The sequence below is a fragment of the Pinus tabuliformis genome, chromosome J (genome assembly GCF_031772625.1).
Source record: "Pinus tabuliformis cultivar Carrire ecotype Pingquan chromosome J, CPIR1, whole genome shotgun sequence".
NCBI classification, from domain to species: domain Eukaryota; kingdom Viridiplantae; phylum Streptophyta; class Pinopsida; order Pinales; family Pinaceae; genus Pinus; species Pinus tabuliformis.
Genome location: NC_142295.1, coordinates 394760861 through 395337576, shown reverse-complemented (window position 1 = coordinate 395337576; position 576716 = coordinate 394760861). Strand labels below are relative to the sequence as shown.

General features: G+C 40.2%; 2 protein-coding genes across 3 annotated transcripts; both read right to left on the bottom strand.

Moving 5' to 3' along the window:
• Positions 1-208345: 208345 nt before the first annotated feature.
• LOC149227450 (uncharacterized) lies at positions 208346-209426 on the bottom strand. The gene is made up of 2 exons (XM_089375504.1): positions 208614-209426; positions 208346-208503 (listed from the first exon to the last, which is right to left on the bottom strand). Exons 1-2 carry the CDS (start codon positions 209416-209418, stop codon positions 208352-208354), a joined length of 957 nt encoding a protein of 318 aa, XP_089231630.1. The 5' UTR covers positions 209419-209426; the 3' UTR covers positions 208346-208351.
• Positions 209427-218507: 9081 nt separating this feature from the next.
• LOC149227449 (uncharacterized) lies at positions 218508-569253 on the bottom strand. Of its 2 annotated transcripts, none has more exons than XM_089377795.1 (12): positions 568828-569253; positions 528850-529038; positions 480820-480873; positions 463452-463562; positions 437979-438041; positions 437442-437696; positions 370635-370781; positions 370515-370542; positions 370062-370132; positions 322046-322105; positions 241938-242020; positions 218508-218814 (listed from the first exon to the last, which is right to left on the bottom strand). In XM_089377795.1, exons 1-11 carry the CDS (start codon positions 569170-569172, stop codon positions 241952-241954), a joined length of 1392 nt encoding a protein of 463 aa, XP_089233921.1. In that variant the 5' UTR covers positions 569173-569253; the 3' UTR covers positions 218508-218814; positions 241938-241951. The 2 variants fall into 2 exon arrangements, with proteins under 2 accessions (XP_089233921.1, XP_089233920.1); XM_089377794.1 differs by having other exon boundaries at positions 218508-218791; positions 568828-569252.
• Positions 569254-576716: the final 7463 nt, after the last annotated feature.

The following is a 576716-nucleotide window of genomic DNA, read 5'->3' as shown; positions in this document are numbered from 1 at the left end:
ATCACCCTCTAACAGCCAGACCTTCACCTCATCATCGACTTAACCAAATGTCATCCTAAACAACACAGAAGCATCCAACAAACAATTCCAAGTTGCACTTCCCACAAGCTGATCAATCAACCCTCCTGGTGGTCAACCAAAGAGTTCGACTGGGCAGTCAACCTAGGATTGAATCACATCAAAAATTGCATAGAGGATGTAGAACTTTCCCACTCTACTGACTGAGAAAATTGCACAGATAGGTTGGATAGTCACCTAGTGCCCATCCCTGTCTCCCTCAGAAAACTACGCAGATTTCCCAGCCACTCACCCAACCAGTTGGTTGGCTGCTCACCCAGAAAACTGTGCAGATTTCTCGAGAGAGCCTCTTGTAGCGTGGCAGTCCACTTAGCTCAGAAACTGTGCAGAGGTGGTTAGCAGGTCAACCTACAAGCGACTGCGTAGTTTTTCCTACCAGCAACCCACCGTCAATTCCCTCTAGAAACTGCAAAGTTTTTGCTACCAAGGTCCCACAGCCCACTCTCATCTCCCCCTAGAAACTACGTAGATTTGTATACAAAGCCTTCATGCAACCCACACTACTTCCCTCAAAAAATTACGCATATTTGTCTGTCAAGCCTTCCTGCAACCCACACTGCTTCCCTCTAGGAATTGCATAGATCTATCCTCTAGCCGAGGCAGACCCCGTAGACACTCACTTCCAATCCAAATTTCCCATCTCCATCTCCTAGTGGCTTCTACACATTTTTCACTAGCAGTGCGCGGAGCCCGCATCCTAGCCTGAAACTTGCCTCGCTCGCTTTCGCAACCTTTCCTGCCCTTCAAGTCACCAGCATCCGAAAACGATCATGCAGAATGGTAGGCTAGGATATTTTTGGATTTGATGTTGTCTCATTATGAGTGACTGCAGATACATGTACATGAAGGAACATGATGAGAAAATAGATGGGATGAATAAGGGGAGTACATGAAAAATGACATGTTTGCGAATGGATGAACACATGGTGCATGCGAAGATATGTTCGTGGAGGGATAGACGAACGAACATGCAAAGATGTGTTTGTGGATGAACGAATGGACGAATGTGAAATTTTCGTGAACAGACGAACATGTCAAGAATGCCAAAGCATAGGCAAGGAGAAACACAAACATGCAACATCAAGCAAACCCATTGACCATTGAGGACTCCACAAACATGGCCATGCATAGGTGAAGTTGTGATACACCAAGACGACATCCATCACTCAGCAGCACTATATCTCGACATGCACACTAGCAACAACATGAACATACCAACATTGTCATGTCGAGTCGTGTCATGAGTCATGTCAGGCCATATCACTACTATGGGCCATACTATGTAAATAAATTTAATGTAACGTGGAAGTCCAAGAGACCCACTTGTAATCTGAAGAGTCATGAAAGTCAAACTATGCAGAGGTGGTTAGTAGGTAAACCTCCGAGCGATTGTGCAGTTTTTCCTGCTAGCAACCCACTGTCAATTCCCTCTAGAAACTACATATTTTTTTCTACCAATGTCCCGCTGCCATCTCCTTCCAGAAACTACATAGATTTGTATACCAAGCCTTCCTGCAACCCACATTTCTTCCCTCTAGAAACTACGCATATTTGTCTATCAAGCCTTCTTGCAGCCCACACTGCTTCCCTCTAGGAATTGCATAGATCTGTCCTCCAACCGAGCCAAACCCTGCAGACACTCACTTCCAATCCAAATTTCCCATCTCCATCTCCTAGTGGCTTCTACACATTTTTCACCACCAGTTTTGCAGAGCCTGCATCCCAGCCTGAAACTTGCCTCGCATAGTTTCATAACCTTTCCTGCTCTCTGAGTCACCTGCATTCGAAAGCAATCAGCATGGTAGGCTAGGATATTTTTGGATTTGATGTTGTCTCGTTATGAGTGACTGCAGATACATGTACACGAAGGAACATGATGCAACAATAGATGGGATGAATAGTGGGAGTACATGCAAAAGGACGTGTTTCGCAAATGGACAAACAAATGGTGCATGCGAAGATATGTGTTCGTGGACATATAGACGAACGAACATGAAAAGATGTGTTCGTGGACAGACAGATGAACGAACATGCGAAGATGTGTTCGTGGATGAACATGCAATTTTCATGAACGGACGAACATGTCAAGAATGCCAAAGCACAAGCAAGGAGAAACACACACATGCAACATCAAGTGAACCCAATGACCATTGAGGACTCCACACACCTGGCCATGCATAGGTGAAGTTGTGATACACCAAGAAGACATCCATCACTCAGCAGCACTACATCTCAACATGCACACCAGCAGCAACATGAACATACCAACATTTTCATGTCGAGTCATGTCATGAGTCATGTCAGGCCATATCACTACTATGGGCCATACTGTGTAATTAAATTTAATGTAACGTGGGAGTCCAAGAGACCCACTTATAATCTGAAGAGTCATGAAAGTCAAACTATGTAGAGGTGGTTAGCAGGTCAACCTCTGAGCGACTGCCAGTTTTTCCTGCCAGCAACCAATTGTTAATTTCCTCTAGAAACTGTAGAGTTTTTGCTACCAAGGTCCCATAGTCCACTAACGTCTCCCTCTAGAAACTATGTAAATTTGTCTGCCAAGCCTTCCTGCAACCCGCACTGCTTCCCTCTAGAAACTACACATATTTGTCTATCAACCCTTCTTGCAGCCCACACTGCTTCCCTCCAGGAATTGTATAGATCTGTCCTCCAGCCAAGCTAGACCCCATAGACACTCACTTCCAATCCAAATTTCCCATCTCCATCTCCTAGTGGCTTCTGCACATTTTTCACCAGCAGTGCGTAGAGCCCGCATCCCAGCCTTAAACTTGCCTTACGCGGTTTCACAACATTTCCTGCTCTCTGAGTCACCTGCATCCAAAAACGATCATGCAACATGATAGGCTAGGATATTTTTGGATTTGATTTTGTCTCATTTTGAGTGACTGCAGATACATGTACATGAAGGAACATGATGCGACAATAGATGGGATGAATAATGGGAGTAAATGCAAAAGGATGTGTTCACGAATGGACGAACAAATGGTGCATGCGAAGATATGTGTTCATGGACGGATAGACGAAGAAACATGTGAAGATGTGTTCCTGGATGGACAGATGAACAAACATGCAAAGATGTGTTCGTGGACGAATGAATGGATGAACATGCAATTTTCGTGAACGGACAAACATGTCAAGAATGCCAAAGCACAAGCAAGGAGAAACACACACATGCAACATCAAGCGAACCCAATGACCATCGAGGACTCTACACACCTGGCCATGCATAGGTGAAGTTGTGATACACCATGAGGACATCCATCACTCAGTAGCACTACATCTCGACATGCACACCAGTAGCAACATGAACATACCAACATTGTCATGTAGAGTCGTGTCATGAGTCATGTCAGGCCATATCACTACTATGGGCCATATTGTGTGAATAAATTTAATTGTAACGTGGAAGTCCAAGAGACCCACTTGTAATCTAAAGAGTCATGAAAGTCAAACATTCATGAGGGAAGTCAAATAGTCACATGGGCTAGTTTTACCATTGGCCATAAATAGCCCTCATTTGTACATGCAAAGGAATTTTCACCTTGGCTCCTCCCACATAGCTTTGAGAGTCTGTAATCTTTTCCTTGAGGAGCGAGCAAAGGCTACATGTTTCTTTAACCTGTGTAGTTTTTATAATACATATATTTATGAAAATTTGTTGTATAAGTTGTTAACATTGTCCTGCCCGTGTTGGTTACCTCCCGGACATCAGACAAAACCTTTTACGAAACCTGCTCTAACGACCATCGTACTCGAAGAGACTGCCCACTGGGTGTTGTACATGTTATCTTCCTTTGTGTGTTGTGATTTCCGCATCTATGTGGATTACTCTTCTGGAACCTATGCATGCCTTATTGTGTTGTGTGTATCCGATAGAGTTGGGACTTCCTCCCATTTGACTTGACATTCAGTCCCACCCTCTCTATATTGTTAAAGAACCTTGACACAAGTAACACTAGCATTCGCCAGGATGCAGATTTCGTTGTTTGAAGACGAAGCAGACCACTGTCACGTGCTAACAAGAAAGAGCTAAGGCATATCTTTAAGATAATGGAAACTGATCCATCGTACCGGATGGGACTCCTACTCCAAACGGTGTGAGGTCTAGTTGGGACTTCATACCGGGGAGATACCCTGATGTTGGTAGGTCCAGCACTGTCAACATTCTGGCACTACAAGGAGGGCCATATGACGAGTTCTATCCTCTTATCCTGTTTTGAATCTTCACGCATCTTTCATGGATATTATCATAATCATCCATCCACGATGTTTTCACATATAGAACCTCTTAAAATCATGAGGGATTTTTTTGATCTCTTGTCCCAATTCATGTATTATGGTGAGGGCAAAGTAGCCTAGCCTAAGTACTTAGAAGACTTCTATGCAATACTTTAGGATGTAGACGAGTTCTATGCAGAAGAGGTCAGCATGTTGCTTTCACACACACTTCGCAAATCCCCACAATGATGGTGTAGTAGCCTACCTCCTGGTGGTGTGAACTCACTTGAGTAGTTATGTGATCTCATTAAATATACTTTCCATCATTTTGATCCAGAACCTCTTGACAAAAGTTGTTAAAACAATGGAAAACTTTGCAAGAATTTTCTATGGATTTTGTTAGCACTTTTGTATATTGCAATTTCAAGCTCTGAAAAGTCAGATGAAATTTTAGTATCTCATGGATAGATTTAAATATTGACTTACCAAATCACTGCATCCCAAGATGAATTTTAAGTTCAAACCTTGCTCAGCATACTTCATTGATGGAGTTGAGCAATCACAGGAGGACACGGTCGCTGTCACAAGTGACTGTTCGATGTCCCTTGATCAAATAGCTTCACCATCGCAAAGTGATGTGGGAGAACATGCACACACGTCTGTTCAACTGTCATATCCTCCCAACATCGCTTCTCTCAATTTTCGTGCAGATTTGGTTGTGAGTTTCATGGGTTGTCACATGCCTTTGTTACCACAACTTCTGCCTCCATGTTCTACTAATCCTCTAGATTGCATTGTCTTGTGTTCTTTCATTCTGGACTCTACACCTATTGTGAACGAGGATCAAGCCATCAACGGAGTTGTTGTTGCACAACCAACCTGCGTTATCATTCATGATAAGTATGATTGGGAACTTGAACATAAACCCATGGTGAAGGATGATCTCCTTATGTCCATGCATCCTTCGCTTTTCCTTGACATCTTTGGTGATTCTGCCATCTCTGGTTTGCCATGTGTAAATCCACCAATGGATGCACCCATTGTTGATCATTCGCAAAACACACCAGATGTGATCCTATCATTCAACAACAGAGAGGGAAATTCATTTGTTGAACATCCACTTGATTTTTCATCTACTTTTTCTGGAAATGCAGAGGGTGAACATTCTTGCTTCTCATTCGCCCCTCTGTGTGATTCATAAAATAATGAGGATGCCGATAAACATCCTTAATTTTCAGATCTTGTTTGTCGTGATCTCTGTACTTCATCTGGTCACGATGTCGATTCATTTGTTGTTAATCTGCCTAAGACATTGGTCTCTAATGATCTATCTATTGATGAAGTGGGAACTCCGTAGGCTATTGAGGCACTTCAGCCTGAGCTTATGGTTATGTCGGGCCCTCGTTGTCTTGAGGTTAGTCCCACTTCTGATAAGAAAATTTTTGAAACACCTAAGGCTCCTTGTCACTCATCTGTATACACTGAAGATCAGTCCAACACTCATATTTTGTTTCCTCCACTCAAACCACACGATCCCATCGCTCATGCATTAGAGGAATCTTACACAACAAACACATGTGTGTGATGCAAGTTGTCTTTGTTTCTCTCATTTTCTTGCATGTCATAGTCAAGAGCATGTGTATGCTTAACATCTACACGCAGGATCACACAACACCATGGTAAGTCCACAGGTTGCATGTCATGTGCTTACAATGATTTTTTCTCTATGGATGCATTTAAACTCGAAATGTGTTGATCTTCATTGTTATATCTTTAATGTCTGATGTTTCACTTGATTGTGTTCCTCACAAACCATGCCTTCACTAACATGGGTCAAGCACTGCACCAATGGCTGCATTGGAAGTATCAATTCACGTAAGTAGGCCCATGCACTATTTAGCATAGGATTAGGAGTAGTGTTTTCTTCCTTTCTTTGATTTGCTTTGCATTCTGGTTTGCATGTTTGCTTGCTTGATTACTTGCTTTTGTTTTCTTGCTTATTTTCTTTTATTAATTGTTTTGACTTTGCTTTACTTCTGCTTTTTCTGTTTTTCTTTCTTCGCTTGCTTGTACCTATAGGTTAGCCTCTTGTGAAACCATGTTTGGGTCTCAAGACAAGATGGGTGAATCTAAGAGAACTTGTACAACTATCAACATTTAATTATTAGTTTCCCTCTCTCTTATTAAGAACTCGTTGTCTTCAATCGATGATGCCTTGATGAAAAATACATTCTGTTCAGAGTGAGTCTTGGTGAAAGCACAATGCTTTCACTCTAACTAGAACCACCTGATGTAATCAGTTGTTTTGGGTTAACCCTTTTCAGCTCAGTCAAGTAGAGTAAGGTAGGGGTAAAACCTTAACATGTATGTCAGAGATATACATAACATACTTCTCTGAAGGAACAACCTCTCTTGCTCTCAATAAGTCAAGATCCCTCTTTCGCCTCTAAAATAAATAAGTGCCTACACAAAGCTCTGTGAAAAATGAGAAATGATTCCTTCACAAAGAGGTGATGCAAGTAACTCTGTCAAGGTACTAACCAGACTTGTTGGCAGCAGAGCAATGCTTTTGTTCCTGTGTGACTCCATCGGGGTACTATCCAGGCCCGCTGGGAGTGAAGCAACATCAGAGATGAAACTTAAACTTTGACTATCATATTACTTGTGCACCCATATACCCCTCATCCACAATCGAAAAAACCAAGTTTACTTGGCTTGGAATGTGTGTTGACCAATCAAGAGAATGGTATGGACTACATCTTTAAATAAAGCTAGTGTGGAAACCACGATGATCAAAGGATCGAATAATACTTTGGGAAGGGTTATACTTTATTTTCACAAAACAAGGTCCATTCAGAGAGCTGGAGTTCTACCATTGTGTCACCAAGTGTTGTAGAAACTACAACCACCCTCTAAAATTTTTCCTCACATGCAAATTTCAGATCCTACTTCGGACCCTGCAATCAATTTTCCTTGGTTGCTTGTTGGTAACCTGATGATCTCAAGCTCCCCTCCTTGATCTTAAGAGTTGTCCATGTTCTTATCTTCATGTAGCATGTGTCATATTTGGGCATAGGGGTTGTTGTTTATCATGCAAAGGGAATGTTTTCTTGATTCAAGGGAATTGTGTGCATATGAGTGGTTGTCATCGCATAGAAATGTTTCACACTCACCTCACGCACTCATGTCATGAAGGTTGTTCCATCAAGAAAAGTATATCCTATGTATTATGGATGGTCTAAGTTGTGTCACTAAGTGTCCATGCACAATCACAATCAAGCCTATCAATGTTTGCATATGTTCCGTTGATCTCACACTTAGCCATTTTCCCAAGAAGCCTAGCCTCGTCCAGCTTCATGGAACTATGCACTTTGTTTATGCAACCATCAAGATTCCTCCCTTGCTTTCTGAAACCCGATAGCCCACGAAGCCTGATATTGCGCAGAGAAGTCTAGCTGCATTGCACTCAGAAATTATGTAGAGGTGTCCTCCCGGGACCCTTGTCCCAAAAGCAGTGCCTTAAGCCTAAAAACTATGCAGTGTTGTCCAAGTTTTCTTATTTGTCTTTCATGTAGAAACTGTGCAGACGAGCCTCCCGAGACCTCATTCCAGCAGTAGTCACTGTCCACTGAAATCATGCAGGTCTACCTCTCAGTGACTACAGGAAAAGGTGACATGTTGAAAATGCTTCTAAGGAGCTGAGGAGAAGGACCAAAGAACCATGTAATGGAAAATATCAGGACCACATACGAACTCCGCTAGATGCATGATCATCTTGAGGGTAAGTATGGTAAGTAAATAACATCCTTCCAAGTACGCCACTAAGTTGAGTTTGCAGGATTGCTTGTCATTGTCATATCACCCTGTCCGCAGTAACATGCACGTGTTCAATTACGAAAAGTCATTCTATGCGTTGCTTCTACATGTCATGCTTCTTTTTCACTTGTTCAACCAATTGTCATCTTCTACATGTTGATTTCTATGTCATGCTTGCGACCATGTTTTGGTCGTGCACAAGGTCTTTGCTTCGTATGTACATGTTGTGTTTGCTATGTAAACATCTCTCATGCTCACACACGAAGTTATATGCACTATTACGCAAGCGTTGTCGCAGTCATTCAATGATCTATCACAAGTGTTGCACTTGTCACTCGCACCTTTGGTCAGTCATGTTGAGCATGTGTGTCTTGATGGTTTGAGGCATCTTGTCGTCAAGTTATGCAAGTTTGTGCTTGTAAGGCCGTGTATGAAAAATTTCACTCACACACACTTGGTCATCTTTTTCTGAAGTTTTGACGACCAGATCACCCTCTAACAACCAGAACTTCACCCCGTCATTGACTCAATCAACTGTCATCCAGAACAGTGCAGAAGCATCCAACAAGCCATTCCAAGCTACGCTTCCTGCAAGCTAATCAATCAACCCTGCTACTGGTCAACCAGAGAGTTTGACCGGGCAGTCACCCCGGGACTATTGGCTTATTGGGGCCTAGCCTAGGTTCAGAGTTGATTTAGCCAAACAAATCCCGGTACTACTGGCCCTTTTGGCAACAGTCCATGGAGCATGGACTGAGGTCTCACCTGAAGTAGTATGGGAGGGTGCTAAAACTAGGTTTCCACACCCTAGAGATGTCTGATGAACTTAAGTAGTTTGACCCTACGCGCAAGTAGCTTCGCTGACTTTCCCGTACCTTCCAGCCTAAGATACTACCTTCGCACAACCCTACTCAAGGACTGAACTCTGCACTTTTGCATTATTACCCAAGACCTTACTCATATTTCAATGTTAGTTGATTATATTAACCTACTTGCATGCTTTAAGTTATACTTAACAATATAAACCATTCATATAGGTGCGCATATTACATAAACAATATATTTGCAAATTACATAAAACATGCATTAACCGAAGAATAGATACACATAATTATGATAAAACTTCTCTTTATTAATTCCTTCCTCGGTTACAGACTCGACTCTACCCTGCACACTCAGCTGCAGGGGTCTGCACACTCAACTACATACTACTAGGCCTCTACGCACTTAGCTTCAGAGCCTTCTCCTACTCTATGACCCAAAGGCACACTTCACTTAGACTCTTTCTTCTCTATACTACTTCTTTTCTTTTACACTTAGAGCCTCACTCTATTTATACAAGCCCATGGTCCTTGGACCATGGGTAGGCCAACATTACATTACCAAACTAAGGTGGACAACCCTATGACTCTAACATACTTCTGCGTCCATAATTCGTGGAAATTTACAACACAATTTGGTCAAAACATGGGCTTTGAACCCCAAAACATGCCTTAGGGGGATTCCATTCCCAACAAGCCCCCAACACAAACATCGTGACTCACCCTCGAGTCACTTTTTCGGTGTGGCGATCTTTGTGCGGAGTCCCTCCAACTATTCTCGAACTATGCAGAGGTCAGTAACGCACCGAGTTGCTACTTACTAGATCTGTTGCATGCGTTGTTTTGAGACCTCTGTGTCTGGGGTGCTTCTTTGCACCAATGTGTGCATCACCTATATGTTCACGAGCTTGCCTTCAATGTCTGTGGTGATGGTGAAGGCCTCATCGATCCAAGGTTGGATGCGCGCTTTGTGAACTACCTCCTTATGTCGCACTGCATCCACCTACTCCTTCAATGCCTTAGCCTGCTGCATCCTCGCAAGCTGCTAGGTGAGGACCACTGTCTACGCAGTTCCTCAGACACTGTTTTACTGATATTGGAGTTCTTATGCCTCTATCTCTAAGTGTTGGATGTTGGGGTCCTCCTATAGAGTTGTGAGGACCTCAAGTGCTTCTTCCAACATGCTGGTGCAATCTCGCACTGCACCTTCGATTTCCTCCAATACCGCTATGATAGCACTAACACACTGTTCTCTGACTTCGGGGGGAGTGGATGGCTATGCTTGTAATCGCAACTCAGTGATCTGAAGATTCAACTCCAGCTGAACCTTTGCCATTTCTTCCCTGGACTCGCGCACTGCTGCTATTAATCTATTGATCCACACCTCCGCTAGTAGATCTGTTGGGATGGCCAGCTCTGGGACGCTTCGGCAAGCATTGCTTATCACCTGCACCAACTATTGATTTTGTGGCACCAATTCGTCGTGCTGCAAGATGAGTTGTTCCATGTTTATCTTCTGCTCACTAAGGACTTAGAGTGTGCGACTCTCCCTAGCACGCAACTTTATCTCTATCCCATCCTACAATAGATATAATGACTCATGTGGAAGGGCAGCTAGATTAACCCCAAGACCTTTTATTGTGCTAACCGATAGCTTGTCATCCTCATTTGATGCCACTAGAGCCCCTTCCGACAACACAACTCTGTTCATCATCCGCACGCGTAACATCTGCTCTGCTACTGTGGATTTGACTACGAGGTTGGTTGAAAGAGTACCAACCTGAGGAGGGTGCACTTGTAACTCCTGCAACTATGCTCAGAGGGCCCCCAACACAGTCTGGTGCTCTTGCATAAAATCCTAAATAGCCTCATTAGTGACATCACGCACCATCTCGCCAATGTCATGCAGATCACCCTCGGTTAGGGTGATTGGGTCAATGGACAATTTCGAGGCCTTAACCTTCTTCCTTGATCCTGCTCACTCTTCCGTTTGTGGGTGCTTCAACTGTGTCGATGCGGTTCATGGGTCCGCGCCTCCTTCTTCTGTTTCTACTTCCTCTGCCTCCTGCCCCTGCAAGGGCATTGCCTGGCCCTCGCCCACCTTCACGGTTGTTGCCTGTGCTACTGTGGCTAATTCTCTGGCCTTTTTCTGCTCGATGGCTTTCTATACCACTTCATGTGCTGCCCACACCTCGGTTGTTGTTTCCTTCCATCTTTTCTCGGCCAACTGTACAATGCATAGCTTGGCATCATCTTTCTTCTTCTGTGTTGCCGCTCTCTTGAGTTTTGTAAGATCTAGGGTGCGCCATTCTGAAGGCCATGCCTCCAAGATAGTAAAATTGGTGTTGTCAGTGGCTACAAAAGCTAGCTTCATCCACTACTTTTTTCAGATCCTTGCATGCCCTAATAATGATGTTGTGCATATCTGCCTTAAATTCTGCAAAACTCTGCTGATTGTTGTAAACCATGGGCGAAAACTACAACTTACGGTTGATCCACATTCAGATGGTCATCTCCATGAGCACCCAGAAGATCTTGGTGTCGCTTATCCTTGTCGCATCCTTCGTGGCCTACAACGAAGCGTACTTCGCGGCCTCTAGTAAATCATTGTAAAAAATGGGGAATTGACTGTCCTCCAGCAATTCTCCCGCTACGAGCACTATGGATAGCAATAGCCACACATAGTGGAAGGCTTTACCCTACTCATGGGCTTCACAATAATTATCTAAGAATTTCATGTAGAGGAATTCAAACCAGTTAAACTGGACCCCCTCTACACACTACTCAGCTAGTGCGACCACCAGCGTAGGTACCTCATTTGCACGGCGCTTCCACATAACTTTGCCTACCAGGATCTGGGTTGCCACACATATCGCTTTATCCCTGATGCTGGAGATGGCGTAACCCCTCTTCTTCTTTTCTAGCTTGTACTTCATCTTCATGGCCTCTGTGAGGGCCAAATCACTGCCCTTTCCTTCCGATAGGGTTGCAGGGTCCTTTCCTTTGTATGGGAGCTAGGAGACATGATGAATCAGGTCTTCTATGATGGAGATGGGCTCCTCCAACCATAAATACCCATCATGCACCAAGCAGAGTGGTTGCCTGATGACGAAAATGGTTATTGGGGGGCAGTGGAAATGCCTCACCCAAATTAGGTTCAACAGCCTGGCCTTTTCCACTCCACGCAACCACTTTCGCGGCTCCAATGTTGTTACTACCCCTGCAATGTGTTGCTTCATGAGGTTTCCAGTCTCAAGGTGAGGGAACTTCTCGTGATCAGTGAGGTCCCAATCTTCAAATTTCATAGTCGACACATGGCCCAGGTGCGTGCCTTCACATGTAATGCCATCTGAGAGGAGCAGGTTCTAAAGCAAACTCTTGGTCTCGTCTAGTATTTGGGTACTTTGGTCTCCCATTTCCACGGAGGGACATAGGTGAGTAGTTTTGTCACAGAGTTCCTAGGCTAAGTATCCACCTCCATGCCTTCGTCTTCTTCCTCTGTGATGATAAGGGCCTACAAATATTCTTCCTCCTCATCTTTTTCTATCGTGACATCTTTTTCCTTCTCTTCCATCGACAGTTTGTTGTGCAATGGGTTCCTCGAGTACACGCATATGAGAGCCATTGCTTGTTTAACCTTCTTCGGTCTTGGTGTACGCAGTGATTTGGGGATCTTTGCCACAACCTCGACACCTTCTACAACATCCTCCACAGTTAGGGCGTGCACGGCCTCACCAACGTTTACCTCTTCTATTCCTAGACCATCCTTAGTTACTGTCATTATATCTGGGCTGTAATCTGTCACTCGTGAATTTAGGGGCTCAAGTAACGCTCACCTCACAATGCTCAGGGATCTGCTCAATCACTCAATTCACAAATGACCAAGTGTTATTTGCTGGCTAGCCCTTTGTGTTTTATAGCACTTTTTAAATTCGAATTTGACTGTTTCCCCTAATTCCAGTTCATTAATGCTTTCTTGGTGACATATTTTCCCAAATATTGCCCATAAATCGTGTCTTAAATGCCTGCCACCTACTCCATTTGGTCTCAAGTCGAGAATCCCATCATGAATAGTGACTTCAACAATCACTTTCTAGCCAAATCACGTGGCAGCATAGCCCTCCGTGTGTCGTCATGGACCTTGTGACTCTCTGGCTTTGCACGCATCTCCAATATCGTGCAGCTCCTATGTAGAGTATTTTAGAGTCCCGCGCTCCATTCCAACTGCCTGGAGCACTAAGACTATCCTTCCCTTGGCTAGTCAGGTGGTCACATCACCCGTGTGGGGCTCCATCCTGTCCTCTATTGTGGTTCTTAGAGAATCCCCACCTTCTATTGTTGTGGTCAGCATCACGCATTTCACCATTTGCAATGTGCTACCTTGGTCACTACACTTGGTGATATGTGGTCCAAGCCAAGGCATCAGACTAACAGATTCATAGCGATAGTTCTCAAACTTGCCAATATGATCGTATGCAACTTGCCTTACTATCCTAGTTTTTTCAGCGAGAAACTCTTCCTTTATCTCGTCGTCCAACGTCTTGACCTTTGCATCCATCAAAGTGCTTTTCTTCCTTAATTGTACCCTTTCTTTTTCAAGTTCGTGGAGTCTAAGGTTTCCCTATTGGATTTCTTCCTTAAGTCCCATGTGTTATGTTTCTTGTGGTCGTGTGATTCCTTCTTTATGGGCTTCACTAACCACCGTTTATATGGGTGCTGCTATGTACGGACTAGGCTTTTCATGCTCCATACGGATCATAGCATCCGCTTCATACTTCAGCGTCGGAAGTGCCCGCACGGATAATCTTCGGCACACTTGATCTTATCATAGTTTGTCGTTCATGCCATCGTCTTCCCCACTCCTACTTGTTGGTCTTGTTTCCTACCGTGAGGATGGTGTGTGTTCGTGTAGGTTGCGTACCATACGGTTGTACCCATCTGGAGAGGTAGGCGCATAGGCTGTTTCATCCATCATACGTAGATTTCATCTGCATCTAAGGCTTTCCAAACCACATGAGCATCATCCTTCTACATTTGTGCCAATCCTCAAAACTTCTTTAATGTGTACCCCACCATTTTGCGGGCGTAGCACATAGTGCCCATTTTAGAGCATCGAAACGCTATTGTTCTGGTACCTCACTTTCAAATTTGTTCACGAAATCATCCACGCTATCAACTCGTCATACTGTTATAGCACATTCACCACTCTTGGTATTTATGATGCTTCTTTTATGGCCTAGGGCAACCCCTCCTTCTAGACTTGGTCCAAATACATAAAAAATAGTGTTTTATTCCCTGTATGCTACTTTGCCCTTAGCTAAAAGCGTGTAAACGCAGGTTAGTCAATACCCAACCCACGTATATGTATTAAAACACTTTAAAAAATTAAATTTCCTTAATTATGGGTAGAGTTCACGGGTTTTACCTGTTGATTACCTCTTATTGCCCATGGCCCAGCTGTTTCCCAACTAAAGAACTAATTGGGAGAAATATAAATAGAGTTCTATGGGAAGGCCTTAAGGGGGAGAAGAAATAGAGTTATTATATTGAGATTATCGTTGACTGAGTCTGATCAATCCCTGTGCCTCATGCACTTCCACAAGCTTCAGGAAACCCTTGTTTCCTTGATCATAGTTATTCTCCCTTTTGCTTGAGATATCATGGTGTTGGTGATGGAAGAAGATTGTTGAAGGCTAGGAAAGGACGAATCCAGAGGACGGTTCCGCTTGGAGCCAGAAGAAGAAGACTCAAGTGAATTCTCTCCATGTTATTTATAGCTTATAGTAATAAAAGAAATGTTGTATTGTTTCCTAAATTAACTATGTTTATGCATCAAATTATGTTTTAATTCATATATGAATGATGTTTTGATGTATGGTCAATCATTTGTTTATATGATATAAAGTCGATTTCATGAATATGATTTACTTCTATACTGCTATGTATGTTCGAATTGAATGATTTTCAGGTTTGAAGAACATCGGGAGTTGCAGAGGGTCTGAACCCTACAAGACCTAATCGAATGAATGAAATCTGGGTATGGTCTCTCTTATGTAGTTTGATTATGTAAGAATTTTCCTAAGCTGTAAGAGTGTTTCTTGTTGAAGTTTTCTTCTGCTCTATTGGGGTTCTAACCCAAAGTCCTAGGGTGCTTCCGCCTGAAACAAAATTGGTGACTTCAGTGGGGATAACAATCTTGTTATTCCTGGTTTGGGTTATTCATTATCAATCAGGCCTCAGCCTTTGGTTTGCTCGCTTTTACAGTCTTATTTGGTCTACTAGAGTCTCAGACTTTAAGTCTGATATTTTGGATCAAACTTTGTTTTTTATTTTTTCTTGCAAAGCTTTGTATACACTTTTTATTTTGTTTACAATAGTGTATACATGCATGGATCTGTAAACTGAACCCGCGTATACGTGAGTTTCCTTTGTTAGAAGCGCGTGTGCACGCTTCTGTGTTTGAACATAGTCGCGTATGCAAAATTTTGCATTGTTTTTTCAAATATCTTTTCCTAGATAGATTTGTTGCCTAGTCTTTTTAGTCTCTGTGTGGTCAATTATTGTCTAAAGAATTTAATTATTCTGCAAGCTTACTGTTTCGCAGTCTCTTCCTCATTGAAAAGATTTTGCATAGGTTTTCTTTTTTAGTGAGTTTGTGATTTATGTTTTGGCACACAAGACTTCATCTAGAAGTTCTTGATTGTTCTGGTCCTCCAAAACACGAGATTGTTTTTAGTTTCAGTGTCAAGCTCGAATTTCAAATCTACTTTCTTTTTTATCCTTTGTTTTGTGGCCTCATAGATTTTCTTGCTTTTTGAATGTCTTTTTGACAAATTTGAAAGTATTTCTTTCCTGGCTTCTTGGTCAGTTTGTCAAGCGTTTTGCTGCTCTTTGGCTCATTAGTACAAGTTGAAGCCTTTTTGCTCAAGTTTTCATTCATTTTTGAGTTTGTAACTTGCAAAGACTCCTTGTGCTCTCTTTTTGGTCTTTGATTTTTAGTAGCATTTTGGGTGATTTAAAAAAGTTGTTTTGGTTGCTTCTTTTAAAAAGAAAACATCTCAAAAAACTTTGTTTTTGTTTTTCTTTTGCCAAGTTTGGTTTTTGGTTTCTTTTTGTTGTTCATAGTGAATTGTGATCTTTTACAATTTGTCCTTCTTGCTTGGAGAGAATTTTGTGTTAAAAATTTGTATCCTCTTTTGTACTTGAGTTGGCTCATTGTTAGTTATAAATAATTTCTTTTTGCTTTTTGAGTGTTATTTAGGATCTTGCATCTCCATTATATCTTGCATTAGGGTAGTTTGCATTGTTAAAGAATTCAGAGTCTTTTCGTTTTTGGGTGTGTGAAGTGTGTTTCAAGAAGAGAAGAGAAAAAGTAATTTGCTTTTAGAAGTTTCATAGAACCCATATAGAGATCTCTTTTCATCGAAGAAAAAATGATTGCATTCATGTAGTTAGTTTTTCATTGATTTCTATTGCATCATACACACATCATTGGTTTCACTCCCAACTATACCCTTGACTTATATGACAACCATTAAAATCAAGCGATTAATTAAAATAAACTAGAACTTTTTTATTGTCATCGGAATACACCAACAATTTTAGGTTTATTAGGGCCTTGGATTAGGCAAGAGGAGAGTTAACTCTCCAAGGCTGCTCAAAATTACAAAACATATAATTTTGATTAATGAGCGAAATCGAATAGCGTTAGGGAAACCGGGAAAGATCTGTAACTGGGAGTAAAGAACAAGGGTGAGTGAAGATAAGGACGAGAGATACCCCCTCTCTTACTTGTTGGATCCCGCCTCACGACTGTTCCGCCTGACTTCCAATATGAGTTGGTGACCTAGTTGCCTAACCTAGGGACCACATAGGTGGTTGCAGAGGGGAATCCCATGGCACCTGAGGTTGACTTTGTATCACGCTCAGCAGTACTTCTAGAGGGCACCCTTGTGAAGCTTGGGGGCTTGCATTGGCAAAGGCTGTTATCTGGAGGTCAAGATAACTACCTCTAACACCTTCGCTAGTAGACCTGGGGCATAATTACCCCAGTCTATTTTCGGAAGGCCCTTGTAACATTCTTGTATTTTGGTGTCCGGTCCTAATCACCTGGAGTAGAAATACTTTAGAGTTGTTTGATTGTTGATATATTTAGGGACTTTTTAGTGAGTGTTCTTTGCTCCTAGTTGGCCTAGCTCTATAATTTTTTAAGTCTTTAAGTAGATCTTTTAAACAATTCAAAGTGGTTTACCAACCATCTCAACAATCCAGGAGACTTCGTGTGCTATCACCTACGAGTCCTAAACCTTCTCCTAGAAGGCATAGGAGTGATTCTACTAGTGGTTTTCAACTAGTGGCAGCAGGCGCATCGAAGATTGATCCTCCGCTTGGGGTCATTGATTCACAAGATAGACCTGGCACTAGTAAAGAGTTATAGAGGAACACACCAGTTCTTTCTCGAGAACCTTTTCAGTCGGAAGATAATATCGAAGTTGAATAGCTTTCAGAGTTGGTTGCGGCTCTAAATTCTCCTCTTCGTCAAGATCATCCAGATGTTCTATTGTACGTCAGAACTTCGACTCATAGACCTTTGAGCCCAGGTTTACATACATCTATTCCTTCGATGACCACTACTGGAAGAATGGCATCTACGACAAGTGTTACGAGCATGCAAACTCCCATATCTATACAAGTAGGAGGAAATATTTCCATCCCTTCTATTACTCCCAGCATGGCTATATTTGGGTCTACTTCCATTCCATCAACGAATGGAAGTTCTCAGGCCACTGCATCCAGTTTTTGATTTTTCCCTTATGGAATGCTGTCTCACGAGATTCCTTTAGTTCCCTTGAACATACCATCGATTGCATCTACATCCATGATGAATGGATTGACTTATTTTCTGGGTTTCCCATTTGGAAGTGGTCATACACCACATTCCAATCCGATAGTAGGGTCAATGCCTTTTTATTTTACAAGTCAAGATAGTAACCCCTTCCAGAGTTGGACAAACCCTGTGGTTAGTGGAATAGGAGCTAGAAATAAATTTTTTGTCCAACAAGGGAATGTGCCATATTCTTCAGTTAATTCATTTCAGAATTTTCCACCCTTTGCTAACGCATGGAATCCTTATCAAGGGATGTCAACTCCTTTCAATATTTCATTAGGGGGTAACTTCACTAGTTATGGAGGATTTTTGGCAGGAGTTGGTCAAACTATAAATTTTGTTGGACCACAAGGAGAACCTTTTGGTTCAATAGGCTCTATGAGTTACTTCAGGCAACCTAATTTTTTTCAAAATCCAGGTCATTCTTTTCAGACCTTAGGGAACACCGCCTGCTCGGGATGGAATTCCCAAGGTCTACCACGACTTCCTTTTTTGGCCACGCTAAACTTGCCAAACTTGACTAAATTGAAAAATGATCTGATTCGGTACAATCTGTCTTGGCCTCCGATCCGAACTAAACTTCCCTCAGATATCCCGAAATTCAAAGGAAAGAGTGGTGAAGATCTGGGAGACCATGTAACCACATTTCACTTATGGTGCTCATCCAACTCCCTAATAAATGATTCAATCAGGTTGAGGTTATTTTAGCGCACCCTAACTAGAAATGCGACCAAATGGTATATAGAGTTCCTAGTGGGTATATGAAGTTGGAACTGAACTTTTGGCTAACTTTCAGCAAGACACCGCAACTCACATTTCGAATCACATCCAAGAATGGAGGAGGAGGAAAAGGCTTATCAAATCTGAAATTCCACCAGAGTTCCTTCTTGAATGGTTTCTCAAATCATTACAACCTAAGATCTCAAAGGATGTGTCTCTTTTTGGTGTTTATTGGGAAGAGCAGGCTATTTTCCTAGCCCAACGATTGGAACTGATATATTCTTAGTTTGGGACTCTCCAGAAAATTCTACCTAATGGTCCTAGAACTACGGTCGATTTAGCCAAACTGAAACTAGGCCCCCACACTGATGGTATAGTCAGATCGATTAATGTTAACATGGTGAACCTTTTGAATCAACTACATCAATTCTCTCTACAAACTGCTTCTCCTAACCAAGTAGCACCATCTACACCTACACCTTCCCAACCTACCTCTATAAACGTCATACAGACCTCTAACCCCAAATGAAATCAACAATTCGATGGGAAGAGGAAGGGACGAGGTAAGAAGAAGAACCAGGAAGGGAAATACAATGTAAACAAGACCGACAATGGTGCCAGAGAGGGTAGGAAAGGGTCCAAGAAAAAGGTAAAGTTTCCATGCAAGTTATGGAAAGGAGATCATCTAACTCACCTCTGCCCCAAGATGCAAGATGCTTAGCACTTATTAGTAAAACAAGGGTCCTCTAGCTCCCAAGTTGTTCTGACTAACCCTTTTCCCTAAGGGAAGTAATTACTTGCTGGCGCGGACTCTAATGTTGGTACCTCCTCCGGGGACAATCCAGAATGGGAAAAGTCGTCAAATGTTTATATGATGAGCTCTCATATCGGCGTCACTACGCAAGCATGCAATTATGGTGAACCAAAAACATCTAAAGCTAAAAATGTTCCCGAAGCCACGGAACCGCTTCATATTGAGCAGCCCCTTGTTGAGTCTATACCTCGAATACCGAAAGGTTCTGCAAAGTGCTTGACTATTAACCCTAATGCTAGGGCAACCAATAACTACTCGATTGTAGAAGATGTGGCTCAAAGTCCTTGTGCTCTATCTGCATTGGAGGTGCTCCAATTGTGCCCTGCTGAGATAAGTTCTTTGCTTTCAACAATTGGCACAGTAGATCCAAAGAATTCTTTAGTGCTCACTTTTGATATGTTGAATGTCAAAACGAGACTTCCTCACCATATGGATTTCCAGCTAAAATCCACATACCAAAAGACCAATATTTTTCGGATAGTTATAGATGAGGGATCTTCCACACGCATGATGCCTATGTCATGTTGTAAGGCCATTGGATCACCTTCAGTTGTTCCTTCACCCACTCTTCTGACGGTGTTGTATGGACATTCTCATAGGCCCCATGATATTATCCTAGCCTTTCTTATCTGTGTTGGGGGAAAGGTAGTAAATATTGAGGTAGAAATCGATGATGTGAACCTGGATTATAATGTCCTCTTAGGAAAGAATTGGATTTACGAGATGGATTCCATTGTTTCATCATTATTCCGCATCCTCTGTTTTCCTAATGTGGGGAGGATTGTTAGAATTGATCAGTTAGACTATTCTCCAAGTGACTCCCATGCCACTTTGGATTCTACCATTCCATTGGTGGACAATCCTCGTCAACCTATTGAGAATTTAGGAGTTGGGATGTATTCTTCTTTAATGGGTATTTTCGACCTCCCTCCTCCTACAGCTAGAATTAATGCAATTTCATCCTCTAAGGGACCTTCTTGGAAAGATTTCTTTCGAACTCATTATTTTTTGGACCCTTGGCCCTTACCTTCATCTACCACCACATTAGATGGAGGGCGGGTAGGTGGAACGTAATTTCCCATGTCTACAGCGGAACATAGTTATCAATATATTGTTAACTCTACAGATAACCATCCCACTCCTTTTTCACAATAGGAGTTAGATGGTGATGTGGCTCCGACTTGGACCCTCGATTCTTCTTCAGCTCTAGATTGCTTGGATACAACGTTACCATATGAAGAACAATTTTGGAAGCAATGATGGGAGTGGATCAACCATGGGAGGATTTACATCATCGTTCATATTTTCTCCTACCATTGCATGAAGTTGAATCTAGTTTGTCCAATCTGTCTACTAGTGATGTTTGTACGGTTTCAAACCCTTTGGCTCCAGCACAATTTTCTGTCGAAGCTAACATGTCAGTTATCTCACGAGTTGTACCTGTAAACATCTCTAGGAATCCTAATGTAATAGAAAATGTCTTCATTGGAGCTAATTGTTCCTTTGAATAAATTCAAATCTACACCAATCTCTTTAAAGAATTTCAAGATGTGTTCACTTAGTCTTATGAGGAAATGCCTGGAATTGATCCATCTATAGTCCAGCATGAGATCAAGACATATAAAAACACCAAACCAATTCATCAAAAACTTCTATCGATCAATCCTTGGAAAGCAGTAGCTATTAAAGCTAAAGTTGAAAAGTTGCTTAAGGTGGGTTTCATATACCCTGTTCCTCTAACTGAGTGGGTTTCCAACCCAGTCCCGGTAGATAAGAAGCAAGGAACAATCTGAGTATGTATCGACTTTAGGGATTTAAATAAAGCTTGTCCAAAAAAGAATTACCCCACGCCTTTTATTGATCAAATTGTTGATGAATGTGCAGGTAATGAAATTTTTTCATTCATGAACAGATTCTCTGATTATAATCAAATTACTATCTATCTATAGGATCAACACAAGACAACCTTTATTTGTCCCTGGGGCACTTTTACATAAAAGAATATGCCTTTTGGTCTTAAAAATGTTGGAGCTACTTTTTAACGGGCCATGTCTTATGCTTTCCACAACATCAAACATGTTATCGAAGTATACTTGGATGACTTAGCTACTCATTCTCGCAAGAGAATTGATCATCCCAGCCACCTTCAGTTAGTCTTTCACAGATGCCATTTTTATAAAATCCATTGAATCCAAATAAGCATGTTTTGACGGTCACATCTAATCAGCTGTTAGGATTCATCGTATCGACTGAAGGGATTTGTGTTATCCTTTCAAGGTTGAGGCAATAATTCAGTTGTCTCCCCCATCTTCCATTCGTCAACTTCAAAGTCTCCAAGGAAAGGAAAATTTCTTCAGGAGATTTATAGCGAATTATGCCGAGATTACCAAAGGATTTATGCATTTTCTTAAGAAAGGAGTTCCATTTTTATGGGACGATTCCATGCAACGATATTTTGATGCTTTGAAAAAAGAATTAACCTCTGTTCCATTATTGAGTCCACCAGATTATGGCAGAGATTTCCTTTTGTATGTCACTGCGGCAGAATCAACCATCGGTATGGTTCTAGTTCAGGAGGATGATGCTCTCAATGAACATGTAATCTACTACTTGAGTTGGGGCTTAGTAGGACCTAAGCTACACTATTCTCCCATCGAGAAATTGGCCTTGGAAACTGTCCATGTTGTCCAGCGTCTTTGTCATTACATTCTGCTGCGCAAAATTTTTGTCTTAGCGGCTAGCAATCCTTTTCAGTTTGTCCTCATTAGGCGAGTGATTGGGGGCAAGTATAATCGATGGATTGTTACTTTGCAAGAGTTCGATCTTGAATTCTTGTCAGCTAAATCTAAGAAGTCATTAGTTTTTGTGGAATTTATTTCAGAGCTGCCTTGTGAGGAAGCTATTGTTTATGAGGAAAATTTTCCCAATGAACATTTATTCCTCATTTCTTCACAAGATCCCTAGTACATAGATATCATTATATATCTCTAGACTTCGAAGTTTCCACCTGCTTTCTCCAAAGATGAGTGTCAAAAGTTATGTCACCTTGCCAAAAACTATGTTATTATTAGTGATACATTATATAAGAGAGAGGTTGACTCAATCCTTAGGCGATGCTTAACTCTGGAAGAAGCTGAGTCTATACTTAATGATTGCAACATTAGAGCTTGTGGCGGTCATCCATCAGGGCTTGCAATAGCCCAAAAAATTTTGCGAGCAAGCTACTTTTGGCCTTCAATTTTCAAAGACTGTATTGAAGTGGTCAAATGTAGCCATCCTTGTCAAATTTATACTCGGAAAATGTACACACATCTAGCTCCACGTTTTCCTGTTATTACTATCGGTCCATTTACGAAGTGTGGCATTGATTTTACTACTTGTAATCTGCCTTCGTCAACGAATCACAAGTACATCATTGTGGCTGTAGACTACTTTACGAAGTGGGATGAGGCCATGCCTACTTAAAATAATGATAGTGAGACAACAGCCTTGTTTCTCTTCAACTAGGTTATTTCATGATTTGGTATCCCATGAGAGATTGTCACTAACCATGGCAATCACATCCAGAATCAACTGATGACCGAATTGTCTCTCAAGTTGGACTTTCGGTAGGAGCATTCGTCTCCATACTACCCTCAGGCCAATGGGCAAGTTGAAGCTGTGAATAAGTCCCTTAAGACCATATTGCAAAGCAAAATTGATAAAAATCGATCCAATTGGCACATCATGTTATACCTGGCACTCTGGGCATATCGAACCTCAGTTAAGACTGTCACCGATTTTACTCCTTTTCAACTAGTTTATGGATTGAATCTCTTTTCCCTATCGAATGTGAAATTCCATCCCTTAAGCTAGCTATAAAACTCCTTCCGAAGACATCTAGTCTCCAAGAACACCTCATTCATTTGGAACATCTTGATGAACAACGTCAAGATGCAGCCATAATAAACGAAGCCCATAAGAAGAGGATTAAAACTCAATATGATAAAGTTGTTCATCCTCGGGTTTTTTCTAAAGGTGACCTTGTCTTATTCTATGACCAAGATAAAGATGCCTTGGGGGCAGGAAAATTCAAATCTATGTGGTATGGTCCCTTTGTAGTCAAGCAAGTTTTGGGAAAAGGGGCTTATGAATTAATTGATTTTGAAGGGAATAAGTTGGCGAAGCCCAAAAATGGGCTCTACCTTAAGAAGTATTTTTCTTAGGCTTCGGCTGAGCAATTGCTTGTTTGTATATATTGTATCTTTGTACATATTTGTCTAGAATTTTGTGATATCAAAATTTTTTGATCTGTTATAGTAGGTATTGATGGATGATTCGATATATTTCGGATTCGCTGATGGTGCAAGTTGACACACTCAGAATCTTTCTTCCGCGACTTGGGTGATTTATTATCCATCTAGCTAGTTTGATGATTTCGAGGGGAGTATGTATTGGCCCTGCTTCAAACAACATTGCCGAATATGTTGTCGTTCTTAATTTACTATCTTAAGCAATATCTTATGGGATTTATTCGTTGGTAGTTTATCTAGACTCACAACTAGTGGTGTAGCAGTTAAATAACGCTTATTGGGTTCGTGATCCTTATTTATATCACCAATTTTTGAGAGCGAGAGTGTTGCAATGATCATTTATTTATATTACATATGTTCACATTCCACAATCTGAGAATTCATTGGCAAACTCTATTGCTAATCAAGCATTGGATTGGCACATTAATCATTCATCAAATTAAATAACATCATAATCGAATCTATATATATATATATATATATATATATATATATATATATATATATATATATATATATATATATATATATATATATATATATATAGATATATAATAAAATCGCCCGAATATAGAAGGAGTGTTCTAAAAAATAATATACAAAATTGGGACAAGATGCCGTCAAAATTTTAGGCTTATGCCCATAATCATTTCCAGTCATACATATATCTATTTATCGACCTAGTTGAAGATGAACAGCTAAAAAGTTAACCACAACATTGGCTACATGCCGAAGTATTCGGACCCAGTCCCATCGTACCCCTACCACACAGCACTGCATCTCCTCAGGCAAATCCTCTATGTCTATCATAGGTACCTGGTGAGTTAGTCTCACCAAGTTTCTTTGAAAAACATATAGGACTCTCTTTGTCTCAGCTACTGCCTCTTCGGCCCCTCTTCCATGACACCTCTGCCTCAGAATTCCATCAGGTCTCACTGGAACCACATCTAGAGCATGGCAATTATATTTTTTTCAGTATTTTGTCTCATCAAAAATATTTCTAAGTTCATTTCATATTAAAAAATTCAAAGAAAAACTTAAAAAATTCACAAAAACTTAAAAATCGTTATGTATGTCTCCCCATGTCGCATTTAGTGGTAGCATTAAGTCTGTATCTCCTCGGAAATCCATGGCGACATATGGGTAGTCATCGACCCCGATGATCTGTTGGTCCCACCAAGTGAAAAACTCATCATCAAAAGTCATTCTAGGCACGTCTACACCCCCAAAGCGCTTCATCAAGTCCGCCCATCTACCCATTCATGGATCTCGAGCTACTGATGGATGCTGATACTTTGGGACGTAGCCCAAGTACCTTCTTGAAGAAGAATGAACACAAGATGGTATCGTATCCAAAATTCTTTGTTTTACCCTTCTGTATAGAGGTCAATTGACTCTTCATGTTAGTCGGAAGAGGCATGCACCAATCAAATATTATGTTCAGACAATCCACCACCAGGCTCATAGATACTCGTGATGCCTGATGCAGGGAAGATGACCCATTTACTCATGCAATGGTAAATAGTAAAAGCCTCGGGGATAAAATTTCCACATGTTTTATTGGAATTTGACTTCCAATCTTCTCTGGATGTCCAGGAAAATATATATTGACATCATCTTCAAATGAAAGACTACTTCTCGTCCTGTCAGTCGAATGCACAACCTCCCCTCTTCGGGAGAGACTGATAATAAAATATATTTCTTCAACCTCAATCTGGAGAGGCATCTAGTCTATCATGAAAGCATCATCCTCTGCACTCCAGTAGTGGATCAAAAGTTCAAACAAGTGTGTATTGGCTTTCATATTTGGCATTTTGAAGAACTTAGGTATGCCACAACCTCTCAGAGCATCTAGAGCATTTTGGTCATTCATTACCTCATTATCAATAATGGTATTCTCTCTTTCCCTCTAAGTGATAGTCATCCTGCAAAAAATTAGAGTTTCAACAGTTAGTTTTTATTTTCGAACTTTAACTCGCGTACACGTGGGTTCCCTCTACACACAGTCATGCGTAGGGTCGTCTTATACGTGGATTTTTCACATCCAACCCATGTGTATGCAAAGTTAAATTTTTTGGCATAGTTTCCCACAGTCAAAACTTTGAGAAAACTTCTAAAAACTATCATAAAACATTGCAAGTAGGATTTGAGGGTTACCTGGAAACTTTGGGGTGATTTGAACGGTCCAATTGTTTAGAGGAAAGTGTGCTTCCTTTTTCTCCACATCTCTTTGCTTCAAACAGAAATGAAAAAACTGTGAGTCTAAAAGTCATTATACAACTTTGAAATTACAAAATATTTTTTTAAAAGAAATTGATTTTTGTCTCATGGATTTTTTGACCTGTGGGCTTGGATTGTCGACAGTGGGTTGCTTTTTCAGGAAATTTTGGAGACTTCTTCGAGATGTTATTTTGGTCCCATGGTTGTTGACTCTGTTAGACTCCGTCTCATGTCAGAGATTGATTCTTCTTCAAAACCCTGTTTTGAAGAAGAAATCATTAAATGTGTTGTGTAATTTATTCTCCAGCTCTTCAAAAGGGAGCAATGACTTCAAGCTCCTATCCCTGCACAAGCACAATTCAAAACATCATCAGCAATCAGAAGCAAAAAGCTATTTGGAGAAGTCTCACTGGAAATCCCGAACAAACTTCATTGTCACAGCTATTGAATTAAATGATTGTGTTAGCGCTGAGAATGCCCTGTTGTTTATTTATCAGAGGAATGTGATCCGAGGTGATTTTGTGCTTGTTAGTAGTAACACTGCGAGTAATATGTCTTTGAGGCAAGAGTTCATTCTGAGCAGCATGCTTCTGCCAGATTTTAGTTCCACATCGTTGTCAGTGCATCTTAATGTCTGCAACAAGATGTCGAGAAAATAAAAAAGCTCGTGCTGCATAATCCTGCAATTCTGACACTAACTGAAGTGGAAGGAAACGAGTATGATGGAGTTGTATCCAACAGTGTGATGCGATGTGCATGACATGTGATGTGCATGACAAACTACTTTACATTCTTGTTCTTCTCAAACTGGAATCGGTTCAAAAGAAAGCTTTAATCGTTGTTAATTCTATTGATACGGGTTTCAGGTTGAAACTCGTCCTTGAACAGTTTGGGATCTCATTTTGAACACAATCATGCTATTCTGGATATAATTTTTAGCTGGAAAGCAAGACACTCTATGAAATTCAAACAGATTCTCAGATATATATTGAAGGTTGTGGTTGCTGCTGTATGGGTCATCATACTTCCTGTCTGTTATGCGCATACCTGGGAGCATCCTACTGGTCTTATAAAAACTTTCAAGAGCTGGGTTAGCGGGTGGAATTTCCCTTCCTTGTATATCCTAGCTGTGGTGGTATATTTGTTGCCTAATACACTTGCTGCAATTCTATTCTTGTTTCCTATGCTGAGGCGATATATAGAAAATTCGAATTGGCACATTTTTACTATTCTGACATGGTGGCAACAGCCACGGCTCTATTTCACGACGGGGAATGCCTCCTGCACATTATAGATGGACTCGGAGAGCAAATGAGTTTAGAGATTGCATCAAACGGAATTCTGTTCTTCTTGATCAGAGGGCGTAAACATACTCGCAGCTTGGATACCTCTTAACGAGTCTGCGGATATGCCGCCTGGGAAAAAGCCTTCGCAGTTGGAGCGTGGCTGCCATTAGGTCAGCCCTCATCACCACTGCCACTTTCACGAACAATGCGGGCGCTCCAATAACATACATTTACAACAAAAAGGCTTCTCCTTTAGATATGAGATCGGGCGAAGTGAACCCTGCCAGAACACTAAATCCGGGCCTCATTTACGACACAACGATTCATGACTACCTACTCTTCCTCTGCAACTTGGGATATAACACATCAGTGATCAATTCCGTGCTGGGGAACCAGAACTTCAGTTGCTCCTCGGATGCGGACTATAAAAGCATTTGCATTTAAAAATTAAATTTTCATTCAAATGGCACAGATTGTTTACAAGGTGCTCTTTCAACGGTGTTTACATATGGCATATACGCAACAGCAGTTCCGCTGACAATAACAAATAATGTTATCACCAAGTACATTTATGCATTGTTCTGGGGTTTTTCAGCAAATCAGTACTCTGGCTGGCAATCAAGTCCCAAGTCGTTTTGTGTGGAAAGTGTTATGTTCTATGGGAATTATTGAACTGGGCATTGTAGGATTCTGTTTTGGAGGTGGTCACTTAGTTGAAACTCTGGCTAGAGACACACAATCTCATTTTGATGCAGATGTTTGTTTCTATTGAACGAGATTCGTTCCATCCTTGGCTTCTCAGCTGAAAATACCGGTGTTGTTTATAGTGGGCGAGAATGATCCTCTATTCCCTGTAGATTTGTTACGTCAGATGAAAAGCCAGATAAAAGGATCATAAGTCTGTGTTTATGCTGGTAAGGGCTTTGGTTTTGCTCACCATCCCGATTCTCTTGAGGAAACCTTCCAACAGAAAAACATTTTGAAGGGGCGCATCACGTGCTTTGGCGGAGAACCCTTCTAAGCCTGTGAAAGAGCCTCTTGTTTGTGATATATGGAAAGAGTTGCTGCTATCATTTCCAGGTTCTGTTTCTACAGATGAAGATAGGCAACCCATATTTGTTTCTGACACTAATCATCATCGAATCATCGTGGCAAATGCAAATGGAAGCGTTTTAGATTGTATTGGTTCCTCTCCAGGGTTAGAGGATGGGCCATTTGAGACAGCGCAGGCAGATAAGAGCATTCAACGAATACAACTGGCATGATATGCACAATTGTGAAATTGTTAAATATTTCAAACCCTCAGGGTTTAAAATATGGGTCTTTACTAAATGAAAAGTAAAGACCCGAAACATACACAGAGACATCTGTCATAAGCAGCGATTTAGGAACGAATTTTGCCTATTTTGATCCTCAGCCCTGATTCTATGGGATCTGAGCTCCAGTTTTGCCTCTTAATTAGCCAAATCATTAGCAGATTTAGAGGAACGTTGTATTATTTTAGAATAGATGTAATGCTCCTTTCTAATTTTTGTAATTGTAGTTGAAACAACGCAGAGGTTTTTGGGGTCGATTTGTTTTCTCCTTAGCAGTATTGTATTTATTGTATTAAAAAATTCATTTGTAGAGGAGAGTGGGGGAGTTCTGAGTGCTGAGAGCTGGTGGAGAACAGAGAGCTTTCCATGTACAGTTTTTGGCAGAGAGTTTAATGAAATTATACAGCTCTGACTTCTGAGATTCCTGTGGTATGTTAATTTAGCATAAGTGTTTCTTGTGTTTCATATGTAATCTGTTATGTTTCAATTCACTACATGATCATATCTAATTGAACAAATGAAGTGTTAAAGTAAGAATTCATGCTTGCCATGCTCTGCTTTTAAGTTTGTTCAATTCAATGTTTTCCTCTGTTTGACAAGGATTCAACTCCTATGCCCTTGTCAGCTCCTCACCAGTCTTGCCATCCCAGTTAAATCTAGATTTGGTGTTAAATTTCTTGCCTACCTTGCCTCAGGAGATAATCTGTGTTGTTCATTATATTTCTCTGTTCAAGCTGTGACTTTGCCCATGCAACCCAGAAAAACCCCGTCATTTAATTAAAAACCCCAAAACAACCTTTTTGATCAGTTTACTAGCCTAATATCAGTGTTACCTCGTTGGTCATCTCATCCATTGAAGATTTTACCGAGATAGATCGGAGAGAGCCTTCTCCTGCCCCGTAGGGCTAGCTACGAGGCTAAATGGTTTGATGTGGCCTTGAGGTTTACCTTTCTCAGCCTGAGGTGAAATTTCAAGTGCTAACAGACTCATCATGGCAGGTATCATTCTCTCACTGGCATTTAGGTTAGGGAAAACCATTTTCCGCTACATCTTGCATACCAGCCTCCATTCAGCGATACATTAGCCGTAGGGTCGACCCCATTGTATCTTGGTTAGCAAACCATTTTCACTCGCCATTTTTTTAAATCATGATGTGATGGTAGAGCCATTCCTTACATGGGCATCTTAGTTTGAACCTTGCTGACATTGGTTGGCCATGCTGCTATACTGAGTAGGCTCGGGAGTCCTCTTTAGTCCCACCATGACTTATGCGTTGAAGACACATTGTCCTTTCTTCCATGCTAATTTCTAGCTTTATACCCTAGAGGCTCCTTTGTGTTAAGTTGTACTGCTACATTGTATTTTTATTATTTGCACCTTTTGGCCTTGAGCCGGCTTCACTTGGACTCATGTTTAAGCCACTTATCAAACCATGTCTTCTGAAAAATCAACTATGCAATCACTTAGCATCTGCAACTTGATGCATCCTTTTACCCATGGAAAGAACATCCCTTTGAGTGTCCTTGACTAGTTTCGCCTCCATGCATTGAGCATAGGAATGTTCCCCTCCTAGGAACTAGATCATATGTTTCTCTGACACTCATTCTTTCCACTGTACTATAGCATTTTTTTTATTTATTTTCTAGCTTAAAGAAAAAGAAAGAGAAAATTCTATATTCCAAAAAGAGTGGGAATGGGACAACACTTCCATATTTTGTTGGCATCTAGATTCAATCATGTTGCCCTTGAGCAAATCACTCAAAAGAAAGTCTCTCCTCCATTTGGGTGGGATTTAGTTTGACTTAGGTGAGCCTTAACCTTGTTATTGAGTTAGTACTCCTATGATTGGTTACCTCTTCCAATCATATGGAGAGTTTGCTTATGCCTCTTGCATGACAAACTTATACAGAGTTATCATTAATACCATATCGTCATCATTGAGTCGTGCTTTTGTTCAAGGGAAGTAAACCCTGAGTCGGCCTCTTTGCAGTGTCTCTTGACCTATTTTTCAGTCGGTCATCCCTGGTTGTCAGTGTCATGTTTGTCATCACATCAATTATATTGGTCCTTTGCTCGTGTCGGTTTGAGAAGGTCTCCATTGACTTCTTGCTGGCAGGTCTTGTCCTTATCGACTACAACATATTGCTGTGAGGGTAGGCCTAGAGCTGCACTCTGGCCCTATTTTCATTATTGATAGGTCACCTTGTGCTCAACATCGATCAGTATCATGGGTCATTCACTAAGTGTTTTCCCTTGTGTTCGACATCAACTTTCATTATCACACATTGGAATTCATGCAGTGCCTTGGTTTCCATTTGATCCTATTGGTGGATTCCTCACCTCTGTGTCAGCTTTTATTATTGGTTGGTTCAGAGGGTTTCTATCGTGTGCTAGCTACATCTTGTGTACACTGGAAACATGCTTCGATTGGGTTACTACATCTTTTTCATCTAATTCCTTCCACATTATTGGCCTATGGGATACACTCGCACTAGATTGATGAAGTATGTCTTAATTCCTTCCTTTTAGTGGATCTTTTCCTATCGACTACAGATCATTTTCTTTGGGACAAATATCTAGAGTCCATTTGGTAGTACCTTGGTGTTTGCAGTCATCAATGGCAGATTTCTTCACTATCGATAGTGGGAAACCATCATTGTATCCTGATTGATAGATTCTTTCATGTGTTCGATGTCATCTCATTCATTCGAACTTGTTAGATTGTGCTAGGTACCTTGACTCTCAATGTCATTATCAGTGAATAGTATTGTGTTTGTTAACAGTATACGTCAATGACCAGTAATCAAATGATTTCTCACGTAGTTGACCTTAGATCATTCATTCCCATTGTGTAGAAATGTACCACGGTAGTCGGTGAATACCTTGGGTTGCATCAACATCTTTTGGTTCACTTGTCAATTGCTCATGTTGCTGCTAGTTGACACCATTCACCTTATATGTTGCAGTTCTTTACAGTGACATCTCATATGCTGGCATCCAAGTTGCAATGTAGTATCATTTTATTCCATCATGTTCATTTGATACTATTGGGATTAGTTTTTGACATCAGTGATCAGCTTCATCCTTCAACATCATTGGTCATTTTCTTATATGTGATATTCAGACATGTACTTTTTCGATCACGATCAGATGATCCATTATGTATTTTCTGTTCCTTTATACTTGTATACATATTGGATCCACTTGTACTTGATATGCAGACATGCTTTGCTTTCTCTGAACATGCGTATGCCCACCTCAGACAACAATTTCTTTCTGATCTCTTTTGATGGCTTGGCAAGTTAAATTCTAGTGAAGTCCTTCTCAGTCTTGACATGACTCTTTCCATAAACTTAATACATTTCAGTCATCATGTACCCCTTCTGACCTCATAAATTAGGTGGCATTTGTTATAGCACCATTTACCACTCTTTGTATTTGTGATGCTTTGTTTATGGCCTAGGGAAAGCCCTCCTTCTAGACTTCATCCACATATATAAAAAATAGTGTTTTATTCCCTGTCCGCTACTTTTCCTTGAGCTAAAACCATGTACAAGTGGGCTAGTCAATACCCAACCCGCGTATATGTATTAAAACACTTAAAAAAATTAACTTTCCTTAATTATGGGTAGATTTCATGGGTTTTACCTGTTTATTACCTCTTATTTCCTGTGGCCCAACTATTTCGCAACTAAAGGACTAATTGGGAGAAGTATAAATAGACTTCTATGGGAAGGCCTTAAGGGGGAGAAGAGATAGAGTTATTACACTGAGATTATCTCTTACTGAGTCTGATGAATCCCTATGCCTCATGCACTTCCCCAAGCTTCAAGAAACCATTGTTTCCTTGATCATATTTATTCTCCCTTTGCTTGAGATATCATGGTCTTGGTGATGGAAGAAGATTGTTGAAGGTTGGGATAGGATGAATCTAGAGGATGGTTCCGCTTGGAGCTAGAAGAAGAAGACTTAGGTGAATTCTCTCTTGTTTCCATTGCTACACAGCGCAGTGACCTTATCATCATGTTGCAGTTGAGCATGGTTACCTCATGTAACCGGTTATGCCATCGTTCTATCTCTTCGTCCAAATCTAAGTTGCAGGAGATTTCACGCTCTCATGAAATCTTTCCATCCACTATTGGATTCACCCGGTCCTGCTTCCATGCAGTTATCTTGTAGATACAGTCTAGATCATCGTCACTATTGTAGTCATGCACCGGCTCTATGTAGCGCAATCCTTCCACAGGGTCTAAAGCTACCACTATGTGTAATGACTTCTTCTCAAAAACCATCTTGTGCTTCTTTATATTTATCACTCCATTCATGTCAGTGGGCCAGTATATTCCCAATAGCATGGGATAGGGGTTGTTGTCATCAACAATCTCTATCACTTTGAAATCTACAAGCACACTTGCACCTTCGATATCTAATGTTATTCCTTGTAATCTTCCCATAGATAGGACCTTTTGTTGGTTTGCCATTCGCAATTGAATAGGAGACCATTGTAGTGTGGGCCTGCCCATGCGCTCCCATTTTTGCTTTGGCAGGACATTCACATCTAATCCTAGATCCAAATTCACTTTATCCTTTTCATATTCCTCGATCTGTGCAGTCAATCTCATCTCTCTTTCTGTTTGCATTGTATGCTTCCTGAGCTTCCAGACTACGCATGGTTCTCCTGGCACAGTCCCAGAACATTTAGTGTTGAGTTCTTGTAGCCCCTTGATAGCCTTGCTGTCACACAACAACTTCATGCATGTCTCCAGAAAAGTAGTGAACATTGATGGGTCCATTTCTGGTTTCAGTTCGTCTTTACTACCTGAAGTGGAGGCCTCCACGAAGCTCTTCTTAGCTTCCATGAATGTCTCCTACGCACACTCCAATCAAATTCTGGTTCCTTTGTTGGAGCCTTGCAAACCCAGGAACTCTCTTTGGGCTGCCTACCTTTGTCATCTCTTGTCGTAATATCACTTCGGAGCAAGATATTTACATTTGGTTCTTCCTTGCGTGGCTCAAAACTCATCATTTGCAGGTTCTAAGTCGGGGGAGGTTGGAGTGCTCCTTTATTGTGCAACCTCACTATTAGCGTGGGACAGTCCTCCATCTCATGATCAAACTTGGTACAATCTAAGCATGATGGCCTCGTTAGATTTGTACAATCGAAGGCATAATGCCCTGGCCTTCTGCAATTGTAAGAAATCAGCTGTCGGCTATCCCTTCCTGACCCCATTCCACCTTGACCTCATCTATGCCTCTGAAATCCAATGTGCGCCATCCCTACATTTTGATCGAGGGATCACATTTCAGCCTGAACTTTGTAGGTAGGATTCTGATCCATCATCAGTTCATAACTTTTGCAGGTGCGCTCATCATGGCCTATTGACCTGCAGAAATTACAGAAAAACTGCTAGGATGTCTGTGTATACTTCTGTAATAGATGGCAGTTACCTATAGCATGCTTCCCTCCTATCTAACAAAGCACACCCCATAGTGTAGGCACTGTGCTCGGTCCTGCTTGTGCCTCTGGTCTCAATGGAATTAGCCCTCCTCCTACTAGGCAGTTCGCGAATACTGGACAATGATCCTTGTCATGTCCCTAGCCTTTTCACTTTATGCACCATACCTCCTCATGCACTTCTAGGCGAGATGTCCTATCTTGTTTCAAGCTCGGCATCTCGAGACCCAAGTTTTTTAACTGCGCGTGGATCTGTTGGACTCCCAAGTTAGGATCTTGTATCAGGGTCTCATGTAGTCTCATCACGATTTCCAAGGTCTCAGCCTGAGTGGATAGCTTCTGCTACGACAACACGTTCCTTAGATGTAGCATTAGCGACGCTACAAACCATGCGCAGCGTTGCCCATCCAACTCCTAGGGGGTATCGCCTGGAAGCATCACGATTTCCTTAAACCCAATAATCTACTGTGTCTCTGATTTTGGCCTGTTGAATTCCCTATTTAGCGCAGCTTGGATATCCGCAACCTTTGTATTTGGATTGTCATCGGAATGCTTAATGTACCACATCAATGCACGATCCTATAGGGTGCTAAACAGTGTTTCTTTCTTTATGTTGTCATCTGTGACTCCCTGCACTTCCCATACAGCCTTTACTACGAACGAAAATTGATCCAGATCTTCATTCCCTACTCCTTCAAACATCGGCAATTTTATTGTGCTTGCCATATTGAATTGTGGTGGTGGTGGAGGTGGTGTGGGCGAAGATGGGGGTGAAGATGGTGAAACTAGTGGTGGTTTAGCTGGGGGTGGTATGCACGGAATTCGTTGTCTTGTCAAATTGATCGCACTTCTTGGTCAAACTTTCGCAAGCTCTTCCTCACTCTCCCATGGAAGTGGAATCAAGGGACTAGTCTCCAATTCTGTGCTACCTTCATTTTTGTAGATCTTCCCACTTTGCGTAGCCCCAAACATCAATTTATTCGCATAATCCACTTTTCACACAGTAGCATATTCATCCAAGTGTTCAAAGATTTAACATACTTACCTCGCAATCCTTTGAGGAAGCATCATTTCGCCTCGCTATAGCTGACTAAAGTATCTACCACAAACTCGGTGATAAACCATCCTATAATTAGATCAAGCCAATGGTCCACAGCATGCCCAATCCTATCTTCTTATGCTTCTAGTCTGCACACCAACTCTGGAGTCCACACAATAGGTTTGTCGAGCCTGCACCTTCCCTAACTGTTTGCTAGCTTCGCAATCCACTTGTACAACTCAGAGGGGAAGGATGCAAAGAAAATTTCATGGATTTTCCTATATAAGTAGCACTCTAATCACTCTTCCTTTGATACTCATGGATTCTTGTTTTCCTGCACCACAAACTCGTGAATCTTTCTGTCCAACCACTCTTCAATTGATTTCTTTGTTGGATTCTAGTGACACGACATTAGACATCTCTTATGCAGATCTTGGTCTAGGCAACGGAACCATTTTTTGGCTTATTGGGGCTTGACCCGGGTTCAAAGTTGATTTAGACAAACAAATCCTGGTACTACTGGCCATTTCGGCAACAGTCCGCAGAGGGCGAACTGAGGTCTCACCTGAAGAAGTATGGGAGGGTGCTAGAAATAGGTTTCTTCACCCTGGAGATGTTTGATGAGTTCAAGTGGTTTGACCTTGTGTGGAAGTCGCTTCGCGCACTTTCCTGTACCTTGCAACTTGAGATACTGACTTCACGCAACCCTACTCAAGGGCTGAACGTTACACTTCTGCATTATTACCCAAGTCCTTACTAATATTTCAATGTTAGTTGATTATCTTAGCCTACTTGCATGCCCTAAGTTATACTTAACAATATAAACCATTCATACAGGTGCGCATAGTACATAAATAATATATTCGCAAATTACGTCAAACATGCATTAACCCAAGAACAAATACATAGAATTATGATAAAACTTCTCTTTATTAATTCCTTCCTCGGTTACAGACTCAACTCTGCCCTCCACACTCAACTGCAGACTACTAGGCCTTTGTTCACTCATCTGCAGAGCCTTCTCCTACTCTACGACCAAAAGACACACTTCACTTAGACTCTTTCTTTTACACTTAGAGCCTTGCTCTATTTATATAATCCCATGGTCCGCGTACCATGGGTATGCAGACATTACATTACCAAACTAGGGCGGAAAACCCAGTGACTCTAACATACTTCCGCGCCCGTAATTCACGAAGCTTTACAACACAATTTTGTCAAAACTTAGGCTTTGAGCCCCAAAACATGCCTTAAGGGGATTCCATGCCCAACAGGGACTGACTCCCCTGAAAATTGCACAGAACCTGCAAACCTTGCCCGCTCCATTAACTGAGAAAATTTCACAAATAGGATGGACAATCCCCTTGTGCCCATCCTTGTCTTCCTCGGAAAACTACACAGTTTTCCTAGCTAGTCATCCGGTCAGCAAGCCAGCTGCTCACCTAGAAAACTACGTAGATTTCCTAAGCAAGCCTCCTACAGCCCGATAGTCCACTCAACTCAGAAAATATGCAGAGGTGGTCAGCAAGTTAGCCTCCCAGCCACTGCAAATTTTTTCCTGCCAGCATCCCACTGCTAATTCCCTCCAGAAACTGCAGATTTTTTGTTGCCAAGCTCCTGCAACCCCTTCCATCTCCCTCTAGAAATTTCAAATATTTGTCTTCCAGACCTTCTTGCAGCCCACACTTCTTCCGTCTAGGAATTCCACAAATCTGTCCTCTACCCGAGCCAGACCTTTTGGACAGAAACTTCCAATCTATATTGCCCGTCTCTATCTCCTAGTAACTTTTGCACATTTTTCACAAGCAATGCCTAGAGCCCGCATCCCAGCTCAAAACTTGCCTCACGTTGTTTTGTAACCTTGTCTACTCTCCTAGTCACCTGCATCCAAAAACGATCATGCATCATGGTAGGCTAGGAGATTTTTTGATTTGATGTCGTCTGGTCATGAGTAACTGTAAATACAGGTACATGAAGGAACATGACACGACACTACATGGGATGAATAATGGGAGTACATGAAAAAGGCTATGTTCATGAATGGATGAACAAATGATGCATGTGAAGAGATGTGTTCATGGATGGATAGACAAATGAACATGAGAAGATGTGTTCATAGATGGACGAACAGACGAACATGCCAATCATGCTAAAGCACAGGCAAGGAAAAACACGCACATGCAACTTCAAGTGAAGCTAATGACCATTGAGGACTCCGCACACCTGGCCATGCAGAGCTGAAGCTATGATATACCAAGAGGACATCCATCACTCAACAACATTGCAGCTCGACATGCACACTAGCAGCAACATGAACATACGTGTCGAGTCGTTTCATGAGTCATGTCAGGCCACATCACTATTGTGGGCCATAATGTGTAAATCAATGTAACGTAACGTGGAATTCCAAGAGACCCACTTGTAATCTTAAGAGTCATGAGGGAAGTCAACTAGTCACAAGGGCCATTTTTACCCTTGGCTATAAATGGCCCTCATTTTTACATGCAAAGGAATTTTCACCTTGGCTCCTCCCACATAGCCTTGAGAGTTTGTAATATTTTCTTTAAGGAGTGAGAAGTGGCTCCAACACCCCACCCACAGGGTTAGGTATGTAATGGTGTACTGATGTGTCATGGAATTTTTTTTTAATTCAGAAACCTGCTCACAGGCCATCACATTTCCTCACATGTATTGTAAATGTTTGTAAGAATTAATCTTGAACACTTGTAATACACATTGCTTTAACATGTGTTAAGCAATTGAACTTAATGTTGTCCTGCCCGTGTTGGTTACCACCCGAACATCAGACATAACCTTTTACAAAACCTTCTATAATGACTGTCGCACTCGCGCGGACTGCCTTTTGCTTGTTCTGTGTGTTATCTTCATTTGTTTGTTGTGACTGCCGCATCCATGTGGATTACTCTTCTGGAAGCTGTGCATGTCCTGTTGTGTTGTGTGTCTCCGATAGATTTGGGACTTCCTCCCATCCGAATTGAGATTCACTCCCACCCTGTCTCTCTATTGTGAAAGAAAATTGACACAAGTAACTCTAGCATTCACCAGGCACATGGACTTCATTTTTCAAAGACAATGAAAACAACTCTCACGTACTAACAAGAAAGAGCTAAGGCATATCTTTAAGATAATGGAAATCGGGGCATCTTACCGAATGTGACCTCCTACACCAAACGGTGTGAGATCTAGTTGGGACTTCATAATGGGGAGATCCCCTGATATTGGTGGGTCCCACTCCGTCAACAGGGTGATACCCTATTGTCCAAATATCCTTAAACCCAATGAGCTATCCAACTCAATTATTCACCTTGGGAACTAATGCAAGGGAGAAGAGTTGGCTTAGTGTCCTTGATCAGTCCTCCTCTTTCTAGATCAGAAACATATCAACATGCTCATATTTGGTGTTGTCTTAAACAACTCAATGAAGAGTTCAACCAAAATGTCTCAGTAGCCATAGTCTCTTGTTCATGTAGTACATCAAGTCAAATATTATATTAGAAAAAATATATACATCACAAAAATATATATTATTCATCCTCCCTCTCACGAAGGTAGCAACCACAAACCTAATCTTGTCTCGTACAACAATACTATCTCAATATATGAATACATTTCAATCTCAACTATATATGGGATTCTGTGTCAATCGGATCCCACATTTTTTCATCGCAATGTATCACTGTCACATCTATAACTTGTTCAAAATAAATTTCCAAATAACTTCTTCAACCTACCTCACAGCTAGCCATGATAGAAACATCATACTCAACCTCGACTGTGCTTAAAGCTACGAAATTTCATCCAAAATCTCATGGAAAATCTCATACTTAAGTAGCACCGTGATGTGCTCATCTCACCAATAACAATCCCAAATAACATTAGTACATCCATGTAGTCATATATAATATATTGAACCAAAAATTGATCATCCCATGCAAATATCTAGAATGGTGCTTGGCAGCAACCCAATGTGTATGAAGTGGCTCAATCATGAATTGACTCAAATTCTATGCAATATATCTGTGTTTGTGTTCACACAGAACATCAATGCTTCAATCAATTATCAGTTGGCGAGTCAGGTTCAACAATATCTCTTCATAACTTCTAGAAATTCAATCGAAGTGTCCAAGTATTTTCATTTCCACTTTCCAAACTCCAGAATGTAATTCATCATGCCATTATTCTTCATTTCCAACTTTAGAGGCGAACTCCCTCTTACTTTGATCATCAGAGGCTCATTACATATCAAGAATATATCATCAGCAAAAACCAAAATCAAAGTCATACCTTAGACCACTATTGAAGTAGAGGTTTGGATTGGCACATCTTCCTAGCTTCACTAGGTAACTTTAAATGCAAACATACTAGGCTTAGGAAGCTTGCTTCAAATCATACAATGATATCTGTAAACATTATACTGATCAAACCAATATACTCAGCCTCACACAAATCAACGCTATGCAATCAATTTAGCTAAGTCAGCTTATCAAATCTTATATGGAAGATCAAAACTAATATAAAACTCATAAAATTTTCAACCAATATCAATGTAACAAACTCTTCGGACAAAGTTTCAGGTGCTCACATCCAAATACCAAGTTATGACTTCATCTATTATTATGTGAACAAATTGTTATTAATTAATATCAAACTCCATCAGGCCATAATCATAACATGAATTATTTTTGTCATTATACATCAAGGATAAGTCATATAAGTTTCATGCATTCATTTATGAGATCATTGCAAACTGAATCACAATTATTTATACCTCAACCAATGTTCCAAATGCCAATGTTGCTAATACGTAATCACTATTGGAAACCAATATTAGTCACTGAAAGTCATTATTCCCATATAGCATTGTCATCAAGGAAAATCATTAGTTATCATATCAAAACCCTCATTTGTTATTACTATGACTTCAATTAGTCCATAAGCTAAAACATATTTATGATTTATCAAGAATCGTGTCAAAGTTCCAATGTTGTTCTTCTATATAAACCAATAATCCAAATTTTATCAAACCCTTGAAATTGTTATAAAATATTGTCATATACCAACCTCAATGATCAAATCAAAATAACATATTGATATACACATTATGGTCCCTTTAAAACACAATTTTGATTCAATTCATTCACATTCTCTATAGTAATTTAAAGATTCAAACTTCCCTGCTCATAGAGATTTCTATTTTCTACTCCATATCTGTAAGATTTTCATACTCCTGGTGTGCTCCCAATTTTATGCATATCGATTTTGTTTTTGTGACCTATAGGCACAATTGCACCATTAGTCCTTCTTCCATGTGGTCAGGAGGCCTATAACCACATTGATAAGCCTTTCTCATAGTGGTTGGGACTTAGACTACGATAAACCTTCTTTTCTCAAACCAGGACTTGTTGCAGGCTAACAACATTAGATATTTGACTATTCATGTCCAAAAATCATAAATAATATTCTACACATTTAATGCAAATGATAATAGGTGTAGGTATATTTATGGAGAGTTTCTCCCTTTGAATGGGAAGCCACTTCAATCATCATTATTAAAAACATCAACCTACCTATCATAATATTGCCATGTATTAGTAAAACTGTTAGATCATGAAATCAAACTATACTAGGTTCTAAAACATATATCCATCATGGTAATAACATGTTAGCATAAACTACTTCGTCATCGTCTATTAACATTACATAAAACTTTCATCAAGGATTAGAGTCATATGATTTGGGCAGCTGATAGGTTATCATCATACTTCAAGGATCATAATCGCTACATTACTTCTTCTACATTTATTCAATCATTAAGTCAGGACATTCAATTTTACCATATTGTCAAAATACAAAGCCAAGTTCAACAAGAAGATCCTGAGCATTAATCTTATTGTTACACTTTTATCATCAAGGTTACCATGCTTGTTACAAGCATTATCAATATTATCAACCTGTCATATATAAGAATAAATGTGCTAGCCTTCTTTAAGATTTCAGGAAATCTATGATGTCTAAAATGTAAGATAATTGTCAACTATCGTGAGCACCAATATATATCACATGTACCATAAATCAATATTACTCTCATATGCATATATCAGTCATTCATGAAGGTGAAATTCCCATCATACCTTAGGGCTTACCTTGCCATCCAATGTTGCAACTGAAACATAACATTAAACTAATACATCATCATACCTTTTAGTATATACTTGTGCACCTTCATATGTGGAGCACTTTGTCAACTTTTCATCAGGTGTCTCTTTCCTTTTCCAACACTATATCTTCCACTAGCTATTTGTTTCCTACACCTTGGATGATCCTCGAGAAGGATCCACTTATCACATCCCATTCAGAGGCTAGAAGAATCCAAATAAACAAATATACATGCATGAAGTATAATCAATGATCTGATCAATAAATCTAAAAGAGAGTAAAGACATAAAGGAGTAACATGAATGAAAAAGTATTTATCTTCAATGAGAGGTGATCATATCCCTCTCAAACCAGCCTTCAAGAGTAATTGTTGTCCACTGTCCATATAACATTGTTGCCTTCATTATATTTCAACCAATTCTCCAAGTGACCAAGCCTAATTGAGACCATCCAATCTATTGCTACATCAAACATGCAACAAGTGCTTGAGCATATTCACAATGATCATGCATATCTCAAATCTTTGTCATAATCCAAGGTTTCTTCCAAACCATAACTTCATAATATCCATCAAACCCTAATATTCTATGGTTTCCTTAAAACCCTAGCATTCTTTTAGGTCTCCACCATATTCTCTTTCTTCCAACAAAGGTGTCTTCATGCGGGTGATCTTGTTATGAAACCAGCTCACAAAAAGATAGAAAAGAGAGATCCACGCCTTAGAATTCAGCCTCTTTGAGGGGGCAACCTCCTTTACATTACATGAATGAACAATTCTTGGATGATACAAATGAAAATACCTCCTTTCTATATATAGGAGTCTAAGGGGTCATAACATAATCAAAGCCGACATAACAATAATAATGTAAGGGCACAATAATAACAATAGTGGGCTTCTATGGGGCACAAGAGTAACAATATGGGTAGTACATGGGTACATCAATATAATAAGTGGGTTGTACTAATAACAATAAGGGGTTACACTAGTAGTATAGGGGCCTAACAAGCCCCTCTCCTTCAAAAAAGTGTTGTCCTCAATGCTTGAGTAGTTCTTGATGCTTCTGTATAAAATTCTTGTCCTCCCATGTGGAATCTTCAGTAGGTAGGTTCTTCCACTTGATGAGATACTCTGAAATTGATCAATTTCGTAGCTGTCGGGTTCTTGCTTTTGTGACTACTCCAGGTTCCAATATGATTTTTCCTTCCTCTTCAATTTCTGGCAATATTGTTTGAATTGGGATCTTTTGCAACTTTTGAATAAGTGGCCATACTTCTTTTTCCTTCTTCCATTCATCCCTTGCTTCGTTTATCCAATCTGGTTGGATAATAGAAATAGCACAAAACAATGCTTCCACATCGTCATCCTTGAAGAGTCTTACCATTCGGTAAGGTCGCCATTTTTTAAGTGCATGTAGTATTACCCACATTTCCTTCTCATGAATAGCTTGCTTTAGGTGTAGTAGTAAAAATACCCAATCGCCTACATCAAAACATTTTTCACTATGATGTTGATCTACCTGTTGTTTCATTTGATTTTGCACCGAAGTGGCGTTATCCTTTAAAAGTTGGAGAACTTGTTGTTGATGCTTAATGTGATCTTTCACTGCTTGAACCTTTTTCTTCTTGATATGTCCTTCTATATTTAGAGTTTGAGGCATGGTAATTTCTTCCAATCCTTTACAAGATATGGTCGGATTCATTTCTTGACGCTTGATGTGATCTTTCACTTCTTGAACATTTTTCTTCTCGATATGTCCTTCTATCTTGATAGTTTGAGGAGTGGTAATTCCGACCAGTGAATTACAAGATATGGTTGGATTCGTTTCTTCTTTCTTGATGTGATATTTCACTTCTTGCACCTTTTTCTTCTTGATATGTCCTTTTATCTTGAGAGTTTGAGGAGTAGTCATTCTTGCCAATAGTTTACAAGATATGTTCTGATTCATTTCTTCTTTCTCTGGGGTCGGGTCCTGACATATATCCTCTTCTTTTGATGTTTCTTGATCTTTTTCTTCCTCCTCTTCATACTCTATGTAAAATAATTTCTTCTTAGCACACTTATGACCTTTAGTGCATTTGCTATCACAATTATAACAAAGCCCTTTTTCTCTTTTTTCTTCCAATTGTTGTGGTGTAACCCTTGTAGGTTGTGGAAGGCTAGGAGAAACAACACGTCCATCTTTATAGTTGTGAGGGGTAGACTTCCTTGTTTCTATAATTTTACTTTCAAATATGTCACAAAGCCTTTTTACTCTTTCCAGTTGTTGTGGTGTTGCTCTAAAGAAGGTGTTGCTCTTTGTATCCTCATAATGTGCTATCATTTCCTCCATGAGAATTGACCACGTAACAAGTTGTTTACGAGAACAAAGCCCTTTATACCATAAAAATTGATCTGGTTCTAAATATGAAGATGCAATACATACCTTTTGTAACAGTGGTACACCATGTAGATCAAAATATTGCTCCATCTGAAGTATCAAATTTACCGGATCCTTGCCATCAAACTTCCTCATCTTGCTTTTTCTTGATTTTAGGACCTCAATCTTGAAACGACTGTAACTATGTACTTTCAGATATTTAAGTTCTGAAATTTCTACCTATAGTAGCCCTCTATGTCCTCTTTCCAATGCCACCAGTCTGATCCAAATTGGATTCTCCAAGAAAGAGTTATGCACAATCTCCCAAGATGACATGATTATAGACCTTTCCAGAAGAGCGAACTTGTATGAAGTGCCACGTGTCAATTTTTTGACCTTTGGCTCTGAAAACGATATACAGGAAACTACATTCCGTCCTCTTTCTTTACCTTATTACGAAATTTCAATCTGATTCTCAGAGAGAAAGTTATGATGATTTTCCCCAGGTCACCTGTTTTGAATGTAATTCAGGAGTCTGCAAAAAAACCAACTTCCTCAGATCATATATCCGAAAATATCACATGAAAATCTCTGAAATTCAGACCCACGGTTCAGCTTGATTTCTTCTCAAATGGGTTATTTTTGCAACTTCGGAAACGTCACAGAAAGAAAGTTATAGCAAAAATCCCACAATGACTTGTTTGGAGCAGCGAAACCCTAGAATCCAAAGCTCTGATACCAAATGTTATGAAACCAGCTCACAAAAAGATAGAAAAGAGAGATCCACGCCTTAGAATTCAGCCTCTTCGAGGGGGCAACCTCCTTTACATTACATGAATGAACAATTCTTGGATGATACAAATGAAAATACCTCCTTTCTATATATAGGAGTCTAAGGGGTCATAACATAATCAGAGCCGACATAACAATAATAATGTAAGGGCACAATAATAACAATAGTGGGCTTCTATGGGGCACAAGAGTAACAATATGGATAGTACATGGGTACATCAATATAATAAGTGGGTTGTACTAATAAAAATAAGGGGTTACACTAGTAGTATAGGGGGCTAACAGATCTTCAATGACTTTTCTTCAACCCAAATTTGATCACATGTTGAATTTTCTTGGGGCTATATTGTTCTTTGCTTTGATAAATGGCATTTCAACTTTTACATATTAAATTCACCCCACAACATCATAACATTATCCATATTTACAACCTTATTTAATAACATATACATCTATATAGAAAGAACAATATCATCATCAATGCATCAGAGCATAAAGGAACAATAGAACAAAATAATTCACACATATAGACAGCAGGATTGGTTGGAGACGGCGGAAAAACCCACTATGGGGAAAACCCTTTCAAATTCTTCTTCTTATTATATTATCATTGCATGATTCAAAAAAAGGGAGTACAATGATCCATATCTTCAATCATAATCCTATCTAGTAAAATCAACTCAATAACATCCATGAGATGAACCAAACAATGCTAATAATAAAAACCATGATTCAAAAGTTTGCGGTCAATCGTCACTTTCTGTGATCAACTATTGAACTCTGCAATCAACTGACAAAATTTGTGATCAACTATAAAAGTAAAACCCTAGCTTCCAATCACATGCAAAGAGTGATGTGCATGCAGTTTAAATCCTCAAACCACATGTATGAGCCTGCGTGCCTACGAGTGTGATTGAAATTTTCTTGAAGCATGTCTACAGTTGGAAACCAAAACCCTAAACATATGTGTGAGCTTTGGACCATGCAATCTCTGATATGTACGAACCAATCTCCATGACCCAATTTTTGAATTTCCATGATCTTTGTTGTTGAAAATAGCAACAAGAAATGCTAAAAATAGAAATGTTAAAAATAGCATTGATATAGATAGCATTTCAGGATATATTCCAATTTTAGTTTGTCCATGAATTAAAATTGAGAATTAAAATTCAAATTAGTCTCTCCAGTTGTTTGAAAAATAATTAATTTATTTATCTTGAGTTAATTAGTTGGATAAATTCAAACATGAAGTCTTTGTGAAGTCATGCAACAGTTATCCCTTTGATTGAGGAAGTTATCCCTTAATTAAGGAGATAAGGATGAGTTTTATTTGAGTTGTAATTGGTTATCTTAGTTAACTGAGTTAAGTCCAGTTAGATTAGTTCCAAACAGTTTGTGGAACTAATTGTGAGTTCAGTCAGTTAATGCATGCATGCATGCAACTAGTGTACTCCAGATAACTGAATATTCTCTCATAAATAACTCATGCATGTCAGTTCAGACAAAGACCCAGTTGAGATTAAAGGCAGGGAAAATGTACTATCAGTTGCAAGAATTTTCCTATGAGAAAATCTCTTGCATGCAGAAGGAATTCATTCCTTGAGGATTGCACAGTTTTACAGTGTGTAAGAGTAGTGTTCCACTTGGTTGAAGGTGAATCATCCTAGAGGAACAGCGCAAGGAAATAGGAGGCTTGGAGGACATAGGAGAAGGTATATGTGTTGTCTATTCTATCTATGGGAAGCAGTGAGGGATTGTACTGAGAGTTGGATGGCTATGAAAGCTAAAGCTTTGTGTAATTCTAAGATATTTCCACTTGTATGATAATACAGATAGCGGGGTTTTTAGCTGAGGCTTTCCCCAAAGTATTCTTCTATGTTTCATGTGTGATTGTTTATTCTTCTCTGTTATATGTGTTCTGTTTGATCTTGCTCAAATCGATTAAGATTCCACAAGTTTGATTGTAGAAGTAGATTAAGTATTTTTCTTTAGTACAATGCATAATCAGTTTAATATACAGTCAGAATTTCTACATTGGTGTTTGGGATAAAATATTAAATGTTTGATGTTGCCAAACCAAGAATCACAACAAAAATACTTTATACAACAGAATATAAACAATAGTAAATCACATGTGCATAAAATATAGACAACTTTTTACAATTTTCAACCCAACTTCGTTATATTAATCAACATATAATACAATAGTCTAAGGCTCCTGTACCAGGGATAATGGCCCTCCTACATCCACTGATACAAGAATACAAACTGGGGCTTGGTGTCAATCCATTGACAACCAATCTACCCTTAACAAGATACCCTAACCATCTAGCTGATGTAGAGCTCCTCACAGCAGCCTTGGTCATACCCTGTACCTGTCTGGTCCTTTGGCCCTCAATTTGCAACACTGCCTCTATCAACAATCCATTTCCATATGGCCACTAAACCTCGACTGTCAATCTGCTCACTATTTGTGCCCTAGTCCATCAAGGGCACAACACATTGATACTCTTGTCGAGTTGTTCACAACTCCAGTCGTGAAAAACTCTCAATATGCCCTATATTGCTCCTCATCTACTCAAGGACTTTAGCCCACTATGGTCTTCCTACATTGCTCCAACGAAGACCAACATAAGGAATGGAGGGATGCCTCCTATCACTATAATATTTCCATCTCCCATAATGACCACAAGCTAGGAGGACTACCCATCATCTGTTGTAGAAGTCCTTCTCCAAACAAAAGTCTATGGCTACTCAACTGCTCCTATAGCTCGTCAACCCTTGAGCTCAAAAACTTCCACTCCAGAAAGCACCTAGGTCCATGAACATGGTGTACACCAGACTCCAAATTGGACACTATCACACTGTCCTCCAGTAGAACATAAATGCCCAATCCTTTTCCATACTTGGTCCACTCTCATGCTACCCTCCAACAATCCACCAATGACTAATGTTATTGTATCATTTTCTCCTAGTTAGGGCATCTAATCATCTAGGAAACCCCTCCTCTTGGCTTCCAAAACACTTCTCCTAGGACACCCATTTATCTGCAAATTACATCAACTAAAGAGGATATATAAACCTACAACCTTTAGTTGCTCCTCTTAACATGACACCCAAACAAATGCTGATATAATTTCCTTATAGAATTTCCTCCAACTATCCTAAACTAGGACTACCATCCATCTAGAATCCTCATCTGTTGAGATTGCAACAAGATGATGGAGCTTAGTGAAAAGAGTTGCCTTCACTAAGTGGGCCCCGCAGGAAAATTATGGTGCAAGTTCTATTTTTTATCCTAGCAGGGATGATCACAGTGTGGGTGACCACAGTGTGGGTGATCATAGTATGAGTGATCAAAGTCTATTTTTAGACTGGCTATCAAAAATAGAAAAGTCAAATATTATTGTCTCATAATAATATTTGGACTATAAACTTGATCTTATTCTCTTGGAGCACTTCAGTTTGAGCTATAGATGTGGCCCATGCAGCTGTCAGAAGGAAGTACGCTTTTCTTATGAGTCAGTTGAGTTGTTGCATGCATGAATTCAGTTAGAACTCAATCAGTTGAGTTTGGTGGATTTGATGGAGTTGTGTTCAGTTTAGCTTTGTTAAACTGGTTGTATTTAGTCTAACTGGTAAATGGACTAGAGATGAGTTGGGTGAATTAGTTATTAATTAATTCACAAGTTATTAACTCACAATACAACTATATAATACATCAGTTAACTCAGTTGCATGTCAGTGCATGTTCAGTTCAGCAGGGACAGGTGTTAGAGAATCAAATTGCTATCAGTTGTGACTATAGTTGTGCATCAGATCTTGCACAATCAGAGGGATTGAGTATGCCAATGAATTGGCCAATATCAATAATTGTAGCATGTGCTCACGTCCAACAGAGTGTGAGTGATTCTTTGCAGGTGAAATATGAGTTTGGTAAACCATTGTCATCAGTTCTTGAGCAGGTATTGAGCTGGAGAGGCAGGCAAGCAGTGGAATAGATTTGGAGATCAGATCTGAGCTGTATTGTGTGTAACAAGTGGAGCTGGTACTGGATTGCTTGTGATAAGCATTGTACTTTGTAATGTTACATGGTCTCAATCATTAGTATATAGATAGTGTGGGGTTTTTAGCGAGATGCTTTCCCCGGGTTACATATTGTGTTAATGTGTGAATGCTCTTGATGTTTTATTATTATTGATGCTGCTATATTGATGATCAACGTAGAGGAGCTTATGTATTGTGTATGTATTCCGCAATAGTACATGATCAGGATAATCTCTGTTGAATATGTGTTAAATTATTCAAAATTTCTACATGGTATCAGAGCTTTTGATCATCAGATCTACTATTCAGGAAGTGTTTACATTCTATTTCTTCAGGCAGAGTCTGTAATCGGGCCAGGTAGCTTCTGGATTCATCCTTCCTTTGGAAGGTGAGATATCCGGTGAATTCCCATACATTCAATCTCTGTACGAGAAATATTGTGTTCTCACGAATCTTAGATCCGAGGCGGTTGAGTTGGTTGCTGGTGGAATTCGAATTTGCAGCAGTGTTTTCTTGGTGACAACGCAACAATGTCTTTCAACGGATTGCGATTGGAGTATGCTCTTGAGGGCAGCTCAAACTATATTTCATGGAAGGACAGGATGGAGGCAGTATTGGATGATAACGGGCTGAAGGAGTTCATAGAGACGGATGTCCCAAAGCCTACTGATGCTACTCAAGCTGATGCTTGGCAAAAGAAGACCGCAAAATGTCGAAGGATTCTGTTGGAGGGCGTGAAGGATCACATTGTGTCCAGCCTCCATGGAAAGGCTACTCCATATTTGATGTGGAAATCATTAACAAAATTATTCCAAAGCAAGAGCGATCAAAGGATAGCTGGCACTCAAAGATAAACTCAGAAACATCAAATGCGAGAAGGGTGACAGTATACCCAAGTATCTCACGAAGTTCACTCAGTGTCGAGATGAACTGGGAAGTGTGGGGGTTACTGTCGATGATGAGGATTTGGTGAGCTTGGCTCTCCTTGGTCTTCCGAAGAGTTGGAATTCCTATCAGGGCTCTGTCAATTGTCGGGAGAAGTTGCCAGCATGGGAAATACTATGGTCAGGTCTTGTGCAGGAGGAGATCAGGTGGAGTACCAGGGACGGATCTTCATCAAAGGGAGCTGATGAAGAGAATTGTGCTTTGGCTGCCAAAGCAAAGAAAGGGAAGAGCAAGAAAGCTTCTCAGTCTGGTGCGAAAGGCAAGAAGTAGGATATGTCCAAGGTGAAGTGTTTTCACTGTCACCAGCACGGACACTATGCCACTAATTATCCGCAGAAGAAGAAGAACAAGCAGGCTGCTGGATCTTCAGCAGGAGAGGCTCTAACCTCACAGTTTGAGCTTGATTTTTCATTGATCGCATGCTTGGTTTCAAGCATGATGGGATCAGTGTGGTTCTTGGATAGTGGTGCGTATTTTCACATGACGGGAGATAGAGATTTGTTCTCTGATCTGGAGGACAAAGATCTTGGAGTGCACATCGAGATGGGCGATGATGGTAGATACAGTGCGATCAGTATCGGCACCATTTCCTTTGAGAGGGAGTCTGGTAAACCCTTCATATTGAAGGAAGTCATGCATGTTCCAGGATTGAATAAGAATCTTATCTCAGTGGCGATGTTAGAAGACAAGGGGTATGATGTTGTTTTCAGTGAGGGAAAGGCTTTCCTGCGCAGCAAGGCAACTAGTGAGACACGGAAGATAGGGGTTCGAGTGAGGAACCTTTATCAGTTGCATGTAGACGGATGCACAGCAATGGCGGGCAAGGCAGAAGCATTGGTGAGCCGGGATGATGGCGAGTTATGACACAGGAGATTGGGTCACCTTCACCATGGAGCCTTGAAGATACTACAGCAGATCACTACAGGGCTTCCTAAAGGCACACTTGCGCAGTCAGATCTGTGCAAGGGGTGTACTTTGGGGAAGTTTGTGAAAGCCAACTTTCATGAGAAGGATAGTCGCGCCACAACGATCCTTGAGAGAATTCACACAGACGTGTGTGGACCTTTCTCAGTTGCTTCGACAACAAAACACAGGTATTATGTGATTTTTGTTGATGATTTCTCTCGTAAGTGTTGGATCTTCTTCATGCAGAAGAAGAGCGAGACATATTCAAAGTTCTGTGAATTCAAAGCACTGGTCGAGAAGGAGTCAGGGAAGAAGGTGAAGGCTCTTATGAGTGAGAATGGTGGTGAATACATCTTGGACGAGTTCAAGGATTTCTGCAAGGCAGAAGGGATTCGAAGAGAGCTCATAGCTCCCCATAACCCACAGCAGAACGGGGTAGCTGAGCGGAAGAACAGAATGATTATGGGTGCTGCACGGGCAATGTTGCATGATCAGGGCCTACCCCTTCACTTGTGGGTGGAAGCATGCAATACAATAGTTTATGTGCAGAACCATTTTCCTCATAGGATACTTGGCATGAGTACACCCGAGGAGGCTTATTCTGGTAAGAAGCCTGATCTTTCTCATTTGAGGATTTTTGGTGCTAACATTTACATGTATGTGACGAAGGATGCCAGGAAGAAGTTGGAGCCGACCGCAGAGGTTGGGATATTTGTGGGGTACACTGATACGCCCCACAACTATCGTTTGTATTTTCCAGACAGTGGTAAAACTGTCGTGCGACGGGATATAAAATTTCAGGAGGAGAAAGCCATGAAGTGTTCGCTTGAGAGGGAGCTACACTTGCATGCAGATGAGGAGCTATTAGTTCCTAAGGATGAGCTTCAGAATGTGTATCAGCCACAAGACGAGGTTCATGGAGTGGAAGAGACCATTCATGTAGCGCCAACCATCAGAGGGTGAAAGTGCTTGACAGAAGTTGAGCGACTGGCTCAAGATGCAGAGAAAGTTGTAGGACTACCTACAGCCCAACGCAGGTAGAGACAATCACCTGATCGGTACACTGGATACATGGCTCTTATGAGCAAGTGTGTTGTGACTGAGCCATCCTCTTTCGAGGAAGCTGTGGAGGATCCCGCATGGGTAGATGCCATGGTGGAAGAGTATGATTCTATTGTCAGAAACATTGCATGGGAGATTGTTCCTAGACCGGAAGGGAAATCAGTGGTGGGTTCGAGATGGATCTACAAAGTTAAGCAGGCAGCTGACAGGAGTGTGGAGAAGTACAAGGCAAGATTTGTTGCTCGAGGCTTTTCATAGATAGAGGGGATCGATTATGAGGAGACCTTTACACCTGTCGCAAGGTATTCTTCCATACGAACGATTCTTGCTCTCTCAGCGCAGATGGGATGGCACATTCATCAGATGGATGTGAAGACTGCGTTCCTCAACAGAGTCATTGAGGAGGAGGTGTACATTGAGCAGCCTGAAGGCTTTGAGGTCTTCAACAGCGAGTCGCATGTGTGCAGGCTCAAGAGAGTGCTGTATGGGTTGAAGCAAGCACCACGTGCTTGGTACACACGGATAGACAGCTATTTCACAGGACTTGGATTCTCCAAGAGCAAGGCGGACCCTAACCTATACCAGATTGTGGTGGAGGGTAAGTTGCTTATCATTGTACTGTATGTTGATGATTTGATTCTAACGGGTGATGAGTTGTTGATACTTTCATGCAAGAAGGATCTTGCTACAGAGTTTGAGATGAAGGACTTGGGCCTCCTTCACTATTTCCTAGGATTGGAAATATGGTAGCGCAGTGGTGGACTATTTGTTTCTCAGGGCAAATATGCTCGAGAGATACTGGAGAAGTTCAACATGCATGGCTGCAAGCCTGTTGATACTCCTCTTCCTGGAGGTTGGAGGAAGGAGGATGCCACTTCGGGAGAAGAAGTGGATGCCACTGTTTATCGACAGTTGGTGGGGTCACTGATGTATTTGGTCAATACACAACCTGATATATGCTATGCAGTTAACCAGCTTTCACAAGCTATGGTTAAGCCTACCAAGCTCTTCTGGAAGGTGGGCAAGCATGTATTGCGCTACTTGAGAGGCACATCGGGATATGGTTTATGGTACAGACAGGAGGATGAGGTGAAGCTATGTGGCTTCACGGATCCAGATTGGGCAAGGAGCCCAACGGACAGAAAGATCACATCAGGAGGGGTCTTCAGTATTGGATCGGCAGCAGTTTCTTGGTACAGCAGGAAGTAGAGATCTGTGGCACTCAGTTCAGTGGAGGCCGAGTATATGGCAGCAAGTTTGGCTGCATGCGAGGCTATATGGATGAGGAAGATCTTGGTTGGTTTGTTCGGTTCTCATTTGGATCCTACTGTGATTTACTGTGATAACCAGAGTTGCATTAAACTATCGGCTAATCCTGTATTTCATGATAGATCTAAGCATATTGACATCAGGTACCATCATATCAGAGATTGTGTGCAGCGGAGGATCATGTTGCTTTCATACATTCCAACGGAGGATCAGGATGCTGATATTCTGATGAAGGCTCTCACCAGGAGCAAATTTGAGTACCACCGAGGCAAGATAGGGGTTGTTGATAATCCATATCTTGTCGATAGGGAGTGTTGAGATTGCAACAAGATGATGGAGCTTAGTGAAAAGAGTCGCCTTCACTAAGTGGGCCCGCAGGAAAATTATGGCGTAGGTTCTATTTTTTATCCCAGTAGGGATGATCACAGTATGAGTGATCACAGTGTGGGTGACCACAGTGTGGGTGACCACAGTGTGGGTGACCATAGTGTGGGTGACCACAGTGTGGGTGATCACAGTATGAGTGATCAAAGTCTATTTTTAGACTGGCTGTCAAAAATAGAAAAGTCAAATATTATTGTCTCATAATAATATTTGGACTATAAACTTGATCTTATTCTCTTGGAGCACTTCAGTTTGAGCTACAGATGTGGCCCATGCAGCTGTCAGAAGGAAGTATGCTTTTCTTATGATTTAGTTGAGTTGTTGCATGCTTGACTTCAGTTAGAATTCAATCAGTTGATTTTGGTGGAGTTGATTGTGGAGTTGATGGAGTTGTGTTCAGTTTAGCTTTGTTAAACTGGTTGTATTTAGTCTAACTGGAAAATAGACTAGAGATGAGTTGGGTGAATTAGTTATTAATTAATTCACAAGTTATTAACTCATAATACAACTATAGAATACATCAGTTAACTCAGTTGCATGTCAGTGCATGTTCAGTTCAGCAGGGACAGGTGTTAGAGAATCAGATTGCTATCAGTTGTGACTATAGTTGTGCATCAGATCTTGCACAGTCAGAGGGATTGAGTATGCCAATGAATTGGCCAATATCAAGAATTGTAGCCTGTGCTCACGTCCAACAGAGTGTGAGTGATTCTTTGCAGGTGAAATATGAGTTTGGTAAACCATTCTCATCAGTTCTTGAGCAGGTATTGAGCTACAGAGGTAGGCAAGCAGTGGAATAGATTTGGAGATCACATCTAAGCTGTATTGTGTGTAACAGGTGGAGCTGGTACTGGGTTGCTTGTGATAAGCATTGTACTTTGTAATGTTACATGGTCTCAATCATTAATATACAGATAGGGTGGGGTTTTTAGCGAGATGCTTTCCCTGGGTTACATACTGTTTCAATGTGTGAATGCTCTTGATGTTTTATTGTTATTGATGCTGCTATATTGATGATCAACGTAGAGGAGCTTATGTATTGTGTATGTATTCCGCAATAGTACATGATAAGGATAATCTCTGTTGAATATGTGTTAAATTATTCAAAATTTCTACATAATCACCAAAGGACCATCTGTTGCATACTTATGTTGATCTGTTGCCCTTTATTTTTGTGCATTCACAACACTAGTTAGGGCACACAAAAACCCTAAACCCTAGCTCCAAAAATTCTCTTCTTTTGTACAAACTTCCACCTATTTTTTTACCACTTCCTTGATCTTCTAGACACCTTGGGAACCTCCACAAGGCTCTGAAATATCTCAGACTCCAACAACAATCTAGGGCTTCCTCCAAGCACAAGAAAAATCATGTTTGAAGCCTCCTTTACCCACATACAAGTTGTGTTTTTCCTATAGATGTTGCAGCCTATAGAGAGCCTTCTCCACAATCCCTCATGACTCTCAGCACTCCATCAATCTCCTATTGTAAGATACAATAGTTTGTGGCCCACATTTAGCATAGGTCTCATCACAAATATGCACAATAAAACACTCTAAACTCACCTTTTTTTGTTGACTCCTGCCTTTTCTTGGGTTTTTCTTCAGTAGGTTGGATTCTATGTTGATTTCTAGCCTTCTGAATAGACCCAATACCCCTCACAATAGTGAACTAGGGTTGTGGCCTTCAACCCAGATCAGTGGATCTCTAATCTTCCACCAAGGCACCTCAAACATAGCCCAAACAAGTCCATAAACCACCGTTTCATACTCGGCCTAACCTTCAATACACTCGACCTCCAAAAAAATCATGAAGGATGCTAATGTAGCCTCCTTTACCTTTCCTTGGAGTCTGACCATACCTGCAGTTAATTTAGAGATCTCCCTCACCAAAATCGAGCTCTCATTTATACCCAGGGATGAGCACTAATGCCTCACATAAGTCCTTCTTTTATAGGTTTTCATGGCACTCCAATGAACAACCCTAAAAGGGTTTCCAATCTGTCAAACAACCTACTAACATTACACTGACTTATACAAGCCCTCATCTTCACATACACTTATCATTCAAAAAAAAAATTAGATGATTTTCGATGCGTCAGATTTGTCTCGATGAGTATTATCAACCCCATCCATCACATGTCAAACTCTATCCATAATTTTGTCCCCAACATCGATGGGTGAGAAACCCCGTGCTTGGGTTTCAAGTCCACAAGTCCATTTTTGGAGCTCCTTCCTCCAAACCCTTCATCCTTCCAGCTTGGAGTACCTCCCAAGATACAAAAATAAACACTCCCTCTTATCAAGGGAGGTACTTCCAAGACTAGGAAGTAACCATCATCATTTGGTGACATTAGCTCATCTGGCATCCATCACTGTAGCATACCTATAGAATGAACCTGAAAATCTCAACAGTGCCCCTACCTCATCACATTTGTACCTGAAGATCCCAAACCTCGATAGGGTTTCTCCTGCTAAGGCTAGACTCCCTTTGAGCCTGCACGATCTCCACTGGCTAAGTCCTGCAAGCACTTGTCCTCCTGGATCAAATACCACTTGTGCAAATCCATCCAATATTGGATATGAAACATCATGATTTGATGAAGGTTCTATCCTTCTAATATGTAGTACATCACATGAAGCCATCTCGATCAACCCTATCTCGTCCAAGCCAAATAAACCCTCGAGTTGTCCCAACCATCCATGGAAAGTCAAATAAAGTCCGCGATCAACAACTTACCCTAGAACATAATGTTGTTCTCCAGGCTCGCCACCAATCCACCAGAACTCCCAGCCCATCTCGCCATGTAGTCTATCGAGATCACATCTCCATGTCTTTATCTGAATCCTATGATCCATGATCTAGACACCTACAACTCCCTCTGAGTTTCTTCATTGTGCACACTCTGATTCACTGTCCTTAAAAGTAGCTCAGATACGCTCTGATACCATGTTGAAATTCCACGATCTTGGTGTCTAGGATAGAATATTAAGTCTCTTACACTACTAAGTCTCTTACACTACCAAAACAAGAATCACAATGATACTTTGCACAATGAAATATAAACAATAGTAAATCACATGTGCACAAAATATAGACAACTTTATACCCTTTTCAACCCAACCTTATTATATTAATCAGCATATAATAAAACAATCTAGGGCTCCCATACCAGTGATAATGGCCCTCATACATCCATTGATACAAGAATAAAAACTTGGGCTTGGTGTCAATCCATCGACAACTAATATACCCTCAAAAAGATACTCTGCCTGTCTAGCTAATGTAGAGCTCCTCATAGCTGTCTTGGCCATACCCTATATCTGCCTGATCCTTCAGCTCTCGATCTACATCATTGTCTCTATCAATAATCCATGCCGATCTGGCCACTGAACCTCGGTTTTCAATCTGCTCACTAGTTGCGCCTTAGTCCATGAAGGGCACAACACATTGAGACCCCTGTCGAGTTGTTCATGGCTCCACTTGTGAACAATTCTCAATCTACCCACTTCTGCTCCTCAGCTACTCAAGGACTTTAGTCCACTATGGTCTTCCTGCCTTGCTCTAATGAAGACCAACATAGGGCACATAAGACTTTCACCTATCACTGCTAGATGTCCATCTCCACAATGAACACGGGCTAGGAGGACTACCCATCATCTATTGTAGAAGTCCTTCTCCACACACAAGTTTAGGGTTGCTCATATGATCCTTTAGCCCGTCAACCCTTGAGCTAAACATCTTCCACTCAAGAAACCACCTATGTCCATGAAAATGATGCATAATAGGCTCCGACTTAGACACTATCACATTTTCCTCCAACATACCATAAATGCCCAATCCTTGTCCACACTTATTCCACTCTCATGGCACCCTCCAACAGTGCACAAGTGACAAATGTTGTTGTATCATCTATTCCTAGTTAAGGCATCCAATCATCTAGGAAACACCTCTAATTGATTGCCAATAGACTTCTCCTAGGACACCCATTCATCTGTAAATTACATCAACTCAAGAGGACATGCATACCTGCAACCTTCTATTGCTCCTCTTGACATGAAACCCAAAAAAATGTTGATATAATTTTCTCATAGAATCTCCTCCAACTTTCCTAAACTAGGACTTCCATCCAACTAACATCCTCATCACCAAAATACCATGTGTTGCATACTATTTCTAATATACTGACCTCGATTTATGTCCATTTACAAGACTGGTTAGGGCACACAGCAACCCTAAACCACAACTCCAAAACTTCTCTTCTCTTGTCCAAACTTCCACCTATTTTATTGTCCCTTCCTTTATCTTTAAGACACCTTGGGCACCTCCACAAGGCTCTAAAATATCTCAAAATTCTACAACACTAGGGATGCCTCTAGGCATAAGAAAAAACATGTTTGAAACCTCCTTTACCCCTGTATAAGATTTTTTGTTCCTATAGAGGTTTCAACCTACAAAGAGCCTTCTCCACAAGGTGCACGATCCTCAACACTCCATAAATCACTTTTTGTAAGACACAACATTCTGCAGCCCACCTCTAGTAGAGGTCCCATCACAAATATGCACAATAAAACACTTCAATATCACATTTTTTTGGGGGCCTTGCTTTCCTTGGGTGTTGCTTCAATACACTGGGGTCTATGCTTATTTCTAGCCCTCTGAAGAGACCCACTACCACTCACAATAGTGAACTAGGGTTGCACCCTTCAACCACATTTGTGGCTCCCTAATCATCCACCAAGGCACCTCAAACGCAGCCCAAACAAGTACAAAAACCACCCTTTCCTTCTCGGCTTGAACTTCAATACACTCAACCTCCAAAACATTCATGAAGTATGCTAACATATCCTCCTTTCCATTCACTTAGAGTCTTCCTAGGCATGTGGCTAATTCAAAGATCTCTGTCACATAAAGTGAGCTCTAATTTATTCCCAAGAATGATCATTAATGCCTCACACAAGGACTTATTTTATAGGTTTCCATGAGGCTCCAATGAACAGCCCTAAAAGGGCTACCAACCTTTCAAACAACCTACTAACATTAGGCCAACATGTACAAGCCTTCATATTCACCCACACTTATCATTCATAAATTCATTTCTCTTCAACCACAACTCAGAATCTGATGATTTTCGATGCGCCAAATTCATCTCGAAGAGTACTATCATCCTCATCCATCAAATGTTTAAATATCTCCATAGTTTTATCCCCAACATTAATGGGTTCAAAACCCCAATCTTGGGTTTTAAGCACTCAAGTCCATTTGTGGAGATCCTTCCTCCAAACCCTCGATCCTTCAGGCTTGGAGTACCTCTCAAGCTACAAAAATCAACACCAGCCTCAGGCCTATGCGAGCCAAATCTAAAGAAATAAGAATTATCATGATGATAGTCCAAATGAGTGTCACTTGACTTGAATTTATAGCCATCCATGAGGTTTCCAATTTCTTTGTTGGGTCAACCTGACCTTTTGTTCACATATGGGCTTTAATTCAAAAGTACACTTTCCCTTGTCAAAATTGAGAGCTTAAATAGTCAAATTTGGTCCTCTTGAAAAGAGGCATCTAGTCCCATGATTGGAATTTGTTATTGAGCTACATAATTAATAATAATATCACCTTTTCCACACTACTGTTAGACAAATGTCTATATAATACTTTGCTTTTGAGTGGGAACCGTCTGCTTTGAGAATTTACATTCACTCTGCTAGTGTACCCATATTGCATACAACCCCATCATATCTTGAGGGTCTTCATGGAATAAGAGTACCCAAGGAGTAGGCAAGGTGGTTCATCAGGTAGTAGGCAACATTCAAACAAGTTATTGAGGAAGATTCATCAAAGTTAGCATGAAATTTTTGACACTGTTCGACAATTGGTGGCGTATGGGTGGTTGTGTTAGTGTTGGAATTTATTTCAACAAGGGTCAAAATGATGATCAATTGTTCAAAGAGGAATTGCATGGTAGCTGCAGGATTTATGTAGAGAATCATCACAATAGAAAGCTTACTAGAGAAGCCATAAAACGATGACTGTGGTGGTTGGGAGTTCATCTTTCTAATCACAAGAAGAAGAGTCGAGGATCAAAGTGTGTCAAAGAATTTGTAGCCATATCAAAGGTATAAGATGGACTCAAAGCTTACATCGGATCCTATCCAATCAGAAGTTCGCTGGAAGAGTTTTCCAATAATATGTGAAAGTCCAAAAATGGACTCCTGGATAAAAAGATATGGTTTGTCAAAGTCCAGGGATTTGCATCCTTAAGAAGGATGAGATATCAGAGTAGGAAATATATAAAATATCAAAAATCCAGAGTTCAACACATTGGGACATCATCATATCAAATATCAGAACCCTGTAGATCAGCACATCAGGGCATCAGAATATCAAGACATCAACATATCAGGTATCAGATTATCATAACTTCTTAAGAGAGGAACCATTAGAAGTTATGATATCTAATAGTTCCGATAAGCACTAAAAAGTGCCAAGGAATTCCAAATAAAAATAAGGAAGGATCCAGTTGAAAAACTAAGTTTTGATGAGCTCTATTCTCTCTCCTCTGGTAGGACACATGGCAACATAAGATTGGCTCCGAGAAGCTGCAATGGCATCTGACATCAATATGACGTGGTAGTATGACAGGACATGTGGCAGGATGATTCAATGTTATTGGGTGGCCTAATGTGCTAGATAAGGGTGACACATGTCATCGCTATGAAGTCACCACATGGAGTAGTGATGTTGTATCAAAGGTCAACATATCAGAGGACGAAGACCCCATAAATTTAGAGCAGATGGTTTTGGAAACGTTTCAATGGAAAGGGCTTTTGATATTATGTTGGCTCTTGGTCATGAGAATCCAAAGAACCAAGGGTGCAGAGTAGTTAGCAAAGGAAGATAGGCCCCTAGCAAGAACAAAACACCTTAGAACCTAGAATTTAAGCTGTATGTTATATCTCTCAGTCCCTTGGAGGACAACTTCTCAAGGAGCTGAGTATCAAGGCTCAGAAATATCATAACATTCCACCCCTCTAAAGTTACGATATGGCATTTCTTTGATGATTCTCCAATGAAGTAGTACAACAAGTTAAAGGTTGTATGGGTCGGAAGTTGTTAAATTGAATTCAGTCTCAAGGGAGTTGATCATTAAAAGGGGCTAAACCTGTAGAAGACTCTATAACAAGGAATCAAGGATGACATCTATGGCAGAGACGAATTTGGGTGAATAAAGGAAGAAATTGGCTTCTTCGCGTGCACAAATGGTTGTGATAAATGATGTTGGAAATATTGAGAGAGGGAGTGAATCAGTATTCCTTAGAAATTAACACTTTTAAATATTTTTAGAGCATTAGTTAATCTTCAATTATTATTAATGTTTATACAGTAATAATAGTAAATAAAAGAACAAAGTAGACACGAGAATTTTAGGTGGAAAACCACCTATGGGTCAAAAACCACCGAACTTTTTTCTAATAAATTATTTAATCTTCAACCCCAACTAAAATGAAAGCAACAACCTCCTAGAATTCTATAAAAGCATTCTTCTCTAGCTCCCACTGGAAGGACACCCCAATGCCCTAGTTTCTTTAGTAGTCAACTGAATGTATGCCCCAACATCCTAGACCAACCTATCACCTTGAAGTATGCACAGAATCCAACTTGTAGGCGACTTCATGCACCAACCTAGCACCTCTTTGCCACCCTATAATGACTCAAATGAGACAAGAGTGTGGATTCCTATACCAGGGACAATGATCCACGATACAATATGATTTACAATGATTTTGACTGAACACCCAATCACACTATGACCTGCAACCCAACCATGATATCATCCCAACAGAGACTCCCATACGTCCCAATAATGCCTTTTTGACTTTAGGCAAATTGAGTCTTTTACAATAATGACTCTTCCAATAAAGACACTTTTACAAATGACTCTTTTACAACTTTACAATGATGACTCTTGGCCTTGACACTTCTTCACAATATACGGACCGTTGTCATATCTTCAAAGGATGTCCCATTGTAATGCTTCCTTTGATTTGATACTTATGTTCTTGAATTCTTGCTTGAAGTTGTACTTGAATCTTCTTCTACCTACATGCAAAATTTTCCCGACAAAACTAATCCCAAAACAAAAAATACCCTTCAACTTACCTCGTCCTAAAAAACACATGTAAGTGCATAATAATGAATAAATACAAATTAAAATTACAATGCATAGCTGAAGTGTGCTTGTTACTTTTGTTGTTGACTTGTTACAAAAGTAGACAAAGACTCCCACTCGTGATATAGACCTGGACTCTATGCAAGGCTATATCCAAAACTAACCTAAAGATATATATAATAAAAACTGATGATAAACCCTAGACTTGTGATGGAACAAGTTCTAAGTACCAAAAAAGAGACCATTCTATCAACTATGACAAGACAAGTAACATGAACTCGCAACATCATATAGATTTAGCAGACTTGGTGTAGCATCAAGAATTTGTAGCATCAAATATGTATTATCAAGAATAGGACATCCAAAATGTGGTATCAAAACTAACTGTGACATATAGAGAGATAGAGATATAACCGAGACCCTGTATGTACTTACGTTGTCCTGCAAAAACATATGTGAGAGATGATACTCATATTTGAAATGTAAACACTAATCATACATACCTTGTTGTAGGATACTTACCCTTGGTTGTTGATGTGTGGTCCTTACTGTAGTGATCCTTGAATGCATGCTTTTTCTTACCTTCTAGGAGCTCAATATTGAATCTATTGTATCTATGTAATTTCGGATCTCCAGGGTCTGAAATTTCATCTTATGGTAGCCCTGTAAGTCCTCTTTCCAACCCCAAATGTATGATCAATATTGGATTCGTCCAGAAAGCGTTATGCCCAGTCTCCCACGATGATCAGATTATAGATTGGTTTAGTAGAGCGAACTTGAACGAAGTTCCATGTCTCACTGTTGTGACCTTCAGCCCTGAAAGCACAACTCAACAAACTGCAGTCCATACTACTTCTGTTCCTATTTACAAAATCTGAATCCACTACTCAAAGAGAAAGTTATTACGATTTTCCCAACGTCACCTCTTTGACATGGAATTTGGTAGCTTGCAACAACCCTAACTTCCTCAGATCATATATGCGAAAATATAGAGAACCAAGTGCTGAAACTCGGCCATGAGGTTCATCACGCTTTTGTCTCACATGGGTTTTGATTTCAGATTTTGAAACTTCGCCGAAAAAAATTATAGCGAACATTCCATGACGTCCTGTTTGAAGTCACAAAATCCCTACTAGAGGAGGATATGAGGGTCACTATTTATATGACTGTCTTGAGTTGAGAGAGTCATCAACAAGTGAACGTTGGAGGTATTTTAGGAAAAAAAAAACATTATTAATTATTTACTATTCAATGACCACAACCAATTATGAGTGCCATGCCACAACCCCATAAGGTTTTAGCCCACTAACTAGGGTTACTAACTTCAAACACAAATATCTCTCAAACCGTGAAGAATTACATGGCCTGCCATATATAAGTGGAAACGGCGGAAACATATCGACGAGTAGAATCCATCTAGAATATCCTTGACTCATAATAGATTAATTTTTCAAGTCAAAATTCCCATGCAAGATCTGGGTGGCCCCTGGTGCTACTTAGGTTGACATCAATGACAACCACTAATCAACACAAGTACCCTTTAGCATTGATGGCAACACAAGTACTCCCCCTACAATCATGAAACCTATTCCTATTGCCTTCTCTCCCCCTTTGTAATCAATGGAAAAGGATAACTCCCCCTGACAAACATCAATCCTGTGGACTTGTACACACTTCCACTCCCCCTTTCTACTCGAGTAGATAAGATAGAGAGTCTAATAAAAACTTGGTATAATCCCAAGCTTTTGGAAAAGATACTCAAATGCTTCATGAGGTAATGGTTTTGTAAATATGTCAGCAGTTTGTTCCTTTGTGTCAACATATTCAATCTTGATATTATTTTTGGTGACCTACTCTCTAGCGAAATGATATTTAATCGAAATGTGCTTTGTTTTGGAATGCATCACAAAATTCTTGGAGATATTGATGGTGATGGTATTATCACAAAAGATGGGAATAGTCTCATAGAACTTGACTTGAAGATCTTGCAAAGTTTTCTTCATCCAGAGAACTTGTGTACAAAAAGTTGTTGCCGTGACATATTCTGCTTCTGCTGTGGATACCGAGATTGAAGACTTATTTTTACTTAACCATGAAACAAGACAACCACCTAGATAGAATGTTTCTCTACTAGTACTCTTGTGATCATCAACACTTCCTACCCAATCTGCGTTTGTATAAGATTGGATGACCAAATAATTTCCTTTAGGATACCATAGACCATATTCCGATGTGCCCTTAAGATACCGAAGAATTATTTTGATGGAAATAACATGAGATTCTTTTGGTGTTGTTTGGAATCTTGCTACTTTTCCAATTTCCTACATCACATCAGGCTAGGAGGCTATCACATATAAGAGACTACCAATCATGGATATATACAAACTTTGGTTCACATCCTTTGATGAATTTTCTAAGCTTAACTTGCAATATGTTACCATGGGGCTAAGGACTGGCTTGCAATATTCCACCTCGAATTTCTTGAGCATTTCTTTGATGTACTTGGTTTGATATATGAATATTCCTTTATCTTGCTGAGAAATATAAATCCCTAAAGAGTATGTCAGTTCACCAATCATAGACATTTCAAACTCACTTTTCATTTTTGTGGCAAAGTCTTTACTTAATCTGTCATCATTGCTTCCAAATATTATACCATCCACGTATACTTCAATAATTGTTAGGTTATCTCGATCCACTTTCACATAGACATTGTTGTCAACACTTCCTTTCTTGAATCCTTGTTGATGTATATATCCATCAAGACGAGCATACCAAACCATAAGAGATTGCTTGAGACCATATATGCCTTCTTTAATCTGCAGACATAGTCAGAGAGAAGAAAACCTTCGGGTTGTTCAATGTAAATTTCTTCCTCCCATTCACCATTTAGAAAAGCTAACTTAACATCCATTTGGTAGACCTTGATTTTTCTCAAGCATGCATAAGCAAGAAACATCTTGATAGGTTCCATTCTGGCAAATGGAGTAAATTTTTCTTCAAAATCGATATCTTCAACCTGTGCATATCCTTTGCAGACTAATCTTTCCTTGTTCCTAGTAACATGTAATCCTTGAATTGTTTTGCTCCCCTTGACCTATAATGAAATTGCCATCTTGTTCAAACTACCTTCCCGTCAATCATAGACTTGTGTCATATACTACTCCATAGACTCCTCCTCTACAAACATTAAGGATTCAAGAAGCCAGATTGTTCAAAATAGTGAGTCACCTAATGGTCCATCTTGACTTGAGTCATTATATGAAGCAACTACTAATTCCTCATAACCTTTTGCTTTTACAAATCTTGAAAGCATAATTGTTGAAACCTTGTTATCTTCTTTTTCTTCCTGTACTTGTTTCCTTTTCTGGACATTCTTATTCCTGCAATCTCAAGCCATGTGCCCATAGTTATGACACTTGAAGCATTCAATGTTGTCCATAGGTGATTCCATATGATATCTACAATCGTGAGCACTATGACCATAGTTATGGCATTTGAAACATTCAATGTTTGGCTCATCTAGCATGTATTCTCTTCTGACAAAATCATCGTGGAACCTATCTTGTGATCCTGTGAACTTGCTGCTTGGATTTTGCAGATAATGATTGTACCTATCAAAAACTTCACAATACCTAGCCACATGTCCATAGTTAGTGCATGAAAAACAATAACCATTAAATAAATGAACATATATGGAAGATTTTTCATTCTTCTTTGGAGGTGGTGTTGTAGTTTTTTGTGGTCCTTTGTTCTTGATTGATTTGGTCTTGTTCTTTGGAGTTGCACCACTCTTCTTTGGATTTTAACTTTGATCAAATTCCTTCCTAGAATCATCTTGCAAAGATGTGGAGCTTGTACCTTCATCAACTGGAGCTTTACCATCTTTAATTGCCTTCATTTTTTCTTCTTCATCTATCTTATCTTGTAAGTGTTCTTTTTGTGATCCCTTGAGTTTGTTGATCTCATCATGGGTTGCATCAAGTTCTTCTTTCTTTTGAGCAAGATCTTCTTGAAACCATCTTTTCAAGATATTCCTTCTTTTTTCTACCTCCTCAACCTGTAGCTTGAGAAGAGTGGTCTTCTCTACTTCTCTGTTGAGAACCTGTATCTGTTCCCTATGCTCCTCATTTTCAATCCTGAACCTCCTTATTTCTACTGAGGATGTTTCTAATTCCTTTTTCTTTTGGTCAACAATGGATATGTATCTTTGATCATATTCCTTCCTTTCAATTTCTGCTTCGTGCATCTGTTGTGTGATCCTGCTAATCTCTGCAAACGTTGTGTCGGTTTCTTGTTGCTTCTGTTGGACTTCTCTCTTGAGGTCTCTGTTGTGGGGAAGAGTATCCAATACGGAATGACCCTATCCCACTCTAAGGGTGATAGTACCTCAGCAACAACTGAAAGCAAAGCTATCTAAGATTTCTTCTTTATGAAAGTAAATAGGGGAGAAAGAGATCCACCAACCGATGTCTTTCGCTAATGATTGATCCAGTCTTCTCTCCTTGCTGCTTGCTCCCAGCTCCTTGCTCTTTCACTGGCCCAGCTACACAAAGATCCTGCAAAAAGGCAAGAGAGGGAAACTACAAGAAGCATACATTCATAACTGATTCAAGGATTAGAATAAATCAACTACACAAGTACAACAATACATCATTGAGACACATGCATATAGAAGAACCTCAAATGCTTTATTAATGGAAGAAGTAAAGTTCAGAGAGTGTTACAACCATAAAAGGCCCAATCCAGCAACACCTCCTAGCAGAAAGAAATCTCCTCTTCACCTCCTTCAAAGCAATCACCCAATAGCTCTAAACTCAAACCAACAACACTTCCTTGCTTTCACAAAATTCCCTCCTCCTTAGACCTCTTGAGAGAGCTCTATATATAGGAGATTTGGAGAAAGGATGAGTTAGCTTGAGGCTGGCATGAAGCTGACTAGTGTCCTCTCCCACTTCAGTTATACTTCAGTTCTTGAGTCCACTTGGAGATCCTTGCTTCCACTTGGAGTTTAAGAACCTCTTACTCATCACTGGGCGAATTCCCTGATCCAAGTGTCATTTTAGAAGCTTCCTGGGCATTTGACACCTTGAAGAATGACTGTGCCACTTGGCCAATCTCGCCCAGCGCAGGTAGCCTTCATTACTATTGACATTTAGTGCAGGTACAGAGTGGAGCAGTTGACATTCAGCGCAGATGCTCAGTGGAGCAGTTGACATGATCCCGAAATTGCTTGTTTTTGAGTGTTTTCAGGTGGAGAACTGATTTGAAGTGTTGTGGTTTGCTGACCTTGTTCCTCTAGGGGTAAGAACAACATGTTTAGGGACTTTGGATCCCTTTGATTATGGACATTTCATGCTTCATGTTGTAAGGCACAAAAATGTCTATAACAGTTGCCCCCTAAAGTATGAGGTCGTTTATCGGGTGAAATGCTTTATCCAGAGGATCCGAAGTTCATTCAATCGCTGAGAGGTGACCTGTAATAAAATACAATACAATACATTATTTTTCATTCTGCTTTCATGATCTAGCTGAGGCGGTCATTCCCATGCTCAGCTTTATAAATACATTTTGGTACATAGAACAGACGATCGTCTGATGGTAGACTGATAATTCTCTGCTGAAATTATCATCCTTTGAATAGGATGATCATCTGCTGCAATGATGTACATGACAAATGCTTTTATATTTCCTAAATATATATCGCAGCCCGGATGGATGAAACTAGATCCGAGGTCTTCAAACTCGTTCGATCTTCACTCTAAGTACAAGTCGTTCCATGTGAGAATTGCGCTGAAGTCGAACATGGAAAGACATCGCTTGATTACCGGTCAATAATGAAAACCGTTAACAAGCGCGAGAGGAATCACCGATAATGATAATGACCCTCAAGGTACTGCAGTACAATTCACGTGGCGTGAAAAAGGACTTGGCGTCGAACGCCACGCAAAATCTTCTGGTCGAAGGTCATTGATGTATACCTGTCGCCGGAAGTGAGAAACTTGCCATTGAGGCATGCAAGCTTCAAAGTACTGAAGCGGTTGTTCCTAGATCAACTTCTTGGATAATGAGCTGAAGTCGACAAGAAGCGATCCGTCAAAGGAGGGCCTTAATGAATCCCACATCAGTGACACGGAACGGAGCTAATGATTTTAGTGGAGGTGAAAACAAACTGTGACATATGATTCAGGGTGGCGATCATGGACAGATGAAGGATAATGTATGGCAGTGGATGGGACACGGTTGACTCTTTCTGAACGACATCTCTTGAACATATAACGACACTGATGCGATGGATCGGTAGCATTACCCCAAATGGATGGTTTGGCGAGGACCATGGTGATGAGACCGGTGAATGAAACAACCCAACCCGATGTGGTACGAAGGAAAAGTGTCATGTTCAAGAGCGACTTGCTACCATGAAAGCTTTGAGGTTCTCCCAATTTTTCCCCAGTCATTTCTGACCAGTACCTCTTTATTTTTGTCAAGCTTGAGGAGGATAACATATGCTTGTTCTATAACCTGCCCTTCGGGCAAGCCCATCGCTATGTTTTAACGAGCCTAGCGATAGGGAAACTCATTCTCGTCTAAAGACAAGTTTGTCGCTATTTAATCATTTTAACGAGTCTAACGAAAAGGAAAACTCGGTCCTTTTCATTTTTAGAGAGTCTGAAAAGGTACAGAAAGTTAACTCCAAAATTCCTTTTTCGTCATCTAATCCCTTAAGTCCGAAAAAGTATAAAACAATACAGAAGGGATGAGTGTTCGGTACTTTTAACGAGCCGATCAAAACAAGCGCTCGATCTTTTTGTGCAATAATCCCTCAGGTCCAAAAAGATTAAAATCTAGAGGAGGGATAGCTCTTCCGGTCATTTTAACGAGCTGGGAGGCCAAAACTCGGCAAACTTTTCATATTTTACGAGTCAGATGAAAAGAGCTCAAAGAAGACTCGTATTTTGAGGAATGAGTGATAAACAGGGATAGCAACTGATTCCAGGTACAGGTTGGAATTTTCCAATCACGGCAGTGTCACAAGGATGGCTAGGTGAAATCACTCTTCGCAGTAGTTCCTCAAAATGGGTAAACAATCATATGGGGGTGAACGATCGGCCAAATGACAGTGGAGGTGGTGGGCAAACACGACCAAGGCTTTTATGGCTGATAAAATTACGATCACAAAGGTTATTTACCGGGATAGGTTCTTTTTTTAGATAAAAATGAGCTTAAACTCTGGAGGGAACATTGCTCACTACTTTTATTTATTTTTTAATGAGCATGAAGACCGCGTTAAAACTGCTCGGATCTTGCGTTTATTTTTTAACGAGCATGAACTTTATGCTGAAACTGCTCGATATACCAGTCATAAGATAAGAAATGTCTCCTGTGAGATCTCTATTTTTTAAGGAGTTTCATCTTCACTAAGCTTTACTCCATCTTTGGCAAATTTTGACTTTTGCCCCACATTCTTTCTTTGTGCAAGGTCGGAATCGGCTAATCCTACGAGTTTAAAGGGTTAGCCCTACAGGTTTAAAGGGAGGACCTAAAAATTTAAAAAATAAATAGCCGTCCCTCGCTCGCACTCCAAAAGGTTTGCATGCCCCCAGGTATAAAGTACAATTTCAAGGCTTCCCCTACTTATCCGATAAAACATTTGTTTTAAAGGGTGAGGCTTACCTCTTTCTGGTTACCCAAAGATTGTTTCGTTAACACCATCAAACAAAAACATTCCTCGGCACTGTCTCCCATAGTAGACAATGGTGAATGACCTTTGCCACGCACGTGACCTTAACAAGAGAATCCTATTCTAGAACAACCCCTCTTCCAACCACGGACGGGGTACGGACTAGTCATATTCTCCCGCAGAAATTGTACCTTATACCCAGGGTTTCTTCTGCCCGAAGCAGACCAGGATGCATGCCCCCTGGGTTCCAGTCCCATCTTTCCGAATCACTCGCACTCATCGGGAAGGAGGACTGGGGGTGGAGACATTTCTTGAGTGAATAGACCATTCAGGGTTGGTATTTGACTATTTGCGATGCGTGATCTCGGAAATGAAAGTTGGTCTACGAGCTTGACCACTCTTCCTTCGTGTGGAAAACACATTACTCTAAAGAGTGAGGAGACTATCGCTCCCATGCAATATATATAGTCTCGTCCAAGGAGTAGGTTATAATCCAAGGGTCCTTGAACGAACATCACGTTCATTTGAACGGTCTTCCCTTTCAATGTAACAGGCACATTGGGGAGGATCCCTAATGGTCGACTGGTTCCTTTAACAAAACACGAGAGATTTCTTATCTCAGGTAAAAGCACCGGGGAACCCAGTGCTTTCCAAACAACAGAGGAAAGGATACTCACAGATGCCCCTTCATCAATGATAGTGCCAGCCATTATCATTCTGTAGATTTGGACAATGATTCTGAATGGTATACTGGCTGGCAAACGGGGTCTGCCTAGTTGATTCCAATCAAAGGATACAACCAAGTTGCTTGGTGGTGGGACCGAATATACGGCCGGATATGACCCTGACGATGTTCCTTCCTGCGATAAAGGAATGGGCGCATTGCCCTGATGCTCATCAGAGTCTGTGCTGATGAAAAGAATCTGGATGGTGTCATCCTTATTCTCTTCAGTGAGGGTGTCATTTGAAGATGAATCTTCAGTGACGGTGTCATTTGAAGATGAAACTTCTGAAGGTAGAACCGGGTCAACTGCCGTATCGACCTTTGGACTTTCGTTCGGTCTGGATTCAGTAGGTTCATTATCAGTGACTGACGCTTCAGCTGACCACTTGAGCGGGCCAGCTGTATTTTCAACCAATGAAGGACTTGGCACGAGTTTTTTGTATCCAGGAGGAAGTCTCAACGGTGAAACCGGACGATCTTCCAAAACTCTCTTCGCTTCGTCTAAGAAGGGACAACGGTGGATGGCGTGATCGCCTTCACACAGTCTGCAGGGGGATCTTACTCCTCCTCTTTGTCTTGAACCTTCACTTTCACTGGTTGACGGTAAGCATTCAACCTGACTGTCAGAGGTTGATGCTCCCGAATTGTGCAAACGAGGGGACCAGTCCCTTAGTATCCGGGGAATACAGGGACAATCTCTATGGAAATGGTCTCCTCTACATATGACACATGGCGATTTAGGCCCGGTCTGTGCTGTGTGTGGATTTTTGTAAGATGTATTTTGCTTGCCCCCAGTCGCCTTAGGCTCCTTCTTCTTCTTCTCCTTCTTCTCCATGGGAGCTTGGCTTTTGCCGGCTCTACCTTGCGAAGACGAAGGATTGGAGGAAGAGTTATAAGAAGTAGAAGGCTGGTGGGTGGCTCTAGACTGATCTAACTGTTGACTCGACTGCTCAGGAACCATGGTGGCCTGAACTACATTGGTTGAGAAAAGCCAAATAGGCAGGCCAATTGTCAGTCCTGGAAGCGACAATGTGGCCATATGGGGCGCACCAACTTCTCCCCAAGAGGAGAAAGGACTAGGATTTCCATCCTGTGGAATTCCTTGGTTGGGGCGTTCCATGTTCTCAACCTACAGATCAACGCGGGAATAAGAGGTGATTTATGTTCCGTTTAAAATGAATTTTATAACGACGCTTTAGACACAACTTGCTTTTTCACTTTTTAAGAGTCGAGAAAAAGCTAAAGATGACTCTAGTCTCCTTCGATGTTTTAACGAGCCCGAAGTGACAAATGCTCAGTTGGACTTTTTCAGTTATAGAGTTTGAAAAAGGCCAAAAGAAACTGCTCTGGAGATCTAGGCAGAGGGTGTGCCAAACCTTTCGCGAAACCACAGAATACGTTTTACGGTACGGGTGGTCGATCTTCGTGAATGCTGTGTTCACTGCATCGCGATCAGTAGGGCGGCCGACACGGCTTCCTAAGGATAAAGGCTTTGTTCCTATAGGGGTCTCCCAATATATGCGACGGTACGCGAGAGCACAAGTCCGTATTGATACTTATCGCTTCACCGTGGAGGAATCACCCAACCACTCAACGCTAAGATATCATGTTTAACGATGCCGGAACACGTCTCTAGCTTAGACCTCTATGTGTTTGCGTTATGTTTCAATGCGTTGTTATGTAAATTCAATTCATTTTAAGTTGATCTTGCTTAGCAGTTTGCCTTTAAGGATCACCACGAGATGTATAAACAACTTCCTAGATGCAATCTAAGATGATAAGCAAGCTTTTCAATCTTTCAACTTTGAAAATCTTAACTACTGAGGGAAAAGAAAGACATCATCTTTTCACACAGATCATAGAGCACACACTAATGCACTTTTCCCTAAATCAACATGCAAGCTGTCAAAATGCACATGCACAATGCAGGTATTTCTTTTCTCTTTCTTAATGTTGATGTATTACAAAAAGAAAGCTGTTGTATAATTTTGAATTCAATTTCAAGTGAAAGCAAACAAGCTTGTCCAAAATCAAAAGACACCTTAAGATTTACTTGTTTCGACACTAGAAATGTATAAATTCAAACCATATGATGAAAGCAAAATCTCAATCAGCTATGAACAGCAATCAAACTAACTCTTAAGATCTCTACGACACTTATCACAGTTTTGGATCTAAGAGGCCACAGCAAGACTAGTTTGCTTTTCGTTATGGGAAACTGTAAATGAAACAAGAAATACACAAAGAACAATCACAGTTTCTTTATACAACCGAGGCGGAATAGTGGCAAGGAAAGTTGGTTTCAGATAGGTACATTGACTAGCAACAGGCAGCAAAAACAAGGGTGAAAACAGGGCAAGAAACAGCAGGAAACCCCAGTAGCACAAGGCAAGACTGGTTCAGCGCAGGTCATACACAGTCAGTTTGACATTCAACATAGTTCCCGAAGGGGCTACCTGCGCTGAAATGCAAGCTGCCTTCACACAGCCTGCACTGAAGAACGAAACTTTCGTTTCTCACAGTTTCCGGGTCACAGATTGCTCAAAAATTCACAGTTTTTGGCCAAATCAGAAGCTATCAGTCAAGTACACACTAAGGGATAATTAGGAGGATGAAAAGCTATCACTAAGAGCTTCAGAGTCCTTGTGGATCAGCTCTTCAAATCATAAACATGCCCAGAAACTGAGCTAGAGTAGCTGCCCTCTACTTTGCATTTGAGAGATCTAAATGCAGTTCGATTCGGTACTCCCCGTGTTTATGAAATGAATAGCAAAAACACAAACAACCAACAAGATAGGGTTCCCCAGCGGGGTTGCCAATTTGTTGTGGGGAAAAGTATCCAATATGGAATGACCCTATCCCACTCTAAGGGTGATAGTACCTCAGCAACAACTGAAAGCAAAGCTATCTAAGATTTCTTCTTTATGAAAGTAAATAGGGGAGAAAGAGATCCACCAACCGATGTCTTTCGCTAATGATTGATCCAGTCTTCTCTCCTTGCTGCTTGCTCCCAGCTCCTTGCTCTTTCACTGGCCCAGCTACACAAAGATCCTGCAAAAAGGCAAGAGAGGGAAACTACAAGAAGCATACATTCATAACTGATTCAAGGATTAGAATAAATCAACTACACAAGTACAACAATACATCATTGAGACACATGCATATAGAAGAACCTCAAATGCTTTATTAATGGAAGAAGTAAAGTTCTGAGAGTGTTACAACCATAAAAGGCCCAATCCAGCAACACCTCCCAGCAGAAAGAAATCTCCTCTTCACCTCCTTCAAAGCAATCACCCAATAGCTCTAAACTCAAACCAACAGCACTTCCTTGCTTTCACAAAATTCCCTCCTCCTTAGACCTCTTGAGAGAGCTCTATATACAGGAGATTTGGAGAAAGGATGAGTCAGCTTGAGGCTGGCATGAAGCTGACTAGTGTCCTCTCCCACTTCAGTTATACTTCAGTTCTTGAGTCCACTTGGAGATCCTTGCTTCCACTTGGAGTTTAAGAACCTCTTACTCATCACTGGGCGAATTCCCTGATCCAAGTGTCATTTTAGAAGCTTCCTGGGCATTTGACACCTTGAAGAATGACTGTGCCACTTGGCCAATCTCGCCCAGCGCAGGTAGCCTTCATTACTGTTAACATTCAGCGCAGGTACAGAGTGGAGCAGTTGACATTCAGCGCAGATGCTTAGTGGAGCAGTTGACATGATCCCGAAATTGCTTTTTTTTGAGTGTTTTCAGGTGGAGAACTGATTTGAAGTGCTGTGGTTTGCTGACCTTGTTCCTCTAGGGGTAAGAACAACATGTTTATGGACTTTGGATCCCTTTGATTATGGACATTTCATGCTTCATGCTGTAAGGCACAAAAATGTCTATAACAGTCTCGTGTCATTATATTCTTGATTTCTTCCAATTGAATTCTAAGACTACTAATCATATTCTCAGACTCTTCATTTTCTTTGATGAGTTCCTTTTCTGTCTTCAATTCTGCTTCCAAGAGTCTTGTCTTTTTCTTTTGACTTTTGAGTTCCTTTATCACCTTGATCACTTGATTTTGAAACTATGTTTTACTCATTTCTCCCATTTATTCATCATAATTAGAAGGATCTAACTTTTCAATAAAATCTTGACTTGATTGCTTTGTTGAATAGAGATTATGAAGCTTTACCCAAAGAGCTTTAGTTGTTGAACATTGACCAACTTTTGTTTTCACAGAATTTGGCAAAACATTCAAAATTACATTCATGGCCTTTGAATTATACCCTTTAGCTTTGTCGGTAGATGTGTCTCCAGAAACAATTGATTCCCATACTCCATGTGCCTGCAAATGTACTTCCATCTTGGATTCCCATATCCAGTAATTATCTGCATCAAAATCAGTGGTTGGTACACAATACTTACTTTCTTCATATTTTGTTGTACCTGTACCTTCCTTTGACATCCTTGTAACCTGCTTCTTTGACTTCCCCATCTATATTCTCTGAAAACTGACTTCCATCAGTTAAGTTGTTACTGAAGGAACCAATTGTTGGGAATCAAGAATTCCATTAGACCAAAACCCGTAGGTCTTAGTCAACAATCGCATTTCCAAAGATAAGAATCCATGAGATGCAGTTAGTCCATGTCGCGAAACACATGGGAAGCGTTGGTTTATCCAATTTATAACAAATGAAAATTAGAGTGGTCACCTATGTGAACTATCAAGTTCTGTGGAGAGATAAGTGAGAATGGGGCTATTAGAGGAGTGTGTAGGTCACCTGAGAATTAGTATCTCAGTGTGGAACTCTACGCAGTCAGACAACAAAGAAATGCAGGTTCTATCTCTGATTTGGTACTGTGACAAGAAACTACCAGGGGATACAACAACAGAAAAGGAATCCATGTTGAAGTAGAGTTGCCTAGGTAAAGTACAAAAAACAAAGACTCCCTTGCACAAAGTGCCTCAATGAAACAAAACCATCTCTAGCAAATGAGGATGGGAGGAGTTGAAAAATAGTGACAACACGAAGAAGAGTGTGGTGTACGAAGAGACAGTGAGATCGAACCACCAAGGAGCATACTGTATGATAAAACAGTAAGTGCAGCGAGAGTTTAGTGTGGATTAGTGTGAGGGTAGTGTTGAAGAGCAGTCAGTAGTGAGCCCTTGTCAAAGGAGGAAAAGCACAGAAGAGGTGTTTTTGTGAGAAACATGTAGAGATCTATTTCATAAGAGCACAGAAGGCAGAGTGCAGAAGTTGAATCTGTAAACAACCATTTTAGAATTTTACTTGTAATATTCTATGCCTCTATTTTTAGTTTGAAAATTATATGAAATAGTATAATAGTGGCTACAGCAGGTTTATCCCTACACACTTAAGAGGTTGGTGCCTCCTGGCAAGTTGGTTCTTTCTTACCAAAGGCGGTCAGTGCCTTTTGTGAGTGGGTGTTCACAAACAAACAGATGTAATTAAGTGGGTGCTTTTACATCATAAACAAACAACAAATTTAGTGGTTTTTTCCCTCTGGGTTTCCACATGAAAAACAGTGTGTAAAATGTGTGTGTGCTTCTCATGTGATTTTTGTATGAACATGTATGTTTGAAATGTTTGATTCACTACTTTTATGAATGAATGCTCTCACAAGTAAAAGAATAAAATAGGGGATTGTAAGAATAATAGAAAAGGATAAGAGTTTCACAATTATTGATTCACCCCCTGTGCCTCCCAGCAATTCCTTATTTCAACAGACAATGTCAATGAAAATAGAATTTCAACCTCTTATCTATCTTCAGTGGTGAGACATGGTCAGTATTATGTTTTAGATTAAATTGCACAAAATTTCTTACTATCATTTTTCTCATTTCTATAAGTGATAATTTCTGCAAAACTAGTTTTGGTATAATCTTAAATTTTGAATATCAACCACATAAAAATAAAATATGTTATTATTTGAATATTATATATATATATATATATATATATATATATATATATATATATATATTATAGTTATAGTTATAGTTTTAAAATATCCTTAGTTTCCTCAAATTTATTAGATATTGCAAAATAGCATAATTTCAAATAAGAGAGAAATCATTGATGATTAATTTCAGCTCCCTACTCAAAGCACCAATTAGAGTGATTTTAAACATGGATTTATTGGCATCATGTTGAGGCTATAGGCCCTTCATCCAACCAATATTTAATTACATATTATGCATTGATGGATTATCATTGCAGATTCATTTCATAATGTAGTCTTCTGAGATTGGGATCTCTGCTAGATACATGTAGTTTCATTGTTTTTGTTCCTTAGATTATCGATCATCATGGTCAATCCAATACTGTGAATGAAATCAGGTTGTATATATTAAATTAAGGTCCACTTCCTCATTGGTAGATAAATCAATTTGAACTAATATGGCAATATATATTATCTCTACCTTCGATTGGTATCTTGTAAAGATGAAGTCAAATTAAGGTTAATTGCAACATACCTAACTTTGGCTCAAAGAAGACCAAGAAATAGTTTAAAGTTTTTATTTTAACCAAGGTAATGAGAAATATTTAATTCACTCAACCCTATAGTACCCAAGCTTATTGGGAATGATTCAAGTAAGAGAGAGAGAAGTACTTGAGGAGTTGCATAAAATTCAAATTTTCCTAGAAGTCGTGCTTTTTAGTAAAATTCTAAAGGATACAATCTAGAGCTTCATAAACATTTTCTTAATTATGGTTGTTTGGAAAAGGAAGATCACTTGAGTTGTTAAGGTTTGCATAGGTTTCCTTTACGCATATATTTATTCAAATTTATTTATAAAACTAATATACTATCTCATCCGAGAACTTTGGGTACATTCATGATCATCAAAGGCAAGCTCTGGATCAAACATTTTTACTGTCTCTATCATGGATTATTGTCAAACATTTAATAGTTTTATTTCATAAGTTTATATATATATATATATGAGTGGTAAAGTAATAGATATAACTCACAAAATTAAAATAGCTAGGTGTTAGTTTTAAACCTTCACTTTGATATGAAAACGGTATGTTTACAATAGTTTGGATTATCACTCAACTTTGCATCATTATTCCCTGCATCCTTTAACATACCTAAACTATAACCAAAAATCTTTGTATGTTGTAAAGTCGTGGATTTAAAATCTCCTTCATTATTCTAGGCATTCTTTGCAATGGATAAGGTACAATTCTATAATGATTGTACAAAATTCTTGTTATATTGTGATACTAATACTCAATGTCGATGTTAAATAGTTCTTACTATATCAAAATTTGATTTAACAAATTTTCACTAAAGTAAACACTTAATTGAACATAAAAATTGAGTCCAATTAATAGCAATGTAGATCGATCATAACACTTATAATTTATTTGTAAAATAACTAATTTGTTTTAGGTAGAGGAGGAATGACTTGTTATAGAGTTTTATAAATCCAACGTTTCGGACTACCAAGTGAGTCCATCATCAGGGGATGCATCAATAGATATTTTGAATCTATTAATGATGTATCCATGAGCTATATATATATATATATATATATATATATATATATATATGTTATGAAAGAAATGATGTAAGAAATTTGGTCGGCTATTATCTGATTAATTTATTAATATTTAGGTTTTTATTGTAATATATATATTTTTTAATTAATTAATTAATCTGTTTAATTAATTAATCAATTAGTTTAATTAATTATTTTGTTATATTAATTAAACAAACTAATTAATTAATTGATTAATTGATTAATTTAAATTCATATGTTACTATAATATTATAAATAATACATTATGATTTGAGTATTATTTTAATATTATCAAATGATTAGTTATGAAATAGTCAGTTATTTGATTTTATGTTTATATTTGATTTTTTTTAATTAATTAATTTGTTTAATTAATTAATTAATTAGTTTAATTAATTATTTTGTTATATTAATTAAACAAACTAAATAGTTAATTAATTAATTAATTAAAAATTGATTAATTTAAATTCATATGTTACTATAATATTATAATTAATACATTATGATTTGAGTTTTATTTTAATATTATCAAATGATTAGTTATGAAATAATCAATTATTTGATTTTATGTTTATATTTGGTTTTGTTTATATATTTTAAGGAGGATGTTAAATAATGTTTGCTTGTTGTTTTGTTTTTTATTTTATTGATTTTTAAAGAGAGAGGAGGGATTAAATTATTATGAGGGATATGAGTTAATTATTGATTCTTTAAAATTTCAAGTAAAGGTTTCCATGTGTTGCTTAGTTTTAATCCATCATCTCGGTTCAAGTTGTTCTTCATTTTTCTGTTTCAATGGCTTCTTTGATTTTCCTTTTAAGATAGTGGTCTTCTTTTCTAACTAGTTTGACTTCTTCCATGCAGATGTAATGAGAGGAAGAGTGAACATGTTCTGCTAAGGTCGATTTTGAGGTCCTTTCTCTTCTTAAGTCAGCAGTGTGTAGTGTTCTTTAATTCTGATGTTAAGAGACCTACATGTTTCACTTATGTATTCCTTTCCACATGAGCAAGGAATAACATAAATGCCTTTTTGAAGGTTAGGGTTTATGGGATCTTTGAATGAGTTGAATAATTGTCTGATGGTGTTGGCAGGGGTGAATGCTACATTAATGTTGTGTTTATTAAGAATTTTACTAATTTTATCAGTGGTGCCTTTTATGTACGAAAGGGAGACCTTAGGAGTTGATAAATTTTGATCTTTGATATCATTATTCTTCTTGTTTAGGGATAGGTACATAGCTTTCTTAATGGTATTCCTATTATAACCATTTAGTTCAAACACTTTGTGAAGATGGTTGAGTTCATCCTTTAAATGGTCAAGATCAGATATTCTAGCCACCCTAGTGGTTAAGGTCCTTATGATGCCAATCTTCTGTTTAGGGTGGTGATGAGAATTTGCATGCAGATATCGATCTATATGGGTTTTCTTCCTGTAGACTTGGAAACCAAGTGACCCTTCTTTTTTAGTTAGAAGGATGTCCAGAAAGGGAAGCTGGTTATTATTTTCAATTTCTATAGTGAATTTTATATGGTCAAAGAGGCTATTTAAGTGATTGAGGAATAGGTCAAGTTTTTCTCTTCCATGACTCCACTTGGCAAATATGCCGTCAACAAACCTTTTCCATTCTTCAGGGGTGTATGGAAATGATTTAAGAGCCTTTTGTTAAAAGTACTCCATAAAGATATTGGCAATTATGAGAGATAGAGGAGAGCTCATAGCCACACCATGGGTTTGTTCGTATATTTTGCCCTTGAAACTGAAGTAAGAGGATTTTAAGCAAAGTTCCAGAAGATTCACAGTTTCTTTATCAGTAATGTTTCTCATGATATTAATGGCTTCATCAATAGAGATCATGGTATAAAGAGAAACAATGTCAAAGCTAACCATGAGGTCTTCATCCTTCATTTCCATGTTATTGATCCATTGAACAAAAGAAGATTAGTATTTGATATACGAAGGGGTCTTACCAGACAAGGGTCTAAGTTTTTTAGCAAGGTATTTAGCAAGAAGGTAAGTAGGGGAACCTATGGTATTGACTATAGGTCTAAGAGGTATGTTAGGTTTATGGACTTTAGGAGCACCATAGATTCTAAGACTAATGGAACTATTAGGGATGATTTTCTCTTTTGTGATGTCGTCTAGAGTGATTCTTTAATCTTCTTAATTACTTCACGTATAATTTTACATGTTGAATTATTCTCTTGTGAACAATGTGTTGACCATTCAAGTGTCAACTACATCAAGTGTCAAATAATCCATGCCAGAGCACATTTTAGAGTTTTCCATCGAGGTCAGAAAGTAAGAATTTCAGAACTTCATCATCATCATGCAGCTTTTGGTCATCATGTTGTAATTCTTATTTTGTAGCCCTGCAAGAATGATGTAAAAAGTATTCTAGTATGATGAATATAAATCCATGTAAAACATCTAGGCATCTTAAGATTTTCGCTAGAGATTTTTCACTCTAGGGAATGTTTTTCCTTGGCTAATTATTTGTGTTTCTCAAAACTAAATAATTGATTAAGTTTTTCTCCCACACATCCCCCAAAGCTAGAGTGAGGCTTTATGGTGAAGTCTTAGGTGAGTCCTAGTGTATAGAATCAATGTAAAATTCCATATTAGATCATGTCTAAAATTTCATAGAATTTGGTTAAGTCTAAGTGTTGATTTTTAATTGTCAAAATTCCCTGCTCGTTGGAATTTTTATATGCAATCTTGATGTAAAATTGTAAAAAGTGTTGTCTATAGAAGTTCTAGGGAGTAGGAGTACTAAAACTTAGACCTCAACACCTCAAATATTTATCTAGACACACTTGAGGGTCAAAAAAATGTCTCAAACCCTCATTTTCCATTTTTTCTATTTTTGGCAAAAAAGGGCAATAATTGGATGAAAATTAGCTAGAAAAATTAAAAAAAAAAACAAAAACAAAAAACACTCTCTCTAAGTGAAAATTATAAAAAATAAGATCGAAATTCCCAAATATCAAATCAAGTCAATAATTTGTGGGAATTCCATTTTACAAAAAGCAATGGTCCAAGAAAAAATTTGATGGTGTAGGAAAAGGCCCATGACCCAGCAAAATAATTTTTTAAAGGAATGGTCCAGGGAGGTTATTTTGAATGAGGGATTTTAGAGGAAAAAAATTGAGAAAATATTTTTGTGGTATGATATCAATATTTTGATCCATCCAACTTAGTCTTCAAGGAAAATTGAATTTCCTCTTAGAGATCTATGTGGGGGGGTACAATTTTTTTTGAAGGATCTAGCCATTTTTCTTGTGGGATAGTGTCAAAGATAAACAACTCTTGGGACAGCCATTTTCACTTAGAGAGGGATCTATATTTCTCATTTTTTTCTAATTAAGGAAGCTATAAGCTCCTCATTTTATGATCATTATCAAATCAAGCTCTAGGCTCTATAAGCTCTATTATGTACTAGATTTTATGAATAATAAAATAAGTCTTCAGGGATAAATTTTAGTGGTGTTCTTGTTTCATGACTATGGTAATATTGATTCTATGTGTTTAATTTTCTACTGGGTTTATTAATTGTTATTTCCATTTGCTATAATATATTTATTAGTGTCTAGTTTTCTTTCACTCGTATTTGGATTTGGAGAAGTATTCTAGACTTGGAGGTCTTAGTGGGCTTTCAGATGAACCCCTAGAACTTCCTTTCAATGTATTATCCTATCCCATATGGATCTAACAATAAATATCTAAGATTATGTAGAAATCATCTTATTGAATCAGATTTCAAGTGTTATGGGATGCTTTAGTTGAACTAACCAACTCTTAAGCATAGAAGTGGAAGAAACCACTATATTTTATTTTGAATACTTATCTATAATAAAAAATTGCAGGCGTTCCTTGGCCATAGCTTGTGAAAACTATTCACTTCAATATTTAATTCTTTTTACTAATGTGCTTTACTGAATAAATCTTCTATATTAACAGGTTAATTTTTCTTTCTAAGTGGATAAGGTGCCCTCATACCCTTTAAATAAGCTCCTATAAATTTTGTAAATATATTTTCTATATATTTTCTAACCCTCTTGTATATATAATCTTTTGTATATATATTTTCTTGGTTTTTCCTATTGTTTTCTGGTAGATCTGAAGACAAGAGCGAGGGTTTGGTTTGGGATTTCATGAAAAATATTTTTTTTGCTGGAAAAAGGTTAAGGATCAATAAAACCAAATTCTTTTGAGGCCAAACCCTCTCTTCTCTCCTACAAGGTTAACGGTTCAAGGCTATCAATTTTTTTAAGAAGTTGTCTGCCTCTTTTAGAGCCTTTATCCTTAGGCCACAAACTCAAGGAGGATCCTCCTTGCATCTAGAGTGAAATTCTCACTTGAGGTTTTGAAAAAATTTCAGATCTTGAATTTTAGAAGGAAGCCACAATCATTTTGGGCATTCTTCCTTAATATGGAAGCCTTAGAGACCTAATCCTTTCTCTTGGTGTTAAATGAATTATCCCTTCAACGTCTTGCAGAGAAAGTGGTCTTTGTATAAGGGTTTTGAGCTTGTTTCAAGGAGATGTTATTCGATTTGGGCTTATATATTTTTTATTTTTTTTGAAGCATAATATCCCTATGCCATGAGGAAGAGAAGGTCTCCCCTTCTTTCCTTGCACAAGATCTCTTTGTTTGGGACAACTAGGATTTTAGAGTGATAATTTGGTGAAGAGTCGATTCAAATTGTTTGAGGAAATCTCATTGTAACTCATTGAAAAAAATCTTTGTAACTTTCCTCATTTGTTTCCTGTACCTTGAGGAGAGCTATTAGTCTTTCAAAGTTTAAATATTGTGAAACCTCCTTAAATATTTGAAACCCTCTCTTTCCGTCTAAGAGGGTTCTCTTTGTAATAATAATAGAAATAAAATTTTCATGAGGGAGCTTGGGTTTTCCCCATGGTATCCCTCCTCCTCATTTGGTAGGAGTGGTTCTTGATTTAATTTTTATTGATTAGCTAGATTAGTGTAGATTCTCTAAATTTAGATCTAGTTTCTAATTTTCTAATCTATTTTAGTCTGATAGTCACTGATCTAATTTTTTGTTTGAGTAATTCATGAATTGATCTCACTTGTATTTTATATTAAAGTAGTATCTCTCTAAATATTAGATCTAATTATCAATCTCATTTTCCATCATTTCAACTACATGTGCTTCACTGTATAATTCTCAATTGCTCTAATTTTCATTAAACACTCCTCAAAGCACATTAATTTTACATTTGAGCATTTTGTGTCTATTGAACCACTTGTGTTATTTCTCTAAAGTTTAGATCTAATTAACACTAGAGCTAACTTGAATTTTTTCACAATTGTTTCCTTGAAATTTATTGATCATATCAACACTCTAAAACACACATCTTAAGTTGATCAATTAAAAGTGGAATTACATTTTTTTTATTGATATATTTAAAGCATTTCACATTTTCCTGAAACATTGTGGTTAATCTTATTTAGGGCACGTGTATCTCATTTGCATTTTTAGATCTAGCTTTACATCTCTAAAATTTACCTCCAAGAATAAGCTCGGTTGATAGAAATTTTAGTATACTTCCCTAATTGTCATTCAATTTCATAAATTTGAGTTTGGATAAATTGTCATAACATGTTACCTCATAGTTCTATTGTGGCTGAGCCCTTGTAGGAATGAAAGCACGTGGGTTTTCTGAAGTCTATGTGGCTATCGTTAATGCAAGACTAGTGCGTCCTCGTCCTAGTCTTCTTGCAATTCACTTCAATCCTTACCAAATTTTGAGTAATTGAGGAGAAGCTTTCAACATAGATTAGGAAATTAATTAAAACTTACCATTACCACTTTGTCTCACACACTCACATAACATTTTTTGATCTTACATTTTTTTATTGTACAACTTGAATTGTGAGCATTTCATTTTACTTGCAAGTATTACATTGTATTTCTCTTGTAGTTTCCATTTCAATTACTTGCTCATTTTTCATTGATATCAACTCTATCTTATTTGAGAATTATCCTTAAAATTCCAAGTACAAGTCTTATTTACCTTGCAAATATTTCTCTTTCTCATATTTCAATATTCCTAGAATTTGTCTTGCATCATTGCCTATCTTGTAACTTGAAGCATCATTTTCTTATTTTGAAAGTATTATGATTTTATTTGAGCATTGTTAAAAGGCATTGGTCTCCTACATTCTATATTGTTGGACGTGATATTGATTTAATTGAATATATATCTTTAACATATACATTCCTCATAAACATATATACTTGTTAATCAATCTTTAAGTTATAATAAACTTACATTGAACGGCAATTGCCTTACCCTTTGTCTCCTATAACTTGTTGTCTTCAACAAGTTTTCCTTTAAAAATCATATTTAGGGACTAACCCCCATAACTTAGCTAGGAGAGTGCTTAAACAAAGAGAGTTTGGAATAGGTGATAGCCCATTCTTTGAGTGTTTTGCCTTGAACACCATGCTTAGTGGGATTGAGCATTTTCCATGCATTTAAGTGTGCATCTTAGGTGACAACATTTTCTGGCATCGTTGTCGGTGTTTGACGAATAATTCCATTCTACAGAAAAAAGTAAACTCCTTAGATCTAGTGGCTTTATCTAGAAATAACATAGAAAAAAATACTTATGCTTTCCTTAGAGAAATTAGAACATGGAGGAAAGACCTACCTAGAATCCAATGCAATTTCTACTCTTTTCCTTGAATGTAAGCTTTAGTTCCAACTTCAACTCTTCTAAATGAACCTGCAAAACAACTAAAACAATCCAAAGAACTACAACATAAAAATAGCATATACTAACATCTCTAAACAATGAGTCAAGAAGGCATTGTAATACATATGCATCAATGAGACATAAGTATAGGAAAACAAAACACTTTTTGTATTAATGAATGTAGGAGAAGTTACAACCCTTTACAGATCTTGACCTTGTAGATGTCTCCCAACTATCTTGTCCTTCCTTTTCCACAAAGCAAGCCTTTAATCACAACTCAAGTGCATGGATGGATAATGGATCCCTAAGCACAAAGCAACAACATGAGGGCATAACTAAGAGTCTCCAAAAGCCAACCTAGACTCCATGGGAGGTAGTAAATTTATAGGGTAAATGGGGTGGTTTTGGATTTACCAATCTAGGACTTAGATCCACATATGAGGGAGGATAATCTCTAGGGATAAGAGATAATACCTCAAATATAGGAACTCGAGATATTGATATAATAGTAAATATTTAAAACCACTCAGGAAGCTTCTGGAAAGAGAGGATTCAAAATTATTTTTTATTTTTACCAAATTCTAGAGGCTATCATACTTGTAGCAAAGGAAACATGTGTTGGTCAGTGCAATTTCTCTATGTACAACTTGCAACAATGCAGAATGCATGGAGGGAAAGTGCGATGGGGACAAAAATTATGATTTTCAGTTATTTAACCCTAAATTCTTGAAACTTTTGGAGAGAGGATGTTCTTAGCTTTGTAGTAGATGAATGAAAAGTCTTAAAGAATGATCATTTATTAGGTTTTCAGGCCATTTGATTGGATGTGATAAAATGGACTGTAACATCCAAAGATAAGTTTTGTGTTCTCGCCGTTTGACTAACTTTCAATTTTAGCATTTTGGATCTCTAGATCTAGACTTCTATATGAATGGTGACTCCATTTGTTTAATCTTCTATAAGATTTTATACTAGAAGGAATCCAAGTAGCTTGGTTAATCCTACTCTGGATCTTGAAAAGGATTTTAGAGTGCGATTGAACAACTCTCTTCTCATAAACTTCTTGTTAATCTCAGGCAGGAAGGTATTTTTTTTATCCATCTTTTTTTAGGGTCAATCACAACAAGACATCATGGATGACTTGTTTTCCCATTGTAATTTTGCTATCATTTTAGGATATTTGAATGTTATTCCTAAAAAAATCCATCAAAAATTTTCCATCTTTTTAAGGCAATACTACAATTATGCCAAAACTCACATTAGGAATTTCAACCTTTGTATGAGTAAGTGGTGTACTGGTGATAACCATAATCATGAGGATGTGAAGATAAGGCTCTTCATCCTTTCTCTTGAGGGGCATGCTATAGAATGGTTCACATAGTGCCTTTAATGATAAATATGCATATAAAAAAGAAGAAAAGCACTTGCTTAACACTATTATCCACATAAAGAAGAATGAAAATGAGACTATGGAGGAATTCAATAAGAAGTTTCATGATATTGTAATTTTCCTCAAGATTACAAGCCTCCCAAGAAGTCTCCTTTGGTGTATTATATTGATGCATTTGCAACAGATACTTCTTATGAGATGAGACGTGCTAAACCTAATGATGTGAAGGCTACCAAAACCTTGGCTGAAGAGTTGGAAAAGTGTAGGAAAGCAACTGGCATCTAGGAAGTTTGAAATGATGGTTTTTCCTAGGGGTTAAAGTCAAAGAAGTTAAAGAAACTAAAGGTGGTCCTATTAAAGAATTGACACAACTCATTAAAACCATCCAAGTTAATCATTCAAATCAAATGAATTCCCTTAGAATCGTTTAATTAATATGGAGAGTTCTCAATGAAACAAGTTTCATAATAACAAAAGTAATAACTTATGGCAAAAGAGGGGTCCTCCTAATGAACAAAGACAACCAAATCCACTTGAGTCTACAAATGTTTTTAATCAATATTTTCCATATTGTAGACCTTGTGATAATTTTCATGATGAAGCTACTTGCCCCACTGTGAAAAGAATCATTGACAGTGGAATCATAGGAACAAGTGATCATATTCATGTTGTTGGTAAAGAACATCACTTGTCTATGGAGGATTGGATGGAGGTTGTGGAGAAAATTCATGATGTGAAAATGCTCCAATATTCTTATAGTATTAATAATTTTAATGATGAAAAGGATATGGTTACTAAGTTGTATGGAGAGAAGCCTTCTTCGGAACAAGTCTTGGAGATTATGAAGGATAAAGGATTAACTTATCAATGGAAAAATAAGGAACAAAGTGAGACTCAGGTTGCCCCTAGAAATTTTAACCTTGGTTTGAATATTGACTTGGGAGGTTGGATTAATAATGCCAAAATATTGGTTCCTGTAACAAAGATTCTAAAGAGTCCCTCTCAAAAGTATAAGTTGTTGAAGGATATTGATCATTAGGGGAATTTTGAGGTCTAAAATGGGCCTCCTAAGGAAATTATAAAATAATAGTCGAAATAATAAAATAATATTAGATCACATCATCAAATTTTAGAGGGAAAAAAGAAAAAACTATTTTTTCAACTCGTATTTTCAACTTATCTCCTTATGGGTTTGCTCAAAATTTTGAGCAGAAACACTTGTTGGATGCATAATTTGATTCCTCATGCAAAGAATACTCATGTTGCATACTTTCGATGGACACTGCTACAAAAAAAATAAGAAATACATGAAAAATGTGATTGCAATCACATTTTTTCATCTATTTCTCATTTGTCGTGTAGCCAAGTCCATCAAAATTATGCAATATGAGTACTCCTTGGATGAGGAATTAAATTTTACATCCAATGAGTATCCCTGCTAAAAAATTGAGTAAAACCTTAGGGAGATAAGTCTAAAATACGAGTTGAAAAAGTAATTTTATTATTTTTTAATATTTTTACTTTTTTACTCCAAAATGGTGAATCATCCCCCATGGTTGACATCATCATCTTGAATCATATTGGTTCTTATAAATTTTATTTTGGTTGTACATTTTTCTTATTAGGCCCATTTTAGACCCCAAAATTCCCCTAATGGCTCCTCGTGGAAGTAATCTTGAAGCTGGATATCAGGATGCTTTGGTGTATTTGTAAGGTCTAGATTGAGATAATAAGCATTGATGGCCATTTTAAATTACCTTTCTTGTTAATGGTTTTCGTCTATATAATTTCATGCTGGATTCAAGTGCATCAGCTTGTGTCATGACCAAGATGGTCATGGAACAACTTAATTTGTAATTTTCTAAGCCATATCACAACATTTTCTCCATGGATTCAAAGAGGATTGAAGTTCATGGTTTGATTAAGGACTTGCAAGTTCATTTGTCTGTTTACCTTGATATAATGATTATCATGGACATTGTTGTGATTTATGTGCTTGATGCTTGGGACATGTTGCTATCAAGGAAGTGGGTTGCTGATCTAGGAGGGAGTATTCAGATGAATTGGTCTTACGCTACTATTCCCTCACCTAGAGGTAGTGGTTTTGTTAGACTTGATAGGGAGCCTGAAAGGAGATTTCATGTGGAAGACCCCAAGATGCCAAATAATGAGATTATATATGAAAGCATTGGGAACTATATTGTCTTGTCTAACTCTATAGTTCCTTTGGATGAAACAGCTAATGATTTGAAGAATCGGGTATGACACATGTATTTCTATGGTGCATCCTCCAAGCATGGTAAAGGTACTGGAATTGTGCTTAAATCTCCCCTTGGTCACTTTTTAAATTTTTCCTATAGATTGGAATTTGAAGCTACCAACAATTTTGCTGAGTATGAAGCCTTTATGTTGATTCTTGAGTTGGAAGGAGATTTAACGGTTAAGCTGCGTAATATCAAGGGAGATTTTGATCTTGTCATCATGCAAGTTAAAAATAAGTTTTCTTGTAAGAATGATAGGCTTAGGAAATATTGAAATGTAGTCTGGGACACTATGGAACTTTTTTATGCTCTTAATATTGAAATTATACCTAGAGAAAAGAATATCCATGTTGATGAGCTTGCAGTAACAACATCTACTTTGCAGATGTTTGATGGAATGGTGGATGATAAGGTTAATATGGAAGTCATTTGTAGGCATCCAATTCTTGAATTGTTTAGCATTGGCAGGTGTTTAATGATGAAAGTCAAGAAGTTCATGTTCTAAATAATTTAGAAGAATTTAAAAATTTTAATATTGGCTATAAGGAGGAAGGATGTAAATGTATAGAGAAGTGATGATGTAACAAATCCTACTCCCAAAGTTCAGGTAGCCTTGGAGTGAATCTTTGATGAGCATGATGCTATAAAGAGGAAATAAGTAAATAAGATTGATTCTGGGGAATTCATTCAAGTAAATATTGGTAATGTTGAGGATCCGCAGATTGTTAAAATTGGTAAGGGTACTAGTGAAGAAGAAATGAAGAAAATAGTCGATTTACTTAGGGAATATAGAGATGTCTTAGCATTTTCTTATGATGAATTGAAAGGTTACAAAAAAATGTTATGGAACTTACTATCTCGTTGAAGGATGAAAATGCTAAGACTTTTCATCAAAAACTTTGGAAAATTAATCCTAAGTTGATCCCCTTGGTTCAAACGGAGCTTCAAAAGATTCTCGCGGTGGGAATTATCATGCACACTTCAAATTCGTCATGGTGTTCAAATTTAGTGATAGTTAGGAATAAAAATGGATCACATAGACTTTGTGTTGACTTTAGAAACCTTAACTTAGCTTGTAATAAAAATAATTATCATTTTCCTAACATGGAGACTTTGTTGCAAAGGGTAACTAGTTCAGGCATGATGTTATTCTTAGATGGTTTCTCAAGTCACAACCATGTTTGGGTTAAGAAAGAAGATAGAAATAAGACAACTTTCACCACACTATGGGGAACATTTGACTACATTAGGATGCCTTTTGGATTGACCAATGCTTAAGAAATTTTTTAAAGGGCTATGGATTATGCCTTTAAGGGTTTAATTGGAAAAATTATTGAAATATATCAAGATGATCTTATGATATTTTCAAAGGATGGTATTATTCATATAGATAATCTCAGGAAGATCTTTAACAATTATAGAGAATTTGGTATTTCATTGAATCCTACTAAATCTATGTTTGGAGTAATTGAGGGTAATTTACTTGGACACATCATTTCTAAGGATGGGATTAATATTAATCCTGAAAGAGTTGAGGTCATTCAGAAGATTGCTTTTCTTCATAAAATGAAATCCCTTCATCTTTCCTTTGAAATATTAACTTTCTTAGGAGGTTTATTCTGAATTACGCAAATATTGTTTAGCCTATTTAATGTCTCTTGAAGAAAGATGTGAATTTTGTATGGAAATATGATGGAAAGAAGGCGTTTCAGGAAATGAAGGGTTCAATTGCAAAGGCTCCTGATCTAGTTAGCCTGGACTATTCAAAGTAGTTTTTGATCTTATCTTTCGCTTTAGAAGATATTATTGCGGGTTATTTGCTTCAAATAATAAGGGAGGTCATGACAATCTATTTGCTTTCATGAGTTCCAAGTTAAATCATAGTACCATGGAGAAGCAATCTTATGCTTTGGTCAAATATCTTAACCATTTTAAGACATATGTGGGATATTCTAAAGTAATTTCTTTCAACCCATATTCTGCAATTAAAGATATATTAACTCAAACTAATTTCTTAGGTACTCGAGCTAGATGGGTCATGAAGATTCAAGAGTATGATTTGGAGATTAGACCCACTAAGATCGTGAGGGCCAAGGATTGGCTCAGATTTTGACCAACGGTATTGAGAAGGCATTAGGTCTTATTTGTCAGAATGATTTATCAAAAGTTTCAAGTTCACCTGAGCTTCAAAGGTTAGAACTTGAATGGTATAAGGATATCATTTATTATTTGAAAAATCTTACATGTCCTCACCATTTAGTTTCTCAAAAGAGAAGAGCTCTAAGGTTGAAAGCAACTAAGTACTGCATCATGAAGGATGGCCTTAGATGGAGAAATCTGGAAGGGGTAATACTTAGATGCATAGATGAATTTGAAGCAAAAAGGATTATTTATGAGTTTCATGTAGGATTTTGCGGTGGTCATTATGCTATTAATACTTCTTCCCACAAAATTCTTGGAGTTTCTTATTATTGGCCTTTGATTTTTTCGAATCTACACAAATATGTTAGAACTTTCCAAGTATGTCAAATGTTCACTAGAAAGAAAAAGTTATTTTCCTTGCCTTTACAGCTTGTGGTTGTTGAAACTTCTTTTTAGCATTGGGGTTTGGATTTGATTCGAAAATTTAGAGAAAATTCTACTAGTGGCTACTCATGGATTTTAACTAATATTGATTATTTTACTAAGTGGGATGAAGTCATTGTTACAAAGAATGCCACTGAAAAGGTTGTTATGGACTTTATTTTGAGGATAAAATCATTACTCAATTTGGATCCCATCTAAGATTACCACTGATAATGATAAAGATTTTAGTTCTTCAAAGTTTTTATCTTTTTGTTTTAAGTATGGCATTATTGTGTCCCATTCATCAAATTACTATCCTCAAGCTAATGGTCTTGTTGAATCTAGTAATAAGAATTTAATAACCATTATCAAAAGATAGTAAGGGACAATAAGTAGACTTGGGATAAAAAAATCGAGTATGTGTTGTGGTGAGATAGGATTGTGAAAAACAAAGCTACCAAAAAGATTCCCTTTGAACTTGTCTATGGCTTGGATGTAACTCTACCAATACACCTTAGGCTTCCAGCTTACCGATTCCTTCATAATTTCACTTATGAGACATATGTTTTTCAAAATAGAATTAATCAGATAGTCGAGTTGGATTAAACTCGAAGAAAGGATTTTGAGCATAATTGTAATTGTAAAATTCAAGCTAAAGTTACAAGGAATTTTGATAAATCTTCTCTAGTTAGACCTTTTTAGTTTGGAGACATGGTACTATTGTGGGAATGCAAGAATAAGAAGTCAGGAAATCATGGAAAGTTCGACAACTTCTGGCTTGGACCTTACATCATCAGAGGAACCATTGGAAAAAATTCATTTCACTTCAGCACATTGGACAATGAACCACTGACTTACCTGCAAATGGCCAAATGCTTAAATTTTCCTACAAAGATGACATTTGATGCCACAGGGCATCCTTTGTATTGTATTTCTAATCCTACTCTCATAGATTAGATTTCATTTCTGTCATTAGAATATATTTCTATTTCATGTTTTTACATTAGATTTTTGTTCTATGTCATTAGATTAGATTTTATTTCAGTATTGTTAGAATAATGTTTCTATTCCAATACTTAATTTCATGAGATTTATAATTGAATGGATATTGCTAATTTAATTTGTTTGGCTTTGATGCAGATTCTAGATTCCCACATTTTTTCAAGAAATTATGTGTCCCTGTGAGGAGCCAAACATTGACCACTCAAGTGTCAACCACATAAAGTGTCGAAGAGTCCATGTTATAGCACATTTTAGAGTTTTCCATCATGGTTAGAAAGTCAAAATTTCAGAACTTCATCATCATCATGTGACTTTTGGTCATCATGATGTAATCCAAATTTTGTAGCCCTGTGAGGATGATGTAAAAATGATTATAGTATGATGAATATAAATCCATGTAATACATATAGGTAGCTTAATATTTTCACTACAGAGTTTTCACTCTAGGGTTTTGTTTTCCTTAACTAATTATTTGTGTTTCTCAACACTAAATAATTGGTTAAATTTTTCTCCCACACATCCCCCAAAGCTATAGTGAGGCTTGATGGTCAAGTCTTAGGTGAGTCCTAGTGTATAGAGCCTATGTAAAATTCCATACTAGATCATGTCTAAAAATTTTCACAATTTGGTTAAGTCTAAGTATTTAATTTTAATTATCAAAATTTCCCCCTCGTTCGAATTTTTATATGTAATCTTGATGTAAACTTGTAAACCATGTTGTCTATAGAAGTTGTAGGGGGCATCAATACTCAAAATTAAACCTAAACACCTCAATGTTATATTTAGATAGACTTGAGAGCGAAAAAAATGTATCAAACCCTAATTTTCCATATTTTCCATTTTTTGGCAAAAACTAGCAATTAATTGACTGAACATTAGCCAAAAAATTAAAATGAGAGAAAAATAAAAATTCTCTCCAAGTGAAAATTATAAAAAAAATAAGATGAAAATTCCCAAATGTTAAATCAAGTCAAAAAGTTGTGGGAATTCCATTTTCCAAGAAGTAATGTCCAAGGAAAAATTCAATAGTCCAGGAAAAAGGCCCATAACCCAATGAAAATCTATTTTTAAAGGAATGGTCCATGGAGGCTATTTTGAATGAGGGATTTTCGAGGAAAAATTTTGAGAAAATATTTTATGTTCCGAGATCAAGATTTTGGTCCATCCAACTCAGTCTTCAAGACAAATCTAATTTTCTATTAGATATTTGCATAGGCAATAAACGTAAATGAATTTTTGTGAAGGATCTAACTATTTTTATTATGAGATCAAGTGAGAGATGAGAAACTCTTGGGACCTAGTCATTTTCACTTGGAGAGGGATCTAGATCTCTCATTTTTTCTATTTAAGGAAGCTCTAAGCTCCTCATTGTATGATCATTATCAGATCAAGCTCTTGGCTCTAGAAGCTCTACTATGTATTGCATTTTATGAATAATAAAACAAGTATTTGGGGGTAAATTTTAGTGGTGTTCTTCTTCCATTGATCCAAGTGGATGTTGGTGGCCACCCACCTATCCCATTTGGACCCCCACAACTGTCTCTTTCAGTCTTTTCAGTTTCCTAAATTGCAGCACAGTTTACTATTTTTAGCAGTTTTTCGGGTCCTGAACTTCCGAAGCCGTTTTGAGGCCCTAAACGACGTTTTTTTCGTAATCTAGGGCAACATGGGTCCATGGACCCATGTTGCCTCCCAAAGTGGTAGTACTAGGATAGATCTTTCTAACGAGCTATCGTACGCGTCAAACGGAGATCGTACGCCAAAGTTACGACCCCGGAAAATTGATGTACCAATTTACCCAAACGGGGCCCACAATTTGGTGTTTCATCTTCTAGGGTTAGGTTTTGGGATGTGAAGGGTTTTCCATTGTTTATCAACAATAAATAGGCCTTCGAGCCTCATTGTAACACAGTTCGGAACAGTTCAGAGGCATGTAGCCAACACATCTCTTCTCAAAGATAAGCTACCATCGCCCTAGCTGATTTATTTCCATTTCTGGTTGTAAACATATTTCAGTATTTTTACAATAATGAAATGAAGTATTATTTCCGCTGCATCTCAGTATTTATGGTTATCTCATCTCTGTATTTATGGTTATCTCTGTAATCGATTGCATTCCTGTTTAAATCCGGATCAGTGGTATCAGAGCGGTCTGCTTTTTCTCTGTTTTTCTTTGCATGTCCCCAACGAGGTCGGGATATAAGGAGTTAGGGCTTGAACTGGTCGAACCTTTGCAAGACCAGCCTCGCAAATCCCGACGGCCTCCCATGGTAGATGAGAAGAAAGACGAGGGGGCAGGAGATCCTATCAAAATCTTGCTCGAAGAAGCCCTCGAGCGACAAAGGAACGTGATGATGGATAGCTTTGCGCAGATTCTTCAGCGGCTACCCAGAGGCGACGCATCGGCTTCCAACAGCGACTCTGGAAATGCCACACCCTTCAAGGTACAAGTTAATTTTGAAATCCCCATCTTCGAGGGTCAAATAGACGCAGATGTTGTAGATAAATGGTTAAATCTGCTAGATGGGTATTTTTTTATTCATGAATTTTCAAGTCGGGAAAAGATTGTTTTCGCTCTTCTCAAAGCAGCCCCCCACGTCAAGGACTGGTGGGAAACCTATTGCGAGCAGAAGGATGAAAGTACAGGCTCACTATTTTCAGCCGCACCCACTTGGAATGACTTCTGAGATGCCATCAAGGAGCAGTACTACCCTGTCGGAAGCTATGAGGACAAATACATCAAATGGACCACACTACGGCAGGGACGAGACCAAGATGTATCAGAGTTCACAAACATTTTTCATACCCTTCGCACACAGTTGGGTATCAAAGATTCTGAGCTGCATCTGGTACTCAAATATCGCGGCTGCCTACACAAATACATCCAGGAAGAGATGGGGTTCTTGAACATCCCCTCACTCAGCACAGCATACAGATACACTGTCAAAATCGAGCAAAATTTCAAACAGAAGAAGCGAGACTTTGGATCTGCAAATCCGAAGCCCAAAGGACAAAGCCAAGGCGGGGTGACCCAAGACAACCCATCGAAGCCGCAAGAAAAGAACAACACCATGAAGTCGAAGAAGGACACAGGGAAGTGGTGTGAGTTCCACAAGAGTCCCACTCATAACACAAGTGAGTGTCGGACCAAGCAGTCGCTGGTGGCTGAGTTGAAGGCTTCCGAATCAGATGCATGTTCCGACCCTGAGCTAGAACCCGACAAGGGGAATGGCAAAGGGAAGCAGATCATTGATGCGGATCCCAGCGCCACTGTTGCCACCGCCAAGATCCAGAAAGATGAGCCCGAAAATCCAGAGGAAGGGGACCGTCTTTTCCACTCATAGATGTGGGTGAAGGGTTCGCCGCTACAATTCATTGTCGACAGTGGTAGCCAAAAGAACCTTATTTCAGCAGGGTCGTGAAGCGGTTGGGCCTACCGACTACACTGCACCCGCAGCCGTACAGTATCGGATGGCTTCACGAAGGATGAGATCTGAAAGTTCGCCAGCAGTGCCGCCTTCCCTACAACATCAAACCTTTCACAGACGAGGTATTGTGTGATGTTACACCTCTAGATGTTTGTGATGTATTATTAGGCCAGCCATACTTGTGGAGGCGACATGTTGTGTATGAGTCTAGGCCTCGTGCTGTCATTATTTCTTTGAATAATTCATTATACAAGATACCGGAGGTAGCCCCACCTACCGCCACATCTTTGATCACTACTAAGAAAGGCAGCAAGCTCATCTCCCAGACTAGGAAATTCATCTGTCTGGTTCACTCCCAAAGTAAGGGGAAGATCGTTGCTACATCCATGACCCCTGCAAAGGGTTCCTCCACGCAGCAGCAGCAGCAAAGGGATACGGTCATGACAGAACACAGGAACAACTTCTCCTCACCCACAGGGGTACCACATAAGTTTCAGGTGGGCAAAAAAGTTTGGCTACATCTGCAGAAAGAACGCCTTACAAGAGCCCATCAAAAGCTCCGACCACTCTGACATGGTCCTTACACCAGTACCAAGGCTACGAGAAACAATGCTTTGAAGCACAACATTCCTCCATTCCTTCGCTTGCACCAAGTGTTCAATGTGGACCATCGTCGACCATGCTTTCCACCATTTATGGACACATCAGAGATTGCAGAACAGCTCACCAGAGACCTAGCTCAGCAGAAGCTTCCTCATCTCAGGGAGGAACACAACGCAATGGGGACCATTGCTTCCTAAGGGGGGAGGAATGATCCAAGTGGATGTTGGTGGCCACCCACCTATCCCATTTGGACCCCCACAACTATCTCTTTCAGTCTTTTCAGTTTCCTAAATTGCAGCACAGTTTACTATTTTTGGCAGTTTTCGGGTCCTAAACTTCCGGAGCCGTTTTGAGGCCCTAAACGACGTTTTTTTGGGAATGGGGAAACATGGGTCCATGGACCGATGTTGCCTCCCAAAGTGGTAGTACTCGGATAGATCTTTCTAACGAGCTATCGTACGCGTCAAACGGAGATCGTATGCCAAAGTTACGACCCCGGGAAATTGATGTACCAATTTACCCAAACAGGGCCCACAATTTGGTGTTTCATCTTCTAGGGTTAGGTTTTGGGATGTGAAGGGTTTTCCATTGTTTATCAACAATAAATAGGCCTTCGAGCCTCATTGTAACATAGTTCGGAACAGTTCAGAGGCATGTAGCCAACACATCTCTTCTCAGAGATAAGCTACCATCGCCCTAGCTGGTTTATTTCCATTTCTGGTTGTAAGCATATTTCAGTATTTTTACAGTAATGAAATGAAGTATTATTTCCGCTGCATCTCAGTATTTATAGTTATCTCATCTCTGTATTTATGGTTATCTCTGTAATCGACTACATTCCTGTTTAAATCCGGATCATCCATGGCTATGGTAATATTGATTCAGTGTGCTTAATTTTCTACTAGATGTGTTAAGTTTTATTTCCATTTTCTATCATAGATTTATTGATGTATAGTTATCTTGCATTCGTATTTGGATTTGGAGAAGTACTCTACACTTGGACATCTTAGTGTGTTTTCAGTTGAACTCCTAGAACTTCCTTTCATTGTATTATCATATCCCATTTATATCTAACAATATATCTCTAAGATGTTGTAGAAATCACCTTGTTGAATCATATCTCAATCATTAGTGGACGTTTTAAGTTGAAATAGTCAACTCTTAAGCATAGAAGTAGAAGAACCCACTTTATTTTCTTTTGAAGACTTATTTAATGAAATTTTTTGTAGGGGTTCTTGGCCATATATTGTGAAAATATTCACTTCAATATTTAATTATTTCTACTAATGTCCATTACTTACTATATATGCTATTTTAAGAGATTATTTTCACTTTCTAAGGGGTAGAGGTGTCCTCATACCCTTTAGATCAACTCTTGTAAATTTTGTAAATATATTTTCTATATATTTTCTTGGTTTTTTGTTGTTGTTTTTTTTCCAATCTGAAGAAAAGAGAAAGGATTTGGATTGGGATTTATTGAAAATATTTTTGTTTGAGGGAGAAAGGCTTAAGGATAAAAGGAAAAAAAAATGAGGCCAAACCCTCTCTTCTCTCCTAGACGGTTAGGGGTTCTAGCCTATCAATTTTTTTTAGAACTGGGCTACCTCTTTTGGAGTGTTTATCCTTAGGCTGCAAGCTCAAGGAGTCTCCTCCTTGCATTTAGAGTGAAATTATCACCTAGGGTTTTGAAAAATTTTATTATATTGAATTTTGGAAGGAGGCCACATTCATTTTGGGCATTTTTTTGCTAAGCCATGAGCCTAGGAGGAAAATCATTTCTCTTGGTGTGAAATTAATCAACGCTTGGAAGTCTTGCTATTGCAATGAAATTTACATGCAAAGAGTTATTGCTCTGTGATATATTATCCACATAAGACCACTAGATAGCAAAAGAAAAATGGTCAATGGCTAGACAACCAAATCCCCAACCCAATGGTCATACATGCAACAAACAAATGATTCTAGATGTTATAAAGGAAGGACCATGCACCTAGCATCCTCAAAGGTCAGTGAGGGATTTTGAATTTGTAGCAAAATCCCCACTCCACCCAAGTGATCTACTTCCACAAATGCTCAAGGAAAAAAAATGATCTTCCTCGAAAGACTGTCAACTCAAAACATCATATAATTAACATATATTACTGCTGTAAACTTGTAAATACAGGGAAGGAACATAGATTTCCATTAATTCAAAATCAAAATACAAGTATACCTTCCCCCAGGTTGCCTCTCCAAAATCCAGCAGAGTCCTCCCACTACAACAGGAAAATATCCAAAAACTCTAGTAGCATATCACTCACACACTGTGTTCTCTGACAAAGGATATGATACTGAAACATAAACCCTGTATCTCCAAGACTCTAACTGTAGCTATCTTGACCCTCTAATATGGTCCAATATAAATAGGGTGAAGAGAGATCCTAGGAGGATGAATGTAGACACTCAAGATGAAAAGAAGTTATGGAAGCTTCTTACTGATAAGTCATGCCCAGCTCGAATAGGTGATGAGTCTAACTAATCTCCTAGGAACCATGAAACTCTAAAAATATTCCCTAGTTGCAAGCACATAACAGGGAAAACTAGGTTGTAGGTGCATGCATAATGCATGTTTCCAATGACTGGAAGGATTGAGTCACACACTTAATACATCATCCATGAAACTAGGTGTCATGACTGGAAAAAATAAGGTCTAAGATTCAGAAAATGTTCAAGAAGCATAGTGTCTCAAGAATGCTAACCCTAGGGAGAAAAATAGGCTAATAACATATGCCCCCTAATGTATGAGATCAGAAGATAAACTGATGGCTGAAGTACATTATGACAACACTCAGAGGTAAAAATAGGAGTGAGGAAGCAAAGCCAAGGACTGAGATCGGTAGACACTGGAGTTGAAGTCTCATCTATGTTGATAACATCCCCAAGACAGGCATACCCAAGATCGGTCATATGAAGATACTAGGACATGGCCATAAAGATATACACAAAGGATCCATGTGACTCAATAGATAAAACATAGACACCAACAAATAAAATTTGGATCTATGTCACCGCATACATTAGTAGGACTATCATGACACATGTCAGACATAAAAGTGTCTTATATAGCCCTCAAAGTACATACATGATACATAACTCCAATGCAGCTTGGGAAGGATGTCATATAAGAGTGAGATGTCCCTAACCCAGGGTCTTTGACATAACCCCCATGTTACGAATCTACATCATGCAAATAGATGAGTTGAGTTTGAGCATGGTAGAAATCTCCTAATTAGTAGCTAATGAGGTAAACTAGTAACAGATGAGAGGGAATCCACCAATGAGGAAAATGGATCCCAAGGTACCTAGTACAATCCACCAAGTGTGAATAAATTATCTAACGTCAAACACCAGTAAAATCAATCAATTAGGAGCCAATGATATAAACCCATTGTTAATCGTGATGAAGCCTACCACTGAGGTCTGCAAGCTCCAAGGTACTACTGGTTCCTAGATCAAGCTCTTGAATAATGAGTTGAAGATGACCGGAGAAGATATGTCGAAGGAGGGCCTTGATGTATCACTCATCAATCATCATGAAACAAACCAGGATGATGTGATGTATGGATGCAGTCATGAAGTGATGAAGTACAACTGACATAGGGATGGCTGACTCAAAAAAGGTGAACAGACTACTATAGATAGCCGACATAGGCTGAGACTTTCCCCTGAACACATAGTGGCATGATACAAGAGTGATTTGGCTGCTTGACTAATTAGCACCATGTGATATCATACAATGACTTAGGAGGAATCGAGGCATGCTCCATATGACTGGAAGAGTAAGCAGTCTGAGGAGCAGATAGAATCATATGTATGGTACAGCTCCTAGGAAAGCTAAAGCCCAATTGTGAGACAATGAAGTAGACATGTGTCGTGTTCAAGGGCAACACAAAGGATGTTTTTGTTTTATGACTAATGGAAAGAAATGTTCATTCCCTTCTCTTTTTATAAGTTGATTTTTCATAAAGTTGTCCCCCAAGCCCGAAAAAGAGATAAAAGTATACAAGGGAGAACCTCCTAGTTGTAGTAGACTAGGGTATTCATTTTTCATAACTAGTATATCCTAGTCTAGAAAAGGGTTAAATTTATATTAGGAAGATGACTCTACAGGTACTTTTACTAGCATGAAGGAGACAATTTCACTCAGTAATATTTTCTAAATTAAGGAGTCTGAAAAGAGATTAAAGGAAAATCCTCCTAGAGGAATGAGTGGTATAGAGGATAAAAACTAGTTCCCGTAATGATGAAAATCTTCATGACATAATGAGGTCAAGATGTTGGCTAATAAGACCACTCATTACAATGGTTCTTCCAAGAAAGGGTAAAACACAAAGTGAGAGTGGATTATAGGCTAAGAAGATGATGACAATGGAATGAAGAAACAAAGCCTCTTCATGCAAAAGTAGGTTAACAAAAAGTGGCAATCACAAGGGATAAAGTGTGGAATCCTCTTAGGGTATGTCCAAAATATAACAAAGAAGATGACATGAGGCTCAAATTCTAGGTCATGGCAGGTCAGAAGGAGGGATTCAGAAAGGTAATAAAAATTGACTACATCGACACCAAGATAGCAAAGAGATGTTAGCTAGGGTATCCATGATCAGATAAGTTCTATAACCAAGTGATAACATGCATAAAAGAGAGTGGCTAAATTCACAAATTGACGAGGTCAGTCCTAAGGTGTTAGCACCTAAATCTGCCTTAGGCTTAAGGAAGGAAAAAATTAGGGTAACCAAAAACCACGCTCAGTCTGGTAGCTAGCCCTACTAGAACAGGAGTGGGCTCTCTCTGAGTCACGCTCAGTGAATAGATAATCGAAAACGGTCTGAGATGACTTACAATGAAATATTTACCTTAGGCTAGTAAGTGAATAGGGATTCGGGAAACAATTTTCATGAATGAGAAAGCTTCTGGGATGGTATGGGACCAATGGTCAGCAAAGAACAGAGAATTTAATACAAAGGCACAAATTATTCCGTGAGGCAAGGTAGGTGGAAAATGTAACAATTTAGTTTGAGGTATCGCGGCATGAATAGATTGCTGAAGAAAGTGAAAAGGGCATAGTGACATGAATCCTTTTCAACAGAAGAATAACATTGAACATGAAATTTTCCCACAGGCAGAGCAATAAAATTGAATTCTACCTAATCTCACTCAGAAAATTTCACTGGAAATGAACATGAATTGAATTATGAAACATAACGAAAAACATATGAAAACATAAGAGACACATTTTCTACACTCACAACCACAAGAATCTCATGAAATAGAGCTGCTGCCTTTCATTAATTCTCTGCCAAAAATACACAGAGAAGAAACAAATTTTCTTTCCCACAATCTCCCAGAAGTTACAAGCCAACCAACCCTTTGCAAATAGTTTGCATACAATATATAGAATGTGTAAGGAAGAGATAGAATGCCCAACAGTTGGGGAGTTACTCGAATCATTGCAAAATGAAGATGGAGAGCCAACCATCAGCTACAGGTGCAGCGCTACAAACATGGCATTTGGCTTGGGTGACCATTTGCCTTCCTTCGCCACTTGGATAGAATCCAATCTGGAGAAAAAACACTTTAAATGCCACCTTTGATGCCAAAAAATCGAAGTGTAGATGAGCGGGCCCACTTGGAGAAGTCGCGAATCGAAAATTCGCGAAATGGAACCAAATTTGGCAATTTTTCCTTTGTGCGTCGCGCCATTTTCTCTATGCGCCACGCTAATTTAGGGCCTACTTTGGGGCACTTGCAAGTGTCCAAAATGTGCCCAAGTGGGCTTGTTGGAAAGCATGTCCTGTCTACTTTCTAACCCCACTAGAATTTTTGATTTGGTGCTCATTTGCCCCTCCAAATCTCCATTCTCGCAAGACTGCTTCCTATGTGTCAAAAAAAGGGCAGAGAGGCCATTTTTTGGGTGTTTTTGACCTCCTGGAGACTTAGATCTTGCCCAAATTTCTTGTCCAGGCACCAGTAGTCGTGATTTTCCATGCTGAATCCAAAAATGCAAACCATTCCTCATTTGGAGCTCTAGATTTTTAGCGCCGCGCCACAGGGAGAAAAACCCTGTGTTTTGCATAAAAATGTCTAGGTCTGCACTTTTTCTTCACATTACCTGCGGTCCTGCACCTAATGGTCATGCATCCTGTGGACCTGACCGCACCTGGTGCGGACCCTGAGTGCACTGCACCTTCTTTTAGACTAATTTTGGAGGCCTTCCTGGTGTCTAAATTGTGTGTAGGATAGCTAGTTGGAAAGGTTTTTGAGTCTACTTTCCAACCCAATTTGAATTTTTCAATTTGGAGTTCATTTTCCCTATCAAAAGTCAAATCTCCCAAGATGGGTCAAAATGTGCAGAATGAGGCTGCCTCAAGGCAGAGTGATGTTGCAATCAACTTGTGAATGCCTTCCTCAACTCCAAATTGAGCTAATGATAGCTCATTGGAAAGATATTTGTGTTTATTCATCATTTGACTCATCAAGCAAGTCATTTGGCCAACCAATCTACGAGAAAACTTGATTTTCCCAAGGTCACTCCAGAGGTGCATTCAGTTCCCTGAGGCAAAGGTATTTTTGAAATTTCTCTTAAACCATGACACCTGTGTAAAAAGTGAAGGAGTTTTTTCTTCCTTGGCATGTTGTGGAAAAACACCTTTCTCAGTTTTCCCAAATTCATCTTTTCTTGCTCGAAAACATCATTTGAGTGAACTATTGAACCTTCCTCTGGCCTGCAAGTATTATTTGAGAACAACAATTTGCAAACCCTACACCTAATGACTGAAATGACTCTTGTCCATTAAAATATCAAACATTGACTGTCATGGACCTTAATAACTTTGATGAAAATACCTAAGCCAACAGGTACAAGACATGAGGGGAATGAATTGACAAGACCCTTCCGTCAAATTATGGCATGCCTCTAGCGGAATGCAGCTGAGTGAATGGAGTGAGACACCTAAAAATGAGATGCAGAAAGAGTTTTGATCTCTGACGAAGGACTGACAAGACCAACTCTAACATAAGGCATAAATATGGCATTGACAATCAAAATGCAATGGAGGCGAAAAAAATGACCTACCCCTATATGCCAAGAAAGAAAACGTACCTCAAGCCCATTATTGTAAACAAGACCCCCAAAAATGACATTAAAAGGATAGCTCACCAACCTCTTACAAAAAGTGAACTAGAAAAAGAATTATAAAGCAAAAACTCTCTCAATCCCAAAAATTAAAAAGGGAATATTCTCAAAGATGCCAAATTTTTTTATAAAAGCAACCCATACCTCCTCATTTAGTCATTGTGTTTTGTAGAAGAGAGAAGGAGAGAACTTCCAAGCTTGTTGTTGCTAGGTCAAGGAGGAGAAAGGGGAGCCAAAGAAGGAGCATATTCACCAAATTAAGTCGATCTCATCCCTCAATTAAGTAATACAAACGTGGGTTTCTTTGGTTGTGGTAGAAATTATAGGATTTTTTTTTTTTTTTGTAAAAATACCCTCGATTTCATGCACGCAATGGGGAATTTTTTATTGGAAGAGGTCAGTCACACACATGCCACGCCATGGTTGTGACTATGGCCGAAATTTCTCTATTGCAAGGGTGTGGTCAGGTTCAATATTTTAATTTTTTGCTTGAAATTTTCCCGAAGTTCAATTTTCGTGTTTTTATAGGGGCTTTATTGTTTAAATGTTGTGTCCATGACTGAATTTTGTTAAATTGTGGATGCAAGAAAAACCATGGTTGAATGGAGGGACAGATACCAAGACTTAAATGAGATTCAGGCAGTGGAACATCAACCAACACTAAATGCCCTGAGAAAATTATGGACTATTGAAATTCTATATGATTCTCAGTATGAAAAACCAATTCTTTGTGTTGGACCAAATCATTCGATGTTGGGATGCAGATACTTAAAAGTTCATTGTGGAGCTAGCGTCATTTTCCATAGGAATGGATGAAATTTATTTCCTCACAGGGTTATCAAGTCAGGGTTCTCTTGCGGTGTTGTCACAGGCACATAGTATTAATGAAGAGACAATTCAAAATTTGATGGAGCATCACTGCAGGGCAGGCAAACAGAGAGATAGAGAGAAAATCTATACTAAGGGCCTAGAAGATCAGACCTTGTAGAAACTAACATACACTGAACCAAAGCTCCCCATATTATGACTAAACCACATCTAGAGTTGTGTTTAAAATGTTTGGAACCCACCCTGTTTAATTGGTGTGAGGGGATGTTGGCTAATGTGAAAGTTCAACTTACAAATATGAAGAGGGGAAGAAACCAGAACTTTGGCAATAGGAGTATAATTGTATCACTTTTCTTGGAGAATATCTTGGCCATGTGGCCAATTTCACTTGGTTATGTGGTTTATCCGCCACCAATAGAGCCTCAAATGATGAGGTGGTGTTTAATCATGCCTAGAGAGGATGGATTACATAACGATAGTTGGCTTCCATCCACATACTTCAAATGGTTGAACCAAGAATCCTTGGTGGTGGACGACTACCCATATGATGGGAAAGATTTTGAGGGAGATCCTCACATGGTACTACCCCCCGTAGTTGACTTTGATGTTGAAGGTAAAATATTTTTAGATTTTTATGTGTTTTGATTTTTTTGTTTTTTTGGAATATGATATTTTTTTTGGTATGGGTACATGGTTTCTAACAAGTTGTTAGAGTCGGTCTAGTAGCCCTCCACCAGAGATCAAAAGCTCTTTGCATTTCATAGTTAGGTGTCTCATCAGTGTGATCATGTTGCATTCCGTTAGGCATGCTGTAATCTTGGTGGAAGGAGTTTATATCGTCATTCCCCTCTTGTTTGGCACTGCTGGTTCAGGTTTGTTCAAATAAATAAAGTCCTAAAAGGGTCATTCATTTTGCTTTAAGTTTTTAGGTTTTAGGTCTAGGGTTTGAGTCTAATTTTGTCTTGAGAAGTCATCAAGGACCAGTAGGCCAGAGGGATGTCCTTCATTAAACATTTCTTATCATTGTATAGCTAAATTTTTGCCTTGTTCTCAAAAACTCTGTTTTTGAAAACAATGTCATTATCTCATTTTTGTAAAAATTCTCAAAATTTCAAATTCTTCAAATGTCGAAGTGCAGCCTTGGTCTCCTTTTCCAAAGCATCCCAGAAGCTATCCCTACAAAAATTTTCAGAAGAAATCATCATTTCAACCAATTTTTCAAAGAAATGAAATTAAAGGTCAGGGCCAATTAAAGCAAAAAAATGTCAACATTCAAACATAACAAAGTGGGTTTTGGGCAAGTGAAAAATTAAAAGGAAGCCTATAAAAGCATGCCATACCTCATTGGTAATTCATTTTCCTCTCAACACTCCAAGAGAATAGTTGTCAAGTCGATTTCAAAGGTCATTGGGCGAATTGAGCAGTTGCAGCAGCGCGCTACGCATCAGAAGAGGCGCGCTACGCATTGGAGGGCGCGCTACGCATCAGCGCGCAGTTTCCAGTTCAATTTAACTCAGGCGCTACGCGTTGGGAGGTGCGCTACGCATCAGGCTGGGCACGCTACGCGTTGGATTTCTTGCTCAGGAAATCGCCAGCAAGCCACCAAAACTGCTTTTCTCTCCAAATCTTTTCAGGTAGGCCTCTAATCATGGTGATTTTTGGTTTGGATAAGATGAATGAGCAATGAAAATGCAAAAATGCCATGCTAATATGGAGTAAAACCCTACCTTGCTGTATCAAATATTAAAAATGCAAATGTGTTAGGGTTTCACTGAAATTTGCTGCCCAAGGTTACTTATTTTCCCATTCTTCTTTCCCCATATTTTCCTCACCATTTTCCTTGACATTTCCCATGCAAATCATATAATTTCCCTCCTAAAAATCATGAAAATTCCTAAACCCTATTAATTCCTAAAATCCTATGTAAATTTCCTAAACCCTACTTCCCATTACAATCCTACAAATTATGATTGTATATGTTCCATGTTCCTTTCCTAACATTTCCTTCCACATTTGTTTTCCCTAATCCCCTCAATTTTCCCTTTTCCCTAACATTTCCCATGTGTGTTTGTCCCCTTGGTAACAGCATTCAAACAAGTCAAAACAGCAATTCATTGGGTGCACAGTCAGCATTATTTTTCAGTCACTTGCCTCCAGAACCATGTCAGAAACCGAAACAGATTATGAGCAAAGTGATGACCGTGAATCAACACCAGAGGTAGAGGTGCCAAGGAGGCATCACAGGGGTGGTAAGGGTGGTCAGCATGTCAGGGAGGAACCCACCTCTTTGGCTTATCTACAAGCTTGTCCACTTGCAGTGTCATGTTTCCGATATCTATCATGCTATGAATATTGTGAAAGAATCTCCCAAATTCAACACCACAAGGAATTGGCCCGCTTGTTTGTCCTACATTTGCACAATGGGCATGTGAATCTTGCAGGAGTGGACTTCACATTGTCACCTGAAATTGTTGCTCAAGCAACAGGGATACCCAATATTGGAGAAGAATGGAGCAAGCGCCAGTCGTTGGACAAATTTCATTATGATCCATATATCAAACCTGCATGTATGAGGTACCTAACTGGTTTTTTTCCCTTCAGGTTCTTAAGAGACGAGTATGCACCTATGATGAAGATCATCATTCGCTATTTCACTTGTGAGGGCAGATTTTCACGTTTGTATTCGTATCATATCCGTTTGTTGATGCATTTCACACGGGTACGAATGATGAACATTCCATTCTTCATGTGTCGAAATATAGAGAGGATGGTGCCCTTGGTGCAAAGAAAGAGCCCAGCACAGCAACACAAGAGCATTTATCATTATGCACTGATCAAGATTGTGGTCATGCATCAGTTGGCACAACAGGGTATTCCATGGGAGGATTTTATTTCTCGTGACTTGTTCACAGTGCCACAGCCACCTCCTGAGGTTGTTCGTGATGAGGGAGGGCCTTCACATCAGTTTGATATTCCCGAGCCCGGGCATGTCAGCACTCCTCCTTATGTTACATATCAGAGAGGCCACAGGGTCTTATTTGCATCTGCACGGCGAGTATTATCTCCACATCAGGTGGAAGGGGTCTCGCCTTCTTCATCAGCACAGTGAGTGTTATCTCCACATCAGGTGGAAGGGGCCTCACTTTCGACAGCAGCACAGGTACCAGAGAGAGGCAAGCAGCCCAAGATTGATGAGGGGCCATCAGGTGTTCCAGGCATAGATGTTGTTGACCTTGATATTATTTCTCCTAGCCTAGAGTCAAAGGAGATCATCCAGCAACTAAGGGCTGAAAATGACTTGTTGCAGCAAAAATTGGAGATGGAAAACTGGACAATTACTTATCTGGAGCAGAGCAACAAGCAATTAGAGGAGGAACACTCTCTTGATGAGTTGCGGAGGATCCATGAAGACCGCAACTTGGCTCGCAAGAGACCCGGCGATTTGACACCCATTGAGCTAGAGGCTATGCTCATCCGGGTCAATACTCATTTGGGGAAGTTACTGGCCAAGGTAAACACGGAAAAGGACATGCTCCAACACATGAAGAATCACTATTGGGCTCGAATGCATGTGTGTAAGGCAAGAATGAAGGTGCTCAAAGGACGGTTGGCCAAGGCACTAAAATGGAGGAAAAGGCCCGATCCCCTTCATATTTTGGTTGAGGCTACCTTGAAGGAGCATGGTGCTCAATGATGCACTTCCAGCTCAAATTTCAGGAAATTTTGAGCAATTTTGGTCAATTTTGACTTTTTTGTGCCACACACAGGTTTTTGCTCTGAACGCGTAGCGCGCCGTGCGCTACCCTGAAGATGGGCAAGTCCATTTCTCAAAAACTCAGCATTTTTGGATTTTTCATGACAAATTACACTTTCTCAGCAATGGCCAAGACATTTCATCAGGTTTTGAGCCCTCAGAAGGTCAAAAAACATGCAAAAAATGACTTTCTACCACTTTTTGGACACATAGGAAGCAGTCTTGGGAGATTGCAATTTGGGAGGGGAAAATGACCACCAAATTGAGAAATTCCACTTGGGTTGGAAAGTAGACATCCAGACCTTTCCAACAATCCTACTTTTTCCTCATTTGGATGCCGGGAAGTGCCTCAAAAGATGGCTCAAAGGTGCGCTACGCGTTTAGGATGGGGGCGCTACGCATCAGGACATTTTCTCAATTTTTCATCTACAGCTCAGGAATTCGCCCAGCTTTGACCAGTTTTGACTTGTGATGGGATTTTTCACCCTCTTTGATGTAATTAATGTATTTTCATGTTGACATGACACTTATTTACCTATTCTAGAAGATTCATTCATGAAATAGCAAACATTTAATGAATGAATTGATTTCCTAGCTTATAGAGGCAAGTTATTTTGACTGCCTAGATTGTAGTGCTTTGTTTAGAATTGGTTGAAACAGCTCCTAGGATGATGAGCTCGACCCCTAGAGGCAACGAAAGGTGTTAGCTTGCCTATATTATGTATTTTCTTAGTCATTTTCATGGTTGGACTCTTGAGGGATAAGCTTCTATTGTATTACACTTTGTATCTCTACAATTTTGGCAAAGGAAAGACCAGGGTTTTGCAGCACTGTTTGGGATTCCTATGGTTATTTGTGTTGATGGTGTGCTTCTCTCATGTACTTGTAATATTTTTTATGTGTATCATTTTTCCACTTTTCTTTTCTGCACATTAAGTAAATGAAGTGTTAAGGTAGAATTCATAATTTGTATGCTCTGCCTTTAAGTTTGCTTAATATCTATGTTTTCCTCTGTTTAAAGAGAACTCTCAATGGTTTCTTGCTCTCTTTAGCTCCTCACCAGTCAATCCTATCCATTCACTTAAATCAAAGGCATCAAGACAATCTCCTACCTTGCCCCAAAAAGACCTCTACAAAAGCTGTGTCCCATCCCTGCACCCAAAATTGCTCTCCCCCTGTTTTCCACCAAAACCCTAAAAATCTGAAATCAAACCTTCTCAATCAGTTTACTAGCCGAAGATCAGTGTTCTTTATTGGTCATCTCCACCCTTTGAAGACCTTTTGCTGAGATAGACCCGGAGAGAGTCCTCTCCTGCCCCGTAGGGCTAGCTACAAGGCTAAGTGGTTTGATGTTGCCTTGGATTTTGTCTTTTTCAGCCTGAGGCCAAATTCAAGCGCTAACACAAGTATTGTGTGTGATATGCATATGTGGTTCCAGCACATCCTATAGGCTACTCCCACTCAGGAGGGGGGTATCAACGGTTATGGCTCAGGCAGCAATGGAGGATGAGGACGAGGAGTTATGGGATTTTATGTGTAATATTGAGGGATTGACATTAGGAGTTCCACCAAGGATTATTGAAAATACCCCTCGACACTGGCAGAGGCACACCGTGAGAGTCACTTCAGCCTGACATTGGAGCATTCTCTGTGGCATCCTGAATGCAGCTTTATGCTATCATGACCATCACTAAGCTAAGACAGTGGTGTCTATAAGGATATGTGTATTTGATAGATATACATATGTATGGCATGTATCTAGGGCCTCAGATGCCTAAATTTTGAACTACGTACCCAAGCTTTTTATATATAATAAAATGGTGACCTCTATGTGTTTGTGTTTAAATGATGTGTATGTATAATGAATTTTTAATTTATCATGTGCATGGTTAAAACTATTGATGTGACAAATTCCAATCTAATACATAATTATCTAAGGAATCAATAAACATGTTTTTATCTCAAGGAATATGAATATATTCAATGTAATCAAATAAACATTCCAAGAGATGTACCCTCAAAAAAAAACGTAGGATAGTAGAGTTCCTTACAGAATAGAGATAGTTGAGCTTAGACACAATGAGGTGAGAGTCAAGATGAACAACCAAGTGGTGTATGCCAAGAAAACTAGCCTCGATAAAAAGCTCAATGACAACACTATATTCATCCACACGGTTGGTAACCATGCGAAGACAAATACCCCTAGAACTCACAAGCTCATCAATGGATGAAAAGAAGACCCCAGCAGCGGAAGCAACATTCCGAGTGTAACTTCTTGCACCATCTTCATAGCCTCTATAAGAAAGAGAGGGTGTTGACATTTGTTAGTCAAATACAAGGCACATGAATCACACATAAAAACCGTGGGAAAAGATAACACAAGCAAAGAAATGTACCATACGCACATTGATATACAATATGTACAATAGACCATGCAAATAAATAAAGCATAGTAGTGTTTTAGGTAGATCCCATTACATGGCTCGGAGAGTGGATTCCCATCACAATCAACTAACTCATAGGTCCCTTTCTTGAGAACACGTTTAACAATGTAGGGACCATGACACATGGGTTTGAGTGGGACTTCCCCCAACTTGTCATGATTTTTGTCATAAACCAGAATGAGATCTCCTTTGGAAAAAAACTCGAGGTCGAATAGACTTATCATATTGGGCCTTAACGCATTTCTTATGAGTTTCGTTATTGACCAAGGTCAGAAGGCGTTGTTAATTGAGATGGGAAAATTGTAGGAGACATTCTTCCATGGTCGAAGTGTCAGGGAGTACTCAATAGCTAGTTCAAGGGAATAGATTTCACAATGAATAGGAAGAAATTGACTCCACCCCATAAACCAATTGGAAAGGAGTAAAGCCAATGAAATATTTAACCAAGGTTCGATATGCCCACAAGGCAGAAAATAGCATAATATTCCAATTAGACTTATGTTTCCCCACCATCTTGCAACATGGTTTTAAAATTTTGATTGACAACTTCTACTTGGCCATTGGCTTGAGGATAATAGGGTGTAGAGTGTTCATGATGGAAACCCAACTTGGAAGCTAGTTCCTACATCAAATGGTTTTGGAAATGTTTACCACGATCGGTCATTGTGAATTTAGGCACACCAAACCTCGCAATGACATCATTGAAGAAAAATAAGGCAGCAATATTATCACCATTTAATCATGTAGGCATGGCCTCGACCCATTTGGTAGAATAGTCAACAACCATGATGACGTAGTGATTACCTTAGGTGGATGGTGGGTTACATTGCATAAAGTCAATACCCCACTATGTGAAAGGTATAAAAACAACTACTAGGTTTAATGGGGCAAGATGAGTGCACATATTACAAGAAAATATTTGACAGGGATGGCACTTTTGGACTACTGAGATACAATCTTTAAAAAGTGAATGTCAAAAGTACCCCGCATGCAAAAAAAATTGAGCAGTGGAAAGCTCGGAAAGATGACCACCACATGCCCTAGCGTGGAAATCATTCAAGACATGTTCAACTTCTTCATGAGTAAGGCATCGATGTAACATAGTGTCGACACTGTGACGATATAGAGTATCATCAATAATAAGATAGTATCGAGATTTATGGTGTATATGTCGATCATCACGAGATAGTTTAGGCCGAAAATGTTGTGTTTGGAGATACAAAAGGATGTCTCCATACCAAGGGTCAAAATTACTAATGAGGAATAAGGATTCGTTGGGAAAAGGCTCCATAGACACAAATTCCTCATCAATCTAAGGCATTTCAGCAAGAATATCAGCGAAAGCTAAGGATTCTTTGGATTTAGCAATGGCAAATCCAAATAGAGCCAAATGCACTTGTTGGAGCTTGCGATGGAACAATCAATTTCCCAAGTTGAGAAGCAAGTTGGATCACGGAATCGGAAACAAACCTAATCAAACCATCAATGTGTAGTTCAACAGTAGGTTTGGGTGGGTCAATGGAAGGCCTATGAGCATTAGGAAGTACTTCATAAAGTGTACCCGACTATGAATAGATCAAATCCAATTGTTGGGAAGCTAAGATGGATTTCTCTTCAATGAAAACTCTAAACATAGACATATCTTTGGAAATTTGAGGTCTCAAGGATTGAATGAACCATTTATGCAATATCTCATCAAGAATCTTGGTTCTTACCAACCTCTTCCGACGTCACTCATGGATATGATCATAAATCAATGTGACATCATCTTGCTTAAAGTTAGACAAGATATCAAAATTGATATCATACCTTGTAGGAACTTGAAAGTGCGTCAAAAAGGTTTGAGTTAAGGATGAAAAATCACTATAGGATGTTGTTTCCAATTCAATGTACTGTTAGTGCCTAGATTTACCTCAGGCTGAGGAAGGTAGGATCCAGGGCCAACATCAAACCACGCTTAACCTGGTAGCTAGCCCTACTAGGTCGGGAGAGGGCTCTCTCCAGGTCAATCTTAGCAAATTATGATCAATGAGGGCTTGAGATGACTGACAGGAATATTGATCTTAGGCTAGGTATATGTGTGAAAAAATTTTATTGAATAAAATTATGTTTTTGTTAGCTTAAATGGAAAGGCAAGTTTTGGGTGCGGGGATTGAGGCTCAGTCTTGCAAAGATCTAAATGGGGAAAGGTAGGCAATTGTTTTTGGCACTTAAAATTCAATGAGATGGAAGGAATAGATAGGTGAGGTGTTGAAGAGGGCAAGAGAAATCATGGATCCTCCCCAAACAGCTGAAAACATCAAGAAACTAAAGCAAACTTCAAGTAGAGCACTGCAATTTCAATGGATTCTACTTACACTCTTGTTTGTTTAGTTCAGAAGAATCAAAACAGAGAATGGCATACATGACATATGAAAATTCACAATTACAAAGAAAAGCACTGTACCAAGACAAATTTCCACATGGATCCCAAAGAGTGCTGCAAATCCTGGTCTCAATTCCTTAGCCAAAATGTTGATATGAATGTACAATGAAACTCAAGGCTTTCTCAAAAGTCCAAAAATGCTAATGAATGAAAAACAACATAATATAAACAACCATAGCTCATCCTTGCATCTAGGGGTTGATCTCACATGTTTAGGAGCCGTTTCAACTAAATCTAAACTAAGAACCAGAAATTAGGCAACAGAATAGCATGCCTCTAGAAACAAAGGAACTGATTCATTCAGTTTCAAACAACTTTTAAATTGATGAATCTACCTCGACAAGTGAAAATTTAACATATTTACATCATAATCCATCAATGTACATTAAATTACATCACAAATTTTCCATTAGGAAAGTGAAAAAGTCAAACTGGCCAAAGCTGGGCAAAAAACAGAGCAATACTTGGTCAAACTGGCAATTTTTCCTCTATGCGCCACGCCTGATTCTCTATGTGGAGCACCTGTTTGGACCCACTTTTGGAGGCCTTCTCGGTGTCCAAATTAGCTCCAAGTGTGCTTTTTGGAAAGGTCTTCCTGTCTAATTTCCAACCCAAGTGGAATTCTTCAATTTGGCCTCCATTTGCCCCTCCAAAATTCAGTTCTCCCAACACTGCTTCCTGTGTGTTGAAATTGGGGCAGTGAGGTCATTTTTTGAGTGTTTTTGACCTTTTTGAGGGCTCAAAAGTTGTCCAAATTTCTTGGCCATTGGTATGAAAGCATATTTTTCCATGCCAAATCCAAAAATGCTAATTTTTTGTCATTTGGAGGCTTCTAGCAAAAGCGAGCACCACGTGGCGCAACGCATAGGGCAGAAAATTCTGTTTTTTGTGCCAAAAATTTCAAAAATGCAAAAAGTTCCCGAAATTTTTTGAAATTTGGGTTGAGTCTTCTCCATAAAACATTGTGTTGGGCCAAGGAAGCCTCAACCAATATCTAAAGTCCTTCATGCTCTTTTTTACTCCTTGATGCTCTCTTCAACTTTGCCTTTAAGCTCCTGATTCTAGCTTGGCACACCATGTTCCTCGACAAGTAATGATATGACAAGTTTCTAAGCATATTATTCTCAATGATGCCTTTACTAGCTTCCTCTCCAAGTGGATATTGTCTCTTTCAAGCCATGACTCCCGATCGGCATTAACCTCCCGCTCAAGTGAAGTGAACTCCACCCTCCTCCTTTGGGTAGCATGGCGATTTTCCCAGATGTATTTGTTGTGGGGAAAAGTATCCGATGCGGATGACCCTATCCCTACTCTAAAGGTGACAGTCTTTAGCAACAACTGAAAGTAAAGCTTTGATGTTTTCCTTTATGAAAGTACAGAGAGAAGGATGAAAAGATTAACCAACCTGGTGTCTTTCGCTTAGTCGATCCTTGTCCTCTCTCTTTGTCTCTTGTTCCCAGCTCCTTGCTCTCTTTGCCGGTCCAGCTACACACAGATCCTGCACAAAACAAGAGAGGAAACTACAAGATACATGTACTCATAACTGATGCATGGATTAGAGTGAATCAAATATACAAGTAAATACAATCCATCAATGTAATACAAGTATATAGGAGAACATGCAAAACTTTATTGATAGAAGTAACAGGGTTCTGAGAAGGTTACAACCATTGATGGCTCCAATCCAGCAGCACCTCCCCAGCAGCAAGAACTCTCCTCTTCACCTCTAGTAAAACAATCACCCAATAACTCTAACTGTAAACCAACAACACCTCCTTGCTTTACACAAAATTCCAGCCTCCTTAGACCTCATAGAAGAGCTCTATATATAGGATAGAAGAAGAAAGGATGAGTCAGCTTGAGACTGACATGAAGCTGCCTTGTGTCCTCTCCCTCTTCAGTTAATATTTAGTTCTTGAGTCCACTTGGAGATCCTTGCTTACACATGGTGATCAAGTACCTCTTACTCATCACAGGGCGAATCTCATGAACCAAGTGTCAGTTTGGAAGCTTCCTGGGCAGTTGACACCTTGCAGAATGACTGTGCCACTTGGCCAATCTCGCCCAGCGCAGGTAGCCTTCATTAATCTTGACTTCCAGCGCAGGTACAAGGAGGGACAGTTGCATTCCAGCGCAGAAGCTCAGTGGAGCAGCTGACATGATCCAAAATAAGCCTGTTTTGAAGTGTTTTCAGGTGCAGAACTGATTGGAAGTGCTGTTGTTTGATGACCTTGCTCTTTTAGGGGTAAGAACAACATGTTTAGGGACTGAGGATCCCTGTAATTATGGACATTTCATGCTCCATGCTGTGAGGCACAAAAATGTCTATAACAGTTGCCCCCTAAAGTATGAGGCCGTTTATCGGGTGAAATGCTTTATCTAGAGGGTCCGAAGTTCGTTCCAGTGCTGAGGAGGCGCCCTGTAATACAATACAATACAATACATTATTTTTCATTCTATTTTCATGATCTAGCTGAGGCGGGCATTCCCATGCTCAGCTTTTATAAATACATTTTGGTACATATGACAGACGATCGTCTGAAGGTAGACTGATAATTTTCTGCTGAAATTATCATCCTTTGAATAGGATGATCATCTGTTGCAATGATGTACATGGCAAATGCTTTTATATTTCCTGAATATATATCGCAGCCCGGATGGATGAAACTAGATCCGGGGTCTTCAAACTCGTTCGATCTTCACTCTAAGTACAAGTCGATCCATGTGAGAATTACGCTGAAGTCGAACATGGAAAGACATCGCTTGATTACCGGTCAATAATGAAAACCGTTAACAAGCGCGAGAGGAATCACCAATAACGACGATGACCCTCAAGGTACTGTAGTACAATTCACGTGGCGTGAATAAAGGACTTGGCGTCAAACGCCACGCAAAATCTTCTGGTCGAAGGTCATTGATGTATACCTGTCGCCGGAAGTGAGAAACTTGCCATTGAGGCATGCAAGCTTCAAAGTACTGATGGGGGTGTTCCTAGATCAACTTCTTGGATAATGAGCTGAAGTCGACAAGAAGCGATCCGTCAAAGGAGGGCCTTAATGAATCCCACATCAATGACACGGAACGGAGCTAATGACTTTAGTGGAGGTGAAAACAAACTGTGACATATGATTCAGGGTGGCGATCATGAATGGATGAAGGATAATGTATGGCAGTGGATGGGACACGGTTGACACTTTCAGAATGACCCCTCTTGAACATATAACGACACTGATGCGATGGATCGGTAGCATTACCCCAAATGTGGATGGTTTGGCGAGGACCATGGTGATGAGACCGGTGAATGAAACAACCCAACCCGATGTGGTACGGAGGAAAAGTGTCATGTTCAAGAGTGACTTGCTACCATTAAACTTTGATGTTCTCCCAATTTTTCCCCAGTCATTTCTGACCAGTACCTCTTTATTTTTGTCAAGCTTGAGGAGGATAACATATGCTTGTTCTATAACCTGCCCTCGGGCAAGCCCATCGCTATGATTTAACGAGCCTAGCGATAGGGAAACTCGTTCTCGTCTAAAGACAAGTTTGTCGCTATTTAATCATTTTAACGAGTCTAACGACAAAGAAAACTCGGTCCTTTTCATTTTTAGAGAGTCTGAAAAGGTACGGAAAGTCAACTCCATAATTCCTTTTTCGTCAGCAAATCCCTTAAGTCCGAAAAAGTATAAAACAATACAGAAGGGATGGTTGTTCGGTACTTTTAACGAGCCGAACAAGACAAGCGCTCGATCCTTTTGTGCAATAATCCCTCAGGTCCAAAAAGATTAAAATTTAGAGGAGGGATAGCGTTCCGGTCATTTAACGAGCTGGAAGGCCAAAACTCGGCAAACTTTTCATATTTTACGAGTCAGTGAAAAGAGCTGAAAGAAGACTCGTCTTTTGAGGAACGAGTGATAAACAGAGATAGCTACAGATTCCAGGTACAGGTTGGAATTTTCCAATCACGGCAGTGTCACAAGGATGGCTAGGTGAAATCACTCTTCGCAGCTGTTTCTCAAAAGAGGTAAACACACAAATGGGAGTGAATGATCGGCCAAATGAACAGTGGAGGTGATGGATGAAAACACGATCAAGGTTCTTATGGCTAATGAATTTACGATCTCAAAAGGTTATTTACCGGTTCATTTTTTCCATGAGCTTGAACTCTGGGGGGGAACTTTTGCTCACACTTTTCTATTTTTTAACGAGCATAAATTCAGTCCTAAAACTGCTCGGATTTGCGTTTATTTTTTAACGAGCATGAACTATATGCTAAAACTGCTCGATATACCAGTCATAAGAAGAACGCCTCCCGTAAGGACCAATTTTTATAGAGCTTATGCCTTACCACAGCTATGCTCACTTTTGGCAAATTTTACTTTTGCCCCACAGGCTTCTCTCATGCAGGTTTGGAAACGGCTAATCTTAAAACCAGATAAATAACCGCCCCTAGCTTGCACTCCAGAAGATTTGCATGCCCCCAGGTATAGGATAGAATTTCGAGGCTGCCCCTCCTCTCCCCTACTTCTGTTTTTCTTTGGGTGTTCACATTTACTTGTCATCTTGCCAATCTAATGCTAACGATACTTGTCTTCTCGTTATTTTAAGGGGTCTTACGCAGTACTCAGGCTTCCCGTCGGCCCACTTTTAACAAACAGCTATTTGTGACAATAGAAGAACACCACTCAAAGATAAAACATTGGTATTATTGAGGGAGGCTTGCCTCTTTCTTATTATTCCAAAGACGGTTCGATTTGCTGCCGCAGATCAATCTCTTTCTTCGGCGGTGTCTATCATTGGGTTGTCCAAAGATGGTTACCCTCTGTCACAACAATACGGTCTCCTTCTTCGTAGACTGCCCCTGCTTATCCTTCAAAACATATGTTTCGATGGGCGAGGCTTGAATTCAAAGATGGTTACTACTTGTTGCAATAAGGGAATTCCTACTTGGGCATTGCCCACTTTTTTAGACAAAGGTGAATGACTCTTTGGTCAAACACATAACTTTAACAAAAGATTATTATTCTAGAACAACCCCACTTCCTTCGGACGGGGTACGGACTAGTCATATTCTTCTGCGGAAATTCTTTCTTATACCCGGGTTTCTTCTGCCCGAAGCAGACCAGGGTGCATGCCCCCTGGGTCCTAGTCTTTCTTTCCGAATCACTCGCGCTCATCAGGAAGGAGGACCGGGGGTGGAGGCGAATCTTGAGTGAACAGACCATTTAGGAATGGTATTTGACTATTTGCGATGCGAGATCCCGGAAACGAAAGTTGGTCTACGAGCTTGACCACCCTTCCTTCGTGTGGAAAACACATTACTCTAAAGAGTGAGGAGACTATCGCTCCCATGCAATAAATATAGTCGCGTCCAAGGAGTAGGTTATAATCCAAAGGTCCTTGAACGACCATCACGTTCATCTCGACGGTCTTCCCTTTCAACGTAACAGGTACATTGGGGAGGATCCCTAATGGTCGACTGGTTCCTTTATCAAAACCTGAGAGATTTCTCAACTCAGGTAAAAGCGTTGGGGAACCCAGTGCTTTCCAAGCAACAGAGGAAAGGATACTCACAGACGCCCCTTCATCAATGATAGTACCAGCCATGATCATTCTATAGATCTGGACAATGATTCTGAATGGTACACTGGCTGGTAACCGGGGTCTGCCTAGTTGATTCCAATCAAAGGATACAACCAGGTTGCTTGGTGGTGGGACCGAATATACGGCCGGATATGACTCTGATGATGTTCCTTCCTGCGATAAAGGAATGGGCGCATTGCCCTGACGCTCATCGGAGTCGGTGCTGATGAAAAGAACCTGGATGGTGTCATCCTTATTCTCTTCAGTGAGGGTGTCGCATGAAGACGACTCTTCGGCGACGGTGTCATTTGAAGACGGGTCTTCAATGACGGAGTCATTGGATGATAGAACCTCTGAAGGAAGAACCGGGTCAACTGCCGTATCGACCTTTAGACTTTCGTCTGGTCTGGATTCAGTAGGTTCATTCTCAATGACCGACACTTCAGCTGACCACTTGAGCGGGCCAGCTGGATTTTCAACTATCGAGGGATTAGGCACGAGTTTTTGGTATCCAGGAGGAAGTCGTAATGGTGATACCGGACGATCTTCCAAAACTCTCTTGGCCTCATCTAAGAATGGACATTTGTGGATGGCATGATTGCCTTCACACAATAGACAGGGTGATCTTGGTCCCCTTCTTCGTCCTTCACTCTCATTAGTCGACGGATTGCAATCAACATGACAACCAGAGGTTGATGCTACCGGATTGTGCAACCTTGGGGACCAGTCCCTTAGTATCCGGGGAATACAAGGATAATCACGATGGAAGTGGATCCCTTTGCAAATGACACATGGCGATTTAGGCCCGGTCGGTGCAGTGTGTGGGTTTTTGTCAGCTTTCTTCTGCTTGCCCCCAGTCGCCTTCGCCAGAGGCTCCTTCTGCTTCTTTTCTTTCTTCTTCTTTTCCTTCTTCTCCTTGGGAGGCTGACTTTTGCCGGCTCTACCTTGGGAAGATGAAGGATCAGAGGAAGTATCATAAGAAGTGGAAGGTTGGTGGGTAGTTCTAGATTGTTCTGACTGTTGATTCGACTGCTCAGGATTAGTGGCGATCTGGACTACATTAGTTGAAAAGAGCCATACAGGGAGGCCGATTGTCAATCCTGGAAGTGACAATGTAGCCATATGAGGCGCACCAACATCTCCCCAAGAGGAGAAGGGATTTGGACTTCCGCCAAGGTTACTTCCTTGGTTGGTGGGCTCCATACTTTTCAACTGAAAGATCAACGTGGGAATAATAGGTGATTATGTTCCGCTTAAAATAAATTTTATTAACGACGCTTTTAGACACAAACTTGCTTTTTCATGTTTTAAGAGTCGAGAAAAAGCTAAAGATGACTCTAGTCGGCTTCGATGTATTAACGAGCCCGAAGTGACAAATGCTCGGTTGGACTTTTTCAGTTATAGAGTTTGAAAAAGGCCAAAAGAAACTGCTCTGGAGATCTAGGCAGAGGGTGTGCCAAACCTTTCGCGAAACCACAGAATACGTTTTACGGTACGGGTGGTCGATCTTTGTGAATGCTGTGTTCACTGCATCGCGATCAGTAGGGCGGCCGACACGGTTTCCTAAGGATAAAGGATAAAAGCCTATAGGGGTCTCCCAATATACGCGACGGTACGCGGGAGCTCAAGTCCGTGTTAGTGCCACCGACTCTCAGGAGGAATCACCCACCTTCGTAGAGATCGACAGTCACTATGTTTAACGACGCCGGAACACGTCTCTACCTAGACCTCTAGATGTTTGCGTTAAATTCCAAAGCGTTGTTATGTAAATTGAGTTTATTTTAATGTTGATCTTTCTTAACAGTTTGCCTTTCAGGTTCGCCATGAGATGTATATATACAACTTCCTATATGCAATCTAAGAATGAGAAGCAAATCTTTTCAATCTTTCAACTTTGAAAACCTTAATCTACTTGAGGAAAGAGAAAGACACAACTTTTTCCACAGATCAAAGAACACACACTAAAATGCACATCTTCCTAAATCGTCAAGCATACAGTCAAATGCAAAATGCACAATGCATGTATTTCTTTTCGTTATCCTTAATGTTGATGCTAGACAGAAAGGAAACTGTTGTATAATTTTGAATCTAATTTCAAGTAGAAATAAACAAGCTTGTCCACAATCAAAAAGACACCTTATGATAGACTTGTTTAAAACACAGGAAATGTATAGATTCAAACCATAAAATGAAAAACAAACAAACTCAAACAGCCATGAACAGTAATAAAACTAGCTCTTAAGATCACAAAGACACTTTTACAGTTCAAGATCTAAGAGGCCACAGCTATACTGGTTCGCTTTTCACAATGGGAAACTGTAAGTGCAACAAGAAATACTGAAAGAACATTCACAGTTTCATCACACAACTGAGGCGGAATAATGTCAAGGAGAAGTGGTTTACAGCAAGTACAATGACCAGCAAGAAATCAGCAAAAAAAAATCAGTGAAAACAGGGCCAAGACACAATGGGAAAACTGAGCTAGACAATGGCTAACTGGACCAGCGCAGGCTCTGGTCTGTCAGTTTGACTCTCAGCGCAGTTCCCGAAGGGAGCACCTGCGCTGTAATGCAGACTGCCTGTGGACAGCCTGCACTGACACACGAGAGTTTCGTCTACAAAGAATTCCGGGTCATAAAAAGCTCAAAAATGCACTGTTTTTGCTGAAATAAAAAGCTATAGGTCAAGTACAGGCTAAGGGCTGATCAAGAGGATGAAGATCTATCACAAAGAGTAAAGAGTCTTTTGTAGATTAGCTCTTTAAATCTTGAATTTGCTCAGTAAATGAGCAAGAGTAGCAGACCCTTTACTTCGCTTTTGATATAGTCAAAAGCTTTTCGATTTGGTACTCTTTTCTTCAAGAAATGAATAGCAAAATACTACAAACACCAACAAGATACTAGGTTCCCCAGCGGAGTCGCCAGTTTGTTGTGGGGAAAAGTATCCGATGCGGATGACCCTATCCCTACTCTAAAGGTGACAGTCTTTAGCAACAACTGAAAGTAAAGCTTTGATGTTTTCCTTTATGAAAGTACAGAGAGAAGGATGAAAAGATTAACCAACCTGGTGTCTTTCGCTTAGTCGATCCTTGTCCTCTCTCTTTGTCTCTTGTTCCCAGCTCCTTGCTCTCTTTGCCGGTCCAGCTACACACAGATCCTGCACAAAACAAGAGAGGAAACTACAAGATACATGTACTCATAACTGATGCATGGATTAGAGTGAATCAAATATACAAGTAAATACAATCCATCAATGTAATACAAGTATATAGGAGAACATGCAAAACTTTATTGATAGAAGTAACAGGGTTCTGAGAAGGTTACAACCATTGATGGCTCCAATCCAGCAGCACCTCCCCAGCAGCAAGAACTCTCCTCTTCACCTCTAGTAAAACAATCACCCAATAACTCTAACTGTAAACCAACAACACCTCCTTGCTTTACACAAAATTCCAGCCTCCTTAGACCTCATAGAAGAGCTCTATATATAGGATAGAAGAAGAAAGGATGAGTCAGCTTGAGACTGACATGAAGCTGCCTTGTGTCCTCTCCCTCTTCAGTTAATCTTCAGTTCTTGAGTCCACTTGGAGATCCTTGCTTACACATGGTGATCAAGTACCTCTTACTCATCACAGGGCGAATCTCATGAACCAAGTGTCAGTTTGGAAGCTTCCTGGGCAGTTGACACCTTGCAGAATGACTGTGCCACTTGGCCAATCTCGCCCAGCGCAGGTAGCCTTCATTAATCTTGACTTCCAGCGCAGGTACAAGGAGGGACAGTTGCATTCCAGCGCAGAAGCTCAGTGGAGCAGCTGACATGATCCAAAATAAGCCTGTTTTGAAGTGTTTTCAGGTGGAGAACTGATTGGAAGTGCTGTTGTTTGATGACCTTGCTCTTTTAGGGGTAAGAACAACATGTTTAGGGACTGAGGATCCCTGTAATTATGGACATTTCATGCTCCATGCTGTGAGGCACAAAAATGTCTATAACAGTATTGCAACTCCATGATCACTTGCTGGTCTTCTAGCTACTTATTCCTTTGCTCCAGGTACTATATTGTCCATTGGGCTCTATCCAAGTTGATAAACAAGGCATCAATGTCTGCCTGCTGCTCCTGAATTATTTCTTTGATATTTGTGCTTTACGGGCCCATATCAGTATCATCACCCTCAATGAGAATGAAATCAGTCTCACGCTCACCTGATGGTCCTTCCTCCTGTAGTGGCCTCTTTCCTTTTTCCTGAACCTGTTGTGCTGATGACGGAAGTGAGGCCCCTTCCACCTCAGGTGGAGATAACACTCGCTTTGCTGCTGCAAACAATCGTCTAGTGCCCTTCTGATAAGTGATAAACACCGACATGCTAGCGGTCCGTGTCTCATGACCCTCATGCTGATAAGAAGGTCCACCTATCTCATGTAAAGCCTATGAAGGTCCCTGAGGAGCTGTGAAAAACTCACCAGAGATGAAGTCCTCCCAAGTGATGCCCTGTAAGCCACACTGATGAATGACCACAATTTTAATGAGAGAAAAATGGTAAATACTGTTGAACTGCTGCTGAGGAGTCTTGTGCTGCACTAGAGTGGTCATCTTCTCTATGTTTCGGCACATGAAGTAAGGGATGTTCATCATCCTTACCCTGGTAAAATGCATCAACAGCCTAATGTGATAATCATATAAACGTGAAAACTGGCCCTCACAGCTGAAATACCTCATGATCAATTTCATCAAAGGAGCATAAGCATCTTTGAGGTACTGGAAAGGAAATACTCTGCTGAGTTGTCTCAAATAGCCAGGTTTGATGTATGGTTCATAATGCTGCCGGTCAATTTGCTGCCTCTTGTTCCATTTCTCTCCAATGTTAGGAATATCGGTTTCTAGTGAAATGGATTCTAGTGTTAATGTGAAAGTGACACCAGCTAGAGTGGCTTGACCATCATGTAAATGCAGCACAAACAAATGAGCCAACTCATGATGAAACTGAATGCTAGCAACCTTCTCACAAAATTCATAGCAGGACTGATGTTGGAAACAAGAGATGGCAAGAGGGCAGGCATGTAATTTAGCAAGAGTAGTTGGTTCCTCTCGAATATGTTTGCCACCTCTATGAGGCCTCCTGAGTGCATGTACCTCTATAGGTGAGTCACTGTGTGTCTCCTCTTCATAATCATATGAGGGATCAGATGCCATTTCTGCTAGTGGATGGAATGTTTTGGAGTTGTCTTGATAAGAAATAGGTGAGCTGTGATGTGTTTTGACTTTTGCCACCAAGGGAAACAATGATACAAGGGACTGCGGAGGGAGAAAATAATGAGGGATTTTAGGGACTGTTGGGGTAGGGTTTAATTAAGGAAATAGGGAATTAGGGAATGATTTAGGAGTTTTTGTATAGGACTAGGGTTTGGGAGTTTGTGTTTGAGATTTTGGGAAATGGGAATTGGGGTATGGGTTTAGTGAATTTAGGGGTATGTGAATGTAGGGAATAGGAAAATCAAGGGAAAAATGGAGTAAGGGAATGTGAGGTGAGGGGAATAACTTGGCAGCCAAACAGTTAATACAAAACCCCAGCACCATTTTCTTTGGTAGGGTTTGATTTCATTATTTAACACCATAAGACAACCACCATCAAACAAGCACTAACCTTGGATGAAAAGCAATGATGGAAGCCCAACTTACTTGTACAAGTGCAGATCCAAGCATACTAGGGCGAAATTGGAGCAAGTTGTTGAAGGTTTCGGACTTGCTAGCTATATGCACTATGCATCAAACCCAATGCGTTGTTCCAGTCATGTGCGCCACACCCGTGTTAATTTTCACTAGAGGTTGCGGTTCTATGCGCTGCGCCACCTGCCCAGTGCGCCACGCCTCTTTTTTTTGGCTGATTTCCACCAAGTTTTCTCACTTTCTCACCACCACGACTTTGCCTTGCTTCCATTTTGTCTTGGAGTGCAAATAAACTTTTGAAATTGAAGGAATGACTTATAACAAGTACCTTTTAAATTTTTGGCTCATAAAACCCATTTTACAATGTTTTGAAAATGACTTTGTTTTTTACTCTATTTTTGGACTTTTTTCACTTTATTAGAACTTGTGATGGACTGAATGACCTGTCCTTTGTTTATTTTACAGGGGGTTGGGGCTATTGGGGCTAGGGAAAGAGACCAGGGTTACAGGTGGAGTGATTTACATATGAAGAAAATAAAATTACATAAATTTTCACAATAAAAGCAAGAATACTCTATTTTTCCAGGAAAGACACATTTCTGAGCACTTGATCATGAAATTTATTGATGTTGGAACCTCCTCATGTGCCTGCTAGTTGTTATTGGACAGTTTGAAACACCTTTTGATGAAACCCTAATGAAACCCTAGACCTAAATGACAATGAAACCCTAAAACAAAAACCTTTACAATTTTTAAGACAAAAGATGACTGTATATGCTTTGTAATGAACAAACATGAGCCAGCAGGTAGATAACATGAGGGAAACTGTAGGAAAGCCACTACCATCAGATGATCCATGTGCCTAATGGAATGCAGCTAACTGAGCAGGACACCTAATATCCAATGCAACAAGAGGATTTGATCTCTGATGGAGGGATGAAGATACTGACACTAACATTGGCTCCAATAGGGATGGTAGCTCCTTGGAGGTGCAAAGAACTACAGATCTCTGGGAAAGCAGGTTGTGCCTTCGTCCATTGGGCTTTGGAGTCAATAACTTCGAAAAAACAAAACTGAACTCTTGACTTAAAGACTTCAATTCCAGGACTAAACGTGACTCAAATTAACTCATTTTCAAGACTAAAATTGACTGAAAGACCTGAATCTAATAAACCAAATCAAAACTGAAATCAAACCCCAGTTTTATAACCTTCACCTCGGGCCCAAACTGAAGAATGAAAACAATTCACACTTGCAATGGAATTTAAACAAACCGGTATATACAGTGATGAGTAGGACAGCAAAAAACAGTTCATGCATAATACCGTTTGAGGAGCCGACCGCTGACCGACCCACCAAGATAGTCTTCACCATTCAGCTCTTGCAAAAGGAAAGCATTCTAGCCCCAATGTGTAACAATCTTGTACGGTCCTTTCCAAAGATTTTCAAATTTGTTGTGCTTACCTTTCTCTTCATTCCTTGCATCCCATTTCAGCATTATGTCTCTAATTTCAAACCTGTGTGCCTTTGCTTTTCGGTCATATATCCTCTTAATTCTTTCCTGTAGCTTGGAAGTGTTCTGAAATACCTCCTCTCTAGTTTGTTGCAAATGTATCATTTGATTGATCCTCTGCTGCAGACTATCATCTTCGTTGTCAGCTTCTTGCAATAGTTTAACCACCGGGACTTCCAAAGAAGTCGGGAAGACTGTGTCCATACCGTACATAAGCTCAAAAGGAGACATGCCGATAGATTTCTTTTGACTTACCCTATCTGTCCAAAGTGAATTGACCAACTTTTTATGCCAAGTCTTCATGTTAGTTTCCAGCAACGTTTTGATAATGTTGATAAGAGATTTGTTTGAGAATTCCGCCAATCCATTGCCTTGTGGGTAATAGGGAGTCGAATGCTCCAAAGTGATTTGATACTTATGACAAAAGTCAATAATTCTTTTCGATTTAAAGGCTGTTGCATTGTCAATGATCAGCTTATTTGGACAGCCAAAATGAGACAAAATGTTGTTTTCAAGAAATGAGATAATTACCAAATCAGTAGCCTGCCTTGTAGGAATTGCCTCAATCCATTTGGTGAAATAATCCGTCATTATGAGGATCCACTTATGTTGTGCTGAAGAAGAAGGATGAATCTCACCAATAAAATCCAAACCCCACTGCTAAAATGGAGTGCTTACTTCAATAGGCTTGAGTGGTAAAGGCTGCAACTTCCTCTTACCTTGAAAAATTTGACATTCGTGGTAGCTGGCCACTGTTTTGTACACATCAGCAAATAGAATTGGCCAATAATACCCCGCTCTCAAGATTTTATTGGTTGTTATTTTCCAGAAAATATGGCCTCCTCAATCTCCCTTGTGAAAATCTTACATAACTTGTTTTGCCTCTTCTTCTACTAAACAATTCAGTAGGACACCACCGGGATCTTTCCAATAAAGTGCACCATTCATAATACAAAATTTTGCAACCTTTAATTTCAGTGTCCTACTTTTGTTCTTAGCCATTCCAGGTGGTGATGACAGATTTTGGAGTACATAAACAATGTCCGAATACCAAGGAGAAAGAAGGATGATACCTGAGTGGGCAGATTCTCTTCATCTTCCTCAGACATAGTAGCAATTTGATTAATGTCCAAGGCGTGCAGATTTGACTCAGCCATTTGTTTAGTGAGCCCTTGTCCTTTAATGAGATTTGTCGGTTTGATTTCCACGTCATACTCTAGCAAGGTAGCAATCCATTTGCCTCTTCTTCCCTCCCGATCTGTTTGCACTAGGACATCCTTAACAACAGCATTAGGTACATAAGCAAGGATGTGAGAATGCAAAATATAAAGCCGAAAATATTTCAATGCCTTTACCAATGCAAGGGACTATTTTTCAATAATATTATACTTCAATGCCACATCCCTTATGGTTCTGCTGAAGAATGCAATTGGTTTCTTGAGCTGGTCTCTCTTCTGCATCAAGACCGCTGCCATAGTATGATCTGAGGCAAATGAAAACAAAATAAAATCCTGAGTATAGTCTGGGTTGATCAAAATCGGAGCTGAAGAAAGAGCTAATTTCACCAAATTAAAAGACTTAACTACTTCCTCGGTCCACCTTACTGCACTATCCTTTTTGAGCATGTTTGTGATTTCTCTTAAGTGTTCTGCAAGATTGGGCACAAAGTGACATAAGAAATTTATCTTACCATTGAAGGATTGGATTTCTTTCTTGCTTCATGGGAAATCAATCTTTTGAATAGCCTCCACCCGACCTGGATCGATGTAGATGCCCTCCTTTGAGATAATATTCTTGAGAAGCTTGCCTTCATCCATGGCAAATAAACTTTTCTTTGGATTGAGAGAGATACCATACTTCCGACACCGTTGAAAAACAATCTTCAAATGATAGAGGTGATCTTCATCTGAATTAGAGAAAACTGTTAAGTCATCAAGATAAACAACTAGAAAGACATATTTTTCATTAGAAAATGCTATATCCATCACCCGCTGAGAGGTTGCGCCAGCGTTTTTCAATCCAAAAGGCATCTTTGCATAATGAAAAGTTCCCCATGGAGTGGTGAACGTTGTTTTGTCTCTATCATCCTCATGGACCAGAATTTGGTTATAACCCAAATAAGCATCGAGTAGTGACATCTGTGATGCTCCAACTACTCTCTGAAGTATGTGATCCATCTTGGGCAATGGATAGTTGTCCTTCAAGGAAACTTTGTTCAGATTTATAAAATCAATGCATAACCGGATCTCACATGTTTTCTTACGAACAGGCACCAAGTTTGAAATCCAATCTGAAAATCTTATGGGGACTATGATACCAGCTTTATACAACTGATTGACTTCCTTCTCGATTGAGGGTAGAAGCTTTGGATTTATTCTTCTTAGCTTCTAACGAAAAGGCTTTTGATTTGGCTTGATTGAGATGACATGTTGAATTATGCTCGTGTCATATGCCTTCAAATCTGAATAATCCCAAGAAAATACATTAGTAAAAGAGAATAAAAAACTGATATACTTTGCTTTTACCTGTTGGGGCAATGCCTTTGATAATTTCACCATTTTAGGATTTTCAGCTGATCCAATTTTCACATCCTCAACTCCTTTTTCAATTGGCAGCAAGCTCGGTTTTCTAGCCACATCATCCTGATCGAAGAGCTCCTCCAAAGGTATTACGCCTTTAGGAATGATGTTGTCTTTGAGCTGTAAAACTTCCATATGATTGACTTCCATATCCGCATCACCATCATCATACTTCACATCAGTAGAAGTGTCCTTGAATTTACCTTCATTTTGCAGAAATTCATCAATCTTGTCATCATCTTGAAACACTTGCCAATACCTTTAATTGTCGAGGACACATGGGTGATGCTTCACGTAAATCTCAAACTTGTTGTTTGAATTCATCAGAATTTTCAAATTACTTGATCCTGTTGCAACTAAATCTGCAATGACATTCTGAGCACGGGGCACACAAGTTATAGTATAATTAGAAAATACTTTCAAGATATCCAACACCGCATTGCAGTAGGCCCGCATTCAAGGATGCTTAGCTTGGTATTCCCCTTTCACCTGCTTGATAACTAACTCGGAGTCGCCATACACTAAAATCCTTTTAGCATTCAATTTTCTAAGAACTTTCAAACCGGAAATTAAAGCTTCATATTCAACCTCATTGTTTGAACAATCAAAAGCTAGTCTATAAGAGCAGACCCTTACATTGCTTGGCACTTTGTTTGGGGCGAAAACAGGGCTGCGTATCCAAATACCAATTCCAGCACCTTCCCTTCCTACCATGCCATCAATTTCCATGCTCCACAGCCCTGTTTCATCCTCTTCCAAATGCTAAAATTCTTTTTCTTTTCCTTGTTGTCCATGAATATGTTGCTACTGTCGGACGTCTGATTGTTCAGCGGTACCATCAAGTCTTGGTCTTTCTTGTTTTAAGACTTCTCTAAAATTTTCAGTGATCTCAGGAATGTCTTCTACTTCAACTATTTGGCTATTTACATCATTAAAGCTATCTGAATACAAAACAAATGATTCTAGATCAGTATGTACATAGTTGATTGGATGATTTACCGGTTTCTCCTTGCTAGTGATCATGTACTTCATATTTTGTTCCCAGTATAGTTTCCTCAATTGACCGAACATGGGAATGGTAGCATAGGAGAAATCAAGTTGCATTTTCCCTTTAATCTTAGCTCCCCAAGATCTGGAAAGAAGCATGCCAAATCTAGGAGGTATATCTGCCACCACCACATCCATAAAAACATTTTTAGCCGGAATCGGATCCAAACTGACCACCAAATCCTTGATAATACCAATGCACCTTACTCTACCGGAATCAAAAGAGTGAAGGTCATGATATTTTCTAGTGATATCCAATCCCAATTTCTCCACGATGGCCTTAGGCGTGAGATTATGAGAGGCTCCAGAATCAAACATAGCATTATGTAATACAAAGTCATGCACCCTGAGACTGATATAGAAAGGAGCGACATCACTATCTTGGGACTGACCTTCCGATGTTGGCCCAAATATCAGCTCGGGACTGTCATCCTCCACGTTTACCATGTCGAATGATGGATCTAAATTCAAAATTTTAGACACCTGACCTTTATAATTGCTATTCTTCATCAACTCAGTCAAAGGAATGGATATTTTCAACTTAGCAATTTCGTTTTCTAAGTTAAAAACTGAAACTTTTTCTACCTCTTTCACTGGAACATCCTTCTTTTCCGTTTTCTCCTTTGACACATTTGGCTGATTAGGTCTTTCACTTGCTGATGTCGTTTTGCTGGTGTTAGGATTAGCTGTCTCTTTTCCCTTTTTCTGCACATTGGGAGGATCATTTTTTGACGTTGCTGCCTCCTTCCTTTTCTGAATTGGATTCACAGGCACATCTCTATTTCAGAGTGAATATTGCCGCTGATGAGCTGAAAAACATTCATATATCCTCTTTGGTATTCATCGGACTCTTCCTCAAGAACTTTCTCATTTGCCAAAATGAAATTTTCATCCCTTTGTTCAGCTAAATTCTCAGAGTACTCCTCATCTTCAGTGATGAAAATTGGCATATCATCAAGCATAAAGAAATGATTTTATTCTCCAATCACATTCTCCTCTTCATCTGATTCCAGACCATGTACAAAATTTTGTTGTATAGGTGTCTAAACCTACTACTGTGCTACTTGATCTTGGGCTCACTGCTCTCTCTGTTTTATCCTATATTGTGGCTGCTGCTGGCCACAAAAGTTAGGATTTCTGACTTGTAGTTTAGACTTGTCAAGTTTCATCCTATCAAACATCTGCTCCACCTTCTGAAGCACTTGATCTGACAAGGAAGACTCTTCTTTTATTGTGACTTTATTTTCAACTCTTGCTCTAGCTCTCTTGGAAAGCAGATTTGCTTCAACGCTGACTGCAATCTTCTGCATATCTTCCAAAGTAGCCGGATCTCTCTCTCTTAATTGATAAGCCATATCAGTATCAAAACCATCTGGAAACTTAATCGAGGCTAGCCCCATGGGTGGCTTTATATGATCAGGAATTGCATTGTAAACTGAATTGAATCTAATATAGTAATCTTGAACAGACTCACCAACATTACGCTTGATGTGCTCATATTCAGAAAGGATCTGAAGAGGATTTTTCTTCACTTCCCAGCAGTCTAATAATTGTCTCTGTAGATTAGCCAATGTAGTGATGCTTGCAGCCGGCAAAGCCCTGAACCATTTCCTTACTTCACCACCAAATGTTTGTACAAAGAGTCTCATGGTTACATTTTCTGCATCAATCTCATGGAGATCGAAGAAATCAGTCATTCTGTCCACATGTTGCTGAGCTGTAACACTATGAGGAGTGCCATCAAACAAAGGAATTTTGCTTTGATAATCAGCGAGCATATCATCCAATTTTGAGGCAGTACAAGAGGTGCAAAATGAACAACCATTGCTCTTGGTGGATTTTCAATCGATATTGGGGATGTTGGGGGAGTGGGTGCAGCTGATGTATGGGGGGTATGAGGAGTTTTATGTGGAGGAGAAGCAATCTTGGAGATTTGAGGAGTAGAAGGTGTAGATGGAGGCGACACTACTACAGATTTTTTATCAGAAATAGTAGGCTACATAGGAATGGTAGGAATGAAAGGAGGTTTGGTGGGAATTCTTGAACTAGATGCAATAGCAGATGACCCAAGGGTTGCAGAAGCAGTCTCTAAGAAATCAACAATATTACAAGCCACAATTGAAGTCTGGAGCTGATTCAGGATATAATCGTCAATGGATTTACTGGCCCTTTCAGTTTCAATATTTCTAATAAACTTGGGATTTAAGGCAATTGAAGCAACAACGCTTTCAAATTTGGTTTCAAACAAAGACAAGTCGAACTGCTCATCAAACTCAAGATCCTCGAGATACTCAAAGCCAACAAGACACGATTGAGCTTTGAACACGGGAATGAAAGAACTTCCTTGACAAAGGATTCTCGGAATAAGGTTGGGATTTTGTACACAGGAGGGGGATAAGGATCCAAATTTGCTCTGGTATGTGTTCTAGAAGCCAGTGTGATATTATTTCCAAGAAATCAAATGGACATGGACAACTTGTTTAGCCTATCAAATCCTAAACTTATCATCCAAAAGCTTAGAATTATCAGATGTACTGGGGTGATCTGCAAGTTAGATATTCCGTTTATAAGACTAGACCAAAGATTGACTGAAGTAGAATTTATCTACTTACGCTAATGCAAAGCAAGAGAATTTCGAAGGCTACCTGGCTAATATTCAGGCTCCGTCTGTAGTTTATAAAATGAAGAACACTGATGAACAAACAATTTCTTCCTTAGTATGGCTGCCACTATGTTAGTGCCTAGATTTACCTCAGGCTGTGGAAGGTAGGATCCAAGGCCAACATCAAACCACGCTTACCCTGGTAGCTAGCCCTACCAAGTCGAGAGAGGGCTCTCTCCGAGTCAATCTCAGCAAATTATGATCGATGAGGGCTTCAGATGGCTGATAGGAATATTGATCTTAGGCTAGGTATATGTGTGAAAAAGTTTGATTGAATAAAATGATGTTTTTGTTGGCTCAGATGGAAAGGCAAGTTTTGGGTTCGGGGATTGAGGCTCAGTCTTGCAGAGATCTCAATGGGGCAAGGTAGGCAATTGTTTTTGACACTTAAAATTCAATGAGATGGAAGGAATAGACAGGTGAGGTGTTGAAGAGGGAAAGAGAAATCATGGATCCTCCCCAAACAGCTGAAAACATCAAGAAACTAAAGCAAACTTCAAGTAGAGCACTGCAATTTCAATGGATTCTACTTACACTCTTGTTTGTTTAGTTTAGAAGAAACAAGATAGAGAATTGCATACATGACATATAACAAAATTCACAATTACAAAGAAAAGAACTGTACCAAGACAAATTGCCATCCCAAAGAGTGCTGCAAATCCTGGTCTCAATTCCTTAACAAAAATGCTGATATGAATATACAATGAAACTCAAGGCTTTCTCAAAAGTCCAACCATGCTAATGACTGAAAAAAAACATAATATAGACAACCATTGCTCATCCTTACCTCTAGGGGTCGAGCTCACATGTTTAGGAGCTGTTTCAACTAATTCTAAACTGAGAACTAGAAATTAGGCAACAGAACAACATGCCTCTAGAAACAAGGGAACTCATTCATTCAGTTTCAAACAACTTTTAAACTGATGAATCTACCTCTGCAAGTGAAAATTTAACATATTTAGATCATCATCCATCATTGTACATTAAATTACATCACAAATTTTCCATTAGGAAAGTGAAAAAGTGAAACTGGCCAAAGCTGGGCGAAAAATAGAGCAATACTTGGTCAAACTGGCAATTTTTCCTCTATGTGCCGCGCCTGATTCTCTATGCGTAGTGCCTGCTTGGACCCACTTTTGGAGGCCTTCCCAGTATCCAAATTAGCTCCAAGTATGCTTGTTGGGAAGGTCTACCTATATACTTTCCAACCCAAGTGGGATGTTTCAATTTGGCCTCCATTTACCCCTCCAAAATTCAGTTCTCCCAACACTGTCTTGTGTGTCAAATAAGGGCAGTGAGGTCATTTTTTGAGTGTTTTTGACCTTTTGGAGGGCTCAAAACCTGTCCAAATTTCTTGGCCATTGGTAGGAAAGCATATTTTTCCATGCCAAATCCAAAAATGCTAAGTTTTTTTCATTTGGAGGCTCCTAGAAAAAGCGAGCACCACGTGGTGCGGCGCATAGGGCAAACAATTCTGTTTTTTGTGCCAAAAATTTCAAAAATGCAAAAATTGCCCCAAATTTTTTTAAATTTGGGTTGATTCTTCTCCATCAAACATTGTGTTGGGCCAAGGAACCAATATCTGGAGTCCTTCATGCTCTTTTTTCCTCCTTGTTGCTCTCTTCAACTTTACCTTTAAGCTCTTGATTCTAGCTTGGCACACCATGTTCCTCAACAAGTAATGATATGATAGGTTTCTAAGCATATTCTTCTCATTGATGGCCTTTACTGGATTCCTATCCAAGTGGATATTGGCTCTTTCAAGCCATTACTCTCGATCGGCATTAACCTCTTGCTCAAGTGAAGTGAACTCCACCCTCCTTCTTTGGGCAACTTGGCGATTTTTCCGGATGTTTTGCAACTCCATGATCACTTACTGGTCTTCCAGCTACTTATTCCTTTGCTCCAGGTACCGTATTGTCCATTGGGACCTATCCAAGTTGATAGACAAGGCATCAATATCCGCCTACTGCTCCTGAATGATTTCTTTGAGATTTGTGTTTTGCGGGCCCATATCAGTATCATCACCCTCAATGAGAAAGAAATCAATCTCACGCTCACCTGATGGTCCTTCCTCCTGTAGTGGCCTGTTGCCTTTGTCTTGAACATGTTGTGCTAATGACGGAAGCGAGGCCCCTTCCACCCCAGGTGGAGATAACACTCACTTTGTTGCTGCAAACAATCGTCTAGTGCCCTTCTGATAAGTGATAAACACTGGCATGCTAGCGGTATGTGTCTCATGACCCTCATGCTAATAAGAAGGTCTACCTGTCTCATGTAAAGCCTCTGAAGATCCCTGAGGAGCTGTGAAAAACTCACAAGAGATGAAGTCCTCCCAAGTGATGCCCTATAAGTCAAGCTGATGAATGACCACAATTTTAATGAGAGAAAAATGGTAAATATTGTTGAACTGCTGCTGAGGAGTCTTGTGTTGCACTAAAGTGGTCATCTTCTCTATGTTTCAACACATGAAGTAAGGGATGTTCGTCATCCTTACCCTGGTAAAATGCATCAGCAGCCTGATATGATAACATATAAACGTGAAAACCAGCCATCACAGCTAAAATATCTCATGATCAATTTCATCAAAGGAGCATAAGCATCTTTGAAGTACCGAAAAGGAAATACCTTGCTGAGTTGTCTTAAATAGCCAGGTTTGATGTATGGTTCATAATGCTGCCAGTCAATTTGCTGCCTCTTGTTCCATTGCTCTCCAATGTTAGGAATACCAGTTGCTAGTGAAATGGATTCTAGTGTTAATGTGAAAGTGACACCAGCTAGAGTGGCTTGACCATCATGTAAATGCAGCACAAACAAACGAGCCAAATCATGATGAAACTGAATACTAGCAACCTTCTCACAAAATTCATAGAAAGACTGATGTTGGAAACAAGAGATGGCAAGAGGGTAGACATGTAATTCAGCAAGAGTAGTTGGTTCCTCTCGAATATGTTTGCCACCTCTATGAGGCCTCCTGGGTGCATGTACCTCTGTAGGTGAGTCACTGTGTGTCTCCTCTTCATAATCATATGAGGGATCAGATGCCATGTTTGCTAGTGGATGGACTGTTTTGGAGCTGTCTTGATGAGAAATAGGTGAGTTGTGATGTGTTTTGACTTTTGCCACCAAGGGAAACAATGATATGAGGGACTGTGGAGGGAGAAAATAGTGAGGGATTTTAGGGACTGTTGGGGTAGGGTTTAATTAGGGGCATAGGGAATTAGGGAATGATTTAGGAGTTTTTTTATAAGACTAGGGTTTGGGAGTTTGTGTTTGAGATTTTGGGAAATGGGAATTGGGGTATGGGATTAGTGAATTTAGGGGTATGTGAATGTAGGGAATAGGAAAATCAAGGGAAAAATGGAGTAAGGGAATGTGAGGTGAGGGGAATAACTTGGTAGTCGAACAATTAATACAAAACCCTAGCACTATTTTCTTTGGTAGGGTTTGATTTCGTTATTCAACACCATGTTAGCGCTTGAAATTTCACCTCAAGCTGAAAAAGGTAAACTCCAAGGCAACATCAAACCACTTAGCCTCGTAGCTAGCCCTACGGGGCAGGAGAGGGCTCTCTCCGGTCTATCTCGGTAAATATCTTCAACGGGCGAGATAGCCAATGAGGAAACACAGATTTTAGGCTAGCAAACTGATCAAAAGGTTTAATTTGGGATTTTTAGGGTTTTGGTGGAAAGTTGGGGAAGGGCAAATTTTGGTGCGGAGATTGGACACAGTTTCTGCAGGGGGTTCTTTGGGGCGAGGTAGGAAACAATATTGATGCCTTTGATAGAGGTGGATGGATGAGAATGACCAGTGAGGAGTTAGGGAGAGCAAGCAATAACCTTGAATTCCCCTTAAACAGTTGAAAACATTGATATTAAGCAAACTTAAAAGCAGAGCATGACAGTCATGAATTCTACTTTAACACTTCATTTGCCTAATTTGCAGAAGGAAAAGTAAGGAAATGATTCACATAACACACTTACAAGTACAAAGAGAAACACACCATCAATACATGTGACCACAAGAATCCCAAAAAGGACTGCAAAACCCTGGTCTTTCTTCCTTTGCCAAAATTGCAGAGATACAATGAGTAATACAATAGAGCTTCTCCCTCAAGAGTCCAACCTCTCCAACCTCTGAAAATGACTAAGAAAATACATAATATAGGCAAGCTAACACCTTTCCTTGCCTCTAGGGGTCGAGCTCATCCTTCTAGGAGCTGTTTCAACCAATTCTAAACTGAGCACTAAAATCTAGGCAGTCAAAACAACTTGCCTCTATAAGCTAGGAAACCAATTCATTCATTAAATTTTTGCCTATCTTATGAATGAATCTTCTAGAAGAGATAAATAAGTGTCAAAATATCATAAAATTACATCATTTACAACAAGGAGGATGAAAACCAACTCCAAAAAGTCAAATCCAGTCAAAACTGCGTTTTGCTGAGCTGTAGGTTGAATTCCTGTGCAAACTGCCTGATGGGTCGCGCGCAATTCCTGAATGGGTCGCGCGCCTTTGGAGGAACTTTTGAGGCACTTCCAGGTGTCCAAATGAGGCAAAAGTGGGCTTGTTGGAAAGGTATGGATGTCTACTTTCCAACCCAAGTGGAATTTCTGAATTTGGTTGTCCTTTGCCCCTCCAAAATTGCAATATCCCAAGACTGCTTCCTGTGTGTCAAAAATGTGGCAGAAAGTCATTTTTTGCTTTTTTTTTTTACTTTCTGGAGGCCCAAAACTTGGTGAAATTTCTTGGTAATGGCTGAGCAAGTGTAACTTTCCATGAAAAATCCAGAAATTCTGAGCTTTTCCAAAATGGAGTTGCCAAACGAAAGGGTCGCGCGCGGCGCGCGACCCATCAGTGAAGAAAACCTGTGTTTGGCACAAAAAATTCACAATTGACAAAATTTTCTCCAAATTTCTTGAAATTTAGGCTGGGAGTCCCCAATCAAGTACCATGCTCATTCAAAGAGGCTTTGGCCAAAATTTGGAGTGGATCGGGCCTTTTCCGTCGTTTTAGTGCCTTGGCCAACCTCCTTGGATCTGGCGATTGTAATTTTGACATTTCTCTAAAACCATGACACCTGTGCAAAAAGTGAAGGAGGTTTTTCTTCTTCTACATATTGTGGACAAAAAACTCTCTCATTTTTCCAAAATTCATCTTTTATTGCTCTGAAACATCTTTTGAGTGAAACTGATCCCGATGTGTGAAACAAGGAATTTTGTCGAAATGAAGCGAAATGAAGGGGATAAGGGGCTTCTAAATTCTTGGGGAAATTTTTGGGAGTAGGGAGGGATGTTAGGAAGCAGGGGAAAGTGGAATCTCAGAGATTGAGTGAGGGGAAGGGGTCCAAAAGGGCAGAACACAGGCCCAACCTAGAAAATTGCCAGGTTGTAGCTAGAAACTAGGGTTTGTGCAAAAATGAGGATTTTGGGGAATCTCAGTGATGGGAAGCATTTGATAAGGTACATGAAGGATAGGGGAAGGTGTATGAACATCTGGATACAAGTTTTATCGATGATTTGACCGTCCAAGAGAAATTAGCTTTCAAAACCCTAGGAGAGGGAAATGACCCTGCCTAGGCGCAACTGAAGCATGAACAAGGTGTAAAATGACTCATTAGACACTGACATGATAATGAAAACCCTATGAATGATGATAGACTCAGCTGAATGATGACATGGACCGACATTTGGACAACTTTAGAAGGAGTGAAAGCAAACCCTAGATCTAATGCCTAGTGACCAAATTTTGCTTGAAGACTCACTGAAATGACAAAATTTGACCTTGACACTCTGAGACCACTTTGTAAGAGCATATTTGATCACTGGAGGAAGGCTGGAAAGACTGACACTAACACACCATAAGACAACCACCATCAAACAAGCACTAACTTTGGATGAAAAGCAATGATGGAAGCCCAACTTACTTGTACAAGTGCAGATCCAAGCATACTAGGGCAATTTTGGAGCAAGTTGTTGAAGGTTTCAGACTTGTTGTTTGTATGCGTCACGCATCAAACCCAACGTGCCACGCCATTCATGTGCATCACGCCCGTGTTAATTTGCACTGGAGGTTGCGGTTCTATGCGCCGCGCCGTCTTTGTGCGTTGTGCCACCTACCCAGTGAGTCGTGCCTCTGTTTTTTGGCCAATGTTCACCAAGTTTTCTCACTTGCTCACCACCACGACTTTTCCTTTCTTCCACTTTGTCTTGGAGTGCAAATAAACTTTTGAAATTGAAGGAATGACTTATAACAAGGAGCTTTTAAATTTTTGGCTCATAAAACCCATTTTACAATGTTTTGAAAATGACTTTGTTTTTTACTCTGTTTTTAGACTTTTTTCACTTTATTAGAACTTGTGATGGACTGAATGACTTGTGCTTTGTTTATTTTGCAAGGGGTTGGAGCTATTGGGGCGAGGGAAAGAGACGAGGGTTACAGGTGGAGTGATTTACATATGAAGAAAATAAAATTACATAAATTTGCACCATAAAAGCAAGAATACTCTGTTTTTCCTCAAAACAGAGTTTTGAGGAAAGACACATTTCTGAGCACTTGATGATGAAATTTATTGATGCTAGAACCTCCTCATGTGCCTGCTAATTGTTATTGGATAGTTTGAAACACCTTTTGATGAAACCCTAATGAAACCCTAGACCTAAATGACAATGAAACCCTAAAACAAAAACCTTTGCAATTTTTAAGACAAAAGATGATTGTATATGCTTTGTAATGAACAAACATGAGCCAACAGGTAGATAGCATGAGGGAAACTGTAGGAAAGCCACTACCGTTAGATGATCCATGTGCCTAATGGAATGCAACTGATTGAACGGGACACCTAATATGCAATGCAACAAGAGGATTTGATCTCTCATGGAGGGATGAAGATACTGACACTAACTTGTACCATTTGGCAACATCTCCAGTCAAAGTTCTTTGGAATAAGCGTAGCTTAATCAAATCGTCCACTAAAGAGTTGGATGAACACCATAGGTGATATGTGGTGATATGAGTGGATGGATTCTCTCTAGGCTTTCCTTCAAATTTGGTATATCTGAAGGAAATTTGGTAGGCATAGGTGGACACTAGAGGTCATGATGAATGGGATCGTTGGTCAACTTAGCAAAATCTGGTAACTAAAGAGAAGATATAAATGGATTATGAAGTTGATTGAATGGCTCATAGGCAGTAGAGATGCCCAAACAACCTTAAGGTCCCCTGATGTAAGGATTATGATGTAACGTTTGTTGGCTTTGGTAAGGGTTCTCCCCAACATATAAAGTATGTGGGCCAACATGACTAGTGAGAGGAGTCCCCCCCCAGGTTAAATGTCCTCAAAGAGTGTAGTCCCCCTAAGAACATGAATGCTAATGGGGTTGAACCTGACAGGGATAGATGGACCAGCTTGAGCAGTAGCACCGATGTAAGGAGGATAACTCATAGAAGCGGAAATACTAGCAGCAAGGTTTCCCCCATGTAAATTAGCCATTTTGGAAATAGTATTGGAAATTAACATCCCTCCAAATAATGAACTGTATCAGCCTTGTGACATAGTTGAAAAAATGTTTCCCTCAGGCTGGCTAGGATAAAATGATGAGCCCCCCCCCACCACACATTTCCAAGAGTAACCACACCTAACTAGGGGACATAAGTCATAGGTTGAGAAAATATAGGAGAAAATACTCCTAACCCTACTAGCTGACTAGGGTTAATGACCATGGCCGACGTAGATGACAGAGTAGGCATGGAAACATATGGGAAATTTGTGGGATCTATAGATGAGACTAGTGGAATGTCCCAAGAAGATGTGAGAGGCATAGATGGAGGAGTAGGTGCAGCCACACAAAGTAGTGGCAAGGATGACATGGAAGTTGACACTATCGATGCATAAGGTAACAAAGAACTAACCTCGTTCATTGGAAATATGGATAAAGGCATGTAGGTGTAAGAAAGTGATCAATCATTTGGGTTTGGTCACAATAAATCAAGTCCCAAAGGATCGGTCAAAGGTGGATTAGCAGGAGAAGACGACTCATTTTCTAATGTTTCAATAGAAATCAAATCACTACTAGAAGGACCAGGTATAGACTCCACAACTAAGGGTTGGTCAGGGTCTTGAGCACCAACAAGCACTCTCCGATAACGAGTAGAGAGTCTGCCTCATTCAGGAGAAAAACCGTGAATACGATGTGACTGATGGTGACACAATTTAGGCAAGGTGAAAAATTATAAATTAGAAAAATTATGTTAGTGCAAACACACTAATTCCAAGACTACTAAATCAAACCAAACAACCTACACTAGAAACTTCCTAAGAGATAGTCACACAAACAAACCAAATAGAAAGAAGTTGGCGGTGGGATAGTTATACTAGTGACCTACTTCCCAACCCTTTTAGTTGTGAACTTGGTCCAAGTTCCCCTATTAGCTGTGGGGAACCCCCCGAGAGGACTGAGAGAGTATGTCTAATATCGTTCCTAGGTACAGAGAAGACGAGCCCGACCCTACACCTATGTATGAGCCCCAAAACGATTGGCCACTATGGTTACCACCAACAATAATACATCATGGGGTATAGTCGTAAGCCAAATTCACATGTAAGGGAAGGATATCTAAGTCTGAAACCCCCTTGATATTTTCCTCCTAAGTGGCCCCCAAGTGCTACAACAAAATGCTAATAACACCATTTGTAATACATGAAAATTCCACAATCTGTGCCACCCAAAAGTAAGAGAAATGGGGTATGTCACCTTTCCCAGCCTAAGTGTGACCACATGATTAACCCTCATGTTAGAAGGGCTTCTTGGACCACACTACTGCAAGTGTATTTGTCTCCCTACCCCAAGCTGCTAAGTTTGTTTTGTAGTCTTGAAGTAGTTGATTCACGCACCTATCTCTAAGACCCTAGACTAAGCTAGTGCTGGTGTACTACCAATAAAAAGAAAAGGACGACTCTAGTTGATTTTATTATCACATTAATTTAAAGTGGTTGTTTTTTACAAAGTTAGGATGTGACATGAAACTTAGATGGTGTGAATGAATCTTGTTAGTAACCCTGATGCAGCTATATGAAAATTCTTCTTTTCACTTCGATGAATGCTAATTACATGAGGGTAAGATTTTATCACAACACATTAATGCCTATTATAATGTACTTCTCACTAAATTCTTAGATGCAAAACCCAAAATTTATAAATGTTTTGACCCTTAAACAAACCAAAAAGCAAAGAAACTGAAAGAGGCCAAAGAAAAGTCCCTGAGCTAGAACACAAAGCACTTCAAAAGTGTCAAAGCTAGCAAAACAAAGCCAAAGAAACAAACACACTCAAGAAATTAGAAAGAAAGCTAAAATTGAAAGAGGAAGGCAATGTCAACAAGCTAGGGTTGTAGCACAATGGCTCAAAAAAGACCAATGTTCAAGAAAGGGAAAAACCATACCCTAGAGGCAGGAAGGCCTAAACAAGATTAAATGAGGGTTGTAAAAAGAAATGAAAACACACTCAAGAAATTAGAAAGAAAGCTTAAATTGAAAGAGGAAGGCAATGTCAACAAGCTAGGGTTGTAGCACAATGGCTCAACAAAGACCAATGTTCAAGAAAGGGAAAAACCATACCCTAGAGGAAGGAAGGCCTAAATAACATTAAATGAGAGTGGTAAAAAGCAATGAAAACACACTCAAATAAACTTTTCTAGATGACAAATTCACAACTAATCACAACACCACCAATTGTGATAAAAATAAACAATAAAGGGAATATATCACTTAGAATCAAGTGACAAAACCACACAAAGACCAAAAAGATCCAAAAGTGGGATATGAAACAAACCTAAACAGTCACTAAAAGAAGCTAAACAGACCTGAAAATGAGATATAAGAACACAAGCCTCAACGAAAGCACAAAAATATCTTCAAGAGAATATTGGAATACCCCAGCTATGGAAGACCTCAAATAAACCAATAAAAAATGGATCATACCAACAAAGATCATCAACTAGAAGCAACAGAAAACATAGATCTAGCAGATCTCCAAGAGATTGGAAAGAAACAAGAGGGTAAAGAGCCAAAACAAGTCAAAAACCTCTCTCAACAAAACAAATCTAATCCAAGAAAATTAGGCACCAAAAGACATATCTGGACCAAAACCAATTAGAAGATAGAAAACCAACCCAGATCCAAAGTAGAGACAACAATTTCTAGAGAGAAAATTTGAATATTCAAGGCTAGAAGGTCAGACGCATAGATAAGTCGTGCAACGAGAAACTAGTGGCTAGCTTGTAACAACAAGGTAGCGACCAACAAGACATAGTCAAAAAATTACAGTGTTATGCTCGCGAACAGCAAAAAAACCCAAAAATTCTGAAAAAATCATGCACAAATAGAGAAAAATATTGAATATTCAGGCAAATAAGCCTTGTAACTAACCGCAAAGAGTCGAAAAAATTCAGGGAAGCTCAAAAAACTGGAATAGGAGAGAAATCAACAAAGACCCAAGGTGAAGTAGACAAGAAACAAGAATGCTCTCATTGAAAGCAGCACTTTTGTTGCAATGAAATTTACATGCAACAAGCTATTTCTCCATGATCGATCATCCACATAAGATCACCAAACAACAAAAGAAAAATGGCCAATATATAAACAATCAAATCCCCAAGCCAATGCTCATACATGCAACAAACAAATGATTTTAGATGTTATAAAGGAAGGAGAATGCACCTAGCCTCGTCACAGTTTGGTGAAGGGTTTTGAAATTGTTGCAAAATCATCGTGCTCCACTCAAGCAATCTAAACACTTACACACAACCACAAATTATTAAGGACAGCAAATGATCTTCCTCTTAAGATCATCAACTCAAAAAACCATATAATTAACATATATCACTGATGCAAACATGTTAATATAGGGAAGGAACATAAATTTCTATTAATTTGAAATCAAAATACAAGTATACCTTCACCTAAGTCCCCCCTCCAAAATTCGGTAGAGTCTCCCCACTACAATAAGAAAATATCCAAAAACTCTAGCTACATATCACTCACAGACTATGTCTCTCTCGAAAAGGATATGATAATGAAGTATGAAATTTGGATCTCCAAGACTCTAACTGTATCCAGCATGGCCCTCTTAGCTTGTCTAGTATAAATAGGGTGAAGAGAGCTCCTAGGAGGATGAATGTAGATGCTCAAGATAATGAGAAGTTATGGAAGCTTCTCAATGATAAGTCCTAGCTAGCTCGAATAGGTGATGAGTTGAAATGATCTCCTAAGAACCACAAAAATATAAAAAGAATCCCCACTTGCAGGGGCAGAACAAGGAAAACTAGGTTGTAGCCGCACACATAAGGCATGATATGAGTGACTAGAAGGCTACAGTTGCATGCATAAGGCATCATTCCAACAACTAGAAGGCTACATTCGCATGCATAAGCCATCATCCATGCAACTGGGTGTCATGACTGGAAAAATAAGATTTGAGACTGAAAAAAGGTCAAGCATCATAGTCTCCCAGGAATACCAACCCTAGGGAGAAAAATAGGTTGATAACACTTGCAGAGAAAGTGGTATTTTTCTAAGGGTTTCAAGCTTGTTGCAAGGAGATCCTTCGATTTGGGATTATAACTAGATTTTAATTTTTTTTTAATCCTAATCTCCCTAGGTTGTGAGCAAGAGAAGGCCTCTCATTCTTTCCTTACACAAAATATCTTTGTTTGGGATGGATAGGTTTTTGGAGTGATAAATTGGTGAAAATTTGATTCAAATTGTTTGAGGAAATTCCATTGTAACTCATTCAAAACAAGTTTTGTAACTTTCCTCATTTTTTTATTGTAGCTTTAGGATAGGTATTAGTCTTTAAAAAATTAAATCTTGTGAACCCTCCTTAAGGATTTGGAACCCTTTCTTTCTGTCTAAGAGGGTTCTCTTTGTAACAATAATAAAAGGAAAATTTTCTTGAGGGAGCCTAGGGTTTTTCCATGGTATCCATTCTCCTCCTTTGGTAGGAGAGCTTCTTGATTTGATTTTCACTAGCTAGCTAGATTAATGTAGCTTACCTAAATTTATATCTCGTTTCTAATTTTCTAATATATTTTAGTTTGGTAGTTACTTGATCTAACTTGGAATTTGAATAATTCTTGTCTTGATCTCACTTTCCTTTTAGAATGAAGTAGTATCTCTCTAACTATTAGATCTAATTAGCAATCTCATTTGCCATCATTTCAACAACATATGCTTCATTATATAATTCTCACTTGCTCTATTTGTCATTAAACACTCCTAAAATCACTTCCATTTTACATTTGAGTATCTTGTTTTCTATTGAAGCAATTGTGTTATTTCTCTAAGGTTTAGATCTAATTGACACTAGAGCTAACTTTCAATTTTTCACAATTATTTCCTTGAGATTTATTGATCATATCAACACTCTAAAACACACATATTAATTTGATCAATTAAAAGTTGAATTACATTTTGTTATTGACATATTTAAATCATTTCACATTTTTTTGAAACATTATGGTTAATCTCATTAAGATAGCTTGTATCTCATTTGTAATTTTAGATCTAGTTTTGCATATCTAATATTTACCTCCAAGCATAAGTTTGGTTGATAGAAATTTTAGGATGCTTCCCTAATTGTCATTCAGTACAATAAATTTGAGTTTGGAGTAAAGGTTAAAAAAAGTGACCTCACAGTTCTCTTGTGTTCGAGCCCTTGTAGGAACGAAGGCACATGGGTTGTCTTGAAGTCTAGGCAGGTATCATTAATGAAGGACTAGTGCATCCTCGTCCTAGTCTTCTTGCAATTCACCTCAGTCCTTACCAAGTTTTGAGGAATTGAGGAGAATTTTTCACCATATATTAGCCAATTAATTAAAAATTACCAAGACCACTTTGAGTCACACACTCACATAGAATTGTCTCATCTTGGATTTGTTCATTATACAAGTTAACTTGTGAGCATTTCATTTTACTTGCAAGTATTACTTTGTATTGCTCTTGTACTTGTCATTTCAATTACTTGCTCATTGTTCATTGATATCAACTCTATCTTATTTAAGAATTTCCCTTGAAATAACAAGTCTCATTTACCTTTCAAATGTTTCTATTGCTCATATTTCAATATTACTAACATTTGTCTTGCAACATTGTCTATCTTGTAACTTGAAGTATCATTTTCTTATTTTGCAATTATCGTAATTTTATTTGAGCATTGTTTAAAGGTACTGGTCTCCTACATTCTATTTGGTTGGATGTCATATTAATCAAATATATATCTTTAACATCTACAATTCTCATAAACATCTATACTTTCTAATCAATCTTTAAGTTATAATCAAGTTACATTGGATGATAATTGTATTTCCCTTTGTCTCCTAGAACTTGTTGTCTTCAACAATTTTTCCTTTTACAATCATATTTAGGGACTACCCCCCATAACTTAGCTAGGAGATAGCTTAAATGGATAGAGTTGGGAATAGTTGAAAACCCCTTCTCTGAGTGTTGCGCCTTAAAGACCACACCTATTCGGATTGAGGAATTTGCCTGCATTTAGGTGTGCATCTTAGGTGACAACATAATGTATTTCCATAATTAATAACCTAATTATATTCTCAATTATCTCATCACTCAAATCATGTAACAACCACCCCCACCCCCATAGACCATACTAAGGATACCAGAAGGTGTTACTTCTTTAAACATGAATTCCATAGTCCTATTGTGGAGTGGGGTCCCAAAAATCCATAAAAAATAATATTTACTAAACTAAAGACTAACCCCACCAATGCATTCGACTTGTTGATATCTTTCCAACAATATAAAAGTTTCCGAAAAATGACTTCAAGATCAAGAGTTATGGTTGTTTGAAGCCAAGCCATTGAACTCTTGTTGTGTCAACATTATGTTACCATGTGGAACACATGTGGTTCCCACATGGTAGACTTCTACCCTTCGAGGTAGGTCCACATCATTGCGTCTACCCACAAGGCATTTCCCTATCACATGCCTTCCCTGGGACCCCACTGGGGCCACTCCACAACTAATCCATGTTATAGCGCCCAATCCTTTTTATCTAGCTCTCAACATATTAGGCCCCTTGCCACACAGAACTTTCCATCTTGAGGGCCCAACACCCAAAGGTCCTGGTGTTGAATTTTATAGTTATGGTCAATCTTCATAATTAATATTTCGGCCCTTGTAATATATATAATGAAAAATTTAATACATGTTCTTCATGTCATTTTATTTTAGTCCTTGAAATGATTAATATTAGACATGTTCTTCGTATCAGTTTCAAAAGAGAAAATTTTCAATTTTTGGCTCCAAACTTGTTAAGTCGACCCTCCTTCAAGTCAAGTCAGCCTAGTGAAGAGACACTCATTCAATCCAACCAAAACACTTTATATAAGGCACTTGACCTCCTCCTTCAAGCATAATTTGATCTCACATAAGGTAAGACATATTTTGGGCATCCAAGCAAAGGAAAATAAGAAGAAGGACAAATACATCTCAAGTATCTTTTATATCTCTCCTTGAATTTTCATGTGTGGTTTTTTGTCCTGCAACTTCACAAGTGAAAGTTTCTAGGCATATTCTTGGTGTCAAGTCGAACTTACGTGCAACATATTCTAGAAAAAAGGTTTGAATTTTCAGGGCAGGAGGGTTGAGTTTTTGTGCAAATTTTGGGAGGTTAAATTTCGACCTAAAAAGATCAGGGAAGGCTGAGTTTGTTGGGCACAAGATTGACTTAACAATAGGGTAGCTTGACTAGGTTTTACCATAGTATTGTTGGTCAGTTTGACCATCATATTTGAATAACAAAATTAAGTGTATCACTTGTTGAATTAAAGAATTTCTCTAAGGAAAAGGTTGTTTGGTTTTTCCCCCAATTGGGTTTTGCCAAGATAAATCTTTTTTTTATCTTTATGCATTATGATGTCTATTATCCTTGTGAATTTATGGTTGATTTTTTGAAGTGTAATTGCTTAATGATAATCGGGAAGTGTCAAAAGCCATATCTTGATCATTAGAAGTAATTATCAGATTTTCATAAATTAGTACTTGTATCTATTGCACTTGAAAAAAAAAACATGGTATTAGAGATTTGGTAAAGGAAATGGCATTGAGATCACTCTTGAAGAGCTTTGGTAAAATAAAGGGCATTTAAGATCACTCTTGAAGAGACCTACATTTTCAATTTATTTTTTTATCCATGGATTCCTCTACAAATTCATAAAACAAGTTGGAAGGAGCTAAAACTTTCAGAGCTTGGAAGATAAGGATTGGCCTCATTCTTGAAAAGAATGATGTCTTGAATATTGTTAAGGGAAAGGTCACTAAACCTTCATATAATGAAGGAAAAGCAAGATATGAGAAGGATGGCATCACAACCAAGAGTATTATTGTCGATTCTATCAAAAATCATTTGATTCCATATGTCAAAAATCTTGGCACTTCAAAGAAGATGTATGATTCCCTAGTTGGATTGTATATCATCAACAACATTGGTCAATCAATGAGTTTGAAGAATGAACTTCATGATGTTAAGATGACAATAAATGGTATTGTGGCCTAATATTTCATGAGGATCTCTCAACTAAGAGATCAAATTCAAGCAATTGGTGAAATAATTTTTGGTAAAGAACTTGTGGTTACAACACTTAATGGTTTACTTGAATCATAGGACTCATTTGCATCTAATATATGCGACAGAAAGGAAACTACAAGATTTGAAGAACTATGGACCTAATGTACTCAAGAAGAATATAGACGTGTCTCAAAGGAGAAGATTCCAAGACCTCGAGATGATGACTCTCAGGCACTTACAACCCACTCTAAAAATGGAAAAGCAAGGATAAATTATGGAAAATTTCAAAGGAATGTAGGTAGAAGACCAACTCCTCAAAACAAGGATATTCAATGTTTTTGTTGCCACAAGTTTGGTTATTCTAAAAATGAATGCACTGAAGGAAAGAACAATAAGAAGAGGAAGGGAAATGATGATGATGAATATCCTCATTAGAATAAATTCAAGTACGATTCTACAAAAGCCTTAGTAGCTAATAATAAGGATATGTTTTACCAGAATTGCAAATAGAAGTTTCATTTTTGCAATTAGGCTAGGAGAAAGAGGGAGTTGAGGGGCTCTCTCACATAAAAATGGAAGTCATAACACTTATTTTTAGGTCCCTATAATACCAATGTATTCCCCCATTGTTATTGTTAGTGTAGTCCCCTTATTTTTATTGTTGTGCCAATGTAGTCCCCATATTGTTATTATTATGCCCCATAGAAGTCCACTATTGTTATGGTTTTTCCCTTACATTATTATTGTTATGCCAACTCTAATTATATTGTGACCCCTTAGACTCCTAAATATGTAAATGAGGTTTTTTCATTTGATTCATCCAAAAATTATTCATTTATGTAATGTACAGGAGGTTTCCCCCTAGAATATGATAGTTTTTAAGTCGTTTATCTATCTATTTGTGATTTGGTTGCATAACATTTGGTATAAGAGCTTTGGATTCTATGGTTTCACTTCTTCAAACAGACCATCTTGGAATTTTCACTATAATGTTTTTTCTACGAGGCTTCTGAAGCTGAAATGTTTACCACGTGGAGCCAAAATCTCCTAGAACTTCGTGTAAAAAATTTAGATCTTGGTTTGCTATATTTTCGGAGATATTCTCTAAGGAAGTTAGGGTTTTGGTAGTCTCCAAAATTCTGTCTCAAATAGGTGACCTAGGGAAATTCATCATAACTTTAATTTTAGGTATCATATTTGGATTCTGTAAAATGTGCCTGAAATTGCACAAACTATATTTTTTCGTGTAGAAATTGCATGGCTGAAGGTTGAAATAATGACATGTGGAATCCCGTACAACTTTGTTCTACTAAACCAGTCCATAATCAAGTCATCCTGGGAGAATTGACATAACTCTTTCCTGAAGAATCCAATATTGATATGACTTTTGGGGTTGGAAAGAGGACTCATAGAGCTACCACATGAAGAAATTTCATAACTTGGAGATCTTAAATTACAGAGTTACAATCGTTTCAATATTGATCTCCTAAAAGCAAGAAAAATGTGTGTATTTTTTTTTTTAATTGCATCACTTTTGTTTGAAAAATCAGTTTGAAGTGATTCAAAGGGCATAGTGTAGCCTAGATATCATTGTTTGATTTCAAAATGCCTCGAAGCAAGAAAATAGAAACACCTAGTAAGCAACCAGAAATCTCTACTATGACGCATGAAGAAGAAGAAGAAATGTAACATGATATATCAAAATTACGAGACCAAGTGCAACAAATTTCGCTCTCACAAAGCATAACCAGAAATTAAATGGAAGCTAAGATGGATGGCTTGAAGAATATTTTAAAATCAGACATGGAAGGTTTTGAAGGATAGCATAGAAGAAAAAATGAAATACAACATGGAATATTTGAAGAATGGTTTAAAAGTAGACACAAAAGGTTTGAAGGAAGGTTTGACAAAGTTGTTACAATAAATTCTTCCTAATGGTGAAAAAGTATTAGATGAAACTCATGATGAGAACAAAATAAATGCTAATCATGATTTCATAGACTCTAATGTTGGATTGAAGACCCACCATATTCCAAATATCGATATGAGGAAGTTTGATGGCAAGGATTTGGTAACATGGATACTACAAATGGAGCAATATTTTGATCTTCATAATGTGCAACACACACAAAAGGTACGCATTGCAACTTTATATTTAGAACCCAATCAATTTGTATGGTATAGATGGCTTTGTTTTCATAAACCACTTGTCACTTGGTCAATTTTTACATAGGAAATGATAGCACATTATGAGGATACAAAGAGAAACACCTTCTTTAGCCAATTGATAAATCTCAAACAAAAGGGTTCAATGGCATAACACATTGAGGACTTCCAAAAATTGAATATAACAGTAAATGATATTCCAGAGGAGCATAGGATTGATGTGCTCATAGGGATTTTAAAGGATAGCATCCAACATGAGGTTCGCCTTTGGAAACCTGATTCATTGGAGAAGGCATTCAGGTTGGCAAGAAAAATTGAAAGAAAAATTATGGCAACAAAGAAGCCTACCTAGTCACAATTATAAAGATGGAAGTGTTGCTATCCTTAGCCTTCCACAACCTACAAGGTTGACACCACAAAAATTGGAAGAAAAAATAGAAAAAAGGGCTTTGCTACAGTTGTGATAACAAATACACTAAAGATCATAAGTGTGTTGAGAAAAAATTATTTTACATAGATTGTGAAGAGGAGGAACAAGAGGAACAAGAAACATCAAAACAAGAGGATATACACTAGGAACCAACCCTAGAGAAAGAAGAAATGAATATGACCATATCTTGTAATGCATTGGCAAGAATTATCACTCATCAAACTCTCAATATAAAAGGACATATCAAGAAGAAAAAGGTAATAGTGTTGATTGATTCAAGTAGTACCCATAATTATATTCATTGTAAGATAGCCAAGGAATTGAATTTCTTCCTATACCCAACACCAGAGTGTCAAGTGATGGTTTCAAATGGAGGAACTATGGGGGAATATGTATGGAATAGTCTAATTCTCTCCATTCCAATGGGTGGTGCTAATTTTATACTATGAATCCAATGGTTACAATCTTTGGGTATAATAACTTTTAATTTTCAAGAAATTTTCTTGATTTTTTTCTTGGAAGGAAATGAAGTTGAATTAAGGGGTATCATAGGGAAACCAGGAGAGATAATTAACTCTAATGGTATGACAAAGCTTCTAAAGAAAGAACAATGGGACCTAATTTCACAATTATGTTCGCTAGAGGTTCAAACATCGAGATCATCTATTTCTCCATACCTCCAAAAATTCTTGGACAATCATTCAAGGTATTTGAGACTCCCAAAGGCCTCCCACCTATTCATGATCATGATCATGATATTCATTTGATTCCAGGAAATGTTCCTCAAAACATTATGCGTTACAGATATCCTTATGTCCAAAGGAGTGAAATTGAACATATGGTTCCAGAAATGTTAGAGGCTGGTATAATTCAAACTAGTCAAAATTCTTTCTCTGCTTTGGTAGTATTGGTGCACAAGAAGGATGGATCATGCTACATGTGTCCAAATTATAGGGAGCTCAACATGCTCACTATTAAAGATAAATTTACCATTCCTGTCATTGACGAATTATTGGATGAATTACATGAAGAAATTTACTTCACCAAGTTGGATCTTCATTCAAGATATCATCAAATAAGAATGAACTCTAAAGACATTTTGAAAACAACATTTACAACTCATGAAGGTCATTACGAATTCTTGGTCATGCCTTTTGGCCTTACTGATGCACCTTCTACATTTCAAGGTTTGATGAATTCAATTTTCAAACCCTTCCTTAGAAAATTTATGTTTATATTTTTTGATGATATACTAATCTACAACAAGTCTTGGAAGGATGATGTTCAACATGTTGACAGGGTGCTCAAACTATTGGAGGAGAAAAAATTATATGCAAAAATCTCCAAATTTTTCTTTGTAGTAAATGAGGTGGAATATCTGGGTCATATTGTATCTCATGAGGGTGTTAAGGTAGACCCTAACAAAATTAAATCCATTAAGGAATGGAAAATCCCTTCAGCCATAAAGCGTTTACGAGGATTTCTCAGGTTGACAGGGTATTATCGCAAGTTTGTTAAGAATTATGGGAGAATAGAAGCACCTCTAACAAAATTACCGAAGAAAGATGCATGTTCTTGTACTCCAGAAGTAACTTAGGCCTTTGAACATCATAAAGAGGAAATGTTCGAAGCACTGGTCTTAGCTATGCCAGACTTCACAAAAACCTTTATTGTGGAATGTGATGCCTCAGAAAATGGAATTGATGTTGTTTTAATGCAAGAGGGAGACCCATTACTTTTGAAAGTCATCCAATCAAAGGAAAGTATTTACACAAAGCTATTTATGAGAAGGAAATGTTGGCAATATTACATGCAGTTAAGAAATGACAACCTTGCCTAATGGGAATACATTTCAAGGTAAAAACGAATCATGATAATCTTAAATACTTTTTAGAACAAAGATTATCTTCAAAAGAGCAACAAAAATGGGGCACCAAGATGTTGGGTTTTGACTTTGAAATCATCTACAAAAACGGAAGAAAAATGTTGTTGCATATGCGCTCTCAAGGAAGGATGAGGATGTGGAAGCATTGCTTTGTGCCTAACTGAAGCAAGGGATGAATGGAAGAATGACGAAGAAGTGTGGGCACTCATTCAAAATTTGCAACAAGATCCCAGTACATCTGATACATTTAGCTAGAAAAATGATTCATTATGGTACAAATATAGCGTATACCTTCGTAAGACTTCCCAACTCAATAAAAATATTCTTCTAGAATTGCAAACCTATCCCTTAGAAGGGCAATCAGGATTTTTAAAAACTTACCACAAGGTTAAGAAGGAATTTTTTTAGTATGGCCTTAAATCTGATATTCAAAAGTTTGTAGTGGAATGTTTGGTTTGCCAACAAAATAAAGTTGAGAAAATTAAGACCTCGAGTCTGTTACAACCTTTATCCATTCCAAGTCAATGTTGGGAGGAGGTTTTAATGGATTTTATCACAGGTTTACCCAAGTCCAAAGGAAAGAGTGTCATCATGGTGGTAGTTGATAGACTTACCAAGTATGCACACTTTTGTGCATTATCTCATCCATTTAAAGCTAGTATAATTGCTACTATATTTATGGAAATAATTCAAAATCAACATGGAGACCCAAAGATTATTGTAAGCACTAGAGATCCCATTTTTGCTATAAATTTTTGGACGGAATTATTTTCTTGTCTAGGTACACAATTAACTCATAACTCATCTTATCATCCTCTACCTGATGGGAAAATTGAGATATTGAACAAATGTTTAGAAGGATATATTTGTTTCTTTGTATCTAATAAATAGACACAATGGGTCAGGTGGTTACCTTTGGCTGAACGGTCGTATAACACTTCTTTCCATACTGCAACAAAAATGACCCCATTTATGGCACTTTATGGATATCACTCATCGTCCATCACATCATATTTAATAGAAAATTATAAGGTTCAAGCAGTGGAAGATCACATCGAGCATCAACAACAAGTTCTCCAACTCTTAAAGGATAACCTCACTTTGGCCCAAAATAGAATGAAACAACGAGCATAACAACATTGTAGTGAAAGAATTTTTGATGTAGGCGATTGGGTATTTTTACAGCTACAACCATACAAAAAAATGTCCCTGAAGCAAGCTAAGAAGGATAATAAATTATCACCAAAGTATTATGGTCCTTACAAGGTGTTGCAAAAGATTAGTACTACGGTAAACAAATTGGAGCTTCTTTCATCTTCCTAAGTGCACCATGTTTTCCATGTTTCATGCTTAAAGAAAGTTATAGGTGACAAGCTCACAATTCAAACAATATTTCCAAAACTTGACAATGAAGGAAAAATCATTTGGAACATAAAGCAATCATGGAAACAAGAACTCGAAAGCTACGAAATCGATCAATTTCATACTATTTCATCAAGTGGAAGAACTTACCTACTGAAGATTCCACATGGGAGGATGAGAATTTTATACAGAAGCATCCATAACTACTCAAGCATTAGGACAACAATTTTTTGAAGGAGAGGGGCATGTTAGCTCCCTATAATACTAGTGTATTCTCTCATTGTTATTGTTAGTGTAGCCCCCTTATTGTTATTTTTATGCCCATATAGTCCCTGTACTGTTATTATTGTGCCCCATAGAAGCCCACTATTATTATGGTTGTGCCCTTACATTATTATTGTTATGTCAGCTCTAATTATATTCTGGTCACTTAGACTCTTATATACAGAAAAGAGGTTTTATCATTTGAATCATCCAAAAATTGTCCATTTATATAATGTAAAGGAGGTTTCCTCCTCGAAGAGGATAATTTTTAAGTCGTTGATATATCTATTTGTGAGTTGGTTGCATACACTTATGATATGAGCCCTTCTTATAACTAATTTGTAAACCCTATAAATCTATAATTTTTGATACGAAATCCCTAGGGTTTATGGATAAAATCATAGAGTTAGACCTAAATCAATGTTTCCACTAAAAGAAGAAATCCTAGATCATGCAAGAAGAAGAGGAAAGAAACAAGTTGATGATGAGGATGGGGGTAGTGAAATTTCATATGGATTCCATCCCTATAAGAAAAGGATCAAAAGGGAGTTGACAATTCCTACAATCCTCAAAAGATAGTACTTTATATCTCTCTTCCTCAATTGTTATTTGTAAGCCTCTTGTCTTTGTTTCATTTTTTCTAGGTTATAATCATTTCTTCCATGACCTCCTAGTGAGTGTTGTAGGAACATCATAAAGGCTTCCAAGGTTTTGGCAGCAGATGAAAGAATTGGGAAGAATGAAGAGCTTGCAAGAAGATTATCTGAGAGTGATTCATTAGAGAAATTTTGAGGTCTAAAATGGGTCTCAAAACAAAAATGTACAACCAAAATCAATTTTATAGGAACCAATAGGATTCAATATGATTATGTCAACCATGGGGTATGATTCACCATTTTTTGAGTAAAAAATAAAAGGATTAAAAAATAAGAAATAAGAAAAACTACTTTTTCAACTCGTATTTTCAACTTATCTCCCTACGATTTTCCTCAAATTCCATGTGAGAGAACTCGGGTGTGTTAGAGCCTAGATTTGTCTCAGGCTGAAAAGACAAGGTTCTAGGTCCACATCAAACCATGCTCAGCCTCGTAGCTAGCCCTACGAGGACAGGAGTGGGCTCTCTCCAGGTCAATCTCGGCAAAAGGTAATCGATGAGGCTCGAGATGACTAAATTTTCAATTGATCTTAGGCTAGGTATGAAGTACAAGGAGCTTGAGGTTGATTTTTTAAGGTTTTTGTTGAATCAAAGGAAAAGGCAATTTTGGGTGCGGGGATGAGACAATTTTTGCAGAGGTCTATTTGGGGCAAGGTAGGTGATCGTCTTGATGCTTTCAAAGAGAATGAATGGGTAGATCTGACTGGTGAGAAGCTAAGGAGAGCAAGAAGCTTTCAAGGATTCTCCTTAAACAAATGAAAACATGGAAAATCAAACAAATTCAAAGGCAGAGCATAACAATCTATGGATTATACCTTAACACTTCATTCGTTCAATTGCAGAAGATGAGAGAAGGAAAATAATACACATAACAAATTACAATTATTGAAAGAAGCACACCATCAACACATAAAACCACATGGATCCCAAACAGTGCTGCAAAACCTTGGTCTTTCCTTTGCCAAAAATGCAGAAGTGAATGTACAATAGAGTGTCAAGCTTTTCCCAAGAGTCCAACCATGAAAATGACTTAGAAATTACATAATATAGGCAAGCCAACCTCTTCCCTTGCATCTAGGGTTCGAGCTCATCATTCTAGGAGCTGTTTCAACCAATTCTAAACAAAGCACTAAAATCTAGGCAGTCAAAACAACTTGCCTCTATAAGGTAGGAAACTGATTCATTCATTAAATTTTCACTCTTTGGTGAATGAATCTTCCAGAACAAGTAACTAGGTGCCAAAATTACATCATGTTCACTCAATTACATCAAGATAAGTAAAAAATTACATCCCAAAGCAAAACTAGTCAACTGGCCGAATTTTTGAGCTGAAAGATGAAAAATTGGGCAAAAAATCTATATGCGCCGCGCTACTTTGCTGCTGATTTTGAGGCACTTTCTGAAGTCCAAATTGAGCTCAAGTTGTCTTGTTGGAAAGCCCTTCCTGTCTACTTTCCAACCCAAGTATAATTTTCCAATTTGGTGTCCATTTGCCCCTCCAAAAGTGCATTCTCCCAAGACTGCTTCCTGTGTGTCAAAATAGGGGCAGTGAGGTCATTTTTTGCATCTTTTTTTACCTTTTGGGGACCCAAAACTTGCCCAAATTTCTTGTCCAAGTACCAAAATTCATGAATTTTCATGATAAATCCAAAACTACAAGCCATTTGTGATTTGGATCTCCCAATCCTAAGCGCCGCGCAAGTGGCGCGGCGCATATAGAGAAAAAGCCTGTTTTTTGTGCCAAAAATTTCAAAATTGACAAAATTTTCCCCAAATTTCTTGAAATTTTCGTTGGGGGTCCCCAATCAAGTACCATGCTCAGCCAAAGAGGCTTCGGCCAAGATTTGGAATCGATCATGCACTTTTTGCCTTTTTTTTTTTGCTTTTTGATTGCCTTCTTCAATTTCGCCTTTAGATCCCTTATCCGTGCCTCACAGACTTTGTTCCGTGCCCCCTTTGTTTCAAGGATCTTGACTGAGATATGACTTTGATTTGAAGGCTGATAATTGATCTGGCCTAAAGGCTATCCTTGAAAGATGAGTGTGCATGTTGTGTGAATTGAGTAAGAAATTGGTTATTACTTTGTGACTGCCCCTGACTAGCTAACTCTACATGTGAACTAGATGGAGATTGCATTTGATTGCCTGATTGTGTTTGCATCAAGCTCTGATTTCATGCCTCAAACTGATTTCTTAGCTGTACATGCAACTGATTCGTGGCTGAAGGTGCCTTTGTCAACAATGGATCATTGCTTTGAAGAACAAAGGATGGTGTTTGATTAAAATTGATTTCCTTGCTTCATTGGCAGAGACAGCCTTGGTGTCATTTTTGGATATGGGGAATAAGGGGTTTAAGGAATAGTATTTAGATTTTGGGATAACGATTAGGGTTTAGGAATGTGTAGCTAGGGATATGAGGGAATGTTGCGATAGGGTATAGTATATGGACTAGTGTTTGGGTTTGGGACTTTGTAAAATAGGAATTGGGGTATGGGATATGAAACTAATGAATATAAGAGTGGGTGACTTTATGAAATAGGGAAATCAAGGAAAAAAATGGAGCAAGGGAATGTGAGGTGGGAGTAGTAACTTGGCAGCCAAAGAGTTAATACAAAACCCTAACACCGTTTTCCTTGGTAGGGTTTGATTTTTCTATGCAACACCATAAGACAACCACCATCTAACAAGCACTAATCTTGGATGAAAAGCAATAATCAGAGGGTTAACCTACTTGAACAAGTGATGATCCACAGGTTTCAGGCAATTTGTAGCAAATTCGTGAAGTTGTTGATGGCTCGGTGCATTGGGAAACTGGCATGGTGCACATGGAAGGTGCGGCGCATATAGCCTCATTTCTCAGTGCAAAAACACACTGGCGCGATGCATAGGGAAGGCGCGGGGCATATAGCCCTATGTGTAGTGCCTTTTTACAGGAGACTTTTGGAGGCTTTACCGATGTCGAAATCGGGCGTAGGATAGCGTGTTGGAAAGGTATTTGAGTCTACTTTCCAACCCAATTATAATTTTTCAATTTTGAGTTCATTTACCCTATCAAAAATCAAATCTCCCAAGACTGGTCAAAATGTGCCAAATGAGGCTGCCCAAAGGGAGAGTGCTGTTACAGTCAACTTTTGAATGCCTTCCTCAACTCCAAATTGAGCACAGGATAGCTCATTGGAAATCTCTTTGTGTCTAGTTATCTTTTGACTTATAAATAAAGTCATTTGGCCAACCAAGCTAGGAGAAAACTTGATTTTCCCAAGGTCACGTCAGAGGTTCATCAATTCTCCCGAGGCAATTGTATTTTTGACATTTCTCTAAAACCATGACACTTGTGTAAAAAGTGAAGGAGGTTTTTCTTCCTTGACATGTTGTGGACAAAAACCTCTCTCCGTGTTCCCAAATTTATCTTTGATTGCTCAGAAACATCATTTGAGTAAAACCTACCCCGATGTGCCGAACAAGAGATTTGTTGAAATGAAGCGAAACGAAGGGGATAGGGAGCTTCTAAATTCTTGAGGAAATTTTGGGAAGTAGGGAGGGATGTTAGGAAGTAGGGGAAAGTGGAATCTTAGAGATTGAGTGAGGGGAAGGGGTCCAAAAGAGAAAAACACAGGCCCAAACTAGAAAATTGCCAGGTTGTAGCAAGAAACTAGGGTTTGTGCGAAAATGAGGAATTTGGGGAATCTAAGGGATGGGAAGCGTTTAAGAAGGTACATGAAGGATATGGGAAGGTGTATGAACATTTGGATACAAGTTTTGCTAATGATTTGACCATTCAAGAGAAATTGCCTTCAAAACCCTAGGAGAGGGAAATGACCTTACCTAGGCGCAACTGAAACATGAATAAGGTGTAAAATGACCCAATGGAACCTGTCATGATAAAGACAACCCTCTAAATGATGGTAGACTCAGCTGAATAGTGACATAGACTGACATTTGGGAAAATTTGAAAGGAGTGAAAGCAAACCCTAGACCTAATGCCTAGTGACCAAATTTTGCTTGAAGACTGACTGAAATGACAAAATTTGACCTTGACACCTTAAAATCACTTTGTAAGAGCATGCTTGATCACTGGAGGAAGGCTGGAAAGACTGACACTAACATTGGCTCCAATGGGGATGGTAGCTCCTTGGAGGTGCCAAGAACGGCAGATCTTTGGGAGAGCAGACGGTGCCTTCGTCCATTGGGAAATGGAGTCAAAAACTCAAACTAAAATGCATGACTGAAAACCGACACAAACTAACTTAACAACAAGACTAAAAACTGACTCACAAATGACTCATGACTCAACTAAAAACTGACGCGATACTTAAACACAACTGACAAACTGGAAATGATGCTCAAAGTGGAGCTTATTCATCAAAACCTACTCTAACAGTTTCATTCATCACCTGATCAAGTGAAATGAAACAACCAATGCAACCAAGTAAGTATCTCGTCTGCTGTTTGAATTCTCCGCAAGTGCTCGCTTATGAGCAACAAGAGAGAACTACTGAAAGGCAACTCCCATGACAACTTGGAAACAGATCCGTTGAATGAAATGGATTCTCTATCTGCCTCCAAAAACACTGCATAAGGATCATGAAATTCATGCACACTGGGACTTAGCTCATCCAATGGATTACTTCTCTTTTCCTCATACCATGAATGCAAACTTTGATCTGAGCCTTGTGACGAGACCTCTGCTGAAAATGATAAAGAAACTGGCTGCCAGATCAAGTTTGTATCAATACACGTTTCAAGCTCACATATAGTTAATGGAGAAAGACTTTGACTGCAAACCTCATCCAAAACATCAGCTATTGGATCATGAAAAACTTGAAAAGATTTCTGCAACCAATTTTCTATTGGTTCCACTGTGATTAAATGATTGCCTACATGCTGCTCATTTTTTACTGAAGATGTACTATGCAATTTTCCCTTCAAAAACTGAAATGATTCGAAACAAAGAGGTAGGGAATCTTCTTGTATCATTTGATCATATGTGCTAGCTTCCATATCTTCATCTGCAACTTGATAATCAAAGGCATTCGAGGGCTGCAAATCTGGATATGAAAAGTCTTGAACAAGGTTTTCATTGCTCTCAAGATGGTCCAAATCAAGACTTGTTGATAGCTGATTTCTGATTGCATGGAAATTGGCTCTGATGAACTGACATGAATCAAAGCAAAAAGGTAAAGATCCTTCACTTACTTCCCAATTTTCTGCACTTTCCTTGTCAATGTCATAGCTGATATGCATCGGTTGATCACTGTATTCGAGCTGCTGAAAGTGGACCTCTTCGTCCCACAAACTAGCTGTTGATTTGTCTGCAAGATTAGCTTCTGTTTGGAGAACATAATCATCATCATACTGATCAAACTGAAACAAATCATCGGTATAAAACATATCATCAAGCATGCAGGTCATATCAACAGTTCTTTCTTCGCCAAGGTGATCTACAAAACAATCATTATCAGATCTATGACAACTGGGATAAGAAAGAAGATGTTTTGGATCAGCAACTTGTTCCTTTTCAATCAGCGAGCCATGAGCTTGAACATCATAATCATTCCTTGTGGTGATCCTCTGCATCATCTCTTCTACTGCACTTACCAAAATGTCAAGCTTCACCTCTAGAGATGTTGATTCCTTCGGATCTATGTTTTTCATCTCTTCTTCCTTCACCCTTTCCCGTCGGATCAGTAGATGCGCCTCTACATTTACGACACTATTTTTCATCTCGTGAAGTGTTGCAATATTCCTTTCTCTCAGCTGAAACTCCATTTCTGGATCAAAGGCACCCGGGTAGTGTTAGAGAGCAGATCTAGGAGTAGACCTTATCTCAACTGGCATTGAATAATAAACTTGATTAAATCTGGCTGAAAACTGTTGTACTATCTCCCTTGGCAGAATTTTCAGTTGAGTATACTCTTCTACAATAAGGAAAAGGTTTTGCCTGATCATCCACCTGTCGAGAAAAACTTTGACGAACTGTCGGAAATCTGAAATGCTCGCATCAGGCAGGGTTTTGAACCAACTTTTGACTTTGCCTTGCAAAGAAAGAGCAAAAATCCTTATACTAACATCCTCTTCATCAACTTCAAAAAGGTCAAGAAAGGACTCAAAATTTTTCACATGTTGCTCAGCGTTGACATTCTTACATTCACCGTAAAACCTCGGCAAGTATAGATCATAGTTTTTGGGGAAAGCATGGAGAACAGAAGGTAAAACAAGAGGTTTATACCGATCTAGAATTTTACAAGGTGTAGGGATATGTACAACAGGTATAGAATTAGTCTTGGTCTCTTGAGGTTCATCAATTTGAAGATGGTCATCACAAAATTCGGAAAAAGGATCCTGATCAAGCTCAAAGGCATGCAAATCTTTGGTATTCACACTCTTCAATGGGAAAGAATCAACTGCAGGCCTAGGATCTCTTCTCAAATACAGTATACTTTGCAAATCCTTCTTGACATTCTTGGGAAAAGAGAAGAAATAATTTATGACAAAGAACAAAATGTCTTGGATGAAATTCCAACTTGAATACCTGATCTGTCCATATTGTCCTTTCATGTTTCTGCTGGTCAGGATCATCCTTCAGTGGAGTCTTTAGATCTGATCTTGAAAATGATTTGGAATCGCCAGGTGAATGATTTCAGCCTTTCCAGTGTCTGATCGTTGTCCACCATCAACCATCAGATCTGAACTTGATACATGTACTGGGGTAATTAACAAGTTAGATGTCACGTTTACAAGCTAGACCAGAGATTGACTGAAGCAACGTTTATCTAATTCCGCTAATGCAAAGCAAAAGCGTTTCGAAGGCTACCTGGCTAATCTTCAGGCTCCGTCTGTAGCTTATAAAACAAATGACATCAACAAGCAAACCATTGTTCCCCATTATGGTCGCCACTATGTTAGAGACTAGATTTGTCTCAGGCTGAAAAGACAAGGTTCTAGGTCCACATCAAACCACGTTCAGCCTCGTAGCTAGCCCTACGAGGATAGGAGAGGGCTCTCTCCGGGTCAATCTCGGCAAAAGGTAATCGATGAGGCTCGAGATGACTAAATTTGCAATTGATCTTAGGCTATGTATGGAGTACAAGGAGTTTGAGGTTGATTTTTTAAGGTTTTTGTTGAATCAAAGGAAAAGGCAATTTTGGGTGCAGGGATGAGACACAGTTTTTGCAGAGGTCTATTTGGGGCAAGGTAGGTGATCGTCTTGATGCTTTCAAAGAGAATGAATGGGTAGATCTGACTGGTGAGAAGCTAAGGAGAGCAAGAAGCTTTCAAGGATTCTCCTTAAACAGATGAAAACATGGAAAATCAAACAAATTCAAAGGCAGATCATAAAAGTCTATGGATTCTACCTTAACACTTCATTCGTTCAATTGCAAAAGATGAGAGAAGGAAAATTATACACATAACAACTTACAATTACTGAAAGAAGCACACCATCAACACATAAAACCACATGGATCCCAAACAGTGCTGCAAAACCCTGGTCTTTCCTTTGCCAAAGATGTAGAAGTGAATGTACAATAGTGTGTCAAGCTTTTCCCAAGAGTCCAACCATGAAAATGACTTAGAAATTAATATAGGCAAGCCAACCTCTTCCCTTGCCTCTAGGGGTCGAGCTCATCATTCTAGGAGCTGTTTCAACCAATTCTAAACAAAGCACTAAAATCTAGGCAGTCAAAACAACTTGCCTCTATAAGGTAGGAAACTGATTCATTCATTAAATTTTCACTCGTTGGTGAATGAATCTTCTAGAACAAGTAACTAGGTGCCAAAATTACATCATGTTCACTCAATTACATCAAGATAAGTCAAAAATTACATCCCAAAGCAAAACTAGTCAAACTGGCCGAATTTCTGAGCTGAAAGATGAAAAATTGGGCAAAAAATCTATATGTGCCGCGCTGATTTCTATATGCATTGTGCTACTTTGTTGCTGATTTTGAGGAACTTTCTGAAGTCCAAATTGAGCTCAAGTTGGCTTGTTGGAAATCCCTGCCTGTCTACTTTCCAACCCAAGTGGAATTTTCCAATTTGCTGTCCATTTGCCCCTCCAAAAGTGCATTCTCCCAAGACTGCTTCCTGTGTGTCAAAATAGGGGCAGTGAGGTCATTTTTTGCATCTTTTTTGACCTTTTGGGGACCCAAAACTTGCCCAAATTTCTTGTCCAAGTACCAAAATTCATGATTTTTCATGAAAAATCCAAAACTGCAAGCCACTTGTGATTTGGAGCTCCCAATCCTAAGCGCCACGCAAGTGGCGCGACGCATATAAAGAAAAAGCCTGTTTTTTGTGCCAAAAATTTCAAAATTGACAAAATTTTCTCCAAATTTCTTGAAATTTGGGCTGGGGGTCCCCAATCAAGTAGCATGCTCAGCCAAAGAGGCTTTGGCCAAGATTTGGAGTCGATCGTGCACTTTTTGCCTTTTTTTTTTGCTTTTTTATTGCCTTCTTCAATTTTGCCTTTAGATTCCTTATTCGTGCCTCGCAAACTTTGTTCCGTGCCCCCTTCGTTTCAAGGATCTTGACTGAGATATGAATTTGATTTGAAGGCTGATAATTGATCTGGCCTAAAGGTTATCCTTGAAAGGTGAGTGTGCTTGTTGTGTGAATTGAGTAAGAAATTGGTTATTACTTTGTGACTGCCCCTGACTAGCTAAATCTACATGTGAACCAGATGGAGATTGCATTTGATTGCCTGATTGTGTTCGCATCAAGCTTTGATTTCGTGCCTCAAACTGATTTTTTAGTTGTACATGCAACTGATTCATGGCTGAAGGTGCCTTTGTCAACAATGGATCATTGCTTTGAAGAACAGAGGATGGTGTTTGATTAAAATTGATTTCCTTGCTTCATTGGTAGAGACAGCATTGATGTCATTTTTGGATATGGGGAATAAGCGGTTTAAGGAATAGTATTTAGATTTTGGGATAACGATTAGGGTTTAGGAATGTGTAGCTAGGGATATGAGGGAATGTTGGGATAGGGTATAGTGTATGGAATAGGGTTTGGGTTTGGGACTTTGTAAAATAGGAATTGGGGTATGGGATGTGAAACTAATGAACATAAGAGTGGGTGACTTTATGAAATAGGGAAATCAAGGAAAAAAATGGAGCAAGGGAATGTGAGGTGGGAGTAGTAACTTGGTAGCCAAATTGTTAATACAAAACCCTAACACCGTTTTCCTTGGTAGGGTTTTATTTTTCTATCCAACACCATAAGACAACCACCATTTAACAAGAACTAATCTTGGATGAAAAGCAATAATCAGAGGGTTAACCTACTTGAACAAGTGATGATCCACAGGTTTCGAGTGATTTGGAGAAAATTTGTGAAGTTGTTGATGGCTCGACGCATTGGGCAACTAGCGCGGCGCACATGGAAGGTGCGGCTCATATAGCCTCATTTCTCAGTGCAAAAATACAATGGCGCGGCGCACAGGGAAGGCACGGCGCATATAGCCCTATGTGTAGTGCCTTTTTACAGGAGACTTTTGGAGTCTTTCCCGGTGTTGAAATAAGGCGTAGGATAGCTCATTGGAAAGGTATTTGAGTCTACTTTCCAACCCAATTAGAATTTTTCAATTTTGAGTTTGTTTATCCTGTCAAAAGTCAAATCTCCCAAGACTGGTCAAAATGTTCCAAATGAGGTTGCCCAAAGGCAAAGTTCTGTTACAGTCAACTTTTGAATGCCTTCCTCAACTCCAAATTGTGCACATGATAGCTCATTGGAAAGCTCTGTGTGTCTAGATATCTTTTAATTATCAAGAAATTCATTTGGCCAACCAAGCCAGGAGAAAACTTGATTTTCCCAAGGTCACGTCAGAGGTGCATCAATTCTCCCGAGGCAATTGTATTTTTGACATTTCTCAAAAACCATGACACCTGTGTAAAAAGTGAAGGAGGTGTTTCTTCCTTGACCTGTTGTGGACAAAAACCTCTCTCAGTGTTCCCAAATTCATCTTTGATTGCTCAGAAACATCATTTGAGTAAAACCTACCCCGATGTGCGGAACAAGAGATTTGTCGAAATGAAGCGAAACGAAGAGGATAGGGAGCTTCTAAATTCTTGAGGAAATTTTGGGAAGTAGGGAAGGATGTTAGGAAGTACAGGAAAGTGGAACCTCAAAGATTGAGTGAGGGGAAGGGGTCCAAAAGGGCAAAACACAGGCCCAACCTAGAAAATTGCCAAGTTGTAGCAAGAAACTAGGGTTTGTGCGAAAAGGAGGAATTTGGGGAATCTAAGGGATGGAAAGTGTTTAAGAAGGTACATGAAGGATAGGGGAAGGTGTATGAACATCTGGATACAATTTTTGCTAATGATTTGACCATTCAAGAGAAATTGCCTTCAAAACCCTAGGAGAGGGAAATGACCTTACCTAGGCGCAACTGAAACATGAATAAGGTGTAAAATGACCCAATGGAACTTGACATGATAAAGACAACCCTTTGAATGATCGTAGACTCAGCTGAATAGTGACATAGACTGACATTTAGGCAACTTTGAAAGGAGTGAAAGCAAACCCTAGACCTAATGCCTAGTGACCAAATTTTGCTTGAAGACTCACTGAAATGACAAAATTTGACCTTGACACCTTAAAATCACTTTGTAAGAGCATGCTTGATCACTGGAGGAAGGCTGGAAAGACTGACACTAACAAGGTGCATAATTTTATTCCTCATCCAAGGAATACCATGTTGCATGCTTTCGATAGACCCTGCTACACGAAAAATGAGAAATACATAAAAACAACGTGGTTGCAATCATGCTTTTCGTGTATTTCTCATTTTTTGTGTAGCGCGGTCCATCGAAAGTATGAAACATGAGTACTCCTTGGATGAGAAATTAAATTATGCATCCAACGAGTGCTCCTGCTTGGAATTTAAGTAAAATATTAGGGAAATAAGTTGAAAATGTGAGTTGAAAAAATAGTTTTTCATTTTTTCCCTCTAAAATTTGATGATGTAATCTAATATTATTTTATTATTTCCACTATTATTTTATAATATTCCTTAGGCGACTCATTTTATACCTCAAAATTTCTCTAATGTGTGTTCAAGAGGGAGAAGGTTTATTAACATCTAGAACCATGTTTGATGACCAAAAGAGCTTCTAGTTTAGAGGGAGAAGGTAGGTCAACAAGTTGAAAAGATGTCATAATGAAGATTGTGTCAAGATCTAAGGAGATTTACTATTGAATTCCAAGTGGATCTACAAGTATGTAGTACATGGAAATATAGAGAAGTACAAAGCAAGATTCAAGAATTCTCGCAGAAAGAAGGAGAAGGCTACGAATAGATGTTTACTTTAGTTGTCAGGTACACTTCTGTTAGAATTTCTATTGCTTTGAAAATCGCACTACGTATATGTAGAGATTAATTTTCTAAATGATTGAAGAAGAAGAAGTGTACATAAATTTGCCTCACGAATTTGAGGTACATGAGAATAAGTCTCGTGATTACGAACTAAAGAAAGATTTGTACAATCACAAGTAGAGACATTGGACTTGGTATTCTTTGATTGATGGATCTTAGTTAATCTTGTTATTACATGACTTGTTTCTAATGGGAGTAGAAAGACTTATGTGATAGATGGAGCAATAGTTGTAGGATGATTTTCTTCAGTGATGGAGAGAACTTCTAAAATATTCTTCAGTGTTAGATTGAGTTGACATCCGAGTTTGAGATGAAGGATCTTGGTTGAATACACTACTTCTTAGAATTGGAAGTGTGGAAGAAGCTGGGTAAGCATATTATCACCATCCTTCAGAGATTTGGGATGAAAGACAACCAATCCATGGCCACTATCATGATAACTAATTTGAAGAAGCTGTGTGGTAGAGTGAGCAGCTAAGTAGCTACAACAAGGTTTGCTTCAGTGTCAAGCAATTGTGGTGAAGGTTCCAATGAAGGAAGTAGTTGAAAGGATAAATATATTCAAACTGTGCAGAGAGTGCTAAAGACAGGAAGAGAACATCTAGATGATGATTCAATTTGAATTATTCATGGGTAGGAAGTAAACATTTGTCACTCTTAGGACAACATGAGTTGAGTATAATTCAGCTAGTTTCGTGAATTATGAAGTAGTGTGGCTTCAGTAACTTCTCATAATATTGTTTTATCAGGTGTAGGATATGAACATGATGACAAGTCGAAGCACAAACTGAGACATGGTATAGAAGGGAGCAATGAGGTTTACAAAGCCTCTGTCCTAGGGAGAAGTTTGTACACTTCAGGTACACACTTGAGAAGTTTTGTATGCTTCAGGTACAAGCTTGAGAAGTTTTCATATTTCAAGGATAAGCTAGATTGGTTGAGAATATTTTCCTCGATTGGAGGGAATGGTGACGTTGTTGCATCAAGGGGTGGAGATTCTCCCCAGGTTAGAATATAGACAGGTCAAAGTATTGACTAGGAGCCACAAAATTTGGCTAGGGTGAATGGCCCAAGAGAACATCAAGGCCCAGAGTGCTCCCTAAGTCAGTGAATGAGTGCCTCTAGCATTGAGCATGAGAGTTACCATTCAATTAGCGTGCAATAATGATAATAGACTAGGGTTTCACCATAGCCTAGAGGTGTTGACCAAGTTCCAAGTGACAACTTGGATAATTGTTGAATTTCTCCAAATGACAACTTGTTGAGCATCATGTTGATGTAGGATTCTTTCCATAGGTAGTGGATTGACACATCAACATAGCTAACTCATTCAGGGACAATCATTCTCTCTAAGTCAAGTATGTTGACCAGGATTAGGGAGAGTGGTCCAATAGAGGACAAATATTATTCTTGAGTTAAGTATGTCGACCAAGATTAGGAAGAATGATCCTAGAGGCCCATAATTACTCAACATAGAGTTGCGTAGGTTCCTTTCAGCATCAAGCTCAGGATTACTCTCCCAAAGGGTTGAGTGAGCCCATTTAGCATCATGGCCTAAAGTGAGGCCTTTAGATTTGAGACCATAATACTCTAATAGATTGAGAGTGTCCCTAGGGTTTAACCACGAGTCAAAGAGATTAACCCAAATCATAGTGAACTAGGACTAGTTAGTATACCATGGGTCAAAAGCATTGACCAAAATCATGGAGACTAGTTGATGCTAATGATGTACCATAGGCCGAAGATGCTAACCAAAATTATGGTACTTAGTTCATGTTGCATATTCTTACCATAGGTCAAAAATGTTGACCACACTTATGGTAATCAGATGATGTTGATGTTGATGATAAATGATGAATCTTTCCTTAGAGAAATTTGTTAACAAGAGAACATCTAGATAGTCATTATGAATACCTCCCTAGCTAAGAGGGAGTGTTGAATTTTGTAGCTATGATTGGTTTTCATAATTAATATTTTAGCCCTTGAAATATATGTAATGAAAAATGTAAGACATGTTATAAATTCCAATTTTATTTTAGTCCTTGAAATGATTAATATAAGACATGTTTTCCATGTCAGTTTCAAAAGAGGAATTTTCAATTTTCAATTTTTGGCTCCGAACCTGTCAAGTTAGCCCTCCTTCAAGACGAGTCGGCCCAAGTGAAGGGACACACTTTCAGGCCAGCCATAACATTATATATAAGGCACTCGACCTCCTCCTTCAAGCACAATTCAATCTCTCACAAGACAAGACATCTTTTGGGCATCCAAGCAAAGGAAAGGAAGGACGAATAATAAAGACAAATACATCTCAAGTGTATTTTCTATTTCTCCTTGACTTTGCATGTGTGGTCCTCTCTACTACAGCTTCACACATGCGAGTTTCTAGGCATATTTTGGGTAGCAATCAAACTTTTGTGCAACATGGGCAACAAGGTCGAGTTTCTTGGTAGATTCTAGGAGGACAAGTTTCGACCTAGATAGATCAGGAAAGGCCAAGTTTGTTGGGAAAAAGTTTGACTTGACAAGAGGACAATTTGACCATCTTTGACCATAGCATTGTTGGTCAGTTTGGCCACCATATTTGACTAGCAGAAATAAGTGTATCTCTTGTTGAATTGAAGAATTTCTCTAAGGAAAAGGTTGTTGGGTTTTTCCCCCAAGTAAATTTTCCCAAGGTAAATCTTGTGTTATCTTTGTGCATTGTGGTCTCGATTGTCCTTGTGCATTTATGTTTGAATTTCTAAAGTGTAATTACTTAATGATAATCTAGAAATGATAAAAGAATATCTACATCATTAGAAGTAATTATCCGATTTTCAAAAATTAGTGCTTGTATCTATTGCACTTAAAACATCAACACCTGGGATGATGAATTGGACGTTATTTTCAAGAGAACCTTCCAGTCAATTATGACTTCTTAAATCTCTCCTTGCCCACTTTTCTCCTGCGATACTCCTCTTTTATACTACTGTAAGGGTTGAGGTCTAAGACCCTGCGATGACAACTTTCCTATCGAGTACCAAGAATCCTTCCCAACACATAATGAAATTGACCCTTCCATTATACCCTTGGCACTTAGAAAGCTTAAGCGGTGGCCAATGTAGATGCACATACAAATATGTATATGTATAGAGAGGGGTTGCCCGCCCTTAATACTTAGTATTATAAAACTCTGTCATGAGCTTATATATATATATATCAAATGGCACTCTCAACACTTAGACAGAGTCGTACCAATCCCCCATGAGCTTATATGTGTGTGTGTGTCGTGCTAATCCTTCCTGAGCTTATATTGATAGGGAAACTTCCCTTACACACACACACATGAACAAATATATATTAGCAGGGATTCCAACAACTCTTAGTTGAATGGGAATTCAATCTCATCCCATCAATTATAGCCATTATAGTCATGAGTAAAAGAAAAGTTTGATTTCCTACAAACAATCCCACAACATAGATCCTACTATCACTAGTCTTTTTCACGCAAGAATTTAACTAAGTAAATAGGGATTTACATATCTTTCATGACTTGGAAATTAAATTGGACTCAAACTCATTAATAAACACAAGAGTTAGCCATTCCTCAATAATCACATAGGAAATCAACATTCCTCATTCTTCATATAGGAATAAGCACTCCTCATCATTAGCATATGCACTTTAACAACACAGTGAGCATATATATAGTATTTATACAAGGTTCACATACACAAGAACTTAGATAAGCACTTATCTTATAATGAGAAGTCAGGCAACTGAAATTGGGACCTCAACTCTCCACCCAACCTTAGATTTGCATTGTAGGCTTTCTTGTAGTCAATCACCCCTGAGCTAGATTCAGAGTTTGAGGAGGAGTGCTCAAAGGAAAATAGTTGTTGAATGGTGTTGTCATTGACGCCAATGTCATCTTTGAATGCTCTTAGTATTCATCTATGGATCGCATTAATTGGAAGCTCCACTAGTCAAAAAACCTTGGAAAGATGCAAAGCTCCTGTAGTGCGGTCATGATGCCCTACATGTGATACAGTTTTTGGACAAGAAGATTATAAATTGAAAGTAAGACCATCATAAATTGATAGTCCTCATTGTGTCGATTCCAATGGTAAATGGCACACCCATGACTCCTCACAATGGAGATACACTTAATTGAAGCTAGTGTGCTCCAAATGCATGATGCTACCTTACCCACCCAAGTCTGCCTTTGGTTGAAATATTGTTTTCAAATTAGTATTATTATTATTATAAGTATAGGCCCCGACTATGTAATATGGTCGTTTGCACCGAGGTGTAAATTTCAATCACGGGGCTTCGTTAAAGTTCATATTGATAAAATAAAATTTAAAATCCATGTTGACCCTACACAAATTTTAATGGCTCAACGATTCAACATTATTAATTTGAATATGAATGGATGGTTGGCCATCCGTATAAACCGGCCCAACCAAACCTATATATATAGTGAATTTGTATTCGATTTGCAAGGTGAAAAAATACTCTGAAATCGTTCTTGAAAATTTCTAAGCGAGTTTCCTTTTTTCCTGGTTGGTGTTGATGAGCTAACTGGAGTTGTTTTTATTTTTATTTTCCTGGCATAGGTATGAAGGAGCTTGAATGAGTGAAGGAGCTAGAATGGTATTGTGGCGATTCTGAGATGTTTGTCTCAAGTCAATTCTTTCAAAAATGCACATGAGAAAAATTGAATTGGCAAAGTATGACCAGATACAAAATGATGACGAGTCACTATGTGAATTGTTTTTATGTAATGAAGTGTGAATTTTTCACCGATGCAGAGGTAGTCTGATTGGGAATCATAGAAGCAAGGTGTGCAAAAAGAATTTTTGGCAGTTTCACTGTGATTGATTGCTCCGGATTGATGGACAAATTGATAAAAGCTTGATTGTAACTGATTCTTGATCCATGGTTAATATGTTGGAGAAATTCGAACGAAGGTTTAGTTATAGTATGGAATCTCAACAAAAATTACGTCCCGTTACTTGAATACGTTCGTATTTTCATTGTCTACGGAATCCTATGCAAAGAAGTTCATTGTCATGCAAAGGTCATTTATAAGCAGCAATTTTTGTGGTTGAAAACCTGGAGGCATGTTTTTGCGATAGAAATTATATGCGCTTTTTAAGAACCTTGATTACAGTTCAGGTTGGAAACCTAGGTGATTTGTCATATGGTGATTTTTGGTATGTCAACACGTGGTTGACGATGCATACAAAAGTTATATGACGGCTACTTACCAAATCAGAACTGGTGCTTATCAATAACAACACTTGAATAAGCATTATTGTATGGCTTGGTCGGTAAGACATTAGTGTTGTATATGTGAAGTGCCAAGTTTGAAATCGGTCGCTTCAGAATGATTTTATTTTTTTAAGTTTGACTTTACGTTCTATCGAATGATTAAGACCCTTGGAATGTTTGATTTGTAGCATAGTTGTAAGTGATTTGAGGTATATGTTGTGTGCTAGGGTTGAGTATTGTTACTTCTTGGAGTTTTGAAAGTGCGGTTAACTTCTGATTAGTGGTAACAATGACATAAAGCATTTATAGTGTGATGGTTTGACAAGGCATTGTTGAGATTGTTGGTGTTTGTCCTGTGTCATATATATCCTTTAGATGCACCATGATGATTAAAAATAAAGTGTAGTATATGTTGTTTATGCCACTGATTGTATGACTGGTTTTGGGCTTAAAATTGATAGTGTTACATTGTTATTTATAATTTTAGGATTTGATACCTTGAGCATATTGTGTTATCTTCACTATGAGTATAGATACCACTAATGACCATAGTTGGAGGTTCTACAAAAGGTTGTTGAGCAGAGCTACCAAGGTTCCCAAGGTCTCCAAGTACATGCTATTGCCATACTAAATAGAGAGGTCTATGTTCACAGTTGAGCAAAGAATATTGAAGTAGGTTGTTTGACTTAGATGTGTGTAGAACTATTGAGATGGGTTTGTTGGTTGAGGCTAGTATATGCTATAAGATTGAGCAATGATTGATAATGTTGTTGTGCATTTGAGAATTATTGTTGGTGCCAGTGTCGCTTGGCCAAGTGAGGTTATGTTGTAGGTGCCATGAATAGATGATAGGACAGAGTATTGTGTGCTTGTTTATAGCTACCATCTGATGTATGTTGTTGAATGAGTACATTGGGTCAATCTCCTTGAGTACATATTGTTGCAAAGTTTAACCTTGATGATGAGAGAAAAGAGAATGATACTTACGATTGCTCTGATTGACAGTATAGTTGTATATTGAGTCAAAGCTTGTTGGCTAGGCTTTGATATGTATGATGAGCAAAGTCCTCGTGACTTAACAGGTTGATGTAACTTGAGCAGAGTTATTCACAAAGTTTTATCCTTTGAGAAGAGGCAAAACAATAGTGTTTGAGTAGTGGATTCAGTATTTTTTTTATCTTCTTTCTTTAGGGTGGTTGGACGATGCAAGGTGGAGAGTAGAGTCTCCTTTAGATTGGAGCCTGAGAACGCTTCAGGGTGGCATGTTGGTGCTAGGGCAAGTTGGAGCCTATGTAGTGTGTTGGAGCACCCTTTCAGTCATAATTGATAAAGCTAGGACGTTGCAACGTTCTTTAGTGGGAGCTGCTAAACCATGGCATTGAAGTTTATTTCGAATTGAAGCTAGTAAACCAAGGCATTAGAGTGTCCTTTCAGTTTGAAATAATAAATCAAGGGATTGGAGCCTCCTTCCAATTATAGCTGGAGAATCTTGGAAGTTGAATTTTCTTATTGATGTAATCTGTAAAGACCTATATTAAAAATTCTTGGTGGTTTTTCTAAGCGGAAGGGTTTCCACCTAAAAAATATTATATATTGTCATGGATGTTGTGCATTGTTGAATGGTGTTGCTAATTTATGTTTTGATCTGATGCTAATGATAATTATGCTCTATTAAGTTAAAACTAACTAATTTAAATGAAATAATGATTCACCCTCGTCTTAGTATTTCCAACAATAGTCAACACTACCATCTAAAATAGGGAATCCATAAATTACACCATCTTCATCCACCATCTAATACAAGGAATCTAGAGATTACACCATCTCCACCCTCCAACCAGGGAAAATTTTAAGGATGGAAATTTATCTTAACGTTTACAAACTTTGGAAAATGTCACTAGTCTGTGATATGCCATCTATAAAATGTTTGATGATATTTCTATAAAAATATTCAAACCTATACTAATTTTTTATAGTTTCTATATAAAATTTTAGCGATTTTTAATGTAAAATAATTTTTTACTATAAAATTTAGGCGAAATATTTTTAGAAAAAATGGAAATTAACGAATCTTTCTTTTGGAAAAAACATGGAAAATTAGCCCACTTGCGAATATTATCCCCTAAAATTTTCCTTGCCTCCAACTATTATAGGGAATCCAAAGGTTGTACCACCTCCACCCTTATTAATGCTCTAAGTGGCTCCACCCTAAACTAGGAGTCCAAAGCTCACTAAGAACCTAGAAATAATACTTTTAGTGGCTCCACCTTAAACCAGGAGTCCAAAGCTCACTGAGAATAATTAGGAAACAATACTTTTAGTGTCTCGAACCTAAACTGGGAGTCCAGAGTTCACTAAAATAATTGTTAAGCCTGTATCCAAGCATAAGAAGACACTCTAGACACTCTATAACTAGGAACTGAAAGGAACAAGGTCACCACCCAAACCAGGAGTCGAGAGAACCTATGCTCTTCACTTGATAGATATCCACCTTGTTCTTCTAGTGCTCATAACTAGAAACATGCTACTCCTCACCAATCTACTAGTGACCTTGTTCTCTTCTTTCCCACTATCCAACAATGGTATTTGTCCTCCTCTAACTATTCTTCGAAGATTGTCGCTCCACTGCTCCAAAGTCCTCCTACTTCCTCATGTTAAGTCCCTCGCCTCTTCTCTTCAAATGCCCTCTATTTTTCTTTGTCCTCTTGCCTCCTACCACATCATGGAATCATTCTCCCATGAGGAATCGTTGACCCCATTTTCCATCATCAAGGTTGTAATTGTATTGTGGTGGCATGTTCTCATGTTGATTTCCCTCCTATCACAACTCCCCTTGGCCAATGGATCCATCAGTCCCACTACTCAGGCCAACCTGCCACATTTTTAATCATTTGCATTTACATCTACAATTACCAAATATACCAACTGGTCATGCTACCACTAAATGAGCACTCTCCCTAACCTTGAAGCAATCTCCTCATGCACGAATCTAAACCTGTGTCCCACTTCTCATCCATTCCCATTTCATTACAAGATTATCATTCATAAATATTTAGAAGGGCAATTTATTTTTCAAAAGGGACAGTCATAATCCTACCCCCATGAAGGAACACAATCATTAATGTTCTTTACTCGAACACGATTATAAAATATGCTTAGACCAAGCACACATGACTATTGTGAGATTTATAAACATAGGTTCGTACAAAAATTACAAAATTGTTTACAATTTATCAAACAACAAATAAAAATGTATATGCTTCTCGTATTTGATCAACCATCTCCCATGTGTCTTCCTTGGGCTCAAAGTGCCTCCACTACACCTTGACTTGCTTGATTACTCGATTCTAGAGCGTGAACTACCTCCGATCTAGAATGCACAGAGGTTCCATCTAGAATTCTATCTCTGGTTCTCCCTATAACACTAACCAATTAGTCACACAATTAGCATCCTATACATATTTTTTGAGTAATGAGGCTTGTTTTTATGTTTTATCATTGAGTTAGCTATCTTTGGAGGTTAGCTTGTGACTTATCCAACTTCTATTCACAATTAAAATTAATTTTATGGTTTTTAATCTACTTTTGGATTAAATCGACTTGGTTTCCCGCATATAAGTGGAGGGATGTCGATTTATCCTTGGATCATTGTCACACACCCACTTGGAGACTATTGTGCACCAATTAGCTTATTCGCTCTTGGTTGTTGTGGAGCATTTAATGAACAAATTTGTCTTAGGGAGGATATTGTAATTGTATGTTTCTTTATCTTAGATAATAAATGGTGTTTCTATAATGATTTTGTTTTAATTTATTGTAAGCATATTCTCCTATCATGTACTTGTTGAAGAATTAGTGTATTGACGAAATTTTCACCAAAGTGTTGTTGAATATTTGTATGGCTCTAACATATTCTTAACAAGATTTTTCGTCAAGTTTCTCTTTAGGATGCTCGGGTTTAGGAACTTAAGTAACCTAATTGTATCTCCCTCTCTTTCCTTGAAGTCATTTCCATCAGTCCTTTGCTATAAATTTTTGGCCTTTGATTCCATTATGTTGAGAAATCTAGGGCATGAATAGTTAAAATATTCACTACTTGATAATTGCTTGTGATATACTTTTACTTCTTAGCTTATAGTCTTTTCTTCGTTAAGTTATTATTATGTTCTCTTCATCAAGACAATTACCAATATGCACAAGAAAATACAAGTGACACAGTATGTCGGCTTCTCAGCCAGGGCCAAAACCTCTCACCCCTTGAGAGGAAAACCCGATCAAAATTCTTCTTCTAGATCTTCAATTGATGAGTACGAAGACCATGACACAGACCCTTGACTCTAGTATCCTCCCAAGAACCTTGTCACTAACCTTGATGCTCTGCCTCTTCCCTTTGACTTCATTGTTGATCTGGAATTGCTCTCCTCGGCTCCTTCTAGAGAAACTCGGTCTCTATCCTTCACAACGCTTCTTCTCGGCTTCCCTAGAGAATCTTAGTCTTTAGGCTTTCACTGGTCTCCTCTAGAGAAACTCGGTCTCTATATCTCAATCACCCAAAAGAATCCTTCTCTTGCTACCCTAGAAGAAACCCTCCTTCGCTTTCCCAGAAGAAACCTTTCTTCGCTGCCCCAGAAGAATACCTCCTTCATTGATCCAAAAGAACCCTTCTTCGCTAATCCAGAGGAAACCTTCTTCACTAATCTAGAAGAACCCTTCTTCGCTACCAAGAAGAACCCTTCTTCACTGATCCATAAGAACCCTTATTTACTTCCTAGAAGAAATCTCCTTCGCACTTCTCTTCATGGTCTCTTTCTTTGCACTTATTTTGATCGAATGCAAGTCAATTTGCTTGCCTGTAGGCTATATATACACTTCTTCTCATGTCCTTTAGGCCGACATGAACTCAAGTGTTAGACTGACTTCTTCTAGCATGTTTTCCATCATTTGTAGGCCGACTTGAAGAGGATAAGTGACAAGTTATTGGAGGATACTTTACATAGACAATGTTGACATTTTACAAAGTGTAACATGACTTCATGACATGACAATGACTCTATCATTTTATGACTAGATGAAAAATAAATCCTAAAGACTCTCAATGGGAGTCTTGACTTCAAAAATAAAATCTCTTTCTCATGAAACCCATGTAGCAAGTCAATACAATAATTTTATTTTTCTTCTTTATATCTCATTACATAAAATCATAATTGCATGTCATTATGAAGACCGAACCTAGTTACAATTTTCAACACTCCCTCTTAACTAGGGAGATATTGATAATGGTAGTTGGACTGTCTCAATCTAAAGAATTTCTCATAAGAAGAATTCAAATTAGTAACTCATTTGTATAGCATCATATCAACCAAAATTGTTACATAGCAAGGCCTTGACTAACAACTCCTTATCTCCACAAGATCTGAGCTCAATGCTAGTGAGACCAATTATTTATAGACACCTTCATTATCGTCTCTCTCAGAACATACCCCACCTGGGTTCTCTCAAGGTATGTTCCATGAGGATTATTCTTATCTTGGACTCCCCATCCCTCAAATAATATCGGTCCTCCACGACTACTCTTCCATTGGATGCCATATCTCATCCCCGAAGAGTATCGGATGCCAAATGATTACCCAGTCCTCCATTCTATCTTCCCAGGTGAAGACCAGAATAACATGTCTATCTCTCCCTCTAAAATAGGGAGGACATTTTCCAATAAAGAAATGTACTCATTCCTACAAAAGGAATGTACCTAAGCTCCCTCTTGGCTTAGGAATTTCCAATTTTCTTCCAAGTAAGAAACTTCTTTTCAGGCTCTCTCTTCACTAGGGACCTACAATGTAGAACAAAAAGTTGCCTGAAGAATTCCTCTCTTCTTCGATGTCATCAATTTCTTTTGTCATGAAGTCTTCATATTTCGGGAACTTCTTCATAGGGAATAGACCATCCATCACTTTCATCCATGAGTTAGTCATGTACTCATCCCATTAGAAAGTGATCCGTTAGTTTTCCATCTGGCTTTGCTTCATGTCATTCTGCTTTCATACCATATTTTTCGGAAGGATCTTACATCCTTCAATATGTTCCTCTTGGAATTCATCCACAGATTTTCCCTTTGGCAGTCTTACATAATCCCATCCAGATATTAGTTCAAAAATAAGAGATGAACACTTAATTAAAAATTACCTTTGTGGTGGTCTTTCATCATGACATCTTCCTTACGTATCAGCACCCTGCATGAAAATTGGCACATTTCCCAAAGATATTCATTGTCAAGGGTCTCCATCTTTTCCCGACTTTTTTCAGATTCTTCATATCTTTCCAGGGGATATTCTAGTCAAATCTTCTTAGACTCGGATTTTGAATGCCTTCTACCTTTGTTGCATATTTTACGATCTCTTCCTTTCTTTTCACACAGTTCATTCCCAAGAGCTTCTAATCATAGTTCCTCAATTGTAGTCAGCTTTCCTCATGATTCATATGAGAACATATTATGTTGATTTCATCTAGTGCGACTTATGGTTTTCTGCAATCTTTCGAAGGAGGAGATCTCTTCTTCTCATGATCATATTTCCCAAGATGGAAATTGTGATCCATATTATCTACAACCATATGACTTTTATAATAATATATGTAATCATACATACATCATATTTCCCTTCAGTCATCTAGAATTCCTGTAGCATCTTCATTTGAACGAAAGAACTTCATCCTTTAGCCATGCTTTCTTGTTATGTCATCATACCATCATCCCTTGAATCCCACAAGCTGGAATTCTTGATAAAACTCTTTATTTCCTTTTAGATTGGTGAATCCTTTGATGAGGATTCCATTAGACAAACTTTGAGGATATTTCATATTCTTACCCAACATATGTTTCCTTATTAACTCTTGTATGATGATCACAGTCGATGATGGCCTCTACTCCTTTCTATAAATATCACTTGAGATTTCAATGAGGTTTCCAAGAGCTCTTATTCTTTGTACTCGATAGAATTTCTTTCAGACATTATTTTTGCTACTCCTATCATGAGCTCTTACTTCTAATGTTTTTATCATGATGTTATTTTCTAATCTGATGCACCCTATATTATATACATTGTTTCCTATCTATAATTACAAGTGAAAAGTACCCTCTAATGAAGAAGATCATCTCAGCCATAGTAGAAATATTTTACTACTTCATTCTTACATTTCTTTGACTCAAGCTCTTTCAATTCTTCAGTAATGTGGGATTCTTCCCTATTCCTCTTGTCCTTAATACATTTAGGACAATATCTTCTATAGTGCCCAAGTTCTTGACATCCATAGCAATCTTACCTTATCCATGTTCCTCCTTTTCTTTTGAGGACCAAACTTTCTAAATTTCTCTTCCTTTCTTGCCATAGCAGCATATGCTTGATTCTTCTCATTTGGTTCGACATCAACCTTTGCCTTCAGTCTAGTTTCTTCAATCTTACAGAGTGACCATAGATCTTGAAATGGAGTAGTCTCTTTCTTTCCATATAAACTTGAAGTGAAGCTACCCCATTCTTCCGGTAGTGCATTTAGTACCACTATGGTCATCTCTCTATTAGACATGACTTCTCCCAGCTCTTGTAGTTGATCTCAAATTTCTGATATCCTCATGAGGCTATTCCATATTCCTTGGATAACTTCAATTTGTAGAGTTCTTGCCTTAATGAGATTACTTCTCCTGCGGTACTTACAGAAAAAAACTCTACCAATTTGTCATATATAGCTTTTGTAGTCTCCAACTTTGATAGATATGGGATTAAAGAGTCCTTTATAGATTCTACAAGAATCCTTTGGGCTCTCACTTCTCCCTTCATGAATATAGCATGTGCTTGAGTATCTTCCTTTGGAGGATGGGTTATTGATCCCTTTATGTGATCCATGACCTCATTCTCAATAAGATTTAGGTCTATCCTTTTCTTCCATGCAAGGGAATTTGTAGCCCCAACCAATTTATTGCTTTCCTTGCAAAAAGACATTTTGTTATTATCAGATATAGTCATAGACTTACTTGAGATATTGATGCATGCTTCCTCCTTAATCTTTATAAAGGATTTGTTTCTTGAGAGATTAATGAGAGAGAGCGTGATTCACGATCCTCCTTGAATGATTTAGTCCTCCTCCTTTCTTGAAGATGGTTTCAAGACTCTTTTTTGGTGTAGATTTCTTTGATCTAGGGTTTTGAAGATATTGACCTTGATAGCCCTTGAATATGCTATTATCCTTCTTCGATGCTTGATGTCTTCTTGATTGGAGGGCTTTGATTCAACTCTTAGGGGGAGGCCCCTAAGATCTGAAAAATTGAATGCTAGAAGAAAAGTGGAGAACACACAATAACGAAACCACAAAGATTTTTATTTTATTAAAATAGATAATAGCTATAAAGGCTACATTGTGGTGGACAACTAGTCCTTTTACAAAATGTGACTTGTTACTTATAACTTATTTTTTGTCACAATACCACAAGGAAATTCCATGGGTGGGTAAATACCATGGGTGAATAAATACCATGGGTGGATGTCACTTACAATACCATGGGTAAATTCCATGAATAGATAAATACCATGGGAGGATGAATACCAAGGGTCAATGCCACTTACAATACCATGGGTGAATCAATACCATGGGTGGATGCCACTTACAATATCATGGGTAAATTCCATAGGTGGATAAATACCATGGGTGGATGAATACCATGGGTGGATGCCACTTACAATACCGTGGGTGAATGAATACTATGGGTCGATGAATACCATGTGTGGATGCCATTTTCCATTCAGATCATTTCTCCCTCCTTAAGAAGCAATGGACCCCATTGCCTGAAGTTCCCTTCTAAGAAGCCTTTGTTGAATATGAAGAGCCACTGAAGAGAAGCGTTTTGTGTGGTTAACCCATCACCGTGATGGAAAAAGATCCGAGGATAGAGATACCCTGTAATGCTTGTGACTACTCTGATACTGATAGTGTGCAACCTAGCAAATGGACTTCGATAAAGTGTGGGTTTGTGGATGTCTCATAACCATGATAAATTAAGATCTAAGGATAGAGATACCCTGTAATGCAATGCTTGCGATCAACTGTGATACTAACAGTGTGCGGCCTAGAAAATGGATTTCGATGAAGTGTGGGTCTATGGATGACACATAACCATGAAAAACGAAGATCTGAGGATAGAGATACCATTTAATCCTTGTGACCAACTGTGATACTAACAGTGTGCGTCCTAGCAAAAAGATTTCAATGATAAGGATTTTGTGTGGTTGACCCATAACAATGATGCTAATTGTTGATGAAGTAGCAGATGCCTACATAGTGTGGGGTGGGAGGGCACATCTCCAAATGGAACCCGCTCTAAATGTTGCTCTAGATTTAAAATGGGCATAACTCATTCAATATAACTCAAAATCTTTAATATAACCTATTTTTGGAAATAGAATGACCATTCTGCATCTTCCCATGTGATTGAAATCCCTACCTAGAAACTCTGGAAACTCATATAAACGCTGGAACTGTCCCTCCGTCACAAAAATTCTAAAAATAATAGTTGATTTTAAATCAGCAATATCTCTGTCATCCGAATTACGATTCGACCAATTTTTTTTGGAATTGAGTGATTTTTCAAGAGAAGCTCATATCTACAATCATTTTTCTGAAATTCTGCACAAAAACTTCAAAAAATTATAAGAGAGTTGTTGTCCACGAATTTTCGTCAAAAAAAATTATGCAACACAACTACTTTTAAATCAGCGATATCTCCCTCGACTCCGATTTGACCGAATTTTTTTTTAATTAGGGTATTTTTTGCAAGGAATCCAAATCTTTTATTTATTTTTGCAAATTTTACACCAAAATGTTCAGATATGATCTACAAACTTCACCCAAGAAAATTCCTGCAAAAAAAAAAAGAAGAAAAATTCTTCTCGCTTTGCCCAAGAAAGTGTTCTATGGAGGTCGTAGCACATGTCTGAATTTTGTTGAGTATTGTTGCAAAAAATCGAAATTGCAATATTCATCAAACCCTCATTCCCATGGAATCATAACCTAGATCTGATACCACTGATCCAGATATTAGGGGGAGGCCCCCAAGATCTGAAAAATTGAAATGCCAGAAGAAAAGTGGAGAACACATAATAACAGAACCATAAATAAACTTTTTTTATTAAAATAGACATTAAGTGTAAAAGATACATTGTGGTGGACAATCTATCCTTTTAAAAAATGGGACTTGTTAATTATAGTTTTTTTTGTCATAATACCACAGGTAAATTCCACAGGTGGGTAAATACCATGGGTAGATGTCACTTACAATACCATGGGTAGATTCCATGAGTGGATAAATACCATGGGAGGATGAATACCAAGGGTCGATGCCACTTACAATACCATGTGAAAATACCATGGGTGGATGCCACTTACAATATCATGGGTAAATTCCATGGGTGGATAAATACTATGGGTGGATGAATACCATGGATGGATGCCACTTACAATACCATGGCTAAATTCCATGGGTGAATGAATACTATGGGTGGATGAATACTATGGTTGGATGCCATTTTCCATTCAGATCAGGCTTGGAGTTCTTAGACTTGCTTTAATTCTTCTATGAAGCTCGCTCATGTGTCAACTTACTTTGAATGCCCCTTTCTAACTTTAGCACCTAAGCTCTGATTCCATGTTGAGAAATTTAGGGCATGAATAGCTAAAAGATTTCTTTGTTTGATAATTTCTTGTGATATACTTTTACTTCTTAGCTTATACTCTTTTCTTCGTTAAGATATTATTGTGTTCTCTTCATCAAGACAATTACCAATATGCATAATAAAAAACAAGTGACACGGTATGTAGGCTTCTCATCCAGGGCCAAAACCTCTCACCTCTCGAGAGGAAAACCCTATCAAAATTCTTCTTCTAGATCTTCAATTGATGAGTACCAAGACCATGACACAAACCCTTGACTCTAGTATCCTCCCAAGAACCTTGTCACTAACCTTGATTCTCTCCCTCTTACATTAAACTTCCTTCTTGATCTAGAACTGCTCTCATCGGCTACTTCTAGAGAAACTTGGTCTCTATCCTTCACACTGCTTCTTCTCTGATTCCCTTGAGAATCTCAGTCTCTAGGATTTCACTAGTCGCTTATAGAGAAACTCGGTCTCTAGATCTTGGTCACCCAAAAGAATCCTTCTCTTGCTACCCCAGAAGAAACCATCCTTCTCTTACCTAGAAGAAACCTTTCTTCACTACCCCAGAAGAATACCTCCTTCGTTGATCCAGAAGAGCCCTGCTTCGCTGCCCAGAAGAATCTCTTTTACTGCTTAGAAGAATTTTCGTTCATAGTTCTCTTCGTGGTCTCTTTCTTCGCACTTCTTTTGATTGAATGCAAGTCGAGTTTCTTGCCTTTAAGTGAGGTTGAGTTAGGCTATATATACACTTCTTCTCATGTCCTTTAGGTTGACATGAACTCAAGGGTTAGGCCAACAGTTTCTTCTAGCATGTTCTTCCATCATTTATAGGCAGAATTGAAGAGGATATGTGACAACTTTTTGGAGGATACTTTAGATAGACAATATTTACCTTTTACAGAGTGCAACATGACTTCATAACATAACAATGACTCTATCATTTTATGACTAGATGATATATAAATCCTAAAGACTCTCAATGGGAGTCTTGACTTAAAAAATAAAATATCTTGCTCATGAAACCCATGTAGCAAGTCAATACAATAATTTTATTTTTATTCTTTATATCTCATTACATAAAATCATAATTACATGTCATTATGAACATTGAACCTAGTTACACTCTTCAACACATTAGCCATTTATTGAGAAAGTCACTAGTCGATTATCTTGTATCAATCCCATAAAATAATAAAATAAAACCTTGTTTTTTTCATTTTTTTGTTTTCTACATAAAATAGAATTATGTTATAACAAAATTTTCATTTTTCAACATTATTTTCCTTCGACCTTAATGTCCTAGGGTGAGAATTTCCATGCACTTAATTGAAAAAATGGAATTCTTATTTTATATGCATTTTCAACCATCAATCAGGGCTAGCATCTAGGGTTCCTATTGTTGTTTTATGTGTTTCCAACCATTTAAAATTGTTCTAATTTACTTGTTTACACATTAAATAACCCTAATTTTTCACTTGTTTATCATAAATTCTAGGGTTGTTTTCTTATTTTTGTTTTAAATATTTTCATGTTGTAATTTTGTTGATCAAAACTTTAGCTTATAACAACAACGTGTAATTTCTAGGTTGCATGTGTTTGGAAATCTCTTTGAGCCTCTCTGAGACTTATTAAGCCCTTTATATTTAGTCATAGGGTCCTTTGAACTCATTGTCTTGGAATTATATCTTAGCTCACCTAAAACCCTAGTCATTGAACATTTATCCTTGGACAAATTTTATAGTAGAAACTTTGGGGGTATTTAGCATAAAAGCACTTGAGTTTTTTAACCCCTAATATCTTGTAGGGAAGCCTCCCTTGTGGGGATTGTATCCAACCATAGAATAGTAGGGGAATAGTTACTAAGGTGACAATGGTAACTAATCCTATTGTTGATATCAATCTAGACTGCTTAGTGAGGCTTTCCACTAAAGTGTTAGATTTGCAGTAATGGTTCCATTAGGGAATTCCCTTTTCCTTGCTACCTTGGCTGAGGTACAACCTTTCTCCTTAGGAAGGGATCCTTCATTAAGTTGACTAGGAAAGAGAGAGAATTGTATCTCTTTTCAAATTCTTCCTACTCCTATTTAGCATACTCCTATGTATTTCCCTAGACTAGCTTTCCAGGGAAAATGTATTGAAGGTGACCATGTTCCCTATAGATATGACATATGAATCGGATGATGATACAACCCAACCTCCACCAATAAGGGTTCCTAATTCCTAATTTCAAAGCTATACCCTCCAACAAACCTGCTGTAGTGGCTACAACCACCCTGCAAAATTTTTCCTTAGCTTCATTTTGAAGCCTCCTTACCAACCTTTCACAGCAGCATGTCTTGCTTCGTCAAGTACACAAGCTTCAGTGATTTTCTTGCAGAATGACAGCCTGTCCATCAAAGCTTATCGCATTCCCCCCACAGACTGTTTCCCCAGATTTGGTCCAGCTACAGATTGAGCATCTCCCTCAAGAAATTTCACAATTTTGGAGGGCAAACCTTCCCTCCAGAAATTGCACAATTGCCTATGGTAGCTTGCTAAGCTCTAGAATTGTGCAAATCTAACAATCAAAATTCACTAAGAAAATTGTGCAATTCCTCCTAGCAAGGCTTCTCAGCCCAGGAATCGCGCAATCCTAGGCAGTAATTAGCGGCCCTGCCCAGAAATTGCGGAAATCTCTTGGGAAACCAACCCAGCTCCCTCCCTAAAATGCACATTTTTCCCTCCCAGCTGGGCAGAATGTTGCATGTGCAGTTGAGTTGACCGGTTCCACCCAAGACCAAGGAAACTTGACTTGCATGCATGGTCTGCTTTTTCCCAGAAAATAAAAAGCAACATGCAAAAAGCATCCCTAGATTTTACGGATCTATTTTTAGCAGCTTGAGGTTACATGCAAAGATTGTTTTAGAATCTTTCCTCCAAGTGTCGTTTTTTCCTGGATTTGTGGCATGCACATCATGAGCTTCAAACTTATTTATTCGATGCATCAGAGCTCATTTCTCCACATTGATCTTGGAGCTCTGACATTCCACATCACATCTAGGAATCTCCGACACATCCAGCTCATTTATTCACAAGTATGTGGTCTTAACTTGTCTTTTGTGGCATTTCTGTCGCCTTTTGTGTTTTCACTTGTGTGAGTGTTGTTTGTTTGATTTATGTGAACGCTTGCTGTCGTTTACATGCTTACTAGCTTTTACTAGCATCGTTTGAGTTTTCGTTAGCATCTCACTAATGTCGCATGCATGAAATTGTTTTGCACGAATGCTCGCTGATTCGGCGACTCGCTTGACCCACATGCATGTTGTTCTGTTTTCTGAATATTTCATTCACTATTTGCATGCATGATCATTCACTCCTGCTTACACTAAGTATCACCATGCATTCACTTTCACATTTTATTTTTGTTTCCCGTCGGCAGGTCTGGGTAGCCTTGGCCCGGACTCTACCTCACCAAGACAACATTGCAAAATCGTGAGAGAGAAGGCTCTATCTTCCTCTCAAGAAATGTGCATTTCTGCCCAGGAGCTATCCTCTAGCCTTGATTTGCGCAATTCTGAAGGACAGTTACTGATGGCCCAAAAAATTGGGCAATGCAGTCACTGCGCCTGCAACCACTACTAGCTAAAATTGTGCATTGCACAATTCCAGAAGCTAGCAGGCCAGCCAAGATTGCGCATTCCACAATCTAGTAGCCATTCAGCCTCCCCAAATAGCCAGACTACCTTTTGCGTAGTTCCGGCAACCAGTCAACCAACCTCCTAGAAGAAATTGTGCAATCCTTGCCAATCAATCCCCAAGTATGTTGCATGTCTTTCCACAAATTTGCTTTGGATTTCGCTGACATATTTCTTGCCATGCATGTCACTTTGTGTCCAAATCTTGCAGGTGTTTGTCTGCCTCTTTGAAATTCAAGATCAACGACCTCCAAGAGAGTATGATCAAAGGACATTGATGGAATCGCAACTAGAGCAGCAGTTGAGCGAGTGTTCGCAAGTATACCAATCTATGAAGATACCAAGCTAATTCTAGACAAGGACATCAAGATGAAATGGCAAGAGGTCAATGATGTTTTTGAAGGCACATTTGGGGAAGATCTCACAGTTTGGAAAATTATGTGACCATCCACAAGTTCGGCTTGTACCGGATTGCATGCAGATACCTTGCGTTCCCATGCGCAGACATGATATACTAGATCGTCTCGCACACTGATCTTGAGACGATGATATTGAGTAGTGTCAGCGGAATGGAGATTTCTACCTTCAGGGCACAGGATTATGATGAGATGTATTGGATGTCAGAGCCTGTGACCATCATGGAGACTCCTTTCAGCTTACCCAGCAGCAATGGCAACTCCAGAGACATTTTGAAGAACTAGGTGAAGGAGCCGGCTAAATTCAGGATGACACCCAACCATATCTACAAGACGAAGATACTACGGAAGGCTTATCAATACTTGGTCATCTTTGCATGTCCACTGTATGGCCAAGAAAGCACGGAAACCTTCCCATATATTTGGGTGATCATGTTGGACCAACTGTCCAGAGAGGGTAAAGAATGTAACTGGTCTGGCATGCTGACTCATCATCTGAAGGGACCGGTAACAAGTGCTCAACAGCCGCCCAAAGGTATGCAAGCAGAGATCTACATGTCTTCCTACATCTTGGATGCAATCTGTGCTAGACAGGACTTCCCGGGCTTGAAGTGGGCATGGACACCTGCGGAGACTACTATGAACACCTATTGTAAGATGTTGTCAGAATGCAGCTTCATAGAAGTTATCACACGACTATCTGATCATTTTGTCACCCCGATTTACAAGATGATATTTGAACATGATCAACCCTGCATGTCAAAGGCAGCAATGGAGGCACTGATAGACATAGTTGATTGGTATGCATCGTCGTCCAACACCTTCATACAGATGTACAACTCAGAGAAGCCTCCACATGTTCTACCAAAGTTTTCCTTGGACATACTCGTCATGTAGGAAGTAGCATATCACATATTGGCAAGATTGGCAGCTAGGCTGCACCGGAAGAAGAAGGCACCTTGGACCGTTCTTCCCCTGCGCATTGGGTTATACGAGATCCAAAGTTTCAAGCATGCGAGATCCAGAGTTTCAAGCATGCAGATGTCGAAGCAGAGCAGATGAATAAGTATCAGTTCGACCTCCAAAGTTACAATCTGTATGAATCGCATTGTCTTGTGAAAGATCACTACTCGAGATTATAGTTCAATTGGATCCACGGGGCATGTCATTGGATGAAGGAGGACCCATGGAGGTATTTTACAACTCCTCCAGACTCAATGAACTGGTCGGCTTCACTGTGGAATGGTTAGCAAAGCAACATCCCGAAAGCACCAGAAGCAACAACAGTGACATAGGTGAACATACCAGTGTGTGACAAGGGCAAGAGGAATATTATTGATTGCATGGAGGAAGAGAAAAGCTGCAAGTTCTAAGCATTCCCAATTGTGGAGAATGCAACTATGGCTATAGAGGCAAAGAGGCAATAGTGCAACAAGTGAAACGCGCAAGGGAAAAGAGAGAAATGGAGAATCGAGGAAAGAGAGGAGTTGCATGAATTGAAGGAGCAACTCTGGAAGGAGCAGGAACTGCATAGATAGGAGAAGGAAGCGCATCAAGAATAGGTACAAGAGGAGGCACAACTTGTGCAGACAGATGAAACAATGCCCGTATAGGTAGTGGACTCATCAGAACAGTTGGTATCAAGCAAACAGGATGAACCATCATAGGCGCAGGACTTCGCTCAGGAGATAGAGAGAACACTTGAACAAATGGATAAGGATATGGAGCGACAAGAGTTAGATCAAGACATCGACCTCATGCCTCACCACCAAGAGGTCGACCCACTAGCTTCATTGCATCTAGAAGACGAGAAAGTCCCAAGCGACCAAGGAGACACTGAGATCCTTGGAGATCAATCGGACGGAGAGATGCACAATATCTCATTCGACGAGTTTCAACATAGAGTTGTGCAATCTCGTGGAGTGTCAACTGTGGAAGATCATATGTCTCCTGTGCAGTATGAGGAATGAGTGATCGTGTCTGATGTTATCACTCTAAAATTTCCCTAGGGTTGTCAAGTTGTGTTTAAAGAAATAATAGAGGTAACCACAAACCTACTTTTGAGATCAGGATCTAGCCTTCCTAATGCTCAGAGAGGGCTCTCTCTTAATGATTTAAATTTTTTGAGTTAATTGATTTTAGGCTAGTTATGTAAGCTTGGTTTGGTTTTGATTTGATTTGTTGGTGGAATTATTGACTTAGATGGATAGAAGGCTATCTATTTTCCATTGCGCTATGGAGTCAATTGTGTCAAGAAAACATGACTAAATCAAGTTCTAAAGGAAGTGTCCACAGGGCAAGGTAGCTGAGAAAATTCAGATCTTTTAGGCTGAAGGGTGAGGTGGTTTTCAATCGGGATCAAGAAGCAATTAAGGATTCCTCAAACTGGATAATGAGGGAAATGAAAGAGGTCAATCAAAATTAGGGAGCAATGAAGAATTCCCTTGTTAGGCCCCTACTCTGGATATCGGAAGAAAACATCAAAATGAATAACAATTCAAAACAGAGTGTAATCAACCATATTCCGCAATAATATCCCTATTATAACATTTAAATTTGGAAAACATACAAGTTTATGGAATACTTAAGAAAATAACAATTTGAACAATTGAAAGATACTTCACTAAAGTTGCCCAACACATGAATCATGTAATGCAATGCCTTTATTACTTGTCCAATCTATTTACTTGAAAATGGTATAATAAACCATCAGGTTGTAGATGAGTTTTACTATAGAAATGTTAAGAAATCCACACTCAATACTTCGAATTGTGAAGTATTTATACAAAAACTATTACAAAATATCCTAAACTGATTTAGGAATTATTCAAGGAAAAGGAAATATCTTCATGCAAGAAGATAGAGACACCTAGGAGACTAAAGGCTAGCTGTCCCTACTTTTACTGATTTTGTTGTTTGTTGTTTTGATCTTTTGTTGCTTTCTCTACACTGGTTGTCCCTTTACCCTGCGTTTAACTTTTAAACTTTTTCTTTCATCTGATACTCTTTGTCTTAACTGATCTGTTACTCTTTACTGTTTTACCTTTCATTTTCACAGTAAATCATTCAACTTTTCCCAAGTCTCTGCATCTGGTAATTTGATATTTACCATTCTTCTAAAGATTTCATCAGCCTCTGTGTATTTTGCAAAAGTAGGTTTTAATTTTACCTCATGCTGGAGGTAAAAAAGATTCTCAAAAGTCTGATAGAGCACTTTTCCTATTGGAATTCCTTTCATGGCTGAATTGTTTGTTTGTTCCTTTGCCACTTCTTGGATTTTCTTATCATAGTCTTCATGCCTCATCAACCTGTCATTAATAACCAAAGGATTTGGCAGGCCTTTCTGCCTCAAAACATCAAATTTGACCATGAACATGGTTATTGCTAGCTCCATTTTTTGGCATTTCTATTCAAGTTGTACCATCATATTCCTTTTGGTGATTACTTTCTTCACTTCTAGAATTGTTTCAGTCATGTCACTTATGCCAATCTCTTCCAATTCCTGTTTGTTCTTGGAATTAAGAAACTCAATGATTTCATTGGCCTCCTCTGGCTTGTTACCAATTTCTTCCTTAACTTTTTGAATAGCTTCAGTTGCTTACTTGATTAAATCCTTCTACTGAAAGATGACTTGGATGGATGGCCAAATATCATTAACAGAGTTAATGATATTGGCCCACAGTTGCTTCTTTGCTTGGGCGAGTGGTTCTTTCAATGTCAATTCTTTCTCTAACTTCTTATTCTCTCAGTCAATCTATTTGACTTCTATATTTCATTTTTATGCATGATTTGTGCCAACTTCTTTTCATCTTCTAGACTTTTTATTTGATCTTTGAGTCTATTTATTTCATGTGTTTGGATGGACATATCCTGCATAGCTTTGATTAATTTACCTGCTTCATCACTAGGATGAGTTGTTGCTGTAGATGATTCTACAAATGATGTAGTTGTTGATGTAGTGGGAAGTGTTGTAGCTACTAGAGCTATTGTGGATGCTGAAACTGCTAAAGTAGAAGGAACTACTGTAGTAATTGTAGGGATAGTAATGACAGTAATTGCTTCCATGTTGGCCTTTTTCTCCTGCACTAACTTATCCATCTAATTTTCCATTTCTGTTAATTGAGAAATTAACTAAAGAATGAGGTTCATCATCTCATCTCTTTGGATTTGATTCTCTAAAACTTCCTTGGGCTATGGATGTTCAGTAGGAGGCAATTTTAGCTACTTCTTCAATGCAACAATGTTTGCATTCTTTTTCTTAATGAGTTCTTCTACACCTTTGACATTCTTTGGATCATATCCCACTTCAATAACCAAATATTCAAGGGATTTAATTCTCTTATCCTTTGCTTGTGAGGATGCCTTCTCTAGTTTTAACTGTTCTTTGATATTCCCTAGAGAATTTTGTAGTTTTTGTACACTCATAGATTTGTCAATCATAGTTGAGTATAGAATTTCTCCAGCTTTCTTATGAAATTCTATTTGGTCTATAGGATGAACATCTTTGGCATGAATCTCATAATTTGTCTTTTTGTAATCTGTTGATGACATAGGATGTTGTACTGTGGGCTGCAAAAAGGTCATTGTGCATTTTTCCTGTCTTATAATCAAATGCAGAAAGTAATCTATTTTGGCCGCCAAGAGTCTGCTTCAAGTATTGTGAATATATTTTGTCTTTTATTTCTTCATTTTAGGCCTTAATATCTTTGTATCTTTCTTTGATGTCTATTTGTCTGTACATTGGTTCACTTGAGGAAGAGACTTCAACACTATGCTACTTCCTGATGATATGAGCACTAGAAGTTGAAGGCTGATGAGTTTCCTTTGAAATTGATGGAAGTGGATTTTCTTTAATTATAGTGTCTGTATCAATGATCTCAATCATATCAACTACTTCTTGCTCATTTATTGGATTCAGCTTTGTTCTTTTACTATACATTATTTCAAATTTGTTATCTGTTGTATCTTTGTTTGAGCAAGAACCTTCTTCTCTAGTCCTTTTTACATTTCTGTCTTGTAGGGCTAGAGTATGTAGAATGGAACTAGTATCCATCTGCTCCTCCATATCCAGTAAGGTGTTTTCCAACCACTCAGACTGGTTGGCATATTTTTCAATCTCTGGCTTGGACTCATGCATAAAAGGGCTCAATTTAAACTTGAGTCTCAGTTTGTTTATGACACCCAAAGGATCATACTGCCATTTGAAACTATCACTGAATTTCATTTCTTGTAAACATCTTTATGCTTCCTCTCCAGCCTCCCTATTACTGCAGATAAAAGGACCAAGCTGGTTCTTGATTTTAAATTGTGTTTTCTTTCTAGCTAAAAGAAAAATAACATCATCTAAATTTATGATCTTGCTGATATATTCTAGTGCAAATATTCTCATGGGGAGATATTTGGGCAACTTATATGGAGTGAGTTGACATCCATACACCCTAACTTCAGTGTAGTTCTAGTATAAATACCAATATCTTGTTCTACTATGTTTGGAAACTGTAAAACTTTCTTTATTTCATCACTGACCCTAGGTTGATTGCTACTACTTAGCATGTTAACCACTGGGTGAACAAATGAATCAATGAAATCCTTATAGCTGAAAACAGTGGAATATTTTTGGATTAAGGGTGTCCAAAAGATAACAGATCTAAGATTGCCCTTAGTGTCTAGTTTTTAGATGTTAACTGTAAACCTTTCGACTGGAAGTATAGAAACATATGGAACAATACTGAAGAGTATTTGAATACTCTTTCATCTCGCAATATGATCAATTGATCATGGATTTTGTCTGCTAAGAATTGGGCAAAATAAAAAACTGTAGCTGGAGGCTTGCCTAGACAAAAAATAGAAAGGAAACCAAGTATAAACTCATCTACATGTTCATCAGTAGTATATCCTAGAATACAGGACAACATGGTTACAATTTGTCTGGCTCTCGAAGAAAAAATGGTGGCAGAATATGGAGGGCTATCTGTAGGAACTTGAGCTTTTTCTAGGAGGAAAGTCTGAAGAACTTGGGATCTATTAGGAAGGTCCAACTTTAGGTATAGATCAATTAGGTTCTCAATAGAAAATGGAGCTTCATTAGGCTTTGGCTGGATCTGAAATATTTCATTTATTGATCCTGCAGTGATTGTGAACAAAATTTGTTGGTTAGGAGAGACTATGGCTCTTTTACTTGGGATATAGAAGAGTTTGCATAGGTGGATGATTTCAAGGAAGTGGTATACCTATGGGAACAAGTAGTTGGGTAAATTTGACTCCCATAGTTTAATGTCATCATTCTGGTTGAGGAATTTATCTTTGCTCCAGTAGTGGAGTTTTAACAGATTGCTAGGGGAGGTTTTATCTTTGATCTGGAAATCTCTATCGGCCAATGGGAGGTGGCCAACATCTAGGTGAGGAGTTTGCAGGGGTTTTGCATCCAAAATGCTTTGGGAAGCCACAGATTTGTTTATTTTATTCAATTTAGCACTATATGGCTTAAGAAGTAGGCTTAGGACCTCTGAGATAGTGTGAAAAGATAAATACAGTCTGCAAAAAAGGGTTTTGGATGCAACAATGGCTTTCTTTAGGTCGGCAAGGCTTTTAGATTAGTTCAATTAACTAACTTATTAGAAATGTTGTGCAAAGTTTAAGTACATGCCTTCAACACTTTAGGAATACCTGGAAAATGAAGCTTTAGTATGCAAAAGGGTTCTCCGGGGCAGTAGAGGATTTCTGAGGCTTAAATGGTCTTTATGCTACTTCAAATTGGAGTTTCAGCGTCTTTTTCTCGTAAATGGCTTAAAACAATTCAACAGATTTTCTGGGCTTTAGAATAGGTCGGCAGAGGTTCTTTCTGCAACCGCTAATAGAATAATAGTGAAAATTTTGGAAAGGGTGACTTCTTTTGTTTTTAACCAATCAGTGGTTAATCTTTGGGGGTGGGGTTAAGTTTAAATAACAGGGCAGTTTCATATAACGCGAGGAGGCAGTAAGGTGGTTTATCGCACCACTTTTGAGTGGTAGGGTGGTATTATTTTGGAGGATGCGATATAACGTGGGGCTGCCACGTAGCAAAAAGGCAAGCGGGGAAAACTGCTAATCTCGCATGCTTTTGTTATGTTAAGAGTCAGACATCAGAGCGCGTGATATGGAATGCAGTCCATTGGATCTAGAGGTGGGTGATTGGAGGGTTAACGCGTGGTGGAGTTGTGAGGGATGAGTCGGAGTGTGGGGTTGGTTTATAAATATGTGGAGGTTTAAATGATAACGAGAGTTTAAATGAAGTGGGACTCTGGGATATTGTATGCAGAGGGGTATAATACATATTGCGAAGGTTTAATATAGTGGGGGTTAGGATTATATGGTGGGGAATAAATATATCAAAACTGTAGGTTAAAATAATATAAAGGCGTTTTGAGGAAATATGAGAGCGAGTGTTAGAAACACATTAATTTAGGGATGAGTTAAATAATATTAGGGGGGGTGATTTCGCATGGGGCCCAATTACCTTAAGAGAAGGGTTTCAATGATGGGAATGGGTTTTTAAGCTAGGGAAAGGGTTTTAGGGAAGGGAAAAGGTTAGAATAAGGGGAAAATTAGGAAGGGGAATGTGTTAGAACAAGGGAAAATGAATAGGGAAGGGGTTTTCTTACAAGGGAAAATGAGTTTGGAAGGAAGTTAGTAATATAAAATGAGCCAATTGATGCTCTCCATGCCTTGTGAAAACTGCTTCTGCCAACCCATCATTTACCCTAACATTTTTTCTTCATTTACTGGGTGCATTTGAGCTCGCTAACCCTTTGTTTTTCTTTTTCTTTTTCTTTTTCTTTTGTAAGCAAACTATCTAATTCTAACCTTATGACTTTCCAATAGCTCAGATTAAACTGTTAAGCTCATTATTATTCTCTACCTAACTACTGATCTGCCAAGGTTAATCAATTTGACTAGATCTTTATTCTCTATCTATCAGCATGAAATTTAAAGCATGAATGAATCAAGATTAAACTATTTGACCATCATGGATTGTGGCATTTTTGACAAGCTACACACAATCTTATTTTGCGAAGTAAAGTAAAAAGTAGTGGCATTCAAATTTGCATCACTTTCAGAATCTTATTTTTTTATCTCTTTTTGGTGGGGTTCATATTTTATTTTCTTTTTGATCCTTTTCTTTTAGTACTTTGACTTTTCTTTTAGGACTTCACCCTCTTTACATTTTTTATTTTTAATATGGGAAAACATTTTGCAAAAAGAAAAAATATGTACAATATTACAAGACTAATCATAGTCAACTCAAAATTATGAATCCTATTATTATAGGACCCTAACATCTGACATGTGCAAACATCCAGATGTTTGGTCGATGCTACTAGAGCATGTGTCAAAGCCACTAGCTCGAGTGTTCACTCTCTGATAGCTGAGAACAAGCGAATGGCAAAGGAGATATAGACGACCAAACAGGGAGGAGAATTGGTTACAACATCCGCCCGATCGGAATTGAAGAAGGCAATACTATGAAGTATTCTCCATTGACATAGTCATGCGGGCGTTGTATTCCAAGTTTGGTACTGTGCATAAGGCAGTTGTCCATCTCAACGGATGGCAACAGCAATGTGCTAGAAGAGCACGTATCTTGTCGAACGTGCATGATGTTGTTGATTACATACAAACATGAACGATGAGATAGAAGGGAGCCCCCTGACATGTTGGTGTGTCTAGCACCATCAACATTTATGGTGCTAGAAGGAGGGCCAGATGACAAGCTATGTACTCTCATCATGTTTTGAACCTTTGCATATCTATCATGGAATCTTGCACTTTCCTCGCTTTGTAATGTTTTTCGCATGCCAAATCTGTTACCATTATAAGGGAGTTTTTCGATCTCTTTTCCACATACACATATGATGGTGAAGGCGAAGTGGTCTAGCTTGAGTTCTTACATGACTTTATTTCCATGCTTCACGAGGAAGATGGATGTTCTGACGAACATGCTAGTCTTCTGCTTGCATACCCACTTCGCGAACCTCCACATCGGTGGTTGTGCAACCTACCAATTGATAGCATGCACTCACTTGAGCACTTCTATGATCTCATTGAAGACACTTTCTATCATTTTGATCCAAAACATCTTGACCAAAAACTATTACAACAACGATAGGCTTTGCAAGAATCACCTATGGATTTTTGGTAGCGCTTCCGTGATTAGCAGTTTTAAGCTCCGAAGAGCCAGATGAAATTTTTCTATCTGTGGGACCGATTCAAGTATTGCTTTAAGAAATCTGCTTGTCCCAAGAAGAAGTTTGAACTCAAACCTCGCTCAGTATTCTTCAGTGATGGAGATGCGCAATCAAAGACAGATACGGTCACTATCACAAGTGATTGCTTGTCATCCCCTCATCAAACAACTCCACCACTACAGAGTGATGTAGTAGATCATGCTCACACATCTGTTTAGCTATTACATCATCTCAACATCACTTTGCTTAATTTTCACGTAGATTTGGTTGAGTCCATCGAGTTGTCATATGCATTTCGTACCAAAAACTTCGTCTTCGTACTCGGTTGTTCCTCCGGATGATATTGTCTTGTGTTCTTCCATTCCAGACTCTACACTTGTTGTAAACGAGGAACAAGCCATAGATGGAGTTGGTGTTGCACAACCAACATGCGTTGTCATTCATGAAGATTATGATTGGGAGCTTGAGCATCAACACTTAGCGAAGGATGACTGCCTTTCGTCTAAGCCTCCTCTATTCTTTCCTGACATCTTTGGTGAACTTGCCATCCATGATTTCACATCTGTATCTTCATCTACAGATGCACCCATTGTTGATCACTCGCAGGACAAACCGGATGTCAGTCCATCATCCGACAACGAAGAGAATAAGTTATTCATTGAAAATCCACTTGACCTTTCAGCTGCCTTTTCCGAAAACACAGAGGATGAATTTGTTCGCTTCTCATCTACCCCTCTAGTTGATTCATCAGATCATGAAGATGTCGATGAAATCATTATTTTTTCTGATCGTGGCTGTCGTGATCCATTTACCCCTATATTCGATCACGATCATGATTCTATCGCAGTTGATTATTCGAAGCCACCGGTTTATGATGATCTATTTGACGATGAAGTCAAAACCCGCCAGACTGTTGAGTTATGTCGAGCCTTCATTGTCCTGAGGTTAGTTTCACTTCTGATTAGGAAATTGTTTAATCACTTGAGGCTCCTCATCACTCATCTATATGCATTGAATATTAATCTCACACACAGATCATGCTTCCTCCACTCGAACTGCACGATCCCATCGCTCATGCATTAGAGGAATTTTACATTGCAAGCACACGTGCACGACGCAAGTTGTCTTTGTTTCTTTCGTTTGCTTGCATGACACATTCAAGAGTATGCGTATGCTTCAAAGTTGCACGCAATGTCGCACAACACTATGACAAGTCCATGGACCACATCTCATGTACTTGCACTCACTAATGTCTCGTGGACACTTTTAAACATGAAGTGTGTTTATCTTCATTGTTATATCTTTCTTGTTTGTCGATTCGCACAACTGGGTTTCTCGTGGACCAAGCCTTCACCAATATGGGTCAACCAGTGCACCGGTGGCTACATTGGAAATATCACTTTACGTGATCAGGCCCATGCATCGTCATCTTAGGAGTAGTAGCGTTTTCTTTCAGTTTGTTTGCTTGTTTGCTTACTTGCTTTGCTTGTTTCTTTTCCTGCTTGTTTACTTACTTTGCTTTCGCATTTTCTTTTGCTTCTGCTTTGTTTTGTTGTTTGTTCGCTTGTTTTATTCGTAGGTGAGTTTTGCATGAAACCATGTATGACTCCTGAAACAAGATGGGTAAAGTACAAGAGGCCTTGTGCAGCTATTACTACTTGGTTATCTGTCATCTTGCCTCTGTATGAAGAACTTGTTACTTTTAGTCCATGATGTAGAAAATATGTGATAGGTTAACCTGATAATGCAATATAAATCAAAGCAGAATACTATAACCTACTTCTACTATCAATTTGCGGAAGCTTAAAGATCAAGCTGAACAATATAACCAGAAGAAGAAGAATCCATGGCACAATACACATGAAAATACTTTGGGGAAATCCTCAGATAAAAACCCCACACTATTGTATTATCATACATGGTGCAAATACATAGGAATTATACAAAGCCTTAGCTCTCACAGCTAGCCAGCTCTCAGTACAATCCTCACAAATGCTCACAGGCAATCTTGGCTTCTCTCCAGCCTTCCTCTCTTCCCTCCAAGCTCCTATATCCGTGCGCTATTCCTTATGGATGATTAGCCTTCCAAAACCGCACAATCCTCAAGGATGAATCCTTGACTGCATGCATGAGTATTCTCCATGAGAAAACACATGCAACTGATAATACATTGTCCTTGAACATTAATATCAATTGGGTCTTTCTCGGAATAGACATGCATGAGTTTCTAATGAGGGAATCTTCAGTTAACTAGAGTAGTACTAGTTGAGTGCATTAATGCATCAACTTACTGTTAACTCACTATTAGTTCCTCAAACAGTTTGGAACTAATTTAACTGGACTTAACTCAATAAACTGAGATAACTAATTACAACTCAAATATAACTCAATCTTCTCTCCTTAAATTAAGGGATAACTCTTGCATGACTTAAAAAACACTTCTAACTTGAATTTCTCCAACTAATTAATTTAAAATAAATTAAATAATTATTTTCAAATAGTTGTTAAGACTAAATTCGATTTTAATTCACAATTTAATTCAAGGACAAATTAAATTGGAATATTCTTGTTGCCATATTTCAACACTCCCTCTCAACAAGAAAAGGATTATCTGCCACCTCGATCCGTCTCTATGGAACTCAAATTTATAGTTTGACAATGCCTTTGTCAAATGTCAGCATCTTTCTCCTCTGTCAAAATATATTGTAGCAACATGATCCTCCTCGCTTGTGAAAAGCCATAGGCAACAAATCTTTCCTTATGCGTCTCCACACTACCATCAACAGCTTGCTCTACCTTGTAAAGCCAACTGGAACTCACAACTGACTTGTTCTCTGGTCTCGGAACCACGTCCCAAACACTGTTATGAACTATGGAGTCATAATCCTCCACCATAACATCAATCCAAATCGGCTGCTGCACTGCTTCCTCAAAGGAAGATGGCTCGGTCTCAACACATTCTCCAGTAAGGGTAATGTATCTAGTGTACCTCTCAGGTGACCTCCTCTATCTGCGCTAAGAAGATGGTGCTCAAATATAACTCAATCTTGTCTCCTTAAATTAAGGGATAACTCTTGCATGACTTCAAAAACACTTCTAACTTGAATTTCTCCAACTAATTAATTTAAAATAAATTAAATAATTATTTTCAAGTAGTTGTTAAGACTAAATTCGATTTTAATTCACAATTTAATTCAAGGACAAATTAAATTGGAATATTCTTGTTGCCATATTTCAACACTCCCTTTCAACAAGAAAAGGATTATCTACCACCCCGATCATGTCTCTATGGAACTCGAATTTATAGTTTGACAATGCCTTTGTCAAAATGTCAGCATCTTTCTCCTCTGTCAAAATATACTATAGCAACATGATCCTCCTCGCTTGTGAAAAGCCACAGGCAACAAATCTTGCCTTATGCTTCTCCACACTACCATCAACAGCTTGTTCTACCTTGTAAAGCCAACTATAACTCACAACTGACTTGTTCTCTGCTCTCGGAACCACGTCCCAAACATTGTTATGAACTATGGAGTCATACTCCTCCACCATAACATCAACCCAAATCAGTTGCTGCACTGCTTCCTCAAAGGAAGATGGCTCGGTCTCAACACATTCTCCAGTAAGGGCAATGTATCTAGTGTACCTCTCAGGTGACCTCCTCTATCTGTGCTAAGAAGATTGTGCTCCCACATTCTCTCTCGCATCCTCCAACAATCTGTCAGCTTCTCTTGTGCGCTTTCGTCCATCTTTGGAAGACTCTGCTTGAGTGGATGTCTCCACTCCTGGAACCTCTGCATGCGACTACTTCACATCAGTATGAGACTCCTCCTCCTTAGGAACCAATAGTTCCTCCACAGCCTGTAATTGGAGCTCCCTCTCAAGGGAAACTCGCATGGCCTTCTGCTCATCACACTTGAGATCTCTGCGAACCAATGTCCTCCGAATGGTAGGAAAGCACACCTGATAGTTGTGAGGTGTATCAGTGTATCCCACAAATATCCCCAACTCTGTTGTCGGCTCAAGCTTCTTTCGTGCATCCTTTCTCACATGGTAATATACTAATGAGCCAAAGATCCTGAAGTGACCCACATCTGGTCTCTTACCAGAGAAAGCTTCCTCTGGTGTCTTCATCCCAAGTATGCGATGCGGGCTTCTATTCTGCAAATAGACTGTTGTGTTGCATGCCTCAGCCCACAAGTGAAGTGGTAGGCCTTGGTCATGCAACATTGCTCGTGTTGCCCTTACAATAGTTATGTTCTTCCTCTTGACCACCCCATTCTACTCTGGGTTATGATGTGCCATAAACTCTTTGTTAATTCCTTCCGCTGCATAGAAGTCCTTAAACTCTTGATAGACATATTCTCCACCGTTATCGATTATCAAGGCCTTGATCTTCTTCCCTAACTCTTTCTCGACTAAAGCTTTGAACTCACAAAACTTTGTGAAAGTTTTGTCCTTCTTCTGCATGAAATAAATCCATCATTTACGAGAATAATCATCAATGAAAATCACATAATACCTTTGCTTCGTTGTGGATGCTGTTGAGAATGGTCTACACAAATCAGTATGAAATCGCTCTAAGATAGCCTCTGCTTGACTATCTCGATCATGAAAGGAAGACTTGGTGTACTTTCCCAAGGTACAACCTTTGCATATGTCAACTTGTTGAAGTTTACCTTTGGGAAGTTTTGTAGATATATGTTGTTATCTTCAAAGCCCCATGATGCAAATGGCCCAACCGCATGTGCCACAACTCACCAATGTATTGGCTTTGCACCAATTCTGCTTTCGTACTCAATGTTGCACAATCATCTACCTCTAGTTTATAGAGATTCTTCACCTGAATCCCTATCCTCTTGGTCTGACCTGTGGCTATGTGTCTTAGGAACGTCTTTCCTTTGCTGAAGACAACATCGTAGCCTTTGTCCTCCAACATCATGACCCATACCAAGTTCTTCTTCAGTCCAGGCACATACATCACATCTGTCAAGGTGAGAGGAGCTCCATGCTCCCTCTGAAAAGAAACCATGCCCACTCCTGAAACACTATACCTTTTGTTGTCACCCATCTCTATGTGCATCTTGAGCTCTTTCTCCTCCAAGGCACTGAATAAATTTTTATCACTGGTCATGTGGAATGAGGCTCCATTGTCAAGATATCAAACACAACCCATCGTCGATGACACCATGCATGTGATGAGGGTAAAGACCATTTCGAACTGAGAGGCTAATGCCTCGCCTTCCAATCCTTTCGAGGATCTCTTCTTGGACTTCTTCGATGGGAAATTAGTCGCATAATGTCCCATCTTGTGACAATTAAAGCATCTTACTTTAGACATGTCACCCTTCTTCCCTCCATGAGAAGAATTCGATTTGAAATGGTAAGCCTTCCCCTTCCCTTTCCTTGCCTTATCTGCTAAGGCAAGATTTTCTTCATCATCATTCTTGGATGAAGAACCATATTGTGTGCTCCTCCTGTTCTCCTCCTGCATAAGATCTAACCACAATCGTTCCCAATCCGACAGTTTCTCCCTTCCATTAACAAAGTCCTAGTAGCTATTTCAACTCTTTGGAAGGCCAAAGAGAGCGAGGCCCACCATATCATCATCGACAGTAGTTATTCCCACACTGCCAAGCTCATCTCTGTAGGTGGTGAGCTTGTTCAGATATGTGGAAATAGTATCGCCCTTCTCCATCTTGATTCTTCGAAGCTTATCTTTTAGCGCCAACTTCCCCTGGTCGCTACTGTTCTGGTAGAGGTCCTTTAATGTCTTCCACATTGAAAATGGAGTATCCTTACCATGGAGATTCGAGACAATATGGTCTTGAACTCTCTCAAGGATGATCCGTCTCGCCTTCGCCACACACTTCTTCCACTCAGCCAACTCTTGTGCATTAGTTGAAGCTGGCTTTGGGATTTGTTGATCAATGAATTCCTTCAAGCCATTGTCTTCTACTATAACCTCCATTCTACCTTTCCATGCTATGTAATTCGAGCTACCTTCCAAGGCATACTTGAGTCTCAAGCCATAGAATAGCATTGACCAGCCTTGAAGTATGATATGAATTCAATTTGCACCTACAACCCCGAACTTCAAACTTCGAATTCTCTTCCCAGTATACTGTTCACAACTTTGATACCATGTAGAAAATATTTGATAGGTTAATTCGATAATGCAATATAAATCAAAGCAGAATACTATAACCTACTTCTACTATCAATATGCAGAAGCTTAAAGATCGAGTTGAACAATATAACCAGAAGAAGAAGAATCAATGGCACAATACACATGAAAATACTTTAGGGAAATCCTCAGATAAAAACCCCACACTATTGTATTATCATACATGGTGGAAATACATAGGAATTATGCAAAGCCTTAGCTCTCACAGCTAGCCAGCTCTGAGTACAATCCTCACAGATGCTCACAGGCAATCTTGGCTTCTCTCCAACCTTCCTCTTTGCCCTCCAAGCTCCTATTTCCTTGCGATGTTCCTTGTGGATGATTAGCCTTCCAAAATTGTGCAATCCTCAAGGATGAATCCTTGACTGCATGCATGAGTTTTCTCCATGAGAAGACACATGCAAATGATAGTACACTGTCCTTGAACATTAATCTCAACTAGGTCTTTCTAAAAATGGACATGCATGAGTTTCTGATTAGGGAATCTTCAGTTAACTGGAGTAGCACTAGTTGAGTGCATTAATGCATCAACTGACTGTTAACTCACTATTAGTTCCTCAAACAATTTGGAACTAATTTAACTGGACTTAACTCAGTAAACTGAGTTAACTAATTACAATTCAAATATAACTCCTTAATTTAAGGGATAACTCTTGCATGGCTTCAGAAAGACTTCTAATTTGAATTTCTCCAACTAATTAATTTAAAATAAATGAATTAATTATTTCCCAAGTAGCTGTTAAGACTAAATTTGATTTTAATTCACAATTTAATTCAAGGACAAATTAAATTGGAATATTTTTGTTTCCATATTTCAACACATGATATGACGATGGAAAATACGTACTGTTCGAAATGAACTGTGGTGAAAACACAACACTTGCATGCTAACTAGTGTCACCTACTCTAGTCAATTGTTTTGGGTTAACCCTTGTCAGCTCATTCAAGTAGAGTAAGGTGAGGGGGAAAACCTTAACAAGCACATCAGAGGTATATAATAAACTACTTCTCTTAAGGAACAACCTCTTTTTCTCTCACTAAGTCGGAATCCCTCTTCCGCCTTTGAAATGAATAAGTTTTATGCACAGTTATGAAAAAAATGAAAAGTGAAAATTTTGAAAAGATGAATAATAAATAAGTCGAAAGAAGAGAAAGGCTTCTTGCACAGTGAGGTGATGCAAGTAACTTCACTGGGGCACTAACCAAGCTCGCTGGCAGTGGAGTGATGCTTGTGTTCATGTGTGACTCCATCGAAGTACTGTCCAGGCCTACTGGCAGCGAAGCAACACCAGAGATGAAACTAAGACTTTGATGACTATATTGCTTCTGCACCAATATACCCCTCAACCCCAATCAAAAAAACTATGTTGCCTTAGCTTGGAATGTGTGTCAATCGACCAAGATCTTGGCAGATGTTACATCTTACAATCAAGCAAGTGTGGAAACCAAGACGAACTGAAAACTAAGCAATACTTTCGGAGGTGTTAGACTTGCTCTTCACGAACAAGGTCCATTCAGAGAGCTGGAGTTCTACCAATGTGTCGCCAAGTCTTGTAGCGGCTACAACCACCCTCCAAAATTTTGCCTTAGCTTCATTTTGGAGCTTCCTTACCAACCTTTCGCAGCAACATGTCTTGCTTCGTGAAGCACACAAGCTTTAGTGATTTTCTTGCAGAATGACAACATGTCCATCAAAGCTTGTTGCATTCCCCCCGCAGGTTGTTTTCCCGGACTTGGTCCAACTGCAGGTTAAGTAGCACCCTCAAGAAATTGTGCAATTCTGGAGGACAAGCCTTCCCTCCAGAATTTGCACAATTTTGTCTGGTAGCTTGCTGGGCTCCAGAATTGCACAAATCTACCAGTCAACATTCACTGAGAAAGTTGCACAATTCCTCCCAGTAGCGCTGCTCAGGTCAGGAATTGCGCAATCATAGGCAGCAGTCAGCTGCTCTGCCCAGAAATTGCACAAATCTCTTGGGCAACTAGCCCAACTCCCTCCTTGAAATGCACATTTTTTCCTCTGAGTTGAGTAGACTGTCGCATGTGTAGTTGAGTTGATCGGTTCCACCTGGGACCAAGGAAATCCGACTTGCATGCATGGGCTGCTTTTTCCTGGAATAGAAAAAGCAACATGCAAAAAGCATCCCTAGATTTTAGGGAGCTATTTTTAGCAATTGGAGGTTACATGCAAAAATCATTTCAGAATCTTTCCTCCAAGTGTCATTTTTTCCTAGATTTGTGGCATGCGCATCATGAGCTTCAAACTTATTTATTCGACGCATCAAATCTCATTCTCCACATCGATCTTGGATCTCTGACATCCCACAACACATCCAGGACTCTCCGACACATCCAACTCAACTATTCATGAGTAAGTGGTCTTAACTTGTCTTTTGTAGCATTTTTGTCTCTTTTTGTGTTTTTGTTTGTGTGAGTGTTGTTTGTTTGATTTTTGTAAATGCTTGTTGTCGTTTACATGCATACTAGCTTATGCTAGCACCGTTTCATTTTTCGTTAGCATCTCACTGTTGTGCATGCATGAAACTGTTTTGCACGAACGATTGTCGATTCAATGACTTGTTTCACCCACATGCATGTTGTTCCATTTTCTAAATATTTCATTCACTGTTTGCATGCACGATCATTCACTCATGCTTACATTGAGTATCGCCATGAATTAACTTTCATATTTTCTTTCAGTTGCCCGTTGGCAGGTTTGGGCAGCCTTGGCTCAGACTCTGCCTCACTAAGACAACATTGTGTAATCTTGAGAGGGAAGGCTTTGTCTTCCTCTCAAGAAATGCACATTTCTTCCTAGGAGTTGTCCTCCAAGATTTCTTTGCGCAATTCTAAGGGACAATGACTACTAGCCCATAAAATTGCACAATACAGTCATTGGGCCTGCAACCACTACCAGCTGAAATTGCACATTGTGCAATTCCAGCAGCTAGCAGGCCAGCCTGAATTACATATTGCACAAATCTAGCAACCAATTAGCCTCCCCAGACAGGCCAGATTTCCTTTTGCGCAGTTTTGGCATCCAATCGGCTAGCCTCCCAGAAGAAATTGCGAAATCCTTACCAATCAATCCCCAGTTATGTTGCATGTCTTTCCTCAAGTTTGCATTGGTTTTCATTGACAGATTTCTTGCCATGCATGTCACTTTGTCTCCAGATCTTGCAGGTGTTCGTCCGCCTCTTTGCAGTTCAAGACCAATAGCCTCCAAGAGAGCAAGATCAAAGGACACTGACAGAAGAGAAACTGGAGCAGCAATTGAGCGAGTGTCCGCAAGTCTATCGATCTATGAAGATACCGAGCTGATTGTAGACAAGGACATCAAGTTGAAATAGCAAGAGGTCAATGATGCTTTTACAAGCACATTTGGGGAAGACGTCGAAGATCGCCAAATCTCTGTGAACATCCACAAGTCTGGTTTGTACCAAATTGCATGCAGATACCCTGCGTTCCCATGCGCGGACATGATACATTAGATCGTCTTGCACACTGATCCTGAGACGATGACATTTAGCAGTGTCTGTGGGACAGAGATTGCTACCTTCAGGGCATAGGATTATGATGAGATGTATCGGATGTCAGAGCCCATGACCATCATGGAGACTCCCTTTAGCTTACCCAGCAGCAATGCCAACTCTAGAGACATTTTGAAGAACTGGGTGAAGGAGCCTGCTAAATTCAGGATGACACCCAAATAGATCTACAAGACGAAGATAATACGGAAGGCGTATCAATACTTGGTCATCTTTGAATATCAACTGTATGGCCAAGAAAGCACGAAAACCTTCCCACAGAGTTGGGTGATCACACTGGACCAACTAGCCAGAGAGGGCAAAGCATGTAACTAATCCAGCATGTTGGCTCATCAGTTGAAGGAACGGGTATCAAGGGCTTGACAGCTAGCCAAGGGTATGCAAGCAAAGATCTACATGTCCCCCTACATCTTGGATGTAATTTGTGCTCGACAAGAGTTCCAGGGCTTGAAGTGGGCATGGACACCAGTGGAGACTGCTGTGAACACTTATTGTAAGATGTTGTCTAAATGTAGCTTCAGAGGATTTATCACACGGTTATCCGATCATTTTGTCACCCCAGTTTACAAGATGATATTCGAACAAGATCCACCCTGCATGTCGAAGGCAGCAATGGAGGCACTGATAGACATAGCTGATTGGTATGCCTCACCGTCCAACACCTTCATATGGATGTACAATGTAGAGAAGCCTCCACATGTTCTACCGAAGTTTGCCTTGGACATACTCGTCATGCAGGAAGTAGCATATCACATCTCGACAGGATTGACAGCTAGGCTACATCGGAAGAAGAAGGCACCTTGGTCTGCTCTTCCACTACGCATTGAGTTATATACGAGATCCAGAGTTTCAAGCATGCGGATGTTGAAGTAGAGAAGATGAAGAAGTATCCATTCGACCTCTGAAGTTACAATCCATATGACAAGCATTGTCTTGTGAAAAATCACTGCTCAAGAGTATAGTTCACTAAATCCATGGGGCATGTCATTGGGCGAAGGAGGACCAATGGAGGAATCTCGTCCAGACTCAATGAACTGGTCAACATTGTTGTGGAATGGTTAGCGAAGCAATGTGAAGCAACATCCTGGAGAGCACCAAAAGCAGCAGCAACTACAAAGGTGAACATACCAGTGTGCGACAAGGGAAAGAGGAAGATTGTCGATCGCATGGAGGAAGAGCAAAGCTGTAAGTTTTGACCAGATCCACTTGTGGAGAAAGCAGCTATGGCTATAGAGGCAAAGAGGCAACAACGCGACAAGCGAAACACGCAAAGGCAGAGAGAGAAATAGAGAATGGAGGAAACAAAGGAGTTGCATGAGTTGAAGGAGCAATTCTGGAAGGAACAGGAGCTGTGCAGACAGGAGAAGGATGCGCAACAAAAACAGGTACAACAGGGGGCGTAACTTTTGTAGACGAATGAAACAAAATTTGTACAAGTAGTGGACTCATTAGAATACTAGGCATTAGGCAAACAGGGTGAACCATCACAGGAGTAGGACTTGTAGATTTTAACCCCATTTACTTGCATATGAATTCTAAAACACAAAAAATAAACAATGCGAAAGCATAATACACACAGATACACAGAGATTTTCCCCTGGATCCCAAAACCAGGACTACCAGCTTGATTTTTCATTATATTCCTTTCAATGTTAGAATACATATTTATACATGCCGAAGCATCCAATACCATGGACCAAAAACCATTGCGTCCAAAACCATGGACTGAAAACCATTGCGTCCAAAACCATGTGTGAAAATCATGCACAAAACCATAGGTAGGTCCACCCACCCTAACATAGGGTCCAAAACCCCCTGTAACTCCCCTCGCTACACAATCGACACAATGAAGGGCGGGCTCCGCCCCCCCTCTAACCCCCCGATTAACTACGTGGGCTAGTCGTGGAAAGAATATAACACGACCCAACATTCTCCCACTTGTTGTTTTCTTTCCACAGGGGGCCACACGAGAGCTTAGTCATTTATCCAACCCTGCAACGCCCATTGTTTCTCTACACCAAGAGAAGTTTTCAGAGCTCACAAATTTTGTCAATGCATTTGTAGTATTTTTCAAAGTGTTCACTTTTACCAGCAACACCTTTTTTCCTTCTATCATATCCCTCACAAAGTGATACTGAACATCAATGTGCTTTGTCTTTGAATGATATGCAGGGTTCTTTGCCAAGAAAATTGCACTTTGGCTATTACAGTCTATCCTTATAGCTCCATGTACTAACCCCATACTTGAACACAATGTTCGCAACCAAACTACTTCTTTGCTTGCATGAGTGGCTGCGATGTATTCTGCCTCTATAATTGATAGTGCCACTACAGATTGTTTCTTACTCATCCAACTGACTGCACCTCCAAATAGGTTAAACACATACCCACTTGTAGATCTTCTCTGATCCAGATCCCCAACCCAGTCTGCATCAACAAATCCACAAATATCCAACACTCTATCCAATCCTGGTCTTCCTTGGTAGCACAAACCATAATCACTAGTGCCACACAAATACCTGAAAACCTGCTTCACTGTTGTCCAATGCTCCTTCCCTGGTTTTGACATAAATCTTCTCTATACTCCCATTGCATGTGCAATGTCTGGTCTAGTACAGACCATCGCATACATCAGGCTACCGATTTCACTTGCATATGGAACACGGGATATGTCCTCTTCCTCTTCTTGTGTCTTGAGACACTGTTCAACAGATAACTTTACACCTACAGGAATAGGAACCTTCACCGGTTTACTATCCTGTATATTAAACCTCTGCAATATTGTCTCGACATACTTCCTCTGGTTTAACCAAAGCTTCCTCTTTGTCTGATCTCTTTTAATTTCCATGCCTAAAATATAGTTTGCAGCACCAAGATCTTTCATGTCGAATTTGGAGGACAATTGGGTCTTCAAATCTTGGATAATTTCCTTGTCATTTTCAACCAGTGACATATCATCCACATACAAGACCAGATAAATAACACGGTCACCAATTAATTTAAAATACACACAGTGATCTGCTTTGCTTTTGGTGAATCCAAGTCCCCGTATAAATGTATCAAATTTTTGATACCACATCCTTGGTGATTGTTTTAACCTATACAGAGACTTCTTTAACTTGCATATCAATGCCTTCTTACCCTTCACCACAAAGACTTCAGGATGTTTCATGTAAATCTCCTCTTCCAGATCCCCATGAAGAAATGTTGTCTTCACATCCATCTGTTCTACCTCAAAATCAAAAGCAGCAGCAATAGATAAAAGTAATCTAATAGAACTTACCTTCGCAACAAGAGCAAAAGTATCACTAAAATCAATTCCTGGCACCTGGGAATAACCTTTTGCTACCAACCGAGCATTGTATCCCTCCACCTTTCCTTCTACATTTGTCTTCTTCTTGAACACCCATTTGATGCCAATGAGTTTCCTTCCAGCTGGCAACTCCACCAGATCCCAAGCCTCATTTTTGTGCAAAGATGCCATTTCATCAACCATGGCCTCTTTCCAAAGTTTTCCATCTTCTGAATCTACTGCTTCCTTCACAGTTCTAGGATCATCATCAGTAATAGATAAAGCAAAATTTCAACAGAAAGTAGATGGACTATACCTTTATGGCTGCCTTCTTTCTCGAACTGATCTTCTCACACCCGGAGTTTGTGGCTCTTCATCTTCTGATTCCTCCTCTACTGTAGAGTCTGATTCTTCCTCCTTTAGCTCAAACTCTATCTTCTCAAGTTCCTTTGGTTGGACTTCATGTTTAATAACATCTTTCACCTCTCTGAACACCACATCTCAGTTGTACACAACCTTCCTTGTTACTGGGTTCCAAAGCTTATAACCCTTTAAACCATCTGTATACCCAATAAAGATGCACTTTTCAGATTTACTATCCAACTTGGTTCTTTTCTCCTTTGGAACATGTACATATGCATCACATCCAAATACCCTTAGATGTGAAAAAGAGGGTTTCTTACTAATCCATACCTCTTGTGGAGTCTTATCCTCCAACGCTGATGAAGGTGATCTATTAACCAGGTAACACGCTGTCTCCACCACCTCTGCCCAAAATTCCTGTCCTAACCCTGCACCACTGAGCATGCTTCTTGCCCTTTCCATCAACGTCTTGTTCATTCTTTCTGCAACTCCATTTTGTTGAGGTGTATATGGAGCAGTGTTTTTAAAACCGGAACCGGTGACCGAACCGGTCCACCTAGCTAACCGGTTTACTGACCGGAACCGGTCTAACCGGGACTGGTTTGGTCTAAACGAACCGGTACTGAAACAAAACATGTAAAACCATGATTCCAAGCCAATAGAGACAAAATATGCAAAGTTTGCTCATTTATATACCATGCAAAGGTGAATATATCAAAATGGCACCGAGTGCAATACATATCATCGACAAAATAGCAAAATACATAAGAAATGAGGCTCTAAATGGCCTATAAAGTCCAAAAACAATGCTGCAAGCTATGAGGCCATTGGCCTACTACAAGTCTACAGTGTACACATGATCAATCATCAAGATCATCACCACTACTAGACACAGGATCATCATCAGGAGCTACATAGACATCATCTGGTTCAGAGTCTGAGGATGCCTCTGCCTCATCTGCAACATCAGTATCAATGCCACCAATGACAATAGAAGTGGACCTAGTGGAAGCACGAGTTTGTCGACCTGCACGACTAGTGCCTTCCATTGGTTCCTTGCCTTTCCTTGATGCCGCTACTGATCCTGGTTCTGATGCCGCCACATAATCTGCCTCATCCTCCGCTAAAGCCATGTCGATATCAAAATCAGCCTCAAACACAGGATCTTCAGTCTCCTCCACCCATTCTGATGTTGGATCAATATCGTCCAACACAATGGGATCTAGATCAGGTGATTTGCTCATCATTTGGTTCCTCCTCAGTCGAAGGTTGTATTGCACAAAAACAAGATCATTTAACCGTTTTTATTCCAAACGGTTTCTCTTCTTCGTGTGTATGCGCTCAAAAACAGACCAATTGCGCTCACAACCTGAAGCACTGCAAGTTTGACTGAGGACTCTAATTGCAAACCTTTGCAATTGAGGACACTGGCCACCAAATGACTCCCACCAATGTGCTGCAAAGAAAAAGACAATAATTAGTAACTTAGTTTATAATTTGAATTGTAAAGAACGTAAACAATTTTAACTTGAAATGAAAAACAAAATGGAAATTGGAATTGCTTACCTGGTTGGTCCACATCTCTTGCCATCTTTGCCAAGTTTTTGCCAAAAGTACCACTTGCTTGATTGAAAATAGTAAGCTGTCTATGTATATCCAACTGGTCTACATGGTTAGGGACCATGCGCTCCAAGCAATCAATCAATCCAGCTCTGACCTCCCCATCATGCTGATCTCCTAGCCGATTTTTATAGTGATACCTTGGGTTCAAAAAATACCCGGCTGCATGTATAGGACGATGGAGTTGATTGTTCCATCTGTTATCAATGATCTCCCATATACGGCCATATTTAGCTAACCTGTCATTGTAAGCTGCCCGTATCTGCTCCTTTGCCTGATCCATAGCTTCATAAATGTAGCCCATGGCCAATCTTTCCCCATCCACCAACCTTAGCACCTTAACAAGGGGCTCGGTAATTTTCACAAGCTCTACAGACCTTTTCCAAAAATAAGTGTCTAACACTTTCTTTTTGGTGTCTTTTCCATCTGGTCTACGAGCCCACCGAGATTCAGACCATTCATCAGAGGAAAACATTTTCTGCAAGTTTCTATGTTGACCATTGAGACATTGCAACGTGAGGAAGTGAGTTGCAAATCTCGTAATTGCAGGCCTAACAAGCTCTTTGCCTCCAGTGTGTTTCCTCATTAGGCTCAATACCCATGAGTGGTTGTAAATGTATTTTGTAATGCACTTGGCATGCTCTACAGTGTTTTTTACCCACTCCACCTTGCCTATATCCTCAAGCATGAGGTCTATGCAATGTGCAGCACATGGAGTCCAAAATATGGTATTATATTTGGCCTCAAGCATCTTTCCAGCAAGAACACAGTTTGAGGCATTATCAGTGATGACCTGCACAACATGCTGCTCCCCAACTTCCTGAATAATGTTATCCAAAAGCTCAAATAGAAGGCTTGCATCCTTTACCCTATCAGATGCATCAACTGATTTCAAAAACATGGTTCCTTGAGAGCAAGAAACAAGGAAATTAATGATAGTGCGGTTCTTTCCATCGGTCCATCCATCTGACATAATGGAACAACCTGTTTTGACCCATGACTCTCTAAACTCAGTCAAATACTCATCAATGGAAGATATCTCTTTTTGCAAAAGAGCTCCCCTCAAGTCATGCATACTAGGGCCTTTGAAGCGCTTTCCTGCAGCTATAACAGAGTCCCACATAGCTTGGTAATAAGGTGAGCGAGCAGCATTAAATGGGATATCTGAATCATACCACCATCTAGCAATGTATTGGTGAGAAGTTTCTTTGCATTGTTTTTTCCAATGCTGATCCAAAGTGGGTTGAGAACTTGGCTGGGAGGAAGTGGGATTAGATTTAGAAGAAGCAATGGTGGCAGAAGATGAGAAATAACTTTGGATGTTTGGTCTCTTTGGTCCTTTTGATGGTTGGCCAACTCCAACAAAAGGATGAACATAGTGAAAGGGGTCATTGGTGGAAGGGATAGAAGTGGAGTCTTGAATCTCATAATCATCATACCCACTCTCTTTCATGGCTTCTAATAATTCCCTCTTCCTTGCAATTTCATCTTGGATGGCCTTCTCCCTAGCCTTATCCTCATAAAAATTTTCAAGCTTGGCAATGTATTCTGCCCTAATAGGACCTAACAGTGCATTTGGTGCATCACATGGCTTTACTTGGCCTCTTACCCCAGCCAAGTGTTGTTTCAACCTAAGAATACCCCCACCTCCAATAGATTTATGGCATAATTTGCATATCATTTTTCCCTCAACTACATCACAATGAGCCCATGCACTGTCCTTTCCTTTTGGAGCCATGTTTGCTTGAAATAATAACAATTTGCAAATAAATCTGCCATTTAAAAAAAAAATTGCAGCTAAGGAACATGGAAAACCAATGATAAATGTAGGAAAAAAAATGCACATGCAAGCTACAAAATTTGATAGCATAGAGCTAGAGAGTTCATAGGCTTAGCATAGATGATAGATCATTGAAGTGAGAAGTTTATAGCACAAAAAAAATAATTCATGGACAGCAGACCCAAATGAGGAATTATCAAGTGCAAATCCTTACCTGGAAATGCAAAGTAGCTCCCTTAGCCTCCTCTTGATGATGGCAACTCCACTGACAGCTACACACTATCTCCAAAATAGCTCCAACTCCAACTCCAAGATGACTACTTCAGCAAAAACTCCACACTCTCCAAGCTCACAAACAAACTCACAAACACTCCAAATCAGTTGTGTGAGACAAATGAGAGTGAGAGGGGTGTCTTATAGCAAGTGTGAGGGTGTTTTTGGAGGGAAAATCCCTTTCCCTCACCCCCAAAACCCCTAAACCGCCCTCAGTTCCAAAAAACCGTGCGCTTTTTTGCTTGACCGGCGGCCTGTCCATAAACCGGCCGGTTAGCAATAAACCGGCCGGTTTTGACCTAAACCGGCCGGTTTTTACCGGTTAGGTCAATTTTCCGGGCAAATGGGGCTTCTAACCGGGTTTTTTCACCGGTTCTGACCGGTGAGCCTCCCAACCGGCCGGTTAGGCCGGTAACCGGTTGGACCGGAACGGTTTTTAAAACTATGATATGGAGTAGTCTTCTGTCATGCTATACCAGACTTCTTACAGAATTCTTCGAATTCCTTATTGCAAACTCTCCATCGTTATCTGTCCTCAGCACCTTTATCTTCTTCTCTGTCTGGTTTTCCACCAGAGCCTTAAATTCTTTAAACTTGTCAAAGACTTCTGATTTCTTCTTAAGAAATATATCCATGTATTCCTTGAGAAGTCATCTTTAAATGATACATAGTACACATAATTACCCAGTGATGGAACCTTCACAAGTACAAACACATCACTGTGCACAAGCTCTAATATCTGTTTCGCCCTCTTACCACCAGAGGCGAAACTCACCCGATTCTGCTTCCCATATACACAACTTTCACAGAAATCAAAATCCAGAGAGCTATTACTCATACCTTCTACCATACCTTTACCATGAAGTATTCGAAGGCCCTTCTCTCCAATATGTCCAAGTCTTTGATGTCACAGCATGGTCTTCTCATACCTTTACCATGAAGTATTCGAAGGCCCTTCTCTCCAATATGTCCAAGTCTTTGATGTCACGGCATGGTCTTCTCTCCAGAGACCACTAGATTTTCTGCTCCACTTTCAGGAACCATAGAACTATTGCACCCATCAACAACAGTGCTACCTTGCAGCTTGTACAGAGTTACAATCCGAACTCCCCACATCAATATTAGTGCTCCCCGAACCATCTTATAGGTATCCTTCTCAAACACTGTTTTTACACTTGCATCATCTAGCGTGCTTACAGAAATCAGATTTCTGGCCAATGCAGGAATATGCAGAACACCCGGAAGTGTTCTAACTCTTCCACCGTGCAACTTCAACTTTACTTTTCTGCGACCAACGATTCTAGCCTTCCTATCATTCCCCGAGAGGACATCATCACCATCATATTTCTCATACTCGTAGAACCACTCTCTATAGGGAATGAAGTAAAATGATGCACCTAAGTCAATCAACCATGCCTCATGATCTACATGTGTACTTGAAAAAGCCAAGTACACATCCCCACCTTCATCTGAGGTGGTTTTCACCTCTGCAGAAAGAGCATCATCAGATCCCTTTCCTTTATCAAGAGCTTTAGATTTACGGTCCCTTTTGTAGTGCCCTTCCTTTCTGCATTTCCAGCACACCACCTTTACAGGTTTTCCTGGAGATTTAGATCTCCCACTCGACAAGGCATCACCATTCTGGCTCTCCATCTTTTTCCGTCTCATCTCCTCTATTAGCAAGGATGAAACTATTTCATCAAATTGCAAGGCAATTGCATTGCTACCTATTGCAATAACCAGACTATCCCACGAATCTAGTAGAGAACACAACATACTAATGCACTTATCTTCATCTGAAATTTTGATATCAACAAACGATAACTGACTTACCACAGTATTAAACGCATTCAGATGCTCTGTCATCGAGTCTCCATCTTTCATCCTCAAGTTATACAGCTTTTTCTGTAGGAACAGTTTATTCACCAGAGACTTAGATTGGTACAAAGTCCCTAACTTGTCCCACAAAGCCTTAGCTGTAGCTTCCCCTGATAAATTCAACAATACTGAATCTGAGACACACAATCGTATTGTGGTCTTTGCCTTCCGATCTAACTTCTTCCATTCTTCATCGAACACTCCCGTTGGTTTAGTACCCGGATCTACCACGATCCACTGATCTTTATCCACCAATAGATCCTCCATCTTGAGTTTCCACAACTCAAAACTCTGACCATTACATTTTTCAATCTATATCTTTACATTGCTCGCCATCCTCTTTCACCACTAGAATCGATCCCACAGATCTCCCACTGAACAAGGTCTACCACAGGCCCGAGTGAAACCCCTCAGCAACAAAGGCATCCCCTTGAAACCAAAACAACTCTGATACCAAATGTAGGTTTTAACCCCGTACAGAAATTACCTGCATACGAATTCTAAAACACAGAAAATAAACAATGCGAGAGCATAACACACACACATATACATAGAGATTTTCCCCCATATCCCAAAATCGGGACTACTAGCTTGATTTTTCATTATATTCCTTTCAATGTTACAATACATATTTATACATGCCGAAGCATCCAATACCATGGACCGAAAACCATCGCGTCCAAAACCATGTGTGAAAATCATGCACAAAACCATAGGTAGGTCCACCCAACCTCACATAGGGTCCAAAACTAAAATTTTATGGGGCGTTGCCCCAAACCCCATAGAGTGGAGTTACCTGTACACCTCGAACCCCCTGTAACTCCCCTCGCTACACAATCGGCACAACGAAGGGGGGACGTCACCCCCCTCTAACCCCCTGGTTAACTACGTGGGCTAGTCGTGGAAAGAATATAACACAACCGAATACAACCCAATAGGACTTCGCTCAAGAGATAGAGCAAGAACTTGAACAAATGGATATGAATATGGAGCGACAGGAGTTAAAGCAAGACATCGACCTCTTGCCTCACCATCAAGAGGTCAAACCACCAACTTCACCGCATCCAGAAGACGAGCAAGTCCCAAGCAACCAAGGAGACACTGAGATCCTTGGAGATCAGCTAAATGGAGAGATGCACAACATCTCATTCGACGAGTCTCAACATAGAGTTGTGCAATCTCACAGAGTGTTGACTCCAGAGGATCATACATCTCCTGCGCAATTTGAAGAACGAGTGATCGTGTCTGACGTGCGCAAACATCTAGCAGCATTGGCTGATGCCACCAGAGCATATGTCGAAGCCACTAACTCGAGTGTTCGTTTCCTGATAGCTGAGAACGAGTGAATGGCTAAGGAGCTACATACGGACAAGTAGGGAGGAGAATTGGTTATAGTATCCTCGCGAGAAAAATTGAAGAAGGCAATACTATATGAAGTATTGTCCCTTGACACAGTCATGCGGGCGTTGTATTCCAAGTTTGGTACCATGCATAAGGCAGATGTTCATCTCAACGGTTGGCAGCAACAATGTGCTGGAAGAGTACGTATCATGTCAAATGTGCTTGCGACTGTTGATTACATGCAAACATGGACGATAAGATACAAGGGAGCCCTGTTACACTTGCCTAAGATGATGAAGCCCAGAGTGGTTGAGTTGAAAGCACGCATCCAGAGTCAGATCCAGAACTATGAAGAGATCCCACAGCTTGTCACTAATCTACATGCATCCCATGCACGTGTATTCAAGAGTATGGATGTTGTGGTGCATGCACATGCGATCCCATCTATTGGGACTCTCACCTAGGCGAAGACAAAGGAACAAGTCTAACTAGAGCTTGACTTGTAATTTGACGAGTTGATGCGCATAGCCACCAGCCCAGACTTGCCAATTAGTGCAGACACCATGCACAAGTATGTTGCTAGTCCGGTCACGTTGAAGACAATGATGTGCATGCTATAAGACGAGTTGGGTAGAGGAGCCCGAGCAGTGTACCCAGATGCTATAGAGGCAAGAGTCAGGTTCCAAAAAGATGTCACCTTGGAGTACACAGACACCACTGCGGTTTACAGATCTTGGCATCCGTGCTACTATTGATCATCGCGAGGATGTCGAAGAGTTGGACTTCCCACAGTTGTCCGAGTCATAGTGATGTCTTGCATGGCTTGCTCAAGCCATTTTGTCTCACATGGGTACATGTGCATTGTAGTGTAACATCTTGTCAAGTGTAAGTTCAAGTGTCGATAGTTGGATGTAACAATCATAGAGTAGATGAAGAGAAATGAGCGCAGATGAATTGTCGCAAAGGGCAATGTCAAGGGCCACCCCACCCTTTACTATAAATAGTCCCTCATAACTCATTGAAGAGGCTTTTGGTTAGCCAAGCTTCCGATAAGACTATCTTAGAGAGATCTTGGACAATATTGTAACACACCTTATATTCTCCACTACGCAGAGCTAGTATATCTCTTTGGAAGAGCAGGCGGTTGTGGTTGTAACATTCCGCTACCGAAACTAGTGGCTGGACATGGATGTATTATATAATTGGATATTTACACTTCTTAATGTTGTTATTGTAGTTGGAATATTTTGGTTGTTGTAGCAATGTATGTTATTTAACTTACACATTTGTGTATGAACTATTTTGTATGCAATTGTATAAATCTTGTTGCGGATGTGTTGTTGGTTTAAACATCACTTTGGATTGCTCGCTATCTTGCTTTCCAGCTTGTGATGCATCTTTTCTCGTGTGTTCCCTTCCAAGCCACGTACTATTACAGGTTTCCAAGGGGCACACTCACCTCACCCTCAGTGTCTTAGAAACTCTCATGCACCTTCCTTGACTTACTACAGCTGTCACACCTTTGCTACCAACATGGACATCTTACTTGCCACTATGCGAAACCATGGTCAAGGCATTACCATACGACCCACTGCTGGGACTCCTACACCAAATGCTCTGAGGTCTAATGGGGACTTCTTACCGAGGAGATCCTCTAACATGTTGGCGGGTCCAACACCATCAACAAAGCCTTTAGTGAAATCGACATCCACATGGATTTTTGTCATTATTTTTACATCCATGGCCATTATTTGGTCAAGAAATGTGCCCAATTTGTTGTTGATTCTTTTAACTATCTTTTGAATCAAGAACTCCAACAATAGATGGGACATCTTCGTCCACATAGTGAGTTTTGCCATTTTTTCTTAGATGTAAAAAATTGGCTTCCAACCTCTAATGAAGAGCATAGTTGCATGGTTGAAATATCGCCCTCCCTATAGATTTCATCCCTATCTTCTTTTGGTACGAATAAGAATATAATGAAACATTTATATCCTATATATAACCTTGCAGAATAGCCTAATTCTTTGCCCCAAGTGGTTGAGACCCATCCTCATAGGGATTTATTTGCTAGGTCCTTTCCATTAAATTTTCTTATGAATGCCAGCTTATAATATTTTAAAATTGTTTCCTCCGCCAGATTCTCCTCTAGTTCTAGTTGCATCTCACCCTTAATATTTCAGACATGTTTACTTGTGGTTCGCATGAATTTCTTGACCTATAACTTCTACACCCCACTCGAGCTCCACTTTCTCTAAAACATATTTGTGGAAGGGCACTAGATTGATTTGTTATTATTAACACTCCTTATAAGGTCAAAAACAACGTGTGACCACTACAAAATGAAGTGGCTCACTTAACACTAAAGAATCATAAGGAAGGGGAACTTTGTGAAAGCCATTGACCACTTGAATTGAATCACACATGGCTCATATACCTTGATCTGAAACCTTTAAATTTAATTTGACATAATGACCAAAAGAATCTAAGTACTCGAGAAGGATTGGACCACCCAAAATTCAAAATTCACAATAAGAGTGATTACCTCCTAGGAGATTAGAAAATAAGAATAAGGAAAAGGAAAGGAAAATAAAATTAAAAACTAATAAAATTTGAATCAAAATTAATTTAGGGGCTTTGATGGGTATCTAAAAATATATTGCAACATTATTCATGGTTTAGCCTTCAATATAATTTTCAAGAGAAAAATAATGAAAATATTGAAGTAATCTCAACTTACTTATCAAATACGTCTTGTATTTCCTTATAGAATACATTTTAGTTTCCAAATTCAATTGTCATCAACAACCAAGTATAGAGTGTTAACCTAAATATTATAAATGTTTTAAAGAGAAAAAACCTAGATATATATATATATATATATATATATATAAGAAAATCCATGATAGAAATGTTGGTATAACCGAAAGAATTCTTTTTGTATTCATGTAACACCTACAATTGCAACTAACATGCAATTATATATTTTTATATAAATCTCTTCAATTAGTTGGAGAAATTTATTAATTATCTTTTTTCCACAGATGTTATAAGAAATTTTGCTTATAAAATACTTTCAGCTACAATATAGGTCCATGACTTTTAATCAAGACAATAAAAGAAAACTTAAAAATAGCTTTCTGTAGAAAATAGTACTAAGTGTGAAGAATTTGTTTTCATTATCTATATCACACCTACAAGCATTGAGTATGTTGGGAATGTGGTATAGCCTTTATTGCAATGTTTTTCTTTTCGTTCTAAATGTAAAGCGTTCCAAAAATAAAATTAACTTGTAGTTAAACTATGAGTGCGCATTAAAGGCCATCCCTTCAAAATATTGAAAGAAAGAACCCACATTGGCTTGGTAAGGTATAAGATATATGTAATCAATGAATTTTTTATTTTTATTATTTATAAAAGCAAAATATAACCTACATTGTTTGTATTTGTTCCATGTGAAGAATAATTTCTTAATATTCTATAAAATTTCAAGTCATTTGGATATTGGACATTTTTTTGTGTAATTAATCAGTTTAATGTAAAATTCATCTCAAAGTTTTATTTTTGTACTATTTCGTGTAATATGAATAAAAATTTATAACCAACCAATAATAATTTCCTAAATGAGATTTATGCTTAATGTTCCAAATAAAACAACTCTTAACATGCTCACAATTATTTTCTTCAAACCATTAAAAAAAAAAAAAAAACCTCATCAAATCATTTGTTTTCAAGGAAAACCTCACAGGGTTACCACCTTTGCTAAAAAATATTTGCATGGGCGATGGATCAACCACCGGCCACAATATTAGCTAACGACCGAAATGGACTTCCAACGAAATGGGCTTAGTTGGAAGCAAATCTTAGCCTAACTAGAACTACAAACCTCACGACAAACTCGACCTTGAAACGTTGTTCAAACTGATTGCGCCAACCCACTAGCTTTCTTCCCCCAAAAGAAAAATATACAACACATCAAAATATTTCTCTACATAAAACTACCAACTTGCTAGAAAATTGTGCCCACTAGTTCCATCACGAATGGTTCAAGTTTTATAGTTGTGAATAATGGTGTTAAAACAATTATACAAATATAAAGACACACGAACATATTGGAAGTCAGACTAACTTATATTCCTATTTTACAGGCTATAATTTGAATTTCAATCCAAAGAAAATGCCATTATAACCATACATGTTTTCATATCATACGAGTGTGGCCAGAGATATATATAATCGGAGGAGCTCCACAGCATTTTCACATGGCACAAGTGTTGTCAAATATCACATATAACCAAAGGAGTTTCACACTATCACCAAGACAATAAAATTCATGCATCATGCTTATTTCAACCATGGGGTTATGAGCTATTTGTGGAAACAAACAGGGTTGAAACTGAATCAATTTTCTCAAGTCATCTTATTACAAGCTAATACAAGCTAAGCAGCTTAGGATGTAGAAACAACAGTTGATGTAGAAACAACAGTTATAGGAATCATTTTAATTCAAATACTCACTACTATTTAGTATTCAATCAGGAATAAAGCCCCAGTCCAACTAGTGCTCCTTAATGATGGAAGCTAAGGAGATTACAACTTCAGTGATTCCAAATGGAATGCAAACGACGCTGACAATTTTTCACTAATTTCTGTTAGTCCTCTGATCTCTATACACTTTCAACCTCATTTTAATAAATAAAAAAGTCCAAGGATTGCTAAAATCAACACTCAAAGGGCCCCATCCGAAAGTATGATCTAGCATCAACCCCGAAACCACCAAAATTAGCTTTGTTTTGAAGCTTGGTTTAAAGGAAAGAACGACAAAATTGAGTTTCATTGTGTATTTCCATCCCTGCAGTCAAAAGGGGTGACAAACTGTTTGTTCATAGTGCAGCTCCTCTAAAAATTTCAATCTCATAGAACAAAACTTACAAAAGCTGACATACAAGAACATATTTTGGTTTAAATCTAGCAATTGCAACCAACTATAAACAAAAAAGGTAAGTTACCATGATAAGGAAATGAATCTGCTAGATTTTGAGGATCCAAGATTCGAATGCAATGGGAAAATAACATAGAAAATTAATGTTTAAGAATCAAAACCATTCACCAATCACAACACTAAAACCATGTTATAACCAAAAAAGAAAGGCTCCACGCATATTGTTGGGTATGAATTATAATTCTTTGAATAACTACCTACACACATATGTTGCGTCAAGCACAACAAGGCGTTCACAAGGGGGCTGATAGGGTGGTCACATGGCAGTGGAAGCCCCCCTAAGTGGAGGTTCGAAGGTAGCACCCTTGAAAAAGATTGAATGGTTTTTGCATCCGTTTTTGGCAGTTTTCAAAACATAGTCTCCGCCTTTAACGGTTTTATGGCACATGGTAGTTTAGCCCATAATTTTGTAGTTTCAGTTAAGGAACTTCATTTGTATTTTAATCTAGGGCAAAGGATTGGCAGCATATATATATTGTATTGTATTGTAATACTGTAAAGAAAGATATACTAAAAATATTTTAGGTTTTCCTAATTTGGGTTTCCAAGGTAAAATCCATGTTAACATGCATGTTTGCCATTGCACTTTTCTATTTATTAAGAATTTGTTTGCAGAAATTAACCGAACATGGTAAAACCTACATTTTGTATCAGAGTAGTTGTGGCTTCAAGGAGGCTATTTTGTGGCTAAGGAGTTTTTGCTTGATTCTGTGGTAGAGCCTATTATAGTGGGTGATTTGTGGAATTGATTCTTGTGGTGAAAGGAAATGGAAAGTAGTTCAAAGATAGTGATTGAGAAATTCAATCGACAAAGTTTTGAGATATTGAAGCTCAAAATGGAAGATTTGTTGGTGGACAAACATCAGTGGATTGCTATGGATGCAAGTACTACACCAACAAACATGTCGACAAGAGTAAACCAAGTTGGATCGAAAGGAGATGAGCACAATGGGACATCTACACTACAGGGCTCTACCATTGTTATGGGAGATAATCATTGGGTTTTTGGAGTTTAGTATGGAGCATAGTGGTGTGTGTAAGGGATGTGCGCCTTGGAAAGTAGGTCAAGGCAACATTTCCTAGCATTGAGACTAGGTTGAAAGTTGTGTTGGATTTGGTGCATTTTGACATCTATGGTCCTATGTCAGTTGATTCTATCTTGGGGAGCAATTATTTCATGACATTCATAAATGACTATTCCAGGAGGACAAGGATTTACTTCCCAAAGAGCAAGGGTGAGGTCTTCGGTCAGTTTCAAGAGTTCAAAGTTCTTGTGGAGAACCAGACCGAGGATAAGATCAAGGAGATCAGATAGTGGGGGCGACTATGCCTCCAATGAGTGTAATTGGAGCAGCCAAGGCCATGATCCATGATCAGGATCTGCCCATGTTCTAGTGGGTAGAGGTATGTGATACGATTGTATATTTGTAGAACATGAATCCTCACAACGCAGTGGAGGATATGACTCTCGAGGAAGCTTTACAGGAGTAAAACAAAGGTGAGTCATCTACACATCTTTGGTAGTCCAGTGTATATCCACATTCCTTCAAAGAAGAGAACTAAACTGGAGCTCTCAACAAAGAGGGGCCTACAAGATCTACATTCCAGGATATAGGAGGGTAGTGGTCAAGAGGGATATCAAATTTGAGGAGGGTAGGACCTTTAAGAGGTCGCATGTGATGGATCCAATAGTTGTAGAGGATCAGGAGTGAGAGGCTCCAAAGGTTGAGGATGGACCAGCAAGGGTACAACCTTCAGGTCATGAGCAAGATGTTCCTTCAAAATCTACCAAGAGGAGGCCAAGATGATTTGAGCAGACATTGAAAGATGTTGAGCATGTGGAGGCTCCTTGCAACACTTAGCAGCACTTACAAAGTTTCAGGGAGAGTAGACTACTAGCCATATTTTCCATTTATTTTGCCTTAATGAGCAAAATCCATGAGTTGAGGAGGCAACAAACTAGCAGGTTTTGAGAGATGCCATGATGGAAGAGTATAGTTCCATCATGAGGAAAAACATTTGGGACATAGTGTTGAAGCTTGAGGGGAAGTCAATGGTCACTTCTCGATGGATCTATAAGATCAAGCATGTAGTTGAAGGAAATACCAGGAAGTACAAGACAAGGTTTGTGGTGAGAGAGTTCTCCCAGAAGGAGGTAGTGGACAACAAGGAGACATTTCCTCCTGTCACTAGATATGCATATATTAGGGAAGTTATATCGATTTCCTTACAGATGAGGTGGAGGATACATCAAATAGATGTGAAGATTGCCTTCCTCAATTAGGTGATTGAGGAAGAGGTGTATATTGTGCAGCCTCAAGGATTTGTGGTGATGGGAGGTAGTCCCATTTATGCAAATTAAGGAAGGCCTTATACAAAATTAAGCAGGCACCTTGCGCATAGTACTGTAGCATTGGGACCCTACTTGGATTGGGCTTCACCAAGAGTGAGGCCTGTTGAATGGTGTTGTCATTGATGCCAACAGTAGTTAATGAACACTATTACATTTGTCTAGATTGCATCAAGTTGGAATCTCCAAAGGAAGGATGGTTGGAAACCTTAGCTCTAGGGTTGAGATTCCCTAGGCGATGGACATACCCCGCACTTGTTGAAGCATTTTGAATAGATAACTGAATTTGCCTTAGATATCATCGTCATTAGATGCTCCTCGTCGAGCTGATTCCAGTGGTATGTTGCATGCCACGAGAGGCCTTACATCTTGTGAGTTATGCCAGTTTAAAGAAGAACCCAAGTTGTGGGCAAAAACCCCACAAGGAGATGATGTGGCAATCCCTCATTAGCCAAGCATATTATTCAATTAGAGAAAGTTGGGCATCCATCAAATTTTAAAACCATTATATTTTGTGAAGGGTTTTAAAGATTATTTTATATTTACAAGGGATCTTAGCCTCAAAGAAAATTGGAACCCTAACTCCAAAATGGGTAGCGGTCTCATCCTTGGGCTTTATTTTAATTGAAATTCAAATTTAAAATGGTGGTCATGACCCTAAAAGCCCTCCAACGGCTCACCTATTGAAGCCCCACTTCATCCAAACAAAACTATATAAGAGCATTCTCCTAACTCTCACAAGGCATGACTAAAAAAAGAAAATCAATTGTGATACATTTCTGAAATTTTATCCCTATGGAGACAGCAAAGAAATCAGAAGAGAGGGTTTGAGAAGGATTAATTCAATGGCAAGGTTTCGTTGCATTTTTCTTGTATTTTATTTTGGTTTTAGGATTCGCTTGGGTAATCTTCATTGCAGGAGGAAGATTCAGATTCTGGACTCAAGCAGCACAACTATTTGGCCCTCATTATGGCATTAATTATGAGGCTTAAAGCTCAGCAAAAATTAATTAAGGTCTTTATCTAATACAACGAAGGTGCAGGAAGAAACTGAGATCTGTACTAGCCCCTCAAGCATGGAAATGTGGCTTAAAACCATGATCTAAAACAACTCTGGCCCTCCTCTACATATCATTGCTGAGACAGAGAATTTGGTAGCTTCTATCATTGTGATTCAGCCCCTATCTAGGGAACCAGTTCTAAACATGAATATCATCTCTAAGACTGTGAAAATGGTTGATTATCTTTTCTAAAGCAGTGAAACGTGAAGGGCTATCTTCGTTAAATCACAGGTCATTGTTTGACCTCGTGTCTCTGCGGTTCAACTGATACAGGACAACCTTCGTTTTAGTGCTCTCAGCCTCTTGAAGTAGCTAGGATCTGTGACAAGGATCTCCAGACTTGCAGAAGAATTTCAAGTTTCAAATAAAAGCAGAATTGTTGGAAAAACTTGTTGCAAGAAAGAGGAAGATACAATGACCTATTCATCTCCTGTTGAAGCTCATATGAGGATAAAATACCTGTGTCTTGGTCATCATTAACAAAAATGGCAGCTTGTGTTGTCACAATCCTAGTTGGTTGGTAAATCAACAATAGAAGTCTACATTGGTATCTGAGGTTTCATTTTGCAGTAAATATATATTTATTGCCATGCCTATGTTTCCTTCAGAAGGATAAGTCAACCTAGTACAAACATATGCATTGTACTTCATTGCTTGGAATTTGGTTCTTGAAATTAAGTCCAATCTGAAGGAGCAATACAACACAGGACCTACAGTGACATGATGGTGTAATGTGTTGGTGTGTGAGAAGGTAGGATTATCTAGAATAAGCACTCTGCTATCAACTTCTAGCCTGGTGTGTAACTCTTCATTGAGTGATGTACTCAAAACTAGAGCTACAATACTACAAGGCATTAACAACCACAGGCAGAAAGCTTCTTTGTGTTGGGAAAGCTTTGTTCATTCAGTAAGTAAAAGTGTTTTTCACAAGTGATTGTAAGGGTTTCTTGGTGCAGTGTGGAAAACCCATTAGATACTTGAAGAGTCTTATATGAAGGACAACAAAGGCAGATTGATATATCAATGATGCATGCCAAAGATATAAATGACATAACTTTAATAGTGCCCTTGAAGTAGTGAACTTGGCAGTGACCTTTGTGTATTGTTGTATCTCTTTGACAGTGATGCTATGACAACATCTCTTGACAATAATGTTGTATTAAGTTGGTCTGGATGAACTTGTGATTGTGCTTTGATTGACAATCAGACGGTGAGATAGTGACTTTGACTGTGTACTAGATATAGATCAATGTGACAAGTGACTTCAATATTTGACAGTGCATCTTGAATAATGATCATATTGACAGTTGACAATAACCTATATGATAGTAAGATTGTGAGGAAGTGATCTACAAGACAATGTGACAATGATCTTGCTGAGATTGATTCAACGACAGTAAGAGTGGAAAAAGATAGTAGTATTGTGCAGTGAGCAGATTTGGTGCTGAAATCTAGCAGAGATGAGTTACCAGCTTAAGTTGATGTGCAATTTGAGCTGAGACAGATTTGATTGATAGAATTTGGGTTGTAGTTCTCTTGTATTGTAGTTTCCTTATATCGATTCTGAGCAAAGGTTGATCCAATGTGAAAATTATGAAATGTGGTCTGCCGGCTGATCAGGCTGGCTGGGTAGTGCAAGGCAAGAGAGTGGAGTCTCCTTCAGGTTGGAACTTGATAACACTTCAGGGTGGCAGGGTGGTGCTCGGACAGGTTGGAGCCTGCACAACGCATTGGAGCATCCATCCAGTTGCAGCTAGTACACAGGGTGTTGGAGCACCTTCAGGTTGGAGCTTGTAAACTAGGGTGATGGAGCACCCTCCTAGTTGCAGTTGGTAAACAAGGCATTGGAGTGTCCTACAAGTTGGAGCTTGTAAATCAAAGGGTTGGAGCCTCGTTCAATTGGAGCTGAAAACATGATGTAAATCTTTGAAAGACAAATATTAAGAAGCGTTTGGTGGTTTTTGTCCTGGAGGGGTTTCCACCAAGACATTTTTGTGTCTATTGCCTATATTATTCTGCATTGTTGAATGATGTTTATGATTATCTGATGTAATGACAATTAATGCTCTGTGAAGTTAAAAAAAATACTAATTGATAAGAAATACCGATTCACCCCCTCTCAGTGTTTCCAACAAGGTCGACTCAAAATTGTACTATGTGGTTGTTGAGGGTGAGTCACTCATCTTGATCCTCTATGTTGACAGTCTCTTCTTGATGGGATCAGGGAAGCTCATTGGGATGTGCAAGGAAAGCACTTGCTTTGGACTTTGAGATGGATATTGGATTGATGCACTACTTCTTGGGATTGGAGGTGTGGTAGTATCCAAGAGAGATTTTCTTGGCCCGTAACAAGTGTGCAATTGAGATCCTGAGAAGGTTCAAGATGGAGGATTACAATGCAATGTCTACACCTATGATCACCAATTTGAGGAAGCTACACACTTTTGAGGGTGAGTTGGTGGATCCCACCTTGTATAGACAATTGATGAGGTCCTTGATGTATCTAGTCAACGATAGGCCATATATTTGCTTTGCAATGAATACACTCAACCAGTTTATGGTGGAGATGAGGAGGGTTCATTGGGTAGCAGCGAAGCATGTGCTCAAGTATCTTTGTGGTATAATGGAGTATGGACTAAGGTATGTCAGAGTTGGTCGAGTGCAGTTGCAAGGCTAAACAAATTCTAATTGGGCAGGGAGTATAGTGGACAATAAATCTAAATCAAAATGTTGTTTAAGCTTGGGATTAGACATGATCTTGTGGTATAGCAAGAAGCACTACTCAGTGGCACTTTGCTCAGCAAAGGCTGAGTACATGGCAACAAGTATGACAAGTTTTGAGTCCATATGGCTTCCAAAGATGCTCACAGGATTATTTGGTCTTGAGATGGCCCAGATGGGGCCAGCTGTGATTCACTGTGACAATCAAAGTTGCATTAAGCTCTCTGAAAATTCAATGTTTCATGATAGGTCCAAGCATATACAGTCTGATACCACTTCATCAAGATAAGGTCTAGAGAGGTGTTGTGAGATTGCAGTACATCTCCATAAAGGAGCAGGTCACAGATATTCTCACCAATCCTCTAGTAAAGGGGAACTTTGTGTTTTACAGAGACAATATGGGGTTGATGGAGAATCCCTTCCTTGCTAGGGGGGAGTGTTGAAGTTTTTGTAACTTCAAAAGGTCTTCTACATAGGCTTGGTGTCTTATCATGTAGAAGATATTGATTGCCTCTTTAGGTACTTGCTTGCTAAATTAATATTATCATTTCTGTACAATAATTAATTTAATTAATATTGTGGACTATTAGGCCAAAGTTCTAAGGATAAAGAATAAAATTATTTAAGTGACTTAGATATAATCTCAATTGTTGATCTCAAGTGAGCTTAGGATTTGATCCTAGAAATTGATCACTTAGGAGTTTAGAGTTAGGGATTTTGGCATAATCAAAGTATAAAATAAGTCAAAGGGAGAGGTAAAGGCGAACAACAAACAATTGTGGAAGAAGCGGTTTTCTCTAGAGCGACAAGCTCAACTAGACTAAAGAGAAGCGAGGAGAAATGCAGCCAGAAATTTCAACAGAAATTCAAGGAGGTCGAGTTTAGGAAAGAGGGAGGCCAAATTGTTGAAGAAGACGGCCAAATTGTGGAGGAGGTTGAATTATTATTGGAGGTCGATTTCTCTAGTGCATTGGAGCCATACAAGACAGGGATAAAGGGAGGCCTATTCACTGGTGAGACAGGTTAATTCTCTAAGGCTTATTCGCTTCAGGTGGTTTGATTTCCAGAGGTTGAATTCTTTGAGGCTATTTTTCTGAATGGGGTTGAGTTTCCAAGTGCCCAACAACTATACCTTTCTATGTATTTTGTGGGTCTAACCGAAAATTTTCCTGAGAAATTTAATGAAGGAAGATTGTGTTAGATGTAAATTTGTTGTTGTGGCATGAATGATCTCTTCATTTTATTTCCACTACATTTTTAAGTTAATACACTAATATATTTATTTTTCGGCAAATTTAAAATATTTGAGATAAATATTTTCTAGGGTTTTAGGTAAATTGTTGAAGTAAAATAAATCAAATCTGGTATGAGAAAAATTAATAGAGATTAGATCTCACCTCACTTGAGATCAACAATTGAGATTAAGTCAAAGTCATTAATGTCATTAACATACATTTCCTTAGACTTTCCTAGCTTAATATACAGCATTAATTAATTGACTTTGTTTAATGTGTTTTCCCTAAGTTACACTTAGGAAAACTATACAAAACAATTTACTCAATTAATTGAGATTAATTTTACTAAGTGAGACTTGGGACGACCTTTGCATGTCTGATACCTAACCTGTCCAGAACAATGTTGCACAAAGCGGGGACGAAATGGGGACTTTTTGCGGAAGCGGGGACGTGGAAGCGTCGTTTTCCAAAAATCTAGGAAGCGTCTACTATATATATATATATATATATATATATATATATATATATATATATATATATATATTTTTTGCATTTATACTCAAAACAAACATCCCAAATACCAAATTAGTTGTAGAAGACATGAAAAATGCATATTTTTGCATAAATCAAGATATATATAGCATCCATTGTACATTAATGATTAATTATTCGAGCATCAACCATTTAGATGCATCAACCATCTAGAATCTAGATTCTTCTCCTCTTGTCTAGCCTTTGCCTCTACCTCAATTGTCTAGGGATATTAGTCAACATTGCCCAATTTTGATCAAACTACCTAATCCAAGACTTAAAATATGGTAGAAAAAGCTTAACATGCTTGATCGATGATTTTGACTTGATTGAAAGGTAAATTTTTGCTAAGGGCGTGACAAAGGAGTTCAACAATTAACACCACCAACACTAGGGTACATATAGGGCTTGGTGCTCTTGATTAAATGCTAATCGCATATCTTCATACTTGATATAATCTAATGAAATGCCACAATCCCATTGATCCTGAATTCCTGAAAACTGTTAAGTCTGCTGAATTTTGAATAGGATATGAAATTCTATTTTCTCCATATGAAGTCCAATGAGGCTGGAATCACTCTCAAACATTACCATGAGGGAGCATCTGCTATATTTATATTTTTTTACTTTTTCGCTATTTATATATTTATATTTTTTTTGCATTTTTTTATAATTTTTTCGGAAGCTTGACGCTTTGTACGGCTGAAGCGCCGTCTGAAACGCGTTTTGGAAAAATCAAAACATGGTTAGGAAAAAACTGAAACGCGGTTCAGAAAAAACCGAAACGCGGTTTGGAGAAACCGAAACACGGTTCAAAAAAAACCGAAACATGTTTCGGGCAGATGCTTCCTGAAATTTCCAGGGAGCGCCGAAACACATTTTGATTTTTCCAAAGCGCGTTTCAGGAGGTGCTTCCCCCACACATCCGTACGGACCGCATTTCGGAGGTTAGATCCGGGGGGGAGGGGGGGACGTCAAGGCAATGGATATGCAGCTCGAATGGAAGTATACCTGGCGACTGGAGCAAAAGTCTCCTCATAGTCCACTCCCTCCTTTTGAGAGGACCCTCTTGCCACAAGCCTCACTTTGTATTTCTCTATACTGCCATCTACGACATGCTTGATCTTGAAGATACGATCATGGCAGATGGGTGAGGGACCACATCGCTGGCTCAGGTGGCGGAGAAATGGCACAATGAGCTCGTTGGCGGCTAGAAGGGGTTGCTAGCTACTCGCTGAGAACAATCTTGGAGAAAAAATTTCTCCCAAGGATATCACCCACAAAATGGTGGGCAACATCTAGCTCCAACTGGGACGTGATCTCTTGAAGAACTGGATGAAGCTACTCGAACAAGAGGTCACGAGAACTCCAGCAATCTCTTGGTTACCATAGACTTGTTACCTGCACATATCAACAATTGAACCCACAGGGAAACATGCTTTTCACTGTGTCTTATGATCACCCATGCTTAGTGTTAGGTTGTAAAATCAACAGAAAAATAAAATATGCAAATTTTAATTTAAATGCATTTAATCTACCATGAGAAATATCATATGATGTTAGTTCCAATGCAAAATCAACATGCAATATAATCTACCCTAACATGCATATAATAATGCTAATGCTAACTGTAATCATAAAACCAGTGCAACTAACATATCATCACATCAATATACATATGCCTTCCAGTATGACCACTCATGTAGCAAATCCTGAAGCGGATGCATATACATTTGTATGGAGGATGAAGCAGGTGGGAGGTGGGAAAACATGATCTCCATTTGAGGTAAAAAGAAGCCCTAGGAGAAGGATAATAGGTCAATCTAGAAGTGTGGGGCTTTCCCTCTAAGTACACAATGGTGGAATGGAAGAATACTCTCACGAACTCCCTATCACAACCATTATTTATAATATTATGCTTTGTAGATGCCACAAGCTTGTGATGAGAGGGAAGGCTAACCATATGTGGACCCAGTGGACGAATGTGGACCTAGGTGGGAGAAATGATGAATGGGGTTATAATGAGTGGAAAGGGGGCAATATATGTGGATGAGGGAGTGGGACCACACAACCAAAAATAGGGTTTCCCATGAAGTACCATCCCTAAAGCTAAATGGTTAGTAAAAGAGATCCCACGAGACTAGAATCCAAGGTTAACATCCAAAAGGGGTCTAGGGGACAAGAGTACAGAGCTAGCACATTCTTTCCATTGAATCCCCCCATTAATCCATGCACAGAAGTGTCCATGATAAGAAAACTACAATACTTAATTACCAAATGACAATGCATACCTTTAGGTTCACAAGGCCCACCTTCAAACATATGATCATCACAAATGGGTGAGGGATCACATGGCTGGTTCAAGTGGTGGAGAAATGGCAGAACGAGCTAGTTGGTGGCTATAAAGCTAGTTGGTGGCTATAAGGGGTTGTTGGCTACCGATTGAGGACCATCTTGGAGAAAAAAATTCTCCTAGGTATATCACCCACAAAGTGGTGGGTAACAGGCTTTAGAGTGTACAAGTGTCTCCAATTTCAAGAAGGGGGTCAATCAAGGATCCTATTAAGTGGTTTCAACCTCTAAGGGAGTGATTGGTCCATGGTACATCCTTTACATGGCAAGTGTCAAGTGATATAATGATGGAACAGAGTGGGGCATCGGGGAAGGCTCCAAGCCACATGCCATGGTACAAGGGTAGCTATGATGAGGGAGGCCCACACTTGGGTGTATAGATGTTCCAGGGAGCAATCGTGGTACATGAATTACCTCAACCTCTGTTTTTCCACCCTTCTTCATATGCCTTCTACCTCTTATTGATTTTTGTTTTATAATTGCTCGAGGCTCTAAGGCATGAGAGCATGATGTGTAAGATATAGTAGTGATTACCCCCTTAAGGTTGGGCAATTCGTCGCTCACCAGGGGTCGGGACAATCATGGGTTCCTTAATGATGCAGGGGGTCAATATGAGGGGCCCTAGGAACCAGGGTGATGGCCACGATGATAGGAGTAGAGCTCATGTTGGCTTTTGCCAATGTGCTAAATTTATATGTCACGGCCATCTTTTGCAGTTTATGGTACATTTCCTGTTAAGAGTGGCCAAATTATGCTTTTTACTTTCTTTTTCGCTGCATCAACCTCCGGGGCATCATTTCAGGCCCGACCCAAAGTGTGGACAAGGGGAGGAGGAGGCTAACTCCTTGTGGACCCAATAGGCAAATGTGGACCTGGATGGAAGATATGTGAAAAGGGGTTATAATGAACAGATAGGAGTGATGTATGTGGTGTCGGGAAGCAGGACCACACAACCAAAATCGGGATTTGCCATGTAGTGCCACTTCTAAAGCTAGTAGCCAATAAAGGAGATCCCACAGGACTAGGACACAAGGTTAACCACCAAGTTGGACCAGGGGACAAGAGTACAAACCAAGCCCATTCTTTCTGTTGAATCCTCCCACAAATTCATGCTCAGAAGTGTCCATGATAAGTAAGCAAAAATACCCAACTACATAATGAAATCCATACCTTCAAGGTTGGAAGGCCCACCTTCAAACATACGATCATGACAGATGGGTGAGGATGCATAATGGTTGGCTATGGTGGCACATCGAGCTATTTGGGGGATGCAAGGGGTTGTTGGTTGCCGGCTGAAGACAATCTAAGAGAAATATTTCACCTATGGGTGTCACCAACAATTAGTCGGTAATAGTGGCCATGGGTCGAACTTGATTACCAAGCTACAATATCTTCCTTGGAGTTGTTATCTTTCTTTTAGAAACCATACTTGATATTGACCAATTCCTTAAAGTCATGTTATGTTGAGAGAGTCTTGATCTCTAGCTATTCTAAAGCATACCAAACTTCTTCTTCTAGGCATCAAGTAACCAGATGGAAGACTTACCGAGCACATTCTTATAACCAACTCTTCTTACATGATTCTAGTAGATATGAATCTTATCTAAGGAAGAGTTTACTTAGTAACATCCATACCTTTGCGTCCATATAACCATCTAGCCATCCATTGAACAAGTTTGCTTCTCATACCTATCAAAGATAGGTTTCTTTTCCAAGAAAGATTTTATTAACTTGACCATCTGAATTACGTCATCCTACAGAAGTATTGTTTCCATACTAGATGGAAAATATACTTGTCATGTCATAATGCCCTTTCCAAGAATCTTCCAAAATGATGATTCTTATAGGATCTTGATGATCCCTTTTTGCAAAATGAGTACCTTCAACAAGATGTTAGAAAATGCTTGGATGGACATCTATATGCAATATGGTTCCAATCTTCTCATTCCTTTTAAACTAGATGATCTTTACCAAAGTAATTAATCAAGTAGATTCTAATTTTTCTACTATCAAATGCTTCTATCTATGATGCCATGCTTTTACAAAAATCAAGACTTCTACTAGAGAATGCAACTATGCATGCTATTCTACTTTCTACTTAATAAAAGAAAGACAAATTTCATAAGGAACCTGACAGTGATGAAGCTTCCTTCAATAGTAAAGATCCTTGGGATCTTCTCCCTTCAGCTTCTTCTCAGGTTCTCCCTTTTCTTCAGCTATGTGAGCTTCACTTCTTTCCTTTCTTTTGTTATCTTTCTTGTTTGGACAATCCCTCTTAAAGTGTCCATACTCATTGCATCCATAGCATTGAATCTTGGACATATCTGGCTTCTTCTTGGACTTTCCAAACTTCCCTTTCTTCAGCTTCTTGGTCCTAGCAATAAAGGCTTGAGACCTTTCATTTGATTTAGTGTCATCCTTTGCCTTGATCCTAGATTCTTCCAAGATACATTGAGCCCATAACTCATCAAAAGGTGTAGTATCTTTCTTTGAGTAGATGTTGGTTGCAAAACTACTCCAATCAAGTGGAAAAGCATTTAGCACAAAAATAGTCAATTCAAAATCGAAAACAGTTTCCCCAAGTCCTTGCAATTGATCCCTTATTTGTGAGATCTTCATGAGATAAGTGGCCATGTCTTCATCCTTTGACTTCCTTATTCTACATAGTTGATTTGTCAAGGAAATCTTTTGTTTGATGTACTTATAGAGTACAACTATACCAACTTATCATACATAGCCTTACATGTCTTCAAATCAGCTATAAAGGGAACAAGATGATCTTTAATGGATTCTACTATGATCCTTTGAGCCCTTACTTCTCCCTTCTTGTATTTTTCTAATTCTTGAGTCCTCTCTTTGTCTAGAATAGTTACTTCACCAAGGACATATTCCATGACTTCATTTTCTGTGTGTTAAGTCAATCCTACTTTTCCATGCTAGGAAGCTTGTTGATCCAACAAGTGTGTGTCTTTCCTTGAAAAAAGTAGCCATATGATATGTAGATTGAGACATAGAAGATAATATAATACTTACTTGTTAACCAAGATTCCTCCTTCTTGATGATGTCTCCAACTACCTTTGATGTATTCAAGACCTTCAAGGAGACTTCAATGATGCCCTAGAATGCTGACTTTTAGGATGCCTTCAACAATGGTGTCTTCGATCAACTTCAAAGAGTTAATGATGATCCCAATATTCCTCGATGCCTACTCTTCTTTTAAGATGATGCACTAGAGAATCTTCAATAAGACCCTGTCCTTCCTTCCTTCAATGACAACTTGATGATGAGGTTTTCTTCAACAAAAGCTTGATATAGTAACCCTCCTTATAAATCAATGGGTTTTCTTCTTCTTTCCTTGTGTCCTTGACAAATAAACCCTTCAAGATGATCTTTTAGTGTTAAAATTGGCAACTAGGGCAAAACTTCATGTGGGTCATCTTATTCATGGCTGATAATATTTTTATTAGATTCCTCTCATCAAGAGGTGTAGGATAGATATAAATATCATCCGATTACGATAAGTATTCATGGAGATATCAATTTATTTTGATTATGGAATTATTATCAAGCCAACCTACAACTCATGTAGGCTTAGAAGCCCAACAGTCGCATCTATTCAAACACCAACATTGTGTATAAATACAGGAGGACTTCTCTCTCTCTACTACGCAGAAAAGGGTCTCTCCCTCACACATGTGAAGCCGGAAGCTGCAACTGCAGAAGTAAAGATTGGCCTGCATGGACTAGAAGATCTCCTCATCTGAACTGCGTTGTAGGTTCATCTGAACCTTCTCTAAAAGCTGCAACTTTTGGTGGTGGAATCAAGTCAATCCGACGGACGGTTTGCAAGATATCGACTGCCCTAGTTTGAAGCCGGAAGCTGCTGAAACTGAAGCTGCAATTGCAGAAGTAAAGTTTGACCTGCGTGGACTAGAAGATCTCCTCATCTGAACTACGTTGTATGTTCATCTGAACCTCCTCTAGAAGCTGCAACTTTTAGTGGTGGAATCAAGCTGATCCAACAGTCGGTTTGTGAGATATCGTCTGCCCTAGTTTGATGATGAAGCTGCTAATGCTGATGCTGTTGATCTAGGGTTTTCTACTGTTGATATGAATCAGATTTATTGTACTATTTCTCTCTGCTGAATTATTGAAGATAAAAGAAGATTTGATCAAAGGGTTTCCCCACACATTGTGGGGTTTGTCCCTGGCTAGCCGCCACATCTTGTGTCTCTTGTCTTGGCTTGTTTTCTGTCAATCGTTTAATTTTCTATCTGCACTTTACTTTATGTACATGTGATTGCTAATCTGTGGAATATAATAAGGAAAAGAAGTAAACTGTTATAAGCATAGAACATACCATAACTTAACATGGATTCAGAGTTGAGGTGAAGACAAACCCGAGCAAGAGCAAGAGCAATCACGGAAGAGAAGATTGGCAAGGCTATCCTAAAAGAACGATGGGGTCCTCAACACTCTTTCCTGCCGAAGACAAGCTCCATGAGAAAGCTGACTATCAGGAATGGAAGATGTCTATCGATCTAACCCTTGAGGATCAAGGAGTGTTGGACCATGTGAGAGGCAATATTGTTGAGCCTCCATCAAATGCATCCGCTGCTGCCAGGAGCAAATGGAAACCGGTGAAGTCTAAACAAAGAAGATCATCCGAGACTCTATCGTCAAGCGCTTGGTGGCCTACATCTCGATCTGGACACCTCCAAGTAAATCTATGATAGACTGGTGAGTTTATTTAAAGCAAATGATGCAAATCAAGTTTTGTTTCTTAGAAATAAGCTGAGGAAAATCAAGAAGGGTAAAGATGAGAGTATGCAAGCATACTTCTTAAAAATCATCGAGATCAATAACGATCTCCTATCTATTGGGGAGACTATTACTGACAGAGAAATGGCACTCCCAACTCTTGGAGGATTACCATCCGAATGGTACAGGTTCAGGACTACTCTTCTAAACAATAATGTAATTCCTGGTTTCGAGGAATTAATGGCTAGATGCATTCAAGAAGAAACAAGGGTAGAAGAGCAAGAAATGCCCATGCCTAAAGGTCCTCCTGCTGCCTTTTCTTCTCATGCTAAGAAAATAAATAATTCCGGGACTAAATCAAAAGGAAAGGCTGGACCTAAGGATGGAAGAAAAGGACAATGTTACATCTGCAATAAAGCAAGTCACTATGCAAGGGAGTGCCCTGATAGAAAAGACTCACACCAGGACAATGATCAAAATCCCTCTGATGGAAATCAAAGGAATGACAAATTCAATAGCAAAGGTAAGAGGAGAGCTGGGAATCAAGGAAAAGGACAACCATTCAAGAAGGCTAGAAATTCCAACATGTATTAAAAGCACCCGACCTCAAAAAGAACCTAGTGTCCATCTCGGCAATGGCAGACAAAGGCTACAAGGTAACCTTCAGTGATGGCAAGGTACGTATATGGAAAAATAATGTTAAAGATGCCTTTACTCTTGGGTTTTGTGTTGATTCATTATATCAGGTCGATGGAAGTCTGCTAGGTGTCATATCTTACGACACATCTCTTCAGTGTGAACTTTGGCATCGGAGGTTTGCCCACCTTCATTATAAAGCTCTACCCAATGTAAGACAAATGGTGACAGGGATGCCTGAATTCCGAGTAGAAAAAGAAGGTGTATGTCCAGGATGTGCCGAAGGAAAGCTCAAAAGGGGACCATTCCCCTCAAGCCAAAGCAAGACCTCTGATATATTACAGTTGGTTCACTCAGGCATATCTAAGGCTGGCATTAAGAGGGAGACTACTACACCACATACTCCTGAGCAGAATGGTGTGGCAGAAAGGAAGAACCGTACGATTGTGGAAGATGTCTCTATGGGTAGATGATGTAACAATGCCTGATGTGGAGGAACCCATGGATCTTATTTATCCACCTGAGCCTCCCTCTTCTAGGAAGAGGCCTTCATGGCTTAGGGGGATACTTGATGATGCTGAAGGACATGCTGCACCCCGAGGAACCTTCCGTGAAAGTAAGAAACCTAACAAGTATCAGGGATACCTGACCATCATGAGCATGATCATACAAAATGAGCCTCCATCATTCTCTGATGTCGTCAAGCATCAAGTATGGAAGGATGCTATGACCAAAGAATATGAGTCTATTATGGAGAATGATGTCTGGGAAGTAGTACCTAGACCCTAGGACAAGACAATTGTCACTTCTAAATGGTTTTACAAGATAAAGCATGCAGCAGATGAAAGTACGGAAAAGTATAAGGCTCGTTTTGTTTCTCATGGTTTCTCCCAGAAGGAAGGTATAGACTATGATGTGATATTTGCACCTATTGCCAGATATACGACCATCCACTCGATCATAGCCCTTGTGGCTTCAAAAGGATGGAACCTACATCATATGGATGTCAAGAGCGCGTTCTTGCACAGTTCAATCAAAGAAGAGGTCTACGTGGAGCAACCCGAAGGATTTGAGATTTATGATCGAAAATCTCATGTATGCAGGTTGAAGGCTCTCTATGGGTTGAAGCAAGCACCCCAAGCATGGTATGAGAGGATCGATAGCTACTTGATGAAGCTGGGATTCACTAGGAGTGAAGCCGATCCTAACCTTTACTTTAAGATTGAAGATGACAAGCCTCTCATACTGGTGTTGTATGTGGATGGCCTCTTTCTAACAGGTGCATACCCTCTCATTCACAAATGTAAGAGGGAGTTGGCTTCTGAACTTGAAATGAAGGACCAAGGACTTGAAATGTGGCAGAAGCCAAGGGAAATGTTCCTATCTCGAGGAAAATATGTGGTAAAGATATTAGAAAGATTCGATATGATGAACTGCAAGCCTATGACTACTTCGAGGATCTTAACTTTTAGAAGTTATATGGTAGTGATGTCGGACCAGATTTGGGAAATGCCTCTGAGTTTCATAAACTCATTCGCATTGATGTTCTTGGTGAACCTCCGTCCGAACATATGTTTTGCAGTTAGCATTGTGAGCTCATATTTGGTTGAGCCTCACTGGATTGATGCCAAGAATCTTCTGAGATATCTTCGTGGCACAATTACTAATGGGTTAAGATACACTACCGGAGATGTGAGACTACTTGGATATACTGATGCTGATTGGGCAGGCAATGTGGTGGACCGTAAGAGCACTTCCAGGTGCTGTTTCACCTTACAATCTGCTTCGATATCCTGGATGAGCAGGAAGCAGAAGTCGGTGGCTTTGAGCACCACTGAAGCAGAATATATTGCTGCTAGCATGGCCTCCTGTGAGGCAGTCTGGTTGCGAAAGCTCTTCAGTGAGTTGTTTGGATTTACATTGGATACCACTGTGATTCTCTGTAACAACCAGAGGTGGGATTCGATTATTGAGGAATCCCATATTCGCCGATTGCTCCAGCAAATAGACATCATCTGGGATATGGTAAGTCAATGAGCAAGGAGGCTCCATCGCATTAAGATGATGTACAGGTCGATACACCTTGTCAAAGCCCTGAGGAAAAATCTAATCTGTGATTTTCCCAAACGACTTGGAGTCGTCAAGAAACCCTTGTACAAGGGTACTGCATGTTGCATTCATTGAGCTCTGGGAGCTTTGAGGGCTTGCGGTTCATCCTGGAGCAACATACGACCACAGGGTGACACCCTCCCCTGGTGGTGCGCACTGGAACAAGATGATTCGCTCTCTTGTGGGACAAGATGATTCTATTTCTTGTGGAACAGGATGATTCGCTCTCCTGTGTAGCAGGATGATTAGTTCTCCTGTGAGGTCTGGATTGATGTGTTCTCCATGGAGATTGTAGCAGGATTGATGTGTTCTCCTATGAGGCCTGGATTGATGTGTTCTCCATGGCGACCTGGATTGATGTGTTCTCCATGGCAATTGTAGCAGGATTGATGTGTTCTCCTATGAGGACAGGATTGATTAGTTCTCTTGTCAAGGCATCCTACCCATGCAGTCTAGGACTCATGGGAAGTACCTCTCATCTGATCAATGAGCAGGGAAATGAAGTTAGAGACCATAGTAGTACCAATGGACGCATCATTGTATCTATCGTACTCCCTACGCTAGGATGACCTCCATTGGTCTGGGATCAATGATACTGGTCTAGGACCAGTGGTAGGAGTTGTACCATACTATGACACTGACTTCGATTCAGTTGACACTGGTCTGGGACCAGTGGTACATACTCTTAGACTAACTTCGTGTCAGTGTAGTACTAGTCTGGGATCAACGAGAGTGGTACATACTATGACGTTGACTTCGAGTTGGTTGAGACTGGTCTAGGACCAGTGGTACACTCTCTGAGACTGCGATACTGGTCTGGGACCAGTGGTAGGAGTGGTACTTACTATGAAGTTGACTTCGGGTCGTTGAGACTGGTCTGGGACTAGTGGTACGCACTTTGAGACTGACTTTGAGTCAGCGGAGGATGATACTGGTCTGGGACCAGTGGAGTTGTACTCACTATGACGCTGACTTCGGGTTGGTTGAGACTGGTCTGGGACCAGTGGTACATACTCTGAGACTGACTTTGAGTCAGTATGATACATCCTCGATCATTTCTTCTTCTTCATAATTCGAACAAAAGCAGAGCAGAACAGAACAAAGCAGAGCAGTGCATAACAGAGCAGAGCCGTACAGATCAGTACAGGGCTGAACAAGACAAAGCAGAACAGGCAGAATAGAGCAGAGCAGGGCAAGGGTCAGGCTATACAGGGCAGTGCATTTGATGGATGAATAGTAACGACCGATAGACAGATTGCAGATGAAGTTCTCCCTAGTTGAGAGGGAGTGTTAAAATTGGCAACTAGGGCAAAACTTCATGTGGGTCATCTTATTCATGGCTGATAATATTTTTATTGGATTCCTCTCGTCGAGAGGTGTAGGATTGATATAAATATCATCCAATTCCGATAAGTATTCATGGAGATATGAATTCATTTTGATTATGGAATTATTATCAAGCCGACCTACAACTCATGTAGGCTCAAAAGCCCAACAGTGGCATCTATTCAAACACCAACATTGTGTATAAATACAGGAGGACTTTTCCTCATTTGGACTCACTCATCTCATCACATCTCTCTCTCTCTACTGCGCAGAAAAGAGTCTCTTCTCTACTGCACAGAAAAGGGTCTCTCCCTCACACATGTGAAGCCGAAAGTTGCTGAAACTGAAGCTGCAACTGCAGAAGTAAAGATTGACCTGCGTGGACTAGAAGATCTCCTCATCTAAACTGCGTTGTAGGTTCATCTGCACCTCCTCCGAAAGCCGCAACTTTTGGTGGTGGAATCAAGTCAATCCGACGGACGGTTTGCAAGATATCAATTGCCCTAGTTTGACGCCGGAAGCTGCTGAAACTGACGCTGCAATTGCAGAAGTAAAGTTTGACCTACGTGGACTAGAATATCTCCTCATCTGAACTGCGTTGTAGGTTCATCTGAACCTCCTCTAGAAGTTGCAACTTTTGGTGGTGGAATCAAGCCGATCCGACGATCGGTTTGTGAGATATCGTTTGCCCTAGTTTGATGATGAAGTCGCTAGTGTTGATGTTGCTGATCTAGGGTTTTCTACTACTGATATGAATTAGATTTATTGTACTATTTCTCTCTGCTGAATTATTGAAGATAAAAGAAGATTTGATCAAAGGGTTTCCCCACACATTGTGGGGTTTGTCCTTGGCTAGCAGCCACATCTTGTGTCTCTTGTCTTGGCTTGTTTTATGTCAATCGTTTAATGTTCTATCCGCACTTTACTTTATGTACATGTGATTGCTAATCTGTGGAATATAATAAGGAAAAGAAGTAAATTGTTATAAGCATAGAGCATACCATAACTTAACATTCAGCTACGTTTTCTTGTTCACCTTAGCTCTGATACCACGTTGAAGAATTCAGTAGGAAAGTTATTAATTCAATTTTCTCCTTAACCTCAATAATTGTTTGTGAACTTTATTTATCTTCTTGTGTTTCTTTATTATATCTTTCTATCAAACAATTATCAAGAGAAAAAACAATAAAGTTAATGGACACAAGATATACGCTCCAAGCCAAGGAAAAACCCCTCCAAGGGGAAAACCCATAAAATTTCTTCTCTTCTTATAGAATTTGCTTCAAATGAGATAACCAAGACCCAAAATCCTAGACCAAGTCCTCCTCCAACCACCAAGTCAACCCTCCAAGAAGCCCTTCAAAGAATAACTTAGACAACAAAAGTCAAACTTGCTTCAACTAGCTTCCAGCGTCAATTTCGGCCCCAACTTCAACCTGAAACTTCTATCTGCAAATTCGGCCCTGCAATTGCTACAAAAACCCTAACTTTCTGACGTGTTAGAGAATAAGACCAAGATTGTGTCTCTTTCCTTCGCTAGGGTTTCTTCCTTCACTTCTTGTCTTCTTTGCACAAACTTTCGGGCCTGCAACTACATCTAAAATCTTGGCCTTTGCAGCAGTAGAAAAAACCCTAATATCTCACATGCGTGAGAGAACAAAGCCCAAAAACAAACTTTCTCCATTCCTTTTGTGTTCTTCTTACTTTCTAGACCTTTGTTCTTACTTCTTTGATGCTCCTTGCCTCAGATTGAACTTCTTGATGAGAGAGATTGAATTAGTACTCAAAGAGGTCAAAGCTACTTCTATTTATAGGCTTTCCATGAGGTCAAATGTCCTTCTTTAGGCCAACTTGTCTCTTCTAGGGCCATCTTGTGCTTGGAGGCTCACCAGACTTTCTACACTCAAAATCAATATCTTTAACTTGCCCAGAAGGGTCCTATACATATGACAAGGACTCTCTTGACTCAAGAAAAATATTCTTTTGACATGACAAACCCTAGAAGCATAAGAACATGCTTGACCTAGATGACCATCAAAATGAAGCATGAACCCATGCTTAAAATAATATTTTTCTTTCTTCTTTTTCTTGTAACATAAAAATATACATAATGATTTGAGTACACTGACAATTATGAAGACTGAAACTAGTTACAATATCCAACACCATGCCCCTTGGAACTTTTCAAAATTGATGATTTGGGAGGACTATATGCTTTATCAAAGGAAGTTGTCCCATAGTTATGGAACATATGAGCTTCAAGAGGGCTTTTGGAGGTCATTCCTTCGTCAAATTTGGCAAGAGAGCATTCAATTGGCATCTACAAATTTCTTGCAAGAAAACACAGATTTCAAAATCTTCATACAAGCAAGATTGTTGGAGATCTACATTTGGGGCTACTTTTCTAAGGGATTGGCCACAAGTGTGGAGGTTAGGACAGCCTTCCAGTGCAATCAAAGGAACTTTTGGACCAAGGAAAGTGAAAAAGTCAAGTTTTCTGCAAGTTGAAAGGCAAGTTATTAGATAAAAGGAAGCAAGGAATCTTATTTCAAGTCAATTGGACCAAGTCTACATCACAAAGGAGACATCAAACGCTTATTGAGCAAGTCAAGGAGGATTCCAAGGCAAAGGTTCGAGGTGGAGGAAAACGATGTTACTAATGATGAGGATCACAATATAGGCAATGATTTTTATTATATGTAGTTATTTGTTGCAGCATGATTTTTTTGGACTCTAGAGGCCATTTAGAGCCTCCATGTAAATGTATTTTGTTCCAGATATGTATCGTGATTCACACCTAGTGTCATTCTGCTTCACCCTTTGTACTTAATATTTACATGTTTTATGCATGATCAAACCTAGCATATTTAGTGGCTAATGGTTTGGATTTACATTGATTTTTGTGTGTGTTTGTGTCTATGTATGTGTGTATGTGTTTATGCATGTGTATGTAGAAACAAATATTTTGTCTATTTCATATATATTTTAGTAGATTTGTTCACAAACAAGTCCATAGGATGACTTTAGTTCCACACCAGTTGGTCCTCGACTAGTTCTAGTTCTGGTTCTAATTCTGATAGCTTTGGGTACATTAACATGCATAATGCCTGCTTCTAATGCCAAAGCCCAAAATACCATATCCATGACTTTATTGGGAATCCACTATGTTGTGCATCTCTTCCTCACTTCCCTAAGCCTTGTTGTGGTTTTCATTAATATAGATTTTGAAATTATTAGGCCTTGGGGCTTTGGTGCCTCCTTTATAAGAGCAATTGAGACATTGTTCTTTGAGGCCTATAATCGGTTGTCCAACAACAAATGCAAATATGTAGGTTGGCATGTTTCACTCTATTAGAAAAAGCTACCCACTTTCTTTGGCCTTATATGCTATGGTTTTGGAAGCTCTAGTATATTTGTTGTGCAATAAGGTAGGTATAGGTCTCATTCAGGGAATTTCACTTACTGAACTTGACACGGGCCAATTGGTGAATGGCCATTTTGCTAACAACTCCTTTCTTACAGTTTTAGAGGAGCAAACTTCTTGTGACAACATAATCAAATGTCTAGATACCATCTTCTTGACATCGACCTCAAACACTTGGTGGCTCAAAACCTAATGTTTCTGACATATCCAGCACCCAATGCCAAATTAGCTTGCAAACTAGGATTGGTCCTGGGATTAATCAGGCCATGAATGGAAAGGAGGCTTGGGAAATTTTAATTGGAGTGGCCTGACTTCAGAATTATACACCCTTCTGCAACGATAAATCTCACAGAGGACCTGGCAAAGTCAGAATGAACGCTACAACACTTCTGGCCAACTACCAAGGAATGTCCTTTCCAAAATCTAAAACATTCCCTGAGATTCACATAATTCCCTCATAATAATAAAAATACAAATAAATATTCATACCTTCAAAATCAGAATCACACATTAAATCGAAACAGCATCACATCTCCTTCTTGTACAACATAATCTTTTCCTTCAACTCTTACCTGCCAATGCAACCAAAAGAAAGACGTCTTGGTATTAGTCAATCCAGTATGTTCAAATGAATTATCAAGTCACTGACCACTACATGATATTCACTATATCCCTTTGTCACTCCAAGCTTTTACTTGATTTGTGCTTACGCTCACCATCTTGGACTTATAAAATAAATGTCAGATGAGGTGCATCTTAAGTTGCTAGCAGAAACCAATATTGAAGTAAGAAAATTTGCAAGCTTATACATTATAATATATTTATGGATTTTAGATTACGAACTGAGGTTTCATCAGCTGGTTTTCTAAGCATGCTTAGAGATCCTAAAATTAGCAACCTATATAGATGGCTAAGCAAATGTTTTATATATTGACCAGCTTAAAATTTTTGAACTTAGCAGAGTCAAATCAACTCGTATTTGACATGTTGAACATTTTAACTTAACAGAAACCAAAATATAACGGCTCCTTTAAAAATATGCCTGTGTTGATATAGTTTGAAACACATTGAATAAGGAGGTTCCAAAGCACTGAAATTCCTTCATATGACCAGATAAATTTTGCTTAACGGAACAAATTGATCATGTTAAAAGGGGAGAATGTAAATGGAACCTCTCCTGAATTGAAAACGTGTTGCTGTTTTGTTCAGTCAGTCAAGTATGCAGTTTTGTTAAGGAAAGCAGCATAAACACCCATAAATAGTAATAGGAACATTGGACTATTCAGGAACTTGGAATGCCATCAATCCGACAAGCTTCTTAATGGTATTCAAATTTTGCTAAATTCTTAGATGAGATTAAACTAGAGATGAGCTACCTGAAATGAGAAACAGAAAATATTGTGGATGAGAAGTTTGAAACTTTTGGGGAATGGGGAAACAATGAATATCACATAAAAACAAGGATTATAAAAATCCTTACTTGGATATATAGAGATGATTTTTGTTACATATTTAATATTTGATGTTTTCAATTTGCCTTGATGTTTGGCATGAATTTTCAAAATAAATGCAGATCTACGGACTTCCTTTTGAGATAGGTTTTCTAACAACAAGCAGTTTTGAGCTGATTTATCGTTGAGACTAGAGTTTTAGCATGTATGATGTATGTATGGTAGCATATGGTAAATGAATGACTTTGCGGATGATAAGTGCTCTATATTTATCCCTTATGCAAAAACATCAATAGAAGACTCTGTTACCCACCAAAATGGGTAACCTCATAGGAGAAAACTTTTCTCCTACATTTGCCATCCAATCAGAAAGCAGCCCCTAACAGCCACAATTTGACGATGATATGCCAAGTGCCTCCGCCATTTTCATCATCCATGAGCATCTCCCCATCTGGCATTAACACTTGGATGAAGGTGGGCTGTTATTCAAAAGTTACTTTGATCATTTTGCAATCAGGTGCTTATACTTGTTTGTTTCAGGCATTATGGATAAAGGGGTGATGTGGAAGATTGACCAATCTTGACTGTAATTTTATTCTCTCACCTTATCAGGGGGGTTAATCTTTGGCCCTAGTCCAATGAGACCTCCCTTATGTGAAAATTTCTAAATAGAAATCCAACTGCAGTGATTAATATTATTTCTTCTACTTATTAACTCAGAAATAAGTTATTCACAGTGTTTCTACAACAAACATCAAAATAAATTCTACTGCAGCCTTTACAATTAAAATACTGCGGAAAGTGAATGCAAAGAAAAATACTAGCACAAGTGTAATCACGATGACAGTTATTTTTGGACAATTGTCCCCGCAAAAATCCAATGTGGGAAAACCGGTGCAGTAGATGAGGGTTTCTTTATTAATCTTCAGCAAAAATCTCATGTACAAGATACAACTAGCAGAATAGAAGAGGATTCTCTGTGAGAAACTTTACAGATACTCCTCAGCAAGTTTCTAATCCATGAGAGGACTTGTTTCCCCCTCTACGTCTCACTGTGTCGGCTTTTGCGTGGGGATTGCGCAATCCTAGCATCACACTGCCTCCTAGGGTTTCTAAATTAAGTAAACTTAGAAACTTCAACATGGTATCAGAGCGTGATTGCAGATCACAGAAGGACTAAGAGACATCAGCCAAGCCGAGCAATAGCAACAGAAAACAGTTGTCCCGAGGTGACAGAAGCTATTTCTAGCAGCGCAGAAGCCAAGGAAGTGTGATGCAGAGTCAGACAGAGCCACGCAGAAGAAGTCCGGAACTGCACAGAGCCTCAGAGAGGCCAGCGTTGCTGACGCAGAGGACCAGAGGGCTAACGCAGGACATCCCAGGGCTGACGCAAACCCATCCAAGGTGACGCAGAGCCAGTGTGAGGCAGAGAAGGGCTGACTAAGTTCATAGAGAGGAAGTTGTTGGGGACTAGAAGACTGCAAGAATATTGCAGAGTGGAGCTACTGAGGTACTGTAGTCAGAACAGTACTGGATAGAGCAGGGCCAAAGGAGTTGTTACCGAGGGTTTCTAGCTGAGGAACCTAGATCAGCAGTGCAGTTGCACAAGACGATCAGGGTAGGGGGCATCTCGACAAGTGGCAGAAGGATTTCCAAGAGGGAAATTAGGACTCAGAGGGAGTCCAGAAGAGAACTTCCAAATGAGAAGTAGAGACTCAGAGGAGTCAAACAGAGAACTTCCAGGAGGGAAGTAGAGGAGTGTCATGTCATTACATGGGGTAAGAGACTAGGATAGACTGGACATAGCATCAAACTTTGTAGTCTGGAAGGCCAAAATCTTATCAGTGCTTGACAGGAATCATGTCAAGAACTTCGCCTTGAAGGTTATAGCTATCCCAGTTGACCCCAATGATAATCATAAGTATGAGGAGGCGATGGGGAGGGCCAAGTGCATTATCCTTGACGTGGTCAAGGATCATGTGGTACCACATATAACCAAGAAGGAAACGGCAGTTGAGATGTGGGAGGCTCTCAAGAACCTATACCAGCATACTTTTGTGCAAAGAAGAATGTTGCTCAAGAACCAGATGAGGTCGTGTCAGATGAAGAAGGGTCAAACAATTAACTACTTCCTCGGAGGACTGAATGAGATCCGAGATCAGTTGACTTTTATAGGAGCAACACCAGATCAGGAGCTTATGATGAGGACAACCCTGAATGCTGTCTCAAAAGAGTGGGAAGTGTTTGTCCAGAGCATCCTAGGCATAGGGACTCTCCTACCTTGGGACAAAATGTGGGCAGCTCTTCGCCAGGAAGAGATCAGATGGCAGTCTAAGACAAGTAGTAGTAGCAAAGGGATCAAGGTCAAGCAAGAGGAGAAGGATGTGGCCCTAGCATCTGAGGGAAAGCAGGAGAAGAAGAAGAAGAGAGATCTCTCCAAGATCAAGTGCTTCCACTGTGGGGAGATGGGTCACTATGCGACCCAGTGCCCAAGGAAGAAGAGTAAGGGAGAGTCTTCTGAGACTAAGGCAGCGCAAACATGGGCAAAGAAGGAAGTTTTCAAAGACAATGATTATGCCATGAGTGCACACATGCCACTTGAGCGGAAGTGGGGAGACATCGAGCTGTAGTCAGGTCGACTACAGGCGATGAAGGGTAGGTACCCAGCCTCTTGGATTAGACCTTGCTACGGGAGCCTCGACAAGGTGTAGCAGGATTGGCTAAGTGGATAGAGATGGATGCGGATGGAGCGGCAGAGAGAGTTACAGTGTAGGAACACCAAGACAGCGCAGAGCTAGCAGGTTGCAGCAGTGCGAGAGGCACAGGAGTGTTGCACCAGTGCAGGAAGGCACAGCAAGGTGTGCAACGGTGCGAGATGCAGGCAGTTGTTGCAGCAGCACAGAGGTCAGAGAGAGGGAGCACTTGTCAACAACAAAGGGAGCTTCAACATCAGTGGGTGTTTCTAGCCCAACAGGGAGGTCAGTTGGGAGATCAGTTACTTACTTCTCAGTAACTGAGTTGCAGTGCAGCAGTGGGCAGCACGATGCAGCATGATGAGAGGAGGCACAGTGCAGATGCAGTGTTGGGAGAAAGGACCAGCAGCAGCACGGATGCAGAGGGAGTTGTCGTATAGATGCAGCAGCAACAACGGAAAAACCATGGGCAGCAGTACAAGAGGAAACAGTGCGGAGAATGTTGGGCAGGAAGGCCTAGCATCAGCACAGGTATCGATGTCAGATGATCAGAGTAATACTCAGTGAGGAGTACTGCTAGAGCACAGTTCTTGCTAAGAGGGAGTGTTGATTTGGGGTAGCATCGGATGTGCTCTAGCCACAAAATTTGGAGAGGTTGGGGTACATGAGATCTTCAATACCCAGAAAGTGTTTGGGAAGATTCTAAACAAATCAGGAAATATTAAAATAGTTAATATATTTAATGGAGTCCTTAAGTTTAAACTTAGGGAAAATAAAATATTCATGAGTATTAATATGAATTTGTGTTAGAGTGGTCCAAAAGACATGGATCAAGCCAGATCTAATCTTAGCCGTTGATTAGGAACTTAATCTCGGACGTTGAATCATCAACAAGATAAGTATAAGAACCTTGAGGGTCACTTGGAGATTACACTAGATGATTAGTCATTCTATTCTCTAGAGCGGGGTTTGCTAAGAGAGATAGAATCAGTGATCAGGAGAGCAGCTAAGGGGCATTGAGTACAGAGGAATAGAGCAGGCACCAATTGTGTCGGAAGAGCAGTGCAACAGCTAAGGAGAGTAACGCAGAGCCAACAGGGGCACACGTAGGGCCATGCATAGGCAGCCAAGTGATGTGCAGAGCACCAGAGGGGCCAGCGTAGCTGATGGCAGAAGCTCCCAGAGTTGACGCAGGGCCTCCTAGGGCTAATGCAGGCCAATAAAGGTTGATGCAGGGCCAGCGTGAGACAGAGAGGGGCTAATGCAGTCTAGATTTGGCAGATTTTGGGGTTGCAGGAGCAGTTTTGAGCTAAGGAGTTGCCGGAAGGGTTTTCCGGGGTTTCAGCCATGAGATTTCTCTCAAACTCTGAGGTATAGCTTATAAGGAAATTCTCTATTAGGTAGGCTAGTTACGACACCTAGATTGTACTCTGATATTGCTTAATAAGAAAACCCTCAGATAGCTGCACCAGTTTTCGCATTGGGCTTTTCCAGGGACATTGGTCCAAAAACAATGGTGTCATGTGGTGTGTTTGTTCTTGTTTCTTTTAGTTGCTTATCTGTAATATGTTGAGCATGCACTAGTGTTTATTGTCAATATTTACTTTGTAAATAACTTGTTAAAGAAAAATTAACAAGTAGGTAGGGAGAAATCAGGAAAAGTGCATGAAGGGTTTCTAAATTAAGTAAACTTAGAAACTTCAACATCTCCCTCTAATCAGATTTTCTCTTGCCGAACATCAACCAATAAGAAAATCGATCTTGGGTAACTGAGTATTTGCCTCTGGTGTGTTTTCCAAATGCCCATCAATGTCCTTCTTATAATCCTCCAGTTGAGAACCAATGGCCCAGATTAGATTCTAATCAATGGCTCAGTTCATTTGGACTCGATCTTCATCTTGTTCTAGAAGTTACACCCACAGTTTAGATTAATACCCATTAATTATTTTAATTTCCTAAGTTTAGACTTAGGGACCTGTTGACCACTACCGGTCAACTCCCCATGCAGTACACCCCCTCTTTTCTTGGCAGAAAGGGGTAGCACCTGAACGACGTGTTCGTGCCAGCCTGCAGTCATCAACAGCTTGATCATTTTAATTGTAAACCCAGTCTGCATGTATAAATTTGTAAATAATCTTAGCAGATATGAGTCGTTTATGTAAAATTGCCTAGGTGGACCTAACTTTCTAATGATAATCTACGTCCCGGAAGGTTTTTCGTCTCACCGATCCATGATCGGCAGAGTTTTCCTTCAGCCTGACCCCAAAGCCGGGATTGATTTTGTCATTCGAATTTTAGGAGAATCCTAGTGTGTTAATCTGCTAGATTATAGTTGTGTCGCAGAACTGGGTGGTTTATGAGGGACTATGATAAAGGGGTTTTCCCCCTTAAGATGTAAATTGTAAAAGTCATGATGTAATGTGTCTTGAGGGTTGGAAAATGTTTTAAATCCCCTCATGAGTCTTGAGTCCTAAGTCCTAGGTCCTAGGTGATGTTTCCAAAGGCCTAGTTCGATGATCCATTTAAGAGAATAAATAAAATAATAAAATAATAAAATAAATAAAAATTAAAAAATGAAATAAATAAAAAATTATAAAATATAGCAAAAACCCTAAATAATAAAATAATAATATTTTGAGTGAATGCATGCAAAATATTTTTAATAATAAGTTGACACTTTCGACGGATGAGATTAAGAGATGTCTTGATCCTCATCGACGGTTGAGATCATTTCGACATGGATCACTCGAACTAGCCGTTGGGATCATTTCCTTTAAATAGGGTGCTAGGGGTCATTTCAGATCATGAGATCTGTGAGTCTTGTACTGAAGAAGCTCTCTTGTAATCTGTTTTCTGGTTAATAAAAGAAGATTTTGGGGTCCAAATCTTGCTGGTGTTACTCTCTAGAAGTGCTGTGAGCTAATTTAGTTTCTGCATATTTTATGTTTCAGCCATTAATAATAGCTTATTGTAGAGTATTGTGAGCACAGGTATCTTGTTCACTTGCTAGGGTTTGAGTGGTGTTAGGGTTTCTGAAGTAATGGCAGGTATCTCCATTACTTTTTGAGATCTAGCAGCATTTTTGCCCTCTTTACTGATGGTTGAAGTGAGCTGTGCAGGAAAACTCTTACTAAAGAAGATTGTCGGGCATTAGGGAAAGTTCTCGGCTGAACCAGCCAACTCCCGCAAGCATTTTTTGCTGAGCCCAGTTCGATTTGATCCTGGGTCTATCATTCAGTTTATTTTTCTAATTTGCATGAGAGATTTTCTGAAGTCCTTCACAGTGAAAACCTGAAGTTTTTTATTTCTTTAAAATATTTCTGTGCTTATTGCTGAATCTGGCTGTTAAGGGGCCAAAATCTGTAAATTAGTTAGGTTTTTCTAGAGCTGCAAATTTTTGTGATTCTAGGTTAATTTTTAAGGGTTTTACTTTGAGGTTTTGCATATATCTGTCGGGCTCTTGTTTTCTGTTTTGCAGGGTTATCATTGCACTGTCTAGGGTTTTGCAGTCTCACGCACTTCTGATCTGAGGCTGTAAAACATGTGCTAAAGTTGTGATGGGCATCATTTCATGCATCAGTGCATTAGCTGGATAAAGGAGAACGCATTTAATCCATCTGTTCAGCAAACTAGAGGTGGGCATTATTGCGTGGGATCTTCAGGTTAACCAAGAAATATCTGAAAAACATCATAGGGTTTCAAAGACCCACGCTGCTGCTACAGCCACGAAAACTGTTCATAAAGGCCTCCGCCATCTGATATCAGACATTCTCAGTCCCAGCGACAAATGAGGATTTCAATTTCAAATTTTTGAGGGTCATCATAGTTTTGGGATACGCCTGGGTTTTTTCACTGAGAGGTAAGCTCCTGAATGGGATCTGCGTGAGAGATCACGCCGCCTTGCTATCTGTCGCCGTCCATTTGTTTGTCACGCAGGCCAGTCGATCTCATCACCAAACGAATTCAATTCGGATAGTCAGCAAACGCCAGCGTGAAAGGTTTCAGATGAAACAACGGTCGATATTTTGCGTAGAAGCTTCAGGTAATGACTACAATCTCAAGCCAGGTAATTTCTGCGTAAAACTTAGATCGATCTCCATTTGCTGCCGTCGACTGTAAAAATTTTGTTTAATTTTTGAGGCTGGGTCACGCACCTCCTTCCTCCGGTGGCTGAGATATAATCGTTCAGCAGTTTGGGCGTATGCTCCTGCGGTTATGGTTTCCACCGTGTATCACCTCCATAGAAAAGTTGTCACCATCGACTGTGTATGAAGCCCGATCATTCGCCTGGTCACTTTCTTTTCATTATCGTTAGGGTTAAATTCATTTGTTTCATTTTTGTATATACGATTTGGTTGTATGCGTCAATTTATTTTAGATTTAGGTTTATTTTCATTTATATTTAATTTTTATTTTGACTTAGGTCATAGCTTAATACGTTTAGGTTTTGGATTTGTTGTTTAATTTTTTTAATTAAAATCATAAAAGTTTTATAAAAAATATAAAAAGGTTCATTTTAGATTAGATTTTGTAATTTTTTTGTTTTAAGTTTTGATTTAGATTTTAGTTATTTTAAAGTTTCGATTTTAGTTTTATGTTAGATTTAAAATTTTGGTAGTTTTAGGTTATGTTTTGAATAGATTTTTATTTTTTTTAATAAATTCAAGTTTTGTTTTAGTTTAAGTTTAACTTTAGGTTTTGTTTTCTAATAGCTTCTTATTAGAGTTTTAGATTTACTTTAGTTAAGTTTCATTTTATTTTATAAAAATATATATATATATATATATATATATATATATAATTTTGAAAATTTTCTTGTTTGCCAGATCCAGTTGTTCTCAGGAAAATATCATTTTGAGCTTCAAAATACTGATGTGGGATAAATGTTTTAGATGAATCTGTACATGAATGATCATCTTAAAGATTAGCTGGTATCTGGTTAATGATTCATGATTCTTGTGGTTGTTTGAAAGCATTCATCTCTTTTAATTACTGAATATCGTCATTGAGCTCTGGTCATTATAAGAACTCTGTGTGTTTATCGAATATCCTGCATCTGTTCTAGTCATCTGATGATAAATGATTGCTACACATCGTTTACATTTCTGAAATATTTACTAAGTGATCATTTAAAATTTAATCTCTTAAGGCACTTGGTCTGTTAATCTAATAAAATCTATTGAGTGCTTGTTTCATCGTGTCTCCCAACCAGCTGGTCGACAGTTGGTCTTCGTCATATCATAGGGTCTACCCCCTTAACCGCGGGAGACAAGCTTAAACGGAGGAATCGGGGATCAGGGTGACAGCCCCCGGTCTGAGCGTTGTCGTGTCAATCTACGCGACAACAGGACCCATTAAAAATAATCAATTATTTTAATAAAACTGTCTCCGGGTGGAATTTTCCAAAACGATTACTAGGTATTGTGGAATACATGTGTTTAGGCCTCCCTGCAAAATTTGAGACTTATAGCACATCCGATGCTACCAGAAATCAACACTCCCTCTTAGAGAGGAATGTGCTCTAGCAATGCAACCTGCCAAAGCATCACCCTGTTCTGTAATATCTCTCTCTACGCTATTGACGTCTGACATCACTACCCACCAACTACTGCACAAATGTTGTGTAATATCCCTAACCCGGAATATTCCTCAAACCCCAGCAAAAACCCCAACCAAATATGTGCAAATGATATAATAACCCAGAAATGACAAAATAATAGTGGTACAGCATATAATAATGTAAATAGGAAATATAAGCAGATACTCAAGAAATGCAGCGAGAAATGATAAGCCATTTTATTATACTGAGCAATAAAATGAGTACAAGAGGTGATCAGACAGATGGCACCTCGACTTGCACAAGGAAAGTGAATAAATACTCTCAGAATAACAAGGAATGGCCTCTCTACGTGGATGTTGCTACTGTGCTGCTGCTGCTAGAAAACAAATGATGATTTGGGGTTGCTCCCCTCCTCGGAAAATGCTGAAACTCTGGAATCAGGTTCTACTCCAAAAACCCAGAAAGCTTTCCTGGAATAGCTGACCCTCGAAAATCGCCCCCTTGGGGAATCTGCGCAGTCCCTCAATGCTCTGCACTGCCACTAAAGAAACCCCTCTAGAACTCTACCAAAATCCTCCAAAATGCAAGGGCTAATCCCCTACTCAATCACCCAGCATAAATCCTCTTGCAAAAACCCCAATCCAACACTGCTGCCAGAAAGAATTGCATCCCTCTCCCAGTGCTACGCAGGCCTCCAAAACGCTACTAAAACTGCTGCTGGAATATTGATAAAACTACTACTGAAATGCCAAAGAAAATACCTTGCCTGAGCAGGCACTCGAAGTTCCCCGGGGCTAAGGGTGAGATCTTCGAACGAAGACACTCAATGCACTAAACAGTGCTGCAGACTAGCTAAACAGCCAGCGTGCTCAGAAGTCGAAACGACTAGCTCAAAATGCACATAACCAAATGATCAAAATGAGAGGGGCTCCTCTCTCTTTTATAGCCTTCGCCTCTCTCAACCCCAAGGCTCACATCATCCTGCGTGGTTCCCCTCTTGCCACATGTTCCTTCCCTCCTACGCAGTCTCTCCATGTGTCTGCGTGGGCTCCATTTCTTCGCCTCCTTTTGGCCCCCTTGGCTCCCCTTTAAGTCACAACGTTGCGCTACCTAGGAAGTGACTTTTTATTCTAAAGTGAGTTATGTCCCCCTTCCTCACTTTTTATTTACAAATAACTATAGAAGGCAAAAATTGAACAAAACCGAATATTCCAATTAGCCATAGCTAATTAGGAATATTACAGTCTCCCCTGACAAAATGTTGCTTGTCCTCAAGCAACTAAAGTGATGGATGTTGTAAGATTTTCTCACTCTCCCAAGTGGCATCCTTGTCTGACAAATTCTTCCACCTCACCAAGAATTCCTAGACAGTCCTACTTCGCAACTGCCTCTCCCTGGTATCAATGATAGCCTCCGGCTGCAATACCAAATGCCCCTCATCATCCATGGGTGGTAACTCATTTGTCACGGTCACCCGCTGCCCCAATGCCTTCTTTAGGCATGATACATGAAAAATGTTATGAATCTTGCTGCCTTCGCGCAGCTCCAACTCATATGCAACCTGTCCAATCCTACGTATCACCCTGTATGGCCCATAGAAGCAGGGCTTGAGCTTCTCAGCCCCCTTCTGCTTAAGAGACGGCTGTCGGTATGGCTGTAATCATAGGTAGACCATGTCCCCCACCTCGAACTGTCTCTCCACCCGACCCCTGTCAGCATACAGCTTCTGCTAGTTCTGTGTTGTAGCCATGTTATCCTTGAGAGCTCGGAGAATATCCTGACTCTCTTGGATCCAAATCTTGGCTCTAGGAGCCCTACTATCACCAAACATCACATCGACAAAAGATAAAGGATGATACTCATACAAGGCATAGAATGGTGACATACCAATGGACATGTAATATGAAGTATTGTAGTAGTACTCCCCTAGATGTAGCCACCTCAACCATGCTCGCTGCTGCCCACTAACATAGTTACGCAAGTAGCCCTTTAGCCACTTGTTAACTATCTCTGTTTGTCCATCCATCTGTGGATGATAATTGGTACTCGGTGTCAACTCTGTCCCCACCAACCGGAAAAGCTCCTGCCAAAACGTGCCCATGAAGCGGCTATCCCTATCACTGACGATGGTCTGAGGAAGACCATGTAGCCTGACGATCTCTCTGAAGAACAGCTCGACCATCTATGATGTTGTATAGTGTGCGGATATGGCAAAAAAGTGTGCGTACTTCGTCAGTTGATCAACGACGACAAAGATACAATCCTTGCCTTGTACCATGGGCAACCGTGTGATGAAGTCCATCGAAATACTCTCTCATTTCCCCTCCGGAATGGGAAGAGGCTGCAATAATCCCGCAGGATGGCTCATCTCTCCCTTATTCCTCTAGCAAATATCGCACTCCCGGATGTGCTAGAGTACGTGCTCCTTGAGGCCCCTCCATCAGAAACTCTCCCTAATGGCCCTATAGGTTTTGGTAAACCCCTGATGTCCTACCAATGGTGAATCATGTGATGCCTAGAGTATCTTCTTCTTGAGCTAAGACCCCTCAGTCAAGAAGATCCAGTCCCTGTAATAGATGATCTCATCGACCACCCTGTACCTGTCATCTGCCACCTGCCCATCCAGTACCTCACATGCAAACCTGTCCTTGGAGTACTCTACTAAGGGTCGAGCCCTCCAATCTGTATCCAAGCTCATAAGAGACGACGTGGTTGGTCTACATGAAAGGGCATCTGCTACCACGTTATTCTTACCCTTGACATACTCAATGTCAAAATCATATGCTTGGATCTTGCTGATCCACTTCTGCTGCCTCTCTTGTAGCTGCTTCTGCTCCAAAAAGAACTTGAGGCTGTTGTGATCAGTGCTCACCCTGAACCTGTTACATACCAGATACTGCCGGTACTTAGCCAATGCATGCATGATGACCAACATCTCCTTGTCGTATATAGAGTACAACCTCTCATGCGAAAGGAGTTTTCGGCTCTCAAAGGTTATAGGGTGACCTCCCTGCATCAATACTGCGCCGATCCCCTCTCCCGATGCATCGCACTCCAAAACAAAAGGCTGCGTAAAATCTGGCAACGCAAGCACTGGGCAGCTACTCATAACCTCCTTGAGCCTATCAAAGGCTCATTGCGCTGTATCTGACCAACTGAATGACCCCTTCCTCGTCAAATCTGTCGGGGTGCAGCAAGATGCAAGAAACCTTTGACGAACTTCCGGTAGTAAGTACAAATGCCAATGAATCCTCGAAGTTCCGTCACATTTCTCGGCTCTGGCCATTCTCTGATGGCCCTGATCTTCTCCTCGTGGACCCTCACTCCATCCACCCCTATGATGTGTCCCAGATACAACATCTCCGTCAACCCAAACTCACACTTGGAGAGTATGGCATAGAACTGTTGCTCCTGTAAGATCCGCAATACTGTCTCAATGTGATAGATATGCTCCTCCCAAGTCCTGTTGTAAATGAGAATGTCATCGAAGAATACCAACACAAAATTCCTCAAGTGACTGCGGAAGATGTGATTCATACAGGACTGAAATGTAGCTGGGGCGTTGGTTAGCCCAAAAGGCATCACCAAGAACTCAAAGTGCCCATAGTGACACCTGAAGGCGGTCTTGGGAATGTCCTGCTCCCTCACGCAAATCTGATGGTACCCAGATCTCAAATCAATCTTTGAGAAGAAATGTGCCCCTATCAACTCGTCCATCAACTCATCGACCTAGGTATGGGGTACCTGTTCTTCAGGGTCTTCTTGTTCAAAGCCCGGTAGTCAATGCACATCCTCAATGTACCGTCCTTCTTCTTCACCAACACCAAAGAAGAAGCAAAAGGACTCGTGCTCGGTCGGATATGCCCAAGAGCCAGCAACTCCTCGATAGCCCGCTCAATCTCATCCCGATAGGCCTTGGGGTGCCTATAGGGGGTGGTGATCACAGCCTGTATGCCCTGCTCAAGCTCGATGGTGTGCTCAAACCCCTATCTGGCGGCTGTCCTGGTGGAATCTCCCCAAACACTATGGCATACCGATCAAGGATAGACTGTATCTCTGGGTGTACCGTCTGCCTTGAAGTCCCTGCCTTTGATGCACGTAGCTCCATTGCCCACTTTATGTCCCCCTTTCGGAAGACTGCCTCCATCCGATGAGTCGAAGCAGTCTGAGGCAGATATGTGTGTTGTCCCCGTATCTTCTCATGTTTCCCTGTCTTCTCATCATCCCACTCCATCTCTAGGGTCTTCCAATCTGTCGTGACCTTCCCTAGAGTGATAAGCCATTGAACACCCAGTATCATGTTGGTGTCCGGAATATCAACCACGAAAAAGTGATTAGTCAATGTGTAGGTGCCAATCGTCACTGAAAGCTCTGGAACATAATGAACACACATCATGGTCTGATCTCCTGGGACCAAGATAGAAAACCCATTGAAGCTCTCTGTCTGTATACCTCTCCGCTCAACCATCTGGGCATCGATGAAGTTGTGGGTCGCCCCACTGTCCACCAAAACTGACACTCGCTGGCCATGTATTGTCCCCCGTACGCGTAGCATCAAATATTTGGGTACTCCTCGCAATGCTACAAGGGCCCCTCCGGTAGGTGCAAAAGGTGCACCACCTGCTGCTGGCAGTGGAGGTGGCAAAGGTCCCTGTATGGCATGGCTATCTCCCGCCTCCACATCATCCTCGTCATCCTCTTCTCCACTACTCTCGGAGAAGACCTCAATAAAATGTGCTTTGCCAGCAGCACATCTATTTCCCGGTGCCCACGGCTCCTGACATGTGAAGCACAACCGCTTCTTCTTCAGCTCCCTCCTGGAAACGTCATCAAGCTGTATGTTACACAGTAATTTGTCACTGTCTCCCTGTCAGTCACCCTACTGTGTCAGGAGTTCACAATAATCAAGTTCATGCCTTCTGAACTGGCCAAAAACCCACTTTTTCCAAAGTTTTCCTCATCAGCGCGTCTGTTTTCAAAATACCCGCGCTGACTGGCGCTTCATAACAGACCGCATGCGCTGCCAGCGCGGAAGCACACGACTTTTCCGCGCTAGTCGAATTTCATGACCAGCGCAGCCTCTGTTTATATTTACCCGCGCTGACATGGCCCTGTCCATTATTGCTTTGCGACGTCAGCACGCCAGACCAGTTATGCACCCGCGCTGATCCAGTTTGGGCGAATTTGTTCCAACAGCCAGCCTTCCAGATAACTACAGGCTTGGTTGTTGGCCTTGTGAGTATCGCCTCCCTTCTATGGCATGTCTGTTCGACCCTTTGCAACTACTTCCCTTGAAGATAAGCTCATCCTTCCACCATTCAAGGAGGCTCCCTCTCCTATTTAAACCTCTACCATTACCATGAGCAGCTAGTTGGAATAGTTTGGATTGTGTGGAGCTTATAGTGCTCAGATTGCTGCTACTATAGGTAGTTGGTGTGATAAGTGTGGAAGTGCTTGATAGCTTAGGGAAGGTTGTGTTGTGTTGCTTGTGTGAGAGAGAGAGTTTCTTGTCTTGGGAGATTCATTTCCAAAGGTGAATGCTTAAGAGACTTGCTGACTGGACCCTCCTGAGAAGGATATCGACGTCAGAACATTTGGTTGTACTCTTCTCTGTTATTGATTAATAATAGATGACTACTATTATTGTTCCATTCTCATTTGTCTCTGCAATGGTTAATGTGAATTACATCCTTTCTGACTGATGTATAGTTGCTTTTATTAGATTTCACGCTTGTGTTTGTCTTCTCTTCGTGTGTGCAGGTATCTATTCGCGGAGATCGCGGAGGATCGTGACCAGCCAGAGCGAAGGAGCGAAGGTGGCATCTCTTCATCAAACAATAGCGTTGGAATCCAAGTAGGTGTTCTTTGCCTACCTTTTAATTGCAATTAGGAACTTGCATAGTAGCATTGACTGATTGTTGCTAGACCCACTCTGGGCTAGTAGGGATCGCCTCTATCCGTAGAGGGGATTTACCTCTCCAACAATTTGGCGACTCCGCTGGGGATTCAACCTTTTGTCTCTTGTGTCCATTTTTGTGTTTGAGTTTGATTGTTCTCTCTTTTCAAAATTGGAGATTAGTTCTCTGTTTTTAGACTTCCTGGTTCGGTCTGGAAGGTGTCTAAATTGTTTAAAGAGTTCTGGCCTTGGTTTGGGAGTTTTTGGCTTGATTTTGCCTCTTTTTTAACCTCAGCGCGGTTTATATCAAAACAGTTGCGCTGACAGCGCATAGTTGTTTCTTTAAACCTGTTGTCATCGCGCTTGTACGTGAAACAGTCGCGACGGTTCTGAAATCGAACCAGCGCGCTTAATTCGTGTCCTTCCACGCTGACAGCGCCAAGTTGCTACGCGTGACCTCTTGTCAACGCACAGTTGCTGAGCGCTACCCGCGCTGATCCTGTAAAATTGAATTTGTCTCAGTTTTACCTCCTGAGCCTGTTGGTTTGACTATCTCCAGCTCTTTCTACTTGGTTTGTGACTTGATATTTATTGTTTGAACTATTACACACTTGCTTGCAAAGCCTTGTCGAACGAATTTCATTTTTGTGTCCCGTGACCTAGTGCCATCGTCCAGTTTCCACTGGACTGACCTGGTTTTGTTCGCTTGTTCACTTGTTCGCAAAAAGTTCGTTGCTGCTTGCCTTTGCTACTGCGGAAGCCTTCCTTCTTGCTTTCATTGCTTGGTTGTTTAGGTAGTTGTTCTCGAACCAGTCCTTCGGTTGTTTCGGTTACTCCTCGCCACCCAGACATAGATTACAATTGCTTGGGTTCAACCAGCTCTTTTCACGCTGCTTGTGTGTTCCATTGAGTGTTTTTGTTTCCTTTACTCGGTGTTGCTGTCTCTCAAAATTTGTTGTAAGTGCATTATGTCATTGAAAAGGAAATCGAACTAATATCTTTTGCATTCAATAGTTAATCAAAGGAAGAGCATTTTGTTGATTTGCATTCTCAAAGGAAAAGTCTCGTTTCTTTGTCGTTAGCTGCATTAGACTGTTTGATTGTTTGAGTTCATTTTGTTTGATTGAAAGCTCTTAACCTTCTCATAGTTAGAATTCATCGAACAAAATGGTGTTCTTTGGCATATAGCTTGCATCTAAGTAATTGTGAGAGATCACACAATAAGGCCTGAAATCGAAACTAAATTCAAGATCAACCATAAAATGAACTGAATAAACCTAAAAACGCATTGGAACTTAACGCAAACATCTAGAGGTCTAGGTTAGAGACGTGTTCCGACGTCTTTAAACATAGTCACTATTGTTTCACATTACGGTTGGGTGATTCCTCCTTCTGTGACTCGATAGTGGTCTAACACGGACTGTGCTCCCACGTACCGTCGCGTATATAGGGAGACCCCACTAGGCTTTTATCCTTGATCCATAGGAAGCCGAGTCTGCCGCCTTGTGAACCGTAACACACCGAACACAGCATTCGGGAAGATTGACTGCAGTACGGAAAGTCCTTGGCTCTCATACGATTGCTAAGGTGTATAAGCAGTTTTACGGATCGCTTGGTAAACCCTTTACCTAGAGTCTCCAGAGCAGTCACTTTTGATCCTTTTCGGACTCCCTAAAAGAAAAGGTGCCTGTGAGCGTCTTGTCACTTCGTGCTCATTAAACATTCGAAGGAGACTAGAGTCATCTTTTCGTCCTTTTCTCGACTCTTGAAACATGAAAAGGTCAAGTTTGGTTCCTGTGTCTTAAAAATTTATTCGGCGACGATAACATCACATGGTTAGATCTTGAGTGCGTTAGCTTGAGTAGGGTCTTTATCATTAGTTTCTTTTAGGTTTTCTAAGGGTTCTTGTCATCCTGGCTGACCCGTCAACTCCCGGTCCGAGTGATCAAGGTTCTCCATCTTCTGTTGCTCCTGAGGTACCAGTTGTAAGCGATACTCTTCCTATTGTCCCGAGTATCCAGCCTATCAACGTACGTGCCCCGGGCGACGAAGATTACATAGAAGATTGGAATCCTATCTGGGAGCCTGACAGAGGCGATACCCCTCGTACTCCTCACGGTATGTCGTCTCCGATGTCCACTTCCCACATGGATGAGACATCTCCCAGCACAGGTGAGACACCCGTGGTGTCAGATATTGAAACTCCGATCCCAGCTACTTCTCCACTCCCTCCACGATATCAGTCAATGAGGGATAGAATAGCTGCTAGAACTACTTCTACGACTATATGGGATCCTAGTCTTATTGCCACCACGGGGCCCTTTATTTCGCGACCTCTTAATACGCCTGTTACCTCAGTTCCTACCAATCCAACCGTTTGTGTAGCGCACTCGACTCCGGTCATTAGTGCCGTGTCAGCGTCTTCGTCTATGAACGATGGTGCTGGTCCTTCTCACAGTCAGGGCCAGCCAGAGGTTTCATCTGGAGTCGTTGATCCTACGCAGAGTCCTCAACCCTCTTCTGGTGCTGTTCCAGGAGGGGGGCCCTATGATGTTCAGGGGCAGCCCATAGTGGATCCGAATTACCAAGGTCCCCTCTTTTATTATGACTCTACTGGTCAGTACCTTCAGTTCGCTCAATCCGCGCCTCTTCAACCTGTCGTTGAAGTCTCGGTACCATTGTCCATCTCTTACGATGCCAGTACTCATACTTTTCGGGGACGCCAGGTAATCCCTGGGTAGCCTCAAGGACCGCCAAATCAAGGCCAGCCACCTTATGTGCAAACCCCTCAAGGGCAACCACTTTGTGGCCCGCCTTACCCAGGACAATCTGGGGGCCCGCAGGGACAACCCTATTCGGGACAACCCTCGGCCGTTGGTGGTCCGTCGTTCTCCTATCAGAGTCAACCTTCTGGTTACCCAGGGCAACCTGGTACCCAGCAAGGTTACCCAACTGGACAACCAGGGCAGCCTTATATCCAACAAGGCCAACCTGGTTTCCAGCAGGGGTACCCATCTGGACAAGCTGGGCAAGCTTACACTCCTCAAGGTCAACCAGCAGTCCAGCAGGGGTATCCTCTTGGGCAGGGGGGGCAACCCTACTTACAGCAGGGCCAACCTACTGCCCAGTCTGGTCATCTTTCTGGGCAAGGAGGGCAACCCTACGTACAGCAGGGTCAACCCACTGCTCAATCCATGCATCCTTCTGGGCAAGGGGGGCAGCCTGCTATACAGCAAGGCCAACCCACTGCTCAGCCTGTGCACCCTGGGGGGCAGACGGGCCAACCTTCTATGCAGCAAGGCCAACCCGCTGTCCGCCCTAATCATCCATCTGGACAAGCTGGCCAACCTCAGGGTCAACCAGCCGTCCAGCCGGCTCAGCCATCTGTTCCGCAAGGACAACCCTTGGTGGTTCACGGACAACCTGGCGCCCAGCAAGTTCGTCCTTCTGGGCAGGCAGGTCCATCCCAAACCCAACCAAGTCAACCTTCGGGCCAGATGATCCAAGCCCAACCGGTTCAAGGACATTATTCTGGGCCCCAAACTCAAATGGGTTATCAACCTTCTTACCAGATGCAGCCTCCTTATCAGGCTCAGTATGGAGCCCAGCAAACGTATGGCTACCAGCAACCCCAGGGGCAAACTCAGTTTGCTCCTTATCAAAATTATCAACAACCGCAGGTCACTCCTTACCAAAATTATCAGTATGCTGCACCTGTAGGGCAAGTTGCTAATACATGGGGAGCTGGGGGGCAGACACAGGGACAACTGTCCGCATATGGCCAGAATCCGTATGGACAGAACTCCTATGGGCAAGGTCCCTATGCACCGGGTCCTTTTGGGCCAGGTCCATCTGGACAGAGCCCATGGGGGCAACCACCACCTGGTTGGAACCCTAATACTGCCTCGAATCCGCAGCCACAAATGTCCTTTAACCCTCAGTTACCGTTCTTAGCGACGTTGGAACTTCCTGATGTGTCCAAGTTAACAAATGATCCTATTTTGCATAATCCATATTGGCCACCAGTTCCAACCAAAATACCAGGTGATTGTCCAAAATTTGATGGCAAAGCTGGTGAAGATCCTCAGGCCCATGTAATGACCTATCACCTTTGGTGTTCATCGAACTCATGGCTTGATGACTCTATCCGGCTCCGCCTCTTTCAGAGAACTCTCACTGGTTCAGCCGCTAAGTGGTACATTGAACTGAATCGCGGCATGTTTCAAGATTTCAACTCGTTGGCTATGGCCTTCTTGACTCATTTTCAGTTACCCATTCGGTACGAGACTGGGACACATCTCCTCACGTCTCTCAAACAGGATACGGCTACGCACATCTCTGATCATATACATGAATGGAGAAGGCGTCGTCGCCTGATCAAATTTTGGATTCCTGATCAACTCCTGACCGATTGGTTCACGACTTCCTTTGTCCCTAAGATCGCAAAAGACATCGCAATGGGAGCGTGTGTAACTGAAGAGCAAGCAATCGCGCGAGCTCAGTACCTCGACTTAGTGTACTCTCAGTCGGGTACTTTATATGAGTATTTGCCAGATGCCCCGAGGCCTGGACAGTCCAAGGCTCCACCGAAACCCTCTGTTGATGGAGTCATTGGCTCTGTGAATTCGTCATCAAAGAAATCGGCCGCGAACCCTGGGAAGCAGAAACAGAACGCTTCTAACGAAAATGCTTCTCAGGGCCAATCAATTTCTGGGAGTACCTCCGAGGTAAACGCCGTTCAGTCCACCGCGGCGGATAAATCCTCAAAAGGGAAAAAGAAAGGGAAAGCTAAAGATAAATCTGGACAGCCCAAGCAGGATCCCCCTAAGCCTCCCTCCGAGGAAGGAGCTAAGCGAAAGCCTAAGTATCCTTGTCTCATCTGTGATGAGGATCACTACACCAAGGACTGCCCGAGGCGGTCCGAAGTTAGTCGACTTTTGAAAGGTGCTCCTGGGCCTCCTGCTGTGCTTAAAGAGCCTTTCCCTTCCCAGCAGACTCAAATGGTGGCAGATCCGTCTCAATCCTCTTCCTCGTTCGGTTCCCAAGTGTTCATGGCTGGAACGATTCCCATCCATGTTTCAACTCGAGCGAAAGATTATCCATCTCAAGCCGGGAAAGAGCCGGAGGTTCCCTCCAGCGCTCCTCCGTCCAGTTCTGGTCCCCTTCACATCGAACGGCCCAGCGCTGAGACGATCCCTCGACCCCCTCCCAAAGGTGTACTCAGGAAGTCATCTTATAACCCCAATGCTCGTGCCGCCCAGCATTATAGCATTGTCGAGGACTTAGCTCAGGCTCCGTCTGCTATGTCCGCGTTAGAAGTCCTCCAGAGCTGCCCCTCCCAGAGGAAGTCCTTGCTATCAGCTATTGGTGGCATCGACCCGGCAGATTCGGATTTAATTTCTTTTGATCTCGAGGGTTTCACACAGAGACTGCCTCCCCAAGTGGCTTTCCTTATACAGGTCATCATCAATGGCAAAACGATCCATCGTACAGTTATTGATGAGGGTGCCTCAACCTGCATCATGTCTGTTGCTTGCTGGAAGGCTATTGGTTCTCCTACTTTGAGCCAGTCTCCTACGACCCTGGAAGCCTTCGATGGAAGAGAATCTCGTCCATATGGTATCCTCCAATGATTGCCTATCTCTTTAGAAGGGAAGACCGTAGAGGTGGAGGTCGAAGTTGTTGACGCTAATCTCACTTACAACCTCCTCCTTGGACGAAGCTGGACATACGCCATGCAAGCCGTGGCTTCCTCCTTGTTCCGTGTCGTTCGCTTCCCTCATCAGGGGAAGATCGTCACGGTCGACCAACTCTCCTTTTTTGCTTCTTCTTCTGAAGGTAATGTGCCATTCGTGGAGCATACCTCCAAGTCATTAGTGAGTGTGGGTGTCGGACTGTTCAAAGATCCCGCCTTAATGGGAGTCTTTCCCCTCCCACCTCCGAATCTCGCCCCTGTTAACATGATTTCAGTACGTTCTGATCCATGGGTTCTTCCTCCCTTGAATCAGGAAGACTCTTGGGGTGATATGATGCCGTTGAGTCCTGCCGAGCTCAACTACATCGAGATTGTCGCTGCATCGGCTCCCCCTCCTGAACCTGCTTTTCTAAGCAGTGTTCCCGATTCATATGATCATTTCCCTTGGTTGGGTGATGAGGCCACTTCGGATCCACTGAAGGAAACATTTCCCTCCGATGAGGCCATCATAGAGACTATGTCTCTCGAAGAGCTCCCTTGGTCAGATCACCACCATCGCTCTTCGTTTCTCCCTCCACATTCGGAAATGGTCGCATGTCTCGAGCGGTTTGCTTCATGTGTCCCATCCCCGCCCCTCCAAACACCTGTTCAGCTATATCAAGTGTCTTCAGAGGGCAATATGGGCAACATCACGCAAACCCAGCCTATCGACATCTCTGTCAAACCAGGGGTTGTCGAGAATATTTTTATTGGAGTCACGTGCACTCCTGAGGAAGTTCATCTCTATACTGCCCTATTTCGCGAATTCCGTGATGTCTTCGCATGGTCCTACGAGGAAATGCCCGGCATCGACCCTAGTATCGTGGTGCACGAAATACCTACTTATCCAGATGCTAAGCCTGTTCGTCAGCGCTTACGTCCAGTGCACCCTCGAAAGGCTGCAGCCATCAAGGCCGAAGTCGAAAAGCTTCTTAGAGCTGGTTTCATCTACGCCATCCCCCTCACGGAGTGGGTGTCCAATATAGTCCCTGTGAATAAAAAGCAGGGCACTATCCGGGTCTGTGTTGACTACCGCGATATCAATCGTGCCTGTCCAAAAGATAACTTTCCTACGCCTTTCATTGATCAGCTTATTGATGACTGCGCAGGAAGTGAAATTTATTCGTTTATGGACGGCTTCTCTGGCTATAACCAGATCAACATAGCCCCTGCAGACCAACATAAGACAGCTTTCATTTGTCCTTGGGGCACCTTCGCCTATAAGAAGCTCCCTTTCGCTCTCAAAAATGTCGGTGCCACCTTCCAGCGTGCGATGTCATATGCTTTTCATGATATTCGACACATCGTACAGCACCTAGACGACCTTCCGGCTCATTCAGCTAAGCGTCAGGACCATCCATCTCATCTACACGAAATTTTTCTCCGCTGTCGACACTACCGTATTCGACTAAATCCGCACAAGTGTGTCTTCTGCGTAGAATCTGGCCGACTGCTCGGGTTCATCATCTCTCGGGAAGGCATCCGTCTGGATCCCCTCAAAGTCTAGGCCATCTTGAATCTTCCTCCCCCTGCCTCTTTGCAGCAATTGCAGAGCTTGCAGGGCAAAGCTAATTTTCTTAGACGATTCATTCCGAATTATGCCGAGGTGGCTAAGGGTTTCACACGGTTATTAAAGCGAGACATGCCCTTTCGTTGGGATGCTATCGCCCAGGAATCTTTCGAGCGCCTTAAAGACCTTCTTGTCTCAGCTCCACTCTTAAGACCTCCGAACTACCACTGTGATTACACTCTCTATCTAGCTGCCGCTGACACCACCATCGGCATGGTTCTAGTGCAGGATGATGATGCCGGCACCGAGCACGTTATCTATTACCTTAGTCGCAACCTTCTGGATACGGAAACTCGCTACGCATATGTCGAGAAGTTGGCATTGGCAGCTGTCTGCGCCGTTCAACGATTCCGGCATTATATCCTGTTGCGCACAACGACCGTGATCTCTGACTGCAACCCAATGACCTACATTTTGTCGCGTCAACTGCTGGGGGGCAAATACTCGAAGTGGATTGTAATCCTCCAAGAGTTCGACTTGGAATTTACTGCGGCCAAGTCTAAGAAATCTCTGGTCTTTGCCGAACTACTCTGTTCCTTGCCATCTCATTCTGCACCATCTCGTTCGGAGGAACATATCCCGGATGAAACATTGTTTCTCATCAGTACCCTCAACCTGTGGTACGGAGACATTATAGTATATTTGCAGACGTCTTCCTTCCGTCCCAATGTGTCGAAAGATGCTCGGCGGCGAATTTGTCACCAATCTCAACCCTATCGCATTTTGGGCGATACCCTGTACCGCCTCGGCATTGATTCTGTTCTCCGCCGATGTTTGACTCTCGAGGAAGTTGAGCGGGTGTTGAATGACTGCCACTCTGGTGCTTGTGGCGGCCACATGTCCGGATATGCTACCGCCCAGAAAATTCTCCGTGCTGGTTACTTCTGGCCTTCTATCTTTAAAGATTGCATTCTTGTCGTTCGTGCATGCCATGAATGCCAGGTATACCACCGGAAAATGCGTGCACCTCCTGCACCACTGCACCCTGTTGTTACCGTAGGTCCATTTGCCAAATGGGGCATCGATTATACGTCCTGTAACCCTCGTTCGGCCGGGGGGCATGGCTATATCATCGTTGCTGTGGATTATTTCACCAAGTGGGCCGAAGCGATGCCTACATTGAACGAAGACGGTTACACAGCGGCGCAGTTTTTGTTTAATCATGTCATTACTCATTTCGGAGTCCCTCAAGCTATCGTCACGGATCACGGGAAACATTTCCGTAATCACATGATGACGGAACTAACGACCCAACTAGGCTTGCGTCAAGATAGTTCGACACCGTACTATCCACAATCCAACGGTCAAGTTGAGGCCGTGAACAAAGTTTTGATCACTATGCTTCAACGCACCGTCAATACGCACAAGTCTAATTGGCATCTGATGTTGTTCCCTGCCTTGTGGGCCTACCGGACTTCTGTGAAGGACGCCACCGGTTTCACTCCGTTTCAGTTGGTTTATGGACTGGAGGCCACCCTTCCCGTTGAGTGTGAGATTCCTTCGCTGAAATTAGCTGTCGAGTTGCTCCCCAACACCACTCCGGTGGAGGAACGACTTCGTTACCTAGAACGGTTAGACGAGACTCGTTGTTTAGCTTCTCTGGCTATCGAAGCGCAAAAGAAGAGAGTCAAGGCTCACTTCGACCATAATATTCAGCCTCGTTCCTTCGTTGAGGGAGATCTAGTACTGCTCTATGATCAAGCTAAAGATAAGCTGGGGGCAGGAAAACTCGAATCCATGTGGCTAGGTCCCTATATCGTGAAGAGAGTTTTACAGAAGGGCGCATATGAGTTGATTGATTACGAAGGAAATCCTCTTGACAAGCCCCGCAACGGGCTTTATTTGAAGAAATATTATGCATGATTTCGTGCACTCAGCTTGTACATACGCGTGTTTTAGTGTGTTTTGTGTGTGCATGATTTCACGTTTTGCTTTGGTGTGAAGGCGTGTTTGCCTCTTATTGTGTTTTCTCCTTCTTGTGCAGATGTCTAGTGCACCTTATGTTGGTTTCGCTGATGGCGCCTGCCGTAGTACTTGCAATTTGTCTTCTGCGGCGTGGGCAATCTATGATCCTCACGGAGAGTTGCTAGACCTTCAAGGAGTCTGCCTCGGTCGTACCACTAATAATGTTGTCGAATATAGTGCCGTAATTGAGTTACTAGCCGAAGCAGTTGATCTCGGCATTTGTGCAATAATGGTGAAACTGGACTGCGCCCAATCCCTTGCCAACCTGAAAAACCCGTGGGCTCTCACGCTGTCTGGCCTCTATTGTCGTGAATCTCTGCCCCATCACCTCAATCTGCCTCGACAGGCCCTGCACAGATTTGAGGAGCATATCCGCAAATCTCTTTCCGTCATCATCTGCCATCAGATCCTCTTGCCCTGCGTTCGCCACAGGCTCCTCTGTTCTGCGTCCACTACCAGAACACAGTCTCCCTCTCCGTATGTATTCTCCAACCTACGCTCAGTGTCTTTGTACCTCCTACCTCTGTAACAAATGTAGGGTATTTCCCCCGGTGTCATAGATTGCTAGCTCCACAAGCTGAGCCAGATCTATGCTCCGATACCACTGTAATATCCCTAACTAGGAATATTCCTCAAACCCCAGCAAAAACCCCAACCAAATATGTGCAGATGATATAATACCCTAGAAATGACAAAATAACAGTGGTACAACATATAATAATGTAAACAGGAAATATAATCAGATACTCAAGAAATGCAGTGAGAAATGCTAAGCCATTTTATTATACTGAGCAATAAAATGAGTACAAGAGGTGATCAGACAAATGGCACCTCGACTTGCACAAGTCAAGTGAAGAAATACTCTCTAAATAACAAAGAATGGCCTCTCTGTGTAGATGTTGTTGCTAGAAAACAAATGATGATTTGGGGTTGCTCCCCTCCTCGGAAAATGCTGAAACTTTGGAATCGGGCTCTACTCCAAAAACCCAGAAAAAACCTAGAAAGCTTTCCTAGAATAGTCGACCCTCGAAAAGCGCCCCCTTGGGGAATATGCGTAGTCCTCAATGCTCTGCGCTGCCACTGAAGAACCCCTCCAGAACTCTCCCTGAAACTCTGCCAAAATCCTCCAAGATGCAAGCGTTGATCCTCTGCTCAATCACCCAGCATAAATACTCCTGCAAAAACCCCATTCCAACACTGCTGCCAGAAAGAACTGTGTCCCTCTCCCAGTGCTGCGCAAGCCTCCAAAACGCTGTTGAAACTGCTGTTGGAATACTGATAAAACTACTGCTGAAATGCCAAAGGAAATACCTTGCCCGAGCAGGCACTCGAAGTCCCCCGGGACTAAAGGTGAGACCTCCGAACGGAGACACTCAATGCACTAAACAATGTTGCAGACTAGCTAAACAGCCAATGTGCTCAGAAGTTGAAACGACTAGCTCAAAATGCACATAACTGAATGATCAAAATGAGGGGGGCTCCTCTCTCTTTTATAGCCTTCGCCTCTCTCAATCCCAAGGCTCACATCATCCTGCGTGGTTCCCCTCTTGCCACGTGTTCCTTCCCTCCTACGCAGTCTCTCCATGTGTCTGCGTGGCCTCCATTTCTCCGTCCCCTTTTGGCCCCCTTGGCTCCCCTTTAAGTCGCAACGTTATGCTACCTAGGAAGGGACTTTTTATTCTAAAGTGAGTTATGTCCCCCTTCCTCACTTTTTATTTACAAATAACTATAGAAGGCAAAAATTGAACAAAACTGAATATTCCAATTAGCCATAGCTAATTAGGAATATTACGTGTTGCATCTATACTGTTGTTGACCCTGTCACTGCCAACACTACATCTATACTGCAACTCCCTCTCATTCCCTGTCACTGTAACTAAGAAATCACTTGTTTTTGCTACTGAAACGGATTGTCTACCATACCCTTTTGCTCCCTGAATTGAATGAACTTTTCTCTTCCTAGAACCTTTGTGAGTATGTCTTCTACCTGATCTCCTGTGGGAACATACTGCAGTTGTTCTGCCACAAGCTAAACACAGTCTCTGATAAAGTGACATATGATATCAATGTGTTTCGATCGATCATGAAATATTGAACTCTCAGAGAGTTTGATACAACTTTGATTATTGCAGTGAACCTTGGTCACTTCCATCCTTTTTCTAAACAAACTCACAAGCACTTTTCTAAGCCATATAGCTTCACATGTAGCTATGATGGCTAGCATATATTCAGCTTCTGTTGAGCTCAAAGCTACCGACTTCTGCTTCTTGCTGCACCAAGAGATCATTCCTGATCCAACACTAAAGCAATACCCTGAGGTACTTTTCCGATCTATTGAACTGCCTGCCCAATCTACATCTGTGAATCCATTCAATGTAACGTCATCTCCTTGGGAGTATTTCAACCCATATCTGACTGTTCCACGCACATACCTAAGAATGCACCTAGCTGTTGCACAATGCACCCTTTTCGGTTCCATCATGAACTGACCAAGGGTGTTGGCAACGAAGCAAATGTCTAGCCTAGTGTTGACCAGATATATGAGTGACCCAATGAGTTGTCTGTACAAGGTGGGGTCCACTTGCTTGTCTCCTGATGCACCTATTTTCTTCCAATTGGTGATTGTTCAAGTTTCTAAGTTTACTTAGTTAGAAATCCTCCATGCACTTTATCTGATTTATTCCTACCTACTTGTTATTTTCCTTAACAAGCTATTTACAATGTAAATATTGAAAATAAACACTATTGCATGCTCAACATATTACAAATCAACAACTAAAAGCAACAAGAACAAACACATCATAGGACACTATTATTTTTGGACTAATGTCCTTGGAAAAACCCAATGCGGGAAAATCGGTGCAGCTATCTGAGGGTTTTATTATTAAGCAATATCAGAGTACAATGTGGGTGCCGAAACTGGCCTACCTAACAGAGAATTTTCTTGACAATAATACCTCTCAGTTTCTGACAAATCTACTGGTTGAAACCCCAGATAATCCTTCTGGCAGCTACTCAGCACCAATATAGCCCAGAAACCCCAGGGTTTGTCCTATCTGGACTGCGTTAGCTTCTCCTAGCCCAGCATTGGCCCTGCGTCGACCTATCTTGGCCTGCATCTGCCCCAGGAGGCCCTGCGTCAGCTCTCTGAGCCTCTGTGTCTACTACGCTGGCCCCTTTGGTGCTCTGCACAGCACTTAGCTACCTATGCGTGGCCCTGCGTGAGCACTGGCTGCTCCTAACTCTCTCTCTCTGGTTGCTCTGCTGCTCTCCCGACGTTATCTCTGCCTATCTGTCTCTCTGTACTCAATGCCCCTCAACTGCTCTCCCGATCACAGATTCTATCTCTCTTAGCAAACCCCGCTCTAGGGAATAGAATGATTGATCACTCTAGTGTGTTCTCCAAGTGACACTCAAGCCTCCTCTTATACTATTCTTGTTGACATATCAACGGCCAAGATTAAATCCCTAATCAATGGCTAAGATTAGATCTCGCTTGATCCATGTCTTTTAGACCATTCTAACACAGATTCATATTAATACACATTAATATTTTATTTTCCCTAAGTTTAGACTTAGGGACTCCATTAAAATATTAATTGTTTTAATATCTTTTGATCTGTTTAGAATCTACCCAAACCCTTTCTGGGTATTGGAGATCTCATGTGCCCCAACCTCTCCCGCAAATTTCGTGGCTAGAGCACATCTGATGCTACCCCAAATCAACACTCCCTCTTAGCGAGGATTGCTCTAGTAATACTCCTCACTAAGTATTACTCTGATCATCCGACATCGGTTCCTGCGTTGATGCTAGGCCTTCCTGCCCAACATCATCTGCATTGCTGCATCCTATACTGCTGCCCATGGTTTTGTCACTTCCACTGCTGCATCTATACAATAGCTCCCTCTGCATCCGTGTTGTCGCTGGTCCTTCCTCCTAGCACTGCATCTGCACTGCACCTCCTCTCATCATGTTGCATCGTCCTGCCCACTACTACACTGCAACTCAGTTATTGAGAAGTAAGTAACTGATCTCCCAACTAACCTCCCTGTTGGGCTAGAGACACCCACTGATGCTAAAGCTCCCTCTGCCACTGACTTTGATCCCCTTGCTGCTGCTACCTGTCTTCAACTGTCGTCTGATCTCTTCCTAGCGAAGAGCTGCCCACATCTCGTTCCAACGTGGGAGAGTCTCTCTGCCCAGGATACTCTAGACAAATACTTCCCAATCTTCTGAGACAGCGTTCAGGGTTGTCCTCACCATAAGCTCCTGATCCGATGTCGCCCCTATAGCAGTCAACTGGTCTTGGATCTCATTCAGTCCTCCAAGGAAGGTGTCAATCAATTCTCCCTTCTTCATTTGATACGACCTCATTTGATTCTCAAGTAGCATCCTTCTCTGCACAGAAGTATGCTAGTACAGCTTCTTGAGAGCCTCCCACATCTCAAATGCCGTTTCCTTCTCAGCTATGTGTGGTACTACATGATCCTTGACCCCATCAAGGATGATGCTCTTGGCCCTCACCATCGCCTCCTCGTACCTGTCAATATCACTGGGGTCGACTGGGATAGATATTACCTTCAAGACGAAGTTCTTGACACGATCCCTGTCAAGCATTGATAAGATTCTAGCCTTCCAGACCGCGAAGTTCAATGCTCTGCCTAGTCTATCCTGTTCTCTTACTCTGTGTAGTGCCATGATGCTCCTCTACTTCCTTCATGGAAGTTCTCTGTTCGACTCCTCTAAGTCTCTACTTCCCTTCTGGAAGTTCTCTTCTGGACTCCCTCTAAGTCCTAATTTCTCTCCTAGAAATCCTTTTGTCGCTTGTCAAGATGCCCCCTACTCTGATTGTCTTGTGCAATTGCACTGATGATCCGGGTTCTTTGGCTAGAAGCCCTCAGTAACAACTCCTTTGGCCCTGCGTTGTCAGGTATCGTTCTGACTACAGTGCCTCACCAGCTCCACTCTGCAATATTCCTGCATCCTTCTAGACCCTAGCAATTGCCTCTCTGTGAACTGTGTCAGCCCCTCTCTGCCTCACGTTGGCCATGTGTCACCTCGGATGGGTCTGCGTCAACCCTGGGATGCTGCGCGTCAGCCCTCTGGCCCTCTCCGTCAGCAACGTTGGCCTCTCCAAGGCTTTGTGCAGCTCCCAGCTCCCTCTATGAGGCTCTGGCTGGCTCTGCGTCACTCTCCTTGGCTTCTGCGCTACTAGAAACAACTTCTATCACCTCGGGACAACTGTTTCCTGTTGCTATTGCTCTGCTCAGCTGATGTCTTTTAGTCCTCCTGTCATCTGCAATCACAGTCTGATACCATGTTGAAGTTTCTAAGTTTACTTAGTTAGAAACCCTCCATGCACTTTATCTGATTTATTCCTACCTACTTGTTATTTTCCTTAACAAGTTATTTACAATGTAAATACTAAAAATAAACACTAGTGCATGCTCAACATATTATAGATCAACAACTAAAAGAAACAAGAACAAACACACCATATAACAACATTATTTTTGGACTAATGTCCCCGGAAAAACCCAATGCAGGAAAATCGGTGCAGCTATCTAAGGGTTTTCCTATTAAGCAATATCAGAGTACAATCTGGGTGCGGAAACTAGCCCACCCAACAAAGAATTTCCTTGGCAGTAATACCTCTCAGTGTCTGACAAATACACTGGCTGAAACCTCGGATAATCCTCCGGGCATCTAATCAGCACCAATCTGCCCTAGAATCCCCAACGTCTTCCCAATCTGGACTGCGTCAGCCTCTCGTAGCCCAGCGCTAGCCCTGCGTCAGCCCCAGGAGGCCTTGCATCAGCTCTCTGAGCCTCTGTGTCAGCTACGTTGGCCCCTTTGGTGCTATGCGCAGCACTTAGCTGCCTCTGTGTGGCCTTGCATGAGCACTAGCTGCTCCCAAGTCTCTCTCTCTGGCTGCTCTGCTACTCTCCCGGTACTATCTCTGCCTCTCTGTCTCTCTGTACTCAATGCCCCTTAGCTGCTCTCCCAATCACTGATTCTATATCTATTAGCAAACCCCGCTCTAGAGAATAGAATGACTGATCACTCTGGTGTGTTCTCCAGGTGACCCTCAAGCCTCCTCTTATACTATTCTTGTTGGCATATCAACGGCCGAGATTAAGTCCCTAATCAATGGCTAAGATTAGATCTGGCTTGATCCATGTCTTTTGAACCATTCTAACACAGATTCATATTAATATACATCAATATTTTATTTTCTCTAAGTTTAGACTTAGGGACTCCATTAAAAATATTAATTATTTTAATATCTTTTGATCTGTTTAGAATCTACCCAAACCCTTTTTGGGTATTGAAGATCTCATGTGCCCCAACCTCTCCACCAAATTTCGTGGCTGGAGCACATCCGATGCTACCGCAAATCAATAGTGACCATGGGTGTAGCCATGAGTCGACAATCCTGCATTCTGAATCTCTTCAAGATCTTTGTAGCATATCTTCCTTTCCTGGGGAAGATCTCCCCATTCTTTTGCCAAACTCCCTATCCTAGAAAGTAATGCATCAATGCCATATCCTTTGTGTCGAATTCTGATTCAAGATTCTTCTTGCAGTCTTGTATGAGCCTAGATGACCCTGTTAAAAACAAGTAATCCACATATAATACTAGAATAAGTGGCTCATTCTCTACCATTAAATAGTAGAGATTGGGATCAGAATCACTCTTGACGAATCCTAATTGTTGCAAGTAACTATCAATCTGACCATACCATGCTTTGGGTGCCTACTTGAGCCCATACAGGGCTTTCTTTAATCTACATACATGAGTTCTCTTTTCATTAGTTTCGAAGCCTTCCAGTTGTTCTAGATAAACCTCTTCTTCTGTCACCCCGTTCAAGAATGTTGTCTTGACATCCATCTGGTGAATCTCCCATCCCACTTGAGCTACTAGGGATATAATGGATCTGATAGAGGTATATCGAGCTACTGCGGTGAAGGTCTCTTCATAGTCTATTCCTTCTTTCTGTGCGTACCCCTTTGCCACGAACTTAGCGTTGTACTTCTTTATACTGCCATTTGCAGCATACTTGATCTTGTAGATCTACCTTGATCCTGCAATTGATCTATCCTCTGGTCTAGGTACTACTTCCCAAACATCATTCGTCATGATAGAACTGTACTCTTCTACCATGGCGTCCACCCAAGCTTGGTGTTGAACGACTTCTTGAAAACTAGAGGATCCTTCAACTTGTGCTACCAAGGCCTGGTACTTGTCAGGCTGTCTACACTGCCTCTTCTCGGTTCTAGGAGCTTAAACATGTTAATTTGGGGTAGCATTAGATGTGCTCTAAGCCTCAAATTTAGTAGGGAGGCTTGGGCACATGCATTCCCAAGAACACAGAAACCATTTTGGGGAATTCCACCGAGAAATGATTATATTAAAATAATTAATATTTTTAATGGAGTTCCTAAGTCTAAACTTAGGAAAATTAAAATATTAATGGGTATTAATCTAATTGTGGGTGAATCTTCTAGATAAAGACGGAGATCAAGTCAAAATGATCTGAGCCTTTGATTAGGAGTTAATATAGTTTGTTGGTTGTTAAACAGGAAGATATAAGAAGGAGCTTGAGGGTCATTTCGAAAATACACCGAGAGATCAAGAGATAGAATTTCTGAAGTGAGAAGTTCTCAGGAGGAAATTTTGATCGAAGAGATCTTTTGCAGTAGAGGGGCAGGGACAGTGATCTGGAGGAAGATTTCCAAATCTAGAGAGGCAGTAGCAAGAGGCTGAGTTATTCCTAGTGCAGGAACTCACAAGTGCAAGAACGCGTGAGTGCAAGAATGCAAGTGCAGGAACGTGTGAGTGCGGGGACTCGCGAGTACAAGAACACACGAGTGCAAGAACTCGCAAGTGCAGGAATGAGTGCAACAACTCGTGAGTGCACGAACGCATGAGTGCAGGAACACGAGTGCAAGAACGTGTGAGTGCAGGAACGCGCGAGTGCAGGCAACATGAGTGTCGGGGTTGCTTAGGGAATATATTTGCCATATTTTCTTGCTGTTTGGATTGCCAATTGGGCATCAATAATTGTACTCAAATTCCACTGCTGCATAATAAAATAAAACCCTCACTGTTGCACCGATTTTCCCACATTGGGTTTATCCGAGAGAAATTGTCCAAAACTAACTATCACTGTGATTGTATGTGTGCCAGTATTTTACTTACATTTACTTTATGCAATGTTTTAATTGTGAAGGCTGTAGTAGAATATATTTTGCTATTTGTCGTAAGAATATTGTAGATAACTTATTTCTGAGATAATAAGTAGAAGAAATAATATTAATCACTGCAGTAGAATTTCTATTCAGAATTTTTCACATGGTATCAGAGGTACAGGGAAGTAGAAGATTCAACGAGAAGGATTATCTCAAGTGGAATGCAGTTTTTCCTACAGCAATTGCTGGGATAGGTTAGAGTCAGAAATTAGCACAATATGGATACTCAAAGTGTCTCAGATTTATCTACCAGATTAGATGAAGAATTCGCATGCCTAGAAAATTAATTCAGCATCAGGGGATGTTTGGTACATTGATAACAGGCCTTCAGCTCATATGACTGGAGTACGAGAACATTTCTCGAGCTATCAAGAAGAACAAATGGACTTCCAAATAACTATGGGAAACAGAACGAAATGTACTCCAATAAGGAGAGGCACCATAGCTTTTCAAATGGAAGCAGGAACTAACATCCTAGCCACCAATGTTCTGCATATGTCAGGATTAGGAATGAACTTAATTTCAGTTTCCTAGTTACAAGACAAGGGATATGATGTATACTTCATAGGAAAGAAAGTATACATTAGGCATCCAAGCTAGAAAAGGAAAAAGCAAATTAGAGTTCGAAGCAACAAGTTGTATAGGTTGCATCTCGAATTGCCAATGGCACTGATAGGCAGCAACTGTAATGGTGAGAAGGAGCGAAATGAATTATGGCACAGGCAAATGGGGCACTTACACCATGGAGCACTGAGGATGCTCAAAGAGACTGTTACAAGGGTACCAGTCCTTAGTAGTGAACATGATGACTTGTGCAAAGGATGTGTGCTAGGAAAGTATGCTAAAGCAGCTTTTTCCAGAAGTAACCATAGAGCAGAGTGTGTATTAGTATTAATACACTCAGATATCTACAATCCTATGTCCACAAGAGCTCTTAGTGGTGGTGAATACTTCGTCACTTTTATCGATGATCACTCCAGAAAAACATGGGTCTATTTCTTAAAGACCAAGGACGAGGTCTTTGATTGTTTCCGAGAGTTTAAGGCTCTTGTTGAAAATATGACAAGGAAAAAGATAAAGGTATTGTGTTTAGATAATGGTTGAGAATATACAGATAAAGACTTCACAGATTTCTACACAAAGGAGGGCACCAAAAGCGAGTGGAAAGCTCCATATAATCCGGAGCAGAATGGAGTGGCAGAATGGAAGAACAGAAATATTGTTGGGGCAGTGAAAGCCATGTTGCAACACGACAGTATATATCCAGAATAGAACTCCTCATAGAGCATTGGGGAAGAGAATGCTCGAAGGAGTTTTCTCAAGGAAGAAGCCGGAAGTCAGTGATTTCAAGATATTTGAAAGTGTGGCTTATTGTCACATTTCAGACGAGAAGTGTGGTGGGCTCCAGTATTGTAGCAATAATGCTACAACTCCTGGAGCTTCCTATCTCTAATTTTATCAACCCGGTAGTTCGTACAAACTTGGAAGCGACGGTGTTGTATGCACAAGTACTAGCTCTTGTCGCAGCTTTCACTTGGTCAGCTGGCACAAGTCCGCTAGGGCTCAAGCCAACTTCTATATGTTCTCAGAAGAAACTTGCTAAATGATGGACGAAGGCTATCTTAAAGGAAATTAATCTATTTTGCAAAAATGAACTGAAAGCCAACAAAGCATGGAAACCCTAGTAAACCCTAATCTGACTAGCTTAACCTCTAGGATGCAATGGGTGGAGTGCAAGTGTCTGGAAATGATGCCATTACATCTAATGATGTAATATGCATGAACTTAAACTACTTTTACTGAAAAGAACATGTTTTTGTATTTTTGCTTGAATGGTTGGAGTGATGATGATTTTGTTTCTTATTAGGGTTTGGCTGTGCAGAGGTGGTGCGAAGGGAGAGAAGGCTTGGGAAAGGTCAGGGGGGCTAGGAGAGGTCCCAGAGGATCTCTAACATCATCCCACAGAAGTTCCACACGTTCAGATGCTCAGCAACCGAGTTTGCAGTCTCCTACAGGATGTCTGCAGGGGATCCTACAGGAAGTCTCGGGATTTCTACAGGAAGGTCTGTGGTTGGAGTTTTGGGTGATGGAGGAGTGGAGGAAGTGTATGGGTGAATAGGTAGGATGGAAATGAGGCTTGTGATGGCTCAGGAACAGAGAACTAAAGTGGAGAAAGAGTGCATGCATGGATCTATAATTAAAATAACTATGTGGCAGCTTGCATGAAAGCCTAAGACTGCGTTTTTTGGTGGTTGGTTCAGACTGCACCCCAATCTCTAACAGAGATGGCAGTGAGGTCCTCTCAACCTTTTCTGGAGCTCCAATGAGTTACAACTCTCCTATTCTGATCTAAGCAACTGAAAGCAATCTAACCATAAGCTAATCCTACTTAATCACATAAAAAAAACAAATCAGCAGATTGTATTTTCGAATTGCATGTCAAAGGAAAGAAACAAAGTGTTGGAACGAAAGGCAAATAACACTACAAAACAGAGGAGGTCTATTGCTCTCAGGTTGGGCCCTAACCTGAGAGCTATAGCTCCCTTAAAAACTCAGAATTAGATCCAAATATGCTTGCCTTTATTCATAATCAAAAATCTAATGTCATGCCAAAACTGGCTTACAAAAAGACTAATTGGCTAACCAAATTGACTAACTAGCTAATCCCAAAAATGACTAACAACTAGCTAACCCCCAATGAGGCCCTAAGCCTTCTTATTTATACAATTTGAGGACCCAACAGTCCTCCTAAAATTTAGGGACTTGGCTGCCCAAGACTTGTAGTTAACAGCAGTCCAACTTGACTTGCTTGGCTGCCCTTGAGCTGATTGATTCAGTGGCCCTTGAACTCCGAGCTGATGGTGGAGAATTCGAGGTGAGGGCCCATAAATGAGGGGGACACCTTCCTACAAATCCTCTAGCTTGTTCTCCCACGAATTTGGCTGCCAAGTGCTCATTAAGACCTTCAATTTTGTCTCCAAGTTGACCAAAAAGGCTACACAAAGCACCCATTAGACTTGTTGGCATAATGACTAACCAAATTCACTCTATTAACATAAAAATAATCCAAAACATGCAATAAACAAATGAGAATGGTGGACTAAGCCAAATTAGGAGGTTGAATGAGCCCAAATAATTGTACATTTGTGGGGCTCATCATCACCCCCCTACTGAAAGTGTTGCTCATCCTCTGAGCAACCAATCTCTCTCCTCGTCTTTGATGGCCCTGATGGCCTCCTTGTCATGCCAAGCTTTTGAAGTGATGTCCTCTTCTCTGTCATGAAACCATGCTTCTTTGCTTCTTCCCACTACTTGCTCCTTTTCCTAAAGAATTCTCAGCTTGGGTATGATTGTGCAAGTATATTCAATCTGATGGCGGAAACGGTGGTGAAAGGAGATGAAACCAGTGGAGGATGGAAGAAAAGAGTGGTTGCATGCCTCCTCAACAGACTTCAAGCTTCAAATCCCTCTCCATAATTGATTCTGGCCTGCCAAAAGGCTTCTACAGGATGTTTTTGGTAAAAATACAGAACTTCCTGTAGAAAGTCCTGTAGCTTCCTATAGAAGGTTGAACCGTGACTAAATTGTGCCCGAACCTTGAAAGAAATGAGTGTTCATGGAGGGGATGGATGTGCTTAGGGTGGCCAACACAGGTGCTGCCTCCTTAGCTAAAATCTCGGCCGATTTCTCCTTTTGCTGCCCTTTTTCCAAACTTCCTGTAGAAACAGTTCGCTGGCTTCCTGTAGAAACAGTCTGCTAACTTCCTGCTGTCCATTCCTATCATTCTGTTTTTGCAAGATGTCGTCTTCCCAGCCTTCATGGTGATCAGAATCATTCCATGGCTCATCATCACTTGAGGAGGCTTTCCTCCAGTATTGATCAGGTACAGGTCATCTTCCTCGTTTTCTTAAATGGTTTGTTTGATCCTTTGGAGGTTTCTCAACCTCGTTGGATTCTTGAGTATTGACAGACCTTCTAAGCCTTCGGAATTCATGTGTGGGAGGATTCAGTTTAGGTAAATCTCCTGCATCAAGCAACTTTGTTGAATGTCGAGTTGTTGAGAGTGCAGACAACGATCTAGAAGCTTTTGAGACAAAATTTAAAGAAAATTTGTCCCCATCATCCTCCGTTGGGCGAGACCTTCCATGTTTAGTTTCAATGAGCCCTGAAGTTGCTGCATCCAACGCTGCATCAAGCTCATCATCCTCCTGCAACGAAACAATCTTCTTTTTCCCTCTTGTTGGCTTATCCAACAGACACCCGGTTCCCTTAGTCACTGCTTCTTCTTTATTCTTCACTGAACCCAGAAGCACTTTATGTTCCTCAAGTTCCCATGTTAGTCTGCCATGTCAATCTCCGACCAGTGTGTGTGTTGAGATAGTATCCCCTAAACCTTTCACACACAGCCCAGATTTCTGTGGGCAGGTTGCATCATGCACCTGGCTGTGTTGGCCATGAACCTGTTGTGAGAACTTGCACGGCCAAAGTAGGCTCTTCGCTGACTTCATTGGAGCCAGCCAGCAATGCATTGAAGCCTTGCATAGTGTCCCTGGAAGTCTTCATATCTGTAAACATACCTTCCAACTTCGAAGTCAACTGATAACCACATTTTGTCTTCAATTTCACAATTAGATTCCTCTCAGCATCATCTGAAACAGTTTTCCCTTGTCGAGTATTACTTCTACATCCTCTTCGCTGACTCCTTTTAGACCCTTCCGAAGTTTATCATCAACAAACAAAGAAATATATTCTGGTGACATTGTATTCAAATTAATAAAGAATTCAAATGATGAATTCAAAGCATTTTGGAAAGTTTTATCATTGCTAAATGCCATGCTAATAATTTTTTCATACTTATCAAGAAGGTGCTGCACAAAGTCAACTGAATCTTTTAGCGTCTCTGGAGTTCCATGAGTACTTGTTCATTTTTTTCACTTTGTTGCACAGGTACTTGTAAAAAAATGTCAACGCACACAGAGAATGCAGCATGCACGGATTGAAGCAGTTGAGAATTGGTGGTCTTTTTGGGATAACAAGAGACACCTTTAGAAGCTGAATTACCTTTTAGATGGTGGTTTACAGTGGAAGAGATTGTTACTAAAACCAATTCTTATCCCAAAGCTTGCAAATATTCAGCCGAGCAACTTTAATTGAGGCGTGATTCACGTGAGAGAGAGAAGTGGCCAAGTGTACGTGGCCTCATGCAACCAGAAGTAGTGTTCCTCACTGTAGTGTTTAACTATTTGTTTTCTGCTGTTAATCTCATCCATCAAGCATGCTGAAGTTTAACTGTCCATCACTACCTGTTTCAATTTTCTTCCTGAGATGGCTGAGCGCACGTGACTCATTCACCCACCAAGTGCTGTTGAACTGGATGAGGGTGGCCAGTTAGCTGGCCACCAATTTGTCTAAATCCAACCATCTCATTGTTCACGCAGTTCTCGAATTACATTCATGCAACAGAGGAATTAGTTTAGTCACGTACCTGCAAGTCGACTGGCTGTTGTGAAGCTTTTTGCTGCTGCATGCTCTGATCCTGTGATTGCATGAGGCTTGGCTAATGATTTTTTATTGCTTTTCCTTGTGCAGGTGTCCTCTGGCCGGATCTGAGCTGCATGCAATCGTTTCCACGTTCAACTCTGCCCGTTCAAGCTGCTGCTGCTACATGGTCACAAAACCAGAACTTCTTTTTGCCATTTCTCCCAAATGGTAGATCGCATTGATCTGAAACTCGGTGAGCATGTTCCTACCATCATTATGCATCTCCCATAGCAAATTCGTGATCAATGGATGCACGGATTTCGAGAAAAATGGAAAATGGCTGAAGATTTCAGAGGTCGATTTCTCGGAAACCGTGCATCGGAATCGGCTGAAACTGCTTGGGTAGGTTACTATCACCCATGTGCATCTCCCCATGAAACAGGTTTTGAAACGGATGCACGGTTATGGAGAAAATGCAAAAATGGCTGATGGTGATGGAGGCTGATTTCTTGGAAACCGTGCACCGGAATTGCATGAAACTGCTCAGGCATGTTGTCATCAACCTTGTACAATTCCCCATAAAACGGTTTGTCAAATGGATGCATGGTTTTCAAGTTATGGCAAAAACAAATTCTGCTCTATGTGTTTTTGCTTCAAGGCACTTTGCATTTTGGTTGCATGGTATGACAAAATGAATTTTGGCTGTGATGCAGGTATGGAGATGATGGAGGAGGAGTTGGAAGATTGCAGGAGGACGTCTGAACCTTTGAGGAAGCTACCATGCTTGCCAAACCACTTTTTGAAATGCATGCCTAGTTTCCCACAATTTCTACAGGAAGTTCTTGTAGAAGCACAACGAGAAGCACAAGGAGGTGAAAAAATGATGGAGAAACGCAAGGGATGGACACACAAGTGCTTGTAGGCCTAATCAACAGATTCCCACCATCAGATTCACTTTTGAAATTGGATTTGGCTCGTCCAAAGGTTCTACAGGATGTTTCCTGTAGAAATACAGAGCTTCCTGTAGAAGGCACAAGAAATTCCTTTGACCTTGATTTGAGTGCTCCTCCTGTCATGAAACGTCCTTCTTGCAACCTGCAATGTCATTGCTGCAACATGAAATTATTCAATGGAGATTAGCTTTATTTCTCTTTTTCTTTTTTTCTCTTATTTTTTTTGAAAAGCAACTAGGGCGCCTCATGGAGGTTTTCACCCTAATTGCCTGCCTTGGGCACCTCCAAGGGAGGTTTTCACCCAAAGACCTTATTCTCTTTCCTCTTTTTTTCCAACCCATTGACCGCCTCATGGAGGTTTTCAATCAATGAGCCAATCTAAGGCGCCTCCGAGGAGGTTTTCACCTTAGATTTCTATTTTCCATTTTTTCATTTTTTTCTTTTTCTTTTTTCTTTTTCTTTTTTTTTCTTTTTTCTACCCTACCCTACTTGAAAAACAAAATCATTTTCAAGTATAAGAATACTTCCAATGGAGCCATGTGCACATCAAAATTAGAGACAAGATGATGTGAAGGCTCGAAATACATGCTTTGACAACGATCCAGATTTCAAATGATCTGACTTTGAATGGATCAAACATAACTGAGGAAGAGAGTATTGCTGCAACTTAGTGACTATCTGGAACCATGTCTCAATATAGCTTTGATATCCTTGGTCCTTTTGCTGATCTGGATCATTCTTCATGTCACCTTCTATCATGACCTTCTCATCTTCCTCTTTTTGTTGATCTTTCTCTTGAGTACATGGAAGATTTGATGGTAACCATGAGGAAGGTTTCTCGATCTCTGATTCTGATCTCTTCTCTTCATCAAGTGCAGCCCATGGTTCTTTGATCTCCTCTTTGGAATCTTCTTTTTCCTTTGGTCCTTCAATAGAATCTTTGTTTTGCAACACTCTTCCTGAGCTTTGGTGAAGATCATTGAGCTCAAGAGGAGTCATCTCCACATGTTGTGCCTCAGCTTTGCAATTGGGTTGAGCTACTCCATTGCATGGTTTTGGACATGGTGGTACGGGTGGTTGAGTGGAGGTGTGTAATTGAGATGGAGATGGATGGCATTGTGGTTGGGTAGGCATTTGGGGTTGCCTTGGTGGAGGAGGAGGCGATGGTTGTGGATGAGCAGGTGGTGGAGGAAAATGAGCGGGATGAGAGTTGTACTGGGGCCTCCACTCCTGATAAGGTGCATTCCACTGAGGCTGGGGCTGAGCATAAGAGTGAAACGAATGAGCAGCTCGTTGGGCATAATATGGATCTGTGAAGGAATAAGGAGGAGGTGTGAACCAGGAAGGATGAACAGGGGGACCCCAAGAAGGCATGAAGGTGGCTTGGTAAGGGTCATAATAGGTCTCGGGTGTCCCTTGTAGTTCCTGCTGGTAGGGTATGGGTCCATGTGGCCTCCTTTGGTTCATATAACAGAGTGATTCAATGGCTCCCTTGGCTCTTTGATATGTAGCTTTGATTCTGGGCAAGGAAGGGCATTGATCTGTAGGATGGTATTCTTCATAGATGAAACACACTTCTAGGGAGTGCATTGGACATTCGTTCCTAGGATGCTTTCTAGTGCACCTAGGACAAAAGATGACCAAAGCCCTCTTGGCTTCCTCTTGCTTCTTCTGGATCCGCAAGGTATCCAGTTGCATGGCAAGAAACTGCCTCATATCACTCTTGAAATCTTCGATCTGATTTGCAAATTCATCTTTGGACAAGGGACTGCTCCCAACATTTCTGCTTGTAGCCATTTGCTTCAGAGGAATGTTTCTTCTTCTTCTCCCCTAGAGGTTCTTCAGATATGTCTTGATGTCCACCCAGGGGTTCTTTCATCACAGCCATCGAAGAAGAACGTTGGCTGTGTGAAGCAGTGGGGGTGTTGTGCAATCATTTTTCTAACTTATCTCTACTCCTACAAGGCATGAAATGAAATCTTTTTGGTTGATTTTTGCTTTTTTCTACTTCTACTTGCAAAAATGAAATAAATTGAACTGCAACTAACTATCTTGCTAAAATGAAAGTGCGGAATTGAAATGAAAGCAGGAAAGGACTAATCTATTTTGCTCAAATGAAATTGCAGGAATGAAATGCTAATCTACGCTTGCAGAAATGAAATTGCGGAATTGAAATGCTAATCTACGCTTGCAGAAATGAAATTGCGGAATTGAAATGCTAATCTATGAAAGCAAGAAATGCTAATCCACTTTTGCATAAATGAAATTGCATAATGGAAATGAAATAAACTACTTAGCAGAAGGTTGTAGTAGAAAATAGAAGAATAGCAACAATCACCAATACTCTGCCGCTTCCTCGGCAACGGCGCCAAAAAGATGGTGGGCTCCAGTATTGTAGCAATAATGCTACAACTCCTGGAGCTTCCTATCTCTAATTTTATCAACCAGGTAGTTCGTACAAACTTGGAAGTGACGGTGCTGTATGCACAAGTACTAGCTCTTGTCGCAGCTGTCACTTGGTCAGCTGGCACAAGTCCGCTAGGGCTCAAGCCAACTTCTATATGTTCTCAGAAGAAACTTGCTAAATGATGGACGAAGGCTATCTTAAAGGAAATTAATCTATTTTGCAAAAATGAACTGAAAGCCAACAAAGCATGGAAACCCTAGTAAACCCTAATCTAACTAGCTTAACCTCTAGGATGCAATGGGTGGAGTGCAAGTGTCTGGAAATGATGCCATTACTTCTAATGATGTAAAATGCATGAACTTAAACTACTTTTACTGAAAAGAACATGTTTTTGTATTTTTGCTTGAATGGTTGGAGTGATGATGATTTTGTTTCTTATTAGGGTTTGGCTATGCAGAGGTGGTGCGAAGGGAGAGAAGGCTTGGGAAAGGTCAGGGGGGCTAGGAGAGGTCCCAGAGGATCTCTAACATCATCCCACAGAAGTTCCACACGTTCAGATGCTCAGCAACCGAGTTTGCAGGCTTCTACAGGATGTCTGCAGGGGATCCTACAGGAAGTCTCGGGATTTCTACAGGAAGGTCTGTGGTTGGAGTTTTGGGTGATGGAGGAGTGGAGGAAGTGTATGGGTGAATAGGTAGGATGGAAATGAGGCTTGTGATGGCTCAGGAACAGAGAACTAAAGTGGAGAAAGAGTGCATGCATGGATCTATAATTAAAATAACTATGTGGCAGCTTGCATGAAAGCATAAGACTGCGTTTTTTGGTGGTTGGTTCAGACTGCACCCCAATCTCTAACAGAGATGGCAGTGAGGTCCTCTCAACCTTTTCTGGAGCTCCAATGAGTTACAACTCTCCTATTCTGATCTAAGCAACTGAAAGCAATCTAACCATAAGCTAATCCTACTTAATCACATAAAAAAAACAAATCAGCAGATTGTATTTTCGAATTGCATGTCAAAGGAAAGAAACAAAGTGTTGGAACGAAAGGCAAATAATACTACAAAACAGAGGAGGTCTATTGCTCTCAGGTTGGGCCCTAACCTGAGAGCTATAGCTCCCTTAAAAACTCAGAATTAGATCCAAATCTGCTTGCCTTTATTCATAATCAAAAATCTAATGTCATGCCAAAACTGGCTTACAAAAAGACTAATTGGCTAACCAAATTGACTAACTAGCTAATCCCAAAAATGACTAACAACTAGCTAACCCCCAATGAGGCCCTAAGCCTTCTTATTTATACAATTTGAGGACCCAACAGTCCTCCTAAAATTTAGGGACTTGGCTGCCCAAGACTTGTAGTTAACAGCAGTCCAACTTGACTTGCTTGGCTGCCCTTGAGCTGATTGATTCGGTGGCCCTTGAACTCCGAGCTGATGGTGGAGAATTCGAGGTGAGGGCCCATAAATGAGGGGGACACCTTCCTACAAATCCTCTAGCTTGTTCTCCCGCGAATTTGGCTGCCAAGTGCTCATTAAGACCTTCAATTTTGTCTCCAAGTTGACCAAAAAGGCTACACAAAGCACCCATTAGACTTGTTGGCATAATGACTAACCAAATTCACTCTATTAACATAAAAATAATCAAAAACATGCAATAAACAAATGAGAATGGTGAACTAAGCCAAATTAGGAGGTTGAATGAGCCCAAATAATTGTACATTTGTGGGGCTCATCAAAGTGCAGGGAACTGGATCAAACTACAGAGAAGGGGTATCTCATAGGATACAGCAAGACCTCAAAGGCATAGAATCTACATTCCTGGCAGCAGGAAGATTGTAGTAATACGGGATGCAAATTTCATGCAAGACAGATCTTTCAGGAAATCTCGTGAAATGCCTACAGAAGATCAGTCATGAGATGTTCCGTTAGTCCAAGAGCAGTAGGGGCAGCGAGAAGGACAAGCAGGAGAGCATACACCTGGGTCGAGTAAGTGACCAGCACCAGTGTCTCCTCAGAAGGAGGAAATTCTCAACAAACAGAATGACAGGATCAGGAGGAAGAGTTGATTGAGCCTCCCACCACCAGTGGTAGAATGAGCAGAGAAGTGCGGCAGACACTGAGGGACGTAGAGGAGTTTGTTGGAGCTCCTAGAGCCGAGAAGAGGCAGCATAGACAACCAGATAAATACCAAGCATTGGTAGCTCAATTTGAAGAACCCTGTAGTTTTGAGGAAGCTGTTAAACACCAAGTATGGGTGGATGCCATGGTGGAAGAATACAACTCCATCATGACGAATGATGTCAGGGAAGTAGTAATGAGACCAGAAGATAGATCCGTTGTAGGATCGCGATGGATCTACAAGATCAAGTATGCTGCAGACGACAGCATAGAGAAGTACAAGGCAAGGTTCGTAGCAAAGGGGTGTGCTCAGAAAGAAGTAATAAACTATGAAGATACCTTCGCCCCAGTTGCTCGATAAACCTCTATCAGATCTGTTATATCCCTAGCAGCTCAAATGGGATGGGAGATTCACCAGATGGATGTCAAGGCAGCATTCTTGAACGGGGTGATAGAAGAGGAAGTGCATATAGAACAGCCCGAAGGCTTCGAAACTCATGAGAAGAAAACTCAGGTTTGCAGGTTAAAGAAAGCCCTATATGAGCTCAAGCAGGCACACAGAGCACGGTATGGTCATATTGATAGTTACTTGCAGCAGTTGGGATTTGTCAAGATTGATGTTGACCCCAATCTCTACTATTTGTTGGTAGAGAATAAGCCACTTATTCTGGTACCATATGTGGATGACTTGTTCTTAACTGGGTAATCTAGGCTCATCCAAGACTGTAACAAGAATCTTGAAGCCGAATTCGACATGGAGGACTTGCGATTGATGCATTATTTTATGGGGTTGGAAGTTTGGCATAAGAATGGGGAGATATTCCTTGGACAAGGTACGCTACAGAAATTTTGAAGAGATTCAGGATGCAGAATTGCTGACCCATGGCTATTCTGTTAAAATTGGCAACTAGGCAAAACTCCATGTGGTTCATCTTATTTATGGCAGCCGATATTTTTCTTGGATCCCTCTCATCATAAGGTGTAGGATTAATCATTAGATAGAGGAGGAATGACCTGTTATAGAGTTTTATGAACCCAACGTTTCGGACTACCAAGTGAGTCCATGACTCCATCATCAGGGGATGCGTCCATAGATATTCTGAAGATATTAATGATGTATCCCTGAGCTATATTTCAAAGTATATATATAGGCTATAAAAGAAATAATATAAGAAATTTGGTTGGCCATTATCTGATTAGTTTGTTAATTTTTAGATTTTTTTCATTATTTATTAATTAATTAATTAATTTGTTTAATTAATTTTATTTTTTTATTAATTAAACAAAATAATTAATTAAATAATTTTTTTAATTAATTAATTAATTAAAAATTTGATTACTTAATTAATTTTATTATTTATTATTTATTAAATTAATTACTTTATTTATTAATTTTTTTAATATTTAATTTGTTTATTTAATTAATTAATTTGTTTAATTAGTTTATTTCATTAGGTGTAGGATTGATCTAAAGATCATCTGATTCCGATAAGTATTCATGGAGTTATGAATTTATTTGTGTTATAAGACAATTCGTCAAAGTCGTCCAGCAACCAAATAAACCCCGCATGTGCTCAACATTTTAGTATAAAAGGAGATGACTTGAGAGTCATTTCTCACACAAACTTCTATCTTGATTTCTCTCCACTTGTCTTGGGTTTTAGTGGAAGGGAAATCTAGGAGTGGAAGCCCTAGACATTGGAGGAAAGAAGACTAAGGGAGCTGCCCTAAAGGAGATGCCCTAGCCCTAGACGCTGTCAAAGGAGAAGCCCTAACGCTGCCCTAAACACAGTCTAAGAACAACCCTAAACGCTGTCAAAAGGCAGCCCTAGGCGCAGTCTAAGAGAGGCCCTAACACTGCCCTAAACACAGTCTAAGAGCAGCCCTAAATGCTGTCAAAAGGCAGCCCTAGACGCAGTCTAAGACAGGCCCTAACGCTTCCCTAAACGTAGTCTAAGAGCAGCCCTATAAGCCATCCAAAAGGCAGCCCTAAATGCAGTCTAAGAGCAGCCCTAAATGTTGTCTAAAGGGAAGCCCTAAACGCTGTCTAAAGGCAGCCCTAACGCAGTCTAAAGTGAGCTCTAACGCTAACCTACAGTGCCTTAGATGCAGGCCTAATATGACTGAAAATGTTGGTTGTAGGTGACCCTCAAAACAGGGACAGCATGAGAGTTTGAGGACTCAAACATGCCCAAGACAGCAATGCTAATAAATGGGACAGCTGAGCTACATGGTGTTGCTAAGACACATGGGACAGCAGCTGGTATAGCAAGGTTAAGAGGACAGCAGCATATGGTACAGCAAGCATATAGTGCACAATGGGACAACAACGGTACAATGGTACAGCAATGTGACAACAAGGTACATGGTGTTGCAAACTCATTGCATAGCACAATGATGGGGCAGCAGCATGTTAGGACAGCAGCATGTTGGGACAGCACAATGATTAGGACAACTATGACATTGTGCAGCAGTGGTACAATAGGACAACAGCAACAGCAAGTACATGGTGGCTGTACATAGTGGTACGGTACACGGGACAGCAACAACAACAAGGTGCAGCAAGCACAGTGCTGCAAGGACATTGGGACAGCAGTATGGTACTTGGTGCAGCAAGTACACAAAGCAGCAATGGTGCAGCAAGCACATGGGTGATAGCATGGTGCAGCAGTGGCACAAGGTACAGCAGTGTTAAACACTGGGACAGCAGTGCAGCATAAGGTGCAGCAGTATGATGTGTACGGCATGGTCATGTTGAAGTTTCTAAGTTTACTTAGTTAGAAACCCTCCATGCACTCTATTTAATTTATTCCTACCTACTTGTTATTTTTTTCTTAACAAGTTATTTACAATGTAAATACTGAAAATAAACACTAGTGCATGCTCAACATATTACAGATCAACAACTAAAAGAAACAAGAACAAATACACCATATGACACCATTGTTTTTGGACTAATGTCCCCGAAAAAACCCAATGTGGGAAAACCGGTGCAGCTATCTGAAGGTTTTCTTATTAAGCAAATATCAGAGTACAATCTAGGGGTTGAAACTGGCCTACCCAACAGAGAATTTCCTTGGCAGTAATACCTCTAAGTTTCTGACAAATCCAATGGCTAAAACCCTGGATAATCCTTTCGGCAGCTACTCAGCACCAATCTACGTCTAAAACCCCAGTGTTTGCTCAATCTAGACTGCGTCAGCCTCTCCTAGCCCAGCACTGGCCCTGCGTTAGCCTATCTTGGCCTGCGTCAGCCCTAGGAGGCCCTACGTCAGCTACACTGGCCCCTCTGGTGCTCTGTGTAGCACTTAGCTGCCTCTATGTGGCGTTGTGTGAGCACTGGTTGCTCCTGCGTCTCTCTCTGGCCGCTCTACTGCTCTCTGGCACTATCTCTGTCTCTCTATACTCAATGCCCCTCAGCTGCTCTCCCGATCATTGATTCTATCTCTCTTAGCAAACCCCGCTCTAGAGAATAGAATGACTGATCACTCTGGTGTGATCTCCAAATGACCCTCAAGCCTCCTCTTATACTTTTCCTGTAGACGATTCAACGACCGAGATTAAGCCCCTAATCAATGGCTAAGACTAGATCTGGTTTGATCCATGTCTTTTGGACCACTCTAACACAAATTCATATTAATACTCATTAATATTTTATTTTCCCTAAGTTTAAACTTAAGGACTCCATTAAAAATATTAGTTATTTTAATATCTCTTGATTTGTTTAGAATTTGCCCAAACCCTTTCTGATTATTGGAGATCTCATGTACCCCAACCTCTCCACCAAATTTCGTGGCTAGAGCACATCCGATGCTACCCCAAATCAACAGGTCATAAGGTTCTACATTGTGATGATGGGTGCAACATGGTGTAGCACGGTGAGGTGCAGCATGATGACGAGATGCAGCACAATGATAGGTGAAGGAGTCAACTTGGAGAATAAGTTGAAGCAACATGTCTTCAACTGATCTCATGTATCATCTTCTTAGAGATGATCTATGCTCTTATCTAGATAAGTCAAAGTGTTGACTTCTGTTGTAAATGTACTTCTCTCTCTCTGCTGAATTATTGAAGAACATATAAGAAGAATTGATCAAGGGTTTCCCCACATTGGGGTTTGTCCCTGGCTAGCGCCACATCTTGGGTCCTCTTGTCTTGGCTTGTCTTCTTCGATTCATGTTTATGTTCTATCTGCAGTTTACTTTAATGTTGATGTGATTATTAATCTGGAAAAGATATTGAGCTAACTATGAAAATTGAAATAAATTGCTCTAAGCATAGAACATACCTAAAATTAACATGGTATCAGAGCTGAGGTGAAGACAAAGCCCAAGAAAGAGTGAAAGAGCTATCACCGAAGACAGTTGCAAAATGACAAAAGGATCAGTGGATTCCTCATCCCTCTTCAGATTCACCGAGGGGGAAATCGAAGCAGAGAATATTATCAAAATGGTGCAGTGGAAGCTTCTGATAACCCACGTATAAGATCATTTTATTGGGAAAGTCCGGATCTAAGGGTGGAAGGATAGGCAGATGCCTTGGTTGTAATAAGTTTGGCCATTATGTGAAGGATTGTCCGAATGGTAGGGACACATCACTTGATGATGATAACAATCATTCCATGGACATCTTCAATGATCGGATCATCGGAGGAATGACAGGTAATGCAGGTCATCAAGGAAACAACCGACTCTCCAAAAAAAGCAAGGAACTCTAGGTATGAAGAATCAAATGTTGTTTCTGATAAGATAAAGAAGCGTTATCTTGTATTGACCCTCTCCTTCAGACTCTTTGGGAATCTGGCTTATTGATTGTAGTGCTTCAAGGCAGTTCATCGGATAGAAGGGTGCTCTCTCTAATTTGGTAGAGATGGAAACAATCGTGGGATTATACTTGGAGTCAATGCCACCTATCCCAGAAAGGGTGTAAGGAATGTTACCCCTCAATTGAATAAGGGTAACTCAATTCATTTACAAAATCTCTCTTATGTACCTGATCGCAAGAAGAACCTGGTGTCCATTTCGGCAATGGAAGTCAAAGGTTACAGGGTGGCATTCCTTGATGGAAGGGTACATGTTTGAAAATAGAATTTTCAAAGATGTTTTTATCCTTGAGTTCAGGGTTGGCAGTTTGTATTAAGTTGTAGGATGGTCCATTGGGGACCATGTCAGTTGTCACATCTCATCTATAGCACCGGAGGTCTACTTATTATGGGGCCCTACTCGATGTGAGTCAGATGGTGATAGGGATGCCTGAATTCAAGAAGAGAATGAAGGTACATGTCTGAGATGTACCGAAGGAAAAACTTACAAGGGGACCATTCCCCTCATGTAGCAGGTCCACAGGTTTCAAACAACCCAAGAGGTTTTGAGATTCATGATTGGAAATCTCATGTTTACAGTTGGAAGAATGCCCTCTATGGCTTGAAGCAAGACACCCCAGGTTTAGTATGAGAGGATTGATAGCTGTCTGACGAAGTTGAGATTCACTAAGAGTGAAGTCGATCCAAACCATTGCTTGAAGGTTGTGAATGATAGACCTCTCATACCAGCACCTTCTGAGGATGACCTATTTCTGACAGGTGCAAACCCTCGCATTTGCAAAAGTAAGAGGGAGTTGGATTCCGGATGTGGAATGGTAAACTACAAATCCGTGACTACCTCAAGGATCTTAACTTTTAGAAGTTATATGGTAGTGATCCCAGACCAGATTTGGGAAATGCCTCTAAGTTCCAGAAACTCATACATGTTGATGTTCTTGGTGAACTTTCGTCCGGACATATGTTTTGCAGTTAGCATGATGAGCTCATATATGATTGAGCCTCACTGGATTGGTGCCAAGAATATTCTGAGATATCTTCGGGGCACAATCTCATGAATTAAGATACACTGCCAGAAATGTGAAGTTGCATGATTATTTGAATGCTGACTAGGCAGGCAATGTGGAGGATCTCAAGAGCACTTCTGAGTGTTGATTCTCTATGGGTTCTACTAGATATCCTAGATGAGCAGGAAGCAGAAGACGGTTGCTTTGAGCACCGCTGAAACTGAATACATAGTTACGAGTATGACCTCGTATGAAGTTGCTTGGTTGCAGGAGCCCTTCAGTGAGTTGTTTATACACATGATGGATACCATCGTAATCTTCTGTGTCAACCAGGAGGGGATTTGATTGATGAGGAATCTCGTATTCTATGATTGCTCCAATATATAGACATTAGATACTACCCTATCTAGGATATGGTACGTCAATGAGCGAGGAGGCTCTATCACACTGAGACTGATATACAGGTCGTAGACATTCTGTCAAAGCCCCGGGGAAAGGTCAAATCTGTGACTTTCCCAAATGACTTGGAGTCGTTGAGAGACCTTATGAGGGTCATGCATGTTGCATGCACTGAGCTCTGGGAGCACTGGGGGGCTTGGGGTACTAATGGAGCAACACGCAACCATAGGGCGACTCACCATCCTCTAATGGTGCGTTGTGTATAGGGTGAATGGCTCAGCATTCCCCCGTGATACCCCAAGGGATAGGATGAATGGTTCTCCTATCAATGCATCCTACCCATGCAATCTGGGACTCATGGGAAGTACCTCTCATCTAGCCAATGAGCAGGGAAATAGGATTAGGGACCAGAGTAGTACTATCAATGGACGCATCATTGTATCTACCATACTCCCTATGCTAGGATGACCTCTATTTATCTGGGATCCATGAAACTGATCTGGGATCAGTATGAGTGGTTTGAGACACTCTCTTGTGATATTGATCTGGGATCAATAAAACTGACTTCGGGTCAGTAGAGAATTGAGACATTCTCAATGAATTCTTCTTCTTCATGATTCAACATAGCAGAGCAGTGCAGGGCACTGATGCCAGAGATAGTACAGTCGGACATATGGATCAGTGAATGGAGTTCTCCCTAATTGAGAGGGAGTGTTAAAATTGGCAACTAGGGCCAAACTCCATGTGGGTCATCTTATTTATGGCAACTGATATTTTTCTTGAATCCCTCTCATCAAAAGGTGCAGGATTGATCTAAAGATCATCTGATTCTGATAAGTATTCATGGAGTTATGAATTTATTTGTGTTATAAGACAATTCGTCAAGGTTGGTCAGCAACCAGATAAACCCCATATGTGCTGAACGTTTTAGTGTAAAAGGAGATGACTTGAAAGTCATTTCTCAAACAAACTTCTATCTTGATTTCTCTCCACTTGTCTTGGGTTTTAGTGGAAGAGAAATCTAGGAGTGGAAGCCCTAGACGTTGGAGGAAAGAAGACTAAGGGAGCTGCCCTAAAGGAGATACCCTAGCCCTAGACGTTGTCAAAGGAGAGACCCTAACGCTGCCCTAAATGCAGTCTAAGAGCAGCCCTAAACGTTGTCAAAAGGCAGCCCTAGATGCAGTCTAAGAGAGGCCCTAACACTGCCCTAAATGCAGTCTAAGAGTAGCCCTAAATGCTGTCAAAAGGCAGCCGTAGACACAGTCTAAGGGAGGCCCTAACGCTGCCCTAAACACAGTCTAAGAGCAACCCTATACGCTATCCAAAAGGCAGCCCTAAACGCAGTCTAAGAGCAGCCCTAAACGTTTTCTAAAGGGCAACCCTAAACGCTGTCTAAAGGCAGCCCAAATGCAGTCGAAAGGGAGCCCTAGCGCTAACCTACGGTAACCTAGATGCAGGCCTAATACGACTGAAAAGGTGGGCTGTAGGTGACCCTCAAAACAGGGACAGCATGAGAGTTTGAGGACTCAAACATGCCCAGGACAGCAATGCTAATAAATAGGACAGCTAGGCTACATGGTGCTTCTAAGACACATGGGACAGCAGCAGGTATGGCAAGGTTAAGAGGACAGCAGCATATGGTACAACAAACATATAGTGCACAATGGGACAGCAATGTGACAACAAGGTACATGGTGCTGCAAACTCATTGGACAGCACAATGATGGGACAACAGCATGTTAGGACAACAGCATGTTGGGACAGCACAATGATTAGGACAGCTATAACATTGTGCAGTAGTGGCACAATAGGACAGCAGCAACAACAAGTACATGGTGGTTGTACATAGTGGTATGGTAAATGGGACAGCAACAACAAGGTGCAGCAGTATGATGTGTACAACATAGTCATAAGGTCCAGCATTGTGATGATCGGTGCAGCGTGGTGCAACACGGTGAGGTGCAGCATGATGACGAGATGTAGCAAAATGATAGGTGAAAGAGTCACCTTGGAGAATCAGTTGAAGCAACATATCTTCAACTGATCTCATGTATCATCTTCTTAGAGATGATCTATGCTCTTATCTAGATAAGTCAAAGTGTTGACTTCTATTGTAAATGTACTATCTCTCTCTCTCTGCTGAACTATTAGAGAACATATAAGAAGAATTGATCAAGGGTTTCTCCACATTGGGTTTGTCCCTGCCTAGTGCCACATCTTGTGTCCTCTTGTCTTGGCTTGTCTTCCGCGATTTATGTTTATGTTCTATCTGCAGTTTACTTTAATGCTGTGTGATTGCTAATCTGGAAAATATATTGAGTTAACTATGAAAATTGAAATAAATTGCTCTAAGCATAGAACATACCTAAAATTAACATACTCCCATGATCACCAACTGGAAGAAAATAGATGCATCAAAGGACAAAGAAGTAGATCCCACCTTGTACAGGTAGTTCATTGGGTCGCTTATGTATCTGGTCAACACTAGGCCAGACATTTGTTTTGTTGTCAACACTCTTAGTCAATTCATGGTGGAACCAAAAAGGGTGCATTCGGCAGTGGCAAGACACATTCTTAGGTATGTACGTGGAACAGTCAGATATGGGTTGAAGTACTCTAGAGGGGAGGACTTCAATCTGAATGGGTTCACTGTTGCAGATTGGGCAAGTAATTCAGTAGACCGAAAAAGTACCTCAAGGTACTACTTCAGTGTTGGATCAGGGATGATATCTTGGTGCAGCAAGAAGCAGAAATTGGTAGCACTATGTTCAGCACAAGCAAATATATGGCAGCCAGCACAGCGACATGTGAAGCCATATGGCTCAAGAAATTGCTTGTGAGCTTATTTAGAAAATGGATGGAATCGACCAAGGTTTACTGCGATAATCAGAATTGTATCAAACTCTCTAAGAGTCAATTATTTCATGATCGGTCGAAACATATAGATATTCATTGCCACTTTATCAGAGATTGTGTTCAGCATGGGGCAGTACAGCTACAGTATGTTCCCACAAGAGAGAAGGTGGTCGATATATTCACAAAGGCTCTCGAAAGAGCTAATTTCACTCAATTCAGAGAGCAGATAGGTATGGTTGAAAATCCGTTTCCGTAGCAGCAACAGTTTGCAGTGCAAGGACAGTTGGCAGTGCCAATGCCAGCAGCAGCACAGATGCAGAAATTCAGAGGGAGCTGTACAGATGTAGCATTGGCAGTGGCAGTGTCAAAGGCAGAGTACAGTAGTAGCAGCAGTGCAGTAGTTGGTGGATAGCATGTCAGACATCAACAGCGCAGAGGACGATGCTTCAAAGTCAAAGGAGTATGCAGTAGCAGTATATTGCTAAAGCACATTCCTTGCTAAGAGGGAGTTTTGATTTGGGGTAGCACCAGATGTCCTCTAAGCCTCAAATTTTATAGAGAGGCTTGGGCACATGCATTCCAAAGAACCCAGAAACCATTTTGGGAAATTCCCCCAAAGATGATTATATTAAAATAATTAATATTTTTAATGGAGTTCCTAAGTCTAAACTTTGGAAAATTAAAATATTAATGGGTATTAATCTAATTGTGGGTGAGTCTTCTAGATAAAGATGGAGATCAAGTCAAAATAATTTGAGCCTTTGATTAAGAGTTAATCTAGGTTGTTGGTTGTCCAACAGGAAGATATAAGAGGGGCTTGAGGGTCATTTGGAAAATACACCAAGAGATCAAGAGATCAAATTTCTAGAGTGTGTTCTCAAAAGGAAATTCTGATCGAAGAGAACTTTTGTAGTAGAAGACCAGGGATAGTGATCTGGAGGAAGATTTCCAGATTTGAAGAGGAAGTAGCAAGAGGGTGAGTTATTCGCAGTAAAGGAACACGCGAGTGCACGAATGCGTGAGGGCAGGAATTCGCAAATGTAGGAACGTGCAACTGAAGACAACAACAGGACCCACCACTACAAGTGGGTGCCTTGCATTAAGGTCCTTGTACCATGCCCAAGACCTGTGACACTACATTGGGATCCATGATGTTGCATTCAGAACCAGTGCCTATATTTCGCCATATCTAGCAACATTGGGATCCATGTCATTTTTCCTGGAATACGTATCACTACACTGAGATTGATGATAGTGCATCGGGTGTTGACAAGGACACCACATCATTGATACCATAGCCATGTTTTTGGGATAATGATATTTTTGTCATCTGGCCCCATGATAGGGGGAATTGGATAAGTATGTAAATCATCTCAAGAAAAAATCGAAGCACAAAATTTACTATGGAGATTGAAGAAACTGAGAACCTTCCTTCTGTGATGTCTTAACCGAAAGGAAACTGAATGGATCCTTGCACATAAGGTATTTTGGAAGAACACTCTCACTAATCAATACCTTCATGCCAATTCCCATCACCATAGAATGAAAAGGTAAGAAATCCCCAAAACTTTCGTAACAACGGCCCTTATGACCTTGGATGGGGAACATGTAGAACAAGAGAAACTACATCCTCTTAGAATCTTCAAGGATAATAGTTACAAAAAACATCAAGTGGTTAAGGCTTTCCAAAATGCTTACAAAGAGTATTGCAATAAAGATCAAACTCAAGAGATCTTTGAGGTTTTCATGCCCTACATTCATGGGAACATTGATAGGATTGTTGATTTTGGGTAGCATCGGATGTGCTCTAGCACCGAAATTTTGTGGAGGGGCTAGAACACATGAGATCTCCAAGACCCAGAAATCATTTGGAGAAATTCCACCCAGATTGTGAGTTATTAAAATAATTAATGTTTTTAATGGGGTTCCTGAGTCTAAACTTAGGAAAATAAAAATATTAATGAATATTAATAAAAATATGGGTGAGAAGTTTCTAAGAGACGAGGATCATGTTGGGTCCCTATAATACTAGTGATTACCCCATTACTACTGTAGTTGTATCCCTTATTAATATTGTTGTGCCCCTATTGTCCCCATATTGTTATTACTGTGCCCCATAGAATCTCTCTATTGTTATTTTTGTAGCTTTATATTATTACTGTTAGGTCGGTGGGTTATATTGTGACTCCTTAGACTCCTATATATAGAAAGGAGGTTTTGTCATTTGAATCATCCAAGAATTCTTCATTTGTGTAATGTAAAGGAGGTTGCCCCCTCGAAAAGGATGAATTCTAAGGCGTTGATCTCTCTTTTCTATCTTTTTGTGAGTTGGTTTCATACCATTTGGTATCAGAGCTTTGGATTCTAGGGTTTCGCTGCTCCAAACAGGTCATCGTGGCATTTTCGCTATAACCTTTTTCTACGACGTTTCAGAAGCTAAAAAAAAAACCATTTGACAAGAAATCACACTGAATCTCGGGTCCGAATTTTAGAGCTTTTTGCGCTATATTTGCGAAGATATGATCTGAGGAAGTTGGTCTTTTTGCATACCCCTGAATTACATTCCAAACAGATGACCTGGGGAAAATCGTCATAACTTTCTCTCTGAGCATCGGATTGAAATTTCGTCAAAAGGTATAGAAAGAGGACAGACTGTAATTTCTTGTATATATTTTTTAGAGCCAAAGGTCAAAACAGTGACTCGTGGCACGTCGTACAAGTTCACTCTACTGAACTAGTCTATAATCAGGTCATCTTGGGAGATTCTGCATAACTCTTCCTTGGAGAATCCAATTTGGATCAGACTGGTGGCATTGGAAAGAGGACATAGAGGGCTACTACAGATCGCAATTTCAGAACTGGATGATCTGAAATTACAGAGATACATCAGATTCAATACCAATCTTTTACAAAGTGAAAAAATGTGTGTAGTTTTTTTTAAATTTTTGCATAAGCTTGGTTTGAAAAATTAGTTTGAATCGGTAATTGATACCCCGAGGAAAGAAAATGCAAACAACTAGTAAGCAACCTGAAAGCTCTAGCATGACTCATGAGGAAGAGGAAGAAATGCAACATGATATATCAAAATTACGAGACCAAGTGCAACAAGTGTCACTTGCACAAAAAGCAACAGAATCTAAGATGGATGGTTTAAGGAAAGATGTAGAAACTAAGATGGATGGTTTAAAGAAAGGTGTAGAGCTAAGATGGATTGTTTAAAGAAAGGCATAGAAGCTAAGATGGATGGCATGGAAGCTAAGATGAATGGCATGGACGCTAAAATTGATGGCATGGATGATAAGATGGAAGAATTGAAGATAAATATGAATAAGTTGCTACAAGAAATGGTCACTAGTAAACGAAACTCATGATGAGAACAAAAGAAATGTTAATCATGATTCTATAGACTCTAATGTTGGATCGAAGACCCACCATATTCCAAAAATCGATATGAGGAAGTTTGATGGCAAGGATCCCACAACATGGATATTACAGATGGAGCAATTTTTTGATCTCAATAATGTGAAAAACACACAAAAAATACGTATTGCAACTTTATATTTGGAACCAAATCAGTTTGTATGGTATCAATGGCTTTGCTCTCGTAAACAAATTATCACCTGGGCAATTTTTATGGAAGAATTGACAGCATATTATGAGGATACAAAAAACAACACTTTTTTTAGCCAATTGATACGTCTCAAACAAAAGGGTTCAATAATGGAGCACATTGAGGAGTTCCAAAAATTGAACATAAGGGTAAAAAATATTCCAGAGGAGCATAGGATTGATGTGTTCATAAGGACTTTAAAGGATAATATCCAACATGATGTTTGCCTTTGGGAACCTGAATCATTAGAGAAGGCATTCAGGTTAGCAAGAAAAATGGAAAGAAAAATTATAGCAACTAGGAAGCATACCACTCACAACTATAAAAATGGAAGTGTTGTTGCTCCTAGTCTTCCACAACCTATAAGGTTGACACCACAACAATTGAAAGAAAAAAGAGCAAAAGGGCTTTGTTACAGTTGTGATAGCAAATACACTAAAGGTCATAAGTGTGCTGAGAAGAAATTATTCTACATAGATTGTGAAGAAGAAGAAGAAAAGGAGCAAGAAAGGTCAAAAGAAGAGGATATACTCCAGGAACAAAGCCTAGATAAAGAAGAAATGAATCTAACCATATCTTGTAATGCATTGGCGGGAATTACCACTCCTCAAACCATCAAGATAGAAGGACAAATCAAGAAAAAAAAGGTAATAATGTTGATTGATTCAAAAGTACCCACAATTTTATTCATTGTCAGGTAGCAAAAGAATTGAATTGCTTCTTATATCCAGCACCAGAGTGTCAAGTGATGGTTGCAAATGGAGGAACAATAAATTGCTCTGGAAAGTGCCATAATATCAAGCTATCCATGGGAGAATATGTATTGACTAGCCCAATGCTTTCCATTCTAATGGGAGGTGTTGATGTTGTACTAGGAGTCCAATGGCTACAATCCTTGGGTACAATAGCTTTTAATTATCAAGAACTTTTCATGAAATTTTCTGTGGAAGGAAAAGAAGTTGAATTAAGGGGTATTGCAGGGAAACCGAGAAAGATAATCGGCTCTAATGGTATGACAAAGCTTCTAAAAAAGGAACAAAGAGGTGTAATTGCACAATTATGTTCGCTAGATGTTTCCACATTGGAATCATCTATTTCTCCAGATCTCCAAAAAGTCTTGGACAATCATTCCAAGGTATTTGAGACTCCCAAAGGTCTCCCACCTATTCGTGATCATGATCATGCTATTCATCTGATTCCAGGAAGTGTTCCTCCAAACATCAGGCCATACAGATATCCCTATGCCCAAAAGAGTGAAATTGAACGTATGGTTGCAGAAATGCTAGAGGCTGGTATAATTCAACCGAGTCAAAGTTCTTTCTCTGCTCCAGTAGTATTGGTGCACAAGAAGGATGGATCATGGCGCATATGTCCGGATCATAGGGAGCTCAACAAGTTCACTATTAAAGATAAGTTTCCCATTCCTATCATTGATGAATTACTGGATGGATTGCATGGATCAATTTACTTCACCAAGTTGGATCTTCGTTCATGATATCATCAAATCAGAATGAAGACTAAAGACATTCCGAAAACAGCATTAGAACTCATGAGGGTCATTATGAATTTTTGGTCATGCCTTTTGGCCTTACCAATGCACCTTCAACATTTCAAGGTTTGATGAATTCCATTTTCAAACCATTCCTCAGAAAATTTGTGTTAGTATTTTTTGATGATATACTAATCTACAGCAAGTCTTGGAAGGATCAAGTTGAACATGTTGACAGGGTGCTACAACTATTGGAGGAGAAACAATTATATGAAAAAAAATCCAAATGTTTCTTTGGAGTACAAGAGGTGGAATATCTGGGTCATATTGTATCTCATGAAGGAGTTAAGGTAGACCCTAGCAAAATTAAAGCCATTAAGGAATGGAAAATCCCCACATCCATAAAGCATCTACGAGGATTTCTCGGGTTGACAGGGTATTTTTGCAAGTTTGTTAAGAATTATGGGAGAATAGCAGTACCTCAAACAACATTATCGAAGAAAGATGCATTTTCATGGACTCCAAAAGCAACAAAGGCCTTCGAGCATCTTAAAGAGACCAGACTTCACAAAAACCTTTATTGTGGAATGTGATGCTTCAGGAAATGGAATTGATGCTGTTTTAACGCAAGATGAAAGACCCATTGCTTTTTAAAGTCGTCCAATCAAGGGAAGGTTTTTAAACAAAGCTATTTATGAGAAGGAAATGTTGGCAATACTCCATGCACTTAAGAAATGGCAACCCTACCTAATGGGAAGACACTTCAAGGTAAAAATGGATCATGATAGCCTTAAATACCTTTTAGAACAAAGATTATCCTCTGAAGAGCAACAAAAGTGGGTCATAAAGATGTTGGGTTATGACTTTGAAATCATCTACAAAAAAGGGAAGCAAAATGTGGTGGCAGATGCACTCTTAAGAAAGGATGAGGATGTGGAAGCATTGGTGTGTGCCATTTCTATTATCCAACCAGATTGGATAAACGAAGCAAGGGAGGAATGGAAGAACGACGAAGAAGTGTGGGCACTTATTCGAAAGTTACAACAAGACTCCAATACATCTGATACATTTAGCTGGCAAAATGATTCGTTCTGGTACAAAGATCGCTTATACCTCTGTAAGAATTCCCAGCTAAAACAAAAGATTCTTATGGAATTGCACACTTCTCCCTTGAGAGGGCGCTCAAGATTTTTAAAAGCTTACCACAGGGTTAAGAAGGAATTTTTTTGGGAGGGCCTTAAATCAGCTATTCAAAAGTTTGTGGCGGAATGTTTGGTTTGCTAACAAAATAAAGTTGAAACAATTAAGACACCAAGTCTATTACAACCTTTATCCATTCCAAGCCAACGTTGGGAGGAGGTTTCAATGGATTTTATCACAGGTTTACCCAAGTCTGAGGGAAAGAGTGTCATCATGGTGGTAGTTGACAGACTTACCAAGTATGCACACTTTTGTGCATTATCACATCCATTTAAAGCCAGTATAGTTTCTACTGCATTTATGGAAACAATTTAAAAGCTACATGGAAACCCAAATATTATTGTAAGTGACAGAGATCCCATTTTCACTGGAAATTTTTTATTTTCTTGTCTTGGTACTCGGTTAGCTCATAGCTCATCTGATCATCCTCAATCTGATGGGCAAACTGAGATAGTAAACAAATGTTTGGAAGGATATCTTTGTTGCTTTGTATCTCATAAACAGACACAATGGGTCAAATGGTTGCCTCTGGCTGAATGGTGGTATAACACTTCCTTCCATACAGCAACAAAAATGACCCCATTTATGGCACTTTATGGATATCAGCCACCATCCATCACATCATATTTAAGAGAAAATTCGAATGTTCAAGCAGTGGAACATCACATCGAACATCAACAACAAGTACTCCAACTCTTAAAGGATAACCTTGTGTTGGCACAGAATAGAATGAAACAACAGGGAAATCAACATTGCAGCGAAAGAAGTTTTGATGTAGGTGATTGGGTATTCTTACGGCTACAACCATATAAGCAAATGTCCCTCAAGCAAGCTAAGAAGGATAATAAATTATCACCAAAGTATTATGCTCTGTACAAGGTGTTGCAAAAGATTGGTACTATGGCATGCAAATTGGAGCTTCCTACAGCTTCTCGATTACACCCAGTTTTCCATGTTTCATGTTTAAAGAAGGTTATAGGCGACAAGCTCCTAGTTCAAACAATATTGCCATAACTTGACGAGGAAGGAAAAATTATATTGGAACCAGAAGCAGTCACAGAAACAAAAACTCGACAGTTACGAAATCGACCAATTTTGGAGTATCTTATCAAGTGGAAGAACTTATCCGCTGAAGATTCCACATGGGAGGATGATAATTTTATACAGAAGCATCCAGAACTACTCAAGCGTTGAGTACAACACTTTTTTGAAGGAGAGGGGCATGTTGGGTCCCTATAATACTAGTGATTACCCCATTACTATTGTAGTTGTATCCCTTATTAACATTGTTGTGCCCCTATTGTCACCATATTGTTATTACTGTGCCCCATAGAATCCCTCTATTGTTATTTTTGTGGCTTTATATTATTATTGTTAGGTCAGCTGAGTTATATTGTGACTCCTTAGACTCCTATATATAGAAAGGAGGTTTTGTCATTTGAATCATCCAAGAATTGTTCATTTGTGTAATGTAAAGGAGGTTGCCCCCTCAAAGAGGCTGAATTCTGAGGCGTTGATTTCTCTTTTCTAGCTTTTTGTGAGTTGGTTTCATAACAGATCAAGTTTGTTTTAATCTTAGCCATTGATTAGGGACTTAATCTCTGCCATTGATTCATCAACAAGAAAAGTATAGGAGGAGGCTTGAGGGTCAATTGGAGATACACCATATTGATCAGTCAGTTTGATTTTTCTAAGGCGAGGTTTGTTGAGAAAGTTGAACAGGTGAACTGAGTTGCAGCAGAGGGGCATGGATAGTTGGGGTTGGAGGATCTTCTCTAGAGCCCCGAATACACAACAGAGAGAGGCAGAGATAAACCAGAGGAGGCAGCACAGACCAGTGAGGTTGACGCTGGGCTAGGAGGGCCCACGCATTGCTTGATGCAATGTCAGCACAAGGGAAGAGTTGCCCTCCTACAGAAGTCTAAATTTAGACGGAGAGCAGTAGGATCAGCCGAGAAGGCTGATGTCAGAGCTCCAGGAGGCAGACGACGCAGCGTAGAGCTGACGCAGAGCCTCAGAGTGCTCCACGCAAGCCCATGCAGCTACTGCGAAGGGGCAGTGCAGTTGTAGCCAGGGATAATTAGTCCAGTTGTCGGATTGGAGGGATTTTTCTAGGTGAAGTGAGTTAATCTCACTTAAGTTTCTGCCAGTATATTTTATATCTGTAACTAGATTGTCGAGAGGGCATCCAAAGTTGTATTCAGAACTACTGCTTAATAATAGAAAATCCTCAGAGTATAGAAAATCCTTGTCTCGTATCTATTTCAGTTTATGATTTGTATGTCACTATAGTCTACAATAGTGCTTTTCATAAGTGTTTAAATAGTTAAATAACTTGTTGAATGTAAAAACAAGTAGGAGGTGATAAACCAGTGATTGCAGTAGGATTTCTAATGTGTAGATTGAGAAATTTTCACATGGTATCAGAGCATTGGAGATCATAGGACACTAAAGACATCAGCCAAGAGATCCAGTGAATTTGTTGCAGAGAAGCAGTTGTCCCAAGTGATAGTGTTGTTCTAGAGGCAGAGGAGCAGCTGAAGGAGTGACGCAGAGGCTCACGTAGTGCTTGTGTCAGCATTTCGAGCCTATAGAGGGTGACGCAATACCCGAGAGGAGCTCACATAGTGACTGTGTCAGCGCTCTAGGCCAGCACAGAGCCTGAGAGGCTCAAGTCAATTAGTTGTTAGGTCTAGAGGAGCAGTGCAGATTCGATCTGAGGAGTTGGTGGAGAACTGTGTCTATGGAGACAAAGCTGAGGTAGAGGGAGTCACTACCTTGACAAATTTCTAAACAAAGAAATCTAGATCCGGGTTGCAGCAGCAAAGGAGGATTGGAGAGGAGTGATTTGACATTTGCAAGAGGATTTCCGTAAAGGAAATCAGGACTTAGAGGTCTCTAGAGGAGCTTGTTCCTTAGAGGATCTCTAGCGCCAAAGAAATCCAGATCCGAGCCTTGCTGGATTAACAGCAGGAGAGGGAGAAGAGAAGTAGTCCTATATTTTTTTAGCAGAGATGGCAGTCAATGAACTGAGGGATCAAGACAGATTGGATGGAGCATCCAATTTTATCATCTGGAAGGCCAGGATCCTAGCAGCCCTAGACAAGAATCACATCAACGATTATGCCTTGAAGGTAGTTGTTGTTCTGGTCGAGACTAATCCACTGAAGAAGTACGAGGAGGCCCAGGCAAGGCGAAGTGCATGATTCTAGATGGGGTCAAAGATCATGTGGTCCCACATATTGCTGAGAAGAAAACAGCAAGGGAGATGTGGGAGGCTTTGACCACCTTATACGAGGGGACTTTTGTTCAACAGAAGATGCTCCTGGAGAATCAGTTGAGACAGTACCAGATGCAGAAGGGAGAAGAAATCGATCCCTTCCTCCTCAGGTTGCAAGGGAATCTCGACCAATTAACTTTTGTGGGGTCTACACCAAACCCTAAGTTCATGGTCAGGACTGCCCTGAATGCAATCACCAAGGACTGGGAGACATTTGTCCAGAGTATTTTGGGCAGAGCTTCTCTCCCCAGTTGGGAGGAGATGTGGGTAGCTCTTCAACAGGAAGAGATCAAGAGGGTGACCAAGGCAGGGAGTAGTGGCAGAGGAGCCCGAGTAAAGAAGGAGGAGGAGGAGGATGCAGCTCTTGCATCATCGAGATAGCAGGGGCAACTAGGACATTTCGCCTCTCAGTGCCCCCAGAAGAAGGGCAAGGAAGAGGCTTCTAACTCGAAGGTTGCTCCAGCGAAAGCCGACAAGGAGGATGATGACGAGGATTGTGACATGAGTGCTCATGCACCTCTAGAGAAGAGGTGGGGCGACATTGAGTTGTAGTCAAGAGGACTACACATAAAGGGGCAAGATCCTTTAGGTGCTCAAACTCTTGGATCACATACGGCTACGGGAGCCCTTAATGACAGTAACAGAAAGATGGGAGTCAGTTGGAGTGAGGGACGATGGAACGACTATGGCAGAGCTAGAGTTCCAAAGTCTAAAGTAGCGCAGTAGAGTGTTGAGCAGTGCGAGAGGCACAGAGAAGATACAACAGCAGTGCAATAGCATTAGAGGGTCAGCACAGATTAGCAGCAGAGGTAGCTTCAGCATCATGGGGTATCCAGACCGACCAGCATGTCAACTTTGGGTGGCTATTCAGTTGCTTACTTCTCAGTCACTGAGTTGCAGTGCAGCAGTTAGCAGTAGTAGTGCTATGGGCAGCGTGATGCAGCAAATTGAGAGGGAGTTGTAATATAGATGTAGCAGTGATAGTGGAAGTGTCATGGGCAGCAGTACAGGATGCAGCAGTGCAGTGGATGAAGGGCAGTAGGCCAAGCATCAACAACATAGAGGACCGATGTCGCGGATCAATGTGATGCTTCTATTGGGAAGTATTGATAGAGCACATTCCTCACTAAGAGAGAGTGTTGATTTTGGGTAGCATCGGATGTGCTCTAGCTCCGAAATTTTGTGGAGGGGTTAGAACACATGAGATCTCCAAGACCCAGAAAACATTTGGAGAAATTCCACCCGGATTGTGAGTTATTAAAATAATTAATATTTTTAATGGGGTTCCTATGTCTAAACTTAGGAAAATAAAAATATTAATGGGTATTAATAAAAATATGAGTGAGAAGCTTCTAAGAGACGAGGATCAAGTCTGTTTTAATCTTAGCCATTGATTAGGGACTTGATCTTGGCCGTTGATTCATCAACTGGAAAAGTATAAGAGGAGGCTTGAGGGTCAATTAGAGACTTAGTCATCGGGTTCGGTGAACTTGAACAAATAAATTCGAAATTCGTCGGACTTCAAACGAACTCGAATTTATTCGTTCAAGTTCGCCAAACAAAATGGCGAACTCGAACACAATGGCGAACATGAATTTTATCACAAACAAAATCGCGAACTTTAAAAATAACACCAAAAAAATCGTTGGAATTCGTTTAGGTTCGTTTTTTTTTTTAATGTGTTTACGGGCCCTGTGGTTTTCGTTTCATTGTTTGCGGGCCCGTGGGATAGGTAACAAGTTTCATTGTTTGCAATTGCAGCCCGCAGGTTCTACTTCTAAGTTCTAACTTCTGTGTTTAGTTTTATTATCATCACCGAACCAATCGGCGACCAGTCCAGACTCCATAGCATAGTGAGCACTAAGCAATAGCATATACAGGTGAACCGTGACAGGCACAGCTCCTCTCCGTGGGATTTCAAAGGGGTTTTCTATGGGTTTTAGAGTCTCAATGCCGGCATACGAATTTCGAATATATTCTCAAAACTCTAATCCTAATCCTCTCAGAACTCTATCTTCTCACACATCCTACAGCCTCGACCCTCAGGTGTTTTTCTGTGACAACGACTCACCAGTGCAACATGGCGGTATAAACAGCTTGGCCAACCACCACATAGCTTGGCCTCCTGCACAGTGGCACACTACAGTTTATGCATACACAGTTCTGTTGAAACTTGAGGCCCAAGGGTTGCAGACTTGCAATTCTAAGTTAGAACTTCTAACTTCTGACAGAGGAGTGAGCCGCCTTCAAGCAACCTCAGCAAGCCTTCAAGCAACCTCCAACAAGCCGCACTGTCCGAACTACAACTTCCAGGTAAGTCAAAAATTAAAATACACATTTCTTTTATCAATTCAATACAATTTACTAGTTCTTATCAGTGAAATACAATTTATCAGTATTTAAAGAGGCTCAAGCTGAATTTTGAACTGATAAAAAAATTTATAACTTATAGTTTCAAACTTTCATAATTTCATTCTACAAAAAAAATATAAAACTATTTAAAATGTAAATTAAAAAAAATAATTGCAGACATTTCAAGCTTCAAACCTTCACCTCAGTCTTCAACAATCAGAAGTTCAGAACCTTCAAATTTCAATGGCACCCCCAAAATCAACTGTTGTAGCATGGAACTTTGTCAAAAAAGAGGGGGAAAATCTTGTGTGTCAGCTGTGTGGACATCAATTCGTTGGCTCTTTAACTAGAGAAATGGATCACCTTCTCAGTATTAGCAATGGAAGTGGAGGTGGTGTTGAAGGTTGCACTAAGATCTCTGATGAACAAAAAACCACAGTGGAGAAAGACTATTTCACTTCAAAGATGGAAAAGGAGAAAAGGGAAAATAAGAGGCAGCGAATTGAGAGGTAGATTGCCATGTCTTCCTCCAACACCATTAATTCCATCTCAACCATTGGTGGATCAAGTTCTACTCAAGTAAAAACAAGTGGAACCAAAACATTAAATCAATTCTAGAAACCCGTTGAGAAACAAGAAGTTGATGATGATGTTGCAAAATTCCTTTATGCATGTGCAATTCCCTTTAGTGTGGCGAGGAGTCCATATTTTAAAAATGTAAGTAAAAATGCCATTGATTTTGGGAAGGGCTATGTTCCTCCCGGATCTGAAGCTTTAAGGACAACTTTGCTAAAGAAAACAAAAGATAGAGTGACAGGAAAGTTGGTTCATATTAAAGAGTCTTGGAAGCTTACAGGATGCACAATTTTGAGTAATGGTTGGTCAAATTTGTGTCATCACCCATTGATCAATGTGCTTGTTTATAGTCCTCAAGGGGTACTTTTCTTGAAGGCAGTAAATGCAATGGATCGAGTGAAGACATCAGAATTTATTTCTAGAATTTTGGATGAAGCAATTCAAGAACTTGGGGAGGAAAAAATTGTCCATGTTATTACAAATAATGCATCAAATTGTGTTGGTGCAGGGAAGCTGATTATGGAAAAGTATAATCACATTTATTGGACCCATTGCGCAGTTCACTGCTTGGATTTAATGTTGCATGATTTAGCCAAATTTCCTTGGGTCAATGAGACAATCTGAAGAGCCAAAACAATTGCAAACTTCATCATCAACCATTGTCTCACTTTGAGCATATATAGGAAGAATGCATCAAAAGAGTTGTTAAGGCCTTGTGATACAAGGTTTCCCACTTCTTATATTACTCTAAAAAGAGTTGTTGAGGAAAAAGCGAGCCTAAGAGCTTTTTTTTGCAATACTGAGTGGGAGAGATCTACCCTTTCAAAAGAAACTAAGGGGAAAAATGTTGAACAAATAGTGCTCGATAATGGCTTCTGGGAAAACGCAAACAAGGTTTTAAAAATGTGGCCCGATTGTTAATGTGCTCCGCATGGTTGATGGTGACAACCTTGTATGGGTTTTGTTTATGAAAGCACTGATCGTTGCAAAGAGACCATTGCAAGTGCTTTTAATATTGTGGAAGTTGATTACCAGGAGATATGGGATTTAATTGATCAAAGATGGAAGATGATGCATAGTCCATTACATGAAGTAGCATGCTATTTGGACCCTAGATTGTTTGGGTTACCAAGACATAGGGATGAAGAAGTCATGAATGGACTTATCCAGGCTATTGAAAAGCTAAATCTAGATCCAGAAATTGCAAGTTTGGTCAAAATTCAATTGAGGGCATATAGGTTAGAAGAAGGCTTATTTGGAACACAATCAGCAAAGTATGATAGGAGCAAAAGTGATCCAGCAGTATGGTGGGAATTTTATGGTTTAGGGGCACCAAAATTGCAAAATTTTGCAATTCGTATGTTAAGCCAGGGATCAAATGCATCAGCATGTGAAAGGAATTGGAGTTCCTTTGACCACATTCATTCCAAGAAAAGAAATAGATTGTTATCTAGAAGATTAGAAGATCTTGTTTATGTTCGTAATAACTTGCGGTTGGCTTTGAAAAATGTGGCTAAAGAGTCATCCAATTCCTCTACTCTGTCGATCGATCCTGTTCCAAATGCATCAATGGATAAAGCTTATTTGTACATTGATAGTAACATTGACAGGGAATTGACTGATGAATCTAATGTTGAAGCATCTAGCAGATTCATAGCTCCTACTGCTCTTGATGATATTGAACTTTTTGATATAACAAGTGGGCCACAGGAACATCAAGAATAAAACTTGTGTTCCTGTTTTAGATTTCTAGTTTACTTTTTGCATGAAAAAATTTCTAAAACTGCCAAGCTACTTTAAACTTCCGAGATTATATTTTGAATGCTTTTTTATCAAATTGTTTTTCAATATATGAAATTTGATATGGCTCATTGTTTTGTCGAATTTGATATGGGTGAGAATGTCTATGATGAATTTCTCGCCTTGTTTACTATGTTACATGTATGGAAGTTGGTTCTTTATTGGCACTTGCTTTCATGATTTATAAAATTATGTGGAAATGATTTAAATGTTTGAGCAATAATCTTATGTGTTTGCAATGTGCATTATGGACTTTCAATTTGACTTTGAATTGATATATATATATATATATATATATATATATATATATATATATATATATATATTTTTTTTTCAAATTTCTATATGTTGTATTTTATGTCGAACTTTATCAACAAAATTTTAGGTGCCGAACTTTATTCGAATTTCAAGGTTGCCGAACTCGAACACGAACACGAACACAAACCTGGTGACTTAGATTGGAGATACACCATATTGATCAGTTAGTTCGATTTTTCCAGGGCAAGGTTTGCTGAGAAAGTTGAACAAGTGTTTTGAGTTGCAGCAGAGGGCCAGGGATAGTTGGGGTTGGAGGATCTTCTCCAGAGCCCCGAATACACAGCAGAGAGAGACAAAGATAAACTAGAGGAGGCAGCACAGACCAATGAGGCTGACACTAGGCCACGAGGGCCCACGCATTGCTTGATACAGGGTCAGCGCAGGGGAAGAGTTGCCCTCCTGCAGAAGTCTGAATTCAGTCAAGGAGCAACAGGATCAGCCGAGAAGGCTAACGTCAGAGCTCCAGGAGGCAGAGGAAGCAACGCAAACCTGAAGCAGAGTCTCAAAGTGCTCGACACAGGCCCACGAAGCTACTACTAAGGGGCAGCGCAATTGTAGCCGAGGATAATCAGTCCAGTTGCCGGATTGGAGGGATTTTGCCGGGTGAAGTGAGTTATTCTCACTTAGGTTTCTCCCAGTATATTTTATCTCTGTAACTGGATTGTCGAGAGGGCGTCCAGAGTTGTATTCAGAACTACTACTTAATAATAGAAAACCCTTAGAGTTGTTGCACCATTTTTCCTGAATTGGATTTTTCCGGGGACGTTTGTCCAAAAATAATGATGTCCCTTGTGTTCATGTCTCGTATCTATTTCAGTTTATGATCTGTATGTCAGTGTAGTGTGCATTGTGAAAATTCTTGAATTTAACACATCAGAAAACCCTACTGCAATTTCTGGTTTACTACCTCCTACTTGTTCTTTACATTAACAAGTTATTTAATTGGATAAACATCGAATTAAACAGAAAATGTAGCCTTCACAGATATACTGATCATGCATTGAAGTAAATAGAAACAATAACACAAGGGACACCGTTATTTTTGGACAATTGTCCCCAGAAAAACCGAATGCGGGAAAACCAGTGCAGCAAATATGAGGGTTTTATTATTAAGCAGATTTTGTGAATACAACTAGGGTGCCAGAAATGGCGCACCCAACAGAGAATGTCCTCGGCAGTAATACCTCCATCTAGAGACAGATATTCCAGCAAATCAGCGACCGGATGATCAACCCCACAGTGACTCTGACTGTTCCTTGTGCTGGACAGTGAAAGTTGCTCCAAGCACTGCTCTGGAATTGTGTCACTCTTCAGGAACTGCATCACGCTCTCCTAGCTGATCTGCTCTCAATCTGCCCCACAAAATCTCCCCAACGCTACCTCTGAAGCCCAAAGTCAACCTCTATGGCCCTCTACACTTCCTGCGTCAACCTCTACAACTTCTGCATCAGCCTCCACAACCTCCTACGTCCTCTGTGTCAACTCCTGTTGCCTCTGCATCAGCCCTTCTAGGGCCTACACTATCTCTCCAAAACTACATTGCCTCTCTACTATGTATTCTTCAGCCTCGGATAAAATCCCTTTGTTGAACTGCCCCTCGCTGCAATTGATCACTAACTCGATTTCCTCATCAAACCTCTCCCCAGAAAATCGAATTCTTGATCTCTCTTAGTGCATCTCCATCTGACCCTCAAGCCTCCTCTTATATTTTTCCCGTTTACGATTCAACGACCAAGATTAAGTCCCTAATCAACGGCTAAAATTAGAACTAGCTTGATCCTCGTCACTTAGAACTTTCTCACCCATTTTATATTAATATACATTAATATTTTTATTTTCCTAAGTTTAGACTTAGGGACCCATTAAAAATATTATTTATTTTGATATCTCTTCATCTGGATGGAATTTCTCCAAACGATTTCTGGGTCTTGGAGATCTCATGGCGCTTAGCCTCTCCACCAAATTTCATGGCTAGATCACATTCGATGCTACCCATAATCAACACTCCCTCTTAGTGAGGAATGTGCTCTAGCAATGCTTCACCATAGAAGCATCACACTGATCTTTCGCAGCGATCCTCTGTGAGGATGCTTGGTCTGCTACCCCACATCCACTGCAATGTTGCTTCCGGTATTGTTGCCCACGCACTGCCAGTGCCACTGCTACATCTGTACTGCAACTCCCTCTCAACATTGCCACTGCTAACTGTTACACTGCAACTCAGTTACCAAGAAGTAAGTAACTAACCTCACCCAAACACTGACATCTTGGTCAGTCCGGAAGCCTCAGGATGTTGAAGCTACCTATGTTGTTATCCAGTGCTCCCTCTGCTGCCACTGCATTGCTACAACCTCTTATGTGCCTCTCGCAATGCTACAACCTCCACTACGCTGCTGCAGATTTCTGCACTCTAGCACTACCTTGCCGCTCCATTGCACCTTGCTCCACATGACACCTGTCATCATGCTACTGTCGTTAAGGACTCCTGTAGCCATATGTGAGCCATGAGTTTGGGCACCTCAAGGATCTCGCCCCTTCTTTTGCAGTCCTCTCAACTACAGCTCTATGTCTCCCCACCTCTTCTCTAGAGGCGCATGAGCACTCATGGCACGATCGTCATCAATCTCGACATCCATCTCCACCTTTGTTGGAGCAGCCTTTGAGTCGGAAGCTTCTCCCTTGCCTTTCTTCCTAGGGCGCTGAGAGGCATAATGTCCTAGCTCCCCATAGTTGAAGCACTTGACCTTCGAGATATCTTTCTTCATACTCTTTTGAACCCCCTATTGTCCTGCGAATGCTAGAGTTGCATCCTCCTCCTCTTTCTCGATTTGAACTCCCTTACCACTACTCCCCGCCTTGGTCAATCTCCTAAGCTCTTCCTGTCAAAGAGTTGCCCATATCTCTTCCCAACTAGGGAGAGTCGCTCTGCCCAAAATACTTTGGACAAATGTCTCCCACTCCTCAGAGACTTCATTCAGAGCAGTCCTGACAATGAACTCTGGATCCAGTGTAGACCCCATGGAATTAAGTTGGTTGTGAATTCCTTGCAACCTGAGAAGGAACGAATATATCTCCTCTACTTTCTACATCTAATATGACCTCAGTTGATTCTCTAATAACATCTTCCTTTGCATGGAAGGGCCCTGGTATAAGGTGGTCAGCGTCTACCACATCTCCCTTGCTGTGTTCTTCTCAGCAATATGTGGTATGACATGATCCTTGTCCCCATCTAGAATCATGCATTTTGCCTTTGCCTCGGCTTCCTCATACTTCTCATTTGCATTAGGGTCAATTGGGACAGCAACTGTTTTTAAGGCATATTCCTTGATGTGACGTTTATCCAGGATTGCCAGGATCCTAACCTTCCAGACGACAAAATTGGAAGCCCCGTCCAATCTATCCTAATCCCTCAATCTGTTCACTGTTATCTCTGCTCATCTTCTCTAGACTCCCTTTGATTCATGATTTCCCTCTCAGAAACCCTCTGACCAACTGTCGAATCACTCCTCTCCAATCCTCCTTTGCCGCTGCAACCCGGATCTAGCTTTCTTGGCTAGAAATCTGTCGAGGTAGTGCTTCCCTCTACCTTGCTTTAGTCTACTTAGACACTGTTTCGCACTCATAGAAACAGCATCCCACCAGCTCCACAAATCAAAATTTGCACAGCTCCCTTAGCCTCGGCAACTCAAAGAATTTGAGCACAATCTCTGTGTGGGCACAATCTGCTCCTCCCAGCCAACTACGTCAATCCTTCCTGGCTCAGAAAGATGACGTGTCTCTGCGTAAGCTTGATTTGACCTCCTCTGCCTCTGCACTAGCCTTGATGGCTGACGCAACTACTACGTGGGCTCCTCCCAACTATTGCGTCTTCCTTTCTCAACTCAGAATGTTGACGCAAGCATTGCATGAGCCTCTGCGTCACACTCTCTGCACTGCATCACTCCTCCTCTTGCCTCTTCAGCTCTGGAACAGTGTTGTCTCTTGAGATAGTTGCTTCTCCGCTGCAAATTCTCAGATTTTCTTAGTTGGTGCCTTCAGTCGCTTTTGATCTGCAATCGCTCTAATACCATGGGAAAATCCCTGAATCTAACACATTAGAAACCCCTACTGCAATTTCCGGTTTACTATCTCCTACTTGTTCTTTACATTAACAAGTTATTTAATTGCATAAAAATCAAAGTAAACACAAATGCAGCTTTCACAGATATACAGATCATGCACTGAAGTAAACAGAAACAATAACACAAGGACACCATTATTTTTGGACAATCATCCTCGGAAAAACCCAATGCGCGAAAGCCGGTGCAGCAGATATGAGGGTTTTATTATTAATCATATTTCATGAATACAACTAGGGTGCCAGAAATGACTCACCCAACAGAGAATGTCCTCAGCAATAGTACATGTTGACCACTCGAGTGGCACCTGATGATTATATGAAGACTCCATGCCCAAGGATGATCCAGAAGATAGTTGTACCATCACATATCATCAATCAACAAAGTTTTTTAACTCTACTTCAATCTTCTCATCATCTTTCTTGTACCTAGATTCCACACCCTACAGGGAATTGTAATAAGTGATACTAGTAATGATGAGTTTCTTGAGTCTATAATAGTCCTAGGATGTTGGGACTCGATCAGCAAACGAGTACACCTTGGAGTGTTTTTTTTATCTAGTTAATTATCCCTAATTTTTCAGAGGCAGATAATTTTTTAAGTTTTTTCACTCACTTTTTACCCCAAAGTTGGGGTGATGGTTTGAAGTTTGAGCCCCTAACACATCTTAGTGTCTAGAGTCGATGTATATTACCATACTAGAGCACACAAAAAAATTTGTGGAATTTGGTTGGGTTTAAGTAGTCATTTTTTTATTTTTTAGATTTTTCATAGGTCAAAAATTGCAAATAAATTGTATTTAAATTGTAATAAGTGAAGTCTAGAGAAGCTGTATGGAGTATGAGTAATCAAAATTACACCTCTCACCCTCAACTTACTACTATGACACACTTTTAGGGGTTAATAATGTGTTTTGGATCCTCAAAACCCACTTTTCCTATGTTTAGTGGGAAATCAAACAATTAATTAAGCCATAAATTAAATAAATGGAGATAAATAAATATCCACACATGTTAAATGATGTAGAAATGAGGTGAAGATTATGGGGAAGTTAAAGTGAAGTCCTAAGGTGATCTGGACTCCTAAAATCAAGGAAAAGACGTGCTCAAATAAAATCGAATTTTTGGCATTAAAGGAGAAAGCTACTTACATGGACATTCGAATTTGTGAAGTTAATGCACATTTGGGAGGATTTGGGAGAACATTTGGTGGAGATTTTTGTGGGAAATTGTCCCCACATGGGTTACCACCCATATACACTTGTCATTCTATCATAAAATTCGAATTTGGTACATAAGGGAAGAAGAAAAAGATGTCCACTTGCTAGATTCGATTTTTACGCTTGGCATTGGAGCTCCATTCAACAAATTCGAATTTCTCTTTGGGATTGTTACCTGATGTCACTTGTTTAATCACTTATGCATTGGGATTGGCTTCAATGCCATTTGTCATTGTCATTCTTCATTGGGATTTACTCCCAACTCTCTATATAATAGAACCATGGGATCTCATATTGTATCATGTAATACAAGTTATTGTGCTTGAGGAGACTCCGCAGGATTGTATTCACTACTTGCAATATAATACAATAGTCTTTGGGGTAAAGTGTGATGGTGTTCTTCTCCTTGCATGTGTGGTAAATTCTTGACTTGTTGTTATGCTTCTATTATTTCCTCATGTCATTATTTCTTTCATGCTTGTTTCAAGTTATGTTAGTATGCAGCTATCTCATATTAGAATAAGAATTAATTATTTGTTTTATGAAAATAAATCTTCTAGTGGATAATAGATGTATCTCTAGGAATTCTTTCCACTGCATTTATTTAATTTCATGTTGATTTAATGATTTGTGGTAAAGTTTTGTAGATGAATCATTATTTGGTCAATCTTTTCAAGCGTGACGAGAAATTCTCGAAGGAATCAACCCATTCTTGAAAAATATTCAGGGAGAACCCGCATGTTTTGAATTCCAAAATCTCATCTATATCTTTTTTGTGTCTTGCAGGGATTCTTTCAAGTTTCTTAAAGCTTTTATTTCTTGCGTCAAAATATCAAACTTGGAATTTTTTTATTTTTTTTACATATTGTACTTCATTTATCAATATCTGGCTATTTCAAAGAGCTAAGTCATGGCTAAGTCAAAAAGGAGAGTTTGCTCATACTACTGCGCTGAAATGGGTCTCTCTCTCTCACACATGTGAAGCCGAAAGCTGTTGAATTTGAAGCTGCAACTGCAGAAGTAAAGATTGACTTGCGTGGCCTAGAAGATCTCCTCTTTGGAACTGCGTTGTAGGTTCATCTGAACCTCCTTTAAAAGCCACAACTTTTGGTGGTGGAATGAAGTCAATCCGACGAACGGTTTGCAAGATATTGACTGCCCTAGTTTGAAGCTGGAAACTGCTGAAACTGAAGCTGCAACTGCAGAAGTAAAGATTGACTTGCGTGGCCTAGAAGATCTCCTCATCTGAATTGCGTTGTAGGTTCATTTGAACCTCCTCTGGAAGCCGAAACTTTTGGTGGTGGAATGAAGTCAATCCGACGGTCTGTTTGTGAGATATCGTCTGCCCTAGTTTGATAATGAAGCCGCTAATACTGATGTTGCTGATCTAGGGTTTGCTACTGCTGATATGAATCGGATTTATTGTACTATTTCTCTCTGCTGAATTATTGAAGATAAAAGAAGATTTGATCAAAGGGTTTCCCCACACATTGTGGGGTTTGTCCCTGGCTAGCCGCCACATCTTGTGTCTCTTGTCTTGGCTTGTTTTCTGTCGATCGTTTAATGTTCTATCTGCACTTTACTTTATGTACATGTGACTGCTAATCGGTGGAATATAATAAGAAAAAGAAGTAAACTGTTATAAGCATAGAACATACCATATCTTAACACAATTATTATTGACGATGGTCCACACTAGTTTGGTCTGAAATGTCGAGTTAAAAACAAATGTGGTACATCCAAGAGATTCCATAAATGTTGACACTAACCTCAGAAGTCTTAGATCTGAAATTATATACCTGTGGTATTGCTTACTTCAAATTAAGGCCTTGCAAATAAAGTAATTTCAACCATTCAAATCTGACCATCCTTAGACGAATTCTAAGATGAGAGATCCATTGAAGAAGCATACAACGGACCTCCAGAGCTACCTTATACCCAGAAGACACGATTTTTTGTTGATATTTCAGTTTTAACAACAGTTCATGATGGAAAATTATTAGTTTGAAATAATCACAAGTAGTTATAAAATGTTTTCCATGATGACAAGCCAAGGGTTTGATTTCAAAGAACCTTCTTCGATAAAGAAATGAGATTATATTAATGTTTGCATATGACCATAATAGGTCAGTCAGAGTAGGAAGAACAGCCTTTGGCGACAACTGTGAGAACCAAGAGTATCTCATTTGTAGTTCTAAAATCTAAGCTCAAGAAAGGAAAGAAAGAAAAAGTTCACAATAAAAAAGAAAATGAAGGGAAGCTAAAACAGTGACCCTAGAAAGTGACATAGATAACACTCCTAGAGGAGAAAACCTCTCAGTCATAATGATGCAAAATGAAAAGTCTGCCAGAAGGTAGCCAAGAGAATAGAAGCTAAGGGAGAGAAACATCCTGCCCAGCACCTGAATAAGAAGAGGATACAACATAAATTGTTGGAATTTCTAAGTTTAACTCGTTAGAAATTCTTCCTGTACTATCTGGTTTATTTCTTCTTACTTATTTAATTACTTAACAAGTTATTTACCATGTAAATACTGAAAATAAACACAAGTACAATATCAACATCTACAAATCATCAACTGAAAGAAAACAAGCACACAAGTGACACCGTTATTTTTGGACCAATGTCCCCAGAAAAACCCAATGCGGGAAAATCGGTGCAGCTATTCAGAGGGTTTTATTATTATGCAGTTTTCAGAATACAACTAGGGTGCCAGAAATGGCTCACCCAACAAAGAATGCCCTCGGCAGTAGTACCTCTCCTCAAAGACAGATATTCTCGTCGATTTATCACCGGATGAACAATCCCACACCAACAATTGTAGCTCCCACTGCTCTGTGTCACTCTAATAGGGACTGCGTCACCCTACCGATCTCACCAACACCTAGTCGACCCCACGAAAATCCTCCATGCACTGCCTCTTGGCCCTGCATCGGCTTTGCTAGCCTCTGCACAGCTACTAAAACTTTTGCATCAACCCTTAGACCCTCTGTGTCACCCACGTTGGCCTCTTCTGGCTCTGCGCAACTCCCAGCTATGCGCTGTCTCTCTGGTACTAACTCTGCCTCTCAACTATGTATTCACTACCCCTCGTTGTTGATCATTGATTCTATCTCCCTTAGCGAACCCCGCTCTAGAGAATAGAATGACTGATCACTCTGGTGTGTTCTCCAACTGACCCTCAAGCATCCTCTTATACTTTTCTCATTGGTCCATCAACGACCGAGATTAAATCTCTAATCAACGGCTAAGATCAGATTTGGCATGATCCATGACTTTTGGAACCTTCTAACCCAATTTTATATTAATACCCATTAATCTTTTATTTTTTCGAAGATAAGACTTAGGAACTCCATTAAAAATATTAATTATTTTAATATCTCCCAAACCAGTTAGTATCTGCCCAAACCATTTCTGGGTCTTGGAGATCTCATGTTCTTTAGCCTTTCCACCAATTTTCATGGCTAGAGCACATATGATGCTACCCCAAATCAACACTCCCTCTTAGCGAGGACTGTGCTCTAGTAATACTCCATACTGAGCATCACCCTGATTATCCAGCATCGGTCCATGTGTTGATGCTAAGCCTCCCTGCCCAACATCTTCTACACTGCTACATCCTGTACTGCTTACCATGGCCCTACCACTGCCATTGCTGCATTTGTACAACAACTCCCTCTACATCCGTGTTGTTGCTGGTCCATCCTCCCAGCACTGCATCCCCTCTCATCATGTTGCATCGTATTGCCTATAGCACTGCAACTCAGTTACCGAGAAGTAAGTAATTGATCCACCCAATCTCTGACATCTTTCTTAGGCTAGAGACACCCCTGATGTTGAAGCTCCCTCTGTTGCTAACAAGTGCTCCCTCTCCTGACCTCTGCACTGCTGCAACAATTCCCTACATCTCGCACCGTTGCACACCTCTCTATGCCATCTTGCACTGGTGTAACACTCCCATGCCTCACACTGTTGCAGCCTGCTAGCCTCGCGTTGTCCGAGGACTCCTGCACTATAGCACTCACTGCCACTCCATCCGCATCCGTCTCTATTGACATCTGCTAGTCCTGCTACTCCTCTTCGGGGCTCCCGTGGCAAGGTATAATCCAAGAGGTTGGGTACCTCAAGGATCTTACCCCTCATTGCCTGTAGTCCTCCTGACTACAGCTCAATGTCTCCCCACTTCTTTTCAAGTGGAAGATGAGCACTCATGGCACAATCGTCATCCTCCTCGACTTCTTTCTCCACCCTCGCCGACGCTGCCTTGGTCTTAGAAGCCTCTCCCTTGCTTTTCTTCCTAGGACACTGGTTCACAAAATGACCTAGTTCCCCACAATGGAAGCACTTGACCTTTTTGAGGTCCTTCTTCTTTCTCTTCTCCTGCTTGCCCGCAGATGCTAGAGTTGCATCATCTTCTTCCTCCTTCTTGATTTTGACCTCTTTGTCGCTACTCCCCGCCTTGGTCACCTGTTTGATCTCTTCTTGACGAAGTGCTGCCCACAGTTCCTCCCAATCTGGAAGACTCGAACTGCCCAGTATGCTCTGGACAAATACCTCCCAATCCTCTCAGACTGCGTTTAATGCGATCCTCACCATCAATTCTTGATCCGGCATGGCCCCTACGGAAGTTAGCTGGTCACGGATCTCCTTCAATCGACCAAGGAAGACATATATCTGCTCTCCCTTCTGCATCTGGTATGACTGCAGTTGATTTTCAAGTAACATCTTCCTCTGCACGGAAGTATGCTGGTACAATTTCTTCAAGGCCTCTGATATCTCATTTATCATATCCTTCTTAGCAATATGCGGCACTGCATGATCCTTGACCTCGTCAAGGATGATGCACTTCGCTCTGGCCATTGCCTCCTCGTACTTCTCATTTTCAGCGGGGTCAACTGGGATCGCTATTGTTTTCAAGGTGAAGTCCTTCATGCAATATCTATCTAGAATGGACAAGATCCTGGCCTTCCAGACCACGAAGTTGGATGCTCCATCCAACCTATCCTGATCTCTCAGTCCATTCACGGCCATTATGCTACTCTTCTTTCGAATCCTACTGAGTCTCTCAACTTCCGTCCAGAAGTTCTCGGTTCGACTCCCTCTGAGTCTCGATTTCCCTTCTACAAATCCCTCCTCCTTGGTCTTGCCATGTTAGGTACTGTTCTAACCACAATACCCCACCAGCTTTGCTCCGTAAATTCCTTGCAACCTCCTATATCTCAGCACTGAAGGATTTAACCACTTGGCTCTGCACAATTCTAGCACCAGCAAATTATCTCCCCCAAGCAACTGCGTCAGCCCTTCTGGCCTCTGCGTGGCTCTGTATGAGCCTGATTCTGCCTCCCTTAGCCTCTGCGCTGCCTCTCTCTAGCCCAGAATGATGACATAGTCTCTCTATGTCACTCCTTCCTTTGTCACCTTCTACACGAATCACCTTTGTCACTCGGGACAGCTAAATCTGCGGCTAATGCTTTGCTAGTTGATGCCTTCAATTATCTTGTGATCTACAACCACACTCTAATACCATGTTGGAATTTCTAAGTTTAACCCGTTAGAAATTGTTCCTATACTATCTGGTTTATTTCTTCCTACTTGTTTAATTACTTAACAAGTTATTTACCATGTAAATACTGAAAATAAACACAAGTATAGTATCAACATCTACAGATCATCAACTGAAAGAAAACAAGCACACAAGTGACACCGTTATTTTTGGACCAATGTCCCCAGAAAAACCCAATGCGGGAAAACTAATGCAGCTATTCAGAGGGTTTTATTATTATGCAGTTTTCATAATACAACTAGGGTGCCAGAAATGGCTCACCCAACAGAGAATGCCCTTGGCAGTAGTACCTCTCCTCAGAGACAGATAATCTCGTTGATTAATCACCAGATGAACAATCCCACAGAAAAAATTGCAACTCCCACTGCTCTGCATCACTTTGATAGGGACTGCGTCACCCTACTCATCTCACCAGCACCCAGTTTGCCCCATGAAAATCCTCCCAGCGCTGCCTCTTGGCCCTATGCTAGCCTCTGCGCAACTACTGAAGCTTCTGCGTCAGCCCTTAGACCCTCTACATCACCCACGTTGGCCTCTTCTGGCTCTGCGCAACTCCTAGCTGCCTCTGCGTAGCACCCAACTACCTCTATGTCAACCTCTCCAGGCCCTGTGTTGTCTCTCTAGTACTAACTCTGCCTCTTTGCTATGTATTCACTGCCCCTCGCTGCTGAGCATTGATTCTATCTCTCTTAGCAAACCCCGCTCTAGAGAATAGAATGACTAATCACTCTGGTGTGTTCTCCAACTGACCCTCAAGCCTCCTCTTATACTTTTCTCGTCCATCAACGGCTGAGATTAAATCTCTAATCAACGGCTAAGATTAGATTTGGCTTGATCCATGACTTTTGGAACCTTCTAACCCAATTTTATATTAATACCCATTAATCTTTTATTTTTCCTAAGTTTAGACTTAGGAACTCCATTAAAAATATTGATTATTTTAATATCTCCCAAACCGGTTAGAACCTAACCAAACCATTTTTGAGTCTTGGAGATTTCATGTGCTTTAGCCTCTCCACCAATTTTCATGGCTAGAGCACATCTGATGCTACCCCAAATCAACATAATCCACCACCACAAATCTGCCAAGGCTCAGCCTCATAATGTGATGATGCTGAGGTAAGATAAAAAAAAAAAATGTTAAACGCACACACACACACATAACAAAGGTTTTCAATTGAATTATGACACAGATACAGAGATAAACCATACAAAAGTCAGAGAATTCAATAAGTGGATGAACAAAGAAAAGGTAATAAGGAATATGATCTTAACAAGTTAGACTTCTAGAGGTGCAAAAAAGTTCAATTATCACAAGAATATTACCAAAAATTTGCATAGTGAATATTTGTATTAATAACAACAGACTCAATAGAATGAACAAGCCATCAAGAAAATTTGTGAAGCAAGTTTTATTAACTAATGGATATACAAATGTAAAAAGATGCAGTAGATTGAGGAAACCTAAATATATGTGGCACCAAGGCAAATAGGAAGGTAATTATAGTATAGCAGAATATAAAAGGTGGATTACGTCATACCAAGAAGGAAAAAATTGCAAATTTTACTTTCATTTTCTGTCAATAGAGCTAAGAGGATTATTCAATATCTATTGGATAAATTGATTATCAAACCATAAACCGAACTAGGTGCATCTTTTGTACTTGGGATGCTTTTCTATATGTATCATTCCTTTCCTAGATCAACCACTTTGAAATTTGAATTTATAAAATCAAAATCACTTGTTATGCTAAATAGAGAATGAAGGATAGAGCAACCCATTTTTGTAAGTGAACTATAAAAGTTACTTTATGCAATAGAGATTACAGAAGAAACAATAAGGAATTTCCAAGGAAATATTTAAAAGGATATGCATGATCGAAATCAAATCCGTGCAATCAAAACTTACCAATCCCTTCTCTCTGGCAGCAGCTAATGAGCCAGCAGCAACATAATCACTGTAGGATACCTGATCACATAAAATCAAGACATAATGAGCTGCAGCTAAAACTAATGAGGTCCTTCATTTCATTCATGATTAAAAGAGAAACATTTCCACCGAAACATAAAATTATATGAATGTGTTTCATCAAATGATTTTATTTGTTAATTTTTAGGGCTAGATTGTTCTCTGCAGTAGATAATTGTGTGTTTTTAATTTTCAACAATTTACACATTACATTCACCCAGTGTTGATAATATCGGTATCAAAAAAATATTGGCGAGAGTCCAGAAAACATCTTATCAGCAATATCGGGAAATATTGGCAAGCATAAACAAAAAAAAAAAAAAACAAAAAAAAATCAGACTTTTAAAAATAGCCGATATTTTCAAAATATGGCAATATTTTGCCGATATTTTCAAAATATCGTGATATTTTGCCGATATTTTCAAAACAGAAAATATCGCCGATATTATCAACAGTGCATTCACCCCATAACATCATAAGTAATTATATAGAGAAAACAATACCATAAACAATGCAGAGGAACAGTAAGGAAAAACAAAAGAAAAGCATACACAATAGAGACACCAGGATTTTGGTTGGAGACCAAGGCAAAACCCTACAAGGGGGAAAACCCATAATCAATTCTTCTTCTTCTTCTATTAGGTAGTCATCAAATGTTCAGCTGAGATACAATCCAATAGTACAATGAGGCACAAGTCTTTCAAAAACAATCATATTAGGCCTCCTATGGCCAACCCGGGATCATGCCAGATCCTCAAGAAATGGCAGCAGACAAGTATGATCAGAGGCCTTCCACAAAACCTCTCTAATGAAACCCATAAGGCTGTCTCCATATTGCTGTCATAAGAATGCTGCCACACGTCACTGTCATAAAGGTTCTGTCATTTATCACAGTCCTAAGCACAATTGTCGCTGCCATACATCGCATTGAAGTTATTACTGCCACATATATATCATGCTGTCATAAGTGCTCTGCATGCATCACTGTCATACAATGTTCCACCAAGACTCCGGGACAGGGAGACGCGGGTGCGGGGAGACGCACAAGGGGGACGTCTGGGAGTACCCTCAAATTTTATTGAAATTTAGGGGGGACGGGGGGACTTCAGGCTGTATAATTTTTTTTCATTTTTAATACATATATATATATATATATATATATATATATTTCAAATTCATATTCAATAATGAAAGCATAAATAGAATGATACATACATAATTGGATTAAATAATGAAATACATTGATCCATACTCATCATTCTTACTAATACATACATGATTCATCCATAAACCACAAGATTCAATAATGAAATACTCTGATCCATATTCATTATTCATTATTCACCATTCTAGAATCTACATTGATTTAAAAATTAAATTCATCATTCTAGATTCTAAATTGATTTGAAATTAAAATTCATCATTTATCATTCTAGAATCTAATTAGTACTAAGAAAAATAGACTATAACAGATACTGAAATCTAGAGACTAAAATATTAAATTGATATAACTAAAACTCAAAAACAATGGAGTGACGAGTCTAAAAGTCACTCTAAAGTACACAGAGGGCTTGGTGCTCTTAATTAAAGACTAATTCCATACCCTTGTACATGACAAAATGCAATGGAAACATTGAAATCCATCAAATCCTGAATTCCTGAAAAACTGTTAAGTCTGCTGCATTTTGAGTGAGATCTAAATTTCTACTTTCTCCATATGAAATCCAATGAGGTCGGAACCACTCTCAAACATCCTGAGTCATTTCATGGTAATGTTAAAAATTTAAGTAAAAGGAAAATATGTCAAATACTAGGTTTTCCTTGTCATAAATCATTGTTTACAACCAAATTTAAGGGGGGATACATAGACCATTTTAAGGGGGGGATGTCCAGGCATCCCCCTTTTGGGGAGTCACGTCTCCCACATTGAGGAAACGTACCCCCTTGCGTCTCCCCACGTCTCCCCAAAACGGAGACATGGGGAAACGTTTCCCCAAACATCCCCCCGTCCCAGGTGCGTCGGGTGCGAGGGGTGCGCACACCCGACCGTGGAGGACGTGTCCCCGTAGAACACTGCTGTCATATAGCACTGTCGTACATCACAAGGATTACTGCCACATATATATCATGCTGTCATAAGTGCTCTGCATACATCACTATCATATAGCACTGTCGTACATCACAAGAATTACTGCCACATATATATCATGCTGTCATAAGTGCTCTGCATACATCACTATCATATAGCATTGTCGTACATCACAAGAATTACTGCCAAACATCTCAGTCATAAGGACATTAGCATATATAATGGACATAAAAGTTCTGTCATACAATTCTGTCATTAGAAACACTGTCATATATCAATATCATTGTTATATACATGTCACTGTCATATATCATGGTTATCACTACCATATAGTTACTGTCATGTATTGGGGCTCACCATACCAGCCTCAAACAATCCATACCCAAGGCTGCCCCTAGCACTGACCAAAACCAATCATACTATACTACAACACTTTTGCAAACCTTACATAGAAATGCAATCATACATACGTCTTTTATACAACATCTTCTGCCCTCCCATACTCGGCCCTTATGCATTCAAAAGTCTGTGATTTGAGCCCTCTGATTAGGGCTTTTGGTGACACCCACATCAGCCCTAGAATAGGGCTTAAACTCCTCCATATGACTGTGTTGTCCTTATTTCTCAAGCCTTGAATCTTTGTGCTCTGCTTCAAGGTATCTTGGTCCCTTTTAATAGAACATATGACCATTGTTTACATAGAAGCAACGCTTCAGCCCTTCCTGCAATTACACAGAAATAGAGTGGCACTTGTCACAGAGAATTAGTTGTTGAGATTTGTAGCTTGGGAGGTACTCCAAACCCTAGCCTTAACGGTTGTGGAGAAGTTGGCACACAAGTGTGGCCTATGGGCTTGAAACCCAAGCTTGGGGTTTTGTACCCATCGATGTTGGGGCCAAAACCATGAGGAGATTTCTACATGTGACGGCCGGAGATGATAGAGGACGCCAAGACGAACTGGACATAACAAAAATCGTCCAATCCGAGTTGTAGAAATGAAGATATTAATTTTTGAAGTTAATATGTGGGTTTGGTCAAGGTCGGCTACGCGTTTAGAGACCTTTTGACAAGTTGTCAAGCCCACACATTTGACTTGATGGAGCCCTTGTATTGTGTATAAATATAAGGTGGAGGAGAGTCATTTAACATACATCCAAGAAGCATCTTTCATAGTCTACACATCAAGAAAGCGAACTCGAGTGTGGGAAACACAAGTGCAGGAACGTGCGAGTGCAAGAACGCGAGTGCACGAACACGCAAGCGAAGGAACGCACGAGTGCAAGAATGCGCGAGTGCACGAACGCAAGCGCAGGAACACGCGAGTGCAGGAACGCACGAGAGGACACTTTGGAACTCTGTTAGCAGCCAAGAGGAAGGGTTTCCTAGTTAGTTGGATACCCTAACTAGGAGCAGATGCTACAGCAAGGATTGGTCACTCGTGAACTGTTGGAGGGCAGAGTGAGAGTGGGGCAAGTGTGAACGTGGATTGGACATTTATGGTTTGCTGGAGGACAGCGTGATAGTGCCCAAGTTGAAGCTTAGTGTGCAACACTTTGATGGACAAAAGTAGTTGGTAGAGTGGCAATTGTTGAGCTCAAGGGTTGACAAACTAGAGGAGCAATTGAGCAACCCTAGACTTGTGTGTGAAGAAGGACTTCTATAGCAAATGATGGGCAGTCCTCCCAGCCTGTGTTCACTATGGGAGATGGACATCTTGCAGTGATAGGTGGCAACCCTCCATGCCCTATGTTGGTGTTCATTGGAGCAGCGTAGGAAGACCATAGTGGGCTGAAGTCCCTGAGTAGTTGAGGAGCAATAGTGGGCAGATCGAGAGTTGTTCACAAGTGAAGCTGTGAACAACTCGACAAGAGTCTCGATGTGTTGTGCCCTTGATGGATTAAGGCGCAACTAGTGAGTAGATTGATAGCCAAGATTCAGTGGCCAGATCGACTTGGAGCATTGATAGAGGCAAGAGCTACAGAACGGTAGCCGAAGGACTATGCGGGTACAGGGTATGACCGAGGGGAGCTGAGAGAGTCAACTTCATCAGCCATATGGTCAGAGTATCTTGTTGAGGACAGATTGGTTGTCAATGGACTGACACCAAGCCCCAGTTTTGTATCTTGTACTAGTGGATGTATGAGGGCCATTAACCCCGGTACGGGAACCCTAGACTGTTGTATTATATGTTGATTAATATAACAAAGTTGGGTAGAAAATTTTTAAAAGTTGTCCATATTTTGTGTACTAGTAGATTTACTCTTGTTTATATTCTGTTGTGCAAAGTAGTATCGTTGTGATTCTTGGTTAGGTAGCGTCAGAGATCCTAAGATTCTATCCTAGACCCAAGATAGTGGAAAAACAACATGGTATTAGAGTGTGTCTGAGCTACTTTGAAGGATAGTGAATCAGAGTGTGCACAGCGAAGCAACTCAAAGGGAGTTGTGGGTTTCTAGATCATGGAGCCGAGGGTTCAGCTGAAGACATGGAGATGTGGTCTTAACTTGCATGGCAGCGAGATTGGCTGGGAGTTCTGGTGGATTGGTGGTGAGCATGGTGAACAAAAGTTTGTTGTAGGGCAGATTGTTGATCATGGACTTCCGTTGATTTGTCATGGATGGTTGGAACAGCTCGAGGGTTTCTTCGGCATGGGTGAGATCAGCATGATCGAGATGGCTTCATGTGATGGACTACATATTGGCAGGGCTAGAGTCTTCATTGGATCATGATGTTGAATATCCAAGATGGAAGGGATTTGCACGAATGGTATTTGATCAAGGAGGATGAGTTCTTGCGTGATTGGGCCAGTGGAGATCATGTAGGCTCAAAGGGAGTCTAGCCTCAAAGAGAATAGCCCTATGGAGATTTGGGATCTTCAGGTTCAGATGTGATGAGGCAGAGGCACTACCGAGATTGCCGAATTCATTCTACAAGGTATGTTGCAGTGATGAATGCCAGATGGGCTACTGTCGTTGAAGTTATTGCAGCAACTGATTTATTTTACCTACTTATTCTTCACAATAAGTTATTTACGAAATCTCTTCAGCAAATATTAAAATAAATTCTCCTACAGTTATCACATAATAAAAATACATGCACAAATAAAAATACATGCACAAGAACCAATCATATCAACATAGTTGTTTTTGGACAATTGTCCCAGAAAAACCCAATGCGGGAAAATCGATGCAGCAGATGAGGGTTTTATAAATCTTCAGCAGCAATTGCTTTTACAAGGAATGATTTTACAGATAAACTGAAAGAAAACAACAGAGACTTCCCCTTACAATTCTCTGACACTTTGGAGACCCTTCCTCCACTCCTGTGTCACTTCTGCATCACTCGGCATGGCTCTGAGTGGCTCTACGTCCCTCTGCGTCAGCCTGCGTAAGGACTACGTCTCTCCGCTAAACTGTGTCTCCCTCTGCATTGTTTCTCAATCAATGTTGCACGAAGCAGGGACGAAACGGGGACGTTTTTTGAAAGCGGGGACGTGGAAGCATCATTTCCAAAAATCTAGGAAGCGAAGCGTCTGCTATATATATATATATATATATATATATATATATATATTATTATTATTATTATTATTATTATTATTATTATTTTTGCATTTATACTCAAAACAAACATCCCAAATACCAAATTAGTTGTAGAAGACATGATGACATGCATATTTTGGCATAAATCAAGATATATATAGCATCCATTATACATTAATGATTAATTATTCGAGCATCAAGCATCTAGAATCTAGATTCTTCTCCTCTTGTCTAGCCTTTGCCTCTACCTCGATTGTCTAGGGATATTAGTCAACATTGCCCAATTTTGATCAAACTACCTAATCCAAGACTTAAAATATGGTAGAAAAAGCTTAACATGCTTGATCGATGATTTTGACTGATTGAAAGGTAATTTTTTGCTAAGGGCGTGACAAAGGAGTTCAACAATTAACACCACCAACACTAGGGTACATATAGGGCTTGGTGCTCTTGATTAAATGCTAATCGCATACCTTCATACTTGATATAATCTAATGAAATGCCACAATCCCATTGATCCTGAATTCCTGAAAAGTGAAAACTGTTAAGTCTGCTGAATTTTGAATAGGATATGAAATTCTATTTTCTCCATATGAAGTCCGGTGCAATGTTTTAAAACTTCGACTTCGACTCGGTCGAAGGTCGACTTCGACTCTGACTCCGACTCAGTATCGACTCAGCTGGCTCGATTTCAATGACTCGGTCGTTGTAAAAAAATACATTAAATATTTACTTTTTATAAAAACACATAATTTTAAAGATTTCCATTCATGTTTCCAAACACACAGCATTAGAATATAGATAGAAGACAACATATGATCAAAGTAGGCTCATGAATATATCCATTATATCAAAATGGCACCCAGTGCACTGTCCAATACATACATGATGATGATATAGAGATCAAAAAAACAAAAACACATAACCAAGGAGGCTATAAATGGCCTTTACAACAGAAGTATGTGACCAGCACTACTGGCTACTGCTAGAGTTGCCAACATCACCTGGCTCAGTGTTACTTGGGAGCGGGAACGAAAGTGGGGAGCGAGAGTGAAAATGGGAGCGGGAGCAACATTTTCAGAAGCTCTTGGTTTGGGAGCGAATCCCAGAGGAGTTCGACAACCAATGTCACTAACATCAAGGTACATAAAGGGATTGGTGCTCTTGATTAAATACGAGTTCCATACCATAATACATGACAAAATTCAATGGAAACATTGCAATCCTCCAATTCTGAAATCCTGAAAAACTGATAAGTCTACTGGATTTTGAATGAAATCTAAAATTCTACTTTCTCCATATGAAATCCAATGAGGTCGGAACCACTCTCAAACACCCTGATTCATTTCATGGTAGTGTTAAAAATTTAAGTAAAAGGATGAAAATGAAGATTAAGGAGAATGTCACTTTTACTTTAATAATTTAACATTACCATGAACTTTGAATAGCATATCAATACTAGGAGAGGGGAATGGACCCCATATAACATTTAACTAATTTAGAAAACACCTTGGAGTCCCCAACACTCAGCTAACAGTTAAAAAAAAATTTAAAAATATGAAAAATCGCATTTTTTTGGGGTTAAAGGCCGCATTCATTGACTCGGTCGAGTTATTGCAGAACCGGTCAGGTTGACCGAGTCATTACTGACTCGGTTGAGTCATGCAATAACTCGGCCTCCTGTTCCGTTTTTTCTACCACGTCACAAAAAATCCCAATGACTCGGATCAACTCGCCCGTTTCGGATTCGATTCAGCCATTTTTTAAAACACTGGTCCAATGAGGTTGGAACCACTCTCAAACATCCTGAGTCATTTCATGGTAATGTTAAAAATTTAAGTAAAAAGATGAAAATGAAAAATAAAGGAGAATGTCACTTTTACTTTAAGAATTTAACATTACCATGAAGGAGCATCTGCTATATTTATATTTTTTTGCTATATATATATATATATATATATATATATATATATATATATATATATATATACATTGCATTTTTTTATAATTTTTTCGGAAGCTTGACGCTTCGTACGGCCGAAGCATCGTCCGAAACACGTTTCGGAAAAACCAAAACACGTTTCGAAAAAACCGAAACACGTTTCGGGCAAACGCTTCCTGAAATTTCCAGGAAGCGCTGAAACACGTTTCGAAAAAACCGAAACACGTTTCGGGCAAACGCTTCCTGAAATTTCCAGGAAGCGCTGAAACACGTTTCAATTTTTCCTAAGCGCATTTTGGGAGGTGCTTCCCCCACGCATCCATACGGACCACGTTTCGAGGGTTAGATCCAGGGGGGGGAGTTTCCTGCAACATTGCTACAGATGCTAGAGCCGCATCGTCCTCCTCTTCTTTCTTGACTCAAACTCCCTTACCACTACTCTCCGACTTGGTCAACCTCCTGATCTCTTCCTATCGAAGAGCTACCCACATCTCTTCCCAACTGGGGAGAGTCGCTCTGCCCAAAATGCTTTGGACAAACATCTCCCAATCCTTGGAGACTGCATTCAGAGCAATCCTGACCATAAACTCTATATCTGATGTAGACCCCACGGGAGTAAGTTGGTTGTGAATTCTTTGCAACCTGAGGAGGAAGTGATCTATCTCCTGTCCTTTCTGCATCTGATATGACCTTAGCTGATTCTCCAATAACATCTTCCGCTACACTGAAGAGCCCTAGTATAAGGTGGTCAGCGTCTCCCACATCTCATTTTCTATGTTCTTCTCAGTAATATGTGGTACGAGATGATCCTTGACCCCATCTAGCATCATGCATTTCGCCTTTACCATGGCCTCCTCATACTTCTCATTTGCATTTGGGTCAACTGGGATAGCTACGGTTTTCAAGGCATAGTCCTTGATTGGATTTTTATACAGGATTGCCAGGATCCTGGCCTTCCAGATGACAAAATTGGAAGCCACAGCCAATTTGTCATGATCCCTCAATCCATTTACTGCCATCTGTACTCCTCTTTTGGACTCCCTCTGAGTCTCGACTTCCCTCCTGGAAATCCTACTGCCAACAGTCGAATAACTCCTCTCCAATCCCCCTTCACTGCTGCAACTCGAATCTGGATTTCTTGGCTAGAAATCTATCGAGGTATGCTTCCCTCTACCTTGGTTCTGTCTCCTTAGACATTGTTTTGTACAGACAGAAACAGCGTCCCACCAGCTCCTCAAATCACAATCTGCATAGCTCCCTTAACCCCGACAACTGAAGAATCTGAGCACTTCAGGCTCTACGTAATCACAATGAGAGTTGGATCAGCTCCTCCTTGCCTCAACATCAATCCTTCCTAGCTGAGAAAGATGATCGGGCACAGCGTAGGCCTGATCTGTCTCTATGCTAACTCTCCTCCTGGCTCAGAATGCTGACACGGGCTCTACGTGAGCCTCTACGTCACCCTCTTTGCACTTCGTTCCTCCTCCTCTTGCCTCTTCAGCTCTGGAATAGCGCTGTCTCTCAGGACAGCTGCTTCTCTACTGCAAATCCTCAGATTTCTTCTGTTGGTGTCTTCAATCCTCCTTGATCTACAATTGCTATGATACCATGTGAAAATTCCTTAATCTAACACATCAGAAACCCCTACTGCATTTTCTGGTTTACTATCTCCTACTTGTTCTTTGCATTAACAAGTTATTTAAATGCATAAATATCGAAGTAAACACAAATGCAGCGTTCACAAATATACAGATCAACAACTGAAATAAACTGAGACAACACAAGGGACACCATTATTTTTGGACAATCATCCCATGAAAAACCCAATGCCAGAAAACCGATGCAGCATATAGAGGGTTTTATTATTAAGCAGATTTTGAATACAACTAGGGTTCCAAAAATGGCTCACCCTTCAGAGAATATCCTTGGCAGCAAAACCTCTATCCAGAGACGGATATTCCGATTGATTAGCAACTGGATGAACAATCCCACAATGACTCTGGTTGTTCCTTGTGCTGGACAGCGAAAGCTGCTCCATGCACTCCTCTGGAACTGCGTCACCCTCTCCCGACTAATCTACTCTCAGTCTGCCCCACAGACTTCCTCGGCGCAACCTCTGAATCTTTGTGCGTCAACTACGTCAACCTCTGTGTCAACTTCTTTGGCCATCTACGTTCTCTAAGCTGGCCTCCTTAGCCTCTGCGTCAACCCTTGTTGCCTCTACGTCAGTGCTCCTAGGCTCTGCACTGCCTCTTCCAACACTCTGTTGTCTCTCTGATATGTATTCTTCGGCCTCCTGCCGAGCTGCCCCTCACTGCAACTGATCACTTGTTCGATTTCTCAGCAAACCTCGTCCCTGAAAATTCGAACTGACGGATCAATGTGGTATCTTGGTGTGTCTCCAACTGACCCTCAAGCCTCCTCTTATACTTTTCTTGTTCACGATTCAATGGCCGAGATTAAGTCCCTAATCAACGGCTAAGATTAGATCTAGCGTGATCCTCGTTAATTAAAACTTTCTCACCCTATTATATTAATACACATTAATATTTTAATTTTCCTAAGTTTACACTTAGGGTCTCATTAAAAATATTAATTATTTTAATATCTCTCCATCCGGGTGGAATTTCCCCAAACGATTTCTGGGTCTTGGAGATCTCGTGTGCCTTAGCCTCTCCACTAATTTTCATGGCTAGAGCACATCTAATGCTACCAAAAATCAACATTATGGAGGAGTTGGCACACAAGTGTGGTCTGTGGGCTTGAAACCCAAGCTTGGGTTTTTGTACCCATCGATGTTGGGGCCAAAACCATGAGGAGATTTCTACATGTGATGGATGGAGATGATAGAGGACGCCGAGATGAACCAGACATAACGAAAAACGTCAAAATCCAAGTTGGAGAAATAAAGATATTAATTTTTGAAGTTAATATGTGGGTTTGGTCAAGGTTGGCTACGCGTTTAGAGACCTTGTGACAAGTTGTCAAACCCACACATTTGAATTGATGGAGCCCTTGTATTGTGTACTCTGTTTTAAAAATCGGCCAAGGCGATTGAGCCATACCCCCAACCGACCCAGCTCGGTAGAAAAACCGGTCTGGTAGCCAGTTTGTTACTGAACTGGCCGAGCTGGTCACTGACTCGTTGGTTAGGTAACAAACAAGCCGGCTTGGCCAAGCATGAGTTAAATCGGCCAATTCGACTAGCGATGCCCAAACACGCCCAATAAAGCTTTTTTCGGAGGGAAACGGACTCCAAAGTCCATTCTAATTGGGTTTTAGGTTATCTTGAAGGCCACCTCTCCCAAGCCTATAAAAGCTACCCAACCCCCTCACATTTCCTCACAGAGATCTCATTGCATTTGTGTGAGAATTTGTGAGGAGTTTGTGAAGAGTTGTGGAATTTGTTTTTGGAGCAACAATGAGAAGTCTTAGGCAATCATTGGAGCAACAGTGAAGAGCTTCTTGGGCAGCCATTGGAGCAGCATTGAGGAGTTGATTTGTTGGAGCATCATTGAGGAGGCGGTTTGTGCCTAGAGGTATTTTTTTTTTCACTTCTAAGATCTGTTTTTGCTTCTTTTTTTCTTTGTACAAATCTAAAAATTGAAAAGAGTTTTGTTTAGTAAAAAATGAACATTGAAGCAATGTTTTTTTTGTTTTCATTTTCAGATTTTTTCCTTTCATTTCCAAGTCCAAATATCAGAAAATGTCTCCTAGAAAGAAAGATGTTGCTTGGGCATATGCTAAAATGATTGATAATCAAACACATTGTAAATTTTGTCATAGGAAAATTAAGGGGGGTGGAGGGGGCATTAATAGGATGAAACAACACTTGGCTAATGTTAGAAGCCTAATTACTCCATGTGAAGCACCATCAGCACAAATTGGGGAGATTAGGAAGGAGTTGCTAGATAACTTTGAGAAGTTTGAGTAAAAAAAAGTCAGGCAAAAGGAAATAGAGCTTGAAATTGGGAGGAAGAGGAGTATACAACAAATGATGGCTGCCAACCCCAATTTTGATTATGAGGGGTCTTCATCTATCCCTTGCACTGATGCATCCAACCCCTTTTGCTATGTTCCTCCCTCTTTTGAGTCTATTCAAGAAAAGGGTAAGGGAAAAGTGAAAAAGAGGGGTGATATCAAAAGTTATTTCACACCCTCCTCTCCATCAAATGCACATGGTACTCAAGCTATTAGAAGTCATATGCAACCCACTTTAGATGACCATTGGAAGAAATAATTGAGAGAGATTGTCTGTGATTACATAGCTAGATGGTGCTATGATGTTGATATCCTCTTCAATGCTTCTCATTCACCATATTATGAACCTATGTTTGATGCCATATTTGCTATTGGAAAGGGCTTCAAAGGCCCTACTATGCATGAGTTAAGGGGATCTCTTTTGCAAAAAGAAGTTCCTCCATTGATGAATATTTGAAAGATTTCAAAAGCTCATGGGAAAAAACAGGATGTACCATCATATCAGATGGATGGACTGATCAAAGGAATCATACCATCATAAACTTTCTTATCTTTTGCCCACAGTGAACCATGTTTCCAAAATGAGTTGATGCATCTGATAGGGTGAAAGATGCACACTTGTTGTTTCAGCTTTTGGATGAGGTTGTTGAAAAGGTGGGGGTGGCTAATGTTGTTCAAATCATCACTGATAATGCCTCTAACTATGTTCTTGCTAGTAAAATGTTAAAACACAAAACCATCTTTTGGACCCCATGTGTTGCACATTGCATAGACCTCATGCTTGAGGATATTGGCAAAATAGATTGGGTCAAGAACACTGTAGAGCATGTCAAAAGCATAACAAAATATATTTACAATCTCTCATGGTTTTGAGCCTGATGAGGAAACACACAAGGGGCAGGGATATTATTAGGCATGCCATCACTAGATTTGCAACTCATTTTTTGACATTGCTATCTATGCTTTCAAAACACAAAAACTTGCAAAGGGTGTTTTCTAGTGAGGAATGGAATGAATGTCAATGGTCTCGCAAACAGAATGGCAAAGATGTGAGATAAAGTTAATGAAGAAATATTTTGGAAAAAGGCAGCAGAGATTGTGAAGGTTAAGGTGTTGCGGTTGGTGGATGGGGAAAGATTAGCTATGGGCTTCATTTATGAGGCTATGGATCAAGAAAAGGAACAAATAAAAGCAGTATACAAGGATAGAGTGGCTAAGTATGGGCCCATTTGGGAAATCAAAGATGGAACGATCAACTCCATTGCCTTGTACATGTAGTTGGGTTTTTTCTGAACCCAAGGTATCGTTATAAAGCTCTGGAGGCAGAAGCTTTGACTGGGGAGGTTAGAGATGGATTGATTGACTGCATTGACCGCATGGTCCTTAAGGAGAGCGATCAGTTGGAAATACACCGACAGATCACTTGTTTCAGCAGAGCCACAGGTACCTTTGGCAAGAACCTAGCAAGGATTGCAATGGAAGCAAATGAACTAGGTAAACAAAAATTTCAATTTTCAAATTAATATTTTATTAAATTGTTCATAATTTGAAAGTTGGATATAATTTGTTGAGCTAACTCATCACACTACTATGTTTTTTGCAGCACAATGGTGGGAAGCTTTTGGTGGCCATTGTCCTCAATTGCAAAAGTTTACAATCTGTATTTTGAGTCAAACTTGCAGTGCAACTGGGTGTGAGCGCAATTGGTCTGTCTTTGAGAGGATTCACACGAAGAAGAGAAACCGTTTGGAACAAAAACGGTTAAACGATCTAGCTTATCTCCGATACAACCTCCGACTAAGACACAACCAATTCCTAAACAAAAGACCTGATATAGATCCCATTGTGTTGGAAGATATTGATCCAGCATCAGATTGGGTAGTGGAGAGTCGTCCATCAAAGTTTGATTATGACAAGGATATTGATCTTGATTTGGATTTGCATATGGAGGCATTAGTTGAACATAATGTTCAGTTGAATGCAGATCCACTTGTACCAAGCCCAGCCCCAAGTCCTCTAGCTGCAAGTACTCCTCTACTCAGCCATGACGAAAGCGCATATCTCATCTATCTCAATGTGCAGTTGTTGTGCCTGCTAGTGCTACTACTTCTACAGTTGCAGTTGGAGATGGTGATGAGGAGGAGGAGGAGCCATGGGTTTCCCTGTCTTACTATGATTCAGAGTCTATGCCAGATGATGTTGGCTTCTCTAGCAGTAACCAGTAGTACTGGTGACTAGTGATGTTTTACAGTTTACTTTTGTTGTAGAGACCATTTAGAGCCTGCTTGGTTATGTGTTTTTATTTTGATCTCTATATCATGTATGTATTGGACAGTGCACTGGGTGCCATTTTGATATAATTGATATATTCATGAGCCTACTTTGATCATATGTTGTCTTCTCTCTATATTCTAATGCTTTGTGTTTGGAAACATGAATAAAAATCTTTAAAATTATGTTTTTTCATAAAAAATAAATATTTAATGTAATTTTTAGAATGACCAAGTCGATACCAAGTTGGAGTCGACCCTCAGCCGGTTCCGAACACGGGTCGGATTTTAAAACATTGTTGCTACCAGTGATGGCAGTTTTCATCAAATCTCGCCTCATCTCCTTCTGCTGCAGATCAACCCGCATACGATCCCAATCTAGCAGTTTTTCCCTGCCCAAGATACTCTGGACGAAAATTTGCCATTCTTCGAAAACGTTGTTCAGAGCTAATCATACAAACTCTATAGGTTAGGGCACTGACCCTACTAAAGCCAGCTGATCTCGGACAGCTTGAAGCCTAGTAAGGAATGGGTCTATACACTCCCCTTTCTGTATCATCGTGCATCTCAGCTTCTACTCAAGATACATCTTCCGCTGCTAGGAAGATCCTTCGTACAATGTAGCTAGTGCCTCCCACATCTGTCAGGCAGTATCTTTGCCAGCTATGTGAGATACCACATGATCTTGAACCCCATTGAGAATCAACCTCTTAGCTTTTGCCACCCCCTCTTGTATTTCTTAAGCGGATCTGCATCTATGGGTACAGCTACCACACTATCGATATAAGTCTTAAGATCATGTTCATCTAGAAGGCAGGGAATTCTAGCCTTCCAGATCACATAATTGGAGGCTTCGTCCAACCGATCTTGATCTCTCAACCCAATTGATGCCATCTCTCTTAAAATGTTGAACTCCTCCTCTTCTCCTCTGCGCAGTTGCTGCCCAGTTATTAGCACTCCCTTCTGGAGTGAGAAAATCCGCACACAACTACTGCTACTCTGCTAGGAAAATTCGAACTTCTTGGCTAGAATTCCCCTGAGGAAAGAAATCCCTTAGTGTGTGCTCTTCCTTCATCCTGATGCTATTTTCACTAACAAATGTGAAAATTTTTGAATCTACACATCATAAATCCTACTGCGATCACTAGTTTAACATCTCCTACTTGTTTCTACATTCAACAAGTTTATTTAATTACTTAAACAGCGATGAAAACACTATTGCAGACCACACATACATACAGATCATGAACTAATATAAAACAAGACAAATACACAAGGGACACCGTTATTTTTGGACAATCGTCCCCGGAAAAACCCAATGCGGGAAAACCGGTGCAACATATAAAGAGTTCGTATTATTAAGCATATTTTTTAATACAACTAGGGTGCCAAATTTGGCTCACCAAACAGAGAATAAACCCGACCAGCACCTGGATGAACAAACCCCATAGGTGACTATGTTGTTCCTCGTGCTGGGAAATGATGGCTGGTCCAAGCTCTGCGATCAAACTGTGTCACCTCCTCTAGGAGCTGCTCACTACGTCACTGAGACCCCTTAGCCTCCACTACGTCACTGCGACACTGTGTCAGAGCTCCCCCTCTGCGCTCTCTCCGGGTGTTGCTCTTCCTCTCTGCTATGTATTCTCGGCCTTAGACTGAAGTCCCTCTGCCGAACTACCCCTCTCACTACAACTCAGATCACCTATTTGATTTTCTCAGCAAACCATGCCTCAGAAAAATCGAACTAATTGATCCCTCAAGTGTCTATCCAACTGACCCTCAAGCCTCCTCTTATACTTTTCCTGTTGATGAATCAGCAGTCGAGATTAAGTCCCTAATCAACGACTAAGATTAAAACAGACTTGATCCTCATCACTTTGAAGCTTCTCACCCATATTCTTATTAGTACCCATTAATATTTTTATTTTCCTAATTTTAGACTTAGGAACCCATTAAAACTATTAATTATTTTAATAACTCCTCATCCGGGTGGAATTTCTCTAAACGATTTATGGGTCTTGGAGATCTCATAAGTTCTAGCCCCTCCACAAAATTCCGGAGCTAGAGCACATTCGATGCTACCCAAAATCAACACTCCCTCTTAGCGAGGAATGTGCTCTAGTAATACTTCCCAACAGAAGTACTACACTAATCCATTTCATCGATCCTCTGTGTTTTTGATGCTTGGCCTGCTGCCCTTCATCCACTGCATTGTTTCATCTTATACTGCTACAAATGACTCTACCACTGTCACTGCTACATTTGTACTACAGTTCCCTCTTAAAATGTTGCAACATGCTGCCCATAGCACTGCCACTGCTAACTGTTGCACTGCAACTCAGTTGTTGAGAAGTAAGCAACTAAAAACTTCACTCAAAAATTGACATGTTGGTCAGTATGGATGCCTCATGATGCTGAAGTTACCCCTATTGCTAATATGTGTTGGCCCTCTACTGCTACTGCGTTGCTGCAAGCTGCTATGTGCCTCTCGCACTACTACAACATCCACTATGTTGCTTCAGACTTTGGCACTCTAGCTCTGCCATTGTCGCTCCATCACACCTCGCCCCAATCGACACCCATCATTTTGCTACTGTCGTTAAGGGCTCCCATAGTCATATGTGATCCAAGAGTTTGGGCACCTCAAGGATCCGTCCCCACATGTAGTCCTCTTGACTACAACTCTGTGTCACCCCACCTCTTCTCCAAAAGCGCATGAGCACTCATGGCACAATCATCATCCTCACCTTCCCTGTTAGCTTTCGCTGGAGCAGCCTTCGAGTTAGAAGCCTCCTCCTTGCCCTCCTTCTGAAGGCACTAAGTGGCAAAATGTCCAAGTTCCCCACACTTGAAGCATCTGACCTTGGGAATATCCTTCTTCTTTCTCTTTTGTTGCCCTTGTTGTCCTGATCATGCGAGAGTTGCATCCTCCTCCTCCTCCTTCTTAACCCGGGCTCCTTTGCCGCTACTCCGTGCCCTGGTGAACCTCCCGATCTCTTCTTGTTGAAGAGTTGCCCACGTCACCTCCCAACTGGGGAGAGTTGCTCTACCCAAGATACTTTAGACAAATGTCTCCCAATCCTCGGTGACTACATTTAGGGTAGTCCTGACCATGAACTCAGGATCTGGTGTAGACCCCACGGAAGTTAACTGGTCGCGAATTCCTTGCAACTTGAAGAGGAAGGGATCGATCTCCTCTCCCTTTTGCATTTGGTACTGTCTCGGTTGATTTTCTAATAGCATCTTCCGCTGGACAGAAGTGCCCTAGTACAAGGTGGTCAATGCCTTCCACATCTCCCCTGTTGTTTCCTTCTCAGCAATGTCTGGTACTACATGATCTTTGACCTCGTCTAGGATCATGGACTTGGCCTTCACCTAGGCCTCCTCGTACTTCTTTAACGGATCAACGTCGACCAAAACAACAACTACTTTCAAGGCATAGTCCTTGAAGCGACTTTTGTCGAGGACAGGCTAGATCTTGGCCTTCTAAATGACAAAATTGGAAGCTCCATCCAATCTGTCATGATCCCTCAGTCCATTGACTGCCATCTTTGCTCAACAAATATAAGACAAGTTCTCTCCTCCCTGTCCTGCTGCTAATCCAGCAAGACTTGGATCTGGATTTATTTGGCGCAAGAAACCCTCTACGGAACAAGCTCCTCTAGACTCCCTCTGAGTCCTGATTTCCTTCATAGAAATCCTCCAGCCAAATATCGAATCACTCCTCTCTAATCCTCCTTTGCTACTACAACTTGGATCTAGATTTCTTTCGCTAGAAATCTGTCAAGGTGGTGACTCCCTCTACCTCGGCTCTGTCTCCACAGACATTGTTCTGCACCAACAGCGACAGCGTCCCACCAACTCCTCAAATTGAATCTTCTCTGCTCCTTCAGCTCTGGCAACTGAAGAATCTGAGCTCCTCTAGATCTATGCAATCATTGCGTGAGCTAGATCAGCTCCTCCTGGCCACTGTGTCACTCCTTCCTGGTCCAAAAAGTTGACGTGGCTCTACGTGAGCCTGATTTGCCCCTCTGCTTTTGCGTTGGCCTAGACAGCTAACGTAGTTACTGCTTGGGCTCCTCCTAGCTACTGCGTCACCCTCACCTAGCTCAGAATGCTGACGCAGGCACTGCATCAGCCTCTGCGTCACCTCTTCTGAACTGTGTCACTCTTCCACTGCGTCTCTGGCTCTGGAACAGCATTGTCACTCAAGACAACTGCCTCTCTGTAGCAAATTCTATGGATCTCTGGGCTGGTGTCTTCAGTCTCCTATGATCTGCAATGCTCTGATACCATGCGAAAATTTATGAATCTACACATCAAAAATCCTACTGCAATCACTAGTTTATCATCTCTTACTTGTTTTTACATTCAAAAAGCTTATTTAATTATTTAAACAACGATGAAAACACTATTAAAGACTACACATACATACAGATCGTGAACTGAAATAGAACGAGACATATACACAAGGGACATTGTTATTTTTGGACAATCATCCCTGGAAAAACCCAATACGAGAAAATCGGTGGAGCATATAAAGGGTTTGTATTATTAAGCATATTTTTGAATACAACTAGGGTGGCAAATATGGCTCACCCAACAGAGAATAAACTTGGCCAGCACCTGGATGAACAAACCCCACAAGTGATTGTGTTGTTCCCAGTGCTGGGCAGTGATGGCTGCTCCAAGCTCTGCGCTGGAACTGCGTCACCTCGTCTAGGAGCTGCTCACTACGAGACTGCATCACTGAGACCGCTTAGCCTCCACTGCATCACTGTGACACTGCGTCAAATCTTTCCCTCTGCGTTGTCTCTCCTGGTGCTGTTGTTCCCCTCTGCTATGTATTCTCGGCCTTGGACTGAGGTCCCTCCGCCGAACTGCCCCTCTCATTGCAACTCAGATCACCTATTCGATTTTCTCAGCAAGCACGCCCCAGAAAAATGGAACTAACTGATCTCTCAAGTATCTCTCTAACTGACCCTCAAGCCTCCTCTTATACTTTTCTTGTTGATGAATCAACTGTCGAGATTAAGCCCCTAATCAACAAGTAAGATTAAAACAGACTTTATCCTCGTCACTTAGAAGCTTCTCACCCATATTCTTATTAATACCCATTAATTATTTTATTTTCCTAAGTTTAGACTTAGGAATCCATTAAAAATTTAATTATTTTAATAACTCCTCATTCGGGTGGAATCCAAATGATTTATGTTTCTTGGAGATCTCATGTGTTCTAGCCCCTCCACAAAATTTCGGAGCTAAAGCACATCGATGCTAACCAAAATCAACAGCAAACTGCTGCAAAATCTACGTCCCAACTAAAGATTTGCTTTGCAAGGAAACTGTTGCTACTCCCTCTACCTCTGGTACTCTTCGATCTGGAAAATTTTATTCTCTTTCAACTCACTCAGAGAAGTAAAATTTCCACGAAAAACTGACCCTCCTGGCCAAGGAAATAGGCTACCCCTGCGGTTTCGAATTGCTACCTACACAGAAATTTGAACCTCCTTCTCCTCTTCTGCTCTGAGCTCTCTAGCTTACGATCTATGCTCTGAAACCATGTGAAAATTTGGTGAACCCGAATCATACTGTAGCAAGTGATAATGCTTCTTCTATTGGTTAAATTAATCAACCAAATTATTTGTAGTTTCCTATGGCAAATATTGAAACATATACAGAGTAGCCTTCACAAAATAAATATTGTAGAAGAAATAAAAGCACTGGAAGAATAGATGCACACACACAATAAACGATGTTATTTTTTGAACAATGCCCGCAGAAGATCCCAACTTGGGAAAACTAGTGCAGCAGCTGTGGGTTTTATTATTATGCAGTAGTAAATTTGAGTACAAATCTAAGGAAGCTCAAATCTAGCTTTCCATATAGAGAAAATGACTGACGGAAGTCTAGTAAGAAAAATCTCACTTCCACCAGTGATCCGACATTGACCTCAGCTCAAGCTGAGTTGCTCCTTGTTGCCTATGCGTCACCCTTTCTTGTATAATCTAAAAATGAGATCTTAAACTAATATTAAGGTATTACAGACTTATGTGCATGGATTTGCCTATATTACTTAGTGTAAGATTGCGAATAATATAGACAATGAGCAGTTAGAGAAACATAATAGAGAAACACACATAACACAGAAAGTTTAATATGGAGTTCACCCAAAACTCTTGGGCTACGTCTCCTAGTCCAGCCTTCAGTGGTGACCTCTCTATTATGTCTTCAAGGGCAGAGTTTTACAAAAGTGAGCTCAATTTGAGTCACAACGCAACAGATACAAAACAGCAAGAGTTTACTTGAATCCCTCAAGTCTCTCTGAGTACACAAACTCTCCCTTTTGCTCTCTGTCTATGTTTTCTCTCTGTCTCAGCACTACTTGCCTCTGTCTCTGTCATTCAGTGGCTTTTAAGCCAATCGGCGTTGTCTGTTCGTTTCTTTTTCTGGGCTCTCTGGCTTCCAGCCTTTGTCCGCTCAAATTCCCTCTAAGCGTTAAACAATCACTTTTAAATGTCTTTGGGTATGGTGGCCACCTGTTTTGTAACGGAATGGACCATCGGCACCTTTGAAATTCCCAAAATAGTCGTTCTCTGTTTACACAGAGAAATACACTAAAACACGAGAAAATCCGCCAAACTGTCATTTATCGGACCTGAAATATTATTAATTTTGCCTTATAACTCCATCGGGTCCACCTTTACATCGCTATCACATATCCACTGTTGATCTGAGTGATCTCGATCCAACAGTTGAGATTCATTTCAGGCGGCTAAGGCATACAGAGATTACCCGGCCGAAAAGGCAGTTTTCTCAAGCCACGTGTCGGCCAGTGGATGGGATCAGGTGGAGCCCATCCATACCACTTACCGCCTAAGGCCCACCTAAAATCCCACTCATTACGGAACTCAAATACGTTAAATTGCATGTATAAAACCTTTCAGGTCCATTTTCATCGCATCGGGTGTGTCTCCTTTGCATTTCGTTTATTTAACAAAAATGCAAAATACATTGAAAAACCCTTTTACCGGACTTGAAATATTATTAAATTGCATCCATAACCCTATCCGGTCCGGCTATCGCAGTCGCATTTGTTATCGGCCCCACTCCTTTGCATTGCTCCGATGCGATATTGCAATATCGCAATCGCAAATCGCATAGTCCTCAGGCCTTTGGTAAGCGCTCCTTTGTATTTTGCCGACGCGATATTGCGAGTTAACCTGGGTTGTCGATCTTTGCGCTTGATCGATGGTCCTCGTTGACCCGCGCTGATCGCTATCACAACTTTCACATGATTGCCTGCGATAGCCTCCACTTGCCATCTCCGATTGCGATATGTCGATCGGATCTGGACTGTTGATCGACAAAATCTGACGGCTCCTATGCATCATTGTTCAAGCCTCCGATAAACTCTGTTTTTCACTGTTTCTTCATGTTTTTCACTCCCAATAGTGTTTTCCGCCATTTTTAAAGGTTCATCCTTTTGCGATGGTTTATGATTTTGAAGACTTAGAGGGTTTTTAGGATCCATTTTGGATCACACCTTCCCATTGAAAAAGCTTTTGGACCACCAAAAGTTGGTTTTTAAGCATCGATCAAGTGAGGATACAGCTTCTTCACTTGTCCAATCTCTATCCATCATGCACTGCTTGGTTTTGAACCTTTGAGTCTGATTCTCAGGTACTCAACATGCCCTCTGCGCGTAGTTCTCACCTTCCTATCCAGAACTGTGTCTTCCTGCAACTCATTGAGATATTCAGGCAACAGATCATCAATATAAGGCCACTGACTTTGCTCTTCGGGATCTTCAATCAATGAAGGTTCATACAGCCTCAATTTCTTTGCATTAGCGACTGAATAGATATGCATATAAGTTGGCAAATCAAGGTGAAAAGCGTTTTCACCAATTTTCTCAAGTATCTTGAAAGGTCCATACCTTATTGGCTTCAGCTTCTTACCTTCACCTTGCATTCTGTCTTTGTTGATGTACAACCAGTGTTTTTAAAACCGGAACCGGTGACCGGACCGGTCCACCTAATGAACCGGTTTACCGACCGGAACCGGTCTAACCGGGACTGGTTTGGTCTAAACGAACCGGTTTTAAAAAAATACAGTAAATAATTAATTTTTAATGAAACAAAACTATTTTTAAGATGTAAAACCATGATTCCAAGCCAATAGAGACAAAATATGCAAAGTTTGCTCATTTATATACCATGTAAAGGTGAATATATCAAAACACCTTTACTTCCCCCCCAAAACCCCTAAACCACAGTCAAAATCCGCCTTTTTGCACCGTCATTACTTGTATTGCTATGGTTTAAGAGCTGACCATTATTTTAAATTAGTTTAGGTGACTAAGGTTGCTGTAAGCACTGATGTGGGGTCCCATAACCACCTCATGGATGGAGACTGGAATAAATAGTCCATGTACCTCATGGATGGAGACTGGAATAAATAGTCCATGTTTATTACTAAGATTGATAGAGTATATCTGCAATTGTAAATTAAAATACTGGATAATGATTGATTGATAAGAATTTATTAAGAATGATATCAACATTGGGCCTCTTGACTGTGTATAGAATCTAGATATACAGTGATTGGTCTCGAGGTGTGTGGCCTTTGACCTTTCATTGGCATAATTAGTACTGTTCCTACTACATTGCCACCCTCTTAAGAATGTTTTGTTCTCAAAGCATAGTAAATGAGATTTTCTCTTGCTGAGCATGCTTTCTTGGTAGCATCATCTTTATTTGGTTGTGGGAGTTTGACTCAGTTCTTGATTTGAGTGATGGTGAGGTTCCTTTGCAGTGTGCACATCATATTCTAAAGTCTTTTGGCCTAGTTATTCAATGTGAAACCTTGGTAATCCATGGTCACATACTTTCTTTGTGGTTATATGTTTGTCTGTGTTTCTTGCCCCCTTTCTATTAGTTGTAGATCATTTGTGATGGGAACTTTCAACCCATATAGTTCATAATGTTGTCTTTTCCAGTTAAATTACTTGAACTATTCTTCAAGGTTAATGTTATAAGCACCCCACTGCATCAACTATTCAACACCTAGTACCCTACCCATCTCATTGAGCTGAAGAGCATAGAGTTGTGTTAAATGTTCCAATTCTTGTATTTGAACCATGACTTTATGGAATCTTTTTACTGTCTTGACCTTTTATCGATCAATGATTTTAACTATGGAGTGGGGTACACAATTAGGTTCAGTTGCTTAGCTTAGTTGATGTCTATACAGTTATGGGTACTGGTGGAATCTACAAGTATTCTTTTGCTGCTCTTCTAAGGTGCACCATATCTTTCTTTCTGTTTAAGCCAACAATCACAGCTAAAATTTCTTGGTTCTATGGTGTTTTGGGCTGGTTCTATTTTCAAACAGCCTACATTCATTTATATACCCTTACATTCATTTATATAGCCTTTTGGAGGGAAAACACCTTTACTTCCCCCCCCCAAAACCCCTAAACCACAGTCAAAATCCACCTTTTTGCATGTTTCACTGGGCGTGCCTAAAACCGGCCGGTTTTGTCCTAAACCGGCCGGTTTTCACCGGTTAGGGCATCAAATCTGGCGAAATGCAAGGTTGGACCGGGTTTTTTGGCCGGTTCGGACCGGCCAGCTATCTAACCGGCCGGTTTGACCGGTTACCGGTTTTTCAAAACGGTTTTAAAAACTATGTGTACAACCAGACTTGATCACCAACTTGGAAGCTATGCTCAATTCGATGCTTGTCATGCCTTGCCTCATACTTGGCCTGGCTTCTTTCCAGCTATTCCTGCACTGCCTGGTGAATTTCTTGGATTTGTTCAATGAACTTGGTTGCTTTGTCCACATCACTGTGTCCATCAATTGCAATGTCTTTACTAAAGAAAAAATCCAAGGGAGACTTTGGTGTAAAACCAAAACAAGTCTCAAAAGGAGATCTTTGAGTAGAAGAGTGCTTAGCACAGTTGTAAGCATATTGCACATAACCAATGTTGCACGAAGTGCTCCCCCCGGTTCCAAGCCCAGAAGTGCGTCCTGTGCGGAAGCGCCTAGGAAGATTGCCGGAAGCGCACTTCCGATTTTTTTGCCGCTTCCTGGACTTTTTGGAAGCGTGGCTCAGAAGCACGCTTCGTATGGCGCTTTGGGCGTCGAAAGCATGGCGCTTCAGAGGAGGAAGCGTACGCTTCCAGAAAAGCGTTTAGAAAATCATTTTTTTATATTTTTTTTTAATTTTAGGTGAGTTTGCTTGTTGGGGGTGGGTCCACCTTGGGTTAGAGTGACGAATGAAGGCAAAAAAAAAATATAAATATAGCAGATGCTCCCTCATGGTAATGTTAAATTCTTAAAGTAAAAGTGACATTCTCCTTTATTTTTCATTTTCATCCTTTTACTTAAATTTTTAACATTACCATGAAATGGCTCAAGATGTTTGAGAGTGGTTCCAGCCTCATTGGACTTCATATGGAGAAAACAAAATTTCATATCCTATTCAAAATTCAGCAGACTTAACAATGTTCAGGAATTCAGGATTAATGCGATTGTGGCATTTCATTAGATTATATCAAGTATGAAGGTATGCGATTAGCATTTAATCAAGAGCACCAAGCCCTATATGAACCCTAGTGATGGTGATGTTAATTGTTGAACTCCTTTGTCACGCGGCATGCCCTTAGCAAAAAATTAACTTTCAATCAAGTCAAAATCATTGATCAATCATGGTAAGCTTTTTCTACCATATTTTAAGTCTTGAATTAGGTAGTTTGATCAAAATTGGCCAATGTTGACTAATATCCCTAGACAATCGAGGTAGAGGCAAAGGCTAGACAAGAGGAGAAGAATCTAGATTCTAGATGGTTGATGCATCTAAATGGTTGATGCTCGAATAATTAATCATTAATGTACAATGGATGTTATATCTATCTTGATTTATGCAAAAATATGCATGTTTTCATGTCTTCTACAACTAATTTGGTATTTGGGATGCTTGTTTTGAGTATAAATGCAAAAAAATATAAAATATATATATATAGCAGATGCTTCGCTTCCTAGATTTTTGGAAAATGACGCTTCCACGTCCCCACCTCGTGCAACATTGCACATAACACAAATGTTCATCCCAAAGCTTGGGATGTTGGTACAATAGCCTCTGAGCAACTGGATCACTATCCTGTTGACCACCTCTGTTTGACCATCTATTTGTGGATGAAATGTTATGCTCTTCTTCAATCAGGTGTCCATCAACTCCCATAGACTTGACCAAAACTTTCCAACAAATTGGGAATCTCAATCAGATACAATGGAAGTGGGTAACCCAAGATGAACCCATACATGCTGAAAGAACAACTTTGTTGTTTGTTCAGTTGTAATCTGCTTGTTACAAGGTATTAAAACAGTGTTGCGAGGGAGTGCCCACCCCCCCCCCCGATCCCGCTCCCAATCTGCACTTCGGGGGGCAGCAACTCGGGAGCGGGTCGGGAGTGCACTCCCGTTAAAAAAATTTGCGCTCCCTGCCAGTTTTGGGAGCAAATGAGGGAGCGTCGCTCCCGGAGCGATAGGAACGACGGGCGAGAGCGAATTCAACGAAAAAAAAATACGCCGGTAAAAAAATCGTTTTTTTATATAAATTGAGAGAGGGAGGGGTTAAAGGGTTTCATTGTGATTGTGAGAGTTAGAATTAGAGCTCATTTGAGAATTTGAGATTGAGAGAGGGAGATTGAGAGGGTGAGAGTGAGGACTAAGAGCAAGAAGCAAGGTGCCAAGGAGAGAGCAAGGAGCAAGGAGAGAGTGAGGAAAGAGAAAGGAGCAAGGGGAGATTGGACGCATTTGAGGTAGGTTTAGCAATTTTTTTTAATGTTTATTAAATTATTCCTAATTTCTAAATAAATAAATAATTTTTTCTAAATTTCTATATTTCGGTTTCCCATTCCATTTTATTAAATTTTGCAGATTCAAAACTTCAAATTTCAAACATCATGGTTATATTTCTTGGCATTTTCTTCTTCTTGGTTCCTTTTTTGGTTATTATGGTGCTGGAGAGTAGAAAAAAGAGGGTTGGAAATGAAGAAGGGGGACAAAGTGGATTTGATGAAAACCCCGATGAGGAGGAGCTGGAGGAGAGTGAACATGATTTAGGTCAAAAAACTAAACAAGACCAAACCCCATTGTGGAAATATGTTAACAGGCCTGAAGCAGGGAAAGGGGGTGGAACCACTAAATTTCATTGCCCCCATTGCAACAATAATTACACAGTTTCATACACCCGTGCCAGAAAACACCTATGCGGGAAAATGCCATGGGATCGAGATAAACAAATAGGAATCAAAACTTGTACAGGTGTGTTAGCAGCAGAAAGAGCCAAATACATAAGGGAAGAGGAGGAAGCCCAATATAAATCTAAAAAATCAAAGGGTTTCTTTGAACCAAGCTCACAATCACATGCACAAAGAACTCCTTCAGCATCCTCCCAAGGCAGTGGATATGGAGGCACATGGTCACCAGGTTTAAGGCATAGAACGATATCAGATTTCCTTGATGAAGGGTGTAGTAATGATGTGGATTCAAAAGTTTACAGGTTTCTCTATGCATGTGGGATACCATTCAATGTTCTTCGCTCACCTTATTGGCACGAAATGGTTTCTTCCATAAATGATGCCGCTAAAGGATACAAGAGCGTTGGGTATGACAAGGTAACAACCATTGGACTTGATCATGAAAAAGAAAAAATATCACATTCTTTGAATAGAATGACAAGTTCTTGGACTTTCCATGGGGTGTCCATTGTATCTGATGGATGGACAAATGTAAAAGGCAAGCCATTGATAAGTGTTCTTGCTATGTCTGTTAGTGGTGCCATCTTTCTTTCAGCATATGATTACTCAGACAAGTTCAAGACCGCCATCAACATTGCAGAACCATTACTTGAAACAATTGACCATATTGGGCCATACAATGTCATCCACGTCATCACTGATAATGCTCCTAATTGTAAGGCAGCGGGAGCAATTATTGAAGATAAATACCCCAACATATTTTGGTTTGGGTGTTTGGTTCACACAATGAACCTTTTGATACATGATATTGTTAAGAACAAAAGAAAACATTACAAATGGATTGGTGATTTGTACAAGAAAGGCAAACAAATGATAAAATTTATTACAAATCATAGCAATACCCATGGCCTTTTCCACAGTCACTCAAGATTAGAGTTGTTGAAGATTGCAAGGACTAGATTTGGTAGCTATTACCTCACCTTCAGGCGCCTTTTGAAGGTAAGAGAGTCATTGGCTAGCATGGTATCAAGTCCACACTGACAGGTATTAAAGGAAAGGGCTACAAATGCAGCTGACAGGCAAGGTTTTGAACTGGTGGAGGAGGCCGCTCTTGATGGTATTTTTTGGGCACGTGTGAGGCAAGTATTGGATTTCACCAAGCCCATTTATCACATGATTCGGTTTGCAGATACAGATAAACCAGTGATTGGCGAGGTGTATAAGCAGATGGATACCATGTTGCGGAAAATAAAAGATATTGTTCATAACAATGATCCCAACTTGTACAAACTGATTCACAATTGTGTGTTTGTACTATGGGATAAACTTAATGTTCCACTACATTGGTTGGCGTATACCCTTACACCAAAATACTACTCTACATCTTGGTCGGGCCAACCTGCACCAGGGGGTGGGGTTAGGACCAAACCCCATATAGATGAAGAGGTATCTAAAGGATATTTGGAAGCATTAAAAAAGTTGATACCTGACAGGGAGGAATGTGCTAGTGTGCGCCTTGAAATAGGCAAATACTTCAGTAACACTGGTTTGTTTGGTACCTTCCATGCAATGGAAGACAGAGACAGATTTGATGCTCTCACATGGTGGGAATCATATGGCGGCCATGGACTTTTGCCAAAATTGGCAAAAAAAGTTCTCTCACAGGTTGTAAATACTTCTTCTGCAGAGAGGTTTTGGAGCACCTACAACTTCATACATAATGTGAAAAGAAACAGACTCAATGAAAACTGGGGAGAAAGCTTGGTTTATGTGCACTACAACTTGAGGTTGTTGAGTCATTACTGTGATCGGGCTTATGAGGATCCAACATATAAAATTTTGGACAACCACCCAGAGGATGACAATTTGGAGGATGGCAATACATCTTGAAGAACTGGAAGAGGAACTTATAAGAGAGGAAGATGAAGCAATAGCCATGCCACCTCCACCATCTAGTAGCAGTGCTTGAGTTACGAATCTTGTTCCTTTGCTGTCGCCACCTCCATCTACACCCTCACGTGGAGGGCATGTGCCTTCTAGTTTTGGTCGTCGGCCTTTACAAGAGACTCCTAGAAGACCACCATGACCTGCTCATACATTAGACACTTCTCGTGGCAGGGGCCACATGTAGTAGTAGATAATAGATTTACAGTTTACTTGTCTTTTCTGGTTTCTATTAGTTTTCATAACTGTTGAGTCTTGACTTGACTCTTTCATATCATAATGATATTTTTTGTAAACAATATATCACTGTGACAATGAAAGTTTGAAGTTTGAAGTTGGCAATTATAACTCATTGGTAATGATTCTGAATTATGAATATGATGCTTCGTGAAAGTTGTTTCATTTCATTTCATAATTCATTTTGTAACATTTCATTTCATGTTAACAGTTAGATATTATTTCTTGTAATGGTTAAATTTAGCTTACAAGTACAACTTTGGTGATCAATGATGATAAATGTTATATATTGAATTTTCAATTTTGAAAGCTTGAAGTTGAAAATTTAAGATTGATGAATCATGATTCACGAGACTCAATATGTTGTAATATGTATGTTACTAACTTGTGGGCGTGGTTGATGAAGATTATAACTTCTAGATAATTGATGTTATATGGTTCAAATATCAATCTATGTTTTTTTATGTTTTTTATATCTAATTCATCATTCTACATGTTTTTGTTGACATATATGTATCAAAATATAAAAAATATATATATTATATAAAAACCGCTCCAGGATTCGCCCCCAAACCAAGTGCTTTTGAAAATGTCGCTCCCACTCCCATGTAACATTGTATTAAAATACACATTTTGCTGAACCTATCCACAATAACATATAAATAATCATGACATTTTCTAGATTTTGGCAATCCCCCAACAAAGTCCATGGAAACACTTTCCCAAGGATGAGAAGGAACTGGAAGTGAAGTGTACAAGCCTAATTTTCTATTATTGGGCTTGCTTGTAGCACACATTGTACACCCTTTAATATATCTAGAAACTATTTCATGCATTCTTGGCCAATAATAGAACCTTTGCAATTGTGTAACTGTTTTACTTACACCAAAATGACCTGATATTAGAGAAGTATGTGCTTGTCGGATTATGTTAACTCTTTCAGTTTGTGGAATGCATAACTTTCCCAAATGATATAAGAGTTGGTTCTTAACATGATAATCCAATTCTTCTACTTGTTTGCATGACTTAAAGTTGCATATACATCTTTAAAATCTACATCTTGAGCATATTGTTCAATGTAGCTTTCATGAAATATTGAGTTATACTTGAGTATAGTATATACATTTAAGATTGGTCTTGATAACATATCTGCAACTTTATTGTGTATGTCCTTCTTATATCTGATGATAAGATGAAACTATTGTAGAAAAACCATCCACCTATAGTGTCTTGATTGCTGCAATTTAGCTTGTGAGTGCAAATATTGAAGTGGTCGATGGTCTGTATGTACAATTGTTTCTTTACCTATTAGGTAATGTTTCCACTTTTTCACACTCTGTACTAAAGCATACAATTCTTTATCATATGTGGGATAATTAACTACTGCAGAAATAAATGTCTCAGAATGATAACATATGGGTTTACCGTGTTGCATTAACACTGCTTCCATGGCATAGTCACTGGCATTTGTTTCAATCTCAAATGGTCGTTGAAGATCTAGCAGTGCTAGTACTGGTGTTGTACTATTTTTTTCTTTTAAGGTGTTGAAAGCTTTCTGTTGTTTGCCTCCCCACTGAAACACCTTGCTCAATCCTGTTAAAGCATGTAAGGGAGCTGCAATCAAGGAAAAGTTAGCAATAAACTTTCTCCAATATTGTGTTGCTCCTAGGAAACTCCTAACTTCTGTAGCAGATTTGGGTTTAGGCCAGTTCACAATGACTTCGACCTTAGAGGGATCTATCTTCAATTCACCACCCCCTACAATATGACCCAAATAATTTAAAGATGTTTTTCCAAATTCACATTTTGATCATTTCACATAGAGATTTTCTCTTTTCAAAACATCTAGGGTCTGCTTTACATGCTTCAAATGTTCTTCCCATGTTTTACTGAAAACAAGAATGTCATCTAAATATACAATTCAAAATCATCAATAAAAGGTCGAAGTACATAATTCATAACTCTCATGAAAGTGGCAGGAGCATTAGCTAAGCCAAAAGGCACTGGCATAACCAGCCATTCATACAACCCTTACTTTGTTTTGAAAGCAGTCTTCCATGCATCTTGCTCTGCTACTCTAACCTGATGATAGCCACTACGCAAATCCAACTTGGAAAAGTAAACTGCTTCTTTCAGCTAATCTAATAGATCATCAATGCGAGGAAGAGGATAACGATTCTTGATCGTTATTTTATTCAGTGCTCTGTAATCAATGCACATCCTCCACGAACCATCTTTCTTTCTCACCAGTACGATTGGAGATCCACATGGTGATGTGCTTGGTCTGATGAACCCTTTATTGAGCAGCTCCTGTACCTGCTTCTTGATCTTTGCATTCTCTAAAGCGGATAACCTGTACATCCCGATGTTAGGCAATGGAGCGTCTTGTTGCAAATGAATATCATGTACTATTTCCCTTTTGGATGGGAGACCTTTAGGTTCTTAAAATAGGATATCATATTCTGAAACAACTTTATCTAAATCAGCTTTCTGTTTAGCATCACAGCCTTCAAATACATTGGTTTTATCAGGGTTCTTTTCCTTTACAACCATTAGTAAAAATTTCTTGCATGAATTTACAATTCCTTTCATCTGCCCTGGTTTTATGAGAGAGTAGTTATTTTTGAATTTATGAGCTCTTATAATATATTATATTCCATCTTTAGTGAGTTGATATTTATTTTCACCTCTATAGAAAATGGCTTTTCTATCATACAAGTAAGGACTTCCTAAAACAATACCACATATATCCAAGGGAACTATATCTAACTCATCCTCATCTACAAAAGTTGACCCAATAGCAAACCTAAGTTTACATTGTCTAGTCACTTGTAGCTTTGTTTTATCACATACCCAACCTAATGGATATGGCTTCTTGTGAGGTGTTGTTAGTAAGCCCAACTTCTTTACAATTGTTTCAGAAATCAAGTTTACTTGTGAACCACTATCAAATAAAGTATCAATCTTTTGGTGCTTGGAAATAGCTCTAATATGAAAAAGCTCATGCCTTTTCCTCTCATTATCTTCATTATCATTAGATTGGGCAGAATTACTTGTAGATGCTTCAGAATTTTTACCTTTTATACTTGTGGCTGTGACTGTTGTTTCATCACCTGAGTCTGACCCCAAGTCTTTTTGAATAGCAGTAGCAGTCTTCTTCTTCTTACCACCGAACTTCTTAGGTTTCAGCTCCGGATGCAAAGACCAGCAGTGTTCATCATCGTGTCCATCCTTCTTGCAGTGACTGCACGAAGGTTTGTCTTTCTGTACAGCATTTGCCTTCCTCTCCTTCCATTTATGCTTCTTTTTTTCCTTATTCTTGCTTGCAGAGAGTTTTGATGATCCCCTAATCTCTGGGTTCACATTCTTACCTCTAGCCTCTAGATGTGTAGCCTGAACTGATACATCATCTAGGCTAGTGGGGTTAAACATGAGAATGGTGTGCCTCAAATAGCTATGCAGACCACCTATATACTTTAGCAAAGTTTCAGGTGAGTCTAGAGAAATGCCTAGAGTTAAAGTTCTTTTTCTAAATTCTTGGTATAGCTTTGTACACTTCAGCCCTTTAATTGGCGAAGAGTTTGCCAACCCATCATTGCTCGCTGCATATAAGCTAGAGGATAGAACTGTTTTTTAATGGTAGAAACAAATTCATTCCAGGTAGAAAGAATTTTACCATGTCTCTTCAGATCAGCTTGTGTCTTGCCTTCCCACCATACTAGTGTAGTTCCTCCAAGGCGAAGGCTAGCCAGCTAAATCTTTATCCTTTCTGAATTAATGTTCTGCACCCTACAATATACATCAATCTGTCTAATCCAGTTATCTAGCTTTTCTGCATTTAATTCACCATCATAAATTGGCAAATCAAATTTCACATCTAATTTAATCACAATAGTTTTTTTCTTTTTCCTTTCAGGGCTAGTTTTATGTGAAGAAGATGATGAGGATGGCGATGATGGAGTAAATGGTGGAGAAGATGATGGAGGAAGCTTTTCCCCTTTCCCTTTGCTCTCTGGGGCATCTAGAGAAAGTTCTGCTCCTTTGTCTTGTTTGGAGGTTGAAGTAATTTCACCTAGACCATTCTTAAATTCTCGATACATCTCTTCCACCATGCCTCTCATGGTCATGAAACTGTTCATGAACTGAGGTTTTGATTCCAATGGGGTTTGTTCTGCCATTCACATCCTAGGATAGACTCTTCCAATTTCTGGATTAGCCTCAACAAGTTCTCCTTCTTCTAGTTTGAGCTTTAACCTAGTTAGCATTCAACAATCCAACACAAGCTTGTTTAGCCTTATCAAACCTAAAGCTTTGATATCACTTGATCTGAAAATGAGATCTTAGACTAATATTAAGGTATTACAGACTCATGTGCATGGATTTGCCTATATTACTTAGTGCAACGGATCGATAAGATTGCGAATAATATAGACAATGAGCAGTTAGAGAAACATAATAGACAAACACACATAACACAGCAAGTTTAATATGGAGTTCACCCAAAACTCTTGGGCTACATCTCCTGGTCCAGCCTTCAATGGTGACCTTTCTATTATGTCTTCAAGAGCAGAGTTTTACAAAAGTGAGCTCACTTTGAATCTCAATGCAACAGATACAAAATAGTAGGAGTTTACTTGAATCCCTCAAGTCTCTCTGAGTACATAGGCTCTCCCTCTCGCTCTCTGTCTCTGTTTTCTCTCTGTCTCAACACTGCTTGCCTCTGTCTCTATCATTCAGTGGCTTTTAAGCCAATCGGCGCAGTCTGTTCGTTTCCTCTTCTAGGCTCTCTGGCTTCCAGCCTTTGTCTGCTCAAATTCCCTCTGAGCGTTAAACAATCACTGTTAAACGTCTTTGGGTATGGTGGCCACCTGTTTTGTAAAGGAATGGACCATCGACACCTTTGAAATCCCCAGAATAGTCGTTCTTTGTTTACACAGAGAAATACACTAAAACACGGGAAAATCCGCCAAACTGTCATTTATCGGACCTAAAATATTATTAATTCCGCCTTATAACTCCATCGGATCTGCCTTTATATCGCTATCACATATCCACCATTGATCTGAGTGATCTTGATCCAACGGTTGAGATTCTGTTACGCCCCTATACTAATAGTGTAACCCCTTATTGTTATTAGTAAAACCCACTTATTATATTGATGTACCCATGTAGTGCCCATACTGTTACTAATGTACCCCATAGAAGCCCACTATTGTTATTATTGTGCCCTTACATTATTATTGTTATGTCGGCTCTGATTATGTTATGATCCCTTAGACTCCTATATATAGAAAGGAGGTATTTTCATTTGTATCATCAAAGAATTGTTCATTTATGTAATGTAAAGGAGGTTGCCCCCTTGAAGAGGCTGGATTCTAAGGCGTGGATTTATCTTTTCTATCTTTTCTTGAGCTGGTTTCATAACATTTGGTATCAGAGCTGTGGATTCTAGGGTTTCGCTGCTCCAAACAGGTCATCGTGGCATTTTTGCTATAACCTTTTTTCTGTGACGTTTCAGAAGTCGCAAAAAAAACCCATTTGAGAAGAAATCGTGTTGAACCTTGGGTCCGAATTTCAGAGCTTTTCGCGCGATAGTTGCGGAGATATGATCTGAGGAATTTGGTCTTTTTGCAGACTCCTGAATTACATTCAAAACAGGTGACCTGGGGAAAATAGTCATTATTTTCTCTCTGAGCATTGGATTGAAATTTCGTAAGAAGGTACAGAAAGAGGACAGACTGTAGTTTCTTGTATATCCTTTTCAGAGCCAAAGGTCGAAAAATTGACACGTGGCACTTCATACAAGTTCGCTCTTCTGGAAAGGTCTATAATCAGGTCATCTTGAGAGATTGTGCATAACTCTTTTTTGGAGAATCCAATTTGGATCAAACTAGTGGCATTGGAAAGAGGACACAGAAGGCTACTACAGGTAGCAATTTCAGAACTTAAATATCCGCAAGTATAGAGTTACAGTTGTTTCAAGATCGAGGTCCTAAAATCAAGAAAAAGCAAGATGAGGAAGTTTGATGGCAAGGATCCGGTAAATTGGATACTTCAGATGGAGCAATATTTTGATCTACATGGTGTACAACTGTTACAAAAGGTATGTATTGCATCTTCATATTTAGAACCAGATCAATTTTTATGGTACAAAGGGCTTTGTTCTCGTAAACAACTTGTTACGTGGTCAAATTTCACGAAGGAAATGATAGCACATTATGACGATACAAAGAGCAACACCTTCTTTAGAGCAACACCACAACAATTGGAAAGAGTAAAAGGGCTTTGTGACATAGTGGAAAGCAAAATTATGGAAAGCAGGAAGCATACCCCTCACAACTATAAAGATGGAAGTGTTGTTTCTCCTAGCCTTCCACAACCTACAAGAGCTACACCACAACAATTGGAAGAAAAAAGAGAAAAAGGGCTTTGTTACAATTGTGATAGCAAATGCACTAAAGGTCATAAGTGTGCTGAGAAGAAATTATTTTACATAGAATATGAAGAGGAGGAAGAAAAGGATCAAGAAACATCAAAAGAAGAAGATATACGCCAGGACCCCACCCCAGAGAAAGAAGAAATGAATCAAACCATATCTTTTAAAGCATTGGCAAGAATTACCACTCCTCAAACTCTCAAGATAGAAGGACATATCAAGAAGAAAAAGGTGCAAGAAGTGAAAGATCACATCGAGAAAGAAGAAATGAATCCAACCATATCTTGTAATTCATTGTTCGAAATTACCACTCCTCAAACTATCAAAATAGAAGGACATATCAAGAAGAAAAATGTTCAAGAAGTGAAAGATCACATTGAGCATCAAGAAATAAATCCGACCATATCTTGTAAAGGACTGGAAGAAATTACCACTCCTCAAACTCTAGAGATAGAAGGACATATCAAGAAGAAAAAGGTTCAAGCAGTGAAAGATCACATCGAGCATCAACAACAAGTTCTCCAACTTTTAAAGGATAATGCCACTTTGGTGCAAAATCAAATGAAACAACAGGTAGATCAACATCGTAGCGAAAAATGTTTTGATGTAGGTGATTGGGTATTTTTACTGCTACATCTCAAGCAAGATATTTATGAGAAGGAAATGTTGGCAATACTACATGCACTTAAAAAATGGCGACCTTACCGAATGGGAAGACTCTTCAAGGATGAGGATGTGGAAGCATTGTTTTGTGCTATTTATATTATCCAAACAGATTGGATAAATGAAGCAAGGGATCAATGGAAGAAGGACAAAGAAGTATGGCCACTTATTCAAAAGTTGCAAAAGATCCCAATTCAAACAATATTTCCAGATATTGAAAAGGAAGGAAAAATCATATTGGAACCTGGAGCAGTCACAGAAACAAGAACCCGACAGCTACGAAATCGATCAATTTCAGAGTATCTCATCAAGTGGAAGAACTTACCCACTGAAGATTCCACATGGGAGGACAAGAATTTTATACAGAAGCATCAAGAACTACTCAAACGTTGAGGACAACGCTTTTTGAAGGAGAGGGGCATGTTAGGCCCCTATACTAATAGTGTAACCCCTTATTGTTATTAGTAAAACCCACTTATTATATTGATGTACCCATGTAGTGCCCATACTGTTACTAATGTACCCCATAGAAGCCCACTATTGTTATTATTGTGCCCTTACATTATTATTGTTATGTCAGCTCTGATTATGTTATGATCCCTTAGACTCCTATATATAGAAAGGAGGTCTTTTCATTTGTATCATCGAAGAATTGTTCATTTATGTAATGTAAAGGAGGTTGCCCCCTCGAAGAGGCTGAATTCTAAGGTGTGGATTTATCTTTTCTATCTTTTCTTGAGCTGGTTTCATAACAGATTCATTTCGGGTGGCTAAGGGTAAGGAGATTACCCGCCCGAAAAGGCGGTTTTCTCAAGCCATGTGTCGGCCAGTGGATGGGATCAGGTGGAGCTTGTCCAATACCACTTACCGCCCAAGGCCCGCCCGAAACCCCACTCATTACAGAACTCAAATACGTTAAACTGCATGTATAAAGTTTAAACCCTCTCGGGTCCGTTTTCATCGCATCGAGCGCGTTTCCTTTGCATTTCGTTTATTTAACGAAAATCTGAAATACATTGAAAAACCCTTTAACCAGACTTGAAATATTATTAAATTGCATCCATAACCCTATCAGGTCCGGTTATCGTAGTCGCATTTTTTATCGGCCCCGCTCCTTTGCATTGCTCCAATGCAATATTGCGATATCGCAATCGCACATTGCATAGTCCCTGGGCCTTTGGTAAGCGCTCCTTTGTATTTTGCCGACGCAATATTGAGAGTTAACCTGGGCCGTCAATCTGCGCGCTTAATCGACGGTCCTCGTTGACTCGCGCAGATTGCTGTTGCAACTTTCACATATTGCCTCTAATTGCGATATGTCGATCAGATCTGGAGCGTTGATTGGCCAGATCCGACGGCTCCTGAGCATCGTTGTTCAAGCCTCCGATAAACTCTGTTTTTCACTGTTTCTTCATGTTTTTCACTCTCGATAGTGTTTTCCGCTATTTTTAAAGGTTCATCCTTTTGCGATAGTTTTTGATTTTGAAGACTTAGAGGGTTTTTAGGATCCATTTTGGATCATTGTACTAGCATCTCTCTCACTCTATTGATCAGTTGCTACCCTAGAAACTCGATCTTCTGGCCTTCAGGCTCCCACTCCAACTCCTGCCTCTGAATCTCGACTCCTCCTCAGCAAAATACGAATCTCCCTCTGAAGCTCTACGCTACCTCTTTGCACTACGTCAGCCTCTCTGTGGAGTATGTTGTCTCTCTGCTATGTGTGAAAATTTCTAAACTGAAATTCTACTGCAACAACTAATTTATTTCACCTACTTATTATTCACAATAAGTTATTTACAAAATCCCTTCAACAAATATTAAAATAAATTCTACTGCGGTTATCACACAATTACCGAGAGAAAAATACATGCACAAGAACCAATCACATCAACACAGTTGTTTTTGGACAATTGTCCACGAAAAAACCCAATGTGGGAAAACCGGTGCAGCAGATGAGGGCTTTATTAATCTTTTGCAACAATTGCTTTTACAAGGAATGACTTTATAGAGAAACTGAAAAAATAGACCTGAGACTTTCCCTTTGAGACTTTCTAACACTTTGGAGACCCTGCTCCCACTCTTACTCTACGTCACTCTATGTGGCTCAGTGTGGCTCTGAGTGGCTCTACGTCCCTCTGCGTCAGCCTGTGTGAGGGTTATGTCTCTCCTTTCCACTGTGTCTCTCTCTACGTTGTCTACCACTGTCCCTGCATCACCTCCTCCTTAGTCACTGCCTACTGCCGATGCCCTCCTCTTCCTCCAACCTGCAACGCTCCCTCTAAAATCGATCTCCTTTACTTGAGAATCGATTTTCCTAGAGATACTGAGTATCTGTCGATGTTTATCCAAATGATCCTCAAGTCTTCTCTTATACTTTTCCTGTTAACGAATCAACGGTCAAGATTAAGTCTTTGGTTAATGCCTAATATTAAAACAGACTTGATCCTCGTCTCTTAAAAGGTTCTCACCCTTATCTTTATTAATACCCATTAGTATTTTTATTTTCCTAAGTTTAGACTTAGGAACCCATTAAAAATATTAATTATTTTAATAGCTCCTCATCCAAATGGAATTTCTCAAAATGATTCTGGGTCTTAGAGATCTCATGTGCCTTAGCCTCTCCTCCAAATTTCAAGGCTAGAGCATATCTGATGCTACCAAAAATCAAGACTCCCTCTTAGCGAGGAATGTACTCTAGCAATGTTTCACTATAGAAACATCACACTGGTCTTCCACATCAGTACCTGTGTTGATGCTTGGCCTGTTTCCTCACATCCCTTGCACTACTGCTTCCTGTACTGCGGCCCATGACACTGCCACTGTTGCACCTATACTACAGCGCCCTCTCAACATGTTGCATCATGTTGCCCATAGCACTGCCACTGCTAACTGTTGCACTGCAACTCCTGACACTTATTCATTTCCGCTAGTGAAATGGATTCTTTACCATCCCCATCTTCTCCCTGAAATAAACAAACTTTGTTCTTCCTAGAGCCTTGGTGAGGATGTCTTCCACCTATTCCCCTGTAGGACTGTACCTCAACTGCACTGCTCCTCGTTGGACACGGTCTCTGACAAAGTGACACCTGATATCAATGTGCTTCGACCGATCATGAAATACTGGATTCTTAGAGAGCTTGATGCAACTCTGATTACCACACATGATCTTGGTCGCTTCCATCCTTCTCCTGAATAGATTCATAAGCAATTTCCTGAGCCATATGGCTTCGCACAAAGTTGTGCTAGCTGCCATATATTCTACTTCAGCTGAGCTCGGAGCCACAGATTTCTGCTTCCTACTACACCAAGAGGTCATTCCTAATCCAATGTTGAAACAGTACCCAGTTGTACTTTTCCGATCTACTAAACTTCCAACCCAATCTGCGTCAGTGAACCCACACAACCTGATGTCATTGCCTCTGGTGTACAATAGTCCATTCTCGATTGTTCCTTGTATGTACCTAAGAACATGTTTGGCTACTACCCAATGCGCCCTCTTAGGTTCCACCATGAACTCACTAAGGGTGTTGACAGTGGAACAAATGCCTGGCATGGTATTGACCAGATACATCAGGGACCCTATAAGTTGCCTATACAAGGCGGGATCAACGTCTTTATCTTCTGATGCATCAATCTTCTTCCAGTTGGTGATCATTGGAGTAGCCATAGGTCTACAGTCCTGCATCCTGAATCTCTTCAAGATTTATGTAGCATATCTCCCTTGTCCAAGGAAGATCTCACCCTTCTGCTGCCAAACTTCCAACCCCAAGAAATAATGCATCTGTCCCAAATCCTTCATGTCGAATTTTGTGGCTAGGTTCTTCTTGCAGTCTTTGATGAGCCTGGATGATCCTGTCAGAAGAGATCATCCACATATAACACTAGAATTAGAGGCCCATTCTCTACGACCAGATAGTAGAGATTAGGGCCTGCATCACTCTTGACGAACCCCATCTTCTATAAGTAGCCATCAATTTGATCATACCATGCTCTAGGTGTCTGTTTAAGCCCATACAAGGCTTTCTTTAATCTGCATACATGAGATTTCTGCTCATGTGTCTCAAAACCTTCTGTCTGTTCAATGTATACTTCCTCTTCTATTACCCCATTCAAGAAAATCGTCTTGACATCCATCTGATGAATCTCCCACCCCATCTATGTTGTAAGAGATATCACGGTTCTAATAGAAGTATACCTGGCTACTGGGGCAAAGTTTTCTTCATAGTCTATCCCTTCCTTCTGAGCATACCCCTTAGCCACAAATCTAGCTTTGTATTTCTCCACACTGTCTTCTACAGCATATTTGACCTTGTAGATCCATCTCGAACCTACCACTGATCTATCCTAAGTCCTAGGTACCAATTCTCAGACATCATTGACCATTATAGAGAGGTATTCCTCCACCATAGCATCTACCCATACTTGATGCTAAACAGCCTCCTGAAAAATAGAAGGTTCCCCAACCTGAGCTCCTAAGGCCTGGTATTTGTCTAGTTGTCTTTGCTCCCTTTTATTATTCCTGGGTGCACCAATGAAGTCCTCTACATCCCATAGAATCTGTCGGAGTTCCCAACTCGTTCTTCCGCTGGCAGTAGGCACATCTATCAGCTCTTCCTCTTCTTGAGATTCCTCCTGTTCTGAAGCTTTGTCTTCAGGAGAATTTTTGGCACTAGTTTATATTGAGAAATTGAAGGGCAATATAAATATTTGATTTATCTTAACTATGACAACTATATGAGATCTTATTACTTTGAATTTTGTCTTTTATTGTCTATATGAATTATTATCTTCAAACACTTACCAAAACAAGAAGATTAGAATACACAAGTACACAAAATATTGGCACCAAGCCAGGGCAAAAACCTCTCCTAAACTTGAAAGGAAAAACCCTTTGAACTCTTTCTTATAGAATCTTTATTGAGAAATTACATGACCCAAACATTGACTCAGAAAATACCTTCAACATCAAATGACAATACCTCCAAACATGTACCCAATCATATTGTATACTTCTGCAGAGAATTAGGTTTCTAGCATGATCATGACAGTTAGCAATGATAGACTCGAATAGGCTCTTCTAGCCTCTCTCTATACTCGCACTACATGAAGAACCTCCATACTTCGACAGAACGATGATTGGAGCTTGTTTCAAGGCTTTGTAATGCTAAAACAGTGACTGTCCCAATACAGCGAGAACAGAACCTTTTTATATCACAGTGTATACATATATGTGAGTAGGGTTAGGGCTCTTCTAGCCCTACGATATCTTTGATCTCTACGGCAGTGATTTTCTCCTTGCAAATTCAGCTAGATCAGACCTTCAACTCAACAGAATAGTAGAATACACAAGAAATGAGATGCCCTAACTCAGATCAGAATACTGAAACCCGGATCAGAATGCCACAATAGAGAACACACTTGTGGATAAGGGAACAAACCTCCTCAACGACTGCGTCTACCCTTATCATTGACCCTTTCACTTCGCTTGTATTCACGAATGAGAAATGAAGTTGTTGTGCCTTGAAGAGGTCTCAACGCAGCCTATATATAGGTTTGCCTCCTTACCATTAAGCCGACGTGATCTTTCGACGTGATCCTTTTAGCCGATGTGATTCTTGATTTAGCTGACGTGGTAATAAGAGGTTTCCAGAATGTCTTCAAGCAATTTCTTTGCAACAAATATGTGGGTACATGTTGGAGTATTTCATTGATGATCTAGAAGGGTTCTTGACTTACATCGAGTAATAATACATGACTATCTTCATTTTTACATGACTCATCTAAGACTCTCAATTGGAGCAAAAACTTCTCGAGCATGAAACCCATGTCTCAAGCAACAATAGAAAAATTTCTTAATACACAAAGATACATCATTACAATATTTTACATGATGAAGACCGGACCTAGCTACACTATTTTCAACAGTTTTCATTGGTCGAAGTGGTTTGACCAACGACTCGTCTTTCCACTACTCCTTGGAAGGCATTTCTCGGGATTTCCCAAAATCTCTGTCCTCCATGAAATTTACATCCCGCCAAACTACTACCTTCCTTCTCCCTGGAAGATAGACTCTATATGCCTTAGCATTCTAGCTATATCCCACAAGATATCCTTTCTCAGCAATTTGATCTAATTTCTTTCTCTTTTCTTCGAGTATACGGCAATATGCTAAACTCCCAAATATCCTAAGATGACTGACTTCAGGGGTCTTCCCTATGAAGACCTTCTCTGAAGTGATTTTGCCCAATGCTCTAGGTGGAGTCCTGTTCTGGACATAAACTACCATCTTGCATGCTTTTTCCCACAAAAATTTAGGCATATCCTGATCATACAGCATTGCCCTAGTTGCTTCCACAATAGTCTTGTTTTTCCTTTCTGCTTCTCCATTCTGCTCTGGATTGTAGGGAGTTGTCCACTCTCTTCTGATGCCTTCCTTAGCGCAAAAATCGGTGAAGTCCTTGTCAACATACTCTCCACCATTGTCTGAACACGACACTTTTATCCTCTTTCCTGTCAGATTCTCCACTAGATCCTTGAACTCTTTGAATTGACCAAAAACCTCATCCTTGGTTTTCAAAAAGTAGATCCAGGTCTTTCTGGAACTGTCATCGATGAAGGTGACGAAGTATTTGGCACCACTAAGAGATTTTGTGGACATCGGTCTGTAGATATCTGAGTGTATCAATCCTAGCACACTCTTAGCCCTATTGTTACTTTTGGAAAACGTTGCTTTAGCATACTTGCCCAGAGTGCACCCTCTGCATACATCATCTCATTCGGTACTTAGTTCTGGAACTCCTGATATTGTTTTCTTGAGAATTCTCAGAGCCCCATGGTATAAGTGTCCCATCCTCCTGTGCCATAGTTCATTCAAATCTTTGTCTCCATTGCTACCTATCAATGCCATTGGTGATTCTAGTTGCAACCTGTACGACCTGTTACTTCTGATTCCAATCTGGGCCTTCTTTTTCCAACTCGGGTGTTTGACATATACTTTCTCCTTAATGAAGAAAACGTCATAGCCCTTGTTTTGAAGTAGAGATACGGAGAGTAAGTTCATCCCCAATCCTAGCACACGCAACACATTGGTTGCTCGAAACCGCTCTCCTGCTTCGGTTTGAAAGACCACAATACCTCTTCCTACTGGAGTACACTTTGCCTTATTTCTCATGTAGATCTAAAAATTCATTCTTTCTTCCTGATAATCTAAAAAACATTCTCGGATTCCTGCCATATGCCAAGAAGCTCCATTGTCTATATACCAAACCTCAAAGGAGGCAGATCTTGCTAAGCAAGCGACTTCTTCTTCCAATCTGGAAGCTAACATAGAATAATCGTAATCCGTGTCCCTTGTGCATGCTTCTGGAAATTTGCGCAATTCCCCTTAAGCAGATGCCTCTGCATCATGCTCTTGACCCATAGTTGATTTCCCTCTCTTGTTGTTAGATCTCTGCTATGATACCGTGTAAAAATTTCTAAACTGAAATTCTACTGCAGCAACTGATTTATTTCACCTACTTATTATTCACAATAAGTTATTTACAAAATCCCTTCAGCAAATATTAAAAGAAATTCTACTGTAGTTATCACACAATTACCCTAAGAAAAATACATGCACAAGAACTAATCACATCAACATAGTTGTTTTTGGACAATTGTCCCCAGAAAACACAATGTAGGAAAACCGGTGCAACAGATGAGGGCTTTATTAATCTTTAGCAACAATTGCTTTTACAAGGAATGATTTTACAGAGACAGAAAGAAAACACCTGAGACTTTCCCTTTGAGACTTTCTGACACTTTGAAGACCCTCCTCACACTCCTGCGTCACCTCTACGTCACTCTGTGTGACTAAGCGTGACTTTGAGTGGCTCTGCGTCCCTCTGCATTAGCGTGCCGTTGGAAATAATACTGGGGGGTGAATCAGTACTAGCAACTTATTTTTTATTTCCATAAACAGATTTATATATGCTACTTCTGTTAATGCAAATTGCATATATTTGCAACTGTGTTTAGAGAAACCAGCGTATACCTTGTAAACTTACTATTTAGTCAGTTGATCCTTAATCTGTGTATCAGAACCATATAAGCAGTAACAGGTACAGTATAAACAGAGCAGACAATCACACACAAGAACACAAGATATAAGGTGGAAACCCAATGTGGGTGAAAACCACCTGCTGCAATTTGTCTCTATCTTCTTTAAATAAGAAACTTCTTTTTACAGTATTTATGTACTAGTACAGTCTTATACCAGTACGCAGACTTCTACCTGCAGAAGCTACAACCTTCTCTCGTTCTCCAGCTTCTCCTAGAAGGGAGCTACAATCCCCTTAGATTTTGTACTAGCTAATGTACTAGTACATAGGTGCTGACCTACAGAAGGCTACAACCTTCTCTTTTCTTCCAGGGACCACGTTTCATAAATTTTCAGACTGGATCCATCAATAGCATCAAAATATATCTGCATCAATCAATCTCCCTTGCACTTAACCAAAACTGAATCAAACAATCACTTCTCTAAATGTTGTAACTAGAATACAGTAATAGTACCAGAACCCAACCAAAACCCAGAACACTACAACAGTAAACAGAAGTAGCTAAAACATATTATATGAGACGTACGCTACTTCAATGTGCCTAACCTACGTGCATACGCTATTATATGAAGGCAAACCTGCGTATACACTGTTTTGAATTTCCGAACCAGCGTGTATACGTGCTTTTGCTATACTGAACCTGCATACAAATCTGTAAAAGATGATTTAACCTTTACAACTATTCAGACATCAGTTATACCCAGATCATCAGATTTACAGATTACGACATGCGCCAATTATTCAGATAAAAGATCAAAATCACATAAAGATACTTCTCTTCAAGCTTTAAGATCTTGACCCATCAATAGAACTTATCCTTCTTCAAGCGCTCAGGTTCCTCCTTGATTCAGATCCAGCAATGCACCATAACCCAATGACCAATGTTCTAGATCTTCTTCATAAGATATTCAATACTTGAGTGCATTTGCCTAATGATCTCCTCGTCCTTTTATAGTCTTAGGCCTTACTCAATACCATGGTCCAAAACCACTTAGAAGCAATACCTTGGACCAAATACCTGGGGTCAACACTTCGGTCAAGATACCTTGAATCAATACCACGGGTCAAAATACCAAGGACCAAAACCAAGTTTTCCCACATGTACGCGCTTTTCCTTGCATGAAAGTGCGTGCATACGCATACACGCCTTTGGGTCAGTGATCCCGCGTGTATACGTGGCTTGGTTAAGTGGAACCTGTGTATATCTCTTTTTCCTTCATTCTGAGAGCCTGAACTGTGATTTGTCATCTGAGTGAGTTACCATCAAGGACAACACCTATGTCATAGTGCCAAACCTGTGTCATAATGCCAACACGTGCGTGAGGGTTGTGTCTCTCCTCTGGATTGTGTCTCTCTCTACATTGTCTCCCACTGTCCCTGCGTCATCTCCTCCTCAGTCACTATCTGTTGTTGATGCCCTCCTCTTCCTCCACCCTGCAACTCTCCCTCTGAAATCGATCTCCTTTACTTGATAATCGATTTTCCTAGAGATACTGAGTATCTGTCGATCTTTCTCCAAATGATCCTCAAGTCTTCTCTTATACTTTTTGTGTTGACGAATCAACGGTCGAGATTAAGTCCCTAATCAACGGCTAAGATTAAAATAGACTTGATCCTCGTCTCTTAGAAGCTTCTCACCCTTATCTTTATTAATACCCATTAATATTTTTTTTCCTAAGTTTAAACTTAGGAACCCATTAATATTTTTATTTTCCTAAGTTTAGACTTAGGAACCCATTAAAAATATTAATTATTTTAATAACTCCTCATCCGAGTGGAATTTCTCAAAACGATTTCTGGGTCTTAGAGATCTCATGTGCCTTAGCGTCTCCTCCAAATTTCAAGGCTAGAGCATATCCGATGCTACCAAAAATCAACACTATGCACTCACCGGACTGGAAAAACTTCCTCCCAACCTTACTATCCCTACCCCTCTCTCACTGTTTCGAAACCACTGAATCACCTCTATCAACACATAGTTGCTACTTTGGAGTTCGATTTCCGAGCGATATCGAATTCCTGGTGGCTCCAAGTGTGTTCTCCAACCCCCATCGAATTTCTTCTTATAACCTCTCGTTGAGGCTTCAACGGCCAAGATTAAAACATAATTGATAGCTAAGATTAACTGGAACTCGATCCATGTCTTCTTCTAGAATATTTCACCATGACTTAATTAATACCCTTCAATTAATTAGTTTTCCTAAGTTTAGACTTAGGCACCAAATAAAAAGATTAATTATTTTAACTAAGTCATCTCTAAGTGGAATTTCCATAAACAATTTATGGGTTTGGAGAATACATGTATTCTAGCCTCTCCACCAAATTTCGTGGCTAGAACACAATCGATGCTACAAAAACTAACAAAGTGTAATAGCAAAAAGATTATCCACAAATGGGTCCCTCCTTTTATATTTTCTCTCCATCCTTCTAGACTCCTTTTAATATTATTTTATTGGTGGGGGTCATTTCCACTTTTTTACATTTTCCACCATTTTAATAAAATAATAATTTCCTGCCAATCTACAATAAAATAATATTTTCTGCCTCTCTCCAAAATACTAGTTGCCCCTTTTAATTAATATAATCAAAATTGAGGAAGATTCACATGCTCACAAAATTGGGGATATTACATTCACAACAAGCTTGTGGGGGAGCGCCCCCCCTCTTCGAATCCGCTCCCAAAACGTGCTCCTGCAAAAATAAATTTGCTCCATGGCTTTCTTCGCAAAAAAAAATTCACAAAGATGTTCCAAACACAAAATTTTTTCAAAGAAACAAGAATTTTTTAGTGGGACAGCCTAATATTCAACCCTATGGTCCTAGTATTGATATGCAATTCATGGTAATGTTAAATTCTCCTTTATCTTTGATTTTCATCCTTTTACTTGAATTTTTAACATTACCATGAAATGACTCAGGATGTTTGAGAGTGGTTTCAACCTCATTGGATTTCATATGGAGAAGGTAGAATTTTAGATTTCATTCAAAATCCAGCAGACTTATCAGTTTTTCATGATTTCGGGATTGGGGGAATTGCAATGCTTCCATTGGATTTTGTCATGTACTAGGGTATGGAACTCGTATTTGAACTCGTATTTAATCAAAAGCACCAAGCCCTCTATTTACCTTGATGTTAGTGACATTGGTTGTCGAACTCCTCTATCATGACCCTACTAAAAATGTACCCATCACTCAAACAAAATGTTGACTTGAAATGCTTCTCTTTTTCTATCTTATGTTAATCCTTAGAGGGTGATATTAATGACAAAGATCCCAAGATAGGCAATGATTTTGATGATACGTAGGTATTTGTTGTGGCATGACTTTTTTTGGACGCTAGAGGCCATCTAGAGCCTATTTGTTGATGTATTTTCCGTGTAAAGATGGATTGCACTCGATGTTATTTTGGTTATGTGCACTCTTACATGCTATATAAATGAGAACTTGTAATTTGTGGACCTGTGGTTGATGAAAATTATAACTACTAGATGAATGATGTTATATGGTTTACTCCATGTTCTTACGTTTTTTATCACTAATTCATCATTCTACATGCTTTTATTGACATATATGCATCAAAATATATAAAAATATATATGATATAAAATTCGCTCCCAAAATCACTCCCGACCAGGGAGCTTTTGAAAATGTCGCTTCCCGCTCCCGCTCCCAAGCAGCCCTGGTTCACAAGGGATGTAGAAATTTGTTCTAACAGGTCCCCATAGATCTGCTCGTGAAATGAAAAATGAGTGAATACCAGAGGAAAGTAGCAGACCACAATGTAAATATCCCAACAAAGGTATAGCCACAAACACGTATCCACATGAACCTGGTACAATCATCCAAAGACCATAGAAACACTATCTGCAGTGATATTGGAATTTCCATGGGCCAAAACTCTCAACTACTGTTCACTTACATGGGCTAGACTGACAGCAAAATAAATTAGCCTCCAACGCATTATCTTCTGCTGGATCTACTTATGACCTGTAATGATAAATTACCAAAACAGCTGTGGCTTAAATGTTATGCCACATCTATTACTCTCCCCTTCTACCAACGTCTTTGCACCAAATATCCAGAATGATGGACACATGAAAGACTAAAAATTGTACAGACAGTTATACAAGAAAAGAAGCAACTCCGAAATCTGTCTACATTTATCAATTGCTTTTAACTCTTGAGAATCAAGACAGCAAGGGCATCGTGAACTAACATTTTGAAATGTTAAAGACATTAAACTACCATTGCTCTATAAGAGAGTGAAATGGATGACACAACTGCCCTCTAAATCAGGTCATGAGCTAATGAAAACTCCCTAATCCAGTTTAAAAATAGTTTCATCATAGATTAATAGAAACAAATCATTTTGTCCTTCTCATTTGATCGTCACAATTTACTCCTTTTTGGTCTAAAGCCTTGAAAAATCTCTTCAACAATCATACTATCCAGGGATTTTGGCAAGACAGCAAGACAGCTTACCGTCTCTGCACGTATGAAACCTTTCTCAAAATCAGAATGAATAACTCCAGCTGCTTGGGGTGCTGTCATTCCTGCATTATTAAACAGAAAATTACATATCTTTTTAACTTTATGAATCCTCAGATTAGCTAGATGCACTATAGTAATTTTTCCACAAATAAAATGCAGTTATCTGGGGGAAAGATGGAAACGGACAATTTGTGACAACTGTTCATTGCAAGGGCTCAAACTGCATCTAAAGTTCACAACCTGGTTAGTGGCATTCGTGAAAAAAATACTAACATGGAGGTAGGAAGATTGAAAGTCTATCAGACTAGATCTGATATTTCTAAATACGGATCAATACACAGGAAAATACATTGTAACCCTATCAAAGCTCGTTTTATCTAAAATATATAGACAGATCACTGCAGACCAGATGCATAGTCAAACATTGGACAAGAGAGTTCTCACCTGCAATTATTGTCCATGCTTTTGTCTCCTGTGCAAAAAATGAACAAATTACAGAACTTCAGAAATACTCCAGCTCAGGGAAATAATATATCTTATGTCAAACAGTTTATACACTCTTACCTTTTCCCCAGTTGTTAAATAGGTACGTAGACCCAGAAGATTGTATGTTGCCCGTATTAGAGATCCTAATCCTCCCTCAGTAACTCCAAGAGATTTTAGGTATTCAATTCTCTCTTCTGGCTGGAGCTCAGTCAATTCAGCTTCTACCTGTATCAGACTCAAGGCTTGTCATTGACCATATCCATGTTACTCAGTTTGTGGAATTAACTATGTCAACTGCTATATTAAGGGACAAATTACAATAAATCAAATCAACAAACTAGTATTTGTGCTTCTCTTTGAACACACTCACATAGATTCTTTGAGTTTGACCTAAAAACATGGAATAAAACATTATCAAATTACAAGAGGAAAAGTGATACAAGCACAACAATATAAACTTCAATGGACAGGTACCTTCCCCTGCATAGGATAACTCTCACTGAAAATTGACGAGTAAGATCAAAGAGAGAAGGCTCTCTGCTATACTGAATGAAGCCAAGTGAATTAAAAGCTAACAGTTCTATTTAAGGAGAGAATAGTTTTAAAATTTTGGCCCAGCCATAATCCAGTATGTAGCATTTAAAAATGTCAATTATAAAAGTAAGAAATGTAACTTAAAAGCAAGTACAACTGTATTCCATTGAAATCAAGCCAAAAGCACGAATATCAAGGAAGATGGATGTAAATGGCTTAAAAGGGCACAAGATATTTGGGATGAAAGCTTTTCCTTCAAAGTGAGGCATATTGCCTGGCTAATTCTGTTCATGCCACTCCAAGCAAAAGTAGACATCATAAAGTGAGCCTCACAGATGGAAACTGCAGCTATTGCAGGAAACAAGAAAAATTTTGGTCATATTTCCTAGAGGTGCCTGTTTGCTAGCAAGCTTCGTACAAAGTTTTCTTGCAAGTTTTTTCATAACAGATCCCTCCTGGCAGGGCATATTCTTTGGGGATCCTTGGTTCTATCAAAGACCTGTTTGGAGTCTGGCAATTTATCGGAGTGCTCACCATGAACTTCCTATGGGCAAAAAGCTGTACCAGGACTTTTGAAGATTTTCCAAAGAATGAACAACTAAAATCTACATCTGATAACTCTCATTTCTAGATTCTATAACTATTCAATTCTCAGCTTACTTGAAATCTTTAGGAACAGATTGAGATATGTTAGATGTAGGGGGTAGATCTTCTTGACCATTGGAGTGGCACCTGATAATTATATGAAGACTCCATGCCCAAGGATGATCCAGAGGACACTTATACCATCATATATCATCAGTCAACAAAGTTTTTAAACTCTACTTCTATTTTCTCATCATCTTTCTTGTACCCAGATTCCACACTCTATGCGGAATTGTAATAAGTGATACTAGTAATGATGAGTTTTGAGTATGTAACAGGCCTAGAATGTTAGGACTCGATCAGCATAACGAGTACACCTCGGAGTGCTTTTTTTATCTGGTTAATTATCCCTTTTTTTCATAGATGGATTATTTTTTGGGTTTCTTCACTCACTTTTTATTCCAAATCCAGGGTGATGGTTTGAAGGTTGAGCCCCTAACACATCTCAGTGTCTAGAGTCAATGTATATTACCATACTAGATCACACAAAAAATTTCGTGGAATTTGGTTAGATTCAAGCGTAGTCATTTTTTAATTTTTTAGTTTTCCCGCAAGTCAAAAATTGCAAATAAAATTATATTTAAATTGTAATAAGTGTAGTCTAAAGAAATTGTATGGAGTATGAGTAATCAAAATTACACCTCTCACCCTCAACTTTCTACTATGACATGCTTTGAGGGGTTAATAATATGTTTTGGACCCTCAAAACCCACTTTTCCTAAGTTTAGTGGGAAATCTGACAATTAATTAAGCCGGAAATTAAATAAATTGAGAAAAATAAATATCCATGCATGTTAAATGTTGTGGAAATGAGGTGGAAAATTATGGGGAAGTTAAAGTGAAGTCCCAAGGTGATGTGGACTTCTAAAATCAAGGAAATGACATGTACTCAAATAAAATCGAATTTCTGGCATTAAATGAGAAAGTTGTTTACTTGGAAATTCGAATTTGTGAAGTTAATGCACATCTGGGAGGATTTGGGAGAATATTTGGTGAAGATTTTTGTGGGAAATTGTCCCCGCATGGGTTACCACCCATATACACTTGTTATTCCATCATAAAATTTGAATTTGGCACATAAGAGAAGAAGAAAATGATGTCCACTTGCCATATTTCGATTTTTGCACAAGGCATTGGAGCTCCATTCAACAAATTCGAATTTCTCTTTGGGATTGTCACTTCATGCCACTTATTTAATCACTTCTACATTGGGATTGGCTCCAATGCCATTTGTCATTGTCATTCTTCATTGGGATTTGTTCTCAACTCTCTATATAATAGAGCCATGGGCTCTCATATTGTATCATGTAATACGAGCTATTGTGCTTGAGGAGACTCTGCGGGATTGTATTCACTATTTGCAATATAATATAACAGTATTTGGGGTAAAGCGTGATGGTGTTCTTATCCTTGCATGTGTGGTAAATTCTTGACTTGTTGTTACGCTTCTATTTATTTCCTCATGTCATTATTTCTTTCATGCTTGTTTCAAGTTATGTTATTATGCAGCTATCTCATATTAGCATAAGAATTAATTATTTGCTTTAGGAAAGGAAATCTTCTAGTGGATAATAGATGTATCTCTAGGAATTATTTCCACTACACTTATTTAATTTCATGTCGATTTAATGATTTGTGGTGAAATTTTGTAGATGAATCATTATTTGGTCAAGCTTTTCAAGCGTGAGGAGAAATTCTTGGAGGAATCAACTCATTTCTTGAAAAATATTCAAGGAGAACCTGCATGTTTTGAATTCCAAAGTCTCATTTCTATATCTTATTTGTGTCTTGCAGGGATTCTTTCAAGTTTCTTAAAGCATTTATTTCTTGCAGCAAAATATCAAACCTGGAAAAATTTATTTTTTACGTATTGTACTTCATTTATCAATATCTGACTATTTCAAAGAGCTAAGTCATGGCTAGTCAAAGAGAAGAGCTTGCTCATACTCTTTGGCTTAGCCTCTTGTAGATTATTTTTGTAACATACTTTGTAGTTATCTTGAGCTAACATTTGTTGTTGTACATTTTTTCTTAACCTGTTCTCTTGCAGCTACTTGCGGGATTCATCATCGGAAAATTACTTACAAGTTTGCATGCAGGGCCTTGGGGCTCAGATTTAGTGATTACTTCCACCTTTAGGCCAGATCCATCTTGGATAAGGTTGTGTTCTTCTTGAGGAAGGCTGAGTTCATTTTGGCCATCTCTCACTGTCTCTTGGTCGTGGCCATAGAGGAAGTTTATCTTCTCTTCTTCTTCGGAAAATATGCATTTTGTTGAGCCTTTGTGGGCCTCAAATTGCCGAAATCTTCAACGAGGAAAAGTCTATGGTTTGATTCCAATTTGTTAAGATTTTCCTTGGATTTAAGAGAAGACTTCATTGTCTTTTCCTTATTGTAACAACTAATAAAATTTCTGATTTTGGGAGCGTGGGTTTTACCCATTGGTATCCTTATCTCTCCACCTGTTGGAGAGGCTTGGCGGTCTAACTTTGTTGGTTTATTTCGTTTTGCATGCATATCATCTAATTGAGAAATTAACACAACATGCATCACACTCATTTTGCATGCACTTTATTTTAACTTACTACGTGTTTTAAATCCATGACAAATTCAGATTTTTTGCATGCAAGCACTTTTTACTTGATCTTATTTGGCTTGAACATAGTTCTAAGTTTACTTATGCTTCACCATTAAGCACCTTTTACATGCATCAAGTATTTGGACAGATTTTCTCCATAAAGTAACATTTTATTTCATGTCAAGCAAGTACATTTCAAGTAGAAGTTAATTCTCATTGTTTGGTTAATTTATTTACATGCCCCAAGCATCATTAAAACTTACCTCCAACTTAAGTTAGTTGAATAGACTTTTAGGGATCCTCTATCCCTATTGACTCCTCATTGTGAGATCCAAATATTTGGGCGAGGATGAGGTTTGAGGACTAGAGTTCAATTGTAACTTTGTCTTAGCACTAATCAACTAAAATGAACCAAGAAAAACATTCCATCACATTTGCTTTGGTTTAAAGTCTCACATGCAAATCTTATTTCAAAAGGCACTTTGGATGCAAGCATTGTAATCTCTTTTAATTTTGCAACAAGTTTAATTTTCTTGTACTTGGAAATTGACTCATCTTTTGGTTTAATTGCTTATTGTCATGAATGGTTGATTTCACTTTCAAGTACTATTATTTTGGCTTGAAAACTTAATTGCATGGTGTCATCTTGTCTAACATTTGAGTTATTTTTGTATCATTTTAAGCAAGATAGTTTCCAGGCTTTGATTTGTAAACTTATTCATCTTGAAAGCATTTATAATATCTTATGCTAACAATTTAGTGTTTCACTTTGCAGGGTTATTTTGGCTTTCCATTTGAAAGCATTTCACTTCATTTTAAGCAAAATACAATTTCATTTCTTAAAGAGCAAATACTTGGAAAGCACTAGTTGTTTATGTATTTCATGCTTATCTTATAATGGTTATTGCTCATATCAGTTTTTTGCTTATAAATCCTAAAGAGATAATCTATTTAACTCTAACAATTCTCCTAGAAACTCACACGCTTTTAACTTAACTTTTCATTAGGGACCACCCCCCTTAGCTAACCTAGGAGATAGCTCAAACAGAGAGAGTCGGGAATAGTTTGACAGCCCTTCTCTGAGTTCCCTGCCACCAACCACACCTTGTGGGGTTGAAAGCTTATCTCACTAACGTGTAGGTAGGTGTAGGCGGTAGGTAAGAATCATGAGCATATGAATTCGCCCAGAAACCAGTGTGGAAAAAGTTGGGAAAAAATCGGGATTAAACTCCCAAAATGCGATTTTTTTCGCTGGCCGATTAAATCGGCCAAATTTTTGCCAATTTTTTCCCAGTTGAAAATTTTGAGATTGAATCGAGACTTTTTCCAAAAAATCGTGAATAAGATAGTTTCTTTAACAATTTTTTTAATTTTTTTTTAAATCAGGATTTTAATGAAAAAGTTGGGATTTTTTAAAACCTGAATATTTTTGCATTTTTTTAATTTTGCCTCTTTTTTGTTGATTTTTTCAAAAACCACCTGCCTTTAACGACTTTTTCAATTTCTGGACCCTTTGTCAATTTAATCCCAACTTTGAATTTTTCCACATTGATATATGCACATGAAAAAAGTATATAGAAATAATTTATAAATAATAACTTAGTTAGAAATGATGTCCTTGTCATTGGCTCTTTGGGATTTGGCACTCATATGTCCACGTGCCTTGGGTAGGGCCCAGGAACTTTTCTCTAGGAGGTTGAGGCATCTCTAAGAAACAAAACGAGCAAATCATGGCCACAACGAAATTTAAAAAAAAAAGGAAAATTCAAAATATGCAAAAGATGTCTCGAAACATAAAGATTAGCATGTGGGCAAAAGCCTAGCATGAGCTCTACCTCTCCATATGGCCATCCCACGGTTCCTGAACACATGTTGCTCCATTACATCAAAAGAAGGAACCCTTGCATGTCCCAACCCTTATAAGCGATAAACCAACAAATCTTAAAGGGGTAATAAAACTGCTACATCATAGAAAGCAAGCTCTAACCCTTAAGCTATGAGCAGTAATACAAGGAATAATCATAAAGTAAAAGGTGCATAAGAGGGGCGAAAAAATCAGGGCCAAGTTGGTAGCTCACCCATCCACGAATGCTCCCTCCTCACATCTATACACTCAGGATGTGGACACCCCCATCAGTTGGTCGCTTTGACCATGGCACTTGGCCATGAAGCACTCTCCTCTCCATTGCCACATTATCATTCACTAACAACTATAAATTAAAGGGTAGAGCAGGGAACTGTTTCTACCCCTTTAGGTGCCTTAAGCACCTACTAGGGTTAAACTTTAGCCAACCACATATAGGGAGAAAACACCTTTGTGAGATCATGGTCCTAATTTTGGAAGGGGATCCTTATTTGAATTACGAAATTTCCCTTAACATTCATGTTTGGTTCACTAAGATGCATTATTGATCTTAGTCCCTAATGGCAGGTTGCTTTCACTAGAATCCATGTTGTTTTTGTTACGTGGTTCAGCAGCTTATGCCTTGGGCACCTACTCCACAAGTACCCAAGCCATTTAGAGGAGCACATTGGCACCAACAAGTGAAGCGCTAAGAGTTTGGAGCCTCCTAGCAGCAACATCATTTGACACTACTAGTACCCAGGAAATTGGTTGACTTTAACCTAGATTTGAGGATTCTTCGGGATGATATAGTTGGACCCAGCATGCCCCCAGCCTAGCCTTGACACAACTCGATGGGCAGCAGCTAATTCCAAGCCCAGACAAGGATGGTCTCGCACTGAGAGATTAGGGAGGGCTTGTCGCACTAGAGGAAGCCCTAGAATTGGAGGAGAGGAGGCCAGTTTTAGCAATTGGGGACCCATGGAGACCACTTTATGGCACCCCAGTTGGATCTTGGGATACCATCAAAGGTAATGAGGTGAATTTGAGGGCCAACCCTCAAATCATTGACTTCACACTTATCTACACCTTTTGGACACCTCATTACCATTGGACATGGCATTTGGGGCATTTATTATTGATGACATCAACATGAGAGAGCTTATGGCTCACACATGTGGGCAAATTTGGGCATATTTTCAAAAATCTAGTGGGTCGGCTTGTAACCCAAGGGCATTTGAGCATCAAACTTGTTTTAGGGACATTGTTAGGCTAATTATTAGTCCTACTCATATAAATAGAGAAGCTCATTGTATTGGATCATCGTCACTTGTGACTATTTCGGCCCTCTTGGAGAATTTCGACCATCTTGAATTCTTGTGGAGATGTGACTCTATGGTGTATTTTGCTACTTAGACAATTCTATGGTCTTTGAGATGTTACTTTGGAGCAATAAAAGATTATACATGTATTTTATCTTGTAAATTTCCTTGGATTTGATAAATTTTTATTCTTGTGTCTAATGTATGGAATGTTTATTTATCTAGGGTTTCTATTGTGCTAATTATTATTGAAAATTAGTGTGTAGAATCTAGATGATAACATTATATGCATTACTAACTAGGAGAATGTGAATGGCAATCCCCTTGGTGTATCTTTAAAGTATCTCTCCCAAGTGATTTTGTTCCCTCACAAAAGTAATAGTTAGGGTTTTGAATACTAGGGCTTCATTATTCCCTTACTACTTACAAAGATTTAGCATGTTGTTCACTCCATAGACTCCATCATCCCAAGGACTAAGCACTGGCCTTGTCACTTTGTTGATCATCTTCAAAATTTACCATAAATTTCCTTTTCTCTCTCCTATTATGATTTTCGGGCATTTAACATCACGCCGCTAGTTAGGGCTAGGGCATGAAATTTGCCAGGTTTGAAGTTGTTTGCTAGGGGAAGGATTCAACATCAAAAGGAGTGTTGGTTGCCTCAAAATCAACCCCCTTTTAGTGGCCAATCCATCCATTTTCAAAGAAAACCTCTTGCCCTAGGTCAATCTTGCCCTCGAAAACCCTAGTTTACCCTAGGGTTCAACTTAGGGCTTGTTGAAGGCTTCTTGTTCGAGTGATTTCTAATATTCATTGTTTCGAAGCCTTTTCCTAGCCTTTTGAATCTAGATTAATCCATTTCGCTTGCTATCTCTCAAGCCCTAGATAATTTGTGCCCTAAATTGGCCTTATTAGAGGATGTGAATTTCCCTATGACACTTGTTGAGCCTTGTTCTTAGAAAAAGTTTCCCTCTATAAACCTTTCTTGTCACCTTGATCCTTGAACTTGACATATCCTTAGGTGATCTATTTAAAGGAAAGCCTCCTAGTGGTGAAAATCAAGGTTCTGTGCGCGTGAGAACAAAAACGGGGAGCGGGAATGGGAGCGACATTTTCAAAAGCTCCCGATTTGGGAGTGATTTCGGGAGCGTTTTTTATATAATATATATATTTTATATATTTTGATGCATATATGTCAACAAAAGCATGTAGAATGATTAATTAGATAACAAAAAAAAAAACCATAATTGAACCATATAACAACAATCATCTAAAAGTTATAATCTTCATCAACCACATCCACAAGTTAGTAACATAGTAACATACAACATATTGAGACTCATGATTCATCAATCTTAAAGTTTCAATCTTTCAAAATTCAATATATAACATTTATCATCATTGATCACCAAAGTTGTACTTGTAAACTAAGTGTAACCATTACAACAAATAATATCTAACATGAAATGAAATGTTACAAAATGAAATGAAATGAAACAACTTTCAACTTTCACGAAACATCATATTCATAATTCATTACTAATGAGTTATAATTGCCAACTTCAAACATAAATTGTCATATATTGTTTACAAAAAATATCATAATAAATATGAAAGAGTCAATAGTTATAAAAACTACTAGAAACTAGAAGAGACAAGTAAATCTATTATCTATTGCAAATGCTTGGGCCTCTTGCCGCCAAGAGAAATGTCTAATTTTTTAGTCTTGTTGGAATATCAGGATCTTTGTCATTAATACCACCCTCTAAGCATTAATATCCAGAGGTATCTTTGGCATTACCTTTGGATCTGTATAGGGATCTTCATTCTTTGTCATTAACATCACCATCTAAGCATTAACATAAGATAGAAAAAGCATAGCATGACAAGTCAAGATTTTGTTTGAGTGATGGGTAAATTTTTAGGAGGGTCGTGATAGAGGAGTTCAACAACCAATGTCACTAACATCAAGGTACACAGAGGGATTGGTGCTCTTCATTAAATACGAGTTCCATACCCTAATACATGACAAAATCCAATGGAAACGTTGCAATCCTCTCAATCCTGAAATCCTAAAAAACTTATAAGTCTGCTAGATTTTGAACGAAATCTAAAATTCTACTATCTCCATATGAAATCCAATGAGGTCGGAACCACTCTCAAACATCTTGAGTCATTTCATGGTAATGTTAAAAATTTGACATTCTCCTTAATCTTCATTTTCATCCTTTTACTTTAAGAATTTAACATGACCATGAATCACATATCAATACTAGGGCTATAGGCTTGATCATTAGGCTGACCCACTCAAAAATTATTTGTTTCTTTGAAAAAAAATTGCATTTGGAATATTACTGCAAACAAAAAAATTGCAAAATTGACTAAACGCTTCCGAAAAACCAAGGAGCGCTTTTTTGCCGGGAGCGCGCTCCTGACTATCTCCTGAGTCGCTCCCGCCCAAAGCATGAATTGGGAGCGGGGGCATGAGTGAGGGGCACTTCCCCACAACCCTGGTGAAAATCCACAAAGAGCAGGAGGTAGTGATTGTGGTGACAGTGGGACACCCCTCATTTTTGTCCCTTGGTCTAGTTTTTTCCTTGTAGACTAACCCCTACAAATCCCGCTAGAATTATTTCAATAGTTAATATTAAAAGATGATCAAGTATTAGACAGCCAAGATTATTTTGACAAGGATCAAAGAAACTAGTCGTTATTTTTCCACTAGGAGGATTTAGCTATAAATTAGAGAGTAGGTTGAGTCTCTAGCCATGATGATCTATGGCTAGAAAATTGTTGCTAAAGCATATTTGTAATGCTATTGTCCCACTGGGAACTATTTATTCAATCATAATAAAGACTTTGGGGTGATTCAAAGTGTTCTTGCTTATGGATTTGTGGTATGTACTGACTACGAGCATCTCTATGTTGCGCTAAACATTGGTAAGATCTGTTTTTTCATTAGAAGGAGATAAAATCATACTATTGATAGTTTTGGGCTAATCTTAGGTAATTTGATTCCCCATGTGAATTAACAGATTAATTTTGAGATAAAGACATAGTGTTTGCAGGTACTTCAGTCCTTGCCTCCAAGTTCGCGAACTTGGGTAGGAATTGTTGTTGCTTGCATCCCAAATATTTGTATGGTGGATTAAATATTCGCTAAGGCTATAGTATACATTGGGGCTTCTAAAGTATTTTTAACCATTCATCAAAGAAAGGCCATAAAAATATTTTTCTCAAAATTTAAATTTTTCAAAACCCTTTTATATTTGTAGATCTAGTAAATAATTTTGTAAATCTAATTTTCTAAGTCACCTGACACGAGACATGCAGGACACGAAAAATCGAGTGTCCAACACGGGCACACTGACCCCCCAGAATAGGACACCTTAGGACACGTTATATATTATTTTATATATATATATATAGATATACCAGTGTTGAAAATATCGGTATTGGCAAAATATCAGCGAGGGTCCAGAAAACATCTTATCAGCAATATCGGCAAGCATAAAAAATGCATAATATATTCATTTTTTTCAGATTTCTAAACATATAAAGCAATAACAACATGAACTAAACACATTGGCACATAAATATGACGAAAGCACTGATATATATGATGTCAAATAGAAATGATACATCAAACTTCAAAGGTGATACCAAATCCTGCCGATCCCTGATAATTGTCCAATCAAGGACTCAAACAAAATAACATCACATATCCTATTGATCCCTGATAATTGTCCAATCAAGGACTCAAACAAAATAACATCACATATATAAAATTTTAAAAGTATTTCATCATCATGAGTTATAAACTTATATGTAGCAAAAGTTGCAAAAAAAATAAAACTAGCAGCTATCTATCTAAGACCATTAGCCTCTCCCTAGCAGCTTTCTTTCTGTCTTGTTCAGCAATTGCTTCAAGAGCTTTTTGTATAACCTCCGCACTAGAAACCATACAAGGCATTACATCTACATCATGTGTAGGGAGTCTAGCCAGATGGTATTTCAATCGTGTAACCCATCCTGACATCTTGGTCCCACACAATTTGCATGATATATATGCCCGATTTTCCCCACCAACAGCCTCCCCATGCTCCCAAAATGGGTCCAAGGCTTTTGGCATATTTGACATTTGTAGTGAGCTAATTCAAACCTAGGGCACAAAAAACAAAACAAAAAACAAAAAATTGGCATTAAACCCCCCAATACAAAAAATAATAAGTAATAACCACCTCATTTTTAAAAAATTACTACATTTTTTGCATTTTGCAATGTGAATGAAAAATGGCACTAAGAGGATGCATAAAAAAGTTGAAAAAAAAAATGAAGCTTGTTGTCCAAATATGGAGAAAACCCTTGCATTGGCTCATGGGCATGAAAATCATAGAAAATGGAAAAAAAACAAAGAAACAAAATGTTGGTAGGCAAAGAAGCAAGCAAGCATAACCCTAAATCTATAAAAAAATCATTAACATAAGGGTTTTTAAGAACATACTTGTTAATGGAAGAAATGAAGTTTGTCTCACTGTTCTTCAATCTTTGATCCACAAAAAAATCTTAGTTGGTGGTGATAATCGTTGTTTGATCCTCAAACCCTCCTTGATAACCACCACAAAACTCTTCCCCTTCCTTCTCCAACACTCAGAAACAGAAATGAAGAAAAAAACGACTTTCCTATTTTCTAGCCGTGGCATAACACGCCCGACGATATTTTCTATTGTCTCGGGATATTTTGCCGAGATATTGGCGATATCTCGGAAATATCGCGATATTTTCGGGAGCCAAAATATCGCGATATTTTCTCGGCGATTTTTCGGCTCGCCAAAAATATCACGATATTTCCGATATTCGATGATATATCGCCGATATTATCATCACTGAATATATACTAAATAGATATTTATTACACAAATTCTCATTCAACATACAAATTTAGACATAGATCTAGATTCTACGTTGTAAATTTAAAATTTGTAAGTTTTACAAAGTAGCATTATGCATACAAATACAATTGTGAGAGATTCATCAATGATCCAATAGGAGAAAGACAAGAAATTGCAGTTTTCTCATTAAGTCAACAAAATAAAAATTCCCATATGTGCTCCAAATCCTCACGCAACAAGAGGATGAAGTCACCTGAGAGAGGAGCCTCATGGCTAACTGTTGTAGAGGAGGGCTTGTCACCCCATGAGTTGCCCACCAAGAATAGGGCTTCTTAGCCCCACTGTCTCTAATCACATCATTGCCTGCAAATTGCCAAGTGTTGTTGATTTTTGGTAGCACCAGATGTGCTCTAGCCATGAAAATTGGTGGAGAGGCTAAGGCACATGAGATATCCAAGACCCGGGAATCATTTAGAGAAATTCCACCAAGATGAAGAGATATTAAAATAATTAATATTTTTAATGAAACCCTAAGTCTAAACTTAAGAAAATTAAAATATTGATGTGTATTAATATAATATGGGTGAGTAAGTTACAAATAACGAGGATCAAGCCAGATCTAATCTTAGCCGTTGATTAGGGACTTAATCTCGATCGTTGAATCATCAACAGGAAAAGTATAAGAGGGGGCTTGAGGGTCAGTTGGAGACACACCAAGAGAGATCAGTCAGTTCGATTTTCTAGGGACAGGTTTGCTGAGGAAATCGAACAAGTGATCAATTGCAGTGAGGGGCAGTTTGGCAAGAGGCCAAAGAATACATATCAGAGAGGCAACAAAGTGTCGGAAGAGGCAGCGCAGAGCCTAGGAGGGTTGACGCAAACGCTAAGGAGGCTAGCACAGAGGACGCAGAAGTTGCTAAGGTAGACGCAGAAGCTGACGTAGAAAGCTAAAGAGGCTGATGCAGACAACGTAGAGGGTTGTAGATCTTGACGTTGGGCTAATGAGGCTGCACTGAGGAAGTCTGTGGGGCAGACTGAGAGTAAATAGGCCGAGAGAGGGTGACACACGCAGTTTCAGAGGAGTGCTTGGAGCAGCTTTTGGTATCCAGCACAAGGAACAGTGAAAGTTACTGTGGGGTTGTTCATCCGACTACTGATTTGTCGGAATATCTATCTTCGAAGAGAGCTTCTACTACCAAGGAAATTCTCTAAAGGGTAAGCCATTTATGGCACCCTAGTTATATTCAGAATTTGCTTAATAATAAAACCCTTTATATGTTGCACCGGTTTTCCCGCATTGGGTTTTTTCGAGGAAAATTGTCCAAAAATAACAGTGTCCCTTGTGTTGTCTCAGTTCATTTCAGTGGTTGATCTGTATATTTGTGAAGGTTGCATTTGTGTTTACTTCGATATTTATACATTTAAATAACTTGTTAATGCAAAGAACAAGTAGGAGATAGTAAACTAGAAAATGCAGTAGGGGTTTCTGATGTGTTAGATTCAGAAATTTTCACAAGTGCGAGTGGAAAACTCTGCAAAGGCATCTTCCACCTCATCAAGGGATGCTCGATCCTGAAAAATTTGTCTGAATGCATCCTTCCTCCCCTATGAAATTTCACCATCCATGTGGGGGGAATTTGCAGGGAGATCCACCATTCAGCCACTTATGGCTATACTATTTTGGGTTCAATGAGTAAGCCAAACAATGCAAAGATGTGCAATTATTGTCCCATCTACTGACAAGAATATCATGTACAGTGGTGAAGAAGGCCTCTAATGATGTCTCATTCTCGGGGCACTCACTCTGTAAAATAATGGTCCTCATAGACTCAATCATGGAATCTCATCCCTCATAAACCTCTCCTAGGATGGGTTGGTCTGTGTTTGCAAATCATAGCAAAGTAATGATAGGGTCCACAATCTTAATACTGAGATCTACCCTCTCCCACCAAGCATCATCTAACACTGTGTCCTTCACTCTTTTTGAGGCTACTTGATCTATCTTTCTCCAAAATTACCAAAACTCTGAAGTAACCATGGCCCCAAGAGCGTTCTTGACCTCCCTTAACCTCTTCAACATGATGAATGAAGACAAAAACAATGTATCTACAATCATCAACAATTATAGTTGGGTGTACTTTAGGACACGCTCCAGGACAAGCAAGACACGCTCTAGGACACGCTGGACACGAGAATCAAACACGTGTCCTAGAGAATCGTATCTGATTCATGGGATTTGAGACACGAGGTGGGGGAAGGACTAATCCGGTTTATTATTTTTTCTAACTTGGGTTTTGGGGTTTTAAGTATTTTGTATATATTTGGGGTTTGGGTGTTTTATTTTCATTTTTGCAGGTCAGATCAAGAGATTCAAGTGGAAGAAGAGCTACATCTAGGCCCTTGAGGGTAAAATCTAGCCTCTAGAAAATTTTGCAGTGCTATTCACTAAAGATTTTGCAGCAAAATTCAGATCCGAGAAGGAAAACAAATTTGAGACAAGGGTTTTCATTTTCAAACCTCCTAGGACTAGATCCTGTTAATTTTTGCAACTGTGGTCAAATTCCACCTTGGATAACTCAAATGACCAAGATAATGATTTCATTAGATTCCTCTTTTTGAGAGGACCAAAATTGACCTAAAGATCGCCCAATTTGATCAAGTGGAAGTTGAGTTTTGAATTATTTTATTCATACATGTATTATGGAATGGGTCGGCCCTAACCACATGTGTAATTGCTTAGGTCGGCTTCAACCCCATGTGGACCCTCAGGAAATCCTATAAATAGAAGAGACCTCAAGCTCATTTGGACACATTGATCAAGCCATCTTCTCTTCTCTTATTGTCTTGGTTCACACAAGTTTGTCGGAGGAAAGCTCGCACAAGGGTTTGAAATCTCAGGCGCAAAGCTCGCACAGATCCAGGGTTTTCTGGATCTTAGATGCTAGCACAGATTTGGGTATTTTACTCCCTAGACGATGGCACACAGTGGTCCTGATAGCATCCAGGGAACCTTAGATGCTGCCACAGTGTGTTATGCGAGCGTCTAGGGTTTCAGAGATAGATCGGGTTGTATTAGTCACCGGACGATTGCACAAAGTGGTCCTGAGAGCGTCTAGGTTGTCATAGACACTCGCACAACAGCCTTATGAGAGCGTCCAGTGCTTGAGGAAGATCTGGGTATGTTTGGCCTCTGACACCATCATCTAGTTCACCTGGGAGCATCCAGATCTGTTACGGATGCAGTCATCCAGTTATGCAGAGAGCGTCCAGATTTGCTTTAGATGCACGCACAACTCCTCTTCTGTAATATTCCTAATTAGCCATGGCTAACTAGAATATTCGATTTCGCTCAATTTTGCCTTCTATAGTTATTTGTAAATAAAAAGTGAGGAAAGGGGGACATAACTCACTTTTAGAATAAAAGTCACTTCCTAATAGCACAACATTGTGACTTAAAGGGGAGCCAAGGGGGGCCAAAGGACCACGCAGAGATGGGGCCCATGCAGACACTTGGAGGGACTACGCAGATGGAAAGGGAACACGTGGCAAGAGGGGATTACGTTGGAGGAGGTGAGCCTTGGGATTGGGAGAGGCCGATGCTATAAAGGAGAGAGGAGCCCCCTCATTTTTTCATTCGATTATGAGCATTTGACCTAGTCCCTTCGACTTGGAGCACGCTCGCTGTTTAACCTGTCTACAGCACTGTTTAGTGCACTGAGTGTCTTCATTCGGAGATCTCACCATTAGCCCCGGGAGACTTCGAGTGCCTACTCGGGCAAGGTATTTTCAGCAGTCTTTTTGCAGTAGTTTTGATCTTTGGCATTGAGGTGGAGCTGAGCATTGGAAGATTGTGCAGTCTTGAGAGAGAGGGACACAGTTCTTCTGGGAGCAATTCTGGATTGAGGATTTGTGGAGGAGTTGAGCTGGGATATTGAGCAAGGGATCAGCTCTTGCATATTGGAGTGGTTTGGCAGAGTTTCAAGCAGTATTTTGGAGGATTCTACTCAGTGGCAGCGCAAGGCCTTGAGGGATTGCGTAATTCCCAAAGGGGGCGATTTTCAAGGGTCGGCCATTTCAGAAAAGATTTCTGGGTTTTTCTGGGTTTTCTGAGTAGGGGCGGATTCCAAAGCTTCAGCATTTTCTGAGGAGGGGAACAGCCCCAAATCCACATTTGATTTCCAGCAATAGCAGCAGCACGATAGTTTTCCAGCAGCATCCACGCAGAGGCCATTCCTTTGTTATTCTGAGTGTATTTCTTCACTTGCTTGGTGCAAGTCGAGGTGCCATCCTTTTGATCACCTCCTATACTCATTCCATTACTCAGTATAATAAAATGGCTTAGCATTTCTCTCTGCATTTCTCGAGTATCTGCTTATATTTCATGCTTATATTATTATATGTTACACCACTGTTATTTTTATCATTTTGAGTTTCCCGGTTATTATATTATTTGTGCGTATTTGGTTGGAGTTTATTGGGGTTTTGGGGAAAATCTCTGAAACAGGATATTACAGTGGTATCAGAGCATAGACCTGCCTCAGCCTGTGGAGCGAGCAATCTATGACACTGGGGGAAAAGCCCTACATTTGTTACAAAGGTGGGAGATACAGAGACACTGGGCGTAGATTGGAGAACACCTATGGAGAGGGAGAATGTGTTCTAGTAGTGGACGCAGAACAGCAGGAGCCTGTGGTGGATGCAGGACAAGAGGAGCATGTGGTGGACGCAGAGCAGGAGGATCCGATGGCAGATGATGACAGGAAGAAATTTGCAGACATGCTCCTCAAATCAGTGCAGGATCTGTCGAGGCAGATCGAGGTGATGGGGCAGAGATTCACGACAGTGGAGGCTAGACAGCGTGAGAGCCCACGAGTTTTCCAGGTTGGAGAGGGATCGGGTGCATCTCACCATTTGCTAGAGCAGGGTGCCACTCAGCGTGATACTACTCAGCAAGTGGCCTCACATGCCCCTATACGCTCTACCATGCCCACTTTCCTAGGAGCAGATACGGGGGCCAGAGCACAGCAGGAGGCAGAGCCCAGTCATATGGGCGATTATTTTGCAGAGTACCAGGCCTATGGGCAGGAGTTCAAGGATGCTCTCTCATTCAGAGACTTTGTTCAGCTCCAGCGGGATAGTAGACCCCACGACCATCACAGAGGATACCGGCATTATCATGATGGAGACACCCACCGCACTGCTAGTAGATTTCACTTGCCTACGTTTGATGGCTCATCAAACAATTCGGCAAGGTCTTGGGTGGAGAAGCTGGACATCTATTTCCAGCTTAACCAGATGTCAGAGACAGAGGCCATCAAGGTGGCGACATTACATTTGGATGGTGAGGCCCAGGATTGGCGGTTCCATGGGATGGTTACACTCGGGCATTCCACAGTAACAACGTATGTCGAGTTCACCAGGAGATTGATGGAGAGGTTTGACCAGAGGGATCCGGAACAACTCTTTGTTGAGCTGACAAGGCTCAAACAAACAGGGAGCCCAGAGACCTACATTGCGAACTTTTTGAGGGTTTCAGTGATGGTGCCAGATCTATCCACGACACGGAGGATCTACATGTATGTTGAGGGGTTAGCAGAGCCAATTCGGGGTCTAGTCAGATCCGCTAGACCAACCACCCTTCAGGATGCTATTAGCAGAACCCGGGACTTACGGGATGTCTTACCCAAGACCCGGACACCTTACCCCCAGCGACAGGCCTTTTAGCCTAAGGGGAAGGATGTGAGGATTCCGCCTCCGAAGGGGAATCCAGGACGAGTACAGATTGATGATGATGCCAAGAGGGAGTTGAAGAAGAAGCGTTTGTGCTTCACCTATCAGGAGCCGTGGGCACCAGGACATAGATGTGCTGCTGGCAAAGCACATTTTATTGAGGTCTTCTCCAAGAGCAACGAGGAAGAGGATGAGGAGGATGATGTCGAGGTAGAAGATAGTCATGCCATGCAAGGTCCCTCGCCACCTCCACCACCGGCAGCAGGTGGTGCAGCTTTTGCACCTACTGGAGGAGCCCTTGCAAGATTGCAAGGAGTTCCCAAATATTTGACGCTGTGCGTACGGGGGACAATACGTGGCCAGCAAGTATAAGTTTTGGTTGATAGTAGGGCCACCCACAACTTCATCGATGCACAGATTGTTGAGCAGAGAGGTATACCGATAGAGAGCTTCAATAGATTTTCAGTTTCGGTCCCAGGAGATTAGACCATGGTGTGTGCTCGTTATGTTCCAGAGTTATCAGTGACAATGGGCACCTACACACTGACTGACCACTTCTTCGTGGTCAATATTCCAGACACCAACATAGTACTGGGTGTTTAGTGGCTCATCACTCTAGGGAAGGTCACTACAGATTGGAAGGCCCTAGAGATGGAGTGGGATGATGAGAAGACAAAGAGGCATGAGAAGATATGGGGGCAGCACAAATAATGGAGGCAGTCTTCTGGAAGGGAGATGTAGAGTGGGCAGTGGAGCTGCGTGCATCAGAGGCAGGGACTACAAGGCAGACGGTGCACCCAGAGATAAATGCCATCCTTGACCAGTATGCCACAGTGTTTGGGGAAATTCCACCGGGATAGCCACCGGACCAGGGGTTTGAGCACACCATTGAGCTTGAGCAGGGCATACAGGCAATGATTACTACCCCTTATAGGCATCCCAAGGCCTATCGGGATGAGATTGAGCGGGCCATTCAGGAGTTGCTGGCTCTTGGGCACATTCGGCCTAGCACGAGTCCTTTTGCTTCTTCCGTGGTGTTGGTGAAGAAGAAGGACGACACATTGAGGATGCGCATTGACTACAGGGCCCTAAACAAGAAGACCCTAAAGAACAGATACCCCATACCCAGGATCGATGAGTTGATGGACGAGTTGAGAGGAGCACGGTTCTTCTCAAAGATTGATTTGAGATTTGGGTACCATCAGATTCGCGTGAGGGAGGAGGACATTCCCAGGAACGCCTTTAGGTGTCACTATGGGCACTTTGAGTTTTTGGTGATGCCCTTTGGGTTAAGCAATGCCCCAGCTACATTTCAGTGTTGCATGAATCACATCTTCCACAATCACTTAAGGAAGTTTGTGTTGGTGTTCTTTGATGATATCCTCATTTACAGTAGGACTTGGGAGGAGCATCTCCAACACATTGAGACAGTATTACGCATCTTGGAGGAGCAGCAGTTCTATGCCAAGCTCTCCAAATGTGAGTTCGGGTTGACAGAGATGTTATACTTGGGACACATCACAGGAGTGGACAGAGTGAGGGTCCACGAGGAGAAGATTAGGGCCATCAGAGATTGGCCGGAGCCGAGAAACGTGATGGAACTTCGAGGATTCATTGGCATTTGTACTTACTACCAGAAGTTCGTCAAGGGTTTCTCACAGCTTGCTGCACCCCTGACAGATTTGACGAGGAAGGGGGCATTTAGTTGGTCGAATACAGCACAGTGAGCCTTCAACAGTCTCAAGGAGGTTATGAGCAGCTGCCCAGTGCTTGCGTTGCCAGATTTTACGCAGCCATTTGTTTTGGAGTGTGATGCGTTGGGAGAGGCGATTGGCGCAGTGTTGATGCAAGGAGGTCACCCTATAGCCTTTGAGAGCCAGAAGCCCCTTCCGCACGAGAGGTTGTATTCTATATACGACAAGGAGATGTTGGCCATCATGCATGCATTGGCTAAGTACCGGCAGTATTTGCTGGGTAACAAGTTCAGCGTGAGGATTGATCACAACAGCCTCAAGTTCTTTTTGGAGCAGAAGCAGCTACAGGAGAGGTAGCAGAAGTGGATCAGTAAGATCCAAGCATATCACTTTGACATTAAGTATGTCAAGGGTAAGAACAACGTGGTAGCAGATGCCCTTTCACATAGGCCAGCCATGTTGTCTCTTATGAGCTTGGACGCAAACTAGAGGGCTCGACTCTTAGTAGAATACTCCAAGGATAGATTTGCATGTGAGGTTCTGGATGGGCAGGTGGCGGATGACAGGTACAGGGCGGTCGATGAGATCATCTACTACAGGGACCGGATCTTCTTGACTGAGGGGTCTTAGCTCAAGAAGAAGATACTTCAGGCGTCACATGATTCACCATTGGCAGGTCATCAAGGGTTTACCAAAACCTACAGGGCCATTAGAGAGAGGTTCTCATGAAAGGGCCTCAAGGAGGACGTACTCCAACATGTCCAGGAGTGCAATGTTTGCCAGAGGAACAAGGGGGAGATGAACCATCCAGCAGGACTATTGCAGCCTCTTCCCATTCCGGAGGGGAAATGGGAGTGTATTTCGATGGACTTCATCACAGGGTTGCCCATGGTACAGGGCAAGGATTGCATCTTTGTCGTCGTTGATCGGCTAACAAAGTACTCACACTTTTTCGCCATATCCGCACACTACACAGCAGCGCAGGTGGCCGAACTATTCTTCAGAGAGATTTTCAGGTTACATGGTCCTCCCAAGACCATCACCAGTGATACGGACAGTCGTTTCATGGGCGAATTTTGGCAAGAGCTTTTCCGGTTGGTGGGGACGGAGTTGACACCGAGTACCAATTATCACCCACAAACGGACGGGCAAACAGAGATAGTTAACAAGTGGTTGGAGGGCTACTTACATAACTATGTCAGTGGACAACAGCGAGCATGGCGGAAGTGGCTGCACCTGGGGGAGTACTGCTACAACACTACACATCACATGTCCATCAGTATGTCACCATTCTATGCTTTGTATGGATATCATCCTTTATCTTTTGTTGACGTGATGTTTGGTGCTAGCAAGGCTCCGAGAGCGAGAGATTTGGATCCAAGAGAGTCAGGATATTCTCTGAGCTCTCAAGGATAACATGGCTACAGCGCAGAACCAGCAGAAGCTGTATGCTGACAGGGATCGGGTGGAGAGACAGTTTGAGGTAGGGGACTTGGTCCACCTACGATTACAGCCATACTGACAGTCGTCACTGAAGCGGAAGGGGGCTGAAAAGCTCAAGCCCTGCTTTTACGGGCCATATAGGGTGATATGCAGGATTGGACAGGTATCATATGAGTTGGAACTGCCCCAAGGCAGCAAGATTCATAACGTTTTCCACGTATCATGCCTAAAAAAGGCATTGGGACAGCATGTGACAGTGACAGATGAGCTACCACCCACGGATGATGAGGGGCATTTGGTGTTGCAGCCAAAGGCTATTATTGATACTAGGGAGAGGCAGCTACGGAGCAGGATGGTCTGGAAATTCTTGGTGAGGTGGAAGAATTTACCGGATGAGGATGCCACTTGGGAGATTGAGAAAATTTTGTAGCATCCATCACTTCAGTTGCTTGAAGACAAGCAACATTTTGCCGGGGGAGACTATAATATTCCTAATTAGCCATGGCTAATTAGAATATTCAATTTTGCTCAATTTTTCCTTCTATAGTCATTTGTAAATAAAAAGGTGAGGAAAGGGGGACATAACTCACTTTTAGAATAAAAGTCACTTCCTAGTAGCACAATGTTGTGACTTAAAGGGGAGCCAAGGGGGGCCAAAGGACCACGCAGAGATGGGGCCCACGCAGACACTTGGAGAGACTGCGCATATGGAAAGGGAACACGTGGCAAGAGGGGATTACGTTGGAGGAGGTGAGCCTTGGGATTGGGAGAGGCCGATGCTATAAAGGAGAGAGGAGCCCCCTCAATTTGTCATTCGATTATGAGCATTTGAGTTAGTCACTCCGACTTGGAGCACGCTGGCTGTTTAGCCTATCTGTAGCACTGTTTAGTGCACTAAGTGTCTCCGTTCGGAGATCACACCCTTAGCCCCGGGAGACTTCGAGTGCCTACTCGGGCAAGGTATTTTCAGCAGTCTTTTTACAATAGTTTTTACCTTTGGCATTGAGGTGGAGCTGAGCATTGGAAGACTGAGCAGTCTTGAGAGAGAGGGACGCAGTTCTTTAGGGAGCAGTGCCAGATTGAGGATTTGTGCAGGAGTTGAGCTGGGATATTGAGCAAGGGATTAGCTCTTGCATATTGGAGTGGTTTGGCAGAGTTTTAGGCAGTATTTTGGAGGATTCTACTCAGTGGCAGCGCAGGGCCTTGAGGGATTCCGTGATTCCCCAAGGGGCGATTTTCGGGGGTCGGCCATTTCAGAAAAGCTTTCTAGGTTTTTCTGGGTTTTCTGAGAAGGGGTGGATTCCAGAGTTTCAACATTTTCTAAGGAGGGGAACAGCCCCAAATCCACATTTGATTTTCAGCAGTAGCAGCAGCATGGCAGTTTTCTAGCAGCATCCACACAGAGGCAATTCCTTTGTTATTCTGAGCGTATTTCTTCACTTGCCTGGTGCAATTCGAGGTGCCATCCTTCTGATCACCTCCTGTACTCATTCCATTACTTAGTATAATAAAATGGCTTAGCATTTCTCTCTGCATTTCTCGAGTATCTGCTTATATTTCATGCTTATATTATTATATGTTACACCACTGTTATTTTTATCATTTTGAGCTTCCCGGTTATTATATTATTTGTGCGTATTTGTTTGGAGTTTACTGGGGTTTTGGGAAATATCTCTGAAACGGGATATTACATCTTCCCTGCGTCTAGGACTCATGGATGAGATTTCTGTATCCCGAATATTCCGCTCAATGACAGCAATGTTCAATAGTAACTAGCAATTGTCCACAATCAGTGACAACATATTACAGTCATCAGAATCAGGGTTTTGATTTCAAGCATGATTAGATCTGTTTCATGGATATCATAGTTGTTTTGTTGCATAGATGAGGTTATGGATCATTGTACTCTCTTTTGATGAATCATTTGATGACGATCTAAGAAGAAGGAGATTTGCAAGGGATTTCCCCATAGTGGGTTTTGCCCTGGTCTCGAACCAATCCTGGTGTCTCTATGTGTGTGCATGCTTTTCTTCTATTGTTCCTTTATGTTCCGTTGCATTGATGATGATTATGATGTTGTTCTTTCTATATAATTACATAATCTAATGAATAATGGTGTAGATCTAAATAATGTAATAATGATATGGGGTGAACTTAATGTATTAATGAAGAAATGCAATTATGAAAGCAAAGAACAATGTGGCCCTATGAAAAATTAACATGGTATAGGAGTTGGGTTGAAGAAAAGCCATGGAAATCACCTGGATGATGACACTTTTGATGGAAGCAAGAGAGGATGGTGGAGACCTAAAAGAATTCTAGGGTTTGAAGAAAACCATAGGCAACTTGATTATTAGGGTTTGATGGATTCTATGAGGTTAGGGTTGAAGAGAAAACCCTAGTTTATGGAAACAATATGAGATATGGAACCTAATTGGTCAATGTGAAGATGCTTCAGAACTTGACAAAGATTTGATGAAGCCCTAGATGGGATAATCCCTAGCAGACCTGGTTGGAAAATGAAGGCAACATTGGTATATGGACCATGGACATTGATAGCTCTTGAAGATTGGTTCAAGAGGGAGAGGATCACCTCTCATTGAAGATAAGTATTTCTTAACTTATGATGCCTCTTACTTTTGTTTAGACCTATGGATCTGATGATTATGTTTATTGCTTACACCTCCTGCATATGTATTTGAGTATTTGGATGTTTCTAACCTCCTTGATGAGATGTGATGAGTAGATCACTCTTGCGGATCATTTGAGATGCAGGAAGGATAGCTAGAGCTGGAAAGAGGTAAAGGGGTACTTCATGAGAAGATGACAAAGTGCTTCGCGGCCTATGTCTAATGAAAAGGTGCACAGGTATTTGAATACCACAAGGTATGCATGGTATGTTGCATTTTCGTTGTAACATTTGAAAGCTACGTATGCCCTAAGGTATGAGAGAATGTCTCTTTCTCTGATGGCTCATACATGCATATGAAAGTGATTTGTATCTATGTTTCCTATGATGAAATGATGCACCTAGTGTTGAACATTTTGATCTTCTTGAATTTTGAGGCTATCTAATGTTGATACATTGATACACTTGATGTTTGGCTAACAGCTATTTGTTGGATATATTGATCCTATAAAGAAGGCTAGCACCTTGTCTCTACTAAATTATAATATCGATACTTGTCATGATGGATTTCATATAGAAGGATAGCTCATTGACTCCTATACATGAATCTGTTGGTAATGCTTGCGATAAGCATGATGAAAGCACATGGAAAGAGAGATTGACACTCTTGTTGTTTTGGTAAAGCTTTATTGAATGACCTTAGTTGATCTTATTGATCATGATAAGCATGGTAACCTTGATGTTAAAGGTATAACTATGAGATCGATATTCTAGATCCCTTACTACCTATGGTCTTGTCTGTGAAAATTTTGAAGCCCAAATTTCAACTGCATCAACTGATTAAGTTCCTTCTATTTGTTAATCACTGAACAAATTATTCACTGCTTCCTACAGCAAACACCGAAACTAATACAATGCAGCCTTCACCAATTAAAATTATATGCGGAAACAAGTAACTAAGAAAGAAAGAAATATACAACACATTACACAATTATTTTTGGAAAAATGTCCCCGAAAAAACCTAATGAGGGAACACCGGTGCAGCAGCTAAGGGTTTGTATTATTAAGCAGTAGTTTTCTTAATACAATCTCTGGATACCTTGTTGGCTATCTAGTACAGAGAATATGACTGACAGAAGATTAGTGAGAAATACGTCCCACTATCGCTGGCGATCCCGACTAATCCAGCCATAGAATGGCTTGCCCCTTGCTGCCTCTGCAAAGTCACTGCGTAGGTTGAGCGTCACAGCTTCTAGGGACAGTGTCACCCCTTATGTTGTTAGATTTGCCTCTGCGACTTCGATTTTGTCCTCCCAGTCTCACACCTCGGCTTCCAGCTTCAAAAGCGATCTCTCCAGCAAAAATACGGATCTCCCCAAGGCTCTGCACTACCTCTGCGTCAGCCTACACTGCCCCGCGTAGCCTTTGCACTACCTCTCCCAACTCTCTCTCTGCCTCCTCTGTTGAGTATTACCGGATCAGGAGAAATCTCCAACTGGAACTATCCCCACCCCTCCCTCCAAGAAATCACTTCGAACTTCTCTCTGACAACTGTTGTGTTGCTCTCTTCAGAAATTCAATCTCTGATCTTGATCCGGATTTAAACATGAATGCAACAAATTACAAATATAACCATAAATACAAAGATGCAATAGAAATAGCACTTCACTTCATTAATATCAAACACTGAAATATGCTTACAAACAGAATGGAAGTAAAATTAGCTCGGGCAATGGCAGCGTATCTCTGAGAAGAAATGTGGTCGCTACATGCCTCTAAACTGTGTTACAACAAGGCTCAAAGGCCTATTTATTATTGAGAAACAATGGAAACCCCTAAACATCCAAAAGCCTAACCCTAGGAGATGAAGCGCCAAACTATGGGCCCCATTTGGGTAAATTGGTACATCAACTTCCCGGGGTCGTAACTTTGGCATACGATCTCTGTTTGACGCGCACAATACCTCGTTAGAAAAGAGGACTACAACTTTTGAGTGAACGACATCAATTTATGTCCCATGTTGCTCCTGGTTTTCCCAAAAAATGTCGTTTAGGGCCTCAGAACGGCTCCGGAAGTTCAGGACCCGAAAAACTGCCAAAAATAGTAAATTGTGCTACAAATAAAGAAACTGAAAAACTGAAAGAAACAATAGTGGGGGTCCAAGTGGAATAAGCGGGTGGCCACCAATATCCACCTGGATCATTCCTCCCCCCTTTGTCACCCAACAGAAACTTGTGGCAACCAAACTTTGTCACCCACCAGAAACTTGTGTGGCACCTAATGTTGATCATGTCACTACTTGTACTTGGCATTTGATTTCTCCAGAATGTTGTGGACCTGCTGGTGGATATGTTGGATGTGCTCAATGAAGTTGTTGGCCTTATCAGTTTCGGACTAGACATGAGCCGAATCTACCTGAGTAGCTGCAAATGGCATGGCCACATCAATGGGACATAGTGGTTGGAATCCCAAGCCCACCTGAAAAGGGTTGTGGCCAGTCGAGCTATGGAGAGCCCAATTATAGCTGTGTTGGACATAGGGGAGGCTCTCATCCCATGTACGTGGATGCTTTGAGTTGTACATGTGCAGAATGTGTATGATCATCCTGTTGATGACCTCTGCCTAGCCATCAGTTTGGGGATGGAAAGGTGTGGACATAGTGAGCTTGGTGTCTAGCATCGACCGGAGACTGGACCAAAATGTACTGAGGAACCTGCTGTCCCGATCTGAGATGATAGACTGTGGGATCCCAAAGTGTACCCACACTCGTTCAAAGAAGAGTTTAGCAGTTGCTTCTGCTGTGATGTTCTTCTTGCAAGTCGCCATAATGGCCATCTTCGAGAATCTATCAACGACCACAAAAACACAGTTGTTGCCATGCTTAGTAGAAGGAAGGCCCGACATATAATCCATGGAGATGGATTCCCAAGGTCGACTACTGGTAGGCAGCGGAGTATAAAGGCCTTGCTTCTTGATGGTCAGTTTGGCAATGGTGCAAGCAATGCAGGATCTGATGTACTCCTCGACATCCTGTCGAAGATTTGGCTAATAGAAATACTTCTGCAGTATTGCCACTATTTTCTCGACCCCAAAATGCCTAGCGGCCCAACTGTAATGCGCTTCCCAAATCATCTTAGCACGCTCACTTGAAAGAACACAAAGGTGTCCCAAGTAGCATAACAGGGCATCTTGGAGGTGAAAATATGGAACTTGTTGACCCTCCAAGAGCGTCTAGTATATGTGGCCGAATTCTAGGTCGCTTTTGTAGAGAAGTGGCCAATCAAAAGTCTCGTGCCCACAGGAGTTGAGCACGGTGGTTAACACCATGATTGGTGGTCGGCTGAGGCAATCTGCAACATTATTGGTGTTGCCCTTCTTATACTAGATATTCAAATAGAACTGTTGCAGGTATGTGGACCACTTCTGATGATGATCATTCTGCAACTTCCCTTGCCTCTGTATGAACTGGAGGGGCCAGTGCTCTGTGTGAATGACCATTTCCTTCCCCAAAATGTAATGCTTCCATTGTCAGCAGGCCTACACAATGGAATACATCTCTGTCATAAGTGGGATACTTTCGAACTGTGTCTGAAAGTGTCACACTGTGATACGCCACTGGATGCCCCTGTTGAGTAAGGACTGCCCTAATAGCATAGTCAGAGGCATCTGTCTCGATCTCAAATGGTTGCTGCAAGTTTGGTAATGTGAGCACTGGTGCAGAGCAGAGGCGATGTTTCAACTATGTGAATGCCTTCTGTTGAGACTCAGACCAAAAGAATTTTGCTTTCGCTCCTCCCTTGGTGACTTGACTCAAGGACCAAGTGATATGAGAGAATCCCAGCACAAACCTGCGGTAGAAATTCGCAAGACCCAGAAAGTTGCGGAGCTCTGTCAGAGTGGTTGGAGCTGGCCAATCCCAAATTACTTAGATCTTGGCTGGATCCACATGCACCCCCCGTTCACCAGTAATGTATCCCAGATATTGAACCTAGGTCATGCCAAAAGTGCATTTCTCCAAATTGGCACATAGCTTGTGTTGCCGTAGTGTTTGGAGAACCTGTCGGATGTGGTGGAGGTGCTCTTCCCAACTCTGGGTGAATATCATGATGTCATCCAAGTATACCACTACAAATGAGTTGGTGAATGGCCGCAAGATGTCATCCATCAGCCTCATGAAGGTTGTAGGAGCATTCGTCAACCCGAAAGGCATAACCAACCATTCGAAAAGGCCTCCTTGGCTTTGAAGGCAGTCTTCCACACATTGAAGGGTTCGATTGGTACCTGGTGATATCCGGACTTCAAGTCGATCTTGCTTAAATATTTTTCCCCCTTCAGTTGGTCTAGAAGGTCATCAATTCGTGGGATCGGATACCTATTCCGGATAGTGATCTTGTTTAGCGCCCGATAGTTAATACAGAGTCTCCAAGTCCCATCCTTCTTCTGTACCAACACGATCAGGCTCCCATAGGGCGATGAACTCAGTCGGATGTGAAATTTCTGCAGCAAATCCTAAATTTGCCTCTTGATTTCATCGTTCTCCATAACGGAGCGCCGATAGATTGGTCCATTGGGCAGCAACGCACCTGGGGTCAGATTGATGGAGTGCTTGACCTAACAGTGCATAGGCACCCCTACGGGGGAGGCGAAGATGTCCTCGTACTCCACGGTCTTGTCCATCTGTTGTTTTCGTGCGGAGGGGCCCTGTTTGGAGGTCGTGGCCACCGTCTTCTTCTTTCCTTGAGGGCGTATCATCAGGAAAACAAATTTCCCAGTTTTCGAAATGAGCTTATTGCATTGTTTTGTAGTAACCAAAGAGATGGCGGTAGGCGGTGCTACCTCTGGTATCCTATACAACTTATTTCCCAAAGTAACAATAACAGCACGAGGCCTTGACTCATACACAGCATGTCGCTTCCATAAGTATGGTTGGCCAAATAATACATCACAAACATCAAGGGGAGCAACGTCACATAATACCTCATCCATGAAGGGCTTGATGTTGTATGGAAAGCGGCACAGAAGGCTCATGCGAAGATCCCGTCCTTAGTGAAGCCACCCGATGGTGTACGTTGTGGATGTGCTATGGTCGGTAAGCCTAGCTGCTTCACGACCTCTATCAAAATGAGGTTCTTTTGGCTCCCGCTGTCAACAATGAACTGTAGCGGGGAACCCTTTACCCACATCTAGGAGTGGAAGAGGCGCGCCTCCTTCTCTGGATCTTCAAGTTCCTCCTTCTAGATCTTTGTGGTGGCAACAGTGGCATTGGGCTCTGCATTGATAATTTGCTTCCCTTTGTCATTCGCCTCGTCAGGTTCTGACTCAGAATCGGAACATGCATTTGATTCCATAGCCTTTAGCTCGACCACCAATGACTGCTTGGCCTGACACTCACTTGTGTTGTGAGTGGAGCTCTTATGGAACTCACACCACTTTCTCATGTCCTTCTTTGGCTTCGCGGCGTTGTTCTTTGCTTGTGGATTTGGCGGGTTGTCCTGAGCTACCCCGCCTTGGCTTTGTCCTTTGTTCTATGGTTTGGGGTCACCTTTCCCTTGCTTCCAATTCGCAGATCCAAAGTCTCACTTCTTCTGTTTAAACTTTTGCTCGATCTTGACGGCATATAGTTATACCGTGCCGAGCGAGGAGATGTCCAGGAATTCCATCTCGTCCTGGATGTACCTATGCAAGCAGTCGCAGTACTTGAGAACCAAATGCTTCTTAGAATCTTTGATAACCAACTTCGTGCAAAGGGTATGAAAAACATTGGTAAACTCCAGCACATCTTGGTCCCTTCCCTGTCGCAGCCAATGTTTTTAAAACCGGAACCAGTGACCGGACCGGTCCACCTAATGAACCGGTTTACCGACCGGAACTGGTCTAACCGGGACTGGTTTGGTCTAAACGAACCGGTTTTAAAAAAATACATTAAATAATTAATTTTAATGAAACAAAACTATTTTTAAGATGTAAAACCATGATTCCAAGCCAATAGAGACAAAATATGCAAAGTTTGCTCATTTATATACCATGTAAAGGTGAATATATCAAAATGGCACAGAGTACAATACATATCATCAAAAAAATAGCAAAATACATAAGAAATGAGGCTCTAAATGGCCTATAAAGTCCAAAAACAATGTTGCAAGCTATGAGGCCATTGACCTACTACAAGTCTACAGTGTACACATGATCAATCATCAAGTTCATCACCACTACTAGACACAGGATCATCATTAGGAGCTACATAGACATCATCTAGTTCAGAGTCTGAGGATGCCTCAGCCTGATCTGCAACCTCAGTATCAATGCCACCAATGACAATAGAAGTGGACCTAATGGAAGCACGAGTTTGTCGACCTGCATGACTAGTGCCTTCCATTGGTTCTTTGCCTTTCCTTGATGCCGCTATTGATCCTAGTTCTGATGCCACCACATAATCTGCATCATCCCCCGCTAAAGCCATGTCGATATCAAAATCAGCCTCAAACACAGGTTCTTCAGTCTCCTCCACCCATTCTGATGTTGGATCAATATCGTCCCACACAATGGCATCTAGATCAGGAGTTTTGCTCATCATTTGGAGCTCCGATTGCATTTATTGTTTAGCCCCAAACCATGAAATCCTGAAAACCATTAAGTCTGCTGAATTTTGAGTGAAATCTAAAATTCTAGTTTCTCCATATGAAATCCAATGAGGTCGAAACCACTATCAAACATCCTGAGTCATTTCATGGTAATGTTAAAAATTTAAGTAAAAGGATGAAAATGAAAATTATAGGAAATGTCACTTTTACTTTAAGAATTTAACATTACCATTAATTGCTAACATCGTTAGGGTTGAAACACCCTTAGTTTCCCCCCAAAACCCCTGAAACAAAGTGAAAAATATGATTTTTTAACTTTACGGTGGGCGTGCCAAAAACCGGCCGGTTTACGACGGAACCGGTTTAGGACGGAACCAGCGGGTTTTCACCGGTTAGGGGTGAAAAAAGGTGAAATGCCCTATCAAACCGGATTTTTTGGCCGGTTCGGACTGGCAGCCTTGCTAACCGGCCGGTTTGACCGGTAACCGGTTTTTGAAAACGGTTTTTAAAACACTGGTCGCAGCGTTGTCCACTTTATGTATTTATCCTCATAGCTTCCGACAGGGTAGTACTGCTCCTTGATGGCATCCCGGAACGAGTTCCAAGTGGATGCGGCTGAAAACAGTGAGTTTGTATTTTCATCCTTCTGCTTAGAGCAGGTTTCCCACCAGTCCTTGACGTGGGGGGCTGCTTTGAGAAGTGCAAAAGTGATCTTTTCCCGGCTGGAAAAAATCATGAATGGAAAAATATCCTTCTAGCAGATTTAACCATTTATCTACGGCATCTGCATCTATCGAACCCTCAAATATGGGAATGTCAAAGTTAACTTGTAACTTAAAGGGTGTGGCACTTCCAAAGTAGCTGTCAGAAGTAGATGCGTCGCCCTTGGGTAGCCGCTGAAGGATCTGGGCAAAGTTATCCATCATCGCGTTCCTTTGTCGCTCGAGGGCTTCTTCGAGCAAGATTTTGATAGGATCTCCTGCCCCCTCATCTTTCTTTTCATCCGCCATGGGAGGTCGTCGGGATTTGCGAGGTTGGTCTTATAAAGCTTCGACCAGTTTAAGCCCTAACTCATTATATCCCGACCTCATTAGGGACATCCAAAGAAAAACAAAGAAAGAACAAACCGCTCTGATACCACTAATCCAGTTTTAAATAGGAACGCAACAAATTACAGATATAACCATAAATACAAAGATGCAGTAGAAATAACACTTCACTTCATTAATATCAAACACTGAAATATGCTTACAAACAGAATGGAAATAAGACTAGCTCGAGCGATCGCAGCTTATCTCTGAGAAGAGATGTGGCAGCTACATGCTTCTAAGCTAGATTACAATGAGGCTCAAAGGCCACCTATTTATTGTTGAGAAACAATGGAAACCCCTAAACATCCAAAAACCTAACCCTAGGAGATGAAGCGCCAAACTATGGGCCCTGTTTGGGTAAATTGGTACATCAACTTCCCGGGGTCGTAACTTTGGCATACGATCTCCGTTTGACGTGCACAATACCTCGTTAGAAAGATCTATCCAAAGACATAGACCGATGTTCCTCCCGATTTTCCCAAAAAACGTCGTTTAGGGCCTCAAAACGGCTCTGGAAGTTCAGGACCTAAAAAGTTGCAAAAAATAGTAAATTGTACTACAAATAAGAAAACTGAAAAACTAAAAGAAACAATAGTGGGGGTCCAAGTGGAATAGGCTGGTGACCACCAATATCAACCTGGATCAGATCTCCCACTCGATGTGATTTCCAAATGCCCGTCAAGCCTCCTCTTATAATCTTTTTGTTGAGAACCAATGGCCCAGATTAGATTCTAATCAATGGCTCGGATCATTTTGGCTTCATCCTCGTCTTCTTCTAAAAGTTTCATCCACAGTTAGATTAATACCCTTTAATTATTTTAATTCCTTAAGTTTAGACTAGGCACCCATTAAAAATAATTAATTATTTTAATAAAACTGATTCCGGGTGGAATTTCCCAAAACGATTTCTGGGTATTGTGGAATACATGTGTCCAAGCCTCCCTGCAAATTTTGAGGCTTAGAGCACATCAGTTTTTACCAAAAATCAACACTCCCTCTTAGCGAGGAATGTGCTCTAGTAATGCAACCTGCTAAAGCATCACCCTTCTTTGTAACATCTCCCTCTACGTTGTTGATGTCTGACATTGCTGCCCACCAACTACTGCACAAATGTTGCATCTGTACTAGTGTTGACCCTGCCACTGCCAACACTGCATCTATACTACAACTCGCTCTCAAATTTTGCATCTGTGCTGCTACTACCACTACCACTACCAACGCTGCATCTGCACTGCAACCTTCTCCAATTGTTGTTGCTACTGTATCAACAACGGAAAAGCATCCAAAATTATTGAACAGGTGTTCAATATGATGCATCCACTGTTGGAGTTCTGATTGTTGATAGTGCTAACCCTTTGAAGCCTCTGCGCTGTTGCTGAGTCTGCACTACTGCCAACTCTAGCTCTACGCTGCTCAGTCTCTGGCGCTCCTAGCTACTGCAACTATCGCTCTGGCACTCCTCTGCACCAACTAACACTGGTCCATCCTACTACTTATGATCTGGGCTCCTATAGTAAGGTATTGGCCTAAGAGGTGGACTCCTCAAGGATCCTGCCCATCTGCAGTTCTTTCGAACTACAGTTCTATATCACCCCACCTTTAGGCAATCATGGCAAACTCATCCTCTTCGATCTGTGCGGATGCGGCCTTCGGATCATGCTTCTCGTCTTTGTCCCTCTTCTTGGGAGGACACTGTGTAGCGCAGTGACCAAGTTAACCACACTGGAAGCACTTGATCTTCGAAACATCTTTCTTCTTCTTTTGCTACTCCTGCTACCCCTTAGATGCGAGGATTGCATTCTCATCCTCCTCCTTTGGCTTCATCCCACTACTGTTGCTGCTACCATCAAGCTTGCACTTGACTAAGTCTCTCTTCATCTCTTCCTGTTGAAGAGCGACCCACATCCCTTCCCAATCTGGCAATCTCTCTCTGCCCAAGATGCTCTGGACAAACACTTTCCATTCTTCTAAGACTAAGTTCAGGGCCAGCCTCACCATCTCGGTAGGCTAAGGTATTGACCCCACAGTTGCCAACGAGTCTCGGATCTCCTGAAGCTTCGTAAGGAAGGGATCAATGTGTTCCCCCTTTTGCATCTGCGTGGATCTCATCTTCTGCTCCAAGTACATCTTTTGTTGCTCGAAAGATCCTTCACATAGCGTGGACAAAGCTTCCCACGTCTGTCGAGCAATATCCTTAACAGCAATTTGACACACTACATAATCCCTCACTCCGTTGAGGATCAACCTCTTGGCCTTCGCCATCTCGGCCTTGTACTTCTTGAGCAGATCTAGATCCGTGGGTACAACTACCACACTGTCAACGTAAGTTTTGAGATCATGTTCATCCAAAAGGCATGAGATCCTTGCCTTCTAGATCACATATTTGGATGCACCCTCCAACCAATCCTGATCTCGCAACCCATTAGCTACCATCTCTGCCAACAAAATGTCAAACCGCCTCCTCTCTCCTCTATGCTACTACTGGGCTGGCCTACGCACTCCCTGTTGGAGTACATCTGTCACTCTGTGGTGTTGCTCAACAAATGAGAATTAGAATTCCCTGTATAAATGAAAGAAATTTGGCCCTGGAGATTCCCTCAATCTCTGCCCTTCAAAATGCTAACAAACTCCTGCTACAGCCAAGGGAAAACTCTCTCCAAAAGCCCGAAATCTCTAACCCACAATTGTTGCTCCAAAAGATGTGCCACAAACTCCTACACCCAAGAAATACGCAAAGTTAATATACTCTCCCGCAATAAGCTCAAGAGAAGCACTGAATTGGACTCCCAATTACCTCACTAGGGAGACACTCGAAGTTCTCTAAAATGAAGGTGGAATTTGGTTTGGAATTCCTGGAGCTAAACAACACTCTGGCCCTTGTGCTAAATAGTTCCAAGAGAAGATGAAATATGAAGTGTAATAACCAAAAGATAATCCCAAAGTGAGTCCATCCTCCTTTTCTAATTTCTCTTCATGCTTCTAGACTCCTTTTTAATATTATTTTATTGGTGGGGGCCATTTTCCACTAACTTACTTTTGCGCTATTTTAATAAAATAATAATTTGCTGCTATTCTCCAATAAAATAATACTAGCCACCTTTCTCCAATAATATTTGCCCCTTTTAAATTCATATTACTAAAATTGGGCAAAATTCCTTAGTGACTCCTGTTAGCGCTCGAATTTGGCCTCAGGCTGAAAAAGACAAAATCCAAGGCAACATCAAACCACTTAGCCTCGTAGCTAGCCCTACGAGGACAGGAGAGGGCTCTCTCCGGGTCTATCTCAGCAAAAGGTCTTCAAAGGGCTGAGATGACCAGTAAAGAACACTGATTTTAGGCTAGTAAACTGATAGGGAAAGTTTGATTTCAAATTTTTAGGGTTTTGTTGGAAACCTGAGCACAGCAATTTTGGGTGCGGGGATGAGACAGTTTTTGCAGAGGTCTTTTTGGGGCAAGGTAGGAGATTGTCTTGATGCCTTTGAAGGAAGTGAATGGATAGGTATGACTGGCGAGGAGCTAAGGAGAGCAAGAAACCATCAGGAGTTCTCCTTAAACAGATGAAAACATAGATACTAAGCAAACTTAAAGGCAGAGCATAGAAACCATGAATTCTACCTTAACACTTCATTTATTTAATTTGCAAAAGAGAAGAGTAGGAAAATGATACACATTACAAACTTACAAGTACATGAGAAAAACACACCATCAACACAAATTACCACAAGAATCCCAAATAGTGTTGCAAAACCCTGGTCTTTCCTTTGCCAAAATTGCAGAGATACAAAGAGTAATACAGTCTAAGCTTATCCCTCGAGAGTCCAACCATGAAAATGACTAAGAAAGTACATAATATAGGCAATCTAACACATTTCCTTGCCTCTAGGGGTCGAGCTCATCATCCTAGGAGTTGTTTCAACCAATTCTAAACAAAGCACTACAATCTAGGCAATCGAAACAACTTGCCTCTATAAGCTAGGAAACCAATTCATTCATTAATTTTTTGCTATTTTATGAATGAATCTTCTAGAATAGGTAAAAAAGTGTCATGTCAACATAAAATTACATTAATTACATCAAGGAGGGTGAAAAATCCCACCAAAAGTCAAAACTGGTCAAATGTTGCGTTTTCCTGAGCTGAAGATGAAAAATTCAGAAAATGTCCTGCTGCGTAACGCGCCATTTCTCAACGCGTAGCGCGCCTTTGAACCCACTTTTGGGGCACTTCCAGGCATACAAATGAGCCTCAAGTGGGCTTGTTGGAAAGGTCTGGATGTCTACTCTCCAGCCCAAGTGGAATTTCTCAATTTGGTGGCCATTTGCCCCTCCAAAAATGCAATCTCCCAAGACTGCTTCCTGTGTGTCCAAAAAGTGGCAGAAGGTCATTTTTTGCTTTTTTTTGACCTTTTGGGGGCCCAAACCTCAATGAAATGTCTTGGCAATGGTTGACCAAGTGTAATTTATCATGACAAATCCAAAAATGCAGAGTTTTTGTGAAATGGACCTCCCCATCTTCAGGGTAGCGTGCGGCGCGCTACACGTTGAGGGCAAAAACCTGTTTTTAGCAAAAAAAAATTCAAAATTGACCAAAATTGCTCCAAATTTTCTGAATTTTGAGCTGTGGATGTATCATTGAGCACCATGCTCCTTCAAGGAGGCTTCAGCCAAAATCTGAAGTGGATCGGGCCTTTTCCTCCGTTTTAGTGCCTTGGCCAATCGTCCTTTGAGTACCTTCATTTTCGCTTTGCACACATGCATGCGGGCCGAATAATGATTCTTCATGTGGCGGAGCATATCTTTGTCCATGTTTGCCTTGGCTAGCAACTTCTCTAAATGAGTGTTCACCCGAATGAGCATAGACCCCTGCTCACTAGGTGTCAAATCACCGGGTCTCTTGCGAGCCAAGTTTCGGTCTTCTCGGATCCTCCACAACTCATCAAGAGTGTGTTCATCCTCTAACTGTTTGTTGCGCTGCTTTAAGTATTTGATTGTCCAATTTACCATTTCCAACTTCTGCTGCAACAAGTGATTTTCAGACTTTTGTTGTTGAATGATCTCCTTTAGCTCCGAGCTAGGAGAACTGATGTCAAGGTCAATAATGTCTATGTCCGGATCACCTGATGGTCCCTCATCAATCATGGGCTGCTTACCTCTCTCCTGTACCTGTGCTTCTGTCGAAAGCGAGGCCCCTTCCACCTGATGTGGAGATAACACTCGCTATGTTGATGAAGAAGGCGAGACCCCTTCCACCTGATGTGGAGATAATACTCGCCGTGCGGATGCAAATAAGGCCCTGTGGCCTCTCTGATATGTAACACATGCTGGAGTGTTGACATGCTCGGGCTCTGGAATGTGAAACTGATGTGAAGGCCCTCCCTCATCATGGACAATCTCAGGAGGTGGCTGTGGCACCATGAAGAAGTCGCGAGAGATGAAATCCTCCCAAGCAATACCCTGTTGTGCCAACTGATGCATCACTATGATCTCGATCAGTGCATAATGATATATACTTTTGTGTTGCTGTGCGGGGTTCTTCCTTTGCACTAAGGGCACCATCCTCTCTATATTTCGGCACATGAAAAATGGAATGTTCATCATTCGTACCCGGGTGAAATGCATCAACAAACGGATATGGTACGAATATAAACGTGAAAATCTACCTTCACAAGTGAAATAGCGCATAATGAGCCTCATCAAGGGTGCATACTCATCCCTTAGGAATCTGAAGGGAAAAACAGCAGTTAGGTGTCTCATACACCCGGGTTTGATATATGGTTGATAATGAAATCTGTCTAGCTGTTGGCGCTTGTTCCACTCCTCCCCAACATTTGGTATCCCGGTGGCTTGAGCAACAATTTCGGGTGATAGGGTGAAATCCACTCCTGCAAGGTTCACATGACCATTGTGCAAATGTAGGACAAACAAGCGGACTAGTTCTCTGTGGTGTTGAATTTGTGAGATCCTCTCACAATATCCAAAGCATGATTGATACTGAAAACATGTCATTGCAAGTGGACAAGCTTGCAAATGAGCCAGAGAATTGGGCTCCTCCCTGACATGCCAACCACCTTTACCACCCTTCTGATGCCTCCTTGGCACTTCTACCTCTGGTGTTGAATCACTGTCATAACTCTGCTCATAATCTGATTCGGTTTCTGACATGGTTTTGAAGGCAAGATGGCTGAAATGTATTGCTGACTTTGCACCCAATTAACTGCTGTTTGACTTTTTCAAATGCTGTCACCAAGGGGACATAAATACAAGGGGATTGTTAGGGATAGGGGAACATGAGGGAATTAGGGACAATAAACATAAATAAGGAATTTAGGGAAGGCAACATGGGAAATCATAAAATTGTGGGATTTTAAGGTGAAGTAGGGTTTGGGAATTTAGTAGGTTTTAGGGATTTTAGAGAGGAAAATTATGAAATTTTATGGGAAAATTTGAAGGAGAATGTTGGTGAGGATGAGGGAAAAGAGGGATCAAAAATTGGCAACCTTGAACAGCAAAATATTTTGAAACCCTAGCACCATTAAGTCTTTAAATCTTCCACAGCAATGTAGGGTTTTGACTTCTCATTTTCATGGCATTTTAACATATTAATTTATCATTTATCTTGCAAAACCAAAACTAGCCATGGAGGAGAGGCCTACCTGAAATTTGCTTGAGAGAAAAGAGGATTGGTAGCTTGTTGGTAGTTTATTGGGCGAAAAACCCAACGCGTAGCACGCCTTGCCCAACGCGTAGCGCCCCTCTGACGCGTAGCGCACGAGCAATTTTGTTCTGAGAAAGGCAGTCTGATGCGTAGCGCGCCCCTGACGCGTAGCGCGCCCTCCCTGATGCGTAGCGCGCCTCTGAAACTGCCCAATTTGCTCAATGACTCTTGAAATCGCCTTGGCAAGGATTCACTTAGCTTGTTAGAGGCAAATGAGTTGCTAATGAAGAGTGATGTGCTTTTATAGGCTCCCTTTAGATTTTTATTTGCCCAAAACCCACTTTATAATGTTTGAGTGTTGACACTTTTTAAATTAATTGGCTCTGACTTCTGGTTTCCTTTCTTTGAAAAAAAATGGTTGAAATGATGATTTCTTCTGAAAATTTTTGCAGGGATAGCTTCTAAGATGCTTTGGCAAAGGAGACCAAGGCTGTGCTTCAACATTTGGAGAATTTGAAATTTTTACAATTTTTACAAAAATGAGATAATGACCTTTGTTTTTCAAAAACAGAGTTTTGAAAACAAGGTGAAAATTTAGCTGTACAATAGTGAGAATTATTGAAATGATGTTTTATGAAGGACATCCCTCTGGCCTGCTGGTCCTTTATGACCTCTCAAGACAAAAATTGACTCAACCCTAGACCTAAGACCTCGAAATTTAAAACAAGATGAATGACCCTTTGAAGATTTTATTTACTTAAACAAACCTGAACCAGCAGTGCCAAACAGGAGGGGAATAAAAAACACAAACTCCCTCCACCAGGGTTATGGCATGCCTAACAGAATGCAACATGATCACACTGATGGGACACCTAATCATGAAATGCAAAGAGCTTTGATCTCTGGTGGAGGGCTACTAGACCAACTCTAACAACTCCCATCCTCACAAAATTGGGGATATTATAGTCCTCCTCACCAAAATTGCTAGTCCTCAAGCAATGCTCGAACAAGCACTCCCTCTCTCTGCTGACCCAAACTGTCACTGCAAACAATATCGGGACCCCAAATGTGCCACAGAGTCACCGTAAATCCATGCACCATCCTATCATAAATGAATCCCTCAATACCAGTGTCCCATGCCAATCTCAAAAAGATGTCACCATGTCGACGTTGTGACACTCTGATTACAACTAACTGCCCATCGTGCACACACCGTATCCTCCTACCCTGGAACTCAATGGTGAATGTCAATAAATGCCAAATACATCCTACCCAGGCATCTCCATGATGTCAAAGCCTATCCATCCAAAGCCAACCTCGAACTTGTGCAGCAATAGAGACAACTTGCCTCGCCATATAATGAAGGCATGTGTGAACCCCCATGTGTCAACTCAAAATTGAACTAGATCACTCTTTGCCATGACTGCGCTCATCACATGACAGAGTGACCAATCAACCAATGGAATCCCTGGATCCCACAGGCAGACCTACTGCGACATAGCTCTAGCAACTGCTAGAATCCATCTGTGCCTTGTCTCTAGCCCCTACATGCAATCAATATATAGGCTCCATATATCATGAACTAATTTGATGCATGCTAAATTGCCCTATCCCTAACACTGCATACTATTGATGACCACTGGACCCATATGTGCCAAATAACTGCCCCTTGAATGCAACCAATAGATGGGCATTCAGTACCTGCAATCAAATTAGTGTATTTGGATCCACCGCGTTTTGGCTAATGATCACCACTAAGTCTGCCACCCGCCCTCTCAATAATGTGCCAATACAATGTCTAGAGCCCGGACACCCACTGCAAAACTGCCTCAGTCATACACGATATCCTCTGCTCATGCAAGATCCCGACATGCCCTGCAGAAAGAGTGGCACATGTCTCCCCCGTGACTAACTCCCCAGGTGTAGGCTCAGTGATGAACAGTATGCCACCCCTACAAAATATCATCTCATCCCGCAGCCTATGGTTGTCAACTCGCATACTAACCCCGCTCCTCCATTGCAGAATATTTATCGTGCCCTAAGGCACTGAATCTCATAGCACCATCTCAAACAAATCCCCCAAGTCTTGCTATCCACACTATGGGTCTGGATCAGACATAATAAGGCTCCCCTCAACTGCATGTGTTGCCAACAAGTGGAAGATGTGTGGGATTCAATGGGTATGATCAAGAACCCGTGTGGATGCTCCCAGCCTGTTCCATGACTGATCCGCTCTCCCAACCTGGGTATGTCCACCCCAATGGCATGCATGACATCCTCGTTAAGAAATCTCCCTGCTGGTAGCACTCCTTCAGTCCGCAGTGCAACCCCACACACTACTGCATATAACCATGTACCCTCGTGTCCCCTGGCATACAACTGCACCCATTTGCACATCTTTGTGCACTACCAGACCCTGCTACATGTTATTGCATCATCTAGGATTAGCTGGTATCACCCCTGTATCGATGTGTATGCCACTCTATGAGAAAATTCACTACGATGTGAACCTCTCCTCCTACACCACGGTGCAACCCTGCACACCATTGTGCACACCTTCAGTCTCCTATACTGTTGCGCACCGCTGCATACCAATATACACCCCTAGATATCAAGGTCTAAGACTGAGTCCATAAGCATCATCCTGCACCCTATTAGGGTCACCATCTCCATTACTTCACCTCCATAACAACGGATGAGTGGTCGTCCCCTCGTGATCCTCTCGAAGAGATCCAACAGATAAACCTCCCTAAATGTCAGTGGCAGTATCACTACTGCTACTCCGTGACCTCTACGCCCTACACATTCGCAGAAAATCTTCATCCTCGTACAATGTTCTGTTTGGTGGCCTATCGATGCCACCGTCTCCGATTAGCCCCAGTCTAAGTATGCAGATCCTCCTACGACCCCATGTACGGCCAGCCTACCATGACAACTCATAAAATCTGCCTGTTCCCCTGCCAATCCATCCTGTTACTATTGTTGTCCGGAACTCTGATGGAAATCTAAAAATGTGTATGCACTCATTCACTAGATCCATCACAGAGCTACTACTATCACCGCCCAAATCCCTCTGATGTAATGGGGGTTCCCACATGGATCCCAGTAATAGACTGGCCCTGGAGCTCTTGCAATAATCAACAACCCCTGCTGAACTATAGCCATAGATATATCCAGACACCAAGCTCGCTCCACTATGTACCAACTCAATAATTCTTGCCACCCAACCCCGTGAGAGGGATCAAATGCAAGAACACATGTATACCTAACAACTCCATCATGCGAATATTGCGCCTGCGCAACCCGTGTCTCCTCATCGCAGGGTCTTGATTAATGCATAAAACCCATCTAAGTAACATTGCCTCCCTCTTGCCCACGGGGGTTTGGATTGACGGTGAATGGGTGCGTTGTTAAGGCATTCCTTGCGATAGGTCACCGGTTCAAATCTCCCGTGGGTACGTAGGTTAGTCTTAATATAGAAAAAAAAAACATTGCCTCCCTCTCTCCAATGTGCAAAGGTAACATAACAATGTTACAAGCCCCATCTATATAAGCCTATAGAGAGATATTGTCTAGAAGTACTGCAGCTCTATTGGAATCCTGCACATCTATTTTCTCCTCGTTAATGACAGACTTGAAATATGACTACCCATCCTCCTTTACGATGGGCTCAACTGGAGTCACTAGCTATCCCTCCATAGATAGCTCATCAGCATAACATCCTTATCTAGATCATGCTCCTCAAGGTGTTCTCCATGTTGTTGTAGGTGGCTGCCGTCTGGAAACTCTACCACACCTCTAGCTACTGTTACCCACTACTTGTGGGTAGTACGCATAGGAGAAAAATTTTCTCCTAGATGGTCCTCAGTCGACAGCTAGCAGCGCCTTGCAACCACTAGATAGCTCGATGTGCCATTTTCTCCAACACCTGAGCTAGCCATGTGGTCCCTCGCCCATTTGTTATGCACGTATATTTGAAGGTGGGCCCCCGACCCCTAAGATATCTTCGGGGTACAATGTCTCATGGATTGAGAATCGAGATACACTGCCGAAAATATGAAACTGCATGATTATCCGAATGTTGACTGGGCAGGCAGTGTGGAGGATCACTAGAGCACTTCTCAGTGTTGGTTCTCTTTGGATTTTGCTTTGATATCATGGATGAGCAAGAAGCAGAAGTCAGTTGCTATAAGCACCACCGAGACCGAATACATAGCTACGAGTATGATCTCGTGTGAAGCTGCATGATTGCAGAAGCTCTTAAGTGAGCTGTTTGTACACATGATGAATACCACTGTGATTCTCTGTGACAACCAGAGGGGGGATTCGATTATTGAGGGATCCCGTATTCGATGATTTCTCCAGCAGATAGACATCAAATACTGCCTTATCTAGGATATGGTAAGTCAATGAGTGAGGAGGCTCCATCACATTGAGACTGATGTACAGGTCGCAGACATTTTGTCAAAGCCCCAGGGAAAGGTCAAATTCTTGACTTTCCGAGAATGACTTGGTGTTGTTCAGAGACCCTCTTATGAGAGTCATGTATGATGCACACATTGAGCTCTAGGAGCTTCAGGGGGGTGCAGGGTACTTCTTGGAGCAACATACGACCCAAGGCAACTCACCTTCCCTTGGTTGTGCGCTATGTACAGGGTGACAGGTTCAACCTTCCCCTGCGATACCCTGTGGCGACTGTGAAACAGATGATTAGTTCTCCTGTAGCCGGGATGATTAGTTCTCCCGTGGCAGCCGTGGAACAGGATGATTAGTTCTCCTGTGGGCCGGGATGATTAGTTCTCCCATGGCAACTGTAGAACAGGATGATTAGTTCCCCTGTGGGCTGGGATGATTAGTTCTCCCGTGGCAACTGAGGAAAAGGATGATTAGTTCTTGTGGCCTGGGATGATTAGTTCTCTCGTGGCAACTGTGAAACAGGATGATTAGTGTTCCTGTGGGCCGGGATGATTAGTTCTCTCATGGCGACTGCGGGGCAGGATTATTCGTTCTCCTGTCGAGGCATCCTACCCATGCAGTCTGGGACTCATGGGAAGTACCTCTCATCTGATCAATGAGTAGGGAAATGGGGTTAGGGACCATAGTAGTATTATCGATGGACGCATCAATGTATCTACCGTACTCCCTATGCTAGGATGACCTCCATTGATCTGGGATCAATGAAACTGATCTGGGATCAGTATGAATGGTTTGAGACACTCTCTTGTGATATTGATCTGGGATCAATAAAACTGACTTCGGGCTAGTAAGAGTGATGTGACGCACTCTCTTCAGATGAAACTAACTTCGGGTCAGTAGAGAATGGTATGAGACATTCTCGATCACTTCTTCTTCTTCATGGTTCGACAGAGCAGAGCAGTGCAAGGCACTGATGGCACAGGTAGTACAATCGGACATATGGATCAGCGAATGGAGTTCTCCCTAGTTGAGAGGGAGTGTCAAAATTGGCAACTAGGGCCAAACTCCATGTGGGTCATCTTATTAATGGAAGCTGATATTTTTCTTGGATCCCTCTCATCGAGAGGTGTAGGATTGATCAAAAGATCATCCGATTCCGATAAGTATTCATGGAGATATGAATTTATGTGTGTTATGGGACAATTCGTCAAGGTCGGCCAGCAACCAAATAAACCCCACTTGTGCTCAACGTTTTAGTATAAATAGAGGTGGCCTTCGGGTCATATTGGGATCTCTTCCTCTCTACTTGTCTTTGGGTTTTAGTAGGAGGAGAGATCCGAAGGGATAACGCTGCCCTAATCCAAAGGGCAGAAGCCGGAACTGTCGGGAATAGCCGGAATTGCCGGAACTTCCAGAACTGCCGGAACTATCAAGAACTACCGGAACAGTCGAAACAGCCGAAACTGCCAAAACAGTCGGAACTGTCAGAATAGCGGAAACTGTCGGGAACAGCCAGAACTGTAAGAATTGTCGAAACTGTCGGAACTATCGGGAACTACCAAACAGCGAGAGCATCTATCTCCGAAGGAGAGCAGCATGCAAGAGACAACTAACTAACATTGGGACAGTTGTATGGTACTTAGAAGCAAATACACCAAGCATGGAATGTTACAGCTAGCATGCAACAACAAGCATGCTAGGGACAACAAGCATGCTAGGGACAACAAGCAAGCAAGGGACAACAAGCAAGCAAGATGCAGCCAACACATAGGTCAGTATGGCAACATGGTGCAGCGATGGCACATAATGCAATATAGTGATGGGTACAGTCATGATTAATGAAGCGTGAAGAGATGCAGCATAGTGATGATGGGTGCAGCGCGGTCAGGTGCAGCATGATGACGAAATACAACAAAACGATAGGTGAAGGAGTTACCTTGGAGAATCAGTTGAAGCAACATGTCTTAAACTAATCTCATGTATCATCTTCTTAGAGATGATTTATGCTCTTATCTAGATAAGTCAAAGTGTTGACTTCTATTGTAAACGTACTATCTCTCTCTATGTTGAACTATTGAAGAACATATAAGAAGAATTGATCAAGGGTTTCCCCACATTGGGGTTTGTCCCTAGCTAGCGCCACATCTTGTGTCCTCTTGTCTTGGCTTGTCTTCTGCGATTTATGTTTATGTTGTATCTGCGGTTTACTTTAATGCTGATGTGATTGCTAATCTGGAAAAGATATTGAGTTAACTGTGAAAATTGAAATAAATTGCTCTAAGCATAGAACATACCTAAAATTAACAGTATCCCTTTCCATAAATTCATACGAGACCTTTTGACATGTTTAATGACTTCAACTTCTTATAGGACTATGACTATCCTTCTTCTTCATGCAACGAATCTTGATGACCCATCCAACCTATAGATGTCCTTGCAATCATGAAATCATTTAACCAAACTTGATTATAAAATGAAAAGATACTTACTTGTCATGTGAAGATGAAATCTTCACCTTGATTGCTTTCATGATGGTTGAAGAAGATATACTAGTTCTTCTTCTTGGATGGCCTTCTTTTGAATGAGAGAGCCTTTCCTCAATAGAAGAGGCTGATCTTTTTGATGAGGATGATTCGTTGCTTCCTCTGATGATCTTCTTCTAGGGCAAGGAGATGATCCTTGCTTGATTTTATAACCTTGAAGATGATAATGCCTTCTTGCCTTAAATATGCTTTGCCTTCTTTTGTAGTATAAATCAGGACTGCTTCTAGGGTTTCAACTTTCTCCAAGATGATGCGATCTTCGTTCTTGAGGTCCTTCAAGCTACCTTACTTTGTAGACAACTAGAGAGGGTCTTGGTGGCCTTTTGATTGTGGCTACAGAGACAAAAGTTCTTGTAGTTGTAGACTAGTTCCTTGATCTGGGGTTTGATGTAGATCTTGATCCTTTTGATAACCTTCAACTTGCTTTGATACCCTTCTTGAAATTGATCCTTGATTGTCTCTTTGTTGCCCTTCCTTTGACTTTGTTAGCGCTCGAATTTGCCTCAGGCTGAGGAAGGCGAAACTCAAGGCAACATCAAACCAAGATCAGCCTCGTAGCTAGCCCTACGAGGACAGGAGAGGGTTCTCTCCGGGTCTATCTCGGCAAGAGGTCTTCAAAGGGGCTGAGATGACCGAAATGAATACTGATTTTAGGCTAGTAAATTGATAAGATAGTTTGATTTAAGATTTTTAGGGTTTTGTTGGAAAACAGGGAAAGGCAATTTTGGGTGCGGGGATGTGACACAATTTTTGCAGAGGTCTTTTTGGGGCAAGGTAGGCAATCATCCTGATGTCTTTAAAGGAATTGAATGGATAGAAATGACTGGTGAGGAGCTAAGGAGAGCGAGAAAATTTCAGGAGTTCTCCTTAAACAGATGAAAACATAGATATTAAACAAACTTAAAGGCAGAGCATACAAGATTATGAATTCTACCTTAACACTTCATTTGTTTAATTTGCAGAAGAGAATAGTAGGAAAATGATACACATAACAAACTTACAAGTACATGAGAGAAACACACCATCAACACAAATAACCACAGGAATCCCAAAGAGTGTTGCAAAACCCTGGTCTTTCCTTTGCCAAAATTGCTGAGATACAATGTGTAATACAGTCTAAGCTTATCCCCCAAGAGTCCAACCCTGAAATGACTAAGAAAGTACATAATATAGGCAAGCTAACACATTTCCTTGCCTCTAGGGGTCGAGCTCATCATCTTAGGAGCTGTTTCAACCAATTCTAAACTGAGCACTACAATCTAGGCAGTCAAAACAACTTGCCTCTACAAGTTAGGAAACCAATTCATTCATTAATTTTTTGCTATTTTATGAATGAATCTTCTAGAATAGGTAAAAAAGTGTCATGTCATCATGAAAATACATTAGTTACATCAAAGAGGGTGAAAAATCCCATGAAAAGTCAAAACTAGTCAAAAGCTGCGTTGTCTTGAGCTGTAGATGAAAAACTGGCAAATTTCCCTGATGCGTAGCGTGCCATTTCTCTACACGTAGCGCGCCTTTGAGCCCACTTTTGGGGCACTTCCCGGCATCCAAATGAGGCTCAAGTGGGCTTGTTGGAAAGGTCTGGATGTCTACTCTCCAGCTCAAGTGGAATTTCTCAATTTGGTGCCCATTTGCCCCTCCAAAAGTGCAATCTCCCAAGGCTGCTTCCTATGTGTCCAAAAAGTGGTAGAAGGTCATTTTTTGCTTGTTTTTTGACCTTTTGGGGGCCCAAACCTCAATGAAATGTCTTGGCAGTGGCTGAGCAAGTGTAATTTGTCATGACAAATCCAAAAATGCAGAATTTTTGTGAAATGGACCTCCCCATCTTCAGGGTAGCGCGCGGCGCGCTACGCGTTGAGGGCAAAAACCTGTTTTTAGCCAAAAAAAAATTCAAAATTGACCAAAATTGCTCCAAATTTTCTGAATTTTGAGCTGGGGGTGTATCATTGAGCACCATGCTCCTTCAAGGAGGCTTCGGCCAAAATCTGAAGTGGATCGGGCCTTTTCCTCCGTTTTAGTGCCTTGACCAATCGTCCTTTGAGTACCTTCATTTTCGCTTTGCACACATGCATGCGGGCCCAATAATGATTCTTCATGTGGCGGAGCATATCTTTGTCCCTGTTTGCCTTGGCTAGCAACTTCTCTAAATGAGTGTTCACCCGGATGAGCATAGACCCTTGCTCAATAGGTGTCAAATCACCGGGTCTCTTGCAGGCCAAGTTTCGGTCTTCTAGGATTCGCCGCAACTCATCAAAAGTGTGTTCATCTTCTAGCTGCTTGTTACGCTGCTCCAAGTAGTTAATTGTCCAATTGGCCGTTTCCAATTTCTGTTGCAACAAGCGATTTTCAGCCTTCTGTTGCTGAATGATCTCCTTTAGCTCCGAGCTAGGAGAACTGATGTCAAGGTCAATAATGTCTATGTCTGGATCACCTGATGGTCCCTCATCAATCATGGGCTGCTTGCCTCTCTCCTGTACCTGTGTTGCTGTCGAAAGCGAGGCCCCTTCCACCTGATGTGGAGATAACACTCGCCGTGCAGATGCAAATAAGGCCCAGTGGCCTCTCTGATATGTACCACATGCTGGAATGCTGACATGCTCGGGTTCTGGAATATGAAACTGATGTGAAGGCCCTCCCTCATCATGGACAATCTCAGGGGGTGGCTGTGGCACCGTGAAGAAGTCGCGAGAGATGAAATCCTCCCAAGCAATACCCTGCTGTGCCAACTGATGCATCACTATGATCTCGATCAGTGCATAATGATATATACTCTTGTGTTGCTGTGCGGGGTTCTTCCTTTGCACTAAGGGCACCATCCTCTCTATATTTCGGCACATGAAAAATGGAATGTTCATCATTCGTACCCGGGTGAAATGCATCAACAAACGGATATGGTACGAATATAAACGTGAAAATCTGCCCTCACAAGTGAAATAGTGCATAATGAGCCTCATCAAGGGTGCATACTCATCCCTTAGGAATCTGAAGGGAAAAACAGCAGTTAGGTGTCTCATACACCCGGGTTTGATATATGGTTCATAATGAAATCTGTCTAGTTGTTGGCGCTTGTTCCACTCCTCCCCAACATTTGGTATCCCGGTGGCTTGAGCAACAATTTCGGGTGATAGGGTGAAGTCCACTCCTGCAAGGTTCACCTGACCATTGTGCAAATGTAGGACAAACAAGCGGACTAGTTCTCTGTGATGTTGAATTTGCGAAATCCGCTCACAATATCCAAAGCATGATTGATACTGAAAACATGTCATTGCAAGTGGACAAGCTTGCAACTGAGCCAAAGAAGTGGGCTCCTCCCTGACATGCCGACCACCTTTACCACCCTTATGATGCCTCCTTGGCACTTCTATCTCCAGTGTCGAATCACTGTCATAACTCTGCTCATAATCTGATTCAGTTTCTGACATGGTTTTGAAGGCAAGATGGCTTAAATGTATTGCTGACTTTGCACCCAATTAACTGCTGTTTGATTTTTTCAAATGTTGTCACCAAGGGGACATAAATACAAGGGGATTGTTAGGGAAAGGGGAACATGAGGGAATTAGGGACAATAAACATAAATAAGGAATTTAGGGAAGGCAACATGGGAAATCATAATATTGTGGGATTTTAAAGTGAAGTAGGGTTTGGGAATTTAGTAGGTTTTAGGGATTTTAGAGAGGAAGATTATAAAATTTTATGGGAAAATTTGAAGGAGAATGTTGGTGAAGATGAGGGAAAAGAGGGATCAAAAATGGGCAACCTTGGACAACAAAATACTTTGAAACCCTAGCACAACTAAGTCTTTAAATTTTCCACAGCAATGTAGGGTTTTAACTTCTCATTTTCATGGCATTTTTAACATATTAATTTCTCATTCATCTTGCAAAACCAAAACTAGCCATGGAGGAGAGGCCTACCTGAAATTTGCTTGAGAGAAAAGAGGATTTGGTAGCTTGCTGGCAGTTTATTGGGCGAAAAACCCAACGCGTAGTGCACCTTGCCCAAAGCGTAGCGCCCCTCTGGTGCGTAACACCTGAGTAAAAAAATGCACTGAAAAAGTCGCGTTGATGCATAGCGCGCCTCAGCGGATGCGTAGCGTGCCCCTGAAACTGCCCAATTTGCTCAATGACTCTTGAAATCGCCTTTGCAAGGATTCACTTGGCTTGTGAGAGGCAAATGAGTTGCTAATGAAGAGTGATGTGCTTTTATAGGCTCCTTTTTTATTTTTATTTGCCCAAAACCCACTTTATAATGTTTGAGTGTTGACACTTTTTGAATTAATTGGCTCTGACTTCTGGTTTCCTTTTTTTGAAAAAAAATTGGTTGAAATGATGATTTCTTCTGAAAATTTTTGCAGGGATGGCTTCTGAGATGCTTTGGCAAAGGAGACCAAGGCTGTGCTTCAACATTTGGAGAATTTGAAATTTTGACAATTTTTTACAAAAACGAGATAATGACCTTTGTTTTTCGAAAACAGAGTTTTGAAAACAAGGTGAAATTTAGTTGTACAATAATAAGAATTATTGAAATGATGTTTTATGAAGGACATCCCTCTGGCCTGCTGGTCCTTTATGACCTCTCAAGACAAAAATTGACTCAACCCTAGACCTAAGACCTCGAAATTTAAAACAAGATGAATGACCCTTTGAAGATTTTATTTACTTAAACAAACCTGAACTAGCAGTGCAAACAGGAGGGGAATAAAAGACACAAACTCCTCCACCAGAGTTATGGCATGCCTAACGGAATGCAACATGATCACACTGATGGGACACCTAATCATGAAATGCAAAGAGCTTTGATCTCTGGTGGAGGGCTACTAGACCGACTCTAACAGACTTCAGCACCTTAGCTCTGATACCATGTTGAAGAATCTAGGGCAATTAGATTAATAAGATTCTTCTTCACAATGATAACTATTTGTGAGGCATTTTTACTTTTCCTTATTAGCACAATCTTCTCTTTGACATTATTAGATTGTGTGTTTCATATTTCATCAAATAGCTACCAAAACAAAAGAGACAAGAACACAAGACGTTGGCTTTCTGCCAAGGCCAAAACCTCTCACTCTTTGAGAGGAAAACTTGCACACAATTCTTCTTATAGAGATTCCAATTGATGAATACCAAGACCATGACCCTTGACCTGTTTTGCCACTCCAAGACCAAGACACCAATCCTCTTCTTTGTCACTGTTGAGATCATCATCATCGTTGCACCACAGAGGCCATTACTACTGTACCACAAAGATCTTCATTACTGCTGCAACATCATTGTTGCACCTTCACCGAGGTCTTCATGAGATCTCCATATGAATGAGAGTTGCTCTTAGATTCACTGAGATCATGATTGTTTCATCATGGCTATGCCTTCCCCGAGATCATAACTGCACTCCTACTGAAGTTATCACCATGTCAACGAGGTCTCTACCTTGTTTTCATCATGACTTGATAATATGTCTTTATCACTGCAACCAGATCTGCATCATGACCTTGTCTTCACTAGGATAACCAAGACCATGGTTGCCATTATGACAGTGTCTAGTATGCCGAGAGTGTTTTATTGTGGGATCACAATTATGTTGAGATAGTGATCATTACTACTATGAGACACAGAGATGCTTGATCGAACTCCTTATGACTATAATTACTTGCATCATGATTATGCCCGAAATTGAAGAGACATACTGCACCCATCCGAAATATTGTACTTATGTACTCAACCGAAATATTGTAACCCTGTACCTTATCCGAAATACTATACCCTGTACTTCATCCGCAATTTCAGAGATATCCGAGATCATGTACCTGTTGTACCATCCGAAAATCACAGAGAGAATCTGACTTTTTCCTGCACTTTTATGTTGACCCTAACTGGGTATATATAGTGGTTAGTCCTCCACAATTAGCCGACGTATCAATGAACCGATGTGTCTCCTTTTTGAGCCGACATGACTGTGTTTAGTTATTTAATTCAATTTGAGGCCAACATGACTGCATCTTTCATCGTTTTGCTTGCTGCCTTCTTTAAGAGGATTGTGCTTGTCTTGGAGGGCTTGATCTAGACACTAGGTTGACTCATATACATTACATATATGCTCAAGAAGAGCTCTTCAATTTTCTTTTGACTCTCTGACTTTCCTATAGCACTTCAACATGTGCTAGACCTACGCAATGAGCAAGAAACTCATTATTATAATTTACAAAATAAATATTTCTTTTCTTTTACAAGTACAAAGATCAAAATTATATTTATGAAGACCGAACCTAGTTACACTTTCTTCAACACCCACTACCCAGAAACAATCTACTATTGGTTGTTGGTTGGAATGTTAATCTCAACATTGAATACTGCTCAGAATGCTCTGAAAATTTACCTCTAAACTCCTCTCCCAAAACCCAGAAAGACCCGAAATGGTTTAGGTTGAATCCAGATGATGAAGTAGCCCTCCAAAATGGTGCAAATGGCTCTTTGGCTGGCTATACGCGCTACTGGGTTTCTTCCCTATATATCAGTCAAAAAATTCTAAAATATTAACCACAACCTCTACACACTAATCCCAAGTCCCAACAAAATCCAAAATGATTTTGGCCCAGTTCCAACTAACCCAGATGACCCCAAAAAGCATGAATGGCTCTGCCAGGTAGACTTTACACACTACTGAAAATGCCCTGCTCAAATCTGTTCTAAACAACAGCTGAATAGCCACCCAAACTCCACACAAATTCTCCTCTAAAAGTAGGCTCTCTCCAACCCCAATCTCTCCCAGAATTTGTTGCTCCTCTCTCTTGCGCAAGCTTCAGCCAATGAGTTTTGCGCACTGTATAAATGAGAGAAATTTGGCCTTGAATATTCCCTCAATGTCTTCCCTTCAAAATGCCAACAAACTCCTGCTACAGCCAAGGGAAAACTCTCTCCAAAAGCTCGGAATCTCTAACCCACAGTTGTTGCTCCAAAATATGTACCACGAATTCCTCTTATGCCCAGGAAATGCGTAGAGCTGATCTACTATCCTGCAATAAGCTCAATGGAAGCCCTGAATTTGATTCCCAAATTACCTCACTAGGGAGAGACTCGAAGTTCCCTTCAATGAGCGTGGCATTCTGCTTGGAATTCCTAGTGCTAAACAGCACTCTGGCCATTGTGCTAAACAACACCAAGAGAAGATGAAATATGAAGTGTAATAGCCAAAAGATAACCCACAAAATGAGTCCATCCTCCTTTTATAATTTTTCCTCATGCTTCTAGACTCCTTTTTAATATTATTTTATTGGTGGGGGGCATTTTCAACTAAGTTACTTTTACCGCTATTTTAACAAAATAACAATTTGTTGCTATTCTCCGATAAAATAATACTAGCCACATTTATCCAATAATATTTGCCCCTTTTTAACTAATACTATTAAAATTTGGCAAAATTCCTTAGTGACTCTCATCCCCACAACAACGAGGATATTGCGGAAGTTGGAATCTCCTCTAGGTTTGAGAGGGAGTAAAAGGATTCCCCTTGAATAGGAGCAAGATCTATTCTTTGATTAAAAGGAGAACGGGGATATCCTCCTTGATTGAGAGGGAGTTTTGGACACTGGTTCTCCTTATGGCATGTACTAGACCAGGGCTAACAGTCATAAGTCTAATGCATACATCACGGATAGGGAGAATGATGACTTGTTTGGTTCTCCTTGTGTCAAGTACTTTGATGGATCAGGACTGATGTCCTAAGTCAAGTACATGGACATGGATAAGGATAATGTTGGATTGGATAAGCATCTTGCACAGACATTCTTGAGTTGTGTAATGTGATGGATTAGTATGGAGATCCAAAGTCACATGGACTTGGATAAGAAAGGTCTGATGGTAGGATTACTCTGAGTATCCTAGGTGGAGTATGTACCATGATGAGGCGGTATTGTGTCCTATGGAATGCCTCCCAGCATTGTGCTCTGATCTTGTAAGAGATAGAGTGTACATGTAAAGGCCTTGGGTAATATAACAACGTGCGCTATGATGAGTGATGCTTATCAATCTAGAACTCTTCTTATAAGAACTTCTCAAATGGAGTATTGTCCTTGTACTGGTTTGACAATTATGAATACCTCCCTAGTTAAGAGAGAGTGTTGGAAATTGTAACTAGTTTCAGTCTTCATAATTGTCATTTGTCTTAAGCCATAATGCATCTCTTATGTATTGATCAAAAGATGAAAGAAAAATGTAAAAAAAAAATTATTTATGCAGCATGGGTTTCATGCTTGTTTGGTCAATAGCTCAAGCATCCATTGTGTAAATATATCTTTTATTTTGTAGTGTCCAGGGGGTTCAATAGACCAAGTTGGCCTGCCCTGCTCAAGTCGGCCCAGCATGGGCTTAATGATTCACTTTGAAGGGATATATATAAGAAGGTATATGACCTCATTTGGAGACAAGAACAGTGCGAGTTTCTCTATCTGATCTACGGCCTATACTATAGTGCAAAAGGGCTAGAAGTGTCGAAAAACAAAGGGAGGAGTCTTGAAAAATGAAGTGTATGCTATATGCGCCTGGAACAGTGTCCATTTCTTAGAAACCTCAGATCCAAAGTTGCAAAAGAAGGTTGTAGAACCATAAGGCTAGGAGAACCTCATTCTCACGAATATCTACTTGAAGACAGTGTTGACGATGAACCACACTTGTTGGTTCGAAACGCGTCGACAAATGATTTATCTTGTGATTTACGCCGAAGAATTTCTCGTAAACCTAATATGGATCACAGAAGCCTCAATTCAACAAGTGTTGAAATTTCTAAGTCTGACACGTTAGAAATGCCTACTGCATTATCTGGTTTAATTTCTCTTCCTTGTTTATTCCATTAACAAGTTATTTATAAATATAAATACTGAAATAAACACAAATGCAGCCTTAACTCATATATAGATCACCAACTAAAATAAATGAGACAAACACACAAGTGACACCGCTATTTTTAGACAATCGTCCCCAAAAAAACACAATGCGGGAAAATCGGTGCAGTAGATATGAGGATTTTATTATTATGCAGTTTTTGAATACAACTAGGGTACCAGAAATGGCTCACCCAACTGAGAATGCCCTCGGCAGTAGTACCTCTCCTCAGAGACAGATATTCCAGCTGATCAGTCACCGGATGAACGATCCCACAGCAACTACAGTAGCTCCTTAGCTGGACAACGAAAGCTGCTCCAAGCTTCTCTATTGCTCTACGTCACTCTATAGGGACTGTGTCACCCTTCCCAGCTCACCAGCACTCAGTCTACCCCACGAAAAATATCTTGGCACTGCCTCTTGGTCGTGCATCAGCTCTGCTAGCCTCTGCACAGCAACTGAAGCCTCTACGTCAGCCCCTTGGCTCTCTGCGTCAGCTCTCAGACCCTCTGTGTTACCCACACTGGCCTCTTCAGCCTCTGTGTAGCTCCCAGTTGCCTCTGCGTCAACCTCTCCAATCTCTGCACTATCTCTCTAGCACTATCTCTGCCTCTCTGCTATGTATTCTCGGCCTCGTGTCGAACTGCCCCTTGCTGCAATAGATCACTAGCTCGATTCTCTCAGCAAAACCCCGCTCCAAAAAATTGAACTGACTGATCAAATTGTTGTATCTCCAACTGACCCTCAAGCCTCCTCTTATACTTTTCCTGTTGACGATTCAACAACCAAGATTAAGCCCCTAATCAAAGGCTAAGATTAAATTTGGCTTGATCCTCGTTATTTATAACCTTCTCACCCATATTATAATAATACACATTAATATTTTAATTTTTCTAAGTTTAGACTTAGGGTCCCATTAAAAATATTAATTACTTTAATATCTCTCCATCCGGGTGGAATTTCCCCAAACGATTTCTGGGCCTTGGAGATCTCATGTGCCTTAGACTCTTCACCAATTTTCATTATTAGAGCACATCTGATGCTACCAAAAATCAACACTCCCTCTTAGCAAGGAATGTACTCTAGTAATGCTTCACCATAGAAACATCACACTAATCCTCCACATCGGTACCTGTGTTGATGCTTGGCCTGCTGCCTCACATCTTCTGCACTGTTGCTCCATATACTACTACCCATGACACTGCCATTGCCACTGCTACATCTGTACTGCAGCTCCCTCTCAACATACTACATCATGCTGCCCATAGCACTACCACTGCTAACTGGTGCACTGAAACTCAATTACCAAGAAGTAAGTAACTAACTTCTCCCAACCACTGACATCCTTGTCAGTCTGGAAGCCTCATGATGTTGAAGCTGCCTCTATTGCTAACCTGTGCTCCTTCTGCTACCACTGTGTTGTTGCAACCTCTTTTGTGCCTCTCGCACTGCTGCAACCTCTACTACGCTGCTACAGAACTCTGCACTCTAGCCCTGCCTTGCTACTCCACCACACTTTGCTCCACCCGACACTTGTCATCATACTACTGTCGTTAAGGGCTCCCATAACCAGATGTGATCCAAGAGTTTGGGCACCTCAAGGATCCTGCCCCTAGTATGTATTCCTCCTGACTACAACTCGATGTCTCCCCACCTCTTCTGTAGAGGTGCATGAGCACTCATGGCACAGTGGTCATTAGTCTCGACTTCTTTCTCCACCTTAGTTGGAGCTGCCTTAGAATCGGAAGCCTCTCCCTTGTTTTTCTTCCTGGGACACTGGGATGCATAACGTCCCAGCTCCTCACAATGGAAGTACTTCACCTTGGAGATGTCCTTCTTCTTCCTCTTCCCTTGTTGTCCCGCAGATGCTAGAGCCGCATCCTCCTCCTTCTCTTTCTTGATTCGACCTCCCTTGCCACTACTCCCCACCTTGGTCATTCGTCTGATCTCTTCTTGGCAAAGAGCTGCCCACATCTCCTCCCATCCTGGAAGAGTGGCCCTGCCCAAAATACTTTGGACAAATGTCTCCCACTCCTCAGAGACTGCATTCAGGGTAGTCCTCACCATGAACTTTGGAGCCAGTGTAGACCCCACGGAAGTAAGTTGGTCACGAATCTCCTACAGTCTGAGGAGGAACGGATCTATCTACTCTCCCTTCTGCATTTGATACGACTGCAGCTAATTCTCCAATAACATCTTCCACTGCACGGAAGTGCCCTGATACAAGGTCGTCAAAGTATCCCACATCTCCTTTGTTGTGTTCTTTTCAGCAATATGTGGTATGACATGATCTTTGACCCCGTCTAGGATCATGCACTTCGCCCTCGCCATTGCATCCTCATACTTCTCATTCTCAGCTGGGTCGACCTAGATAGCCACGGTTCTTAAGGCAAATTCCTTGATGCGATGTTGATACAGGAATTCCAGGATTCTGGCCTTCCAGATGACAAAGTTGGAAGCATTGTCCAACCTGTCCTAATCCCTTAGTCCGTTCACTGCCATTTCAACTCCTCTTCTAGACTCCCTCTGAGATTCGACTTCCCTCTTGGAAATCTCCCTCTAAGTCCTAATTTCCCTCCTGGAAATCCTCTGGCCAACCGTCGAACCGCTCCTCTCCAATCCTCCTTGCAACTGCAACTCGGATCTGGATTTCTTGGCTAAAAATTCATCAAGGTAGCGACTCCCTCTACCTTGGTTCCGTCTCCTTAGGTATTGTTCTGTTTTGATAGAACCAGCACCCCACCGACTTCTCAATCATAATCTACCCACAGCTTCACAAGCCCCGACAACTAAAGAAGCTGAACCTTTCAGGCTCTGCGCACTCCCAGCAACGGCATAATCTGCTCCTCCTAGACACAGTGTTGATCCTTCCTAGCTGAGAAAGATGATCGGGCAATACGTAGGTTTGATCTGCCCCTCCCTGCCTCTACGCTGACCCTCCTCCTAGCTCGAAATGATGACGCAAGACCTTTGCATCACTTTTTCTTTGTTGCTTCTGCTCTGGAACAATGTTGTCTCTTGGGACAGCTGCTACTGCTGCAAATTCTTCAGAATATTGTTGGTGCCTTCATTTCTCCTATGATCTGTAATGCTCTGATACTATGTTGAAATTTCTAAGTCTGATGCGTTAGAAATCCCTACGGCATTATCTGGTTTAATTTCTCCTACTTGTTTATTCCATTAACAAGTTATTTATAAATATAAATACTGAAATAAACACAAATGCAACCTTAACTCATATACAGATCAACAACTGAAATAACTGAGACAAACACACAAAGGACATCGTTATTTTTGGACAATCATCCCCAGAAAAACCCAATGCGAGAAAACCAGTGCAGTAGATATGAGGGTTTTATTATTATGCAGTTTTGAATACAACTAGGGTGTCAGAAATGGCTCACCTAACAGAGAATTCCCTCAGTAGTAGTACCTCTCCTCAGAGATAGATATTCTCGCTGATCAGTCACCAGATGAACGATCCCACAGCAACTACGGCAGCTCCTTAGCTAGACAGCGAAAGCTGCTCCAAGCTTCTCTACTGCTCTACGTCACTTTGCAAGGACTGCGTCACCCTTCCCAACTCACTAGCACTCAGATTGCCCCACGAAAAATCTCTAGGCACTGCGTCTTGGCCCTACGTCACCTCTACTAGCCTTTGCACAGCTACTGAAGCCTCTGTGTCAGCCCCTTGGCTATTTGCGTCAGCTCTCAGAGCCTCTGCATTACCCACACTGGCCTCTTCAGCCTCTGCGTAGCTCCCTGCTGCCTTTGCGTCAGCCTCTCCAGGCTTTATGTTGTCTCTCTGGCACTATCTCTACCTCTCTGTTATGTATTCTCAGCCTCGTGCCAAACTACCCCTCGCTCCAACAAATCACTAGCTCGATTCTCTCAGCAAAACCTCGTTCCAGAAAATCGAACTGACTAATCAATTTGGTGTATCTCCAACTGACCCTCAAGCCTCCTCTTATACTTTTCTTGTTGACGATTCAACAGTCGAGATTAAGCCCCTAATCAACAATTAAGATTAGATCTGGCTTGATCCTCGTTATTTAGAACTTTCTCGCCCATATTATATTAATACACGTTAATATTTTAATTTTCCTAAGTTTAGACTTAGGGTCTAATTAAAGATATTAATTATTTTAATATCTCTCCATCCGGGTGGAATTTCTCTTAAACAATTTCTGGGTCTTGGATATCTCATGTGCCTTAGACTCTTCACCAATTTTCATGGATAGAGCACATCTGATGCTACCGAAAATCAACAGACAGGTTGGTCGACTTAGTTGGAACCCTAGTCTAGTTGTTAGTCTTGGAAGTCTCCTTTGAAGTTGATAAGAAGTTCCGATGGGTTGTTGGAACCCTGGTCTAGTTGTTAGTCTTGGAAATCTCCTTTGAAGTCGATAAGAAGTTCTGATGGGTTTCCCCTTGGTGGGTTTTTCCCTGGCATTGAGCCTATATTTTGTGTTCATTGTGTTCGGTATTTATTTGATGATAAGAACATAAACATAATCAAGTTAAGAACCTAAATCACAAGTAAATATCATGTAAGAAAACATTTAAGATAATTAAGTTGCCCTATCAATTTTCCAAAATATCTAGGCTTCCTATTTGTGCCCCTCTTGTACAGTGAAAGGAAGGCCCCAAGGTGGTTACACTAGACTAGAAGGAGAAGAAGACCACCAAGGTGAAACAAGGCAACAAGTATCACTTCCAAGCATCATGATCCATTATTTGACTTCAACCCATGATCCTTACTTAGATGCCTAAAGCATTAAATGTAAGCACTTTGAATGAAACAATGGCTAATGTATCCCATGATTGATGACCCACCTTCATTGAATGAGTATCCTGATTGTGAAAATTCGAAAACCCTGAATCCTACTGCAACAATTGATTAAGTTTCTTCTATTTGTTAAATAAACTTGAACAAGTTATTTATTGCATCCTTCGTTAAATATTGAAACTAATACACTGCAGTGTTCACAAATACATTACTACAGAAGAAAAATAATGCTAGAAGAATAGATGCACACAAACAAAAATAACACTTGTTATTTTTGGACCAATGTCCCCGGAAAAACCCAACGCGAGAAAACCGGTGCAGCAACTGAGGGTTTTATTATCATGTAGTAGTAAATCTGAGTACAAATCTATGGATGCTCAAATCTAGTAATCCATACAAAGAAATGACTGACAAAAGATCTAGTGAGAAAAATCTCATTTCCACCGATGATCCGACACTGACCTTGACTCAAGATGAGCTTCTCTCTACTACCACTGCACAGTCACTGCATCAGCCTACGTAGTTTTGCATCACACAACTTGGACCAGTGTCTCTCTTGCTAACTGATCAACTGTTGTCTGGGAAATGGACTCTCCTAGCCTCCAGGCTCCCACTCTGGCTTCTGGCATTGAATCACTGCTTCTCCCCAGCAAAATATGGCTTCCCCTCTGAAGCACTACGCTGCCACTCTGTGGAATTCTCTGTCTCTCTCATGTACTCACTGGACTGGAAAATCTTCCTCCCAACCTTACTATCCCTACCCCTCTCACTGCTTCGATCTTACTAAATCACTTCCAGCAACACACAGCTGCTACTCTGAGAATCAATTTCCCAGCAAAATCGAATTCCTTGGTGTCTCCAGTGTGTTCTCCAACCCCCATCGAATTTTTTCTTATGATCTCTCGTTGATACATCAACGGCCAAAATTAAAACATAATCGATGGCTAAGATTAACTAAAATTTGATCGATGTCTTTTTCTAGAAGATTCTCACCCTGACTTAATTGTTACCCTTTAATTAATCAGCTTTCCTAAGTTTAGACTTAGGCACCATTAAAAAAATATTAAATATTGTAATTAAGTGGTTCTAGGTCGAATTTCCAGAAACGATTTATGGGTTTTGGAGAATACATGTGTTCTAGCCTCTCCACCAAATTTTGTGGCTAAAATGTTGAAATTTGGTACCGGAGGACAGGTGGTTCCCTTAGGCTTTGATCTTTGGCCTAGGGAAAAGTGTCCAAAAGAATTTAATTTTTCTCCTAAAGTGACTTTATAATTTTATAAAGTTAAATCTAATTTAAAAGTGACTTTAAGTGATAAAGTTATTAAGTCTAATTTTAAAGTGACTTTTATAAAGTCAATGAAAAATTAGAAAGGAAAAGTGACTTTGGAAATAAATGACTAAGTGGGTCTTTATTAAAGTGGGGTGAATTAAAAAATAGAAAGTGAGATTTAAATGAGCATTTAATCTCAGCCATTGATCTAAATCTATTTCAGCCATTGGATTTAGAGATCACCCAAAAGTCACTTGGATCACCCAAAAGTCACTTGGAGTTATATTAAAGGAGGAAAAGGAGGAAAAGGTAATTCATTCTTTCATGAGCAGATTGGGAGAAGGAGAGCAAGAGAGCAAGAGAGATTTCTGAGCAGGGAGGAGAAGGAGACAGCAGCTTGGCACACATTCCAAGGCAGCAGTTGAGCAGATTTGTACAGCTGATTCAGCACATAGTGAAAGGCAGATTTTTGCACAAAAATCGAGGAGCAGTTTGCTGATTTTTCTGCACACAAAACGGAGGCCGTACAGCATTTATTGCTGTCCTGTTTGCTGTAATTTCCAGATTGTGAGGCACGGGAAAGGAGATAAGTTGTAAATTTGTTTGCTGATTTTTTTGCTGAATAATTCTCACTGTAAAAAGGCAATTTTCAGAAATAAAGAAGAGCTCTCAAACTGGTTTTCCCCAAGAGTTGTAGGGGGTTTTTCCAGGGTCAAGTTGACCAAAAATATCAGTGTTTTAATGTGTTTTAATGGCTGTTTTTGATTGCTGATTTTTAATTCTGCAATTTCCAGCATTCTGAAAAATTTCCAGAATTTGTGTTTTCAGCAATATTTATTTTTTTCAGTCTGTTAAATGTATGGTTATGGGAATGGGCATTTAACTACATGGGAGAAATAAGGAGAAACTGAAAACCGGGGTGGGAAAACAGAAATTTCTTCATGGTATCAGAGCTTGAGTGCTGAAGGGCAGTTTGGGACAGCAAAAGAAAAAATTACAGTTGCTGATTTTTCACTCAGAAAATTCCAGCAAGCTGATTTTTTCATAAACAGCAGTTTTATCTTTACTACAGCAGTGTTATTTTTCAGTTTTAGGACAGCGGGATGTCATTGGGATTGAGGGTGGAGGATAGGTTGGATGGGCATACAAATTACAGTGTTTGGAAGGAGAGAATGCAGAGTATCTTTGAGGAGGCAGAAGTCTAGGATATCATGGTGCATACCGCACAGAACCCTGTTGTTGTGCCCACTGATGTTACTCAGTTGGCTGAGTATAAAAAGAAGAACAATAAGGGTAAGAGGCTAATTCTAGACGGAATCAAAGACCATTGCATTCCTCATGTGAGAGGAAAGAGCAATGCCCATGAGATGTGGACAGCATTGTCCAATCTCTACCAGAGTACCAATGAGAACCGGAAGATGGTCCTGAAGGAGAAGCTGAAGAACATTAAGATGGGTAATGATAGTGCAGCTGGATATCTCACAAAGATTACCAATGTGAGAGATGAGTTGGCAGCGATTGGAGAGGCCATTCCATCCACTGAGTTGGTGCGTATTGCAGTGAATGGCCTCCCCCGTTCATGGTTGAACTTTGCTGATGGGGTTTGTGCACGCGAGACCCTTCCCACATGGGAGAGGTTTTGGGATGATTGTATTCAGACAGAGATCAGGAAAGGACAGCTTGGGGCAGCCAAGCCAGTTGAGCAGGATGAGGATGTAGCACTGGTGGCAGGAGGCAAGAAAGGCAAAGGGAAGAAGCAGGCTTCCACAAGCAGTGGTGGGGGCAAAGGCAAAGGTAAAGGTAAACAGGGGAACACACAGAAGGACTATTCCAAGGTGAAGTGTTGGAATTGTCAGAAGATGGGACACTATGCAGTTGTGTGTCCAGAGAAGAAGAAGAAGAAGGGGAAGAACCAGGATGTGGCAGCTTCAGCTGAGATTGAAGACTTTGCAGGTCGTTTTGACCGAGAGTTTGCGTTCACTACATGTGAGTCCTCTAGTGCAGGATCATCTGCCACACAGGTTCAGAGGGAGCATGCTTTTCCCTCGATTAGCGGAGCATCTTCAGGTATCTGGTATGTGGACAGTGGGGCTTCACGTCACATGACAGGAGTCCGTGAGTACTTCTCAGAGCTTTCAGAGAGTGGCACTGATATTGAGGTAGTACTCGGTGATGACAGAGTTGTTAGAGCAGTCGGGGTGGGGACAGTGACATTTCAGAGGGAGTCCAAACCTCCCTTGAAGGTGTCAGAGGTTCTTTATGTGCCAGGGATGAGGAAGAACCTCATATCCGTCTCAGCTTTGGAGGACAGAGGATATGACGTACTGTTCAGGGGAGGACAAGTGTTGATGTATCCCAAGGACACTCCAGCTAATTCAGCTAGAGTGATAGGTGTACGCCATGCAAAGGTGTACAAGTTTGCATTCCAGCCACTTTTGGCATTGAGCAGTAGTACCGACAGCAGAGCTAGCAGTTCTGAGCTGTGTGAGATTTGGCACCGCAGGATGGGACATATGTATCATGGAGCCTTGAGGACATTGCGGGAGATCACTACAGGTGTGCCAGATTTCAGTACTGATCACTTTGATACTTGCAGAGGTTGTGCGATGGGCAAGTTTGCCAAATCCCCTTTTCCCAGCAGTGACAGCAGAGCGACGGGGATACTTGATTTGATTCATTCCGATGTGAGCGGTCGGATGTCTCATGTTTCCTTGAGTGGATATGAGTACTTTGTGTTATTCATTGATGATCACTCCAGGAGGACCTGGATTTATTTCTTGAAGACCAAGAGTGAGGTCTTCAAGCGGTTTCAGGAGTTCAGAGCTCTTGTGGAGACTCAGACAGGTCGAAAGATCAAGTCCTTGAGGTCGGACAATGGAGGAGAGTACACCCTTGGAGAGTTTGTTGACTATTGTGCGGAGGCAGGCATTAGGAGGGAGTTCACTGTTCCTTACAACCCCCAGCAGAACGGGGTTGCGGAGAGGAAGAACAGATCCATCATAGAGATTGCCAAAGCTATGTTACATGATCAGGGGTTGCCATTGTTCTTGTGGGCAGAGGCCTGCAACACAGCTGTTTACTTGCAGAACAGGAGTCCGCATCGTGCCTTGGGGCACATGACTCCGGAGGAGGCTTTCTCTGGGAAGAAGCCTGATCTTGGTCATCTTCATATCTTTGGATGCATTACATACTCCTATATACCCAAGGAGAAGAGGACCAAACTAGAGCCCACCGCAGAGAAGGGTATTTTTGTGGGCTACAGTGAGACCTCAAATGCCTTTCGGATTTACATTCCTGCACAAAGGAGAGTTGTTGTCAGACGGGATGTGAAGTTCGAGGAGGACAGGGCCTTTAGGAGGTCACGGGAGTTAGAGTATCTGGATCAGCCAGACCCTCAGCAGCAGTTGAGTCAGTCGCAGGGATCCAGTGGGCAGGGATCAGGAGGATCCGGAGGTACATCTATGAGGATGTCAGGTCCATCAGTGAGCAGTGGCTCGCCGAGCCAGAGGGGTGGTGCTCCGAGCAGTTCACAGAGCAGTTCACTAGGGAGTCCACTGATGGACAGTTCACACGGTACCTCAGCTTCTACAGGTTCAGGTGCAGGCAGGAGGACAGCAGACAGACAGTCAGGAGTTCAGGCTACTGATGGTGTTGAGGAGGAGGAGTTTCATTCTCCTATGGGAGAAGCATGCTCAGGGAAGAGGAAGCCCAAGTGGCTTCAGGACACCTTGAGAGATGCCACATCTGTTGCTGAGCCGAAGAGGCCGGTCAGAGAGAGTAGACCACCTGAGAGGTTTTGTAGTTATATGGCGATGGTTACCAGCATCCTTGACTCTGAGCCTTCTAGCTATGAGGAGGCAGCTAGCCAGCAGGTCTGGAGAGAGGCCATGCAGGAGGAGTATTCTTCTATCATCAAGAATGATGTTTGGGAGGTGGTGCCGAGGCCTGAGGGCAAATCCGTGGTTACTTCCAGATGGCTTTACAAGGTAAAGCATGTTGCAGATGGCAGCATTGAGAAATTCAAAGCGAGATTTGTGGCTAGAGGGTTCTCCCAGGTAGAGGGAGTTGATTATGAGAAGACCTTCGCTCCCGTGGCTCGATATACTTCGATCCGCTCCATTATATCGATAGCAGCAGAGATGGGTTGGAAGATCCACCAGATGGATGTGAAGACCGCATTTCTCAATGGCTTCATACAGGAGGAGGTGTACATTGAGCAGCCACAGGGCTTTGAGGTGCATGGGAAGGAGTCCCATGTGTGCAGATTGAAGAAGGCCCTTTATGGCCTGAAGCAAGCTCCCAGAGCTTGGTACTCCAGGATAGATGCATACTTGCAGGGGATGGGTTTCACAAAGAGTGAGGCAGATCCGAACCTTTACTTTATTGTGATTGGTGAGGAGCCTCTCATTCTGGTGCTGTATGTGGATGACTTGATCATTACAGGTGCAGAGAGACTCATAGAGCACTGCAAGAGAGATCTTGCGGCGGAGTTTGAGATGAAGGACATCGGCTTGATGCATTACTTTTTGGGTTTGGAGGTGTGGCAGGAGGAGGGGCATTTCTTCCTGGGGCAGGGGAAGTATATTGTGGACATCCTTAGCAGATTCCACATGGAGGATTGTAGACCCATGTCGACACCAATGATCACCAACTGGAAGAAGCTTCATGCTTCGGATTCCGAGTTGGTGGATCCCACATTGTACAGGCAGCTGATTGGTTCCTTGATGTATTTGGTCAACACTAGACCAGATATCTGTTTTGCAGTCAACACGATGAGTCAGTTTATGTGTGAGCCTAGGAAGGTTCACTGGGTGGCTGCAAAACACATTTTGCGGTACTTGCAGGGGACAGTGGATTATGGTCTGGACTACAGGCAGGGAGATGGAGTGAGATTGGCAAGATACACTGATTCTGATTGGGCAGGTTGTGCTTCTGATAGGAAGAGCACTTCAGGGTGTTGTTTTGGGTTGGGTTCAGCAGTAGTGTCATGGTTCAGCCGGAAGCAGCAGTCAGTAGCACTGAGTTCAGCGGAAGCAGAGTATATGGCAGCCAGTCTAGCTAGTTGTGAGGCCATCTGGCTTCGCAAGATGTTGTTTGGCTTATTTGGTCAGCCGTTGAGACCTTCAGTGATTTACTGTGATAATCAGAGTTGCATTAAACTCACGGAGAATCCAGTATTTCATGACAGGTCAAAGCATATCGAGATCAGATATCATTTCATCAGAGACTATGTTCAGAAGGGAGTTGTGAAGCTTGAGTATATTTCCACTGATGAGCAGATTGCAGATATCCTTACCAAAGCCTTACCACGGGGCAAGCATGTCTACTTCAGGGACAAGATGGGTGTGGTGAGGAACACCTTCCTCGGTAAGAGGGAGTGTTGAAATTTGGTACCGGAGGACAGGTGGTTCCCTTAGGCTTTGATCTTTGGCCTAGGGAAAAGTGTCCAAAAGAATTTAATTTTTCTCCTAAAGTGACTTTATAATTTTATAAAGTTAAATCTAATTTAAAAGTGACTTTAAGTGATAAAGTTATTAAGTCTAATTTTAAAGTGACTTTTATAAAGTCAATGAAAAATTAGAAAGAAAAAGTGACTTTGGAAATAAATGACTAAGTGGGTCTTTATTAAAGTGGGGTGAATTAAAAAATAGAAAGTGAGATTTAAATGAGCATTTAATCTCAGCCATTGATCTAAATCTATTTCAGCCATTGGATTTAGAGATCACCCAAAAGTCACTTGGATCACCCAAAAGTCACTTGGAGTTATATAAAGGAGAAAAAGGAGGAAAAGGTCATTCATTCTTTCATGAGCAGATTGAGAGAAGGAGAGCAAGAGAGCAAGAGAGATTTCTGAGCAGGGAGGAGAAGGAGACAGCAGCTTGGCACACATTCCAAGGCAGCAGTTGAGCAGATTTGTACAGCTGATTCAGCACATAGTGAAAGGCAGATTTTTGCACAAAAATCGAGGAGCAGTTTGCTGATTTTTCTGCACACAAAACGGAGGCCGTACAGCATCTATTGCTGTCCTGTTTGCTGTAATTTCCAGATTGCTGTGAGGCACGGGAAAGGAGATAAGTTGTAAATTTGCTTGCTGATTTTTTTGCTGAATAATTCTCACTGTAAAAAGGCAATTTTCAGAAATAAAGAAGAGCTCTCAAACTGGTTTTCCCCAAGAGTTGTAGGGGGTTTTTCCAGGGTCAAGTTGACCAAAAATATCAGTGTTTTAATGTGTTTTAATGGCTGTTTTTGATTGCTGATTTTTAATTCTGCAATTTCCAGCATTCTGAAAAATTTCCAGAATTTGTGTTTTCAGCAATATTTATTTTTTTCAGTCTGTTAAATGTATGGTTATGGGAATGGGCATTTAACTACATGGGAGAAATAAGGAGAAACTGAAAACCAGGGTGGGAAAACAGAAATTTCTACATAAAACACATTCGATGCTACAAAAACTAACACTGATGAGCTGACTACTAGTGAAAGGCCTCTAAGAGGCTGCTATTTGAGGGGCACATGAAGCTGTTGGCAGGAAATTTGCATTATGGGAGAAAAATTTTCTCCTATGGTTACCCTTGTACATACATGGGTAATAGGCACCTTAGAGCTATATGACAATTTGGGGATCCCAACCTGCACATCAAAGCATTGATCTCATACTCACAATCCAAGCCATTGTCAAGGAGTTTCCACATCATTCTTCTAAAGACTATTGCTGTTTGGTAGACTTTCAAAAATCTTTTGACAATGTTCCCCAAAGAGACCTATTCTAAAGGATCAAAGACATTTGTATCTCCAAGACCCTACTGACTGTTGTCATGCACCTGTACGAACCAATCATTGCTCATCTCCATATTCCCTACAGCTCACAAACTGTTCAAATTTTTATCAAGATTATCATTGGGGTCAAACACTTTGTTAGCTGGAATGGTTGTTTTTACTATTAATCTCAAGGGAGTGAATATATCTGAATTGTAGGGTGGTCACTTTAAGAATGGTGGACTGGTATAGTTTCTTCTAGCAGTGCCCATTAATTTCATACAAAGGTTATCTTTTGATGAATTTGATTTCCCACCATTTCCTCTAAATCAATAAAAGTATACATTGTCAATATTGAGTTTCTTCTATAATTTAAAAGTAAAATAAAACGAGAGGAGACATCTGCTAGACCTGCCTCATTGATTTGTACAACTTGTATTTTTTTTATGTACAGTAATCTCATACAAGATCATTTTCAGAAAATGGAAATAAAATGTAGTTTATTATTACTCTGGAGTTGTCTACAAACCCTTACATAAGTATTTGAAAATTTAGGAAAAAGCGGAAGCAGCTTCCATGCACAGAATAATGAATCTAACCTGTGCTGAGACAGCCACCACCTCAGAGCTGAGCTCAGATGCAATTTCCACAACCGCTTTAACGTGAGGGTTCTTAGTAGGCTCAATAAGGTCTGATTCAGCCACATTGGCTACATATATAACAGGTTTCATTGTAAGCAAACAAAGATGTCGAATAGCTTCTTTTTCATAATCTGACAAATTTACTGATCTTGCTGGTTTTCCAGCCATCAGTGCCTCATGAATCTGTCGTAATGCAGCCATCTCTGTTTCCTCCTTCAAATAAGACATCACAACACAGAAAACAGCATCGCCTTTAATATAATAATTATGAAAAATTGTAACTCTAAAACTATTATAATTTGTAGTAAATGGTTTAAAGACGAAAACCACTGGATGATCAATAAACAAAATGAATCGAAGCAACAATGCAACTGAAATCAATCGCACTACTCAGCTGCACTTGAAAATAATACCTCTATGGATGTTTCCTAATGTGAAAACGCAGCAATCAGTGAAAAGGAACAGAAAATCACCATAGACCGAATTTGTCATTACCTTAACCTTTGCCTGTGAATCTTTTGGCTTGCTTTTCTTGAGCCTTTCCATTCTCTTCTCAATCTGCACTTTTACAGAACTCAAAATCAAATCAGCCCTTTAAACCCTAAAATCTAGTTTATCAAAATACATTTTTGCAACCATGGCAGAAAAGCAAGTCATTCAGTTAGAAAATGTTGAAGTTATTGGTAGCTTTGGAAGGTCTTCGACATATGCTTGGTATCTTGCATGTGGAAGACATTATTTGCCTCTTCTAGGTGCTTGTTAAGTGGAGTGAGTGACTTGTGTCTTCCTTCCTGTGTTTAACTTTGGAAAACTACAATAATTAAAGTGAATTAATTATTGTGGACTATGAAGTCATTTTCTAGGGATAAATAATTTTAATATTTAACTTTAAAAAAAAATCTCAACCGTTGATCTCCAAGATGTTCTAGAAGGGAGATAAGGGTTAGGGATTTGGGCTTAACGAATATTATAAAGGAGACCTAGAAAAGAGGTGAAGGCACACAGAACTCAAGTGAGAAAGTCATCACGAAGAGAGAGTGATTTTCTCTAAGTGTGAATGGCTCAGTGGACTGAAGCTCAGAGAAGGGGAAGTGCGAGTGGATTGAGGGTGAATCGAGGAGGCTGAGTGGAGGAGATTGCAAGGGACAAGTCCCTAGAGGGAGATTGATTTGATCTAGGGGAGGCCAAAATGTTAGAGGGCCGAGTTTTCCTAGTACACAGTAGTGGCATGCAAGGAGGGTGCAGGTCGATTTTGCTGGTTGAGTATTTGGGTTGATTTCTTTTGGAGGTTGATTTCCTAGAGACCAAATTCCTTGGGCCGAATTCATTCTATGGGAGCCGAGTTACAGGTTTCGAATATTATATTTCTCCTTGTATCCTTGTAGGTCGAAAACCCAAATTTTCCAAATTAATAGATAATGGGTGAATTATTTTTGCAATGTGTGATTGATCTCTCTGATTTAAATTCCACTACATATATTTATTTCTAAAATTTATAAGTACCGGTGATTTTAATTTTCAATAATTCAGTGTTTATTTGAGTAAATAAATAAATTGTTGGGGATAAAATAAATTGTCATGAGAAAATAAATATGCCTGGTATTTGAAATTTAACATGGTATCTAGGCATTCTAGAAGACTCTAATAGAGATATTTGAGATCACAAGTGTTTGCAGCAGCAGAATTATTTTATTAAAATTTTGCAGATGGGTTTTGTGATTGTGGTTGATTTGTCGAGATGGCATCATTCAATGGTTTGCAATATGAAGACAGATTAGACAGGGCAACAAATTTCAGTCCCTGGAAGGAGTGAATTACTATGATTCTAAAGATGAATGGTCTATGGGATAGTGAACCGAGTCATTCAGGTTCCTTTTGATTCAAACCTTGCAGTGGAGCATAAGCTCAAAGATATGAAAGCAAGCTGCCTAATTTTGGATGATGTGAGAGATTAGATAATTCCTCACATATCAAGGAAGGACACCAAAAGACAGATGTGGGTAGCTCTAACCGGTCTTTATCAGAATTCAAATGAAAACAGAAAAATGGTGTTCTAAGAGAAATTAAACAACATCAAAATGAATAGATCCGAGACCATGACATCTTACCTCACGAGGATCCACCAGGCTCGTGATCAGCTTATAGCTGTTGAGAAAACTGTGAATGATTTGGAGCTGGAGAAAGTTGCTCTAAAAGGTTGTGTTAAGCACCAGACCATTTTTGTGGATGGGATCCTTGCTAGGCAACAACTTCCTGATTCGAGCCAGGTATGGGATGACTTCATCTAGAAGATATGGGAGAATTCATTAACCAAAGGGCAGTGAAAGGGTATCAAGGAGAAAGATGAGCTTGCTCTTACTGCCCAAGAGCAAAAAGGCATAGCAAAGGCCAAGTAGAATTAGAGTGCAGGAGGATCTTCACAACACAAGAAGGAAAAGGACATGAGCAAAGTTAAATGCTTTACTTGTCACAAGTTCGGGCATTTTGTTAGACAATGTCCAAACAAGATGAAGGCAAGGGCAAGACTGCTACAGCAACTCCTGCACAGATGGAGGAGATGGAAGAGAAGTTTGAAAAAAAGTTTGCCTTAGTGTCTTACCTTTCTGGAACGTCATGAGAGGTGCCTAGTTCGTGGATAGTGGAGCATCTCGTCATATGATAGGATCACGAGATGTCTTCACCAACATGACTAGGTGGCCCAGGGATTTACATGTGGAGCTTAGTGACACCTAACAAGGCCAAGTATGCAATGAAAGGCACTAAGAGTAGTTAGTTTCAAATGGACTCAGGTGGCATCATAGATGTGAACGAGATGTTATATGTATCGGGGTTGGAGAAAAATCTCCTTTCAGTTTCAGCCATAGAAGACAGAGGATTAGAGGTCAGCTTTACGGGAGGTGAAGTGGTTGTTGGGCCGAAAGGGACTGATCTCAGCAAGAAGCAGGTGATTGGAAGAAGGGAGAGGGATCTCTATCTATTGAGAGGACAGCGGGTGAAGGCTCTCATACATGAGAGTGACAACCAAAGCGAGATTTGGCATAGGAGGAAGGGGCACCTACACTACAGAGCTCTCCCTATGTTGCATAGGATGGTTACTGCATTTCCATAGATTAGGGTGGAGCAGGATGCAGTGTGTGAAGGGTGTGCAATTGGCAAGCAGGCCAAAGCTACGTATCCTCACAGTGTGACCAGGCCTAAGGGAGTGCTAGACTTGATGCACTCAGATATTTGTGGTCCTATGTCTGTGACATTGATCGCAGGGTCTTCACATTTTGCAACATTCACAGATGATTATTCCAAGAAAACTTGGATCTACATCCTAAAGACTAAGGATGACGTCTTCGATAGGTTTCAGGAGTTCAAAGCTCTTGTGGAGAACCAAATTTGGAAGAAGATTAAGGTGTTGAGATCGGATAATGGGACTGAGTAAACCTCTAACAAATTTCAGGATTTTTGCAGGGAAGCAGGAATTAAGGAGCTCAAAGTACCTTACAACCCTTAGCTCCAATTTATTTCCACATTCCCACAGAGAAGATGACTAAACTGGAACCCTAGTCAGAAAAGGGCGTATTTTTGGGCTACAGTGAGGTCACAAAGGCCTACCAAGTCTACATTCCAAGACAAAGGAAGGTGTTCTTGAGTCAGGATGTTAGACTTGATGAGGGTATGAAACTTAGGAGATCTCATGAGAAGGAGCCAATAGTGGTAGAGGAGCGAGGGCGAGAAGCTCCTAAGGTTGACCAAGGACCAGCAGCACCAACAGTAGGCACACAGTTAGTAGATCCAAAGGATGAGTTGGATATTCCTTCGAGCCCTACGAGGAGGAGAACGAGCTGGGCCGAGCAAACATTGAGAGATGCTAAGGAGCATGTGGAGGCTCCTAGTAGCACTTTCAAGCAGAGTATACCACCTACCAAATTTTCCAGTTATTTGGCATTGTCAAGCAGCATTAGCGAATCTGAGCCTTCCACTTTTGAGAAGGATGTAGAATGTGAAAATTTCATCTATCACAACAACTGGAAATTATTTTCCTAATTGTTGATTTATTTAACAATTTATCTGCTACAACAAATATCAAATAATTCACACTGTGATTTTCACAAATAAACTGCGGAAGAAAATAGAGCTAGAAACTCAGAAAATTCTAGCACACACACATAAAAATTAACACAGTTATTTTTGGACAAATGTCCCTCGAAAAACCCAACTTGGGAAAACCGATGCAATCACTGAGGGTTTTTATTATTATGCAGCAGTGAAATTTGAGTACAATCTATGGATGTTGAATATTGGCTATCTTACTGAGAAAATACTGGCAAAATTAATCTGAGGGAAATTACCCTCACTCTGAGCAATCTCGGCCAACGTTACACGAAGCGGGGAAGAAACGGGGACATTTTTTTGGAAGCCGTGACGCGAAAGCGTCATTTTCTAAAAATATAGGAAGCGAAGTGTCTACTGTATATATATATATATATATATATATATATATATATATTTGCATTTATATTCAAAACAATGTTTTAAAACTCCGACTCGGCCGAGGGTCGACTCCAACTCGGTATCGACTCGGCCGGCTTGATTTCAATGACTCGGTTGTTGTAAAAAATACATTAAATATTTATTTATTTTTTTAAAAACATAATTTTAAAGATTTTCATTCATGTTTCCAAACACATAGCATTATAATATAGATGGAAGACAACGTATGATCAAAGTAGGCTCATGAATATATCCATTATATCAAAATGGCACCCAGTGCATTGTCCAATACATACATGATAAAAGATTCAAAACAAAAACACATAACCAAGGAGGCTAGAAATGGCCTCTACAACAAAAGTAAACTCTGACCAGTACCACTGGGCCACTGGCTAGCAGCTACTGCCAAAGGTAATTGCTTCTCTCTTCTCGCCTTGGCCTTGTCTTCACCTCAGCTCCGATACCATGTTAATTTTTTCAATGTTCCATACTTAACAACTTATTCCAATTCTTCTTTTATTAGCAAATGATTTATCCAATATAATTCAATCTTCCAAAAACAATAAGCAATTGTAGATAGAACAGTAAACCAATGCACAATACAAGATAAACAAGAAAAATAGAGACACAATATTTGGTCAAAAACCAGGGAAAAACCCCACAAGGGGGTAAATCCTTTGCAAATTCTTCTTCTATTAGATTGTCATCAAATGTTCAACAGAGAGATACAATGTTCAAGTACATCCACAACGTGTCAAAGGGTCAAGCCCTTAACTAACCAAGTCAAAAATGGTCCAAAGTCAAATCTGTCAATTCTGGTCGAAGTCAACATTAGCAAAAGAAACCCTAACTAGTCAATAGTCAACAGTCAAAGCATCCTCCAAAGAATTCGGTCAAAGCACTAGCCAACTCGACCTTCCAATCTTTGTCAAATCCAATCAAAACAGTGAAGAAATCTCCCACAAAATTCGATTAAATTTAAGGTGTTGACCTATGGAAACCCTAGCCCAAAATATGAAGTCAACGCAAGTCAAAGTGCTTTGAAAAAGTTTGGTCAACCTTCCAATTAACTCGGCCCTCCAAACAGATCAGAAATTCAAAGTCAAATCAAGTCAAACCATGCTCCAAGTCCCAAAAGTCAACTTGGTCAAAGGCCCAAAACAAAATACAAATTTGGCCAATAGAAAAAGAATCTCCTTCACACATGTGAGAATGAACCTGCGATTTGAGAAGAAGCACAACCACACAAGAGAAGAAATGCTTGATGTGATGATGCTTCCAAATGATGTGACATGATGTGTATTTATATGTGTCTTAGAGGATTGAATTTCCTTGCCCAAGTCAACTTGTACTTTTGTACACATGTGGGTTTCACATCAAAATTAATACTTTTTCGTAACCAAATTAAATTCTTCCAAGGGCTAGTAAGGTCTTCTTTGGATGAGGAAGGCTTCCCAATGGAGGGAATTTCTCCCTAAGTTGCCAAATTTCAACAATTTTCCCTAGGACTCAGGTGATGGTTAATGAGGGTCATAGAGCTCATGCTAGGCTTTTTCTCTTGCTAATTTTTGTCCTAGGCACCTTTTGCATTTTATCTTTTTCTTTCATTGCGTCTTTCTTTTTCTTCTATCTTTCTTTTAGTTGCATCAACCTCCAAGTGTTAAGTTATGGTATGTTCTATGCTTATAACAGTTTACTTCTTTTTCTTATTATATTCCACCGATTAGCAATCACATGTACATAAAGTAAAGTGCAGATAGAACATTAAACGATCGACAGAAAACAAGCCAAGACAAGAGACACAAGATGTGGCGGCTAGCCAGGGACAAACCCCACAATGTGTGGGGAAACCCTTTGATCAAATCTTCTTTTATCTTCAATAATTCAGCAGAGAGAAATAGTACAATAAATCTGATTCATATCAACAGTAGCAAACCCTAGATCAGTAGCATCAGCAGTAGCGGCTTCATTATCAAACTAGGGCAGACCATATCTCACAAACCGATAGTCAGATTGACTTCATTCCACCACCAAAAGTTTCGGCTTCCAGAGGAGGTTTAGATGAACCTACAGCGCAGTTCAGATGAGGAGATCTTCTAGACCACGCAAGTCAATCTTTGCTTCTGCAGTTGCAGCTTCAGTTTCAGCAGTTTCCGGCTTCAAACTAGGGCAGTCGATATCTTGAAAACCGTTCGTCGGATTGACTTCATTCCACCACCAAAAGTTGCGGCTTTCAAAGGAGGTTCAGATGAACCTACAGCGCAGTTCCAAAGAGGAGATCTTCTAGGCCACGCAAGTCAATCTTTACTTCTGTAGTTGCAGCTTCAGTTTCAGCAGTTTCCGGCTTCAAACTAGGGCAGTCGATATCTTGCAAACCGTTCGTCAGATTGACTTCATTCCACCACCAAAAGTTGCGGCTTTCAAAGGAGGTTCAGATGAACCTACAGCGCAGTTCCAAAGAGGAGATCTTCTAGGCCATGCAAGTCAATCTTTACTTCTGTAGTTGCAGCTTCAGTTTCAGCAGTTTCTGGCTTCAAACTAGGGCAGTCGATATCTTACAAACCGTTCATCGGATTGACTTCATTCCACCACCAAAAGTTGCGGCTTTCAAAGGAGGTTCAGATGAACCTACAGCGCAGTTCCAAAGAGGAGATCTTCTAGGCCACGCAAGTCAATATTTACTTCTGTAGTTGCAGCTTCAAATTCAACAGCTTCCGGCTTCACATGTGTGAGAGAGAGAGACCCATTTCAGCGCAGTAGAGAAGACACTCATATCTGCGCAGTAGAGAGAGAGAGAGATGTGATGAGATGAGTGAGTCTAAATGAGGAAAAGTCCTCTTATATTTATACACAACGTTGGTGGGTGAATAGATGCGACTGTTGGGCTTCTGAGCCTACATGAGTTGTAGGTCGGCTTGATAATAATTCCATAATCAAAATAAATTCATATCTCCATGAATACTTATCGGAATTGGATGATCTTTATATCAATCCTACACCTCTCGACGAGAGGAATCTAATAAAAATATTATTAGCCATGAATAAGATGACCCACATGAAGTTTTGCCCTGGTTGCCAATTTTAACACCAAGGCAAAGTTTGCTAGCCCAGGCCCCAGACTCAAGGATGAGAATGAGAACGTGCCAATCCAAATGGCTAATGACCAAAAGCCTGAAGAATGGATATGGAATAGAGGGAATGATGGAAAGTATTAAGTACGGAATATCATGGGCACGCTACTTAAATCAGAGCCTCCCTAAAAGTGTCCTTCCAATAACCCTAAAGCCTTAGAGTAGGTCCCACTACACTAGAGTCAAAGACTACCCTCAGCGCTCCAAACAGATCAAAAATTCAAATTCAAATCAAATCAAACGATGCTCCAAGTCCCAAAAGTCAAATTTGGTCAAAGGCCCAAAACAAAAGACAAATTTGGCCAAAAAAAAACTCTCTCCCTCGCACGTGTGAGAATGAACGTGCAATTTCAGAAGTAATCGAACCACACAGAAGAAGAAATGCTTGATGTGATGATGCCTCCAAATGATGTGAAATGATGTGTATTTATATGTGTCTTAGGTGGTCGAATTTCCTTGCCCAGGCCGACTTGTACTTTTGTGCACGTGGGTTTCACATCAAAATAATATTTTTCCTTGACCAAATTAAATTCTTCCAAGGGCTAGTAGGGTCTTCTCTGGATGAGGAAGGCTTCCAAACGGAGGGAATTTCTCCCTGAGCTGCCAAATTTCAACAATTTTCTCTAGGAATCAGGGGATGTTTAATGAGGGGCATAAAGCTCATGCTAGGCTTTTGCTTGTGCTAATTTTTGTCCCGGACACCTTTTGCATTTTATCTATTTCTTTCATTGTGCCTTTCTTTTTCTTGTATTTTTCTTTTAGTTGCATCAACCTCCAAGGCAAAGTTTTCTAGCCCTGACTCAAGGATGAGAATGACAAGGTGCCAATCCAAATGACTAATGACCACAAGCCTGAAGAACAGATATGGAATACAAGGAATGATGGAAATTATTAAGTATGGAATATTATGGGCACGCCACTTACATCAGAGCCTCCCCAGAAGTGTCCTTCCAATAACCCTAAGGCCTCAAGGGAGGTCCCACTAGATTAGAGTCCAAGACTAACCTCCCAGGTGAAGTGAGGAAACACGAATAAAATCAAGCTCGATCAATCATCCGGATCACCCCTTGATTCATATTAGTATGCCCCAAAACATTAAGTAAATGCACATGATCACAGAATGGTTAAAGTACCTATCGATAGATGACCCACCTTCCTCCAGGAAGGAATGTCGAATGGGAGAAAGACATATGACCAAAGCAATATGTGAAAGATCTATGGCATCATGTCATGTGTTGATCGATAGGTCTGTTGGTTAGCTGGTTGTGCAAGGAGGAGAAAATTTTCTCCTATGGATTACTAAGTTTTTGGTGGGTAACGTGCCCAACATAGTATCAAGTTTTGCATCATTTTCAATTTATTTTTTCAATTATTAGGTCATGTTTTTCTTGTTTTTTAATATTTATTAGCAAAATTATTTACGAAAGAATTCTTTTATTTTGATTTAAATGTCACTAATCATATTTTGATTATTAGTTGACTCCTAAAGTCACTGGGGATTTCACCCTATGGTTAGCAGCAATGTTCCACTAAGTTTCTAGGATGGATGGGATGCAAGAATAGGGAAACGCACGGGGGGTACATGTGGGAACTATTGACCACTGGAGTGGCCCCTGATGATTATATGAAGACTTCATGTCCAAGGATGATCTAGAGGACACTTGTACCATCATATATCATCAGTCAACAGAGTTTTTCAACTCTATTTCTATCTTCTCATCAACTTCTTGTACCCAGATTCAACACTCTGCGGGGAATTGTAATAAGTGATTCTAGTAATGATGAGTTTTTGAGTCTGTAACAGGCCTAGGATGTTGGGACTTGATCAGCAAACAAGTACACCTTGGAGTGTTTTTTATCTGGTTAATTATCCCTTCTTTTTCAGAGGCAGATAATTTTATGGGTTTTTTCACTCACGTTTTACCCCAAAGTCAGGGTGACAGTTTGAAGGTTGAGCCCCTAACACATCTTAATGTCTAGATTAGATGTATATTACCATACTAGATCACACAAAAAATTTCGTGGAATTTGGTTAGGTCTAGGTAGTCATTTTTTAATTTTTTTAATTTCCGCACTACGGAAATTGCTAATAAAATTGTATTTGTAATGTAATAAGTGATGTCTAGAGAAGTTGTATGGGGTATGAGTAATGAAATTTGCACCTCTCGCCCTCAGCTTTCTACTATGACACACTTTGATGGGTTAAAAATGTGTTTTGAACCCTCAAAACACACTTTTCCTAACTTTAGTGGGAAATATGGCAATTAATTAAGCCAAAAATTAAATAAATGGAGAAAAATAAATATCCACACATGCTAAATGTTGTGGAAATGAGGTGGAAAATTATGGGGGAGGTAAATTGAAATCCCAACGTGATATGGACCCCTAAAATCAAGGAAAAGGCATGTGCTCAAATAAAATCGAATTTATGGCATTAAAAGAGAAAGTTGCTTACTTGGAAATTCGAATTTGTGAAGTTAATGCACATTTGGGAAGATTTGGGAGAATATTTGGTGGAGATTTTTGTGGAAAATTGTACCCGCATGGGTTACCACCCATATACACTTGTCATTCTGTCATAAAATTTGAATTTGGCACATAAGGGAAGAAGAAAATGATGTCCACTTGCCAGAATTCGATTTTTACACTTAGCATTGGAGCTTCATTCAACAAATTCGAATTTTTCTTTGGGATTGTCACCTCATGCCACTTGTTTAATCACTTTTACATTGGGATTGGCTCCAATGCCATTTGTCATTGTCATTCTTCATTGGGATTTGCTCCCAACTCTCTATATAATAGAGCCATGGGCTCTCATATTGTATCATGTAATACGAGCTATCGTGCTTGAGGAGACTCTACGGGGTTGTATTCACTACTTACAATATAATACAATAGTCTTTGGGGTAAAGCGTGATGGTGTTCTTCTCCTTGCATGTGTGGTAAACTCTTGACTTGTTGTTCCGCTTCTATTTATTTCCTCATGTCATTATTTCTTTCATACTTGTTTCAAGTTATGTTAGTATGCAGCTATCTCATATTAGCATAAGAATTAATTATTTGCTTTAGGAAAAGAAATCTTCTAGTGGATAACAGATATATCTCTACTGTACTTATTTAGTTTCATGTCGATTTAATGATTTGTGGTGAAATTTTGTAGATGAATCATTATTTGGTCAAGTTTTTCAAGCGTGAGGGGAAATTCTCAGAGGAATCAACCCATTCTTGAAAAATATTCAAGGAAAACCCGCATGTTTTGAATTCCGAAGTCTCATCTATATCTTATTTGTGTCTCGCAGGGATTCTTTCAAGTTTCTTAAAGCTTTTATTTCTTGCATCAAAATATCAATCTTGGAAAGAAATATTTTTTACATATTGTACTTCATTTATCAATATCTGGCTATTTCAAAGAGCTAAGTCATGGCTAGTCAAAGAGGAGAGTTTGTTCATACTCTTTGGCCTAGCCTCTTGTAGATTGTTTTTGTAACATACTTTGTAGTTATCTTGAGTTAACATGTTCTCTTGCAACTACTTGCGGGATTCATCATCAGAAAATTATTTACAGGTTTGCATGCAGGACTTTGGGTCTCAGATTTAGTGATTACTTCCACCTTTAGGCCAGATTCATCTTGGATAAGGCCATGTTCTTCTTGAGAAAGGCCGAGTTCATTTTGGCCATCTCTCGGTCTCTTTTGGTCGTGACCATAGAGGAGGCTTATCTTCTCTTCTTCTTCTTCGGAAAATCTGCATTTTGTTGAGCCTTTGTGAGCTTCAAATTGTAGAAATCTTCAGCGAGGAAAAGTCTATGGTTTGATTCCAATTTGTTAAGACTTTCCATGGATTTAAGAGAAGACTTCATTGTTTTTTCCTTCTTGTAACAACTAATAAAATTTCCGATTTTGGGAGCGTGGGTTTTCCCCATTGGTATCCCTATCTCTCCACCTTTCGGAGAGGCTTGGCGGTCTGACTTTGTTGGTTTATTTCATTTTGCATGCATATCATCTAATTGAGAAATTAACACAACATGCATCACACTCATTTTGCATGCACTTTATTTTAACTTATTACATGTTTTAAATCCATAACAACTTCAGATTTTTTGCATGCAAACACTTTTTACTTGATTTTATTTGGCTTGAACATAGTTCCAAGTTTACTTATGCTTCACCATTAAGCACATTTTACATGCATCAAGTATTTGGACAAATTTTCTCCATAAAGTAACATTTTATTTCATGTCAAGCAAATACATTTCAAGTAGAAGTTAATTCTCATTGTTTGGTTAATTTATTTACATGCCCCAAGCGTCATTAAAACTTACCTCCAACTTAAGTCGGTTGAATAAACTTTTAGGGACCTTTTACCTTTGTTAAATTGGCAACTAAGGCCAAACTCCATGTGGGTTAGCTTATTTATGGCAGCTGATATTTTTATTGGATCCCTCTCGTTGAGAGGTGTAGGATTGATCCAAAGATCATTTGATTCCGATAAGTATTTATGGAGATATGAATTTATTTTGTTTATGTAATTATTATCAAGCCGACCAGCTCTTATGTAGGCTCAAGAAGCCCAAACGTCATGTCTATTCAACCTATACATTCTAGTATAAATTGAAAAAGATTTGATGTCATTTTATCATACACATTCTTCATGTGTTCTCCTCTCCACGTCTTGGGTTTTTGGAGAAAGAGAGACACTAATGAAGGATGCCCTAAGATGATGCCCTAATTTACACGCTAGAAATGGAGACATTCAGCCACAGATCAAGGAAGACATTTACACGCTGGTAAGCAATGAGGATATACGCTGGTTTATACATCTAAACGCAGTCCTAGCATGGAGATCTGTTCACGGCAATGGAAATATATACGCTGGTAATATGAAGAGAGTATGATACGCAACCTACGTGGACAGCCCCAGCAATATACGCAGCAACACTACGTGGATGGGAAATGCACTTGGAAGTCAAGGCAGCGTGGTTGAAGAACACAGATACACAGCCTAAGTGGACAGCCCCAGCAATATACGCAGCAACACTACGTGGATGGGAAACGCACTTGGAAGTCAAGGCAGCGTGGTTGAAGAATGCAGATAAGCAGCCTACGTGGACAGCCCCAACAATATACGCAGCAACACTACGTGGATGGGAAACGCACTTGGAAGTCAAGGCAGCGTGGTTGAAGAACGCAGTTACTCAGGCAACACACTGACACTCAGTCAATATATTTACACACATCATTATGGATACGGAGGAAATGATATAACAATGAATACACACTAGGCATTATAGATCATATACGCAGGAATATATATATACATAGTCAATATATTTACATGATGTTCATTATGGATATGCAGGAAATGATATAACAGTTATGGCAATGCATAGACGCTGGGCATTATAGATCATATCCGCAGGAATATATATATACACAGTCAATATATATAAATGCAGTCAATATATTCACAAATATTCGTGGGCAGTAGGGAACCATAACCACAAGCATGTTACCTTGATATAAATCTATTATAAAGAGGTCAGAAAAGAAAACGGACCACTGTAGATGGCAACATGATTGTGTAAGACTTCGGAACTATAGCCTAGCTGCTTTGCTAGGCTGCCAGCCATAGCAAGCAGCTAAGGCTGATGACAATGTTATAGGGTTGCAGCATGATGATGCACAGGGCAGCATGATGATGATGATGCACAGGCAGCATGATGACGATGATGCACAGGCAGCATGATAACAATGATTCATACTAGCAGGGGCAGCATAATGATGATGATGCACATTAGCCAGGAGCTACATGACGAATGGACAACATGATGTATGAGATCATGGACAACATGATGCATGGACAGCATGATGTACAGGCAGCATTGTATGATGCAGCATGATGGTGATACACGGTGAGGTGCAGCAAATGAACAAGGTGCAGCACTATGATAGGTGAAGAAGTCACCTTAGAGAATCAGTTGAAGCAATATGTCTTCAACTAATCTCTGTAGATATCATAAGTCAAAGTATTGACTTCTATTGTAAATGTACTCTTTCTCACTTTCTCCGTTGAACTTTGAAGAACATAAAAGAAGAATTGATTAAGGGTTTCCCCACACATTGTGGGGTTTGTCCCTGGCTAGCGCCACATCTTGTGTCCTCTTGTCTTGGCTTGTCATCTACGATTTATATTTATGTTCTATCTACAGTTTATCTTAATGCTGATGTGATTGCTAACTATGAAAATTTTAATAAATTTCTCTAGCATAGAACATACCATAACTTAACATGGTATCTGTGTTGAAGTGAAGACAATGCCCAAGCAAGAGTGAAAGAGCAATCACCAAAGACAGTTGGGACAAGACGGAAGGATCAATGGGTTCCTCATAATTCACATAGGGTGAAGTCGAAGCTTAGCATATTATCAGAATGGCGCAGCGGAACTTCTGTTGGCCTACCTAAAGATCACTTCAATGGGAAGTTCGGATCTAAGGGTGGAAGGAAAGGCAGATGTCTTGGTTATAAGTTTGGCCCTTATGCGAAGGAGTGTACGAATGGCAGAGATGCAGCTCATCAAGGACACGGCCGACTCTTCAAAGAACAAAGGAACCCCAGGAATAGAAGTCGAAGTTTTAAGGTGGCATTCGTCGATGGAAAGGTATGTGTTTGAAAATAGAATTTTCCAAGATGTTTTTGAGTTCAGGGTTGTATTAAGTTACAGGAAGTCCACTAGGGACCATGTCCATTGACACATAACACCGGAGGTTTGTGGGTAAGATGGTGACAGGGAAGCCTAAATTCAAAAAGAGCATGAAAGTACATGTCCGAGATGTACCGAAGGAAAATCTTATTAGGGGACCATCACTCTCATGCCATAAGTCCACAGGTTTGGAACAACCCGAGGACTTTGATTCATGATCAGGAATCTCATGCATGCAGGTGATAGAAAGCCCTCTATGGCTTGAAGCAAGACACCCCGAGCATAGTATGAGAGGATCAGCAGCTGTCTGATGAAGCTGAGATTCACTAGGAGTGAAATCGATCCAAACCATCTGAAGGTTGTGGATGACAGACCTCTCATACCGACACCTATGTCTCATAAGTGCAGACCCTCTCGTTTGTAGAAGACAGAGGGAGTTGGATTCCAAATGTGGAAAGATAAACTGCTAGCCTAGGACTACCTCGACGATCTTAACTTTTAGAAGTTATATGGTAGTGATGTCGGACCAGATTTGGGAAATGCCTCTGAGTTTCAAAAACTCATTCGTGTTGATGTTCTTGGTGAACCTTCATCGGAACATATGTTTTGCATTTAGCATTGTGAGCTCATATTTGGTTGAGCCTCACTAGATTGGTGACAAGAATCTTCTGAGATGTCTTGAGGACACAATCTCTCATAGATTGAGATACACTACCGGAAATATGAAACTGCATGATTATTCGAATGTTGATTGGACAGACAGTGTGGAGGATCACTGGAGCACTTCTTAGTGCTATTTCTCTTTGGATTCTACTTCAATATTATGGATGAGCAGGAAGCATAAGTCGGTTGTTGTAAGCACCGCCGAGACCGGGTACATATCTATGAGTATGATCTCGTACGAAGCTGTCTGGTTGGGGAAGCTCTTCAGTGAGTTGTTTGTACACATGATGAATACCACCGTGATTCTCTGTGACAACCAGAGGTGGGATTCGATTATTGAGGAATCCCGTATTCAGAAGATAGACATCATCTAGGATATGGTAAGTCGATGAGCAAGGAGGCTCCATCACATTAAGATGATGTACAGGTCGCTACACTCTGTCAGAGCCCTGGGGAAAGATCAAATTTGTGATTTTCCCGAACGACTTGGAGTCGTCGAGAGACCTTTGTAAAAGGGTCCTGCATGTTGCATACATTGAGCTCTGGGAGCTCTAGGGGCTTGCGGTTCTTACTGTAGCAACGTACGACCACAGGATGACTCACCCTCCCCTGGTGGTGCGTACTGGGACAAGATGATTCGCTCTCTTGTGGGACAAGATGATTCGCTCTCGTGTAGCAGGATTGATGTGTTCTCCTATGAGGCCTGGATTGATGTGTTTTCCATGGCAATTGTAGCAGGATTAATGTGTTTTCCTGTGAGGTCTGGATTTATGTGTTCTCCATGGCGATTGTAGCCGGATTGATGTGTTCTCCTGTGAGGCCTGGATTGATGTGTTCTCCATGGCGATTGTAGCAGGATTGATGTGTTCTCCTGTGAGGACGGGATTGATTAAGTTCTCCTGTCGAGGCATCCTACCCATGCAGTCTGGGACTCGTGGGAAGTACCTCTCATCTGATCAATGAGCAAGGAAATGAAGTTAGGGACCATAGTAGTACCGATGGACCAGTGTTTTCAAAACCGTTTTTAAAAATCAGTTACCGGTCTAACCGGCCAGTTAGCAAGGCCGCCGGTCTAAACCGGCCAAAAAACCCGGTTGGAAAGGCCATTTCGCCATTTTTTAGCCCTAACCAGTGAAAACCGTCCGGTTTGTATCAAACCGGCCAGTTTCGTCCTAAACCGGCCGGTTTTAGGCACGCCCATCGAAACATGCAAAAAGTGGATTTTTTACTGTGGTTTTGGGGTTTTGGGGGGAAACTAAAGGTGTTTTCCCTCCAAAAACACCCTCTCCGAGCTATAAGAGACCCCTCTCACTCTCATTTGTCTCACACAACTGATTTGGAGTGTTTGGGAGTGTTTGGGAGTTTGTTTGTGAGCTTGGAGAGTGTGGATTTTTTGCTGAAGTAGTCATCTTGGAGTTGGAGTTGGAGCTATTTTGGAGATAGTGTGTAGCTGTCAGTGGAGTTGCCATCTTCTAGAGGAGGCTAAGGAAGCTAGTTTGCATTTCCAGGTAAGGATTTGCACTTGATAATTCCTCATTTGAGTCTGCTGTCCATGAATTTTTTTTTTTATGTGTTATAAACTTCTCACTTCTATGATCTATCATGTATGCTATAAACTCTCTAGCTCTATGCTATCAAATTTTGTAGCTTGCATGTGCATTTGTTTTCCTACATTTATCTTTGGTTTTCCATGTTGCTTAGCTGCAATTTTTTTTTAAATGGCAGATTTTTTTGCAAATTGTTATTATTTCAAGCAAACATGGCTCCAAAAGGAAAGGACAGTGCATGGGCTCATTGTGATGTAATTGATGTAAAAATGATATGCAAATTATGCCATAAATCTATTGGAGGTGGGGGTATTCTTAGGTTAAAACAACACTTGGTTGGGATAAGAGGCCAAGTAAAGCTATGTGATTCACCAATTGCATTGTTAGGTCCTATTAGGGCCGAATACATTTCCAAGCTTGAAAAATTTTATGAGGATAAGGCTAGGGAGAAGGCCATCCAAGATGACATTGCAAGGAAGAGGGAATTATTAGAAGCCATGAAAGAGAGTGGGTATGATGATTATGAGACAAGACTCCTCTTCTATCCCTTCCACCAATGACCCCTTTCACTATGTTCATCCTTCTGTTGGCCAACCATCAAAAGGAACAAACAGAACAAACATCCAAATTTATTTCTCATCTTCTGCCAACATTGCCTCTTCTAATCCCACTTCCTCCCAGCCAAGTTCTCAACCCACTTTGGATCAACATTGGAAAAGACAATGCAAAGAAACTTCTCATCAATACATTGCTAGATGGTGGTATGATTCAGATATCCCATTTAATGTTGCTCGCTCACCTTATTACCAAGCTATGTGGGACTCTGTTATAGTTGCAGGAAAGGGCTTCAAAGGCCCTAGTATGCATGACTTGAGGGGAGCTCTTTTCCAAAAAGAGATATCTTCCATTGATGAGTATTTGGTTGAGTTTAAAGATTCATGGCTCAAAACAGGTTGTTCCATTATGTCAGATGGATGGTCTGATGGAAAGAACCACACTATCATTAATTTCCTTGTTTCTTGCCCTCAAGGAACCATGTTTTTGAAATCAGTTGAAGCATCTGATAAGGTAAAGGATGCAACCCTTCTATTTGAGCTTTTGGATAACGTTATTCAGGAAGTTGGGGAGCAGCATGTTGTGCAGGTCATCACTGATAATGCCTCAAACTATGTTCTTGCTGGAAAGATGGTTGAGACCAAACATAACACCATATTTTGGACTCCATATGTTGCACATTGCATAGACCTCATGCTTGAGGATATAGGCAAAGTGGAGTGGGTAAAAAACATTGTAGAGTATGCCAAGTGCATTACAAAATACATTTACAACCACTCATGGGTATTGAACCTAATGAGGAAACACACTGGGGGCAAAGAGCTTGTTAGGCCTGCAATTACGAGATTTGCAACTCACTTCCTCACGTTGCAATGTTTCAATGGTCAACATAAAAACTTGCAGAAAATGTTTTCCTGTGAAGAATGGTCTGAATCTCGGTGGGCTCGTAGACCAGATGGAAAAGACACCAAAAAGAAAGTGTTAGACACTTATTTTTGGAAAAGGTCTCTAGAGCTTGTGAAAATTACCGAGCCCCTTGTTAAGGTGCTAAGGTTGGTGGATGGGGAAATATTGGCCATGGGCTACATTTATGAAGCTATGGATCAAGCAAAGGAGCAGATACGAGCAGCTTACAAGGACAGGTTAGCTAAATATGGTCGTATATGGGAGATCATTGATAACAGATGGAACAATCAACTCCATCGTCCTATACATGCAGCTAGGTATTTTTTGAACCCAAAGTATCACTATAAAAATCGGCTAGGAGATCTGCATGATGGGGAGGCCAGAGCTGGATTGATTGATTGCTTAGAGCGCATGGTCCCCAGCCATGTAGACCAGTTGGAAATACATAGACAACTTACTATTTTCAATATGGCAAGTGGTACTTTTGGCAAAAACTTGGCAAAGATGGCAAGAGATGTGGACCAACTAGGTAAGCAATTCCAATTTCCATTTTGTTTTTCTTTTCAAGTTAAAATTGTTTACGTTCTTTACAATTCAAATTATAAACTAAGTTACTAATTAATGTCTTTTTCTTTGCAGCACATTGGTGGGAGTCATTTGGTGGCCAGTGCCCTCAATTGCAAAGGTTTGCAATTAGAGTCCTCAGTCAAACTTGCAGTGCTTCAAGTTGTGAGCGCAATTGGTCTGTTTTTGAGCTCATACACAAGAAGAAGAGAAACTGTTTGGAACAAAAACGGTTAAATGATCTTGTTTTTGTGCAATACAACCTTCGACTGAGGAGGAACCAAATGATGAGCAAATCACCTGATCTAGATCCCATTGTGTTGGACGATATTGATCCAACATCAGAATGGGTGGAGGAGACTAAAGATCCTGTGTTTGAGGCTGATTTTGATATCGACATGGCTTTAGCGGGGGATGAAGCAGATTATGTGGTGGCATCAGAACCAGGATCAGTAGCGGCATCAAGGTAAGGCAAAGAACCAATGGAAGGCACTAGTCGTGCAGGTCGACAAACTCGTGCTTCCATTAGGTCCACTTCTATTGTCATTGGTGGCATTGATACTGAGGTTGCAGATCAGGCTGAGGCATCCTCAGAATCTGAACCAGATGATGTCTATGTAGCTCCTGATGATGATCCTGTGTCTAGTAGTGGTGATGAACTTGATGATTGATCATGTGTACACTGTAGACTTGTAGTAGGCCAATGGCCTCATAGCTTGCAGCATTGTTTTTGGACTTTATAGGCCATTTAGAGCCTCATTTCTCATGTATTTTGCTATTTTGTCGATGATATGTATTGTACTCGGTGCCATTTTGATATATTCACCTTTACATGGTATATAAATGAGCAAACTTTGCATATTTTGTCTCTATTGGCTTGGAATCATGGTTTTACATCTTAAAAATAGTTTTGTTTCATTAAAAATTAATTATTTAATGCATTTTTTAAAACCGATTCGTTTAGACCAAACCAGTCCTGGTTAGACCGGTTCCAGTCGGTAAACTGGTTCATTAGGTGGACCGGTCCGGTTATCGGTTCCGGTTTTAAAAACATTGCGATGGACGCATCATTGTATCTACCGTACTCCCTATGCTAGGATGACCTCCATTGATCTAGGATCAATGATACTAGTATGGGACCAATGGTAGGAGTTGTACCATACTATGACGCTGACTTCAGGTCGGTTGATACTGGTCTGGGACCAGTGGTACATACTCTGAGACTGACTTCGTGTCAGTGCAGTACTTGGTCTGGGACCAGTGAGAGTGGTACATACTATGACGCTGACTTCGGGTCGGCTGAGACTGGTTTGGGACCAGTGGTACACTCTCTGAGACTGTGATACTGGTCTAGGACCAGTGGTAGGAGTTGTACCATACTATGACGCTGACTTCGGGTCAGTTGAGACTGGTCTGGGACCAATGATACATACTCTGAGACTGACTTCATGTCAATGTAGTACTGGTCTGGGACCAGTGAGAGTGGTACATACTATGACACTGACTTCAGGTCAGCTGAGACTAGTCTGGGACCAGTGGTACACTCTCTAAGACTGCAATACCTGTCTAGGACCAGTGGTAGGAGTGGTACCCAATATGACACTGACTTTGGGTCGGTTGAGACTGGTCTGCGACCAATGGTACGCACTCTGAGACTAACTTCGGGTCAATGGAGAATGGTATGAGACATTCTCGATCAATTCTTCTTCTTCATAGTTCAGCAGAGCTAAGCTGAGCAAAGCAGAGCCAGCAGAGCTGAGCAAAGCCAACTGAGACAACAGAGCTGAGCAGAGCAGTGCAGAGCCAGCATAGCTGAGCTGAGCTAAGTAGAGCCAGCTGAGACAGCAGAGCTAAGCAGAGCAGAGAAGAGCCAGCAGAGCTGAGTAGAGCAGAGCTGAGTTGAGCTAAGCAGAGCCAGCTGAGATAGCAGAGCTGAGCAAAGCAAAGAAGCGACAGCAGAGCTGAGCAGAGCAGAGTAGATCCAGCAACGTTGAACAGAGCCAGCAAAACTGAGCAGACCAAAGCAGAACAGAGACAGCAGAGCTGAGCAGAGCAGAGCAGAGCCATCAAAGCTGAACAGAGCCAGCAGAGCTGAGCTGAGTTGAGCAGAGCTGGGCAGCGCAGTGCAGGGCACTGATGGCAGAGATAGTATAGTCGGACTTATGGATCAACGGATGAAGTTCTCCAAGTTGAGAGGGAGTGTTAAATTGGCAACTAGGGCCAAACTCCATGTGGGTCAGCTTATTTATGGCAGCTGATATTTTTATTGGATCCCTCTCATCGAGAGGTGTAGGATTGATCCAAAGATCATCTGATTCCGATAAGTATTTATGGAGATATGAATTTATTTTGTTTATGTAATTATTATCAAGCCAACCAGCTCTTATGTAGGCTCAAGAAGCCCAAACGTCATGTCTGTTCAACCTATATGTTCTAGTATAAATTGAAGAAGATTTGATATCATTTTATCATACACATTCTTCATGTGTTCTCCTCTCCACGTCTTGGGTTTTTGGAGAAAAAGAGACACTAATGAAGGATGCCCTATGATGATGCCCTAATTTACACGCTGGAAATGGAGACACTCAGCCACAGATAAAGGAAGACATTTACACGTTGGTAAGCAATGAGGATATACGTTGTTTTATACATCTAAAAGCAGTCCTAGCATGGAGATTTGTTCATGGCAATGGAAATATATACGCTGGTAATATGAAGACAGTGATACGCAGCCTACGTGGACAGCCCCAGCAATATACGCAGCAACACTACGTGGATGGGAAACACACTTGGAAGTCAAGGCAACGTGGTTGAAGAACGTAGATACATAGCCTACGTGGACAGCCCCAGCAATATACGCAACAATACTACGTGGATGGGAAACACACTTGGAAGTCAAGGCAGCGTGGTTGAAGAACGCAGATACGCAACCTATATGGATAGCCCCAGCAATATACGCAGCAACACTACGTGGATGGGAAACACACTTGGAAATCAAGGCAGCATGGTTGAAGAACGCAGTCACTCAGGCAACACACTGTCACTCAGTCAATATATTTACACGCATCATTATGGATACGCAGGAAATGATATAACAATGAATACATGCTGGGCATTATAGATCGTATACGCAGGAATATATATATACATAGTCAATATATATCACGCAGTCAATATATTTACACATTGTTCATTATGGATATGCAGGAAATGATATAACAGCTATGGCAATGCATACACGCTGGGCATTATAGATCATATACGCAGGAATATATATATACACAGTCAATATATATACATGTAGTCAATATATTCGCAGATATTCGTGTGCAGTAGGGAACCAGAACCGCAAGCATGTTGCCTTGATATAAATCTATTATAAAGAGGTCAGAAAAGAAAACGGACCATTGTAGATGACAACATGATTGTGTAAGATTTCGGAGTTGCAAGCCATAGCAAGCAGCTAAGGCTGATGACAATGTTATAGTGTTGCAGCATGATGATGCACAGGGTAGCATGATGACGATGATGCACAGGCAGCATGATAACAATGATTCATACTAGCAGGGGCAGCATAATGATGATGATGCACATTAGCCAAGAGCTACATGACGAATGGACAACATGATGTATGAGATCATGGACAACATGATGCATGGACAACATGATGTATGGGCAGCATTGTATGATGCAGCATGATGGTGATACACGGTGAGGTGCAGCAAATGAACAAGGTGCAGCACTATGATAGGTGAAGAAGTCACCTTAGAGAATCAATTGAAGCAATATGTCTTCAACTTATCTCTGTAGATATCATAAGTCAAAGTATTGACTTCTATTGTAAATGTACTCTTTCTCACTTTCTCTACTGAACTTTGAAGAACATAAAAGAAGAATTGATCAAGGGTTTCCCACACATTTTGGGGTTTGTCTCTAGCTAGTGCCACATCTTGTGTCCTCTTGTCTTGGCTTGTCTTCTACGATTTATATTTATGTTCTATCTGCAGTTTATCTTAATGCTGATGTGATTGCTAACTGTGAAAATTTAAATAAATAGCTCTATCATAGAACATACCATAACTTAACAACCTCTATTGACTCCTCATTGTGAGATCCAAATAATTGGGCAAGGATGAGGTCTGAAGACTAGGGTTCAATTGTAACTTTGTCTTAGCACTAATCAAATAAAATAAACCAAGAACTCATTCCATCACATTTGCTTTGTTTGCAAAGTTCTTAAATTTCTTGCTATCTTGATGGTTTAAAGTCTCACATGAAAATCTTATTTCAAGAGGCACTTTGGATGCAAACATTGTAATCTTTTTTAATTTTGCAACAAATTTAATTTTCTTATACTTGGAAATTGGCTCATGTTTTGTTTAATTGCATATTTTCATTAATGGTTGATTTCACTTTCAAGTACTATTATTTTGGGTTGCAAACTTAATTACATCTTGGTCTAACATTTGAGTTCTTTTTATCATCTCATTTCTCACAAGTACATTTCTAATTGTATCTTTTTGAGCAAGATAGTTTCCATGCTTTGATTTGTAGACTTATTCATCTTAAAAGCATTTATAATATCTTGTGCTAACAATTTAGTGTTTCACTTTTCAGGGTTATTTTGGCTTTCCATTTGAAAGCATTTCAATTCATTTTAAGCAAAATACATTTTCATTTCTTAAAGAGCAAATACTTTGAAGACATTGGTTGTTTATATATTTCATGCTTATCTTATGATGGTTATTGCTCATATCAGTTTTTGCTTATAAATCTTAGTGAAATAATTTGTTTAACTCTAACAATTCTCCTAGAAACTCACATCTTTTTAACTTAACTTTTCATTAGGGACCACCCCCCTTAGCTAACCTAGGAGATAGCTTAAACGGAGAAAGAGGGGATTTAGTGTGACAGCCCCTTCTTTGATTTCCCTACCACCAACCACACCTTGTGGGGTTGAAGGCTTTTCCCACTGACTTGTAGGTAGGTGTAGGCAGCAGGGTCAACAGGAACACCCCCAAATTTTAGGGAATTTACAGGAAACAAGGGGACATTGGGGTGTGTGCGTGTGTGTTTTTCTATATATATATATATATATATAAAATGATTCAAAATCAATAATGTAGCACATTGATTCATACATCATAAATGGTTCAATGAAATAGAATTAGTAAAATATTGTATACATTAATTTAAATTCATCATTCATCATTCATTATTCTAAAATCAGATTAGTACTAAGCAAAATAGTAGATATGAAAGTTTGAAGACTAGAATAGTATATTGACATTACTCAAACTCAAAAATAGTAAAAAGTGACAAGTCAAAGAGTTGGTCTAAGGTCATCAGCCTCTAGAGCCAAAACTCAAAATTTAAAACTAAAAATTAACAATGGACAATGAACCAATGTTACCAGAACTAGATTGGAGATTTAACTAGTCAATCCCCAAAACTGGGAACTAGAGGGGTTAAAAAATTTAAAAAAAAAAAACGACCAAGAAATACATAAATATTCTTGTGCATCCATATGGATCCAAACCATTATACACAAGTATGCAAAGTTTCTCATATATATAGCATGGGTGCATATAACCAAAATAGTAGCCAGTGTGACCCATTTTTGAACCAAAACTACATTAACAAAAAGGCTCTAGTTGGCCTCTATGGTCCAAAAAATTAATGCTACAACAGATACCTACATATCATCAAAATCATTGCATCTATTGGGATCATCATCATCAATATCACCCTCTAAGCATTAAAATAGGATAGGAAAAACTTAACTTGTCAAGTTGAGATTTTGTTTGAGTGATAAGTACAATTTTATTAGGATCATGATTGAGGAGTTCAATAATCAATTCCACCAACATCAAGGTACATAGAGGGCTTGGTGCTTGATTAAATGTTGGTTCCGTACCCTCATACATGACAGAATCCAATGGAAATGTTGCAATCCCCCAAATCCTATTATTCTGAAAATTGTTAAATCTACTGGCTTTTGAGTGATCTAAAATTCTACTTTCTCCATATGAAATCCAATGAGGTCAGAACTACTCTCAAACATCCAAAGTCAACTAATGGTAATGTTAAAAATTTAAGAATGAAAAGGAAAGATAAACGAGAATGTCACTTTTAAGAATTTAACTTACCATTAATTACATAGCATTAGTAGGGCACTACCATTAATTACATAGCATTAGTAGGACCCTAGGGTTGACTATTAGGCTTTCCCACTAATAATTTTTTGCTTTCAAGCAAAAATTAAGGGGGACACCCAGCCCTCTTTGAGAGGGGATGCACACAAGCATCCCTTTTAGGGAAATGCATCCCCCACAATGGGGAAGGATTTCCCCCTGCATCTCCTGAGTTTCCCCAAAAGGGGGATGTGGGGAAACATTTCCACAGGCGTCCCCCTGTCCCAAGTGCATGGGAAATGTGGGGAATGCACATCCCACCCTAGGGGACATGTCCCCGTGGAACACTAGTTTGCAGGCACTAATCCAAAATGCAGGGAAATAATACATGGTGACTGTACTATTTGTACTTTCCTTGGAACCTTCCAATTTCAACTGATAACACCCCCAGGGAATATGTTTGCCTCTTGTGGGCTGGGCTGGCACACTCCTGCAAGGGAGCAGTTCAAAAAGTGGAAGCCATAATGGCCATGAAGTAAAACCATAGGTCACATGCCATTAAGTGTGACACAATGTCCCACCTCTTGACAGGTGATGGTGGATACTTCGCACATTAAAAGTATAAAGGAAGCATCCTCAACATGTCCTTTAATCTAGATATTTGGCACTATACATCTTCGCTGGACTCAATATTCTTAACTAAGATAAACAGAATATGTTAGAATCAATTTTCCAGACTACTTAGGAAAGAGATACTGCTAGTGTGCTTGACCATGGCAGCACTAAACCCAAACATAATAAGATCTAAAGATAAAAATGTTCCTGGAATAAATTTTGTTAAAACTTGCTTAGGAAAGACATGCATGAGCTGCAGACCTGATACTAGAAAAAGAAACCAGCAAATCTGAACATTTAAGGTGCGGTTATTAATACAGCAATATCTTTGATAGTGATCCTTGGCACTTTGCTTACATATTAATGCATATTTCAGGGAGGCGAACCCTCATCTTATATGCTGGAAAGAGCAAACAATCTTCTTCATCCTAATGATGGTCCTGGCTACTAGGATTGAAATGTCTGGTTACAAGAAAACCCAAACACAGTTTCTGGCTAAGAATTTGTATTGCATAGAGATGAATAATTTTTTATAGTTTTTCTCTTCTCAAAAGGTACTATAAAACTCACTCTATATATAATCAGTTGGTGTAACCTTCACATGCATTATCATTTTCATATATCAAAAGTGATTGCCCATAACATAACGCAAATTGTTTAAGAAATCCGTACCTGATCAAGATCAGAAAATGCGAGTTCCAAGTTGATAATTTCTATGTCTGATTTAGGATCAATTTTTCCATTGACATGAATAATATCATTATCCTCAAAACAACGCACAACCTGCAGAATTTAACCATGAGAACATTGTAACTCTCAAACCTCTGAAATCTGATCAGCTCATTATACAGACATAGTAAACTTAAAATTACATGAAATGCATTGTGCAAGTATGAATACGTAGGGGTCTATGCACTCCAAAACATGAATGTTTGCATTCCATTTATGCACAAATGGGGACAAAACATCCCTTGGGAGAGATGGGACATATCCTTCTGTACACCATTGTTCAGTGAATGTTTCCATGGGGGATGCTAACAAACAAGAAGCTTTACAATCTCATGAACACCATTTCCAAAACATATAATGTGTTAATAAATTCTCTTCTCATTTGCATAACACTTCTGCCTGAAAACGAATGAAATTACGAAGTTAAAATGAGACCAGATAAGAGATAAAATTCCATTAGCCTTGACAATGTCAAACAAAAAATTGAACCCATGATGGACTGATGAGTCAAAAACTGAAATCAAAATAAATAAATTAAAATAACAAACAAAAGTAAAAAAAAAAATATATATATATATATATATTGGTGAAGTTTTTAACAACTTAAACAAAAGAAAAATTAAAAAAAAAGGGAGAAGTCTAAATGATGAAATGCAGGAGAAACAGTCAGGAGAGGGCAACCTAATGCATGAAAGAGATAACGAGCCACCCGGTAGAACCCTGTCCCATCCGCACCCTTAGAGAGATTTTGCAGCCTTTGCAAAGGAGTAAAGGAGGTGTACGGAAGTCATACAGACAGTAACCATACAGTCACTGTTGAAGCGATCTCTACTACAGGAGGTTTTGAAGCAAGTGTGATTCATCATGGATTGGGAGATCCCTCTCCCAAATCACCCTAGGTAGAGGATATCAAGTTTGAAAGAGACCAATCCTTAATTAACCCTTTGTATGAGTGGCAAGTGCACTCTAAGCACAGCAAATCCAAGGATCATAGCCCTATCTAGGATTTTATCCTACTTGATGGTTTGAAGCCCAAGTGATTTGTAGTTTCTTCTATGGAAGCTTGGAGTTACATGCCCAATGCTTCTTTGGATGTGGAAGTGCAGTGTGGAGCACCCATCGAGATTGTCTCTCTTTATAAGTAGATCCCATGATTTGGCTCTAGTGTGGCTAAGGGGGAGGTCATTCTAATGGCCATGGAAAACCATGTGATCTCCGAGAGGGTTTGGACTATTACATTGATTGTTGCCTTTCTAAGGCAATGGGGAAGGAACTTCACACCAGTTCAAGATCATCTACTACCCACTGAGGTGCCGACCACCTTGCAACAACCCTTCCCTCCAAGTGAGATTGCAAAGGTGCATGCAAGCCTTAGTTTAGATCCTGGCCTTGTTACTAGGGTTGTCAAGAAGCACATTGTCCCTAGCCTTGATGTCATTCTGGTAAATCACCTAGATCCTTAGAAGGATTTTAATTTTTCATCAATTGCAACAAGGAATATGAGTGAGATCATTGGAATCATGAACATTGAGGTGTCATTTTGATATTTCTTCACATGATGCCAAATGAAGACACCTTCAATAAATGGGTTAGTTCGAATTGAAAGGCTAAAGTAATCTCAATAAACTCATATTAGGGCCTGGGATCCAAGTATCTTTGCCTCTTGCTCAACTCAAATGTTGCTACTCAAAATCTCCTCCAATATGGCATATGCAACATTGTTGGTTCGTTGACCTACGCATAGTCCTACAAGTGCAATTTTAATCTAGATGATCATTCTCAACCTCACTACCCATTGTAAATTGAGTTCGCTAAACACCATGCAGGTCTCTATTACCCCATGTGTCAGCAGGGGTACATACAAAAACTTTTACAACATTCATTACCGCCATTGTAAGCCCAAGGTCACAAGTCAAAGCACTGTAATAACCATGTGAGGTTTTGTATTAGTTGTCACAAGACTATGTCGTGTTCTTGTCTGTATCTTGTAGTCTTGCTTGGAACATGGTTGGTCCCTTATAGTTCATTCCAAGTTCCATTCGTCTTGCAATAGGATTGGAGGGCCTTAAGTGATCCTACTTGAGGACTCATAGTTTTATGGAAACCCACTGTGTAGGGGTGATCGCCAGTGTATGGTCTAGTCCAAGCCAGGTCAAGGTGCACCTATGTCTTACCACATGGTTAAAGTCTATAGACTTTGTAGGTGGCCTTGGATTTGGTGCAATATCTCTCAGACAACTCTCATTCATGGCAATCCCATATTGACAGCTTTTCACATTTCCCGAGGTAGTACATGACTCCTAATGCAAAATGGTCCCAGTGGTTGAAAAGTCAATTTGTTTTTAGATTATTCAGTTTGATGAGAGGAATCCATGTCATGTTCAATTTTTCTAATCAAAGGAGCTAGTGGCTAGCTACAGCTTGGTCAAATCCAAGTGGAAAATCAAAGTAGGCAATAGGAAAAATGATGCATCCATTACAGCACAAACGATCAATAGAATGAGAAGAACAATACCCAAGTGCCAGATTTCTAAAGTTCCTTAAACAATTATAAAACCAACATAGAAGGTAGATGACGTGGTAGGGACAAGATGTGGCAATGTTAGGCAAGATATGAAGACTACAAGAGAGACCCAATTCAAACCATGGTCGGTTCAATCATACCTTGGCAATGGAATTGTCAAAAGGTCAAGGACGTTGGACATCCAATTAGTTGGTAGTCAAGTCGAGTTAGTAAAGGGAAAAAGGTCAAGTCAAGTTAGTCGTTGGTGAAGCCAACGAGCCATTGGGTGGTCTAACTAGCCATTGGAGACTTCATAGACAAGAAGTTATGCTATGGACCAAGAAATAAGTTGTTACAAATTCTATCATTCCCCCCAAGCACCAAGTCGAACCTTCCAAGGACTTAATCAAATTCTTCCAAGAACAAAATAGTGGGACATCAAGCTACTAAAGTTTACTATCCTTTATTATTGACCATTTTGGACCATTAACAAATGGTATTGTTACTGCTCAAACTATTAGGGGTCCTAGGAGGGGATCCTATAGAGCAACTACTAGGTCAAGTACAACAATGGAGCGATAGCCCACTGTCACCTCAACTAAGGCTCCCTACTATGTACGGACTTTCACCAATGGGAGGAGACCTGGTGTAGGAGGAATCACTAGGAAGAATGGATCTATGAATGGATAGAGAGTGATTCCTAAGGCCTATTCACAAGAGAGTCTCAATTGTATGGCTTTCTTGCTTGGAAAGAAAGGTGGTAGGCTCTCTAGGAAGGGCCTAAAGAATTCTTGAGGCTAGGGTTTGGGAATGTATCTTGAAGAGATGTTTCCTAAGCCTACGAATCCTTAGCGAGAATTGGTCTTTATGTGATCTTTGTGGAATTGGAGTTATAAAGTTGCGGGATCACACGGAACCAAGTGGACCCAAAATTAGGTCAAGTAAGTGGAATCGGTCACTCAAGGAAGGGTTTGACCTAATTGTGGAAGAGAAAAGGATCAATGGACAAATTTTCTTGGAATAGAATGCAATGACCCAAATGAGGTCACTAGCCAAGTGAAACCTAGAATAAGAAACGATCCTAAATCTAGGACTTGCAATATCTCGAGATCCCACTGTCGAAATTTCCTGAAATTTGGAGGGCCTCTAGAGGAAAACCCAGCGCAATAGTGGACACAAGAGCGAAGTGTTTTGATAGCTAGAACGTGAGATAAATGATGCCCTAGGTGACCTAATGAGGCTAGGCCTAGAAAGAAAACCAATGGTGAGAAAAATATGCTTTTTAAAGTGACCACCTATGGAAGGATTGGTGCCTTGTCCTTTGGGAGAGATGGAGTTAGGATAATTTATGGTTTTACTTTTACCCAATCAAGATCTTCAAGCAACTTCACATGGCAATAGGGCATGAGAGCAGCTACTTGAGATCTTTATACTTTGATATGCAATAATTGATGACTTATCAAGATGTATTTTGACAGAATACTCTCTAGGAAAATTCACCCATTCACCCATGGCCCATGCAATGATGCAATGCTATAAAAGATCAAAACTCCCACAACTTCATACCAGCAAGCAGTGAATCTCAGACTTGTATAGCAAAAATCCTAGCAACATTCATGCGACAAAGTAAATAACAAGAATTAACAGGAAAAGATTACTTACATGTGCAAAAGAGTATATCCAATCATCATATTATGCCAATAATGAAGCTCCAAGATAAGAAAAAGATATCCAAAAATCGAAATTCATCCATAATATCCAAAATCCTCCTCCAAAAGGGATAGCAAAAATCTCAAGGGCAAATAATCCAATCCAAGTGATGATGAATGAGAGAAAATGCCTCTCTTCTATTTATACAATCCTCTAAGGGATTCTAATGGCCTAATTTGGACTAATAATGCCCCTAAAATAAAATAATGTGCATAATAACAATACTTTTGGTGAAAAGCCCACCAAAATAGCTCAATAACATAAGAATAAGACTTTCAAGAGGGCAGAATGATCAATATAGTGAGTCGTTGGGCCTTTGAGGAGGTCTAATGAAGTCCAAAGGGTACCATGATGTAGAATTGAACTCCAAACATAGTGGACAAGGGGTTGGCCCATTGTTTTCCAAGCAAGAAGTTGTGGTGCTCCCAAGTGAGTGTGGGGGCACAAAGACATCCTCATGGGTCTCCAAGTGGATTGAAAATGCATGTAGACCATCTGTAAGGGCATGCCAAGTGTATGGTGCATGTGTGGAACCGGCTGGGCATGTTGAACCATGTGCATCATCCTCATCCAAAGGATGGAAAACGAGCAATCAACGAGTGGTGTTGGGGATCCATGAAGTACTCTCTACTATGGTGGAGGCCCATGGCTCTCAACATTCACCCAACAAGTGCCAATGTGACCCTCTGGAGGGCTAGGACCCCATATAGGGAGACCAAGCCCCAAATGGAGACCCACCTGCAATCCTACATAAGATCCAATGCAGCCCCTTGTCCTCCAATACAACAAACTATCAGAATAATCAAGTAAAAGAGCTTACAAGTCATGGAATCAATGGGGCATTTCATGGTGGCATGCCCTTCCATAGTGGGCTTTGGCATGTACAAGTGTCTCCAAGCTCAATAAGGGGTAAATTAAGGACACTATTAGGTGGTTTCAACCTTTAAAGGGGGGTACATGTCCATGGTACATCCCTCAAGTGGCAGTTGGCAAACGATATAGTAATGGAACGGAGTGCGGATCAAGGGAATCATCTAGACCACATGTCATGGTACAAGGGTAACTATAATAAGAGAATCCAACACCTGAGTATATGAGTGTAGGAGGGAGAAAAGTGTGGTACAGGAGTTACCCCAGCCTTTGATTTTCCACCCTTCTTCATATGCCTTTTCCCTTTGATTGATTTTTCTTCATAATTGCTTGGGGCTCCAAGGGATGAGAGCATGATGTGTACTATATAGCAGTCGATATCCCCTTAAGGTGGTGCAGTCCATCGCCCAACACGAGTTGGGACAATCATGGGTTCCTTAATGATGGAGGGGGCTCAACTAGGGCCCATAGGAACCAGGGTGATGGCCATGGATAAGGGGTAGAGCTCATGTTTGCCTTTTGCCCACGTGCTAAATTTGTATATCCCAGCCATATTTTGCATTTTGTGGTACGTTGCCTGTTGAGAGTGCCAAAATTATGCTTTTTCTTTTCTTTTTAGCTGCATCAACCTCTGGGGCATCGTTCCAAGCCCAACCCAAGGTGTGGACAAGGGGAGGGGGATGTTAACCCTATGTGGACCCGGATGGGAAAAGAGATGAATAGGGCTAAAATGAGTGGAAGGGTGTGATGTATGTGGTGTCGGGAAGCGGGACCATGCAACCAAAGTCAGAATTTCCCAAGCAGTGCCAGCACTAAAGCTAATGGTCAGTAAAGGAAATCCCATGGGACTAGGATACAAGGGTAACCATAAAATCGGGGAATGGAGACACGAATACAGACCTAACCCACTCTTTCCGTCGAATCCCCCTACTAATCCATGCCCAAAAGTGCCTATGACAAATAAGAAAAATTACTCAACTACACCAAGGAAAGTCATACCTTCGGGGTCGGAAGGCCCACCTTCAAACATACAATCATAATAGGTGGGCGAGGGACCACATGGTTGGCTCAGGTGATGGAGATAATGGCACATCGAGTTATCTGGTGGCTGCAAGGGGCTACTGGCTGCGGACTGAGGACCATCTAGGAGAAAAAGATTCTCCTATGCATACTACCCACAGGTGGTGGGTAACGTCTGGCTCCAACTGGGACATAAGCTCTTGGAACAGTGTGCAAAGCTACTCGAACAGGAGGTCATGAGAACACCAACAATCTCTTGGTACTGCAGACTAGTTACTTGCACATATCAAAGACCAAGCACACAAGGAAACATGTTTTTGTGGTGTCTTATGATCACCCATGCTTAGTATTATGCCATAAAATCAACAATAAAGTAATATGCAAATTTTTAATCTAAACGCAACTAATATACCATGATAATATCATATGATGTTAGTTCTAATGAGAAAATTAGCATGCAATGCATCCTACCCTCATATGCATATAACATTATGCAAACACTAAGTATAATCATATAGCCAATGTAACCAACATATTATTAAATCAATATAAAAACATTTCCCTTATGAAACATCATGAGGTAGGGGACCCAAATATCACTTTTCCCATTGCAATATTTTCTTGATGAATGGTTAGGGTGGGGGTGGAAACATTTGAGGACCATGCATCAATGGTCATAGATGAGGAGGGAAAAGAGGAATCCAACTCACGCAACCTTTCTTGTAATGAAAATATGGAGAACTCAATCACCAAGCTCATGAACTTTCGATGAATAGCAACCTCGAGCATATCTTCCTCATGGCATAATGACATAGATCACTTATACACATCCATATTTACATTTTCCTAATTATCAAGGGAGGAACAAGGTGGACTATGATCATCATGTATTGGGAAGAACCACAATCCCCTTTCAGGGTATTGAGAAAGCTTCTCAGTTCCATGGCCCTCAAAAGATTCATAAAGAGAGGCATCAGGCTCCTCGTGGGTTCTAATGACATCATGATCATTGGATTGAGCAAAATCGTCATGAGACATATAAAATAAGCCTCTCCAATGAGCCATTTATTGCCATGCATATTTTTATAAGATTCTATATTTAGAGTCGCCAAGGTCAACTTGAAAAGCCTTGAGAGATGCTTGCTTCGCCCTACAGGGATTGACTTTGAAGTTCGCTGAAGAACTAGGGCTTCATTCTTGCAATGTAGTCACCAAAAGGATATATCAGTAATGTCATATGGGAACAAGGCACACATCTCGTGTCCCCGGTAACAGCACCAAAAATGTTACTGCTCAAACTAGCAAGGAACCTAGCAAGGGATCCTATAGAGCAACTACTAGGTCAAGGGGAACAATGAAGTGATAGCCCACTGTCACCTCAGCTAAAGCTCCCTACCTTTTACGGACTTTCACCAATGGGAGGAGACCCGATGTAGGAGGAATCACTAGGAAGAATGGATCTATGAATGGATAAAGAGTAATTCCTAAGACCTACTCACAAGAGAGACTCAATTGTATGGCTTTCTTGCTTGGAAAGCAAGGTGGTAGGCTCTCTAGGAAGGGCCTAAAGGATTCTTGAGGCTAGGGTTTGGGAATGTATCTTGAAGAGATGTTTCCTAAGCCTAGAAATCCTTATGGAGACTTGGTCTTTATGTGATATTTGTGGAATTGGAGTTATAAAGTTGCAGGGCCACACGGGACCAAGTGGACCCAAAATTAGGTCAAGTGGAACTGGTCACTCAAGGAAGGGTTTGACCTAATTGTGGAAGACAAGAGGATCAATGGACAAATATTCTTGGAATAGAATGCAATGATCCATATAAGGTCACTAGCCAAGGAAAACCTAGGGCAAGAAACGGTCCTTGAGCTAGGGCTTTAAATATCTCGATATCCCACCATCGAAATTTCCTGAAATTTGGACGACCTCTAGAGGAAACCCCAATGCAGTAGTGGACAAGAGATCGAAGTCTTTTGATGGTTAGAACATGAGATAAATGATGCCCTGGGTGACCTATTGAGGTTAGGCCTAGAAAGAAAAGGGGAGGTGAGAAAAATATGCTTTTTAAAGTGATCATCTATGAAAGGATTAGTGCCTTGTCCTTTGGGAGAGATGGAGTCAGGAGAATGTATGGTTTGGAAGAGGTTTTACCCAATCAAGGAGGTCATCGAGCAACTTCGCATGGCATTAGGGCATGAGAGCAGGTACATGAGATCTTTATACTTCGATATGCAATAGTTGATGACTTATCAAGATGTATTTTAACAAAATAATCTCTAGGAACATCCACCCATTCACACATGGCCTATGTAATGATGCAATGCTATAAAAAATCAAAATTCCCACAACTTTGTACCAAAAAGTAGTAAATTTTAGACTTGTAGAGTGGAAATCCCAGCAACATTCATGTGACAAAGTAAATAACAAGAATTAACAAGAAAATATTACTTAAATGTGCAAAAGAGTATATCCAATCATCATATTATGCCAATAATGAAGCTCCAAGATAAGATAAAGATATCCAAACATCAAAATTCATCCATAACATCCAAACTCCTCCAAAAGGGATAGCGAAAATCTCACAAGAGCAAATAATACAATCCAAGTGATGATGAATGAGAGAGAATGTCTCTCTTCTATTTATACAATCCTCTAAGGGATTCGAATGACCCAATTTGGACTAATAATGCCCCTAAAATAAAATAATGTGCCTAATAACAATACTTTTGGTGACATGCCCACCAAAATAGCTCAATAACATAAGAATAAGCCTCTCAAGAGGGAAGAACGATTAATATAGTGAGTCGTTGGGCCTTTGAGGAGGCCTAATGAAGTCCAAGGGGTGCCATGATGTAGAACTGGACTCCAAACATAGTGGACAAGGGGTTGGCCCCTTGTTTTTAGAGCAAGAACCTATGGTGCTCACAAGTGGGTGTGGGTGCACAAGGACATCCTCACGGTCTCCAACTTGATCAAAAATGCCTGTAGACCATCTGTAAGGGCTAGGGCGATGACATAAGCCCTCTGTAGCGAGAGACCTCCTCTGGACCTTGGAACATTTGCCAAGTGTATGGTGCATGTGTGGAGTCAGCTGGGCATGGTGAACCTGGTGCATCACCCTCATCCAAAAGGTGAAACATGAGCAATCAACGAGTGGTGTTGGGGATCCATGAAGTACTCTCTATTATGGTGGAGGCCCATGGCACTCAAGTTCACCCTACAAGTTCCAATGCGGCCCTCTGGAGGGCTAGGACCCTGTATAGGGAGACCAAGCCCCAAATGGAGACCCCCCTTCAATCCTACATAAGATCCAATGGGTCCCCTTGCCCTCCAATACAACAAACCAAAAGAATAATCAAGTAAAAGAGCTTACAAGTCATGGAATCAATGGGGCACTTCATGGTGGCATGCCCTTCCATAGTGGACTTTGGCATGTACAAGTGTCTCCAAGCTCAATAGGGGGTTAATCAAGGACACTATTAGGTGATTTCAACCTTTAAAGGGGGGTACATGTCCATGATACATCCCTCAAGTGGCAGGTGGAAAATGATATACTAATGGAATGGAGTGGGGATCAGGGTAATCATCCAGACCACATGTCATGGTACAAGGGTAGCTATAATAAGGGAACTCCACACCTAGGTATATGAGTGTAGGAGGGAGCAAATCGTGCTACATGAGCTACCCCGGCCTTTGTTTTTCCACCCTTCTTCATATGTCTTTTGCCTTTGATTGATTTTTCTTCATAACTGCTCTGGGTTCCAAAGGATGAGAGCATGATGTGTATTATATAGCAGTGGATACCCCCTTAAGGTGGGGCAGTTCATCGCCCAACAGGGGTTGGGGAAATCATGGGTTCCTTAATGATGGAGGGGGCTCATCTAGGGCCCACAGGAACTAGGGTGATGCCCATGGATAAGGGGTGGAACTCATGTTTGGCTTTTTCCCACGTACTAAATTTGTATGTCCCAGCCATCTTTTGCATTTTGTGGTACGTTTCCTATTGAGAGTGGCCAAATTATGCTTTTTCTTTTCTTTTTAGTTGCATCAACCTCTGGGGCATCGTTCCAAGCCCAACCCAAGGTGTGGACAAGGGGAGGGGAAGGTTTATTATATGTGGACCCAATTGACACATGTGGACCCAAATGGGAAAAGAGATGAATAGGACTAAAATGAGTGGAAGGAGTTGATGTATGCAGTGTCGAGAAGCAGGACCATGCAACCAAAGTCGGGATTTCCCAAATAGTGCCAGTCCTAAAGCTAATGGTCAATATAGGAGATCCCACGAGACTAGGATACAAGGGTAACCACGAAATCGGGGAATGGAGACAAGAATATAGACCTAACCCACTCTTTCCACCGAATCCCCCCGCCAATCTATGCCCAAAAATGCCCATGACAAGTAAGGAAAATTACTCAACTACACCAATGAAAGCCATACCTTCGGGGTCGGGAGGCCCACCTTCAAACATACAATCATAATAGGTGTGTGAGAGACCACATGGTTGGCTCACCTAATATGTATTCTAAGTCTATAGTTCGCAGTTGACAAATGGATAAGCTCAAGAAGGGCGCTCAAACTAAGGACAAGGCTTAATCCAACAAAGACAATGAAAAACATGCATTTCAAGAGGCCTATCAAGGGCACTTATGATCGAGGGTTTAATGAATAATCAAGGATAATGGCTTAACAAAGTGCATAAGACTGAGAAAAGGCTTGTTAGAGATTGATATGATCAAGAATTGAAACAACAAGCCTTCAAAAATCTTGAAGTTGAAGCCTAGCATTAGGTTAGGGTTTTCCTAGGGTAAAATTGCCTACGGTTTGTGACGTGAGCCATAAAAGGAAAAATTAACTATGGAAAAGGATAGATTCCATAAAAGGAAAAATTAACTATGGAAAAGGCTAGATTCTAATGCAATGAGACTCAGTCCATGTGTATAACCTCATCAAAGGCCAACGCACTCCTAGCTGAATACGTCCCTATGCCCTAGCCTAACAACTTGCCTTGAAGGGTTGAAAATATTTTAGGGAGAGAAAAATATGTTTAAAAATATTTTCAATGGTATGTGATCACCTAAGTCACATGACACGAGGACACGAGACACGGAGGACACGTAAATACGTGGTATTCAATACGAAAGGCAGCGACCTGGAAACAGGACACGGGGGACACGTTTTATATATATTTAATAATAAAAAAATAAAAAATAAAAATATATATATATATATATATATATATACCGAAATATAGTTTTTTATCCATATTAAATTGCAGGTTGCAGCTTATCTAATCAAATTAAAATATAATTACTTCTCAAAGTTCATAGTTCACTTTAAAAAAATAAATAGAATCAAAATTTACAACTTACAAGCACATAAGAATAGATATTAAAACCATAAAATGCAGATTTTCCATTAAGTCATCAAAATCAAAATGTATCACTGTTCAGTGCTTGCAATGTACATAGATAGATCATAGACTACAGTAGATACTGACTCCTGAGAGAATGCCAATGGAAAATACAAAAGAGTAGATACTAGATACTAGATACAAAATAAGTAGGAATATCATAGCTCGGTACTGGTCCATGAGTCATGACTCATCACTCTATCAATAGTCCATGTCCTCTATGTCATAGTCACCATCACTGCCACTGCCATCTGACTGTACTCCATCCTCCTCCTCTATGCCCAATCCAGGATCTGCTACTGTGGAGGATGACCCCTCAAGATGCTGTGTCTCATCATCAAAAGTCACTGGCTCTAGCACTGGGTCATTAAGATCCATGTTGGCTAATGCCAACTCAATACTGTCGTCCAAGCCCATATCATCAGGAAACACATCCCACATCTTTGTTTTTCCCTTCAACCACTCCTCTCTCTGCCTGTAAATAAGACGAAGGTTGGTGTGCACATACACCATTGTCTCCGCCCTGGATTGCTCAAGCCTGCTCTTTTTCAAACTATATAGATTCTCGTAAGTGCTCCAATTCCTCTCACAACAAGAAGACGAAGTAATTTGAGAGAGGACCCTCAAGGCTAACTGTTGTAGAATAGGGCATGCTGCCCCATGAGTTGCCCACCATGCATAGGCACTTTTGACCCCCCTATCTCCAAGTACATCATACGCCCCAAATCTCCTGGTGCCAGTGGAGAACTCTACAAAGCCTTCCTCCACCTCAAGAAAAGATGTGTTATCCTGAAACATCCTTCTGAATGCTATCTTCCTCCCCTGTGAAATCTCTCCATCCATGTGAGGAGGGTATCTGTGTGAGGTCCCACCATGGAGCCACTCTTGACTGTAGTACTTGGGATTCAAAGAGTGAGCTAAGCAATGCAAAGGTGTGCAATTCTTATCCCACCTAGAGATAAGAATATCCTGTATGGTGGACCATAAGCTCTCTGTTGATGTCTCATATGCAGGGCACTCATTCTCCATAACAATAGTCTTCACAGACTCAATCATGGAATCCCAACCCTCATAAACCTCTCCTAATATGGGCTGGTCCGTGTCTGCAAACCGCAAGAAAGAAATGATAGGGTTCATGATCTTTATGGTAAGATCCACCCTTTCCCACCAACCATCATCTAACACTATGTCCTTTACCTTTTTTGAAGCTGTTTGATCTGTCTTTCTCCAAAAAGACCAAAGATCTGAAATAACCATGGCCCCAAGAGCAGCCTTCACCTCCTTCAACCTCTTAAGCATGATGAACGAGGAAGCAAACCGAGTATCTGCAATCTTCAACAAGGATAGATGTGTGTACTCTTTATATATTGTGAGGGCATTGGTATGGTTTTGCACAAAATTTCGGATATGGCGTGCATCCTCAATAAGATTGCCAATCCATGTCACATCTGAAGCAATAGATTTGAGTGCCAAATTCAAGGAGTGAACAATGCATGGTGTCCAAAATATTTGTGGATATTTAGTTTCCACAATCAAGCCAGCTGCTTTGCAAACAGGTGCATTATCTGTGATAATTTGCACACAACTTTCAATGCCTACTTCTTCAATAACTTTAATAAACAGCTCACCCATATATTGTGCATCTTTGTATTGTCCAAGAGCATCAACTGCTTTCAAGAAAACCGGTCCATTTTGAGAATATACCATGAAATTGATGAGAGGATGGCGTGCTGTATCTGCCCATCCATCAGAGACAATACTGACACCAGATGAGATCCATGATGATTTAATAGGTTGTAGAATTTTATCCACCTCCTTCCTTGCCTTCACCAACAATGTGGTTCTAAGTTTTTTTGAACTTGGAGGCACATACCCAATTGGAGCCCTATCAACTAGAGCTCGACAAGCCTCAATAAACATAGGAGACCGTGCAACATTAAAAGAAATGAAGTTGAGATAGAAAAAGAATGCCAATGTAAGATCAACCTCATCTCGCTGCTCACGCTGAAAAATCTTGTCCATTGGACCACTATAAGTTGGGGCTGCCCTCTTTTTTGTTGGCTGAATTTCTTTTCTCCCAAATCTACTAATATTAGAATTCCTCAAGAATGGAAGAGGATCTTCATTTTTACTAGCTTTCCTGCTTGCTGCCACCACATTCACAGAGCCAGCTGCATCCTCCCTTATCAAATCCATTCTTTCGTCCTGACTGATAGTTTTGCATGATGCAATTCCACAAGGCAGGTCCAACAAATGGCCCCTAACTCGATTGTAAGTGCTCTTATATTCAAGCTTGCAGAAATTACAAGACCATTGCACATTCCCTCCCAGACCAGTCTTTGGCACTTGCTTCTTGGTTACATACTTCCAGAGAGGGTATTTTTTTAGCTGTGCTTGTTGTCTTGCTGCAGCAGCATCATATTTTAATGTTGGCTGACAAACACCTACAGCTTCACTTGAAGCACTTGGGGCACTATGACTAACAGAAGGTGAAACACTTGGAGTTGGAGGGCGGGGACCACGAAAAGCACTGCCCTTCCTTTGACCTCTGTCGGCTGCCTTGGATGATTGAGCCATTAATGTGAGAACTGTTATAAATTCCACACACCTTCACCTACAAAAAAAACAATTAAAGTCACAATTAAAGTCTTGCTGTTTCAACTTTCTGACTGTCTGTAAATTCAAATTGTCAATCTGTCTGTTTATTAATTATGAATTTGACACTCTACACAGGTAAGAGGATGACTATTTGGCATGCCGCATAAACTTGTATATTTCTGTCTACTGTGCAGGTTTCTCTCATGACTGATAGATGTGCAGTGTGCACATAGCTAGCCACTAAACAACACATCCAAATGTAATAAACCTAGAATGTTGAAGACGTTAATTTCAAAGTCATAATAATGAATCTATGAAGAGGTGCACAAGAGGTTCTGGTCTGGAAGGAAGTGATACATATCCAGAATTTGGATTTAAGGATAATTTGAGAACCATCAGCTGCTCGATGGATGCTATCAATAGAAGCATACCTTGAAAGAATGAATAGCTCAGAAAATATAGCCAAACATTTTTCTGGATTAATCTGAATTGTGCTTTCCAAGCAAGACGAGAAACTACAATTCAACAATTGTGATGATATTTAAGGCTCTGAAGATTCTACGGAATGTTGTGATAGTATAACTATTGACATTTGGGATTAATAGCACCATAGCTGACATTAGCACATGCCTTGTGTCTGCACACAACGATTAGTGCAGTCCTCTCATACCATAGAGAGCACCCGTTAAGTGTGGACTTGTGATTGAGCCCTTAGTCTCGCCAGCTTAAATTTGAAAGGAAAACAAACAGTGCATATCTTTTAACTGGGGAAAACTAATTTCTGTTTCATTTGTCCAATAAAATATCTCACACTTTCATTTCTCTTGCTGTTAGAGGTTTTTAGGTTCACAAAACATGATTTTCTTTCAGTTTTACCTTTGATGTATTGTTGTCATGGAACTGTATAATTATTTTTGTCTTCAATGATTGCACAGAAATGGGGGTAAGGATTTTTTCTTTTTCAAGGGAAACACTGCAGAATCCCTCTCTACCCTGCAATATCAGGATGGAGGGTGGCTCAACTGTCAGTCACAATAGTTGCTGGTAACCCTGAGGGACTTACCTGATTTGAACCTGTGACCTATGGCTTCCCCATTGGAAACATGCCCTGGGAATGACCTATAACTGTCTGAGCAAGCCTTGGGGTTTAATCAGGATAAGAACATATATCTTGATTCAATTCATTTCCCTATGAAAATGTTCAATTTTTTCCCTTATTTATCCTAATTGTACTAATGTCATGTAGGTACATTGTAAGATAGCACAATTTCCAACCTACATGGTTGGAAGACTAGTCACTAAAGAGAGGGTTGAGAGACTAAAAGTGGATCCCCAAATGCAGATGCAGGTGTGGCTAGTGGACAGATGAATCCAGTTTAAACACAAAACTTGTTTCCTTCTCTTTTCTATGGTGCTTACGACCATGGATTGATTTATTCAGTGCTGGTTTTCATTTGTCTTGCGCTTTATGGCTTGGTTTTCATTTCCCAGATAAGATAAACCTGTGTGAGAACACATAACTGGCAACCCTGTACATTTGACATTGTTTCAAAGCTTCTGTATAGTCTAGCTTAGGGACAATCTGTCGTAGGCAGCAGAGAATAATCCGTTGGACATGATGAAATAAGTATGCTGCTGCAGATAAGGGTGGAGAGTGCGGCAAGTTTTGAACAGCAGCTAGACACTCTTAACAAAGACTTAATAAAAAATGAAAAATGTGTGAATTTTGAAAACACTGTCGCAAAAACAGAGTCCACGGACACAAATTACATGTCACAGGATAACGCTTACTGGTTTAAGTTTTAACGCTCCACACGACAGAAGTTAGAACACTCCCGCAGCTCGCTCCACACGACAGAAGTTAGAAACTCCCGCAGCTCGCTCCACACGACAGAACACTCCAAACAAACGATAATAGGCCGGAATACCTTATAACTTATAACTTATAAACCACGTTTTTTTAAATACGTATTCAATAAGCGAAATACGTTAGGGCATCGTATTTTATTCTCCAAATACGCGTATTCCAAATGTAAAGACACGACTCGAAAACGGAGAATACGCGTATTCCAAAAATATGACACGACTAGAAAACGTAGAATACGTACTCTATTTTTAGAATACGTTAAAAAACGTATTTGACACGTATTTTGGACGTTTTCGTGTCCAATACGCAAAATACGGGACACGGGACCCTAGGGGACGTGTCCTGTGACTTAGGTGATCACCTATGTGGATGTCAGTGCTTGTTCCTTGGGTGATGGAGTCTAACGGAAACCTACTTATGGAGATATCAAACCTTGGCATGGAGTAAGGGCAAAAAAAACCCTAGTTTTGAAAACCTAGCTACCATGTTATGAGGGGATAAAATCATGAAGAGAGCTTACTTGAAGATCTTCAAGGGATGTCATACATTCTCTAGTTAAAACAGGCAATACTCTGCCAAAATTCCATGGTAAAACATTCAATTTAACAAGAGCATAGAAACCCTAACAACAACCATTCCATGCAATAACTAGTGCCCAATTCACCTCCCTCACCATCGGTCATCAAACTCAAGAGCCCTTCGCATCTTTAGCTCCATTGTTTCCTATCTCATTCATTCCTTCTTGGCAGGCTATTGATTATTTTGTATCATGCCACAATCTTTTATATGTGTGTTGTGGCAGCACTACCACTTGTTCCTTTCTTTCTTTATGTTATTTTCAGCATTTTCTAGGAGCTGGGCTTGCACTCCCACATTGTACTTATACTGATTGTACTCTTCTTCGATCCCAGTGACCTACTTTTGTGGTCATTTGTTGAACATTAATAAAATTATCTTTCTCTTTATCTTAACTTCCAATAAATATGTTTTGATGTTTGTTGAATAGAAATTTATAATGGAATATCGAAGTTTTGATAGAGATAATGATCAAGACATAAAGCAAAATGCAATCAAATGAAAATTTATTGAAATAGTGACAGAACTAAGATCCAAAAGAACACTAAGAAAATATGAAAATCTTTTAAAAGGCTACTAGAACTAGGGTCCAAAAGGGAACTTGCAGATATTTAGTATAAACTAAACTGCCTATTTATCATAAAACAGGATAATAAAATTTAGTTTAACACCAATGAACATGTAAATTTCAAATGGTGAGATAAGAAGGTGTTTACAACACACAAGAAAATCTCTAGAAGGATCAATATACATGCCTGTGCGATGGAATCAACCTCACGAATATGTGAAAGGAATTTATTTCCTAGACCCTGCATCAACCAGAAAATAACTGTCCTTTAGAGGAGATAGTACATGAGATAATATCCAAATGATGAAAACATATAAACAGCAAATCCTTTAAATGCTTAGTCCAAATTTATTATTCCAAAGCTGCAAGCAAGAAGAAAGAGTTGACGATGAACAAGCAAATGCTAATGACAATTTTATCTCTTTCGGTTTCTTTATGGATAATTTTATCTGCTCAGAAAGCAGGGCCACACAAAAGTCTACCATGCTGTACTTCGTATTCACCAGAACTGGAATGTAGCTTGTGCTTATTTATTATGTCAAAAGAACAGATCCATGTTACCTGAAATTAGGAAAAATGTATGGGTTTCCAAAATAAATTGGGTTTTGGAAACAGCACCTACAAAATTTGAGGAAATGGGGAAATGGAACATATATATAGATAGAATCTATGTCACCCGAGGTTCAGGGACTGGGTATAATGTTTCAATACAATGGGGGGATGCCCCATAATTTCAGAGGACAAGGGAACAGGGATGGCAATAAAAATCTAAAATATGCAAAATTGAAAAAAAAGGAAGAAATTGTTAGTACTCTATAGATCTAGACTCTAGAACAATAATACAGAGTCAAATTATTGCAATTTGGCATGTAGACTGTAGTATGTACTACAATGGATGAATAATCAATTTTATAATTAGTATTGTGAACAGATGAGCAGTAAAATGTCAGATTTGTCCAAGAACAAAATCGTGATTCACACAACACCATCAATGTCAAGTTCCATTCATATAGAGTTGATAACTCAGAATATCGAATATATGCATAGATATATAATTGAAATAGTACAAGCAAGAAAACACATACATATCAAAACTGCAATGTACAATCAAGCATCTACTGAGGTGACAGAAGTAAACCCAACCTTTCTGGGACTAGGTTACTAAAGCATAAGCAATGAACTTGGTTGTTTAGATCAAGAAACTTATGGAATTCAGTACTGGAACCTAAGAAAGATAGTTTTGCATGGTCCCTATGGGGTTACTTCCTATAAAAAGGAGACAAACACACTTGGGTGTGTCCCCATTGTGTGTGTTACAGAAAATTCTTGCATCTTAGTGCAAAGCCTCACTAGATGACTAAGACAATGAGTAACATGGGAGAGTCCCCACCATCACCTTAGGAACTACTTCCTTTGTTTAGTGATGAAAACAATCCAACACACGGAAGGCTTCCCCAGTAGATTTTAGGGATCTAATGGCCCAGTCAAACCAAGGAAAAAGCCCCCAAAGGACTCTACTTCTATCACCACCAAATAAGAGGATCAAACAATTACGGTTTATGGTGGATCTGAATGTAATTTCCAGATTTGAGTTCAAAGGTACTATGACTGTTCCAATGATTTAAGTCAACCAATATGAGCTCAAAGAAAGATCCCAAACATACACAATGAAGAAATTACACAATGTTGTAGCAAACTAGCCTGTAAAATAGAAATTTACAGAAATAAACCAGCTTACAACAGCAATAAATAATAGCCCCAACACCTATGATAATAGAGTGAAAAATGGAGGGATATCACATGGGTAAAATAGAGATTGAATTAGATTCAGGAGCATAACTCTCAAGTTTTCAAAGTTTGATAGATCGAAGGATCTTCATATTTACCAAGGGAGTGGGTTCCCTAATTTTGTAAATATTTAAATTATTTAATTAAATTCTAGAGAAAGTGAGTCATAATATAGAAATCTGAATGAATAGGATTAGTCGGGTGAGAATCTGCTTTGTTAGGCATGATAGATTGTAGAGATAGATCTTAGCAAGATCTTAGGATCAGATTGGCAAGATATTAGTATCAGAATGGCAAGATTTTAGGATCTAAACTAATTTGGTTATTGTTATAAGTTTTCATTAGTCATTGATTTTTGAACTGCAGGGTCGATATGCAGAATGTTGATTGAATGAGCCTGGAACATTGATTGAACATTGGGAATCATTGGTATGGACTCTCTGCATCAGGCGAATTAGTCAAGTGTTGACAGAGCCGACATTCACCGCATTAGCCTGAGAGGCGTTAAAAGCTGGAATTACATATTCCCTTTAAACAACGAATACCGAGAGACCTGTGGGACCCAATTGGGCCATTTTTGTTAGTCGGTCCCGACCTTAGTCGGGACGTAAACATGTTGGCTGATTTCACTTTGTTCTAGTGCACTCTGACTCCCGACCAAGCTAATTGCCACGACCTTCGACCTCCCAACCAAACTGATTGTGCTGACCTTAGTCTTTGACTCCCCGACAAAGCATTGACAGCGGGAAATTTCTGTGATTTCTTCAGTTTTTTGTTTTAGGAAAGGAAAAGAGATTTCACGCCAGAGTTTTAGAATTGGTGGGAAATTGAAACAGTGAGACAGGGTTCAAGTAAGAGGAGGTTGGTACCAGCTGTTGAGGTTGTCGATGTAGTTGGCATCAGAATTACAACAAATTTCTGCAGTAAAAGAGTATACAACAGCACTAAAAACCCTAGACTAAACTCTAGAAAGTAGCTGAAAAATGCATTAAAAACTACACTTTGTATTATATAATCTATTCCGAACACTTTCTAACCCTATAGGCTATGACTAAAACATTCAAGCTATTTAATAATGAAAATTAAATATTTTACTGTAATTCAACCCTAAAATACTATAAAAAATAAAAGAAAATGAGTGTTAAATGAAATAATGGTTTACACAAAGAAGAAGACTAGTGTCTTTATCTAAGGCATATGGAATCAAGGATCAATACACTTGAGAAGGAAATGGAATGGATGTAGGTTCAAAGACCAAGGGGGACAATACTTGTGTCCCTTAGAAGTTTGTCCTAGGCATCCTACAATCTTCACGGATCAGTAAAGGAGGGAGGTTTCATGTAGGTGACCTCAAAGAACTTGACGAAAAATCTTGTCTAAGGAAGATAATGAGATAAAAATACCAGCATGTAAATATTTGATAACCATCATCCATCAGCATAAACAAGATAAAGAAGAATAGCTTACTCAATTTAGCATGCATCCATCAAATTTCACCAATAATTGTCGAAGGAAAGAGAACTATCCACATCAACAAGTCCTCCTTAAGAGGAAGCTCTACTTAAGACATCCATAGTGCATAAGAGAAAAAATAGAACTCAAGAGAAGAGAAGAATCTACAATGTGCAAGGATCCAAAGGAGGGGAGCGCTCCCTCTTTATATAAGGCTAATATCCTCTAAAATCCCCAAAATGCATATTATCCATGATACAATGTGGATAGGTCAAGAAAGATGCTTCATCAATCAATAAAAGATGCCAAAAATGCAAGACATCCATCATAAATGCACTCCAAGAGACACACATGTGAGTGAGTAAAATAATTTTGATCTCATCTCCAAATAATGCTCCAAAAGTCATGTCTCTCCATGAAAGCATGCAATGTCTCATCAAAAGTCATGTCTCTTCATACAAAAGTCATAGCTCATCATCAAAAGGTGTCAAATGATTCATCAACATGCTAGATTGGCCGAAAATAAAGTCATATGTCATCATAATGTGAAACATCCCATCATAAGTCCAATGCCCTCAAGTTAGGGCACGACGTCATGAAGGGAGTGTGAAAATTTCATAAACCCGAATCCCTACTGCAGCAACTGATTAAACTTCTCCTATTTGTTAATTACTGAAACAAATTATTTACTGCTTCCTACAGCAAATATCGAAGCTACTACATTGCAGCCTACACCAATAAAATAATATGCTCAAAACAAGAATAAAACAATAGAGAAAGATAAACACAAAGGACACAATATTTTTTGGACAACTGTCCCTAGAAAAACCCAATGCAGGAAAACTGGTGCAACAGATCATAGGGTTTTTATTATTAAGCTGAAGTATTTCTTAATACAACTACTGGATCTCCTCCCAGCAATCCAGCTACAAAGAAAATCACTTAGCAGAAGAAACTGGTGAGATTACCTCACTCTACACTTCAAGTCTTGGTTGATCCGGCAGCTGAACTATGAGTTTCTCGGCTACCTCTGCGCTGCCCCTGCATGGGCCCTGCGTCAACCTCTAAGTCACTGCGTCAGCTCAACTAAGAATTGATCTGTCTTCAAAAGCCTTTTCCAGCCCTCCCGGCTCAGAAACATCAGCTCCTTCTGCAAATTAGGACCTCTGCACTAGAAGTTGTTGCATTGCTCTGCGTGGGGCCTACGTGAACCCTTCCTGGCTCTGCATCCCCCTCTCTGCCCTCTGCGCTGCCTCCTCTGTCTCTCTGCCTCTGCTATTTATTCTTGGCTCCAAAGAAGATCCTCCAGCTAAACTTCCTCTACCCCTCTCTACACAAGCTCACTATCGATATTCTCCCAGCAACTGCTCTGCTACAGAAAATTGAACTTTTGAACTCTCTCTGTGTCTTTCCAAGTGACCCTCAAACCTCCTTAAATAATCTCCTCGTTGACATTCAACGGCCCAGATTAGAAGCTAATCAATGGCTAAGATCATTATTGCTTGATCCTCGTCTTCTTTTAGAAGTTACACCCATGGTTTATATTAATATCGTTTAATTATTTTCTTTTCCTAAGTTTAGACTTAGGGTCCCATTAAAAATAATTAATTATTTTAATAAAACTATTTCTAGGTGGAATTTCCAAAAACGCTTTGTGGGTTCTTTGGAATACATGTGTCCGGGCCTCCCTGCAAAATTTGAAACTTAGAGCACATCCGATACTACCAAAAATCAACACTCCCTCTTAGCGAGGAATGTGCTCTAGCAATGCATCCTACTAAAGCATCACTTTGTTCTGTAACATCTCCCTCTGCACTGCTGATGTCTGACATGTTGTCCACCAACCACTGCGCAAACGTTGCATCTGTACTGTTGCTGACCCTGCCACTGTCAACACTGCATCCGCACTGCAACTTCCTTTGAAATTTCGCATCTGTGTTGCTGTTGGCACTGCCACTGCCAATTGCCTCTGCATTGCAAACTGTTGTTGCTACTACTACTGCATCAGCAACGGAAAAACATCCCAAATTATTTAACTAACTGTGTCCAGTATGATACCATGTGAATGTTGGAGCCCGACAACTGCTAGTCTTTGCGCTGACCCTTTGAGTCTATTGCGCTATTTTTGACCTCTGCTCTGTGCCATCTCCACTGCTGTCAACTCTACTATGCACTATTCAGTCTCTGGCGCTCCTAGCCACTGCAATTGTCTCTCCAACACTCCTTGGCACAATCCGACACTAGTCCATCCTACTACCACAAAAATGGGCTCCCGTAGCAAGGTATTGATCGAAGAGGTGGGCTCCCCAAGGATCCTGCCCATCTGTAGCTCCTTCGAACTACAGCTCCAAATCAGCCCACCTCCCTCCCGAAGGTATCTCAGTTGTCATGGCGAACTCCTCCTCCTCGATCTTCGTAGGTGCATGTGAAAATTCCTAAACCAAAATCCCTACTACCACAATTGATGATATTTCTCCTACTTGTTAGATTTACATGAACAAGTTATTTGCAGTTTCCTACGGAAAATCTTGAAATACATACACTGCAACCTTCACTTTTTTAATTATGCGGAAACAAGAGACTGAGCAAGAAAGAAAATACGACACAATAACATCATTAATTTTGGACAAATGTCCTTGGAAAAACCCAGTGCGGTAAAACCGGTGCAGCAAATCTAAGGGTTTAATTTTATTAAGCAATAGAAAATTCTGAATACATCTCTGAATACCTCAAGGGTTATTCAGCTACAGAGAGAGAAATATTGGCAGAATGATTTGTGAGATTACCTCACACAATCACTGAGAAAAATCTCGGTTGATTTGGTCACTGGATGAGGTGCCTCTGGTAGGTCCTACGTTGCCTCTACGCAATCCTCATGCAATCCCTGCATCAACCCCTCTAGGCACTGCGTCACCTAGCCAACTGATCGATTTGCTGCACGGAGTCACTACTTTCAACCTCTCGGAGAAATTGACTCTGCTGCAAAATCTCGGACTCTCTCACCCTCTGCGCTACCTCTATGTGGCCCTGCATCAGCCTCTGCATGAGAGCTGTTGGATCACTCTCTTTGTCTCTGTTGATGATTCTCCGACTGGGAAATCTCTCTCTCTCGACTTGCTATCTCTGCTCCTCAACTGCAAGAAATCTACTCGATCAGAATTTCCTCCTGAGAACTTCTCACTTCAAAAATTCAATTTCTTGATCTCCCTGTGTGTTCTCAAAGTGCCCATCAAGCCTTCTCTTATAATCCTCTCACTGATCAATCAACGGCCCATATTAGATTCTAAACAATGGCTAGGATCATATTGACTTGATCTCCGCCTTCTTCTAGAAGTTTCACCCACAGTTTATATTAATACCTTTTAATTACTTTAATTTCCTAAGTTTAGACTTAGGGTCCCATTAAAAATAATTAGTTATTTTAATAAAACTGTCTCCGGGTGGAATTTCCAAAACAATTTCTGGGTATTGGAGAATGCATGTGTCTAAGCCTCCCTGTAAATTTTGAGGCCTAGAGCACATCTGATGCTACCCCAAATCATCACTCCTTCATAGCGAAGAATGTGCTCTAGCAATATATGTTGCTGCATACTGCTCTGACTCTGAAGCATCTTCCTCTGCATTGTTGATGTCTAAACATGTTGTCCACCAACTACTGCATTGCTGCTGCAACTGTATTGTTGTTGACATTGCCACTGTAAACACTGCATCCGTACTATAGCTTCCTCTCAAGTGTTGCATCTATGCTGCTGCTAGAACAGCCGCTGGCAACTGCCACTACATTGCAAACTGTTGCTGCTACTCCATCAGCAACGGAAAAACATCCAAAATTAATGAACTAACTGTGTTCAGTATGATACCACGTGAATGTTGGAGTGTGACTACTAGTAGTCTCTACACTGACCCTCTGAATATATTGCGTTGTTGCTGACCTCTGCTCTGTGCCATCTGCAATGTTGTTGACCTGTACTCAGTGCCATCTGCACTGCTGTCAACTCTGCTCTGTGTTGCTCAGACTCTGGCACTCCTAGCCACTGCAACTGTCTCTCCGACACTCCTCAACACCATCCGACACTAGTCCATCCTGCTACCACAAAACTGAGCTCCCGTAGCAAGGTATTGGTCTAAGAGGTGGACTCCTCAAGGATCATGCCCATTTGTAGCTCTTTCGAACTACAGCTCCAAATCAACCCACCTCCCTCCTGGAGGTATCTCGGCTATCACGGTGAACTCCTCCTCTTCGATCTTTGCAGGCACAACCTTCGGATCGTGCTTTTCATCATTGTCCTTCTGCTTGAGAGGACACTAAGTAGCGTAGTGACCCATCTCACCACACCTGAAACACTTGACCTTCGAGATGTCCTTCTTACGTCTCTGTTGCTCCTGTTGTCCCTTCGATGCAAGGGCTGCATTATCCTCCTCTTTGGGCTTCAAACCACTGTTGTTGCTTCCGTCGAGTTTAACCTTGACTAAGTCTCTCCTCAGCTCCTCTTGTTTTAGAACTGCCCACATCTCATGCCAATTTGGCAATGTTGCTCTGCCCAAGATACTCTAGACAAGACTTGCCACTCATCTGAGATAGAATTGAGGGCCAGTCTAACCAACTATGAATCTTGAGGTGTATGCCCCGCAGCAAACAATTCATCACGAGTCTCCTTAAGCTTCGTGAGGAATGGATCCACACGCTCCCTATTCTGCAATGTGACAGACCACATGACCCTTCACTCCGTCGAGGATCATTCTTTTTGCCTTTGCCATTTTAGCTCGGTACTTCTTCAATGGATCTGCATCTGCAGGTACAACCACCATGATGTCGACATATGTCTTGAGGGCATGCTCGTCTAGAAGGAATGACATTCTAGCCTTCCAAATGACGTAGTTGGATGCCCCATCCAACCTATCCTGATCCCTCAAGCCAGTGGTTTCCATTTCTGCCACAAATGTTGAAAATTTCCTCTCCTTTGTGTTGCTGCTAGGCTAGCCTATGCACTCCCTGTTGGAGCTAGTAAAATTGTTGCCCCTTGCTGTTGTTTAGCGCTGAAGAATTCGAATTCCTTGGCTAGGAATTCTCTGAGGTAGAAATTCCCTCAGTCGTGCTTCTCCTCTCTCTTCTGACAATTTTCTACCCATCAAACTACCTGCAGAAAAATCTGTGTCCCACTGGCTCACCTCACGCTAAGGCTTTTGTGTTGCTCCCTTTGCCCCGACAATAACTCGATCTGGAAGCCCTTCTCTCCGTCGACTCACTCAGAGAGAGACTGCCTCGAAATTTCAGCCCTTCAGCTAAGAACTGTGCAAACCCATTGGTGTTTCGAACTGCTGCCTCCTGCAGCTTTTCGATTTCCCTCTTCTGCTCAGCGTCGGGTTCTCTGGCACTGCTCTTCTTGTTTCACCTGCAGCTCTGATACCATGTGAAAATTCCTAAACCGGAATCCCTACTGCAACAACTGATGATATTTCTCCTACTTGTTAGATTTACATGAACAAGTTATTTGCAGTTTCCTATGGCCAATATTGAAATACATACACTACAACCTTCACTTTATTAAATATTATTCGGAAACAAGAGACTGAGCAAGAAAGAAAATACGACACAATAACACCATTATTTTTGGACAAATGTCCCCGGAAAAGCCAAATGCGAGAAAACCAGTGCAGCAGATTTGAGGGTTTATTATTATTAAGCAGTAGCAAATTCTAAATACATATTTGAATACCTCAAGGGTTATTCAATTACAGAGAGAGAAATACTGACAGAAAGATTTGTGAGGTTAACTCACACAATCACTGAGAAAAACCTTGGCTGATTCGATCACTGGACGAGGTGCCTCTGGCAGACCCTGCACTGCCTCTACACAGCCCTCATGCAATCCCTACATCAACCCCTATAGGCACTGCGTCACCCAACCAACTTATCGATTTGTTGCCCGGAGACACTACTCTCAACCTCCCGATCTCACACCCTAGCTCCCGGCTTCTGACACTGACTCTGCTGCAAAATCTTGGACTCTCTCTCACCCTCTGCGCTGCCTCTGCGTGGCCCTACGTCAGCCTCTGTGTGAGAGCGGCTAGATCACTCTCTGCCTCTCTTTGCTGATGATTCTCCGGCTGAGAAAATCTCTCTCCCCGGATGTCATCTCTGCCCCTCAACTATAAGAAATCTACTCGATCAGAATTTCTTCCTGAGAACTTCTCACTTAAGAAATTCGATCTCTTGATCTCTCGGTGTGTTCTCCAAGTGCCCATCAAACCTTCTCTTATAATCCTCTCACTAGTCAATCAACGGCCCAAATTAGATTCTAATCAATGGCTAGGATCATATTGACTTGATCTCCACCTTCTTCTAGAAGTTTCACCCGCAATTTATATTAATAGCCTTTAATTATTTTAATTTCCTAAGTTTAGACTAAGGGTCCCATTAAAAATAATTAATTATTTTAATAAAACTGTCTCCGAGTGGAATTTCCCAAAACGATTTCTAGGTATTGGAGAATGCATGTGTCTAAGCCTCCTTGCAAATTTTGAGCCCTAGAGCACATCTGATGCTACCCAAATCAATAGTGCAGTCTTCAGATCATGCTTCTCATCTTTGTCCTTCTTCCTGGGAGGACACTGTGTTGCGTAGTGACCCATCTCACCACACCTGAAGCACTTTATCTTCGAGACGTCCTTCTTACGTCTCCGCTGCTCCTGTTGCCCCTTCGATGCAAGCACTGCATTATCCTCCTCCTCCTTGGGCTTCAACCCATTGCTGCGTGAAAATTCCTAAACCGGAATCCCAACTACAACAACTGATGATATTGTTCCTATTTTTTAAATTCCTTTAAACAAATTACTTGCAATTTTCTACGGCAAATATCGTAATACATATACTGCAGCCTTCACTTAATTAAATATTATGTGGAAACAAGAGATTGAGTAAGAAAGAAAATATAACACAAATGACACCGTTATTCTTGGAAAAATGTCCCCGGAAAAACCCAATGCAGGAAAACTAGTGTAGCAGATATGAGGGTCTTATTATTATGCAGGAGAAAATCTGAGTACAATTCTTGGATGCTCAACTAGCAATCCAATACAGAGAGAAACTAGACAAAATGAATGGTGAAATGATCTCACCCTGTCACTGGGAATTTCTAAGACTGATCACATTGAACTGGAGCCTCTGCGTACCCCCTGCATAGCCTCTACCCAAAACTGTGTCACTCCTACGCGGTTCCTGCGTCATCCCTGCAAGATATCACGTTGCTCCTTCTCTGGACCCTCAGCTGGCTGGAAAATTCGAATCTCTGCCTCTCGGTCTCACACCCCGGCTCCCGACTACTGAAACTCGATTTCCTTAACAGGGATTCAATCTCGCTCTAAGGCCTGCGTTGCCACTGTGCCAGCTTTGCATGGGCCAACGTCTGCCTTTCTTTGGATGTCATTCTGTCCTCTCTCTGCCTCATACTCTCTGGCCCAGGAAAATTTTTCTTCTTTCGAATACTCACTGCCCCTCTCTGCAAGAAATCTCCTCAATCAAAATTTCATCTTGAGAACTTCTCACTTCAGAAATTCAATCTCTTGATATCTCGGTGTGTTTTCCAAATGACCCTCAAGCTTCCTTAAATAAACTTCTCATTGACATTCAACAGCCCAGATTAAAAGCTAATCAATAGCTAAGATCATTTTAGCTTGATCCTCGTCTTCTTCTAGAAGTTACACCCACAATTTAATTTAAATTAATAGCCATTAATATTTTTAATTTCCTAAGTTTAGACTTAGGGTTCCATTAAAAAATATTAATTATTTTAATAAAATCATTTCTGGGTGGAATGTCCCAAAATGCTTTCTGGGTTCTTTGGAATACATGTGCCCAAGCCTCCCTACAAAATTTGAGACTTAGAGCACATCCGATGCTACCAGAAATCAATAAGGAGAAGGTGCCATGACCCCTCCAAAGCGGTGTACTAACATCACCATGTCCACATCATCAAGAGAAAGTTCAACATCCATCAAGAAGGTATGATGTCATCACAGGGGTGTCATGCCTTCCCTAAGGGGTACAATGTCACCAAGAAGCCCAACATTCCTGAGAATGGCACAAATTATCAGCATATAAGAGAACATCGTTAAGCATTATGGGAGGAGAGTGTAGTCATCACCATCATGGTCAGAAGCTCCTCTCCATCATGGTGTATCATCATCTCCATGGGTTGTTATCATCATACATTTGAGGCACACTTCCAAAACAACATAATAAGTGGGTCATGACATATACAAGGGTCATTAAGTTAGATCACACCAAGAATCCTCATCAAACTTCACAATAGCTCAATATTTGATACAATTTACCAAATCTAGATAACGTACAACCATTACCAACTGTTACCCACCAAAAGTGGGTGACCCCGCAAGAGGATTTTTCTCCTAGATTTGTCATCAACCAACAACAAACAGCCACCAATGTAGTTGATATATTGTGCCAGTTGATATTCGTTCCTTGAGCCAGACATATGTCCCCTCGCCCATCTATCGAGAGTATATGTTTGAAGGAGGGTCATCCAAGTCTAAAGGTATCTTTTCCATTCTGTAATTGGGTGCTTATGCTTGTTTTCCTTAGGCATTTTGGGTATGCATTGTTGGGTGACTTGGAAGAAGGAAGGGTTTTGACTGTAGTTTTGTTCCCTCACCTTAAATGGGGGGTTAATCCTCAATCCTAGTCCCGCGAGATCTCCCCTATTGGCTTACAACTTCAAAAGGGCACTACTTGGGAAACCCTGGTTTTGGTAGCGCGGTCCCATTTTCTTGTTTCACATTTTTCACTCCCCTTTGCACATTGTTGACCTCTACTGGTCAACTACCCATGCAGTACACCCCCTTTTTTTTGGGCAAAAAGGGGCAGCACCTGATCAGCATGTCCGTGCCATCCTGCCATCATCAGCAACTTGATCTTTTTTATTGTAAACCCAGTCTACATGTATTAATTGTAAATAATCTTAGCAGACATGAGTCATGTATGTAATTTGCCTAGGTGGACCTAACTTTCTGATGATAATCTACGTCCCGGAAGGTTTTTCGTCTCACCGATCCACGGATCGGCAGAGTTTTCCTTCAAACCTGACCCCAAAGCCGGGATGCATTTTGTCATTAGAACTTTAGGAGAATCCTAGTGTGTTGATCTGCTAGATTATAGTTGTGTCGCAGAACTGGGTGATTTGTGAGGGTCTGTATTAAGTGAGTTTGTCCCCTTAAGATGTAAATTTGTAAAAGTCATCATGAAATGTGTCTTGAGGGTTGAAAATGTTTTAAATCCCCTCATGAGTCCTAAGTCCTAGGTCCTAGGTGATGTTTCCGAAGGCTTAGTTCGGTGATCCATAATAAAATGAATTAAAAAATTAAAAAAATGAATAAAAATAATAAAATAATAATAAAATAAAAAAAAAAAATTAAAAAATAGAGCAAAAACCCTAACTAATAAAATAATAATATTTTAAGTGAATGCATTTTTTATTTTTTTTTTAATAATAAATCGACGGATGAGATCAAGAGATGTCTTGATCCTCATCAACGGTCGAGATCATTTCAGCATGGATCACTCGAACTAGCCGTTGGAGACATTTCCTTTAAGTAGGGTGCTAGGGGTCATTTTCAGATCATCTGATCTGTGAGTCTGTACTGAAAGCTCTCTTGTAATCTGATTTCTGGTTAATAAAAGAAGACTTTGGGGTCCAAATTGTGCTGGTGTTACTCTCTGGAATTGCTGTGAGATCTTTAATTTTCTGCATATTTCAGTTTTCAGCCATCAATCATAGCTTGCTTTTTAGAGTACTGTGAGCATAGGTATCTTGTTCACATGCTAGGGTTGAGTGTTGCTAGGGTTTCTGAAATAATGGCAGGTATCTCCATTATTTCCTGAGATCTAGCAGCATTCTCTCTCTCTTTGCTGATGGTTGCTTGAGATGTGCAGAAAAACCTTTTAGTAAAGAATACTGGTGGGCGTTTGGGGAAGTTCTAGGCTGAACCAGCCGACTCCCACAGGCTTTTCTTTGCAGAGCCCAGCTGATTTTGGCCCTGGGTTAATCATTTAAAGTTTATTTCCTGTTTTGCATGAGAGATTTTCTTTCTGTTCACAGCAGAATTCGAGTTTTCTGATATTTCGAAAATATTTCTATGCCTATTGCTGAAATCTGGCTGTTAAGGGGCCATATCTGTAAATTAATCAGCTGTTTTAGGGTTTCAAATTTATTTTTGGATCTAGGGTTTCAATTTTTTACAGTTTTCATTAGGGTTCTGTTTTCTTGTACAGGGTTTTCAGAAACCGTCTGTCAGGGCATAGCTGCAAATCAGTTTTCAAAGGCTGCATGCGTGGGTGATGATATCTGTCGGCAAACCCTGTTGTGAACATCCGATGATTTTTCTGCATACAAACACGCAGAGAAATCCTACCTGCGAAATATTGCCAAGCCGCCATCTTCACCAGAGTTTTTTCGACCCTCTTTCTTTCGGCGGCTTTATCTACATTGCATACAAATCATTTTTTTTGCGGGTAAAGCAATCCATGGTAACAGAACTGCTCAGCGCTCAGATTCTAAACGTTTTTCTTCACCATTATCTGCGGAGTGAAGCCGTCATCCTCGGGCCAGAACTTGCTCAGAAACGTGCCCATTCCATCACGCCAATCATCCGGGATTCTGCAATCGTTAAATGATCAGGTCGTCCTCCAATCCTCGCCGGCAGCAGGGGATACGATTCATCGTTGCAGATTAAATGTTGGGATCGTCGTGCATATTAGCGTAGGGTGATTTCTGAAGCGTTTATAAAGTGTGAGCATCAGGGTTTACGAATATGCACTGCTCCCCTTTTCTAACACGCTGGTTATATTTGCGTTCTTCACTTCCGTAATAGACTTAGCGTAATTGTTTTGATAAACCCGTCGTTTGGCGTAAACGAAATAGTGTTTGATGGTCATCCGTCCAGCGTTATGCTCCAATCCCCGGGCAGTAGCAAGCCATCAAAACAGGTTTTAGCGTCGGCATCAGGTAGAACGAGGTTCGTAATACGTATTGCAGTCTTGGCTTTAAAATTTTTATTTGATGTATGTCACGTAGCTGTAGATATAGGTTAACGTAATGATTCTGTTTAAAATGTTTGCATAGTTTAGTTTAGAACTAAATTTTTGCTAAGATACAGTTCGATATAGTTACGATTTTAAAATTTCTTTTTTTTTTAGTTTTGATTAATATAAAAAAATAAAAATAAAAATGTTTTAGATTTTCATTTTAATGTGTAGTTTGTAATTAGTTTTAATTTATTTCCTTTAGTTTAGTTTAGGGTTTAAATTAAAGGCTAATGTAGATTTTCCTTTTTTTAACTTTAATTAGATTTTAATTAGATTTAAAATTTTTGTTTTATTTTAGTTTTTGCTTATAATATAAAAAATAAAAATAAAAAGATTTATAAAAAAAAAAAAAAATTTAGGCTTAGTTTAATTTTTATGCAGTTAAGTTTTTAGATTAATTTTATTTAGGAATTTTTGTTTTAAATTTTTGCCTGAAAATCATAAAAAATATTGTGGGATATTTTTGCCAGTTTCAGTCTTGGCTCGGGAATTACCTAGGTTTCATCTTTTATGCCGAGGTTGAAAATTTTAACGTGGGAATTAGTGTTTAATCTGATTTAATTTTCATCTGATGATTAAATGCATGAATGTGGTCTCTTATTAGTATTTTACATGGTTGTTCAAAGCACTTTATCTTTCGAAATTTTAATTCGCTGGAATATCACTAAGTCGTTTTTTCTCGCATTTCATAAAAGTCAAATTTCACTCAGGCTTTGATGATAAATGGCTGCTCCTAATGAGATCATATTTCTGCAGCATCTGGTGATCAAACGATTAAACATTTACTCCACAATCTCTTAAGGCACTGGTCTGCTAAATTAATCAAATCCATCTAGTGCTTTTCATATCGTGTCTCGTGTCTCCCAACCAACTGGTCGACAGTTGGTCTCATCATCTCACAGGGACTCCCCCCCTTAGCCGCGGGAGACAGGCTTAAACGGAGGGATCGGGGATCAGAGTGACAGCCCCCGGTCTGAGCGTTGTCGTGTCAATCCGCGCGACAACATTTTTTGGCGCCGTTGCCGGGGATACTTTTTCTCGGTGTTTCAAACGACAATCATTCATCTTCTCATCTTTCTCATCTCTCAGTTGAGCTGGCAGATTCAATATTTTGGCATCTTTTCATCACATATCAGCAGCGCCTCTTGGGTTTGTTTCCTGTTTGGGTGGCGACTCCACTTTCTCATTTTTCCCAGACAAGAAGCTTTCCTCATATCTGCTTGTGGTTACTTTTTGGATCTTAGAATCAGATTCATTGTTCAAGTGGCGACTCCACTTCTCTCATCTCTTAATTCTCTTGAGCAGACATCTCTTTCTATCATCCATTTGATCCCTTGTTGTTCATCATGGATTATTCATGTAAACCATGTCATTTTACTAATAATCTCCATGATCTTCCGAAAGAGGCCATTTCTAAATTATTTAAGTTCTCGGGTGATGATCCGGTCGCTGTTAGACATCATTTAAACATGTTTACTTGTGTAATGACCATATATTGTAGACTTCCTCAATATAATCATGAAGATTTCAAGATGCGTCTATTTGTCCACTCTTTAGAGGGTGATGCCTTGAATTGGTTTAATAATTTTCCTAATGATTTTTTCACTTCTTTACAAGACATTCTCAATGCTTTTAAAGATAGATATGATAGTCCAAACAGCTTGCCTTCTGCCCCTAAAATTGTGCAACAGAAAGAAAGAGTTCAAGATCAGAATGTGTCATCAACCGGAACTATTGCAGATCAAGTTCATGATAGTGAAAAATCATGGATAAATGACAATGAAAAGGAAGAGCAAAAGCAAATAATACAAGATTTAATGATGCTGGTGAAAAATATGGAAAGCAACCAAACTAATCTTATCAATGATGTTAAAACTTTACGCACCCATCTGGAAAAACGTAATAAGGAGATTGAGGACACGCAAAATCAGCATGCTAAGGAAATTGAGGCCATGAAAACTAAACATGAAACAGAGATTGGAAACATGCAAGCGAATCATGAAGAAGAAATAAATTCCATGCAGCATTGCTTGATGAGCATAAAGGAAGAAAATGTTAAAGTAATAAAAGACATGGAAGAACATCATGCCAGACAAATTAGTGCTATAAAGATTGAACACTCTAGACAGATGGATGCCATTAGAATACAGGTTCAAAAGTTTCAGCAATTGAAAAATGAAAGAAACCAGATAACATCAATAGATCAGGAGCCTTCTCATTTGTTGCAACGAGCTCCATCTTATTATGAGGAGGTTATTAGTTCAGTTGAAAGATGGTTGATTGAAGATGGACTTAAGAATGATAAAGATCAGATGCGGGCTAAAGAGAGACATACCACGCATACTTCATCTGATAGTTTCGAGACAGAAAGTTCCAACTCATCAGTAATTCATCCTGCCAGAAATAAAAAGCGCAAGAGAAAGAAAATGAGAAGAAGATTTGACGCATCAGACGGCCGCGAGCAGCTTGATTTTCGGATAGGAAAAAGTCCCACCATATGCAAAATTGGACATGGCACATCCGACAAGCAGCCGACAGATTTGCCTGAAAGCAGGCAAATGCTCAGTATGCACTATATTGAACACATCTGATGCCGTGGGGCATTTTTTGTATTGTATTTCTAACTCTACTCCTCGTCTTTTCAGCATTTCTGTTTTAGGATTAGATTTACTTTTCATGTTATTAGATAGTTAATAAATGAAGAGCTTTTATGTTTCCTGTGCTTAATGTATATGCTGATTTTTTGGATGGACGCTACTTATTTTTGTGTTGTATCGATGCAGATTCTGGATTCTCACATTCCTGCAAGCAGCAACGTGTCCCCAAGTAGAGCCAGATGTTGACCTCTACTGGTCAACTACCCATGCAGTACACCCCCTTTTTTTTGGGCAAAAAGGGGCAGCACCTGATCAGCATGTCCGTGCCATCCTGCCATCATCAGCAACTTGATCTTTTTTATTGTAAACCCAGTCTGCATGTATTAATTGTAAATAATCTTAGCAGACATGAGTCATGTATGTAATTTGCCTAGGTGGACCTAACTTTCTGATGATAATCTACGTTCCGAAAGGTTTTTCGTCTCACCGATCCACGGATCGGCAAAGTTTTCCTTCAAACCTGACCCCAAAGCCGGGATGCATTTTGTCATTAGAACTTCAGGAGAATCCTAGTGTGTTGATCTGCTAGATTATAGTTGTGTCGCAGAACTGGGTGATTTGTGAGGGTCTGTATTAAGTGAGTTTGTCCCCTTAAGATGTAAATTTGTAAAAGTCGTCATGAAATGTGTCTTGAGGGTTGAAAATGTTTTAAATCCCCTCATGAGTCCTAAGTCCTAGGTCCTAGGTGATGTTTCCGAAGGCTTAGTTCGGTGATCCATAATAAAATGAATTAAAAAATTAAAAAAATGAATAAAAATAATAAAATAATAAAAAAAAAAAATAGAGCAAAAACCCTAACTAATAAAATAATAATATTTTAAGTGAATGCATTTTTTTTTTTTTTTTTTAATAATAAATCGACGGATGAGATCAAGAGATGTCTTCATCCTCATCAACGGTCGAGATCATTTCAGCATGGATCACTCGAACTAGCCGTTGGAGACATTTCCTTTAAGTGGGGTGCTAGGGGTCATTTTCAGATCATCTGATCTGTGAGTCTGTACTGAAAGCTCTCTTGTAATCTGATTTCTGGTTAATAAAAGAAGACTTTGGGGTCCAAATTGTGCTGGTGTTACTCTCTGGAATTGTTGTGAGATCTTTAATTTTCTGCATATTTCAGTTTTCAGCCATCAATCATAGCTTGCTTTTTAGAGTACTGTGAGCACAGGTATCTTGTTCACATGCTAGGGTTGAGTGTTGCTAGGGTTTCTGAAATAATGGCAGGTATCTCCATTATTTCCTGAGATCTAGCAGCATTCTCTCTCTCTTTGCTGATGGTTGCTTGAGATGTGCAGGAAAACCTTTTAGTAAAGAATACTGGTGGGCGTTTGGGTTCTAGGTTGAACCAACCGACTCCCACAGGCTTTTCTTTGCAGAGCCCAGCTGATTTTGGCCCTGGGTTAATCATTTAAAGTTTATTTCCTGTTTTGCATGAGAGATTTTCTTTCTGTTCACAGCAGAATTCGCGTTTTCTGATATTTCGAAAATATTTCTATGCCTATTGCTGAAATCTGGTTGTTAAGGGGCCATATCTGTAAATTAATCAGCTGTTTTAGGGTTTCAAATTTATTTTTGGATCTAGGGTTTCAATTTTTTACAGTTTTCATTAGGGTTTTGTTTTCTTGTACAGGGTTTTCAGAAACCGTCTGTCAGGGCATAGCTGCAAATCAGTTTTCAAAGGCTACATGCGTGGGTGATGATATCTGTCAGCAAACCCTGTTGTGAACATCCGATGATTTTTCTGCATACAAACACGCAGAGAAATCCTACCTGCGAAATATTGCCAAGCCGCCATCTTCACCAGAGTTTTTTCGACCCTCTTTCTTTCGGCGGCTTTATCTACATTGCATACAAATCATTTTTTTTGCGGGTCAAGCAATCCATGGTAACAGAACTGCTCAGCGCTCAGATTTCTAAACGTTTTTCTTCACCATTATCTGCGGAGTGAAGCCGTCATCCTCGGGCCAGAACTTGCTCAGAAACGTGCCCATTCCATCACGCCAATCATCCGGGATTCTGCAATCGTTAAATGATCAGGTCGTCCTCCAATCCTCGCCGGCAGCAGGGGATACGATTCATCGTTGCAGATTAAATGTTGGGATCGTCGTGCATATTAGCGTAGGGTGATTTCTGAAGCGTTTATAAAGTGTGAGCATCAGGGTTTACGAATATGCACTGCTCCCCTTTTCTAACACGCTGGTTATATTTGCGTTCTTCACTTCCGTAATAGACTTAGCGTAATTGTTTTGATAAACCCGTCGTTTGGCGTAAACAAAATAGTGTTTGATGGTCATCCGTCCAGCGTTATGCTCCAATCCCCGGGCAGTAGCAGGCCATCAAAACAGGTTTTAGCGTCGGCATCAGGTAGAACGAGGTTCGTAATACGTATTGCAGTCTTGGCTTTAAAATTTTTATTTGTTGTATGTCACGTAGCTGTAGATATAGGTTAACGTAATGATTCCGTTTAAAATGTTTGCATAGTTTAGTTTAGAACTAAATTTTTGCTAAGATACAGTTCGATATAGTTACGATTTCAAAATTTCTTTTTTTTTTAGTTTTGATTAATATAAAAAAAAAAAAAAAAAATGTTTTAGATTTTCATTTTAATGTGTAGTTTGTAATTAGTTTTAATTTATTTCCTTTAGTTTAGTTTAGGGTTTAGATTAAAGGCTAACGTAGATTTTCCTTTTTTTTAACTTTAATTAGATTTTAAATTAGATTTAAAATTTTTGTTTTATTTTAGTTTTTGCTTATAATATAAAAAATAAAAATAAAAAATAAAAAGATTTATAAAAAAAAAAAAAAAAAAAATTAGGCTTAGTTTAATTTTTATGCAGTTAAGTTTTTAGATTAATTTTATTTAGGAATTTTTGTTTTAATTTTTTGCCTGAAAATCATAAAAAATATTGTGGGATATTTTTGCCAGTTTCAGTCTTGGCTCGGGAATTACCTAGGTTTCATCTTTTATGCCGAGGTTGAAAATTTTAACGTGGGAATTAGTGTTTAATCTGATTTAATTTTCATCTGATGATTAAATGCATGAATGTGGTCTCTTATTAGTATTTTACATGGTTGTTCAAAGCACTTTATCTTTCGAAATTTTAATTTGCTGGAGTATCACTAAGTCGTTTTTCTCGCATTTCATAAAAGTTAAATTTCACTCAGGCTTTGATGATAAATGATTGCTCCTAATGAGATCATATTTCTGCAGCATCTGGTAATCAAACGATTAAACATTTACTCCACAATCTCTTAAGGCACTGGTCTGCTAAATTAATCAAATCCATCTAGTGCTTTTCATATCGTGTCTCGTGTCTCCCAACCAACTGGTCGACAGTTGGTCTCATCATCTCATAGGGACTCCCCCCCTTAGCCGCGGGAGATAGGCTTAAACGGAGGGATCGGGGATCAGAGTGACAGCCCCCGGTCTGAGCGTTGTCGTGTCAATCCGCGCGACAACACACATTACAGGCCCTATTTCATCATCTTCCCTCTCTAGGTCCACATGATAACTGGGTCCACAAGGCACTAGTACACCCCCTCGCCTTGTCCACGTGTTTGGGTCGATCTTGGAAATGTTGCCCTGTGGGTTGATGTAGCTAAAATAAAAATAAAAAGCATATCATGGGCATGAACAAGAAACAAAAGAAAAGAATATTATAAAATGCAAAAGTTGATCGGGACATTATATTAGCATGTGGGAAAAAGCCAAACATGAGCTCTACCCCTTCATTATGGCCATAACTCTAGTTCCTAAGGCCCCATGAGTGCCCCCACATCATTTAGGAACACATGCATGTCCCCCTCTATGGCAAGTTACTTGAAGATGGGATTCAATATCATAAGAATTGCAGGAAGTTGGATTGGAAGGATCATCTACAACCTATCTAGAAAAGTCAAGAGTGAAGGATTTGTGCCTACACTTACATGTTAGTTTTTGTATCATTGGATGTGTTCTAGCCGCGAAATTTTGTGGAGAGACTAGAATACAGGAGATCTGCAAAACCCAGAAATCGTTTCTGGAAATTTTGCCTAGAAATGACTTAATTATAGATTATTAGTCAGTTTTTTAAATATTTCCTAAATCTAAACTTAGGGAATATGGTTAATTAATCATAATTAATTAATTCAAGGTGTCAATGATCTAGAAACTCACACGGATTGACTTCAAGTTAATCCTAGCCATCGATTAAGGTTTAATCTTAACTATTGGAGTCCCGACAGAGGATTATAAGAAGTCGTCGATGGGCACTTAGAGAATACCTATGTTGCAGGAAACGTGGGGCAGAAGGGCGTTTCCGTACGGAAACGGGTACGAAATGTTGAAACGCGTTTGGTACGGCCCTGAAACGCGTTTCAGGCCGTACTGCCACGTTTCACGAAACTGAAACGTGGCCAGTACGGCCTGAAACGCGTTTCAGGGCCGTATGACCCACGTTTCAGCATTTACTTGTGTTTTATTTTATTTTATTTGTTTTCTAATCTATTCTTACGTTAGCCTAGTGACTTCTAGTTGCTTCCAGATGCCTGTCTAAAGTTATAAAAGTGAACTTTTGCCCTAGTGTTGATATGCAGTTCATGGTAATGTTAAATTCTTAAAGTAAAAGTGATATTCTCCTTTATTTTTCATTTTCATCCTTTTACTTAAATTTTTAACATGACCATGAAATGACTCGGGATGTTTGAGAGTGGTTTCGCCCTCATTGGATTTCATATGGAGAAAGTAGAATTTTATATCTCACTCAAAATCCAGCAGACTTATCTGTTTTTCGGGATTTCAGGATTAGGGGGATTGCAATGTTTCCATTGAATTTTATCATGTACTAGGGTATGGGTATGGAACTTGTATTTAATCAAGAGAACCAAGCCCTCTATGCAGGGGAGACTCCCAATAATCAAGAGAATGTAGGGTACTAGGGTATGAAACTTGTATTTAATCAAGAGCATTAAGGTTGTTCGACTATGTAGGAGGAGACTCCCAATCAAGCACGAGACAAGAAATTAGAAATTTCTCGTGGCTGATTTTGGATATTTCTATTTTCATTATGTGATTATTCATGAATAAATGTGATGCAAATTTAGATACTTATAGTTTATGCATTGACAATTGACAGTTTTATCATAATGTAATAAATTAGAATGTATCATATATGCTTTATGATTGCACATATTTCTTAAATGTCCTATATATATATATATATATATATATATATATATATATATATATTCGTGTTTCCCCGTTTCCAAAATTTGGGGAAGTCGCGTTTCGTATCGCTTCCCGTTTAGGAAACTCGTACCCGTTTCCCCGTTTCGTGCAACCTTGGAGAATACACTTGAGCAGTTCGATTTCTGAGCATATCAATTTCCAGAGTAGCAGCAATGAGGGAGGGCTAGAGAGAGTGAAACCAGAGAAATATTTCCAGATCCGGTGAGTGCATTTGTAGAGAGGCAGAAGAGTCACAAAGAGGTTGGTGTTGGGGCAGTGCAGAAACCTCTAGACGCAGTTTTGATTCTACTAGGGAAAGATGAGTTTCAGTGCCAAAAGCTGGACAGAGATTCTGGAGGCCAAGAGAGACATTTTCCAAGACAGCAGCAGACCAAACGGCTCGAGAAGAAGCTAGTTTGAACTAAGTGCAGAAGGCACTGCGCTACGTGACGCAGTAGCTGTGTAGAGCCAGTTTGGGCGGCTCAAATTGAGCTGAGGACAGAGCTCGGATTTGCCTGTGGAGTGAGGAGATTTCCTCACTAGATTTTTCTTGCCAGTATTTCTATGTAGGATTGCTAGTTTTGGCATCCAGTGGTACTTAGATTATTTTACTGCTGCTTAATATTAAAACCCTCAGCTGTTGCACCAGTCTTCCCAAGTTGAGTTTTTCCAGGGACATTTGTCCAAAAATAATTCTCATGTTTTATGTGTGTGCTAGAATTTCTCAGTTTCCAACGAATTATTCTTCCGCAGTATTATTTATCTAGGTTGCAGTGTGAATTATTCAGTATTTGTTGTAAGAAACAGTAAATAAATTGTTTTAATTAACAATTAGGAGAATAATTTCCAATTGTTGCAATAGGATTCCGGGTTTCAGAATTTTCACATGGTATCAGAGCGCAATTGATCAGCCGGAGAGCTCAGTAGCGAAGAAAGGAGTTTCCCTGTTCAGTGTAGGCATCATATCGAAACCCAATGCAGTCACTTTGTCGAGAGGCCAAGTTACATGAGGAGATTCGATTTTTCTGAGTGAGGGACAAAAAAATTCGATCTCTCCAGATCAAGTGATTCCAGAGGCAGAGGAAGCAGCCCAATATTTTTCAGAGTAGATCTCTAGCTCGACACAGTAGTTTTGCAATAGTTTGCTAGAGCAAAGCTAGTGTCGAGTGGAAGGAAGAAGAGCACACACTGAGGGAAAATTTTCCTCAGGGAACTTCTAGTCTCAAGAAGTTTGATTTTCCTTGCAGATCAGCAGTCGTTGTGAGCAGAGTTTCTCACTCCAGAAGGGAGTGTGAATAGCTGAGCAGAAGGGAAGAGGAGATTTTCGACATTTGTTGAGATGGCCACTGCTGGACTTCGTGATCAGGACAAGTTGGATGGAGCTTCCAACTATGTCATCTGGAAGGCAAGGATGTCCTTCCTTCTAGATGAATATGGCCTGAAGCCATATATTGATGCAGTGGTAGCAGTACCCCAGGATGCAGATCAACTGAAGGAGTACAGAAAGGAGATGGCATGGGCAAAGAGGCTGATCCTAGACGGAGTTAGGGATCATTTTGTATCACATATAGCGGCCAAGGGAACGGCCAAAGAGATGTGGGATACCCTCTCCACGCTATATCAGGGAACTTCCGAGCAGCGAAAGATGTACTTAGAGAAGTTGAGGTTCATTCGGATGCACAAGGGGGAAGGCATAGACTCCTTCGTCACCAGGATTCAGCAGGTTCGAGACCAGTTGTCAGTTGTTGGGGCAATGCCTCAACCCACAGAGCTAGTGCGATTGGCACTAAACAATGTCTCTGAAGGGTGGCAGGTATTCGTCCAAAGTATCTTGGGCAGAGATACCTTGCCAAGGTGGGACAGGATGTGGGTCGATTTGCAGTAGGAGTTGAGACGACCTCTATTAAAGAGCTCCATTAGTGGCAACAGCAGCGGATCGAAGCAGGTGAAGGAGGAGGAGAATGTGGCCCTCGCATCGAAGGGTCCTAATCAGGGACAAGGGGAGCAGAGGAAGAGGAAGAAGAAGGACATGTCAAAGGTCAAGTGCTTCAGATGTGGTGATCTTGGTCACTACAGTACCTAGTGTCCTCTCAGGAATAAGGACAAGGAGGAGAAGCAGGACTAGCAGGCAGCATCAACAAAGATCAATAGGTTGTCCTCCAGGCTAGAGGAAGACTTCATTATGTTTGCTGACATACCTCCAAGAGTGAGATGGAGTCACTTGGTTTTGTAGCCCCAGAGTGCTACAGATGGGAAAGATCCTTAAGGGATCCACCTCCTGGATCAATACCTTGCTACTAGGGCCCACAGTATTCAGTAGCAGGATGGATCAATGGCAATAGATGCAGTCAGAGGCTGAGTGATAGTTGCAGACTAGTAGCAGTCAGATGCTGGGGAGCGCAGTGCAGAGTTGGTAGCAGTGCAGTTAGCACAGTGAAGAGTAAGCAGCAGCGCAGAGTCTTTAGTAGACAGAGCAGTAGCTAGTAGCAGTCAGGACTCGAGAGACAGATGCATTATATTGATCACAATTGATTCAGTATTTAGGATGCTTCTCAGTTGCAGTTGTTGCAGTTGCAGCTGTTGCAGTTGCAGCAGCAACAGATGAGAGGGAGTTGCAGTGCAGTGCAGATGCAGTGTTGGCCGCAATTCAGCAGGGTCAGCAGCAACACAAATGCAACGTATATTAGAGGTGTGCAATGGTTGGTGGGCAGCATGGCCAGACATCAGCATCGTGACAGGAGATGATGCAGAGATAGGGCGCTGCTACAAGACATGTAGTAGCACTAGAACACATTCCTCATTAAGAGGGAGTGTTAGTTTTTGTAGCATCGGATGTGTTCTAGCCACGAAATTTTGTGGAGAGGCTAGAATACAAGATATCTCCAAAACCCAGAAATAGTTTCTAGAAATTCCGCCTAGAAATGACTTAATTAGATTATTAGCTAGTTTTTAAATATTTCCTAAGTCTAAACTTAGGGAATATGGTTAATTAATTATAATTAATTAAGTCAATGTGTGAATGATCTAGAAACTCACATGGATCGAATTCAAGTTAATCCTAGCCATTGATTAAGGCTTAATCTTGGTCGTTGGAGTCCCAACAGAGGATTATAAGAAGAAGTCGATGGGCACTTTGAGAATACACTTGAGCGGTTCGATTTTTAAGCTGATCGATTTCCAGAATAACAGCAGTCTGTTGTCGAAGAGAGAGTTAGTGAGATCAAAGCAGTGAAAGAGGGGCAGAGACAATGAAACCAAAGGAAGATTTCCAGATCCAGTGAGTGCATTTGTACAGAGGCAGAAGAACCACAAAGAGGCTGACGTTGGGGAAGCGCAGAAGCCTCTAGAGGCAGTTTTGATTATGCTGGATAAAGATGAGTTTCAGTGCCAGAAGCTGGACAAAGGTTCCAGATGCCAGGAGAGACACTTTCCCAGACAACAGCAGACCAGACGACTTGAGGAGAAGCTAGTTCGAACTGAGTGCAGAAGGGACTGCACTAGGGTGACACAGTAGCTGCACAAAGCCAGTTTGGGCTACTCAATTTGAGCTGAGGTCAAAGCCCGGATTTGCCTGTGGAGTGAGGAGATTATTTCACTGTTGCTTAACATTAAAACCCTCAGTTGTTGCACCAGTTTTCCCAAGTTGGGTTTTTTCGGGGACATTTGTCCAAAAATAATTGTTTCCTATTTTATGTGTGTGTGCTAGCTTTTCTCAATTTCCAGCGCATTATTCTTCCGCAGTTTTATTTGTGTAGGTTGTTGAAATAGGATTTAGGTTTTGGAATTTTCACATTATAGGTACCCTTGATGATGACAATGCATGGATCATTGATAGTGGAGCATCAAGACATATGATGGGAGAAAGTGGACAACTTCATACTTTATCTAAGGAACCATCATCCCATGCAGAGAGCTAGGAGACAACAATAGTTATGCAGTCAAGGACCTTGGATCTACATCATTGAAGATGGAAAATGGAGCAAAGCTACACCTCAACAATATACTCTATGTTCCAGATTTGAAAAAGAATTTACTTTCAATTTCTTGTTTAGAAGATAAAGGAGAGAGGGTTGCCTTTGTAGATGGTAAAGTTCTGGTTTGGGGAAAAGATTCAAGCATTAATAAGGCAAAAGTTATTGGAGTTCATGAAGGAAGACTATATAGAGTTATAACAACATCTCCCCAAGCCCTAGTTGACATAGAGATCAATCCTATCGAATTATGGCATAGAAGATATGGGCATATACACTACAAGATAATTCCCTCACATAGTCAAATGGTAAATGGCATACCCAATATCAAAGAAGATGAAGGAGTATGTAAGGGATGTGCTCTGGGAAAGAATACAATGAAGCCATTTACAAGCAGTGACACAAGGTCTAAAGGAATATTAGACCTCATTCATTCTTATGTGTGGGTCAATGTCTATCAAATCTCCTGGAAGCCATATTATGTGACCTTCGTTGATGATCACTGTAGAAAGACATGGCCCTATCTTCTCAAGACAAAAGACGAAGTATTTGAAAAGTTCAAGAAACTTAGATCTGAAGTGGAGACCTTAACCGAAAGAAAGATAAAAACTTTGAGATCCGATAATAGTAAAGAATACACTTCAAAAGAATTGATTGCATATTGTAAAGAAGTAGATAGTAAGAAGGAGCTCATTGTTCCCTACAACCCCGAGCATAATTGGTAGTTTTAATTAACAATGGTATGTTCTATGTTTAGCACAATTTTACTTCAGTGTTCCTTTAGCAGCCCAATGACAATTTCAATTTAATTTTCCAATAGAAATCACATTAACCATAAATCACATTGACAGTAATTGTAGATAGAACATAAAATAGAATTCAGAAGACAAGACAAGACAAGAGGACATTTGGCGGATACCAGGGAAAAACCCCAATGTGGGGAAAACCCTTTGATCAATTCTTCTTATTATTATATAAAAATGTTCAACAGAGAGAAAGAGTACAAAAGGTCAAAGTTGACTTGCCAAATCCAAGTCAAAACAGTCCTGTCAAATTTGTAGTCAAATTTAGCCCTAACCAGAAATTCAAAGATGGTCAACACAGCAAAAAATCTTCCTCTTTGGAGCTCGGTCATACCCAATCAAACTCGGCCTAATAAGGTGGTCAAAGTCAACCCAAAAGAGTCCTGAAAACTGTGGTCAGGTCTACGGTCAACCCTGCAGTCATCCCTGTGGTCAAAGTGCCCAGAAATTCTTGGTTCCTGTGCCAAATTGTACAGCCTACAAAAAACGAAATTTTCCCACAAAAATCGCAGTCAAAGGATGAGTCAAAGTGGTCAGTCGATGTTGGTCAAACTCCTGCAACAGTCCTGAAATTCGGCCCTACAATTTGCCCAGAAAATTTGTCCTTCTGCCACACGTGTAAGAGAGAGAAGATCTGCCCAATGGCTGTACAAACCAATGTGAGAAGGAGAGAGAAGAAATGTGTGTGATGATGATCCCAAATGAGGTGAGAGGGCATTTGTATTTATACAAGTCGTTAAGGGTGAAGAGTCACGTCCATTAGACTTCATGAGCCTACACGATGATGTGGCTGACCTGAACAATTTGCACATGTGTGTGCATAAATTCAAAAACACACTTCTGCTTGTCCAAATTGGATGATCTTTATATCAATTTTGGTCCTCTCGAAAAGAGGAATTTAATGCAATCATCGTCTCCATCAAATGAGTTGTCCCAAGGTGGAATTTAGCCCTAGTTGCCAATTTTAACAAGAATGGAATTGCAAAAAAGAAGAATAGAACCATTGAAGAATGCATAAACCACAACTAACGTTTGTCTTCCAAGAATTTATGAGTCCTTCAAGCAACTTGTCTGCTTCCCAGTTTTCTTTTGTAGAACAAACCTGTTGACCACTGGAGTGGCACCTGATGGTTATATGAAGACTCCATGCCCAAAGATGATACAGAGGGTACTTGTACCATCAGATATCATCAACCAAAAGAGTTTTTTAACTCTATTTCTATCTTCTCATCATCTTTCTTGTACCCAAATTCCACACCCTGTGGGAATCGTAATAAGTGATACTAGTAATGATGAGTTTTGAGTCTGTAATAGGCCTAGGATGTTGGGACTTGAGCAGAAAACGAGTACACCTTGGAGTGTTTTTTTTATCTGGTTAATTATCCCTTCTTTTTCAGAGGCAGCTAATTTTTTGGGTTTTTTCACTCACTTTTTACCCCGAAGCCAAGGTGACAGTTTGACAGTTGAGCCCCTAACACATCTTAGCATCTGGAGTTGATGTATATTACCATACTAGATCACACACAAAAAAAAAATCGTGGAATTTGGTTAGGTTTAAGTAGTCATTTTTTAATTTCTTAGATTTCCCACGGGTCAAAAATTGCAAATAAAATTGTATTTAAATTGTAATAAGTGTAGTCTAGAGAAGTTGTATGGGGTATGAGTAATCAAAATTGCACCTCTTACTCTCAACTTTCTACCATGACATACTTTGATGGGTTAATAATGTGTTTTGGACCCTCAAAACCCACATTTCCTAAGTTTAGTGGAAATTGTGGCTTTTAATTAGGCTAGAATTAAATAAAATAGAGAGAAATAAATTATTTCATGTAACAGAATGACTTGGAAATGACTTGGAAATTATCCTAAGTCAAAGAGTTGAGTCAACGGACATGTGGAAGATGACAGAGCACACTGTATCATAAATACACCATTATTTCATAAAATCGAATTTCCCAAAGATAAAACAGCAGTTGCACATGTGGAAAATCGAATTTATTAGAGGAGCTCATGCACTGAAGGAATATTCTATGGCATATTTGGACGGAAGATTAGGTGGGGCCTCATCTCACAGTTATCTCAGATTCTTCTACTCTTAGCACTCCACTCTTGAGGATTACGAGTTTCACTTGCCCAGACTACGAGTTGCATATGGAGGAATCACGCAATTTTTGGGGACCTACGCAGAGCTATTTGGGGATCGTCTACATATGTGGTATCACTTAGTTCAAGTTTGCATTTGTTGACTGGACTTATCACGGTACTTGGATTCACTCATGGATGAGTTTACTATGCCATATATGGAATTCGGTTTCTCTTGATGTGCACATATGGGATTCAATTTTGCTCTGATGTCTCTATCTTCTCCACATCGAACTTGACTTATCTTTCCTTCGGATTTGCTCCAAGTTTAGTTCTTGCATGCACTCTTCCTTGGGATTTGCTCCCAACTCTCTATATAATGAGGCTATATGATCTCATATTGCATCATGTAATGAGCTATTGGGCTTGAGAAAACTCGGCCATTTTTACTTGCATACTTTCTTAATACAATCAAGACTTTGGGGCTATCTAGCTGGTGTTCTCTTGGCGTTATGAGGTGATGTCCTTTCATACTACTGTTATTGTGTTTAATTTCTTTTGCATATTGAATTAATATTAGTTTATACTTGCCATCTTGCTTGGATTGATGTGTGCAAGCTATCTTGAACATATCATTGATTTAGAGTAGTATTCTACGGATAAGCTTGCCAATTCATTTTAGAAGGAATGTTTGGTTTATCTTATTCGTTATATTGTTCTAACCTTGTGCAAACTAATATGTATTCAAGTGTGTAGGAAAGATCTTTTGTATTGCGTGCAGGAATCCATCCGGAAGTGGGATAAATCTCAATTAGATCAACTCACTCATAGAGTCATAGTGATCCAAGACTCAACCATTTTTTCGCTCCAAGTTTTCCATCCAACAAAGAGCAATGGGAGTTTTCTTACTCTATGCTACTTGATCATCCATTTAAATTCAAAATACTTCTTTGATTCTAGTTCTTTCAATGTTATATCTCCTATTCAAGAGTCATTTCCAAAACTAGGCAAGTATGGGGATTCACTCCCATTACTTGAGCAAATACTTTGTATATTAAATTTTAAGTTTAGTTTTGGTTTCTTTATCATAATTTCACACTGACAATTGGTTGTGTTTTGTAGCCCATAGGCTTGAGCATTGGGTAGCAAAGAGCTTGAGGAGAAGCTTTGAGAAACTACTCACTCGTGTTTATGAAGGACCCCCTCACGCTATCCAAAGACTAATTTCTAGGAAGGCCATAAGCACTTGGGAGAGAGTTGCAAACTCATTTAGGCCGTGGGCCTTTTGAGACTTGTGAATCTCTTTTGAAGAGTTTTTTCCATCTTCAAGTTTGTTGTTGTATTTTTTGGGGAGAGAGTCTAGCTTTGTTAAAGTCTCATCTTTGTAAAGATCTCTCTCATATTGTGGGCTGCCCTCTTTGAGACATTTTTACCCACTTTAAGTGCTAATAAAAGATTAAAAAAAATCATTGGAGGAAACTTGGGATTTTTCCCATGGCATCCCCCTTCCTCATTTAGAGGAGGGATTCTTGTGGGTGGCCTAATCCTGCTTCTATTTTTTCTTAGATTTCTAGCTTTTAATTTCATATTGTGCATGCTTAAAATTAACACATTTCACTCCACATGCAAATTTTTACTAATCTTGTATTTAAATTCTCACATGCATACACTTCCAAATTGTAAACTTAAAAAACTCTCATCTTATGTGTAAACACTTCATATTTTGGCAAGTTTTAATTGTTTCATAATTTCTTCAAGTATATGCTTCATTACTTGGTCAATTTATGTTATATGTCATAAAAGTTATTATTTGAAACAATTGTAGCTTAAAGAAATCTATTCCATTTTACTTGCTTATTTTCCATTCAATGGTGCAAACACATATGAGCTTATTTACATTCTAGCTTCTCAAGTTTTGCAAACTACATCTCTTTGAAGCATGTGCATGAACCATTAGTTTAATTTGGAGAATTAACACAATTTACATTTCATCTACGCATTTTAGTACAGGAAGGCCCCAAGTCTCACTAAAACTTACCTCCAACTTAAGTTGGTTGAATAAACTTTTAGGGACCCTCTACCTCTATTGACTCCTCATTGTGAGATCCAAATATTTGGGCGAGGATGAGGTCTGACGACTAGAGTTCAATTGTAATTTTGCCTTAGCACTAATTAATAAAATAAACCAAAAGCAACATTCCATCACATTTGCTTTGTTTGCAAAGTTCTTAAATTTCTTGCTATCTTGATGGTTTAAAGTCTCAAATTCAAATTTTATTTCAAGAGGCACTTTGGATGCAAGCATTGTAATCCCTTTTAATTTTGCAATAAGTTTTAATTTTATTGTACTTGGAAACTGGCTTATATTTTGGTTTAATTGCACATTATCATGAATGGTTGATTTCACTTTCAAGTACTATTATTTTGAGGTTGTAAACATAATTGCATGTTGTTAGCTTGGTCTAACATTTGAGTTCTTTTTATCATCTCATTCTCACAAGTAGATTTCAAATGGCATCTTTTTGAGCAAGATAGTTTCCATGCTTTGATTTGTAGACTTATTCATCTTAAAGCATTTATAATATCTTGTGCTAACAATTTATTGTTTCACTTTTCAAGATTATTTTGGCTTTCCATGTGAAAGCATTTCACTTCATTTTAAGCAAATACAATTTGATGTCTTAAAGAGCAATACTTTGAAGGCACTGGTTGTTTATGTATTTCATGCTTATCTTATGTACTGATGGTTATTGCTCATATCAGTTTTGCTTATCAAACTTAAAGAAATAATCTATTTAACTCTAACAATTCTCCTACAAACTCGCATCTTTTTAACTTAACTTTTCATTAAGTACCACCCCCCTTAGCTAACTTAGGAGATAGCTCAAACGGAGAGAATCGGGATTAGTTTGACAACCCCTTCTTTGAGTTCCCTGCCACCAACCACACCTTGTGGGGTTGAAAGCTTTTTTCACTGACTTGTAGGTAGGTGTAGGCGGCAGGTGATAACAAAACCTATGTAAGTCGACATAGATTCTTCTATTCTCAACCTTGAAGTATTTGTTCCACTCCTTGGAATCTGTCTTCTCAGGTTCTACAACTTTTCTTGGTCATACCTTCAATGTTCCTTCCACTAACTGGTTCAAAAAAAAAATGTTTAATATCTCCTTCAAGATTGCCTTCCAAGATCTATAAGGTTGATTTCCTTAGATGCCAAACTAGGATACTTATTTCAGGATGACAAGATTGTTGTTTTCCTTGAACTCTAGTTAGGGTATCCTATAGGTGCTGCTACAGGTTCTCTAGCTCGGCTTCTATGCTTCATGGCTTTACAATTCTTTGAGTGAGACACAAAGGGTCTTCTTAGATTATTGTCTTAAACAATGGATTTGGTTCCCATATCAGGTCTTCGGAACAATGTTGCGAACGTCACGATCGGGATTAAATCGGCGACCTAAATCAGAAAAAATCATAATAATCAAGAAAAAATTGGTAAAAATCAGGAACAAATCGGCAAATACAAAAATAATCAATTTTTCAATTTTTTTAATATCTAAAGCATACACAACATAAAATAAATGCATTGACGCATAAATATGAAAAGAGAACTAATATATAAGATGTGTAATATCATGTATAGTGCTACATCACACATAACAATGAATCATATCCTGAATATTAAGTCTCGAGTCCCGACTCAACCTCAAAATATCAACAAAAAATATAATAATGTATCTCATATCATAAGTCATAATGTCATATACAACGAAATGAACCAAATAACTAGTACTATTGATTTCCTTTGCCCCTCTTGCGAAAAAAATGTAACAATTTTCCCTCTGGATGAAGAAGGCATTCGGGTTGGCACTGGCAGTGGACTCTATTGTGCTTTAGAAGCTATAAGAGGTAGACCACGTCCTCTACTAGTGACCGTGGTAAGTGGTGTCACCTCCTCCTCTTGTTGCTCCTCCTCTTCCTCCTCCTCCTCTACAACTGCTACCCCCTCCACTACCTCCTCCTCTAGCCAATCAGGGGATGACTCCATGATAGGCCTCTCGGCCTCAACCCTCCATGCAGCAGTGGTGTCAATCCAATCCAATGAAATGGCCTCCACATCAAGTGTCTTCTCAAGTTGCCTCACCCACAATCAAAGACTGTAGTAGATGTAGAACATGTCATTAAGTCGTTGGGACTCCAACCTATACAAAGGTCATAAATTAATAAATTATAAATAATAAATTAATAATTATAAAAAATTATTATTTAATGAATTCAAAAAATTATTTGGAATATTTTTAACCTGTTGCCCTTTTTGGTGTGTATTTTTCAAATACACTCCAGTTGCACTCGCATCTGAAGGAGCTACATGTTTGGCTAAGCCCTCTAATGGCAAACCTTTGGAGATTGGGTACTCCGTCACCATGGCTATTCCACCATGCATCTACAACAAATAAGATAAACATAAGAAAAAAATTGAAATTTGAAAGTTGAAACAAAGTATGAAGAGACAATGAAATTTGAAACAAACTAAAGCTTACCTGGCATTTTAGTCTTCCTATCCCCAATAGCCATATCAAAGCTAAATGTGTCACCTACCATCCTATATATCTCCATTTCTTTAGAGATTTATGCACGTTATACTGGAGATGACACCATCTTCTTAATGCAATTGCAGAATCCATCCATGACCTCAACATCAAATAAGAAGCCACAGGAGTAAGAAAATGCGGGGTTCAGGTAGATCCCTGCAGCATGAATGGGACGGAGTGTATTGCTTCATCGTTCATCAATCACTTCCCATTTGATTTGTTGTCTCTAAAACCCCTCGTCCCCCTTATCATCATAGTAGGTACAAATGGATTCTTTGACCCTATCCATGGCTTCATACAAGTAACCCATTATGGGCTTGTCTCCATCAACTAATCGAAGAACCTTTACCAAAGGTTCAGTAATACTACACACCTCCTGCACTCCCACCCAGAAGCTTTCCTAGTATGAAACTAGCCTGCATATGGCCTCTCCCTCTGGTTTGTGGCTATATGGCAAAACACACCACTCCTTTAAAATAAACACTCTTTTCACATCCCACATAGAATTCAAGAGGAATTGAAGAGATATGAAGCTAGTGGAAAACCGTGTAATGGCAAGGCACACCAACTCCTTGTTGTTGGTGAATTTTCTCACCAAATTTATCACAGATGTGTGATTATATATAAATTTTGTAATGATTTTTTATGATTCAACAATATTCTTGACAAAAGGAATTTTTCCTATGTCCTCCAACATCAAATCAATACAATGTGTAGCACAAGGTGTCCAAAATAAGTTAGGATACCTCTCCATAAGCATCCTGCCAACAACAACATAATTTGCAGCATTGTCCATTATGACTTTGACAACATGTGGTGGACCCACCTTCTGAATGAACACGTCCAACAAATCACATAATAACCATACATCTTTGATTTGTGCAGATGCATCAATAGATTTCATAAACATTGTCCCCTTGGGACAATTAACCAAGAAGTTAATAAGGGTTCTACCCTTTTGATCGGTCCAACCATCTGACATCACAGTGCATCCTATGTGTGCCCATGAGCCCCTAAACTCCTCCAATCTCTTAGTGCATTCAACCTTTTCATTCTGAAGAATGCACCCTCTAAAGTCATCATATGAAAGGGCTTTGTACCCCAGGCCAACAATAGCAATAGCATCAATCGCAGGCTAGAAAAATGGATTGTTCTTGGCAATGTTGAAAGGAATATCACTCCAAAGAAGACACCTGCACAAAAACTTGTCAGCGTCTTCTTTCTCCCTTTTTTTAAGAGCTCACGTCATAGATGGTTATGCTCCAGGTGTGGTTCTAGGAACAAAAAATGATGAGGCAGCTATGGAGTTAAGTGTAGATGTTGATGTTGAAGAATAACCAGCACCACTCTCACGATCACCTCCCAACCCTACCACTCCACCGCCTGCGAGTTGACTCTTTAGAGCTACCTTGGTCACTTTGGTTATCTCTACTTCTTCCAATAATTTGATGGTTCTACGAATGATTTATGGATTTGTCTTTGTGCAAGGCCCTACCTCATGTCTAGGAAATTGTGCAAAGTGGAACTTCAATCTATATACCCCCCCATCATATGATGCCCACATAACTTGCAAGTCAACTTTGATCTGTCAAACCCTCCATCAGGTTCACCAAGTTTCCACAAAGGATCCAATTTCCTCAACATGTTTGTAGCTTTGTTGACTCTTGAGTTTTAATGTAATATTGAAGTTTGAAGTTTGAAACTAGGGTACAAGAAGAATTGCAAGTTAAATAAATGAAATTAAAAATTACATACAACATTTTTAATTTTTGACCCAAAAAAAACTCTCAATTCAATGCAACAATAATGGCAAAAAATCAAATTCAAACCTAAGCAAAAATTATGGAAAATAATTAGGGCACAAGGAGAAATTAAACAAATAAAACTAACAATCAAGATTTTGCATTTTTTACCAAAAAAAGCCCTCTCCACTAAATGCAACAAAAATGACATGAAAAACGCACTCAAATCCAAGCAAAAATCATGGAAATTATATGGGTGATAGAAACCCAAGGAAAAACAAGAAAAATACAAAAAAATAGGCCAAATTTGATGCCCATACCTGAAAACCACGCCCTGCTAAAGAAACTTGGTCCAAACTTGAAATTTTTTTGCTTGGGATGCTAAATTCCTTCACTTTTCTCCTCGCCTGCCCTTGTAGATGAGTTCTCCTCCTCCTTAGCTCTCACCTTTTCTCTCTGTCTGCAAAATGAGAAAAAAAACCAAAATATACCTTTATAATCGCTTTGCCGCGCAACCCGGCGATTTTTTCATATCAACTCGCGATTTTTTCAAGCCGAAAAAATCATCAATTTCATCGGCAATGCGATTGCAACACTGCTTCAGAATACCTGTAGCATTCACTGAAGACTTGGCCCTCAAATTAGGGCTTTCTTCAATGTGTCATGATTGATTGGAGTGAGGGGCTTCTACGAGCCTTGGTAATGATTTATGTAAAATTCAGGATTTATGAAAGTGATTGCAACCTTCTGGGGCTATGGATCAGTCCTTCCAAATGAGCCTAAAAATACTTCTATACAGTTTGGTCTAGGTCCATCTCATTGGTTGGTTGTAAGGACTATTTCTAGTCCAATTAAAGACACCTTTGAGATTCGGTCACTCTTATATTATTGCAAAGAACCTTGTGAAATTTAAACTTCAAAGATGATGTTGAGACCTTTAGACAATGCTCAGATCTTCGATCTCCTTCACAAGATTCTAGGCCTAGAATAGGTTTATTTCCTGGCTCCTTGGATCACCAAAATAAATGTTTCTCAGATTTTTTAATTTATTCAGCCTTCTAGCCCAAGTCTTTGGCCCTAATTGCAAAGGTCTGATCATATAATAGTAGCTTGGATCTGACTTCTAAGTAGTTCGATCTTTATAGTAAACAGTTCCTCATGCTATATTTGAAATCCCTTTTTTTCTAAACAATGATCTTCTAGCTGCCTTCATGCCATCGTCCTTAGCTCTGATAACATGTTAAATTGATTAGGGCGGCATTTTTAACCTAACATTTTCCTTCTTTGACATTTACTTGTGATTTAGGTTCTTCTTAACTTAACTATGTTTATGTTCTTATCATTAAATAAACGCCAAACACAATGAACACAGGATATACGCTCCATGTCAGGGCAAAACCCCTCCAAAGGGTAAAACCCATTAGAACTTCTCTTTCTTATCAACTTTCAAAGGATACTTCCAAGACCAAACCTAAGACCTTTAGCTTCCATCAAGGTACAAGTCAACCACCTAGTGAATCAAGTCTTCTTCACTTTTGTAACTTCATTAACTCTGCAATTTCACCTACATCTGCAACTTCGTTACTTCTGTGGAAACCCTAGCAGAATCTAGGGATATCGCATAAATAAAAAGACTTCAAACTTCCATCTTTGTAAGGCTCTTCTAGCCTCCTAATATCCTTCGCATGCCTCCCCAAATCACAGACCAGAATACTAATATATGTGAGTTTGATTGCTTGTTCACAAATGGAGGACGAGTCTTCCCTTTATGGTCTTCCAAGGTAGACTCATTAACCCTTTCTAGGTTGACTTCTACTGGTTGGCCAACTTGTACTTTGAGAGCTTACCTAGACACTTATACATCAAAAATAATATTTCTTCCTTTAATACAAGTGCCTAATAGGGTCTTTTACAATGTCACAATGACCTTGACTCATAACAAAAACCTAGAAGCATATAATGGATGCTTGACCTATTGACCAAATGACATAAGCATGAAACACATGCTTTATAAACAATTTTTCTTTTACATTTTCTTTCTTCTTTTGATCAATACATAAAAGTTACATCATGACATAAGACACGTGACAATTATGAAGGCCAAAACTAGTTACAATTTCCAACATTTATTTAGGTGTTTGTTTATATAATTTATTTAGGTGTGTGTTTATTTCGTACTTTGTAATTTGAATCATTTAATAAATATAAATTTATTTTATATTTCTTTATTAATTTGATTATAAATATGACTTTATAATCTTTGTTTATAATTATAATTTTATGAAAATTTCTTTATTCATTTACTTACAAATATAAATTTAATATTTTCTTATAAATTAGGTATTCAATTAGTATGCATACTAGCGCAACGCATGCGACGCTTGCATATGTAGCTATCATATGAATGCCTTGTATGCATGCTAATATTCCCATTCTGCACAAAATTTGATATTAGTCGTTACACAAGGATGACAAGGGATGGCTTATACTACCAATTGGAACCCCAATGTTTGAGAGAGAGTGTGCCATGTCATCCTTATAGCCCCTCGATGATGATGTAGGGCACCGAGCGCAAGTTTTTGACACATGGAGGGATTTTGAGGCATAACTTGAGGGCTTCCCCTCAAGGATAGAGTTGATTATGGTGACTGGAAATCCACCTTGCCTATTCCATAAATTTTAAAAACACATTGGCCAAAAAGGGTATGACATCTTGCTAGAGGAGAGTTTCAACCCACACATGTGGGCTTTTGTGGCTTATTTTTGTTATGTTGTGCTATTGGGTTGGCTTGTAGCCAATTTTCTTCATGTATACTCGAAATCAAACTTGTCATAGGGCTTTTAGGCTAATAATCAAGAGTGATACACCTCATAAATACAAGATTATTCTCATATCATTTTTTATCATCGCTCTTGAATTCCAAACTCTTCTTGAGAGCTCGACTTAGCCTTGTGTAACTCGCTACCAGTGGAGATGTGCTCTTTATGGTGTTATTGATGTTGGAGATAGGTTTTTGTCTTGGAGACGTCTTTTTGGGAGTGAAAGAAGGCTATTTCATGGAAGAATTGTGAATTTTATTGCATATTTTTATTGTTTTCATGAAATTGATTATTGCTAGGGTTTTTCTTTGTTCTATGTCTAAATGCATACTATTTTGGAAGATATTGGTGTATTGCATGTTAAATATCTCTTCCTTCAAATCCATAGGTGACCTCCTAGAGAGCTTCCCTTATTTAATTTCTCCCCTCATAAAATAAAGATAGTGAGATATTTGAAGGTGATCCCTGTTTGAAGTCTTATTATTCCCTTAATACCACTATGATGCATTTATGGTCATTGTCTCTAATAATTGGTAACTTTCACTTTAGTTTGAGATGGTTTTTCCAAATGGTCCTTCACGAAGCAACAGAGGCCTTGAGGGCACACACATCATGCCTACACTACACATGATTCCTAGGTCGTACTACACTTCTAGAGAGCAGTGATGACCTTGAAGATGCAGCGTTTCCCCTCTATAGTAAAGCATTTGGCACTTTGATGATCCCAGCAATTGATTGACACCTCAGAGCAACCCCAGATGCTAAAGCACGAAGTTCACTTTGCCTAATGTTGGAGATTCTTGATGATGTACCCAACAGGCCTAGCATGCCCCCAAGATGGCCTTGACATTTTTTTATGAGCATGACTTCATCCAGAGTCCAAATGATGATGGTAATCCCTATTATGACAAGGGATGGCTTATACTACCACTTGGAGCCCTCATGTTTGAGAGAGAGTGTGCCACGTCATCCTTATAGCCCCCTCAAAGATGATGCAGCGCACCTAGAGCAAGGTTTTAACACATGGAGGCATTTTGAGGCATGACTTGAGGGCCTCCCCTCAAGGATAGAGTTGATCATGGTGATTGGAAATCAATCTTGTCTATTCCATGCATTTTCAGAGCATTTACTAGCCAAAAAGGGCATGACATCTTGCTAGAGGAGAGTTTCGACCCACACATGTGGGATTTTGTGGCTTATTTTTGTGATGTTGTGTTATTGGGTTAGCTTGTAACCCATTTTCTTCATGTATACTCAAAATCAAACTTGTCACAAGGCATTTAGGCTGATAATGAAGAGTTATAGACCTCATAAATAAAGGATTACTCCCCTCTCATTTTTCATCATCGCTACTAGATTTCAAACTCTTCTTGAGAGCTTGACTTAGCCTTATGTAACTCGCTACCTATGGAGATGTGATCTTTATGGTGCTATTGCTATTGGAGATTGGGTTTTGTCTTGGAGATGTCTTTTTGGGATTGAAATAAGACTACTTCATGGAAGAATTGTAAATTTTATTGCATATTTTTTTGTTTTCCATGTAATTGATTATTGCTAGGGTTTTCTTTGTTCCATGTCTAAATGCATATTATTTATGGAAGATATCGGTGTATTGCATGTTAAATATATCTTCCTTGAAATCCATAAGGGACCTCCTAGAGAGCTTCCCCTATTTAATTTACTCACTCACAAAAAAAAAGATAGTAAGGGTTTGTAAAAGTGAAAACAAGAGGTTTTCCCCCTTACTCCAAGCATCTATCCATTGTCTCTTGAATTAGACGTAAGTACTCCACCCAATTAGGAATAGGCACTGGCAACCTTGGTGTTGATCAAAAACTTGCAAAACTTTAATATTTTCCCTTTCTTGTATTTTCTAAGCCTTTCAAGGAAGGCTTCTAGGACAATTTTGTATGGCCGAATTCCATTAGGGTTTTTGTTGGTGAAAGTTGGAGGTAATTAACCTTGAGTTTGACATTGATGACCCATTTAACTCAAAATATAACCTTTTGCATGTTTAAACTTACCCTAGGAGGGCTAACGTCATCCTTCTCTAAGTATTTTGTGCCCTAGAAAACCCTAACCCTAGCTAAGGCTTAATTTGAAGGTTTGCCTTTCTCCCTTATTGATCGTATATTTTTAAACTCTTTCTTTGTTGCATGTATGCCTCTAGGAAACCCCTTTGTTGCTACATATCTTGAAACCCTAGATCATACGTGTCATCTCTAGGTTTGATGTATGATACGCTGTTACTTTACAAAAATAATTGTGCCTTTGTCCATTAAAGATTGTCTTCACGTAGTCTATATCTATGTCACCTTGAGCCATATAATCTAGAATAACCTTTAGGTGATCACTGGGAAGCCTCCCTTCTGGTGAAATTATACTAAAGGGCAGAAGGAAGATTGTTGAGGTGACTGTGGCAATCTCCCTCATTGTTGCAACAAGGTGTGGCATTTGCCTTGTGAGGCCTCTCACAAGGCGTGCTAGATTTTGAGGCAAAAATGCCTACTTTTGTAGCTTGATTTTCAGTAAAGAAGTCTTACACATATCACTTTATTAATAAAAAAGTGTCAAAATTCCTTGAAATGCAGCAACTGGAAATAATTCTTCTAACTGAAAAATTTAATTATGCAATTTATTTTGTTTATGGCAAAATAATGAATTATTCACACCGAAATTTCTTCACCAAATAAAATACTACAGAAGAAAAAATAGGAACTAAGAAATAATAGCACACACACATAAAAATTAACACAACTATTTTTGGACAAATGTCCCCGAAAAAACCCAATGTGGGAAAACCGATGCAGCAACTGAGGGTTTTATTATTATGCAGCAGTGAATTCTGAGTACAATAAATTTGGATGCCCAACTGGCTATCCAATCTAAGAGAAATACTGGCAAAATCACCTGAGGGAATTTACCCTCGTCTCCAAGCAATCCCGACTCAAACTGACAACTAAAAATCATGTTGTCTAAACCCTCTACGCGGGCTTTGCATCACCTTTGCGCAGCCTGTCACACGATCAGCTCGAAATGAATGCTAATCAAGCCGTCTTGCATGCTGCTGACCGGGAAAGTGTCTCTCCTACCTCCTAGAAAATCTTCCCGGTCTCTGGACACTGAAATGACCTCCTCTCTAGCAAAATCAAATTGCTCAATGTAGCAGCTGCATAGGCCCTATGCTACTTCTAGGAGAAATAATTCGGCCTCCTCTCTTGCCTCTCCAGAACTGGAAAGTCTTCCTATGGATCACTATCTCTGCCCCTCTTTAGCCCCGCGTCCTCTCTCTGGCTTGAACTATGCTGCTAGCTAGCTCAAACTGCCCAAGGAACTTGCACTACTGCTCTCACTCACTGTGATGTGTGTTCCTCCATCTACCCATCGACCTCTTCTTATAATCTCCAGTTGGGACTCCAACGGCCAAGATTAAAACTTAATCGATGGTTGAGATCATCTTCAAGTCAATTTGTGTCAGTTTCTATAGAATTCTCACCTTTCTCAATTAATTAGTATTAATTAATCGATTTCCCTAAGTTAGGCATTTTTCAATTATCAATCAATTAATTTAATTTAGCTATCTCTAGGTGGAATTTCTAGAAACAATTTCTGGGTTTTGGCGAAATCCTGTGTTTGAGCCTCTCCACAAGGTTTCAAGACTAGAACACCATCTGACGCAACAAAAACTAACACTCTCTCTTAGCAAGGCAGGTGTTCTCCAACTCAATCTCCGTAACATCCTCTAACCACGTTGTTAATGTCTGACAATTGTTGTTGCTGACACTGCACTATACATCCTATACTACTGCCAACTCTGCATCTGCACTGCAACTCAACTAAAACTCCTTCTTGGTGGAATTTCCATAAATGATTTCTGGGTTTTGGAGAACTCTTGTGTTTTAGCCTCTCCACAAGGTTTCGAGACTAGAACACCATCTGATGCAACAAAAACTAACACTCTCGCTTAGCGAGGAAAGTGTTCTCCAACTCTATCTCTGTAACATCCTCTAACCACATTGTTGATGTCTGACAATTGTTGTTGCATGCCACTGTCCATCAACCACTGCACTAACTCTGATTCATCTGCCACTGACTGTAGTTTAACCATGTTGCATTTGTGCTACTGCTGACATTGCACGGTACGTCCTGTACTGCTTCCAACTATGCATTTGCATTGCAAATCAACTAACACTCCCTCTCAACTGTTGTTGATGCTACTGCAACTAAAATGGGTTCTACAATATAGCCATATGTTCTCTGAAATAGACAAACTTAGCTCTCCCTAGAGCTTTCATGAGTATATCTGCAATCTGATCTTTTGTAGGAACGTATTGTAGCTTTACCTCTCCACACTACACACAATCTCTGATGAAATGATACTGAATATCTATGTGTTTCGACCTGTCATGAAACATTGGATATTCAGAGAGCTTGATGCAACTCTAATTATCACAGTAGACGTTGGTTGTCTCCATCCTCAGCCTGAATAAGCTCACCAGCAGCTTTCGAAACCATATAGCTTCGCATGTAGATATGCTAGCTACCATATACACTGCCTCTGTAGAACTCAGTGCTACTGACTTTTGTTTCTTGCTGCAACAAGAAACCATCTTTGATCCAATGCTGAAGCAGTACCCAGAGGTACTTTTCCTGTCCATTAAATTGTCTGCCCAATCTGCATCTGTGAATCCACATAGTCTGACATCATCCCCTCAAGTATATTTCAACCCATACTCTATTATGTCGCGCAAATACCTCAGAGTGTGCCTCACTATTGTCCAATGCACTCTCTTCGACTCCACCATAAATTGACTGAGAGTCTTGACCGCGAAGCAGATATATGACCTAGTGTTGACCAGATACATGAAAGAACCGATGGTTGTTATACAAGGTGGATTCAACATACTTGTCATATGGCACGTCTATCTTCTTCCAGTTGGTGATCATGCGCAGACATGGGTTTACAATCCTGCATTCTGAATCTCTTCAGAATATCTGTAGCACATCTCCCTTGACCAAGGAAGATCTCCCCGTCCTTTTTCCACACTTCCAATCATAGGAAATAGTACATCGACCCCAAATCCTTCATATCAAACTCAACTGCCAGGTTCCTCTTGTAGTCTTCTATGAGCCCTGATGACCCTATCAAGAAGAGGTCATCCACATAAAAAACTAGGATGAGTGGCTCATCCTCTACCATCAAGTAGTAAATATCGTGATCTACGCCACTCTTGACAAATACCATATGCTACAAGTAGTTGTCGACCCGACGATACCATGCACTTGGAGCCTACTTGAGCCCGTATAGAGCTTTCTTTAGCCGGCACATGTGTGTGCCTCTCATGTGTCTCGAATCCCTCTGGTTGTTCTATGTACACCTCTTCCTCTATCACCCCATTCAAGAAAGTTGTCTTGACGTTCATCTGGAGAATCTGCCACTTCATCTTTGCTTCTAAGGATAAAACTGACCGGATAGAAGTGCATCTGGCAACTGGGGAAAAGGTCTATTCACAATCTATACCTTCCTTCTGCACATACCCATTTGCCATGAACCTGGCCTTGTACGTCTCCACATTATCGTCTGCAACGTACTTGATCTTGTAGATCCATCGGGAACATACAACTGACCTATCCTCAAGGCTCGACACCACCTCCCAAACATCGTTCGTCATGATAGAAATGTACTCTTATGCCATGGCATCTATCCACACCTGATGTTGTGCGGCCTCTTGATAGCTAGAAGGTTCTTCAACCTAAGCCACCAATGCCTACTATCTGCCCGGTTGTCTGTGCTCTCTTTTGTTCATCCTATGAGCTCCAATGAAATCCTCTACATCTCTCAATGTATGATGAACTTACCTGTTGGTTCGACCACTAGTGGTGGGAGGTTCGACCAGCTCCTCATCCTGCATTTGTTGCTCCATCTACTATGAACTCACTGGATCCCTTTCACCTAAGGAAATGCTAATACTAGTCACTATACTGGATCCCTATGACTATCCTACTGGCAGTCCTACTAGCTGCCCCTGTAGTTGCCCCTGCTGCTGGACCAAGGGAGCTTCTGTTGACTCACTCTGACCACCTGTTGGCATCTTGCGAGACTTCTTGAAGGCTTTGTCCTCCATGAACTTTACGTCCCGTCTCACTACAATCTTCCTACTACACTTCTCATCTGGCACATGGCAATAAGTTATGTTGTTGAAGACCCTAAAGTGACTTACCTTGGGCTTCTTTCCTGAGAAGACCTCTTCTGGCATTATCTTCTCAAATGCCTTATGAGAAATCCTATTCTGAATATACACCATTGTGTTACATGCCTCTACTCATAGAAACTTGGGCAAATCTTGGTCATATAACATCGATTTTGCAACCCCAACTATAGATTTGTTCTTCCGCTCCACTACCCCATTCTGTTCTTGATTGTATGGAGTTGTCCACTCTCTTCTTATGCTTTCCTTCGCACAAAAATCTGTGAAGTCTTTATCTATGTGCTCTCCACCATTATCTGAGCAAAGCACCTTGATCTCCTTCCTTATCGCATTCTCCACCAGAGCCTTAAAGTCCTTGAAGCGATCGAAGACCTCATCCTTGGTCTTCAAGAAGTAGATCCATGTTTTCCTGGAATGGTCATCAATAAAGATGATGAAATACTCGGCCCCACTGAGAGCTCTAGTGGACATAGGGCCACAAATGTTTGAATGTATCAGTCCCAACACACCATCTGCTCTACTTTCACTTCTTGGGAATGTTTCTTTAGCATATTTCCCAAGCACGCACCCTTTGCACATATCATCGTGTTATGTACCAAGTTCTGGAACACCTGTCACTAACTCCCTAAGCATTCTAAGTGTTCCATGATGTAAATGTCCCATTCTCCTATGCTATAGCTCGTTCAGGTCTTTCCCCCTAATATTGTCGTTGCTTATAAGTGCCATTGGAGAATCAAGCTGCAACCTGTACAAGTTGTTGGTTCGAACTCCAATTTGTTTCTCTCTCTTCAGCTCGGATGTTTAACAAAGACCTTATTCCCTATGAAGTGGACATCATATCCCTTATCCTGTAATCAGGATACTGAAATCAAGTTCATACGCAACCCGGCACATGCAGCTCATCTGTAGCACTGGTACTTGCTCCTAAGTACCTCTGAAAATCAATGGTACCTCTCCCTACAAGAGTGCACTTGGTCTTGTTTCCCATCATAATCTGGAATTCCGTTTGCTCTTCTTTGTAGCTAGAGAAATATTCTCTAACCGTTGCTATGTGAGTCGACGATCCACTGTCAATGTACTAGACACCCTGTGAAGTTGAGCTATTTAAGCAAGCAAAATCATCCTCCAACCTGGAAGACAATTCTGAAGCCCCCTGAATATCAAATTTGTCCATGGCCATACTTGAGATTTCTAGAGAATTTAATGAAGACATCCTGAGTATAATTTTGTTTATTATTTCTCTTCCACCTAGCACTGATTCTACTCTAGCAAACTACTACAAAACCCTACTTTGCCCATACAAGAAATATGCTTTGCGAAAATATTGATTTGTTGCTCCCTCTACCTACTGGAATCGCTTCCCTGAACAAATCGAATTTTCCTACCACCTGCAACTAGAAAATTGAACCCCTGTCTAGAAATTCACACTCCTTGGCTAGGCATTGTGCAACTCCAGAAAATTTAAGCCTGTTGCTCCCTCTTAATATTGAAATTTTCTTCTTCCGCCTCTAAGCCTCTTGTTCGTCAAATATGTTCTGATACCATGTGAATATTCCTTGAAATGCAGCAACTGGAAATAATTCTTCTAACTGAAAAAATTAATTATGCAGTTTATTTTGTTTACGGCAAAATAACAAATTATTCACACTGCAATTTCTTCACCAAATAAAATACTACATAAGCAAAAATAGGAACTGAGAAATACTAGCACACACACATAAAAATTAACACAATTATTTTTGGACAAATGTCACTGAAAAAACCCAATGCGGGAAAACCGGTGCAGCCACTGAGGATTTTATTATTATGCAGCAGTGAATTATGAGTACAATAAATTTGGATGCTCAACTGCCTGTCCAATATGAGAGAATACTGGCAAAATCACATGAGGGAATTTACCCCCATCTCCAAGCAATCACGGCTCAAACTGACAACTGAAAAGCAAGTCGTACAACCCTCTGTGTAGCCTATTACACGCTCAGCCCAGAACTAGTGCTAATCAAGTCGTCCTCCCTGCTATTGACTAGGAAAGTGTCTCTCCTACCTCCTAGAAAATCTTCCCAGTCTCTGGAAACTAAAACGACCTCCTATCCAGCAAAATCAAACTGCTCACTGTAGCAACTGCGCAAGCCCTGCACTACTTCCAGGAGAAATAATTCGACGTCCTCTCTTGCCTCTCTAGAACTGGAAAAACTTTCTTTGGATCATTGTCTTTGCCCCTCTCTAGCCCTGCATCCTCTCTCTGGCTCGAACTCTACTGCTAGCTAGCTCGAACTGCCCAAGGAACTCGCACTGTTGGTTCTCACTCATTGTGATGTGTGTTTCTCCATCTACCCATCGACCTCTTCTTATAATCTCCAGTTGGGATTCCAATGGCCAAGATTAAAACTTAATCGATGGCTGAGATCATCTCCAAGTCGATTTGTGCCAATTTCTAAAGAATTCTCACCTTTCTCAATTAATTACTATTAATTAATCAATTTCCTAAGTTAGACGTAGGCATTTTTTAATTATCAATCAATTAATTTAATTGAGTTATCTCTAGGTGGAATTTCTAGAAATGATTTCTGAGTTTTGGAAAACTCCTGTTTTTCAGCCTCTCCACAAGGTTTTGAGATTAGAACACCATCTTATGCTACAAAAACTAACAAAAGGAAGTTTTTATTAATAAAGGCATTTAATATTTGTTTTCTTGAAGTAGTATCATTTGTTTTATTATTCTGTTTTGGTGCTTTTCCAGATGTTTTGGAGATGCCCTAGGCACTTCTGCACTGCCATGATAACTTGCTGCATGTTTTAGTTCAATTGACCTAATTTGGTTATTTATGGACATTGATATAATTTATTTATTTCTTTCAGTTTGCAATCTGCATCCTGGCATTTCATTTAACAAAACAGATGAATAATGTAGATCAATTGATAGAATAATTACACATTATCACTCTGACTGACATGGAGAACCTTTAATCACAGACACAGCCCAGTGATGTTTATTTTAACTAAATTGAATGTTAGGAAACCACATACTAGAGCTTTAGCCAAACCAAACACGCTGCCTTTCAATATGGGCAATATGCTCTTCAATAGCATTTGTATTGTTATATTGTTTTGCTCTCTTTACTGATCTAGATTCTAAACATTTTGAAGAGGCCTAAAGCATTCCCAAACAACCATTGTAGCTTGCTGTACTTATGAGTCCCATTGACCTAATTTGAATTTCTTGTGATTAATATAACTTTTCTCTTTCTTTCTTTCAGTTTGGAATCTGCATCAGGGCATTTCATTTAGCAAAGTTGATGAATGATGCAAATCAATTGATGGAACATATTTTATACATCATCCTTTTGGCTGATAAGGAGACTCCTTAATCATTCACAGTCCACATGTTGGGGCTTTGGCAGACCAACTACATCATCATAGAATGGAGGTAACATCGTCTGAAGGAGAAAGTGAGTCCATTTATATTCCAAATATTCTAGGTGGAAGACATCCTTAAGTCTAGTTTTTGCCCTTTTCTTTTGGACAAAAACAAATGCAGTAGAATACATGAGTAAATAAACCTTCGAAAGATAAAAAGATACACGCAAAAGGAACTAGCAGGTAGTATTCAAATGTGTAATTATGAAAATGTAAGTAAGCTGTCTTTTTAATGCATCAGTATAATTGCAAAAAGCAGATATGATAGTTTATCATATAGATAGGTAAGACCACCTTAGCATATAAAATCTAGCAACCAAATACAAATAAGTACAAAATATAGCTTTGGATTTTGCACTAAAGCATTTAAAAATACTCACCTCTCCTTGGCTAGCTCCCTTGACAAGTCCTGCAATGTCCACAAACTCCATTAAGGCTGGAACCGTACGTTGTGACTTGCTGAGCTGAGAAAGTACATTCAAGCGCGGATCTGGCACAGTAACAACACCCACATTTGGCTCTATTGTGCAGAATGGAAAATTGGCTGCTTGAGCTTTTCCATTTTCAACCTAAAACAAAATCATAGTACATTCAAGTCTAAATGAACACATATAATCTGTATAATAGATGCATAAACATGTTAATGAGTTCCAAGAGCTTAACATTAAATTTTCCACAACTTGTTGATTTATTTAAGGAAGTTCATTTGAAGAGCCTATTAAGATAGCAAAACACAAAGCATGTATGTAAAGAAATAAAGTCCACTATATTTGATATCGGACCTTGGTTTATTTAGAGGAACTATATTAGTCAAACATCTAAGAAATTCTAAGGTGTTCTTATCAGCTGCAAAAGCTCATTTGTAGCCTACAATCATGAGGAATTATACTAAACCATTTCTGTCATCTCAACCTTTGATTGTTGTATATTACTTATTGAGGAATCGAATTGATTGTTGTAAATGAGGAATAGAACTGATTGTTGTATATTAATTATTTTGCATGGTTTGGATCCACAACCCCTGCAGGCTCAATCCCAGAGCTGCAGATCTACGCAATTCACAACATTTTAATAAACCAAAATGATACCAGCAGACCACAACTTGAAATTGTAAAGTGTTTCGATGCCAAAGCCTTCGGTAATATTTTATTCCTGCAAATTTTTGTAAACAAAGTTTTGGAACTCGATTTTGGCAGCAACCAAGGAGGATTTTGAGTGGTATGTGAAACTACTTTTTGGTAGTCGAGGAGCTCGTTTTTGTTGCAAATTTTGTGAGGCTTTATGTTGATGTAACTGCAATTTCGGGAGCTTAATAAAAGAGGCCACTCCCTTGGAGGCAGGACCCGGAGACAGTCCACATTGGACAAACTCCATTATCACTTGGGTGTCATTATTGTTTCCTTCTCTTCTCTATCTCCATATTTATTTTAATTGCAGCTTCATTAATGTCCTTTAAGCTTCATTTATGTTTAATCATTCACACTTGAACATTTTTGCAAAACAGGTCACTTTTAAGATCCCAGATCACACACACGCCTCCAAGCTCTCTCTCCTCCCTTACCTTTAGAACTCTCTCTTCCACCTGTACACTATCCACCTCCTGGAATTCAGGTACCTTCCTTAGGTTAAGCACCAGAATTCTCCAGAAAGGGTGCACATAGCCCATACCCTCGTGGCAGTTTGGTACCACTTCCTCGATTCCTCATAACCACTCGCAGTTTGGGTAGTTCAACTACCAAATCAAGAAAACCAGAGCATTAATTCAGTAAGATAGGAAACTTCCCAATCGCCCTTTCTAGGTTTCCCCTTAAGCAGGCTTCCTTACCAGGGTTCGGGATCTATGTTGCTCCCCCCCCCCCCCCCCCCCCCGCCTTCAGCTTTAGCAATATATTAATAAATGTATAATACAATTGTTCTAGGTCTTTGACCCATATTTACTTGCCTCTATGGGCATCATTAACATAATTAAATACAACATCAGTGGGGATTAATGATTGGGGTTGTTACAAAACCCTAGCAAAGATGAGTGAAATGAGTGAAATAAGAAATAGAGAGCAAATGGAGTGAGTGTTTTAATCCACCAAGGAATCCTAGCCATGCCTAAATCAACCTTTTGGAACCTTGTCCTGGTTCCCACAAACAAGGAAAAAAAACCAATTTTGTATTGATGTACAAGTTCGCTCAAGGAGCATTCGGGTGACTTTTAAGCTCCCAAGAGCACCTAGGGAACATCGTTCCTTGAGTGCTCCCTGAACACTCCCCACATAGGTAGGGAACAACTTTTTGGGGTCAAGAGCATGCTCCTAGAATTTGCTCCCAAAAGGGAGCATTCAAGAAGTGTGCTTTTGGGGGCAGTTCCTAAATGCTCCCTCTAGGAGCATTCTTTGGAATCCTTAAGGTTTCCAATGCAATACAACATTTAGGTTCTACCTAGCACTATATTGTGCACTTTATGCTTTCATGCTACTTGTTGAATTTTCCCTAAAGCAATGAATCACTTAGTTAAATGATCATTGTGGCCACTTTAGTTTTGGTTTTGTCAATCGTTGGCCCTGTTACCCACCAAAAGTGGGTAAACTCTAGGAGAAAAATTTTCTCCCCATTGGTCAACCAACCAACCAGCAGCCTTATGATGATCCATAGATAGTTTTACTTCAAAGCTCTCCACCTTTGCTCTAATCAATGCTCTCTCCCATCTAGCATACTTTTTGAACGAAGGTGGGTCATTTATCAAAAGGTAAAATAACCATTTCTGTAATCATGTGCTTTCATTTAATGTTTGGGGCATAGTAATATGGATCACAAGCTAAGTTGGATGATTGATCGCTCTTGATTGTACCCTCATTCCCATACTTCACCCTAGGACCCTTTTCTTCCACTATTAGGAGGGGCACTAATAGGAGGCATCGATTGACATACCGTGCCCAAGGTAATTTATACCTACTACCTTCCCTATTTCCCTTATGTCCACTTTCATTCTTTGGGTTGATTGTCATTGGTCATTGGGATTATAACCTTATATCCTCATCTTTGAGTCAAGGCTTGGAAAACCTGCCCTAAGAGGTTGATGCAGCTAAAAGAAAGATAAAAGCATATGAAGCCACAAATGAAAGAAAATGAAAAATGCAAAAGATGGTTGGGACATTGAATAAGAACATGGACAAAAGCCTAGCATGAGCTCTACCCCCCTCATTAACCATCACCCAGTTCCTAAGCATTCCATGCTCTATCTAAAAAAGGAATTTATGAATGTCCCAACCCCAATGAGCAATAAACTACTACATTCTTAAAGGGTATTTGGAAAGTATAAAGCAAGTGAGGTCACCTAAGCTATACAAAAAGAAAGACAAATAAATAAAGTAAAAGGTGCACCATAGGGGTGGAAAAAGTAGGCCGAGGTAAGGGGTAACTCATTCCTTCACGAGTGCTCCCTATTCTCATCCTTATACTCAAAATGTTGGACCCCCTTTAGCTAGCACCATGGCTATGGCAATCTTCCATGAATTCTTTCTCATTCCATGACCACATTATTGTTGGAAAATGTAACTAGGTTCGGTCTTCATTTAATGTATTTGAGTCATCTTGTGATGTACTTGTCAAAAGAATAAAGAAAAGAAATTTTTTTATTATTATTGTGACTTATTAAAGCATGGGTTTCATGCTTGGGTCACCATGTTTTAGGTCAAAGTCTCCATTGAGGACTTCTAGGATTTATTCTGAGTCAATAGAGTCATTGTACTTTAAAGAGACCCTGCTTGGGCTTTTCAATCATGTAAAAAGGTTAAGTATTGAGTCAAATGTAATTTATGTATCCTCCACATCAAGTCGGCCTAAGGACATCAATTCGACCTCCCTTGAAGCCTATAAATTTTAGCAAGTTGAATTCATTTGGAGCACTTCATCTCAAGCAAGTTTGATATCTCTAAGGAAGCTAGGAAGTGCAAAGTACGAGGTCGGGAAGCCAAAGGAAGTGTGAGTTGGGTGGAGTCTAGGGAGAAGAAGAAAAACTAAATTTTGGTGTCTCTCTCTCTTTGTTTCGTGCCCTAGATTGGGAGATCGAAGTCTTCCAAGTTTTGTTGATGCAGGAAGCTACGTCATGCTGGACGCTGCTACATAATCGAAGTTGCTGGAAGAAAGGTCAAAGATCTGGGAGGCTGACTTGGTGTGGATGGAAGGTTTGGTCTTTGTCTAGGGTGAAGAGTCTCAAAGAATACTATTGAAAGGAATTATCAAGAATAAGAAAATCTTTCTACCTTTCTGATTTTCTAACAATTATCACATGCATTTATGGATTGATGGGCCTACCTATGAAATGTCCTTCCCCTTAGGGGTTGAAAGCACCTAATACGGCGAATTCCATAATCATCCCTAACATAAGTGTGGTAACTTTCTTACAAATCATGAGCTAGAAAGACATTTGAAGGCAAGGTCTATGTGAAGTTTTTTTGTACCCCTAACGTTGAATATGGTCTACTATGATGCCTTAATGGTTTTTGTCCCTAATGTTGTTGATCTAACTTGATCTTGAAATTTTGTTTCAAGTGGTTCATACACATGCAAAAAAGATCCCCTGAGGGATGGCTTGCCACCTTTCTGGCACAGTGAAGAGGATGTCCAAACTAGATTTGAGAGCACATCTAACACTATAGCCCCACCCTTCTTGAGATGAGCAGTGGGCTTTATGGACCCTCCACATCATTGTATGCCCCTTGCCACACCACTGGATGTTGAAACATTTAGCCTAGGATCCAGGGTGTTGGCTTGGTTAATGATGTGGCCAAATGGACCCAGATAACCGTTGAGCTAGCATTGAACTTGCTTGATGGACATTGCCTTGTTTCAAAGCCCAACTGAGGATGGAGACCACTTGAGATGATTTGGGAGGGCTAACACAGCTTAGTTTGATGCCAAATCTTGATTCTAGGGCTACCACTTTACCCATGCATGCCCTAGGTTGGTGATGTGAGCCCTCTTGATGATGATGTCTTGGTGGAGGAGATGTTACTTAGAGATGTACCCATGCATTTTGATGATGTCCCGTGGAGTGAGGAGCACTCTTGGACCCACTGAGTCGCTTGCCTGATGAAGATGCTCATTTTGGGAGGTTGATGTCATGTTGGAGAGCCTTTCCTCCCACACGTGTGGAGGATTTATGACAATTTTATTATGATTTATCATTTGTAAAGCTATCTTTAGGTTGGCTTGTGACTTATTAGCTTGATTGAACGCTTCAAGCAAACTTTTAGGACTTTTTCATTGTAAATTAATGAAAAATGACTTGGTTGCCCTCATATAAATAGAGGGAAGTCATTTTCATTGGATCATCATCACACACACTCATCTCTCTTCTCTTGAGTGAGTGTGCACTAGCTCTTTTCTCTTTTTCTCTTGATGCAATGGAGAATAGTGGTGTGAATTGTCTTAGTGGGGATATTTTTGCATGGAGAGACTATCTTCTGGATTGATGAAGTGATTCTTGCTCAAATCGTGAAGTTTAATGCTATATTCTTCCATTTTGCATGCTATTTCTGAAATTGGGCTTTATCTTGTCCCATATTAAAAAATGCAATATCTTCTATGAACTCATGTTTCTATGTGATCATGCAAAATTTGTCATTCAAGAATCCATCAAAAGAACTTGTTTTCATGCATCCTTTGATTTTAAATTTCCTATGAAAGAAGTCGCTAGGATTTCTAAGAGAAGCAAATTAGGCTTCCACCCTCTCTATCCAAGTCCTTCCATCATTGACCTTGCCTTAATTGACTCCATTGCCCAATTGAATAGAGGCACTAGTCTAGTTGTGGGATCACCTTTTAAAATTTCTCTCTTTTCTTTATTTCTTGGTAACTAGGGTTAGGGTTTGGTTTAAATTTGCATTTAATAGCATTTTTTTCCTATATGTTATTGTCCTTTAGGTGTAAATCTAGCATTTATTGCATGTTTTCACCCCAAATCTAGAATTGATGTCTAGTGTTTATATTGTTGTTTTATGCATTTTTAACCATTAAAAACCTAGAAATGACCCATCCCTTGCTTACCCCTTTGATAGCCTTTAATCCTTTGTTGATCTCATCATTTATAGGCTATTTCTTTGTTGTTATATGCTTTTGCATGTTGTAAATCTGCATATCATAGAAACCTTATCTTATAACAGCTTTTCTTTAGTTTATTGGGATTGGTGGAAAGTGTGTTTCAACATTTGTAACTCTTATCTTGCCTTCTCCCATAACCAGTAGACTCTAGTCATCCTTGAACCCTCCTTTATTGAAGATCCTTCTAGGTGATTTATCTGCAGGCTCCTTAGAGGGTCATTTGGCTTGGACCCCTAGTCATCTAACCTCTAAGTCTTGCCAAGAATGCCTCCTTTATGCGAATAATATCCAACAAAAAAACTGTAGGAGAAAGGCCATTGAGCTGACAGTGGTGGTTAATCTCATTGTTTCCATAAGACTTATGTTGCCTAGTGAGGCTTTGCACAAGGCCAACTAGATTTTGTGGTAACCGGACCAAAAATATTTTCTTTCATTTTCAGTTTGATTATCAAACAGATACTCAAGGATGTTAGCAAATGTAACTATGTTCGGTCTTCAATAATGTACTTGAGTCATTATGTAATGTACTTGTCAAAAGAATAAAGAAAAGAATTTTTATTATTGTAACAATGACTTATTAAAGCATGGGTTTCATGCTTGGATCATCATTATATTAGTCAAAGTCCCCATTGTGGACTCCTAGGATTAATATTGAGTTTATAGAGTCATTGTACATTCGAAGAGACCCTTCTTGGGCTTTCGAATCATGTAAAAAGGTTTTGTATCAAGTCAAATATGAATTATGTGTCCTCCACATCATGTCGGCCTAAGGACCCCCATTCGACCCACTAGAAGCCTATATATTGAAGGAGGTCGAAGTCATTTGAACCACTCACTCTCAAGCAAGTTCGATATCTCAAGAAGAGCGAACTCTATTGTCGGAAGGACAAAAGAAGTGTGATTTTGGGATTGTCTCTAGAGAAGAAGAAAATCAAACTTTTGGTGCCTCTCTCTCTCTGTTTCGTGGTCTGGGTTGGGAGATCGAAGTCTCCTAAGATTTTGTTGTTGTCGTAAGCTACATGTTGCCGGAAGTTACTGCCTAGTCAAAGTTGTTGGAAGGGGTCCAAGATCTTGGAGGCTGACATGGTGTGGAGGGAAAGTCTGGTCTTGGTCTAGGGTAAAGGTCTCAAAGAATACTATTGAAAGGAAGAATTATCTTGACTGGATTTTCCCCTCGAAGGGGGTTTTGCCCTGGAATGTGCCTATATCTTATGTCTCTTTTTTTGTGATCTTCATACATGTATAATTGCTTGATGAAAAAAAAGATAATAAAAGTAAAAGAAGCCAACACACTCATACGTAATTATCAAGAAAGGAGAATCAAACCCTAATATAATATCTTTGATTTTCCAACATGGTTTCAGAGCTAAGGTCAAGAGAAGTCGAAGATCACTTGACTGGGTTTTCCCCTCAAAGAAGAAGAAAAGAAGCAAAAGAAGGAAGATCCTCCGGATCTCTACTATGAAGACCGAACCTAGTTACATTTCCTTCAACATGTTCCAGGTTTGAAAAAGAATTTACTTTCTATTTCTTGTTTAGAAAATAAAGGGGAAAGGATTGCTTTTGTTGATGGAAAAGTATTGGTTTGGGGAAAGAACTCTAGTATTGACAAAGGTAGGGTTATTGGAGTTCGTGAAGGAAGACTTTACCGAGTTATCACTCCATCCCCTCAATCTCTGGTTCATATGGAAATAAGTCCCATTGAACGATGACATCGAAGGTATGGCCACTTTCATTATAGGGTCATCCCTACTCTTAGTCAATTGGTTCATGGTATTCCTGATATGAAGTTAGATCATGAAGGTGTGTCCAAGGGATGCTCTTTGGGGAAGCATACTAGAAAGCCATTTCATCTTAGTGAACCTAGATCTAAATAAATATTAGATCTCAACCATTCTGATGTATGCAGGCCCATGTCTGACAAAACAATTGGAGGACATCTCTATTATGTAACATTCATTGATGACCATTCAAGGAAGACATGGCTCTACCTACCCAAAACTAAAGATGAAGTTTTTGATATATTCAAGCAGTTTAGGGCTGAGGTGGAAACCCTAACCGAAAGAAAGATAAAGTCTCTAAGGTCTGATAATGGTGGGGAATACACCTCTAAAGAATTAATTGCATATTGTAAGGACGTAGGTGTTAAGAGGGAGCTCATTGTTCCCTACTACCTTGAACGAAATGGATTGGCCAAAAGGAAGAATAGGTCAATTGAAGAAGGCATTCGAACTATGCTCCTTGATCAAGATCTACTGAAGTTCTTATGGGGTGAAGCAGTGATGGCTGCCGTGTACATTCAAAATAGAAGTCCTCACAAGAGTCTTGATAATACTACACCCAAAGAATTATTCACAGAAAAGAAGTCGAGCGTGGATCATTTCCGCATATTTGGAAGTCCAGCATATATCCATGTTCCGAAAGACAAGCGAAAGAAGTTAGACTCGACAAGCATCAAGGGAATATTAGTTGGTTATAGTCTTTCCTCAATAGCATATAGAATTTACATAAAGGAGGGAAGATACACTGAAGTAAGTGGGGATGTCATATTTGATGAGAATCAAGCTTACAAGAAATCAAAGGATATTCCTATTGATTCTGATGACAAAGAAGTTCTCGTATTTGAAGAAGATGAAGTTCATCATGAGAACTCTACTGCAAATGATGAAGAAGAAGGACCAAGTGAGCCTATTCAATCGGTGGTTATCCCAACCACAAGGAAGAGGCCAAATTGGTTGAAAGCTACATTAGAAGATGTTGAAGGACATGAAGCTACAAAAGGGTCCTCCAGGGAAAGTAAGAAACCGAAAAGGTATTATGGTTATGCTGCATATATAACAAAGTTGATTGAAGCCGAACCATCTACATTCCAGGAAGCTGAGCATGAAGAGGTTTGGAAGAAAGCTATGCAAGAAGAATATCAATCCATCATGAAGAATGGGGTTTGGGAAATCGTTCCTAGACCTAGTGACAAATTGGTTGTCACATCAAAGTGGATCTATAAGATCAAACATGTTGTTGATGGAAGTATAGACAAGTACAAAGCAAGGTTCATCGCAAGGGGTTTCTCTCAAAAGGAAGGCATTGACTATGAAGAAACCTTTGCACCTACAGCAAGGTACACTACCATTAGATTGTTGGTTTCATTGGCTACTACAATGGGGTGGAATATCCATCAAATGGATGTTAAGACCGCATTTCTAAATGGGACCATTGATGAGGAAGTGTACATCGAACAACCTAAAGGTTTGAGGTGAATAGCGGGGACTCTCATGTTTGCAGACTCAAGAAGGCCCTATATGGCTTGAAGCAAGCACCAAGGGAATGGTATGCAAAAATGGATGCATATGTTCTCAGGATTGGGTTCGTGAAGAGTACTGTTGATCAGAATCTATACATCAAGGTTGTGAATAATGAGCCCGTCATTATTCTACTATATGTGGATGATCTATTCATCACTGGTGTAGAACAAAGGATTCAAGAAAGCAAGAAGATGTTGGCAGCTAAATTTGAGATGAAGGATCTAGGACTAATGCATTACTACCTAGGTCTAGAAGTATGGCAGAGATCTGGGGAAATATATTTGGGGCAAGGAAAGTACATCATCAAGTTATTGCAGAAATTTGGGATGATGGACTCCAAGCCGATGGTTACTCCTATGATCACCAACCTCAAGAAGTTGAGGATCTCCAACTCTAGTCTCGTGGATCCTACCTCATATCGCCATTTGGTGGCTTCCCTGATATATCTGGTAAATACTAGGCCAGATATATGTTTTGCAGTGAACATTCTTAGTCATTTTCAGTTTGAGCCCCACCATGATCACTGGATAGCCGCCAAACATATATTGAGGTATCTTCGTGGCATTATACATCACTGCGTAAAGTATGATAGTAAGGAAGTCAAGCTAATTGGCTTCACAGACTCTGATTGGGGTGGCAGTGAGACCGATGGAAGAAGCACTACCGAAGGCTGCTTTAGTCTGGGCGCTGTTATGATCTCATGGATGAGTAGGAAGCAAGATCTCGTTGCATTGAGTAGTGTCGAGGCAAAATATGTGGTTGCATGTGAAGTAGGAAAAGGAGTTGTTTGGTTAAGGAAGAATCTGACAGATTTGTTTGAGAAGTCTCTGGGTCCCACTGTGATTTATTGTATCAAGATGTCTGGAGATCCCGTGTTTCATTCAAGGACGAAACATATTGATAATAAGTTCCACTTTATTAGGAACTTGGTACAGGATGAGATCATGAAGTTAGAGTATGTTCCGGCAGATGAATAGGTATCAGACATACTGACAAAGGCTCTTCCTAATAAAAAATTTGAATATCTAAGGACCCAGCTGGGTTTGGTAGATATTGGTGATTGTATTGATGATAATGAAATGGAAGAGACTTTTTGAGGCTTTGCAAGTGAAGCATTTCCTGGGGAGACATCAGGAAAACACTCTATGTTGATGTCTGGAATCCCGGAATTGAAAAGGTGGTGTTGTTTATTGAGCTCTGTTTTGGATACACACCTGTATGTTTGGGTTGGTGGTTAGCAAGTAAGCCTGATGGTACCTAGAGGGGCTGAAAGCTTGAGTCCACCTTAGTCCCACTTGGATAGATTGCCCTGGTCAGGAATCTAGTCCATGGCATTGTGGTGCCTAAATTGTTGAGTGGTTGGTTGGATAGATTGCCCTGGTTAGGAATCTAGTCCATGGCATTACTGTGCCTAAAGGTTCTTCATGTTTTCATATAGTTTGAGATCTTCCATTGTATATGTACATTATGAATACCTCCCTAGTTAAGAGGGAGTGTTAGAAAATGTAACTATGTTCGGTCTTCAATAATGTACTTGAGTCATTATGTAATGTACTTGTCAAAATAATAAAGAAAAAAAATATTATTTTAACAATGACTTATTAAAGTAAGGGTTCCATGCTTGGGTCATAATTATATTAGTCAAAGTCCCCATTGTGGACTCCTAGGATTAATATTGAGTTTATAGAGTCATTGTATATTCGAAGAGACCCTTCTTGGGCTTTCGAATCATGTAAAAAGGTTTTGTATCAAGTCAAATATGAATTATGTGTCATCCACATCATGTCGTCCTAAGGACCCCCATTTGACCCAATAGAAACCTATATATTGAAGGAGGTCGAAGTCATTTGAACCACTCACTCTCAAGCAAGTTCGATATCTCAAGAAGAGCTGGAGAAGTGCGAAGTTTGTTGTTGGAAGGACGAAAGAAGTGCAAGTTTGGGGGAGTCTCTAAAGAAGAAGAAAATAGAACTTTTGGTGCCTCTCTCTCTCTGCTTCGTGGTCTGGGTTGGGAGATTGAAGTCTCCTAAGATTTCATTGTTGCCGGAAGTTGCTACCTAGTAAAAGTGGCTGGAAGGGGTCAAAGATCTTGGAGGCTAACATGGTGTGGAGGAAAAGTCTAGTCTTGGTCTAGGGCAAAAAGTCACAAAGAACACTATTGAAAGGAAGAACTATCTTGGCTGGGTTTTCCCCTCAAGGGGGGTTTTGCCCTGCCATGTGCCTATATCTTCTGTCTCTTGTTTTGTGACCTTCATACATGTATAATTGCTTGATGAAAGAAAGAATAATAAAGAAGTAAAAGAAGCCAACACACTCACAAGTAATTATCAAGAAAGGAGAATCAAACCCTAATATAATATCTTTGATTTTCCAATAATCTCATGCATAGAATATTGCATGTTAGAGGCTAAAGTGTCACTTTGTTAAATTGGCAACTAAGGCCAAACTCCATGTGGGTCATCTTATTTATGGCAGCTGATATTTTTATTGGATCCCTCTCATCAAGAGGTGTAGGATTGATCTAAATATCATCCGATTCCGATAAGTATTTATGAAGTTATGAATTTATTTATGTTATGGACAAATTGTTAAGTCGGCAAGCATCTTACATAGGCTCAGAAGCCCATAGACATGTCTATTCATCATCTACGTTTTTAGTATAAATAAGTGTGGATTTGAAGTCATTTACACACACACACTCTTCATGTGATCTCCTCCTCACCACGTCTTGGGTTTTTGGTGAAGGAGAGACACACAAGAAAATACATTGGATGATGCCCTAGCAATATATGCACAAGCATTCATACGATATAAGGGAAGGAACACAGCGTGGATGGAAATACTAGTATATACGCAGCAATATATATACGTTGTCATGCACAGCATGGCCACGCAGTCATATACACAATATATATATATGTTGTCAGCCGCAGTAAGGGAAGGAACACAGCGTGGATGGAACGCAGTCATATATGCAATATATATATATATATATATATATACATACATACGTTGTCAGCCACAGTAAGGGAAGGAACACAGCATGGATGGAACGCAGTCATATACGCAATATATATACGTTGTCATACCTTACCACACAGTCATATACGCAATATATAAATACGATGTTAGCCACAGCAAGTAATGAAGACATAACGTGATGCCCTAATCTGCTTCAATCATAACTGCAGTCCAACATGGTTATGAAGAACGCTGGTCATATAGACAGTGATACGCTGGTTATGAAGAACGTTGGTCATATAGACAGTGATACGCTGAAGACACTATATACGCTGGTCATATAGACAGTGAAATGCTAGACACTTATACGTTGGTCAGATCCATACACAGTCATGGACTCCTCTTATACGCAGTCAAAAGGATCATACATTGTTCAAACCTAATACGCAGCCCTGATTCACACAGCAAACCCTATACGCAGCAAATAATGGGACTGCGTGGAGGATTCTGGAACTATAGCCTAGCTGCTTTGCTAGGCTGCAAGTCATAACAAGCAGCTAAGGCTAATATACAGAAGGATAGCAAGGGCAGCATGATGATATGAGCATTGGACAGCATCATGATGAATGAGATCATGAGCATGGACAGCATGATAGATTAAATCATGGGCAACATGATGCATGGGCAGCATGATGTAAGAGATCATGGGCAGCGTGACGAATGGGCAGCATGATAGATGAAATCATGGGTAACATGATGTAAGAGATCATGGGCAACATGATGCATGGGCAACATGATGCATGGGCAGCATGATGTAAGAGATCATGGGCAACATGATGAATGGGCAGCATGATAGATGAGATCATGGGCAACATGATGCATGGGCAGCATGATGTATGAGATCATGGACAGCATGATGTATGGGCAACATAGTGATCATGAGCAGCATGATGATGCATGATGCAGCATGATGGTGCTACACGGTAAGGTGCAGCAAATGGACGAGATGCAGCACTATGATAGGTGAAGAAGTCACCTTAGAGAATCAGTTGAAGCAATATGTCTTCAACTGATCTCTGTAGATATCAAAAGTCAAAGTGTTGACTTCTATTGTAAATGTACTATCTCTCTCACTTTCTCTGCTGAACTTTGAAGAACATAAAAGAAGAATTGATCAAGGGTTTCCCCACATTGTGGGGTTTGTCCCTGGCTAGCGCCACATCTTGTGTCCTCTTGTCTTGGCTTGTCTTCTGCGATTTATATATATGTTCTATCTGTAGTTTACTTTAATGTTGATGTGATTACTAACTGTGAAAATTTAAATAAATAGCTCTAGCATAGAACATACCTAAAATTAACACACTTTGATTCCCAAATAGCTATTTTTCATCCTTTTGTCAAACAATTGTTCAAACAAATTTGAAGTCCTTGTATGTACAAATTACTATTCACATCAAGGCTTCTTTATTCCTTCCAATAGCACAAGTTGACCTTCGACTTTAGTAAAAACACCTTAACAATCTGGAATCCTTCAGAACATGTATGGAATATCATTTGCTTTGGGGTTTTAAAGATTGTTTTGCTAGTTTTAAAAGTTGCATTTTGATTGTTTATAGGGCTATATGGCTCCTGACTACCCATTAAAAGACAGAACCTGTTACCCCTCGTTCAACAAGGGCACTCTAGAACATTTTGGCCATACTATATAAGCCCAAAGGATGTGCCTTATAGCCCTACAAAGCCATGTGGATGTGTGTTATCTTGTGAAAGACACTCTTAGATCCTCGCTGGGTGTGGACGGCCATGGCTATTCTTGACATTGCTTGTTTCATGATATGTTTGCCTCTATGGCATTGATGATTTGCCCTTGGTGGCTGGCAACTCCTTGCGTTGATGTATATTCTTATATCCTAGGATGGTGTGTGGGTATTGTTGACCACTTAAGGGTCAACCTCCTAAAGTGTCAAAGATTCCATTCCAGAGCATCCCATCATGGTCAGATAGTCAGAATTTCAAAACTTCATCATCATCATTCAGCTTCATCTCATCATGTTGTAAATCCAAATTCAGCATCCTTGTGGGGATGTTGTAAAAATGATTCTATTATGATGAATATAAATCCATGTAACACATCTATGTAGCTTAAGATTTTTGCTAGAGTTTTCACTCTAGGGAGTATTTTTTCTTTAGCTAGTTATTTGTGTTTATCAACACTAAATAATTGGTTAAGTTAAGGCTTGATGGTAAGGTCTTAGGTGAGTCCTAACGTACAGAGTCGATGTAAGATACCATACTAGATCATGTTTAAAGTTTCACAGAATTTGGCTATGTCTAGGGGTAAGTTTTTAATTGTCAAAATTTCCCTGTTGAACGGGATTTTTATGTAATATTTGATGTAAAATGTAAAAAGTGTTGTCTATAAAAGTTGTAGTGGGTATGAGTACTCAAAGTCAAACCTCAACACTTAACTTTCTATCTAGACACACTTTGAGGGTGGAAAAATATGTCAATTCCCCTCTAGAGTCATATTTTCTAATTTTTGGCAAAAAATGGCAAATAATTAGCTGGAAAATTAAAATGGGAGAAATAAAAATTCTCTCCGAGTCAAAATTATAAAAAATAAGATGGAAATTCCCAAATATTAAAATTAAATGAAATTTATGGGAATTTCATTTTCCAAGAAGCAGTGGTCCAAGGAAAAAGGCCCATGACCCAGAAAAAATCAAATTTCTAAGGAAGATGGTCCATGGAAGTTGGATTGAATGATAGATTTTTGAGACAAAGGGGCTAAAAATATTTTTATGGTCCAGAATTCAGAATTTGGCCAATGCAACTCCTATATCAAGGAAAATCGAACTCCTTCCTCCAGATCTGCGCTGGCAATCAATGGACGAGATTATTTTGACATGGATCAAGCCTTGGACTAGCTGTTTCATTGTGGTATCAAGTCAAATTCGTGCAACTCTTGGGACCTAGCCATTTTCACTTGGAGAGGGATCTAGATCTCTCATTTTTTTCTATTTAAGTAAGCTCTAAGCTCCTCATTGTAACATGAAAATTTCGAGCCCTTGGCTAAGTGAAACTCTGTTGGATTTGTAATATTTTTTCTAAGCAATAAAAGAAAGTCTTTGGGGGCAAAGCTATGGTGTTATTCTTCAGTATTTTATGGTAATATCATTATGATCTATTGTGCTTCATATTCTACTGATGTTATAACTTGTTATTTCCATTTGTCGTTTGGATTTATTGGTGTATAGTTATCTTGCATCATTATTTGGATTGGAGAAACACTTTAGATTGGGCAGATCTAGTGGGTTTTCGATTGAACCCCTAGACTTCCTTCTCACTGTGCTATCCAATCCCTATGGATCTAACAAATATTTTCGAAAGTGTGTAGAAATCAATTTTATTTGATCAGATCTTGAGCACTTGGGGACGTTCTTGGTTGAACCAACCAACTACTCAAGACATAGAAGTTGAAGAACTGTTAATTTTAGGCAAATTAATATTCAGATTAGCAATCACATCAACATGATAGTAAAATGCAAATAGAACATAAACATAAACAGTAGAAGACAAGCCAAGACAAGAGGATACAAGATGTGGCACCAGCCAGGGACAAACCCCAATGTGGGGAAACCCTTGATCAAATCTTCTTTTAGTCTTCACTAGTTCAGCAAAGTGAGATCGTACAATTTACAAATCTGATAATTTATAACAGCAGCAAACGAGCCCTAACCAGAAAATTCAATGCTGGTCAACAGGGCAGATTTGACCCTCAGCAAATCAGTCAACTTCAGCATCCAAACAGCAAAATAAAACAGTGCTCAAAACAGTCAAATTCAGCCCAGTCAAAGTCTGGTCAAACAGCCCACCTGCGGTCAGCCCTAGTTATAATCAACGTTGGTCAACAATCAACATTTAGCCTTGATTTCTATGCCCAGAAATGCAACTTGCCCAAACAGAGATAGCCCTCACAAAAACGCAGTCAAAGGAGGTCAACCCATGTTGGTCAACGCTTAGTCAAACTGTCCAGAAATTCGGTCTCCTGAAATTTTGGCCTCCTGAAATTTCGGACGTGTGGAGAGAGAGGCCCAGAAATCCGTACCCAATAAATGAGACGAGAGAGAGAGAAGTGTGAAGATGAGTGTGTCCAAATGAGGCTAAGGCATCATATATTTATAGCAAAACTTTGAGGATGAATAGACATGACTGTTGGGCTCCTGAACCTACATAAGTTTGCTGGCCGACCTTGACAATTTGTCCATAATCAAAATAAATTCATAATTTCATTTGTACATGTCGAAATCGGATGATCTTTAGATCAATCCTACACCTCTCGGAGAAAGGAATCCAAGAAAAATATCAGTTCTCATAAATAAGATGACCCATGTGGAGTTTGGCCCTAGTTGCCAATTTTAACACTCACTCTCAATTAGGGAGAACTCCATCTACTAATCCATCTGCCAATCTGTACTATCTCTGCCATCAATGCACAGCTCTGCACTGCTTTGCTGAACTATGAAGAAGAAGAAGTGATCGAGAATGTATCATACCATTCTCTACTTACCCGAAGTCAGCTCCAAAAAAGAGTGTCTCATCCCACTCTTACACCCGAAGTCAGTTCCAATTAATTCCATATCAATATCGGTCATCCTCACATAGGGAGTACGGTACACGATGCGTCCATCAGTAGTACTATGGTCCCTATCCTCATTTCCCTATTCATTGGCCAGATGAGAGGTACTTCCCATGAGTCCCAAACTGCATGGATAGGATGTCTCAGTAGGAGAAGGATGAACCACTCATCCTGCCTACATGTCACAAAGGGGTATCGCAAGGGAAGGCTGAACCACTCACCTTGTACACAGCAAACCACTAGGGGAAGACTGAACCACTCACCCTATGGTTGCTCATTACTCCAAGAAGTACCCCAAGCCCCCTGGAGCTCCCAAAGCTCAATGTCCATCTCATATAGGACCCTCATAAGAGGGTCACTCCACGACTCCAAGTCGTTCTCGGAAGGCCAAGAACTTGACCTTCCCCAGGGGCACTATCAAAATATCGGCAACCTGCTCATCAGTCCCAATGTGATGGAGCTTTATTGCTCCTCGTTGTACCATATCCCGGATAAAGTGGTACCAAATATCTATATGTTGGAGCGATCATGAAACATGGGATTCTCTGATAATCGGATCCCACTCTGGCTGTCGCAGAGGATCATCGTGGCATCCAACACATGTCCAAAAATCTCACTGAAGAGCTTCCTCAACTAGACATCTTCACAAGAGGCCATACTAGCAATTATGTATTCGGCCTCGCCGGTGCTCAAGGCAACCAATTTCTGCTTCCTTCTCATCCAGGATATTGAAGCAGAACCCAAAGAAAAACAGCATCCAAAAGTGCTCTTGCGATCCACCACACTGCCAGCCCAATCAACATCAAAATAACCATGCAGCGTCACATCTCCGACAGTGTATCTCAATCCATGAGTGATTGTGCCCCGAAGATATCTCAGAAGATTCTTGGCACCAATCCAATGTATGATGAGGCTCAACCATATATTGGCTCAATATATTAACTGCAAAACATATGTCCGGACGGGAGTTCACCAAGAACATCAGTGCTCCTATGGGTTGACGATACTCAGAAGCGTTTCCGAATTCAGGTCCAGCAGCACTACCACATAACTTCTTAAAGTTAAGTTCCATCGGAGTAGTCACAGGCTTGCAGTCCACCATCCCAAATATTTCCAATATCTTCACAACATATTTTCCTTGAGAGAGGAAAATTTCACATGGCTTTTGCCAGACCTCCAACCCTAGGAAATAGTGCATCGGTCCTAGGTCCTTCATCTCAAATTCAGCAGCCAAATCCCTCTTACATTTGTGAATGAAAGGGTCTACACTTCCATCAGCTCCATGCTTGATTTTGTAGAGTCACTTAAAGGTGACAACCGATTTGTCCTGGGGTCTAGGGACCACATCGCAAATATCCTTCTTCATAATTGACTCGTATTATTCATTCATAGCATCCTTCCATACTTGTTGCTTCACAGTTTCTTCAAATGATGAAGGCTCATTTTGAATGATAGTGTTCATGACAGTCAAGTATCCTTGATACCTGTTCGGCTTCTTGCTTTCACGAAAAGTCCCCCTTGGTGCAATATGTCTCTTGGCATCTTCGAGAGTCTCCCTAAGTCATGAGGGTCTCCTCTTGGATGTAATGGCCAAAAACAATAACCAGAACTGAATTACAGGAAAGCTAAAGATTTTAAATTTGTACTTACCTCAACTGCGGTTGATTCTGCTATTGAACTGGTGTCGTTGCTGATGCTGTGGCTAATTTGATCCAATTTCCGGGAAACCAATTCCTCCCAGCCAGACTGAGCAGATGACTGCTCAACCCAGTAAGCTACTCGTAGAAGCTTACTGCACCGTGCCCAGAACCTCAGGCCGGTTAAAGCTCTTCCACTGGTAATTCTTAGTCCTCTGGTCTGAACTCCTAATTTCAGCTCATGCCCTCCATTCTCCGTTTATTTTCCCCTGTGATCGATTCAGATTAGTGATTTTATAATTGCAGGCTTGGCGGTGGCCACCCTCCTGCCTACGGCCACCGCTCTTCTTCCTCCTGACACGCCTCCGCATGCATTTCATTATCAGATATTGTGCTTTACTCATATTTCATGTTTGCGTTACCTCTTTACGTAAGGTTTGATATTTTATATCCCCTTTTAATATAAACTTTAATTTTATGAGGTTTAATATTTATATATATTTATAAGTTTAAACTTTATATTTATAACAAAGTTTTATTCATAATTATTTTTAGTATAAAGTTTATCAAATCAGTTTTTAATATAAAGTTTGGAAGGGTTATTACATACACTCCCCCTTCAAAAACTTCGTCCCGAAGTTAGATTTCAAAATTTTGTTTTAATGTCAGGAGATTATAAAATTAGCGTTTTAGGTTTATGATTTTAAATGGATAATTCTTACTCAGGTTCCCAAGCTATTCTAAAATCATCCTATCCTTCCTAATCTCTTCCGCTCCCATCCTATCCGTCCTCTACTGGAGTATGCTGTGGCGTCAGTTTTACTGATCTAACCATTCATAACTCTAAGGTGACAGCGTCGGTTATACCGACCTGATTCTCAGTAGGCATCCGGCAGTCATCATCACACGTCTAGGGGAGCGTGACTCGCACAGTCCTCCCATGACTCCAGGGTCCGAAGGATAAACGGTGGGTAACACCTCCACCCCTCCCAGTAAAATTTGGGCTAATACCTTATCATAGAATCACTTTGAGCTTTAACTGTTCTGAGGTTCTGTCATCACGTGGTCATCTCGGAAATTGGATCATTTATCTGCAATCATACACTTACCCATGCATTTGTAAAATGTGCATCAGCATATTCAAAATAACTTATGTGTTATTTACATATGATACTACAGCATAACATATTTTGTCATATTCTATGCATGTATTTTGACTTTCATTTAGGATGCATTCACTTCCTGATTGCTATCCCTTTGATCATATTGACATAATTAAATAAATCAGATCTATATTATCTTAATTTCTATCAGAAGAAAATTATTTAACGGCCTTTAACCTTACTTTGACAACTATAATTTAGTAAAACGAACCACATATATCATTTTGGTATCCATGTACCAGCAGAAATTAAACATATATTAAGTCACAAAATTTCACGTTTATCTATAATCATTCAAAATGTTCCTGAGTCTCTGATTGCAGTGAAGTAAATATATACAAGACATAGTTTAAAATTTTTTTCAAAATGGACATAAAGTAGGGTATCTCTGACATATGTCCTCTGTATTCTCCCAAGTTGTTGATCCAGGACTATACTTGTCCCATTGGACCTTAACTTGGTCCACCTGGCGGTTTCTCAGCTGTCGAACTCTACGTTCTAGTATACGTAACGGTTCGACCGTTATGACTCCCTCGTCCGATACCTGCAATTCTTTCCACTGGAGGTTATGGGATAGATCAGCTATATAATGTCTTAATACAAAAACATGAAATACATTATGAATTCTATGCAGGTGAGGTGGCAGGGCAAGACGATAGGCAACAGATCCCACTCTTTCCACGACTTTAAATGGCCCAATAAATCGGGGTGATAACTTTGTCCCTTTTCCAAATCGAATAGTACTTTTATTTGGCTTGATGCGGATGAAAACCTGATCCCCTACTTCATAGTTCCTGTTTGTCCTATGGGCATCAGCATAACTCTTCTGTCTATCTTGGGCTTCCTTTAATCGTTGTCTAATTTGTTTTACTTGCGCTTCCATTTCATGGATTAATTATGGTCCTATTATCACTCGATCTTCTAACCTGTCCCAACTTAACGGTGTTCTGCAAGGTCTGCCATATAAAGCTTCAAATGGAGGCATCCCAATCAAACTGTGGTAACTGTTGTTGTATGTGAATTCGACTAAGGGTAAATACTTTTCCCAGTGTGATTGCTGATCCATCACATACATTCGCAACATGTCTTCAAGTACTTGATTTACTCTTTCAGTTTGCCCATCAGTCTCAGGATGGTAAGCAGTGCTTAAATTTAGCTGAGTACCTAAGGTTGTTTGCATGCAAGTCCAGAATCTGGAAGTGAATCGCGAATCTCTATCGGATATAATCTTCTTAGGTACTCCATGAAATCTGATAATTTCATTTATGAATACTCGAGCTACGTCAGCAACATCGTAAGTATCTCTTACCGGAATGAAATGGGCGCTTTTTGTTAATTTATCCACCACTACCAAAATGGCATTGTGTCTTTGAGAAGTAAGAGGTAGCCCAGTGATGAAATCCATAGAAATGATCTCCCATTAGACATAGGAATGTCGTGGGGTTGTAAGAGGCCCGCTGGGTGACAATGATCTGCCTTTACTTGCTGACATTCCAAACATTTTGCAACAAATTGAGTGATATCGCGCTTCATACCTGACCAAAAGAAGAGTCTCTTGGTATCCGCATACATTTTCCCTACTCCAGGATGAGCACAATATACTGCTCTGTGGGCTTCCCCAAGGATGGTATCTCGAAGATCTTTATCATCAGGAATATACATCCTTCCATGGAATCGTAAGATTCCGTCGTTTTCTAATTCATATCCCTCAAATTTAGATTATTTTGTCCTATTACCTTCAAGACTTGCTCTCACCTTTAAATACCAGTTGTCTTTTATAAGATGATCCAGTACTCATTGTCTTAAGTCCACTTTAATGGGTATGAGAGAAAATATCCGAGGTCTCCTGCTTAAGGCATCGGCTACTACATTTTCTTTTCCCTTAATGTATGATATTCCGAAGTCATATTCACTTAGGAATTCACTCCATCGCCTTTGCCTGGCATTTAAGTCTCTTTGGGTGAACAAATATTGTAGACTTTGATGGTCGCTTTTAAGTGTAAAATTTCGTCCCACTAGATAGTGTCTCCAAATCTTTAAAGCTAGCATTACAGCGGCCAATTCTAAATCGTGAGTAGCATAGAGTTCTTCATGAGGTTTTAGCTTTCTGGAAGCATAAGCTATCACTCCCTTATCCTGCATCAATACTGCGCCCAGCCCTTGCTTGGATGCATCAGTACATACCGTAAAGTCTTTGCCCATATCAGGGACTCTTAGGATTGGTGCACTAGTGAGTAGTCTTTTTAGTTCAGAGAATGCTTTATTACATTCCTCGGTCCATTCATACTTAACACCTTTACGCTGAAGGGTTGTAATTGGCTTTGCGATTTTGGAGAATCCCTCCACAAATCTTCGGTAATAACCGGCTAAACCCATAAAGCTTCGTATCTTATGTGCATTTTTCGGTATTGGCCCTTCCATGATCACTTTTACCTTCTCAGGATCTACTGAAATCCCTTCACTTGATATGATGTGACCCAAATAATGAATCTTTTCCTGAAAAAAAAGAACACTTGGATAGTTTTCCATATAACTGACGTTCTCTAAGGCAGGACAATACTATCCGCAAATGATCTTCATGCTCTTCTTCATTCTTGGAATAGATGAGAATATCATCTAAAAAGACTTGCACAAATTTATCAAGATATTGACGGAAAACACTGTTCATAAGATTCATGAACACGGCTGGCGCATTTGTTAACCCAAATGGTACCACAGTAAATTCATAATGTCCAAAACGTGTCCGGAATGCAGTCTTAGAGATATCATTTTCAGAAATCCTTAGCTGATGATACCCTGATCGAAGATCAATTTTTGAAAAGACAGCAGCTCCTTTCATTTGATCGAAAAGATCATCGATTCGCGGCATAGGGTATTGATTCTTTACTGTAGCTCGATTCAAGTCTCGATAATCTATGCATAATCTTAAGGATCCATCTTTCTTCTTCACAAAAATTACAGGAGCGCCCCAAGGTGAGGTACTGGGCCGAATATGCCCTATATCGAGTAGTTCCTTCAACTGGATTTGCAATTCCTGAAGTTCTGGAGCTGTCATTCTATAAGGCGTTTTAGAGATCGGTTGGGTACCTGGCTTTAATTCAATAGTGAGATCCAATTCTCTTACCGGGGGTAATCTAGGTAGTTCCTTTGAAAATACATCCGGGAACTCGGCTAACACCGGATATTGTTCTAAGGATGGCCCTTTTTCTTGGCTTACTTCGTGAATTGCATAAGCCTGACAACCCTTTCTTAAACAACGCTTCACCTGCATTGCCGAAATGTAGCGTAAAGAGACTTCCCTCTTGATTCCTTGAATTTGGATTACTTCTCCCTCATCATTTATGCCCAGAATCCTTTTTCCATAACAGTCCACCCAAGCTTGGTGAGCTTCCAGCCAATCCATACCTATGATAAGGTCATACGTTCCTAAGGCTGTGACATAGACTTCCAGTTTAGTCGAACGGACCCCTAGGTCAATTTTGCATTGATCCACACTCAAGCCCACGGTTTGGAGTTCTCCTGAGGCCATTTCCACTTGGTGGAAATCATTTTGTCTACGAGCTGCCAACCCACATTTGTTTAATGCATATGATGAAATGAAACTATCGGTGGCACCAGTATCAAATAAAATTTTGAGTTTTATACCATTGATAATACCTGAAGATTCCACTACAGTGGATTGATGGGCTGCTTGGTCGTGGTTGACTACTGCATGAATTCTATGATTACCTCTATTAGCTGATATCGGCTCCTTCCTAGTCCTATGCAATATATTCGATGAAGCTTCTGGGCAGTCACGCTGGAAATGCGGTCCCCCACATCCCCAACAATTGATCTGCGCTGATCCTCTTGAATCAAGGTGTGAATTTCTAGAGAACGAGCCGCGTCCTCCCATGTTGATTCCTCTCGCACTCCTTCCTCTACCGGCAGTCCCTCGCGATGCCCAAGGTCTGGTGTTGGACGATTCCGCGGCTATAGTGTTTACTGCCATGGGAACTCTTGTCCCCACATTTGGGGTAAACCTGTTACCGTAAGGTGGCCTCGAGCTACCTCCTCTAAGGAAGTTTCGGGGAGTCTTTCCTGTGAATCCTGATTGGATAGGCCCTGTTGGCTCCATATCTCTTTTAATTCCAAGGTGTTCTTCTGCATAACGGCCGCATTCGACTGCCTCGGCTACTGATGATGGGTTCCACATGCTTACTAAAGCTCTGATGCAAGGATTTAACCCAAAAATGAAGCGTTCAGCTTGACGTTCATCAGAGTCTAAGTAGTGAATGTATTTTACAAGCTCCATAAACCTTATCTCGTACTCTTCCACCGTTTTATTTCCTTGAATTAATGTATGGAAGGCTCTAGCTTACTGTTGTTGAAAGTATGGGGGTAAATACTTTGCGCGGAACCTTTCCTCAAATAGTTCCCAAGGGACATTATCCGATGTAAGGTGCAGCTGCCTTTCCAGATTTCCCCACCAAATCAAGGCACTTTCCTTTAGTTGAAACACAGCAATTTTTGTTTTTGCTGAAGACGAATATTCTCTTAACCTAAAGCATCTGTTCATTCCTTCCAACCATGCTTCAGCGCGTTCACCTACTCGTCCTCCTGAGAATTCTGGGAGTCTGATTTTCTGGAGCTCCCTAGAAATGTTCTCTTTCGATCTTTCGGGCTCAAAATTCTTTGGTTTCGTTGAACTGGTGGCTACCTGCTGAAATTCCTCTTTGGTTTTAGCCTTAGTTGTTTGCTTTAATGTCTCCAATAAGGCTTCCAAAGAGTTCATTATCACAGTCAACTCTGGCGCTGGGGCGTTTGATGTTGACAATGGTCTTGGTGGTGACGAAGGTGATGGGGATGATGATGGCGACGGTGGCGGCATTAATGGTGATGATGCTGCCTGGTCACGTCGTCGTCGCTCATACGTCCTTACCATTGTAATGGTTCCTGAACAAAAAATAAAATTTCTATAAAAATTTTGAGGTAGACAATCGAATTTAACACATAATTTTCTTTTGCAACTTCACATTCGTAAACGGGTATAGTTTTTCTATTTTTATCCGCTAGGCGGATCTTACTGGTACCGAGGTCAAGGAGGGTGGTCTCGCGACCTCCTTGGCCTAATGCAGGGTATTCTATCCTAATATGAAATAATGCAGAAGTGTATGGTTTATTAATGCCTAGGGTAGATCATCCAAAATTAATTATTAAGTAACATTTGCAAATTAACTATTTTAAATATGAATTATCTCGTTATAATGAACATCGTCAACACACCTATCATGTCTCAAACTATTACCTCTACAGACGGACACACATAGTTATAATGTTGAATATGTTATGTTATACCAAATAACATTTTAAACATAGCACAAAACTATATGGTATTTTTAAACGTATATGGTATATTAATCATATACGGCATACTAAGCATAATTATACTTTTATATAAAAATAGATTACTGAAAATTATACTAATTAAACGAACCAAACCTCCATTAAACTATTTACATTAATTTGAAAATAATTAAATTTAAGCTTGCCCAGCAAGTAATTAAGACATTACTATATTACAATTTTTTTTTTTTTTTTATCAATCATCCTTTTATTTTATTTATTACATTATCTTATATGTCTTTATGTATTGTATTTATTATTTACTTCTTATAACTCTGTATATTTTATCCCATTTCTTACTCTTACTTGTATTTACTTGTTTAATATGATTATATAACCTATTATTGTACATTATTATTTATATTATTTTATATTTTAACTATATACTTGCCACATTATCTGTCAACATATACTTAAAATATAAAATATTTTTAACATATGTTATTCACAAAGGTAATATATATATAGTTAGAATGCCAGCGTCGTGGTGTTTAGAAATTAAGTTTTAAACCAAGATTAAACCCCATTCGAATACTGGAGTATAGGGTCCACCTTATCTACCATTTAACGTAGCCGCATAGTATATAAGTTATATACATATGTATATTGCACAGCTCATTACTGCTATACGTCAACACGTCAACGAATATTTATCCACGGGCCAGACAAGGAAGAAAGTTGACGTATGTCTCGGCTTCCTTTCACGGGTCACTAGAATCATGACCCTAGTTATCTTGATGAAACGTTGAGGCGGTGACGAAGAATTTGATGCTCCACGCATATTTGAGTCTAGTAAATCCCCATTGACAATATACGAACAGTGATGAGATGTTGCACGATATGGAGGTTTCAAGTTCACTCCACAGTCCAGTTTCGACACCGACGCTGAGACAGTTGCATTAAAATAATTCGCTGGACCATAATTCGCTGGAAATCGAGTTCCTATGTCATTCTTTAATTTATACACAGCACCCTACAATCTAATTTCCCCCAAGGGTTTTGCACTGGAACCGAACACTGTACGCACGACCTGGCCTGCTGTCAAATTCCGTTTCGACAGTGGCCGTCAATTGATACAGGGTTTTTTTTTTAAATACTACTCAGGCTCGGTTGCCTTGTCAGCTATCTCTTTAACGAGATCCGGATACGAATAAGGGCATTTTGGATTTATCCAAGGTTTACATTTTTTAAATTAGGGCCTAATTCACAGTATTGGTTGGCAACTGCAGACTGCACAGTACAACACTTGCACTGGTCGTGGTTTTTCCGTAATTTCTTCTTCTATTCTAACTAACATAACCCTTCTTTGCTGAATTTAAACTTCCAAAGACAAGGAAGAGGTTTTAATAATAGCAGGTAAGCCAGAAATCTGAGGCGCAATGGTAGCGCATCTGACTCCAGATCAGAGGGTTGCAGTTCGATACTCAGAGGGTAGGGCAATTAAAACATGGGAATAACCTTACGTACGCAGAGTCAAGGAAAAATAATTTCCTACCTCTGACGACATTCCAACAGAAAATTTGACAGATAAAATTCAGTAGAGTTACATAATGCGTAGGGCCGGTAAGGTCGAAAGGGTTTGAACAAGGCTCTGATACCATCTGTAATGGCCAAAAACAATAACCAGAACTGAATTACAGGAAAGCTAAAGATTTTAAATTTGTACTTACCTTAACTGCGGTTGATTCTGCTACTGAACTGGTGTCGTTGCTGATGTTGTGGCTAATTTGATCCAATTTCCGGGAAACCAATTCCTCCCAGCCAGACTGAGCAGATGGCTGCTCAACCCAGTAAGCTACTCGCAGAAGCTTACTGCCCCCGTGCCCAGAACCTCAGGCCGGTTAAAGCTCTTCCACTGGTAATTCTTAGTCCTCTGGTCTGAACTCCTAATTTCAGCTCCTGCCCTCCATTCTCCGTTTATTTCCCCCTGTGATCGGTTCAGATTAGTGATTTTATAATTGCAGGCTTGGCGGTGGCCACCCTCCTGCCTACGGCCACCGCTCTTCTTCCTCCTGACACGCCCCCGCATGCATTTCATTATCAGATATTGTGCTTTACTCATATTTCATGTTTGCGTTACCTCTTTACGTAAGGTTTGATATTTTATATCCCCTTTTAATATAAACTTTAATTTTATGAGGTTTAATATATATATATATATATATATATATATATATATATATATATATATATTTATAAGTTTAAACTTTATATTTATAACAAAGTTTTATTCACAATTATTTTTAGTATAAAGTTTATCAAATCAGTTTTTAATATAAAGTTTGGAAGGGTTATTACATTGGAGGAGGAAGGCTCATGAGGAGGAGGATCTATAGGATCCATAGGTTCATCAACATCAGGCATTGTTTCGTCCTCTTTTTCACCCTAATTTCTGGGGTCAGCTTCTTTGTCCTTCCTTAGGATAGGAAGGTCGTTGATCTTCCTGAGGGCCATATCTTCGTCAAAGGTGACATCATGACTTATCTCAACTTCTAGCCACATAAATTCTATATCCCTTAGAATTTTCACTATAGCCCACAAAGATTCATTTCTTCCCAAATGCACCCAATTTACTTCTTTTCTCTTTCGGCACATGAAAATATACGGGACTTCCAAAAATTCTAAAATGAGAGACATCGGGTTTCTTACCAGTGAACACTTATTCAAGAGTCTTGGAGTCCAATGCTTGATGAGGGCATCAGTTTTGAACATACACGGCAGTATTTGTAGCTTCAGCCCATAGGAACTTCAAAAGGCCTTGATCATGAAGCATGGCATGAACTGCTTCTACAATAGAGCAATTCTTCCTTTCAATCATACCATTCTGCTCAGGAGTGTATGGCGTTGTAGTCTCCCTCTTAATGTCAGCTTCTCTGCAATAATCTTGGAAGAGGCAGTGGAGAGGGCCGATATAAGATAGTACTATTTTTGCTTATTGTTAACAACATTTGATTCTTCATACCTAGAGTTCCTTGATTTATTAGAGGGTCGACCATTTCCTTGATGTCCCGCATTCCTTTTTCCTTTGCCATTGGACCTGTCATTCCTTTGATCGTTGTTGTTGAAGTTGCCCCTGGAATGATTGTGATCATCATCATGTGATGTGTCCCTTCTATTTGGACACTCCCTTGCATAGTGGCCAAACTTATTGCAAACAAAGCACCTGCCCTTCCTTCCTCCCTTAGATCTAGGTTTTCCATGGAAATGACCTTCACACCCTGCATTATTTCTCATTTTGGCATGAGCGGAGAATGCAGTGGGGTTGCTTCTATTAGAAGGCATTTCTTGCTCCACCATTCTTGTTTCTTCTTGAATGCATCTCGACATCAATTCTTCAAACCCTAGAATTCAATCATTGTTGAGGACGGTGGTTCTAAATACATACCACTCAGGTGGGAGTCCTCCAAGGGTGGTGAGAGTAAGTTCCCTGTCAAGAATGACTTCTCCAATCGAGAGTAGATCATTCTTGATCTCAGTAATCCTCAAGAAATAGGATTGAATATCCTTGTCTTTGCCCTTCTTAATATCCTTCAACTTGTCCTTGAGAAATAGAATTTTATTAGCATTACTAGCCTTGAACATGCCGACCAACCTGTCATAGATCTCCTTGGCGGTCTTCAATTTGGAGATGTAGGCCACCAGATGCTTGTCAATGGAATCCCTGATAATCTTCTTTGCTTTGACTACAGCCCTATTGTACTTGGTCTTCACAGCAGCGGGTGCATTTGAAGGAGGTTCATGGATTTTACCCTACACATAGTCTATCACTTCCTTTTCTTCCAAGGTCAAATCAAGAGACATCTTCCATCCATGATAGTCAGATTTATCATGGAGTTTGTCTTCAGCCGAGAAGTTGGATAAGGGACCCATTGAGCCTTTTGTCCTTGTCCAACTGTCTTTGGTGATTGCTCTTTCACTCTTGCTTAGGCATTGTCTTCACCTCACCTCTGATACCATGTTAATTTTGTTGAAGTTTCTAAGTCTAACAGTTAAAAACCCTCCATGCACTTTACTAATTTATTCCTTCCTACTTGTTCTGTTAATTAACAAGTTATTTACCATGTAAATACTGAAAATAAATACAAGTGCATGCTCAACACATTACAGATCATCAACTGAAGGAAACAGAAACAAGCACACAAATGACACCGTTATTTTTGGACTAATGTCCCTGGAAAAACCCAATGCGGGAAAACCGGTGCAGCTATCTGAGGGTTTTATTGTTAAGCAGTTCTTTTCTGAGTACACTGGGTGCCAAACTAGCTGACCTGACAGAGATAAAAACTATGGCAGCAATACCTCTCTTCAGAAACAAATATTCGGAAAGCCTACTCCACGAAATCCCTCTCCAGTGCAATCTGAAGCCCAGCATCAGCCCTGCTGGCCTCTGCGTCAGCCTGCTAAGGCTCTACGCAACCTCTCTGGCTCTCTACGTCACTCCTGCGGGCTCTGTGTGGATGACGCAGGCCCTTCTGGCTCTGCACAGACTCTGCTACCTCTGTGTGGCTCCCTCTAGCTCTGCCTCTGCCTCTCTCTGCTTCTGTGTTGGTCTCTCGGCACTGTCCCTACCTCTCTGCCTCGTACTCACTGCCCCTCACTGCAACTGATCACTGATTCTATCTCTCTTCGCAAACCTCGCTCTAGAGAATAGAATGACTGATCACTCTGGTGTGTTCTCCAAGTGACCCTCAAGCCTCCTCTTATACTTTTCTCGTTGACAAATCAATGGTCAAGATTAAGTCCCTAATCGACGACTAAGATTAGATTTGGCATGATCCATGTCTTTTGGACCATTCTAACACAGTTTTATATTAATTCACATTAATATTTTAATTTCCCTAAGTTTAGACTTGGGGACTCCATTAAAAATATTAATTATTTTAATATCTCCCAAACTGTTTAGAATCTGCCCAAACCCTTTCTGGGTATTGGAGATCTCATGTGCCTTGGCCTCACCACCAATTTTTGTGGCTAGAGCACATCCGATGCTACCCCAAATCAACAAATTTTAGGCAACAATGGTATGTTCTATGCTTTAGAGCAATTTTACTTCAATTTCTTTATTAGCCCAGTACCAATATTCAGATTAGCAATCACTTCAGCATGATAGTAAAATGCAGATAGAACATAAACATAAACAGTAGAAGACAAGCCAAGACAAGAGGACACAAGATGTGGCACCAGCCAGGGGCAAACCCCAATGTGGGGAAACCCTTGATCAAATCTTCTTTGTCTTCAATAGTTCAGCAGAGAGAGATAGTACAATTTACAAATCTGATAATTTATAACAGCAACAAAAGAGCCCTAACCAGAAGAGTCAACGTTGGTAAACAGGGCAGATTTGACCCTCAGAAAATCGATCAACTTCAACCTCCAAACAGCAAGATAAAACATCCCTCAAAACAGTCAAATTCAGCCCAGTCAAAGTCTGGTCAAACAGCCCACCTGCGGTCAGCCCTAGCTGCAGTTAACGTTTAGCATTGATTTCTATGCCCAAAAATGCGGCCTGCCCAAATAGGGATAGCCCTGACAAAAACGTAGTCAAAGGAGGTCAACGCATGCTGGTCAACGCTTGGTCAAACTGTCCAGAAATTCAATCTACTGAAATTTCAGCCTCCTGAAATTTCAGCAACCTGAAATTTCGAACGTGTGGAGAGAGAGGCCCAAAAATCCATACCCAATCAATGAGGAGAGAGAGAGAAGTGTGAAGATGATTGTGTCCAAATGAGGTTAAGGCATCATGTATTTATAGCAAAACGTTGAGGATGAATAAACGTGATTATCGGGCTTCTGAGCCTACATAAGTTTGTTGGTCGACCTTGACAATTTGTCCATAATCAAAATAAATTCATAACTTCATTTGTACATGTCGAAATCGGATGATCTTTAGATCAATCCTACACCTCTCGGAGAGAGCAATCCAAGAAAAATATCAACTGTCATAAATAAGATGACCCATGTGGAGATGGCCCTAGTTGCCAATTTTAACAAGAACCTATACTGGGATTTTTTTCAAAGTCTTATCATACGAAATTTTGAGGGACTTTTCTTGTCATTTGCTCCAAAGAAAAAATTACTTATCTTCAAATTTCAAGAGCTTATTAACTAATCAAGGAGCGGAGTTGTACTCATACTTCCTTTGATTTAGCATTTGTAAAATTGTGAATAAATGTTATATATACAGATCTAACCCTTGTATATAAATTTCATTAATTTTGTATATATTTGCTTCTCACTAGTCATATGTCTTGATGCTCCATTGATGATTACCCAATCGTTCTCATCTTCAAATGTGCCAGTAAGAGCTAAGAATAGTCCTTTGTCTTTTGTAGATGTCTTGGTCATATCATTCTTGAAAAGTAGGAGATTCCACAATGCCTCGATGCCCTTCTTGAGATGACTTGCTACCATCGAAGACTTCCTTAGAAACTTCTTCAAGGGACTAGTGATCTTCATCATGCCCTTAGCCAACCTTAGCTTTGAAAGCATGTTGAGAAATCTATAGGGAAATGGATAGAATGATTTCTCTTTAGCTTGATAATTGTTTGTGATATCTTTTTACTTTTTCTTATTTATTAACTTCTTCTTGTATTATTATGTTATTCTTGTCATCAAACAACGACCAAAACAAGAAGATCAACAGCACACAAGAACACGGGATATAGGTTGCAAGCCAGGGCCAAAACCTCTCCACTTGAGAGGAAAACCCACAAATCTCTTCTCTTCTTATAGATTCTTCAATTGACGAATTCCAAGACCTCTAGACCAAGACCAATACCTCTCCAAGACCAAGTTTGACCTTCTTGATGATGTGCTTCCTTTTTCCAAGTCAAACCCAGTCAAATCTCTTCCAGTAGCACAACTTTCACCCCTAGCAACAATTTTCGGCCTCTATTGCATGTCTGAAATTTTCGGCCCTCCCAGCGAAAACTGCTTCCACACGTGTGAGCTTATTTCGGGTTTCCAAGACTTCTTGAGACCTTTGCTTGACTTTCTCCTTCTTCTAGGGCTTGAAGATGACCTAATGAGCCTTCCTTCGACCTTCTTTCTGCACTTTCTCCAAGTTCATGTAAAAAAATTTGAATCTTTACAAACATAAATCCTACTGCAGTTACTGGTTTAACATCTCCTACTTGTTATTTCATTCAACAAGTTATTTAATTTATAAGCAGTGATGAAAAACACTACTGCAAACTACACTGACATACAGATCATAAACTGAAACAATAGATGAGACAAACACATAAGGGACACTGTTATTTTTGGACAACACATCCCCGGAAAAACCCAATGCGGGAAAACTGGTGCAACAAATAGAGGGTTTGTATTATGAAGCAAGCAGAATCTGAGTACAACAGATTGCCTCTCACACCGGCTAACCTTTCAGAGAAATCACGGTAGCAAGAAATACATACGAGGGTTTACCTCGTTCTCCAAGTCACAACTGATCCACTGAGTGGCCTAACTTCGGCAAACAATGCGAAATCCCAGCGCAATCACTGCTTGGGCCAGCGTCTTGCCTCTAGGATTTTGTGTCACCCCTTCTGCTGAATCGATTTGCTAGAGGAAGACTGTTGTTCAGTCCTCCCGGCTCAGAACCTTGCTTCTCCAGAAAAATCTCGGACTTTTGACGAATACTCTGCACTGCCACTGCAAGAGACCCTCCTGGCTTGCGTCAGCACTGCTTGAGCCCCTTCCTAGGCTGCGTAAGCCTCTACGCTACCTCTCTGATGCTATTGTTGCCTCTCTGCTTTTGCTTCTGCCCCTCTCATTGCAACTCAAATCACTAGTTCAATTTTCTCAGCAAACCACGCCCCAAAAAAATTGAATTGATTTGATCACTCGGTGTATCTCCAACTAACCCTCAAGCCTCCTCTTATAGTTTTCCTGTTGATGAATCAACAACGGAGATTAAGTCCCTAATCAACGGTTAAGATTAAAACAGACTTGATCATCGTATCTTAGAAGGTTCTCACCCATATTTTTATTAATACCCATTAATATTCTTATTTTCCTAAGTTTAGACTTAGGAACCCCATTAAAAATATTAATTATTTTAATAACTCACAATCCGAGTGGAATTTCTCCAAACGATTTTTGGGTCTTGGAGATCTTATGTATTCTAGCCCCTCCACAAAATTTTGGAGCTAGAACACATCCGATGCTACCCCAAATCAACACTCCCTCTTAGCGAGGAATGTGCTCTAGCAATACTTCCCAATAGAAGTATCACACTGATCCATGGCATCGGTCCTTTGTGTTGCTGATGCTTGGCTTGTTTCCCTTCATCCACTGCACTGTTGCATCCTGTATTGTTGCCCATGACACTGCCACTATCACTGCTACATTTGTACTACAACTCCCTCTCAATATGTTGCATCATGTTGCCCATAGCACTGCCACTGCTAACTGTTGCACTGCAACTCAGTTGTTGAGAAATAAGCAACTGAAAATCTACCCAAAGGCTGACATGTTGGTCAGTCTGGCTGCCTCGTGATGTTGAAGCTACCTCTGTTGCTAATCTGTGCTGACCCTCTGCTGCTACTGCGCTGCTGGAATTTGCTCTGTGCCTCTCGCACTGCTGCAATCTCCATTGCGCTGCTCTAGACTCTAGCACTCTAGCTCTGCCACTGTCGCTCCATCATCCCTTGCACCAACTGACTCCCGTCAATCTACTACTGTCATTAAGGGCTCCCGTAGCTGCATGTGATCCAAGAGTTTGGGCACCTCAAGGATCCTGCCCCCGTGTAGTCCTCTCGACTATAGCTCTATGTCGCCCCACCTCTTCTCTAGAGGTGCATGAACACTCATGGCACAATCCTCGTCATCATCCTCCTTATCAGCTTTCGTTGGCGCAGCCTTCGAGTCAGACTTCTCTTCCTTGCCCTTCTTCCGAGGGCACTGAGTGGTGAAATGTCCCAGTTCCCCACATCTGAAGCATCTGACTTTGGTTATGTCTTTCTTTTTCCTCTTCTGCTACCCTTGTTGTCCCATTGATGCGAGAGTTGCATCCTCCTCTTCCTCATTCTTGACTCTGACTCCTTTGCCGCTACTTCCTGCCTTGGTTAATCGCCTAATCTCTTCCTATCGAAGAGTTGCCCACATCTCCTCCCAACTGGGGAGAGAAGCCCTGCCCAAGATGCTCTGGACAAAGGTCTCCCAATCTTCAGTGACTGCATTCAGGGCAATCTTGACCATGAACTCAGGATTTGGTGTAGACCCCACGAAAGTCAGCTGGTCTTGAATCCCTTGCAACCTGAGAAGGAAGGAATCGATTTCTTGTCCCTTCTGCATTTGAAATTGTCTTAGTTGGTTCTCAAGCAACATCTTCCGTTGGATGGAAGTTCCCTCATACAAGGTGGTCAAGGCCTCCCACATCTCCCTTATTGTTTCCTTTTCAGCAATATGTACGACCACATGATCCTTGACCCCGTCCAAGATCATGCACTTCGCCTTTGCTTGAGCCTCCTCGTATTTCTTGAGAGGATCAGCATCGACCAGTATAGCAACCACTTTCAAGGCATAATCCTTTATGCGATTCTTGTCCAAGATTGCCAGGATCCTGGCCTTCCAGATGACAAAGTTGGATCCAATCTGTCCTAATCCCTTAGTCCATTGACTGCCATCTCTGCTCAAACAAGTATAGAACAGGTTCTCTTCTCCCTCTCTCGCTACTGCCCCAGCAAGACTCAGATCTGGATTTCTTTGGCGCTAGAAATCCTCTAAGGAATAAGTTCCTTCTAGACTCCCTTTGAGTCCTGATTTCCTTCACGGAAATCCTCCCACCAAATAATGTCAAATCACCACTTCTCCAATCTTCCTTCGCTGCTGCTCAGCAGCCCGGACCTAGATTTCTTTGGCAAGAAATTCGTTAAGGCAGTGACTCCCTTTACCTTGGTTCAGTCTCCTCAGACATTGTTCTACAACAACAACAACAGCATCCCACCAGCACCTTAGATCAGATTTGCACTGCTCCTTCTGCCCCTGCAACTGAAGAATCTGAGCTCCTCCAGCTCTGCGCAGTCACTACATGAGCTAGATTAGCTCCTCCTGGCCACTACATCACTCCTTCCTAGTCCAGAAAGATGGCATGGCTCTGCGTGAGCCTGATCTACCCCTCTCTGCTTCTGTGTTGGCCCAGAAGACTGACGCAATCACTACGTGGGCTCATCCCAGCTACTGTGTCACCCTCTCCTGGCTCAGAATGCTGACGCAGGCATTACGTGAGCCTTTGTGTCACCTTTTCTGCACTGCATTACCCTTCCTCTGCGTTCTCTAGCTCTGGAACAGCGCTGTCACTCGGGGTAGCTGCCTCTCTGCAGCAGATTTGCTGGATCTCCCAACTGATGGCTTCAGTATCCTATGATCTGCAATGCTATGATACCATGTGAAAATTTCTGAATCTTTACAAACAAAAACCCTACTACAATTATTGGTTTAACATCTACTTGTTATTTGATTCAACAAGTTATTTAATTTATAAACAGTGATGAAAAACACTACTACAGACTACACTGACATACAAATCATAAACTGAAACAATAGATGAGACAAACACACAAAGGACATTGTTATTTTTGGACAACAAGTCCCAGGAAAAACCCAATGCGGGAAAACCGGTGCAGCAAATAGAGGGTTTGTATTATTAAGCAAGCAGAATCTGAGTACAACAGGTTGTCTCTCACACCGGCTAACCTTTCAAAGAAATCATGGCAACAAGAAATACATACGAGAGTTTACCTCGTTCTCCAAGTCACAATTGATCCACTAAGTGGCCTGACTCTGGCAAACACAATGAAATCCCAGCGCAATCACTGCTTGGGCCTGCATCTTGCCACTAGGAGACTGCGTCACCCCTTCTGTTGAATCGATTTGTTGGAGGAAGACTATTGTTCAGCCCTCCCGGCTCAGAAGCTTGCTTCTCAAGCAAAATCTTGGACTTTTGACGAATACTTTGCACTACCACTGCAAGAGACCCTCCTGGCTTGCGTCATCATTGCGTGAGCCCCTTCCTGGACTGCATAGGCCTCTACGTTGCCTCTCTGATGCTATTGCCACCTCTTTGCCACGTACTCTTTGGCTCGGAACTCCTTTTCAATCCAAATCTCTGCTTCTGCCCCTCTCACCGCAACTCAGATCACTAGTTTGATTTTCTCAGCAAACCACGCCCCAGAAAAATCGAACTAATTTAATCACTTTGTGTATCTCCAACTGACCCTCAAGCCTCCTCTTATATTTTTCCTATTGATGAATCAATGACCGAGATTAAGTCCCTAATCAATGGATAAGATTAAAACAGACTTGATCCTCGTCTCTTAGAAGCTTCTCACCCATATTTTTATTAATCCCCATTAATATTTTTATTTTCCTAAGTTTAGACTTAGGAACCCCATTAAAAATAATAATTATTTTAATAACTCACAATCCGGGTGGAATTTCTCCAAACGATTTCTGGGTCTTGGAGATCCTATGTATTCTAGGCCCTTCACAAAATTTCGGAGCTAGAGCACATCCGATGCTACCCAAAATCAACAGTTTGATCCTGCAGTAGCAAAACCCTAACCCAGCGGCAGAATCCCTAGTCTCTTTTCTTTGCACGTGTGAAGAGAGAGAGAGAGAGAAATTACCCAAGCACTCGATCTTCATCCTTCTTCTTCCTTCGCTAGCCTCTTTCTTCTTCTCCTTCACTTGCTTGATGAGAGAATAATTTGTGCCTCTAGGAGGTCGAGTTCCCTCCTATATATAAGCTTCCAAGGTGGACAAAATACCTCAAATTAGGTCGACTTCTTAGCTGGTAGGCTGACTTGGTCTTGGAGAGAGTTTTGACACTTTTAAATACAAACATAATAATTTTTACAAGTTACAATGTGCCCGATGGGATCTTCAACATATGACAATGACTCTTTTGACTTCTTGACCTAGGACAAACCCTAGAAGCTCTTAATGGGTGCTTGACCTCTAAAATAAAAGACCTTGAGCATGAAACCCATGCTTCAAAAATACCAATAATAATTTTTCTTTCATTTTATAATATACAAGAATCAAAAGTACATTTCATATTTATGAAGACCGAACTCAGTTACACATTTTTCAACACTCTTGTTTGAAAAGGTTGAGATCACAGTTGCCATAGTAACTACAAAAGTCACTGAGCGACAGCCAAGTAAGGCCACTGAACTCCATTGGGGAAGTCATTTACTCTAACACACAATTCCCCCGTCCACTTCTGCTTTGTTTTCCTCACTCACATACTATTTAGTCATGACTCTGTGCCATGGAAATAAAAGTTGTTATGCCTAATCAAGAAGACCTTGAAAATGGTATTGCCATCCATTATTTGTGTTTATGAAAAGATAATATTAGCAAAACACAGTAATACTCTAAATCCTAACAAAACTATGGTCAGCCCATATAACTTGCTACAGCACACGTGTATACCAAATTTCAGTTGTCAATGAAGATAGGGCTTCGCATCGCTTCTAAGGATTAGAATCAGTTGCCCTCGCAAGGGTTTGGCCTCACTTCAATAAACAAAACCCTTTTGACTCATAAAAACCCCATAGCTTGTCATTTGTACTTGCCAGAAAGAAGAAAAGACATGCTATCTGTCTGTTTTATTCTTACTATTTGCATCAATAAGTTTCCCAAAAGCCAAGAATACTTACTTCCACGAGGGCATTTCAGTAGGAAGAGGAATATACCCATTTGGTGGGTCTTAAAAATGTCTGCACGAGAGCTTCCACCACACCCGTGCCCCCCACCCTTTTTCTTTTGCACCACTCTGTAAACAAGACCATTCAAAGCCAGGGTAGCCTTCACCTCTTTTGATTTCCATGGCTGCTAAAGGGGGTACAAATTAGCTCTAGGGCCTCCCCGAAATTGGGTAGTGCCAATTTGCCCCTTTGCAACAGATTTAATCTCCAACAAAGTGCAAAGGTCCGAGTGAAGGAAGTTGGAACCAGATGATGGCCAAGTATGAGAGGAGTCAAACAAATAAGCATTGACAGTGGGGACACTGCTAGCACGGCTAGAGAACCTGATAGAATGTAAACCAAGTAGTCAAAATTTCACTATGGAACGCTCAGGAATAGTTATTCCAGAAACTTGAAAAGTTGCAGTTAGTGGGGAACCTGATTGCCAAGCCCCCAACTGAAATGCAGTAAAGCACCAAGTATGGATCCAAACAAGAGATAAGTGGATGACAAGATTCAAAACATGACAGAGACAAAAAGCAAATATGAAGAAACCCAAGGAGGTATCAAAATTGATTAAGGCGAGAAAGAAAGTATTTCAGGAAATTGCAAACTGCCATCACACGCAAGATTTCCATAACTAAGGAATTAAAAATTTGGCTAAGTATATCAGCCTTCAAGAAAGCATTACTTGAGAAGGCAAGATCTGTCTTAGGCTTTGGGAACCCGAACAGCGGCTGTGACTGCACTTTCAACCCCCAACATGTGAAATTCTCTAAGAACTCCAGGAAAGTGGATATCAAGGAACATCAAGCCTTCAGCCTTGTTAAACATCCAATGGACAATTTTCCAAGTGTCTAAATGTTTAAGTGTTGGATGAGGGAAGAGACAATTACTGAAAATTATTACAAGATCATTGAAATGAACTCTCATCATCAAGAACCCAAAAAGACGTAAAATCACCAAGGTGCTGAAATGGAAAGAACAATAACGTACTCAAAGAAGTATGTATGAGTCCCTCCGAGAGCAATGAACAAGGTACAAAGAAGTTTAACATGTGTGGCATTCATTGGACCACATTTATGCATAAGGTAGAAACCCAAACAAATGCAAGCGTGCGTGCACTGTGCAGTGACTCGCAATGCATTGGCATCCCACTACTTCAGGCAGTTGTTCCTCGTATAGTTCCCAAAAATATTTGGGGAGTGAAGGAGAGTGCACTCAAAGTCCAGATCTCATCTACCGCACAACATAACAAGGTTAGAAGAACTTGCAGAGATCAACAAATATTATTCAGGCAGAAGAAATAATGACTATACCATATAAACTTATAAAGTGACAGAAACGGGCTTCCATTTCAAAGCTAGAAACCTTCTCCGCTGAACTTCTCTATGACATGTTCAGATGAATCGGCTACCATCATGGCACTTCCGATACCTGATGTCAAGAGACAAGACACCTAACTTCTGAATACAAGACAAACTTCCCCTTCCGATTCAGAGCTTTTTTCAAACAGTTCAACTACCCATCATTCAGAACTTTTGTCCGACACCTCGCAGAAATACCATTCAAAAGTTTTCTCATATACTTCTCATCCACACCAAACCTAATTTTCCTTTAAATTCATGCAACGCACCTCTCCAGAAAGAGAAAAAACTGACAAAACCTTCCCAGTGATCCCCGGCTGAACATTCCCAATCTACAGCAACTGTTTCCAGGTTTTTGTTAGTGATTTTCTATATTTTTATGTTTCAGCTTTTATGGTATCCTTATTTTGGCACTATTATTTTTCATCCTTTTTATTTTTCTGCATTGCAATGGACTTTTGTACAAAAACAGGAAATGCGTGGAGCACACGCCACTCCCGGCTCCGAGTTGAATACTGACTGGAGGTTCGACGCAAGCTCGAATCAGCGATTAAAAAGTCTTCAACTTTAGGGACGATTAATTTGACTTTTACCATGCACTGTTTTACTTCGTGCAGACGCTCTGCTCTTCATCCGACCGGCATTTCACTCATCCCACTCACCAATATGAACACTGTCAGGCTTCCCGATAGAAAACAACTTACACATTTGCCTTTGGTGCATTCAAATGTTGTAAAATCAAGCACATATATATAGTTTAGAATAACCAATGCTGTAAATTCCTGCAGTCTAGTATATTAAGCTCCGATTAAGCTCTCGAAATGTGGGACTTCAATACTAATCCTTAAGTTCCAGGTTTAAGAACAATTTGTGTTTGGGATAGTAAATTGCATAAATCCAGAAAATAATACTTTTGTGACTGGAATTATTTCTTCATTACAATATTTCACAAAATAACAGAGACTGTGCTGCAAAAAGTGCTGCTTGACAAGTTCTCAGGCATTGCAAAATGGCATATTTCAACGTGAAATTTTCATGCAAGACTTGTGAGTTTAAATAAAATTTCGTGATCGCATGCAACAGCAGAAGAAATGTAGTATCCAAAAGAGAAAAACTAACCAGTGCATTGAAAAGAGTGGACTTCCCCACATTGGGCAGGCCAACAATTCCTGTCCTCAAGCTCATACTGATTTTGGATGAGGAAGAATATTGTCTGCGCCATGCGTTTTCTGGTACAATGATTCCTGAGAATGACAGGGATGATAAACGAATTGATTTGGTGTCATCAGCAAGTGCTTTGGTAAAGGATGAGCACCAACGAACTTGTGTCGACCCCAGTGGCTTATGGGTTGGCTTTGGAAAAGCACGAGAGGAGCAAGGTAGAAGCACCGATATGGGGAACAATATGATATTCGTCTGATGGACTTGAAAATGAGAACGACACGATGCTGCAATTCCCTTCATGCCTGCTCCTTCCCACCGCACCCACAACCACACTGGCAATTGGCAATACCAAATCCACACATGTTATAACCATTCCATTCATGTAAATGAAGTAACATTTTAATTGGACAAAGTTTTATGATTTAAACCTCGGTTTAACATGCTACAGTTTTCCTTTAATATGTCTATTTAAAATTCAGCATTATATTATTTTTTAAGGTTGTTAACTTTTCATTAAAACTCCACTTTACAAATCACACTCCCTAAAATAAGGTATTTCAATATATGTATATTAATTGCATTTATTTTAGGGGATAGGTATGATGTGGTATATTTTTGTTTTTTTTTATCCTATATTTTATTTTTAAATGGTGGTTTGAAGGACTAATTCTACACTTCATCCTTAAAAACAAATAAATTATTGTTTCAAAGGACTAATTCCACACTTCATCCTTAAACTATTGTTTTAAGGACTAAATTATATGCTACATCTTTAAATTATTGTTTGAAATACTAATCAAGTACATGTGGCATAATAAAATATTATAAATATTAGTATTTGTTTCGCATACTAACTTCATCCTTAAATCATTGTTTTAAGAACTAATTCTACACTCTAATCTTAAATATTTGTTTGTAAAACTAATCAATTCCCTAATCAAGCACATGTGGCATAATAAAATCATCATAAATATAAGTATTTGTTTAGCATGCTAGCTCTACTCTATAAGTTACATGTGGCATAATGAAATCATGGTAAGCATAATCCTTTGTTTCACATAACAACTCTACTTTAGAAAAGTTTATTGAATCTCTTACATGGAGATCTTGTCCCCTTCTCTATGTAGAACAACTCTAGGGTTTACAGTTAATGTCCATGCGCTCATGCATGTGACAACTTGTACATTGACTAAAAATGTGATTATAGGATCATTGAACTAATTATAAACATAAGGAATTGAGTATTTAATCTATAAACATTTTGCTTCATTATTTACCTATGGATGGCTACAAAAATTGTCTCAAAACTTATAGCACAAGCCCCATTAGCTTTGAGGCAAAAACATGATTAAATCCATTCCACACCAACGGTAAATAACTCATAAGAAACCTTTGAGTCATTTGATAGCTACATAATAATATATGGATAACATCCATATGTTTTTAGGGATATAGGAGGAATAATTCCCTCTTTCCTTCAAGAGGTCAATGTAAGACCAAATCATGGTACAAAACCAATTTAACAAAGACAACAATCTTAGATCACCCTGTTATAACCATTTTTTCCATTTTATGTCAATGAGAGGTGTTGCCGCAAAATCTGGCAGACCTTTGAGAGGGGTAACCTACAAGGCTAATACTAAACCAAGTGACAATAATGGGGTGATGGCCCACTGTCACCATAGCCAAAACCCCCTGCTCTTTATAGACTTTTATCAATGGGAGGAGTCCTCATATATGAAAATGTCACCTAAATGGTTATTATAAGGTTTAAGGGGCAAGATGACACAAGAGGTCTTTGATGGAATGACACAATTCAAGCCAAGGCTCCAAGAGGAGGCATTACACTCTCCTTAGAGATAGAACTATTAAATGTAGCACAAGATGTGGGGCTTGATTAATGAGTCAATAGTTGGGATGGCAAAACTCAAGGTGAAGAGAAAGAGTTTCAAATAATATATTCCAGCAAAGCCAAGGTACATGAAACCCTCAAGAAACCCCCAAGTAAAGCTAACTCCAAACTAAGGTTTACCCTACGACAAAAACTAGGGCAAGAAAATTTATGAACAAAATTGAAGTGAATGCCCACCAAGAGGGTTGATTTTGAGGCAGCCAACTATACCCTTGGCATTTAAACTCTCAAATCCAAATCCTTCTTGCCTAAAAATTTGCACCAAGCCCTAGCTTGGACGCTTAGCCTTAAAAGGCGTCAAATTAGGTCAAGAGAAGGAAAGAGAAAATTTTATGGATGAAAAGTGATTTGGTCACCAACAAAGGATGATTAGTGCCTAGTTCATTGGGAGGATGGAGTCTATGAGTTGATTAAATAGCTAAAAGTCACTAAGGAGGAAGGATTCCCTAACACCAATAACCTTAGCGATTATCTATGTAATGCATCAAGAAGTTTGTTATACTCTTAACCTACGAGAAATTCCATAATACCAAATTTGCGAAGAAATACAACCCAGAACATGGAACAAAATGATAAAAACAGCCAGTATTTTATTATTCAGAGATGAAAGCAATGTTCACTTGCCTCTTCAAGGGGGCAACCTCCAGTAGAGAAGAGCTCGATTACAAAATAAGACACGATATTTCTCAATGGGGAGTCTTTATCCTTTATATAGGATTCATACATACAATGCCATGGGTCATTACCATGGTTCTCTCAATACCATCTATCTAATACCATGACCTATTTGCAACTAACTATGGTCCCTTTCTTAAATGTGGGTCAACCATTTACAATTATTAATACGGGCTTTATTAATATGGGGCATTACAGAGACCAAATAGCATGACCAAGAATTCATAGTGGTTGTCATGAGTTTGGAAAGCAGTCTTGGGAATGTCTACTTCTTTCATCGGTATTTGGTGATAGCCCGAGCGAAGATCTAGCTTAGTAAAGAATTGAGCACCATGTAGTTCATCAAGCAGATCATCAACAACCAGGATAGGGAATTTGTCTTTGATAGTGAGCTTGTTGAGGGCCCAGAAGTCTGGACACATGCGCCATTTCCCATCTTTCTTGAGCACCATGACCACTGGTGATGAATAAGGACTGATGCTAGGACGAATAACACCGGCTTCAAGGAGTTCCTTGATGATTTTTTCAATTTCATTCTTTTGGGCGAAAGGATATCGATATGGGTGCACATTCAACAGTTGTGCCCCTAGGACCAAAGTGATGCTATGATCATGTTCCCCTCTAGAGGGTGGAAGCTCTTTAGGTTTGTCAAATACCTGTTGGTGGCGGTTTAAAACCTATTGCATCTCAGGATGAATATGAAGAGTAGTGGGCTTTATGGCCTCGATGGCATTAAGCTAGGCGATAACTCCATGATGGCCCTTTTTCAACAACTTTTCCATTCGATGCGAGCTAATGATAGAAGGAGCACCTGCCTGGAGTCCACGAAGGGTATGCATGTGGTCATTCTGCTTAAAGCTCATATATAACTCCTAGAAATCCATTGTGATTGGGCCTAGTGTACGAATCCATTCAACACCCAAGACAATGTCACAACCACCCATGTTAATCGCAAACATGTGGGTCTTTAGGTGGTAGTCTCTCATCTGAAGTTTGATATTTTTGCAGTGGCCTTCACATTTCATTGTCCCCCCATCAGCAATCTGGACCTAGAAATTAGAGACTGCCCTGACAAAACAATGAACAGCTTTGGCAACTCGCTAATGGATAAAGTTATGAGTGCTGCCACTATCAATCAATACTACTACATGGTGATGTTTAATAAAGCCTCTGATTTTGAGAGTTTGGGGTGCAAAAATGCCCACCAAAGTATGTAGCGAGATAACTGGTTCCTCTGGCGTAGATGGGAGCTCATTATCCTGCTGGGTTTCCTCAATTTCATCCTCTGGTACCTCAAGGGGTGGGGCTTCCTCAGATGAGTATGATCAGTAACATCAATTTGAAAGAATTTGGGTTCCTTGTATTTATGCCTCGGGGAGTATTTATCATCAAAATAGTAGCACAATCCCTGTTTTCTTATTTCATCCATTTCTACTCGATACACCTTTTGAACCTTAAGTGTTTGGGTAGGGCCCTAAACCTGGGTGGGGCATCCCTTGGCTATGAAATTTGGACGAGGAGACTGGGCATCTAAAGCACGTTCTACTTCGATATCCTTTTTGCAAGCATCTATCCATGTAGGTGGGTGGTGTATCTGGACATGTGCTTGGATGGCTTCTTTGAGACCACTTATAAAACATTCCAAGTAGAATTCATCTCCTAGACCTTCTGTGCGGATGGCCAATGTCTCAAAGGCTACAATGTATTCTTTTATTGTGCCTATTTGTCGGAGCTTAGTAAGACAACCCAAAAAATTAGAGTCTCTGTCAAAGTGGTCACAAAGAGATTTTGAGAACACATGCCAAGTTATGTTCCCGGGATAACATTTCCGATGCCACTGCCACCATTGACATCTCTCTTAGTCCAAGTAAAGGGCTCCCACACGTAGTTTAGTTTGATCGTCTTGGATATCATTCATAATGAAATATTGTTCCATTTGTGCTACCCATACTGTCAGATTAGAGCCATCAAATTTATACATGTCCAGCTTGGGTGGCCAAGGGTGGGAATGTTGGTGATTTCCATGGAAGTGAATATGATGGCTAGATTCTCCTTCAATTTTTTCATTAACACAATGTGCCTCCGGATGCAACCCCAACGTGCTCACTTTGAATTGTTCTATGAATTTTTACATCTGTTCCGCTAGGTCCTGGAAAGAATCCACCTATTTTTCAAGGCACTGGATCTTCTCGTTGGCCATGACTTGAGCTCTGGTTTCTACCATACACAGATCTTGGTCACTTGTCGTCACTTTAAAAATAATTGGGACTGCCTGAAAATTGAAGTTGACAAGTGAATGGTACCATTGTGATCAGCTCGTTGTCTTGACTCTTATGGGCTAAATCTCTTGTAAGCGTCCCAGGATTTTTTTTATTTTTTTTTACTCCGAATGGAGTTTTACTCCCCGCTGATCAATACTGCAATGGCCAAATTCTAGAAAATTTGATCCTGCCCCGAAAATTGGGCCCATACTATAGGAGCCACAAGCCTTGCTGCGCAAATGGTTAGATCTATCTGCGAAACCCTAACGGCTGAATGTGAGTTGGACTGCGGTGGCGACAGAAACCCAACTGCTATATCTGAATGGTATTGTGGCGGTAGAACCTCAATTGGTGGATATGATTGTTGCGTCGGCGATAGAACCCCAACTGCTAGATTTGAATCGTATTGTGGCAATGGAACCACAACTGGTGGATCTGATCTGGCAAATAAGATAATGGACGATCTTTAGAGAGTCGTGGGAACCATGGTCTCAAAGGAGTGTCAGGTCCTATAGATCGCAATATACATAAGGGTCCAACAATAGTACTCGGCCCAATATTTCAGGGCACTAACTAAGGAGGATCAACCGTACCCTTAGTCATACTACCCGACTACCCTATCATACGCGCGAGTAATCTCCTCGAGTGTTGTTCTCAGTGTACTGTAGCAACAAGATGACCGACGACTTATCTAAGGCGAGGTTTCAGGTGAGCCTAGGGGGCTTTTGATATACCTAGAGGGTATGTGGAAGGCAGTCTATGCGCGGTTCTTTCTATTGCGCTACTACTCGTAGGGGTACCCACAGGGGTTACAAGGGAGTCCAACAAGCATGACCACCTCTTGTATTTCCTGTGTGCATGCCTCCCCAAATATGCAGGTTTATGCACTCAACGACAGATCATGTGGTTTAAAGACGTCGGGACACGTCTCTAGCCTAAAAAAAATCTTCCAAAAAATGGAGGTACCACCGGCCCTGGAAAGTGCTCTGATACCACTTGTTAGGCTCTTAACCTGCAAGAAATTCCAGAATAGCAAATATGCGAAGAAATACAACCCATAACACAAAACAAAATGAGAAAAATAGCAATTATATTATTATTCAGAGATGAAAGCAATGTTCACTTGCCTCTTCGAGGGGGGCAACCTCCAGCAGAGCAGAACTTGATTACAAAATAAGACACGATATTTCTCAATGGGGAGTCTCTATACTTTATATAGGATTCATACATACAATACCATGGGTCATTACCATGGTTCTCTCAATACCATATATCTAATACCATGGCCCTTTTGCAACTAACTGTGGTCCCTTTCTTAAATGTGGGTCAACCACTTACAATTATTAATACGGGCTTTATTGACTCTTTAACTAACTATAACTATGACTCAACCCTATTACATAAATAAAGGGGTTAGGGTTAGACCCTAACAAAGTTTCCTGGGAGAGCTAATGAAAGTTCCCCACTAGGATTATCATTCACATGTTATATGTGAGTAATGCATGCAATAATGATATCTAGATTCTATCCAATAGATTTTCAATAAGTTAGGGCACAATAAAAAACCCTAGATTCGATATTCTTCATCCATTAGACATGAGGAAAATATTTATCTTACAAAATGCTCAGTTATGAGATAACATGCATGAAATTCCATTTATTGATATGAGAGAATAACTCCAAAGACAAGCAAGTAGCTCCAAATATCAAAATGCATTTATAGATCCAATTTCCGCGACAAGAAAAATAGGTCCAAATTCTCTAAGAGAGGCTGAAATATCCAAGTCATAGTGATGATGAGAAATACAATAGTCATCTCCTCTATTTATAAGAGGTCGAATAACATATATTTTAGCCTAAAATACCATAGGACAACAAGTTATATCATAATGGTGTATTCGGTCACAAGTCAACCCACTAGCTTAGACAATAAACATAATAATTTTCCCACATTTGTTAGTCGTAGGGCAAGACATGTTGACCTCATCCATGTGTTAGGCCATCTAGAGCATGCGTTGGTGCTTCTAAGTGCTAAACTTGGTGTACAAGCCTTCCAATTATACTTTGAGGGTTGGCCCTCAAATATTTGTTAATGTCCTTTCATGGACCCCAAATTTCATCTTGGGGCACAAAGGTGGTCTCATGGGTCTCCAAATGATCATAGTGTCAATCTCTACTCCAACGTTGAGGGCTTCCAAGGTGGTGTTAGCCCTCACATGTCTCAAGAGGTGAGACCATCCTCCTTTAGACCCTGGCTCAGTTGTCATCCCTCATGAAGTGTTAAGCCCATTGATGGCATGTTGGGTCTAGGTCCATCATCCCAAAAATTCATCAAATGTAGGGGAAAGTGCCAAGTTGTTGTGGGTGCTGGAGGTGCCCAAGGGTGTGTATGATGCTCTACCACTACTTGGAGTATGATGGCTCTCAACTCTTCACCTGTGGGTGTCAATATGCTTCTTTGGAGGCTTGGGCCCTAGTTAAGTTTCCCAGGTCATGGCTATGGAACCACCTAACAATCACATCACAAAGTCTAGCAAGCAACAAATCATTAGGTACAATAATAATTTTTGCATCTAAGTGGACAAAGCTTGAGACTAGAGGACTATTTGACACTTCAAACAAGGCTTACCTTCCAAATTTGGGGCTTTGAATTCACAATGGTGTTTCCTCCCTAGGTAAGAGTGGCTAAAGGACCACCCTATTAGGTGTTTCCAACCCCCAAGGGGGAGTGACACTTCCTCAATTCACCCTTCAATCAACAGTTGTTATGTGAACAATGATGCTAACGGAGGGGAGAAGACTTCATAGCCAAGTGCCATGGTCAAAGGGATCAACATGATGGGGATCCATATCCTGGGTGTATAGATGTGAGGAGTGAGAAAACATGGATGCATGAGTTACCGACCCAACCTTTATTTTTCCACCCCTCTTGTGCACCTTTTACTTTTTGTTGATTTTTTTTATTACAACTTGTTTCTCAAAAGGTTAAAGTTTTC

Bases quoted from the DNA above. Each gene is read 5' to 3' on its own strand.
- LOC149227449 (XM_089377795.1), bottom strand. From the start codon at position 569,172: ATGAAGGGAATTGCAGCATCGTGTCGTTCTCATTTTCAAGTCCATCAG. The intron at 463,563-480,819 runs GCATGTATATTG...TAAATTCTGCAG, and splicing joins AGGTTGATTCCATCGCACAG to GTTGTGCGTTGTTTTGAGGA. The intron at 322,106-370,061 runs GTAAGCTGTCTT...TTATGTGATCAG, and splicing joins GTTTCATACGTGCAGAGACG to GTATCCTACAGTGATTATGT.
- LOC149227450 (XM_089375504.1), bottom strand. From the start codon at position 209,418: ATGCTTGAGGCCAAATATAATACCATATTTTGGACTCCATGTGCTGCA. The intron at 208,504-208,613 runs GTAAGCAATTCC...TTTTCTTTGCAG, and splicing joins AAGAGATGTGGACCAACCAG to CACATTGGTGGGAGTCATTT.